This window comes from Phascolarctos cinereus, unplaced genomic scaffold, assembly GCF_003287225.1.
Source record: "Phascolarctos cinereus isolate Bilbo 61053 unplaced genomic scaffold, phaCin_HiC Scaffold_9;HRSCAF=440, whole genome shotgun sequence".
NCBI classification, from domain to species: Eukaryota; Metazoa; Chordata; class Mammalia; order Diprotodontia; family Phascolarctidae; genus Phascolarctos; species Phascolarctos cinereus.
The window spans coordinates 25,105,095-25,653,914 of NW_027556402.1; the positions used below are offsets into that span (position 1 = coordinate 25,105,095).

Consider the following 548,820-nt stretch of genomic DNA (forward strand, 5'->3'; position numbering starts at 1 on the left):
ATTGATTTTTCTTACCTGCCATTAGGCTATAACATTATGTCACTTACATTAAGTGGAATTGGGTAATTGATTAGATGACTCATTTGAGCCTCTCTTTTATACTCTTCTCCCACCACTCCAGTTTGAATATTTGCTGTCTTCAGAAAATTTACCCAAGTGTGCTTGGCAAAGTCAATAGTCCCAAATTTTGCATATTTCTTTAGTAGCGTGGGGAGGTCCTACATTATCCTTTTTGAGTGCCTTTCCCAATGCCTTGTACTAAAGAGTCTGGGGTGGGTGGAATCTATATGGCACAGTTCTAAATATTTTCATCTTGTAATATTCATTTGCTTACAATCAGGAAAGAATAAGCAAAAAAGGCAAAACTGGCCAAATATTATTACCTAAGCTCCTTGTGAAAAGGGATTGTTTCATTTTCTTTTGTATTTTTATTTCCAGCTCTCAAGCACAGTGATTAGTGTCTGTGGCTAATATATGCACTCATAGTCATACAGAGGTTGAGTGGGAGACAGGACAACTACTCTCTTCCCCACCCAACTCCTGAGACCAGAAAGGGTTCAAGTTCCAAAGAACCACATCAAAACCATACAAGACTATACCGTACTATACTATGCTATGCTATACTATACTATACTATACTATACTATCACAAAGGAGAGAAAATCTTAGAATGCTAAATTCCAAAATACAAAAATAAAGACTTCAGTGAGAAATAACTTACTCTGCAAAACTGTATACAAATATGGGGGGGGGGGACCTTTAACAAAATAGAAAACTATCCAACAATTCCATTGAAAACCCCAGAGACAAGCAGAAACTGTGAAATTTAGTATTAGAGTAAATATCTAGCTGTCCTCCCATAACTTTGGCACCATTGGACATCCTCAGAAACTGAATGTAAGGGTGAAATGTCCCTGCCTAGGACCACCCAAGATTGTATGTAAGATCATTCATGGGTTTATTAGGATATAATCTCATTCATATCAGACTACCTGCCTTGCCTATCACCAATAATTGTGAATGGGCAGGAAGAATGGGCATTGTTGCAAAATCAATAGGGCCTCTTTTAGTACTTGATATGGATAGGATGGAGATTCTTTCATTTTTGTCTTTGTACCCAATACCTAGCACAATGCCAGGCACAAAGTAAGCATTTAATAAATGCTTACTCTTTGGTCAGCTGGTTAGTTGATTGATTAGAAGAACATGGAAGCCAATGTTCAATACGCATACTCTGGAATTGATGGAGGGTGCTTCCTAAGGCTATCCCATCAAGCTATAGCCCCAAGGTCCAAGCTCATATAATAACTGAAACATGAAAATGTGGCAGAATAAGCCCATGACCAAGTTTATATGTTAGTTCATGACATGGACAGGGAGCATACATAGATGCTGTCAATGGATCAATACTATGGAGATACAGGAGAATCGTACAAATTTGATTTTTCAAAGTTGACTATATGAATATTTTCATGCTCTTTATGTGCAAAGCACTATGCTAAATGACAGAGACAAATAGAAAAGTAAGACAGGCTCTGCCTTCAAAGAACAGACAACTCATATGGAAAGTTTCAACTGCAAGTCGAATGGCCAAGTTCTCATGTTCCTTAGGATTCAGTGACAAAGCAGATATTAATGCCTTTTCTTTAATGTCATTTCCACTAATAAGATATCAGTTTCTGATGTTGAACGATTCAATAGTTCCAAAGGCAAGAACTTGCCTTTCTGGCTCTTCAGTAGTTATAGCTAGGTTTTATCACCACAAGGGATGCATCGTAGGAAGGAGGTTGAGGATACTGTGATGGCAGCAATTCCAAAGCCTCTTAGGTTTACGGTTTTGGGACAGTTCCATAAGGTCCTAGGGAAGGTGGTGGTCATAATTGTGATGGTAGGCTGACTTGCCCAGCACATGCCGTCTCCTATTTTTCCATCAGGGTGCCTTTCTATTTCATCTAGGCAGGCTTTCCCACTTATGTCTTATTCTGTGATCCATTACTCATCTCTTGATATTAATTTCTAACCCTATAGTTCTTTTTGTATTTCCTTCTTAATCCCTCAAATTTTGTACTAAAAAGTTTAAAAAAAAATAAAAACCTCCACAGGAATTTAACCTGATCTTTTAGTTTATACTTCCTGATTCTGCTAGGAACCCACCTAGTAGACATTAAAGTAAATTGCCCTTCCCAAGCCCCAGAGATTTTCTTATCCTAATCCAGCATGAGGTGCCCTGGTCCTAAGTGGGACATGATAAACACATTGTATTTCTTCCTTTAAGAATAACCTGTCCAAGACATTTTTCAGAAAAAATAAATTAAAACTACCTATAGTAATATGAAAAAAATGCTTTAAATCACCATTGATTAGAGAAATGCAAATTAAAACAACTCTGAGGTACCACTTCACACCTATCAGATTGGTTGATATGACAAAAAAAAAAGAAGGGAAATGATAAATGTTTGTGGGGATGTGGGAAAACTGGGACATCAATGAACTGTTGGTGAAGTCCAAGCATTCTGGAGAGCAATTTGGAACTGTGCCCAAAGGGCTATCAAACTGTGCATACCCTTTGATACAGTAATACCACTGCTAGGTCTGTATCCCAAAGAGATTTTTTTAAAAGGGAAAAGGACTTATTTATACAAAAATATTTATAGCAGCTCTTTTGTGGTGGCAAAGAATTGGAAATTGAGGGGATACTGATCAATTGGGGAATGGTTGAAGAAAAAGTGGCATATGATTACAGTGAATGTTATTGTGCTATAAGAAATGACAAGCAGAATGATTTCCAAAAAATCTAGAAAGACATACATGAACTGATATCAAGTGAAGTGAAATGAATCAGTAGAACACTGCACACAGTAACAGCAATATTGTATGATGAACAACTGGGAATGATTTGACTGTTCTCAGCAACACAATGATCTAAAACAATCCCCAAGGACTCATGATGAAAAATGTTATCCACCTCCAGAGAAAGAATTGATGTTGTCTGAATACAGACTGAAGCATATGATTTTTCACTTTCTTTTCTATCTTCCTTTCTTTCTCTCTTTCTTCCTTCCTTCTTTCCTTCCTTCCTTTTTCTCTTTCCTTCTTTTTTTTTTGAGTCTTCTTGCACAAAAGAATCAATGTGGAAATGTTTTACGTGATTGTACATGTATAAACTGCATGAGATTACTTACTGTCTCAGGGAATGAGGAGGGGAGGAAGGGAAAAATATAATGTGGAACTCAAAACTTAAAAAAAAAGTTAAAAATTGTTTTTACATGTAATTGGGGGAAAATACAATGTTATTTTTTTTGCCTTTTTTTTTAGTGAGGCTATTGGGGTTAAGTGACTTGCCCAGGGTCACACAGATAGTACAAGTGTCAAGTGTCTGAGGTCACATTTGAACTCAGGTCCCCCTGACTCCAAGGCCAGAGCTCTATCCACTGCACCACCTAGCTGCCACTAAAATGTTATTTTTTAAAAAGAGAATAGCTTCTACAAAACTGGTCATTTATCAATTGGAGAATGGCTCTTAGTATCATAAATTTTAATCAGCTCTTCCTAGATCTTATAAATGAAACTTATTAGAAAAAAATTTCTTGAAAGATTTTCCCCCAAGTTACCTATGGATTCCCAACAAAATGTGGAACCACAAACAGGATGTTTCCAAATGGTTTAAGAGAGAAAGAAAGCAAAGAAAGAGAAACATAATTAATAGGCAGAATAGAAAAACTTGAATCCACAGAAACAAGTCTCACCAAAGAAACAAAGAGAGAACAACTGGTTAGGAAAGCAAATACACAGAAGTGAAGGACATTGCAAGTCAAAAAACTTGAACAACATTGCGGGAGGCCTAGTCGTTATGGAAAATCTCTAAATCCTTATAGACTTCAGGGGTCAGTACGTACAGAGGCTTGCTTTGGGATAAACGCTCCCATGACTCTTGCCCTAGCTCCCTCTGTTACGGTTTGTGGATTCTAAGTTTTTACTCATGCTTAGCCTTGAGGCCAGGTGCCTGAGTAGGGCAGACAATACTAAGAACTGGGCAGGGAAACAATAGATATGAAATTTGGCATTAAAACTACTTTCTTATGAGAAAATGAGGATCTTTTGCTGCTTAGATTGTTTATGTTATTAATTAGCACTTGTATATCATTTCTCACGGTACAAAGCTGTTTTCTATAGTATATAATCTTGCAACCTCTGAAAATAAACGTGTCTTATGAGCATCAGTCTCAGACTCGCCTAGTCCGATTTTTCTTTCTCCAGTTCTCCTTCCCCTTTTTCTTCACCACTGTGTGGCACATCACACCGGCTTCTGGCAGTTGGTGCCCGAACAGGGACTCGCGATCCTTGGATGGGAAAATTGTAAACCCCAGGGAAGCAGAAGAAGTTGAGAGAGACACAATGGCACCTTACAGAATCAGAGCTCCACTGCAATGATGGGAAGAGGTAAGGGGATTTAGTTGTGTTGAAAGAAACACAACATTAAGCTTATTCGGGGATTTGTCTGCTGTCCTTTAAAATGGGTCAGACTCAGTTTAAAAATAGAAAACAACACCTTCAAGCTTTCTTTCCTCTCATTTGGTTAAAGTATGTTCTTCCTGGAAAAATTCATTCTCCAGACCTTAAGGAAAATTTTGCCCGGTTTCCAGAACATCTGGAAAACCATGAAAAGAAAAAAGAAAAAGAAAAATGAATATTATTTGATTTGTGCAAGGAAGTTCTAGCAAACCCCTCTGAGCTTTTGGATTTTCCCTGTCATATTTTTTCTGTATTTGTTCTGTATTTGTCTGTGTGGTATGAGTGAAATGTCCTCGCGTGTAATCTGATAATCTTTGCAACTAGGTAGCAAGAATAGCATTCCAGGGGAATGCTGGAATGCCTTTTCTTTCTCCCTTCTCCCTCCCTAATACCAGCCGCCTCCAGGAGTGGCGGGGGAGAGAGAAGGAGAGAAAAATACTTTATTTTATGATTGGTAAAAGACAAGAAAGTTTAAGCATGTAGAAATGAGAGAAGGGTAGAAAGAAAAGCATAATCAGTTTGCATGAACAGTGTGAACAGAGAGTTTGAGAATAAAAGATTTGGGAACTTTTAAAGAATTGTTGGAAAATTTTTTTCTCTCTCACTTTACATTCTAAGCTCTGGCCAAGTTTTTGAGTGTAAAGTGAGAGGTAAGATAAGTTGTTGATAAATTTTCTCTTCCCTTCAGCTTTGGCCGGGTTGTGGCACCCAACTTGCCCAGGGCTGGGGTGCGGGAGAAAGCGAAAGAGGAAAGGAGGGTGAATTTCTTCCCCTCAGATCAAAAAGAAAAGTTTTTGTATTGAACACAACCAAAAGATAATTTAGTTCATTCTAATTGGTAATGTGTTTGTTTCAAGTTTTAAAAATCTAGTATTTTCCAATTGGTAAACTTTTGTATGTTATGTCAAGCAGTTTTTCATAATTTGGATGTTATTAAAATGTGAACTAAAAGAAACTGAAGGACAGTGGGAAAATTGTGTAAAACCATTTAAATTATTTTATCAAGCCCTGCTAATCTTGTCTTATAATGTTTTATAACTGTCAATTAGAAAATCAGGTATTTCCATCTTTACCTGTAATTAAAGAACAGCTTATAGTTAAAACAATTTGACTATCACTTATGAAAATTACCAGATTGTTAATTAAGTTATTTGAAGTTGCTTTTAATGTTAAAACCTAGAATTTTTAATTACTTATGAGTGAAAAGGAGGGGCACAAGGCAATTCCCTTTACTTTGTAAACTTGCCAAGGCCCCTAGAAACCATCTGTGTGGGCAAGGTCATTCTGCCCTGAGAAAAGAACTTGTTTACATTATAGAGTTCCTAAACAATTAATTTGGCTTACTGAGAAGTTGCAACTTTATGTACAATAGATAGAAATGATTTCTAATAATTGGCTTTCACACCAGGACAAGTTTAAATTTGAGAAAAAAGGATGTTAAGTGAAATCTCTTATATATGTGAGTCCTACTAAATCTTTATTACTTATTACAACTCCATGAGAATAAAATTAACTGTATCTGGCTTTAAGCTGTGATTAGTGAAACTTGCTGTTTGAGGTAAAAGACTCTTAGGACTATAACTAATTTTGTTTTGAGTTTGAATTTGGGTATAGTTGTCTCCATTAAATCAGTATTTGAAATTTCCCTATTGTGTTCCTTTAAGAAGGAATGTTTCCCACCATGTGCCAAAATTTTGTTCATAACACTATCAAACCTGTTAGGCAGAGATATTCTCAGACAAAAATAATTCATTATATGGATGATATACTTTGCAGTTGTTCTACTACTAGCGAACTCTCCTTATTAATGCCTGAGCTTTAACAAGCCCTTCAGTCTCATAGATTTATAATTGCCCCTGAAAAGGTACAAAAGAAATCACCTTTTGTTTACTTTAGACATATTGCTTCACAGTCTACCCCAAAATACTACAAATTAGGCAAGATTCTTTAAAAACTCTCAATAATTTTCAAAAAGTTTCTTAAAGATGTTAATTAGCTTTAGCCTGCCTCGAAGATCGCCACTAATCAATTATTTAATCTTTTTACCACCCTCAGATACCTCACTAAGAATATTTACACTTCAAACGAAAGATGAATTTAAACTAGTAGAATAAAAGATAGCTGAAACCCAATTAATTCCCCTTAATTTGTGGGGGCAGATATTTTACATCAAATGGGAGCTGTTATTTTCTCCCCCCCCAAAAAAAATTTATAGTGGCAGCCACTGTTTGTGCTTCTCCTATCCATAAAGCTGATAAAAATACAATGGAAATCTGATAAACCTGTTTGGGTGGAACAGTGGCTTTTGACAAAAGAGAAGCATTAAAACAATTAAGTTGAACAACAACTTTTAGAAGGATATACAGAACACTTTATAAGTCCTTGGAATTCACCTATTTTTGTTATTAAAAAGAAGTCAGGGAAATGGAGGATGCTTCATGACCTCCGAGCTATTAATGACACTATGGTGACTATGGGTCCCCTTCAATCTGGTCTCCCCTCACCCACTATGATTCCTGTTTCCTGGCCTTTGATAGTTATTGATTTAAAAGATTGCTTTTTTACTATTCCATTGCAAGAAGCTGACAAATGTTGCTTTGCTTTTACAATACCCAGTGTTAATGTAGAACAACCTGCAACTAGGTTTCAATGGAAAGTCCTTCCTCAAGGCATGAAAAACAGCCCTAAAATGTATCAAAATTTTGTTAATAAAGCTATACAACCAATTAGGAAAAAATTTCCAACGCAAAAATAATACATATATGGATGACATACTTTGTAGCTGTTCCACTAAAAATGAACTCACACATTTATTACCTCAGCTTCAATTAGATTTACAGGAATATGGGCTTATTATCCTCCTAGAAAAAGTTCAAGAAAAATCTCCATTTTCCTACCTGGGTCATATTGTCACCGAAACAACGGTGAAGCCACAAAAAGTACACTTACTGTCTTAATTCTTTAAAAACACTTAATGATTTTCAAAACCTCTTAGGCTATTAATTGGCTTTGACCAGCACTCCAAATTACTACAGAACAATTGGCTAATCTCTTTTTTACACTTAGAGTAGATCTGATCTAAATTCCCCTAGGACATTAACTCCTGAGGCAAAAAAAGGAGCTTTAATTAGTGGAACAGAAAATTTCTGAAGCTCAACTCACCCGTATTTCTTTAAATGAAGAGGTACAAGGCTCTATTCTTAGTACTCCAGTGTCTCTTACAGGAGTTTTATTTCAATCTTCTGGAGTCTTAGAATGGATTCACCTCCCTCATCAATTCCCCAATTCTATAACTCCTTATCCTACAATGGTAGCTTATCTAGTCATAAAACTTCATAAAAGATATCTTCAACTTACGGGAAATTTACTTTCTGTTTTTCATCAACCTTATAATAAAAAACAAAAAGACACTCTCGTTTCCTCTTCAGAGGATTGGCAAATTGCTATTACTAATTTTTCTGGCCATATTGATAATCACTTACCATCTCTCAAGATGTTAACCTTTTTTTTTTTTTACTAATTATTCATGGGTATTTCCAAAAATTGTTAGATCTAACCCCATTCCTTCAGCACCCAATGCATAGAGTCAATATAGTTTCCAAATAAGATTCACCTTTGGCAAACTCTTCCCTTTGGAGATTGGAGGAGAATGCTTCTTCCTTCCACAGCCCCTGTCCCCAAGTGCTCACCGCTTTTACTGACAGCTTAAGTAATGAAAAAGCTGGTTATTATATTTTTCAGCATCGTCACAAGGTAATTCAAATGTCCTTTTCCTTTGCCCAGGAGGCAGAACTTTTTGTTCTGATTCTCCTTTTTCAAAAAATTTTTCTAAATCTCTTACTGAAAGTAATGCCATTATTGATTCTCAACTATAATTCTATCCAACACTTTTAACCCCAACCGTACAAAAAACTATTAATTCTCATTCCCAGTTTCACCAAAATGCTAGCACTTAACTTTTTATTGAGCTTTTATTCAGTCTTTTATTAACTATATTCTACCAATGCAGCCACCTTAATTGTAGAGAGGATAACATTTTGTGACTATTTTTGAATAAATAAACTCCTGCAGTATTAGAAAGATAGTATATTTTTTTTAAAAAGGCTGTTTCAAATGTATCACTTTTATTGACCCAGAGGCTTTTCTCCCAAACATATTTAGCAAATGAATATAACTCATAGGCCTTCTTTTAAAAAGCTTTCTTATATTCATGTTACAGTTGATATTTTTTCTTCTTACTTTTGCCACTTCACAAACAAGTGGAACAATTAAACGTGTAATCAATTATATTTTACAAGCCTTTGGGGTTATGGGTGTACCCAAACAAATTAAAACAGATAATGCCCCTGCTTACGTTAGCAAAGCATTTTCTTCCTTTTATGCTTTTTATAACATTTCTCTGATCACAGGCATTCTACATAATTAAAAACAAAGATATTAAAACTATTCTTCTTAAACAAAAAAGGGGTGTCTGGGCTATTACTCCTCATCAACAAGTGGCTATTAAATTTTTTAAATATTAACAAAGATGGGTACACTCCAGGCGAAAAACATCTTGAGAAAAATAAACATCCAGAGGCCCAGATCCATTACTAGCGAGGGGACAAGGTATGCTTGTATTTTTTCAGAAAACTTTGATAAACCTGTCAGGATACCGGAGAAAAATGTCCGAACGTGTATCACAACTCACAGCTCGAATGCAGAGTATGAGGATTCGGGGAAAGCACAGAAGGAGTGGATCTTCAGTGACGAGTCGCCCTCCCACATGGGGTCAAGTGAAAGCTCCCTTTCATCGAGCAATGGAAACTCCTGAACTTGTAGTTTTAGCAATGGTAGCTTTACTTTCTGCTCAAGTGTGTAATGTACAGAGTGCTCAGCACTGGACTTATTTTCCTTTTCCACCCTGGTTGTGACCCCTCACGTATATGGACAAATTAGGAACTATATATACTAATAACACTCATATATTCGGAGGCCAAGAATACCCCTTCCTCCAGGACAGAGCCAATGTTACAATTACCTTCAGATCTCTAGCATAGGACACTTATGTTTTCAGAAGTTAGCAAAATACTGAACCCTGTCTTTTTCTTGTTACATCATTTTGTAATACCAGTTTATCTAATGGATATGTAAATTTTACTCAATCTAATATTACTTTTGAATAGAATGTACCTTGTGTCAATTGTACTCTCAAACAACGTATTGATAATAATGACTATATTGTATTTTTGATAGAACAATCATCATTTGCTATTTTCCCTACTAACATCTCACATGAATAGCTCCAGAACTCTGGTGAACATGCTCCTCAAATTATTACTTCCTCCTTAAGTCAATCAAAACAATTTATTGGTCTCCTTATTACTGATTTAATCATTGTTGCTTCTCTTATTGTATCTACTACTGTTTCATTATTGTGCTACAATCTGAATTTAAACTGCAATTTGTAAATGACTTAGCAAAAATATGTTAGCACTTAAAGCACAGAAGCTATTGATAGAGATATATTGTATAAAGTCAATTTATTAGAGCAATCAGTATTGTATTTAGGAGATGAGTTAGAAACTGAAAACAAGGTTGCCATTGCAATGTGATTATAGGTATTCATATATTTGTGTTACTCCACTACCCTATAATGCATTAGATCCTAATATCTCATGGGTTAAGATACATGCCCGCCTACTGGGGGCCTACTGTGATTCTAATATTACCCTCAATATTAATACCCTTCATGATATTACATCCAACATTGAAAATAGTCCCCATTCTGGGATTGACCCAAATAAAATAGCAGGATACTATTTTGTCTACATTACACCAACTTTCACCCTTTTCAAGTACATCCTTGCTTTTGCATATGCTCCCCTATGGCATTGGCCTAATTTGTTTTTGTTTTTGTTTCCCATTATTTTTAAGATTCATAAATGCTGCCATCAAACCAATAATGAGTCAATTGCACGAACTTAAATTAACAAATAAAAAGGGAGGAGATGTGGGAGGCTGAGTCCTTACGGAAAATCTCTAAGTCCTTATAGACTTTAGGGGTCATCACATATAGAGGCTTGCCTTGGGATAAACGCTCCCATGACTCTTGTCCTAGCTCCATTTGTTATGGTTTGTTGATTCTAAGTTCTTACTCATGCCCAGCCTTGAGACTAGGTGGCTGACTCGGGTAGACAATGCTAAGAACCGGGCAGGGAAACAATAGATATGAAATTTGGCATTAAAACCACTTTCTCATGAGAAAATGAGGATCTTTAGCTGCTTAGATTGTTTATGTTATTAATTAGCACTTATAGATCACTTCTCACGGTACAAAGCTGTTTTCTATAGTATAAAATCTTGTGACCTCTGAAAATAAACCAGTTTTTATCATTCTCAGACTCACCTAGCCCGACTTTTCTTTCTCCAGTTCCCCTTCCCCTTTTTCTTCACTGCTCTGTCGCACATCACGTCAGCTGCTGGCACACCATAATGCAAGAAATAATCAAAGAAAATTGTCCAGAACTCCTAAACACAGAAATCAAAGTACCAATCAAAAGAATCCACAAATTGATTTTGGGGGCAGGCGGGGAAATATGCTACAAAATCTAACTCATAATGGTTATATTTAATAATTCTAATGACAAATAAGTAATTCTGCTAATGACCAGGAGAAAGATCTTCAGTATAAAGGAAAGGACATTCAAATAACACAAGACTATTCTGCACCCACAAGAAACTGCAGGAGAAAATGCAATAATGTTTTCTGCAGAACAAAGATGCTCAAACTGAAGTGATACATATATGGGAAACCTCAGCTTATCCATTAATTAAAAAAGATATGAATATTCAATTTAAAAATATTTAAGGCATTTTTACAAAGAAAACCAAATCTGAACAAATTATTTGCTTTTCACACACTTCCAGATAACAAAAATAAATACAGGGCAGGCCAATACATAACAGCAACAGAGAACCAAAATACAGAGACCATTCAGAGACTTCTTTCTAAAAGTATGCAAAGAGACAAGGGTGAAAGCGAAAGTCAAATAGAAGTTATGGTAGAGAAACATACATAAAAAGCAAAGGCTAAACTTCACAACACCCTAGCTACAGGTGAATCAATGTTTTTTATGCAATTGAATCATAGAAAAGGGTGAAGGGAAGAAGATAGAGAAAGTATGTGATGTGCTCTAATCAAATCAGAGGTTAACAACGAAGGGAAAATAATTCTAGTAGTCTTCAGGAAGAAGAGAGCCTAAAGGAGAATGGGTAAGAAGGCAAAGAGAGAGATTGAAGTGGGGGGCAGGGAGGGGTAAGGGAAGGGACTCTTTATTCTGTCATGGGAAGGGTACCACTAGTGAAGTCTCCATTGGAAGAAGAGGGATATTCTAGAAAGGGAGATGGAAATCTTAAGATGGATTTGGAGCTTGAAGAGATTATTCATTCTGCTTCTGGAAAAGGGTAAACTACAGCTCATATTCAGAAGAGTGAGAGGGCATGGACCCAGGGAAGATATTTCAAGGTGAATGAAAAAAATAATCACAGGAAAGGAAAAAGGCTATAAAGAACAACCCAATCAGGGACATAGGAAAATTCTTTCCATGGTGCAATATCATTGGAAACAACATGTAATGGGAATGTAGGGTGTTATGTGCCCCCAATTCCTAGCCTACAACACCCTAGAACCCAAGGAAGCAACCACCCTCTAGGGGACTCAGTATGCTATTGTGAGGTCAAGTTAGAAGAGTAGAGTAGTTCAGAAGGGTGCTACATAGAAAAACCAGCCCAGATTACATGATAGGGACCCTAGTGGATATTACTAACACGTTAGCAACTATTTAGCATCGTTGGAAGAATGTTGGGCCTTTGTTTCATGGAGTAGCTTAGAATCATTAAGTGCACTGTGCAACTTCTCAAAAGCAACCCAGCCCATTTGCTTATTATTCAATTCTATGCTCAGTTAATTGTCCAACTCTGGTGTCCGAGATATGTGAATGATGATTAAGCTCTTTGGGCTGCTATCCTATCCACCTGGTTTTGCCTTTAGGGAACATTAGGGCTCATTCTCAGCTCTCCAAATATCTATATCTTGGTGTGATCAATACAATATTAACTAAAAACAGGAGTGCCTGGAGGCCCTTATCGACTGCAGGGAATGGCTCTCCTATTGGGACTCTGAAGGCTATCCTCCTTGAGAATGATGTATTCTTTTCAAGAGCATATCTCTCCCTGTTTCATGCACTCTGTAAACTCTGTTCCCTGTAGGATCAACTATAAAATCCTCTGTCTGGAATTTAAAGCCCTCATCAATCTGGCACCTCATTTTTGTAACCTTCTTACACTTTGCTCCCCTCCACGAACACCACAATCTAGATACACTGTTCCTCACACAAAGCACTATAGCAGGTGCACTTGGAATTTTCCCTGGCATCTCCTGTACCTGAAATGCTCTCTCTACTCACTTCTGACTCCTAACTTCCCTGGTCTCCTTCAAGACTCAGTTTAAATGCCAACTTCTGCAAGAGAGGATTTTCCCAATGGCTATAGTCTCCCCTCTGAAATCATCTATACACATTTTGTATAGAACTTGTATGTTCCTAGTTATAGAGATGCTGTCTCCCACATTTGAGCATGAGCTTCTTGAGGTAAGAGACATTTTTTTTTTACTTCCTCAGCACTTATGTGACTGGCAATAGTAAACAATAAATGTTTGATGACTGAGTAACTGAGTGATTGATTTCAAGGAAGTTATAATCTTTGTACATGGATGGGAGACACTTGTTTTGGAGATAAACCTTCAAGGTGCCATCTTGCCCTGCTACATCAAATATATTTTTTAATAGTCAACAAATGAGCACATTCGAAAAATATGTTTTCAGTACCTTTGGTGCCATTATGTGATTATAAACATGTAGTCTGCTACAGGCAGAGGTGTGCTGGTAAATGTTTAATAACTAGCTCTCTGAAAATGAGTGTGCATGACACACTTGTGCATTTAAACCTGCATTATTAACATGTTCTCCTTCACTTTCTTAAGTCCAAACGATCAACAAAACAGTAAATCAGGCCCTAAGTGTAGCATTTACCAATTTGCTAGGTATAAATGCTCAATACCGAAATTTTAACTATTGTCTCTCAAGAGCTGATAGCAGTCTCTAGCACACCCCTGACTATAGGAATAGGTTCGCCAAAGTCCACCTTCTCCCTTCTGTGGTAGGATCAACACCTGCCCTCTAAGATAGGCTTTTCTTTCTTTTTTTTTGCAGGGGGGGATAAGGAGGAAATTAGAGTTCAGTGACTTGTGCAGGGTCACAGAGTAAATATCTGAAGCCGTATTTGAATTCAGGTCCTTCTGATTTCAAGGCCAGTGCTCTATCTACTGTGCAACCTAGCTGCCACTGATAATTTTTCTTTAAAATATGTTGAAACTGTCTTCAAGGCTTGATAGGCTTAGGAGACTAAGTTTTGGACTACTGACATAGCCTTCTGATGGCCTAAATACAAAAGCCAGACCAAGAAAAGGCAGGAGCTCTCATTCAGGCCAGGCTGTTGTGCCAGCTTGGCTAACACAGAGGCTGGGAATCTGAGCTCAAAGGAACCAATGATGTATCCTTGCTGAATATACCTTCCCTGCTATACCTAAACACATTGTTAGACATTCTAAAAGTATCTCATTTTGTTCTGTTTCTGAACCTGAAGCTCCAGACTGGCCTGAATCAGGCCTAGCTCGACCCATTTGGAGAGGTGAGCCTCAGTGGAGCAGAATGGTCTCACTGCATTAGGAGAAGGGTAATGCAGAAGAAGGTGAGTGACCACTATGTGTCTGGTGATACTTACTGACCATTTTAGTGGGTAGTCAGCAGCTAGGAAGAGGTGCCAATGTGTTCTATGTTTCAAGGAGAGAGTTTTAAAACTTTAAATGGAGAAGCACCATATACTCTCATTGCCTAGAACCATGATTCTCTTTCTCTCTGGGACTGTCAGAGAGGGTTGGATGACGGACCCCTGCATGGGCCACAGCATGGTGTGCAGTAGTGTGCCATGGCAGCATTCCGATTGGCACACACAATCGGCACTCACCCCCAGAAGTAGCACTCAGTGCCTGTGGCATCTCCAATCGAAGGTCCTAGTGGGATGGGCAATGGCGTAGGCAGTTTCAAAGTGCAGCACAGCCATTTACCTTGTGTAATGTGATAAGAATTAGTTCCCACACACATTGCTGCTAGGATTTAGGGGTCATGGAACATTGTTTTTTGCCCAGAGAAGAATTTCAACACCAACAGGTATGATAGGGAAATGTAGGAAGGGGACACTGGCTTCCAAGTAAGCTGCAAATTCAGCTCCATTGGCCTAACTGTAGTTACTCCAACATGCCATGCCATACCTAACTGCTTTTCACTGTCCCCCATGTCTGGAATGGTTTGCCCTTTTCCGTCTGCCTCTTAATTCCCCTGGCTTCATTCAAAACCCAGTCTCTATAGGAGGATTTCTTCTCCCCCTCCTCAGCTACTTCCCTCTGAGTGTGCATTCCATTCATACACTACAGATCTATGTACATTGTTATCTATATGTTGTTTCCCCATGACAGTGTGATCTCATTAGGAGCATAGACTGTAATTTTCCATATTTTCTTTGTATCCTCATTGCTTAGCATAGTGCCTGACACTGCTTATTAAGTATGTGTTGACTGGCTGACTGAGTGACTGTCAAGCATGTCAAGGTGGATTTACAATTGAGCATAAAGAGATGCCCCCTCAGTAGCCTTTAAAAGAAGTTACTTCTAATCTCACTCTCAAAAGTTTAGCTTGGGCTTCCTGTAATGATCCCTTGGACTTTCTGATGGGCTACAAGGATTTCTCTCTTCTCTCCCCAGAAACAGCAAATGAGACCTATGAGGCCACAGCAGAAAGGACATGTTTGCTAAAGTAATTGTGAATACATTTCACATGATTACACATATATAACCTATCTCAAGTTGCTTATCATCTTAGGGAGGGGAGACATGAGGAAGAGAAGGAAAAAAATTTGGAACTTTAGATGCAATTGGCAAAAAATAAAATACACTAAAAATTAGATTCTGAGCTTGATTCTCAACCCCCTGGCTGCTGTAGCTGATGCTTTGTCTGTTTTGTGTTTCTTTGTGAGCCAGTCCCCAAACAGTGGCGGTCCCAGAATGGATATTTCTAGGCTTGTGAATCTGAGAGGTTGAGAGTTACTGGGTTTTAGGCAGTGAGAGGTGCTTCCCACAACTACGGCTTTCTCAGAAATGACCACTGTTAGTGGCCTGCAGGCCACAGGATCTGAGAAGTCAGAAGGGACTGCAATGCCCATGTTGTCCAACCCATAATGAAAAGAATCCTCTTTAAGCATACATTCTGCAAATGGCCATCCAACCTCTACTTGAAGGCTTCTAAGGAAGGGGAACCCCTTACCATTCAGGGGAGCTCTTTCTACTTTGGAACAGCTCTACTGGCTAGAAAATTTTCCTTAATCTCAAGACCATCGTTTTCTCTGTGCAGCCTCTACCTATTGTTTCTGGTTCTGGAGAAACTGAGTCTCGTTGTCCTGCCATATAATGCCCTTTCCAATCCTTGAAAGAGAGATGTTATGTCCCCACTGAGTCTTCTACTCTCCAGGTTAAACATGACCATTTCCTTCAACTGATGCTCATGTGAAACGGATTCAAGGTCCTTTACCATCCTGGCTAGTTTCCTCTAGACACTACACCTTATCCAAAGTGTTTAACTGACATGCAATATTCCAGATGAGAGCTGATGATGACAGAGTACATAGTCCTTTCTAACTCTCAGATTCTGTGATTCTGTGATCATCTGGCCAGCCAGGCCCACATGCAACTAACAGGGGTCACCTCCTCGGAGATGTTGGTCACCTTTCTATTCCTAACCATTTGGCCCCTCTTGATGCACTCCAAGATCACATGAGATGGTGCTGCATTACATTGCTGACTCATTTTGAATCTGCAGTCTGCTAAGAGAGGAAGGGGGAAAGGAACGAGCATTTATTAAGCACCTACTACATTCCACCCATTGCGCTAAGTGCTTTTAAAAATGTTATCTCACTTGATCCTTACAACAACTATAGGATATAGGGGCTGTTACAAGTCTCATTTTATTGTCAAGTAAACTGAGACGAATAGGGGTTTAACTGACTTGTCCAGGGTCACAGACTTAATAAATATCTTAGGCTCAGATTTGAATTCAGGTCCACCTGACTCCAGGCCCAGCGTTCTCTTGGGCAGTGTAAAACCTCAGCACCTTTCATCAGAACAACAGCCATCTAACAATTTTGTCCTTGTGCTTTTTATTTTTTGTACCCGAATATAAGAACTGTGCTTATCTCTGTTGTGTTTCATCTTGTTGGACTCAGCCCAACATTCTAGTATTTTTGGATGCTGATTCTGTTATCCAGGAGCTCACAGATCCCTCCCAGCTTTGTGTCATCTGCGGACTTGATGGGCATGTCATCTAGGTCTTTATCCACATCACTGCGCTGTTCCTAGACAATGCAGATGGAGTAGAAAGTCAAATGTCTTCTGTAGTCAGTCCTACAAGTCTCCTGGGAGTCTTTATCTCTTAAGAGAGTATAATAGAGATGATGAGTAAAGTGTTTGTGTATCTATGGGTTTATGGGAGGCATTTTCATCTTTGAAGTCTCCTGGGAGTTTTTTTCTACCTCCTGGGAGAGTATAATAGAAGAAATGGGCTACTGTTTCCTATTTTAAATATGTATCAATACGCACTTTTAAGTCTTTCGTGTTTTCAAGCATTTCTTTCACAGCCAAGCATACATTACGTAACTTTTCTAGAAGTATCCCTATTGATCTGTATTGGTATGGCTCTAGACATAAGTCAAACCAAACTTTCATGGAAATTTCCCCAGTTTATACTCTGGGATGGGAATATATGGAGCCAGACAGCACAAGAAAATCCTGATCCCTTCATCTCTTTGGGGTAAAGCTCCCCCAGGACTGAGTCCCAAAGGGTCATGTGAATACAAAACTTGGGCCTGTTTTGGGACCCCTTCTCTACTCCACCCCAAGACACACACCTCAGTCACAAGAAATATGGTATAACAGGGGAAGTAATAGATTGGCAATCTGAAGACTAGGGTACTAAGCCTTATTTCACTTCAGTCTCTTTATTCATAAAGTGAGGAGAGTAGGCTGAAAAATTGCTAAGGACCTTTCCAACTCTAACATTCTAAGACTATTATATTCCTTATTGGTGTCCAATACAAAGCAAGCACATTTTGAGGGCTGGTTGCTTCAGCTCATTGTTGGCAATGCTTTTTCATTTGTTTTGTTTTTAATGTTGAATGACAACCAGGAAGGAAGATAGTTTGAGGCACCTTTTACTCTGATTTAGCAGCCAGAAGCATTGTAAAAGCATCAGACTTAAGAAAAGAGATGGTGGGGAGCAGTGATAAGAATTTGTGCTACAAACCACAACCCCACAAATCTGTTAGGCCAGATTTATAAATTCACGTAATAATTTGTCTATATTGAGGAAGACATTCCTGAACTCTTATGGGTACTGTAGCTGCAAAAATAGTTAAATACCTGGTGAGCTTAGGCATCTAATGCTCAAATAGAAACCAGATATTGGCCTAAAATAGATCAAGCCTTTCCTCAGAAGAATTTGACAGCAGCCATCTCATATTTGGGAGAAGCTAAATATATTCCTCATGGAAATAGTCTGTTTCCTTCCACTTAGTCCCATCAGGGCATGAAATTTTTTCCCCTCCTTTTAAAATGATTGTTTTTTCAAGTGACCTTGCGTTTATGACCCTGCAAGTATTTTTTCTGAGGATTTATTAAGTATCAGTCATGTTTCAGAAAGAGCAAACATTTAAAACTTGTCAGCTGATTTTTTTTATCAGAGAAATGTTCAAAAAGAAAAAAGGATGATCTCAAATAAAAAAAAAAATTAAGAAAAGACAAAACCAATAACTCTGCCATGTCTCTAAGGTAAATCTGTCTCTAAGGTAAGGGTGAGTCTGGACTAATTATTGTACCCCATCAAAAATGAATTTTCTGTTAGTTAAGGACAGTTTTTGATTGAATTAATTTGAGTTCACTTTTCCTTCAATCAATCAAAGACATTGCTGAGAGAATAGGGCACAACCTAAGAAATTTATATGAATAGGAGAAGCTACCTCAACATCAGCAAAGAACTTCAGCAGGTTTTGAAGTGGCAGGGAAAGAGTGGGTCATACAAAGCCAAGTTGGATCGAACCAGCCATCCAATGATAACCAGCAAAAAATGGCAGAGAAAAGATAAAGGAGGGCCATTAGCCCTATGGGCATTTTAGCAGAAGAGTCCGGATGATGCCACCAATCAATGGTAGCCACCTACTCAATGACCTAAGGAAGTCTTGGAAATAGGCCTGCTCTTCTCTGACTTCCCCTCATGGTGCCTGACTATCCATAAACACTATGATATAATTCACTGTTTTGTTACCCAAATATTTCCAGCAACCTGAATTTTTGCCTCCACCACAAGGAGATAGATACAAATTAAGGTAGAGAATCTGATCTCTGCCTAAATGTTAGGAATTTTCCTAATTAGGGGCTCAGAACAATTATGTTCGAACTCATTTGATCTAAAAGAAATTCCCTAAGCCCAAGAAGTAGAAAAACACACAGGGTTTAGGAGACACAGTTGCCCCAGGCTGGAAAAGAGCTAATTATGTGGCCCTCTTCAAAAACAAAGAGCAAACAGCAACAACCAAAAATTGCAACAGGGTATGGCATTTCCTTTCCATGTCCCCTGCTGCTGCCCTCTCCATTAGCCCTTTCTGAACATAACTGATCTCCCCCTGCCCAATCACTCCTTTCTCTAAATCATTCTATATATGCTGCCACATTAACTTTTCTAAAGTAAAATTTTGATCCAGTTACTTCTGCTCAACTATCTTTAATTCAATTTAATTTAATTTAATTTAATTTCTTCCTATAACTTCAAACTTCCTAGCTGGATCTCCAAGGCCCTCCATAGGCTGGCCCATATCTAGCTTTCTAGTCTTCTCTCCTTACACATACCTATTGAATTGGACCACTTTTCATTGCTTGAACATGTTCCATACTTTCCCCTATTTACATGTCTTTTCACTTTTTGATTCGATATTGGAATGAAATGAGATCCTCATAGGTCACTTCAACAGGTAAGAACAGTTAAGAACAGTTAACAGTTAACACTTCCATATTCTTGGGATGTTCCTTCCAAATCTCTTCTTGTTGAGTACTGCTCATCTTTGGACAGCCTAGTCAAGTACAACCTTTTCCAATCCCCCAATGAAGTGGTCACCTCTACCTCTGAAATCCTAGAGCAGCCTGTGAACTTTCTTATGGTACTTAACACAGTCTACCTTGTATTCTAGTTATGTCTTATATTCCTTACCAGTTTCTTTAGGGGAGTTATCATGTGTTATTCATATTTGTGCCCTCCAAAGTACACAGCATAATGTCTTGTACTGAGTAGATGCCTAACAAGTATTTGTTGAATAAATAAATTAATGACCTTGAGTAGAGATAGAGAAAAATGGGTTATGGGAAGTGAATAAGTTGAGGATTGGGGAGATTAGGGTATTTAAGGGAGTATCACGTGTATGTTGAAGACCCCTAGTATGACAGCAAGAGCTGTAGAGGAGTAAAAAATTATGAGCCAGGCAGTGAACTCATCAAGGAAGGAAGGATAGTGTCATGGAGGTCACTAGAATCTTGATTAGGGAATAAATATGGATTGATTCAACCCTATAGGAGAAGGGATTACTGAGTGATGGAGATAGGAGAGCCTGAAAGTGGCAATGAGGGGCAAGGAATAATCCAACCCGTCTACATGACCATCTAGTTAGGAAGAATAAGTGAAACGTTCAAGCAGTTCTTGAACATGGGAGCTGGGGAAACTGTATTATTGGGATGGCCAAGTCTCAAAAACTGAAAGAAGATGGAGGGAGCAAAGGGGGGAAAAAAGATGAAATGAAGTTTGTTACCTGTTGAGTAGCCATTCTAAAGAGCATAATGGAAGGGTTGGACAGCTTTAGAGTAGGAAGTTGGGAGGGAAGGGTTGAGGAGCATGGGAATAAGGCTTCAGTCAGTGGAAGATAGAGAATGACGTTTGCACAATGGCAGCTAGGCATTCAGAATCACTGGGAAGGGCTGGTCTGACACGTTGAAAAGCAGTTAATAAGGATTGAATTCATTTAGTTTATCATTGTCCACAGGTATTCAACCCCCAAGATTTGTCCCATAGCTTCAGGAAGGGGGGAAGGGAGTCCCCACGGGGCCATAAATGATGATTGCTTGGAGCTCAAGGCAGGGCCTGAGGAAGTGAAGGTGGCAGCAGAAAGTACCTTCCTAGAGTGATAATGAGTGATGATGACTATAAGTAATACAAAGGCATGCAGTCTCAGCAAGGTCTAAACAGATCTAGTTTTTCTGGACTTTTCCTTTTTTAAGAAAGAGAAAATATCTTTCTATATTCCCCTCATCCTCAAATTGAGTCCTTCCAGGATGCTTTGAAGATTTTGAAGATCTCCCCTACTAGAACTTGGAAGAAGCTTAAATTACCAGGCTAGAAGGCCTTGCAAATCTAGAGGGCCTAAAACATAATTTACTGCAATTATCTTGAAGCTACCCTTCTTAAGGATACAGACCATGCTCACATTGGGGGAGGGAGGTTGTGCCTCACAATTAAACCTATATATGTTTCTAGAAGCATCCCCAAAAGCACCGCCAGAAGTGTGAAGGCCAACCTGCGCTCACCTTTCTCTGCTTTGCTGATCTCCCCCTTCAGTGAGATCACCATTTTCCAATGCTTCAAGAATACACCAATTGTTCTGGGTTGGGTCTGACTCAGGCCAGTCTCTTGGTAGTTTAAGTTTGATGTTAGAATGGAACAATATATTCATGGGTCATTCAGCAGTTAACAAAAGGAGATTTACTTAGTCATAGCAGGAGAAGAATATTCAACAAGTATAGACATTCTACAAGGGTAATCCTTGAGTTGATCCAGCCTAGTCATGATTCACTGGTCAAGAATCAAGGACCCCCTGGAGCTCCTTGTGGCTGCTTTGTATTCAGGCAATGAGGAAATGTTGTCAACAGTCTGAGCACTTAGTCCCCTGAGCCAACCAAGTCTCAGAAAATGTCTCAGTATGTTTTAAGGAAAAACTAGTCTAACCTCCATCAGGGTAGAGGGCTAGGATATTATTCCCAGCACAAAAATCTGGGATCTGAACTCAGGTCTTCCTGGTTCTGAGATTATCTACAATTCCACACTGTTCAATATGGACCGATAACCAAGACAAAGAAGAAAATTTAGTATATAAATTTATATACTACATATATTTATATAAAATTATGTAAATTGTTTTCAGTTTTTTGCACAAGCAAAATCAATGCCATATAAATTAGAAGGGAAACAACTAGAAACTAAACTGGGAAAATATCTTTGCAGCAGATTTCTCTGATAAAGTTCTAAGAGCCAAGACATTTAGAAGACTGATACAAATTTCAAGGACAAGAGCCTTTCTCTAATAGATAAGAAGTCAAATCCAGCCTTAGACACTTACTAGCTATGTGGAATTGGGCAAGTCACTTAACCTTGTTTGCCTCAGTTTCCTCATCTATTAAATGAGCTAAAGAAGGAAATGGCAAACCACTCTAGGATCTTTGCCAAAAAACAAGAACAACAACAATCCCCAAATGGGGCCACAAAGATTCAAATACAACTGAAATGAATGAACAACCAAGGTAGTGTTAAAATGATGAAATGTAAGCAGTCAATAACCAAGGAACAATCCTAAAAATTACCAGTAAGAGTGATGTACTTAGCCTATTGACAGAGATTCCTAAAGATTAAAATATCACTTGTTGGAGGATACTGTGGGGAAATGGATATACCAATGCACCAGCAGTTTGGTACTCTACCCTAAATATCACCAAATTGTTCAAGCTCTTGGACCCAGGGACACCTGTCCTGGGCACGTACCTATGTATTGTCAAAATCTCAAAGACAAAGGAAAAGGTTCCATGTACACAAAAATATTTATAGTGTTATACTGAGAAACTAGCGAGTTGACCCAGACTAATTTAAATTGTGGACTTTATTATATTAGCGCACGGCTGCCAGGGGTATTCACATCCAAATCAAGCAGCCCCCATCAGGGGTCGAGCTAGGATTTATATAGGGAGTATACAGGACAGGAAGTGGGATGGATCTTTGAAGTCTGGCAAGAGGAAGAGGTTTTTTTTTGGCTGGTCAAGGACACCCCTCTCCCTTTGTCTGGATATTATAATGCTCTGCAAACTTTCTCACAATGGAGGTTTCCAGAGGTATGATCTGAGGGCTGCGGCCTGAGCAGCCAGATAAGGGTCTTGCTAAGGAATTTGGAGTTTTCCATGGCCTAAAGGGTTCTACTACCTAAATGGTAAAATAATGTTCTGCATTACAATAGCAGAATTTTTGTTGTTGTTGTTGCTGCTATAGCAAAGAACTGGAAACAAAGCGGGTTTTGCAGTGCCCACTCTGCATCTGCTGCTCTGACTACTTTCAGCTTTACCAAACAAGATGCTCCTCTCAGTTTAAGCTCATCACCTCTGATCTCATCACCTGCTGCTGACTCAAGCTTTGGCTTACACTACCTCTCTTAGCCTCCTCTCTGATTGGAGGACTGGCAGGGAGAGCACTAAACTCTTCCCAATACCTTCCTTTATAGAGGACACAAACAGGACTTTTGCTCAATCCACCCCGTATCTGCTGCTCTACCTTACCTTAGCTCCACTGACCAAAATGACCCTGCCCTCCCCCCTTTCCTTCCCCTCCCCACTTCTCTGCCTTCTTTTGTGTATTGTCTCCCCACAACAGACTGGGAGCTCCTTTTGGACAGAGACTGTCTTTCGCATTGGTTATTATATCCTCAGCTCTTGGCATATATTAGGTACTTAATAAATGTTTATCAGATTCTATTGGCATCAATACTGGGCACCAATCCATTGAGAAATGGATTGACAAATTATGGTACACGGATGTAAACTAAACCTTACTGCATCATAATACGTGTCAAAAGAAATGTACTTAGAGAAACTTGGGAGGATTTGTGAGAACAGATGCAGAGTGAAGGCAGGAGCAAGAAGTCATTTTTCACAATAATATCCAAAAAAGTAACTTTTGAAAGATTTTAGAAGTCTTCATCAATGCAATGAACCACCATGACTGGATCTGGGTGTTCGTGTGCGGATACAAAAGAAAAAAGAACGAAAGAAAAGAGCATCAGTGGAACATTTGAAAAATTACACAGAGGAAAGTGGAAAATAAATGCCAAAGGGGACACAAGCTAGGGAATTTTATTATAGTGTGTTCAATTTAATGTGAACTTCAGAAAAAAGCAAGCAGTATATGGGCAAAGTTCATAGTTTCATACAGAATCTATTTTGTTCTCCTTTGGGTGTTGAAATGTTTGTGATGGTTGATGTTTTAAGTTGACAACAGCAACCACGAAATAAGAGAATTTTTTTTAAATTGAATGACTTGAACTTTAAACAGCATTTCCACCCTTCTTTCAGTCCTCACCTTCTTCCTATTGCTCAAAGTCAAACAGCACAAAATGTTCCCGGGGCAAGTGTGCTACGCACAGGTTTAAATGCCACTATCAAGGCCAAGGCAGGAAGCAATGGACTCGATGTGTGAGAAAGAATTCACTCTGGGAGTCATCCCCAGTGCATGTCTTTTGGTTACTTCTGTTTTCAATTAATTATTCCTATTAACTAGATATTAAACCTAGAAGAGTGTTGTTAGCACACAAGAGCAAAGTCCCCATTGGCCCCATATTAATTCTATCTCTGAGGACAGTTAAAATTATACGAAAGTTCCATGATCTCACCAGAAGAAATACCTCAATGAATCCAAAGTGTTACTGTCATTATTAAAAACAAGAATATTTACATAATGTATTGCTAGTAATTAAGCAATGGGACAACACTATATTTATATATATTTTATTAGACCACTTTTTTCCTTTCTTACAACATTATATGTGACAAGAATTCCATGATCTTTCTCAGCAATTATTTTATTAAAACAATTCCCATTATGCCAACCAAAAGATGTCTCTTATCTTCTCCATATATTTAGCAGTAGAGGTTGCTGACTCTAGTTACTTTGGAAAATAAAAATGAAAATTGGATTTGAAATTCTAAGATGCGTTTCTTCTAGTTAAATACACTATTGTTGGTGTGTCTGACTCTGTGATTCTGTGGACCAAAGCACACCAATGCTGTCCCTGGGGTTTCTTTGGCAAAGACACTAGAGTGATTTGTCATTTCCTTCTCCAGTAGATTAAGGCAAACAGGGGTTAAGTGACCTGTCCAGGGTCACACAGCCAGTAAGTCTCTAAGGCTGAATTTAAACTCAGGTCTTCCTCAATCCGGGCCCAGAGCTCTATCCATTGACCACCTTCCTGCCTGGACCTAAGCACCTTGCTATAGTCCAAATCCTGACTGAAACACTTACTAGTCGTGTAACCCTGCACACATCTCCCTCCCAGGGTTGTGCGAGATAAAATTTGTAAATATTTGAAAATCTCAAAGTACTATAAAAGTGCTAGCTATTGTTATTATTGTTTGCTTAAGTAGGTTAGATTTATTATTATCTAGAGCACCTCTTCTTGTAAATTAGGTGCAGCAGACCAGACACTGGCTGGCCTTGGAGTCAGTGTACTGCTGAACTGAAATCCTGCTTCCATCACCTGATACATTTCTGACTGGAGGCCTGGTTATCTCTCTAGGTCACGGTTCTTCACCTGTAGAAAGAAATGGTTGAACTAGATGACCTTGAAGGTTTCTTCCAGTTCATAATCTATAATCCTATGAACATGTGTTTTCTGTCTTTCAGCATCTTTGGATTTTGTCATGAGTTGACCACATCTTTGTTTGTTCTTTTGTGAAGAGTGTAATTTGGAGGAATGCTGATGCATTTTATGTTTCAGACTTGAAAAATCCCAGACACAATATAGAAATACATACTATCCCCAAAGGATTTAGTTCCTGGCAGTAACAAAGACCCTGAGAAATGGAGATTTTTTGGTACTCATTAGTTTCTTTATTAAAACCTCTTCCCTGTATCTTTAGGCAAAATTTTGCAGATTTTTAATATTGAATTTGGAAAAAAAATTTTTTATCAAAATCAAATTCCTGGTCCTGTCAGTGGGGCATGAACAATCTAAATATATACATTTCCTTTTTCTTAGTTACATAGAGATGACCTTGTTAAAAATCATACCTGGGTGGTTGTTTTACATACAGGGATTATATTCTTTAAAATCAGATGCCTTTAGGATAACTGTAAAAAGAAAGCTGAACTTTGGTGAATTTGGCTATAAGCAGTAAATGACATGAGTTTTATTTTATATATGTATGCATTCAACAAACTTTTTTTAAAACACAGACAGTTCCTGCTTTATGTAAATTCGAACTATACAAATTCTATTAGAAGTACACGTTCCTAAACGACACTTATGTTAATTTTACTGTGTGCTTTACAGTACTGTGAACTTTCTCTCTCTCTCTCTCTCTCTCTCTCTCTCTCTCTCTCTCTCTCTCTCTCTCTCTCTCTCTCTCTCTCTCTCTCTCTCTCCTCCTGCTCCTTCACTCTGAGCTCAGCAGCCTCCCCACCTCTTCACACACACACACACACACACACACACACACACACACACACACACCCTTCCAAGAGAAATCAGAAGAACGGCCCCCCCCATTGCCACCAGATCTGGGGCTTGACTTGAGAACTCCAGCAGAGAGGAGACCTTTGCCCCACTCTGCCCACTTCCCCATGTGTCTGTCCCTTTCATCTGTCTTCCATCCATCCATTCATCCATCCATCCATCCATCCATCCATCCATCCATCCATCCACCCTCCCCTGGCCCCTGTGTGCTCTCACTTCTCTGTCTCTGACCCCCATTTGTCCTTTAACAGTGTGCCAGCCCCTCCCTCCTCAGATACATGACCCCCTTCCTGCCTCCCTCCTTCCCTCCTTCCCTTCAGTGGACAATTTGCATTATACACAATCACTTTACATAGAGGTCCAGTCTACTTACATAAAGTGAGAACTGTACTGTGTATCATGAGAAGGACAGTGTAACATAATTGAGATTTGCTTTGGAGTCAAGGGGATCTGAATTCAAGACCTGACTCTGACATACAGTTGTTGCTGTTTCTCCTTCATTCACAAAGAAAATCAGTGATATCAGGAGGATGATGTCTTGACTTGCAAGTGGACTGGATTTAAGTGAGGCAGAGTTGTACAAAGTCATCAGCCTCACTCTCTCCTCCAGAATCAACAGGGTCCAGTGGCAACACATAGGTCAGGACAGCTAGTGATGGCCCTGGATGCAGTGGGAGACCTTGGCTTTTTTAAGCTAATGTCTTTCCAGGTCTCAGTTTGCCTGAAGCAACACCCATTCAGTGATTAAAGGCTTGGTAAGAATTGAGGCAAAAGATGGCCTTCATAAAAAAATCAGTCTGGGTAGGGAAGACCCTCAGAGTTTCTGGCTAGAACAGAAACAATTGCTATTTACATTTACTCTGAGCCATCAGAACCCAAACAACGAACAAAGGATTGGGCAGGGACCTATTATTGACCAATCAGTGAAAGCCAGAATGATTTGGGTTTAAAGCCATGGTCAGGTAGCTCCATTTGAATCTCAGTGGGCTTTAACAAAGTCTGATTTTTCAGGGCTCTATTTCAGGATATCACAAATGAAAAGTACATGAGGCAAAATGTGTGTGATCATGAGCAAACCATTTAATTGCTCGGTACCCTAAACAATTCTCTAAGACTACTGAGTTACAGAAGAGTTGTCTGCATCTATTCATAAAGTGAATTTCAGCAGGAATTCCCCACAACAATGACATCAAGGTAGTAGATTTAAAAACTAGGGTTCTGTATCGTGCTAGATGCTAGAGAAGAATATTTTGCACTGCTTATTAGCTCATAGATTCAGAGAAGCCAGAAGGACCCTCAGAGGATAGCTGGTCTAACCCCATCATGTTACAGATGAGGAAGTGAACCCCAGAGGGCTTCAATGGTTTCTTTGCTCAAAGTCACATAGAAATTAAGCAGAAAATTTCAAATCCAGCACCCTGAAAAGCATGTGCTTATCGTGGGGATTCTAATAAGTGAAATTTAACAAATCCAAGTAAGTTAAAGCTTTTGACAATTATATTCTGTCTCGCTGCTTACCAATAGCTACTAGTGACCTTGAAGATGACTGGAACAGTGAGGCCTTTTGAGAGGCAGAAAACCTCATGACTCTGTTGGAGTCTGATGAAACAGAAAGGGCAGCAGCCATCCTCAGTAGAACTACTTCATGATTTCACTTCCACCATGTAGCAGGACTTTATGGTCCAAGGGCGCCATCTGCTGTCAAAAGTACCACAATGACCCGCAGCAATAAAATGACATTCATATAAAAAAAGGAATGGAAAGCTGGGAAAGTATTTGAAACACATTGTACAAGACCTTCATCTGGCTGAAACTAGAGCTTCTCATCCACGTGTATTCCACACATATTTCTGGAGCTGTTCAAACAAGTGGAACAAGAATAGTTCTTCTTTAGGATGCAATCATCTCCAAAGCAGTTTGTATCTTGTCAAGGACCATGCCCCTCAATTAGAAGCTTTTTGTTCTTGCTTTTTGGAGTCAAAGCCCTCTCTCTAACTGTCACCCTACTCAGTCACTTCTTGATGTTTCCCTTTCTGACCCCTCCACTGTAGGCAGGGTCCTCCTCTTGCTGACTTCTGCAGATTTTCATTTTCTTGACTCCATGCATTTGAACATCTTTCCCTCCTCTTCCTTTTCTGTGTCATTTCAAGTGTCTTGCCTGTTTTCAACATTTGACTCCATTTTATTTCCTCCAAGAAGCCTTTCTTGTGAATGGCAGGGCCAGGAGGAAGACATGACCTTGGTGTCTTGGACTCAGCCTTAATTCCTGTGGTTTTTTTCCCCTCCCATTTATCTTCACCAGAGACGAAAAGAATTCGTGTTGGAAAAAAAAAAATGGGGTCGATCAGTCTTGGGAAATCTGAGGACTTTATAAAAGAGAAAGGAAGATTTGCTGCTGCCTCTCTGTTAACCTTGCTCCATCTTTTTGCCCCTGGAACCAGCCCTGGAATCAGCCTGCATTGTGACAGATGGACCTTTCATCACAACTGACTGGGAACTAGGCTCCACCTTACTTCCTGGTAAACGTTTCAAAACCATACTGCCTGCTTTCCAATAACTAATAGTCAATAAACATTTATTAAGCATCCACCAGGACAGACATCTGCTGAAACTGGAGGCTTTCAGCTGAGACTGAGCTAAGGACTATGATTGGGTGCTAGAGCAAGAAGTCTAGATTCAATATAAAGGACGTTGATACTGTTCAACAGGTGCCAAATGGAAACTCTGTCTCTTACACTCCAGAGTAGGAATAGATCCTTAATTTCTATTTTTGGCACCAAAAAGCTGCTGTATTTTTGTATTATGGGTCCTTTTCCTCTTTGTTTTATTTCTTTAGAGGTACGAGTATAGTAATGGCTTCACTGGGTCAAAGGGGCATGCACAGCTAAGCAACTTTCTGGGCATAGTTCCAAATTGCTTTCCAGAATGGCTTCACAAATTCACAGCTTCACCAAGAGTGCATTAATGTGCTTGTTTTGTTTCTCCTCCCTCCCCCACCCCCGTAACATTCAGCATACTCTGTTGGAGTTGGAACAGGTGCCACATGGCAGCTCTGTTTCTTACATTCCAGAGCTAAGTTCAGATCCACTGAGAATTATGGAGGGGACCTGTTCCTAAGCACGGTGCATTAGGGCAAGGAGCAGTAACATGACTGAGACTATATTCTGGTAATGAGCAGGAAGAAAAGCTGGCAGCATCTGGGTGGCCCAGTACCTAGAACAGAGTCTCAGATGTAGCCCCAAGAGTGGTCTGAAGCCTGAAGTCAAGAAGGGTAATGAGTTCTGACCAAGCAAAAACCTCCAGAGCTTTCCAGCTGGATGACCTGGGCTGGGATAAGTAGCAGCAAGCAGTCTAATGGAGCTACAACCAAAGGTGAGTCCACAGTGGTGCTCAAACCCAAACCTGGATCAGAAACTTGCAAAGACATAAATCACACTTCACTCTGGATCAGACTACTCTGGGCACACTGAAAGCTTGAAAGAGCCCAGCCTGAAACACCTGGGAGATTCTGAACTCAATACAATACTCAAAGAAAGCACCAGCAATATTCAAAGCAATTCAAGACAGAAATAAGCAAGACACAGATTCACTCCAGAAATGAGTAGAGCTAACCCTAACACAAAATCCAAATCCCAGGAGCAGGGCTGGAAGAAAGAGTAACCGAAACAGAATCTAAACAAAGAAGAGCTATTACGGTGGCAGAGATGTCCAAGACAAAAACCTGGAAGAAAAAGAATGTCTCCAAAACACTGACAAGCAAAACTTCAAAGGAAAATACAGCTTGGACCTAAATTCAACTAGAATTTCTGGAAGAAATGAAGCAAAAGTTGAAAAGAAGAGTTAACCATTACATAAAATGAGAGGGTTAAAGGAAAGAATTAGAAAAGAAATGAGAGCTATGAGGGAAAGACTTATCAGGTGAATTAATAGCTTAGCAAAAAAAAAAAAGGTACATAAGCTTATAGAAGTAACAGACTCCTAAAAAATATATTCCTCACAGGTCTTGGAGAGGGGATACTTATATATTTGCTCTTGTTACATAACTTTGAAGGAAATATTCCTTTGTAAAAAAAAAACTAATCTGACTTTTAAATACTTAAATGGAATTAGAGTGCAGGAGACCTCTAAAGTTGGGGTAATATAATCAGTGAGGGCTTGAGTTAATGACAAAGATTTCCAGTGAACTCTTTTAAGGATACTATAGAACCATAGAGGAGAAGGGAAATGTAACATATCTGACATTCAGGCAGTGTTGTCTAGGGTAGTCATTGTTAAAATTACATAAAATTTAAATTTTTGTACAAAAAAATGTAACAAATTAGAAGGGAAATAGTTAAATGGAAGAGGGTGGGGGATCTTTCTAGCAAGTTGTACTGACAAAGATCTCATTTCCAAGATACATAAGGAACTGATTGAAATTTATAAGAATGAGAGCCATCTCCCAATGGATAAATGCTCAGAGGATGAGAACAGGCAATTTCCTAAGGCTGAAAATCAAGTTATTGAAAGCTATATTAAAAAAATGCCTCGAGTCAATCATAATTTTTCTAATTATGCAAATTAGAGAAATTCCAAGTTTCTACTTCATATTTATCATGTTGGCAAAATAGATTTAAAAAATAGAAAAAGGGAAATGATGAATGTTAGTGGGCATGTGGGGACATGAAGATAAAGAGAAGAAACAAAAGAGATATATTCATGTACTCTTGGTGGAGCTGTGAATTAGTGCAGTCATTCTGGAAAGTAATTTGGAGCTATCCCCAGAAAATTATTAAACTGTGCTTACCCCTCTGACCAAGTGATACCATAACTAAACTTGGCCCCCTAACAAAATCAAACAAAGAAGAAAAAGACCCATAATATAAAAATATTTATTGGCAACTTTTTGTGGAAACTAGGAATCTGCTCATCAAATGGGAAATGGCTGAATAAATTAGAATATACTAATGTAAAAAAAAATAATACATTAATGTAACACAATATTTTTGTGCTATAAGAATGAAGGTGGTAGTTTCAGAAAAAAAGTTAGGAAGACTTATTTGAACTGATAAAGTGAAGCAAGCATAATCAGAATAATCGATAAAAATAACCAAAACAATGTAAGGACAAACAACTTTGAAAACATTTAGAACTCTGATCAAAGCAATGATATGACTCAAGGTGAAAGGCGCTGCCACCTCCTGACAGAGAGCTGATGGTCACCAATTGCAAATCAAATCATTTTTTTTTAACATGACCAGCATAGGAATCAGGTTTGTTTGACTGTGTGTGTGTGTGTGTGTGTGTGTGTGTGTGTGTAGGTCTGTTTTTTCCTTTTTTCCCCCAATAGGCAGGGAGGTAAGTGGGATAAAAAAATTATATTTTTATTAAGTAAAAAAAGTTAAAACCTGAAAAAAAGGGTCAAGGATATCTAGTCTTAAGTTTCAGAAATGCTTCTGAACTGCATTGGCAGAGGAAGTTCTCTTATATAGGAGTGCTCTCTTCTGATGAAATCACGCATACAGTCCTTCTCCTGGAAAGTTATAAAAATATGAATCAAATACTGTCTTTTGTTCATGCTCTACCAGGTAAGGTCCCTCCACTTGTAAAATTTCTCTTTTCCCTCTTTGAGCTCTATTCTCCACTCTACCCTCTCCCTTTCTTTCTCAGAAGTATTTGAATAACAAAACCCATACTTTAGCAGAGCAGTGGATATCCATTTTATCTTAGACAAAGTGACCTTTTAAACAACAAAACAAACTCAAGAAATAGATTTGGAAAAGTGGCTTATCCCTTTCCCAATACAGTGAGAGTGAAACAAAGCATGGGAGCCAGTGGACAATCACCAGTTCTAGTCTTAGTAGCATTAAGGGGCTCTTATAACTCTTTAAGTTTATCCGCATGTCTCTTGCTTAACCCAGTTCTTGTTTGTTTTATCCTTCGTGGACTTCTCTCCAGTTTGTTCACCACTGGCTGCACCAGTGATAGTTCCTTTTCCTTCTAATGAATGTGCTTGCATCTAGTTCCATACTCTCCTCTCAGTGGGCTTGAATCTGGTAGTGCTTGTTAGCATTAGAGTTTGTTCTATGCTAGCCTCGACTTCAAGAAGCCCAGTACAATGAGGCTTTGGGGTAGATGATTGGTTCCATACTTTTGTAGGTTACAATATTTTATTTGACTTTTACCCTTTTTTATTTAGTGAGTCTCTCTCTCTTTTTTTAATCTAGTCTTCTTATTAGTGAATTAAGGGAAATAAGGAATGTGCCCCATTCAACCTTTGACATGTAGGGAGAAAATACCCGCATAGCACTTCCTTATTTGCAAAGCACTTTTATGCAAATTAGTTCATTTGATCCGTACAACAACCTTGAATGGCAAGCATTACAGGTGATCTAAAACTGAGGCTTGGAGGCAGTAAGTGACTTGCCCAGGATCATACACCTAGTTAATGTCAGAGAGGTTTAAGCTTGACCCCAGAAATGACAAGATAAAATGCAACCCTATTTCTTCTTTGTAGAGATGTAGGATGAGGGGTATGAAAAAATGTATATGCTGTCAGACTCCATCCGTATGTTAGTTAGTTTTGCTGAACTGCTTTTTTTTCCTTCTTCATTATTCTGTGCTATAAGGGATGGCTCGCTGGGAAGGAAATATTCAAAAATGAAAGTGATAGAAAAACAATATATGAATAAAATATTTGCTGGTTAATTTTGTTTGTTACAGAAGTAGTTATGTGGGACGGAGGATTGAGATCTGGGCCTAGAATCAGGAAAACCTAAGTTCAGATCTATCCTCAGACACTTATTGTGTGGCTCTGGGCAAGTTACAAACACCATCTGCTTCATTTTCCTTATCTGCAAAATGAGGATAATAATAGTACCTATCTTCCAGGGTTGTTGTGAGAATCAAATGAAGTAATATTTGTAAAGAACTTCACTCAGTGCCTGACACAAGTTGTTCAGTCATTCAGTCATGGCTAACCCTTCAGATCACAGCATGCCAGGCCCTTCTATCCTCCATTATCTCCCAAAATCTGTCCAAGCTCACATTCATTGCTTCCATGACACTATCTTTCTATCACATCCTCTGCTGTTCTCTTCTCCTATTGCCTTCAACCTTTCCCAATATCAGCATCTTTTCCATTGAGTCCAGTCTTCTCATCATATGGCCAAAGTATTTAAGCTTCCGCTTCAGTATTTGACCTTCCAGTGAATAGTCTGAATTAATTTAAGTATGGACTGATTTGATCTCCTCACTGTCCAAAGGACTCTCATGAGTCTTTTCCAATACCACAATTTGAAAGCATCAATTCTGCAACGTTCAGCTTTCCTTATACTCTAACTCTCACAGCCATACATTGCTACTGGAAAAACCATAGCCTTAACTACATAGACTTTTTGTTATCAAGGTGATGTCTCTACTTTTTAGTATGCTGTCCAGATTTGCCATAGCTTTCCTTCCAAAGAAAAGCGTCTTTTAATTTCACGGCTGAAGTCGACAAATGCAGTGATCTTTGAGCCCAGGAATAAAAAATCTGATACTGCTTCCATTTTTCTTCCCCATATTTGCCAGGAGGTGATGGGACCAGTTGCCAAGATCTTGCCTTTTTTGACGTTAAGCTTCAAGCCCTCTTTTATGTTCTCTTCTATCACCCTCATCAAGAGGCTTCTTAATTCCTCTTCATTTCCTGCCATCAGAGTAGTATTGTCTGCATTTCTGATATTTCTCCTGGCAACCTTAATTCCAGCTTTTGATGCATCTAGACTGGCATGTCACATGATGTTCCCTGCATATATGTTAAGTAAATAAGGTGACAATCTACACCCTTGTCATACCCCTTTTCCAATCTTAAACCAATCAGTTGTTCCAAGTTTGGTTCTAATTGTTGCTTATTGACCAGCATACAGGTTCCTTGGGAGGCAAGTAAGATGAATGGCACTCCCATCTCTTTGAGCACTCGCCACATTTTGTTGTGATCCACACAGTAAAAGGCTTTAGTGTAGTCAATATAGCAGAAGTAAATTGTTTTCTTTCTTTCTTTCTGGAACTCCCTTGCTTTTTCCATAATCCAGCAAATGTTGACAATTTGGTCCCTAATTCCTCTGCCTCTTTGAGAACCAGACTGCTCTTCTGTTAATTCTCAATTCACATACTGCTGAAGCCTAGCTTGTAGAATCTTAAACATGACCTTGCTAGTGTGGGAAATGAGTGCAATTGTTGTTAATTTGAACATTCCTTGGCATTGCTCTTTTTTAGAATTGGGACATAAACTGATACTTTCCATTCCAGTGACCACTGTTGAGTTTTCCAAATCTGCAGCACTTTAACAGTGTCATCTTTTAGGATTTTAAGTATCTAAGTTGGAATTCCATCACCTCCACTAGCAATGCTTCCTAAGGCCCACTAGACTTCATTCTCCAGGATATCTGGCTCTATCTAGATCAGTAACCACAGCATCATGGCTATCAGTAAAGTTAAGATCTTTCTCGTATAGTTCTTTTATGTCCTGATGCATAACAGACATTTAATAAATGCTCATTTCCTTTCCTTAAAAAGGAAAAGACTTTAAAAAGTCAGAGTGGAGGTACTCGACCCCATGTCTTACCAATTTCCAGAACCAGCACTAATTCTACCACATTGCTTCTCAGCATACTATCTCCTGCTCCTGTTCCTGCTCATTGGCACAAGGGGTCCACCATGCCTGAAATGCCTTCTGACCTTACCTCTCTTAGAACCCTTAGCTTTCTTCAATGCTCAGGTCAAGTACCTTATCTTCTGGGAAAACTTTCCCAACCTTCCTCCTATAATTTTCTATTTACTTTCCTTTTCCAGAAAGAGCACTGGTTTTGGAGTCAAAGTCCATTAGTCAGTCAATAAACATTAAGTTTAGGCATGGTGCTAAGGACTGGGAATATAAATACAAGTAGAAAGATAATATCTACCCTCAAGGAGGTTATATTTTAATTGGAAAGACAAGTAAAAGGAAACTGAAAAGGGAAGAAGTGCCTACTGGTGGCTAGGGAGATGGGAGAATGATGGAGCAGGCCAGAGGAATGCAGCCTGGACAGAAATGAAGAGGGCCAGGGCTCAATCTTGACTCCATCATTTATTCGATTTTATCCCTTCACTGGCCTCAGTTTCTTCATATGTTAAGATGAGTGACCTGTAAGCTCCCTTACAGATTTAAAAATCTCTGATCCCATGTTTCCTTGGTAGAGTAGCAAGAACACTGGGATTTGAAAGCAGAGGACCCAGGTTTGAGTACCAGCTCTGTTCTTTACTATCTATGTGATTTTGAACAAATTGATCAACCTCACTGGTCCTCAATTACCTGATCTGTGAAATTATGTAATAATAAAACATAAATTTTGCTAAATAAAATATAAAAATTATCTGTAAGATTTTACTAAATGTCCCCCTAAACTTCCTTCTTTCTCTAAATGTATGATCCCCAGTAGAATTTAAGCTTCTTAAAGGTAGGGACTACTTTCTGTATTTTGTTGTGGGCATTTCTCTTCATTAAGGCACTTTGCATAGTGCCTTGTCCTATATTAGATGGTTATAAATGCTTATTGAATTAAATTGGATTGAACAGTAATCCCACTAGAAGCCAAGCAGTAGATCAAGCAACGACAGAACAAAGCTGCAGGATCATCAATAGGGATAGATTTAGGATGCTAGCTTATTTGTGGTTTAGGAATACTTAAAGTACAGCTATGCTTTGTGGTTTCCTGCCAAGCTGTTCCCGCAGTCTGGAATATTCTGCCTCTTCTTTTATCTTCTGAATTTCTACACAGCCTTTAAGCCATCAAATGTCATCTCCTCCAGGAAGGTTTTGCTGATTTCCCCAGCCAGTAGTGACCTTACCTCTCTTGGAGCCCTTTGATTTCTACCTTTCGAAAGCATTTATTGTATATTTTGGAGCACTGTATAATTGTCTGGGTACATTCATTCTCCCACTCATTGGATTCTAAGTTCAAAAGGTTTGAGACCATATCTGAAGTTTGTGTCTTCTGCAAGAGGTAACACAGCACAGGCATGCAGAAAGAGGTTGATAAGTACCTATTGAATTGAATAGAATGATCTGAGATTCATGTCTACGATCCCTTCTTAGCAACTAACAGAATATAGAGGCAGCCAGAAGGCTCAGTGGAGAGAGTGCTGGGCCTGGACTTAGGCAAGTCATTTAACCTCTGACTCAAGTTTCCTCCCCTGTAAGATGGAGATAATAACAGCATGTCCCTTCCAAAGTTGTTGTAAAGTGCTTAGCACAGTACCCGAAACATAGCAGGCACTATATAAATGCTAGCTATTCTGAACATAATAATAATATCTATATAGTAGGAATTAAAATCTCTAGAGATGTTTTTTTTTTAATTTTCCATTACATTTAAGTTATACTTAATACTCTTTCAGTATGGGATTACAGAGCTGGGTGTAGAATGAACAATATTTGTGAATAATTTCTTTATATGCTAAATGTTTTAAATACTACTAATTCTTTCTTGTTTCCATATATTTCCATATATTTTAAAAGAATTAAATACTTAATAGTATGATATTAGGTAATTTGTCTCATCAGTAATTTTATACAAGTCTCCTTTGATGTTATTATCCTTCACTCATTTTTCCTAACTTTGGTGACAAATTTATATTTAAATATTTTCAGTTGCTATATTTGGTTTTATTGACAATAGATGTGACATCATGTCCAAACTATTTTTTAAAAGTTTGTAATATTAATGTTTTAAAAAATCAAGTTATTATATTCCAAATATTATCATGAATAATTTTGCCTAGATTTTAACACTACTGCTTTTTTGGTGAGTAATTTAAAGTAACTTGTTGCCAAGTGAAAATTATTTATATAGTCTGGTGCTCCTCTGTGTGTGTGTGTGTGTGTGTGCGTGCGTGTGTGTGTGTGTGTGTGTGTGTGTGTTTGTGTGTGTTTAGGTCTCAGAGCTAATTCAATTTAATATTGTATGTATAATCCATTTAAGGCGCTAACATTTCAAGGGCTTTGGGAAGTAATTAAAATTCCAAAATATCTATTAAGAAGCTTTCCAGCAGCTGTGTTATATTATTTTCACATGTGTTTTAAGAACTCAAAGTGTGGTAAAACAGAAAGAAGCTTGTATTTGGAGTTAGGAGATCAAGGTTCAAGTCCATCTCTGCAAATTAGCATCATAGACTGAGAACTGAGAGGGACATTAATTCAGCCCCCCCCATTTCAAAGATGATGAAATTCAGGTCTAAAGAGGTTATGTCCTTCCTAATATCACCAAGTGATTAAATATCAAAATTAGGATTCCAACTAGAATCCTCTCTGACTATAGTATTTTGACTCTATTGTGTAAGTCACAGTATGAACCAAATCAGTTATGGTGGACAAATTACTTAACATCTTCCAGTCTCATCCGGAAAATGAAGTTGTAGGACTAGCTGATTTCTGAGGTCCCTTGTAGCTCTGATTCTCTGATGCTACAAAATCAAAATCAAATCAATCCTGTGAAAGTCATAAATTTAAAAACAAAAATTTCCACATAAAATTTCCTTGAACATCCTATCCTTTAAGCTCACCAGAATTTATATGGCAATAGAACCTTCAGAGCACCAATCGGACACAATGGAAAAAAACCTTTTTAGGCTTTGGAAGAACTGGGTTCTCTATCATTTACTTAAAGCCAAACAAGGTGTCTTTGTCAAGCAAAACAGGTAATGCTGTCAATCACTCCTGAGCCAGGAGGGTGAAGCAGAAGGCTGACTTTCTCCTGTGTCTGGAAAAATCACTCTCCTCTCCTTTCCCTTGGGTACAGCTGTCTTAGAAACTCACTCCTCTTCAGGGACATAGCTGTCCCTTTAAACCTTCTACACTCAGCCTTCCAGGAGAAGAGCAGCCAACTTTGCTTACTTTCTTCTGGGGCTGTGTTGGTTCACATTTTTAAAATAGAGTGTTAGTCTTAGATTCTTTCCTTGGCATAAAAAGTCTACCTCCGGACTTCCGACTTCATCCTATTGGCTCAGACATTCACCTCCCACTTACTAGTCCATCACCTTCCGAAATGGGAGTCCACTTCCCACTTTTAATCTTACCTCTAGAGCGGAAGAAATGAAAGGTCAAAGATGTATTTAAAATATAACAAACAAATCAGATTTGTATTAGCCAGCACTTTATCATATGTCAAAAGCTTAGAAACTAAATATTTAAAGGCGAAAATAAGAAACACTACCAAATACCTAATTGTCCTTTTCAACATGGGGGCTTCACAAAGTCCAAAATGAATTTTTTTTTCTTTTTAAAATGGCATCATTTGGCTTCCGGGTGGAGAGAGGGGAAAGGGGAGGAGGAGAACATCTCTATAACACCTGAGCTTGATCAGCGGTGCAGATTTCATCCAGGCCAGCGGCCCCACTTAAATCACCCTCATTGCATCCTCACGGATGGCATTTAAAGACCAAACCGAGGGGGTTGCATCTGTATTTGTACTTTATAACGGAACATCTCCCCTTCATTTTAGCTTTGTGTGTTATGTCTCGCTCTGTTCTCCATTTTTTCCTACCTCTGAGGTGACTTCGGCTCATTAATGAACTCGGGACAAGAAAATATCCAACCTTGGAGTTTCATGGAACGTGAAGTAAGGGTCGGAATGTACGAAGGTGCAGTTCATTCTAGAATCTCTAAGAAAACTCGATCAGGAAAGAGTGAGGCGGGCTTAGGGACGGGAGAAGCAGCAAGTACCCGGGGAGGGAGGACCACCTTCCCCCAGGTGATTAAGAGGTCCGGAGGAGAGCTGGGCTACTTTAGCTCTGTCTGGGCTCCAGGTTGCTAAGGACGCCGCGCCCTTAGTAACCACAATGGAGCACGAAGAAGGGGTGTCGGCCGTGGACAATATAGTCACCCAGTTTAATACTTATGAAGATTTTCTGGACTCGCAGATTACCACACTGGACCTCTATTACCTGGAGGTAAGCGGGGTGCCGGACCACCCACTGGAGAAGTCTACCAGGCTCTGTCAACACCCCGGGAAAAGATTGGTCCAGCCTGCTTCACCCCAACTCAGAGCATAGCCACGCGTGCACTCGTGCAGCTAGCTAGCACAGCGACTGACGCACCCTCTAAAAGAGGGGGCAGTCAGGGTGGCTTGTGATTCGGGGGTGGTGAATTAGAGGGCAGGGCCGCCCTGAAGCATTCCCTCCCCTCCTTTTACCCCCGGGATCTTGGCTCCCCATCTTTTCCCAGCCCCACAAATGGCAGTCAGCTCCAGCAGTCCCTAGGGGTTGTGCACTGTGGAGGTAAATCACAGAATTATAGGTTTGGAGATGGGAGGAGACTCAGAGGCCATGTAGTACAACCCCTTTATTCAACAGATGAGAAAATAGACGCTCAGAGAGGTCGGGGACGTGCCTCAAGGCACCCAGGCAATAAATGTCAGAGGCAGTGTCTGAACTTGTTCCTCTGACACCAGAGCCCGTGTCCTTTCCATTTGGATCAATCAAAAGCAGTTTAAAAAAATCTGCTATGTAGTACAAGCCACGTAACAAACTGATTCGGAGGGCTCAAAGACAACAATAAAAAAGTTCCTGCCTTCTTAGAGCTTATATATTACAGGGGGAGTGGGGTGAGGGAACAAAGCTTCCGGCAAGGAGGATTGGGAAATCTGGGTCTGAATGCTGGCTCTTTGTGGGTGTGGACAAGGGGACTCATCTCCCTGGTCCTCAGTTTCCTAGTTGGGAAAATAAGGACCTCAAAGCTTTCTGCAAGTTTTCACTTTCAGTGAACCTTACATTCATTAGAATCTTACCGTGGCTAAGCTACCTTTCTGTTGAGCGAAGAAAGCAGAATTAGTCTCACTGCTTACAAGTCACTCCATACCTGACGATTATCTGGGGAGGAGGTAACCTCTAGAAGAGCGAATTATTTGTCAGATCTTAAATCTCTCTCTTCCCCTCTATTACAGAAATCTAGGGATCGTCTTCTTTGTAATTACTATCACAGATGCATCAAACAAAAGAGGCCAACTCTAGATTTTAAAGCAGGGAACTGATGACTGTTAATAATGTAAATAGAATATTTTGATGAAAAGTAGTTATGACTATAAACTTTGAATTAATTTGCTTTCCAAGGTGCAAAAGATGTCTCCTTTTTTCCTCTCCCCATTTTCATCATGCTGGCTAAAATAGCATTTTCAAACTTTTTGGTCTCAAGACCCCTTCACACTCTTTAAAATTATTGGGCCCCTCCAAGAGCTTTTGTTTATGGGGTGATAGCTATGGTTATTTACCACATTAGAAACAAAAACATCTTAGTATTGTTATGAAAACAATTTTGACCTTGTGAACTCCCAGAAAAGGTTCCAGGGCCCTAGGTATCCCCAGACCATGTTCTGAGATGAGCTGGGTTAAAGAAAGTTAATTTTTATATTATTAACATGGGGGTTCTTAATGTTGGGTCTGTGAACTTGTTCTTTTAAAAAAAGTATTTTGATGTGTTTCGGTAATACTACATATTTTATGCATTTAAAAACATTATTCTGAGGAGTACATAGGTTTCTCCAGAGTCACAAAGAGGTCAATGACACCCAAAAAAGTTGAGAACCCCTTTCTTAGAGGTACAAAATCTCAGGTACAGACCAGAAATATCATTGGAGCAATTACTATTTTTATACTAAAATCTAAGATAGAAAACAGTTATAATGTATTTAGGTTTATAATGTATTTAATATAATAACTTTAACATAATCTATATTTTATAATAATATAGAAAATATACAAACACATTATAGCATAAGTCAATACATTGATTATATAATATAATAGCAAAATAATGGTTTGTAATATAATTATAACAATTCAAATTAGTACCAAAAATAAAAAAAAATCCTCAGTCCCTGTCTTAATAATTTTTTTTGTTTACTTGAATTAAGAACTTCCTCGACCTGTGATTTTATTGGTGTAGGGACTCTTGTTAATAAAATTTTTTTTAACCAAATCTAATAATAATAGTGATGGAATAATAATCTTAAAAATTTTTCTAAAGGAACACAGAGGTTAAGTGATGTGAAGGACTTTAATCCACATCTTCCCGCCTCGAAGGCTAGCTCTATATCCACTACACCATGTTGCTTGCCCCTAACACAATCATATTAAGCTTTATAAAAATGGAAGAATGTGGAGGGGAAAAAAAAAACTTATGGAGAAACTTTAAGAAAATCCTTTTAATAATATCAGCTAAATGTATCTTTACAATCTTGTTATAAAACTCAAAAATGGCCCTGAATCACGGAATCTTAAAGCTGGAAGGGTTCAAAGTAGATTACATTTAGGTGATGTTTTTCAGTCTTTTGTTCTATTTTATTTTTCAGTTATTTTCTCCAGCTTCCACTTCCACTTCATAATTTAAAAGGAAAAAAAAGACCCATGTTACAAATCTATCTATCTATCTATCTATCTATCTATCTATCTATCTATCTATCTATCTATCCATCTGTCTGTCTGTCTATCATGCATCCACATTATATATATAATATATATATTATATATAATTATATATATATATACATACATACATACATACACCTATATACACATACAGTTAAAAACAACTTCTCATATAGTCCATGTCCAAAAATATGTCTCATTTTGTACCTTGAGTCTATCACTTTTCTGTCAAAAGAAGGGTAGCAATAACAAAAAACAAAAATTCAAGAATAGCAAAGGAAATAATGGAAAAAAAAAGGTAAAGGAAGGAGGTTTAGCAGTACCAGATCTTAAACTATATTATAAGGCAATAATTATCATAACTATCTGGTACCAGCTAAGAAATAGAAAGGTAGATCAATGGAATAGAGTAGACATACAATTTACAGCAGCAAATAACCTTGTATTTGATAAGTGTAAAGACTTAAGATTTTGGGATGAGAATTCATCATCTGGTAAAAAAAAAAAGTTGGGAAACTAGAAATCAGTATGGCAGAAACTGGGTATAAACCAATATCTTACACCATTTAACAAGGTTAAAAAGGATACATGACCTACATAAAAAGAGAGATTTTGTAGGAAAATTAGAAGAACATGGAACATATTACATATCAGATTTATTGATAGGTGAATAATTTATGAATAAACAACAGAAAGAGAGCAAGGTTAGTTGTAAAATGGATAATTTCTGTTACATTAAATTAAAAAGGTTTTGTATAAATAAAACAATTGTAGCCAAGATCAGAAGGAAAGCAGAAAATCAGTTTATCAGATAAAAGTCTCATATCTAAAATAAGAACTTTCTCAAATTTATAAGAATGGGAGTCATTCCACAATTGATGAATGGTCAAAGGATATGAACAGGCAGCTTTTCATGAAGAAATCAAAACAATTTATAGTCATATGAAAAAATGTTCTAAATCATTATAGATTAGAGAAATGTAGATTAAAACAACTTGGAGATATCATTTTACACCTATATATTGGCCAAAATAATAGAAGGGGAAAGTGACAAATATTGGAAGGGATGTGGAAAAATTGGGACATGAATTCATTGTTGGTGGAACTGTGAGTTGATCCAACCTTTTTGGAGAGCAATCTGGAATTATGCCCAAAGAGTTATTAAACTACCTCAGGGATGGGGAACCTGCAGCCTTGAGGCCACATTTGGTCCTCGAGGTCCTCAAGTGCAGCCTTTTGACTGAATTCAAACTGCAGGATTTGTTCTGTGATGTTTGGATTCAGTCCCCACCCTTGAATACCTTTTGATCCAGTCATACTACTAGTAGGTCTATTTCCAAAAATGATTAAGGAAAAAGGAAAAAAAAAGAATCTATATGTCCTAAAATGTTTATAGCTGCCTTCTTTGGGGTAGCAAAGAACTGGGAATTGTGCAGGGATGTCAGTCAATTGGGGAATGGCTGAACAAGTTGTAGTATATGATTGTGATGGAATACTACTGTGCTATGAGAAATGATAAGCTCAATGATCTTATTCACAGTAAATTAATGTGGCTGTTTTCCCGTAACTTCTCCAATATTTTTCATTTTCCTTTTGGTTGTTCTTATTATATTTGCAAATCTGTTGGGTTTGAGGCAGAACCTCAGAGTTACTTTATTTTGCAGTTCTTCTAATTATTAATGATTTGGAGCATTTTTTCATATGGTTGTTGATAGCTTGGCTTTTTTCCTTTGAGAATTGCCTACTCATGTCCTTTGACCATTTATCAGTTGGGGAATGAATCATATTCTTAAAAATTTAAATCAATTCCTCATTTATCTTGGAACTTGCGCCCGAGTTTTTTTTTTTACCTAGTTAATTTTTCCATTTTCACTTTAATTGCATTAGTTTTGTAGGTGGTGTCTTTATTATGAAATTGGGTGGGGACACATTTTAAAATGATTTCAGTCTCTGGAGGCCAGATTTCACTAACCAGTTCTAGAAGAGAAATGTATTCCTCAATTAAGGGTAAAGATACAACTGATTCCTTTATTTCTGAAGGCATATTTTTGAAATAAAAATTATTAATTTTTTCCTTAATTATTTAAGAAAGTCTCTGGGTTTTGAAAATGTAATTTGCAAAATATTAAGAGGTAGATTCAGCCGATATACTTAATATCAGGAAAAGCTGGGTTCAGATTCTGCCTTTGGCATTTAACAGCTGGGTCAAGTCAAAACGTTCACAAGCATTTGTTAATTATTCAGACATAGTGCTAAGTGCTGAGAACACAAGCTCAAGCAAAAAGAAAGATAGTCTCTGCCCTCAAGGAGCTTACACTCTAATGGAGGAAGACCACACATAAAAGGAAGCTGAACAGCTGGAGGAGGGTCTAGGGCAGGAGTGGGGAACCTGCAGCCTCAGAAGAAATCTGAATCCAAACTTCACAGAAGAAATCCTTTTAAATCTTCTGTGAAGTTTGGATTCAGTCAAAGGGCCACACTTGAAGACCTAGACGACTATATGTGACCTCAAGGCCATAGGTTCTCCATTCCTGGTCTAGGGGAAGAGCCAAAGCAGGAAAATGATAGAGGAAAAAAAAAGTCTGTAGCCAGAAGGGGAGTCTAGAAAGGAATGAAGACATGGCTAGCCTGGGACCTCTCCTTCAAATAGAGGTTCTCAGAGGAACCAATCAATCAGAGAGAAAGAAGCTATATTTAAAATTCACCCAGGAGTTAACTTCCAGGGTAAAGAGGCTTTTATGTTGTGGTGGAGAAAATTTAGAGAGTCAGAAGTGGAACCCTGAAAGGAAAGTCATGGCTGGCCTGGTAACTCTCCTTAAAATAGAGGTTTTATGTCTGTTGCCAAGTCATTTAACATTCTTGAGGCTCAGAAAACTCTCTCAAGACTAAGACAAATTACAATTTTAAGGGAAAAAAATTAAATTCCTTTTCTCCCTCAAAATCTGAAAGTAATACAGCATTTGTAATTCATTCCTTTTAGTTAAAATAAATGTTCCTGGGGCCATAATCAAATACAAAAAATGATTTTCCCTAGAGAACAATCTATCAAAATTATGCCCTGCCCAGCACCAGTGATTTGGGGACTAGATTTGGAAATAGATTTCTGTTTCATTCCTAAAAACGCATAAGCTGATAACCAGTAGGCATTAATCCCAGAATATCAGAGTTTTGAAGGACCTCAAAGACAACCTTTTTTTCAATAGTTTTCCAATTACATGTTAAAGCAATTTTACCGCTTTTTAAAGTTTGAGTTCTAAATTTTGTTCTTTCCTCTTCTCTCTCCTCCTCCCTCACTAAGACTGTAAGCAATATGATATAGGTTGTATAGCAATCATGTAAAACATTCCCATATTGGTCATTTTATATAGGAAGACTCAAAGAATAACAAAAAAAGAATGAAAGAAAGAAAGTGAAAAATAGCATGCTTCAGTCTGTATTCAGACAATATCAGTTCTTTCTCTGGAGGTAGATAGCATGTTTCATCATGCGTCCTGTCAGATTGTCTTGGATCACTGTATTGCTGAGAATAGCAAAGTCATTCACAGTTCACCATACATTATTGCTGTTGCTGGGAACAATGTTCTCTTGGTTCTGCTCACTTCACTCTGCATCAGTGCATGGAAGTCTTTAAAGAAAATCTTGTCTAAACTCTAGTTGAACAAGAATACACCCTACAAAACAGCAAACTGGTGGCCATCCGTATATGTAGTTGAGGTTATCAAGGAACAAGTCACAGGTGTTGAATACATGAAGGGAATGGGAATTTGGGGTATTTGAGAAAACAATGGCATGAATGTTAAGGTCACTTAGTATGAGGGCAGGAATATTTCTGGAGAATGGAACTGTGAACCAGGGAATGAGTTCATCAAGAAATCCTAAATACTGGCAAATAACAATGACCAGATCTGGTCTATTCATTATAGAAAGCAAGTTTCCTGGGGCACAGTGGAAGGAGCAAGAAGATATTGAATCATATATGGAGGTGGGGATAGAAAAGTTTAAGTGGATGGTTGGAAAGGGCAATTTGTTCTTTGGTAGTTAGGCGTTCAGTATCCCTGGGATGGGGGAGATTAAGAAGGGATGGGAGTGCTCAAACCATTGGGGAGAGTCCAGGCAGAGAATCAGTGGATGTGAGGAAGTCCACTGATGAGGGCAGGTGATTAGAATGTTCAAAGTCTCCTTCCAGGCATAGATCCTCAGGGTCTTGGCACAGCCCTCCACTTCCCAGCCCTAACTGCTGTACTAATGACAATCTTCCTGTGCCCTGAGTGTATCCAGGAACCTAGCCCAGGGGCTTGTAGATATTGTGAGGTACTTCATCTTACAATCATCCACAAGTTTCTATTTCATTGATTAAAAACTCTGAATTCCCTCTATCCCATTACAACCTACTACCATTACCTCTCTCCCCAACCATCACTGCTCCTGAACTTAGCATATTCTTGGCCTTCACTGCAGTCTCTATCCTGTACCTATTGGTACTCACACAGGCCAGCGCCCCTACTCAAATTTCATTTTCTGCCCTTCCAAATCTTGACCTTGTAAGTAATTCAGATAAATCTTATACTGTCCTCAGAATCTTCCTTCAGGGGCATACACCAGCATTGTCTACAAGTGCTCTTATTGAAGCCTCTTATGGTCAAATGCAGTCATGGCAGGACAGAGATACCACAGCAAGTTAGGGATAATGGACAAGTCCATTGGAGGACTGCCCTATGGAGAAAATATGCCCTACCCTGGATACTGTCACCTTGAGAAGGAGAAACAGTCTTCCCACCAGAGTTAATCCTTCCCCCTCACTTTATTTCATTTTCCCAGAATCTTAGCTCATCAGTAAGATACTTCTTTACTGTACTCAAAGAATAATTTGCACTAGTACCTATAGGTAGATTTCTCTCTGCCTTGAAACTCATTATAGTAGAATTTTTCAGTGTTGGAAAACTAGAGAAAAGCCTAATTGCAGTCCAGGTGCAAAGGATAAGAGTAAACCTGTTATTTAAAGAAACAAATGAGGAAGTAAAATTACCACAGCTGTCCATGAAGGACATTCCAAATTTTTTAAAGATACGAAGAAAATTATCTCAATGCATATTGAGTACATCAAGTTTTAAAACATTTAAAAGGTTCTTTACTTGATTTGTCAGAAAAATAAAAAAATAAAATAAAATAAAAACAACTAGTGGAGAAGCCTGGCTAGCTTTGAAGTAATGTATGGCCCAGGGCTTGGGCTAAAGGAGGAATGTGACATTTTCTTCCAAAGATGTTATTGGTGGTTGTGGTGGCCCCATTTCAAAGGAAAGACCCCTGTGCAGCTGTTGTGAGGCTCTATAGCTCTTAGGAATAGTGAAACAGTTAAGACTGGAAGCATATCAATCTTCCCACTAATAGGTTAAGCTAATTTACAGGTAGCTAGGTGACCCAAAGAATGAAAAGCTATATGCACTTAAGTGCCTCCTGAGCAGCACTGGATCTTCCAGTATTGGTTACATTATTTTGGTGGCATCAGCAAAATGCTTTGCAGAATGAAGGTTTCCAATGCTCCCAGGAGGGGATACATAATACCGCCTCCCACCACCACGGCCACCAATGAAATCACAGATCCAGTCTGAAAAAAATTAATGTAGAGAGCACTCTCCTAGGCACCGGGCACATAAAGAGAGAAAAACCAGTGCCAGATCTCAAGGGACTTACATGCTTCTTAGAGGAAGTGGAGAACATGCAATAAGCAACATACAAGGCAAATTTGAGATGGGAAAGAGAATGAACAACAGATTAAACCAGAGCACAGAGAAAGAAGGTGGTACTAGTTCTGAGTCGAGGGAAGACAAGGATTCTGAGAGACGAGGAGGGAAATTCCAGGAAAATTCCTGGAGATGAGAAATGGAGTGTCAAGACTGAGGAAGGGCTAGAATGTCTATTTTTGCTGGTATACAGCACTCATGAACAGAAGTGTGAAATAAAGATGGAAGCATAATTAGGAATCAAATTGCAGAGGTGTAAAATGCCCTTCACGTGACTTCATGCATTTCTGAGAGTGACATGAGATTGATTTAGGACCATTCAGGTTTTATTTTGTTTTGTTTTGTTTCAAATACAAGAATTGTTTCTTGTGTCTTGGGGCAGCCTTGGACATTCTTTGCTTCTTAGATATAGAAATATGAGCTGTACTGAAGCTATTAACTTGGATATTGCCAGATGGATGTGCATGTTTGTCATGGTCCAGAGAGGCCAGACCTTTGATTACTCACAGGGTTCACCAGTTTGAGCATGTAGATAGGTCACTTGGCCAAGTCTTCATTTTTATGTTCTCAAGTGAATCTTGAGTCATTGAATCACAGAGGTTCCAGAAATGCATTGGAACTCCGTAAGTTGATTACTCACTGGAAGGAAACTCGTTATTTTATTTTTCCTATCAAAAATGAGGTGCTGAGTCATAGTCACATAAGCCAAACTTATTTTATTTGTATAAACAGAGGTAACAGTCCATGAGCCCTTTTCTACGTGGCATCGATTTATATTTTCAAAGGTTTAAATAGGGGAATGGATTAAGCAATAGAGAAAAAAAAATGTCAGTGATGCCATACACTTTGTGGTTTCTGTGTTTACACTCTCAGAGTGGATATTTACATTTTACAGTCTAAAACACTTTGACTCATACTTGTCCTTGTGATTTCATAAATGTTATATCTGTTCTAATTGTCAAGAAGTCTCCCAAATGGAATTGATCTTGTTCTTCTTCTTCAGTCCTCACAAATTGTTATTGATAAAATATTGTAACGACATAGAGCAAAAAGAATAATTCAACTTCACAACAACAATTAAGTTACATATAGAAAAATCTATAAATAAGGTCATGGGAGTAGAAGAGTTTGAAATGTTTAGCCAAGATATTATATGGTAGAATTAAGACTAGGACACCAGATGTCCAGTCATATAGTTCTTTGATTTTGGAGCTTATGAGATTGTTAATAATAGGGGAAAGATTATGTTTTCTGGGTATTTCCCTTTCCAGAGAATATTACTTTTAACCTTTTAACTTAGAGTCATATTCCTCTCACTTTACAGATGACAAAACTAAGGCTCCCAAAATTTAAGAGATTTTGCCCAAAATCACAGAATTAATCATTGTCAGAGGCAGGTTTTTTTTTTCTTTTGGCAAGGCAATCAGAGTTAAGTGACTTGCCCGAGGTCACATGGCTAGTAAGTGTCAAGTGTGAAAGGACAAATTTGAACTCAGGAACTCTGTCTCCAGGGCTAGTACTCTGTCCACTGTGCCACTTAGCTGCCTCAGAGGCAGGCTTTGACTTCATGTCATCCTCACATCATTCAGTTTCTTGTTTACAAAGTTAGAGGAGAAGGGAGCTGAGTTCCGCATTCCCCAGAGTCAGGAGAGGCTAACACCTTCCTGGACACAGGACACAGCCCAACTGATCGATGCATTCAGAAACCATGTGCGACGTGTAACACCTGTGGACCTCTCATCTCCAGGAAGGGAGGAATGGCACATTCAAACAATTTTTTCCAACCACCATGAAGATGGCTGAAGCATGTGCTATGGAGACTCAGAGCTTGGTCACACATCAAAGATGTCAAGGGCCATTCTGGGCCATCACCCAAAAAATTTGTCCAGTTGTCCTTTTCTCTTCCCACTGACTTCGATGACTCTGGAAGAGAGGAGGGTGAGGCTGATGACTGTGCAGCTCTGGCTCACCTAGGTCCAATTCCCGCATGAGCCAAGACATCGCTCCTTGATGTCAGTGGTCCACTTCAAAACTGAAGGATGAAGAACAAGGTTAACTTTAAAATTAAATTTGAGGCCAAATTTGATTTTAAAGTACTTGCCTCAGAATTATCTCAGAATAATATCCTTGAGAATATTCAGGTCTGTTAGAGAAAAGTAATTATTTAATCAAAGTTAAGTGGGAAAATTTCTCTCTAATCTATTCTAAAGATAAAATCTGCTTTGGTCTTTTTATTCAGCTTGGTATGAGCCAATACCATTTGTAGGGGAAACCATGGCACAGTGGATAGATAGGGTATTAAATTTTAAACTCCTGGATTCAAGTCCTGTTTCTGATATATGTGACCCTGGACTAGCCATTTAACTTCTCAGTGTTCTAAGCAGTTAAGACTACAACTTACAAAGAGGGCGCTAACCTTCATTGGTAGAGAAAGTCCCTCACCATGTGGTCCCTCAGCTCATCAAATCACAGAGCCAGTGCCTATCCTTATCAATGACATTTCTTGAACAACTTCTCTGTGAAGACTATCCCACTGGCTGCTAAAAGGAGAGAGAAAAGAAATGTTCGTCCTTTGTAAGCAGGGATACACTAGGCTTCACTGAAACACCATTGTCTGCAAAATGGAATTTGGTCTAGGGTGAGTTCTGTTGCTGAGGGCTCCATCATAGAACATTCCTACTCACAAACTAACATGAGCCTTGAACACAGAAATTCTGTGAGGTGGAAGACATAATTGTGTCAAATTAAAAAAATTAACTTGTGTCTCCTAGAATTGTAATAGAATTTAAACTTACAATGATTCAACCTTGCAGGGAGTGGGGGGGGGGGGCGCCGAGAATAGGGCTTCACCTATTTTCTCCTATTATATGTGTATTCCACTAGGTGGAAGCATTTGCTCAGTTTTGCATTGTACATGTAAACAGCAGATTAAAAAAACGAGTAAATATATTTGCTTGAAGGCAAATGACAAATGTCATTTTTTCTGCACGTTACTCTGTTCTCCAAATTAACAACTTAGTAATTTCTTCTCCTCCTCCTCCTCCTCCTCCCTCCTCCTCCTCCTTCTCCTCCTTCTAACTGTTCCTTATTGGTTTTGTTGTTATGGGGAATATCCATAATGCAGCCTCTTCTACCAGGGCAGATTAGCACTGCTCTTGTAATTTATAAGTAACTTGCTCATCACAGCCAAGTGTTAGAGATACGAATTAACTCAGGTCTTCCTGACTCCAGAACCAGTTCTCTGTGGACACTGTGCTACATTTGTTTTGCATTAAAAAATAACTTCCATTTACTGCTATAGGTAGGGTAGTAATTGCTTTAAGAATATAGCCAGGTGTTTGCTTCAGCAGCACATATACTAACATTGGAACGATACAGAGATGATTAGCATGGCCCCTGTGCGAGGATGACATGCAATTCATGAAGGATTCCATATTTTTTTTTTAACCTAGAAAGACTTGTATGGTCTGATGCTGAGTGAAGTGAGCAGAACCAAGAGAATGCTGTACACAATAATAGCCACGTTGTTCAATGACTAATATTGATAAACTTAACCCTTCCCAGCAATACAAGCATCTAAGACATCTCCAAAGGCCTCATGATGGAAAATGCTATCCACATTCAAAGAAAGAACTGTGGAATTTGAATGCAGATCGAAGCATACTATTTGCTATTTTTTTCCCTCTTCTGTGAGTTTTGTATCCTCTTTCTGGTGATTCCTCCTATTGGTTCTAATTCTTACTTACAACATCACTAATGTGAAAATATGTTTAATAGACATGTGTTATGTATAGTCTATATCAGATTGTGTACTGTTTTGGGGAGGATGGTGGGGACGAAGGGGGAGAAAAATTTTAAACTCAAAAGCATATGGAAGTGATTGTTGATAAATCAAAATAAATTAATAAAAAAGAATACTATATCCAGGTATATTCTTTTCAGTTTCACAGTTTGTTGCATTTGGAAAACCACGTTTGATATCTTGTAGTTTTCCACTTAAGAAGACTGAGGTGTAAAAATTAGTGGCTTAGTCAGGACTTCTCTTTGCTAGGTATTCAATATTGTATCCACTGCTAAAGTCTACCTCTGCTGCCTCATTGTTTCATGGGTTTTATTCCGGATTGTTGTAATAAAGACTAATATTTGGGTTGATGGATAATATTACTGAAAGCTCAATTAGGAATACTGCTTAATTTCAGAGTTAACTCCTAGAAGTTACTCAAAAGTCCTTCAACACCTAGAGTGATTTTATCCATAAAAAGGAAACATCAATTGTAGACAGAGTTAGTATCAAGATGCTTGATGGGAGTCTAGACCTTATGAATACCAAAACTGGGATACCTTGCAGTTGCTGAAGTAAGGAGGAAAGCCTACTCTGTTACTGGACCATTTAAGGGTCATCTGTGTTAAACTAGTTTCTTTGGCACAATGACAGGCACATAGTAAATGCTTAATAAATATTTGTTAACTGACTACCGTTAGGTAACACTTTCTTGGACTCCAAAAAGTAGAGTGCCTTATGATTACTAGAGAAACTAGGTAATTTTTAGTTAGAAACTGGGGTTGTTTTAAGTGTAATTCTAAGTGGGCTCTGTTGTGTGTGCCTAAGTGTCATCTCTCCACATGGAGAATTTGGGAAGCTTGCTTCCAGAAGAAATGTGATGACATGTAAGGGAAGCGCCTTGGAGAGACCGACTGTGGAGCATGTATGGGCATCCCATAACTGATTCTAGTTGTCTAAATGGGTGTTGAAGAGGAGGCGGCTCGAATGGCTGCAGAGGCATCAATCCAAAATGACCTGTCAGCTTTGGCTCTGATCTCTTTGCCTCATTTGCTTCTGAGAGATTTTAAAGACACGTTCAAACATAGCATCTGGTGAAGAAAGGTCTTTGACCTTCAGAGAGCAAGGTACGGGAATCTGGGGGTTGAAATACATGTTGGATTTTACAGTCAGCACAAAATCAATCCCCTGAGGAATAAGGAGAGATCTTTGGGAGTGACCTTGGGGACCTCAGCCCAGTAGAAGGACTTAGCCAATTAGTGATGCCACAATTGTATAAAACTTGGTGGGATTGATTAGGAATTAATCTACTGCCTCAGTTTGAGACTACTCCCTCAGAGATAGGGGTGGTATAGAGAAGAGTATGCCCTCTCTCCCCCATGGGGAGAAATGTTGTGTGTTTGTTCTAGTTATGCTTTTAAAATAAATATTTTTGGTAAATATTAATGTTAAACCACCACCATGTAAATGGGGGAACACAGCCAATATGTTTTTTAAAGGAGAGGCACCCCAGACCCCCTCAGAGTACCTCTAGAATCCTAAGGGGAAAATGTAGAAGCCAGGCCCTAGAAGAGGGGAGCAGTGCATACATATTACAAGACAACTTTCAAAGTGGGAGCACTTAAGTTAAGTTGGCTTTTTTGTAACCTCCACACATTGTTCTGTATTCTGCCTTCTGAAGTCAATCTGGACAGGTTTCATCTTTTCCACCACATGATAGGCACCCTTCAAATACTTGAAGGCAACTCTCATGTTACACACACACACACACACACACACACACACACACACACACACACGCACCTGCGTCTTTTCTTCTCCAGACTAAACAAGTCTAGTCTCTTCTAACCAATACTCCTATATAGACTCAAGGCCCTTTGTCATCCTCATCACTCTGAATACTCCTTGCTTCATCAACATCCTTCTTAAACTGTGGTTTCCACAAGTGAACACACTATTCTAAATGAGCTCTGATGAGGGTAGACTACAGTGGGACTATCTCAACGCAGACCAAGATTGCATCAGCACCCCATCACACCGCCCACATTAAGCTTGCAGTCAGTGCGCCGTTACCCTCCTCCCCACCAGAACAACTCCTGTCTATCCATGTCTCCTCCATCTTGTACTTGTGAAGCTGATTTCTGGTATACAAATCTAAGACTTTATATTTATCTTTATTGACCTAATCTTTTTTAGTTTCATCCCAGTACTCTAGTGTGTCAAGATTTTTTTTTGGACTTTGTCCCTGTCACCCATTCTGTTAGGTTTCCCTTCCAGCCTCATGTCATCTTCAAATTTCTTTTATGCCTTTATCCAAGTCATTGATAAGAATGACTCAGTGCAGAGCCTGGCACAGATCTCTGTGGTATCCAGTGAAGTCCTTCTACACCATGTTGATATTGGCCTATTCTCAATTACCTTTTGAATTTGACTATCCTACTAGTTCTGAATTTATCACTTTGGGTGTGGCCTTTTGACTGAGTCCAAGTTTTACAGAACAAATCCTTTTACTAAGGGCATTTGTTCTGTGAAGTTTGGATTCAGTCAAAGGGCTGCACTTGAGGACCTAGAGGGCCACATGTGACCTCCAGTCCGCGAGTTCCCCACTCTGGCCTAATCCATATCTTTTTATCTTCTCCACAAGGAAAGTGTGATCATAAGGCACACAAGGGCTGTGATCTGTATTGAGGGCTGCAGTATTCACACAGAAAAAAGTAATGAGTCTTTTCATGTAATGAAGAGGTTCTAGACACCTTAATATTGCTGTGCAGTTATGTATGAGGTTAAATGAAAGTTCCTTCCTTTCTCTCTAGCTTTAGGGGGTCATCTTGAATTTCAGTTTCTTTGTTTTCACTAGTAGAGACACTACATGAAAATATCTTTGTAGTTTAGTGGGAATTCAGCAGCTCCTATTAAGCTATAATATGCCATGACAACAAATAATTGGCAATTCTGAGGTAAGAATGAATTCGCAGAAGTAAATGATTGGAATGACAAATCCCTGTGAAAGCAACAATATTTTCTTTTTTGCATGTGCAATTAGTTTTAATTGCTCAAAGAAAGCTCTCTTGATGTACAAGCAGTATTGTCTCCAGTTTCATTATTTAGAAGTCAATCTATTAGGTATTTGCAACTTTTCTCGGACTTTATTTTAAACTATGATTTATTATTTTTCACTCTCTAAAGACAAATTTGGAGTTTTATGCTCTCCATATTGCACGTTGGGTATTCGGGGGGAAGTCATGTATCAAAGGTATAAAAATACATCGTTTAAAGGGTGAATTGTATTTTCGCATCTAATGTATTACTAGCTAATATTTATATAGCATTGTAAAGTTTGCAATATACTTTATGTAGATGATCCAGTTTGATCATGTAACAAGAGCATTAAAACCTCATATCTGAATAACTTTGTATTTTATAAACACGATCTCATATACAAGAATATAAACTGTTTAGAAACGTGAACTTCCTTGAAAGTCACAATAGCCCCATGAGATTGGTAGTAAAAGGATGATTATTTCACCTCCTTGTTTTACAGATGAGAAAATTGTGGCTTAAACTGTGATTTAGTTGTAAAAGTTTCATTTGTAATAACAAATATCATCTTTAATTATGCAAACGAAATCTGCTAGTGGTCTAATATTAAAAAAAAATCAATGTGTCATTTCCCTGAAAACATAGGGAGGATTTGTTTTGTTTTTCTTTAGGATGAAGACCTGGCCCGCCAGCTGGTGGAGCTGGGCTACAGAGGAAGTGGAGAAGTCATAAAAAGGGAAGATTTTGAAGCAAGGAAGGCAGCTATTGAGATAGCAAGACTTGCAGAAAGGACTCAGAAAAAGTAAGTGGCTGCTGCCCAACCCAACATATGGGCCATTTAGATTTCAAAAACTTACGTTTTTCTATTTTTCACCTTTCTGAAAAGCCAGCCCCTCCCCTCACTCCCTACCCTACTCCCACAACTTTTTGGATTTTCTCACCTATAGAAGCACAGGCTGATGTAGATAGAACTAAAAATATTTCAACAAATTATGAAGATCAGTCAGCTGGAATGTGCTGACTATAAAAATACATTAAATGTTGTACCTACTGACGTATAAAATAAAAAATGCATTTAGTCAGCACGCCAATAAAATTTTGTTAAAAAGTAACTCAGTAGCGTATGTACTAAATGGCTAGGACTTTGGACTTAGGATTCTTTGCTATTTCTGAGGTGTATAAAATCTTTTGTATTTTTAATTTTCATTTTTTAATTTTCACTCTGTTTCCTCTCCCCAAATGTTCTTTGATCCTCACGTTCAACAACACTGAGGCAATGTGTTTGGTCAGATGTTTCAGTAAGCTGTGAAGCCTAAAGTAATCCATAGATACTGATCATATCTTCCCAATCTACAAAATACAATTAGAGAAACATTTTTAGCCAGCTGTTCTATATCCCACACGATGCTAGAGCATACACATACATTAAACTGACGAGGCTACTTAACAAAGGTATGCCAGAGCATTAGTTGTTCAGGTTGTTAGATTTGACGTCGATTTTTAAGTGTTAGAAGAACTGCTTCTGTTAGCAGAGAGGGATTTTGCTCAGCTCTTTTTGTTGTCATTATGAATAGAAAGTCTTCATCCATTTACTCTGAAGTACAAAGAATGGAGCAGTACCATTTGCTTGTTGGTGGAATTTAAATTAATCGTTTGAATGCCCAATTTTAATTGGGAATGCTGGTACTTATTTTGTTCCAGACTTTACAAGGCCTGGAGTTTAGTGCCCTAATGCTCACTGTTAATACAAAAACCCATTAACGTTATTGAACTCTAATAGTAAGCCTGGACTTCCACTGAAATAATCTAAGTTGTCATGAAACATGGTCAGTGTATTAATGTCTTGAGTAAATCGTAAGGTGAAAACTTTCTGTGCTGATATCAGAGTAGCAAAGAGTAGAAGTGTGTTAACTCCAAAATTTCATGAGGAACGTACACACACATACGTAAACATGGCTTTACAATTCACGTATTACTTTATACCTGATATAACCTATTTCATATAAAAAATGGTGGGTTATGTATAAAAAATGGCTTGACTTCAAAGTCACGAGCGGCTTGTTTGTTTATAAAGATTATGTCTGTGTGTGTGTGTGTGTGTGTGTATGTGTGTGTGTGCGTGTGTGCATGTGTGTGTGTGTGTGTGTGTGTGTGTTTGTGTGGTTATAGGGCAGTAAACATTTTAAATCAATAAAGCTGGAAAGCACTTGGAAGACAAATGTTACTCCTCTTTGCTGAGTTCAAGACTAGCAATAGATAGCATCTCAACTTTTTTTTTCTTTTGCTCCTAAAAATTTGTCTCAGAAATGACTAACTACTCAACTGTCTTCATCCCACTCACTTTAACCTCTTAGAGGAGTTTGCTCTCCAATCGTTACTTTTCCTGCTTTACTAGCTTTTACTCTCTCCTTTGCCCATGAGAAGGAAGGAAGAAAAGAGGGAGGGAAGGAAGGAAGGAGGGAAGGAAGGAAGGAAGGAAGGAAGGAAGGAAGGAAGGAAGGAAGGAAGGAAGGAAGGAAGGAAGGAAGGAAGGAAGGAAGGAAGGAAGGAAGTCAAGAAGGAGCGAGGGAGGAATGAAAGGAAGGAAGGAGTGTTCTTTCTGGGCTTAGCTCAGCAGCACTACAGGTACCTGGGGGGGAGGGGTTTGGGGTTAATCTCTGTCTTAAAAGTATTAGGGAAAGTTGATACTTTTTTGGCCAACAGCCATAGCTGTGCTTCAGGTTGCCCTGCTAAATCTCTGAATGCTTGCAGTTCTGGAACTAGAATCTCATTTTTCTCAGAGGTGTAGTCCTGGCTGCCCTTTCTACAAGGTTATTTTTTATAGCCCCTCCCCCTTATAAACTATCTGCTACCGTGGTATACAGGTGGTCTTTACATTCAGATTTAAGAGAGGATTTCTCCTCTATTGCTCGCAAGAAACTGTGAAATAGACAAGTTACATCTTTTGGCATCTGCCCAGCCCTCTTTCCTGGGACCCTGTTGCTTATGACACTACTACCCCCCACCTCTATTACCCAGCCCTGTCTTGCCTTACCACAGCGTGACACCCAAAGGCACATTCTTTCTACAGTTGTTCATGACACAGATTTATTTTCTTTGATATATCTTAATAGATATTTATTTAATAACAATAATAACTAACATTTATTTAAAAATCAATTAGAAAAGGCTTAGAAAGAAGTTTATATATGAAAGATCTGGGGCCTTTGATGGACGGCAATCTCAATGTAAGTCAACTGTGTGATATGGCAACCAAAAAACTTAATGTGACCTCGGGCTGCTTTACGAAAGGAATAGTTTCCTGGAATGAGATTGTAAAGTCCCTCAGAATCCTTCCCTGGCCAGATCACATCTGGACTGCTGCATTTAATTCTGGGACAACACCTTTTCATACTGTTGCTGTTATTGTTTGCCCGTCTTTCTCAAAAAGGACCGATGACATCAGGAGGGTGATGCCTTGACTTACAAGTGAGTTGGGTTTAAGTGAGGCAGAGCTGTGCAAGGTCACCAGCCTCACTTTCTTCTCCAGAGTCGTCAGGGTCCAGCAGCAACACATAGGTCAAGATGACTGGTGATAGCCCATGATGCAGTGGGAGACCTCGGCCTTTTTAAGCCTTATCAGACGGGTGAGATTCCAGAGAAGGATCTCGAATTCATGGCATAGGAGAAGCGGCTGAAGGAACCGGGGAGATTTAGTCTGGAGAAGAGAAGAGAATACTCAGAGAACAGGATAGCCCCCTTCACCATGGAGAAGAAGGGTTAGATTTGTTCTGTTTGGCTCTGGAGGGCAGAACCAGGAGCAATGCAAATTTCAAAGAGACTGATTTCAGCTTGACATCAAGAGAGACTTCTTAACCCCAAGAGAGGCGTCGAAATTGGAATATGGGGCCTAGGTGAGTGGTGGGTTCTTCACTGTCCTTGGAAGTCTCAAGCAGAGGCTGGATGTCCACTTCTCTGGTATGTGATAGTAGGGGTTACTGTAGCATATGAGTTAGATTGAATGGCTGCTGAGGGCCCTTCCAACTCTTAAAATTTGGTGATTCTTGTTTTTATATAGTATTTTAAAGTTTGCAAAGTGCTTTACATGTGTCAGCTCATTGGAGCTTTACAACATTGTTTTGTAAGTTTTATAGGGAATATTCCCATTTTACAGATGATAAAACGGAGACTCAGAAAACTTAAGTGACTTGCCCACAACCACACAGCTAGAAGGCCTTATTGATTCTAAATCTACTATTCTCACCTACTAGACCGTGATGCATATAAAACTCTGACTCACTTTGTGTCTCGCTCACACTTATTACAGTAATAGAGACATTTGTTCTGATTGCATAACTCACACCACAGTATTAAAGATAGCTTTTGAGATCCTGTGATTCTATGACGTCTTCACAGGGTACGTGCAAAAGAGCACAGGGCTTGGCATCAGGTGACAAGGGCTGGTGTACTGGCTCTGCCACTCATTAGCTATGTGGACTTAAGTCATTTCAGTTGTCTGAGCCTCAGTTTCCTGATTTTGCAAAGCAGGAGTACTATTATTTGTATTTGCTATCATATCAAATGGTGTGAAAAGAATTTGGTTTTTTTTAATTGTAAAATGCTTTATAAATATGATCTATTATCATTACTGCTGATAATCACAATGGATTACTACTTCCCGGGGGTTTGTGCCTTAGAGGAAAATGTCTAGAAAGGCAGTGTTGTAAGCCAAAGGAATGAATTTCTAATCATGCCATTTCAGGCTATGTGAAACAGTGCAGTAGATGGGCTGAGATACTTTCCTGGTGCCCCCCAAATCATGCAATGTAGGTGGCTGCCTGCTATTCTTCCAATCTCCTGTAAGATATAGGTCAGCTAAAATACAAAGTTTCTTTATGTAACTTTGGAATTCAAGAATCCCCCTAGGTACTTCTTTTTCTGTGTCTTTTTCAGTTGACTAGGATTATAGTCTTTGGACAGACTTCTCCCACAAAGGAAAGTACTTGGGGCGTTCTGTGTGCTTGTCTCTGCCTCAGGCTCAGTGCCACGTTATTCTCAAACAGCCCCTCTTCCAATTGACAGATTGATGGACTCACTGTATTCTGGTCCCTCTTTGTCATATTTCTTCTATTCTGTTCATGAACATTTGCTCTTCATCACAGTATCTTTTCTACAATTGTCCTGGCCTCATCTTTTCTAAGCATATGACCCATTCTAGTGCTGATCCTCAGCTGTGACCAGGGACTTTGATCTGTGCTCATGGCATGACTTTCTTTCAGATTCCCTTTGGAATTCTCTGTATGATTCATAAAAGCAGACCTGACCCTGCTGACACTTGGTTAGTTCAGGTATAACACCGAGATGCAATGAGGTATTCATAAGTCATTTAAATGCTTAACAGCAAGATGTTTATTTAGCTATAGCATAGAAAGGATATTCAACAGTAGCACTCAACTTGAATAGATATGGGGATCCCTCTACCCATTATAGAAACCTTTCTAATCAGCAGGGCAGAGTGTGGTAATTTGATCAGTGTTGGAGCATCTACCAAGTCTGAGGAGACTGGATTTCATGATTAAGTCTTTTTATGCCCTTAGGGAGCCAGGAAATCACATTAAGTACAACCAGAGGGCCAAAGAGGTGCAGGGGCTAATTAGGTCTTCAGAGCAGCTTTCTCTTCTTTTAGGGAAAACTAGCCTAACCCATGCTGGGGGTGGAGGAGGTTGAGAAGGGAACTCTTTTAGACATTGGTTATATCACAGTAACAAAGTACACATGACACTTACCAGCTTTGTGACCCTGGGCAAGTCACTTAACCTCAATTGCCTGACCAAAAAGAAAAAATAAATAAACAAACAAATAAATGAAGAATGAATAAATAAATAAATGAAAAAAAAAAATAACAGAGCACAAGAGACACAGAAGGAATCTTTGAGAATTAAAGGCTGCCTCAGTAACAGACTGAGGTTTCTATAAACACAGGCTGTTAGATGTGACAGGTACATGCTGGTGAGGGTGCAGGCTGGCAAAGGTAATGTGGACAGGATCTATCACACTTTAAAACTCTGTAATATAAGTTGTGTGATTACAAAGAAGAAAACATCCAGTTTAAAAACATTGGATTTTTCTCCATCAACAATATTAATTTAAATTCAGCCATCCCTTCATTACCTCTAGAATATCATTTGACTGAGGCCTCATGGATTGATTGTTTTCTTATAAAGTTCCAAACAAAGTAGGCATCGTCGGCAGTGTTAAAGACTTACCAAGAGGTCAAAATAGATGAACATTGAGAAAAGTCCATTGAAGCTGGCAATTAAGAGATCATTAGTTACTTTGGACAGAGCAGTTTCCGCTGAATGATGATGTCAGAAGCCAGATTGTAGAGAGTTAGGAAGAACATGAAAGGAAAAAAAGTGGCAGAAAGTTGTAGATTATTTTCTCAAGGAGTTTAGCCACAAAAGAGAGGGTAGATATGGAACAATAGCTACCAGGGATGGATGGATCAAGTGATGTATTTTGGGGGATGAGGAATATCTGTAGGCAGTAGGAAAGAAGCCAATAGATAGGGAGATGTTGAATTAGTCAGAGAGTAGGGATGATAGGAGGGACAATCTGCTACAGAAGATGAGATACAGTGGGATCATTCATGCATGTAGAGGGCTTTGCTTTGGCAAAGAGAAGAGTCATTTCTTTAGGTGAAACAGGATTGAAAGAGGAGATAGTGACTCAAGGCATCCAACTGATTTGCGCTAATGAACAAGGGAGAAGAGGGAACACTGTGAATTGCCTCTGTTTTTTCAGTCGAGTATGAGATAAGGTTCTCAAGTGAGAGGGAAGAAGAAGGGGTGCTATGGAAGATCTGAGGATGGATGAAAAGATTTGGGAGAGCCACTGTGCTGCCTGAGATAGTGAATCAATTAGGAAGTGTAAAAGGAGTACTTTGCCACAGAGAGGGCCAAGATGAGATTATTTAACCATGATTATGTAGTGGGCTCAGTAAACAGGGTTCCTCTAGCTTTGATCCACAGCATACGAGTAGTGAGTGCAGTGGATAGTGGGAGAGGTCCAAGGTTGGGGTTTGGAAGGGCAAGATCTTCTATAAGATATAAGGACAAGGGATTCGAGAGGACAGCGCAAAGATGAAGTGATTCACCGAAAGGTCAGGATAGGGAAGAAAAGAGAATAGAGCCTGTGCAGGGATGATAACCTAGGGAAGATGAGCTGAAGGGTAGAGTGACTGGAGGTCACACTGGAGCTGCAAAGCAAAGAGTCAGAATGGCAGCAGATTGGGATCAGAATAAAAGGAATTTCAGAGTTCATGGACATGGAAGTGGAAGACTACTGGGTGATGATGAGGTCAATAGTATGATTCTCTCTGTATGCAGCTGTAAATTTAGGCAATAAATAGGTAAATACAGGTAATAAGTATAGGTGATAGGGAAAATAGAGAATGAATAATTTGAGGATTTAAGAGGTTTGGGTTAGATGAAGAAGCATCTATCTATCTATCTATATGTATATGTCTATACATGTATAAATATATATTTATACAAATATAATATATATGTACACAGACACACACATATATTTATGTTCCCTAGTATGAGGGCAGGAATTGTGGAGGAGAGATAGACTGCAAGTCAAGCACTGAACCCATTGAGAAAGGAAGGAGAGTGTCCTGGAGATTGGTAGAATCTCGATTCTAGCCATCAGAATCTTGATTAGGTTATAAATATGAAATGAATGATCCTTAAACAAGGACAATGATAACTGAGTGGTGGGGATGGAAGGAAAGCCTGAAAGTAGCAATGAAGTGCATGGAGTAATCCATCTTCTTTACTTTGACTACTGAATGTACCAACTTTATGTAAAAGCATATTTGTAGCTGCTACTTTTGAAGTGGCAGAGTGCCAATAAGTTGGGAATGATTGAACAAATTATGGCATATGAATATAATGGAATATGAATGGATTATTTTACCATAAGAAATGATGAAAGCGGTAGTTTCAAGGAAACCTGGGAAGACTTGCATAAACTGATGCAGTGAAATGAGCAGAACTAGAAAAATAATTTATGCTACAAGAACAACCTTGTTAAAAATCTTTTTAAAGATTTAGGGACTGTGGATCAATACAATGATCAATCACAATTCCAGAGAACCAACGATAAAGAATAACACAGGCCTTCTGATAGAGAGGTTATGGACTAAATATGCAAGATGAGACACACATTTTTGGACCGGACCAATATGCGGATCTTTTTTGATGAAGCATATTTCTGCTCATAGTCACTACCGCCTTTAACTTCTGTCTCAGTTGAAGCCCTTGGCAAGCTGAAATCCTTTTTGCGCTCTTTCAGCAAAAAGCCTTCCTTCAGCTCCACAGTGGGAGGTACCCACTTGCCTCATACCCTTACACATAGTCTTTTCTTTGGATTACTCTTTCACGAGTAGAGTTTCAGACTTCATGCTGACATATGGTGAGTATTCCGTAAACTTGCCTACATTCTTTCTGAAGGCTACACATAAAGCAGATAATGATTGTTTTCCCAAAAACTATCCAACAATTCTGAGGTCTTTACATCTCTTCTGTTCTCTTATGTACAACCCAAGGGGAAAGGTCATTGTCTTTGCCACCTAATCAACCACATTCCTATCCAAATAAAGTCAGCCCAAAGTTTGGAAGAGTTTTGGAATATTTTCTTATAGAATATAATGTTCAGAATATTATACAAAATCCTATTCCATCTAGTGTCTCATCATGGTATGAAAGAGACCTTGGGTTGTCAAAGGCTAGATCAGTAGTACATAAGTACCAACAGAGTCTCTTGTGCAACAGACGTTCCAAGTATGGTTCCAGAAACAGACTGCACCTGCTTTCCAAAAATAAGCCTAAGTAAACATGGAGAGTCACACCAGCCATTTGGTGATTAATTATTTGGCCAGTGAAACCAAGAAGAACAAAAATGGCTATGTGGTCCTTTTCTATTTCTGCACCACCCATAGGAAATGGTGGAAAATAGAGCAAAGGGTGCTAATGAATCAAGTAATTTTTAGACTGTCTATATAAATATTCATTGAAGTGTTCCTATTCAAATGTGTTGGACCAAAGACCAAGTAAATATAGAGCGTAGAACTGAATCATATTAATCTTGACATTGTCTCTGTAAATACAACCAGAAGACAAAAGGAAGTTGCTGTAAACTCATGGGTTCTCCTTACAGAGGAAAGTAAAGGAGTTCAATGTGGTTTTATCATGCCTCCAATGGCTACAGTGATATCATTCCATTGGATGTGTATTTGGTCATCTCATATTGGAATGCCCATAATAAACATTTGCAGAAGGTTCTTATGAAAAACATCTCAGCTTGTTCACAACATCTGATACATAAGAAAGGATGACAGAAAATTTATGGATAACTCATTAAGACCATCCAAGTTAAATAGTCAGTGACTTCAATCCATTGGTAGACACGTGGGAAGACAATGAAAAGTGTTTAGGAAAATGAGATTCTGGAGTAAGAAATGAAAAAGACCAAAGGTTTATAGAAGATATAAAAGTTTCACACATGCATATACAGTCAATCCTCAGCGTTTTCAAGGGAAACGTTTCTAGAAAACAGCACGAAAATCAAAAATAAGAATGCTGATACATTGAACTTATGGGGAATAGAGGGTTGTATTCTTGCAACCACCAAAAATTGTAGTTATCCCTTTCACATTGCAACTTTCCCCATCATGGTTTCAATATATCATGGGTTGGCATAAGAAATTAAGTAGGAATATTGGGGGAGCTCTGCAGAAGCTACAGATGACACATGAAGTCCGGCACATGATACAAAGAAAGTTTAGAAACTCAGAAATACATAAAATATATGTATATTTCTGTAAATAAAAGAAAAAGAAGGCTTCTACTCTAATATGCAGGGAGGGACAAAATATTTTACATAGATTTTCCAGGTTATGGGGGTAACGCACCCCTGACCCCTGCAGTGTGAAATGGATAACAAAATGTTAATTCTGATCATATGCATTTTTCCTAGCACAGTAACCATGAAGTAAACTATAAAATGCAAGGAGAGAAAAGGCGACACTCATGTTGTCAGAAGAACCATGAGGTAAAAGGGAAGGGGCAACCCGCCATGTCTAATCTTCCTTTCAACTCTGTGGTTAAACTGCTCCCCAGTGAAAAGCACATGACTCAGGGTAAGTGTCCTGTCCTCTTCCCCTTGGAACTCCCATGGGGTTGCTGGCCAGGCGCCAGACACAGTGGGGGCAGGCCATGAAGGTGCACTGCTTGTAGCCTGCCTGAGCCCTGGGGAGGGGTGGCTCAGGCAGCAGGAGAGGCTGGACACTTGCTGACCCTTAAGAAGGTGAGGTGATCAACATCTCATATACCCACAAATTCAGCTGCTTTTCCATTTTTTCGATCCCCTCATCGAGCACTTGAGAGATTACATTAGCACTCTCCGGAACAGATTCACAAATGCTTTTACAAATACTCTTCTCCTTTTTGTGGATATAAACTTCTGTGCCTCGTGCCTCTTGTTTTCACTACACATAGTCACGTGCACACTTGGTAACACAAAAGTGGATACGAGGTTACTAACAAAATCACATCAATGCTTGAAATCTTGAAAGTTAAACACTCACATGCTGAGACACTTTCTTTACGAAAAAAATGTGAAAGCAAAAACACGACAAGCATACCATCAAATAATGTTACATGGAAAGTAAATTGGCTATATTTCCACAGACAGAAACTCCACATTATTTATGTGGGAGGTATTGCCAAATCAGATGTCTATATGTATAGTCAAAGTACGACCTTGTTAGAGCCAAGATAAAAATGAATAAAATATCACTTGAGGCATTTTTCTCCCTAACAGAATCTTCCAATTCAAACATTTCCCCTCCCTCTTCTCCTTTCCTATCCCAATCAAGTCCACCACTTGCTTTATTGTATTTCTACTAGCATCATCCTTTTTTTTTTCTTTTTCTAAATCTTTCCCGTGCTCGTGTAAGGTTCATGAAATTTTTCTGGAAATTATCTAGATTGATGAATAATACATTGTGATCTCCCCTTCTTCCCATCCCCTCCACTCTCACAAAACCCTCTTATCTTTTTTTTTCTGTATATTAGGAATTCGTATTTTTTCCTTTGTATTAGGAATTCTGGGGACTGAGCCAAGATGGTGGAGCGAAGTGAGCATTTATACTGAATTCTCTCAACTCAACTCTCTAAATGACTTTTAAAAAGAGTGTCAAATCCAATTCTGAGTAGGATAACCAACAAAAAGTCATAATAGTTGTTTTTCTAGTCCAGGACAGCTTAGGAAGACAGAAAGAGAGCTTTTCAAACACTAGAGTGGGAAGTGGCATTGGCTGTGGGGCTTGGAGGTGGCGGGGGCAGTAGCAGCATCCCGGGGCAGAAAGGGAATAAAAACACCTAGTCAGAAAGAGATTGTAGAGTGCCCCTGTGCTGTCACTGGGCTCAGGCCCAGGCACCATTTGGCAACTCCTTCACCTATTATCCAGTTCTGGATCATAATTCCAAAGCAGAAGAGCAGTCATAGTCATGATCTGTGATCACAAGGGAATAAAGTCCTGATCTGGCTAAGAATCACAGTGGAGACTAGGACAGTGACAAGAACTCTCCCCAGATCACACCACCTTGGAATCACCAGAAAAACACAGGCCCCTAGATGGAGCTACAGAATTTCAAGCTAGCCATCCCCACCCTTACCCCCAATAGTGAGCAGAGCCCAACTCTAACATAAAATCCGAAGTCAAGAAATAGCCTGGAAAAATGAGCCCACATCAAAAAAAGAACCTGACTATAAAAACCTTCTATGGCGACAGGAAAACTCAAGACTCAAACTCAGAAAAAGGCAATGATTTGAAAATATCTACAAGCAAAGAGTCAAAGAAAATACAGGTTGGACACAAGCTTAAAAAGAATTCCAAGAAGAGGAAAAGTTTTTTAAGAGCAAAAAGATCATTTGAAAACTTAAATAAGAGTGGTAGAGGAAAAATTGGGAAAAGAAATGAGAGCAATAGAAGAAAATTACGAAGAAGGATTAACATCTTTGTAAAAGAGGCACAAAAATGCTTAAGAAAATAGCTAATTAGGGGGCAGCTAGGTGGCACAGTGGATACAGCAATTAACATCTCATCACTCTTGGACAGAGTTTCTCAAACTGTACTACAAGGAGCTCTGAAACTCCCTGTTTTGTTTTGTTTTAATGGCCTTCATATTATTTGTTAATACGCATCAAAATAATAATTTTAGAAAATTTTACTACAAGGTTTCTGTCAAATTTTTGTTTATAATAATAACAAAAACAGCTAGTATTTACATAGTGCTTTAAGGTTTGCAAAGTGATTTGCAAATTTCATTTTGTCATACTTGGAACAGCTCTAAGAGGTTGATGCTATTAATATCTCCATTTTTACAGATGAAGAAACTGAAGCAATATAGAGGTGAAGTGCCTTGTTCAGGGGTCATACAGCTAATTACTAGCTGACTTGAATTCAGGTTGTTTCTTTGGGAGGCCAATACCCTTTCCTCTGACTTCAAATAGAAACTACCTTTTTTGAAGCATTTGAGTTTAATTCAGTGTCCTCTGTACTCAGTCTGCAGAAATGTCTTAACTAACCTCTTTTGTTTTAGGTACCCAACCTGGATTTACCATCCTTGATTTGAGACTCAGACCTTGTTCAAAGCTTTCTGGGTTTCACATGGTTTTTCTTCTTTCCTCTTCTTCTGAGTACACAAGACCTGTAAAAAGACCACAGTTTCTTTACAAGGTCCATTGTTACCCATCTCCATTAGTAATCAATACATTTTCTCTACTGGTTGATTGTATGTCTAAGTCCTCATTTCTGAGGCATGGTATTGGTATGGAAGAATTAAAATTAGCATTAGCATTACCCTTCCCACACTTGATTACAGGTCCATTCCTACTGGTTCAGCCAAATCCCCAATTTTCCATGATATGTGTATATGTGTGTGTGTGTGTGTGTGTGTGTGTGTGTGTGTGTGTCTCAAAGAGACAGAGAGAGACAGAGAGAGAGGATTCCTTCCACCTCACCATATTTTTATAAAATATTATGTATTTAAGAGCTATGGTCCCTATCATTTGAAGATATCTTTGAGGTTGAAGAAACTGCCTTAAATTAAAAATATCTTCAAGATTTTTTACTTTTATGAAATCCATTTAAACACAAAAGGTCTGATGATATTGATTTAAAAAAATGAAAGATTTGACACAATCATTCCTTCCTATAAATGTAGAGGTCATTTATGAATTATGTAAACCTATGTAGGGGAGAGGTCAGGGTATGCTAGAAATCTCTGTACTGAGAAAGTCTTTCTATAATTAGAAATTTTGACTTTAGGCAGAATGAAGAAAAAAAAAGTAAGTTTCTTTTCTTTTCTTTTCTTTTTCTACAAGAGCTTCCAATTTAAAATATAACTTATAAAATTTGTAGGCTATTTTAACTATTGTAACATCACAGAAATGTTTTCTTCATTACACACCACACATACACATCTCTAAAAGGTGCCCTTGATGGTGCTGCTCAGGAACAGATCTGGCACAAGGAATCGGAAGTGCAGGAAGGAAATTGTGTCCATTGAAATCCAGACCTTCAGAGTCAAGTTTCCTTTCTTATACTTGACAGGTGAATAATTGCTATATATTCTCAGCACTCCAGATCATGTTGCCAAATAACTAATTAGTGTAGAAGCTCCCAGGTTTTTCCATTTCTATCAGCACCATGTGTTGCTTGATAAAAATATCCTGAAATACTGAGGCTTAAAAAAGGAACCGATGAATGCAGATAAGTCCCTACATGACACACACCCGTTGCCACTAAATCCCATGTGGATTGAACTACGGAGATTTTTGGTGACTAAACATTAATGTTCATAATGCATTTACTTTGATACAATATTAAATCAGCTTTGCAAAAGTGCAGGTGTGTTTGGGTAGCTTTCTAGCCTAACTTGTGAATTTGTTACATTAGCAAAAAATGTTTTTGCACCTGGATTTGAGCTGCGATAACAAACTTGCTCAACCTTAGAACAAATTGTGACTCCTTTTTAAAATTTTCTGACTTTAAAAAAAATGTTTCCATACTAAGTAGTTTTTAGGGGGAAGCCACAATAACAAATAAATGGAATCCATTTAAATAGCTGTTATAAAATATTTCCTTTTTATGATGATTGTTTGTTCATTGCAACAAGTTAATACTCTTCAAGGAAAAGAAATGGAAGCCCAGGAGCTCACTGGTCTGCAGATCCTAAATCTTCTTCCTTAGCAATTGAGGTTTTGATATATCTGCTTCTTGCCTCTCTAAACCTTCCTCCTTTTCCTAGTAGTAACTCCTGTTTCTAACCTCTTATTCTGTTGTTATTTTAAATTTGGAACTTGAAAATGCCAATTGCTGTAGACCAGCATTTAAAACCAAATTACCCTGATTTTGTCACCCTCTGAAAATAGCACTCTTCATTTAGAAATCTTGAAAAACAGAAGTTTTTAAACTGCCTAAAGCCTGAGTTTCAAAATAATTACTGTCAGTCATATCTCTTGTTAACCTCTCATTGCCAACACTTACAAAATGACCTAGTATTTCACTTGTGATCTAAAACACACATGACTTTTTTTTTTTTTTGGCAAGGCCATCAGAGTTAAGTGACTTGCCCAGGGTTACATAGCTACTAAGTGTCACGTGTTTGAGTCCGCATTTGAACTCAGGTCCTCCTGGTGCTCTATCCACTGTGTCACCTAGCTGCCCCCAAATATGACTTTTTAAAATAATAAAAAAGCCTATCATATTCTCTCAATGTCAGATTGATGACTGAATGAACAGTGAGTAATTTTTGACATGTTTAAAAATATTATCTGTCGAGTGTTTCTTATTATTTTACTTTTCCCCTCTGGGAGTATAAAAATGTTGACTCCATCCACAATTTGTTGACAGAGTGAAATTCTGTAAAGTTTACTTGATCGCACCGAAAGCTTTATTTGGAACACTCAGCCATCTTTTTTGTGTGTTTGTTTAAAAGGAATAAGAAAAAAAGTAATAAAAGCACATTTAATAAACAATCTGCACACGTGAAAAAGGTTTTCCTTTCCCCCATGTTGGTATCCATAAATTTCAGCATTACTACTAACCTATTCATGTTGCTGTTGTTAATTGTTTTTCAGTCATATCCAACTCTATGTGACCCCAATTGGGGGTTTTCATGTCAAAAATATTGGAGTGGTTTGCCATTTCCTTCTCCAGCTTATTTTACAGATGAGGAAACTGAGGCAAACATGGTTAATTGACTTGCCCCGAGTCACACATCTAGTAAGTGAGGCTGGATTTGGACTCAGGAAGATGAACTCCAGGCCTGGCACTCTATCCACTGTGCCACCTAGCTGCCCATACAGTATTTAAATCATAGCCGTTAATAATCATAGAAGATAGCTCTAATTTTTAAATCCACTAGACTGTAACATAGTGACAACATCCTAAATGCCAAACTATGTTGGATCTTTGTGATACTCTGCTTGCAATACTAAAAGAAGACCTAAGAAAGTGGGTTTTATTGGGCTTTTTTTCCCCTAGAATTTGAGGGGTTTTGTTATGAGCTAATCCCAAATTGTAGCATTAATGACGAATGATGATCTGAATTGTCTCAAGAGCAAGGTAGCAATCCTCTCTGGAAAGCATACCATGTTGTGGGTATAAGAAGGGCAATGTCAATCGAGTGAGTCCAGTGAAAGGAACCTTCTAGAACTGCCCTGGAGCTTGTGTGGCATTCAAGTCTACAATGTTCACTTCCAAGGACAAATTTTCCTCCTTGTGATTTTATTTTATCGTTGTTCAGTCATTTTGGTCATGTCTGACTCTTCATGACCCCATTTTGGGTTTTCTTGGAAGAAATACTGGAATGGTTTGCCATTTCCTTCTCCAGCTCATTTTACAGATGAGGAAGCTAAGGCAAACTTGGTTAAGTGAGTTATCCAGGGTCATACAGCTAGTAAGTACCTGAGGCCAGATTTAGCTCAGGAATATACGTCTTCATCTTCTTGATTCCCAGCCCAGTCTACTCTATCCACTGCACCACCTAGTTGCCCCAGTTTGTATAAAACACACTGAACTCTGAACTATCTTGAACCTTTATTCTCTCACCCACTGATCATATTCTATAATTTTGTGCATATAAGCCCTAGAGGGGCTTGCAGCTAATCTCTTTGTCCTTGGTGTCTCTCCCTCTGACTGGAGGGAGGATATCTGATGTTCCTAGAACATTGCTAAGGGAGTACACAGGCCAGCATCTCTTCATTTCTCACCCAGCTGTACCCCTCTCAATTTCCCCACCATGCACCTGCCTTCATATACCTTACCTCTCCCCTCAACCTACTAGTGCTAGTGAGAGTTGAGCAAATGAGCTTTTCATGTATATTTATTAAGGTCCTCACAGTAGGGCTGACCTGTCCATTTCTTTTGGTTTTGATGGGTAGCTTATGTACTTCTGTTGCACCAAAATAAGAAATCTGGAGCAAGCTAATATTTCTAGCTATTCCCATTATCCCCCTTTGGTTCACATATGCCACACCTTGGTATAGGTAAGGAAGATATTCGAAGAAGGCCTTAAACATAAATCTGCCCCATAGATATTAAGGATGCAAAAGAAACAGTCTCCAAATATTGTTCTCAATTTCTAGGGCCTGTTCTTGAAGAATCTCAACATCTTTAAGAGTCACCTACGTAAGACTGGTCTTTGAGGGAAACAGATACAGGTGCATCCTATTGTATGGGAAAGGCACGTTCCACACATTGACTGATGTCTTTATCTCATGAGGAAAGTTATAGTGGGATAGGCCCTTAGCACAATGCCTGGCATATTAGATATTCAATAAATTTTTATTGATTGATTAATTGATTGGCTTCCCTTAGGATGTTTATAAGAAAGTTACTCTATCCTTGCATCTCCAATGGGGAGTCAGTAGTAGTATTGAACATCTTCCATTAATCAGAGGATTTTATTGAAACGAGAAACAGAAATGTGGGAACTTTAGTCAGGTCTGAAATGAAAGTCATAGGTTGACCTTACTTATTCATGTAGAGGTAAGATTCCTTATATTTTGATAGTAAGTAAAGTCTAGAAATATTTTTTTAAAAACTGATTTATGCATACTGTTTACCTTGCTAAAGGAGATAATCACCAAGTATGTGGTCTGACATGTGGGAAATCTTCCATTCAGAACATTCACTTGGAACTTGTTTGGGATATGTCATTTAGCACTTGCCAGAGTATTTCCGTTACATGAGTAATTAATGATTTGTCAGTCAGTCATTCAACAAGAATTTTTTTAAGTGTCTCAGTTACTGTTCTTGGTTCTGGGGACACAAGAAAGGCAAAAACATAGTCCCTGCCCTCAAGGAACTCACATTGTAATGAGAGAGATAACAGTCAAAGAACTACGGACATATAAACTATACAAGGGGGAGGAGGCCGTGGAGATGGTTAGAGAAGGGCTGCTATGAGAAGATGGGACTGGAGCTGAATCTTGAATGAGGCCAGGGAAGCCAGGAGGCAGGAATGGGGAGGAAAGGCATTGGGGGCAAGGGAAGGTGAGGGGAACCAATTAAGTCAAGAAATGGAGTGTCACAAATGAGGACCAGCAAGTAGACAGTGTGGCTAGACCAGAGATATCAATCCAGACACTTTTTTCCATGATCAAAGGAAGATACTAAATAGGTCAAATGTTCAGTCCCAAGAGATTCCACTTCATTTATTACGTTCCGATACTTGGGTAACAGTGACTTGAAAGGAATGATTATTTATCTCTTATATTAATAACTAATTATTTAATTGAGACAAAGGATTTTCCCCTTGTCTGCCTCCTCATTAAGAAATCAGCCCGTGTAGGTTATTCCAGGCAGCCTTTGAAGTACAGGGCTGATAATGAGAAGGAAAACTCAGAACTGTTCAAAAGCTATAGAAATATTAGTTTAAGTGAACTGGTGGATTCCAGCCCATTATGTTTTACTCAGACAGGTTTGGGAAAATGTGGATTCTCCCTTTTATCTAGATTATGCTAGATGGGGTATAGGTAAGTCTCTTTGACCAAGGCCTAGTGATCACTCACACTCCCCAGACCCTCATTAGAATAAGCCTACCTCTCATTATAATATTCATTCTTCTCATTAAATTATTAACCAATCAGAGTCGATTGCTACCCTTAGAAATGCCCACTCTCCCAAGGGCATATAAGCATTGAGTGAGTTCCAGGAGGGGGATTTGACATTCAAGAGTGCCACTGATCCCTTTTATTAATTATTGCTAGCATGATTAATAAAATGATGATTTACCCAGAAACAATGTCTCTTGAACTTTTTATACATCACAGACTTCTCTGGCCTTCACTACCTAATGGCCAGATATGTTATATTTCACTCTTCCTCCTAAGTTCTTCTTCTCTTAAAAGATTTGGAGGGTGTCCAGTCTCTGCCATTGGCTTAAACCCTGATTATGTTCCCTCAATTTTAGGGGTCCTCAGTACCCCGGTTCTATTTAGCTACTTAACACTTAGCTTTTACAAATAAATATTTATGTTTACCCTGAACAAACATACAAACATCCCCTAACAGCTGAAGAGATGATCTCCACATCTCTGGGGAGTTGAGGGGGATTAGTTTCACAGCTTAACTCAGTTCCTACATAGCACAGACTCACCAAGTTCCAAGTCTAAAGGTCCTTTCCCCACCACCACCACCATCCTAGCTTCTGTTCCAGTACCTTGGCTTCTCAGGGCTTCCTGCTGAGCTGATGGGATATCCTTCCAGGAATCCTAGCTCAAAGGTCATCATAGCTCAAATTCCCCATCCAAGGACTCTGCCACCCATACCTAAAACTGAAAAGGACAAATAAACTAAGACCAACACCCCACAGGGTCTAAGGGGAGTGAGCATGGTGCCCATACTGTGGGCAAACAAACCTTCATACTGAGATGCCACCAGAGGGACTCTCCATCAGTTGTAAGGACATAGCCATAGACATTGACTGTTTCAGTCAATAGAAAGAGGCTGCTCCCACCCACATGGTAGAAGAACAGAGAATGAATTATCCCAAAGCAGGTCCCTGGCATCTTTCACATGGGTGTCTCCCCCTTAGGTGATCTGGGCATGCCCCAAAGCCCTATTACAATTAAAGCAAAATACAATTATCTTTAAAGTTAACATCAATGCTCACAGATACTGGGATTTGTCTGCAGCAGTAGCATAAGAAATGACAAGCAGAATGATGTAAGTTTCCAAGCGAACCCCATCGTGCTGCAATTCAACATTTAAGTACAACCTAGACAACTTATTTAACCATTAGGTAACATTTAAAATTTTTCTAGTTCTTATGATTTTTGCTTTCTTTGTTTTCCTAGATGACACTACTTTGTCATAGTATCAAACAAATGTCCTTAATAAAACACACATAGAAGTAACCTTCCCATTTCATGGGAAGGAAGGGATAGGATTCAGATGCCTCTAGGTATTATACATAAATAAGCTCATGTCCAGGTGAATACATTTTATAAAATCCATTTAGCCTTTTTATCATACTTAATCTGAAGGGTTTTCTTTTAAGTCTAAACCCAATTTTCTAAATATTGTGTTCAGAAGACCTCTAAATAGCTATGCATTTCTGATTTCTATTTATACTTAGGCTAAAAATGAATGATTTCAGTTTGCTTTTAGGCTGAAAGCATTTCAGCTACCTGAGCTGTCTTTTAGCTAACTCATTATCTAAAAAGTAACTTTCTTGTTCTTCATGCTATTAAAGAATCAGGTTGAAGCTAGTAATTTGGGGTTATGTTACTTAATTCCTGTACCAAACTTAACTAGACCTTTAATTTAATTTTTTTCTCAAGGCATCTTGTACAGTTTGCCTAAACCAAATCAATACGAGAGCATACACACTTTAAATATTTGTCCAAGCCCTTAATATTAGGCATGCCTCATGGTCTTGGTGTCATTTCCAAGTAACTGTGGAGCTTTAAAATACTTTTCACAATCACAGTGCTTGAAACTCAAACATAGCATTACCATCTTATGAACAATTAAAACACAAAACAGAACTCTTTTCCAGCAATTTGATAACCTTAGTTCAGTTGAATGTGTGTCCAAATTATTGACATGGGAAAAATATTCTGTGCTCTTTCCGTCAGCTTTGGCATTTTATAATGGTTGTATTCAAAACCCCAGCACAGAGGATTTCACAGCTGCAAAGCTGAAATAGAATTGTCCATCAATCATTCTCCACAACCCGGATCAATTCTGGATAATAATTGTGCCTGATAAATTAGCAAACCCAATGTATATTTCACTTTTAATTGCTCAGTTCTAAATTCTAAAGTGGCTCTGTAATTCCAAGATGGCAGCATCACAGAAGCTAAGCTTGAGTATCATTAGCACTCCCCTAGCTCCCTGAAGAAAAATGGCCTTTCAGTAACAGTCACCTGTCCCAAACAGCTTATGTCTAATAGGGAGAATCTTTCCTATGAATCCTTTTTTTAAAAATCTATTCAGTTTTCTAAATCTCCAATAGCTTGCAAAAAACTTGCAATTTAGGTAGATGCAACTGTTAAGTTAAAATATTTCTTGTGGTCTGCCTACTCTATTTCTTCTTTTCTGTTTTCAAATTATGTTTCATGGATTTAATTATATTATTAATTCTAGCTTTCCTTTCCTCCCTGTTTCTGCCTCTCTTTAATATAACACATTTTCTTCACATTGGACTAATTTGTTCTTTCATTTTTTTTCTTTTTACCCATTACCATGTTCTTTTTTTTTTTATTTCTCATATTTATTTAGCACATTTGGTTTGTTTTTTTTAAATATAAATTTATTTATTTTTAGTTTTCACCATTCACTTCCACAAGTTTTTGAGTTCCAAATTTCTCACCCCTCCCCCCACCCCAAGATGGCATGCATTCTGAATACCCCTTCCCTTAGTCTGCCTTCTCTTATCCCCTTCCCCTTCTATTTTCCTGTAGAGCAGGATAGATTTCTGTACCCCATTTCCTGTATTTCTTATTTCCCAGTAGCATGTGAAAACATTTTTTTAAACATATGTTTTTAAAACTTTAGTTTCAAATTTTCTCCTTCCTCCCTCCCCACCCACCCTCATTGAAAAGGCAAGCAACTCAGTATAGGTTGTACATGTGCAGTTATGCGAAACACTTCCATAGTAGACTTGTTGTGAAAAACTAACTCTATTTCCCTTAATCCTATCCTGCCCTCCCATTTATTCTATTCTTTCTTTTGACCCTGTCCCTCCTCAGAAGTATTTGCTTCTGATTACCCTCTTTCCCAGTCTGCCCTCCTCTCTATCATCCCCCTGCTCTCTTGTCCCCTTCTCCCCCTATTTTCCTGTAGGGTAAGACAGATTTCCATACCCAATTGAATGTGTATGTTATTCCTCCTTAAGCCAAATCCTATGAGAATAAGATTCACTCATTCCCTCTCACCTTCCCCTGTTTCCCCTCCACTGTAGAGACTTTTCTTTTCTTTTTTGTGAGATAATTTACCCCATTCTACCTCTCCCTTTCTTCTTCTCCGAGTATCATCTCTCTCATCCCTTAATTTATTCTCCAGATATGACCCCTTATCTTCAACTTACCCTGTGCCCTCTATCTATCTATCTATATACATACATATAATTTTTTTCCTTCAACTACCCTAATACTGACAAAGTTCTCATGAGTTACAAATATCATCTTTCCATGCAGGAATGTAAACAGTTCAATCTTAATAAGTCTCTTATGATTTCTCTTTCCTGTTTACCTCTTCATGTTCCACTGGAGTCCTGTATTTGAAAGTCAAATTTTCTATTCAGCTCTGGTCTTTTCATCAGGAATGCTTGAAAGTCCTCTATTTCACTGAATGACCATTTTTTCCTCTGAAGGATTATGCTCAGTTTTGCTGGGTAGGTGATTCTTGGTTGTAATCCTATCTCCTTTGCCCTCCGTCCTTTAATGTAGAAGCTGCTAAATCTTGTGTTATCCTGATTGTGTTTCCACAGTACTTGAATTGTTTCCTTCTGGCAGCTTGTAATATTTTCTCCTTGACCTGGGAACTCTGGAATTTGGCTACAATATTCCTAGGAGTTTTCCTTTGGGGATCTCTTTCAGGAGGAGATCTGTGGATTCTTTCAATTTCTATTTTGCCCTCTGGTTCTAATATATCAGGGCAGTTTTCCTTGATAATTTCTTGAAAGATGATGTCTAGGCTCTTTTTTTGATCATGGCTTTCAGATAGTCCAATAATTTTTAAATTCTCTCTCCTGGATCTATTTTCCAGGTCAGTTGTTTTTCCAATGAGATATTTCACATTGTTTTCTAATTTTTCATTCTTTTGGATTTGTTTTACAGTGTCTTGATTTCTCATAAAGTCACTAGCTTCCAATTGCTCTATTCTAATTTTTAAGGAAGTATTTTCTTCAGTAATCTTTTGGACTTCCTTTTCCATTTGGCCAATTTTTCTTTTTAGGGCATTTTTCTCCTCATTGGCTTTTTGGACCTCTTTTGCCATTTGGGTTAGGCTATTTTTTAAGGTGTTATTTTCTTCAGTATTTTTTGGGTCTCCTTTAGCAAGCTGTTGACTTGTTTTTCATGATTTTCTTGCATCACTCTCATTTCTCTTCCCAGTTTTTCCTCTACTTCCCTTACTTGCTTCTCAAAATCCCTTTTGAGCTCTTCCAAGGCCTGGGACTGATTCATATTTTTCTTGGAGGCTTTGGATGTAGGAGCTTTGACTTTGTTGTCTTCTTCTGGTTGTATATTTTGATCTTCTTTTTCACCAAAGTAAGATAATATAGTCTGACTCTTTTTGCGCTGCTTGCTCATGATCCCAGCCAATTACTTGAGTTTTAAACTCTTTGTTAAGGTAAGAGTCTGCTTCCAATGTGGAGAATGTACTGTCCCAAGCTTCAGGGGTTTGTAGCTGTTTTCAGAGATACTTGTAGGGACCTGTAAATTTTCAGTTCTTCCAAGGTGGTATGATAAGGGGTGAGGTGTTTACTCCTTTCCTGGCCTGTGACCACAAGTATCCTTTCTGTCCTGTAACTGTGAGGAGGGGTTCTCTCCACAGCCACTACAAGCTCCACCAGCAGCTTCCTCCTCACCCCAGCACCGCCACCCAGAACTGTGACCCAGATCCCACAGGGCAAAGCAAGAGATTCCTGCCTCAGCACTGGCAAAGAGATCCCTGCAGTCCCTCTCTGATCAGCCACTGGATTCCTTCTCAGTCTGTGGGCCGGAAGCTTGGGAAGCAGCTGCCCCCCCCCAGGGCCACCTCTTGGGGAATGGAGCTGAAACCCCCTTCCTTCTCGAGCACCACAGAAACAGACTTTTCCCACTGACCTTCTAAGTTGTCTTTGGCATTGGTGGATTGAGGAGTCTGGAAACCGCCACAGCTGCCCGCGATTCAGTCCTGTGAGGCCTGCTCCAGGTTTGCTGCGGCCTGTGCACCCACGCTGTGCTACGCTCCCAACCCAGCACAATACACTTTTCTGATCAATCATCCAGGTAGTCTTGGGATGAAAATTTGTTTCATTCTGTCTTTTTGTGGGTTCTGCTGCTTCAGAATTTGTTTAGAGCCATTTTTTATGAGTATTTGGAGGGGTTTGGGGGAGAGCTCAAGCAAGTCACTGCTTTCACTCCTCCATCTTGTCTCTGCCCCCTACCTATGTTCTTTACAACTGGATTCATACAGAATTCCTTCAGTTTGCCAAAATATTGAATTCAGCCTGATTGTTTATATTTACTGGTTCATAGGAAGTTGAAATTTTTCCTACTAAAAATGAAGCATTTATCATATATATACATATATATATATATATATATATATATATATATACACACATGTATATATGTACATATATATGCATACATATATACACACAAATTATATATATACATATATGCACATATACACATGTAATTTATTTACCTTAAGTATGTATATGTGTATGTATTGTGTGTATATGGATATGGATATGGATATGGATATGTGTCTGCATGTGTATATGCATACATTCTCTTTCCATACCACTAACTACCAGGAAGGAGGGTTTAATTTAACCAACCAACAAGTATTTATTCAGTTTCTACTATGTTTCAGTTCACACAAAGTATGAAATAATCCCTGTTCACAGTGAGCTTACATTCTAATAGGGGGGAAACAGGCATAAAATATATACCACATACGTATGTATAGATATAAAGTAAAAAGTACAAATATATACAAAGCAGTAAAATACGAGGTCGTTTGGAGTGTAGAGCACTTGCTTTTGAGGGAAACAAGAAAGACTAAGTTGCGTCTTAAGGGAAGAGAGGACCTCTGTGAGGCTGAAGTAAGGAGGGAATGTATTTGAGGAATGGGGAAGAGTCAGTACAAAGATAGGGAGACTGAGATGGAGTGTTCTTATGTGTGAGGAAGAGAGAAACGGGTAGTTTACTGAAATCCTAGTGAGATGAGGAGTAATGTCCAATGAAGGTGGAAAGGTAGGTTGGGATCAAGTTTTAAAGGGTTTTAAAAGTTAAACAGAGGGGCTTATATTTTATTGTAGAGGCAGTATTGCAGGATTGGTTGAATAAACTTCTGAAAGGGAGAGAGAGGGGGAGACAGAGAAAGGAGGAGAAGAAGAAGGAGAAGAAGAAGGAGGAGGAGGAGAGAAGGAGAAGAAGAACAAGAACAAGAACAAGAACAAGAACAAGAAGAAGGAGGAGGAGGAGAAGAAGAAGGAGAAGGAGAAGAAGAAGAAGAAGAAGAAGAAGAAGAAGAAGAAGAGGAAGAAGAAGAAGAAGAAGGAGAAGGAGGAGGAGGAGGAGGAGGAGGAGGAAGAGAAGGAGAAGAAGGAGAAGAAGAAAAGAAGAAGAACAACAACAACAAGAACAAGAACAAGAAGAACAAGAAGAAAGAGAGGGAGACAGACAGAAGAGAGAATATAAAGGGAAAAGATTAGCTGCATTAAATTTCTTACTTTCCAATTTAACAATCTGTAATAAATGCACCTAGAGGCATCTAGGTGGTACAGTGGATAGATTGCTGGGCCTGAAGTCAGGAAGATTCATCCTTCTGAGTTCAAATCTGGCCTCAGACACTTCCTAGCTATGTGACCCTGGGCAAGTCACTTAACCCTGTGGGCCCAAATGGCAAACCATTCTAGTGTCTTTGCCAAGAAAACTTCAAATGGTGTCATGAAGAGTTGGATACAACTGAAATGACTGAACAAGAAAAGTAAATCCACAGAGATAAACTCAGGTTTTGCTTTTTTCGTTATAATTTGCATGATCTCTTCCTGTCTCCTAATTGGCCAGATCAAGGAAAAAGATCTCTCAGCCTAAATTGAGAAAATTCCTATATTCTTTTTTTTTAAACTTACTCCAATATTTACCCTTTCTTGCTTAAGGGTTAATCATATATACCTGAAAAGGAAAAAAAAAAAGGAAGCACCTGTCAGCATTATAGTGGTCAAACTTTTCTGGGCTCCATTCCAACTTGAATTTTGGCAAGTTCCCAGCACTAATTGTTTAATATCGACCCCTCCCCCCATTTAATTTTTCTGTTTATTTTTTTTCCATTCTCTAAGAAATGAAACCTTGCCAAATCACTTGATGTTCCTGTGGCTAATTTAAAGAGACTCTTTTTTAGAGCTATCCAAGAGGAAGGAGTTAACTTGATCACCATTCAACCACTAAAAACACTAGCTACAAATCATTGTAAATGCTCTAAGAGGCGGCAAGCTGAGGAAACACACTTTTGATTCCGGGACATAGTTCATGCAAGAGGCAAGGTTGGCATACATGCCTCTGTCACTCAGGACAGTATATGAATATCACAAAATAGACACTGCTGAATTTATCTAGCCCCAAAGCAAACCAACTATAGATGTGACAAATCACACACAGGAGAGAGAGAGAGAGAGAGAGAGAGAGAGAGAGAGAGAGAGAGAGAGAGAGAGAGAGCCATGTGCCAGGACCAGAGAGAAGTGGGGAGGGGGAAAGTTCCCAGAAGAAATTACAAGAAACCAGATATCTCCCCCACAGCTGGGGGATAATTAGTGAGAACCCTTCCCCACAGCTGGGAGATATTAAAAAGAAACCTTCCCCACAGCTGGAGAATTATTAGAAAGACTAGCTACCACAATTCCTAAGCAGCTCACAGTGTGTAAGTTGGATAAAGACAGGGAAAATTAAGCATTCACCTGTTGGGATCCCTTTCAGAAAAATGCATTGTAAAAGTCATATTTTTGCTTCTCCTCTCCTTCCCTCCCCCTCAATGTATATAAACACAATTCAGGCTACCTAGAAAGGAATTCAGCCTTCACAGAGCCCCTAATTAGAGATTTCAAGAGGTATATGAGGTGAAGCCCAGGGGTATTGCTGAGGGAAGACCTCCCAGGAAGGCTTGCCTGAGTCAGAAAGCCCTGCCCAGTGTATGGCACTGCATGAAAATAATCAAGTTAACAAATTAATTTAGCACTCTGCATTTTCTAGGCGTAGCCAAAGCATTTTTATTGTGGAAACAATGGAAGATTGGACCATGGATATATAAGGAAGTTTCATCACCATTTTCTCCCCTGAAATAGCATCTCGTTGGCCAATTCAATAATTTTATAATTGGGGTGAGGAGACAGAGAGTTAGTTGGGGGTATACAGAGGTGAAAGATGAATAAGGAAAGATGGTAATGAATTGAAGAGAGAAAGAAGTACAAAATTAGGAGATTGATAGAAGAATTGTTAGTGGGACAGAATGACCAAGTTGTTATTAGAACTTTCTAAGAGCAAGTATTGCAAGGTGGCCAATTGTTTTCCATTATCCTGTCTATAGTCAGTAGTCCTTCCCATAGTAACACATTTCCCCGTAATTTAGTCACACTGACCTTGTCCATCTTCTTATTCTGAAAGAATTGACAGGTGTGATTGCACCTTTTCTTGAAAAATCATGGAAAATAGGAAAGGTAACACATGATAGAAGAAGGACAAATGTCCTAATTTAAAAAAAAAAAAAGAAAGTAAACTCTAGGTCTAATCTAAGCTTAACTTCTGTTCTTGGAAAAACTCTCAAATGGATCATTAAAAAGGTGGTCAACAAACACTTAGGGAGTGGTGAATACAAAAAGCCAGCCTGGATTTACCAAGAACAGGCCAGGCCATACTTAGTTCATGTACTTTTCTGGCAGGATTACTGAACTACTAGAACTCAGAGCTTCTTAAACTATGAATTGGGACCCTATATGGGGTCGTGAAAAATTTGGCAACAGTAAAAGGTGTCTAAACATGCAACGACCAAAAATTAATTAAAAATCAAAAGTGTAATAAATCCAAGGTGTTTCTGGTAGTGCTTGCCCATGTCGCATTACACAACTTCACTGAAGGCCTGGTTCTGAACACACAGCATGTGCACTTTGCACTACACAGGCCCTCAGGCCACGCATTCCCAAGGAATGCTAGCAAAACACCAAAAGGGGTCACGAGTGGAAAAAAGTTTAAGAAACCCTGCACTAGATGAAGGGCCTCCCTCTGGTAAGATACTTGGGTCTATGACTCATGATTGGTTGAAGGAAATGGGCCTATTTAGCTTATAGAAAAGTAGACTCAGCGGGGTCATTATAGATGTATTTAAATATGTAAAAGGGGAATATGTGGAAAAAATTGGGGCACTAATTCATCGTTGGTGGAATTGTGAATTGATCCAACCATTTTGTAGAGCAATATGGATTTACGCCCAAAGAGTTATTAAACTGCCTATACCCTTTGACCCAGCAATACCACTACTGGGTCTATTTCCAAAGATAATTAGGGAAAAAAGAAAAGAACCTATATGTTCTAAAATGTTTATAGCTGCTATCTTTGTGGTGGCAAAGAATGGGAAATTGCAAGGATCTCCATCAATTGGGGAATGGCTGAAGAAGATGTGGTATGTGATTGTGATGGAATGCTACTGTGCTATAAGAAATGATGAGCTCAGTGGTCTTAGAAAAACACAGAAAGAAATACACGAAATAATGACAAGTGAAATGAGCAGAAGCAACAATGTTATGGAAATGTTTGTTTTACTCCATAAATTAGAAGAATATATATGTAAAAGGCTGTCATAGGGAAGAGAGATGCTACTTATTCTATTTGTCTATTACTATGGGAAGACCTATGGTAGAACCAGGAGTAATATGTGGAAGTTGCAAATAGTCCATTTTTAGACTCCGTGTTGGTCAGTAAAACACTTGCTAATGATAAGAGATGGCCAAGAGTAGAATAGGTTCTCCCTCCTTGAAGACGTTCAGGCAAAGGCTAGATGACTGCTTGTCAAGTATGTGGTAGTGAGTGTTCCTTTCATGTATGAGTTGGAATAGATAGAGAAGTTGCTCCCAGTCTCAGATTCTGTGATTCTGTGATACTTTGACTAACAGCAATGTCAGTCCCTCTAGAAGCAAATGAAGATAGGTCTTTGTCCTCCTCCTATAGATATCTTTAATAGAAGTTGCTTTTGTTATTGTTCAATCATTTCAGTTGTACCTGACTCTTCATGACTCCATTTGGGGTTTTCTTGGCAAAGATACTGGAGTGGTTTGTCTTTTCCTTCTCCAGATCATTTTATAGATAAGGAAACTGAGGCAAATGGGGTTAATTGACTTGCCCAGGATCACACAGCTAGTAAGTGTCTGAAGTCAGATTTGAACCAGGAAGACGAGTCTTCCTGACTCCATGCCTGGTTACTCTATCTGCCCTAACTGCTTTACTGAATACTTATAATGCTTATAATTTACAAACTACATGGAATGAAATGTATTCAAAATGTAAAGACAATGGAAGAAATTATGACTGTGGAAACAGAACAAGGTACAGGTCATGTCTATTGTCCTTTCTGCTGCTGGAGTTGTCCCCAAAACTGAATTTGCAGAAAAGGAGCTTATTCACTTACAAAGATTGGTTGTTTTATCTACTTTAATGATAGAATATTAAATTTTAAGGAATAAATAGCAAAATAGGAATTTGGTCCAGGACTATCTCTATCCGTCAGTGATGAGAATTTTTCTTCTTTAGTTTTTCAATAATAGTAGTCACGTGAAACCACAAGTCATAATGGCCAGACAGCCAGTGTCAGAGTAAGGAAGACCTGGGTTCCAATCTGGTCTCTACCACTTAATTACTTTGTGAAACTGGGCCATTTAGTGGTCAGGTAACTCCTCAAGACTAAGCTGTAGAGAAGGTGCTGATACTGTGCAGAAGAGTTCCATCACTGGGTATTTTCTATACCAAAGAAATCATAAGTCCAGTCCAAACATCAATTCATATTTATATAGCACTTTCAGTCTTTACAAAACATTTTATTTATAATAAACTCATGATATATATATATATATACACACACACACACACACACACACATATATATACACACACACACACACACACACACATACATATACACATATATATATATATATATATATATATATATATATATATATATATTATATATATATTTTAATTTTTTTTGTTTTTTTGCTCATTTCACATATAAAGAAAGAGGGTCACTTAACTTGTCCAGAAGAGGGTAAGTATTAGAGCCAGGATTTGAAACCAGGTCTCTGCTGACTCCAAAGCCAACATTTTTTTACTGTGCTGGGTACCTTCAACCTCTGCCTCTCTACAGCATAATTCCCATCTGCTTACCAACGTTTTCTGTTCTCATTAGTAATCCACCTCCTCTTCCTCTTCCTCCTCCTCCTCCTCATGTTTCTCATCATCTTCATCCTCATTATCATCATCCCCATGCTCATCCTCATCCTCTTCCTCCTCCTCTTCATCATCATATCCTCTTCCTCCTCCTTATCAATATCTTCCTCATCATCATCACATCCTTAGCATCTGCCATTTATACAATGCTTTAAGGTGTGCAAAGCACTTCATATATGTTATGTCATTCAATCCTAATGAAGTACAAGTCCCCCACATCTTCCATTTGACTAGTGTTCCTTGCTAGTTACTGAGGTTAAGTTTAATGTTTGGGGCGGGGGGGGAGGAGGGAATAGTTATTTAAACCTCTAGCTAAAGCTTGATCCACTGTATTCTCTAGCAGATCAAACTGCTGTGTTCCTTGAAATCTTAAGTAAAAGGCATTTAATGAATATAGAGTAGCAAGGTATACTCCCCTTCCCCAAAGTCTCCTCCAGGAACTGTTGTATCAGCTCCCTATCAACAGGTGTAATGGCCTACTGACCAATGAAAGCCCAGTCTATAAAGCATATGCAGTAAGCTCTGCCTGGTATGACCTACATGGAGGCTTGGTAAGGCTACTCAGTGAAAACATCTTCCATAAAATAGCGGTTCCCAGCCCTTAACTATTGCTTTGTTTGTTTATATATTAATTTATTTGCTTTTGCTTTTAAATGGACTTAGATCTTTACCTTATTGTGAGATCCTTATGGACTGTAGGTTCAATGGGATAAGGTTTCCCTGCTGGTCTAGAAACCCTGAGTAATCAGTGACAAATACTGTATTCCTTTTTTATAAGCTGACCTGATCCTATTGTCTTTTTTCTTGAGCTGAGTCTGCTTATCTTTTAGTTGTTGAGATTGGAATGCAATTGGAATACCCGTTATTGTGACAGGGATTCACTGGATAATTTTGGTCTACCCTCTCTAGAAAAGAATGCCTGAAGGTATCTTACAGCTCTCCAGTTGAATTCTCTACCTGTTTCATGAATTCTTGGAGAAAATGTAGATTGTTGCAGGGTCCTAGAGGCATATTATAGTAATAAAACTAGTCTCTCGCTGTAGTGCTAGAGTTAGGAAGGGGCACCTTAGATGAAGAGGGACATGTTGAATCCTTCAAATAACATTCATTAATCTTTATTTTTTCAGCAGCATTTTGGAAAAATATCATTTTATGGAAGTAGTTTTGTCTATAATGTATTTTTTATATTCTTGAACTGGAATTATGAGTTTATTGGCTAAAGAATAAAAATTCTAAAGTACAAAATAAAATGATTAAATTTGATTGGTATAGTCACTATCAGTACCTGATGCCAGGAGGGCATTCATCTGATCTGTTTTGATATGATGATGTGATGATCAAATTAACTAGGACAAAATAAACTAATTTCATATATTGGCATAACATAAAACTTACAACTTCTTATATCTTAAAAAAAAACCTTAATATGCAATATGCCATCCTTTGGCTTCAGCCATTTATTTTACATGATTCTGTAGGCTTTTAGAATTGGAAGCAACCTTAGGAGATCACTGAAGATAACTGTCTTATTTTGCATATGAGGAAACTGAGGCACATAATAGTTAAGTGACTTCTCAGGGTCACACAGCTAGTAACTGTCTGAGGCAGGATTTTGATTCCAGCTCTTCCTGACTCCAGACCCAGGGCTTTGTCCACTATACTATGATTCCTCTTCTTTGGTATTTTGCTCACAAGATTTTGAGACATATCGAATTCTTCCTGACAAAACCACATCTTTATTAAGATTAAGCACACCTTTGATTAACAATCCATTTTCCAAATCTAGCCTTGATTATAGCCCAGACATCTTCTCTTTTTAATTAATTTATTTTTAGTCTTTAACATTCAGTTCCATAAGATTTTGAGTTCCAAATTTTCTCCCCATCTCTACCCTCTCCTTACCCCAAGACAATGTGAAATTTGATATAGGCTCTACATATACATTCATATTGAACCTATTTTCACATTAGTCATGTTGGAAAGAAGAAATAGAACCAATAGGAGAAACTGCAGGAAAGAAGAAACAAACAAAAAAAAAGGAAAAAAAAAAGAGAGAGCAAATTATATGCTTTGATCTGCATTGAGACTCCATAGTTCTTTTTCTGGATGTGGACAGCATTTTTCATCATGAGTCCTTTGGAGTTGTCTTGGATTCTTGCATTGCTAAGAAGAGATGAGTCTATCAAAGTTAGTCATCGCACATCATGGCTGTTACTATGTACAATGTTCTCCTGGTTCTGCTCACTTCACTCAGCATCAATTCATCCAAGTCTTTCCAGATTTTTCTGAAATCTTGCCAGCTCATAATTTCTTACAGTACCATAGTATTCCATTACATTCATATACCACAACTTGTTCATTCCCCAACTGATGGGCATCCCCTCAATTTCCAATTCTTGGCCACCACAAAAAGAGTTGCTATAAATATTTTGTACATATGGGTCCTTTTCCTATTTGTATGATCTTTTTGGGATACAGACCTTAAAGTGGTATTGCTGGATCAAAAGGTATACCTATTTTTATAGGCTTTTGGGCATAGTTCCAAATTGTTGTCCAGAATGGTTATAGCCCAGATGTTTTCAAAGGGATTTAAATCAGTTCTGTTTGCAGACCACTGAAGTATGTTTATCTCCATACTTTGGATAAATTTCTTAACCTTTTACATGTGTCATAATGCAGGGTTGAGTTGTGTCTCTTCTATCTCCATTTGGAAATTTTGCAGAGTTCATTGTTCATTCAGTAGAGTCATGACTTTCAGGTCCACTACAAGTAAAAAAAATCCCCAAACCATTTTTTGAGAGATAGAAAGTTTTACAATCCAATAAAGATGCCGAGATTTTATAGATACACATGGATTTTTTCTAATAATGGTTTTGGCATAGCCATGAATAAAAAATGAGTTTTATAAGTAAAAATTCCCTTTTTTTCCTATTCTTTCCTATTCTGGTCTTTGTTTTGCCTTGCCTATGACAAGAATAATTTTTTATAGCAAAAGTTAGCAGCAGCTGTTGTTTTTTAACTGATACTCTTGTTTTTCTAACTTCAAAAAGCCCATGTCACACTGTGGAAGAACCAATAACAACTTCTCTAGCTTCCACATCCCTCTAAATGTTTTGGTTTATTTTCTAAGGATAAATTGGGCTGTTTCATAGCAATGGTTTTGTAGTTCTTGTGGTTGTCATTTTAATGGACCTTTCCTTTGCAATTTATTATGACTGATCTTATTATATTGTTCACTTAAACATATTTGAAGTCCTTATACCAAGAACTGCTACAATATCTCTATAAGTCATTGAAGTATGCTCTTAAAAGCTATGCCTATTGCTTGTTTTCTTAGAGTAATATCCACTTTTAAAACCCACAGAATTTAAAACACAACAAAAGAGAACAATGAAACATGTGCTTGGAATGGAAAACCAGTATTCAATTGACTGAAAATTAAATATGGGGAAACAGATCAATTCAGTTTCATCGGGTCAAGGTCAGACTTCTGAGTTAGCCTCATGTCAGCAGAAGTAACATAGGGTCACAATAATTAACTCTTTTAAACCTCAGGGAAATATAATGGCCCCTCAGGTCAACCTATTTCCCTCCTCTACTCACTCTTTCCTTTGAGAAAAATGTAAGGAAAATTCTCAACATTTAGACAAAATTTTACTCTATGCTTTAATTTGCATTTATATTATCTCTAGCTAGCTCTCAGCTTCTTTATGGTTGAGAGGAAATTCAATTTACTGGAAACATTGGGTAAAGAAGTATCTGTTAAGAGACAGAGAGGAGGCAGAGCCAAGATGGCAGAGACTCACCTGAGCTCTCTCCCAAACCCCTCCATATACCTTTAAATAATGCCCTAAAACACTTTCTGGAGTAGCAGAATTCACAAAAGGACAGGGTGAAATAATTTTCCAGCCAAAACAACTTAGAAGGTCAGCAAGAAAGGTCTGTCACACCTGGGTGAGAGTGGAGCGCAGTCCAGCGCAGGCCACACCAGTGTAGACCTAGTCCCAGCAAATCAAGAGCAGGCCTTAGGAGACACTGAACCAGCAACAGCAGTGGCTGCTTCTGGAACTCTCAGCCCATGCACAATAAGGGGGTTGAACAACTGATCAAAAGGAGATCACAGGGGTCTATTTGATGGCACTAGAGGCAGGACTATGCTGCTTTGCCCACACTCAGATCCAGGTTGCAGTCCTGGGTGGCAGTCCCAGGACAAGGTGGAATACTAGCACGCCAGAGCTTTCAGCCACAGTGGAGGGGAGACCCTCCTCAGAGTTTCAGGGCAGAAAAGAGTGCCTGTGGCCAGGAGAGGCCAGGAGAGTAGTAAACACCTCTCCTTAGATCATAACTCCTTGGAAAAACTGAAAATTTACAGGTCCCTAGAAGTATTTCTGAAAACAGCTGCACAAAACCCCTGAAGGTTGGGACAGTGCACTCTCCACCCTGGAAGCAGACCCTTACTTTAACAAAGAGTTAAAAATCAAGTAACAGGCTGAGAAAATGAGCAGACAACAGAAAAAAAAAACTCTGACTATAGAAAGTTACTATGGTGACAAGGAAGATCAAAATACACACTCAGACAAAGACAAAAAGTCAAAGGACAATAGGAGAGGAAGAGGCTAAGAGGATAAGGGTGATAGAAGGGAGTATGGATTGGGAGGAATTGTCAGAAGCAAAATATTTTTGTGGAGTACAAGGAGAAAGGAGAGAGAATAGAATCAATGGTGGAGGGAGAAATAGAATGGAGGTAAATATAGTTAGCAATCATAACTGTGAAAAAAATTTGAAGCAAGTTTCTCTAATTTATTATAATAAAATAAATATATAGAGAACTGAATCTAATTAATGAAGATAAGCCATTCCTCAACTGATAAGTGAGCAAAGATATGAACAGTCAGTTTTCAGATGAAGTTATCAATAGCCATATGAAAAAAATTCTGTAAATCACCATTGATTGGAGAAATGCAAATTAAAACAATTCTCAGGTATTACCTCACACCTATTAGATTGGCTAATAGGCAGAAAAGGAAAATGACAAATGCTGGAGGGCATGTGAGAAAATTGAGACATTAATGCACTGTTAGTGGAGTTGTAAACTGATTCAACCATTCTGTAGAACAATTTTGAACTATGCCCAAAAGGCTATAAAACCCTGCATACCCTTTAACCTAGCAATACCACTACTAGGTCCATATGTCAAAAGAGATAAAAAGAAAAGAAAAGAAAAGAAAAGGACCTATGTGTACACAAATATTTACAGCAGCCCTTTTCTGGTGGCAAAGAATTCGAAATTGAGAGGATGCCCTTCAACTGAGGAATGTCTGAACAAGTTGTGGTATATGATTGTGAGGGAATACTATTGTGCTTTAAGAAATAATGAGCAGAATGCTCTTAGAAAAACCTGGAAAGATTTACTCAAACTGGAGCAAAATGAAATGAATAGAACCAGGAGAACATTGTATACAGTAATAACAATATTGTAGGATGATCAGCTCTGAATGATTTAGCTATTCTCAGCAATACAATGATCCAAGACAACTCTGAAGGACTTGTGATGAAAAATGCCATCCATCCCCAGAGAAAGAACTGATGGTGTCTGAACACAGATCGAAGTATACTTTTTAAACTTCCTTTATTTTTCTTGATTTTTTTGATCTACGTTTTCTTTTACAATATGACTAATGTGGAAATACATTTTGCATGACTACACATGTATAACATATCAAATTGTTTGCCTTCTCAATGAGTGGAAGTGGGCAGGGAGGAAGAGAGAGAATTTGGAACTCAAAAGTTTAAAAACAAATGTTGAAAATTATTTTTATGTGTAATTGGGGAAAAATAAAATACTAAATGAATTTAAAAGAAAAAAAGAGAGATAGACAGCAGGAGGGGTGGTTGGAAAAATAACAGATCTTTTCTTGGAACTGCCCTAAGTCCTTAAGGAGGTGACATTTCTGCCCTGAGATACCTGTAGGTCTCATAACACTTCTCAATTTCTCCTTTTTCTTTCTTAGCCCACAATTCAGTCCTACTTTCTCTTTCTACTTTAGTACATTAGTACTTTCTACTTTGCTGATTCTTTCCTGTTAAGCTCTTGCCCTCAAAAAATTCTCACTTGATCAATTCTGATCGAGCATCTGATTTATACAAGCTCCATCGCTGTGTCTAAGGCTCAGAACAGACATCCTGTTACACCTAATTTCATTGTCTTTTATTGATTCAAGTAGGTGTCTAGGCCTTCTTCACATCTTTTTCTGATTGATTCATTCTTTCAAGAAGAATGCCAGTAATTATATTTAAGTGGGATGAAGCAATCAATGGACCTACATACACTCTCCTTCCAGTTTTAATATTTCTTCTCCTTATGAAATCTACTGGAGTGGGTTTTAGCAAAGTTCATAATCCCCAGTACTGGATAATGACTTGGGGATATCTTACATTATCCTTTTTGAATGCTTGCCCCAGTTCCATCTGAAGCACCTCAGAAATATTCATAACCAAAGCTGGTAATTAATATTCTTGTCTCTCCAGGTTTCAATTACCACTGCAGTCCAGAACAAAGGCAACGAAGCACAGATCTTCCATTTTCTAGTTCCAATTCTGAGATAGCTTGCTCTCTTCCGAAGCTGGAAAAAAAAAAGTATGAAGAGGGTCTTTGGTGACTTAGTTCTCCTTTACAAGGTAGCCAGTTCAAATCTAGCCAAAATGACTGTGGCATTCAAGTGATAATAACATCAGTAAACTATGTGGGATAGCCAGGTGATATCCACGAGGCTAATAAACCAATCATAGTTAACAAACTATTTAATGCATGCAAGATGCCGATGCAAAGCAAATACCTGCACGAGAGAAAAATATCATGAAACAAAAGCATGCAGCAATTGTCACGTATGTGACCGTATGGCTTGAGCAAAATAATCATATTTAAATGATTGTTTATCCAGTAATTTACACATCTCTATAGTATTAATAGAATTTACTCAGGTTGATGGATTTTGCTAAGATTTGTTATGTTCTCTAAGATTAGGGCACTGGACTTGGAGTCAAAAAGACCAAGTTTGAATCCTGCCTCAAATATTTAATGTCTGTGTGGACCAAGGCAAGTCACTTACCTCCTGTCAACCTCAGCTTCCTTTCTGTAAAATGGGAATAATAATAGCACTTAGCTCATAACTTATTTTGAGCATCAAAGGAGATAACATAACTAAGGCACTTTCAAAAGCTACATAAATGCTAAATATAATTAGCCAGTCAGTCAATAAGCATTTATTAAGCACCTACTACATCCCAAGAACTGTATTAAGTGCTGGAGATACAAAGAAGCCAATGACAATCCGTGCCTTCAAGGAGCTCATAATGTATCATCATCATCATCATCATCATCATCATCATCGTCATCATCTTTATTAATTTCCAGGTATGAACTCAAAAAAGGTAAAACCAGTAGGGACAGCTAGGGCTATCTGGCCAGCTGGGGAAGAGTCCGCATTCCCCAAACATGAAAGATTGATAAACACTTGTTGAAATTTACCCAACAAATATTGGTACACAGGGCTTTGGGAAAGAGATTGCTTTTTCCAGCTGGCCAGATATCAGTCTTTGTCAACATTACATGCCATAGTTCAAATTCTCTAAAAAGAGTGTTATTATAATACACATGGCCCCCAAGAGCCCTATATCATGAACAAAACTCTGCATAACCCTGGTGCTCCAAACACTCCTTGGAACTAGGAAATTATGGCTAAAATAATGACTACATGAAGAAATTTTTCAGGATAAAAATAGAAACAATTTCCTCTATTTTACTTCAGAATCCACCCTCTTGCCTCTTCAACCCATCCTCTACAGAACTGCCAAATTGACATTTGTAAGGCACAGGGCAAATCTCCAGAATGAAATGCAAACCCTTTACTGAAGCATGTAATGCCCTTCCCATTCTGACTGTAATCTGCTTCCCTAGACAAGCATATTTCTCTCTGTCACTTAAATCTACATTCTAGTCATACTGGATTACTGGCAGCTAGGTGGTACAGTGGGTACAGCACTGGGCCTGGAGGAAGATCTTTGTTCAAATCCAGCTTCAGACACTTCCTGACTGTGTGACATTGGGCAAATCACTTAACTTCTATTCACCTCAGCTTCCCTACCTGTAAAATGGGGATAATAATACACCTTTGTGAGGATCAAATAAGATGATATTTGTAAAGTGCTTAACCTAGTTCTTCACACATTGTGTGTGTGAAGATATCCAATAAATGGATATCTTCTTGACAAATACTGGAGTGGTTTGCTGTTTCCTTCTCCAGTGGATTAAGGCAAACACAGGTGGAGTGAGTTACCCAGGGTCACACAGATAGTAAGTGTCTAGGCCAGATTTGAACTCAGGCCATGAGCTCTATCCACAATACCACCTAGCTGCCTCCTCCTAGTACAATGTACGTACCTAATAAACACTTGTCTCCTTCCGTCTTTCCTACTTCCTCTCCCAACACCAGCTGTCTCCCATAGCTACAATATATTCCCCTTTCCTCTGTTCAATTTTTTAAAGACCCTAGTTTCTTTCAAGGCTCAGTTGAAGTGTACACCTTCTTGGGCACTTCCTGCATCTCTCAAAGTTACTTTGTATTTCTTTTTCCTGTATTTTTATATTTCCCTACATAGCTTCATATTTTCCTGTATTTTTATATTTCCCTACATAGCTTCATATTTTCCTGTATTTTGCAGTTATATTGTTCCTGTTTATGTTCCCATGGAATATAAGCTCCTTGAGGGCAAGGTTTGGTTTTTTTTGTTTGGTTTGGTTTTGTTTTTGAGAGGCCAGAGTCACACAGCTGGGAAATATTGTGTGTCTCAGGTCAGATTTGAACTCAGGTCCTTCTGACTCCAGAGCCAGTGCTCTATCCACTGTGCCACTTAGCTGCCTTGCAAGTATTTTTTTTTCATTTTTTTAATCACCAGAGACTAACAGAAAGTCTAGAACATAGTAGGTTCTTAGTAAAAGGTTGTGGAATGAATGAATGAAAAAAATCTAGTGGTTATTTCATATATTCAGTCTTTGTAGAACAGAATTTAAGGACTCTGCTAATAAATTTCAGGCCACAACTTGTCCACAGCCACATTAATTTAGGAACTGTTGCTTTTGATGATAAAGAGATTTCTTAGTAATATAATGAGACTCTACGCATACTTTCCCAGAGAGAGGGTTAGCTGCCTCTCCCCTCTCAGGTTTCTAGGGATGCCCTGAGGGGTTGGGATAGATAATTCTTTTCTGAGACACTCTTTGTTAAAGCCCCATCACACTATGTTCTCTCCATTGGTAACTGCCAATGATTATTAGCACCCCAGTTCCATTTAACCTATTCACATAAATTAGCTTTTATAAAGGATATTTACTGAGAAGATAGAGCAAGAGCTAGAGTATAAATATTTCCCTACAACTCTTGCAGATAAGTTGTTTTTGTTAGATTGTTCAGTCATATCCAACTTTTTCTGATTCCATGGGCCATCCGCTATCTCCCAAACATCTCTTCATCTCATCCTCTGCCATCCTCTTTTCCTTTTGCCTTCAATCTTGCCCAACATCAGGATCTTTTCTGATGAGTCCTGTCTTCTCATTATGTGGCCAGAATAGTCGGAATTAATTTCTTTAAGTATTGACTGATTTGATCTCCTTGATGTCCAAGGAACTCTCATAAGCCTTCTTCAGCACCACAATTCAAAAGTTTCTAGTCTGTCGCACTCAGCTTTCCATATAGTTCAGCTCTCTCAGCCATACATGGCTCCTGGAAAAACCATAGCTTTGACCGTATGGACCTTTGCCAGCAAGGTGATGTCCCTGCTTTTTAGCCCCTGCTGTCCAGATTTGCCATAGCTTTCCTTCCAACGAGCAAGCCTCTTTTAGTTTCATGGCTGCAGTTCCCATCTGCAGTGATCTTTGAGGCCAAAAATATAAAATCTGGCACTGCTTCCATTTCTTCTTCCTCTATTTGCCAAAGAGTGACGGGATTGTTTGCCAAGATCTTAATTTTTTTCATGTTAAGCTTCAAGCCACTTTTTATAATGTCCTCTTTCACCCTCATCAAGAAGTGTCTTAATTCTTCTTCACTTTCTGCCATCAGAGTGGTATCATCTGCATCTGCGAGACTATTGATATTTCTCCAGGCAACCTTGACTCTGACTTTGGATGCATGCCTCTCCCCTATCCCTATATCTCATCAGTCCCTGGGGAAAATGGACTCACACTTAAAGCAGTTTCAACTTTCAACAAGAAAGAACAGACCCAATTAAGACAGAAATGATGAGCTCACAAGCAGTGCCATGGTGACCCAAGGCCCCTCTCTCCACTTGGAGGTTTATAGGATTCCCTTCTTTGGTCTATTTCCCCCCCCCCATTTTTAAGTACCCCATTAGCAGCTCCACAAATGATCAAAAACAACTGCTTTTTACCACGTGGTCAGCAGACCAGAGCCAATTTCAGAATATTTATGCATACACTAAATCAGAGAGCAAGGCCCTTCTATCAGCACACTTTTTTGGAAGCAGGCTTCCTGGCCTCTTCACATGAGGAATGCATCATCTGAGCGTGTGTCTATACATGCTTATCCATCCTTGTTACTCTGGGAAACGGGTAATCAGAGTTCCATAAACCATACTGAAAAAGATATCCACAAAGGTACCATATGTGGCAGGGTAGAGCTGAAAAGATTTCATTCCTATTTTGGCATTAGAGAAGAACATGACAAATTGGGAAAATAATTTTGCTTTGCAAATCTAGAGCTTTGTCTGTTGTTATGCCTTATTAAATCTCCCATTGGATTGTAAGCTCCTTAAGGTCAAGGATTGTCTTTATCTTATCTGTATCATCAATGTTTAGCACATTGCCTGGCAAATAGTATACACTTAATAAATGTTTAGTGACTTGAATTGAATTAAACTGCTGAAAACTCCAGTCTAAGCTTTGGGAAAAAGGCATTTTCTGGTTAAGGATTCCTTATGCCCTTCCTTTTCCTTTTTTAGGGAGGGAACTCTGTGACTATATTATTTGTTGCTGTTTTGTCAACCCATGACCTGTTTCTCCACCTTTCCATCCAGGATCTTTTAAAAGTACAGGTGCATAAATAGAGCTGCTTTCAGTGAATGGGAACCTTGCCCTTAGCAAGTCTCTGATTAGTGGGGATCTGCACCTGCAGTAATAAAATACTTCAGAGATAATGGCTGGAAGTTTAATCACATGTTGCTTTATTCCATAGTCACTGTTTAAAAGTATTTCACTTCTTCTGGACCTGCTGGTGAGAGGGTGTTATCAATTAAGCCATGGAATGAATGGCCTGGGGAGTGATTATAGTACAAATAGCCGATTTGTAGGTTTAATTAATAAATGGTCACTTTTAGTCCAAGTTTACTCTGAAAGACACTAATCTTGCCAGAAGGGCTTCAAGTACATTTTTACCTATTGGCACAGTTTAATTTACCTTTAAAAGTAAGAGGAGAGTTCTCTAGGACATATAATCAAATAGAATGAAAAGAGATTTTTAAATTCAATTTGAACTCTGCTCACTTCCCCTGCTATCATGCAGAAGATATCGGACCAGACCTCATCAGATCAGAATGCTGCCAAAATTATTACTTGAAAAATGTACCTAACAATTTATGGACGAAGAGAAATAAAAAATTAAAATAACTTAATCCTTCTAGTTTCTCTGAAACAGTTAAAAACTGCTACTGACCCAAGTTGCATATCTTTAATACATGAAGTATAATGCTGGCAAACAGCGATGCTTCCCAGGACCATAGATTAAGAACTTGTATCCCAGCAAAGCCAATCTCCTCATTTTTTTGGAAAATGAGACCCAGAAAAACCGAAGTGCCCAAATGTCCCACAGTTCCTTTGTTTGATGTAGGATTTGAAACTAGGCCGTCTGCATTCAAATTCAGTGCTCTTTCCACTATATCCTGCTGCACTATAAAAGAGCTAAGGTCCCTTTCAGATCTAGAACTTTGTAGTACTATGATTGTTCTTTCAGCACTTTAATTCTAATTTGTTCTTTTTAAAAGAAAGAGCACATATTTACCTCATCTATCCTGACCAAGGCCCGATACATTCAGGGTGCTAAAGCTTTATAGTCTGACTGTAGAAAATGATCTAGCAAGCTTGTCCATGGTTTTCAGGAAAGATAGAGACAATTTAGGTGTTTCATGTTGCTATTCGCAGCCTCAAGCACTCCATATCTTCCTCACTGCTCGGAGATGACAGAATTGAATGAGAAAGTGGTTAACCTTGAATTTATTTCTTAAGAATGGTCTGAGCATGTTACTTCCCTACTCAAAAAACTGATGGCTTTCACACCCTCCAGGATCAAATACCAGCTCATCTGTTTGGTGATTAAAACCATTCCCAATCTTGCTCCAGTGTACCTCTCCCAAGTAATATATGGGAGAGGAAAGGGAATGAGCATTCATATAACTCCTACTATGTGCCTGACATCATGCTAAGTGCTTTATAATTGTTATCTTATTTGATCTTCATAACATTGCTATTATCCTCATTTTATAGTTGAGGACACTGAAAGAAACAGAGGTTAAGTGACTTGCCCAGGGTAACATAGCTAGTAAATGTTGGAAGCCAGTTTTGAACTCTGGGTCAGCTAGGTGGTTCAGTAGATAGAGTGCTGCGCCTGGAATTGGAAGGACCTGAGTTCAAATTTGGCCTCAGACACTTACTAATGGTGTGACCCTGGGTAAGTCACTTAACCTCTGTTTGACTTAATCCAGTAGAGAAGAAAATGGCAAAATACTCCAGTATCTGCCAAGAAAACCTCAGGAACAGCATTGATGTGCTATGGTCATGAAAAGTGAGACATGACTGAACAACTAAGCAAAAAGAAGATTTGAACACAGGTCTTCCTGACCTCAGATCTAGTGCTCTACTCACTGTGCCACCTAGCTGTTTCAAATATAAAAATTTGTCCATAAAGTCTAATACAACCCTGTTATAGAGGGAATAGCATGTTGCTACAGTTAGTAGATGATTTTTTAATAATCTGAAAAAAACCTAGATTTTACAGATCTTTCCCACTTCTCTTGGGGCTACCCTGGAAGGGGGAGGACAGAAGTGGTACAGATGGATGTCAGAAATGTCCCGAATGATGTCAGATATGTCAAGGGGCCAATGCTCTGAAGCAGAAAGACTGATTAGGAGGCTATTAAAACATGAAACACAAAAAAGGCTAATACTGCCTAAATAATTCTTATCATCTCAAATGGAGAAAATTATCTTTGTTTTCTCCCTATTATAAACAAAATCCTGGATGTCCTGCATTATATTAGATTATAGCACAAATAGCCGATTTGTAGGTTTAATTAATAAATGTTTAATTCTCCTCCAATCTTATGGTATGTCTCCCATGTTTCATGATCTTTCTTTTAATTTTTTTGTATTTTTAGGCAATTTGGGTTAAGTGACTTGCCCAGGGTCACACAGCTAGTAAGTGTTAGGTGTTTGTCTGAGGCTGGCTTTGAACTCAGGTCCTCCGAACTCCGGGGCTAGTGCTCTATCCACTGTGCCACCTAGCTGCCCCTCCATGATCTTTCAAACATCACTGACAGAGGCTTAGAAATCACATTTGTCAATTCTTTCAGGATCTATTGATGTACTTCATCTGGGCGTGGTGACTTGATTTTACCAGACTGGTATACTTACTATGTCCTTAATTTTCTCTGTTCTCTAATTTCTGCTGTAAAGGTCATTCTTTACAGATGAAGCAGAAACAAAGTAACAATTGAATAGCTCTTTTCTTCTTTCTGTTGTCAGTTATTATCATCCCCTACATCCCAAGAAAAAGTATTACCCAGCAATCCTCTTTTTTCTCTCAATGTAGATTTTAAAAAAATCCCTAAAAAAAGAAAACACCCTTCTGTTGCTCTGTTTCCCTCACCAGCCTCTGATCATCCTGAATTTTAGCATTCTTGACGCTTTTTCACAGGACCATGCAATCCTCTCACCTTCATCCTCTTCCAGTCATTTCACCATTATATCGCAAAGAGATGAATGCAAAGCTAATGCCCTTTCATTAAGGTCTTGTGAAAAATTCATCTTTAGCAGAAGCTAATGTCAAAGTCAACACAATGTTCTTCATCATAGGGCCTGGCATTTACCCCGAGTGCACTGACACCCAGATGTCAATGCTTATTGGTAATAGTCTCAAGCAACCTCAGATACTACCCCTATAGCTGTGAGTTGCTACATAAGTTGGGGAGTTTTGAGAATTTCCCATTTCCTCTACTTAACATCTGATAATAACTTTTAAGTTGTTACTATTGTTGTTGTTTTTCTAGTCCTAACAAAAGCCAGAGTCAGAGAAGTTTTCTGAAGATGTCAAGAAAACCACAAAAAATTAGGGGAAACAGAAGAAAGAAAATGAGTGATACAGTTAAACATACTTAAATACTTGAGTCTATATAATGTAATTTTGACTTCAGAGATAACAACTAACATTTGTGTAACGCCTTAAGGTTTGCAAAGTGCTTTACATATGTCATCCCATTTGATCCTCACAACAACCCTGGGAGGTAGATGTTCCTATTCTCTTGTTTTTACAGATGAGGAAACTGAGGCTGACAGAGGTGAAATAGCTTGCCTGGGGCCACACAGCTAGTCTGAGGCAGGAGTTGAACTCATCTTCTTAACTTTGAGTCTAGCACTATATGATGCCACTTGGAAAAAATTTGAAATATTTTTAAAGTAAATTAATAGAAAATGCATTCTACTTTTCCTTGCCAAGATAGCTGGATTACTTCAGGAACTGATGAAGTCATCAACACCTAAGTCAGGAAGCAGAATGTAGTTCTTGCTCCCCCTAACTGTAATAGGGGAAAGCCACATCAATGCACTTAGGCCTGCAACACACAAAATAATTTCACTTACTTTTAAGCAAAAATATTACAGTGGTAAACACTCTTGATGAGAGTATAATCCCTCTGTTATGCTTTGTTTAGTATCAGTAACACAAATTTATGTTATCTAATCTCAATAGGCCTTTACCTCATTCCCTAATTGAGTCCCACCCCACAGAGTCTATTCTAAATCTTACCTCATATTTTACCAAGAAAACTGAGACCATTCATAGTAAGCTCTCTCTTTGTCTACATCTCAAGATGCCTTGACCTCATCCCTCATTCTCTCCCCCTTTACTCCAGTGTCTAATGAAATCGAAAGTGACTCTTCTCACTGGGGTCAGCCTCTACGATATCTGTGATCTCAGCCTCTCCTGTTTCCTCCAGAAGATTAACTCCATAATCATCCCCCATTTGTAATCTTCAGCATTTCCGTATATACTGATTCCTTCCTTGATGACCATGAATATGCCAAGTTTTCCCCACTATGAAAACAACATTTGCAAAACCCAATACGTCCGTCCTCAAGCAAGCTTCTTCCCCTACCCTCTCAAACTGAAAAGCAAATAAAAATCCCCCCACTATTCACATTGTCTTTGTGTCCTCTCACTTCTCAGTTCTTTGTATCATTCTCCGTGACTGCAAGTATACCCCCAGAGCTCTGTCCCACACCCACTTCATTATAAACATGCTGGCAAATCTTTTTCATTTAGTGTTATTTGAATTCATTTCCCTCCTTCAATGCTTTTTCATTGTTTTGTGAGGCAGGTGGTATAGTAGATAGAGTACTTGACCTGTTTCAGACATTTACTGCCAGTGTGACCCTGAGCAAGTCACTTAACTTCTGTTTGTTTCAGTTTCCCCAGCTATAAAATGGTTATAGTTTTCCTAATATAGAAATAATCCTACATTCCTGATACAAAGCTAACCTGATCATAGTGAATAATCTTTTTAATATGTTTGAATTTAGTAATTTTATATTCAATACTTTACATTCATTAGAGACATCAATCTATAGTTTTCTTTCTCTGATTCATCTCTTCCTGGTTTAGCTATCAGTACCAAATTTGTCACATAAATGTTGGCAGGGTACTATATTTTCCTGTTTTTATAATCAATTTATGCAAAGATGAAGTTTATTATTCTTTGAATGTTTGATAGAACTCCTTTGTAAATTCCCGAATAGGATTAATGAGATTCCTTCTAGAAAAGATCTTATTGTACAAATTAGCAGATACCGGGTCCATAGGGAAGCTATTTATTTTCTCCTCCACCAAAAAAATATTTAAAACACAGAAGATTCATTCAGTGAATTAGCAGACAATGAGCAAGGTTTCATGAGCAAGGTTAGGTCCTAGTAGCATCACACTGAGTGTCATTATTTTTCAAACTCCACAGGAATATTTGTTGCCTTCACTTTGATGACTTCCTTGTTCCCTTCTCCTCAGAGGTTAGGTTCTGAAATGCTTCAGGGAAGCCCTAAATTCTTACTCATGCAGTGGCTTTTATTTCCCCACAACATGCAGCTTCTGGCTCATTACCTCCTTACCAAAAAGGAAGTAATCTAAGTGTACCTTAAAGTATTCTACATAGCTTATGAAAATCAAACACTTCCTCTCACCCCCAACACACACACATACATTTTCTCCTCTTGGATTAGCTCTTAGTTCAACTGAGCCAAATAAATATCTTTCATCTTTCAAAGGGGAAGTCCCACTCACTCCTATCTGACTATTAGTTAAACACATCAAATAGCTTGGTTTCAGTTTTTGTTTCTGTTTTTTGTTGCTCAACAAGCTTATTTTATAATTTTTATTGTGTTTTTATTATTTTATTTATTATATTATTATACTATACAAAATGACAATTATAATATAATATATTATATATAAATATTTATTAATATCTAATATTGTGCTTTATAGTCTTAGGAGTGAAAATGAACACTTATGAATAAATTAAAACTTTAAGAGTCCTAGCTGCTTATGATTCTGCCTCTTCTTATGTCAAGACCCCTAAGCTTGTTTTTTGTCTTCACTGTGACTTCTATTCCCTCCACCCTTCAATTAGTTCCCAAGTCATCCTACACTGGCTACATTCTCCTCCCTTCTTTATCTCATTTCCTTGGTGAGCCCTGTGGCTGTTTAGTTGATTCAGTCATGTGTGACTCTTCATGACCCCATTTAGGGTTTTCTTGGCAGAGACACTGGAGTGGTTTGCCATTTCCTTCTCCAGCTCATTTGACAGATGAAGAAACTGAGGCAAACAGGGTGAAGTGACTTGCTCAGGGTCACACAGGTAGTATCTGCAACCAGATTTGAATTTGGGTCTTCCTGACTCCTGGCCTGTCACTCTACCCAGTGCACCACCCAGCTGGCACTGTCTTTCACCTTTGATTCTCTTGCCCCTACCCTGTCCTAATGCTGATCATGCCTTTCTAAGATCCAACTCTGGATAATTTTCATCATCATTCTCCTTCACTTCTATTTATATACTGCCAAATGGAGGTAGGAGAAATCACTAAACATTGCTGACTGGGCCCACTAAAATTTATGTTATCTAATGTTAGCTGGGCCCTCACTGAAGCAAGGCAAACACTTTATTCCTCCCTAATTAATTCACTATCCCACCATCCCAAGATCTTCCAGACCTGATCTCTCCTTAAGCATCACACTGTACCCTCTCTCCTCACACTATCAGGTGAGGATCTCAACTCCTACATCACTGAAAAACCAATACCAATCAACAAAAGCTTCCTCTTCAGCTCTCCCTATTTTGAATCACTCAGATATGTTCCTTTATAACGTCTTCCTTCTCTATGGACTTTGATGATAAGACAGCCCTTTTCCGTACTAAGGCAAACTCCTGTGCATGCGGAGGTGATTAGGAGCCACTGAGTTATTGAGTGCCAAAGAGGAGGAGAGACAGGGTCAGATCAGCACTTTAGGAAGATCACTTTAGCAGCTGAGTGGAGGATGGACTGAAGTGGGAAGAGACCAACCGGCAGGGACATTCCTTGCCGTTACTGATTATCTGGGCCAGTAGTAAAAAACTCAGAACAGAAAAGGCAGCCAAGGACTTGATGTCCAATCTCAGGTTTTGTCTAGGCAAACATATGTTCTTGCTATCATGTGCATGCAATCACATTACTATAAATGAGATGGAGAGAAGAGAAATCCCCCATCTCTTTCACAAACAGTAACAGTGGGGAGCTGGTATTGATTGTCTCCCCCTACAAAAAAGAGACTGAAAATAATACTTCTTTACTCCTTAGAGCCCACAGAGAAGAGCCTCTTTCTAACTTTGTCACCAATCATCTTTTAACATAATTTCCAGTCACGGGGGCACACATAGACCATTCAGAAGTCATTGGTCACACACATCCATTAGCAAGAGGTGTGAGCATGTGCCCCACTGGAAGGGACAGACACATATTCTGTTCAATCATTTCCAATTTTATTTCATGTTTTACTACAATTATTGCTAGCATAGGGGAGTCAACGTGGCAAAGTGGATAGAGAGTTGACTTTAACACCAGGAAATCCTGATATATACTAGTTGTCTGATCCAGGGCAAATCATTTAATTTCCTAGGGCTCAGTGTTAACTAAGAGTTGTCTGCCTTGTCATCTGATTCCCCCAGTGATGGAAGAAATAAGCAGAGAAGCTGCCAACCTACACTGGAAAAGTTAATTTTCTCACCCAATTGTTTCCTATAACAGTGAAATCACTAGTCGAGCCCCTATCACCTATTATTAGCTTAATTCAATTTCAGCGAGCATTTATGAAGTACAAACTAATATGGTAGGTCCTGGGTAGATTAATAGCCCATATATGCCATATCCTGTATATACGTATCTTTGTATATATGTACACACACACACACACACACACACACACACACACACACACACACACACACACACAAGATAGCATTGGAATTGAACCTTGACTGGAGAAAGGAGTTTGAAGAGGTTAAGATGAAGAGGGAGAGCACTGCAGGAATGTGGGATACCCTGTGGAAAAGCACAGGATCGGAGATAGAATGTCAAGTATGGGACACACCAAGAACTTTTTATTGGTAAATAAAGTGCATGAAAGGAAGTCATGAATAGTCAGTCATCAAAGACAGACAGAAGCCATATTTTGAAGGACTTAAAATACTAAAGAGAAGCATTTGTGTTTTATACCAGAAGCAATTGAGAGCTACTGAAGATTCTTGAGAAGAGTGACAGGGTTTAACTTGTGCTACACATAAATCTTTTTTTTTTTCTTCACTTTGTAGAAGATGGATTACAGAGGGGGAGTGTTTGGGTGGATGCAAGGAAATCAGTTAGGAGGTTTAACACGATATTAACACAAACCTGTGCAGATAGATTTTCATTCTTCCCATTTGCTACTGAAATTCACCTGAAGATAATCCATTCAAAGACCTGTGAATGCTGACCAGGTTTCTCAGTTCATTGTGCTTTTTCTTTTTTTAACAGAGGAGTAGACAGTGAGAAATGCCTTTTGAAATTTCTCCTAAGAATTTGTCAACATCTTGGATTTATAATACTTGGATTATGGAGTATAGAGTTAGCTGAGTTTTATTAGCATGTTGCCATTTGGACAAGGATTTTTTAAAAATATCTTCCAGTAACAAGGGTAGATGTGTTTTGTTATAGACATACATATTACAGTTCTTTTAGCCAAAACCAGCGTTAATGATATTGGCTTTGTAAAGGGCAGACACTTCAACCTGAATAACAACCATAATACAACAATGAGTTTGAAAAATAAAGTAATTAAATTCACTTCACTTGAGATATTGTTAAGCGCAGAAGTTGTGGGTGGGGATTATGGGATTTGTTTGACAGGATTTGACACATTTCTTTCAAAATGAAAACAACTGTCTGCATTTGTGTTTTTGATTAGCCTTCAGTGAAGTTAATTTAACTTAAAGCAATTCTTGTGATTTGGTCAACAATTAATTTTAAAATCATGCTTGTGTTATTTGTAGGAATTGAAAAGAATGAGAAACAAATGAGAAAGAGAAATAAAAACAGATGGCCACAATGATGTATGCAATACTTAAGTATGTTTATCTTCATATCTCCCCCGATGCTTACAATGGGATTTAGAGCAGTAGAGGGGACTAAAATTGGTACAGAAGGCTTGGCTTGGAGATTCTGAGGCATATTTTGAGTCCCTCATCAAGAAATTGGAATTTGATCATCAACATGTCATTATAATGAAATGCAGCCCTCAGATTATTGTGCTTTTAGCATATGGGGTAAAATACCCTAAAGTGCATTTCTAAGAGTAATTACTTTTCTATATGGAACAGGGCTTCCACCCCACAGAACATATGTAGGATTGAGCCTTCGGGGGTATGCACTGAGTTGCCCTGGCTACTTCTGGGAAAACACGTGCTTACCTCTGAAGAACTTATTGCTTTGGGATTACAGCAAACCCAAGTGATCCTTCAGTTTCCTACCCCGTAAAGGCTGAGAGGCCTCTGCCACAAGGCTGAGGCTTTGAAAGCACATTGTTGCCTGCCCTTTGATGACACAGAGAAGGCTAGAACTGTATTTTAGAGATCCATAACCTGAGCCTTTCAAATGCCCCTGCTAAATATGTTAGGGACCCTGTGACCAGAATGAAAATTGTGAAAAATTTGTAATGTTACTAAGCTGTGAGATAGAACTGGTCCCTAAGTTTGCATACTTGGCATTGTCCTTTCCTCTTCACTCACAGTAACCTTGCATGTCCAATTTATTGTGAAGCCTTGTAATTTCTACCTTGATGACATCTTTCTTATACATTGTCTTCTCTCCTGACCCTCATCACCTCACTCCTAGACTATCACAATAGCTTTCTGATTGGTCTCCATGCTTCAAGTCTTTTCTTATCCCATCCATCCTTCACTTATTTGTTGAAGTCATCTTCTTAAAGTGCAGGTTTGACCATTTTTCTCTCCTACTCAGTACTATCGAATGCCTCTCTAGTGTCTACAGGGTCAAATACAAAATCTTCTGTTTGGCTTTTAAAAACCTTTGTGACTTGGCCCCTTCCTGTCTTTCTAGTCTTCTAGTACTTTATTTCCTATGATCTGGTGATATGTGTCTCCTTGTTATTCCTTGCATGGATCTACATCTCCCTACTTTGTTGCCTTTTCAATGGCTCTCCCTCATCCCCAGAATCCTCTCCCAGTTTGCCTCCACCTCCTGGCTTCCCTGACTTCTATCTATCAAGACTCAGTTCAAATTCCACCCACTGCTAGTGTCTTCCCTCTGAGATTACCTCGTATTTACACTGTGCACATATCTTGTATGTACAGTTGTTTTCATATTGTTTCCTCCATTTAGAATGGAAACCATGTTTTTGACAACTCTTGGTGTTCACGGGAAACACAACTTAACAGATGGAAAGCTACCCCATGCCTAGTTATAGAGAGAGTGGGCAACTGTTCACAGAATAGCCCCAGAGACTGGGGATAGCCCTGTGAGGCTAATTTCCTACAACCACTTATGGTCTGTAGATGAGATTTGAGACTTCTTAATGAGTAGGCAAAGACTGATGGACAATTACCTTAGTAGACTTAAACGGGGGGGGGGGAGAGAGAGAGAGAGAGAGAGAGAGAGAGAGAGAGAGAGAGAGAGAGAGAGAGAAACTATCTATCAGCTGTACAAAAATTCATAGCCTTTAAAAAAAGCTTTTATAAAGAGTTATTTGCTTCTGAGAGTTAGCAAGAACCTTCCATTGAATGTACAAACATAATCTTCATTGAGAGATGAGAGTCAGCATGAATCTTCCATTGAATGTACAAACATTCCCTTCCCCTTCCTCCCATCTAGCTAAGTGGTATACAGTAGAGAGAGCACTGTGTCTCTATTCAAGAAGAACTGAGTTCAAGTTTGGCCTCAGACAATTAGGAGTTCTGTGATCCTGGGCAATTCACTTAAACTCCTCCTTCAGTTTCTTCAACCGTAAAAATGGAGTAAATAATAGTACCTATTTCCCAGGATTAAATGACAGAATGTTTACAAAGTACTTAACATTGTGATTGGCACATAGGAGGCCTTTAGGAAATGCTTTTTTCCTTTCTTCTTTCCTTCCCACCCCTCAAAAACAAAAACAAACCCTTAGAGAGGGAACACTTTCACATCTTATTTCAGTCCTTGGGAAGAATGGGGTTAAGCTTAATGCAGTGTTTCTGTAGGTTTGATCCCATTAAATTCACTTCCGAATGTGGCAGGGTCTCTGTCTCAGCTACTGCTGAGTTGGGTCCTGAAGGTCATTTCTCAGAGTCTCTATGCTAGACTGGCTGGCCACAAAACCTGTCATGGACTCTGCTCCCAGACCTCCTCGTGGTTGTCTCTCCTGACATCTTGAAGCTCACTAGGACATAATCATTTCAATCTCATTCACCTAAAAGATGGAATAATAGACGCAGCAACAAAAGAAACAACTACAGGCAAGGTCACGCACTCATCATAGCAGCCGTGGAAGGAAAACAAAGGCCTAAGGTCTATTTCTTGCCAAGAGCTTAATTCTTGCCTCCTTACTTGAACACATTGAACAGAAGAAAAAAAGCAGGACCAAAAAAAAAAAAGGAGTATATTTCAAGACTCCATATCCTCAACAAGAAGTTCAAATAAAGGGAAAAAAACAAAAGCAAGGCAACATTGACCCTATCATGAATTTCAGCCATAAGGAGTCCTAGAGTACGCAGACATCCCACAGTGTATAGTGATGCTGCTAGCTACCCCTTTCCAGGTTCAAGTTTGGGAAGGAACGGCTCTAATTCTGATGAGACCTATGACCAGTCATGGCCCATTCCCATAAATCGCTCAAGGGTAGAATCAGACAGGACAGCTCAGTCTATTCAGCTGGTGCCTGAACTCATGAGGTTACTGGGGCAAATGGAAAAGTGGTTACATATGGTGACATATGACAATATTAATGCTTACACATGTCATGCAAGCCTGGAATGTACTTTCAAGTGTTAATTGATAAATGTGTCAATTACAACATGTTCTGAGCATGCTTTGGTTTTATTATTTTTCTGTTTATGTTTATTTGCTCCTGTGCTGGGAGTAGGCATTTACTGTGAATGGAGTTTTGCTGTTTATTTATGAGCATATCCACTGTGAATGTTTTGTTATTCCATAAGTCCTTTGGTATTGACTTTGCTTTGCTTTGCTGCTATGACTTGTGCTCTCATCTATGGGTATCCATGGATTGCGGCCTCCTACATGTCCATGTTCTATGTATTGTTTGGACCTGTCATCATTGAAGCAGCCTGTTGAGTGATGTTGTACACTGTACAATGTTGCCTGTGTTGCTTTTGTGTGTTTGCTATGACTGGCAGACTGAGACAAGATGGCCTGAGATGCTAGGTTAATCATTCTTGTTCTGTTAAGCAATAATACTTTGATGAATGATGCCAGTTGTCCTACGTGGAGCAGCTAGTTATCCAAGGAACTGCAAATCTCTGACTCCTGATAAGGATATACTTCTGCCTTGGCATTGCAAAGGATGCTTTGACTAAGGTGTCGGCTCTTTGCATGCTGAACAGAAGCCTCGTGAGACAGTGTGCTGGCACCTAAAATCCGGGTGTGAGGAAGCAGGGGAAATGGGACACAGGCCTGGGGGCCTTCCATGACCACGAGCCACCCAGAGAAAGAGAAACCAAGACCCATGAGGTATAAATGCTGGGATACCACGACGCGTTGTGTGACTAAACAAAACAGAGTTGTGTTGCTGGAACCATTTGGACTCCTGAGCCTGGACCTCCTAACCTTCCTTTTTCTTCCTTCTCTCACAAGGCTAGAATAAGGAATGTGCCTGTCTGCCCCAAACTTGTCTTGAACTCTGAAGAGATTTTTTTTTTCTTTGAAAATCCTTTCTGCTTGTTGTTCAGTTGTTTTCAGTTGGGTCCAAATCTTCATGATCCCCTCCCTTTTTTTTTTTTGACAAAGATCCAGGAGTGGTTTGTCATTTCCTTCTCCAGTTCATTTTAAAGATAAGTAACTGAGGAAACACGATTAAATGGCTTGTCCAAGGTCACAGAGTGTGAATGTCTGAGGCCAGATTTGAACTTGTAAAGATGAGTCTTCCTGACTCCAGGCTTACTTGTCTTTGAAGTCATTTTTATGATAAATATGGTTGAGCATCAAGTGTAATCCAAAAAGACAATAGTGGAGCATCCAGGAAGGAAGAGGTCGAGATTTAAAGCCGCAGTATTCTGCCAGAATGCTATTTCTTTTCTTTTGTCTAAGGGACTGGGGAGTGAGCAAAAGTGAATCCTGATTCAGTTTTGCAACTTCTCAGAGCAGAAAGACTTAAACTAGGTTCTCTCTCTCTCTCACTCACTTTTTTTTTTTGCTGGTTTAATGGATCAGAGGGTGTGACTGGTGAATTGGCATTGAGAGATGAGGTTGTTGTCACATCCCCCTTTCTGGGATTAAAGATATGCCCCAACACCCATAAGGGGGAACAACAGGAAATGTCCTGTTGATAGATCAGATCTGAGAGTGAGATCCCTCTAGCAACCTGGCTAGACAGCAAAGCTTAACATAAAGAACACTACTGCATCATTCCCCAATAGAAAAAGCTAATTATTTCTGTGAATCAGATTTGCATTCTATCAACTATGCTAATAATTGTCTCAGTTATTTTTTTCATTTATTTGCTTCATTACTCTAAATAAATCGTATCATCTACAGGGAAAGATAATTTTGCCTCCCATTCGCATGTTTAGTCTTTCAATTTCTTGTTTCTTGCTTGATTGTTATAAGTAGCATTTCTAGCACAAAATGATCATGCCAAATAATGTGTATTTTAATTTTGTTAATGTTTTTCCATATATAGTGCATTCAAGCACCATTTAGTTTCCTTGCCTTCTCTCTTGAATATATATGTATGTACATATGCATATATATGTGTGTGTGTGTATATGTATATGTATATGATGTGTATTTATACACATAAATGTCTTATCTGTGATAATAGTACTCAATCATTTTTTGGATTAAAATGGGACATAATAAATTCTATTCTAGCCCCTTGTTTTAACTCTATATGAATGTTTTTAGATGTTTCTTGAATAGAGCAAATTACTGGGGTGTGCTTTTTCATTCCTTTTGTCACCTTCCTCTGTTTTACAGGCAAATTCATCCCATTTACATTCAAGGTTAAGTTCATTTTCTCCTTCATCAAATTTTATTTTTTCTGTTAGAAAAAATAATAAACAGCACTAGATATATCTACAGTTAGACTGTCTTTTTTCCCCCTAGATGACCATTTAAACAAAGTAGGAACAGTTATTTTTCCTTTATTTTAGAATTTAAGTACTTGATCAATATCAATCTCTTTTGAGCTTTCAAAATTTGATTGCCTCTCTTAATTGCTTATATTTTGTAGTTTTGTCAAACTGATTCTTTTTTCAAAATCCATGCTGTTAAATATATATTCTCCCCCCAAAAAATATATTCTGATCCTGGAACTCTTGAACTTGACAATAATATTTCCCATTCAAATACTTGTCATTTTTATGGTCTCCTGAACTGTGGTTCATCTGTTTTGTTTGTTTCATACTGTAATTCTGTTAGACTGATCACGAGTTGTGTTTGATAGTAATGATCTTACATTATCTTCTAATTTTCTACTTTTAAATTCTGTTTTAATATTTATCATCATACCATTAATTTTCATTTGAATTTTCTCTTTAATTCTTTTTTAATGAAACTTTCAAGTATTTTACTGAGTTTTTGTTCTAAAACATCCATCCTCCCTTTCAGTTTTTCACAAAGAACTTTATTTTTATCTCATTAAGAGTTTTTGTTTTAAATCTCTTTCTTTAAGTCTTAATAGTCCCAAAGTTTGTGTAGATGTTCAATTATCTTTTCTGGGATTTTAGTTGCAGTTATTTTTCTGAAGTTTGATGCTCAAATTCTCTTACTCATAGTATTTCTTCTCTGTATTAGGAATATTTCTTTGCTTTCTTAATTACTCAGTTTCTGCTATTTTCTTTTCTTTGGAATTTGCTTTATGGGAAATTATTTTCTTCTCTCCTTTTTACTTGAGGCTATTATTAGTTTATTTCATACAATTTGTGTTGTGTTGAGGTGATGAAGGGGAGCTGGGTTTCTACCCAATCTCATATTCAGCTTTTTTCCCAGAAGTCTCTGCTTCATATAGTCCCAGCAGTAGTATTTTAGATCATTTGTTGTAAAATTCTGGTCTGGGGATGCCTGAATCTGAGAGCCCAAAACTATATTAATAATGATGATGATGATGATAATAATAATAATGTCTAATATTGCAAATATTGATAGCTATAAACCACATAAATAAAAGCTTTCTGTGATCCTCAATAATTTTTAAGAGTACAAAGGAATCTTGAAGCCAAAAAGTTTGAGAACTGCTCTTTTAAATGATTCTGAGGGAAAAGACAGAATTGGATTTTCTTTTAAAGACAGTTCCTAATTTACAACCACGTTTGTTTTCCAAAACTTTATCCATAAGCCAGTTGTCTGGAATACTCTTTTCTCATAGAAATAATACTTTATATGATAGCTTCTCAAGCCGGTCCATGGAAGCCTATTTCATAACATTTGAGAAGCTATTTATGACAAGGTTTCTATGGGGAAAAATACCTTCACAGTTCCAACTCAGCATGCCAGCAACAACACATCTTTGCTTACATCTCAAGCACCAGAATAAGGCTCCCAATCTCCTCCTCCATCCCCACAGGTCAGAGTGAGACCTATCCAGCTTCAAGTAGTAACTCACGTGGACAGAAGAAAGAGCTCTCACGAGCTGTCCTGGGGGCACAGCATGGAGTAATTTTGTGAAAAAGGACCACCATGTTTCCAGAGGGTCGCTAGAAGCTACAAAGACTTTAGTGCTAGGCCTGGAGTCAGGAAGTCCAGAATTCAAATATGGCCTCACACTATTATCAGCTCATCACCCTGGGCAAGTCACTTGATTTTCGTGTGCCTCAGTTTTCTCAGCTGTAAAATGGGGATAATAATAGAACCTACCTCCCAAGGCTATTATTAGGATTAAATGAGGTAATATTTATAAAGAAGATAGCATAGTACCTGGCACATTGTACATGTTTATTGCATATATTCTTCTTTCTTTCCTTTCATGAGGATAATCTGACTGGGGGCATTTCTGAACCTGGACCAGCAAAATGTGATTTTTCTTTTGAAAGTAACTGAACAGATCATTTTTCTGTGTATTACTACCACCCTTACTGTTTGACTGGGTTTCTCCCTTTCCTCTGACTTATTGTGGAAAAGAATAGCAATCTCACAGCTTCTTTCTTACTCTCACGTTCCTTAAATAAACACAATTACACCTAGGTTTCCTAAAGCCTTACAAGGGGCAAGGATCAATGAAGCAATGAGACACAAAGGTGGGAAGTGTGCACAAGCATCCATTTCTTGAAATCCTTGAGTTTCTATTTCTTTTTGCTCTTAAAAAAGACTTTCTACCATGAATTTCAGGGCACGGGGAGAGAGAAAGTGGCAATGCTATGCACCATTTTGGTCGTACTAACTGCAGAGGACACTCTGGGCATTGACCAGCTGTGACCTGAACTTCTCCCTCTTGACTCCAGGCTTACTCAAGAGCTTGGCCCAAACCCATAGAACCAGGGAAAATCAGCCGTGGGGCAGCTGGCCAACAGCACGCTGGAGAGATCCAGTGGAGCTGGGATGAGATCAGACTGGAGTGACGCTAATAGAACTCTCCACTCCCCCTTTCCTATAGGGAAAGCAAGGGGAAGAAAGGTTTCATTCCACTGCATTTACCAACTCCCTCAAAGTGCTCATTGAAGCAGTCTTGGTGGGACCCTAAACTGCCAACATTTCTCTTATTCTTTCCCCTATCTACTGCCTGGGAGGAAGATTAGAGGGAGGGAGGGCTGAGCTCTCAACATAAAATGTTTTTTGTATTTACATTTGCTTGTTCTTATTTTACAATTTCTTCATCATTTTGAAATAATAATAATGATGATGATGATGATAGCATGACCAATAATATTTTCTAAGTTCTATGACATGTCAAAAGCAAGCAAACAAGATATAAAAAGTTTTTCTTTTTAGTTTTATATTTACTTGCTACAGTTTTGCATTTACCTTATTATTTCCAAATAATGATAATAGTATGACCATTTATACATATACGTAATAATGTAATGCATAATTATGTGTAATGTGTAAGTGGTCATGGTATTATACATTATATTATAATAATACATATATACATGTATATGTATGTATGTATGTATGTATGTATGTATGTATGTATGTATGTATGAGCGAGGTGGAGTGAAGGGCCAAGAGTCAGGAAGAGTTCACATCTGGCCTCAGTACTACTTAGTAGCTGTGTGACCCTGGGCAAGTCACTTAACTCTGTTTATCTCAGTTCCCTCATCTATTAAATGAGCTGGAGAAGGAAATGGCAAATCACGCCAGTAGTTTTGCCAAGAAATCCTTAAATGGGGTCATGAAGGGTCGGACATGACTGAAAAGCGACTGAACAACAGCAAATATGTGTGGGTGTGTTTGTGTATGGCTATACATACATATACACACATATATACATATGCATACATACACACATAGTTATTTATATGTATGTATTTTATACAATATTGCATATATATATTTGTGTGTGCGTGTTCTATGAATATTGCAGATTATGTCAGTGGCTTGCAATGAAAAGAGAGTCCCAAAGTGAGGAAATGGATTCTGGAGCAGAAATGAGAGGATATCCTATTAGGGGAATTTTATTATGTTCTAGGCCATGCCTCTAGATTTACGTCATACCTGGGACCAGCCATTCAAAGACTTGGTAGATCTAGGGCCAATTGGAGGGGGGGGGGGTAGTGTATGTGTAGTCTGAGCACCCCTGGTGGTTCCATATATGCGCTACACTTGCCCGCTGGTTAATTACTCATGTGACAGCCGGCTCTCTCTTGTAGGTTGCCGAAAGCAAGGGAGACATCCAGAATATGGAGGGGCATAGGTGTGGCAGCACCACTGCATGTATACCTAACTCACACCAGCTGCCACACCAGCAGCAATTGAAAGCAGATGTTGGAGGGTTTCCTTCCTACGTGTTGCTCTTCCTCATCATTTTTAATGGGGGGAAAGGCGTAGAGAAAATAATGGTGACTCTGTGTAGACGCAAGGAAATGAAATATGATATGTGAACATTTCAGAAGAAACCCCTACTCAGAGACCCCTCTGGGTGTTAATCACAGGGGCCTAAAGGGACCTTTTAGGGGGTAGGTGGACGTAAGGAGATGAAATGGGAGCTGTTTATGCTGTTTACTATGCCTGTGCCTTTTGAGGGCAGTAGTGAGGGGAGATGAGGCACCTTGGAGGAAACCAGTCCTTCACATCCCCTTCACTTTCCCTTTTCCACTTCTCATCCAGCCGCCATAGACTCTATAATAGACAATTTCCTCTTTCTAATAAGTCATGTTCTGTTGGCCATTTTGCTATTTAAATGGTGCTCAAGACTAGAGACATTTGACCGTTTTATGATATAAATGACATGTAAGTCTATGTAGAGAGCTCTCTCTCTCTCTCTCTCTCTCTTCTCTCTCTCTCTCTCTCTCTCTCTCTCTCTTTCCCCCCTGTATGCTTTAGCTTGCGTGGATCCGATAAACTATTTTATGATGTTAAGGAATAAACAGTGAAGTAATATGATATATTAGCTAGTTAATTAGGAAGGCCTGGGTTTGTCTTCTCATTTTTGGCAACCCTGAGACTATGATTTATAGGATTATCTATGTAGGCAGAGGGAATTTCCTCACCAGGAATTCCTACACCAATGAAATAACAGGTCTAAGCCTCCAAAAAATATGAAGAATGTATTTACTCCTAGATTTGTAAAAATTGTGTCTTTCTCAATATTCCCTTTCTTTTGATGTATTGATCAGTTATGCCATTTTATCCTCTTCTTTATCTTTCAAAAAATCTTTTAAAAATATTATTTATTCTGTGGGAGGGCTCTCTAGAAGAGGGAGGGGAAGGAATACTAGGGGGATTCTGGGGATGTGAAAAACAGAGGACATCAATAAAAAGTTATTTTTAAAAATATTCCCGTCTATTTCAAGAACAATGTACATTAAACTGCCATTTATTTAGAAATGAAAGTTACAAATTATACATATACATACATACATACATACATATATATATATATATATATATATATATATATTTCTTGAAAGTAACATGCAATCATCAGGGCAGATAATGTTGAGAACTGATTCCAAATTTGTTATCTATAATGGACAAAACATGCAAGATCATTTGCACCATCTGAAATTTCCGAATCATCAAAGAAAGATTAGGTTATGTTGAATATGATTTTAGTGAATAGAGAGTGTACTGATTTCTCAAAAATTGTATTCTACCTCATTTTCAAAGTTGCATTTTAAAGCAAAGTTGAGCTGTTTATTTTAAAATGAGTTTTAGTTTCTTTAATTCAATGAATAAAATGAATGTTCTTGTTGAATTCTAGAAATGCGCAACTTAAAAATTAAAAAAAAAATTTCCCAGATATCATAACTTAACAAAAGGTGCTATACATCCACATTTCAGTGACAAGTGTATTTTATTGTAATTCTTTGAATTTTTCGGTAACCCGTAGAAGCACGGGATTACTAAAGAGCAACAACAAATAACTGTAGGTTAACACGGAAAATCATTGCCTGTGGGAGCTAAAAAGTGTATCACGTCATGTAGTACAGACCCCTCATTTTAAGAAACCCTTCCATGAAGAGGTTAAATGATTTAAAAAGTCCACATGCTTAGTTTTTCTCAGTTGATCAGAGTATCTCTTTCTTTGACCTTTTGGAATATCTGAGTTCAAATCTGTTGCCTAACACTTATTGGCTGTGTGACCCTGGGCAAGCCACTTAACTTCTTTCTGCCTCAATCACCTCAACTGTAAAATGGAAATAACAAATCACCCACCTCCTAAGCTTGTTTTGAGGATCAGATGAGATAAAATTTGCAGCAGAATGCCTGTCACAGAGTAGACGCTTAATGAATACTTATTCTCTCTCTTTTTTCCAGTTATATTTTGCTGCCTATATACTTAAGTCTTACCCTATTAAGTTTTATAACAGGAAAGATGATTTCACATTCCTTAGAATTTTAGCCCCACCTTTTTCTCTCTGTTTCTGGTGTGTGTTCCTTGTTTGATGTTGAAATTCATATATGGTTATAGCCACATCTGTTGAAACACCCATTTACATGCCCAGAATAGACTGTATCCAGGCATGCAGATGGTGCACTAAATTAAAAACAACTTGGCTTTATGATGTATGTTTTTGATAAAATCTCCCCTTCCCCCAGTCCCCAGCCCACACGCAGGGCTATTCAGGAGGATGGAAGGAAGCTCTATACCCTTTGCAGACATCAGCTCATTAACTTTCATAGATACCATGTGTTCATATCTGTCATAAAGAGAAAAATTCCTCCCAACTCTGTGAACTGCTTCATTTTTAAAGGTGAGAGAAATTATCATTTCTCCATAAAAATGTAAACTAGGTTTAGGTTCATGCACGATCTTTAACTAGTTCTATTAGTATATTTGAAATATGACCTAGATGCATCCATGTCATTGTTCTATCTCCTTGTTGTCACAATGACAAGTGGTTATTTTGGTCATTGATGGCACCTTCTTAAGTTGTGAGAGTCCCTGGACAATAGTCATTCTTCATAAGTGGTGAACTCATTCCACCTGTTTGATACCACATTGATTATGATAGAGCAGTCATAGCTAATTTATACATGATTGACATGCACCCTTGAGGTGTGGGATTAGAAAGAAGGCCATAGACTACTAGAGGAGGGGTGAGGAGCTGGTGGCCCCAAGGCTACATATGGCCTTCTAGGTCTCCGAGTTTCGCAGAACAAATTCTTTTGTTGAGGGGATTTGTTTTATGAAACTTGGATTCAGTCAAAGGGCTGCACTTGAGGACCTAGAGGGCCGCATATGGCCTTGAGGTCGCAAGTTCTCCTCCCCTGGACTAGAGAAAAGAACAAGAGTTGATCAGATATAATGGATTCCAGTATTTTGAATAAAAATCTACTCTACCAGGAGGTCCCTCCATTGAACTATTCAACCTCGTGGATGGCTGAAAGCAAGAAAATAGTATGGTATTTCTAGGCCAAGTTAGGAGCTACAGGAACATGAGACAGCAGCCGTGGAGGCACTAAGGAGTTCCAGGGGAAAAAAAAGGTAGAGGTTGGACCAAGCAGAGGACCCCCTCCCCCAACCCCCCAAAATAAATGTACTCTACATACACATACAAACACATGAACACACTCCAATAATCTAGATTATTCAGGTGAAAGCCTTGGACTTCAACAGACACTTGGATCCAGCCCTGGAGTCAGAAGAACCCAAGTTCAAATCTAGCCTCAGACACTTCCTAGCTGTGTGACCCTGGGAAAGTCACTTAACACTGATTACCTAAAGAAAAAAAAAAGATACTTGGATTAATCAATCAGTCAGTCAGTCTGTCAACAAGCTAGGCATTTGGTGTCAGGCTCAGTGATGGGATACAAAGAAAAATAAAAGTGAAAGCCAGCTTACATTGCATCAGTGGAGACAACACTCACATAGTGTATATAGGTAAATACAAAATAGGTGATTTGATGAGGAAAGCACTAGCATCTGGGAGTGTAAGGAAGAGCTTTGTGGAGTATAAAGTGAATCCGTTAGAGGCTCTGATGGAGCTCTGGCATACTAGAGAAGATGATTCGACTTGTCAAAACCTTACAAAACCTTGGCAGAAAATAACAGTTGGTCCTTACCTGATGACTTTGGGAGGACGTTGGCTCTATGGAGTCTACTGTGTGGTGACCTACAGAGGAGAGCATCCTGCCAAAATCAACTCATTTCTTTCAATGCCCAAATAAAGAAGGTGGCTGTCTTTCTTAACCCTGAAGCTTGTAAAGGAAAAATCAGAAATCTTCTTAAGAAGAATGCTGCCCTAATTTTACAATTATCCGGCATGGTTGGGACTGTATTTGAGACAAAGCATAAGGAAGAAGCCAAGAAATTTCTAGAATTTGGGAAAGACTCGGGTGAGTGGAACTTGAACTGAGTCTTAAAGGAGATTAGGAATTCTGGGAGGCAGAGGTGAGAGGGAGTACCTTCCCGGTAGAGGACACAGCCAGTACAAAGACATAGAGACGGCAATGGAACGGTGTGTGTGGGGAAGAGTAAGAAGGCCAAGATGACTGTATTGTTGAGACCATGGAAGGAAATGAAGTCCCATAAGCCTGATAAGATAGGTGGAGCCTAAGTAGCTTAAGGCTTTAAAATAAGGAATTTCTATTTAATCCTACAAGGCAATGAAGAATTAATGAGGTTTAATAAAAGGAAGAAGTGACATGGTCACTTGTGTTAGGTGACATGGTCAGGCCTGTGTTAGGTCAATCACTATAGCAGCTATGTGAAGGCCGGATTGGAGTGGAGATAAACCTGAGACAGAGAGACAAATAAGGAGGTTGGTATGGTAGTACATCTATGAAGAGGTGAGGGCCTCAACTAAGAGCTTTTGTGGAAAAGGTCTAGGCAAAACTTAGATTAGAGATCCCGTGGCTATAAAAAACAGTATTATTTTGCAACTGCGTGGCTCTTCAGTATGATTCAATGAGGAACTGAAGCTAACACTGAAGTTACGTGCCCAGGTAACTGAAAAGGATAGTGGTGCCCTGTACACTAATACCATATGGAAATTTATAAGAAGGGAAGGTGTTGGCAGAAACACGATATTTTGGACACGTTGAGTGTGAGGTGCCTGTGGGACGCCCCATTTGAAAATATCCAATAAGCAGTTGGCGATGTGGAGCTCAGGAGAGAGACTGAGGCTGGATATGTGTATGGGGAAGTAACATTCAGAGAGATGATAATGAAATTCTTTATTTCACTTTGCTAGAGTCAACCTTGCATCTGTTTTTTTTTAAACTAGCAGATTAGTTTTAAACATTTTGAAAAGCTGTTTCCCTAACTGCACATAAACCTTGCCCATAATATTTTTAAAAGCTCTAGCATATGTTTTAATGGTGGTGTAATCCCTGTGTCAGAGACATCTGGGACATAAAGGGGCAAGTTACTTTAAAAGTATTTCACTCACACCCGGAAAGTTGGGGAAAATAACTTTCCTGGACCGGGTAGCTTCTGCCTCTTGGACAGCATGCAAAGAAAAGTAATCAAAATCTGTTTTATCACAAATAGAGAAGAATCAGAGACGAAAACAGTCCAATATCCCACCTACAAGATCCTGGAAGTAATCTACAGCTCCTGAATCCTACAAGGCTTAGTTCTTAAAGAGATTAAGTTTGTTGTTAGATGCAGGCGAAACAGCTACTTCCACACACTTCAAAGTCCTCTCCCCACCCCTTCCTGGGCAGATGTGCTAAGTCTTCCCATATAGTATATATGTTACGGGCAGCAGTATCAGTCAAGTATAGGCACAGGTTCTAACTCTTTCCTGCTCTAAGCTAGCTCAGTGACCTTGGGTCAGTCACTTAATTTTTTCTGTGGGCTTGGTTCTTCTTGTATAAGATAATGGATGAGTTTGAGCTATATGGTTTTTAAGATGTCTGATTTTCTTTTTGCTAAAAAGGTACCATAGACAATGAAATAATATAAAATATTATGGCAAGTTCTCTGAGGAAGGAAGGAAGGGAGGAGGGAGGGAAGGAAGGAGGGAGGGAAGGAAGGAAGGAAGGACGGAAGGGAGGGAGGGAGGAAGGAAGGAAGGACGGAAGAAGGAAGGAAGGAAGGGAGGGAGGGAGGAAGGTAAGGAAGGAAGGAAGGAAGGAAGGAAGGAAGGAAGGAAGGAAGGAGGGAAGGAAGGAGGGAAGGAAGGAGGGAAGGAAGGAGGGAAGGAAGGAAGGAAGGAAGGGAAGGAAGGAAGGAGGAGGAAGGAAGGAAGGAAGGAGGGAAGGAAGGAAGGAAGGAAGGAAGGAAAGGAGGGAGGGAGGGAGGGAAGGAGGGAAGGAAGGAAAGAAAGGAAGGAAGAAAGGAAGGAAGAATGGAAGGAAGGAAAGGAAGGAAAGGAGGGAGGAAGGAAGGGAGGGAGGGAGGAAGAAAGGAAGGAAGGAAGGAAGGGAGGGAGGGAGGGAAGGAGGAAGAAAGGAAGGAAGGAAGGAAGGAGGAAGGAAGGAAGGAAGGAAGGAAGGAAGGAAGGAAGGAAGGAAGGAAGGGAGGGAGGGAGGGAGGAAGAAGGAAGGAAGGAAGGAAGGGAGGGAGGGAGGGAGGGAGGAAGAAAGGAAGGAAGAGGAGGAAGGAAGGAAGGGAGGAAGGAAGGAAGGGAGGAAGGAAGGAAGGAAGGAAGGAAGGAAGGAAGGAGGGAGGGAGGGAGGGAGGAAGGAAGGAAGGAAGGAAGGAAGGAGGAAGGAAGGAGGAAGGAAGGAGGAGGAAGGAAGGAAGGAAGGAGGGAGGGAGGAGGGAGGGAGGGAGGGAGGGAGGAAGAAAGGAAGGAAGGAAGGAAGGAAGGAAGGAAGGAAGGAAGGGAGGGAGGGAGGGAGGGAGGGAGTGAGGAAGGAAGGAAGGAAGGAAGGAAGGAAGGAAGAAGGAAGGAGGAGGGAAGGAAGGAGGGAAGGAAGGGAGGAAGGAGGGAAGGAAGGAGGGAAGGAGGGAAGGAAGAAAGGAAGGAAGGAAGGAAGGGAGGGAGGGGGGGAGGGAAGGAGGAAGAAAGGAAGGAAGGAAGGAAGGAGGGAAGGAAGGAAGGAAGGAAGGAAGGAAGGAAGGAAGGAAGGAAGGAAGGAAGGAAGGAAGGGAGGGAGGAGGAGGAGAGGAAGGAAGGAAGGAAGGAAGGGAGGGAGGGGAGGGGAGGGAGGAAGAAGGAAGGAAGGAGGGAAGGAAGGGAAGGAAGGAAGGAAGAAGGAAGGAGGAGGGAGGGAGGGAGGGAAGGAGGAGGGAGGAAGGGAGGGAGGGAGGGAGGGAGGGAGGAAAAAAGGAAGGAAGGAAGGAAGGAAGGAAGGAAGGAAGGAAGGAAGGAAGGAAGGAAGGGAGGGAGGGAGGGAGGGAGGGAGGAAGGGAAGGGAGTAAGGAAGGAAGGAAGGAAGGAAGGAAGGAAGGAAGGAAGAAAAGAAACAACAAAGTATTCATTAAGTGCCTACTGTATGCTAGGTGCAGTACTAAACATTTAAAATGTTATCTCATTTGAACCTGCCAATAACTCTAGTAGGTAGGTGTTATTGTTATCCTCATTGAATGGTTGAGGAAACTGATTTTAAATGATTTGCCCAGGGTCACACAGCAACTAAGTTTCAGGGGCCAGATTTGAACTTAGGTCTTCTCAATTTCAGGCACAGGGCTCTATCCACTGGGCCACTCAGATGTCTTAGCAACTACATTGTACAGTTGTCCGGGACTTGGGTAAGGCTCCAAAACCTGATGATGTGGACAGGGCCTGCCTGGTCCAGAGAGCAGTGTCCCAGACTAGATTCCTCCCTGAAGGCCTGTGAAGTTTCTCCATCTGGGCTCTTCCTCTCTCTGAGACCTCCCCCTGAAGTAGGTTCTCCTGGTATCCTATCCCCCTCCCCACACACTCACCCTAACTCCAGTGCTCAGCCCACCACAGGCCTCAGGAATTGTTTGGGCTGAATTCTGCCCAGGGCCCCTCTGCTGCAGTCGTACTCTGGCCAGTCGCACCTTGCTAGACCCCACCAGGAATGCCCTGAGATTACTCTCCCGGCTAGACTAGGTCTGAGCTGGACCAGCTGGAATCTGACTCAGGCTGAGAGAGCTGCCCTGAACCGACCCAGAATTTTCCCAGGCTGCTCCCCCTAAAACTGGGCCCAGGCAGCCAGCCAAGGGTTTGGAGAAGGCTCATAGGCTTAAGCTATTTGACTCGAGCAGGGAATTCCTTGGAGTATTCATCCTAAATGCCCCAAAGTCACTTTCCCTGGCTAAGCTCTTGAGGTCACAGGCTTGGCGAAGGCTCAAGCTGGGCCAGGGCTTGGGCAGAGAATGTCATGTCAGAATGCACCAGTCTCTCTCCACTAAAAAGGGGAAGAGAATTAGCATTTATGAAGTATCTGCTTTACAAATGTTATCCAATTGGAACCTCACAACAATCCTATGAAGCTGATGCTATTAAGATTCTCATTTTATGGTTGAGGAAAATGAAGCAAATGAAGTTTAAATGACTTGCCCAGGGTCATACTTCTAATAAGTGTCTGAGGCTGGATTTGAACTGAAGTCTCCCTGACTCCAGGCTCAACACTTTATCCAGTGTGCCACCAAGCTTCCTACTAAAACCATAATGTGTTTACCTATAATACTCAGTTGTTGTTCAATCATATGCAACTCTTTGTGACCCTCTTTGTCTTTTTCTTGGCCAAGATACTGAAGTGGTTTGCCATTTCCTTCTCCAGCTCCTTTTACAGATGAGGAAACTGAGGCAAACAGGGTTAAGTGACTTAACAGGGTCACAAGTGTCTGATGACAGATTTGAACTCAGGTCTCCCTGACTCCTGGCCCAGCACTCTCTATCTGCTGTGCCACCAACCTGTAAGTAGGTGCTTACTAAATGTTTACTGTTTACTGTCTGACTGAATGATTAACTAGGTCCTTAGTAAACGTGTGTTGACTTGATTTCCACCAGATATTTGTTGATCAGCCTTTTCTGTAATACGACTAGAGCAGTATTGACATGAGTGACACTTGGAACATTTGTTACTACAGACGCTCAGGAAGTGACTATCTTTTCTTAATCCCAAGACAAGAAAGAAAGGCAGCCTGAAGTCTTGGATAGAGTATGAAAGCCATAGGTTTGCGCCCACTTCCTTTTTTTCTTTCTTTTGGAGGTAATCAAAGTTAATTGACCTGCTTAGAGTCATACAGCTATTAAGTATCTGAGAATGGATTTGAACTCAGGCCCTCTTGACTCTAGGGTTGGTACTCTATCTACTTTACCACCTACCTGCTCCAAGCCTGGCTTCTTTCAAGTGACCCTGAACAAGTCACTTATCCTAGAGGATGGGCAGGGATTTGCACATCAGGAATTCCATATATTCAGGAAATCACGGATCTGGCCAAAAAAGGGGGTGGGGCAAGATAAAACACCTCATTTAGATGAAGATTATGTGATGACAGTCAAGAAATTGAAATGGAAGCAAGATTTCCACTGAAGGAGTTTTGACTCCCCACCCTGGCCATTCTTCTTCCTTCTCTGAAGAGGAAACCAAAGTTGTCAATTCTCCTTTACCTGACAGGGTAGAAAATTTAGTAGCAGGAGAACATGAGGACACAAATCTATTCTGTTTTGCCCACAGTATCCTTGCTTTTTCTACCAGTCAGTAATAATCAACCACTTAGCTTTTAATATGAAGCAGACTCAGAGATGTTAAAATATTATGGCAGGATGGAAAGGGGCAGTAAAATGTGGAACTTCACAGGTTGTATGTCATTAAGTCCAACGCTGAGTGGTTTAACAACATTTTTATAATTTTTAAAAATAAATTATTTCAGTCCTACTGACTTTATCTGAAAATGGAAAATGCAAGAAGAGTGTGTTTCAAAATGAAAGGTTAGAAAAATAAAGGAAGTAAAGAAAAAACTAAAAGTTTGCTAGTTTGCAGTTTATTTTTTGAACCTTTGAAGTTCTTGGTTCTGGCTGATATACTCCATTTGTAAATAAGTGAAATGGAAAAAAAAAGTTAGGATGTTGAGAAATTGAAAGACACTCATTTTTTTAAAAGTTTTGCATCACACCATGACTTTCATATTAAGACTGATAGGTTTTGAATAGACTTTGAATGTCATCTTCTTTCTCTTCCAGGTAAAATGCCATTTTCTTGGATAATTCTCACAATGGAAAAATGTATAGAAAAACAGCAAACCCATGTATATTAAGTACATAAACTTCAATATTAAATAGTAATAATATTAAAAATATATAGAAAATATAGCAAACAAATCCATGTAAATTAAGTTACATAACCTTCAATATCCTCTCTCCCTAAGTATTAATAATGCAGTTGAATTTATCGAATGACAGCACTGTGGTTGGTAACTGTGACTCTAGTAGACAGGTTGGTAGTCCAGTGGATTAATTAGAATGGTGGATCTACAGTCAGGAAGACCTGACTTCAAATCCTGACCTAAAGACTTAGAAGCTGTCTGACCTTGGGTACTTGGCCTCAATTTCCTCCTCCGTAAAATGTGTATATTAATATCATTTACTTCACAGAGTTGTTGTGAGGATAAAATGAGATAATAGTTACAAAGCTCTACAAAAACCTTAAAGCACTCTAAAATCCATTAAAGATTTGTCACCCACCTTTCATAGTGGGTTGTAAGTATATTAGTTGCATTTAAAATGCTATTTTTCAGGTGCAATTTGGGTTCTATTCATTTATTTGTTCACTCAACAAAAATTCATGAGATACATATAGCACTAAGTGTTAAAAGGGGCAGAAATTTTATATAAAATGTAACCTTTGCTCTCATGGAATTTACCCTCTAGTAGGAAGAAAAGACAAATCATAGATAACTATAATGTCAAATATATAATAAGTGCATTAGAGACTTGCAAAACTAAGTGGCATGTGAGAAGGTGGTTACCGATGAGGGAATCAGAGAAGTCTTCTTGGAGGAGGAGGCATTTGATCAGGGTTTTGAAGAGTGGGAAAGTACTCAACAAGAGGCAAAAAGCTGGTTTTTATTTGTGTGTGGACCTCTTTGGCGTGAAAGATAGAATAAAGTATAGCCCAATTTGGTTGTGATTTAGAGTGTGTAGGAAGAAGAGATGAAGTGGAGGGAAGCACCAATTCACTTCTGCTCTCAAATATCGGGATTTTAAACTTTATTTACTAGGCAAAAAGGAGCCATTAAAGACTATTGAGAAGAAGAGTTACATGACCAGACTCAATCAAGCAAGAGGAGATTGTTAATCACCTACGATGTTCAGGAATTATGTCAAATCCTGTGGATACAAAGGCAGAAATGAAACAATCCTTGCCCTCAAGGAGCTTACATTTTGACCGAGGAAAGAAGAAGCACATATTCTGTATGCAAGGTAGATGGACACATAGATCGGCTGATAGTTGAGAAAGAGGCAAAGAGATAGAGCATTGATGAAGTGCTTAACAGCATGCCAAGCTCTATGCTAAGAACCAGGGATACAAATGAAAGAAAAGAGAATTCCTGCCCACTCTCAACCTGCATTTGATGTTATTTTTAATTTATGGAATATAATAAGCATTTCCATAATATAGAGGAATATAGTATAATAAATATAGTATAATAATAGTATAATCTAGTATAATAAAATAGTATAATATAGTATAATAATAGTATAATCTAGTATAATAAAATAGTATAATATAGTATAATAAAATAGTATAATAATAGTATAATCTAGTATAATAAAATAGTATAATCTAGTATAATAAAATAGTATAATAATAGTATATTCTAGTATAATAAATATAGTATAATAATAGTATAATAAAATATAATAAAATAGTATAATATAGTATAATAAAATAGTATAATATGGTATAATAAAATAGTATAATAATGGTATAATATAGTATAATAAAATAGTATAATGTAATATAATAATAGTATAATATAGTATAATAAATATAGTATAATAATAGTATAATATAATATAATAAAATAGTATAATATAGTATAATAATATAATATAGTATAATAAAATAGTATAATGTAGTATAATAAAATAGTATAATATAGTATAACAATAGTATAATATAGTATAATAATAGTATAATAAAATAGTATAATATAGTATAATAAAAAATTGCACACGAAACTGCAAATCTATTAAGTACAATTTACTATTCTTTTAAAATATAAAATACAGTTATCATATTAATTTCTTTTTTTTCCTTCGTCCTCCCAAGAGATGGCCACCACTAGACACAAATATGTGTGTATACACACACACACATGTATGCATACATATCCGCATATGTGTATGTATATATATATATAATTATATATATATATATATGTATATATGTAGAATCATTCTATACATACTTCTATTTATAAGTTCTTTCTCTGGATGCAGATAGCATCTTCCTTCATAGGTCCTATGTAGTTAATTTGGGTATTTATAATAGTCAAAATGACTTAGTTGCTCCAAGTTGTCCTTAAAACAATGTTGCCGTTACTGTAGACAACATTCTTTTGTGTCTGTTCATTTCACTCTTCATTATTTCATGCAACATGCATTTTAGAGGAAGAAGAAAGCACATAAAAAGGGAACTGGAAATTGGGAGCTACTTTCTTGGAGGTGAGGCTGATAAGGAGGTTAAACAGTCTAGGCAGTGAATGAGAAGGGGATTAAGTGAGTATCACTGGGCATCCCAGAAAATGTCAACACTAGCCAGGGACTAGCAAGTAGATGTATGGTGACCCTGGTGCTAACACCTGTGGGGATAAGGGGACGAGGAACGGCTCCTGCAAAAGGTCATGCTTGAATCAAGTAGCTACTAAATTGCGAACTCCTGATGGGTAGGGAATGTCTTTTGCCTCTTTTTGTAACTCTAGTGCTTAGCACAGTGCCTGGCATACAGCAAGTGATTAATAAATGTTTATTGGGGCAGCTGGATGGGGCAGTGGGTAGAGCACCGGCCCTGGATTCAGGAGTACCTGAGTTCAAATCTGGCCTCAGACACATAACGCTCACTAGCCATGTGACCTTGGGCAAGTCACTTAACCCCATTGCCTAACCAAAAAATAAAATAGAATAAAATAAAAATAAATGTTTGTTAATTTGATTGATTTGAGTATTGAAAAAAAGAGAGAGATTTCAAAAAACAGAAGTGAGGAAGAAAAGAATTCCAAGAATGGAAACAGTCAATGAAAAGCCATCAGGATGGAAGATGGAATGTCACGTGTAAGGAACAGCAACTTGGCCAATAGGCCTGGGTTGTACAGTGTGTAATGGGTAATGGGGAGTAATGGGTAAGAATACCAGTGAGGTGGACAGGGGACTGGAACAGATGACCTCTGAAGTGCCATCTTAAAGCCGGCATCTTTTGCATACTGCCCAAGGCCTTGGTGGAACGTATTGAGGCCACCCCTTAGAATTGAACAATGTTGGCTGGAAGACGTGAAGCACAAGTAAGACCCCTGGTCAATTTTGCACAGGTGACCCCAGTAGAGCTGTTGGTGACCCATCGCACCTGGAGCAAAGACTCAGGCCAACAGGCCTGAACTTTCTAATATCAGTGACAAGGGCTCTGCAGTCCTATCATTTCCACCTCAGCAACCAATTCCTTCCAGATAGTTAGAATAGATCCAGAATATAATTTTTCCTTTGTTCCTTCTTAACTTTTTGAAGGATGAAATTATCACTAAAAAAAATAGTTATTAGCTGCTATGCTTTCAGCAAAGAGAGATATCTGGATAATTGAAGTCCTTGCCCCTTGTCTCTCCCCACCCTCACTATTATATCTGCCTCTGTTTGGCTTATGAGCTGTTTCCCAAACTCCTCATCTCTGTCTTCCTTCTGTTCAAGTGGTCTGTGCTGTACTCCAATGACAACATCACTTCCCTTTCTCCCTCCTTCAGTCTTCACCCAGATGATCTCTGCCATGCTTGCCCTTCTCTGGTTCCTGTATTTAACATAAACGTACCAATGTTACACTAGGTGGTGATGGATAGAACACTAGGCCTGTAGTCTGGAAAACCAGAGTTCAAATCTAGCCTCGGACGCTTATTAGCTGTGTGATCCTCGGTAAGTCATTTAATCTCTGTTTGCCTCAGTTTCTCAACTGTAAAGTGAGGATGATAACAATACCTACCTTGCAGGATTATTTTGATGATCAAATGAGATATTTGTAAAGTGGTTAGTACAATGCCTGGCATTCAATGTTTATTTCCATCCCTTGCCTTCTTCCTTTTACCTGTCCTGTTTCTTTTCAATAAGTTATACCAATCCATAGATGGTAGTTCACTCATAGCTTCTAGCTAGTCAAGTGTCAGTGATGCCTATGAGCTCAAAAATGTCCCCTCTGGATTAGATCTTTAGTTCTGCTACTTTGATGAATAAACTTTGATCATTTGTCTATAAACATTTGAGGCCATGGATGTTACTTCTGGCTTCTTTCTTGTATTTATCTCCTGGGATTGTGGGGTATTTCTGTTGATTCTGGGATAAAAAAATATATATTTTTACATATAGATGACAGAGATAGAAATATATGGACATTTGTTATGATGGTTGCAGAGGTAATAAATGTATGGGTTGGAATCATCACTTAATTCGCTGCTTGGTTATATGTATATGTAGTGAGAGAGAGACCAGAGGTCAGGACTCTTCATCTAGTTTTTCCCCTTTATTGTATTGCTCAATGTTGAGTCCATATTCACTATTCACACAAGAAGAAAGGTTTGGAAAACTGAGAAGAAATCATTTAGCAAAAATATACCCAGGCAATAAACTTTGAGTCATAGACCCCTACTACACTGTCTATACAAAAAAGGGTTGTTACTCTGGGCAAGAGGGTGATAGTGACAGCTTTAAGAGAAAGTAGGAAGACAATAAAATTTTTTGTTTCGGCAAAAAAACATTATCTGAAGAATTCTGGGAATCCTGGTAAGGCCAGGTCCCTACTGATAAAGCTTTTTTCTTTTCCTCTTCCCATCTCTTTCCTGCTTTTTTCTGTCTCAGCCTTGTCCATCTGTCTCTTTTCCAGTAGCCCCAGTCCTGAGAATCCAGCTTCCCCTTCTCTGCCCCTTTATTGATGCATCTGTGTATACTGGAGTCCAAAGCACACTTAAACAAATGGTTTGCCAAGTCAAACTTCTTTGCCATTAAAACAGTGCTGTTTACAACAAAATTAGCTTTTTGGTTGCCCAGAAAAACAACTTGACTTTTTATCTACCTCAAATGGTAGTGTTATATAATGATTAAGACAAATAGGGTCTAGGGAAGAAAGGTGTTTCATAATAACTAGGACAAAAAGCAAAAAGTCTCTTTATTTCTATGTCCAGATATATCCCTGTCTTATTTGATAATGTTTAGTAGAAATCAATTCCTGTTGAGGCCGAGTAAGACGATAAAGCCCTTGAGCACTGAACTGGAAGTCAGAAGATTGGATTCGGGTATAGGCTCTGTTAACAAATAGCTGTATAAATTTGGGAAAGTTACTTCAGTCCTCTGTGTCTTTTTCCTCATCTACAAAACAAGGAAGTCAGCCCTCCTGAGGTTTCCCCTAACTTTAAATTTTGATGTTAAATTTAGGTATACTTATTCAACCTTACAGCCGCAGTTAACTTTTGAAATCAGTAAAATATTTCATAGCTTGGGGATGAAAACACAAAACATGGCATTTTTTTTATAGGAGAGTTTGATGGATTTAAGTATCATCTTTCATCCTGTGGAGAACACCTTCCTAAGGGAAAATCTTTAAGACCTGAGAAAGTAAAAATAGATAATACAGTATTTATGCAGAATGCTTTTTTCTACAAGTACATTGATAAACCGAAGTACACAATGCATTTACATTTTATTTGGTTACTTCAGTTAGTTGTTTTTTACACTTTGACCTAGCTGGTTGAAAATTGAACAACTGACTTAAAATTCAAAATGTATGAACATAAGCTTTTTTTTTCTTTTCAAGAAGGCAAGCCACTTGAGGACAAGCACAATTTCATTTCTGTCTCTGTATCCACAGAGCCTAGGACAATGCCTGGCATATATTTAAATATATACTTCACATCACTGATTTCGTCTGAGAAAAACAACTTCAGCTATACCCATTTTGTTGAATTTTGACTTTTATTTCTGCCCAATAGATAGTATGTGCCTGCCTCCTTAAAACAGCAATAATGCCCTTTAATAAAATTAGACAGAAAAAAAGGACTGTCTGTTGGTAGGTACTAAATACATGAAAAAAAAATCTTTTCTAAAAGCCAATAAATGAGGTGGTAAGAACCTCAGTCGACACTGCACTGCAGGGAAACTTTTAGGAAGAAAAAATGCTTTAAAAACCTCATTATATGGGTATCATATTGCTTGCCTTCTCAATGGGTGGGGGAAGGGATGGGGGAAGGAGAGAATTGAAAACTCAAAACTTTTTAAAATGAATATTAAAAATAAAATAACCTCCCTTAAAAAATTTTTCAACTATAGAAACAATGACAGAGAAATTCAGCAATGAATCTACCACTATGTCAGTCAAGAGGTCCAGAGAAGAGGAAATTCACATGTTAATTTTTGACTTCTTTTTTTGGGGGGGCAGTGTGGGGGGGAGGGGGCGAGGAGAAATCTAGCATTTCGGTTCCACAGCATGACTGCCTGTGTTCCTTCATTTGCTTTGCTAGATGCACGCCTTCCCACAACACCTGTGTTTACATTGAGGCCTTGGCAGTACATGGCTTCAGCAATCCTTCAGTCACAGCTTTCAATTTGCTTTCAGCCAGGGCAAGAAATGCTGGCCCTGCACTTTCACCAGCAGGCCCTGTTAGAATGTTGATTTAGGAGTCCTCAGCTTGGAATTGAATATAAATCACCTAGTTGGAACCTAATTCCCAGTTTAGAAGGTTGAACAGACATTCCCTCAAGTCTCAAACTGGAATTGATTATGTCTTACAAATACTGCTGAACTTTAAAAAAAAAAAGATATATATGTTTTCATTCACTGTTTTCTTTTAGGCTTGTGATTCAATCTGTTTGCCCAATTTTCAGCTATCGAAAAAAATGGGATGGTGGTCTAAAAATGACCTTGTTATTGAATAAGATCTAAAAGGGAACTGAAAGATGGTCTACTCTAATCTTTTCGTTTCACAGATGGGAAAACCAAAGCACAAAATGGCTAGAGTGATTGGCCCAGCTAGTCAGTGGTTAGCAGTGGAATTAGAATTTAGGATTCCTGACTTTCCAGCCAATTCTTTTCCCCATGAAACTATGCAGACCCAAAAAAGGTTAGGGAAGTGAGAATTTTAGAGTTCCTTAGGCTTCAAGAGGGAAAGATTGAGGTAGGGAATTTACAAAAACAACACTGTCCCAAACTAAATTTAGGGATGGTTTTATCAATTAAAATTTCTACCTAATTCACATTTTTCAGACCATCAGCCTTTGTCATGTCAGAACCTGAGAGATGGACAGTGACACTGAAGTAACTAAATAATGAACTTCTTGAGCATGTACAGTGTATTGTTGAGAACTGCTATATACTGTGGAATGAGATGAAGAAGTGAATATATCTTTCAAGGGTGGAGAACCTTCAGCCTCCAGGCCACATGTGGCCCTCTAGGTCCTTAAATGCGGCCCTTTGTCTAGGTTTGGCTGCACTTGAGGACCTAGACAATCAAAGGCCCACACTTGAGGACCTAGAAGGCCATAAGTGGCCTCAAGGCCACAGATTCCTCACTCCTTCTTAGTTTAATGGATTCTAGATGAAATTGGAGGAGAGAGAATAATAGCTATCATTTATAGTTAGACTATTGTCTCTCTTTTAAAAATGATTCAAGGTTGAATATAAAAATTTACCAAGTTTTTGGTTTTTTTTAAAGTCCCCTTAACAAGAAGAATATGATGCTGGTGGCAGACACTGGACCCCAACTCAGAGATGTCTACAAAGCCTTTTTACTTCTTCTGCCAATCCAGTGGCATTGGCTAGTTTACCATTACTCTTACTTAACATTCTATCTCTTGACTTCAACAGTTTCCACTGGCTGTCTCCCATGCCTAGAATGCCCTCCCTTGTCATCTCCTAACTGCCCTGGCTCAATCTGAGTCTCAGCTAAAGTTCAGCCTTCAGCAAGAAGCCTTTCCTAATTGTCTTAAATCTTAGGGCTTTTCCTCTGAGATCATCCCTAAATTATCCTTTCTATTTCGTATTTGTATGTGGTTGTTTGCCTGTTGTCTCCTCCATTAGACTGTGAGCTCCTTGACAGCAGAGATTACTTTTTGCCTTTTTTTTCCTGGTACATAGTAGGCACTTAATAAATGCTAGATGATTGGCTGACCTTAATGATCACTGAAGGCTGGTGGTGTTTTGTTTTGTTTTTTTTCATTTTGTTTTGTTTTCTTTCTTTTCACTATACTTCGAAGGATCCATTAACTGGCAGGCTACCTCTACCTGTCATATTTTTGTCAATAGTTACCCATAAAAATCTCCATAAGGATTCCAGGGTCCTGTTTGATTATATTAGGAAGGAAACACTTAATTTGAAAAATCAGTATAGAATTGTTCCCCTAGTTTTCAAACCACCACAAAGAGACTGACCAAAATCTATTAAAATATTCTCATTTTCTTTATTTTCATCTTTGTCATTTTTCTGCTTCTTATCAATAATGTTTTCTTGAAATGAAATAAAATTTTGAATAATGAGAAGGCTTGAAATTCATTTTTGAATTATAATATTCATAGAAATATTTTATCTATTAGGTATGATTTATAGACCATAATTAAATTAAAATTAAAGACAACTGAGGAACTTATAATGGCCAAGCTTTTTATAAAACAACAAACAATGTGTAGGCCTTTTAAAAGGAAATAAGAAAAAGTTCTTAGTAATTACAATCCAGAATCATTATTTTAAGCCCAGTTTCTACCAGGAAGATACCAGGGTTTTAAATGACAGCCAATACCAATTTGTTAGAAGCAGGGCACACAAGGCAACTTCTTCCTGTAATAAAGCAACTGGATTAGCAGAGGGGGACTATGAGATGTATTTTAGCTTGTGTTGACTGAAAGCTTTATTCTATACATTATGACATGTATATGTTCTATACATTAGGACAAACTATTAATATGTGGCCTGCTTCAAAAAAACAAAACGATTGGTTGAGAACTTCTTAGAAAACTTAAATGTGAGTTTATACAGTGCAGAAATAAGTTGGGGAAAAGAAACAAATGCAGATCCACAAGCCCATGTTGGGCTAGCTACCTTTTTTTTTTTTTTAAGGACTAGAATTATGGACTGAAGACCATGGTTATAAACTTAACAGATTGTGCCAGACTGGTAGGAATTGTTAGTATTTTCAAGAGCAAGATCACATTAAATATATTTACTATATGCACAATATATTGCTATATTTACTATATTTTGCTTAGAAGGCTAAAGATGCAACATAATACAAATGTTTAAAAAAAATGTCAGGCTACATTGTGGGTTCGCATTTTTCTTCCAAATTGCTCAATACCTCAGAAGAATTCTATCCAGCTGTGTTTTAGGGGTTTGGAATGGTATTAGATTGTTGGAATACCCTTACCATTCTAACCCGTAGACTCGAAACTCAAAGCTATTGCTTGTGTTCAAGACCCTTCATCTGGTGTTTGCCGGTGTTGGGTATCACACCTCAAGAAAGAGGCCAACGTTTTCAAGAGGGGAATGAGAACCAGAAGGATGTATATATGTTTACAAAGCATGTTCTACGAGGAAAAGTGAAAAGGGCTAAAAGGGCTTAATGACCCATGGACGAAGCAGAGAAGACATTTTTGTCCATTATATCATAAAGAAGTTGAGGATCAGTAGTTTTCTGTGTCTACTGAAGAAAGAACAAAGACTCATGGACTTACAGTGTAAAAAGATTTAGGTTAGGTTGTGCTAATACCAAATGTTAAGAACAAAGAGGCTTAAATAGGAGGATTATGAAATCTCTTTCACACACTAAAAAAATGTATCTAGTAAAGGTTTAGAACTATACAGGACCTTAGAGATAATCATTATAATCTCTCAATTTATAGATTAGGAAATAGAGGCCTAGAGAGGGCACGTGACTTTCCCAAGTGTGACATCCTTAATAAAGACCTGAGACAAAATTTGAACCCAAGTCTTCCAGACTCCAAATCCAGCACCTTATCCAGTATAACATGCTCTGCAGAAAGTTACCTACCTAGATCAGTGTCATTTCAAAATAACATCTTGAATAAATTACGATGAAATGCCACAGTAAATTTACAAAATCCAAGTATGTTGTTACTCCACTGACTGCTAAGCCAAAATATAACTTTGCTTCTGTAGAAGTAATTTCCTTCCATGTCAATATTTAATTTAACACTGTATTTTAACTTCAGGAAGTTAAGTATAATGTGATGGTACTCTTTGCTCTCTTACAACAATGGGATAAGACTGTCTATAATCGTTCAGCAAATCAACAGGCATTTATTAAGTGCCATTATGTGCTAAGTGAGGGCACATAGGTGGCACAGCAGATGAAGTGGAGTCAGGAAGATCTGAGTTCAAATTTGACCTCAGATACTTATTAGCTGTATGACCCTGAAGAAGTAACTTAACCCTGTTTGCCTCATTTTCCTCATCTGTAAAACAAGTTAGAAAAGAAAATGGCAAACAGCTCCGGTATCTTTGCCAAGAAAATCCCAAATGGGGTCACAAAGAGTCACAGAATTGAAAAAATGAACAACAAAATGTCCCAGGCACTCCTAAGAAATAGACAAAAATGAAACAATTGGTTTTTGCCCTCAAGGAGCTAATATTCCCTCAATCAATTTCTGCCCTAAACTATATGTATGTGTGAGAAGCAACATATTAATGTTATTTTAAAAATAAAAACCTCTTGGTTTGTTTATTTTCTTAGTAATGAAAGAAATAGATTTAAACAGTCTACATCCATTCAAATCAGACATTTCAAGGCTGTAGAAAGGGGAAACTAGAAAAGTTTAGCGTGAGAAGCAGATGTCCAGCTCTGCTTTATAACTTGGACTAGAGTTAGCCATAATCTTTTTATTATTACTAACTGAGTTGAATGTACACCTGCAATAGTTACATTACCACGTTTCGGAGAGCCTCGGGAGACCTAGTGACAATAAACTGAGACACGATTGTCATTAAGCAAAATCATATGTTTCTGCTTTCTACTTGTCAAGTATCTACTAATGGTCACTTCCAGGTCTCTCTTTTTATGGTTCTACCCAGCTGTGCCAATTTACTGTGTTCCAAAGGTTGTTGTTTTTTTTTTAAGTGATTTATCCTCTTCTTCATCCATCACTTCAACAGTTAAGTATATTTCCCCTTTAAATAATGTGAAGGTAAACCTTTTTTTCCCCCTTTGTAACTGTTCCAAAATGCAATTTCTGTTGCTAGGAATTTGAAGCTGTATCTTGTAACATATCTAGATGTGCAATGAATATAATATATCTTGTTTGTTCTCTACTTTATCTCAACTAAATACATGCCCAATTCACTGGATTTGTTACCCTAATATCCAACTATAATATATAGAAGAAAATAACTTTGGCATGTGAGGGGCAGTGGAACATTTTCTGATTTAACTCTAGGTAGAGAGGGATTAGTGAGATCAGATGTTGAGTAAAAAATATTACACGATTTAGTTTTTTTGTAGGTCCCACATCTTTTGTAAATCTATGTGATATTATTCCTGGCCCAACAACGATTTTTAAAAACATAAAAAATGGCATCCATTTGTAGTTGTTGATGTGCCTAATTGATTCTTGTTCAGAGTACTTATCCTTGTAAGCAATTCTAGTACAGGTGGAAGCTTCACCATGTAAAATTATAGGTCAACAGGTCATAATAATAATAGTAATAGTTAATAGTTAACCTTTATATAGTACACACTCCATGCTAGGCACTGTACTAAGCTTTTTTACAAATATTATTTCATTTGATCAACACAAGAAACTTCTCATGTAGGTGCTACAAATGTAGAATATATGCTATCCTGTAGAATATAAAGGATGAAAAGGCGTGATGATCATTTTTTTTTCAAGTAGAGGCAACAAGGTTAAACAAATACCTATGCAGATGTGAGTATAAGGAGCTATAAAGTAGAACCATATTCCTTTGGCATTAGATTGGACTGGCAAGGGCCAGTGACTCAAGCAAGAATGTTAAGACAACTATGGATAATGAGGCTATGGTTAAGCTCACAGTTGGCAACCTTCCACATTCCCATGAAAGAACCTAGGTCTGTGATCCTGAAAGTCAAGAATAATTTCATTTTGGTCCTAATATACATGGGATTTAGCACAGCGTCTGGCACTTAGGAGACACTTACTGGTCACTTGGTTGATTCATTTGAGAAAATAGGCAAGTACATCAATGCAAGTCATTGTTTTTTTTTTCTCTACATATTAAAGGCTATGTAGACAATATAGATTGAGATGACAGAGGCCGCAAAACATACTGGAATAAAAAGAAGCAGAAAGGACTAGATGTTTCTTTTAATTCATAGCTAGATATTTTATTTACCTCCTACTAACACACTTTTGCAATTCTGTTAAAAGGGCGAAATTCTTATGAAATTCTTATGAAAGTCTAAATTATAGTATGAAGTAAATTTGAAGTTGATATTTGAATGTTATTTTAACATTTTAGAGACAAAAGAACCTCAAAAATCAGTATGGTGTAGTAGAAAGCAGATAATACATTTAAAGTTCAATTAATTCTGATATTAAATAAATTATTTAAAATAATAGGCAAAGACCCTGAAGTCAGGAGGACCTGAATTCAAATCTGGCCTCAGAGGAAACACTTGACACTTACTAGCTGTGTGACCCTGGGCAAGTCACTTAACCCCAACTGCCTAAAAATAAAAATAAAAATAAATTTTTTAAATGTTAAAAATAAAATAATAGGCAAAGAAGGAGTCCTACCAAAGTCCTTTTATGAAACAAATATGATACTGATACTAAACTAGGAAGAGCAAAAACAGGGAAAGAAAATTATAGAAGAATTTTATTAGTGAATGTGGATGCAAAAATCTCAAATAAAATACTGTCTAGGAGATTACTACAAAACGTTACAAAGATTACAAATTGAAATGAGCAGAACCAAGAGAACACCGTAGACAGTAACAGCAATATTGTTCTAAGAACAACTTAGAATGACTAAGTGATTTTGAGTATTATAAATGTTCAAATCAGCTACAAAGGACCTGTGAAGAGGCTATCCCTATCCAGAGAAAGAACTGATAAAGAGCAGTATGCATTATATGGTTTTACATACATACATAAACATATATATATATATATATACACACACATATGCATATTATATATACATACATACTATATACATGTATGTATATATATATACACACACATGTGTGTCTTAATGGTAGCTTCTCTAGGGAGGGGTGAGAAGGGAAGAAGATAAAAAGTACACAGCAGAAAACAAAAGTCGTAAGGAAGCACAGAAAAGCTGGGTAGCTTTGAAAATGATATGTAGTATCTATTACACAGTGTTTAAAAACAAATAGAAACAGTATGAGATAGAAATTTATATTGAATCCTCTTTTTATGTTGTGCTGTGTATGTGAAAATGTTCTTTTTATTTTGTCTTTTTGTATTGAAATTCAAAATGAATAAAAGCATTTTTTAAGTATATCATATCTGGAGTCAGAAGACCCTGGATTCAAATCTAGCTTCTGATCTCTGATGTTTACTACTTGTATGACTCTGGCAAATCGCTTAACCTCGTAGGTCTTCAGTTTCCTCATCTGTAAAACAAAGATGTTGGACTAGATATCCTCCAAGATCCCTCTAGATCAATGATCATATGTTCCAATTGAACTTTCATCTTCACAGATGAGAAAATGAGGCCAAGATCTGTGACCCAGTCTGCCCATAATCACTGGAAGACAGACCTCTGGAAACCGGTTCTTCTGACTCAGTCCAGACTACAAAATAATGTTTATTTATATATTAAATTAAATACTAAAATAATAGACTACTAAATAATGTATTTTCTCAGATTCTGCATTTTTATTCTTTCTTTGAAAATACGATCATAGGAGTATTTCTCCCCCTCCCTCCAAGGATTAAACACTTCACGCATACAAGTTACTTCTTAATTCAGAATGAGGTAGAGGGTTAATAGTTAACTTGAAAACATTTTGCTAAGTCAACAGTTTCCAGCAGTTTGGAAATCAGGAATCTTTGTGGTTCTAATGACACATCCTTTGGATAAAGGGAAATCCCTGTGGTGGGATCGATTATATGAGCAAGAATTGCTGTATAAAATAGGGTAGTAATAAAAGAAATTGAGGAAGAATCAGCAAGACTTATAAAATGGCTCAGTAACTGCACAGGTGGCAGCTCTGTATGGGAATATAGAATTTAAGGCTGATTTTATGATGCACGAAATTCCTTTACCAGAAGTATGCTCCAGATCAATGGGAAAGGGCACATTTCTAATTGGGGTAGGATCATCAGGGCTGCCCTGGGGCTCTCCAGCCAGTATCCATGAACAGGCCATTAGAAGCAGAGAGGCTATTTCATGGTGAAATGCCATGGGTTGTGCCATTTTTTATCTATGTGGCATCACCATTCATTGTTTAATTAAAAGATTGACAAAGAGTTACTACAGGAAAGATTAAAATAGCAAGTTCAATATCACAACATCAAGAATTCTCAGTCATCTAAGGTAATAAGAAAGTCTTAGGACACTGAGTTGTTAAAAAAAAAGTTGTTGTCTAGGAAATGAGGATGAATAAATTTCAAAAAATTGGAAATCATTATATGAGTTGAAACTGAGGAGAACAAAGTGTTGAGAAAAGAGAGCAGAGAAAATAGTATTTTACTGGGTGAGAGATGAGCAATGTCATGAGAACTATAGCTGTGAAATTTTCCATGAATGGGATTCTCTCAAATGGAATTTTCCATTCCATTAGAGAGAATCTCAGACTATTTGTTGCAAATAAGATAAGTGATCGTGGCATCTATGGTTACAACTACATGGCAACTACAATGGATAGAACAGTGGGACTGGAGTCAGGAAGACCTAAGTTCAAATCCAGCCTCAGATACTTACTAGCTATCTGATCCTGGGCAAGCCATTTCCCTGTGTTTGTCTCAGTTTCCTCAACTGTAAAATGGGGATAATAAAAGCACCTGCCTCATAGGGTCGTTGGGATCAGCACAATGCCTTGAATATGGTAGACAATACTTTCCCCCTTCCTCCTCCTCTTTTTTATGGGATCAATTCATTTAGGTGTATCATTGAACCCAAAACAAAGGTTCAAAAGAGAAACCAAGTTTCCCAATGTTGAGCTGGTTTTTGTGATCTTATTCCCATAAATGATTTTTTTCCCCTTTCATTTTTAAGGTATAAAAGATAATACATAAATAAATAGTAGCATGAGGAATAAGGGTTGCATAGGGAAAGGCATGGGATTTGAAATCAAAGGACCTGGGTTCAAATATGAAGACTGCCACTTACTCCACATATGACATTGGATTCACTGCTTCATGTCTCTGATCTTTATTTTCTTCTACAAAATGAAAGGGTTACCCTCCCTTCTAGGGACCCTTCCAATTCTAAAGCTTTGATCGTATTAAAATTAGAAAACAGTTTTTTTTAAGCTTTCATTAGTACTAACTCTGGAGTCAGAAAACCTGAGGTAAAATTCCTCTGACCTCTGTGACTGTGGGCGTGTCATGTAAGCTCACTGGGCCTCAGTTTCCTTTTATGTAAAATGAGAGAGTTGAACTGATCTGTGAGGCACCTTCCTGTTCAATAGCAATACTTCTATGATTCAGCAGCTTACAGAAATAGGCAATTTTAAATAGATAATTTTATTTCTAATGTCTCAGGATGCTTTTTATTGGCCACGTCTGGAGTCTAAACTGAATGACAGAACATTGTTGTTGTTATTGTTGAGTTTCCTTCTCTGAATATGAAGCAAATTAAAAACAAAATTAGGTAACGTGAACACTGAATTCTGAAGTGTTCTATAAATTATGTTAAAATATTAAATTATTTTGGAGTAGTGTTCCTAAATCCTTCCTTCTTCCTTGTACTCTACACATGCAACATTTCCAATTAAAGACATAGCAACTTTTATGGGTTTGGGGATTTGGTGGCTCCCCCTCATTCCCTCTCCTGGTCCAGGGCTTCCTGGAACCTATCCAGGACTCCCTGTAGCCGAAAGACTTACCGCCCTCCCTCCTCATTCCACACCCATTATTTTCCCTGTTCACCCAGGCTGTTTAACTTCTCCAAGGACTTGTAGGAGATCTGAGTCTTTAACTCTGTTCCTTTGCAGGAGATGAAGGACCACCAGGTCTAACCATCTGTCCTAATGTCTTCCAGACCTTGCCACCTGCCCTACTTCCACGCTCTGCAGTCCCCTAGCACTGGAATCTAACCCACTTATATAACCTAAGGATCTCTGAGCCTTTCCATCTGTCCTGGATGAACTTTCTTTAATGAGTTGTCTTCCCCATTGAAAGTGTGAGACCCTTGAGAACCAGGACCATTCCACTTTTTCTATTTGTGTTTGCAGAACTTATCACAGTGATTGGCACATAGTAAGTACTCAGTAATTTTTTTTTTCATTCGTTAAATTATTCATTCACTCATTAAATATGTTAGTATACCTAAATGAAGTTCAAATGCCTACTTGGTACAACACTAGATATAATTAGTATTGAGAGGCTATAGCCTCTATAACAAAGGGGCCGCTAGGTGGCGCCATAATGCATACAGGCTTGAGCCTGTAGTCAGGAAGACTCATCTTCGTGATCTCAAATCCAGCCTCAGACACTGACTAGCTGTGTGACCCTAAAAAAGTCACTTAATCCTGTTTACCTCAGTTTCCTCATCTGTAATATGAGCTGGAGAAGGAAATGACAAACCACTCCAGTGTCTCTGCCAAGAAAACCCCAAATGGGGCCATGAAGAGTCAGACATGAGTGAAAGGACCGAACAACAACTTGTAATACATGAAAGCGTTGTTAACACAAAGAGTGACAAGAACGTAATTTTCTTGAAATAAGGAAAAAGATGTAAAAATATTCTTATAGCTTTGATTAATAAATGGCTCGTTTTCCATATTTTTTTTCTCTTATAGTTATTAAATGATAGTTTCTACCGGCCTCTTGATGCAATGCAGAAGAGAAAGAAATAAAGTATAGAGTGGGGAAAATACATGCATTAATGAAAAAAAATGTGGTGATGCTCATCTTAAAATATTTTTCTGACTTGTAAATTTGTTCTTAACTTTTATTATGAGATGTAACACATGAAATAAAGCTCCTGTTAGAAATTGTTTGGCATATTTACCTGAGGGTACAAAAATATTAAAGGATTTATTTGCCTTCAGGCTTGTGTAATGTGGAGCACAGCCATCTGGGAGCCCAGAATTTAAATTCCTGGATTATCTTCTGTTAACTGAAAGGAAATGTTTGGTGCCACGTGATCACTTGCCACCTTCTACCTGCAAGTTTTGCAACTTTCTCTTGAACAAAAACAACTTAAATAATTCCTGAGCAATTTTTATTGTTCTTCCTGTCATCATATTTGTGCTAGTTAGGTGTTCAATTAAAGGAAAAAATCCCAACAAAAATTATGTCTTCCAACAATTTAAAGCTCTCCTTGATCCACTGGTATCACCTGGAAGTCACTAATTTCTTTGTTTCTCAACATCCTTCATAGAAGCACCAATTCTTATGTATTCAGGATGATATGTAACACCAGGAAGAGCTAATGTCAGAAACTATCTACAGAACAAAACCATGATCTGAAAATTGTTATCTAGGAAAATTCAGATCTAACTCAATCCTACTGACTCAGGAAATACTTATATAACAAGTTTGCAATACCAGCTCAGCATAGATTTTATCAGAACCCTGGCTTGCCATTAGGATAGACTTTCACTCTTACGTTTTCATTTACCATGTGTTGATTCAGTGTCTCTGAATCTAGGAAGCCTCAGGTCAGTCTTCATTTGAGTTCTGCTGAGGTTTGAGGAATGCGTGACATTGCGATTTGGGGAAGGCTCAGAGTGTTTGTGCCTTATTTTCAATCTGCCATTTTATTTGGATGTATTTGGTTTTTTCCTTACCCTGAGCTGAGAAAAGGTGAGAAGATATTTTCGGCCAGAGTTTGGATAATAACTTCAGAGCCATCCTTTTCTCCTCACTCTCTTCATCCTGCATATCTGATCAGTTGCAAAATGTTGTCAATTTTACTTCCGTAACATCTTCATTTAGGTCCCCTTCATATGGCCACCACCAGCTAAGTTCAGACCCTTATAACCTTTCATTAGGAGTAATCAGTGGCCTCTTAACTGATTCCTCCACCTCATGTCTCTCCCCTGTCCACTCCTTCTAACCCTTCTTCCACACAGCCTAGTTGATTTTCCTGTTAGTACCCCCATTCTTAAGATGTCCCTGAATGTAGGGATTTTTGAAGGAGGTCAAGATGTTAGAAGGACCTTGATCATATTATCTATTTCCCTTCCTCTCTCTAAAGTGTTTGAAATGGTAACTCGTTTCTGTATACCCCAGCCTTTTCATATATAAAATGAAATCCAACAATATGTTCTTTAAGACCTCTTCTGATATTCTCCAATCCTCTGGTTATTTTGGAGGTCAGTTCCATGGAAATGCAGATGTATTTATGCTAATTGAATGCCACTATAGAGATGTTGATCACCAGGAAATGGCAAGATATGCTCATTGTGCTTGTTGTATTTTTTAGAATTCATTTCACATTTGGCAAACATGGCAAATTGGGCAAGAAGTTTATTCTCTAGAATTCACTTAAAAATAATAAATCAGTGGAAATTGTTATTGGCTGTCCCCAGGAAGCTAGAAAATGTAGAGAGAAATCAAATGTCGTGTCCTTGGTGAAAGCTGTGACATTTGCATTGACAAATGAAGCATTATTATATAATGAAGCATTCTAGAATGTGAATATTCCATTGTGAGGTAATGATCAATTCAGCAGAAATTTGTCTAGAACTTTGGTATTACAGGAAGAGTCAAAGAGGACCTTACATTGAGAATTTATTCAGAAGTATCAATAAGCAGTATTTGATCACTTGACGAGGTAGAGAAATGTGCGTGAAAATTTTGTATTCTCTTATTTCTTTGTAATATTTCAAAGCATTTGTTATAACGCCTGCTTTATAGAACCCTCCTCTCGCATTCATGGTTCATGGAAGTGGGGAAAAGAGAAAAGGGAGGGAGAAAGTCCTCTTTCCCTTGTGCTGCCCTCTGGTATAGGTTTCCATAAAGCTCTCTCAAGCCTAGGCTACTCAACTCAAAAGAAAACTTGCCTCTTTTCTATATGGGCCCTTTCTTTCTTTCTTTCTTTCTTTCTTTCTTTCTTTCTTTCTTTCTTTCTTTCTTTCTTTCTTTCTTTCTTTCTTTCCTTTTTAATTATTATTTCTCTATTTTGACATTCTTTTCTTTTTAACTGTTGAGTTTCAAATTTTCTCCTTCCCACTCAAACCTTCCCCCACCCACCGAAAACACAAGTATTTGTTATCAATTATACATGTAAAATCATGCAAAACATGTTTCCATATTTGTTGTTCAGTAGTTTTCAGTCATATCCAACTTTTTGTGACCCCATTTGGGGTTTTCTTGGCAAAGATACTGAAGTATTTTGCCATTTCCTTCTCCAGCTCATTTTACAGATGAGGAAACTGAGACAAACAGGGTAAGTGACTTGCCCACAGTCACACAGCTAGTAAGTTTCTGAGGCTGGATTTGAACTCAAGAAGATGACTGTTCCTAACTCCAGGCTAGCACTCTATCCACTGGGCTACCTAACTGCCCCATTTCCATATTAGCCATATTTTATTAAAAACCAACAAAAAAATAAAGTGAAAAAAAATTATACTTAATTTGCACTCAGAGTTCATCAGTTTTCTCTCTGGAGGTGGATAGCAATTTTTCATCATAGGTCCTTTGGAATTGTTTTAGATCTTTGTGTTAGTCAGAGTACCTAAATCTTTTAAAGTTAATCATTACAACATTGTTGTTACTGCGTACAATGATCTCCCCGTTCTTCCATTTCATTTTGCATCAATTCATACAAGTTTTCCCAGGTTTTCCTGAAAGCATCCTCCTCATCATTTCTTATTCCATAATAGTATTTCATCACAATTACATGCCACAGCTTGTTCAGCCATTCCCTAATTAATGGGTATCAGTTCAATTTCCAATTCTTCACCACCACAAAAAAGGAGCTGCAATAAATATTTTTGTACATATAGGTCCTTTTTTCCTTTTTCTTTTATCTCTTTGGCATACAGACAGACCTAGTAGTGGCATTTGCTAGGTCAAAGGATATGCACAGTTTTGTAGCACTTTGGGCATAGTTCCAAATTGTTCTCCAGAAAGGGTTAGACCAGTTCACTACTCCACTAGAAGTTCATTAATGTGCCTATTTTTCCGTCATCCTCTCCAGCATTTGTCATTTCTGACAGGTGTGCGATGGTACCTCAAAGTTGTTTTAATTTGCATTTCTCAAATCAATAGCGATTTAAAGATTTTTTTTTCTTATGACTATAGGTAATTTTGATTCCTGCTTCTGAAAACAGCCTGTTTTTTTCCTTTGACCATTTATAATTGGTGAATGACTCTTGTTTTTACAAATTTGATTCAATTCTGTGCTCAGTATATATTTGAGAAATTAGGCCTTTATCAGAAAAACTTTCTGTAAAAAAGTTTGATATTATGTCATTATCTATGGTACCTTTTAGGAAAATGTGGTTTCCTTGATTATCTGTTTTAATTAAGTCTTTTTTTGCTTTCTCTTTGTCTGAGATCAGGATTGCCACACTTGCCTTTTTTACTCCAGCTGAAGCCTATTAGATTCTGCCCCAGCCCTTTGTTTTAACTTTATGTGTGTCTTTCTGTTTCAAATGTATCTTTTATAAATAACACATCACTGGATTCTGGTTTCTAACCCATTCTGCATTTATGGATGAGCTTATCCCATTCACATTCACAGTTATGATCACTAACTGTGCATTATCCTCTATCCCATGATCTTCTGTTTCTTGCTCTCTCTCTCTCTCTCTGTCTCTCTCTCTCTCTCTGTCTCTCTCTGTCTCTCTCTGTCTCTCTCTCTGTCTCTCTCTGTCTCTCTCTCTCTGTCTCTCTCTCTCTCTCTCTGTCTCTCTCTGTCTCTCTCTCTCTCTCTCTCTCTGTCTCTCTCTGTCTCTCTCTCTGTCTCTCTCTCTCTCTCTCTCTTTATTTTGTCCCTCCTCAAACGTCTATTTTAGACTGTCAGACATATATCAAGAATATCAAAGGAACTAATAAAAATGTAAAGGAAGGAGGTTTAGCAGTAACTATATTATAAAGTAGTAATTAGTAGTAATTAGATTTAGTAGTAAATAGATTTAAGGGAGGCAGTAGTCAGAAGCAAAATATTTTTTCCATTTTTAAAATAATTATTTTTAATTAATGAAATAAAACAAGCATTTCTATAACATAGTATAACAAAAAAGATTGCATATGAAACTGCAAATCTGTTATGTACAACTTGCTATTCCTTTTAAATATATAATAAAGTTATCGTGTAAATTTCTTTTTTTTCTTCCCCCTTACCTGTCCTAGAGATGGCTACCATTAGACACAAATAGGTATATATGTGTATATATATATATATATATATATATGTAAAATTGTTTTATACATACTTCTATTTATCAGTTCTTTCTTTGCTTGCAGATAGTGTCTTCCTTCACATGTCCTTTTGTAGTCAATTTGGGTATTTATACTAGTCAAAATGACTTAGTGCCTCAAAGTTGTCCTTACAACAATATTGTTGTTACTGTATACAACGTTCTCTTGGTTCTGCTCTTTCACTCTTCATTACTTTGTGCAAGTCTTTCCATGTTTTTCTAAGATCATCAAGCTCATCATTTCTTATAACATGGTAGTATAGTATCATAACTATACACCACGACTTGTTCAGCCATTCCCCTCCAACCCCATACCTAAATTCTCAATGTTCCTTCAGGAAAACTTTCCTTAGGCCATTGATTACTGACTTGCCCAAATTTATGTAGAGCAGGGGCTAGAACTGGGATCTTCTGACCCTTGACATTCATTCAATTTTACCATTTCTTGAAACTTCCAAGTAACTTTTGTCATTTTTTTACAATTCAGAAGTGCCAGTGTAATGTTACTACTCTGCTTAAATTTATTGTTACCTTGTTGCTTGCAGCATTTCTATCTATCTATTGCAATGCTTCATCTGTGATATTCTCCCAATACTTAAGGTTGATGGAGGTAGAGAGGAGGAGAAAAAAAGAGTACAGAGTTCAGGTAGGAGCCTCCTAGTCTCGCCTCTGGTGTCTGGTGGAGAAGCAAGCCTCCCTGGACCTCACCCCACCCTTGGGGCAATAGTGTCATTTTTCACTTTCTTGTCAGCTGACAAGAAGCTCAAGTCAAACTCTAGTCAACAGCCAATGGCCTAACGCAAGTTTTCCTGAAGCAACACTGAAAAATTTAGGTATGGGGTTGGGGAGAGGAGAGAAAGAAAATCACATACACAAAGGTACAGTTTGTAAGTAACTATGTAGTGTTTATTAGCCATACTTACAGGATGGGGAGTCATGAGGACCTGGTCATGGGGTCCTAGACCTTTTTATTTTCCTGTCCTTTTTTTTTTAAAGTAAAAAAACCCTATTGAATTAAAGAAAATAATCATTTTTGTTTGCAATGATCTTTGTTTGTCACCACACAGAATCAAAATAGGCCCAAAAGTAATATGAGAAAAAAAAAAAGATCAACACTATTGATGAATAAAACTTTCTTAATATTGGTAAACCACCATAGTTAGGAAAAATTGCATTTCAAGTTGCAAATCTTAACCTTGGGGCTGAAAAATTCTATTCCCCTTCCTGCCTCCTGCTTCCTGCACTCCCACTTAAGATCCAGAAACTAAAAATTTTCAGTATACAAACTAATATGTTTTTTTTTCCCCAGGGCAGCATTTTAAATTTTGGAGGGAAAAACTACAACATAATGGGAGTGTGGAAGCAATGGTTCCTTAAAACCTATCTAGAAGCAAATCTGGTCCTGGGTTTGAGCAATGACTAGCAGGTCCCTTCTTCCTTATAGGCCTTATTTTCTCTAGGTCAAGCAAAACCTGGAGTTTACCTGGGGGTGGAAGGTGGGGGTGGGGAGAGACTGAGGTGTCAGGGGACTGAAGGTGAAGCACTTGCCTTTAATCTCTTTATGGTGACTTCCTGAAGCCAGTTCACCTCCTAGTCTCACCTCTGATGTCTGAATCTCAATGATTGGACAATAGGTCCCAGCCCAAGCATCACTTAATGGTTATTTTTGGGGGCCCTGCAGGCTCAGAGTGAATGTAAGTAGTAACTGTTTTTCTTTTGGCCAGCAACCTTGAGGGTCTTCCCTTCCCAGTTTGATTTTTTTTTTATTTAAAGGGACCATCCCTTGATTCACTCCTTAAAGAGGCCTATCCACTGAATGAGCACCTCACTCAAAGTAAGACCTTGGCTTAAAAGGGCCAGGGTCTCCCATTGCATCCTTGGCCATCTCCAGTCTTCCTGACTGATATCTGGCCACTGGACCAAGATGGGTCTGGAGGAGGAAGTGAGGCTGATAGCTTTGCACAGCCCTCCCTCCCTCAAATCCAACTCAATTGCAAGTCATGTCATCATCTTCCTGATGTCAGGGTCCTCTTCGAGAATGGAGGACAAAGGACAACAAAATCCTACAAACTTCTATTGTTAAATTTTTGGTGTGAACATTTACACCTTAGAAACTGGCAAACTATAAATCCAGGCTAGGTTTATTGTTTTATTGTGAGAGAAATCATTATTTCTCATATTAGTAGCCAATTATTAAAATTGGGGAGACCTCAGGTTTTTTTTTTCCCTGTCCAATTTCCTTCTCCAATCTCTCAAAGACCAGGCTGAGGAAGACAGGATCAACATTCTGCTCATTCTGGGTGTTGCTACTCCACCCAGATCAAGGGAAAACTCCTGGCTCTTTGTCTTCTGCTCAGGCTTGAGTTGGGGGATATAGATTCTTTGTTTAGATTGCCCAAGGCTAGGGGTAACTTAGATGTAAAGACATAATCAAAGGTTATTAGAATAGATACAGTTCCTCATTGTAATATTCATTCTGTCCATACCTTGTTAACCAATCAGAGGTGATTGCTACCATCTGGAACACCCATTTTTCCAAAGCCATGTAAGCCTTGAGCCCCACTGCCATGAAGGTCCTTGGCATTTGAGACTGCCACTGACGTCTTTTATTAAAATGCTAGTATTATTAATAAAATGATTAATTACCCAGACGTGTCTCTCAAACTTTTTAAATACCACAGTCGATTGTTTAGTCTTAAAAAAGTGCTTGAGAAGATAATAATAATTCAGATTAAACTTTAAAATGTGTTAGGTATACATTTTTTGAGAGCTTGTTATTAAACATTTAGCAGCATACTCCTGGTTGATATTCTTATACCAGGAACATATAAAAATATCTATCTATCTATTATCTATCTATCTACCTATCTATCTATCTATCTATCTATCTATCTATCTATCTATCTATCATGTGAGAAATGTCTGCTTTTGAGTTCATGTGGTATGTAAATGCTGCTGAAATAGATCCAGCAAAAATTATAGAGCTAAAAACCTAGGTTTCATTATGCTTAACTACAGGTTGTGGTGGGGGTGGGGTAGAAAAATAACCTCCAAACAAAAAATAAGATTCTGACAAAGCTTTTTATAAACAAAATTACATCAGAGAGATAGAGAACTAATTCTTGTGCATATAGCAATTTTGTATATCCTCTTAGTCCATAAAATTAAAAAATAAAAAAGACAGATTCCCAACCCCATGCTTCCTTCAATGTCATAGAAGTTGAACAAATCTAGTTAAGCAGAGTCACAATCTCACACATCCCCTAATGAAACAAACCTAGTTAAACAGATTCTATAGGTAAACTGAGTCAGGTAACCAATTAAACTACATTTAGAGGATTCACAATGAGCTGATTGAGAGGTGAAAATTTACATAGCTACAGAGCTGGAACCAGATGAGTCTTTTCTCAAGTCAAATTAACTGGGAAGCTTTGACTCCTGTTTTGGCTTCTTATCTGAGGAATGTTTGGGGCCTTAAGTAAATTTTAATATCCCATGGGACTGGTTTCAGCCAGCTCAATAACATTTTAAACAGGAGAAATGGCCCTGACCTCCCCCCCAAAATAAAAATTAATAAGAGGAAATCAAAGATGAAAGTTCATTGCATTATACATACACATATATATACATATATGGAAACACACATATGGTCCAAGGATGTAGGGCTAATCAGGGGTCTTTACAGTGCTGAATGTGGAGTCAGGAAGGCATAGGTTTAAATGCTACTTAAGACACTTTTATTAACTATATGACCATGGGTAAGTCAATTCACATATGTATGTGTGTGTCTATATGTATATGTATGTATACATGAATACATGCATGTATAGGTGTATATATATGTTTCCCCATCCATAAAAGAAACATAATAGCCATTACTACTTAGGACAAATTTGAGGATCACATGAAATCATATATACAAAGTGCTTTGCAAACCTCCTAATATTATATAACTGTGGGTTATTATAATCATATATCATGAATACATCATCCTTACCATTTGCTCTAGAGAGTCTCAAATTTCTGGACATATTTCCTAAAATGCTGTACCCATATGATACACACACACACACACACACACACACACACATACATGTACACATATACATATAAGTTTGCATATACATACACATACATATATATACATGCACACACATACATATACACATACACATACACACATGCACACACACATACACATACACATATACATGTATGTATGTATATGGATGGCATGGCCAACTTGGTAGTGCCCTTCCTCACTCCCTAATTTGTTTTTAAATACCTTGTCCTTACTTTTATTCTCTATATATTTATGTACATGTTGTCTGCACTGTCTGTAGGCATTTCCTTGAAAGTGTGGAGTGGGGAGTTTTGGGTTTTTTTATCTTTGTATTTTATCCCCATCTCCTAGCACATTCTTTTGCATATACTAGGTGCGCAATGGGGACAGCTAGATGATGCAGTGGATAGAGCACCGGGCCTGGAGTCAGGAAGACCTGAGTTCAAATCTAGCTTCAGACACTTACTAGCTGTGTGACTCTGGGCAAGTTACTTAACCCCTGTTTTCCTCAGTTCCTCTTCTGGGAAACAGGGACACAAGCTGCAGACTGAAATGGCGAACCACTGCAGCATCTTTGCCAAGAAAATCCCACAGACGAAGTCCATGGGGTCACTTAGAGTAGGACACAATTGACTGACTGAACACCAACAACAAAGTGTTGCATAGCAAGTGTATAATGCATGCTTACTGATTGGTTGACCGGGATAGATCATAGCAAAAAAATGATCTCCCTGATCCAGGGCACTCAGCCTCTCTCAGAGTACTCTATTAGTCTTCTTTGCTGCTATTACACTATTAACTCAGGTGGAGCTTGCATTGCACCAAAATCCTCATACTTTTCAAAATGATTGTCCCGTTTTGTACTTGTGAATTTGATTTATTTTTTTAACTCAATCGTCAGATTTCACATTTATCCCTATTGCATTTGACCTAGATAGAGTTCAGCAAATGTTGATGTTCTGAAATCTTGACAGATCATTCTGGGCCTTGGTTACTCCTTCCTGTGGGGTCTATTTGAGCCCAGTGGGGGAAGACCACAAATAACAAGGAAGTGAAAATCCGACTTGGGGGTGGTGGGTGGTGAGGAGAAGCTGCAGGTAAAGAAGGTACTTCTCATGTTAGAAGGAGTCCTGGGCTGGAGTGAACTTCCAGGGTAGAGTGGAGGCAGCACTGGAGCCTGAACAGGAATGAAGTTTTCATGTGTAGAACACTGAAATATGTATACCTCTCTTCTTGAATGCTGAGTAGTTTCTATATTATTTTTTAATTTAATATTTTTTTCATTTACATTTAAAAACAATTTTAACATTTTTTAAAAAATTTTTGAATTCCAAATTCTCTCCCTGCCTTCCTCCCTCCCCTCTACCCTTATTGAGAAGGCAAACAATTTCATAAAGGTTATACATGTGCAGTCATGTAAAACATTATATAATAATATTAATAATGATAAGTTACAATATTGATGTAAAATAATGATGGTTTACAATATATAGTCCTTTACATTTTGTAAAAGCAATTTTCTCACAATGTATGTGGTGCTTAATAAATGCTCCCTGAATTGAATACTAAATGATCACAAAGAGGAGGAAAGGGGATAAATGCTTCGTAGACTTTCTCTGCTTAAAGAAAAGGATAAATTTTGGATAAAATGATTTGCAGTATATAATAATATAGTATATTCAATAAATATCCACTTTAACCCTACTGCATAGAGTCTTCCAAAAAATCTCTTTTTGAAAAATTCAAAATGAAAAAGTTATTGGTAATCCAGCATCAGTAGGAATTACTCATAGCAGTTTAATTATGCTAAATCTAATGTAAGTGGCAAGTAAGGAAAAAGGGAACTAGAGCTATTTACTAGAGAATTGGGGATTAATTTAAAAAGCAAGTATTTGCTCCATATATGGACAAAAGTGAAGCTGTCCCTCCTATCAAAGCCCTTACATTCCCTCTGTCACCCTATATCTGTTCTGTCCTTTGTGGCTAAGCCCTTAAGAAGGCAATCTACGATAGGGTTCACTTCTTCTCCACTCTATAATCTGGCTTTCAACTACGTCATTCAACTGGAACTGTTCTCTCCAAAGTTACCAGTCTTCTCTAAGTTACCAAATCCAATGGCCTTTCCTCAATCCTCACTTTCCTTGACCTCTCTGCAGCCTTTGACACCGCTGACCACCTTTTTCTATCTTGATACTCTCTTCTCTCTAGGTTTTTAGGACACCACTCTTTCCTGGTTTTCCTCCTACCTACCTGAACCCTCCACCATCTTTGTTTGCTGCATCCTCCTTCAGATCATGACCTTTAACTCTGGGTGTCCCACAGGGCTCTGTCCTGGGCCCTTTTCTTTTCTCCCTTTAGACTACTTGGTGATCTCATCAGCTCCCATGGATTTAATTGCCATTTCTATGTTAATGATTCTCAAATCTGCCTATCCTACCCTAACTTCTCTGCTGACCTCCAGTCTCACAAATCCAATTGTCTTTCAGACATCTCAACTGAATATCCAGGAAGAACCTTAAACTCAACATGCCCCATGCATTATCTTTTCCCTAAAACCTTCCCCTATTACTAATCAAGGGCACCACCATCCTCCCAGTCCCTCAGGCTCACAATCTGGATGTCATCCTCAATCCCCCACTTTTTCTCATTCCCCCATATCCAAGCCATTGAAAAATCTATCAAATATGCCCCCTTCTTTGTTTGGATCCTGCCACCATCCCAGTGTAGGCCCTCATGCTGTATTTCACTGCATAATCATTGCATCCTGTTTTTTCAGTCCAAAAATTGGTTTATAACCTTTCATTGCATAATCATCACATGGTATAATTCTGTTCGTCACTCCATTTAAAAGGTAAACAGAACAGCAATGTACTCACCAGTGGCATATGGACGCACATGTATCTCTCACGCATTGCCCAGAATTTTCAGCACACATGCATTGTCAGTATACATCCAAAAGCCAACTTGTGTGGTTTGTTTAGAGCTCTGCAGTACCAACAGTGTTGTCACTCAACCCAATAAAGAGCCATAGGCAGGTAAAGCTGCCAGATGGGCAGGCTGGTAAAGCTGCCATGAGTAAGTCATGTGATATGGTAAGACTTGCATCTTTCCAATTTTAACGTATATTCATGAGTAATGGCCTTTCCTCAATCCTCATTCTCCTTGACTTCTCTGCAGCCTTTGACACTGTTGACCAGATTAGTAACAAATGATTTTAAAGTAATACCTGCATAGATTTTTAAAGCTTCACGTAATGGTTGCACCACATTTTTTTGCAAAAAGTTTTGGCATAAAATCTGTGATGATTGCAATGTGAAATATGGTAACCATTAAGTCATAACTGATCTTAATATTGTTTGGAGATGTGAAATCTTTCACTGATTTTTTTTTTAATATTACCTTACTGTGGTCACATTCACAATTAACTGGAAGATGGGGGCAGGTGGGCAGTGGAGAGAAATACATTGATACAATAACATGTCGTCTTGTGGGCTCTTTTACAATAAGATGTCTTCCATTCACATGAAAACTATTCAAGATTTCTTGAAAGAAATAGCAACAGAAATAACCCTGTTCAATGATCCTTTGATCATAAACATTAAGTGAGTTGTAAATGTTATATATGTTATCTATAGATGTGTGCCTTATAAAGAAGTTCATCACTGTGAGGGAATAAATCCTGCTACTAGTCCCAGATTTCTGCGGATGTTGAGTTTTTCCATATGCTCCTGTTTGTGAATGCTTCCAACCTAGAACATTTCAGAGCCTCCTGGAATAAAATTGTGATCATGCAGAGAAATTTGGCCTTCCCATTCATCCTTATTTCAGCATGTCTAAATGTCTATTTTTGTGTATTCTCTAATGTACGTAATATATTAGTACAGTAGTAAGAGCAATGTGATTGAACATCCTTCATTATTTTTTTTAAATCCCTCTCTGTGTATGTTCTAAGGGATAGGGTAAGCCTGTAAATAATAGTTTGTTTATAATTAATTATTTGTTTAATTTGATCAATGTAGCTAGTCAAGCAGATGAGCAGGAAACAGAGATTTCCCCAGTCTGGAAGTTTTAAAGATGCAGCCTAGAACCCAGGATGTCTTCTCCCAGAAGCAGGGTACCTCTATGTGAGGTGATCTCAGCATGCTCCAAAGCCTCACTACACTAGTATTTTAGGAAATCCAGATAGTTTTCAGAATAGTTCTGCAGCTAACTTAGTCATTTAAGGACTTTTGGTCAAAATAAAAAGAAAGGATAAAATATTATTCATTTTACTCTTTATTAAAAACAAATGGCTTTATTTTCCCAACTTTGAAATTCAACCTCTAATTTTAACACTGAAAGACTGAGTGATGTGATCTTGGCTAGTTATATTGCAGTGTTTATCCAAGAAAATAGAAAGCTTTCTATAGTTATTACCTCAGTAAATTTTTTTCTGCGGTAACCAGAAAAATTGCAAGTTATTTTTTTTGGATTTGTCAGGTGGACAGACTAAAGCACAGAAGTCATGTTTCTATATGGAAAAAGGAGTAGGACTCAAGCCATTGCTTTATAATATGTTATACCACCTTTAAAGAAATTAATTTCACACATAGACATAAAATTTTCACCTCAGAGAAAAGGAAATGTTACTATAATAGAAGTTTGATTTACAATTTCTAGAATTCTAATAGACATCTTCAGCAACATTTTTTGGGGGGCTAGGTTGAATTGTGGATTCCAACTCAGCTGAAATTATTTTCTGACCACCCATTTAAATGCAGAATTCAATGGCCTTTTCTCAGTTCTTTTACTCTTTTTCAGCCGAAAACAAGGTTTATTAAAGATCTGCCATACTGGCCAGACTCTTACAGAATCTGAATATTTGTGAGCTATTGGCTAGATTATAAGAATCTGAGCCCTTGGCTAGACTCTTAACGAATCTAAGCACCTTAATGGAGACAAGATGGACTTTATATGCAGAAAGACTGTGGGAGGGATCTAGGAGTGGCCAAGTAGTTTGGGGTGACTGGAGGAGGGGTCTAAGGAGGATCTGGGTGGGAGAGGCTAGTAAGCTAAGGTGAACAGAATGCCAGAGACCTGCACCATGTAGCCAAGGGATAATGAAGTCTAGATAGGATTAAGGGTGGGAAGTGGCCAGGGTAATCCAGAGGTAACAGAACAGAACTGGGAGACTGGGCATAGTCACAATGAAAGGCCAATTAAGTGGATTACAGCAAATACCAGAGATTTGGGAAAGTCTAGGGATTTTCCTTTTTGGGCTCCAGATCCCAAAGACATGGTCTTTTCCTTTTAGGGGTTCAGATCCCATCCCCATCATTTCTCCCTCAAACAAATGGGACACATTCTTTTGGGGTAAGGGCAAAGGTCTTGGAATCTGAAATTGCTTCCTGCTGGCAAGGGGCATACAGCTGTCCCTGCTTTGACAGGTCCCAAGGAGGAGGTCGACTGGAACTGAGTACAGGCTGCACCGAGGGGACAATGAGGGGACATTAGCTGGTACTGGCTGTTTGCTACCAAATTAGGTGAATGGCCTGTAGTCTGAAAGATACAAAACTGATAGAAAAGACTGCAGGATACAGATATAGGTAGAAGTAAAAGTGTAAGAGCCTCATTAAAATCTTTTACATTTGACCTGCAGAATTATCTGATCTCGTTACTTTTTCAAAAGTTTAAGTAACACTTTTGCAGTAGAAGTTTTCCCCCCTGGATTCAATAGTTACACAAATGAATTTGTCAGAAACCGACTTTCACTACAATTATCATTGAAATTCTCCCCAAACCAAACTGAAGATGTTTCTGATTTAATTTCAGTTATTTAGGGGTATTGAATGACTACACATTCAGGTCAAAACAGCAAGATCTCACACACTTGAATTGATCTTTTAATGACCACTTGCTCTGATTATAGAAATTTGCTATAAAAGGATAAAGCAGGGACTAGATTTAGGGCCCAAATATTTCAGGATAAAACATCCTTAGCTGTTTGGATTCAGATAATTCACAGTTTCCCAACCATGCAGTACCAAATCCATCTCATAGCCAGACTCAAGAAGAGCCAGGTGAGTAACATTGCTTTTCAAAAGTACACACTGTGAAAACGGAGCCAGGAGGATCCCATCTTAGACTGAGGTTAAAATTGTCCTCTCAGCTTTTCCCAGTGCTGACTTGGCACCTGCATCATCTTCTCTCAGAGTATCTTGTGGCATTTCTCTAAATGGTGGATTATTGACTATTGATTATGATCGATTATGATCCATCAGACAACTCAAAATAAAAACATTTATGGTCGCATGAGCTTTTACCTCAAATGGCAAGTTTCACTAATCACAGCATAGGGAAAACTTTTCCAGGATTTATATATCAAATTTAAATTTGTCCTGGTGTAAAAAGCCAATCATTGGAGATTATTTCTATACATTTGCAAATTCTCAGTAAGCCATAACCCAAACAAGCTTTGTGGCAAGTTTACACATTAAAACAATAACCAACAATAGCCACATTTTTTTCCTGTAACCAAATTATGAAAAGTTGCTTGACGTAACTAATACGAAAAGTTTTACCAGTTTGAAACTTGAAACAAACCCATTACCAGTCAAATGACTTCAGTTTCGTTAAATGAATTTCCAAATTACTTTACACAGAGAATCCACATATCATGAACAGTTAAAACTACAACTTTAAAGGAGTGTGCTTACCCAAGTTCTGAGGCTAGCTTCTTTACCTTGACCCATCCCCCTTCCCTCTCTTTTTATAGCTGCTGGGGTTGAGATGGGGGTGGGAGGGTAAGCAGGATGTACTGAACTTTGGTGATGTTTCCAGCAAAGGCTGCCCCAGGGCACAAGGCCATTGCCAGTGGGGCCCATGAGGGCCCAAAGAGAAAATGTTCTAGGACTGTCATAACCCAGATCCAAAGCCTTTTGCCCAGGCTGTTGCCTCATGCCTTAAATGCACTCCCATCTCACCTCTGACTCCAGAATCCTTCCTTCAAAGCTGAACTCAAATGCTACCTTCCCTCTTTCCTCTTTCCCCCAGTAAGCTACTTGAGGGCAGATCTTCAGTTAGTATCCCCAAGGCCTAGCCCCATACTTAATAAATACCTTGTTGAATGAATGAATATATGCACAAGGGAGTAAATGAATGAATACAATTCACAGTAAATTTGTTTAATATCAAACAGTTGCAAATGAATTTATCATGTAGTTGCAGAATATATTTCATTACATTTCACTAAGCCTTTGTCTTAATCTACTTTTGTTCTCTTAGGTGTATAAAATAGTCACAGGCTATATAGGTATAATTATAAAGGTTTTAGGCACCAGGCTCATTGGTTGAAATTACTTTTACCTAGGCTACCAGTTGTGACATTCTAATGAATTATTGTAAAATCAATTTATATTTGAGTTATTTGAGAAATGCTTAATAGGAAGTTTTTTTGTCAGAGGGCCTGAGATTGAAGAGATTCATCACCATGCAGCTGCAGGGTGACAAATCACAGGACCATAGCAACACTTTGGAGGGTATGCCCACATCACAACTATACTGGTAGAAGTACCAAAGGCGTCTGGGTGGTACCCAGGCTCTGGGCTCATTCTGTCCTGGAGATTAACTATTTGAGCTCCTATGGCTACTGATAAAAGAAACCACCTAGGACCTTCATGTATAAGTGCCCTGCTTTTTCTGTATCCTGCTTCCTAATTGTATTAACATGCAGCTTTCAGCTGTGAGCTAATATGATAGAATATGCTACTATAGGAGCAAAGGTTTAGAGTTGGAAAGGACCTCAGATGCTCTCTAGTCTAATTCCACCATTGATAGTGACTTACCTAAGGTCACACTGGTAGTAATCAGCAGACCAGGGATCAGAATCCATGTAGTCTAACTCCAGAGCCAGGTCTAATTCTTCTCATATAACTTAATTATGAGCATCCTTCTATCTATAATAATGTATCCTACTTTCCTTTCTCATTCTCTTTTAAATCTCTCAGTATAGAACCAGTCCACCCCACCCCACCCTCAATCCTCTTTTTTTTTAATTTAACTCCTTCATTACCCTTTGAAGACCTTAAAGTTTTGAAGAAATACTTGTTTCTTCTCCCCCATTAGAATATTAGCACTACGTCATCACATGGTTTCTTCTTACACATATTTACCTTTTTAGTTTCCTCTTGACTTTTCACCAGAAATACTTGAAAATCTTCTATTACATAAACTATGCATTATTTTCTTCTTTATACCAAGCCTTGCAGGATAATTTCTTCTTAACTGTAAACCTCACCAGAAATACTTGAAAATCTTCTATTACATAAACTATGCATTATTTTCTTCTTTATACCAAGCCTTGCAGGATAATTTCTTCTTAACTGTAAACCTGTCACTTTTTCCTTTTGGAACTCATCTGTTTTTTAGTAAAATGCTGCTGGGTTTTGTGTGATCTTGAATGTAGTTACTTGATACTCAAACTGCTTCTTTCTAGATTATACTATTTTTTTTTCTTTGATGAGAAGCTTTGGATTTGGATTATGACAGTCCTAGAACATTTCCTCTTTGGGATTCCTTTCAGTACAGGAGGTGATCAGTGTTTTGCCTTGTTTTGTTTTGCTTTGTTTTGTTGGTTTGTTTTTTCCTATCTTCACTTTTCTCTTGGATTCTGATAGATCTGAGTAGTTTTCATTTGTGATTTCTTTAAATATAGTGTCTAGGGTTGGGTTTTTTTTTTTGAAGAAAGAAGAGAATCATGGTTTTCAGGGAGTCCAAAAAATTCTTAAATTATCTCTCCTTGATCTTTTTATTCAGGCCAATTGTTTTCAATATCAGACACCTTTCATTTTCTTCTATTTTTTCAGCTTTTTGATTTTGTTTTAACATTTCAGGCTGACTCATTTAGTTATTGATTACTATTTGTTCTATTTTATTTTTCAGATAATTCATTGTTGGTAAAGCTTTATCTTTATCACTTCATCTTTATCACTTTCTCTTATAAGCTATTTAATCTTTAAATACTCAATCACATTTCATTTTTTAACTCTCATTTCTCCTAAGTATTCTTATTAGTAGTAAAACTTTTCTTTGAGATTCTGATTGCTATTGTAAAAGTTACTCTTTCCTTACTTTGGATTCTGAGTGATAGATCCTTAAGCCCTCCTTGGAATCTCAGGAAAGACTCTTAGGGATCTGAGACCCCCTGGGCTTGTGCTGCTCTAATCTGAGCACTAAAGTAATTCACTGATGTCTATCTGCTTCTGCTCCTCAGGGCTTCTGACTACCCTGGGGCTTTCTCAGGGGAGTCCTCATTCTTGTCTCCAAATAAAACCTGGCAGGCTACTGATTGATGTCTCTGCTCTTTCTGGAGGCTACCCAGTGCTTTCTTCTTTTTAAAATTAATTAATTATTTTTAGCTCTCAACATTCACTTTTATAAGATTTTGAGTTCTAAATTTTCCCCTTCCCTCCACTCCCTACTCCCCAAGATAATATGAAATCTGATATAGGCTATGCATGTACAATCATATTCAACATATTTCCACATTAGTCATGTTGTGAAAGAAGAATCAGAACAAAAGGGAAAGACCATGAGAAAGAAAAAAAGAGAGAGAGATAAAGTATGCCTCAATCTGTTTTAGACTTCATAGTTCTTTCTCTGGATTTGAACTGTATTTTCCATCATGAGTCTTTTGGAACTGTCTTAGATCACTGTTTTGCTGAGAATAGCTAAGTCTACCAAATTGTTCATAACGCAACATTGCTGTTACTGTGGACAATGTTCTGGTTCTGCTCACTTCACTCAGCATAAGTTTATATAAGTCTTTCCAGGTTTTTCTGAAGTCAGCCTGCTCATCATTTCTTAGAGCATATATGTAGATAGGTAGATAGATGGATAGATGATAGATAGATAGATAAATAGATAGATAGATAGATAGATAGAATTCCATTATATTCATATACCACAACTTGTTCAGCCATTCCCCAACTGATGGGCATCACCTCAATTTCTAATTCTTTGCCACCACAAAAAAAGCTGCTATAAATATTCTTGTACATGTGCTACCGTATGCTTTCACAGGCTTTGTTGGCAAGGGCCCCTTTCTCATTGCTTTTGGGCCTTTGGCTGACTTTTTATGCATCAGTAGGGTGGAAGAAGTCCCTTTTTGTTGTTTCTTATTTGATTTTTGAAATCATTATATGGTCTGTGCAAACTTTAGCATTTTTCTGGAGTATGTGGAAACTTGACAGCCTCCCATCAAGGCAGTCATCTTGGCAAGAAAATCCATATGTGCTCTTCCTCATATGAGAGATGTTATCAATTCCATTTTTTGTCTGAATATTGTCTGAGACCCACACAATTTGTTGTATGTGAATAAATTGTTATAATAGGTTGAATCATTCAAGATGAGAAAGAATGGATGGTATGTGATTTGGACAGATGGGATACTCTCATGAGTAAAATCCATTAAAGGATTGAAATATGTTTTTGTGATGAAGTCTGGTTTATTTACTGAGTTTCTGGTTCATAAGGATATATATATATATATATATATATATATATATATACACACATATATATACATATATATATCATTTACTTATTTCTTTGCAAAGTAATTTTACTTTTACTTTTTAATCACTTTTGTCATTTATTTAAGATTTCCCTACATTTATTTCTCAAAGTTTTAAACGAAAGAAACTTCATGATAAAGAAGACGAAAAGCTGCAGCCTTGATGATCATTATGTTGAATGTGCTAAAACAAAAAGTGTAGAGTCATTGTTGACATTTCTGTCACTTCTTTCACACATTACTACTTCTGAAAATGGATCACAGTATCCAAAAGTTTGAAATGCAATAGCTTGTCAGCCTTAAAATGAGGCATGAAATATGAGGGAAATTAGCTTGAATTTATTCAACATGGTATTTCCAAGTAGTAGAGTAATATAGAAATACTTTAAATTTAAGAACTGTTTCCATGCAAAAGCCTGCCTTTTATTTAAAAAATGCTGAAATATGGATGGATTTAATAGAGTATTAATCAAAATTAATAAGACTATACTGAATTAGGTGCATGAAGCCTTGGACCTCTACCAGCTCTGTATACTAAATCTTTTCGTTTGTTGCTGTAGCCTGCTGTGTTGAAACAACTATCAAAGTAACCATAATTCTGTTCTTCCAGAACGATTTAATTATCTATGTCATCTAGTGGCATATTCAATGACAGTTTTCAATTGTATGTGATAAAAATATAAATTCCATCTGTTTTGTATGTGCATCCTACTGGAAGCCAGGCACATATGTACGAAGTGTCTTTCCGATTCTCATAAATCAGAGTCCGACAAACCTCACAATATTGGTACAGTCTGTTCTAAAAGGAGTTCTCAGCTTTAACCACAGGAAGTGGTGTGGTTATTTTTTCCCTCTTTATCCCTGCCAAGCCGCCTACGTGCTCACTGTGGTTTATTAGTTTCCCTTGGTTCTTTAAAAATTCTAATTCATTCCAATAACCAAATGGAAGTGGACTGTATCTACTTAAAAAAATGAAAACAGGCAAATTGCTGCTAATAAGATAGCTACCCAAAACGCTTGTTGTACAGCTGGAAGTAGTAAAAGTCCATTGAAGAGATGGAAAATAACAGTTTTGACAGAGAAAAATAATAGTTATTAAATATAGTATAGTAACTTAAAGTCGTTGATAATCCCTAAGTCAAGTTTAATAATAAGTATAACAATAGCAAATATTTATACAGTGCTGCAAAGTTTGCAATCAATTTGTATCTTATTTGATCCTCCCATCATCCCTGTAAGGTAGGAGTTATTCATCTGTATCCTTAGCTTACAAATGAGGAAACTGAAATTGAGAGAGGTGATGTGATTTGCCCAGCATTCCACAGGCAACTAAGAGTCTGAGGAAGGATTTGAGCTCCCTTCCTCCTGACTCCAGGTCTGCTGCTCTATGAGTGCCACCTCAATGCCTCTAGGAAGTATGTATTGTTCCTGCACAGAATCTGGCATTCAAAACCCAGACTATTGCTGAATGATTTTTAAAGGTTTATTTGTATTGCTAAATTTAAAAATAGCAAATAAAATGAGCATTTCTATATACAAAATAGAACAGAAAAAGAGTACTGTACATAAAACTGTGAATCTCTTGCCTTTCATTTTAGGTACATACATTTAACAGATAATTTTCAAAGCTGTCCTGTTTATCCATATGTCCTTCTGTTCTTTTCTGTTATCGAAAAGGCATCAATGTCTTTTTTCTTTCCTCTCTCCCTCCTTCCTTCCTTTCTTCCTCCTTATTGCTAGTTTTCCTAACCCATATTCCCCCCAATGAAAAAATAGAAACAAAACCCTTGCAGCAGCTGCTGATAATCAAGTAAAAGAACATTTCGCCTTGACTTCATGTTTCATTCTATGATACATCTCTCCCGTCAGGAGGTAGTTCACCATCGGTCTTCTGAAACAGTTGGTCATTACATGGATCAAAATTCTTAACTCTTTAAAAAGTTTTTTAGATTATTTTTGTTATTATTGTATACATTGTTCTCCTAGTCCTGCTGACTTGATCTGGACCAATTTATGCAAGTCTTCCTAGGTTTCTCTAAAGCTGCCTTTTTTTTTTTTGTCATTAGCTCCCGTGGAGTGATTTATCATCTTTATGCTTATGATTCTCAGATCTACTTGTTCAGCCCTAACCTCACTATTGAACTCCAGCCTCATATCTCTAGCTACCTATTAGACATTTTAAACTCAACATGTCCAAAACGGAATTCATAATCTTCTACTCTGAACTCCACCCCTTCCAAATTTCCTTGTTGCTGTGGAGGGATTTTTCTGGTCCCCCAGACTCACAGCCTAGGTTTCATCCTTGATTCCTTACTCTATCATCCCTCATGTACAAAGTTTTGCCAAACGCTATCGATTTGACCTTTATGTAACATCTCTCAAACATGCCTACTTCTCTCCTGATGCTTCACTGTGCTGCAAACTCCATAATCCATCCACTCTAATCCATCCCCTACTCAGCAACTAACATCTTCCATGGCCCCTGCCCCGTCCCTTCTCAATAAACTCCAGCAACTTCATCTCACCTCCAGGATCAAAGAGAAAACCCTGTTTTATGAGCAAATCCCCTAATCCCACCACCAACTTTTCCAGTTTTCTCTCACCTTACAGCCCTGCCTTCCCTGCCACCCTAACAAGGTACTCTTCTTTCAGGTGGCATGGGCTTCCTTACTGGTCTTTGAACAAAACACTCTATTTCTTGACTCTGTACATTTTCTTTTTTAAAAAAATGTGTTTTTATTGATTTCTTTTGTTTTTTACATCATCATAACTTTCCTCAGTATCCCTCTCTCCCCCTTACACAGAACCACCCCACATGACAAATAGTATCATTTAAAGACAAAAAAAGAAGAGGAGGAAAAATAAGTATAACTGATCAATGCACTGAAAAACAAATCCCCAAATATGTTCACTGTGCAGTACCTCTGGTGTAGATTGGGGGTAGCCTCCCGTGTTTCTTCATTTGAGTAATGCTCAATCTTTATTATTTTGTGACATTCATTTTTGATTTGTGTGTGTGTATGTGTGTGTGTGTGTATGTGGTTGTCTTTATTTACATCAAGTCACTGTATATGTTGTTTTCTTGTCTTTGCCTATTTCACCCTGCTTGAGTACATATAGTTCATTCCATACTTCTCCTTACTCATCCCATTCATTATTTCTTTTTCATTTGTTTGTTTGTTTGTTTGGTTAGGCAATGGGGTTAAGTGACTTGCCCAGGGTCACACAGCTAGTAAGTGTTATGTGTCTGAAGCCAGGTTTGAACTCAGGTCCTCTTGAATCCAGGGCCGGTGCTCTATCCCGTGCTCCACCTAGCTGCCCCTCACTCATTATTTCTTACAGTGCAGTAACATTTCATCACATTCATGTCCCACCATTTGTTTAGCCATTCTCCAACTGATGGACATTTTTCACTTCTATGTCAGGAGGTAGATAGGTAGAATATTTCATCATTAGTTGTCTGGAGTAGTGGTTGGTCATTACATTTACCAGAATTCCTAAATCTTTCAAAATTGTTTGACTTACCTATATTGTTTTTGTGTAATTTATTCTTCTGATTCTGCTCACTTCCTTCTGCATTAGTTCATAAAGTCTTCCCACGTTTCTCTGAAACTGTCCCTTTCATCATTTCTTACAGCACAATGGCATTCCTCATATTCATAAACCATAACATCTCCAGCCATTCCCCAATTCATGGGTACTCTATCCATATCCAATCCTTTCTCACCACAAAAAGAGCTATAAATAATTTTGGACATCCTTGGTTGAGGGTGGGAGGAGGCAGGGAGTTCACTGTATTTCTGCTAATCTGCCATCTTGACTCTACCTCAAGGCTGATCTTTTTAAATTGAGGACTAGGCTTATTATAACAAGATATAATATTTTGGGTCACAGTCAGCCTTTTTCTTATATTCTGAATAATTTGGCTTTGTTTTTTCTACTCATTATTTGTTTTAACCTGCTTCCATCACAGCACAAATTTTCCCACTCTCCTCCTTTATCCAACCCATCAGATTAAGAATACTCAGTCTCCTATCTGGAGGAGGACAGGAAGGGAAGTTGTCTGTGCTGGCTGAGATTCCTAAGCAGAATAAATCCTGGTTCCTTTTCTTTAAGGTACAAGGACTCTGTCCCATCTGGCCTGACTCTGTTGTGTGCTCTCTGCTGCCTGATTCTTTCACCATCTACCTCCTCCTGTCGTTCTTCCTTTCAGGTGGCTAAATGGAATTAGTGTTTGTTGCTTCTTATGGGGTAAAAGAATGGGTGTTTAAGGTGCTTCATTGCAAAAGTGGGATTGAACAAGATCCCCCATAGCCATACCATAAAGCCTGGGAGGTTGCTCCCACTGCCTTCAGGAGCATGCTGGGGGCTGGTTAAAGTGAGTGGGTGTTCTAAGTATTTAAGTTCTCCAATGTGATTTCATGGGGCTTTTACCTGTTAAAGTATTTCTGTCTTCTAATATGTTGGATTTGGGTCTAGTTACTTTATACCTGATCCATAATTCCTCTTTCTGAGGCTTTTGGGTTATAGTGGTTTGTGGACCAAAAAAAAACCCAAAAAACCCTGCTCTGCCATTTTGCTTATCATGTGGTCTCACCTTTCCGTTAATTTAAACATATTTTATCTTTGTAGTCAAAGTAACTTTTTAGAATTGATGGATAAATTAAATTATAGCTAACCTAAATAATAAATTAAAGGTCATATCTTAACGAGAAGCAGAACTGGGAGTGAAATTAAACACTATTAGATTCCATTCTGAATTCTAACCACTAGACTATTGACCATTTCCCCTTTAATTTAGAAGCTGTTTTATTATTTTTACATTTTATTTCAGGAAATTTCTGGAAATAATAAAGTAACTGCCTAGTATTATATTTTATTTAAAGAGCTTATAACTTTCTTTAATTTTTTTACAAAGAAGAAATATTATTTTATTCCTGTGAAAATAAGTTCCTGGTCTTATAGATTTAGAGCGAGAAGGGACCTTAACAGTCATAATATCCAACCCCTTCAAATTATACCTGAGGACACTGAGGCTTAGAGAGATTTAGTGACCTGCCCAAGGTCACACAAGGAATAAGGTGTCATATTTGATCTGCCTCTTCCATCCAACCTTCCTCTGATTTTCACCTCTTTCTCTGGGAGCAAAAATCAAATCAATAACTGCCATCAATACCGAAAAAGGAATGTCATTTTATGGAGTCCCTATACTTCCACTCGTATCTCTCTGACTTATTAAACCAATACAATTCTCCCTGGCCACCATTACCTTTTATTTGTTGACTCCCCTTATTAGAATGTAAGCTCCTGAAGAGTGAGGTCTACATCATGTTTATATTTCTATTCCTAGCCTTTAGCACAGTGCTTGGCATATAAGAATTACTTTGATAATTTTTTTTTATTCATTCAATCACTTAATCAGGAATCAGTTAGAAAGATGTGGAAACAGTTCAGGCGAGAGGTAGTAAAGACCTAAACCAGCTTTGTGGCTATGTGAGTTAGAGAGGAGGGAGAAGATGGACAGAACATTAGATGTAAAAATGGCAATGCTTGGCAAGTAATTGGATATGAATAGTGAAGGAAAGGGAAGAATTGAAAATGGCTCTGTGGTTGTGTACTTGAATGGTTGGAAAGATGGAAGTGCCTTCAGCAGAAATAATAAAGTTTGGAAGAGAGATGTATCACATGGGGCAGCTAGGTGGCACAGTGGGTAGAGCACCAGCCCTGAAGTCAGGAGGACCTGAGTTCAGATCTGACCTCAGACCAAACACTTGACACTTACTAGTTGTGTGACCCTGGACAAGTCACTTAACCTCAATCGCCTTAATAATAAATTTAAAAAAGTGTGAATTCCAGGGCTCCAGTGAATTTCTGGGATAAAGAAATTTCTGGTCATGGTATAAAAAGTGTGGAGTTTAGTTTGGAGAAAAACCTCAAAGCTTTTAGACTACTATATATTTTAAATAAATTATTAGTGTTCTAGATATAATATCTTGACCAATACGACATTAATAAATATGCTATTAGAGAAAGTGAATTGTGTTTAGAAATTAAGCTAGGAGAAAGAAGTTGCAACTAAATGAAGGATGACTCATAAATTCTCCTTGGAGAGGCAAGTGTAGGACAGTTGGTGAAAATGGCTTTCATCATGTAGGCAAAGCCAATAACAACAACAAAACCCACATTTTTTCATGGAATACTTGGTTCTCCAGGATTGTGGTGTTCATGATAAGTATTTGCAAAAGGATGAAAATGGAAATAAATGTTTCTTATTATACACCAGCAGCTGTTGTAGAAAAAGAAGATGGACCAGTTTAGAACATAAACTCATCTGTAAAATCTTACATAGAAGAACAGTGGCAGATTATGATCAGTATCGCCAGTCCCTCATGAAAGAGAGAGAAAGAAGTAATGGAAGGTAAAAATCATTTTAAATAAAACCTGGAGCAAGAAACAACTAGACGAAGTCATCCCAAGGACACTTGTTGATGAAACAGAAGAGAACAAACAGATAGAAAGACGGAAAACATCTGCAAAGATTATTAAAATAAACTGTTTTCTCCATCAAGGAAAACAGAACCACCACATATGAACTCTAACATTTCAGCACTAAATGTGCTTACAGTCTCTTCAATCATGTCTGATTCTTCATGACCCCATTACAGTTTTCTTGGCAAAGACACTGAAATGATTTGTCATTTCCTTTTCCAGCTCATTTTACAGATGAGGAAACTGAGGTAAATGGAGTTAAGTGACTTCCCCAGGGTCACACAGCTAGTAAGTGTCTGAGACCAGGTTTGAACTCATGAAGATGAATTTTCCTGAGACCAGGTCTGACACTCTATCTACTATCTAACCTTGGTGGTAGAAAGAGCATTAAAAAGAACAAAGATGTGGAAAACTGCTGGATAAGATCAAGGTTATGTAGAGGAGATCTGTGCTGGAGACAATACAATTGTGAGGGCATGTCTAGTGGATGACTAATGACTTAAACATCAAGAAACAAAGTCAAAAGACTGAAAAAGAGAAGAAAATATGAAATATCTCATTGGAAAAAGAACTGACCTGGAAAATAGATCAAAGAGAGATAATTTAGTCTCATGATACTTGCATGATACTAGTCCTGCCTGAAAACAATAATAAAAAAAAGAACATAAATATCATATTTTAAGAAATTATCAAGGAAAACTGCTCTAATACCTCAGACAGAGAGGTTAAAATAGAAATTGAAAGAATCCACCTATCACCTCCTAAAACAGATCCCAAAATCAAAACTCACAAGATATTATAGCCAAATTCCAGAGCTAGATCCATGAGAAAATGCTTCAAGCAGTTAGAAAGAAGCAATTCAAATATTGTGGTGCCACAGTCAGGATTACACAAGATTTAGTGGCTTCCATGTTAAAGAAGTAGAGGGCTTGGAATATATCCCAGAAAGCAAAGGAGCTAGGATTACAACCAAGAATAAGCTACTCAGCAAAATTAAATGTAATCCTTCAGGGGAAAGAATGGATATTTAATGAAATAGAGGATTTTCATGCATTCTTGATGAAAAGACCAGAGCTGAATAGAAAATCTGACATTCAAACACAAGACTCAAGAGCAGTATAAAAAGGTAAAATGAAAGAGAAATCATAAGGCTCTCGATAGTTAAACTGTTTACATTCCTATGTGGGAAAATAATACATGTAACTCCTAAGAACTTTATCATTAGGAAGGCTGTTAGAAGAGTTTACACAGACAGAGGGAATGGATGTCAGTCAATTATGTAGGGATTGTCTTTAAAAAATAAAGAGTTGAGAAACAGGGATGCACTGGAAAAGGGGGAAGGGAGAGGTAAAATGAAGAAAACTGTCTCACATAAAAGAGGCATACAAAGAAAAGCTTTTACAGTGGAAGGGAAAATGGGAAAGTGGCATGCAAAGCTTGAACCTCATTCTCATTGGAATTGGTTCAGAATGAAGAAATTTGAGGAAAACCTTGATATGCTAGAGAGTGTCCTGAGAAGGACAAACATTGCATTCATGTTATATGAAGATGAGTTAAAGGAAATAGGGTAGCCTAAAGGAGAGAAGGTGACCATGCATAAGTATCCAAAGCTGCCACAGAATTTATTTTGTTTTATTTGTTTGTTGAGTTTGATTCCAAAGGGCAAAACCCAGGGTGATCAGTAATGAGTTATAAAAAAAAAAAAAGCAAATTTAAGATTGTGATCAAGAAAAAAATTCCAAACAATTGGAATTTCTCAAAAATGGACCACCTGAGTTGGCTCTGGAAAAAAGTGACTTCTTTTTCATTAGAAAGAGAGACTAGGGGCAGCTAGGTGGCACAGTAGATAGAGTGCCAACCCTGAAGTCAGGAGGACCTGAGTTGAAATCTGGTCTCAGACCAAACACTTGACACTTCCTAAGCTGTGTGACCCTGGGCAAGTCACTTAACCCCAATTGCCTTAAAAAGAAAAGGGAAGAAAAAAGAGAGACTAGATTAACACTAGATTACCACTTTTTTATTATATCATACTGCAGATCCTTTTGAGGAATTGGTTGGACTAGATGGTGACTGAGGTCCTTTCCAACTGCAAGCTTCTGGGATTCTCTGACTTTTTTAGTACCCAAAACTGAAGATGCTTAATCTTTCATTTGGCAAGTAATAAGCAAATAGATAAAATCAATTCTAATATCTGAAAAAAAATTAAGGCCAAAATAAATATGATTTAGAGAAAAAAACATAAATCAGTTAATTTAAATATTTTTACTGCTTGCTAACATTATGGAAGTATCTCTGTGTTTTCCCTTGTTGTATAATGACAACAGCATTATTGTCATGGTATATGAATTAGCATCTGCATCAGTGTGCTTCAAAACTTAATATTTGAAGTTAACAAAATATATTGATTATTATGTTAATATGCAAAACTTATTTTAATAGGTATATATTTTACCTACATGATGCTACTAATATTTCTAGAAATGGATGGCAAATTGATTCTGGTTTTAGATACTTTAAATCCATAGACACATGATGATTCAGAAATGGTATTCTCTAATATTTGACAGAAATTTTGCATAATGCAATTGAAGGCATTTGCAACAAAGAAATCCATAGTATATTTACAGATATATTTCTCATAATTTTATGGAACTTATATTCATTGTCAGATTTTAACATATCATGATATATTCTGAAGTTTAAGAAAAAAAAACAGCATGATTAGCAACATTGAAAACATTCTTTTATATAAGAAGGAATTTGCATCAAAAATTTTAAAATTTTTTAAATGATTCATCATTTAATTTAGCACACACTAACTGGGATCAGAAGGTGCTGATAAAAGCTACCTTCTATAAAAATTAAAGGGAACCTTTGTGGAACCCTCTATAATTTTTAACCTATATGACTGACATATAAGTAGATAGATATGCATGTGTACACGTGCTATTTTTCTAATTCCTTATCAATTTATTTGTTATCTACCTAGACTGATTTACTTCTTTTTAATCCAATTGAAATTTAAGATTATAAATATCTATTTCACATACTTTATGCTTGAACATGGAACAGTAACAAAGAAACATGGTATCTGCCACCTACTAGAACATAGTTTGGCAATGCCACTCGAAGTATTCCGAAATTTTGCACCCATGACTGCATGATGCCCTTTCTGCTCTCATCCAGTTACTCTGTAGTGAGTGACTTCCAGTCATCTTCAACAGTGTGGTGCTGTGGAAATTGTGCTGGATTTGAACTCAGTAGACCTGATTGAAATCCAGGCTCTGCTGCTTACTACCTATATCACTAGCGGCAAATCACTTAAGCTCTTTGGGCCCAAGTCAGTTCAACTGTAAAATGAGGGAATGGTGAATTAGATGGCCTCTGAATTCCCTTCCTGTTTTAAATCAATGATCTTATGGTCTAAATGCACATTAATTTTGCAATTTGGGGTTACATAATATGCCAGGAGAATGTGTTTCCCCTCATTTCCTAGAATAGCCAAACACATATCCTTTAACAGCTGATAGCTTTCTCTTCAAAGCTTAGTTTCAGGCCAATTACCTCCTAGAAGACTCGCCCAATAAATGTTGATTTCATTCTATACTCATTCAAATATTCTATTTGCCAGGCCTTTGATAGCTTAGAAATGTGTCCATTTTGCCATTCAAAACCTTTCCCTAACTCTCACTACTAGAACAAGCCTACATCTTCCTCTCAGGATTCAAGGAGTACCCCTTGAAAGATATAGGAGGGGTGTGGTAGAAACATTTCCAATGGGCTTGCAAGAACCAATTGTTAAATTTTTACTGTGAGAATTTAGACTTTGGCAATTAGTAAAGAGTACAAACCAGGGCTTGACTCTTTGTTTTATCAGTTGCCTAGACTTAAGAGAAAGAGAAAATCTTATTTTTTAAGAGAAAATGTTAATAATGCAGTCTAAACTTAAAACTGTGTTCTGTTTTCAGAGAGCTGGTTTTATTTGCCAGCATATAGGGATTTAGGTGTTCTCCTCATTATAAATTGCCAGTTATAGTTAGTGTCTACTTTATATCATTGATATTCTCCAGCAATTAGCAACCTAGTATTATTTGACAAATTAACATAAAGTGATATAGACAAAGAGATATTTAATGGGAAGATACAGTAGAAACAGAAGTTGTGAAGCTTCCTCTCCACCCAAGGGATGGGGGTGGGGAAGAGGGAGAGGAGGAGGGGGGGGAGGGAAGAGAAACAGGAGAGAAGAGAGAGGAGCCACATTTTCATATCTCTCACCTCAGTACCTGGGAAGAAGAGCTCAGCTTGCACTTAATCTCTCTTGGTGAATCCAGTCATGATCTCCAGCACTCACTTCAGTGGTATTCACTATTTCAAAATTTCAAACTTCACAAGGTCATGGCCATCTCAGTTACTCCACCTAAAAGCAAGAAAGCAAGAGATAAAGAATTCAAATTCATGGGCCATTTGGCAACATGATTTGGAGAGGCCCAAAAACTTCTTTGCATTGAGAAGTTTACATCATGTCTGTCTGCCTTGAAGGAGTTAGACCAAAAAAAGTTGAAAGAAAGGAAGGAAGGAAGGAAGGAAGGAAGGAAGGAAGGAAGGAAGGAAGGAAGGAAGGAAGGAAGGAAGGAAGAAAGAGAGAGAGAGAGAGAGAGAGAGAGAGAGAGAGAGAGAGAGAGAAAGAGAGAGAGAAAGAAAGAAAGAAAGAAAGAAAGAAAGAAAGAAAGAAAGAAAGAAAGAAAGAAAGAAAGAAAGAAAGAAAGAAAGAAAGAAAGAAAGAAAATACCTTGGTCAATTAGTACATTTTGAATGCATGGCCCTCTTCCAATTCAGCAGATAATAAAAAAAACACTCTTCTTTTGGTAAAGGGACCAAAACAGTCAGAATACACGTGTAGGCTCTAAATTAGGAAAGCAGGGCCCTTCTATTACAAGTCATCACTCTGGTCTGGGAACTATCTCACCAACCTCTTCTTCCAAGGGGTTTCATCAAAAGAGCACACTGCATGTGCTCATAAGGGCTGTATATGGCTGGACCCCATCATATTATTGTCCTAAATTTAATGTCAATTAGTATTTTTCCCCTAACTTTGAAGGCAGCACAGTACAACAGGAAAAGTCTTGGATTCACAGTCAGAGTTTAAATCTTGAATCTGCAACTTACTGCCTGTGTGATGCTTATATCAAGTCACTTAAACTCTCTAGGAGAGAGTTTCCTCAATTACAAAATAAACAGATTAATCAACATTGTCTAGGTTGGCTCCTTCCACTTCTAAGTCCCACAAAACTAGAGCAACAAATATTTTCCTTATGTTTCTAAAGACTTTCAACTCTTAAGAATTAGAAAAGATGATGAATAATCAGTAAGGGTATACTTTAGAGCACTGTAGCATATAAAATTAGAAAAATCCAAATTTTATCACTTCTATCTATGGTAATAGATGAGTTATTCATTAGTTAAATTCTTGGTAAAATTAGGCTTATCCAGTAGGAGTTACACACACGGTTCTTGAGAGTAGAGACAAAGCCAGGAAGCCGGAGGCCATAGTTTTGATTTAGGTTTTTATGGGTGAAAGCTAAGAAACACCAAAGAAAGACCCTTGAACTGAAAGCTCTTTAGAGATGGCTAAAACCATTTCAATTTCTCATTACTTGAAAGTGATTGGGTACAGAATTCTATTACTAAACAAACATTTCAATAATTTAAAGTACTTTTGTTATGTTCACTTCCCATACAACTAGGTCTAAGCTTCCAGCCTTCTAGGCGGGATTAAATTCTTTGAAACTATTATCTATGAAAAGCTTTTCACCTGATCTATTGTCATATGAGCTGAGCAGTTCCCAGAGCTTTTTGTAGAATAGGCTTCCAGGACTCATTAGAAATATTAAATCCGGAGCTATGCCCAGGTGCATGACTTCTGCCTTGAATCTAATTTGCATAATAGCAACAAGGTAATTGAAGCTGTCAGTGGTTACTCAGACAAATACAAAAGAGAAGAATGTTGTGTTTAAGTAGTGTCTCTTAAGGCTTTCTGCTTTTTACTTTGGGTTTGTGAGTGTGTATGTGTGTTTATCTGTGGGAGAGTTTAATTAGATGTTAACATTTATTAGAATGCACAGGTGCGGGTAATCAGGGTTTCGTTCTAAGATTCTTTTATTGAAATGTCTCAATCACTTAGGAAGGAAAATCTCTACTTCTGAATTCTTTTTTTTTTTTTTGGTTGGGGACCCAACTCAGACATCATATGGGTGTCTTATACCATTTTAATTATATAAGAACCTTAATACTGTTAGAGATTTTTCTACCAAGGAGACATTTTGGTAAAATAGCAGTAATAAGTTGAAGTGTTACAATCCACATTGAGAGAAGGAATGAACACCTCCTCCTATGAAAATCAGGAATCCATCAAAGCATCACTAACGAGATTCCAGTTTTTATTATGGGGACTAAAAAACATCTACAAATGTTGCATTTAATTACATTTCAGAACAAAAATATTTCCTTTTAGCCCTTTCTTAGGGGAAGCGATATTTTTTAAAATATTGATCTAATTATAAAGTTTTACATTTAAACAGTCAATAGTACTTTTTAAAAAAGATATAACAAATTCAACAAGTCCAGCTGATAGTCATAGCTTAGTTTTCTCTTTTTCTCTACCTCTTGTCTATGCATGTCGCATTTCATTAAATTTCAGAACAAGATATTATTTCCCTTTACCTTTAGGGTAAGCAGCATTAAAATTACATTTCTTATGGTTCTTCTCTAGGGTGAAAAATAGAATAGAAGGGGCTCAGGCCCTTCAATAAAAATTGCAGGGGTTTTTTTTCCTTATTAGCTGGTTAAAATGAGTTACTTTAAGTTATTTTGTAGAAACCATTCCAAAAGAATTGAAACTGGTACAGCTGAAGATATGATGGCTTTATTCTTTGATGCCCCTAGAACATAAATTGTTGGTTGTCAATGATGACAAAGTAGGATGAAGTTTATTTCTTGGCAAACCTTAAAAGGTGGTTGTATTGACAAATGTAATTGAAGTCTGGTTTTGGTGTGTCCTTGTACGTGATTAGGAAGTATTTTTTTAGTCAAAGCAAATTATGACTCTCAGCCCTGATCATAGATCATGGTGATGACATCTCCAAAGTCCTGCTATTTCTCCAAGATCCTTAAATGCTTGCGTTGCCATTTCTGATCAAATAGCATTCCTTATCACAACTATACCTGGCATTTAAAACAAACTATTTTCTTTTATTCATTTTAGTAATCAGGAAAGGAATACATTTCCTTTCTATTTGATGAGAAGGAAATCATAGATTCAGATGATCACAGAGTTGACCACACACAAAAGAGCTTTGCCTCCTGTCCAACAATGACCTTCACTCATAGGACAAAGACATTTCAATTGCTGTACTGACAAATTTTATATTTGGAATCATGTGGCTTAATGGGTAAAAAAAAATCTCCTTAGTAGAGAGGTGAGTGGTCTTTTGTTGCTCTCATTAAACTAATATTAGTCTCCTCAGTCGACAGGTTGAACTAGACCTGGAGCATGTCATTTGAATGCTTCAGGCAAAATCCAAATATTTTATCTTCCTTTTCAGCTGCTAGGTGGATCAAGAGTTAGAGTTGCTAATTTTGAATCCTGCCTCAGAAACATACCAGCTGTGTGATCCTGAGCAAGTTACTGAACTGGCTGGTCTCAGATTTCTCATCTTCAAAACTAGGATAATGACAGTACCTACTCAAAAAACGTTATTTTCCATTAGCACATCTAGACTCTTTCTCTACAATCCCAACTCAGCAACCTTTCCTTATTTGAGATTCATACTATCAAAATTTATCACCCCATCATGGTGTCTGTTAACTCTCAAACCTCAGGATACTCTCCTTTTTTTCCCTCAGTTGGTTCAGTGCCTAGTCTTTCCTTCCCAGTTCCTGCCCTCATATTAGGAGACTTCAACACACATATTTATTTTTTCTCCTAATGCCCTAAATTTCCAGGTCCTCAATTTAATCGATTCATATGAGCTATTTTTCCATTCTACTTCAGGCATACAAAGAAATGGTCACACCATTTTGCTTTATCCACAAATATTCCATTTCCATGTTCATGACCTCTGAAATTCCTTTATGTGATCATAACCTTTTATCATTCTATATTTCCCTATCCTGTACTTCAACCTCATGACTTCCAACCACCCTTCAGTTCTTTTCAGGGTTGTCTCTCTTGAACTGGTTACATTCTCCATTCTATTGGAGAGATAGACAGGGAATGCCTTGATGTAGTTAGGGACAAGATGAGATTATAAAATATAAATTTACAATGAACCAGTCAGCATAGTGCCTGTTTCCAGCTCCATTCAGCAACATGTTGAATAGGAGCTAAGGTGATGATGTCTGGTGGAAGTAATCCATTGTTGGAGTGAGGCAAAGAATGATTGACAACAGAAGAGGGCAAGACGTTCAAGCATAAAAATCATGTAGAGTCAAACTGAGTGACCGAGGTTAATTAAATGCCAAGTAGGCATTCTGAAAATAAAAGGAGAGATTAACAAAATTGAAAGCAAAATAAAACCACCGAGTTGATAAATAAAACTAAGAGCTGGCTTAAAAAAATAGAAAAACCATTAGCTAACTTTTTTTTTAAATAAATAAAGCAAAATTACAAATCTCAAGAATGAAAAAGATGCATTCTAAAATAATTAAGAAGTAAAAGAAAATATTAGTAGTGATTTTGCCCAAATCCATACCAACAAAACTGACAATCTAAATGAAATGCATGAATTTTTATAAAAATACAGAATGTCCAGATTAACAAAACAAGAAACAGAGGACTTAAAAACCCAATCTTAGAAAAAATTTCAAGCAGTCATAAATGAACTCCCAAAGGAAAAAAAAAACAATACCAGATTGATTTACAAGCTAATTCTGCCGAAGATTTAAAAGGCAATTAATTTTGAATATTCATTTATTAATTTTTAAATTATGTGTTCAAAAATACATGAACTGAAAAATTAGGAAAAGGAGACCTACCAAATTCCTACTATGATACAAATGTGGTCTTGATCCCTAAACCAAGAAGACTCAAAACAAAGAAAGAAAACCACTGACCAATATCCCTAACAAATATTTGTGTGAAAGTTTTAACCAAAATTTCAGCAAGAAGATTGCAGCAACAACATATCACAACTTATTACTCTATAACCAGACCAGTTTTATATGAGGATTTCAGGGTTGGTTCAACATTAGGAAAAATTATAAACCTGTAATTAGCATTAGTAATAAAAAGAACACAAATCCCACAATTATATCAATAGAAGCAGAAAAAAAAACTTTTGATGAAATGCTGTGCCCATTCTTGCTTAAATAAAAACACTATATAATAAATATATAAAAAGCACAGGAATAAATGGATCTTTCTTTACTTACTGTGATAAGAAAAAAATCTATCTAAAATGAAGAGTCATCATATTAAGTATTGAGATTAAAGAAGAGGCCTTTCCAATAAGATCAGAGACAAAGCAAAGATGCCTATTTCAATATTGTACTTGAAATATTAGTTCTAGAAATGATAAGAAAAAGAAATTGAGGAAAGAAGCATAGGCAGAGAGGAAACAAAATTATTACTCTCATATATGACATTATGGTTTACTTAAAGAACCCTACAGTCAACTAAATTTAAAATTAAAATTAAAAAAATAATTAAAATAATTAACCAATTCAGCAAAGTTGCAGAATATGAAGTAAATATACATAAATCCATCAGAAAGAAGCAGAAAGGGATATTCCATTTAAAAGTATTTTGAAATATATAGGGGCAGTTAGGTGGCACAGCACATAAAGCACTAGCCCTGGAGTCAGGAGGATGTGAGTTCAAATCTGGCCTCAGACACTTGACACTTACTAGCTGTGTGACTCCGGGCAAGTCACTTAACCCTGATTGCCTCACCAAAAACAAACAAACAAAAAACAACAAACACAGAAATCAAACTAAAGTGTGTGTGTATATATATATACATATATATATACATATATATACATATATATGTATGTGTGTATGTTTGTGTATATATGGTATTTGTATGTGTGCATGTTTGTATATAAATATATATGTGTGTATGTATGTATATGTGTGTAATGTATGTATTACTTGATAATCTACCTGCCAAGACATACACAGGAACTATATGAACACGATTACAAAACCTCTTTACACAAATAAAGATTGATCTAAATAATTGGAGAAATATTAATTACTTATGATTTAACCAAGTTGATATAATTTAAAATGACGATACTGACTAAAACAATTATTTATTTAATGCCATATCAATCAAATTACCATAGGATTATTTTATAGAGCCAGAAAAAAATAATAAAGGAATTCGTTTTGAAAAGTCAGAAAGAAGGTGAGGCCTAGCAGTACCAGGTCTCAAACTATACTACAACACAGAAATTATCAAAGAAATTTGGTAATAGTTAAGAAATAGAGAGGTTGATCAGTGAAACATAAGGTATACAATATACAGATGCAAATGAACACAGTAGCCTAATGTTTGCTTTATACCCAACAATTCCAGCTGTTGGACTAGTAACTTACTATATGATAAAAACTGTTAGAAAAATTGCAAGGCAGTCTGGAAAAAACTAGGTATAGACCAATACTTACATCATATGGCAATATAAGCTCCCAATGGTAAATGACTTAGATGTAAAAGGGCAACATCATAAACAAATTAGAAAAGCAAGGAAGAAATAAATGTCAAATCCATGAATAGAGGAAAAGCTCAAGACCAAACAAAAGATGGAGAGGATTATAGAAAATCAAATGGACAGTTTTTATTACATAAAATTAAAAAAAAGTTTTTGCATAAAACCAAGGCAGTTAAAATTAGATAAGTAGTCAGCAAATGGGAAACAAAAATCTTTGCAAGCAAGTTTGTTTGATAAAGGTATTATTTCTAAGATACATAGGGAACTGATTCAAATTTATAAGGATAAAAATTATTACCCAATTCATAATTGGCCAAATGATGTCAATAAGTAATTTTCAAAGAAGAAATCCAAGCTATTAATTGCCATGTAAAGAAATGCTGTAAATCATGAAAAATTAGAGAAATACAAATTAAAAGAAGTCTGAGGTTGCATGTCATACTCACCATTTTGGCAAGGATAACAAAAATAAAAAAGGAAAATGATAAATGCTGAAGTATCTGTGGGGAAACATATACTGTTGTTGGAATTCTGAACTGGTCCAACCATTCTGGAAAACAGTTTGGAACTATGCCGCAAAAGCTATTAAGTTTTGCATACCCTTTGACCTATTTGCTTATATATTTGTGGCATTTGTCTATACCACAAAGATTTTTTAAATGAGGAACCATATGTACAAAAATATTTATAGTAGCTTTTTGTGGTAGCAAAAAAAAAAAAAGGAAGCCGAGGAATTACTAAATATATTGTGGTATATAAATGTGATTGAATGCTATCATTCTATAAAAAATTAGGTAGATGGTTTCAGAGAATCCTGGGAAAACTTTTATGAACAGATGCAGAGTGAAGTGAGCAGAACCAGGGCATTTTATACAATAAAAACAATATTGTATTGACAACTTTGAAAGATTTCAGAGTTCTGATCAATACAATGAATTCAATTCTAGAGGACTCATAATGAAGCATGCTGCCTACCACCTGATAGAGACAGCTAGCTGATGGATGGTACAGTAGAACAGGTACTGGACCTGGAATCAGGAAGACCTGAGTTCTAATGTGACCTCTTACAGACACAGGCTAGGCATACGACTCTGGGCAAATCACTTAACCCTGATTGCCTCAGTTTCCTCATATTAAATTACTTAAAAAACCCTACAGTCAACTAAAAAAAAAAAACCTAATTGAAATAATTAACCAATTCAGCAAAGTTGCAGAATATGAAATAAATATACATAAATCCATCAGAATGAGGCAGAAAGGGATATTCCATTTAAAATTATTTTGAAATGTATAGGGCAGCTAGGTAGTATAGTTCATAAAGCACCAGCCCTGGAGTCAGGAAGACCTGAGTTCAAATCCAGCCTCAGACACTTGACACTTACTAGCTATGTGACTCTGGGCAAGTCACTTAAGCTTGATTGTCTCACCAAAAAGAAAAAAAAAACAAACCAGAAACCAAATATATATATGTGTGTGTGTGTGTGTGTGTGTGTGTGTGTGTGTGTGTGTGTATGTATGTCCTCTGTGTGTGTGCATGTAATAATAATAGAACCAACCTCAAAGGATTTTTTTGAGAATCAAATGAGATAATAATTAAAAAGCACTTAGCACAGTGCCTAGTACATAATAGGACTTTATATAAATGCTTTGTCACCCTGATGGACTCAAAGTGCAAATTGAGACATTTATGTGGGACATGGCCAATATGGAGGTTTGTTTCTGTTGACTATCCATACTTATAACAGGAGGTTTTTTTTGGGGTGTGTGTGTGTGTGTGTGTGTGTGTGTGTGTTTTGCTTTCACAGTGGGAGTGGGGAAGGAGAAAAAGTGGCTCTTTGTGAAAATACAATGTAATATAATTTTTTAAAAAAATTTATATAGAATGGAAAAAAATTCCTGCCATTATTTTTGCAGTATTGTTCCATACCTGTATTCATCCTCTGTTATCTGGCTTTGTTAGTCCTACATATTAGCCATCTGTACCTCTTGTCAAGCAAGTTCTCCTTCCTGATATATTGTACTCTTTATTCTTTCATTATCATCCTACTCTGATTCTTCTTCACGGAGTAGAAGCATTTCAAAGCTCTAGCAGACTCCCCAGGCTCTACCAGGTATAAGCTATTTGGAAAAGCTTTGTGTGCAGGCCTTGTGATGAAATTTAAGTCTAATCTGAGGACTAGCCTCACTAAAATCTGTAGAGGTTGATCCCTGGAAACTGGCTACCAGGTGGTGAACTTTTCACCCACAGCTAGAGATCATCTAGTTAAGTCATGGTGCAAGGTGGGGGTTGGAGGAGAAGAGGGAGAGGTGGTTCATGCACATTTGGGGGATGAGAACCTACCCTGATGAAAAACATGTGTGTGAAGTGTTGAAGTCGCTGCTAATTAATTATCAATAAAAACACAAGTGGAGAGAACTTGCTTTCCTCTTGCTTTTTAAAAAATTCTTTATCATTCTCAGTCCAATGTTAAAAGTGAATTTATGAATTTATAATCCATGTTATATATTATAACTTAAGTAATAACAGAATCACCAGATATCATAGTTGGAAGAACCTGAGAGGCCATCTGTTGCAATGTATATCTGAATAACATATTTAACAAATTGTCCTCTGGTCTTCACTTAAAAATCTCCAGTCATAGTGAATTTATCACCTCATTGGGCAGATCAAATTATTAAAGAATTGTTTCCTTCATTTCAAAACTAAATTTTTCTCTTTGCAACGTTTGCTTCTTTCTCCTATGATTTAATGAAGTAAAAGGAATAAAAGGAGGGGAATTTTTATTTGCTAATTGTCTTTCTTTTCATTAAGCCCAAATGTTTTTGTTGTTATTGTTCAAAACTGTGATTCCATTGGGTAGGGAAGAGAATATTCACTAAGAGAATAAAGAGAACATTCAGTAAGTGCCTACTATATGCCAGGCACTATGCTAAACACTTTGCAAATAGCTCGTATTATCCTCATAACAACCACGTGAGGTAGTTTCCATTATTATTCTTACTTTATGTTTGGAAATTGAAGAAACTGAGGCAAGAAGAGGTTAAGTGACTTGCCAAGGGTCACATAGCAAGTAAAGCATCTGAGGCCAGATTTGGACTCAAGTTTTCCTGGCTCCCTGCCCAACAGTCTAAATGCTGCAACACCTAACTAGGGAACACGCACTGACAATGTAGATTTACAACTCTCCTGAAACTGTTCTGAAAGTTAAACTCTTAAAGAGTTTTGTGAGGCACCAAGAAGTTAAGTGACCTACTCAGGGTCACAAAGCCAAAGAATGGACTCGAACCAGCTGCCTCTTCCACACTAAACCATTATGTAGGTGTAATACAGTGTATTTAGTTCTGTCTGCATAAGTATAATAATAATAATAATAACAACAATAATAATAATAATAATAATAATAATAATAACTTACCTCTTCACACATCCTAAACTTTAAGAGAGGCTCATAATTACTTATATTTTCTGGCAAGATTTTATTTCTACTAACTTAGTACAAAGCTGATATAGGGATATACATAAATTCATAGTGAACATTGGAAAAATGACAGGACTGTGTTATTGGTAGCTCTCTGTTAATCGAAACACTGGCACCAATGTTTTGTCAGGTGTGGACTTCCAACATAAGCCAAAACTCCAATAACCATGGAAACTGTGGAAGTGAAATTTATAAGCAACCATAATATTTTTTTAAAATCGTTTACTCCATGGAGTTTCAAATACCATGTAGCAAGTGTAGTTTTTACAATTACTTGTTCATTTTATTCAACAATAAAAGATAAGGCATGAGGCTTTACAGAAGTATTTTCTGTACATTAGACTATATAAGTAGCAATCAAAAGAATTTATAGTAGTTTTTTTAGCCAACAACCTGCCAACAATGTCAAAATGACTAATAGTATAAGCTCTTAAAAAATGACTTCCTAATCCTATTACTAATTGTAAAAGATAGTACATTCTTCATGTGTGCAGTCTGGAAACAAAACATTTGAAAGAATCCTAATGAATAAGTAGATCCAAAAATTTAAAAAAAAGGCATTTTGATCAAATGAGTATTTGTTTTGAATTCACATTGTTTCTGAATCCATATATCAAGGAAATTTACAAACAGTACTATATATAAAAGGCAATATAAATGTTTTATAAAAAAAAAACAGAATGAGATTAAGAATCACAAACTAATTTCTTCAGATAGTCCAGGTGAGATTTCACCACATGGCTAACATTCCCTAAATATTTTTTTCTTTATTTCAAACACTTGACATATATTACAGACAGTGATAATTTTTTTTAATAATCTGAAGGCATGAAAATATCGAGAAATTAAGACTATTTAGAAACAACATATTTTAAGGGAGAAATTAGGTATAAATATTGTGCTAAAGAGCAGGGTCCAGCTGACCCCACAAGAGGCAACATCCCAAATAAATGCATGCTATAGTTGATATCCAGGGATATTCAGGCAACCACTGAATATATTGAAAAAACCAAAGTCAAGTAGCATTAGCAAAGACACTGTAAGGATTTTTTCCCCTTGAATATAAGCAGATATTAAAATAAGATGATTTATTTTCAGCTTAATATTCATAGATTATCAAGATCTATGAATAGATTTAGAACTGCAAGAGATATTTAGTTCCTTAGGAATGTTTTGTCTTCTTATATGTATTGATTTTTTTTTCACAAATCTAAGGCCAAAGTATTAGTACTGAAGGGTAAATTATGCTATGTTTTATTTTTAATAAAGTCCTCACAGAAACATATTCATTGTTAATGTGCCAGACATAGTTAATGGCAATGTCTACCAGGGGATTTGTTCTGTAAAATTTGGATTCAGTCAAAAGGCATCATTTAAGGATCTAGAAGACCATATGTGGTCTCAAGGCTGCAGGTTCCCCACCCCTGGACTTTAAGCAAAGGATAAAAGAAGATGTGACCCATGGCCCAAGGGCCCCCTAAAATTCTGGGCTCTCACAGATTTGGTTTGATCCTAGGGACATGACCCCAAAGTGTCGATTTCTCTGTGGCTCTTTTCCCACACCTGGAGTTAATCCAGGAAAATCTCCAAAATAAAGCTTATATATAGCTCATGTCTAGTGTTTTTCCAAATGTGGGTAATAGAGTATCCAATTCTCATACAGGCACTTAGTGTACAATGTGGGTATAAGATATGGCACATCCTTTATTTCACCAACCACAAAAAATGCATAATATGCCAAGCTTACACAGTAGTCCATAAATACGTATGGAAAAGTAAGATGTGTTTGCCCTTGTAAAATATGTATGTCCACATGGGTTCTCTAAATGTGTATTTGCAGCTCACAAGGAGGTGTGAATAGATATGATCTGAGATTATGCCTGTCCCACCAGATGCTACTTCTACAAAAGACCATCATAAATAGTGAACAGTGAGTGAATTCATTTATTGAAGCAAATAGAATTCAGAAAAGTTATACAGATTAAAACACAGAAAAACACAAGAGGGAGTGAGTTCTTTACTAGGAGATCTCAGCTCAAACCAAGAAGGTTACCTGATCTGATCCTAGGAGAAATTCTCAGAAGTTTCTAGGGAGGTGAGCTGGAAATCAGACACATGTCAAAGGATTGGTTTCCCTTCTATGTGAAGCTTCCCAAGTCTTTTTTCTTCCTGGAGTCAGTCCCAAAAATACTGTACCACCACATGTCCTTCCACGAAGTTCTTTTACCAACTTCATCCTTCATGTAGCTACTTGGCATTGTACCAGCCTTCTCCCCACTAATTAGGAATGATCTTCTGTATGGCCAATGGCACACAAAATTCCCCAGGCTTGGAAACATGGGTTGCAGAAATATAAATCACATACACAAAAAAAGTCCATTAGATTTATCAGTCTTCCCAGGAAAGAAAAGCTATGTTGGGGGCTGATAAGCAAGTGTTCTCCATTCCGTATATAGCCCTATACTACCCAAGCAACTCATAGCAATAGCATGAAGGTTTGACAAGTTCCAAATCTCCTACCCATCACTACCCTATTCCAACCCCATGTCGTGGCTTCTTCAGGTGCAAGAAAATCTTCTTTCTCCAAAAAGCACAATATGTAGTGAATCTTCGCCTTCTAGGAGACTGGTACCTCCGAAAGACTCAGCCTTGGTTGGCACCACATCTTAGGCATGAAAAGTCTAGCTTGGGAAGGCTAATCTTTGACCAGTACTCAGAAAAGGAAACAGAACATCAGGGAGTAGCCAATCACTTGAGCTCCATGAATTCGCTTTCCACACCAGTCTCCATAAGATGCTTCTATGGGGCAAAGGAAAGGGAGATATCCCCTCCCTGCCCCTGCCACAATCTGGAAGAGAGCCCAACAACAACAATACAATACGAGTAGCAACAACAGATAACGTTTGCATAGCACTTGCCATGTGCCAGACACTGTGCTAAGAGCTTTTTCAATATTTTCTCATCCAGACCTCACAACAACCCTGGGAGGTGGGTGCTACTACAACCCCCATTTCATGGATGAGAAAACTGAGGCAAGGAGAGGTTATTAATTTTCCTGGGGCCACACAGCTAGTAAGTGTATGTAAAAGTTCAAATTTGAATTCAGGTCTTCCTGACTCCAAGCCCAGGACTCTGTCCACTGCACCACGTAACTGTCCCAATTAGAATTGTGTAGTGTAGAAGGAAAGGGAGTCTGGAAAAAGAGAGAGAGATCATCCCCCTCTCTACCCCACACCCCATTTTAACATCTTGCTTTCAAAGACTGCAGAGCAGTATGGTCCCTGAGTCCATCCAGAGAAGGGTTACAAGTGTTCTCTCATCAAGGAGGCAGTGCGCATCTCTACCTCTGTGAAATTCATCAGGTTAAATGGGGAACTCAATCACCCACCCTTAACTTACAATTGTTAAAAACTAAGAAGTCAAGAAAGGCCTCCCTGATTGGGAAGTCAGGAATGATAGAGTGAAGGAGAAGAGTTCTGAGAGAGACAGGAATATGAAGAACACAGAATAGAATCACATATTTATCCGTTACTTCCCCTACCCTTTCTCCAAGTCATCTCCAGTACATCTCCAAGACTTCCTATGCCAAAATGGAAAATGTGCTTAATGTCTTTTTCTATAAAATGGTAGACATTTCCTTCTACTTCTTACATTCTGATCTGAAGAACTTTCTATTCTGTTTTGGCTTTTTAGGCTGCTGCCTTTCATTAGGTGGTCCATTGTCCTTTCTTTGTTTATCATTCCATATATCGAGTTTGACTGATTATGGGGTGATTATTTGGGGTAGAGCTTGAGTTGAGGGTGAAGGAGAAAAATGTTCCCAGACCATATAGTAACCTACTCAACAAATTCCATGACTTTTTAAATTAGTAATTCATTTCTTTCATTAAAAGATAATGCAGTACAAGTTTTGTTCTCATTAAAATATAAAGTTTAGCCACAGTGACAAAATTCAGTCACATCACCAATACATCTGTGTAGTGTTTTGAAGTTTAAAATTTGAACGTCTAAAATTTTGAAATAATACTTTGGAGGGACTGGTCCAATCCCAGTGGGAAAGTGATTACCTACTCCTAAAATTTGTGATACAGAAGAAGAAATGATATAATCTAACATGTGCCATAAATTTAAGCAAAGTTGATTTCAAAAGGTTCAGAAAATAGAGAAGGAAGATTCCATGGACTAAATGCTTCAATAAAAGTCATGCCCAAAAGGAAGGAGAGATGCTTAACACTGAAATTCTGAAGACACAAATTACATTAAGAAAGAAAAATGGTATTTATCAAAAGTGACCAATGGAGAAGCCTGGTTCTAACCACCCAGCATGTTTGGATCAAACAATGGTAACTGATGAGAGAGAAGATAAGAGTTAATAAGACAGCAAGGAATTACCTTCCATCAGTTCTAATAACCTGAAAGAACTGGAAGATGTGATTGCTGAGCCACTATCCATGATATTTGAATGATTGTGGAAAATCAGGGCAGGACCACAAAATTGTAGAAGGAAAATGTTCCAGTTTTTTTTTTAAAGAAAGAGAACAGAATCAGAATCTGCAGATACTGACAAATGATCCTAACTTAAATTCCTAATAAAATTGTAGAATGTATCATGTGGCCCATGTAGAAAAGGAAGCAGTGATTAGAAAGAGCAAGCAATTCATTTCATTTCCTTTTTAATAGAACCGCTAACCTAGTAGATGAGGGTGAATGCTGTTGATATAGTTTGCCTACTTTTAGAAAAGCTTATGATAAAGTATCTCATTACATTCTTGTGGAGAAAATGGGGACATGGGTTGATAATAATAAAATTAAATTAGATTCAGAACTAGTTGCATGGCCAGACACAAAGAACAGTTGTTAACAGTTCAATGCCATCATGGCAGGAGGACTCTAATGGAGTACCCCTAGGGAAGAGAAGAGAGTGAGAGACAGAGAGAGAGACAGAGAGAGAGACAGAGATGATGGTTATGATAATGGTGATAATTTTATAGTATAAAGCATTGTAAATTAAGCAAGTAAACGAAACATAAGAAACCATACTAAAATGAATAAAACTGTTTGGTGCAATCCAAATAAAGACTGAGGTATACCAATGTAGTTTAAAAAGAGCATTGTCTTTTCTATACAAATACACAAATTGTAGAAGATTGAGTAAACATCTACCAAGAGGCACAGAAAATGATGAATGACCTGGCAATATAGTGGGAGAGGAGGAGAGTAAAAGCAAAGGTGGAGGAGGAGAGCATGTAAGAAAATGGCAATACAACAAACATAAACAACCCTTGTCTTCTTTCTCCCAAACACTACAGAAGAAAAGTGCAGAGTAGTGGTGTGAATGAAATCAAATCCAAAACAAGGTTCATCTAAAGTAGAAAAAAAAAAGAGTGATGTCTAAGAATCAAGACTTTGTGTCTCAGTTTTTCAAGTTTTGAAAAGCTTCTCCAGTTTCATATCAAATCCAGAGTCATAGAACACCCAGTGCAATTCCTGTAGGGTCTTGGGAGCAATTACACCAATAACTTGTAGCTGTTTGCCTCTGTCCTCCACATAATTTTGACTATAAAGATGTGGCCATATGTAACTGTCATAAATCTGTGAGCATATCAAGTTCGTTTCAGGAAAGAATACTCTACTATTTCCCCAAATAAAGGGAAAACACATTGATTATCCAAGTATAGGAGTCTAATTTTCACTCAGACAAGATGAACATTTATTTGTTGTCTAGGCAACTGTCATTCCGAAGTGTGAGAATGGCCTCTCTCACTCTGCTGAAGAATGAACTGGGACCACTTGCCAAGTATTACTCCTCCCTTCCTATTCCCTCCCTGTCTCCAAAAAGAGATAAGTGCAGTTTTTCTCTATTCCCCTAAGCAACATGAGGTTTGATTGACATGGAACAATCTAGTTTTTAGGGCTCCCATTAGGTTTTCTCTTAAAATGAAAAATATAAAGAAACAGCTGGCTGCTGTGAATGTTCACATTTCTTCCCTCCTTTTTCCCTCTATGATCCTAACAGTAGCAGTTTTTCCCAGAGGTTTTGATGGTTTTGTAATGAAAAAAAAGTAGTTTTTAATATTGTAGCTCTCTCTCTTTTTAATATTTTCTTTTCTTTTTTTAAAATTAATTAATTTTTTAGTTTTCAACATTCACTTCCACCAGATTTTGAGTTCCAAATTTTCACCCCATCTCATTCCCCCCCACCCCAAGATGGCATGCATTCTGAATACCCCTTCCCCTAATCTGCCCTCTCTTCTATCTCTCCCCCTGCCCTTCTCTTATCTCCTTCCCCTTCAATTTTCCTATAGGGAAGGATAGATTTCTATAGCCCATTTCCTGTATATCTTATTTCCCAGTTGCATGTGAAAACATTTTTTTAACTTATGTTTTTAAAACTTTGGGTTCCAAATTTTCTCCCTTCCTCCCTCCTCACCCACCCTCACTGAGAAGGCAAGCAACTCGATACAGGTTATGCATGTTTATTCATGCAAAACACTTCCATAGTAGTCATGTTGTGAAAAATTAAGTATATTTCTCTTAATCCTATCCGCCCCCATTCATTCTATTCTCTTCTTTTGACCCTGTCCCTCCTCAGAAGTGTTTGCTTCTGATTACCCCTCCCACAATCTGCCCTCCCCTCTATCATCCTCCTGCTCTCTTGTCCCCCTCCCTCCTATTTTCCTGTAGGGTAAAATATATCTCCATATCCAATTGAGTGTGTATGTTATTCCCTCCTTAAGCCAAATCTGATGAGAATAAGATTCTCTCATTCCTTCTCACCTTCTCCTGTTTCCCCTCCACTATAAAAGCCTTTTCATGTCTGTTTTATGTGAGATAATTTACCCCATTCTACCTCTCCCTTTCTCCTTCTCCAGTATAATCCTCTCTCACCCCTTAATTTTATTCTCCAAATATAACCTCTTCATCTTCAACTAACCCTGTGCCATCTATCTATCTATCTATCTATCTATCTATCTATCTATCTACCTATCTATCATCTATCCATCCATCTATCTACATACATATAAATTTTACCTCCAACTACTCTAATACTGACAAAGGTCTCATGAGTTACAAATATCATCTTTCCATGCAGGAATGTAAACAGTTCAACCTTAATAAGTCTCTTATGATTTCTCTTTCCTGTTTACCTCTTCATGTTTCACTTGAGTCTTGTATCTGAAAGTCAAATTTTCTATTCAGCTCTGGTCTTTTCATCAAGAATACTTGAAAGTCCTCTATTTCACTGAAATTTCCATTTTTCCCCTGAAGGATTATACTCAGTTTTGCTGGGTAGGTGATTTTTGGTTGTAATCTTATCTCCTTTGCCATCTAGAATATTCTATTCTAAGCCCTCCAGTCCTTAATGTAGAAGCTGTTAAATCTTATGCTATCCTGATTGTGTTTCCACAATACTTGAATTGTTTCTTTCTGGCTGCTTGCAATATTTTCTCCTTGACCTAGGAACTCTGAAATTTGGCTACAATATTCCTAGAAGTTTTTCTTTGGGGATCTCTTTCAGGAGGTGATCAGTGGATTCTTTCCATTTCTGTTTTGCCCTCTAGTTCTAAAATATCAGGGCAGTTTTCCTTGATAATTTCTTGAAAGATGGTGTCTAGGCTCTTTTTTTGATCGTGGATTTCAGATAGTCCAATAATTTTTAAATTCTCTCTCCTGGATCTATTTTCCAGGTCAGTTGTTTTTCCATTTTCTTCTATTTTTTCATGCTTTTGGATTTGTTTTACAGTGTCTCGATTTATCATAAAGTCACTAGCTTCCAATTGCTCCATTCTAATTTTTAAGAAAGTATTTTCTTCAGTAAGCTTTTGGACTTCCTTTTCCATTTGGCTAATTTTGCCTTTTAGGGCACTCTTCTCCTCATTGGCTTTTTGGACCTCTTTTGCCGTTTGGGTTAGGCTATTTTTTAAGGTGTTATTTTCTTCAGTATTTTTTTGATTCTCCTTTAGCAAGTTGTTGAATTGTTTTCCATGATATTCTTGCATCACTCTCATTTCTTTTCCCAATTTTTCCTCTGCTTCTCTTACTTGCTTTTCAGAATCCTTTTTGAGCTCTTCTATGGCCTGGAACAAATTCATATTTTTCTTTGAGGCTTTGGATGTAGGAGCTTTGACTTTGTTGTCTTCTTCTGGTTGTATGTTTTGATCTTCTTTGTCACCAAAGTAAGATTCTATGGTCTGACTCTTTTTGTGCTGCTTGCTCATGATCCCAGCCAATTACTTGAGTTATAAACTCTTTGTTAAGGTAGGGGTCTGCTTCCAGTGTGGAGAATGTACTGTCCCAAGCTTCAGGGGTTTGGTGCAGCTGTTTTCAGAGATACTTCTAGGGACCAATAAATTTTCAGTTCTTCCAAAGTGGTATGATCAAGGGTGAGGCTTTTATTCCTTTCCTGGCCTGTGCTCTGGTCTATGAGTGACTACAAGCACTCCTTTCTGCCTTGGAACTGTGAGGAGGATTAACTTTTCACTGCCACTACAAGCTCCACCATGCTAGCGCTCTTCCTTGCCCCAGGACTGCCACCCAGAATTGTGACTGAGATCCAACTACAGGTAAAGTAAGAGAATCCTGCACCAGCAAAGAGATCCCTGTAATCCCTCTCTGATCAGCCACTGGATTCCCCTGCAGTCTGTGGGCCTTCTCAGATGCTCAAGAAGCAATCACCACCCCTGGGCTGCGCACAGGGACTGGGGCTGGGAACCGAGCTTCTTTCTCATCGCAGGCACAGACTTTTCCTACTGATCTCCTAAGTTGTCTTTGGCATTCATAGGTTAAGAAGTCTAGAAACCATCACAGCTGCCCATGATTCAGTCCTCTGAGACCTGCTCCAGGTTTGCTGAGGCCCATTTTGCTTACGCACCCACGCCAAACTGCATTCCTTTTCCAGCCCAGCACAATATACCTTTCTGATCAACTATCCAGATTGTCTTGGGTTGAAAATTTGTTTCACTCTGGCTTTTTATGGGTTCTGCTGCTTTAGAATATGTTTAGAGTCATTTTTTACAGGTATTTGAAGAGGTTTGGGGGAGAGCTCAAGTAAATTACTGCTTTTACTCCTCTATCTTGGCTCTACCCCAATACTTTCTTTTCTCTAGGTTCTTGTGACGCTACTCTTTCCTGGTTCTCTTCCTACCTAGTTGACCACTACTTCTCAGTCTCATTTGCTGGATTTTCATCCATGTCACAATCACTAACATAGGATTCTGTCTTGGGCCCCTTCTCTTCTCCCTCTACGGTATTTTCACTTGGTGATCTCATCAGTTTCCATGGATTCAATTATCAACTCTACAGGTATGATTCTCAAATCTATTTATCTAGAATCTCTCTGATGACTTCCAGTCTTACATCTTCAGCTGCTTGTTAGATATCTTGAATTGGATGTCCTATGAACATCTTAAACTCCAAATCAGAACTCATAATCTAACCCCAAAACACTTTCTTTTCTAAACTTCTTTATTACTATGTGGGGCACCACCATTCTCATCCTCTCTGTGAACCAAGGTTCACAGCTTAGGTATTACCCTTGATTCCTCATTCTTTCTCACCCCTCCACATACCATTTTTTGCCAAGGCCAATTGATTTCACCTTCATAATGGCTCTCAAACATAATCCCTTCTCTCCTCTAACACCACAACTACCCTAATACAGGCCCTCATACCTGGAATGTTGCACTAGTTAACTGGAGGGTCTACCTGTCACAAGTTTCTCCCACTCTAGTCCATCCACTTGGCTGTCAAAAATGATCTTAACACAGGTCTGACTGTGTTAACCCTCTACTCAATAAACTCCATTGGCTCCCTATTACCTTGTCTTAAGTTCAAAGCCCTTCATACCCTGGCCCCTCCCTACCTTTCAAATCTTCTTACACCTCTCCATATAACCCCTATCAAAGCACTCTGGTCCAGTGACACTGACCTCTTTGCTATTCCTGGAATAGGATATTCCATCTGCCAGTTCTGGGAATTTTCACTGGCTATCCTCCATGCCTGGAATTCATTCCCTTATCATCTGCCCCCTGGTTTCCTTTGAGTACCAACTAAAAATTCTACTTTCTCTACCAAAGAGGTGACTGGAGGATTCTTTCTAGTTTCACTTGCCCTCTGGTTCTAACAGATGTGGACAGTTTTCATTTATGGATTCTTGAAATATGCTATTTAGAATTTTGATGGTCATTTCTTCAGGTTATACTAAGTGATCTCTCCTTTATTTTTAAGTCAATTGTTTTGGACAGGAGATGCCTTACACTCTCTTTTTTTTCCCTTTCTGTCTTTTGTTCTAGCATTTATTATTATCTCAGAGAGTCCCTTCCATTTGGAGAGTCTTTTACTTTTGTACTTTGTACTTTGTATTTTGTACTTCCATTACCAAACTATTTATTCTCCTTCCACTTCTCTCCTCTAGAACTCTAATTTCACTTAAACTATGATATTTTTTAAACTGCTTCATTTATTCTAATAATTCTAATAAAACCTGTGGCAAGGCTATGTTTTAGTTTGAAATTTTGCTTTTAGGTACTATAGAGTCATTCTTGTCTTCAAAGTTAGTGTCTGAAGCATTACTAGGTCTATAATATTTCTTTACCAACAGGGCTGTTATTTCTTTACTTCATTTACCCTGCCTTACTTCCTGAATTGGACTTTGTGCCAGGGTCAGGTTCTGTGCATTTTTGCAAGGAATCGTAGGGGTCTTGTTTGGTACTGATCTATCTGTACGGGTCCTGAGTTCTTCCATTGTTTCTTCCAGGTATTGTGTTCTGTGTTCTACAAAGGACCCTTAGAGTGGCTCAGACTACCAAACTAGTCTGATTCTGGCCATGGCCAGATCATTGTTCTCCTCCTCCAAGTCATATAGGCTCCTGACCCAGATTCTTCAGTCAGAGGGACATAATTGCAAGCTCCAGAGAGAAAGGCTAGATTTTCCAGTGGTTTCTGTGTTAGAATTCTTCCATGTACTGTGTTCCTGTGTTTGTCTTTTTTTGATGGACTCCTTCCCTAGTGCCACAGGTTTCTTACTATCTCCTTGTCTGGACCTGGTCTGAACTTGAAAAATTCATCTAGTACAATTTCTCCTTGGATTTATTAATCATTATTTAGTCTAGTATTTTTTTCATACTTAATAGAATAATTTTGGGAGACCTTGATTATTCTGCTCCCTTTCATTTCACCATCTTGAAGCAGTCTTTTAAGCATGTACTTTGATACTTGTATGACTTCAATGCAAAGACAGACATAGGGAAAGATGGTGAAAATCATTTTGGAAATTCCTGACATTACGCCCTGTGTAGATAAGCTTCCTTTTCTTATTATGCATATTGGGAAGCTAAATGTGTTCTGAGTATCTTACATTTGCTCAATCTCAAATAAGTAATTCCATTCTATGGGAAAAAAAGAAGAAAATTTTCTGCTGTTGTCCGGGGAATTTGATTAGGGATCCCTAGTCAATTGAGGCTGCCATCTACTTGATGGAATTATAGGATTTTTAGATATTGGGAGACATTGTTTGTAGGATCTATTTCATAGGACTTTCAAATTTTGAGTGACAGTTCCCATATGAAAGGATCAGAAAACTTGGCTGAGGATTAATAGAGGTGATGAATTTGTCTCCTGGCAGGGAAAGCTTCAAAATGGTAGAGAGAGTTGAAAAGAAATTCATCTCGTAGGAAACAACTTTTTCTCTGTGTTTTCAACTTGTACTCCGCGAGCACTACAGAGGGGCAGAGGAAGGGATTTCTCTCTTCTTGATTCTTCCTTCCACCCCACATTGACAATGACATCTTTCAGCAAAAAGAGATAGGTTTAAATTCTGTTTCTTAAACCCTGGACTTTTTGAAGAGAAGAAGGATTCTGAATGCGCTGCATGGCATGGTTCCTGAATCTAGCCTTTGCAAAAGGAAGGGAAATGACTGGGGCAGTAGCAGCTTTGAAAATTGCCTCATGGATCAAAGAGAGGAAAACTGCCCCAGTCACTCTGTCAAGTTCCCCCAAACTTGGAGATTACAATTGGCCAGTGGTGGGGGTGGGATGGTCCACAATGTGTTGAACCTTCTGGGAGATCTTGAATAGGACCCCTCTCAATAAAATGGGAATAATAATGTCTCCCACCTCACAAGGTTCTTAATGAGCATCAAATGTGAAGCATTTTGTAAACCTTGAAGTACTATGATAGGAGCTATTATGATTCAGTGTTTTTATTATTAGGTATGAACAGATTAGTAACTTTTCCCATATAATATCAAACTGCGTTCTGGTTTTTTTTTTTATTTGTTACTTTGTTTGTTTGTTTTGGCTAGGCAATGGGGTTAAGTGACTTGCCCAGGGTCACACAGCTAGTAAGTATTATATGTCTGAGGCCCCATTTGAACTCAGATCCTCCTGAATCTAGGGCCAGTGCTCTATCCACTGCACCACCTAGCTGCTTTCTGGAATGAACAGACCAATTCACAGCTCCACTGTCAGTCAGTCAAGTCAGTCAGTCAGTAAGCATTTGTTAAGTGTCTACTATGGGTCCAGCTTTGTGCTAATGTTAAGGATACAAAGAAAAGCAAAATAGAACCTTTGCCCTCGGGGAGCTAATCATCTGAGGCAGTTTATGCCTGAGCCAGTTCCCCATTACATGCGTTAAAAAATCCAAAGTTTATCTATTTTTAAAGTTTGCTTACATTTATGATTAATGATTATTTTTTAATTCCAGTTACATAAAAAGATCGATCTTAATTATTCTTATAAGTGCTTTATTATATGTGAATGGGGAATTGCAAAAAGATGGGGGACAGTGGATAGCATATTTGACAGGAACTGAGGCTTAGAGCTTTTATGTAATTCACCAGAACTCTACACCAACTGGAACTTGAATGAAATAAGAGAGTTTCTTATGGATTATCATGTTTTATTAAAGTACTGAAGAACAATAAAGCTGGGGTTCCCCTTGACAAAAGTCTGAGTCATGAGTGAACAAATCTAAGTGAAGGGAAGGCAAGGGGGGTGGGGCAGAATAAAAAATCCAATGATCCCTGCTGAGGCAGACAGCTCAGGGAAGGTCACTTCTCCCCTCCCCCCCATTTGTTCTCTTGGCAAGAAGACTTAGAGATCTGTACCTGAGGGAAAGCCAGAAGGGAAGTACTGATGTAGGGAAAGTCATAGGTAGGGCTAACTGAAGGGAGAAGTTGGAAAAGAGTGTCTCTATCCGCATAGAAGAGGGGGGCCTGCTTAGAGGGAGGAGGGAGTTTTCCTGATAGACTAGCCCCAGCATACTTGCTACCTTCTGAATTCTTCATATTCATTGATCTTATATAATACTATACTTACATAATATGTAATATAAGTACTATACTTATATACTATATAGTCTATTCTATACTATCCTATACTTTATATATATGTATACTTATATAATGCTATACTACTTTCAAATATCACAATTTGTTCAGTTACTGCAAAATGGATGGGGGCCCACTTTGTTTCCAGGTATTTCACTACACACATACATGTACAAACAGAAATGTTGCTGTGATTATCTTGAGATGATAGATACGTAGATAGATAGATGTAGATATATCTATATATACATATGGATATACATATATAGATACCTATGTCAATATATCCATATGTCTCTATAGCTCTATATAGAGATGTAGATATGAAATCTTCCTTACTATCTATGATTGTGGACTTATACTCAGGAATACCTGCATTCAAATGCCATTTCAGACATTCACTAGCCATGTGACTCTGGACAAGTGACTGCATCTCTGTCAGCCTTAATTTCTACCCCTGTCAATGAAATGGCAATAATAATGTCTCCTACCTCACAAGGTTCTTACTGAGTAAACCTTAAGGTACTTTGACATAAGAGCTATTATGATTATAGTGTTTTACTTATTGGGCGTGAACAGATTAGTGACTTTTGTCACATAATCACAAAGTGCTTTCTGGAATGATTCAACCAATTCACAGCTCCATCAGCAGTCTGTGAGTCAATAAGCATCTGTTAAGTGCCTGCTATGGGTCCAGCTTGGTGATAGGTGCTAAGGATACAAAGAAAAGCAAAATAGAAGCTTTACCCTCAAGGAACTTCTAGTCCAGGAGTGGAGAACCTGCAGCCTTGAGGCCACATGTGGCCCTCTAAGTCCTCAAGTGGGGCCCTTTGACTAGATCCAAACTTCACAGAACAAACCCCAATTTTTTCTGTGAAGTTTGGATCCAGTCAAAGGGCCCTACTTGAGGACTTAGAGGGCCACATGTGGCCTCAAGGCCCCTGGTTCCCCACCCGTGTAGTCTAATGTGGGCAGGTAACATGCAAGCTACTCTGTACAAACAATCTATAGACAGAATAAATAGGAGATTACTATCAGAGGGGAAGCACTAACATTAAAAAATGATTGAGTATATTAAACATATTAGCATACTCTTTTTCATGCAGTCACTCCAAAATTGACTAATGCCATTTTTTGTTATGTTTGACAATTTGTTGGGTATGAAGTGTACCTCACATTTCTTTTATTATGTGGAGCGTGTTTTCATGTGGCCATTGCTAGTGTGGAATTTTTCATAATTGTGGAAATCTGTACTGTCACTATAAAAATCTGCAATAAAGGGAAACTGAGGCACAAAGGTCCAAGCACAATTAATTTATTAGCAAGGCTAGCACTTGCCTTCCAAGAAAATTTTATTTTTATTTTTTGACTAGCCAGGGGGCAGGAGGGGAAGCAGGGTAGAGATTGATCCTATTACCTGTGAGTCTGAAAGTGATGACCAAGTCTATTAGTTTTTCTTAGTCTCTTGAAAAATAGATATTAGCTTTACATAAGAAAGTGCACAGCAGTTGCTGACAGCTCTCAACATTCCCCTCACTTCAAGCCCATTTATTATGAAGTACATTATAACAAAACTCCTTTTTATTTGTTTTTTATAGGACACTATCTAGTGCTGGCAAAGAACTGAAAGACAATTTTTTGAAAGCACTAGCACAAAGGGAGGAAGACAATCGTACTGGAAAAGTAACTGTGAGTAAATAAAATGCGCAGAAGCCAAATCCATGATTATGGGTATAATTTTTCACAAAACTAATTTTAATTAAAATTAAGAAAAGCATTTTATGAAAATAATTTTATTTTATTTTCATGTCTTAATTTTATATTTTATTTTAATTTAGAATGTTTTCTTTCAAAGACAGAAAATATAAGTTAACAGAAATTATTTTCATTGAAATATATGACTTTTTAAAGTAAAATGAGAAAGTGACTTATGAGTTTAAATTTTCTTCCATGGTTGAGATTAAAGTAATAGTTTCAAAGATGGAAATAGAAGACATGTAGAGAGATAATTTCGAGTTATTTCAATCTGAGTGAAATAATCTTATTGGATTCAAATGGGAGATATGAAGCTTTTCTATGCTGTTAATAATATTTCAAAAGGATATCTTTTTCAGGATGCTCTTTGATATATAATACAATAGAAAATAATATAATACAAAATATAATTTACTGATTAATGTGTTACATATAGCTCATATAATGCTGCAAATCAGAGGTGAATAAAGCAAATGATAATCTTGTGGAAATTATAATGACAAAAATAATCAGAAGTAATGTGATAAAAATACACACACACACACACACACACACACACACACATACACACACATACCTCAAGATTATTTCACCAAGGGAAAATCTTGTAAGAAGAGAGGTAGAATTTTCTCATTATAAGATCCATCTCAAGATCATTGAGAGCAAAGTCAGAAGATATCCCAGTATCCCAAAGTCAAGAGTGTATTCTCTGGAGAAGATTTTTACTGTGGCTAGATGCTATAGAAAGATTTTTCCCAGTCCCTAAGGCTACACATTCTCTTCTTTCTTAGCAGCCCCACCCTTTCTATTATTTTTAAAAAGTAAAATTAAACATTTAAATCTTAAACACTTAGAGGAGAGGAAAGTTGGCAAAAAAAAAAATAACGTTTAGTATCTTTTCTCCAAGGTTTGTTAGAATTGTACTTGCTATTATGGTTGCTGTGGAGAGGAAGTAGAGAGATATCCCATGCCCTCACCTCACTAGAAGTCCAAGGGAAAACTGGCATTGGCCATGTCCTTAAAAAGAGACTACTTTGACAGAAACTGGAAACTGTTTCCCCTCCCTCCTTATAACTCAAAAAGTAGACAGATTTTTCTGACTCAAGTGCTGATCGTCTCAGATATAGCCACTTCCCTGTCCCCCATTATATCCACCCTTCAGTCACAGGGACCAAGGGAGCCTCTGGTCAGACATGTTTTTTAATCCAGGGACTAGAACACAATTGAAGGGGCCCATATTTATACACCAAAGGGTGGCCCTATTATACAAATGTGTAATTAAAAAGAAAAAAAAAGATGGGTTGGTCATAGGGTGAGAAGAAGTGTTAAATAATGGATTGCCTGTGTACTTCATGGGTATGCCTGTGATATAAATAAACAAGATGAGGTAGGCTCCTCCATTATCAGGTGGACCACCTTGTGGAGTCTTTAGTGGGAAATGGAAGAGTCATATAGGATGGGAAACCATGAATGGAGTGCCATCTGTCTTATGGGAGGGAGCAGCTAACACATGACATAACAGATGCATGTGAATATTGAATATCTCCCAGCATCAAGTACAGTGTTTCATACAAAGTAGTCATTTAATAAACATTTGTGGAATTGAACTATATTTTAATAATTTGAGTCATGCTTATTTGGGATAAAAATATTAATACCTCAACAGAGACTCCATAATTATCTGTATCAATTATTAAGGTACATTTATTGTACTTCTATCTTGCACTCAAGACTATATTAGGTACCATTTAAATTTCATAAACTTTACAGGAAAGGCCAAAGTTTATTCAATATTTCTACAACCTAGCACTCTCAATGAAGCAGCAATTTCTATAGACTATACCATGTTTATAGCAAACCTCAAAAGACTACATAAATGCAAGTTACAGTATTATTGTTTTGGGATTCTTATTCTATTATCTAGTTTTGTGTAACTCATAAATTCAATAAAATTGCCTTCAATGCTTTCACCCACATCATTGCAACAAATGTTTTCAGAATAGAGTGAGGATGGAGCCTTATATGACTCCAAAAGAAACCTACGTACTGGTTAGAAGCGCCATTGACCCAGATTTAAATTCACCTATTTTGTTATCCAAAGAACATCTTTCTATCTTGCCTGTATATTACTATAATAACTATATTATATTGATAAGCGTATTGTGAGAGACTGCTAAATGCTATGGTGGAGTCCAAGTATAAGGTCGTTTTGTTATTTCTCTCATCTGCCAGTTTTGCTATTGTTGTTTTTTCTACCAGAATCTATGATTCTATGTAGAATGTAGGGAACTCCCAGGATGGAAATTCTCTGTACCAATGCAAACAGGCAACTCTGCTAGAACTTAAAGTCTTATAGAGTTTTCTGGGGGCACTAAGAAGTTCAGTGACTTTGTTGATGGTCACGTAACTCAGAGATAGGATTTGAACATGGGTCTTGGTGAGTTCATACTCTACACCACACTGCCTTTCCAGTTTAGTAACCCTCTCAAAAACAAAATAAGCGGGCAGCTAGGTGGTGCAGTGGATAGAGCACCATCCCTGAAGTCAGGAGGACCTGAGTTCAAACCCAGCTTCAGCCCAAACACTTGACACTTACTAGCTGTGTGACCCTGGGCAAGTCACTTAACCCCAATCGCCAAAAAAAAAAAAAAAGATGAATTGATTTTGCATTGTCCTTTCTTTGTGAACCCATACTGGGCCTTATTGATCACTGCTGCCTTTTCACAGTAGAACAACTCATTCCTTTAAAAATATGTTTTAAAAATTTCTTTGGAATAAAAAACAAGCTTACCGCTCTGAATATGGCTTCAGGAGTATGCCTCACCCTTTCCAAAATTCAAAACAACACTAAAACCCTTGCCCATCTTCAATGGGTGCCTCACCAATTTTCCACCATTTTTTCAGAGATTATCCCTGAAGGCTCAGTAATCCCACCCACCAATTGTTTCACTATGTAGTCCTAAACCAGACCTTGATCTCAACCAGTACTCTTTCCTACTATTTCTCCATAAATTTTGGCCTTCAGTTTCATGTCAATAACTTTTCTTCAGTAGGATATCCCCAAAATCTTAGTGCAATTTTATGATGTTAAAATTTAGCAGCTTTTAATAAGCTTTAAAGTTCATTCTTATCTGATAATGAGTTACTTGCAATAGAAAACAGAAGCAAAAGAAACCTTTGCAGATTTTATCAAGCTCGAAGGGATTAAGTATGGAACTGTGACTGCATGTCAATTGTCTGACAATCAGGCAAGTTAAGTTCTGAAAATCTCATCACTAGGTTGGTTTTGGCCACAGGCACCCTCAAAGAGGGAGGAGAACAGGGAAAAGCTGTAATCTGCCATATGGAAGGAACACCCATATCACCAAATACTTGAAGTATTAAAGAATTTAACATATACTAGTGAGAATTCACCATTTCTAAGACTTTTTGTTTCTTTAAAGTTCTACTTAATTTTCTTTGGGAGTCACTACAGTCTGAAGGGTGACTTGATCTCCAAGAAAAAATTTGACCATGTAGTTTTGAGACTTTTTTCTTTTTTCAAATTTCATTTTTAATACTATTTTCTTATTTTCCAAATTACATGTCAAGACAACTTTTAGCATTAATTTTGCAAGATTTTGAGTTCCAAAATTTTCTCCCTCCCTCCTTTCCCCTTTTCCTAAAATAGTAGGCAATTTGATATAGATAATACACGTGCTATCATGTAAAACATATTTCCATATTATGGAAAGTTGTGAAAGAAGAAACAAATCAAAAGAAAAAAAACACACAAAAAATGATAAAGTAAGTGGAAAAAAGTATGCTTTGATCTTCATTCAGAGTTTATCAGTTCTTTATCTGGATGTGGATAGCTTTTTCCTTTGTGTGTCTTTTGTACTAGTCTTGGATTGCTGTGCTGCTAAGAAGAGCTTCCCACTTCACTCACAGATTACTAGAATAAGCATTAATATAGTGCCTACTATGGGGCACCTAGATGGTGCAGTTGATAGAGCACCGTCCCTGAAGTCAGGATGACCTGAGTTCAAATATGGTTTCAGACCAAACACTTGACGCTTAGTAGCTGTGTGACTCTGGGCAAGTCACTTAAACCCAATTGCCTAAGCAAATATATATATATATATATATATATATATATATATATATATATATATATATATATATATATATACACACACACACACACACACACACACACACACATATATACGCATATATACACATATATATACACATATATACATATATATACATATATATATCAGGAGAGAAAACTATAAATATAAAAATCACTAGCATTTTTACATAGCAATACCAAAAACCATGAGGAAATTATACAAAGAGATATTCCATTCAAAATAATCATGCCTATTTTTAATCTTGCCTTAGAAATCATGATCCCTTCCTCTGCCTTTTGGAGTTACATGAGGCATAATACATTCTATTCCAAACTCTTATTTTAACTCTGTGTAAATCTAATAGGTTCCAAGCTTGTGATTTTTTTGGTTTTTTTTTGTTTTTTTGTGAACAGTGTATTATTGGATTCTGCTTTCTAATCCATTTTGTCACTTTCTTTCATTTTATGGATGAGGTCATTCCATTTACATTCAGTTATGAGTGTTAATTCTGTATTTTCCTCCATCATATTCTCATATATTTTCACTTCTTTTGCCACTTTCACTCTTCTTTACAATAAAGATGTTTTTTTTTTCAAAATGATTATTGCTAGTAATCTATGAGTGAAATGGTCTGCTCCCACTTAATATCCCAAACCTCTGAGAAGAGACCCTATGAGAACGTCCCTGATCAGAGAAATACAGACTTCAGGTGCCCCTCCAGTTACTCTGAGCAAGATGTATTGCCTCCCTGGCAGAACCCTTCTCAGAGCCCCTCCTTCTCACCTTATTAATCATCTCAATTGCTTTCTTTGAAGATTTCCTGGAACTTTTGTGCAAACCACCATATTGTCCGCAAATAGAAATAATTTTATCTCCTTTTGTCAACCTTTATGCTTTTAATTTTCTTATCTTACTAGGTCTGCCTGAGGTTATTCACCTGTATAGTGTAGAATGAAATTGGTATTAAATAAGATACTCTCAATCCATCTAACAGCTACCAAAAGGAGATTTACATAGCCATAGTAGGGAAAGGATTTCAGAGGAAGGGAGAAATCTTTTCTCAAGATAAAATATTGATTCAGTAGAGCATAGCTTCTTAGTATTATTCCTGCTGCTGGTTTATGGGTCATGAGACACATGCCTTCATACACTGGCTGTTTTGTATCCAGATGATCAAGAAGCTGTATCAGTGGCTCAAGCCTTAGTTCCCACAGCCAATCAAATCCAAAGGATGATTCCAAGACTTTTTAAGGAAAAAAAAACTAGCCTAACTTATGACAGAGGTGGGAGGGGAGGTAGGAAAGTTAGGATACAGCCTCCATCACAGTTTATTTCTAGAACTATGTCGGGTGATAGTAGGGAGAAGAGGCCTCACTACTTTGTTAGGAAAGATGCTAGTATTTCTCCTTTGAAAATAATACTAACTTTTGGTTTTCAATGAATACTTTTTAGCATTTTAAAAAAGACCCTTTTCACGCCTATTCTTTTCTTAATTTTATCATAAATGGGTAGTAAATTTTGTAAAAATGGTTTTGTTGCAACTATTGATATAATCATGTGGGGTGTGTGTGTGTGTGTGTTTAACACCTGATCAATGATGCTAGTTGCTTTCTTAACATCCTTGAATCCTTAGTACAAAAAGTGGGTTGTTAAATTTGCATCAATATTAATCAGTGATATTGGTCTATAGTTACATTTTTCTAATTTTTTCTAATAACTTTCTAATTTCTTTTGTTTAGATTTTGGGATTATACTCTTCCAATAAAGAATTTGTTAGGGAGCTTTCTTTCTCAAGTATTGAGAATTATTTAGTATAAATAGACATTTGATAGAATTTACTTTGAATTCCATCAGAATTGGATTCCTTTTTCTGCTTTTCATTTATGACATTCAATTCTTACCTCAGAGATTAGGTTATTAAAATTTTTATTTCTTCTTTCTTAATTTGAGTTTTTTATATTTTTACTAAAAATAGTCCATCTTTAAAAATTCTTGATTTTTTTTGAATATAATTGTATTAGGTGGTTCTGTTAATTTATATCATTTCTTATCTATTATGTGTTTACTTTGCTTCTTTTTAATTTTGTTAATTTGATTTTCCTCTCTTTTTGGATCATTAGTTAAAGATTTATCAACTGTTAGTCTATTTATTTCAGGAGTCCTTTTAATTTTATCTCTTTTAAATTTAAATAAATTTGTGATTTTAAATTTGTCATTGATTATTTAGTATTAAATACATATTTGGTTCCTTCATCTTCTACTGAGTTAATAAAACTTATCAGTGATATAATTTTTTCTTCTCTGGACAGTTTTTTCTGTATCCCCAAAATTTTGGTATACTTTCTCATTGTTGTTATTCTCTTTTGCATAGTTAATTTTTTCAATGATTTATTCTTTAACTCACTACTATATTGTTGTCTTTCTGTAGCTTTTACTTGTTTTCCCCATAGTAATTACTTTTTTATGACTGGCAAAGAATATTATGCCCACATATCTATAGGAATTTCTGTTCAAGATATATTCTACAGATAGATGGATAGGTAATACGGTATTTTATATGTACATGTATGTGTGTAAAAACTGTAATTTAGAAAAAAAAATATGGTGAATAGTGGCTAGCATCAAATAATACCACAAAAAGATTTATGTCTAACATGTATTATACAGTGTAATCTAGTAGACAGTGATTCCACTGTAAGATGCTGTCATGAAATGGGTGGGGAGAGAGAAAGGGAAGAATGAGAAATTGATCTCTTAGAGGAAAGGAAAATTATTTCTGGAAGACTGGGCTCTTCTACCATATATGAGTCTCTTCTCTGACACCAGAGACCACATAACTCAGACTTCTTTCCTCCCTTGCCTGCCTCCTTAGAGAATATATCTCACTTATTAAAGGCCCATCGGGGCTTAATCAATCTTTGGCCAACTGATGGCTAACTGCTCTCTAATTTTAACTTTTGATGAAGGGACTTTTTCATAGCTTATAAGTGGGTAACATCTTTATACTATATGCAAAAATGTTAAAACTGTTACCTCTAACTTCTATGATTTCATCACCTAATCCGGATGGGAATTAATTGATAGTGGGTTTCCTGATTGTTTCTCTCGCTAGATACACAGATATACTGCATGTATGTATATTTGCATACACAAACCTATATAACTCATCTATTGGGGAATTATTTCATATTATATATGTTTTATATGGGCAACTAGGTGGTACAGTGGATAAAGTGTAAGGCCTGGAGTCAGGAAGAACTGACTCAAATCTGTTGTTAGATATTTTCTAGTTGAGTGAACCTGAGCTGGTTACTTAATATCTGTTCGTCTCAATTTCTCCATCTGTAAAAGGGGGCTACAACAGCACCTATCTCCCACAGTTATTGTGAGGATGAAATTACATAAAAATTGTAAAGCACTTAGTGTGACTCCTGGAATAAAGTAAATACTACATAAATGTTAGCGATGATGATGATATTGATAGTGATGGCATGATAACTTTTTTATAAAGGGACCATGTACTACTGATAATATGCATACTCTTTTTTAGTCCTATTCAGAAATCATTACAGTTCAATCATGCCAAACTATGTAATCAAAATCTCACTAATTTTACATACATTTATAATCTCTCTCTCCCACTACCCCCCTGCCATTGAACAAGAATCACAAAAGAAAAATAAAATCCTTATCATCAAAATGTAATAAACAAATTCCCATGATAGCTATCCCCAAAACTGTATGTCTTCCATCGAGTTTTAAGCTCATCACTTCCCTGATAAGACGTGAGTGGCATTTTTTTTCTTAGTCTTCTGAATTTGTGATTTATCATTAAATTTGTCAGAGTTTTAAAGTTTTTGAAAGCTTTTTTGTATTTCTAATTCTGCTTCCTTAACTCTGCATCAGTTCATAGATCTTCCCCCTGTCCTTTGAAAATGTCCGTGTCATCATTTTCTTTTTGGCACAATAGTATTCAATTACATTAATCTACCATAATGTTTAACTATTCCCTAATAGTAGGACACTGGTAAGCTAGGTGGCACAGTGAATAGAGTGCTCGGCCTGGAGTCAGGAAGACTCATCTTCCTGAGTTCCAAGCTGGATTCAGATACTAGCTGTGTGACCCTGGGCAAGTCACTTAACCCTTTCTGCTTGGTTTCCTCATCTGTGAAATGAGCTGGAGAAGGAAATAGCAAGCCACTTCAGTATCTTTGCCAAGAGAATACCAAATGGGGTCCTGAAGCATTAGACACAACTGAAATGACTCAATGAGAACAATAGAAGTTTCCAATCTGGGGCTATTATGAAAAAAAAAGTTGTGATGAATTTTTGTACATATAGGTCATGTTGCTCTATATGTGATGTCTTTGGGGAGATATAGACCAAGTAATGGTATAGGTGGATCAAAGGATATGGGTAGTTTAGTAACTTTGGAAGAATGGTTCCAGATTGCTTTCCAGCAAAGAGGGGAAAGATCATGTCAACACAGCATTTTGGGTCACATATAGTACACAATCTTCTGTTTCATTGAGATTTCAACACAGGAAATGGGTATATTAGAAACTGCCTCATTCACAGATTTCTCAGACTCAGATACAGTGGTTTCTTTGAGTGATGGTGAAGAAGCAAGCTGTAACCAGTGCTTTTATACCAGCCTCAATAACACACATTTCAAAGCTAAAATGCCCCAGCCACCTAACTGTTTGCACAGTCAATATTCTGTGCTTCATAGCACCACCAACAGTGAAGTTTGCCTGTTTTCCCCAGCCTTCCAATATTTTTCACATTCGCCTATTGTCATCTTTGCCAGTCTGATGGTATGAGATAGAATCTTAAAGATGTTTAATTTGCAGTCCTCTAATTAGTGCTTTAGACTATTTCTTATGCTTATTGATAGCTTGGATTTCTTCCTTTGAAAATTAACATTCATACCTTCTGACCATTTATGTATTTGGAATAGCTTTTAGTCTTTATGATTTTTAATCAATTTCTTATATATCACATGTTGTTGTCATTGTTAAGTTGTTTCAGTTATGTCCAGCTCTTTGTGACCCCATTCGGAGTTTTCTCAGCAAAAAGACGCTGGAGTGGTTTGTCATTTCCTTCTCCATCCTAGAACTCAATCCACTGAGCTACCTACCTGCCCCATCATTATTATTATCATGATTTATTATAGTTGTATTTATATTATTCCTTATATTGAACCAACTCTGCATTCCTGGTATAAACCCAACCTGGTCATCTTTCAAAAATAATGGTTAAGTCAGCATTAAAGAATTTTTAGCTCAAACCCCTTGAACTACTGAAGCCCCCAGGTATCCACAAACCACTAAATGGAAACCACTGCATTAGGGTAAACATACGCTGATTGGCTTTGCTAATCTATTTAGAGAATGCTTAGAGGCCTAGTTCTAGGTCATTTCTGATTCTAAAATTCTCCCAAAGTAGCAAGATTGCCCATAGTGATTATCGGATGAAACTAGAGGCTTTACTAGACAGAATAACATTTTTTTTTGATCATTTGATTGTATAATATAACAATTTGAATACCAAAAAGTCTATAAGCAACTTTCTCAGTTGCCTAGGTAGAATTGTGTTCTTGTACTTTTTTATACTACTGTTGTAATAATTTTTGGTTTACTGATTAGAGGTGGGGGTGGGAATAAGGGGGAAGGAATAGGGAAATGCCTTTCCTGTCCAGAGATTCATGAGAATAGTCGTTAGGAAATCAGAAGCTATTCAAGGCTGGTAGTGTAGAATCTAGTGACACTTATTTTCTCACAGAATATTAACTATGCAAACAGTTATGTGGCCGGGGCATTTTGGCTTTGGAATGTGTATTATTGAGGCTAGTATAAAAGCACTGGTTACGGCTTGTTCCTTTGCCACCACTCAAAGAAACTACTGTATCTAAGTCCGAGAAATCTGTGAATGAGACAGTTCCCAATATAACCATTTCCTGTGTTGAAATCTCAATGAAACAGAAGATTGTGTTGTGTATGACCCAAAACATTGTGTTGACATGATCTTTCCCCTCTTCGCTATTTTCCAACTTCCGTAAAAATGCGACCTTTCAAGAAAAAGAAAGTATTGTAAAAATTCTTATTTGCCTTTTAACTGAACCCATGTTTATCCAATCAATAAACCCCTATGGAAATTGTATGACATAAAGATTATCATGGTTTAATTTCAAACAAACATGTCTGTGTTTGGAAAATGAAATGTATATCAAATCCCCTTTCTCTAAAGAGGAAGAATGTTTTTAAAAAAATCGTAAACTGTGTATTTCCTGGAATTGGATGTGTTACATTCTGTAGGATACATAGCCTCAGTTTTCTTCACCTTTCATGAATGAAAATGTCATTGTTTCACTAAGTTAAACTTTTGGGGACAAAAAACATCCAATCATTACAGCTACCTACATTTCTTCATTTCATACCCACATTTGAATTCAAAATCACTAAAAATGTGTATGGAGAGAATTGCATATGCAGTAATGATACGGTTTTTATCATTCATGTAACCATATTTCCTTTTTCTGATAGGAACAAATAGTTAATCTTATATTAAAATTGCAATTAAATCATGTAATATAAAAATGTCCTAGAAACTTCTGTAAATTCTGTATTCTTGCTTCTTACCTCTGCTCTCTCCGTAGTCATCTGATCTGCATTCATCCATTTCTGGGCTTACATAACCTACAAAGACAAATTTTGAGCCCATGTAATTAAAGTAGAATATAATAAAAAGTTTATAAATGTCTTAAAGTTATAAAACTGAAAGGGAGTAATAAGGGCATATATGTGTAAACACACATACATTCTGTTCCATACATGTGTATATGTGTACTTATATGTGGAACAGAATTAATATGTATATTTGTACACATATACACAAATATAATTGGAATATTGAAACTTTGTGAACTCTTGCAGAGCTCATAAATAGATTACTTCAGGCTTAGATGTATGCAATATGAAACAATTTCTCTTGGCTGTGTATAAACACACATAATATTCACATGGAAATCTGTGTATATATAAGTATATGTGCATATATGCATATATGCACATGTATTCTGTTCCATGTACGTACATACATGTATAAGGGAAAGAATTTATGTGTGTATTTGGATACATACAAACTCTATATATTCCTATAATTTGAGTTTCAAAACTGTGTAGACTGTTGCAGAGCTAATAAATAGCATTACTTTGGGTTTATAATATATGCAACATGAAACAATTTCTCTTGGCTCCACTATTTGTACTAATACTTATACTAAGATACCTTAATAAGGGAAAGGTCATTGCATCTGATATTATCTGATGCAAAGAAGGCTAAGGCACAGTCTGTGTTCCAGGCTCAACATATGAGAGATTTGTAGGGGTCCTGTAGTTCATAGTGGCAGAAGTGATGCCAAAGTAGGCATGTTAAGCAGGGTCAAATATTTCTCCATGATCTTGCCAGAGCAATCAAAATCTGCATCTGGGGCATCTGTGCCACTTCCAAACTGGAAGCACACAGCCAACAGAAGAGGGAAGAACAACATCAAAGAAGGGCATGTGCTGTTCTGGCAAAGAGAAGAGCCTGGAGTGAGGCTTGGAAGCAGGAGAGAGCCACAGATGGTAAACAGAACCTCCCCAGGCTGAGTTCAATAAAGTTGTCAATGCCTCTGACTCTGAGATATTGCAAACCTGGCATTCAGAGTGTCCAAGATGAGGCTTCAGCCATTCCCAAGTGTCTGTAAGACCTTCATTGACTTGCTTTTTAGTCCTTTTTCTACAGGTCTTTTCCCTGATCCATCTTCTTGACTAATTTTTCTGTCTTCTGCACATGTCCCTTCCCTACTCACTTTTATGCTTTGGGTGCCACCAGTTGAAAAGAGGAATTGATATGCATCAGTACTTACTCAGTATTGAGAGGAATTGACCTTAGAACACTTTGAATTTAGTCTGCCCTTACCCTTCCTCATAGCACTTCAGTCTTCTTCTATCATCAGTGGCTAGCTTTTTTCTCCTGCTCTTCCCTCTGTTCCTCCTCTGTTCCTCCCCAATGAAGACACCTGAGAAAGTATAGCTCTTTAGTTATATGTCTTCTCGTTGGTCATCTTCAGCAACACTCTTTCATGAGATGGTCTTCCAGTAGTCTGCCCTGAACAGTTCAGCTTTGGCAGAGAAGCTGCCTTTACCACATCCACATCCATATCCTACCAGACTGAAGGGGATGAGGTTTGGGGGAAGCACTGGTGGCTTCCTGTTTCCCCTCACCCAGGAAAAGCAGGACTGACTCTGTCAAGGTTTTCTGGGCAACCTCAGAGTTCTCTGTGAGGATATGGAATTTTATTGTTTTGTGAATGTAGAGCAAAATCTTTTTTGACATTAGTATGGGGGTTTTTGTACCATTTCAAGTCTAAAATGACCCCAGATATTTCTGTAGATATTTTCCAGCGTTTGCCAGCCTCATGCCCATGTTGATTTAAATTTTGTGCTTTTCTTTTTGTTCCCCCACTTCCCCAACCTTCCAACCCCCCTGTCTCACTGCTGGTCTCTGTCTATGCTCATCTATCATTTCTGTCAATGCTAAGATCAACTGCTTGGTCTCCTGCTCCCCTTTTAAAGGTCCAAATCTAAGTATGTTATATACATCTGCAAAAGTCACAAAAGTCATCTCCAAATGCCTTGACTCAGGCAACATGGGCATGAGATACACAGACACCAATCCATTAGAAGAATATTACGGGAATCCAACCAAGATGTGATAAAAGCCTGAAGTATATTAAAGGCAAAAGTGGTTAACAGGGGACAGATGCCATAGATGTTGTGGAGGTAGAATTCAGAAGATGACAACTAATTGGATGTGGGGGAGAGGGAGAGAGGAAGAGAGAAGACTGAACAATGACTTTGAGATGTGAATCGAGGTAACTGGACAGACAGTGGTTTCCTCAACAGAAAAAGGGAAAATTGGAGGAAGAGTAGGTTTAGGGGAATATGAGTTACATTGTTGAAATATTGAGATTGAGATGCCTATTGGACATTCAGGCAGAGATGTCTTACAGATAATTGATGATACTTCACTGGAGTAGAAAGATGACGGCTGGCTATATGATTTGGGGAATCACAGAAATGGTAACTGAACTCAGAAGACTAGTCCAACAAGACAGAATGTGGTGAGACAAGAGAAGGTGGCCCAGGATGAGGCCTTGGGAAAACCCATTAGAGGGCAGAATACAGCTAAAGTCATCAAAAGCGATGAAGAAGTTGGAGATAGAAATGGAGAATTAGGAGAGAGTAGTATCCCGATGACCAAGAGAGGACTCTCAGAAAGAGGACATGATTGACAATATCAATCGCAAAGAAACTGAATGAGAACTGAGAGAAGGCCACCATAATGAATGATAAACAGGTCATATTTAACCTTGGGCAGGGCAGTGTCAGCTGAATGGTGGGTACAGGAATCAAACTATAACAGTTTAGTGAGTAGATGGCAAAGCAGTGTGGATGTTGAATGTATGTTCTTTCTAGAAATCTGGCAAGAAATACAATGCAAGAAATAGGTTGGCAGCTTGAAGGATAGCAGGAATGAGGAATGTGTCCCTGTTGTTTAATTTTATTTTATTTTTGGATAGTGGGGAGCTGCATGTGTTTTTAATCTGAGGGGAAACAAGGAGATTAAAGATGTAAGACAGAGGGGATGATTGATGGATAAAGATCATAGAGGGGGCTGGAGTCAGGATGGAATGAAAATCAAGATCACAGGTAGAGAGGTAAACCTTGTCGAAGAGGAAAGATATGTCTTCCTCAAGGAAAGGAATGAAGGCAGAAAAAAATGGAGCACAGTGTAGAAAAATGTTATGGTGAGGACGTTAGAGGTGGTCTTATTATGCCAGGACTATGTTAATTCAAGGGTCCATATTGGGATGGAATGAGATATTCATAGGTCATTGAACAGTTAGCAAAACAAGTTTACTTAGCTATGGCATAGAAAGGATATCAGCAAGGATAAAGGTGTACTTAGCTTCACACAACCTCCTTTTCCTCCTTAGTGAAACAGGTCTAGTCAGAAAGGCAGGATGTAATGACTCAGATGGCTTCTGGTCATGGGGCAACCACCAAGCCTGAGAGACCCAGACTTACTCAATCATTCAATCAACAGAGTAAACTAGGTGTTTCTTAATGATCTCACCTCAAGGTAAGGTCAAGACTTTAATTAATTTGAAAGGCTCATAGGAATTTTGGGCATTAGATTAAAAGCAGAAGATGCCACACAGAAAACATCTTATCCTTGATTCAGAAGATCAAGTCACCTATTGGGCTGTTTTTTTTAAAGCAGTTCAGGAGTATACTAGTAAAGCAGTGAAATACTCCAGGCCTAGGAGCACCTTGAGGAAGGATAATCTTGTACCTGTTCCAGGGGGTAGTGCATGGGCAATGGTTCCAAAGGGAATGCTTCGATCTTCTCACCTACCTCTTTCCCCCACTCCCTTGCCGTTGCCCATGTTATTAGAAATTATGAACCAACAGGATATCGTGTCTTCAGCTGGAATCAGAGGGAGACATACAAAGGTCAACAAACACAGACAACTACAAAAGAATAGCTAAAGGAAGAACCAGCTTCAGAGAGAGTGCTCTCTCTGGCAGAGAGATTGTTGGCTATGGACCCTCAGATGGCATTGATCCATGGAATACAGCAGAGAGCTCCATCCAAGGGGCACTTCATGGAGACTCCAGAAAGGGAGGAAAGGACTCGCATAGCTACAACTTGCTGGGTACCATTTTGCCATGCATATTCCTCTTTGTTCTTAAAAATTGAGCACTCTCTCTCTGTCTGTTTCTCTCTCTCTCTCTCTCCTCTCTCTCTCTCTCTCTCTCTCTCTCTCTCTCTCTCTCTCTCTCTCTCTCTCTCCCTCCCTCCCTCTCTCATTTAGGTATGTTTAGCCTGAATAACAGTGGACTCAGGGAGAACATTATAATCTGTTCCACCATGGGAAGGTTGGGCACGTATGGGAGGAATAAGGCATATTGTTTAGCCTTAGAGAGCGAAACCAGTAACAAGTTGTGGGAGTTGCAAAGAGACAAATTTAGATTTGATGTCAGAAAAAATAAATAAATAAAAACTTCCTAACACTTAGAGCCATCCTAAAGAGGAATGAGTTAGTTGGAGAAGTAGCAGGATCCCCCTTATTTGGTATCTTCAGGTGAAGCCCAGATGATCACTTGGTGAGTATGGCATAGTGAGGGGGATGTTTGGGAAGCTAGCCACTGAGGTCCCCTCTATAATTCTCAAATTCTTACATTCTGTAATGTCGGCAAAAAATAAATCCTCTCTCAAATTAGGATTAACATTGACATTTTGGACACATTTCAGCCCCAGAACATCCTTAGCTCCCTCTGAAAGAGATCTGAAGTCTTAAACTTTTCTACTCAGCTCAGGGAGCCCACCTATGGAATAATAGTCACCTCTCTGTGTCTAGCTAAGGAAGCTACCACACACTCAGAAAGAGCTAGAAAGCCCTTTATTTTCCCAGAAGTCAATGGTCATGTTAATCAAGCCTTTCTGAAAAATTTGTGCAAATTTCTGAGGTGCGGTGACAAATAGGAGCTGTAGGAACGCTGAGGTAGAATCATGGAAGTCTATAAATGGCCCTGATGTAAATAAGAAGAGGTTTCTCAGTACTATACAGAAGACTGTACAAAACTGAGACAACAGTTAAGATTTCTCTGGTTATGTCCTTTTCAAATACAATTATCCCCATCTGCATTTGTTAGTAGACTTGACCTTTGATCCTCAACAACAGCATTTCTTTCTTCAAATGCATGCATCTAAAGAACAAAAAACAACAGCTGTCTGCAGAAAGTTAACAAACACAATGAGTTTCACATTATGACTGATTACCTCTAAACAAGCAATGGGAAAAGGAAGAAATTGTTTATGCATGAAAAATTTTAATGGAAATGAGTGAAATAAACAGTGATTCTGTCAACAGATCATTTCAATTCCTAAAATTAACTAATGGTCTGATAAGTGAGACTTCTTGTAAAAATCAGCTGTCAGGATGTTCAAAACATTGCAATAAATTATACAGCTGGCCTTCAGAGAAAAGTCATACCAATGATTCCTTTTAGAATTTTATGAAAATTGTTCATCTGCTCCATAGAACTTGATGGCAAGCCTGGCCAAAAAAAATAAAATAAAATAACAAGTTATATAATGTTGCAGCTGTATTTTTATATTCATGCTGTGAGGAGAAAATTAGGGCACACAGTGTTCCAAAGCATTAGTTTCTTTTGATCAGCAAATTGGTTCATTAAATTCATATATTTATAAGTTAAATTATGGATGATGTTATTTTAAATTAAGTATTCATCATATTGTAATTTAGATGAAAATCTTCACATGGTGAATTGATGCCACAGAAAGCATTTTATACATTGGAAGGTAGCCTTATTGAGGGCTGCCTTTGGGAGTACAAGGCCCACTGCCCCTTACCATAATTTCAGGAGGTGTGAAAAATTTTCTGTCCCCATTAAATGCTTGTCTCACTGATATCTAGATTCTTTCAATAATTGGCTCAAGTGCCTCCTACATTATGTCTTTCCTGATTCACCCAACTGCCGGTATTACTTTCCTCAAAAAAAGTTCGCAAAACCCATTTTAAAATTTTGCTTTCTGTACACATATTTTGTATTTGGATTTGGATTTCTTGCCTCCCACTATAGAATGCAATGCTTTAAGGATATGGACTGTTCCTTTTCTTTCTTTTTTTTTTTTGGTCACTGGATTAGCTGGACATAAAACAGTGCATTAATCTTTTACCTTTTCAAGCTCCACACAACCTGACAGACAAAACCTACCTTTAGACCCTCAGTAGACACTATGCTATCTCTGGCACTCTGTGATCCATCCAAGCTGGCCTTCTGGGTGTTCCTCACTCACGATACTCCATCTCCCAACTCTCTTCTTTTGCACTGGCCGTTCTGCATGTGTGGAGTGTACTGTCTCCTTGCTCCTCAGAGAGTCCTTCTCTTCCTTTAAGACACAGTTCAAGTGCCATCTTCTGCATAAAGATTTTCCTGATTCCTCACTATTGGTACCCTCTCTCCTAAATTATCTCAGTGTTTAACTACTTCATATCTGGGTATGTGCATGTAGTAACTTTCTGTTGCATATATTTTTGTATATACTTGCTTTTCATATTCAAATGTAAAGACACTGCTAATAAGAGTTGTTTAATTCTTTGTATTTGTAACCTGAGTGTCTGGCACATAGCAGATGCATAAAGAATGCTCATTGAATGATTGATAACTAAAATACCTTATTAAAGAAATTTTCCTTAAGACTTAAAGGCTTTGACCCTCATTAAAATCATACTCCTATGAAAGAAGAAATAGGGGCAGCTAGGAGGCACAGTGGATAGAGCACCGGCCCTGAAGTCAGGAGACCTGAGTTCAAATTCAGCCTCAGACCAAACACTTGACACTTACTAGCTGTGTGACCCTGGGCAAGTCACTTAACACCAATTGCCTAAAAACAAACAAACAAAAAATAAATAAAATAACATTAAGCCTCACCAGCCATTTATATCTTGTTATGTTTCAGTTTTGGTCCACTTTACAGGATGTTATGGTCATTGTGATTTATGTGTAGCCAGAAAGGTAATGGACTGGTCATGTGGTAAGAATAAGAGACAATGTGTATTCAACTTAAGTGGTACATTAGTAACTCAGAGGTAACAAACAGGAAAGTATCCAGTTTTTTAAATCAATATTTTGCGGGGATTCATAAGAAAATATGGACAAGAATCACACAAGCTAAGAAATTCTAGGGATTATATCTATCTTGGTCTAAGGAACATCTACAACAAAAAAATTTCAGATCCATGCACATACCAAAGCATCCAAGATGAATGAGTGTATCAGATATTCTTTCCTGAAAACAGGTTCTGGTGGTGTGAAATGGAGAAATACGCAAGTTAAAAAATAATAGAGTAAGAAAGAAATAAATGGAGCAGAAAGGGAAGATTAGAGACATAGAAGTCAGTCATTCAGTCAATGTGCATTTATTAGGTGTCTACTATGTGCCAGGTACTGTATTAAGCACTAGGGATACAAAGAAATAGAAAAAGACAATTCCTGCTCCCATGGTGCTCTTTGGAAGGGAAATATCAGCGTCATCCACACAAATAACACACAGCTCCAACAACAACCACAACAAACTTTCTTTTTTATTAGCTTTTTAAAAAATAACATAGAACCTAAAATTTTACTTTGTTGCATTTGATAATAACCAATTCTTAATGCTTATGTCTGCTTAGTAATGGTTACCAATGAGAAAATATTTATTAGGTCATGCCATACAATTTGTCTGATTGGAATGAATATTAGGAGTGTGAAGAAACTATTTGCCTGAAATGACTTTTGACATTTTTTCCTTTTTCTTTAAGTAAGAAGCACCCCCCCACCCCCACTGTGAGACTTCAGCAAAAGCTAAGTTTGGGAATGGCTAGAAGACACACATCAAAATATGTAAAGGAAATTATTCAATGAAAACTAGACATTCCTCACTCTAGAAGAGATCTGAAGCTTAAGTAGCTTAATTCCATATGAAGATGCCTTTACCAGTCTACAGACTGCTCTATCGACACTCATCTATGATATCCCTAAAAGAATATGTGAGATAGAATTGACTATTGGAATTGATCACTCTAAGGAAAGGTAGAGTACCTTACTGAAGGAAGGGACTTTTTGAACCAGAAAATATTATCAAAGAGAAGAGTCTATATATTCCTGTGACAAATAGTCATGAGGTGTGAACTGGAGGGAGCCAAAAGGAAGAGGCTTCTGCCAACCCTAAGCTCAGGGTCATTGCCTTAGCTGAGAGGACATTGTAATACTCCAGCTAAACCACTCGGCAAAGCCAGTAGTTGAAGGTGGAAAACAACTACAACTGCCCGTTCAAGAGTGAGCCCAGGGGATCCAGAAGTTTGACCCATTCATCAGAGATGCCACATCCTGAGAAGAGTCCAGGGGCTGAGCAATCTTTCTGACCAAACATGGCAACCACTGCTCAGGAGAAGTGTAGCCTCTCTGTTACTGAAGGCAGCCACTGCCCAGGGGCAGCACAAGCTACCTGGCCAGTCCAGCCACAGCCAGGCTTGGTAGCGAGAGAGTGTAGCCACCAATGGCCAGTTTGACCCAGCCAAGCACTAAACTGGCTCATCCAGCCAAGACACCACCACCACTCCCTAGGAGGGGTAAGTTTGGCTAAGCCATCTCTCTAACAGAGATGCTTTTCTTTCAAGAAGCCAGCCCAGCTGAGCAGCTGAGTGAACAACCCACAGAGAACGTTGTGGGGACTCTCAGAGAGAAAAAGGACATAGAGATCCTGCTGTTCCAGAATCATAAGCCCATTGTTTTGGTCACATGTGCTACTTACACATATACCTTACCACCATTGTATTTTAACTTCATTCTCACCCTTCCCACTCTAACCCCCAGACTCTATGTATATTTGTGAAAGAGTTGGCCCCTTTTTTTGTATGTATGGATTTTTTTGTTTGTTTTTTTAATATAAATTTATTTCTTTTTAGTTCAACATTTACTTTTGCGAGATTTTGAGTTCCAAATTTTCACCCCATCTCACCCCTCCCCCAACCCAAGATGGCATGCATTCTGAATATCCCTTCCCCTAGTCTGCCCTCTCTTTTATCTCTTCCCCCAATTCTTTTATCCCGTACCCCTTCTATTTTCCTGTAGGGCAGGATAGACTTCTGTACCCAATTTCCTGTATTTCTTATTTCCCAGTTGAATGTGAAAATGTTTTTTTTAAATATGTGTTTTTAAAACTTTTGGTTCCAAATTTTCTCCCTTCCTCCCCCCCCCACTCTCATTGAAAAAGCAAGCAACTCAATATAGGTTATACATGTGCAATTATGCAAAACACCACCATAGTAGACATGTTGTGAAAAACTAACTCTATTTCCCTTAATCCTATCCTGACCTCCCATTTATTCTATTCTTTCTTTTGACCCTGTCCCTCCTCAGAAATATTTGCTTCTGATTACCCTCTTTCCCAATCTTCCCTCCTCTCTATCATCCCCCTGCTCTCTTGTCCCCTTCTCCCCCTATTTTCCTGTAGGGTAAGATAGTTTCCCAGACCCAATTGAATGTGTATGTTATTCCCTCCTTAAGCCAAACCCTAGGAGAATAAGATTCACTCATTCCCTCTCACCTTCCCCTGTTTCCCTTCCACTGTAAGAGCCCCTTCTTTTTGTGAGATAATTTACCCCATTCTACCTCTCCCTTTCTTCATCTCCCAGTATAATCCTCTCTCATCCCTTAATTCTATTCTCCAGATATGACCCCTTAATTTTCAACTCACCCTGTGCCCTCTTTCTTTCTTTCTTCTTTCTTTCTTTCTTTCTTTCTTTCTTTCTTTCTTTCTTTCTTTCTTTCTTTCTTTCTTTCTTTCTTTCTTCCTTCCTTCCTTCCTTTCTTCCTTTCTTCCTTTCTTTCTTCCTTTCTTTTTTCTATCTGTCTATCTATCATCTATCTATCTATCTATCTATCTATCTATCTATCTATCTAATATAAATATATATATATGTGTATGTGTATATATATATATATATATATATATATATATATATATATATATATATATATACATATATACACACATACATATAATTTTCCCCCCCAATTACCCTAATACTGACAAAGGTCTCATGAGTTACAAATATCATTTTTCCATGCAGGAATGTAAACAGTTCAACCTTAATAAGTCTCTTATGATTTTTCTTTCCTGTTTACCTCTTCATGTTCAATTTGAGTCTTGTATTTGAAAGTCAAATTTTCTCTTCAGCTCTGGTCTTTTCATCAAGAATGCTTGAAAATCCTCTATTTCACTGAATGACCATTTTTTTCCCCTGAAGGATTATACTCAGTTTTGCTGGGTAGGGGATTCTTGGTTGTAATCCTATCTCCTTTGCCCTCTGGAATATTATATTCCATGCCCTGTGGTCCTTTAATGCAGAAGCTGCTAAATCTTGTGTTATCCTGATTGTGTTACCACAATACTTGAATTGTTTCTTTCTGGCAGCTTGTTTGGGTTTTTGGGAGGGGGAAATGCTTTGTATTGTTCTTTCTGTGCTATTTGAGTAAATTCCTTTGCTAATTAACCAAGTTTATTGGGCTGATTATTTATGGGAAGTATACCAGTCAGGATCAGGAGCTAGTGTTTGGAAGTGAGCCACCCACCAGGTTACCAGCTTCTAAGATCCTAAAGATAGTAGCATCCACTCTTCCTGCTACTCCTGGAATACCCCCTTGAGATAATGAGTAATAAATAAGAAAAACATCCAATCCAATGATGAATAAAACTTTCTGTTCCAGTTATCCCTTGCCTCTCCACTGTGTTATGGGAGAAATCTTTTGTTATCTGACCTCTGAGACCTTCATTTTTTATCTGGTTATTTAGAGTCTGACTCCACTAAAGAGAGCTTCTCATTTCCATTTGTTAAATTCATCATGTATTTTGTTCTTTTGATTCTGCTCATTTTGCTCTACATCACATTCCACAAGAATCTTTCCATATTTCTCAGAATTCCTCATATTTATCATTTCTTACTACACAAGGACTTTTCCATCACATTCATATGCCAGTTTTTTTCCTTGGGCAAAATTCTCTTCTATTTTTTGTGTCATTCTTGCTTCTCTCAAGAGTCATCACCTTATATTAAATAATTAATATAATTATGTATCATTATATATTATGTTATTATGTTATAATATTTAATATATAATATAATAAATTAAATGAATGAATTTTTTTAAAAGCTCTCATTAAATAGTGTTCCATGCACTTCTCTATGATAAATGCTTGGGGTACAAATAGGAAAGAAGGGACATTCTCCGCTCTCGGGAGCTCACATTCTGATGTGGGAGACCACATAGAGAAGGTTTTAGCTACAGGCAGATGGAAAGATTTCTTAGGCTACCGCAGTAAAGCAAGTGGCAATGCAGATATAAATCTTCTTTAATGCCATTTTACCTGATAAAATCATATTTTTATATTGAAGCATTTGACAAGGCCTTTAAGTGTCAAGAACTATTTTCTAGGTTACTAAGGACACAGGGGTTGGGTCGCCTGCAGAAGTCATTGCTAGAACTCACCTCCACAAGGGTTATTTCCTGGGATGATAACTTTGTGAGCTGGTCTGGAAGCAGGACCAGTGAGGGCAGAGTGCTGCCATGACCAGGGTTCTTGAGCATACCTGCCCATTGGTGGCATTGGTCAATGGTTGATAGAGATGATTGACTGCTTCTCCGCAGAAGTTTCCTTCCCAATGATGGCAAGAGAGGTTGGGCTGAAAGGCAGGGTCAGTAGTCTGGGGGTTGTTGCTATTCCTGGGGCTCTTGGGTCTACTTTCTTGTCAGCATACTAACCACATCTGAAAATGGATAAGAATAGCTAATAATAATGACTAATATTTATATAGCATTTACTCTCTGCCAGGCACTCTGCTAAACATTTACAATTATTGTCTTATTTGATCTTTATAACAACACTAGGATATAGGTGTTATTATTATCCTCATTTTTCAGATGAAGAAACTGAGGCAAGGAGAGGTTAAATGATATACCCAGAGTCACACAGCTAACAAGTATCTGAGGTTGAATTTGAACTCAAGTCTTCCCGACTCCAGACCCAGCATTCTGTCCACAGTACTACCTAGTTGCCTTTGTCTTTTCTGGCTATCTCTGACTTCCTTAGGAGTATATTCCTAATTTGTGTGTAGGGAATATATATGCATAGTATAAACCTAAGTGCTATCACTATTGAGATTTCAGACATTGTGTTCTTTCAAATGGGTTTTAATTTTTTGTCTAGTTCTACAAAATATCCTCAAATAATTTGATCAATATTGAAGTAAATCTATAAAATTAACGTAGTAGTATTGTAATTTTGATTATATGCCTACAAACCATGAGCAGCAAATACCCCACCAATTATTTGTTCCCCCTTTATTTCTGCAGAATATTTATAGTCATGGTCATATAAATCTCATCAATGTCTTGGTAGATTAATTTAACTAAGGAAAATCAGAGCAGACTGCAAAGGGGAATAAAGTAGGGCCCTAGAGCCAGGATGGTATTAGAGCTTAAATGACTTAAGATGTCTATGGGACTTCTACTCCAAGATGTCCATTGAACAGTTGGTAATTCAGGCCTGTTGCATAGAAGACAGACCAGAGCTGGGAATCATCAGCATAGACATGACAACTGAACCCGTGAGAATGGATGAGATCACCGAGTGAAAAAATACAGAGAGAAAAGAAAAGAGGGCCCAAAAGTCAATCAACAAATCTGTGAAATTCCAAAACCTGTCACTGGACCTCAATTTCCTCATTTATATAACAAAGTTGTTGAACTTGGTGATCTTTAAAATTCCTTCCAGTGCTATAATTCTGTGGTTCCATGATTTTAACACGCACCACAGAGAACTACATGGCCCAGGCTCACATCCTCGTATCTTAAGATTGTTATGGATTTTGCGTAAAGTAAGATGCCAACGTTCTTGACCTTTTCCATTAAGACTGGGCTACTCCACAAGAAAGCCTTTGATGCCCAATACCAGCATTTAGGTTGTAAAGGGCAATTTGTTCCTGAAACATTTATAGCAGTGCTTTTATAAGGCCCCCGAACAAATCATAAGATGTATCTTTAGCAGCGGAGCAATGAAGGCTGCTGCTCATACGTTTGGAAACTTGGACGATCCACAGCTGAAGTTGGTGCACAAAACAAAACAAAAAAAGCTAGAAGTTACCAAATCTCCAAGGAAAAGAAAATAGCAACTCATGAATAATAAACAGAGAAAATGTTTTTAAAAGGCTGAATGTCAGAATATGTAGTAAGCCAGTTGAACCTATATGATCGGAACTTACATAGCAGATTACCAAAATTCATGCTGACTTTGGCCACATAATGAAGGCAATCTTTTTGAAAGAATGAGGTGTACTTAGTTTCTGCAATATATTAAGCACAAATATGCTTTCCTTTCACATTAGACATGCAAAATTTTTTTCCATCTGTTTTTTTTTCCCTTGTACAAACATATTATCTGATATGGCCAATCCAAAGAAAATTTCTTTCTCTCAACATGAATGAATGAACTTTCCCTCCTACCCCTTGACTGCCTCCCACATTTCTGATGCAGCTCAGGTTATTACTTTACAAACATGTCATTTTTTTCGAATCATTTCAGCAAATATATTGTCTTCCAGGGGTGGGGAACCTGTGGCCCTCTAGGTCCTCAAGTGTGGCCCTTTAACTTCACAGGTGTTTGGAGTCAGTCAAAGGGCCACACTTGAGGACCTAAAGTGCCACATGTGGCCTTGAGGCTTCGAGTTCCCTATCCTTGTAAAGTATTTTCTGACATTTATTCAGTCTCTACTTCAGTTAGCTCTCCTATTTGATTTTCCTTGTGGACAGAAAATGAAAAAAAGAAAGCCCTCTGCTCTTTTGCCTTCCTCAATTATTTAAACCAATAGCAAATTTTCTTTCAAAATTTTTTAATAGTTTTCCAAAGTGGCAAGATTAAAAATATTCCAACTAGTCATAGCAAATTACTACTTCCCTGTCTATGATATGTTTGATTATTAAACACTGTTAAACAGGGCAACGAACTGGTGCAATGGATAGATCACTGGACTTGGAATCAGAAAGACGCATCTTCATGAGTTTAAATCTGGCTTCAGACACTTACTAGCTAGGTGATGCTGGGCAAATCCCTTGACTCTGTCTACCTCAGTTTCCTCATCTGTAAAATGAGCTAGAGAAGAAAATGGCAAACCATTCCAGTATCTTTGTCAAGAAAACCCCAAATGGGGTCACAAAGAGTCAGACAGGACTGAAAAATGACTGAACAACAACAAATAGTGGCCTAGTTATTGTGAATATCCGGAAATGAGCATTGAAATTCAAATCCAACAAGTGTTTATTAAATCCAATCCATTTCCAAATGCTGTAGCTTCTACCTCCAAACAGCTCTCTCATTTATCTTCCAACATCTACCATTCTCTTCAATCACCACCCTAATTCAAGCCATCATCACCTCTCACTGACACTTAAAATAGCTCCTTGATTAGGCTTCCCCTTTTAAATTTCTCCCCTATTCAATCTATCCTTCAAGCAGCTAAAGCACTAACCAATTGAATCTCCTACTCAAGAAATTCCAATGGCTTCCTCTAGCCTGTCTCACTCTGCGTATTTAATTGATTACTTCTCTGTCAGGAGGTAGACGAATTTCTAAATGAATTGTCCTCAGAAATCACAGTTGATCATTGTATTGATCAGAATTCTTCAGTTTTTCAAAAGTTTTCATTTTTTAAAATAGCGTAGTATCAAATGGGTTTTTTTTGTTCTATCCACTTTGTATCACTTCAAAGCAAGGTTCCAGTGACACTGTGCTCCCCCAACTCATTCCTCATTTACAGAGACTACTATTTATGTCCCCCAATTATGTGAGGTGATAGGTCTTGCACTCATCTTGCCCTTTTATTTTCTGTTGCTCCCTTTCCCCTCTCCCTTTCCTTTCCTCTTTTAAGATCATGACAACATAACAAAATTCACTCTCAGGGTTTTCCTCTTATTTGATTCCTTCCATGACTCCTGATGACAATTTGGTTCTTAGGGGATGTTTATATTATTCCCCCCAATAGAAAGCAAATACTTCATCCTAATGAGGTCTTTTTTGACTGTTTGCATTTTTATATTTCATTTTACTTGCCTGTTTTTATTTCAGAGTTTCTATTTAATTCTTTGAAAACTTCTATCTCGTTAAAAAGCCATTTCCTCCCTCAGGTTTTCTGGTTAAATTATTCTTGGCTGTAATCCTGAATCTTTTGTTTTTTGCGGTATCATATTCCGGGACTTCCACTCCTTTATAGTGGTAGGTGCTAAATCTTGTGTGATCGTGACTGTGATTAATTGGTACTCGAACTTTTTTTTTTTTTCTGGCTCCTTACAGTATTTTTTCTTTGACCTGGGAGCTCTTATATTTGTCTATGACATTCCTGGGAGTTTTCATTTTGGCATTTACTTCAGAACCTCACTAGAGGATTCTTCCTATTTTTACTTTCCCCCTCTGTTTCTAAGAGATCTAAGCAGCTTTGTTTTTTTATTATTCTTTGAAATAAGATATCCAGACTCTTTTTGGTCATAGCTTTCAAGAAATCCAATGATTCTTAAATTATCTCTCCTTGATTGCTTTTCTAGGTCAGTTCTTTTTTTATATGAATGACTTTATGTTTTCTTCTATTTTTTCCTCAAGTTTATTTTACTCTATTTTAATATTTCTTGTTATCTCCTGGGGTACATTAACTTCTGTTTGGTCCATTCTAATTTTCAAAGAGTCTGCTTCTTGGGAAAATTTTGTACCTTTAAGCTATTAATTCTCTGCCCAAGTGTCTTCTTATTTCTTTTCCAATATTGCTCTATTACTTTCATCTCACGATATCATCTTAAAATAATGTTAAATTCTTATACCATCTGTTTGCGGAATTCTAATTTGTGGGTAAGCGATGTTTTTTTTTCTTTGACGCTTTGCCTGAAGTGTTTTGGAATTATCCTCTTCTGGGTTTCTGTCTTGAGCATCCTTGGCCTCCTAATAGCTCATCATCCCTTTTCTGTTAAGTCATTCTTCCAGCCTTCTGTTTTTGGCAATCTGGCTCTTCTAGCTTAGCTGGGAGTTTAGGAGGCTGAATTTCTGCTACCAGTTCCTTTCAGAGACCCTGGGCTGCTGTCCTGGACAAAGGGCTGAGTCAGAGATCAGCTCTAGTCATCCCTGAGCTGCTGGCCTAGCTCAAGGGTCTTCATTCTCACTTTCTTTGGGAGCCATCCAAACTGCTGGACTAGCTTTGGTCACTGAATCTATGTGGGAAACTTCCACTCCACTGAACTGGAAAAGAGACTGAGTCTGAGATCAGCTCTGGGTACCCCTGTATTCTGTACATCTACTGAAGGGGCAGCTACGTGGTGCCATAGACTATAGAGCACTGGGCTTGGAGTCAGGAAGACTCATCTTCATGGGTTTAAGTCAGCCCTCAGACACTTGCTGGCTGTGTGATCCTGGGCAAGTCACTTCACCCTGTTCGTCTCAGTTCTTCATCTGTAAAATGAACTAGAAAAGGAAATGCCAAACCACCCCAGTATCTTTGCCAAGAAAATCCCAAAAGGGGTCACAGAGAGCCAGACATGATTGAAAAAAGATTGCTAAACAACAACAATAACAACAGATACTTGTATGTACATACATTTTCCCTGGTTCTAGAATCCCTCGATATCTTCAACTCTTAGTTCAAGGGACTTCTCTTACAAAATGTCTTTTCCTGATTTATAAATGAGTTGTTAAATCATCCTGTTTTGTCCCACAAGCAAACATAGGTTAATGTCAAAACATTTAGCATGACCTCAGAGTCATCTAGTCCAAACTCCCCATTTTATATATAAGGAAACTGAGGTCTAAAGAAATTAAGTGACTTGCCTAAGGTCACACAGAGAGTAATTGGCAAAGCTGAGATTTGAACCAAATTTCTTGTAGTCCAAATCTAACTCTCTTTACACTGTACTACATAATGTCAAGTCAAACATGCTTAATGTCCAGTCAAAGATGGCTGTAAGAATTTGAGAAAGGGTCCAGATCTCTCATCCTTCATTCTCCCAACTTCACCACCATGACTTAGCTCCTTCTCCATCTGCCCCTACAGCCTACTTCTCCCATTAGTGAGTATTTCCTAGAACCCCCATTTTGGGTAAGGGCACAGACCAACCATTCCCCATTCTCTGAACTTCACTATGACAGGAGAAGCATATACCTGACAGCATTTTTTCTCTACCTGCAACATGGGAAGCCTAACTCCTCCTCCTTTCAAAATCCTTCAATATTAACTTTCCCTAAAAGGAGATAAAGCTGTTCCCTGGACTGATTGGCCCCAAAACTCTGAAACATCCTGGTCACTTAAAAGTCCCAATCATAGGCAGAAGATGCCCCCTTTAGACATGTTGGATTTCTGAAGCCTATGTGAATCACCTGTCCTACTTACCAGATGCATAAACAAGTCCAGAGAAATCAATTGCACTTGTATCCTTGCTGCACCTCTTTGCTCTGTTAGGGTAAGATAAACCTTGGGAGTATCTCATTTCATCTTATCATCAAACTTGAACTAAAAGAGTGCTGTCAGAGCTGCCTTCTATGGCCACCATACCCCTGGAGGGCATTTTCCTTTCCTATTCAATCCAATAAATCCAATAAACATTTATTAAGCATCTATTATATGGGCTAAGAGCTGAGGAGTTAATTAATAAAAAGAAGATAAGTCTCTGTCCTCAAGGAGCTTACAATCTCCCCTGCCTTGTATAGAGCACAGTACTTATAACATAGTGTATTCAGTACTTGTGCATGACTGAATAACTTTCCTACCATGGTTTCAAGTTTAATGTTTTCATAATTCAATGAAGGAAAGGTATGGGAGAATGAGAAAACTACCCAAACTGTATAACTCCTGTGGGCTCTTCCCAGTGCCCCAACCATTAAGACACTCTCCTCCCCCCTTTACCCCACCCACACTCCCTTCCTCGGTATTTATATTTATATATTATACATTTAATATACAATATAATATATTGTAGTCATAATAATTGCATATAATAATCATATAATTATTATATAGCTATATATAATAATATAATAATCATATTACTTATAATTCATACTTATAATATAACTATAATTTATAATATAATCATTATATTATATGTGATATATAATAATGTTATATACATTGTGTTATATAATATTACTTTTATTATAATTATATACTTATTAAAATAGCAATCAATATAATTGATGTTATAATCATAATTTAAATTATGATTACAGAATTATTCTATGATAATTATAATAATGTATTATATGCTATACATACTCTATATACAATAATTATAAAATATATAAAATTATAATAATTATAACATATTGTATGTTATACATATTATGTATACTATATATAATTATATATACTATATATAATTATTATATAGTATGTATACAATATATATAATTATATATACTATATATAATTATTATATAGTATATGTTACAATATTAAATATTTATATTTACCACACATATATTTTTTATTTGAATGTGGTGAATTATAAATTATACAAGGATATATCACTGACAAAATTTAGGATTTGATTAAATTATAACCACTGAAATCAAGCTATTAGTTTTCTGAACTTAATAAATCGCACCTAGAAAAAAAATGAGAAGTTTGTGCTTCATGTGAAAACAGCAAAATGCTAAATCTTATTTTGATTTTTCTTTTGCTGAAAGTAGAACTGTTACTTTAAACACAGTGAATACATTTTTAGATTAAAATTATTAATCTCCCACATGAGGGATCACGGACTTAAAGCTAGAAGACACTTCAGAGTCACCTAGTCCAACCTTTTCATTTTATAGGTGAGGAAATGGGTCCAATGCAATTAAGTGATGTGCCCAAGGTCGTACAGAGAGTCAGTGAAAGAGCTGAGATTTGAACCAGTTCCTTGCCCCCAAGGAACTGTACCATATGATAATACTTTAATGTCATCAAAACATTTTTCTCTTTTAAGAAAGACATTGGGTTTAATAAGAAATGTGTTCTGTGAAGATATACTTAGCATATGTTTCCCTCAAATAAATAAGCACATGCTAATTTGTTTTCTAAAGACAAAAAAGCTGTCAAAATTTTCAGATAAAAAAAAATTTTATTCTAAAATTTTAATAAAAATTTGTTTTTCCTGAAACATAAAAGAAGTGTCCTTTTTAAAATCTGAGTACAAATATAGACTGGAAAAGTAGAATATTGAATTACACATTCAGTATGAAATGACCTTAAAGAGTACCATCACTAGCTTTTCTATGCAGCTTTTTAACAAAAAGAAAAAAAGACAGTCGTCAAAAATGTTTTTGAAGCGTGAGCCTTCTGCCTATGGTATTTCCTTCTGGCTTAAAGTATACCTACAAAGAAAAAAAAGCAAAGTTAAAAAATCCGTCTGCTTTTATAATATCTAAAACAGTTTTATATTACTGCTTGAATAACATTTCACGATGCTGTCCTTTTTAATATTATTTTAAACTATACACAGTCCTTTTATATGTTAGCCCAGTTGCATGTTTTGTATTATGCAAAGATAAGGACTAAATTTTCTGCACTAACGGTAATAACACTGAGGCTGGTAACCTTGCACAGCTCTCCTCCCTCACTAAAATCCAGTTCACTTGCGTGTCATGGCATCACATCCATGATGTCATAGTCCTCTTCGAGAACAAAGGACCAATGACAATAACACTGCTTTGTAGAGGATGGAGGAGACAAGGTTCCAATGTCTAACAACAATCCCGTTAGATGAAACTGATTTTTTATATTTAGGATGATAGTGATTGATTTCCAGATGCTGAAACCCTAAATTTAAAGTAAGGTGTCCACAGCATTAGACCAATATCAGGAAAAATGGATTTTGAAATCATAAAGGGTCATAATTCAGGGGGAATTTATAGGTCGCTTGGTCCAGCCTCCCACCTGGCACAGTCATCCTTCTACGGCAGCATCCACAAGAGGTGATCCCCAAGCCCTGAATGCCTTCAGTGCTTCACTGTGGTTTTGGACAGCTCTACTTGACATCTTTCCTAGGTGGGCTCAGAACTCATCCCTTTTAACTTCCTGCCATTGGTAGGCTTCATCTCTACGACAATCCTTCAAATATTATACAACTAATGCATTCTCTCTAAGTCTCTTCCTTTTCAAGTTAAACATTGCTAGTTTTCTCTTACTATTCTTTCTCAACCATTGATCCTGGTCACCGTTCTCTGGATGTGCTCTAATTCATCGACATTCCATTTAAATTGGGATGCTAGAATTGGAAATGAAGCTTTAGATGTGGTTGGACCACGGCAGAGCATAGGGGCATCTGTTCACTACACTTCAATTACTGCAGCCCAAGATTTCCCTAGCTTTTCTAGCATCCACAGCAGCACACCCTATATATTAAGCTTGTGAGCATTTCAATCTCCTGGATCCTTTCATATGAACTGCTGCCAAACCACACATTTCTCTTCTATAATTGCATGATTGTTGCTACTATTTTGTAAACTTAAATACAGGACTCTAAAATTTGATTTTTTTTTTATATAAGAAAATAAAGGGATCTAAAATGTCAAATGTCTGTGGAGGGGGGGGAAGCAGGGAAAGACTTGAATAAGCTAATTTGGGACTAAAGTACATACATGTGTGTATTATGTATGGATTCCCCCCCATCAGTGTGTAAAATTATGCCCCTTTTAGGGGGAGGAGTGCCACTTTAATAGATGTCTGCCAACACTCTATCACACCTATCCTGAGAGGTCACAGAACAGAAATACCCTATGGAAGACATGTGGGATGAAAGATACTCCACTGTCTACTAGCAATATGCAGGGCAGAGAGGATGAAGGATAAAGAAAGACTTCTCTGGTGAGGCAGCCCCCTGCTTCCCAGCACAACTCTATGTGAGGCTGGTCCTGTGCAGAATTTTATTTGCCTCAAGTGCTTATCTGAGTTAAGGCTAGGGGTATGTAAGTTATACTATCTTCTACATTTTCCTAGAGGATATGATTATTATTTCTCTCACAAGCCTCTTCCTTCCTCCAAGCTGGTGGTGAAAGAGGGAAACTGTGTCCATCATCTTTCATTAAAGGCCTTAAAATGTCTTCACGAATGTCTATTTGTGCTGGGCAACAGGTTGTATATGGGGGGGGCACCAAAATTTTGTTTATAATTACACAGGTACACACCTGATAATGTGAGAGGTAGACTCAATTGGAGTATGGGGGAGGGGATATTAACATAGACAAGCTTTGGTCACAGTGGTAGGGGGTAGGAAGCAGACCTCTGTTTCCCCTTATTTCTGTTTTTCCCCTAATCTAACAGACAACAGCATGGGACTGGTAGCTGATGTCCAATTAGTTCTTAGAACAAGGATCCTAAGGCAGCATTCTGCCCAGATCCCAGAGGAGGGGAGCAGGAGAATAGGTATCCAGAACTTGTCCAAAGTGCTTTCTTCCATATGGTGTAAGATAGATAATTTTCTGTCTTCTTTTTTGCCAGAAGCCTTCAAAGGCTAAATTTAAAAAGAAGTTATTGAACTGATGAGTTCTAAGACAAAGTCTATTTGCCATTTCCTGCGTCTGACACTCCTGTAGCAACATCCTCTAGGCATAAGATCAGGAAACAAGGGCTACGGGTGTAAGACCACTGTGTGTTGACATAAAATTATGTATATATGGGTTGTCTAAATATATAGATACTGACTACTCAAGTTTGCATGGCTTACTTTGATCCGAAGTCAGGCCCACCTTCTAGAAAGTCAGAGGAGGGGGGTGTGCTAACTGGGGGTAAGGACAGTTGTCACCTCCCATCTCACACTGAGGGCACCTTGCTGCTTCAGTTAGACTAGCACTCCTGTCTTTAACACTAATAAGGAGCCCCGGAATCATCTTGAGCAAGGAAATTGGATTGGTAAAGATTTTTAAGAAAGAAAAATTACATTTGTTGGAGGGACCGGGGAAAAATAAGCACATTAGTACACTTTTAGGGGGGCTAAAATTTGGTCCAGCCATTCTGGACAGCAACTTAGAATTATGCCATTCCCACCTCCACCCCCCAAAGTCATATGCCTTTTGACTCACTACTACTGTTGGTCTTGTACCCAAAAGAGACCAAAGAAAGAAGATTCACATATAGAAAAATATTTATAGCACCTCTTTTTGTAGTAGTAAAGAAATATAAACTAAGGCTTCCCATCTACTGGAGAAAAGTGAAACAAATTGCAGTATAAAATGTAATGGAATATTATTGTCATAAGAAATGACTAAGGGGAAGCTAGGTGGTGCAGTGGATAGAGCACTGGCCCCGAAGTCAGGAGGACCTGAGTTCAAATTCGGCCTCAGACCAAACACTCGACATTTACTAGCTGTGTGACCCTGGGCAAGTCACTTAACCCCAATTGCCTAAAAAAAAAATTTTTTTTAAGTTTAAAAAAAATGACTAAATGGATTTTTTCAATGAAACCTGGGAAGAGTTATATGAACTGGTACAGAGTAAAGTGAGTAGAACTCAGGGAAAATATGTAATAAATATAAAAAATGCTGAAATTTTTTTTAAAAAGCTTTGAACGACTAGAAAACCCCTTATCAACGCAATGACCAACTATAGTTCAAAAAATGATGATAAAGCCTACTACTCACCTCTTGACAGTGAGGTCATATACTCAAGATGTAGAACAAGATAAAAATTTTGGACATGTCCAGTGAAGGAGCTGGTTTTTGTTTGACTATGTATATTTCTCACCAGAACTTCTTTCCTTTGCCCAACGTGGAGGTCAATGGGAGGGTTAAAGGGCATAGAGAATAAAGATAAAAAGATTAGGAGGCCAGAAGGTGATAAGAAGCTTAAATGCAGTGGTGAATCTGTGGTTATGATTTGTCCTTCATTCTCAAAGAGGACCATGACATCAGAGAGATGACGACATGACTTGTACTAAATTGGATTTAAATGAGGCAGGGCTGTGCAGTCACCAACCTCACTTTCTCCTCCTGAGCTATCTGGGTCCAGTGGCCTGATATCCATCAGGATAACTGGAGATGGCCCAGGATGCAGTGGAAGACCTTGGCCTTTTTAAGTTCTCACTTTGAGTGTGACAACTGCCTTTCAGTGAATAGACCTGTTGAAGAAATGAGTCAAGGGATGTCCCCTTTAGTAAACAAAAATCAAACTGGGAGGGGAAGACCCTCCCTCTTGAGGTGAACTAGAACAGAGAGAATGAAAGAATATGAGAAATATGGTGGAGACAACACTTGGATTTGCTATTTCCTGACTGTAATGTAAAGGCAAGTACAGTGGAGAATAGTGATTATCCTTCAATAAATTAACAAACATTTATTAAATGTCTGCTATGTACCAAGAATTGTGCTAGGCATTGGAGCCACAAAGCTTGATCCACAAATGTGAAGTGATGAAGATATTTTGGATTGATTCCCTCTTTAATTTGAAAGGTACATGTTGTTCTATTTAGAAGAGATGATTGGTTTTGGGGGGGAGGGTTAGGCAAAACCATAATGGGCTTCAAGTGTCTCCTTCAGGTGCACCTGAGTAGTTCCCACTTCATTTACACAGAGAACAAAGTTAATGTTTTAGCAGATTCATGCCACACCTGGCTTGGGATCTCAGGAGGAAGTAACCTAATCATTGGTGCTACCAGAGCCCAAATGGCTAACGTTTCATTGTTTCTGCCAAGCTTTAGTAACCACAGGAATTACACGGAATCTCTATGCTGTATCACAATAGTCAGTAGTATTCCTTATCTCTAATACAGTTCATCATTCTGCTTTTGTTCTAAGTCATTCAGTGACTCACTTCATAAAAAACTTGCTGAACTTGAGCAGTCATCATCATCATCATCATCCTCATCACCCTTATCATCCTCATCCTCTTCCTCATCATTATTATTTACTAAAGGGTACTAAGGTTTGGGAGTCAAAATAATTATTTTTTAAGAATGTGAAAGACTATCATCAAGAAGAAAGATGAGGCATTCTTTTTGGCCAGAGGTGTACAACCAGAAGGCACAGTTGGAAATTAGAAAGCAGCAAATTTAGACTCAATGTTTGAAAATATTTATTAACAGAGCTGTCTAGATATGGAATGAGTTGCCTTGGGAGGTAGTGGGTTGCCCCTTATTGGTGGTCTTTCATTGAAATGGGCAGTCCTTTTTGATATGAGTCGGATTAGATGGTCCAAGGTCACTTCTAGCCCTAACATTCTGTGACTTTGCTTTTTGTCTTCTCGGCCTCATCACTTGTCTAAAAATGGCTTTAGGAGCCATTGCTCTTTGAAAGGTGTGAAAAGACTTTAGACTCTGACCTGTAATCGATTATAGGTGAGGTTTGCAGAACATTCATTTGTCTATTATTGGCTTAACCATTAAGTGCTAAATATGTATGACTAGCTCTGTCTCTGACAGACTCAGACACACTAGGCTATCCTCAGGTATGCTAAAATGTGTTCATTCTGTAGTCACAAATATATCCATGTATTTTCTAAAGCAACTCCATGAGTCTTACTCTTTGAGTCAAGATACAGTTCAATACTAGTTGGAGTGATGATTTAGCATATTTTTTTGGTTTTTAAGTTTCCCTTTATTCTTGAGCTTAATGGACAAGTTAAGTGGGACAGACTACATTTTTTTTTACTCAAAAGCTCTCAGGACGGTTAGTTCAACAGAATTAAAATTTTACGCAAACAATGCAATGCAATTCTAATTTGAACCCTGACTTCCTCCTGAGATCCCAAGGCAGGTGTGGCATGAATCTGCTAAAACATTAACTTTGTTCTCTGCGTAAATGAAGTGGAAACTACTCAGGTGCACCTGTTATGTGGTGTTGCTAGAAACCATAAACTTATCAGAGTGTAACCTTTAAAAAAACCCAACAGCAACAGAACAAGTGTGCTAAGGGGCACGTTTAGACCGCCATTATTGATAAATAAAATAACAAACCAAGTTGTAATTTCTCAAGAATTCTCAAGACTAGTTTTAACAGAGCTCTTGAATGTGCTATATTCAAAGCCAGGCAGGTATGTAAAGATGTAATCCCCCAGCAGCTGAATAGACAGGCACAGGTCTGCCAATCTCACTCCCTTTCTCAATCTAGACAAGGTTTCTTTTTTATTTTGCCTCCTTTACATAGTATTTAATTAGAAGGTCCTTAAGTGTAGCACAAAGAAAAAAAAGTATTCTTTACTGTATGTGAAGAAAGACATAGCTCCTTTTAATTTCTTTTGAGAACTGACAGAATGATGGAGTACCAGGAACATTTATTCCTGACAGGTGTAATTTCACCCCTACTCCAAAGGTCATGACTTTAAAAGGAGATGAAAGCCTCTAACTGATGAATGACGGAAGAAAAGTCTGACAGGAATAACATTCACTGTCTCAGGGGAATTAAGTCATGTGGTCCTGTGGTTTACCATTTGGCTGTGGAGTTACAAAGATTTATAGTGTATGCTAAAGGGATAGGGAATGTGTTTGTTTGCATTTACTTTGGGATGGTCAGTAAAACTCCTTAGTGTATGATCACAAATGATATTACTAGCACATCCACATCATAAAGAGGACAAAAAAGGCTTTGCACTCCTCTAGAAACAATTTCACTGTAGCTGATAACAACAATGACACAAAAACCCTTAGTATGCCAGGTTCTGGCCTGGTAGCAACATTTAAAATAGAGGATTTGGCATTACCATGTCTGAGATAATGATTCTACATTCCAAGTCCATGTTGTGGAAGGGGTGTGCATTTATGTATGTTTATTCTTCTAACAGAAAGAAAATGTTTTCCAAATATTTTTCTTTTTTTTTTTTGGTTGGGGTATGGATAAAAGAGTTTAAAAACAAAAGTTCTGTCAATTCTGTGAGGGAACTCATATCATTTTGTATATGGGGGTTTTCCCTGCTATATTTTTAAAAGAGTTTTCTCTTTTCCGTAGTTTTTCATTGACTGTTTTGCCCTAGTAGTTGCTAAATAATGGTTCTGTGAGCACAGAGGTCTGATTCTATTCCTTTCTGCACCCAACTTGTACTTGTTAGAGCTTTCTATTTAAATTCATGAAGGAATATTAAAAACAGGGTATAGATAGATTAACTACAAAGGAATATAGAGATTTGCCTCAGTTTATGGAATACTTTGAACATTTTGGCAGAAAAGATTCATAAAGTATACAAATTTCCTGAAAGCCCTTAATACCAATAAACAGATTGCCATACTTTATTAAAAGCCAACATTCACATACTGTTTTAAGTTTTGCAAAACATTTTGTATGTTTTTTATTTTAAATTCTTTCAACAAAATAGCACACTTTGTGAATGCAACTTTTTTTTTTGTACTTTATACCTTTGAAACTTTATCCTGGAACAGTCATGTGATAAATGCTTGTAGAACTGAATTTTATCATCAACTTTTGAACTTTATCTCATCGTCTTCAACCCAGTCACCCTCTCATCAGCTACCTTCCCACTCCAGGACTAACGCCCTGCAGTAACCTCTCACTTCCTGAAGGCTTAACTTTTAACATCCTGAGGTCAGCCCTGGACCCTGGGTGTTTTCATAGAGAGTGCCTCACTTAACTCCCTGCTTGTACACAGGTTCCAGCCTTGGTACGCTTCACCATCTGATCTCCACCCCTTCTTTTCCAGTTTGGACCATGAGCAAATCAATAATGCCACTGCTAGTCTAAAGGCTGTGTCAATCTTCTTCCTTCAGGACTCCACTTCTAAAAAGTCACATCCTCTCCTGGCCTCTGCTCCTCTATTGGTGCTATTTTTCCAATAGAATGTAAGCTTCTTGAGGGCAGGGGTTATCTTTTTTTTTTAATTCTTGCTTCTTGACACATAGTAAGTGCTTATTAAGTGTTTTTTTTTCATTCATTCATTTGAATAATTTTTAACTTTTTCTTTGAATGAAATTTGTGGGCCAATCAAGCAAAACCCTTAGTCTTAGAAGGCATAAATATCATTAACATTCATAACGACTTGGTTCAGATAGTTCACAAAGTTCAGTATACGAAATGCAAATATAAAGACAAGGCTGTGCATTAGTGGAGAGCTACCAAAACATATTCTTACATATAAAATCTCAATGACAGGAAATCCCGCAGATATCCAATAAACAAAACAGTTTGAAAAGGTTTAAATGCCAGCAGTACCAGAAAAATCAAATGACTGTTTCCATTTATTATGAAAATTATGAAAACAACATAAGTGTTTGTACCTAGTACTAGCTTCATAAATTCCTGCTTGAGACTGCTAAACTTTAAGTAACTATAAAAGAAACAAAAATTATAGCCCTTGTAGAAAAATGTAGACATCAATAATTTCATTAGTTGGTTTATTAAAGAATTCATCTCCTGGTGATAGTTAACCTTTAGGTGATCTACTTAGCTGAACTTAGCTAGGCTTATCCTTGGATGGCAAATATACGGGCCAATAATGGGCTTATGTAAATGTGTGTAAATACATATGTAAATATATACTATTTGTAAATACATAAGCAAATATGTATTTGTAAGTATATATACAAATGAAAAGTTCTTCGGGTGCGGTTAGACCTGCGAGCTTGTGTTTTGCTGATCTATCCTTCAATACCAATATTAATACCACAATCCTATAATATGTCAGAAATTTAGAGCACAAAGAATGAACTTATTATCATATCATTAGAACTTCTCATTAATATTAGCAAACAATACTGCAGAATGAGCAGAATTGCCCAATTCTGTACATTGAGCAGGCTCTACCAGAAATTTCTACCAACTTAAAAACATTTAACAGTCTGCTTTAAAACAGAGGAGAAAGTAGGTGGCTTATCCATAGCATATATCAAAATAATTCTCTTTTTAGTTTTAACAGACATTTTTAGTTATTAGGTAACATATAAAGATTTTTATATAACATTGACACTGAATGGAATGTCCTGATGTTCTTCAGATATTCACCTAGAAATTTACTTGTAATTTGTGTTAGTTTGCTCTTGGTATAACAGATGCTATAATAGCATGTCAATTATATAAAATCAGGTTTAGATGTAATGTGAAATAAGACCAGTTAAAATTAAGCAATCTAGGCAATTTCACATTTTTTTCATATTGGGATTACCTGAAACATTTCAGCCCCACCATATTTTGCCATTTTTCCTCTTTCTCACCCCACAGTGTAAGCTTTTTGTAAATTCCAATAAGAATCCTACCCCCTCTCTTTGACCTGCTATACATTCATGTTTCTCTTCCTAACTCTCCATGATCATTCAATATCCCTCTTGGCTCCATTATGTAACATCTGCTTTCTATCATTGCCAAGGAAGACAATCTCTTGAAATAAACTTTAAAAGTGGAACACTGTATATTTGAAAAATTGGAGACTTGAATTCTCCTCTTACATCTGAAATGAATATTTTCAATATGAAAATCTTCTATTTAATCCAAGAAAATCATGGAAACTATCAACATCTGTACATTGCAATAGAAACACTATTTGTAACTGCCATTCATTAACCCGATGAGTGAATAATATGAAAAACAGTAGCAATAGGTTTTTGGAAGGGAGTGCTTGTAACAAGAGGTAAGAATTTTTTTTTTAACTTATAAAGGAAAAATTTTGTAAGAAGGAGGGGCTTCCCTTAAACATGACCTTTTACCAGTTGCTACTTGTGGTCTAAGTGGATGCTTGGTATTAGTGAATTAAGGAAGAGAATCTAAGTGAGATACATACATTCTGGTCACACGTCCTGTTCATAAATGGAGCTTGTATACTACTGCCTTGTATTATCAGTCAGTTTTCAAGGATCTGTGGTAAAGCTAGTCTGCATAAATGGCACCAACAGATATCCACTGGCACTCATTTTCATCAGGAGGTCAGCCTCATCACTTACCAAATCTGGTCCCAGAACTTTAATTGGAATCAATATTTCTGTAGATCTGTAACTTTTAGTGTGGGCGTCAAATAAGATAACTTATGTAAAACACTTGCAAACATTAAAGCATTATTATAAACATTAGCTAACATTATCGTCATTACTATTACCTTCTGACAGTACAGACTATACAACTCATCCATAGTCTCTAATTTCAGCACTTAGCACAGTGCCTGGCACATAGTAGGAACTTGGTAAATGTTTATTGATTGATTCCACACAACTTCTCACAGAGAAAGAGGAGAAAAGCATTCATTGAGTGCCTACTATGTATAAGACACTATGCTAAACGCTTTACAACTATTATTTCATCCACGCAACAACCTTTTTATTATCCATATTTTACGGGTAAGGAATTTGAAGACATTAAGAGGTTACTTGCCCAGGTTCACACAGCTTGTAAATGCCCGAGGCCAGATTTAAATTCAGGACTTCCTGATGCAGACCCTGCACTCATCCACTTCTCCACTTTATTGCTTCTACAAGGATCCACCCAACATATTGGGGACCTTCTTCGAGATTTTTTTTTTTACATTTTATGGATAGCAGTGGACTATATAGGCTTTCTATATGCTATATACTGTCTTATTATATACTCTCAATGCATGACTACCTCACTTCCATTTCCAATGGTACATCTTTCTGATACTCTCCTTCATACATACCACTTTCCCCTATGTAATACCAGCAAAGTGAAATCCTTTGATTTTGTCTTATTTTCCTTCTTTTATGCTGTTTATACTAGATGTAATAAGGAGCAATAAAGCACTCTCAAGGTAGAAAGAGAAAGACCAAAAAAAGTGAAGACCATGGAGAGTTCACAAATGGTATAATCATCAAATAACCTTAAATTGCAAATATTTGTGAATATTGCAACATTTTTTAAAGTATGAGGTAGGCATATGAAATGTGCTAGTAAGCCTTCAGCACATTATAATGAATATACAACTACAATTGCATGAAATGAAACTGTGTAGCATATAACTTTCAAATTGTTAAATAGCACAGGTATGATGGAATTTAAATGCTAGTCTTTTGCCAAAGTTCTTACTAAACAGATTATTTTGTACAGAAAGAATCAGGGCTAGTACTCACTATAAAGAATTCATTTCATTATTTTGTATTATTTAATCTTGAGTATGAAAAGATTGTTAAACAATCAATAGGAGAAGATAAGGACATGAGCTGAAAAAAGGAGAAGAAAATGTTGTAATTGCTTTGGAAGGGTTTAGGTTTTTAAAGAGTTCATGAAGTTGAATTTGGGGGGAATTGTAAGAAACTGGAGAATAACAACTTCCAGGTTACTGCTCTGCTTCTTCTTTGAGAGAAGATTGAAGGAAAAAGAACAGGATTAAAGATTGATTTATAGAAGAGAAGAACTCAAGAAGAAGGAAAAGGAGGAGATAGTTGGGAAAGAAAGTTAAATTTAAAAAAAGTAAGATAAATTTGTTTAGTTTGTAAATAAAACTGGTGAAATAAGTAAGAGGATAGGGTGAAAAAAGGAACAAAGTAGGATGTCTCTAAAATTGATAAGAGAGGGTAATGAAATTGTTTACAGTTGCCAAGTTTTTGAAGTGAAAAAAAGTGGAAAGGTCTAAAATAATTAAAAGGTGAAGTGTGAACACCACAGTGATTTAACAAGCAAACCACTGAGAATCTCAGCCAGTATGGAAAGAAAAGTTAGTTTTGCAATGACTTTCATTGAGTGTGAGACATTTGTATTTCTGCCATAGTCAAGTAATTCTATCTATGTTAATTCTATCTAAGATACAGAGGCTGTTCTTCCTCCTACAAAGAAGGATTAGTGGCTTAAGGGATGCCTTGCCACAATCCAGAGGTCAACGGCAATTAACAGTCCTTTTTGGAAAAAAAAAAGTGGAAGCAAGGATTCAACTGGGAAAAATAAGATCTCATGCAGCACAAGGGAAACTTGGCCCTTGCTGAGAAGTTGAAGATTAGAAAAATGTCACACAGAAGAGGAAGGGAAACAAAAGAAAAATTTTGCACTTGGAGGTTAAAACCATTGAGATTTTTCCTTAAGAGAAAGAAGTTAAATGCACTTAGAAGTTAAAATATATGTATGCATATGCATGTATGTATATATATATGTATGTGTATAGATATATACATACATGCATACACACATATAAAATATATATCAAATATAAATGTATATTTCTGTTTATACATAAATATAAATACATATAAAATATATTAAAATATGTGTATATACATATATATGTATATACATGTATGCACACACATATGTTTTAACCTCTAAGCACATTTATCTATGTACACACATTTGAGACTATTCTTTAAAAGAAAGAAGCTAAATGCTCTGAGAAGGGAGCAAGAATTTGTCCCCTAAGGAATTATAAAGCATAGCCAAAGAAACTATCACACGAAATATTATGAAATATGTTTCAGAGAAGAGAAATGGTAGTTGGTAACTACCCTGACCATGGTATCAACACAGCCATCAACTGACTTGATAACAATGATAGAAATTGGTTAGTTTCCCAGGGCATGTATCCAAGATGTAACAGAGAACCTCCCATAATGAATCAAAATGGATGATTACTCTGTATTTCTGTGATTCATATGGGCACAAATCATACTCTTGGGCAAGAAATCAATGTGGTACAGGTAATGTTTTACTCATTGCTGCCCATTGAAGATAATGGTTGCGGAAGAAAAAAAGATTAGAAGCTGATCAGCTAGCTAAGATCATATCTGAGAATTGTATTTAGATTTCTGGACCATAGCTTAAAATTCAAGGCTGACTGGGCATGATGGCACATTCCTATAATCCATGCTATTGGAGAGGCAGAAGCTGGAGGATCTCTTGATCACTAGAGTTTTGAGCTTCAATGAACTAAGCTAGTTTTGTGTCCTATGATAAGTTTGACATTAATATAGTGATCCCTCAGGAATGACGGGCTACCAGATGGCCTAAGGAAGAATGAACCGTCCCTGGTCAGAAACAGAGCAGGTCAAAGCTACTGTGTTGATCAGTGGGACTGGGCACACTTATAGTCCTTGTGTTTTAGGCCTAGGTGACATAAGAAGACCCAGTCTTTAAAAACATCTAAGAATGTGGAGATCAGCAAAGATGGTGAGATAGAAGGAAACAGAACAGCTCAGCTGTTCCTTACAACTACTCCAACAATGGTCTAAGAAGAGCACCAGACTAAGAAGTGATAAGGAAGTCCAAGGGAAACTACACTGGGTCATCTTTCTAACCAAAGATCATGAATTGGACCCAAAGTTAAGTGACCAGGACAAGAATTATCTAACATGGTTTACTTGTTACCTCTAATCTCAGAGCAAAAACTGATATTTAACCTGTAGACACAAACCAGGGCTAGCTATAAGACTGCAGGCAGCTCTATCATTCTGATTCCTGGAATGGGATATTACTCTTTGCCGAGTGGTAAATAAGCAGGGCTGGTGTTGCAGACCAAGGACTGACCAAGAGCTCTGTCATTGGGACCTGCAGGGTCTTTCAGATAGCTGTCTACTGGAACTCTACCCAGGGGCAAGTCTTCAGTTGTTGTTCAGACCAAATTGAATTCTAGAGCCTGAAAAACTCAGACCATCTGATCGATCAGACTATTTAGGGAAGATTGAAAGTTTTCAGCTCCCTGGCTTGAGCCACCCTTATGATCCTTGAGAAACACAAGTACTCAATAACCAGAGAACATGGAGGCAGGATCCCAGAGAAGCCAAACAGGACCATACAGGTTCCCAACATTGCCTACAGAAGTGTGCAGTACCTACCCTTAGCACAAAGTAAATCTGGAAGAATGAATAAGCAAACAAAAAAAGATGCCAATGATATAGTGATGCTCAAAGTACAGACTTAAGTTTGTCTCTGCTCAGAGTCTGCTCTTCAGACTTCTAGCAGTCTATTTGTGTAGTACTGAACTAGATAGAGGATATCATAGATATTGCCCCTTCTAGTATAGTTTTTAATCATTGTTGCTTTTGGTGCATTTATAGAACAAGGGAGGCCATTGTGTGAAAGAAAAAAAGAAGACAAAATGCAGACAGAAAAAGAAATACCTGAATAAATGAAAGCTACCATGCAAAAAATAGCTAGGGAGAAAAGAATGGCAAGGGAAATTAATGGTGGCAAATCTTACTTAGGAATTGCACTCCCTAAAGTTGGAATGGGCCAAACAGAAACCAGTGTCAGCAAAGTTTCAGGATATAAAATAAATCCATCATAAAGCATCACATATAGTATTTCTACATAAGCCCCCCCCAAAAAAAAACCCTCAGTAGAAAGAGGTAGACTCCATTACACTCCAATAACTACAAAATGACTACATGATGTATATAATATTTTAGGGTCTAATTACCAAGACACACTCAAGGAACTACATAAATGTAACTACAGAACACTTCTTACAGAAATTAACACAGACCTAAATAATTACATTAATTGTTCATGGGTAGGACATGCCAATATAATAAAAATGACAATAGTACTTAAAATTAATTTCTTATTAAGTGCCATTCAGATCAAACTGACAAAGGGTTATTTTATAGAATGATCCATTGAAAACCAGTTTGACTGGTATGTTCTCAGTCCCCCAGCATACATATATACCAAGACTACCTAATAAATTCAGAGATAGGTCATGTGTATTGTCATTGCTCTTTCCCTGCCCTCTTGCTTATATGGCACAGAGTTAAGTTTCTTGCGTCATTCTCGTTTCCTTATTACGTAATTCAGAAAATGCTCTTATTTCACTTGTCTAGATTATCCAACTATCTTCTTCCATGGATGAGGCAGCAGTGTCTTTTTTAATACCATTTTGGCTTTTGTCCAAAACTCTCTGTATAATAAAGTCTGAGCCCTGATGGCCATGGTTTGATGGTAAATGTTTAGTAACTGACTCTCTAAAAATGGGTGACATATTTTATGCTCAATTTGCATTAACATTTTTTTATCACTTTTTTAAGTCTAAACCATGGGTCAAAAACTGTAGCCTGAGGTCCAAATTCAGCCCAGAGCATGTTTTTTTTTTTCCTGACTATAGCTAAGAATAGTCTTTATGTTTTTGTATAAAATTAAATAGGCAGCTATCTGGACTTGGTCCTTGGGTCACAGTTCACTGACTCTTGGTCTAGAATATCAACAAAACAAATCAAGTCATGATTTGTAACATTTGCCTATTTCTGGGGTATAAATCCTTACACTGAAATTTAACAACCAGCTCTCATGAACCAAGAGGTACTAGTTCCAGCACATCCTTGCTTGAGGGCCATTGGGCCTTCAACAAGAGTGAGAATAACCATTTAAAACTGCCCCACTGTTTGCTACCCAAGATTAAGGCCAATGGAGGCTGCACTCTAATTCTGTTCCCTATGACATCTATTCTCCTCTCCCCTGTTATGAGTAGCAATAAAATTTTGTTAGCTATCATCAATGTTTAGTGCTGTCACTGCTCATTCAGACCACTCCCCTCTGCATTGTGAGACTCAGAAAAATAATGAAATTCATCTAGAGGAATGAAAGGCTAAGAATCTCAAGAAAAGGGATGGAGAGGTGGGAGTGGGGAAGAGGGAGCCTAGCTCATCAGATCTCAAGCTAAACTACAAAGTAGCAAACACAAAAACAATTTTGTACTGGTTACAAGACAGAGAGGATGATTACTGGAACATATTAGGTACACAGAAGCAGATAAACACAATAAGTAGTACAGTGTTCCATAAAACCAAGTGCCATAGCTTCTGGGGTAGGATGATGCACTATTCTACAAAAACGGTTGGGAAAACTAGGAAGTAGTCTGACTTTTTTCTAGTATGCTCCGGTACTTTAAACTATAAAACAAAATGAATTCCAAATGAAAATATGATTCAACATGAAGAATGATGTCATAAACAAATTAGTGAAGTGAGGAAGAAAATATGCTTTGGATCTATGGACAGGGGAATAGTTTGTGACCAAATAATGGATAGAGAGGATCATTGAAGATGGACCCTTTTTGTTTTAAAATTTTTTTAAGTTTTTATATAAACTAAGTTAAAATTAGAGGAGAAATAAGTAAATGGGAAAAATCTTTGCAACAAAATCTTTATGAGATTTTCACATATGAAAGTCTTATATCCAAAATATATAAAACCAGATTCAAATTTATAAGAACACGAGCTATTTCCCAGTTGACAAATGGTCAAAGCATAAGAAGAGGTGGGACTAATGCTATGTGGAAGCAGTACTAAGAGTAAGAACATTTCTCAGAGACTTAGATGGGAGAATGCATAATGTGCCCCCAAAGTATTAGGGGAAAATGTTTGCTCTTTTGTTATTGCTATGCCTTTGAAGTAAATATCCCTTTGGAAAAGCTAGGTGGTTTTAATTAGTTGAATGAAACCGAAGTGCTAGTTACTCAATGTACTTATCAGTGTGTGTGTGTGTGTGTGTGTGTGTGTGTGTGTGTGTGTGTGTGTGTGTAACAACTGGTGGGGACTCAAGTCAATTTCTCTAGAGGGGAGACAACCCTTAACCCTTCAGAGTACCCCTAGAAACCTAGGGAGAAGCTATAGCACCCTCATCCAGAATGTATTGGCCACATCAGTGAATGTCCCATATGGCTGCTGATGTATATTCAGTCTGTATGGTTGACTTTTTTATTGTGTGGCCCTGGAATTGCATTAGGGACAAAACAAACCAAAACCATTTGTAATTAGATTTCTTTTTAGGTTAGGCAATGGGGTCAAGTGACTTGCCCAGGGTCATACAGCTAGTAAGTATCAAGTGTCTGAGTCCAAATTTGAACTCAGATCCTCCTGACTACAGGGCTGATGCTCTCTCCATTGTATCACCTAGCTGCCCTAATTAGATACATCTTGCCTCTCCCTCCCCATAGCAGGTGTCACCCCTTTTCATCTTTCTCCACCCTTGGTCAAGAGGCAACATAAATTCTTTAGTATGTATTCCTGCTTCCTGGTTTCTGGTGGTGAGATCTGATAGTGAATCAGGGTGATTTTCCAGATGTGGAAATCAAAGACCAATTTGATGGTTTCAAATAGGAATGATTTTTGGGCTTCCTTTACCTTATGGAGTCTTTATCAGCCCAATTCATAGCCATTCTACCAGACTTATAAGCACAAGTTATGTAAATCTTTCTGTTTGCTAGTAAAGTAGCAAGGCTCTCTTCAGCTTGAAAAAAGGAACTACCTCAAATTCATGAAAAAAAGACTTCGATGTGTTGGGATTTCTCCCCTTAAATGAGCTTTTACCTGTATTTATTCAATTAACTTTAATAACATGATATCTAATGTAATTTTAAAAGCTCCTAAGTCAATATGATTTATGCACTTTTAAAGCTGTGTAATATTCAGTCTATCAAATAAAAATGTGAGTTTGGTAAAACCATGATGGAGCTTAAAATGGATATTTAACATGGTCTCACTCAAAAGACAAGACAATATTTTCTAAGATAAGGCTGAGACACTTCCTAGCTGCAAGGATGAAAACCCAGTCTAATGTCTTCAATGAACAGGAGTACTTTAAAATACTGGTGACCAGTGTAACAAAATTGCATTTATAAGGGATTGATCCACTTTTAAAACTCCAGGAAAGCTTCTCCAGCACCGTCAATAAGTGGTCTCCCTTCTCCTGAAGACTGTCAGTAATGGAAACCTCACTTGTCCACAGGTCAGCCTTTTTCCCTTTTGGACGTTGCTGTAATCAAAATTTTCTTTTACTTTAGGGAAATAATGAATTTTTTAAAATGAGTAAGGTGCTTTTCTTAACCTAATGCTTTCATTTACATTACTTACCTTGGTTTTTACTTCACATAGTATTTGTGGGATTTTTTTAAAAATAAAGAATAATGTACTGAAGTGGCTTTTAAAATCATATAGGTGATGTTCTCCTTGTCAGAACATGTAAGATTGGAAAATAAAATATGAAAGGAATGACTACTCCTGTAACTGGAAACCCACCTACAAATATTTTACTACCATGGTAAATATCTGGGAAACAGTCCCAGTTTGAGTCCACAGACTTTGGGGACTATTAGGAAGGCACTCTAAGCTCCCTAAATCACTTTACCACAAGATGGCAGTCACCTGCTCAGGGTCCAGTGAGTGTATCAAGTACCCTTTACTTCTGATCTGACATTTAAATAAGTAATTGCTATAATCTTCTTTTCTAAAGCAAATGTGATTTATTGTGCATCAAATGGTAAAAAATGTAACTGTACCTTTTTATCACTTTTACCACTTTTGTATCCCCCATTGCACTAATACCCTGCCTTGTATATCGTAAAGGCTTAATAAATATCAGTCAGATGAGTGGACACTTTTCTTGTCTCATGACAACTTTGGTGAGTGTATTAGATGTGGTTCCATACCTCAATGAACTTCAAATCTAGTTGAGGAGAGGAAATTAATGCATGTGATCTGCAATTAAATGTTAAACCCTGTTATCCTGACTGTAACTGATGCAAGAGTACTTTTCATCTAGACCAAATGTGAGTTGTCAGCCCTAAGATCTTGTTAGGCTGATAGTCCTAGTCACAAATAAGCTTCACAAGTTGACTTGAGAATTATTCAAGTGTCTCAGTAGAAGCTAGGGCCAATTAATGGTTATCATGGCATCACATAGCATATGAAAACAACCGCATGGTCTAGTTCAGAGGTTCTTAAACTTTTTGATCTCAGAACACCTTTACACTCTTAAAAATGATGAGAACCTCAAAAAACTTTGGTTTATGTGTGTTCTATCTATCAATGTTTACCATATTAGAAATGAAAAGTAATAAAACATTTTCAAGTGTATTAATTAAAAATAACAATAATAAACACAAATAAGTTGATAAAAGTTAACAAAAATAAGATCTCTTATGAAAATAACTATTTAAAATATTTCCCCTAATTATATGTAGAAACAGTTTTTAACATTTGTTCTTTAAATTTTTGAGTTCCAAGTTCCTCAGCTCTTTCCCTCCTCAGTCATTGAGAAGGCAAGCAATTTTCTATGCATTGTGCCTATGCAGGCAACAGCTTGGTTAAAGAGGCACAAAAAATATGGATGAAAAGAACACCTTAAAAAAAACAGAATAAGCCAAATGGTAAAAGAGGCACAAAAAATCCACTGAAGGAAAGAATTCCTTAAAAAGTAAAATTGGCCAAATGGAAAAGGAGGTACAAAAGCTTAAGGAAAAAAAAATTACTTAAAAATAATTGGGCAAGTGGAAACTAATGGCTCATGAGACATTAAGAAATAATAAAACAAAATCAAAAGAATGAAAAAATAGAAGAAAACATGAAATATCTCATTGGAAAAAACAACTGACCTGGAAAATAGATTGAGGAGATATTATTAAAGATTATTGGACTTCTTGAAAGCTATAACCAAAAAAGAGCCTAGATATCACCTTTCAAGAAATTATCAAGGAAAACTACCCTGATGTTCTAGAAACTGGGGATAAAATAGAAATGGAAATAATCCACCAATCAACTCCTGAAAAAAATCCCAAAATGAAACTGCCCAGGAATATTATAGCCAAATTACAGTACTCCCTAGTGAAGAAGAAAATATTGCAAGCAGCCAAAAAGAGATGATTCAAATATTGTGGAGCCAACGTGAAGATAACACAAGATTCAGAAGCTTCTACATTAAAGGATCAGAAGGTTTGGAATGTGGTATTCCATGGGGCAAAGGAGCTAGGATTCCAACCAAGAATTACCTAACTAACAAAACTGAGTATAATCCTTCAGGGGGAAAAATTAAGATATTCAATGAAATAGAGGACCTTCAAGCATCTCTGATGAAAAGAGCAGAGCTGAATGGAATATCTGACTTTCAAACAGAAGATTTAAGAGAAGCATAAAAAAGACAAACAGGAAAGAGAAATCATAAGGGATTCAACAAGGTTAAATTATTTACATTCCTATATTGGAAGATAATTGTAACTCCTAAGAACTTTCTCGTTATTAGGGCAGTTAGAAGGAGTATAAATAGGCAGAAGACATAGGTTTGAGTTGAATATGATGAAATGATATCTTAAAAACAATAAAATGAAGGGGTGAGAAAGAGGAATGCACTGAGAGGAGAAAGGGAGATGTAGAATGAGGTAAATTATTCCACATTAAAAAGTTATGAAAGAGCTTTTACAGTACCACTTTAATTTCTTTTCCCAATTTTTCCTCTGCTTCTGATATTTGAATTTTTTTTTAATTTTTGAACTCTCCAGGAATTCTTTTGGGGCCTGAAAACAATTCACCTTTTTCTTTTAGTCCATGGATGTTGTAGTTTTGATTTTGATATCTTCTTCTGAGTTTGTGTTTCAATCTTCCCTGTCACCACAGTAACTTTCTATTGTCAGTTGTTTTTTTTTGTTTGTTTGTTTTTTGCTTCCTTTTCTGCCTTTTTAAAAATGTTTAACTCTATGTTTAAATGGGGCTCTGCTCCTGGGGTGGAAATAGCACTCTCCCAAGTTTCAGGCCTTTCTGGCTATTGCTTTCTAAGCTAGTTCTGGGAGTCCATAAGTTTTCAATTCTTCCAAGATTGTATGATCTAAGGAGAGGTGTGGGCAGTGTTATCCTGGTCTGTGCTCTGATCTGTGAGTGACCACAAGTACTCTTTTTTACCCTGGAACTGTGACCAGAGTCCCACGCTCCCCTGTGGCCACAAGCTCTGGTGTTGTAGCGCTCCTCTTCACACTGGAACTGCTACCCAGGACTGTAACTAGGATCTATGTTTAAGCAATGCAACAGAATCTTGCCCCCAGTCCTAGCAAAGGGACTGCTGTAATCTCCTTCTGACTAGTTGTTTAATCCCCTTACTGTCTGTGGGCTGAGAGCTCTAGAACTGCATTTGCTGCTGGTTCAATCACCCCCAAGGCCACTGACCTTCTATGTTGTCTTAGGCTGGAAAGTTGTTTTACTCCATCCTTTTGTGGCTTCTGCTGCTCCAGAATTCCTTTTGAGGTGTTATTTAAAGTTGGTTGGAGAGGAATTTGGGAGAGCTCAGGCATGCCCTGTTCCTAAAAACAACTATGTTTCCAAAACAAAAATATTAGTGAGAAAAGTGGCATTGTTTTAACATATTTTCGCAAATTTGTTTAATGTCTGGTCAATAGAAGACAGCTGCATTTTCACACATGTTTCTGCATTCAATCTTGTGATATGTCATTTTGGTTGAAATATAGGAATACAGCCTTATAGGTATGGACATTTTAATAGGCAAATAATATGTTAGTATCATCATGAAAAGTTTTGACTTCTCATACTTCCTGAATGATTCTGGGACTCTTACAGTCTACTGTGAGAACCACTGGTTTGGTGGCCTTGAACTCAGGAAGATCCAGGTTCAATCCTACTTCTAACATATATCAGCTGTGCCCTTCGGTGAGTCACTTAACCTTGGACTTGCTTCTTATAAACTCACTTCCCTTGCCCGTTAAATGTGTTTCCTTCATCTATCAGTTATGAGATAATTATACTTATAATCTTCAGTCATCCTACCTTATAATGTTTTTAAAATGAGCTTGAACTCTAAACCAGGGTGACTTTTCACTATGGTTGGCACAGGAACCGATTACTTGCTGGTACAGGTGGTTTCTGAGTTCAGTCATCCTATTGTAAATAAGTAATTTTCTGATGTTAAGGTGTACTTCAAAGCCTTTCTTAGGCTTTGGTTAGCCATATGTGTATGGGGAATATCCAGGAATACAGCTAAATGGTAGAAGAGACAATGACTTTGAATTTAACTTTGTCTTCATGCCTTTTATCCTTCCCATTCATTGACAAAGGAAAACTTAAAAAAACATCAGATTGAAAAATTGGGGAACCCAAATCTTAGAGTTATTTGGTCATGAATGATAATAGCTGATGTTTATCACGTTTCAAGATTGCAAAGAATTTTACAAATATTATCTCATTTGATCCTCATGAAACAACCCTGGGGAGTAGGAGCTATTATCATCCCCATTTTACAAATGAAGAAACTGAGGCAGAAGGAGGTGCAGTAACTCACTTAGGGTCATATAGCTAAAGTAAGTGTCTGAGGCTGGATTTGAACTCAGGTCTGTCTTTAGTCCCAGTGATCTATCCACCATGCCATATAGCTGTCTGGCCAGATAGCCATTACCTACTTTAAAGTCTAGTCTTCAGAGATTAAAGAGGTATAGGGATTGTTCACCATTAGTCAGAGTAGAGTCTCTAATAGAGGGACCAACCCCATGTTCCAGAAAAAAAATGCACCAAGAAAAGACGAAGCGTACTTGAGGGCATTAGCCGTCAAGGAGGATCCTTATTTTTGCTCTAAAGAGATTAGTGCTGCGGTTTAGCTAAGATTCAGAAGGGAAAAGATAGGAGAAGCCAAGAGAAGGCTTTTTGCTGATCCAAGACAAGAGTTCCTGTCTCTTCTACAAGAGTTATAAGCAGAAAGGATTTCAAATAAGGCAGAGCCTGGAGCAGAGAGAAGCTCCACAGAGATGTGTCCAGCAGAGCAATGTCCAGCAAGGAGGATTATTCATCCAGTCAAGCAGTGTCAAGCCAAGCCCGTAAGCAGCATCTGGCAGTGGTGTACAGCTGAGTAGCCGTGGGGGGAGTCAATAAACCCGGCAGAAGAGAAGGCCTGGTGGGAGAAGCACCACATCAGCGCTAGAAAGACATCAATAGCTTTACCACATCAGAGGTGAGAGTTAGCTCTCCATGCATAAGCCCCAGCCATAAATGTGAATCTCTCCATGTTTACACCCTGACCATACATGTTCCTTGCGTCTGTGCCCCTCCATGCGTTTCCTATGCACTCATGCCCAGTTTTCTCATGGACGTCTGGCAAAGTGCCCCGCAGGTTTAGCAGGGAGCGTTTTGTTGGTTACTATGCTATTTCACTGAATGTCTTCCATTTAGACTAATTGTGTCCTCTAGCCAAGGTCAACTCATTGGTATTTACCTTATGAACTTGTTGAATTGTGGCTTGAAGGCAGGAGTTTGGCCTCGAGGCCAAACGTGGCCTTCTAGGTCCTCAAGTGAGCCCTTTGACTCAGGTTTGGATTCTGTCAAAGAGCCCCACTTGAAGACCTAGTAGACCATATGTGGCCTTGAAACCGGAGGTTCTCCACTCCTGGAAGGAAATATAGCCTGTCTTAGGACTTTGAACCAAAAGCATCTGTACTCTTGGGGACCCACCCTGCAAAACTGAGGCACGTCAATGGGACTACGTTTAAAATAACTTTAACTTTTGTTTCATTTTCTGTTTTTGGTTTTTGTGTCTTTTTTTTTTTTAGCAATTTACAGCTTCCTTAAGTAGGTATACCTGGAACTTCTACCATTATATAAACTGTCTTATCATCTGGGCCTCAATTACCTTATCAATAAAATGAAGAGAGTTGAACTAGATAGATGGCCTCTGACATCCCTTTGAGATCAAAATCCATGATCCTATGATCTTCATGCTTTCTTCTAATGGGATATTTCCTTCAATCTGGTGACCAAGCTAGCTACAGAGATAATTCTTCAATGATCAATGTCTATAACCAGTCATTTCCTGCCTAATCATAATTTTGAAAAGTTTTATGTCTTTTGTCTTCAGAAGTCATTTACCACTTCTCCCTTCTGGATTGAACACTACCATATCACAAAATAATAAAGCAAAATCATCTGATACAATGATCTGCCTGATAATGTACACATTATTTGGCCCCAGTAGATCCCCACCTCTTTGCCTTGTGGGAAGAGGTACATTTTATTTTCACCTCCCCAAGACATTCACTTGTATTTCAGTTACTCAGAATTCAGGTTCCTTTTAGTGGCCTTTTCATTTACATTGCTGTAGTCATTGTGTATATCATTTTTTTTGTATTGTTCATTTTGTATCAGTTCATACAAATCTTCCCAAATTCTTCTTAATTCCTCCTAACCACATTTCTTACCACATAATAATATTCCGTTATATTCAATGACTAAGTTTTTTCAAGCATCCCCTAACTGATAAACAATTACTTTGTTTCTTTTTCTTTTCTTTTTTTTTGCTACCATAAAAAATGCTGTTACAAATATTTTGATATATATTGCACATTTGTTTTTTAAATTCTTAGGGGGGTTCTTTGAAAAAACATTAGTCTACTTTTTTGTCATTTTAGATGTAGTTCAGTTCTTTCAATAATGTGTTAACTTGTAGTAATTGTACAAAGATTGTGCATTAACAACAGTTAATAGTTATAATCTATGAATGAATGAATGAAGATTTTTTATGCTCCTACTATGTGTTGGGCATTGTGCTAGGCACAGTAGGATAGAAGCACAAAGAATGAAACAATCCATTCTCAGAAAGAGTTTACATTTTATTGTGGGGAGAGTGGGGAAAGGACAAGTATACACGCACACACATACACACATGTACATATATATGTGTATATGTATATATGCATATATATACAAATAGCATATAGTTAATAAATGTATATAAATTATTATATATATAAATTAAATATATATTACATATTAATATATATTTATAATTATACAAAATATAAAATATATACTATATATAATATAATATATAACATATATTATATATTATATATATATAAATTAAATATTTTATATATATAAATTAAAAATTATATAAATTAAATAAGAGGTAGTTTGGGATGGAGAACACTAGCAATTAATTAGGATAGACTTCTTAGAAGATGGTGCTTGAGCTGTATCTCAAAGCAAGACAGGTACTCTATGAAGTGGAGGCAAGGAGTGGATTCTAGGCATGGAGGATGGCCAGTGCAGCAGTTGAATAATTTCTAAGGAGGCTGGAAAGATAGGTGGCCTGGGTTGTGTAGGGCTTTAAAAGCTAAACAGAGTCGTCTATGCAAGAGGCAAAAGGAAACTCCTGGAGTTGATTAAGGGATCTGTGTGCTCAGATTTGTGTTTTAAGATGAATACCTTCTTTTCCTCTTTACTCCTCTTTCATTAGTTTTGTCCATTTTAAGGTTATCATGAATATGCACAAACAAACAAACTGGCAGGTTTCTAAAACTCAAGCATTTCATTTCCCATTTCTTGCTTTTGCATAGGCTGCTGGGGATGTGCTGGTAAAATAGCTGAACAACTGGTTTTCCTGAGTGGGGGAATGTATTGGGGACACTCTTTTAAGTGTTACCTTCCTTATTAATATTTTCTCCATGGAGGCTCTAGAAAACCAACAAAACAATAAAGCAAGCCCCAATTTGTAGCATTTGCCAACTTCTGAAGGTGTAAATGCTTAAGAATGAAAATTTAACAGTTGATTTTAAATTAATCCTTTCCTGATCCCATTGGCTATTAGTACTCTCTTCTTCATCATCCATTTTACATTTCCTTGTATTTCTCTATTTCCCAAGCCCCACCAAGCAGTATGTCAGCTCCTTAAAGTAGGAACTGTTTTTCATCTCTTTGGACTTGGAGTCAGGAAGACCCTAGTGTGAGTCCTGCCTCCAAAGTTTACCAGCCATGACCCTGGGCAAGTCACTTAATCTGCCTTAGTTTCCTCATTTGTAAAATGGGGATAATAACAATAATGGCACCTACTTCACAGGCTTAGCAGACCTTAAAAGTGCTATATAAATGTTAAGTATTAGTAGACAGTCTTTACTTCAAGCACTTCAAGCTTCCTATAGTCTGCTAGGGCAGCTGGGTGGTATAGTAGATAGAACACCATGTCTGGAGTCAGGAAGAAGTCAGTTCAAATCTGGGTCTCAGATACTCATTAGCTGTGTGTCACTGGACAAGTCATTTAGCCTCAGTTTCCCCATCTGTAAAATGAGGCTGTCATGACTAGATGACTTCTGAGAGAGCTTTTAGCTCTAACATTGTATGATTCCATATAATTTATTTGTGAAATATGGACAGGTGGGGGCCCTTGCCACGGGGCCAAAGTCCACAGATCGATGAATAACACATTTAATGATTTTTTTCCCTTTCAATTACCTTTGTCTCACTACAAGCTACAATGGGTTTCCTTAATGTTAACTTCTTTGTTAATATTCATGAGATGGTTACAATTAGAAATTTAAGGGGAGTCAAGAATGGTTCCAAGGAAAGAAAAATGGTGCTGGAGTTACAAGCCTTCATTTCACACGCTGCCTCCAATGCTTGCTATGTGTAGCCTCCGACAACCTCATCTGTACAAACGAGTGCCTTGGCCTAGAAGGCCTCGGAGCCGCTATAGTTATTACATATGGTCTCTATCTAGGGGCGGTTTATATGTCTCCTGGGTCACTGCGCTCCCCGAGGAAATCAGGTCAAACCGCCGCCGTGGCCCGCGAGACCCCTCCTCCCACCCTGAACGATCTTGGGTCATTTCTGGCAAGTTCTCTCTGGTCAAGGCCCGGCCATCGCCTCCTGCCTGCCCATTACAAAAGTGACCGCCCTTTCCCGCCCCTCCCCGGGGGAGTGGCTGCCTCAGTTTCTCCACACACAACCTCGGATGCAGGAGGGAGTCCAGGGGCCCTGGAGCCGAGATCTAGGCAAGTTGAAGGTGGCGCGCTGACCAGGGTGCCATGGCTCGTGCCCTCCGCTCCCAACCCCCTCCGAAGGTGGACGGCCCCAAAGCTCCAAGGCGCGCAACGGCCCCTCGCCGGCAGCGTCGTCGAGTACACCACCATCACCGGCTCCACCACCTACTCCACCAGCACCAGCACCACCACCCGACGCCCACAGCGGGCCGGCCCCACGGAGCGCAGCCGAGCTCAGCGGAGCCCCACCGCCCGGGAGCACCACGGAGCACCACCGGGCCAGCAAGAAGTGCCCCCCCCACGTAGGCTGGGGAGAACTCCACCTGTCCCCGCCCCCGATCCCGACGCCCCGCCGGCGCCGCCGCCGCAGCCCGCACAGCCCCCACAGCCCCCGGACCCTGTCGAGACGCCGCCGCCCGCCACCGTCGCTGCCGCAGTCGCTGACGTCGTCGCTGCCACCGTCGCTGCCTCCGCGGCCCCGGCAGCACTCGCAGTCCACCCGGCGGCGGCGCACCTCGCAGGGCCCCCGGAGGCGGTGCTCGACGTCCCCGCAGGGCAAGAAGCTGCACTCCCGGCGCAGACTTTCGGAGTCTCCGTACTCCCGGGGCCCCCGGCGGAAGGGCTCGCCCCGCCGCCGCCCCTGCCGCTGCTCCTCGGGGGTGGGCTCCCGGCTGCGGGCGCCGTCCGCGCCGCCCAAGGCCAGGAGGGGCTCCCCCACCCCCCGACGCCGCTCCCCGCGCCCCAGCAAACCGCGCTCGCCATCCCCGCGGCCGCGGGCCCGGCGCCGTCGAGGAGCTTCGCTGGCCGCGAGCCTAAGGCGCTCGCCCACACCCAGCACGAGGCCCCTGCTCAGCCTGGCCAGGGCTTTGGACACCAAGAAGACCACACCGTAAGCGCGAGCTCCCCCGGTTTTGGCCGTGACCTTGCCCCGGGGGCTGGGGGGAGGTGTCGCGTGCACATCGCAGCCCGTTCACGCCTGCCCCTTTTGGACAGCTCCTTACACTGTACACTCTAGAGCTAGAACATTTCGGCGGCCGTGAAAGCCGACCTCATTATTTTACACGAGAAGAAAATGAACGAGAGAGGGGAAATAACCTGCCCAAAGCAGAAAAATGTAGGCAGTGAAAATGACAGGATCTAGATTTTGAATTCAGGTCCTGTGACTCCAAAGAGAATGAGTTTTTCCTTCCCCAAGCTGCCTTCCTCCGAGTAGGCAACGGAATGCCACATGGTGTTGCACTGATTCTTAGCTATGGAAGATCCGGGTTGTTATCTAGGCCCAATAAATTAATACCACGTAGAATAGTGAACACATTTCTAATGAGTTTCAAATGGTTCACGTTGTCATTGCGACAAAAGTAAAACAGTATTAAGAGAAAAAAAAACAGTGGAAAGGCATATGAAGGCAATGTTCATTTAATGAACATTTATTAAGTAATGCAGGCTGCTATGCCTGGGAAGCATATTTATTTTTCTCCTATTTCTGTTTTTCCTATAACTGCTGTGAGGAGGATGAATAAACGTTTGCATTAATGCTACTTCTTTCTTAAAATGAGGAGCATGCTAATTGCATAATGATGGACTGTTTTTCCTTTAAAATAAGAAAGTTGCTAGTGTGTTTTCACTCTAGACTTTTCCCCCCTAGTAATATTACCTTAATGAATTTTTAACAGTGATTTTTCATTTAGTGGTCATGGTGTTCTGAAGGACAAATTTACTGAATTATGTCATAAGCTTCCCTCCCTGCCCCCCACATTCCAAATATAGGAAGATACAATTAGGCTTGTTGTTATCTTCTTTCCTTCATTTCCTTAAATGAAATCACAAGCTAATGTATTCATGTCTTCTGGAGTAAAACTAAAATATTCCCTATTTTCTTCCATCTCAATATAAAATATTGGGGGGTCCTAATCTTGATTTTGATTTTGCCACATCCTCACTGTATGACCTTGATTAAGTCTCTTCAGTTCTGTGTCATCCTTAAACAAATAAACAAGCCCTAAAAATGTGCTGGAGTTTCTTGTTGAGGTTCCATGATCTCTTAGAAGATATTATGAGTGAAATTAAATTGGAAATCTCAATCCTTTGGGTAGAATTATTGAAACTGCCACCTGCTGGCTTCTGTAGGGCCTATCTCCAGTGTGGAGCTACATGCCAGAGAGTCATTGATGGTTTCTTCCTTCCTGGGCTCTTACCCTAGGACCATTGTTAGTATGAGACTGCCTTCTGTGGATAAGATCTCTCACTTCCTGCCATGCAGGGCCTCCTTCACCCAGGGCTTCCATGTCTCCACCTATTCCTGCTTGCTGTGAAATAGGCCTTCACAGCACAGGAAATCCCCATCTGCCATGAGACTGAACCACAGAAGATGGAGAACAAATCTCTCCAAACACTGTCACACAGTTAGCAAACTCCCATACTTGCCCCCTCCTAGAAATTCTGAACCCCTGGCTGCTGAAGTGCAAATCCTGCTACCCACGCCCACTGATCACCTGCTTACTCCTATCCATTTCAACCTTGTTCCTCTAGTATCTTACTCCAAATATGTTTCCCTCTTCTACTTTGCCCTCTAGGATGCCTGTTCTATAATTTACAAACTTCTCTTCATCATAAATCTTTTTCTTTCCTATTCCCCCCATAATTTGGCCAACGTTAAGGTCTGGCACCCTTCATTTCCCTCAACAGTATTTATTGTACTGGCTATATTTTCTCTCATCCCTGGCCCCAGCCACCAAGCACTGACCATGATAAGGGAATTGCAATAGTTTTTGTTCACCATTGCCACACTCAGATTCACCATCTACCACCACCAACTCAGCAGCCTCCTTCTTCTTTGAGGGCTCACATTATAAAAATGTATCACCAGTCCAGATCCTGGTGTCCTCCAGAATATTCTCCTTCATTTCTTAATGAATTTATCCAGTCCTTCTATCTCAACTGCTGCCCTCATCCAAAGAACTTCAACATAGATATTTAATGTTCCCTCATATATCCTCACTTTTCAGTTCCTCGTGTAGTATACATAGATAGACATCTAACATATGTACTGCTGGCTCATTTGAGGTATGGATGGGTATCTTATTTAGGAACTGGCCTCCATCTCCAAGAACATTATAATTTCTGCCTTTGGGGGGAGCAAAATGGGGGCATAAACACTCAAATATTCATTTTCCTCTCCAGGGGAATGTCAGAGTAGAACTATATCTACCATATCTCAGATATCTCTAGGGAGTTATGTACCTTGTTCTTTTTTAGGGGTTCAGAATAAAACACACTTTACCTGGTCACTCTAAAGAGGAAAGCAACATTTAGCTTACTCTTTGCCACCTTAGCTCACTCCTACCAAAGACTTCACGCACACACACACACACACACACACACACACACATGCACATGCACATGCACAGACACAGAAATCTTGGATTGTGAACAAGCCGATTTATCCAAGCAAACAATAAAAAGAAATTGGGGAAGTTAAACAGGTTGAAGCCAACAAAAGAACACCTGAGGGTAAATGAGCTCTTTGGGAGGGAGATGAAATTTCATTTTGGCCAAAGAAAGGACAGCTCAAGCAGGGAAGTCCATTCTTAGTGGGGATGTGGACGTGAGAAGTCAGGAGATTGAGGAGAGGACTGGTTTCTGGATCTAGAGAGATATTTAGTCTGACACTCAAACATTCATCCTTTGACTCTCACCTTCTGACGTCTTCCTCCATATTATATGCAGCTCTCATTATCATATAACTCCTCTTTGGGAATCACTCTCCCACCCCTGCTTAGAGCAAGAGTAGGGGTACACTTAATCATGAGTCCATGACCAAACTCCTCCACTCATACTTCAAATACTTTTAGTTATGTATGACAATAATAATTTGGTCACGCGCAATGTATGTGTATAACACACAAGAATGCTCATTCCTTGCTATCACTCACAAAGGCTCTACTTCCATGTTCACAAACTCTAGAATTCCTTTATCTGATCATAACCATTTATCATTCTATCTTTCCCTTGTTCTTTCTCCTAACTGTGACCTTTCTTCCTTCTACCCCTCTGTTCCTTCCCCTGCCATCACTCCCGCCTTCCTGTAGGGAAAGCAGTGCTCTCCTGTAGACCACTTAGAGAATCTATTCAACTCTACACTAGCCTTTATTCTAAAATTCCTTCATCCATTGTCCTATTACTGATCACACCTTGCCGAATCCCGATCCAGGATTGATCTGTCCAATTTGCCTCAATGTCTCCTATTCACATGCCCCTGGGAGGCGCTGGAAGAAATCATGAAACTGCATTAACTGAGTTCATTACATGCTTTTATTATCTAATCTCTATTGGGTCCTTACAGCAGCACAGTGAACATTCTATTCCTACCTGATCTATCTTCCCTTTTCCTATCCAGATTGGTATGTAGTTCAGAATCATTCCCCTTCCTCTAGTTATTATTATTACCATCGTCATCATCACCATCACCATCACCATCATCATATAATAATAATAATAATAATCCCTAGGTTTTTACTTTACTTGCAATTTGCTTTGCCCTCTTCCTTGTTTCTATCCCCTTCTGGTCTGTTCTGAATTCTGTTCTCTCTTTCGTGGTCTCTAGGTCCTTCTCTAAGAACTAGAATTGCTTTCTACTTCTTAAAGCATGTGCAATGTTCTCTACCTGTGGAGTTATGGTGAGCCTGTTTGCTTCTGGAAATGATCTTTTCAGCTATTCCTTACTCTTAAAAGTATCAGTTTGTGAAGGAAGCTAAATCTTATAGAAAGTATCACTATACATCCTGAATCCTAAGACTTGATCTTATTACTTACCTTTATTGTGATCTTTCCTCACTCCTAAAATCATATCATCCTTTCTTTGTACTCTATCCTCTGGCATGCATCCCTAGCACAGAGGGGCATAGAATTTAGTCCATGGAATAATAATTCAGCTTTGCCTTCTTCTGTTCTCCTGATTCTTTAAGATTACCTTAAATCACTAGTAACTATAATATTTTTTCCTCTTAACAGCCCTTCTTTGGGCTTTGTTTTATCACTCAGTCCAATTTCTTTTCTTTTTGTTCCTTTCTTGTCATAGACTATAAGTACTGGTGAATTGATTCTGTTGATTAAGTATAATTATTGAGCAAAAGTTATTTTGCTTTCTTGTATTTCTCTTATTTGGAATGGTTCCCAGTTGAATGGCCTACTCTGTGTGTGTGTGTGTGTGTGTGTGTGTGTGTGTGGTGTGTGTGTGTGTGTGTGTGCGCGCGTGTATGTTTGGGGGAATGCTACAAATGCCTCTGCTTTTTTGAAGAACTGTTGTTTTTCCTTCATGATTAAGTTTGAACTTTGCAGGTTGTTTTAATTTGAGTTGTTACTTGAGGCCAATTGCTTTTTTGAATATCCTATACCACTTTTGTGACTTCTAGTAGATGTTGAATATGTCTGCATTATTTCACTGGACATTCCTTCATAGCTGAAGTCTTTCCTCTTGTTAGCGAAATTGTGTGGTTTAACCATTATATACCATACCTCAGAGTTTGTCCCTCAATACAGAATGTTGGAAAGTCCACATACTAAAAACAAATAATGCCATTGTTTCTATCACTATGTAATCTGTCAAGGAAGTGATTAACCATTTTCTCTTGGTGGGTTACTCTCTGGTAGTGATCTGTAGTTTCAATGAATCAGTATTTCATTATCTGTATTCAAAAGTTTTGGACAGTTTTCTTATGTTATTTCCTGCAGTATGGTATTTTTAAAAAAATTCATGTTCTTTTGGGAGACTTTTGATCTTTAAAAATTTCTGTGCATCTTGTCTTCAAGAACAGTTGCTTTGACTTGTATGGTGTTATTTTAATATTAACTTCCTTTTGCCTCTTTTCTACTCAATTTTCTTTACTTCTATATCTTAATTTCCACATCTGTGAGCCTTTCTCTCTTTGAAGTTCTTAATTGTCTTTTTCTTTTTTTATACCCTTATCTTTAGTTATTTCTATTTTCCTGTCATTTATCTTTAATTCTACTTTCAGATCTGTGATTTCTAACTTAATCCCATTGCTGATATCTTCTTCTGTGTTTTATTTCTTTTGAATCATATTAGAGTCTTTTGCCATTTTCCCATGATTTCTAGATAATCTGCATAAATATTTTCAGAGGGGAAATTTATGTTTTATTTCCCTTCACATACAATATTTTTCAATATGTAATGTCCTCTTTGAATTCTTATTCAGTTTTCCTTTTTTCTCAGCTTGGGAGTTGTGATTATGCTTTGTTTTCTCTTTTTTTTTTTTAATTTCTCTTTCATCTTTTACTTTTTATTCTCATTGGCTTATCTTTTTTTTTTTAAAGGTTTTTAGGTTAGAGAGGCAGCTATGTGACTCAGTGGATAGAGTGCTGGGTCTAATATCAGGAGGACTCATCTTCCTGAGTTCAGATTTAGCCTCAGACACTTACTTGCTTAGCTGTGTGACCCTGGGCAAGTCGCTTTAACCTGGTTGCCTCAGTCTCCTCATCTGTAAAATGAACTGGAGAAGGAAATGACAAACCACTCCCATATCTTTGCCAAGAAAACTCCAAACAGGATCACAAAGAATCAGATATGACTGAAACAACTGAACAACAATAACAAAGTTGGAGAGGTTGGTGGAGAACAACTATTCCACCATCATGCCAATCCCATGATCATAGCATTCATTTTGCATTTGATTCTTCGGCTTTTTTCAAGTGCAATACAAAGAACTTAAATATGTAGGAGAAAAATCTCTTCAATCATAATAAACCATAACTATAAATTACTTGTCAGGATGGCCAGACCAATTCACAGCTCTGTGAGGGTGGATTTTTTTTTTGGGGGGGTAGGCAATGGGGTTAAGTGACTTGCCCAGGGTCACACAGCTAATAAGTGTTATGTGTCTGAGGCCAGATTTGGACTCAGGTCCTCCTGAATCCAGGGCAGGTGCTCTATCCATTGCACCGACTAATTGCCCCCTGTGAGGGTGGATTTTAAAGAAAATATGTTTGAAATTAACACAGAAGATCTTCAGAGGTGACCATTGTCATCCCTGGTTAACCTAAAATAATGGTTCCATCACTATTTTATTTTTATTCGTTAACTAATCATTCTTGGCAATACTGGATTTTAAAAATCCATCTAGAAGAAAATCTGTCTTCTGAATTTATTTTAATAGAGTGAAAATGGTAGGGGAAAATGTCATTGTCAGAAAGCTGTAATGGATATAACATAATGTGTAGTAAAAAGTAGAATTAGCAGATATTCGTTTTCTTTCAAGTGAAACTTCCTTTATTTGAGGAAGAAAATGAAGGTTAATCACAATGCATTTCCTTGACAGATTACATCATGATAGAAACAATGCCATCATTTGTCTTTGGCGTGTGGGCTTTTCAACGTTCTGTTTTGAGGGACAAGTTTAATAAAGTTAGTAATAAAGTGGTCAGTTATGCAGCAGGAAGATGGAGTCTAAAGTTAAAATTGAAGAGGAATTCCCGGCCCTATTACATTTCAGCTTTGTTAAAGCTTGCTATTTCTGAATCCTCTTTGTTTCTCATAAATTCTAAAAATGAGAATGTGGAATTGATATAAGTACAAGTTGATAAGATGACCTTTTTATTTTTTCAGAGAAAGTGACTAGGACATGTCTGTGTATATGACCTCTTATAAAAAAAGCTATAGTCCAATAACTGTACTTCATATAGAGGTCATAGTTTACAGTTTTCCAGATTCTACTAGTAAAACCAAAGAAAAAACAAGGGCAAATAACATGTTATTTTATTTGTTGAAAAGTACAAAAGCACTAGGGAACTTTACATCTTGTTTGTAGTAAGATTTTTTTCCCTTTTTTGTAGAAGTTAGTCCGTATTTGTGAATAAAACAAGCATTTCTATAACATAGTAAATGGAAAATATGGTTGTACATGAAACTACAAATCTGCTAAGCACAACTTACTGTTCCTTTTAAATAAGCAACAAAATTATCAAAAATTTCTTTTTTTCTTTTTTCCTACCCTCCCCTACCTTGCCCTAAAAATGGCTACCATTAGACACAAATAAATATGTGTGTGTGCATACACACATATATATGTAAATTTATTTGATACGTACTTCTATTTATCAGTTCTTTCTCTGGATGCAGATAGCATTTTTCTCCATATGTCCTTTATATGTAATTTGGGTGTTTATAATAGTCAAAATAACTTATTCACTCAAAGTTTGTCTTAAAACAATATTGCTGTTGTTGTATACAGCATTCTCTTGGTTCGGCTCATTTTACTCTTCATTATTTTATGCGAGTCTTTGCATATTTTTCTAAGATCATCAAGTTTATTGCTAATAGCACAGTATAATGCTCATATAGCACAACTTGTTCAGCCATTCCCCAATTAATGGGCATCTCTGCAATTTCCAATTCTTTGCCATCATGAAGAGAGCTACTATAAATATTTTAAAACTTGAAAGTTCTTTTTCTTTTTCCCTAATCATCTGTCAGAGATTTTTTTTAGAGTTATTAGAGAAGGCACAAGTTAAGGCCAGCAAAGAAGTACAACAATCCATCAGACCTCCCTATCTCATATAGCTCCCTTTTGGCTATCATTACTACCACGTGTGTGTATGTGTGCACATGTGCACATGCATGTATGTGCATGTGTGTGTGTGTGTGTGTGTTTCAGTGTTAGTGGGTTATTTTGTTAAGTGGGCCAGAGGAGGCCCTGCCTTCATTAGCAGAGGTTTATGGTCATCTGGAAGGAGGATTGGGGTGAGCCATAGATCTTTTTTTAACTGAAAGAGTATCTAGAGAGGTTCTAGTCATCCTCCTCATCTTACAAAGTACTCAAAGTTAGTAGTACAATTAGAGCAAGAAACCACATGCACCTTGACTTTGACTATATACTACAGTGCCTTCTTTAATGAAATATGTTATATCCTTCCATCTATGAATATGGTGCAGGGTTTCTCAGTCCTACAACCATGTGTATGTCAGTTAAGTTATTTTGGGGCATATGCACACATGATTTTTAGGCTGTTGTAGCATATGCTACTTAATAGATCTGCCTAAATGTGGTTTTAGTTGGTCATGGCTGTGTTGTAACTAGCAGTTCCAATAGAGAATCAGGGTCTTTGATGTAGCCACACCATCGTGATAGAATGTGAGGTCCTGCAGTTATTTCTGAAGTTATAATGAATTCACAATGGAAATGAGTGAGAAAATATTTGTTTCATGGTTGAAGATGAAGAAATATAGGAGAAGTAGAAATGGCTCTAAAAACAGCATTTTAGGAATGAATTAGATGCAGTTAAAAATTTTTTTCTACAGAATTTATAATAACAACTCACATTATTCTCATGTGATTCTTCATATTTTTTGCATATTGATCTCATACCATTTACCAAGGACATGTCTTTAGGACATTGTCTTTTTCATATTTGTATAGCAAAGATCTGACTCGTGCAAAAAAAAATTTCTCTGATTGTACCTACCTCCATGGAGAGGCAGCAATGAAATAAAAGTGGGGAAGAGTGAGATCAGTGATTCCGCATCAGTCCAGCTGCTTCACTATGGTCATTTCCCTCCCTTCTGGGTTCTCTTTACAAGTTTAACAGCTAGCCAAGGGAAGGACAAGATTCCAGCTACTACACTGGGGAGCATCCTCAGTTTGCCACTAAGGCTGCCACCATCACCCTCTCATCTCTCTCTCTCTCTCTCTCTCTCTCTCTCTCTCTCTCTCTCTCTCTCTCTCTCTCTCTCTCTCTCTCTCACTGTATATATATATATATATATATATATATATATATATATATTCCCAACTCCATGCCTCCATGCTATTCTAGAGAGATTTAAAAACTGCCCCTGCAGGGGAAATCTCTTCTCTATTGTTCCCTAGAGTTTCATCACTTCCTAATCTGGGAAGCAATACAACTCCCAGACTTTTGAGTTGTTTTGTTCCTCTTGCAAGGCAGCCAGGCTTAGCTTTGACTGAATGACTTATGGCTGTCTTCAAGTATTTTGTTTGACCCTAGAGGCCAATTTGGGCTTAATGTCTGGAGAAACTTCCTAACAATTAGAGCTGGCCAGAAAGTGGACGAGACTTCCTCAAGAGCTTGTGGGTTTCCCCTTCTTGGAGGTCTAAAAGCAAACACAGACTGGACAGCTAGTTATGGGATATTTTATAATGACACTTTTTGTGAATGGTTTAAGGCTAGATGGCTGATGAGGTCCCTTCCATATCTCAAATTCTGTAACTGTGAATCTTTGGGAAAATAATAAATAACTCGCAGGGGAAGTAAGTACTATATAAATGGGAAATGATGGTGATTGATGGTTTCCATTTCCTGCTTCTTGAAGTACTATAATCATCCATTACCTTAATAAATATATACCATAATTAGTTGATAAAGATTTATTAAGTGCCTACCATGTTCCAGGCACTGTGGTAAGCACTGGGAATATAAAGAAAGGCAGAAGACAGTCCCTGCCCTCAAGGAGCTCAAAATCTAATGGGAAAAACAACATAGAAACAACAATGTACAAACTCATAAGAAGAAATAGGAAATAATCAACAGAAAGAAGGAATTAGAATTAAGAGGGATTGGGAAAGGCTTCCAGTTGAAGATGGGATTTTAGTTGGGACTTGAAGGAAGCCAGCAGGTGGAGATAAGGAGGGAGAAAATTTCATGATTTAGGGACAACTAGTAAAAATGCCTGAAGATAAGTGTCTTCTTCCAGGAAGAGAAACCAGTGTCTCTGGATTGAAGAGTACATGGTAGAGTATAAAGTACGAGAATCCTAGAAGGGTGTGGGGGCTATGTTATGAAGGGCTTTAAATGCCAAACAGGATTTTATATCTTCTTTTCCCCAGTGCCTGGAATACAGTAGGTATTTAATAAATGCTTATTGACAGCCTCACTTCCAAATATGCTTTTCTTATTTTTACTCTGTACAAAATGACTTTGATAGTTAATATTTTCTAATATTATTTGAGATCTAGTAGCAGCAGAGCAGATCTTTCTATTTTTTTTTATTATACCTTTTGATATACTTGGACTTTTATTCTTTCAAATGAATTTTGTTATTTTTTTCTAATTCTATAAAAGTATCCTTTTGCTAATTTGATTATCATAGAGCAAAATCTGTTCAGCCAAGAACATTATTATTTTAATCCATTAATTTTCATAAAAATTGTTTTATAGTTGCATTTATATAAATTCTACATGTGTCTTAAAAGGCTAATTCCATCATGTTTTGTATATTTTATTGTTATCTTTAATAAAATCTCTCTTCCTTTCTCTTCAGCCCAGGCATTTTGCAGGAAAAAACCTCATTTTTGAAAACATTTATTTTGTTTATTGCTATTTTATAAAGCACTTAGTTGACTTTTTAAAAAAAAATCCTTTAGATTTCTATAAGTAAATCAATATCCCCTCTTTTTCTTGTTTTTATTTCCTCAACTTCTTTTTCTTATCTCATTGCTATAGCTAGCATATCTATGACTGTATCAAATAATAGTAGAAATAATGGAACCAATACTTTATCACTAACCTTATTTGGAAAGATTCTGTTGTTACAAATATTTCTAACTAGTGGTTTTGAAAAGATACTTTGTCCTCAGTAAAGTCTTTATATTCCAGAGCTTTTTAGAATTTTTAACATATGTGAGCATTAGTTTTGTTGAAGGTTCTTTGTGTCTATCAGTATATACTGTAGTTTTTTAATCATTTTCCTAGGAGATTCTTAAAGTGTCTCCTTAATTATTTTTGATGGGGATGATGGACAATTTATATACATAGGAGTTATTTGTTCTTTGAATATATGATTAAATTTATTTTTAAATTAACTTAGTCCAGGATGTTTTTCCTTCAGAATAACATTTATTAATTGCTCAGTTTCTCATTATGAAATCAGGTTGGTTTGATTCTCTATTTTTTTTGTTAATTTGAATGTTTAATTAATTCATTTATTTGCTTATTTATTTACTTATCTATTTGTTTATTCATTTATTTATTTGTTTATTTATTTTTTGTGAGGCAGTTGTGGTTAAGTGACTTGCCCAGAGTCATACAGCTAGGAAGTATTATGTGTCTGAGGCCGGCTTTGAACTCAGGTCCTTCTGATTTCAGGGCCGGTTCTCTGTCCACTGCGCCACCTAGCTACCTCTATTTTTTTGTATTTTTATAAGTATAAAATACATTGCTTTTATTTGTTACTTGGTAGGATACATAACTGGAGACTACAATTTGTTGTGATTTTGTTTATTTCTCCTGCATTTATTGCAAACTCCCTCTTCTTATTTTTGACCTTGATAATAGGGCTTTCTTCTCTATCTGAATTAAAAATCAAATTAGCTAATAGTTCATTGATCTCAAAATCCCTGCTTTATGTTTGTTTATCCATTTAGCTTCATGGTTATTTTGGAATGTTAGTAAGGAATAACAACTAGGCCAGTATACTTAATTGTAGAGTGTGTGTGTGTGTGTGTGTGTGTGTGTGTGTGTGTGTGTGTAGGGAGCAAGGGAGTGGGGGGGAATGGTTAATAAAGCACACTAAGATTAGAGAAAAGAGTAGGAAAGAGCCAGATTATGAAGGGCTTTCAATGCCTAACAAGATTTTATATTTGATCTTGGAGGTAATAGGGAGCCAGATTAGCTTACTGGGTAGGGGATGACATGGTTAAGTGCAGCATTTTCGGAAAAATCACTTTGACAGCAGGGTAGAGGATAGATGGGAGTGGAAAAAGACTTGAGGCATAAAAACCAACTAGAACGCTTTTTCAGTAAGTAGTACAGGCAAGAAGTGAACAGGGCTGTTCCATGTGAGTGGAGGGAAGGGGGCAGATGCGAGAAATGTTGTGAAGTTATAAACAGCAGAATTTGACAGAGATTGGATGTATGGGGTGAACATGAGTGAGAAGTTCAGCATGGCACAGAGGCTGTGAGCCTCTGATTGACAATGTGATAATGCCCTCCCCAGGATTAGGAAAATTGGGTAGAAGAGAGATGGTTTAGTGGGGAAAGATAACGAATTTAGCTTTGCACATGTTGAGTTTGAGATACCTATGGGACATCCACTTTGAGAGGTGCAAGAGGCGGTTGGTGGTGCTAGTCTAGAACTTGGGAGGCAGCCTAGAAATATATAAAATGTAACACAACATAATGTAACATGGCATGGTATCTATATCTATCTATCTATCTATCTATCTATCTATCTATCTATCTATATCATTGTATAATAAAATATATAATATAATAAGATGTAGTATAGTATAATATAAATTTCTGTGTGTGTATGTATGTATGTGTATTATACACACATATATGTATATATCTGGCAACTATCTTCATAGAAATGATAGTTAAACTAGAAGCTGATAAGATTACCAAGCCATATACTAGAGTGAGAAAAAAAAAAAAGAGGCCAAAAGACAGAGTGAGTATGATCTCATTGAAGATCCTGTAAAGGCCACTGAGAAAGAGTGGTCAGACAGGTAATGTCACCAAAAACACAAAAGCCAAAAATCAAAAAAAAAAAAAAACCCTTTCCAAACTAACAAACTAATGTGAGGAGAGAGTATGATAGAAAAAGAGGTTTACAAAGGTGACCCAGTCTTGGGATTGTTAAATTTTCAGCATGAGCATTAAGCAGCAAAGGCTACAAATAAGGGCTTAATTTATTGTTTTATTGATTGTTTAGACTTAAGAAAGTGATAGAGAAAGTGTTAATAACACAGATTAAACTTAGAAGTATGCCCTACTTTTCAGAGAGCTGGTTGTTTAACATTTATTGGCACACCTTGGTTGTTGACAATTCAGAGGCTGTAGAGTTAAGGATGAAGACTGAGAAAAAGTGTTGTGATATGGCAGTTAGGTGATGATTGGTAACTTTTCTCTGGCTTTTATCTCCCCTGGCTTGTCCTCTCTCACCAAGTGCCCACAGGCTTTCTGCTGTTTTCTTGTGCGGTTTTTGACTGAATGGATTAACTTTCTCATGCGTCTCTTCTTTATTTTCTCTAGTGCCTTTTTAGATCTTTGCTGGTATATTTGTACGAAATCTAGGCTCCTCTAGGTCCTTTCACATTGTTAATTTAAGCAGAAATGTTTTAGCTGTTAATCTACTAGTCCCAATGAGATATAGTGTCTTTGGATCATATGTTAATTAAAATGAGAGATTTCAACTGCCATCCTCAACAGTGTTTATAGTGTCTGTAATCTTGATTCAGGCTAGTACAAATGCATATGTTCTACATCTGTATTACAGCATTCCTTCATACTGTGAAATATTTATTAAATGAAAGAAAAAGAAGAGAACAGACGTACTTCAACCAGATGTGATATTTAGTTAGCTTGGAAATTCTTTCACCATGGCTTTAGTGTTCAGTAACCACCGCTGGCCACCTGTACCCAATTTAAATTGATGACTTGTTGTATGTTATTATCTTAATCTCTAATAAGTTAATTACTGTAGTTCTTTGGTATGGAAGAAGATTAATTCCAATGGAAACCCTAATTCTGCATTTTGTGTTATGTTGAGGTAATAAATACTTATCTTCTGGGAAAATTGCTTAGTTTTCAAAGGCCTTTGAAAAGATTGGTGCAAAACTTCTAAGTCTTTAAAAAAAAACTTTATTGGTGGATTAAATGAAATATTAATTTTATTATAATATTTATAGATGATAATACAAAATAGTTTTGATTGACAGTATTCATAGATCTCTCCAAGCCACAGAGAAGTAATAGGGTAATAAAAAAGATCATTATTTACTAATTGATCTCCCAGTATTGATCTTGATGGCCTCTAATCCTGCACCTCCAAACTTTTTCACACAAATTACTGACTAGTCCCACCTTATACTTGTGAAATTTATTTCTTTTTACTTCAGGCATAATTCTTAACCTTTATCTCTATCATACATTATTTTAGATTCTCTACTTAAGAATATGAGATGTGTCTCCCCTGGAACAAGAATAAGTTTGTTTTTTAAAATTTTCTCTTTGTTTCTTCTTTGTGCCTTCTTCATAGTAGATGTTTAAGGCATGCTTATTGGATTGAATCTCATTGAAATGACATAAACTAATGATGACCTCCTTATTTCATTTAGTAGAACTCTGTCCTCTGTTGATTAGAGGATATGTTTAGTCAAATATTCCAGCTATGATTTTTGAAAGGAATTCAAAGGAGGAAGGGTTGTAGACATAGTTTTGGTTAAGTTTTGCCCTAGAAGACACGAGATGACTTGGTAGACAAACTATTCTACCATTATCTTTTTCCTTTCCAATGCCATCACTGTCTTCCCATTAGTACTATTAGAATAGAAAAGGATCTAATATTTTCATGGCCTTACACAAGTCATTTAACCTCCTAGACTCGTGATCTACTCATCTGGAAAAAAGGAGATATTTAGATGATCTCTAAGGTCATAGCCAGGTTTGAATCCTGTGATCCTATATTCATATAATGTCTCATTTTTATAATTAATGAAATCATTGATTGAATTCTATTATTAGTTCTTTGACCCATCCATTCTTTAGAGTTATTTAGTCTCCAATTAATTTTTGATTTTTGCTTTAAAGCATTTAATTTAAAATTCCCTTTATGGAATGTATTTTTATGGCATTATGGTGTATAAAAGATACGCTTAAAATTATGCTTTTTTTTGCATTTCTTTTCAAGGATTTTATGCTATAATATAGCCATTTTTTGTGTGTGTAAGTGTTATACACTGATGAGCAATATATATACTCTTTTATTCCTACTCAGTAATCTCCAGAAGCCTATAAAAATTAAGTTTTCTTATATTGTGTATTTCTTTTTTCTTTTTTAATTTTTTATTTAGATATCTAGATCTGAAAAGGAGGTAAAGTGATGATTTCTCCACTGTAGTTTTACTATATCTCCCTGAAACTCATTTAATTTTCTTTTAAGTATTTAGATGCTATTCATTTGATGTCCATACATTTAGTATTGATATCAATTTATTGTTTCTTTTAACTTTCAACAAAATGTAGTTTCACTTTTAAATTTCTTTTTTATTAAACCTACTTTTGCTATTGCTTTGTCTGACACTGTGATTGCTACCCTTGCCTTTTTATTTTTCTTCATCCGAAGCAAAATAGATTTTGCTCTGTCTCCTTATTTTAACTCTGTATACATCTTTCTGTTTCAAATATGTTTCTTGCAAATAGTATATTGTTGGATTTTGCTTCCTAATTCATTCTGCTATCCTCTTTCACTTTATGGGTGAGTTCATCCCACTTACATTCACAATTATGATTATTAATTGTGTATTTTCCTCCTTCCTGTTCTCTTATATTTTTCCTTCTTTTTGTTTCCCTCCTCCCTTTTTAAGAGTTTGAATAATCTCTTTCTTAATCACTTCTCTTTCTTAGTCCCCTTTCTCTTCTCTCCTTCCTCTCCTATTTAATGAAACATATTTCTCTATCTAACTATATGCGTATTCCTCTCTCCTTAGATCCATTCAGATGAAAGTGATGTTTGCGTACTCCCCTCCCAAGCCTTTCTCTTTGTGTGGTGTGCATGTGTGTGTGTATGTAGACTTCTGTTTGCATATCCCAAGTACACGAGATAATTTTTCTCATCCTTCCTCTCCTTGTATTCATCCCTTAGTGCATTTCTCTTTTCTTCCTTTTTCCATTCTTTTAGAATCATCAAAACATAAAAGAACCACTCCCAGGCCTTCCGTCTAATAAAATTCCCTCTATGACTCCTGTGATTGTAGAGTTCTGAAGGTCTACATGTACCATTTCTCCATATTAGAATGTAAACAGTTTATCCTTGCTTTGTCCCTTATGATTGTTCACTCATGGTATGTGTGTGTGTGTGTATGTGTGTGTGTGTGTGTGTGTGTGTGTGTGTGTGTGTGTGTGTGTACATGCACTCATGTGCATTTCATTGTTTCTACTCAGCTCTTATTTTTTCATCACGACTTTTTGGAAGTCATTTCTTTCATTAAAAATATGTTTTCTCCGCATGTAAGATTATACTGTTTTTCTGGTTTAAGTTATTCTTTGATATAAGCCTTTTCTTTTGCCTTCTGAGATATCACATTCCAACCTCTCCATTTCTGTATGGTGGTTGTTGTTGAATCTTGTGTGATCCTGACTGTGATTACTTGGTGCCTGAATTCTTTTTAGCTGCTTGCAATATTTTTTTTTTCTTTGAACTATAAGCTCTGGATTTTGACTATGATATTCCTGGACTTTTTATTTTGGGGTTTCTTTTGTTGTAGTGGTTCATTAGTAGATTTTTAAAAAAATTCCTAATTTCCCATCTGGTTCTAAGAGATATGGACAGTTTTCTTTTAAGATTTCTTGAACTATGTCTTGGCTCTTTTTTTGTTCAAAGCATTCAGATCATCTGATGATTCTTAAATTATTCCTCCTCTATCTGTTTTCCATTTGCTATGAGATACCTTATATTTTCTTCTATTTTTTTCAGTCTTTTGACTTTGTTCCTGATCAAGGCTTGGGTCTGAGCAATACTCCAGTGGCCTTTGTCCCTGCTTGGAAGTTGTAATATATTGTTTTTGGACTCATTCCCTCAGCCAGCTGGTTTAGAGCAGTAGATCTGCAGAATCTTCTTTAGTCTGGGATTTCCTGGCCTGGTCATTACACTTCAGGCTTCAGACAGTGCTGGATGCTGGAGCTGAGATCCTGCTCTGCTCCTAGCATCAGAGCCAGCCAGCTACTATTTGCTGCTTAATGTGTTTCTGGCTCAGTAAACAGGCAAGGCATCTGCCATTACCCCTTATCCTTAAAGGCCACCCCTGTGCAATTCTCTTCCTCAGTCCTGCTTGTATCTATAACCCAGAATTTGGTAATGATACATAAACATGCCCAATGTCACCTGATCCCATACCCTTCAGGAGGTCATATGCCCCAGTATGGGTCTGCGATCTCTTCTTGTTTCTGCCCAGTCTTGACCCTCTCACAGATCCCTAAATTCTCTGTTCAGCAGGCACCTGGCTAGACCCCATCCCCAGTGTCCACATTCTTCTCAGTCTTTCTCCCTGTGTTGACTTGGACTGGAAAAATAACTCAGTCTTTTTTTTCATGAATTTCCTGATTAGGCCTTGGTCTGGTATGTTTTCTAGATCTTTGTGGAGGAATTTTGTTGGAGGAGCTGGGTTGTATATATTTTTTCCTGCTCTTCAGTCATCTTGACTGTACATCTTATCTTCCAAAGCTCCGCTCGGATGTGGCTTCGTATCAGCCTCTCTTGCCTCTTTCCCTCCCTCTGCCATTAATATCCTTCCTGGGAAATCACTTTGTATGTATTTTGTATTTAATCTTTAATGTATGTCTTGCTTTCTTTCAATAAAATTTAAACTTGAAGGCTGGGACTGTCTCATTTTTATATTGGTGCTGAGCTCAGTACCTGGTACAAAGTAACTGCTTAATAAATGTTGGTTAAATTGAACTGAATATCTTTTCACATCAGTAGTCTTATGGTGGAGATAGTGTATAGCTATGAATCATAAAACATCATCATCTCTGAGTAACCAAAATTGCTGATCACTCAAAGACAATGGAGTTATACATGGTGAGCATAAATAATCTATAGCCTATTACCAAAGATGAAGTACATACACAATGTGGCATGTAAGCTATCCCAGAGAAAATGGGCCAGTCATGTAGTGAATGCAATGGACAACAACTGAATAACATTGATACTCACAAGATGTCAAAAGATAGAGGAAAGCATCCAATATGTGAGGTTAGTTTGTCTTGGGAGATTTATAGGAAGTCAAGGTCAAGATGTACACAGGACACACTGGCATGAGTGGGCTGCTATCTGCACTACTGGGAAGGTGTATCCCTACCAGTGAAATTACAGATCCCTTAATATCCGTTAAAGCAATAATAAAGGAATTAAGTTTAGCAAATATTTCGGTTTAAGAGGTCAGTTTTGCATTTATCATTTGCATTTATGAAGGTTTCTTCTAGTCAGCTTCTTTGCCATCTAATAGATGAAAAGAAATGGGGATAAATAGGAGGAAGGGGTAATACTAAAATCTATAAAGATAATTGAAGAAAATAGTTAATCCATGAATTCCTTCAACAATATTTCTGAAACACTGGTTTTAAAGCAAATATTTTGGAAATGTTTCAGGAAATAAATTTCATGTGTTTTGAACTTGATTCTATAAAGAGCTAGAAAGGATACTGAGTAGACAGTACTGGTATGGTAAGTAAGCCCTGCAGCTGTGTTGGCTTCCCAAATGTTTTGCATGTGTAGTTCTTGAAGAGAAAATAAAAGAAGTAGTCCCCTCATCTTCCAAATCCATGAGATGCCATTTTTTCACTTAACAATGGTATCAAATATGGTCCACATTTTCACCTTGTGTTTGAAATAATTAACAGAATCTTCAACTTGAAGAAGCAACTATTCAGAAAATTAGGCATAAAAAGAGCCCAATAACATTGTCAAAGTGAAATTGCAATTATGTAAATTCTAGCTACTGGAATTATAAACATGGAGACCCGGGAGAGCAAAACTGGAAGACTGTCAATTGCATTTTAGAGAAACACATTACCAGGAAAGTTACATTTTGGCAAAAAGCCTTTGCTGGCATGTGAATTAGCTCCCTGATCTGTACCACTTGCTTCTATTTTGGTGTGGAAGTCAAGTGCCTGGAAGTTTCTTTAATGATTTCCTCTCATTCTTAACATAATGAACAGCTGCACTAAATTCTCCAATACTATTCTAAGTATGTACAAATCAGCATGTAGCCGAAATGGAAAAAAAAATTATTTAATCTAATTTTCTTGGCTGTCTTAGTTGTTTGCACTTGGCCTTAAAAAAAGAAAAAAAAGATATTCTTTGAGTAAAGGCTGAACAGATTATTTTGCTGTTTGACACTGAGCTGCAAGGACTATTATGTTAGGGTAGTAAAAACCTATTTTTAGTTGCTTCATACAAATGTTTAAAAAGATTTGGGATATTTTAATCAGAACTAGAGAGGGCTTTCAAAGTTTGTGAAATTCTTTCCACTCTTCATATTTTTGCATACACACACACACACACACACACACACACACAATTTTGCTTGTTCGTAGTGGCTTGCCATCACAATGATTTTTTTATTACAATTATATTAACTATATAGTTTTTGATGTCTCTCCCATTAGTTATTCTTCTCAAAATGTCCATGTTGGTGAAACATTTACATTTGATCTTTTTTTTTACCAATTTGTGGGATTTTTAAAAATATTCCTCATTTTCATTGTATTCAGCTTTGAATTTTCTCTAGCCTTTTGGCGGACTTCAAAGGGCTCTGATGTTTAAATTTGGGGGAATATTTCACCTTTCTGAATGGGCTACATTGCTGGTCTGGCTGTCCTTTTAAATCTCAATTCAATATCAATGTTTGTTTCCCTATAGGAGTTAGTGTAGAAAACCCCATTATAACAAAAAAACAATGCAGGTTAAAAATGGGCAAACTATTGTAGTTCATAGCTTTTATTTCAATTTAATGTCATCAACTAGTGTTAAGGTTAAAACCGCTGGGCCTGTTCTGCAAATTTAAGGTCTCAAACATCCAGATCTCTCAACCAGAGTTGTCTTATTTTGTTCTCCATAGATTCAGAAAAACCATAGAACTTTCTGGAAGCTCCACCAGCTCCACCAAAAGGTAAAAAATAAGAAAAATTAAGTCTAAGCATTAAATTAGATTTGCAATGTGAACAATTCAGTTCTTTTAAATGATCTATATAAAATGTCATTAATTTGTGCTGGGTATCTTTATATTTTTTTTTTCTAGAGGATCTAAGTAAGACAGGAATTCTTTTTTGTGCTGGTCATAAACACCTTTGGCAGTCTGGTGAAACCTATGGACCTCTTCTCAGAATAATGTTTTTAAGTACATGCAATACAAGACATGAGGATACAGAGGAAACCAATTATATTAAAATACAGTTATTGAAATATTTTTTAAAAGTTCCCAAACTCCAGGTTAAGAATTTCTGATCTAAGATCTATCATTCTTGTAGCATAAGGGGATCAGGGGTAGCTATAGTTTAATTCTTTGGCTTCATAAACCTTGTTGACGTAACAGATAATTTGAACTTAGTATTGTGGCTAGCCTCTGAGGCTGGAAGTGGCAATACACTTTTTGACCTATACTGCTAGAGGAATTTTCCTTGCTGGTAGTTCACCAATGCTGAGATCACAGGACCATTCTTTCCCACCTGTATCCCAGCTATCGCACACACACACACACACACACACACACACACACACACACACACACACTCACACACTTTTTTTTTTTTGGTGGCTAATAAAATATTGACCCTAAATGGGGAAAAGTTAAGCTTCTTGCATCCCATTTTGACATCAGGATATAGAAACTTAATTTTGTAACCTCCTGATTAAAGGAGGAACTAAGGAATAGTTGCTGAACTTTTTACCTTGGAATCATAATAATGCCTTTTCACTGTCCTATAAAATCCTGTAATATTTAGCATTGTACCTTTTACCTGTGTGTAAAGTACTTTATTGTGTGTGTGTATGCATATGGTATATGATAGAGGTGAAAAGTCACTATCTCATACTTGAAATTTCAACTATTTTCAAAAGCTCCACAAAGACTTTTTGCCTCATTTCTACTTTCTCACAAATTAATTAATATTTTAAAAGCAATTATTAAATGTCTTACGTACCAGTCACAAGGCAAGTGTGCCTTTTACTTCATACTCTCTACATTTTGTACCCTAATAACCTTTGTCACTGTCCTTACAGGACAGGGGCTGGAGGCAAGCTTGACTGATATATGCCCCCCTCCCCATACCCAGGGTGTGGCCTATAGTAGGCAGAATTTGATCTTAAAGCTATGCTTCTTGCTTGCTCCATCTGGTGCCTCACTGTTGGGGCATTAACAACCAGGTCACAAAGCATGATCAAGACAAGCTGTAATGAGCATACACACCGTACGATAAAATGAATGGGAACCAAGACGGGCACTCTGGTACAACCTTGCTTCTTCATCACTTTTGATTTCATACGGAAGACACATGGCTTATTGCATGGCTGATATTACTGTCATGTCTTTTGCACCTAGGCTTACTTCACATTTTTTCCATACACAAGTATTCTTCCTGTTTCACAATGCCAAAAATTTCTCACCGTACCCTCTCCCAACTGCGTAATCACAGTGCATTACCCTCCTTCTTATGTGCCCTGCACTTGCAAGACCTGTATAGGGAATCTAGGGAATCTTCCCTTGGATATGAGCAGCCGCTGTCCTACCCCTGTCCCAGCAGGCCTCCCAGTGCCCTTGGCCTCCTTGGCCTGAGATGGTAATGTATTAGCATCCCAACCATCTGGTAAGCTCCTACAGGTCAAAGATAATGCCTCATATAATATCTGTATCCCTAACAAATACCTAGCCTAGTGCATTGCACATAATGATACAGATCAAACATTTTACATTAACTTCATGCAATACGATTGAATGACTATTCCTGAAATAAGGAAAAACTGAATTTTCTTCTTCCACTACAAACCTTTATGGGCTTGGTAGTTCATTTATAAATTGTTCAATATCTGTTTCTGAAGCTGTATTGCTTAAGATTTTTATTTCCTGTTTTGTTTATTTAAATCTTTTGTTATGTTGTAGGACATTATCCTTTTTCTTTTAAATAAGTTTTGCTGACATAATTGTGTATAGCAGTTTCTGCAAATTCTATTCCTTTCCTCTCTAATCATTGTGAATTCACCTTGTTAATTTTTTTTTTGACTTTAGTAGTTTGATTTACATCTGTTCTTAGAAATGAGATTACCTAAAGGCTTATTGACTTTGCTATTAAAAAACTAGCTTTTAATTTTTTTAATCATTTCTGTGGCACTTTTTGTTTTGTGTTCTGTATATTTCAATTCTAATTTCTTCTTTGATATGTATTTTGGGTTTAATTTATTGATTGTCTAGTTTTTAAGTTGCATACTCAGTTCATTAATATTCTCTTTTATTCTATTGTGTTAGCTTTTTTGACAAAGGTATCACATTTCCCCAAAGATCATTCTAGTTTTATCCACCAAATCTTGGTTTGCTATTTTTGATGTTATTTTTCAACTATTATGCCATTAATAGTGATTTTTATTTGTGTGTTGTATATGTGACTAAAAAGACCAATTCGTAATTTAGGCTTTGTCATCATTTTGAGTCGATATTTGAAGGGATTGCCACTCTTTGTAATTGTTTTTCATATTTAAGGATAGTCTATTACGGGTGGGGAGCCTGTGGCCTCGAGGACACATGTGGCCCTCTAGGTCCTCAGACTCTTTAACTGAATCCAAACTTCACAGAATTTGTTCTATGAAGTTTGGATTCAGTCAAAGGGCCACACTTGAGCACCTAGAGGGCCACATGTGGTCTTGGGGCTGCAGGTTCCCCACCACTGGCTAATCATTTGCCCAGGATTAATCAGGCCAGCCTTGATGGCTGCTAAGCTTCAGGTCCATTTCATGGGCCAGCTAGTAAGTCTGCATTGCTTGGGAATAAATTTCAGCAAAAGATTCACGTTTCTTCTGATCCCTTTGTCTGTCATCCAGTCTACTTCATCTCACTTAAACAACTGCTCTCCAGGCCATCTTGTTATTCTTTGCATGTGACCAGCGCTGCAAAGGTATGCTTATCAGTCTGGCCACACTCCACCCGTAGAGTGGAGGTAATAATTCCTACCAATTTGTGGATTTTAGAATGATTCCTGATCATTGATATTTCACCATTTTTTCTGTCATTCCCCTTCACCAGACAGAAGGTATGGTATCACAAAGACGCCTTCAAAGTGACTTCAAGATTTCCCCTCAGCAGGAAAAGAAATTGTTATTACTCTTTATCATCTTGAATATTGACATTATTATTTGCTTATTTCCAGTCCTGCCTGGCTCTTCATGACCCCATTTGGGATTTTCTTGGCAAAGGTACCAGAGTAGTTTGTCATTTCCTTCAGCTCATTTTATAGATGAACTAAGGCAAACAGGGTTAAGTGACTTACCCAGGGTCACAGAGCTAATGTCTGAGGTGAGATTTTAACTCAGGAAGATGAGTCTTCCTGACTCCAGCCCTAGAACTCTATCCACTGCACCACCATATTAGGAACCAAAAGAGAGGAATCATACTATAAAATAAAAAACACTGGATCCATTTCCCAAGAAGCTTTGTTCTAGTCCTAACTGCTATTAAATAGCAGAATCAGTAAATTAATAAGCATTTATTTAATACCCATGGGGACTGTGCTGCTGGCTGGAGATACAGATATTAAAAAAAGGAAATAATCCAATGAGCCTTCGACCTATGCTTTAATCTAAGTCATTTAGAAGAAACAAAAAACACAGAGTAATTCCAAGCACAAATCCCTGGGGTGCTACTCTCCAGACAGCTTTCCAACTTGACACTGAGTCATTAACAAATGTTAAAGTCTGGCCATTCAGCCAATACTGATTTCAGCCCCTTGTATTACCATCTAGTCCACATCTTTTCCATCTTCTCCCTCTTCCTAAGAGTAGTATGTGAACCTTTTTGAAATGATTTGCTAAAATCCAAGTAAACTACATGTACAGAATTCCGTTTTTCTACTATTTTACTAACCCTGTCAAAAATATGAGATTAGTGTTTCATGTCCTATTGATGAAAGCATAATTGCTTTTTGTATTCATTGCCTTGTTTCCCAGATGTCATTAACTACCTCTTTAATAAAGCCACTTGGTGTCAAGATACAGCACTGGGTGTGGAGTAAGGAAGACCCTTAGCAACTCACATGAACTCTGCCTTGGTTTCCTCATCTGTAAAAAGGTGACAGTAATAACACTTACCTTGGAGTTGTTTTGAGGACCAAATGAGATATTTGTAAAGCACTTAGCCCTGTTTCCTTTCTACCTAAAAGCTTTCTTCCTTCTTTCTTTCTGCCTAGAATTTTCCCAGAAATTAAAATCAAATTCAGTCTATAGTTTGCAAATAGTTCTTTTCAGTCTCATGGATCGCTCTTGTTTTCCATAGTCTATTTTTTTCACAATCTTTCTGTTATCACTAAAACTGGCTCAGCAGTCACATCTGCTAGTTCTTTTAATGCCAGAGGTTTTAGTTCATCTGGGTATGGTGAGTTGGAATCATCAAGGACAACTAAGTTGGGAAACAAGGCAATGAATACAAAAAGACTGTTGCTGTCTCCTCACTTACATTGGCAATCCATTTCTATTTAGCCATTGTCCTGTGTTACCACTTCAGAAAACACAAGTTTAATAAGGATTGGCAGTTTTGACCTCTCTGTCATCATTTGTCATTATCTCTCCATCACTAATACTTCTTGTGGTCTGGCCCCTTATTGATCCTTCGCTTTCCCTTGGAATAGCTTAACAAAACAAAGCAAGCAAACAAAAACTTTATCTTTCTTAGGCTCCCTTACCAGCCTCAGATTATTCAGAGAGCTCATACTCTCTGAAACTATTTTTATGGGACTGAGCTATATCCTGTGGAAGAAAAAAAAACCCGCTACTCTTATCTTTTAGGTACAAGCCTGACAGAAACAATTTTATTGACTTATTAATATAATATATAATACTAGTATAATTTATAATAAATTAATATTTTATTAATAAATTAATAAATTAATTTATTTAAATTAATTTGAAGACACAGAGAGACAGATATTGAGACAGGGGAGATGGAGGGAAGCAGAGAGACAGAGAAACAGAGACAGAAACAGAAACAGAGAGCCTGAAATAATCTTATTCCTAAATTGGCTTATTTCTAACTTTTGTTACAAATCTGTTTCTCTTCCACATTACAGCCCTGCAAGACAGCTATCATTTCCCCCTTGAGGCTTCCCTTCTCCAGACTAGATGTGCCCAGTTCTTGTAAACAATCTGCATGTGACATGGACTCAAGGCCCTTCACCTTCTCAGTTGCCTTTCTCTGGGCACTTTCAGCTTATCAGGGTCCTCCTTGAATTCATATGCCCAGAACCAGTCACAGTGCTCTCTAAATAGATGAGGCCTGATGAGGGCATAGGAAAGTGTTTACCTCCCCATTTCTGGGAGCTATTCATTTCTTAATGCACCCTGCTATTGCATTCACTTCCTTGGCTGTCACATGATGCTGCTGAATCAGATTGAGCTAGACATCACCTTAAATTTCCAGACCTTTTTCAAAACAACTGCTATCTAACTTGTTTTACCTATCTTATAAGGGAGTGCTTTGCCATTTCCTTCTCCACCTCTTTTTACTGATGAGGAAACCGAAGCAAGCATTCAGAACCTCTTCTTAAGTTGACAATTTGGCTAGAGAGAGATTAACTTCAACCTGAGGTAAACAATCAATGGCTTCAGCACTGATTGATGATGGTCTGTTGAGAACACTATGAAAGTATTCAGTCCATGTCTCCAGAATCACGTCCATATAACTAATCAATGTGTGGATCCTGGGTAGTTAAAATGTGCTGTATGTCTTTGACCCAGAAATAGCATTCAGGGCATCACAGAAGCACTTTGGGTTGTTACTATCAGCATAGAACTGAATTTTTATCTGCCTTCTTACTGAGCCAAGAATCATGCCTCTCTCTAAGCTTCACTTGTACTTTACTTTTGATGGAGTTAAATGCTGCCTCCTTAGAGATGGATGAACCATGCTCCTGGTAAATCCTGTGGAGTTCTCATTTTTCATTTAGCGGCTTCTGAATTTCCCCATCACTTTTGTCAAACCAGTCTTGATGTTTGTGAGTGTTCTGACTCAGATGAGTACATGCGATGCTGTACACCCAGATCTCTGAAAGCTGCCTGTTCTTTTTCTGTTCCACTGTTGCCAGCTGTGTGTTGGCTCAGCTTTCCTTCCAAGGTAGGAATGAACTATTCCTGAGCAGAGAAGCTTGCCGGGGTTCTCAATAATGGACAATGCTCTTACACTTTCCCAGTCACTTTGGAGTGAAGCAAGGCTGTGTTCCCATGCTTTTTAAAAGCATGATATTTTCAGCAGTGTTGTTAGATCCTTTCAGTGAGGATCAACATGGCATCAAGGTCAGTTCCCACACTGATGGTAAATTATTTGACTTGAAAAGGTTACAAACCAAGGCTAAAGTGGAGGAATAGTTGGTGCATGAATTTTTGTTCACAGATGATTGTGCGCTCAGTGCAGACTCTGCAACTGAGATGAAACAAAGCATAGATTGATCCTCTGCTGTTTGTGCTAATTTTTGGCCTAACAATTAACACCAAGAAAACACAGGTTCTCCCAACCAGCAGCACAATATCTGCATGTGGAACCAGTGGTAACAAACAGCAAATGGAGAAGTTTTAAATGTTGTGGATAAGTTCACTTGCCTTGGTCGTGTACTTTCCAGTGATGTACTCACTGATAGTGAGGTTGACGCGTGCATTGCCAGTGGTAGCTCAGGGTTTGGGAGGCTCTGAAGCAAAGTGTGGAAAAGAAGAGATATTAGGTTGCCTACCAAACTGAAAGTCTACAGAGCCATTGTGCTGACCTCGTTGTTGTATGCCCGTGAAACTTGGACAATATACCAGTGCCATGCAAGGACATTCTCAACGTCTCTCTGAACTTTGGAATTGATTAGGTAACATGGGAGACGATGGCACAGGACCATCCAGAATGGCAGACCTGCATCCAAAAAAATGTTGTACTCCATGAGCAAAGCAGAACTGAAGCAGCTCAAAAAACCCCCACAAAATACACAAATTTGGAAAATCCACCAAATGTTCACACGGATTGTTTGTGCTCGACCTGTGGTAAACCATTCCAAGGTCTGATCAGCCACAGTTGGACACGCTGTAACTCGACTCTAACATAATGATGTCATTTTGGTCCTCTTAGAGAACAAAGGTAAACAACCACCCACCCACCTTATACATAGGATGGTTTTTTAAATCCAATTGCAAGACTACATTTATCTTTAAATTTATTTCTTTATATTAATCTCATATTATTAAATACAGCCCAGTTTTCCAGGCTTTCAAGATCTTGGATCCAGATTGCCATCCCTTGTTAGCCCTCCCTTCCAGCTCAGTGTCATCTGTAAATGTAATAAGCATGCCAACTATCTCTCCCTTTTTCCTAGTCATTGAAAACGATATAAATAGCACTGAGCATGTTTCTGTCTGGCTGTCAAGACAACCTTTCATATATGTTGATTCCCCCCATTAGAATGTGAGCTGCTTGAGAGCATGATAATCTTATTTTTCTATTTGTATCCCCAATGTTTTGCACATAGGAAGCATTTTTGAATGCTTTTATTCATTCATTCATCAATTCCAGTGATAAAGTTGAAATAAAAGCTATGAAGAAAACATTTAGAAGGAGAATGTATAGCTTAGAAAAGAAAGTAGACCCAGGTAACGGACACTCTGAAACCTAGAATACACCAAACAGAAACTGATGTCTCCATTGAGAAAATAAGAAATATTAGAAGAAAATCAAAAAGTTGAAAAAATAGAAGAAAATTTAAGATGTATGATATATGCGTATACATGTATATGTAGGCATAGCAATTGACCTAGGGAACAGGTTTCAATGACTTGCCCAAGGTTACCCAGCTAATAAGTAGATGAGGCTAGATTTGAACTCAGGGAGATGAGTCTTCTGTATGCCAGGCCCAGCACTCTATACACTGTGGCGCCACCTAGCTGCACCTACAGAAGAGTAATGCTAGGCAGGAAACATCCACAAGCAAGCAGAACTTTGCAAACCGAAAAGGATTAAAAGGTAAAAACAAAAGTACAGAGCCAGAATTTAAGGGGATGCCTTAAATTTCCTCTCAAGACATTTGGAGAAGGGCTGAAATTGTTGTAGCATGTGAGTATAACGGAAAATCATTGTGCAAAAGAGAGGATTTCAGAGAATCCTAGCTATTATGTACTGATGCAGAATGAAGTGAGCCGAATGAAGAGAACAATTTATCCAAGGACAACAATGCACAGATAAATAACTTCGATGAAAGCGTGTTGCCCACCTCTTTAGAGAGAGGCAGTGGACTCAAAGTGCAGAAAGGGTCCAAAAGTTTTGGACAATGAACACTGCATTCTTTTGTTTGGATTGATTTGCTTGTTTATAAAATTTGTAAGCCTTTATAACCCAAACATAAGCATTCGATACAAGTTTTTCATTTTTGTTTTCTTTGCTTCTCATGGGGAAATGGAAGGCTAGCAGTAGTGATGCCAAAAAAAAAAAAAAAGGAAGGGAGATTGAAACATTTCTGAAAGAGAACAGAAAAAAGCAGGAGGGTAGTCAGAAGGAAGCAAAGACGAGCTGGACAATTTTGAAATCAGTTATATAATATAAAAATGTTACAGATATTCATGTTTATGTTTCAGTTTCACATACAATCTTTTTGTGTTGTGACGCACACACATATACATATACATATATACATATATATGGAAATATTCTTGCTTTAAGTTCAGTATTGTAAGAAAACAATTTTTTTAAAAAAGATGGGAAGGGAGAATGGCAATATTGAAATAGTTTGTTAAATTTTCTTTAAAAGTTTGCTAAAATTTAGGAGAACTCCATCTACATTTCCACCATATACTAGTTTCATAATCCTGTCTGAAAGGAAAATGAGGTTGGTCTGATAACATGATCTGTTCTTGTGAAAACCCTTCGGTCTCCTTGTTTTCACTGCTCTTTTCCCAGATATTCATTAGCCATTTCTCTAATGCTCACTTCTAGAACTTTCCAAAGAATGGAGTGTTAGTGGACTGTTCTCTTCCCTTTTTTGAAAATTGGGACAATATTTTCACATATTCAATTTTACCTCTCTCTTTATTCAGTCTTTCAGATATCCCTGAGAGTAGCTTATTAATCATATCTGCCAGGATTTTTCAGGCACTTCGCTCAGCTGACTCAAATTCATAAAGAATAGCTAGTAGTTTTATTATTTTCTCCTTTCTTTTCTTGTGTATTTGGTCCCTGTTGGTCATTTTTGTTCTGTTATTTCCAACGTAGAGACCATTCTCCTTTTCGGGTAAAACAAAACAAAAATTTCTGCCTTGTCTTTGTTGTCCCATCCATCCCAAATGAAGTTCACATTCCTTTTCTGATCACTCATTTTTTCTCAATATAGCTAAACAAACATATGCATTGCCATCCTAAATTTCCCTTATTAGTCTGAACTCATTCTGATTTTTAGTATCTCTCACAATTTTTACAGTATCACACCATACCTTTATATTCTAAAAAGAATACTTATCCTTCAGTTCCTTATTTGTTTGTTAATTTTAAAAATCCAACTTAGTTGCTGAGACTCTTCATATCCCAATCAATCTCTTCAGATAGATCCCATTTTTCCTCCATTTGGAATTATTTCGTTGTTTCCACAATTTCTTTGGTTTTTTTTTTAGTTTGCTATTTTTATTTCTCTAATAACAAATATTTTAAATTAATCACCTCTTCTCACTATTCAGCCCCCACTGAGCAAATACAAATATTTTGAAAAACAAATCCCTCAATACATATCTACATAGTTCAGCAAAACAAATTCTTACAATAGCCATGTCCAAAAATGCTTGTATCTCAGCACCTCTGTGGTAGAAGGGTGGGGCACGTTTCATCTTCCTTATTTTGGACTCATGGTTCACCATTTTGTTAATCAGAATTCTGAAGTCCTTAAAAGATGTCTTCCTCTATAATGCTGTTATCATTGCATAAATTGTTCTCCTATTTCTCATTTAGATCTGTAAAAAGGTCTTCCCAGTTTCCTCTGAAATGATCCATTTCATAATTTCTTCAGTTACAGACATATGCCCCAATGTATTTAGCCATTTCCCAACAGGAAGACAATCCATTAGTTCCATGTTTTTGCCTACCATAAAAAGAGCTGCTATAAGTATATATATTTTTTTATATATGGATCCTTTTGCTCTTTGATTTATTTGGGATTAAAAGTGTGGTACTTGTATAGCTATGTCAAAGGGTACACACACTTTAGTGACATTCTGGATATAGTCCTGTTATTTTCCAGAGTACCAGTACCAATTCACAATTCCCCCTAGCACTGCGTGATTGTACCTGTTTTCTCATAGCCTCTCCAACATTTGACAACTTTGCCGTTCTGGTAGATGTGAAGTGGAAATTTGTATTTCTCTAAATTATTGTTTGATGTGACCATCTGTTGTAAGGTATTGATCTAAACCCAATTTCTACCACATTGCTGTCTAGTTTTCATAGCAGTTTTTTTAAAAAATAGTGATTCTTTCTCCCAATAGCTAGGTTTTTGGGGTTTATGCTAACCCAAATATTATGCAGCTGTGTTAGTTTGCTTGTGTGTGTTGTTCAGTTCATCAACCTTTTTTTTTACCTTTTAAAAAATATTTAATTTTTTTCCAATTACATGTAAAATTTTTAGCATTCATTTTTTTAAATTTTGAGTTCCAAATTCTTTCTCTCCCTCTTTTCTCCCCTGGTTGAGAAGGCAAGCAATTTGATATACGTTATGCATGTACAGTCATGCAAAATATATTTTCATATTAGCCATGTTATAAAAGAAAACACAGTAAAAAAAAAAAAGAAGAAAACGACAAGAAAAATAAAGTGTAAAAAAGTGTGCTTCAACCTGCAGTCAGACTCCATCGGTTCCTTCTCTGGAGGGAGATATCATTTTTCATCAAAAGTCCTTTCGAATTGTCTTGGATCATTGCATTACTGAGAATAGCTAAGTCCTTCACAGTAAATCATCAATATTGCTATGACTGTATTCACTGTTCTCCTGGATCTGCTCATTTCATTTTTATCAATTCCTCTAAGACATTACAGGAAAGACATTCCTGAAATCATGCTGCTCATCATTTCTTATAGCACAATAGTATACCATCACAATCATATATGACAACTTGTTCAGCCATTCCGCAATTGATGGGCATCCCCTCAATTTCTAATTCTTTGCCACCACTAAAAGAGCTGCTGTAAATATGTGTGTACATATAGGTCCTTTTCCTTTTTTAAAATATCTTTAGGATACAGACCTAGTAGTGGTATTGCTGGGTCACAGGATATCCATAGTTTTATAGCCCTTTGAGCATAGCTCCAAATCGTTCTCCAGAGTGTTTGGATCAGTTCACAACTCTACCAACAGTGCATTAGTGTCTCAATTTTCCCACATCCCCTCCAACATTTCTCATTTTTCTTTTCTGTCATGTTAGCCAATCTGATAGGTATGAGGTGGTATCTAAGAGTTGTTTTAGTTGTTTTAGTTTGCCTTTTTCTAATCAGTAGTAATTTAGAGCATTTTTCTCACATGACTATCAATAGCTTTGATTGCATATCTTTGGCCATTTATCTATTATGGATTGACTTGTCTTCTTACAAATTTGAATCATTTCTCTATAAATTTGAGCGATAAGGCCTTTATTTGAGAAACTTGCTATAAATTGTTTTCACTTATGATTACTGTATATTTTGCTTCATTCCATTTAACTTCCCTCCCTTCCTCCTCTCTCTCTCTCTCTCTCTCTCTCTCTCTCTCTCTCTCTCTCTCTCTCTCTCTCTCTCTCTCTTTCTCTCTTTCATTTTATCCTGTCCCTTCTCAAAAGTATTTAACTTCTCAACACTAGCTCCCCCAGTCCACCCTCACTTCTATCAGTGCTTCCCCCACCTCTTCTCCTCTTATTTCCTCTTTGAGCAAATTCTGATGATAGTAAGAGTCAAGTGTTGTCTGCCACTCTTTCCTATATCCCATATCCCCCTCCACTGTGAAAGCTCTTTTGCACTTCTTTTATGTGAGATAATTTATCCCATTCTCCTCCTTCTTTTCCCTTTCCCTCAGTGTATCCCTCTTTCTCACCTTTTAATTTAATTTTTTATATATCATCCCATCATGATCAACTCAACACCCATGTTTTCTATCTATGTATATACTCCTTCTAACTGCCATAATAAAGAGAAACTTCGTAGGAGTTTCAAGTATCATCTTCCCTTGTAGGAATGTAAACAGTTTAACCTTATTGAATCCCTTATGATTTCTCTTTCCTGCTTACCCTTTTATTGCTTCTCTTGAGTCTTGTATTTAAAAGTGAAATTTTCTATTCAGCTCTGGTCTTTTTATCAGGAATGTTTGAAAGGTCTCTGTTTCATTAAATGTCCATTCCCCCCAACCACTGAAAGATTAACTTTGTTTTATTGGGTAGGTGATTTTTAGTTGTAATCTTAGCTCTTTGCTCTCTGGAATACCACATTCCAAGCCCTAAATCTTATGTGACCCTGACTGTGGCTCCACAATATTTGAATTATTTCTTTCTGGCTGTTTGCAGTATTTTGTCCTTGAACTAGGAGATCTGGAATTTGGCAATAATATTCGTAAGAGTTTTCTTTTTGGAATCTCATTTATGAGGTACTTACTGAATACTTTCCATTTCTATTTTAGCCTCTGATTCTAGGATATCAGGGAAGTTTTCCTTGATAATTTCTTTTTTTTCCCCTTTTAGGCAATTGGGGTTAAGTGACCTGCCCAGGGTCACACAGCTAGTAAATGTCAAGTGTTTGGTGTGAGGCTAAATTTGAACTCAAGTTCTCCAGATTTCAGGGCCAGTGCTCTATCCACTGCACCACCTAGTTGCCCCTGATAATTCCTTGAAAGATAATGTGTAAGCTCTTCTTTTTTTTTTTTGACATGGCTTTCAGGACATGTGATAGTTCTTAAATTCTCTCTCCTGGATCTATTTGTAAGTCAGTTGTTTTCATCCAATGAGATATTTCATATTTTCTTCTATTTTTCATTCTTTGGATTTTGTTCTATTGTTTCTTGATGTCTCATGGAGTCTAATTCTTTCTTAATTTTTATTTTTAAGGAATTATTTTCTTCAGTGAGTTTTGTACCTCCTTTTCCATTTGACCAGTTCTAATTGTCAATTTTTTTAAAGACTAAACAAGAAAGTTCATCATGTCAACAACAACCTGTTATCAGTCTCAGTGAGTGTAAAATGTTGAAATGACAATAAAGCAAAAACAAAAGCTGAAAAATTACATAGAAGAGAGATTAAAATGTACTTTACAAGTAAATTGGATGTTTGTTATTTTATTCAAGTTAATCTATATCTTTTAACAAGATATATCTTATAACAAGTTTTAACAAGAGAAGATTTGAAATCATTTGTATGCCATGTCAGTGTGCCTTTATTATGCCACAAATTGTTATGCATATCATTTAGATACAAGTATATTTCTACAACAAGATATACAAGATTCAGAAGTAGTTAGGGGATCATCCAATGGGGGCAGAGGGTACAAGGGAACAAGCATTTGTTAAGTGCCTACTATGTGCTAAAGACTTTACAGATATCTCATTTTATTCTCACAACAACCCTGTGAAGTAGGTTCTATTATAATACTCATTTTACAGTTGAGGAAATTGAGGCAGACAGAAGTTAAGTGATCTGCCAAGGGTCACACAGCTATTAAGTGTCTGAGGCCAGATTTGAACTCATGAAGATGAGTCTTCCTGATTCTCAGCCCAGTCCTCTATCCATTAAACCACCTAACTGCCCTAAATAAGGTACAATTGAGAAAATAGGTAATATTGGTAAGTTTTAGCAGGTATCCTGGTGAAAAAAATATCTAGTTCTGTAAATTCTCTGTCCTCATTTACCTGCAGTGCTTCCTAAAATATGTTCAACTTTGACAGGTCATTGAATAGAATTTTAAGAAAAGGGTAACCAGTTTTACTTTTTAAGGAGTTATTTTCTTCAGTAAATTTTTGTATCTTCCCCCCCCGCCCCATTTGGCCAATACTGCTTTTTAAGGAATTCTTCTCTTTAGTGTATTGCCTCTTTTACCATTTGGCTAATTCTATTTTAAGGTGTTATTTTCTTCACTTTTTTTTTCTATGTGTGCCTCCTTTACCAAGTTGTTGATTCTTTTTTTCATTATTTTCTGGCATCACTCTCATTTCTTTTCCCAATTTTCCTCTACCTCTCTTATTTGATTTTAAAAATCCTTTTATGAACTATTCCAGGAATTTTTTTTTGCTGGGTGTGACACCAATTCACATTTTTCTTTGAGGCTTTGAACATAGCTGTTTTGACTTTGTTGTCTTCTGAGTTTATGATTTGATCTTTCCTGTCACTATAGTAACTTTCTATGTTCAGGTTCTTTTTCTATTGTTCGATCCTCTTCTCAGTCTATTTCTTGATTTAACTTTATGTTAAAGTTGGACTTTATTTCAAAGGTGGAGGGTGCACTGTCCCAAGCTTCAGGTTTTTTATGCTTCTATTTTCAAAGTTAGTAAGTTTTCAGTTTTTCCAAGGTGGTATGCTCTACGGAGTGGTGTGGTTAGTGTTCTCCTCACCTGTGAGCTACCACAGGTACTCTTTTCCACCCAGAAGCTGTGACCAGATTCCCTACTCCTCTGCAGCCACATGCTCTAGTATGCTAGTATTCCTCCTCACCCTGGGACTCCAATGCAGAACTACATATGGGCAATGAACAGCGTCCTGCACCAAGTGCCAGCAGAAGGTTCTTCATAATCTTCTGAGCAGATATCCAACCCCCTTATCATTTGTGGGGCTGAGAGCTCCAGAAACCATCACTGCCAATTCAGTGACCCCAAGGTCTGCTGCTGGCTTGCCTGTGCTGGGCAGCGATCTCATCTCACCTTAGTGAGACAGACCTTTCTTGCCAACCTTCTAAGTTGTCTTGGGCTAGAAAATTATTTCACCACATCATTTTTGTTGGTTCTGCCACTCCAAAATTAGTTTTCAGATATTATTTTAAAGTTGTTTGGAGGTGAATTTGGGAGAGCTCAGACAAGTCCCTGTCTTTACTCTGCTCTTTTACCTCTATCCTTAACCCCATTACTGTTCAATCTATCTTTTTAAAACTTAGTTCAAAATAACTTTAATGATTACTGATTGTACAGTTTGATATCTGTTATGGCTTGATCCTATTTCTTTTTTCATTAATAACCTTTAGATTCTTAACTTTTGTTCCCCTAGCTGCATTTTGTTATTATTTTTCATAGCTCTATAAAATATTCTTTTGGGGGAATTATGTACAGTACTCCATAAGTAAATAAATTTAATTCATATTGTTATTTTTATATTGACTTGACCTAACCATAAGCAATTAATGTTTCTCCAGTTATTTAGGTCTATCTTTATTTCTGCAAAGAGTATTTTATAGTTAGGTTCATTTAGTCCTTGAATAAATCTTGGTAGATACACTACAAATTATTTTATAGTTTCTTTAGTTATTTTGAATGTATTTTCTTTTTTTAGTTCTCCTTCTTGGTTTCAGTTGGTTATATATAAGAATACCGATGATTTATAGGGATTTATCTTGTATCCTGCAATTTTGGTTAAGTTATTAATTATTTTTATTAGTTTTTAGTTGACTTTTCAGTATCCTCTAAGTATATTATCATATCACATAAAAAAATGCTTTTTTCTATCTTTATCCCTTCAGTTTCTTTTTCCCATAGCTATAGCTTGCAATTTTAGCACTAGGTTGGCATCCTTTTTCTATCCTTGATCTTAATGGAAAGGCCTCTAACTTTACTCCATTATATATGTTTGCTCTTGTATTTAAATAAATACTATTTACTATGTTGAGGAAAGGTCTATTTATTCTTATGATTTCTAGAGTTTTTAATAGAAATGAATGTTGAATTTTGTCAAAAGCTTTTTCTGCACCTGTACTGATATGGCATTTATCATTTATATTATGATATGATAATGTATTATATTATTATATTATTTTTGTAGTCTTAACTTTTGTTGAACCCTCTTTTGCAATTCTGGTACATATGAAACCTCATCATAGTATATAATCTTTTTAATATATTTTTGTAGTCTACTTATTAATATTTTATTTACATTTTTCATCATGTTCATTAGGGATATTGGCTTCCTATTTCCTTTTTCTGCTTTTTCTCCCCTTGGCTTAGAAATCAAGACAATATTTGTGTCACAGAAAGAGGTGGAGAGGATGCCTTCTTTTCTTATTACTGCATACAGTTTACATAGTATTGGAAATGATTTTCCTTTGAATATTTGATACCATTTACTTATGATTCTACCTGGTCTACCTTGTTTTCTTTGGGAGTTCATTTATGGCTTATTAGACTTCTTTTTTATGGTATTAGATTATTTAGTTTTTCTTATGTTGTTAATATAGTTATTTTTAGAAAATTCGTCTGTTTCCTCTAAGTTATCAACTTTGTTAGCATATAATTGGGCAAAATAATTTCTGATGATTTCCTTTATTTCCTCTTCAATTTTTGTAAATTCACTCTTTTTCATTTTTTTCATTGTTTTCCTTTTTAAAAAGCAGGTTAGCTGGCCCATTTATCTGTTTTATTAGTTTTTTTTTTCTTTAAAAAGCTTCTACTTCTATTTACCAATTTGATAATCTTTGCAATTTCATTTGCAATTTTATTAATCTCCTTAATCTTCACAATTTCTGCTTTGTTATTTAGTTGATTTTTTTTTACTTTTAATTAAGGTTTTTAATTGCACACCCAATTCATTGATTTGTTCTTTATCTCTCTCTTTCTCTCTCTTTTTAAAAAGCACTCAGAGATGTAAATGTTCTTTTCATAATTGCTTTAGCTTTATCCTGTAAGTTTTGATATGTTGTATCATTGTAATTTCTTAGTGACATTTTCTTTTGTTACTATAATTGTTCTTTGTCCTAGAATTATATTTTTGTCTTCATCTACTTTTTAATTCTTCATGGGCCTTTTATTAATCTAATTTTATTGCACTATGATGTGTACATGATGTGTTAATATTTTTGCTTTTCTATATTTTTGGTAAGGTCTTTATGTCTCATTGCAATGGGGGGGTAAAAATGCCATATTCAGCTGACAAGTCTATAAATTCCTTTTTATTGCTATTTAGTAATTGCTAGCGAGCAATCATTTCTAATTTTTCTAAAATTCTACTTAGGTATCCTTAACTCCTTTCTTTTCTTTTGTTTAAATTTGTCTGGGTATAAAAAGGATACAACATTAAAGTTCCCTACTATCATCGGGGTTTTTTTTTTAATGTTTTTTATGGATAGTTTTTTTCATTTTGTATATCACCATAGTTATTCTCAAGTATTCTTTATCCTGCTCCCAGAGAGCCATCCCATATGACAAATACTATTTTTAGAGGGTAAAAAATAATCAGCACAAATTATCAAGTCCACAAACGTATTCAATGTGTAAGAACTCTAGAGTTCCTACCTTTATGAAGGGGTAGGTTGGGGGTATCTTCTCATAAAGGAAGAGTCCTTTTTATTCAAGTCTTGTTTGATCTTGATAATTTTGCTACATTTACTTTTGTTTGGGGACTTTTTTGGGGGGTGGGGGGAGATTGTAGTTGTTCTTTCCACGTACAGTGTGATGGTTATTGTATATATTGTTTTCCTGAATATGCTTGCTTCACTCTGCATCAGTCCATGTAGATCTTCCCATGTCTCTCTATAATCCTCTCTGTATTAGAGGCAGCTGGTGAATAGAGCACTGGTCTTGGAGCCAAGAAGACCCGAGTTAAAATCCAGTCTCAGATACTTACTAGCCATGTCACTCTAAGGAACTTTCTTAACCTCTGTTTGCCTCAGTTTCCTTATTTGTATTTGGCACATAGTAAGCACCATATAAATGCAATCTATCTTATCAATCTATTATTATCATGATCATTATCATCATTATCATTATTCACACATATCATTTCTTATAGTACAGTAATATTCCATTATATTCAGTCACCACAGTTTGTCAGCCATTCCCCAATGAATGGACATCTACTTTGCTTCCAGTTCTTAGCTATCACAAAAAGTGCTGCTGTAAATATTTTAGAGTATATGGAGACTTTCTTATTATAGATGACTTTCTTGGGATATGAGCCCAGAAGTGGAGTCTCTGTTTTAAAGGGTATGGACATTTTGGTCACTTAAAAAAAAAAAAACAACATAATTCCAAATTGCTTTCAAAAATGGTTTTACCATTTCTCAGTTCCACCAATTATGTATTAGCATCTCTATCCTTCTACAACCCCTCCCCTGTTGCCATTTTATGCCTACTTTATAGTTTTCTATTTCTCTTTTCAATTTAATTAACTTTTCCTTTTAAGTATTTATATATTGTGCTATATGGTATATTGATATTAATTTTTTTTAGCTATGCTGCCATTAAGCATACTATAATTTCCTTGCTTATCTCTTTTTATCCTATTTATATTTACTATAGCCTGTCTGATATTAAGACTGCCCCTCTTGCTTTCTGGAGTTCAGCTTAAGCATAATAAATTTTCCTCCAGCAAAACCCATGTGAATCTTTTTGGTTCAAATGTGTTTCTTGTAAACAACATAGTCTCATGTTCTGCTTTCTAATCCACTTATGCTATCCTCTTCTGTTTTATTGCTGAATTCATCTGATTCACATTCACGAGTTTTGTTGTTAATTGCATTTCCCCCCTCCTGTCCTCTTGTACTTTTTCCTCTCTTTACTGCCAACTCCTTCTTTAAAAAGAAAGAAAACTTAATTTTATTCTTGAGCATCTCTCATGCCTTATGACCCGACTTCCCCTGAATCATTTTAGTTCATGGGATCCTACTCATCTTTCCTCTGAACCCTTTGAAATCTGCCTTCTCCAAATCTCAGGCGCATGTCAGACTATGCTTAAATTTCTTCCCTTCTGTGTCACAAATTCTTGAACACAGAGATCACTTCCCGCAAGGATTTCCATAATTTCCACCCCAATAACCAGTTATTAAGAATCAGATCCAGAATAGTATTATACTGAAGCAAGTTAAGAATTTTTTAGTTGTTGTGCTTTTTGGCAGATAGAGAGCACCAGCCTATGTTCTGTTAAGTCTCCCCTCTTGGCCATTCTCGTGATGTGTTCGTCAGACTCTTCATCCATATCTTCTTTCTGTCCAGATAGTCTAAAGTGTACTTAAGTGACAAAACCACTTCTGTTTCTCACTCCTTTGACTTTTACCCAACTGTCTGACATACTTTGCTGCTTCCTGGATTTCCTCATGAGTCTGTTTTAATACTATACAATGCTAACCCATCTCTACCAGAGATGGGTCTACTCATGAGTTACGTCCTACTAAGTCTTAGTGATACCCATGAGGTCAAATTTGCCTCATTGAATTATAACCTTTAGTTCCTCTTATTTGTTACCTAAACTTGGGCCATTGTGTAGAGATACTTATACAAATTCAACAAGCAAAGACCATTTTACAAAGTTCTCAGTAATTGTTATGTACCTAGTGCCTGCAAGACCTGTCCTAACCAAAGACAACTAAGAAAGAATGAATACTAATATTAAACTTAAAACTAACAAAAAGTAGGAAAGAAAAGGAAAAATGAACTTCACCTGTAGAGCATGGAGACATCCCACCATAGATTAGGGATTTAGGAGTCACCAAAGGTCCACCCCTTCATCTTTTGGTAAGAAGTCAGATTGTCTCAGCTGAAAATTACATGGGTTCTTCTCGTACATAGGATAACCTGTTCATGCCTGAAATGGATTCCACAGCAATCACTTAGTGCTATCCAAGTGGAGGATCAGATGGACTTTCTCCAGGGGTCCCTATAACACATAGCCACCTTGTTTTTCTCCAGTACCTCCCTACTAAGTCAAAGGATATTTCAAATGGGTGTCTGAATTCAGCTACCAAGTAAACAAACTCAGACAAGCTCTGAGCATGTATGATTCCCAAAATAGTATTAAGCTAGCGTCTGCAGGCAGATTTGAACTCAGGTCTTCTTGACTCCAGGGCCAGCACTTTATCCACTGTACCATCTCGCTGCCCCATAGCTTATGAGACACCACCATTAACAGTCACTCAGTAGAATCACACACCTATTAGCAAAACTGTTTATTGATGATGCCTTAACACTTCCTAGTTGTGTGACCCTGGGCAAGTCACTTAACCCTTTTTGTCTCAGTTCCTCATCTGTAAAATAAGCTGGAGAAGGAAATGAAAAATGAAAAACCGCTCTTTGCCAAGAAGACCCCAAATGAGGTCATGAAGAATTGGACATTACTGAGATGACGGGACAACAGATATTCCCCTTATAAGCCCAACACACAGTTTCCTGTTTCAGATTTTTTGTTTGTTGTTTGTTTTTGGCTTTTTTGGTTCTTTTCTTTTTTGGTTTGTTTTGTTTTTGGCTTTTTTTTGGTGAGGCAGTCAGGGTTAAGTGACTTGCTCAGGGTCACACAGCTGGTGTCAAGTGTCTAAGGCCGGATTTGGACTCAAGTCTTCCTGACTCCAAGGCCAGAGCTCTAGCCACTGCACCACCTAGCTGCCTGTCCTCCTTCAGATTTACACAGACCATCCAGTGGTAGTAAGACACAAATGTAAGTACTATATGTAGCTGAGCAAGGGCTAGCACTCCAGAGCTATAGGGCGCCAATGTCCTTTCTTTCCTCACTGGGTCTTCATAAAGCTGCCCCTTTAGGCACACCATCTCTACTGGATGGGCTACTCAGCTGTCCTCCCAAGTTCTGCTACTTGGAAGCAAAATTCTTGATTTCTAGGGTTATCACTCTTGAGTCTATGGCCGGGCTTTTTTCCTGCTTCCTGTATATATCCGCTGTATATATCCTTGTCTGTTTTGAATATGTGTCCCCTTTCTCTCAAATGTGCCTTGAAGTCCATAGAACCAACTCTCAGTGCTAGTTTTATATCTGCTAGGTAACTAACTTTGCTGCTGTCAGGGCTGATCATGAAGGGAGTGGGGTGGGGAAGGGAGGAAGAAGAGGGGAGAAATGCCCTTGAAAAGCTGAATATCTCTGTGACTGCTTATCCTCTTTGATTGTCTCCAACTCTCAAATTGCTGAATGTTCGCCATTGCTGGACTATGTAAAGCCCCCAAATTGTGACCCATTTTGAGCTTAGTCAAATCTCATTGCCCCTTTTGAGTCATTCAGAGAGACGTGCTCATACTCCTATGTTGGTCTTTGCACGTTTTAGATATAAGAAGCACTTGAATCTTTGCCATTAAAATTCCTCTGGAGTTTTATAATTTATCCTAGTAAATTATTACTCAACTCATACATTTTCAGGCTGTTATTAAATTTAAGTTTCCAATTCTCAGATTAGGTTTGAGTTCCCCAAGGTAAAAATCCAAGGCTTCTCCATTAGATACTTAGTATGTATTGTCTGCTTTAAGAACAGAGAGAAGGGTAATGTGACCCAATTCTTGGGAACTGAAATTATGCCAATTGTACTGAAGTGTTATGTTACATTACTTCACTGTGTCATACCACACACATTTGATAAGGGAAGACATAATACTTTTTGATAGATTCTTTTATACAAGAACTCCATGGGTCAAAAACAGAGCTGTTTCTCATTTAATAACTGAAATGTACAGGTGCTAACTTAGACCATATGTAGGTCAATGTAGAAATATTACTCCATAGCGGTATTGTAGTTTATGTGTAATTTTCCTGAAAGTAGAATATTTTGATTAATGTATCTGAACACTAGTGAATTTCAACTACAAAAATCAAATGTCATTACTTTCTTAAAAAATGGAACTTGTGACAGATTATCGTAAGACTGCTCTTTTTTTCTGTTCTTCACATGCCCCAACCTTCTCAAGCAATCTAAAGACTAGCTCATTGGAGAAACATATTGGTCACTGGGAGAGGTTAAAGCAGAATTGAAGCAACAATGATGTCCTTAGGAAACATGCCTGTTGTGAGATTGTTAGTGTGTTTGACACCAGTGACTCGGAATAATTCGAATATTTTAGTTCTTTTTATTTATTTTCTTCTTGCGGGAGCTAAGATAGTAAAAAGAAAATCCCCAGAAATAGTATTTGGAGATTCACCTTCATAATTAAATACATATTTATGTCAAATGGTTAGGTCTCCATATGTTTGTTTATATGGGTATGTATATGAGCGTGATTGTGTATGGACATGCATACAGATGTATATTACAGATATATGTATGGGACAGTGTGAATTGGCAGAGTTTTGATCATTATACTACTTTTTAATCATTATGATATTACACAAAATAAATTTTAAACGTAGCCTTCTACGTGTGATTCCTTGTGTCATTACTCGTTGTTTTCAGGCCTCCCCACTTGAGCTTTCTCCGTTTTTTCTCCATGACCTGCATTCATTCGGCAGCTCAGTCTAACGTGTTGTGTGCTGGACTGGGATTCAGGAAAGATAGCCAAGCAAGCGATTAATCAGCAAGCATTTAGTAAGTGCTAGATATTGCAGAATTGAGGGTAAAGTGTATTCCAGGGAAGGCCCCAGAATGTGGGGTGTATTGTCACTGAAGGATTTGGGGCAGGGCATGGACGAGGATCACCCAAGGGGAGGTGCTGTGAACAGGCTGCAGTCTACATTAGTGGAAGGAGTTCCCAGGTTAATGAAATCATAGATCCGTTGAAGTATTGAAATAGTGAAGGTAAGTCTTTGCTGCTGTTATGTGGAATCAATGCTAATATGACACATTTTAGGGTTACTGGTGTTACCATGCGGTGCGTCACTCTAACGTCCAGTATGATCTGACAAACGTGTTGTAAGTACTTACTATGTTGAAGGCATTGTGCCAGATACCAAGAATACAAATTCACACCTAAATGTCCTTAATTTGTGGAAGATGGTGGATTAGACATGTACACAGCGGGCACATGCACAATAATTTGAGGCGAGAGAGGAAAGATTAAGAGGAAGCTGAAGAAAGTCTCACCATTGGAGGTGGCTATCACTTTAGTATAAACCCTGACAGGAGCTAGGGATTTTTTTGAGGGCTGAAGATGCGTATCCCAGAAATGGGCCACAGCCTACACAGAGACATATTGGCAGAAAGTAGAATGTTGGTTTGGAATAAGCCAATAGAGTGGTCCACTTTAGCTGGACCATGGAGTGGAATGATGTGAAACAATACTGGAAAGAAAAGGTTTTTTTAAAAAAAATTTTTTTAAATGCCGACGTTTGTATTTAGCTGAGAAATAGAGAGCCACTGAAGAGTCTTAGTCAAGGCCCATGTTTTAGAACTCAGTTTACGGATGCTTCATTGGGCAGCTATGTGGGAGATGGATTTGGAGAGGGAAAAGGCTTGAAGCCAGGAGTCCAATTAGGAGGCTGTCATGGTCCAAGTGAGGGATGATGAAAAAAATCCCTGAATTAGGTAGGCAGTAGCTATGTGAGTAAAGAGAAGTGAACAGTTGTGACATTTTTAAAAAGGACAGGAAGGAAGTGTTTGTAATCAGAAAATTTTAATTAATTTTGATAGAACTTTATATTTGCATCTCTCAGTATTTTATATATACATATATTTTTGGTTGGGCAGGGCATATAGAACTTCCATTATGAAGAATTCGTACACTAATGCAGATTGTTTGTAACATGTAGGCCTAGGACAGTGGTTCTTTTTTTTATTAATTTATTTATTTTTAGTTTTCAACATTCATTTCCACAAGATTTTGAGTTCCACATTTTCTCCCCATTTTGTCCCTCCCCCCACCCCAAGACAGTGTGTATTCTGAATATCCCTTCCCCTAATCTGCCCTCCCTTCTATCTCCTCCCCCTCTTCTCTTATCCCCTTCCCCTTCTGTTTTCCTATAGTGCAGGATAGATTTCTATACTCCATTGTACATCTTAGTTCCCAGTTACATGTGAAAAAAATTTTTAACATGTGTTCTTAAAACTTTGGGTTCCAAATTTTCTCCCTTCCTCCTTCCCCACCCACCCTCATTGAGAAGGCAAGCAACTTGATACAGGTTATACATCTGTAGTCATGCAAAACACTTCCATAGTAGTCATGTTGTGAAAAACTAACTCTATTTCCCTTCATCCTATCCTGCTCCCCATTTATGCTATTCTCCCTTTTGACTCTGTCCCTCCTCAGAAGTGTTTTCTTCTGATTACCCCCTCCCCCTCCCCCACCCCCCTATTTTCCTGTAGGGTAAGATAGGTTTTCATACCTAAGTGTGTATGTTATGCCTACCTTAAGCCAAAGCTGATGAGAATAAGATTCACTCATTCCCTCTCACCTTCCTCCCCTTCCCCTCCACTGTGAAAGCCTTTTGTTTTCTGTTTTAGGTGAGATAATTTACCCCATTCTACCTCTCCCTTTCTAGGACAATGGTTCTTAACATTTTTGTGGTCATGGACCATCACTTTGGCAGTCTGGTGAAGCCAGTGGACCCCTTCTCACACTAATTCTTTTGAATCCATAAAACACATAGCATTGCAAAATAAACCAATTATATTGATGTAGTTATCAAAAACATTTCTAAAAAAAACAAGATCATAATCCTCAGGTTAAGAGCCCTTGTCTTAGACAGTTACCGGTAACACTAAAAAGTGAAAGGCCTTGCCCATGCCATAGCTAGGATTAGTCAAAGATGGATCTTCCTCTCTCCAAGGCCATGCCCCAGACTTGTATCCTACACCTGGCTTCCCTGGCTCTGGTAGGGGAGCTTTTTTGCCTGATTGCCTTGTTTTGTGAAGTTTGGATTCAATCAAAGGGCCACACTTGAGGAACTAGAGGGCCACATGTGGCCTCGAGGTGGAAAGTTCCCAACCCCTGATAAGAGGATAGAGCATAGGGCCTGGGGTCAGGAAGACTTAAATTCAAACATGTACCTGGGTGACCCTGAGCAAGTCCCTGAACCTCTGCCTCAGTTTCCTCATCTGTAAAATGGGGATGATAATAATATCTCCCTCCTGGAGTTATTGTGAGGTTCAAATGAGATATTTGTAATGCATTTAGCACAGTTCCTGGCATGTAATAGGCACTATATAAATGTTAGTCACGATGATGATGATGATGATGATGATGATGATGATGATGATGATGATGCCGTCACTTCTCTGTCTCCTCACTCTGCTCATTCAAGAGTCATCCCTCATCTCCTCCCTTTCTAGGTTTTCTTTATGTGATAGCTTTCTCCATTAGAATGTAAGCCCCTTGAGTGCGGGCAGTTTTGCTAGCTTGTATTTATTTGTATTCCCAGAGCTTAGCACAGTTCTTATAAGATAATAAACACTTAATAGTCTGTCTGTCTATCTCACTTGAACTCCCATATTCCTTTGTTCCTCTTTTACATATATTATTTGTATTGCAGATATAAATCAAATTATATTCGAAGGATCTTACATTTTGGACCACATCAAGCCATTTTCCAAAGATAGCTCAGTTCCCAGGAAAAATAGTGACCTATGTGCTCAGTTTTATAGTTGTGTCTCTGATTGTTATTGCATATAGTGGATACAATTACAACTCATTATTGTTGGCGAAAGATTGCATTCCTGGAGTTGTGAAAGTATCATGGCTTGCTGTTGTTCAATCATTTCAGTCATGTCTGACTTTTTAAGGGGGGAAGGGTCAGTTAGATAGAGAATGAGGTAATAAGAAGTTAATCTAGTACATGAGTGTAGAGCTACCAAGCTAATGATTAAGGAGACGTCAGTTTTTAGAATTATTCTGTTTTAATGTCCTGTACTTGGGAACCAAGAAGTTGGGGGCAAGTAATGGCCATAAATTTTAAAGAGTAGAAACACAAGACTATTAAAATAATCATTTGAATAATTCTAAAACAAGAACATACTAGTAATTAAATACTCAACTCTTGTAGTAGCAATACAGCTCAGGGATGTCTGATTATTGTTAACAGTAAGATTCATCATGAAATGTTTGCAGTTACGCTTTTGTAGTCAGATGATTTTGCATTTGAGCAAGAAGAGGGATATGACTGAAGTAATATGAATAACGTCCTATCAAGCTTGAGCCTGAAAGTCACAGACTGACCGTTTCTGATTGGACAAAAAAATTCCCTGAGCCCCATTTGATACTTGGAAACAAGTTCATAGAATAGAACTCCACATAATTAAAGGAATATTATTGCCAAGCCCACAATCTTACAGGCAGGAAATTTTCCCACTCAGTGGGGAAATAATATTGTAGGGAAACTGAATCAAGAATATTCTGCCATACCCTCCTCTCATCTCCCTGCAATCTAAATCCACTTGGCTTACTAACATATGGAGGTGCAAAGGCAGCAGTCCCTGTGGGCAGTTTTTGGCATTTCTCCCTAAATGGTGGATTCCTGACTTAGCAGCAGATTAAACATTTTTGCCTGTATTCAAATTCAGATCAGATTCCAGCAACATTCTTCCACTTCATCCACTGCATTGTAAATTCACAGCAAATAGCCCTCATTGGAAACATTGATCTTTGGTGCTTCTTGAACTCATGCAGGATCTTTTAAAAGCTTTTTGTTCTCTTCAATCCCAATATAAGCTATTCCGACATTAGAGCCATTCATTACATGTAATGAAATAATTACATTTTAGGATTTTACATAAGGAGTGTATGCATAATAATTCACTTAAAACTGGTTACAGTTAGCCTATGTGACTTAACAGCTTTTAAGGCAGAAGCCCTTTAAAGATGGAGCTTGTGGATCCAAAGTTGAGTATCAGTGAGCATGATCTAGGTGCATGGGTGGAGAACCTGAGGCCTCAAGGCCACCTGTGGCCCTCTAGGTCCTCAAGTGTGGCCCTTTCACTGAATCCAAATTTCACAAAACAAATACCCTTAATAAAAAGATTTGTTCTGTAAAACTTGGACTCAGTCAAAATGGTACACCCAAGGACCTAGAAGGCTACCTGAGGTGTCAAGGCCACAGGTTCCACACCCCTGGTAGGGTCTTGTGGTGTCTTTTCCTCAGAAAGCTGCAGAATTATCTTTCTCCTTAATTACACGGAGTGGAGAGTCTAGCCCAACAACAAAAACCTGGACAATATAATAGTCATTAACCAATTCAACACACTCAGAGGTGTGAAGCTGTTGTGTTACTTTGTCCAATTTTTCAGTATTCTATAACAATCAGAGCAACAGGAATCTCTAGTGTATAACAATCAATTTGTCTAGTTAATTTCTATAGGCTCCATAATAACAAATAGCTCTAAATTCACCATATGTATCATTTAAATACTATGTAAGGAAACTGTTCAAGTCATTTTTTCAACACATTTCTTTAGAAATGCCATCCTTTCATCTGGCAGAGAGGGAAGAGCTGGGCGCCTTTGTGAACCAGTCCGAATTATGCAAGTCTCAGCTTCAAATTCGCAAAGCCGCCTTTTTTCACACACATTTCTGTAGCTTTCTTCTTCACAGAGCTAGTTAATAAGGTTTTCCAGTCAAGGCCAGAATTTTTTTTTGAAGAAAGTAAGTTTCGATTATAGTGACTACCATTTAAGCCAAGTTAGTGAGATTATAGATCTGCAGGTGACAGATAAGATGAAATAATGTGAGCTTGTGATGACACATCATTGTGGGTCCCATTCATCATTGAACCTGCAGGGATAGCAACCGATTTGCAATGTGAAGAATGAACCCAGGTCCTTCTTATAGTATAGACATGGCTTCCTTAAACTCATCTCAAGATAGAACTGACAAATTTGTTTATAGTGATTCTGTACTCCCAAAATGAAGGGAATAATCCTTTAGAAGGAAAATCAGTAAAGTCTACTTTGATATAAGAGAATGGTCATAAACCATTCAGTGTAGATGAAGCATGTAACATAGATTTCCTGGTATTATTTTGCTGATAAATAATAATAGCATTAAGCATCTTTCATTGGAGGTGTAAGAAACCAAACGTGGCAATCAATGGTGAGTATAACAGAGAATTAGGGACAATGAGGGTTTTCTTTCTTAAGGGCAACATCCTGGAGCATAGACAAGGGGAAAAGGAAAGGGAAGGTAGGGAAGAAATAGAGTGATGAGTGCATTCTTATGTAAGATGAGAGATCAGTATATTCTTATATAGGAGATGACTAAATAAGCTAGGTTATCAAAAAGCAGGGCCAAGACAGCCACTGTCCTCAGACAAAAGAAACTCTAAAATAAGTACTTACCCCAGGGGGTTCCCTAAATGACTTGCTTAAGAATTAATAATAAGGCCTCTGAATTCCCATATTTGGTTGTCTGTCTGGGAACAGGGAGGATGAGTAAATCCCATTACCAAGGTAACTGTAGTTGGACAGAGATGTAGTTCAGATTCAAATATGCCCTGAACAGGTAGATAATACATTCAAGAACCAAAAATACTACAGCCTTCTGATGGCCATTAGCAAAAACCTTAGTGATGAGCAATTAACATGCTGCAGAATAACAGACTTCTGGGGACCAGTAAAACTTTGTAAATACTATCTTCTCCTAGCATGCTTGAAAAACAGTGGTCAGGATTAGCTGAATGTAATGAAACTAGAAAGCAAACAAACTGGGAAGAGTAGTGAACATAGAGAGAAAAGATACTAAACACCTCCAGGTTTGTAAAATATTTCACAGTTGGAGGATTATCAGAAACCATAGAGTACAGAGTGTTAATAATTGGCTGACTCTAAATAACAAAGTTCTTGATGACATCCTAGTGGTAATTATTAGGATTACCTTTCCCTAATTTTATTACAGGCAAAGTAGGAGTGTTACACGGCCATTTAATCAGTACAAGGATGCCTTCAACATTAATCTATAAATCATCCATTTGTTCCAAGTCATATAACCAACAAAATGAAGGTTTAGACATCTGTACTAATCCTCAGAACCTCTCAAAATTCCCCAAAATGAGAATTATGCAGTTGGAAAATAATCATAGCTGTTTCCATGGTAAGACTTGATGATTTAGAGGCAGACAAGGCTAATTCTTGATCTCCACCACTCTCACTCAGCATCTCCTCCCACACCAGCCCGTGTACTCTGCTAAGGTGGCACAATGGGATCCCCAGGTTTGTACTCTGGGATCCCCTAAGCGAGTCTTTGGCTGTTGCTGCACGCTTTGCCACCACACCCTGCTCCTGATCTCACACACCGTTCTATAGCAACAAACAACAGAACTCAAGTCTCTGTGTGGGCCAGGTGGAGACGAAGAAAAGTAGAACTGTGATTTGACAGAGTGTAGCACACTATGCTGCCGCAGTGGTTGGCCAGAGAAGTAACAGAGGGAATTGGGCAGGTGCCAGCTGGGGCCACTTCAGTCCCCCTAGAAAGTCAGATGGCTCAGGAACCAAAGCTGGTGAAATGTGAATTCCCCAGCATAGGAGAAAGCTTATATACAGCTGTGAAGTACAGCTGGGATGACTGGGTAGAATCTACTACCAAAGGGGAAGGAGTCTGAAAGTGAGCAATAGGGGAATATAAAGGGAAAAATATAAAATTGGAAAAGATCTCAGAAGGAAGAAAACTCAGTTACATACCTCAATCGCAAGCAGATAAATCAGTAGGGAAGAGAGTAATAACAGAAGGCAGGATGGCTTCCAGGACATCTAAATGAGTCTAAACATCTCTGAATAAATGTTGCAAGAGAAAGGAAAATGAATCAACACTTGAATGGTAAAAGGACCTGTGGATACACAAAGAGGAGAGATAAGTAAAAATCACTAAAGCCAAATGTATAGCCCATAAAACCCAAATAATTAGCAAAATAGAAAAAAAATGACTTGAATCCACAATAGCAAATCCTCCTTAAGAAGGCAAAAGAGAAAACAATTGAGAACACATACATAGAATGACAATCTAGAAGAACAGAAGCAAAAAGCAAAAATATTAAAAGAACACATGATCTCTATGCAAGCAAAGCATATAGCTTTTAAATTTTTTTTTTCATTTTTAACAAGTGTTTTTGAAACTTTGGGTTACAAAATTTCTCCCTTCCTCCCTCCCCACCCACCGTAATTGAAAAGGCAAGCATCTCGATACAGGTTATAGATGTGTGGTCATGCAAAACACTTCCATAGTGGTCATGTTGTGAAAAACTAAGTATATTTCCCTTCATCCTATCCTACCCCTCATTTATTCTATTCTCTCTTTTGATCCTGACCCTCCTCAGAAGTGTTTGCTTCTGATTATCCCCTCCCCCAATCTTGCCCTCTCTCTATCACCCCTGCTCTCTTTTCCCCTTCCTCCCTTATTTTCCTGTAGGGTAAGATAGATTTCCATACCCCATCATGTATGTTATTCCCTCCTTAAGCCAAATCCTATGAGAATAAGATTCATTCCCTCTCACCTTCCCCCATTTCCCCTCCACTGTAAAAGCCTTTTCTTGTCTGTTTCATGTGAGATAATTTACCCCATTCTACTTCTCCTCTGTCACCCCTTAATTTTATTTTCCAGATATCACCCCTTCATCTTCAACTCACTCTGTGCCCTCTATCTATCTATACATACATATAATTTTTTTCCCTCCCACTACCTTAATACTGACAAAGGTCTCATGAGTTACAAACATCATCTTTCCATGCAAGAATGTAAACAGTTCAACCTTAATAAGTCTCTTATGACTTCTCTTTCCTGTTTACCTCTTCCATTTTTCACTTGAGTCTTGTATTTGAAAGCCAAATTTTATATTCAGCTCTGGTCTTTTCCTCAGGAATGCTTGAAAGACCGTTATTTCATTAAATGACCATTTTTTACCCTGAAGGATTATACTCAGGTTTGCTGGGTAGGTGATTCTTGGTTGCAATGTTATCTCCTTTGCCCTCCAGAATATCACATCCATGCCCTCTGGTCCTTAATGTAGAAGCTGCTAAATCTTGTGTTATCCTGTGTTTCCACAATACTTGAATTGTTTCTTTCTGGCCTAAATTTTTCTCCTTGACCTGGAACCTCTGGAATTTGGCTACAATATTCCTAGGAGTTTTCCTTTGGGGATCTCTTTCAGGAGGTGATCGTTGAATTCTTTCAATTTCTATTTTACCCTCTGGCTCTAAAATATCAGGGCAGTTTTCCTTGATAATTTCTTGAAAGATGATGTCTAGGCTCTTTTTTTGATCATGGCTTTCAGATAATCCAATAATTTTTAAATTCTCTCTCCTGGATCTATTTTCCAGGTCAGTTGTTTTTCCAATGAGTTTCACATTCTCTTCTATTTTTTCATTCTTTTGGATTAGTTTACAGTGCCTTGATTTCTCATTGTCACTAGCTTCCAATTGCTCCATTCTAATTTTTAAGGAAGTACTTTCTTCAGTAAGCTTTTGAACTTCCTTTTCCATTTGGCCAATTTTGCTTTTTAGGGCATTCTTCTCCTCGTTGGCTTTTTGGACCTCTTTTGCCATTTGGGTTAGGCTATTTTTTAAGGTGTTGTTTTCTTCAGTATTTTTTTGGGTCTCCTTTAGCATCACTCTCAGTTTTTCCTCTACTTCTCTTACTTGCTTCTCAAAATCCTTTTTGAGCTCTTCCATGTGTCCTGGGACCAGTTCACATTTTTCTTGGAGGATTTGGATGTAGGAGTTTTGGCTTCATTGTCTTCTTCTGGCTGTATGTTTTGATCTTCTTTGTCACCAAAGTAAGATAATATAGTCTGACTCTTTTTGCACTGCTTGGCCATGATCCTGGCCAATTACTTGAGTTATAAACTCTTTGTTAAGGTAGGGGTCTGTTTCCATTGTGGAGAATGTGCTGTCTCAAGCTTCAGGGGTTTTGTGCAGCTGTTTTCAGAGATACTTCTAGGGACCTGTAAATTTTCAGTTCTTCCAAGGTGCTGTGATTAAGGGCAAGGTGTTTACTCTTTTCCTGTCCTGTGCTCTGCTCTGTGAGTGACCACAGGCATTCTTTTCTGTCTTGGAACTGTGAGGAGGATTTTCTCTGTACAGCCACTACAAGCTCTACCATGCCAGCACTCCTCCTTGTCCCAGGACCACCATCTAGAACTGTGACCCAGATCCAGGCATGGGAAAAGCAAGAGAATCCTGCACCAGCAGAGAGATCCCTGCAATTCTCCTCTGATTAGCCACCTGATTCCCCCTCAATCTGTGGTCTAGAAGCTCAGGAGGCAGCCGCTACCCTAGAGCCGTGCTCAGGAACTGGTGCTGAGACCTAGCTTCTCTCCTACCGCAGAAACAGACTTTTCGCACTGACCTTCTAAGTTGTCGTTGGGTGTTCCTGGGTTGAGAGGTCTGGAAACTATCACAGCTGCCAGTGATTCAGTCCTCTGAGGCTTGCTCCAGATTTGCTATGGCCTACGAGCCCACGCCAAACTGCGTTCCTCTCCCAGCCTGGCATGATATACCTTTCTGATCAACCATCCAGGCTGTCTTGGACTGGAAATTTGTTTCACTCCATCTTTTTTGTGGATTCCACTACTTTAGAATTTGTTTAGAGCCATTTTTATAGGTATTTGGAGGGGTTTGGGGGAGAGCTCAAGCAAGTCACTGCTTTTACTCCACCATCTTAGCTCCGCAAAGCACATAGATTTTAAAAATGTGATGTGTAGACAACTTTTTGGATCATAGGTCTCCCAAAAGAACAAGACATGTCAAACACTGAATACCATAATGCCCAAAAACTTCTGAACACAGAAAACAAAGTGTCAGTTGATAGAATCTACAGATCAACTCTAGAAAAGAAAAAAGGGGGGGGGAGACCCTATGCCGCAGACTGCAAGAAACATAGTGGTTAAATTTAGCAATTCTTTGGATAAACAACAAATATTATAAGTGACTATGAGAAAGACCTTTAGATATTAAGGAAAGAAAGTTTAAAAAAACTGCAGAAGGAAATGGAATAATATGTTTCAAAGAACAAAGGAGGTCAAGATGCAACCCAAGGTGACCTTGGAGGGGAAATAAAAGAAGGCTCAATAAAAAGAAACATTTAAAACATTCCAACAATAGCAAGAGATGTGAGCAGATTATTTGCTTTACAAACACCCTAGACAACAGAAATAAAGGAAGATGTGGTGTATGGAAAGTTCAGGAAGGACTGGCACCTCTACCATGACAGTTTGCTGAGTCTTTTTGAGGGCCTCTCATCTAACCTCAGTGTCTAGCTTCACCCAACTCTCCACCTGTGGCTCAAAGAAGCAGCAGCTGTACCCTAGTAAGACCTTCTGTGCAGATGGGCTAAACCAGGTTGAGGGCAAGCAAAGGCCTCAAAGCTGTCAGTGAGTCAGGTGGGTATCTACCCCAAGAACATTAGGACGTCCCCCAGTGGAACGGGTGGGTGGCTGAGAACAATTTGTTATAAAGACCATGACGGTGGCCAGCACCTAGAGCTCGGTCAGACATTGAAGACACCAAGGAAGGTCATCCATTGCATCCCAGGCCATTGCCAGTCACCTTGGCTTTCATCCCTCCACTGGGTGTGATGTCATTGGTCCACTTTGAAAATGAAAATGAACAACTACAACAACAAGGAAAGTAAACAAATAGAAACACTAGGGAAAGAACAAACAATGAAATAAACTGGGGGGAGGTGCAGAAAGGAGGAAAACCATTTCACAAGAGAAAGATGCCTGTAACAGCAACATGGCAACAAAGGGACGTTAAAGTGTTTCTTTCTGAAACCACTGCCTTGCAAGGATTAGACTCAGGTTTGCACGCAATGATTGAAGACATTTGGTATTGATTTGAAAAAGCATCTATGGGGGTATCAAAGTTCCTCAGTATATCGACAGGAGTTAAAGCAGAGAAGCTGTTAATTCAGATGTTTGAATTGGGGATGGGGTGGGTAGTTAGAATAACTCTTCTCCCAAACTCAGCTCCAAGCTAAATCTTTTCTGAAGAATCAGCCCCTCCACCAGTCCCATGGCCTCAGGTCATTTCTGCTTTGTCCCTGGAAAAAGAGCCTTCCTACTTCCTTTCGAATTAGCTGTCTATGCTAGGAACGCATAAGTTGTGTATAATACTTCCCAGGATGGGTGTTGTTTGGCCCTTGTTTTTGAAGAGCACCGGTGACAACATGGGGTATTGTCTTGGCTTGATTGAACTGGCCTAAAGGGAGGCAGAGCTTTCCAAAGTTACTGAGACATTTGTTCTTACTACCTTCCTTTTCGTTTCCCCTTTTCTCTTCCTGGCTTGCAGGAGAACAAAGACTTCTTGGTGGGCTTTCTGGTCCTCTTTCTCTCTCCTTCTAGAGGGCAGTGCAGCTGGACACCTTCTCACTTTCCTCTTTCTGTGGTAAGCAGAAGAACGGAGGCTTCTTCATCAGCTCTCATTCTTTCTCTGTCCAGCATCTCTCCCACTGAAAAACCCTTCCTGCCCTTGACCCTTCTCTTCCTGGAAATAATGGTGTTTCATATGTTTACTGTTAAAGACTCTAATTTAATCATATAGAAGTGTAATAGTGTTTGAAGACTGATTGGCATCCTGGACTTTGTAGTTCAGAGGAATAAACATTCTGCTTCATCCCTGGGAGTGATTTGGGACTATCATATTCTTTGAGCCAGAAAGCAGAATGGAATCATTCCCTGAAGTTTTTGAAGATACACCCAGCCTAGAAGAGAAGTTGAGAAAAAGGGGGACCTGTGGAGTTCAGTTGGAAAGATCCATGGGCAAAAGGAGAAAGAAAACAGTGTTAGGGTTCAAGGGCACCTCAAAATGTTGGGATACACCAGAATGACCAGGAATAGACATGTAGGTTGCAAGGACTGTCCTGAAAAGAATTCACTCAGACTGTCTTCAAGTTAAAGAAGTCATTTATTGGGGTGACACACCCAATGGGCTTGCTCCACATGGGAGAGACAGAGCATTGGTGAGCCCTACTCCCCTACGGGAGGCAGAGGAATTACCCAGGTGAGGTATCTGCTCTGTATACAGTTTGATGGGATGGGGGGAGGGAAGCAGGAGAAAGAAGGACTCTGGAATGCCTAGAATATCAAGTAGTCTGGAGGTGTCTTTGTCATACAGATAAGCAAGGGGAACAGGAAAGGAGGAGGAGGAGTGCTGCTCCAGAATATCCCATAGTTAGGGAGTGCTTCCTGAAAGCATACAGATAAGTCCATTGCGGGAGCATCAATGCATTGTCTATGGCCGCTCACATCCTGCATCTTACCTCATATCTCACATCCCATGTCCTGCGTGCTCCATCTGCCTCCAGCACTCTATCGACCTCATCAATAAGGGCTCAGCTGCAACAGAAAAGGGAGAAATTGTGGAAGGTCCTGGACCCTAACAGGCATGCTGGAGCAGAAGACTTGAGCTGGAACTATGGATTTTATGCACTTTTTTCAAAGATCAAGGGAAGTTTAAAAAAATAAGTCTTTTGTTGCCCTCAATTTTTTCTTTTGGTGTCTGCCCCATTGATAGACACTGTTACATGCTCTACTCATTCTTTGCCCCGATGTTTGCAGTAACCTGAAGTTTTGTTTCAACCATATAGAGGCTAGTGGTTATTTAGAAATAAAGATAAATTTAAATTAGGCCAACTAGAAATTCTAAACTATTACAATTATGCTCCTAACTTTTCATTTAACATAAATCTCATAAAAAACAGCATAGGAAAGGGCAACATGGACCTGAGAGGTCATTTCACTGCCTCCAAGTTTAAAAAAGAGTTAGTCAGGTTAACAGGGTGTTGCTGATTGAAGCGGATAGGGGAGGGAGGGCAGTGACAAGTCAGCTGCACCCTCCAGATCATTGCCCACCACCACCAATTCTACATGTGGAGGTTTATCCAGAATAAATAGTGTGCCATTTCCATTTGCAAAGACAAACTACAGGAGTTCTACACTTGGGAATTTCATCATTGGATACCCTAGTCTCACTCACACATTAGAGAAAAATTAGATTCCCTCCCCCCCCGCCCTTTTTGTTTTACACTGCAGTTGGAAAGTCTGTTTTCTGGTGGGTTTCCATACATCATATGAGGTTTGGTTTTTGTGGGGTTTTTCATTATTATTGCATAAGCATTAATATCTGTTGTGTTGTTGTATATTTATGAAGGCAAGGATCTGCGAGGATATTTCGTTGCCTAAAACAATGGTACTAGAAATTCACCAGCATAGCATGATAGCTCACAAATGTGCATTTCTTTTTCTTTTTTGCTTTTAAGTAGTCCTAGACTGCTTGCTTTATTTGTGACATGAGGCCAGATGGCTTGTCTGAGATACTTATGGATTACAGGTCTGCAGGATAAAATTTCCCTGCTGGCCTACAAAACCCAAGTAATCAACCCCCAAGGGCGTGATTCCATTTTGGGACTGCCTAGCACCTCTTTGGGTGTTTTTGAATACTATTTCTTTTTCAGGTAATCTGCTTATTTTAGTGAGGACTGATGTTCATTAGGAACTTTCAGAAAATTTCTGCCCAGGGTATAGGAACTAGAGGTAACTGTCTGGACCTCCAAAGAGATTGCCATATGTGTAAAAGGAATTCTTAGAGACATTTCTTATTCCTTAGAGATGTTTTGTCCAGATTGCCATTGAATAAACTTGTATGTTAAAGGGAATCATGTAAAAATTTCTTACCCAGAATAGTTTAATTTAGCCATTAACAGTGATCAGGTGACTTCTAGTCAACCCTACATCTCTCATCTCTATGGGGAGAATCCCACATGTTATCCAATCATCCATCCATCCATCCATCCATCCATCCATCCATCTATCCATCCATCCTTACATACATACATATATATGTCTATTGATCTGTAGATAATATATATATACATACACTAATATACACATATACATATGTATACAGAGACAAAGACTAAAACATTCACATATATTTTATCTGTGTATTTGCTTATATACATACATACATACATACATGCCTGCACACAAACACACACACACCCCCGGCAGGCTGAACCACACTAAATAAATATATAATTTTATACAAGATAGACATATGTATATATGCACATATACATATATATATAAAACCTTTGAATATGTTATATATATATATTTATATATACTTCAGTGCAGAAGCTATATGTACATATGTGTATATCTGTCTAAATATTCTAAAAAATATGTTTTTCTGGACCTCTCTGTCTGTCCCCTTCCCTGATCCCAACTGTGTATGTGTATTTCTTTTTATCTTGACTTAAATTATGGGTTAATTCAGCCAACCAGGTTCTGGACAGATGTAACTGTTACTCTATGGGCTAAAAATGCTGAATTATATTAAAAGCATTCAATATGTATAGCCTTATTAAGAAATTTTCCAGTGTTAAAACTGTGATCTTAGTCCATAAATTAATCAAAACATGTTTTAAGGAACTCATCATAGATCACAAAAAATAGAAAATGTAAGGCTTAGTAAATCATGATTGGGAAATTATAATAGAAATAGGTACCTAAAATCATACTAGGAAATATGTAGTACAATTCATTGAGAAAAACAAAATTATATTTCATTTCTACTATTGATTCAGTGCCTGACTTTATCAGAATCACAAAATTTCAGAGTTGAAAAGAACAATGGAGGACATCTAGTCCAACTTATATCCGATGACACCCTCTAAAACAACTCAGCCAATGATACTGCAAACTCTCCATGAAGGCCACCAGTGAGATTGCATGTTCTGCTTTTGACTAACTCTAATTTTTCCGCATACCCAAGCCTAAATGTACCTCTATGAAGCCTCTATCCAATGGTTCCAGTTTTGCATTTTGCAGTCAAACAGAACAAGTTCTTCTATGTGTTAGCCCTTTAGATTTACACACAGATAGCTATTCTCCATCTACTTTTCATCATGCCCCTTCCCCAATTCTCTCTAGGCTAGATATTGTCTTCAGTTACTCTTCATATGTCATAATCTTGAGGCTTTTTTACAATCCTGAACACCATGCTCCAGCTTATCATTGTCCTTCCTCAAAGATCATTCCTAAGACTAAAAATCATATCCCAGAAGCTGTCTGCTTGGGGAAGAGTAATATGGGACTATCCTTTCCCTCATTCTGGCCACTCTTCTTAATGAAGCCTCCACTAGGTTGTCCTTGAACAATTGCAGCATCTTTTGCATCTGCATTCTGTACCAAATTTAGTGCAGCCTGTGATTATTAGAATTTTGGCCCTTTTTTGGCTGGCTATTTAGTTTTGACTTATATAAAGGGTACCACTTGGTATGAGCCAAATCCTCAGTATGAACCAAATATCTGTGTCCATACTACTTGCAAAATACATGGTGAATGTACAATAGAAAATGAGTTCATTTCTCCTCCTGTCAAAGGGCATGAAATAAGTCAACCTGGCATAGTTTGAGATGCAACAAAGATGCAATGTGTTGCAAACTAAAATGCAGTGGATATTTGCATGTTTTTCTATATGAATCTCAGCCAATCCACGGAGATGAATTTGCACTTCTCTTTCCCTAAGGAAAAAATTAAATTAAATATTTTAGCTACAGTAGAATGCCTTCAAACAGAAAAACAAAGAAAAGGAAATACAGATATTACGAAAGGATAAATAGATTTTTAAATAAAATTCCAAAATGTGATGTTTTGACTGACAGTTATTAGAGGGGCTTCACAAAAGTATGCACACTAAATGAGTTGTTGATAGAGCTGCACATTGGTCCAGGCATTCTGAAAAGCAATGTGAAACCCTGGCCCAAAAGTCCCTAATGTGTGCATACCCAGTAACACAGTGATACTGCTACTAAGCCTATCCTGTACTCCAGAGAGGTAAAAAAAGAGGAAAAGGACCTATTTGTATTTAAAAAAAAATTATAGCTGCTCTTATGGTAGTGGTAAAGAACTGGAAACTAAGAGAGTATCCACCCATTGGGGAATGGCTGGACACATGATGGCATATGACCATAATGGAATATTTTTGTGCAGTAAGAACTGATAAAAATAAATTTAGAGAAATCTGGGAGATTTGTATAAATTAAAGAAGCATGAAGTGAACAGTACCAGGAGAAGAACAATTTATGCAATCACAACTTTAGAAAGAAAAGCAACTTGGAAAGTCTTGGAATCTCTTGACCAGTACAATGCCTAACAACTATTCCAGATATTCATTTTTGTATACAGTTCATGTGGAAATTTGTTTTATTTGACTATGCATATTTGCATATTTGTTACAAGGTTTTTTTTTTTAACTTGAGGGTAGGATAGTAAGAGGGGTGGGAGTAAGAATAGATAGGCACAAAAAAGAAAAAGTCATTGAAAAAAGTTTTTTTTTTAATGAAAGAAGAGAGTAGAAAAAAGGCCTGACAAGTAGGATAGCTTTGAATGTTGTATGTTGAATTTATTGTTATTGTTGTTGTTGTCGTTTAGTCATTCAGTCGTGTCTGACTCTTCACGACCCCATGGACCACAGCGTACCTGGCCTTTCTATCCTCCACTATCTTCCAAAATCTATCCAAGCTCACATTCATTGATTCCGTGACACCTTCTATCCATCTCATCCTCTGCCATCCCCTTTTCCTTTTGCCTTCAATCTTTCCCGATATCAGGTTCTTTTCTAATGAGTCCTTTCTTCTCATTATATAACCAAAGTATTAAACTTCAGCTTCAGTAACTGACCTTTATGTATTGACTGATTTGAACTCCTGGCTGTCCAGGGGACTCTCCAAAGTCTTCTCCAGCACAACAATTTGAAAACATTGATTCTGTAGTGCTCAGCTCTCCTGTAGTCCAACTCTCACGGCCATATATTGTTACTGGAAAAACCATAGCTTTGTCTATATAGATCTTGAATTTATTACGTATTTTAAAGGAAAAGCAAGCTATACTTAATAGAGATTTGTAATTTCATGTACAATACTGTTTTTCTCTTTTACCCTTTATGTTGGTGTGTGTTGTTGTTTTCCTTCATATCCGACTCATTGTTGTTGTTTGTCCTTCCTTCTTGAAGAGGAACATGACATCTTGGAGGTGATGTAATGACATGCAGGTGAACTGGATTTAAATGAGGGAGGAGGGCTGTGCAAAATTGCCAGCGTCACTTTCTCCTCCAGAGCCATCTGGGTCCAGTGGCCAGATACACATCAGGACACATCAGTTTGACTGGGGCAACACCATTCAGTGATTAAGGCTAGATTAAAAAAAAAAAATCAAGCAAAGAATGGCCTCTTTAACCTAGTCCAGAAAAAAAAAAATCAAACTGGGAGGGGAAAACTCTCTGGGTTCTGAGGGTCTTCCCCTCCCAGTTTGAGTTCCTTTTTTTTCTGGACTAGGTTAAAGAGGATTTTCTTGGCAAAGATACAGGAGTGCTTTGCCATTTCCTTCTCCAGTTCATTTTACAGATGAGGAACTGAGAGTAGACAGGGTTAAGTGAGTTTTCCAGGGTCACACAGCTAGTAAGGTTCTAAGGCTGGATTTGAATTCAGATCCTCCAGACTCCAGGGCTGGCACTCTATCCACTATGCCACCTAACTGCCAGCCTCTTATATAGAAATGCCATTTATTTGGTGTCTGTTAAATTCAGAATAAAAAGAAATCAATTTTGAAATTAATATTAACTGGCTGGTTAATGGGATACAGTTAAAAGAATGCTAGACTTGGAATTATAGCCTACTTCTGACACTTAGCAGTTTCCTCATCTGTAAAATGAGTACATGGTGATTATGCTCTGGCCTACTTTCTGGTTTCATCTCCTCCTCAGGGGCCTGGGGTACGCTGAGGCATTAGCACTGTGCTTCTTCTTTGATGCTATTAGCTTGGGTTCCCTCTGGTTGCATTCCCTCCCCTGCCCCCTCCACACACACACACACACACACACACACACACACACACTATTAGGTACTAGTGACTGGTGCCTTATTTCCATCTAACCATTTAACATCTGTCAGCTTTTAAGACAGGGATATTTACTTTGAACATATAGCAATAACAAAGGTATAAACATTTCACACCTTCACCTTGAGGGCACTGTCTCCTCTATACCACCTTGGTCTCTGGGCTGACTCTTAACACTATTTCTACATTGCATTGGCCCCACAAAGTTCACATCTATTATGGACCAGAGCCTAGGGGTATGCATTAACTGCCTTTCTCCCACGATGCCAAGCAAGGAAGTCATGGTGCAAATTTTAGTGCAGCTCAACGTTGCTCCTGGTGATTGATCTGGGTTTCAGCTATAAGTCTATTGGGAAGGAGGAATGTAAAAGTGTTTTTTAAGACTTTCGGGGGATGGGATATTTGTCTTATCTTCAGAATTGTTTAAATCATCATTTAAGAGAACTACTTTTCTCTGTGTATAAGAGTAGTTAAAGTACTTTCTCTTTAAGCCCTCTGGCACAATAATTCCAAAGATCCAAACTTTGGAACAGAAACTCATTATCTGACAAAAGCTACTGGGAAAACTGGAAAATGGTATGGTAGAAACTAGGTATAGCCCAATATCTCACACCATATACCAGGATAAGGTCAAAATAGCTACATATCTCAAAAAGAAGGCACCTGCAGTGTGGGATAGTGGGAAAAGTCATTCGAATAAGATAGGATTGGGGCTGACTCTTCAGGGAAGTCAAGAGGCAGAGATGAGGAGGGAGATTATTCCAGGCATGAGGAACAGCCAGGTAAGGGGCACAGAGCTGAGAGGTGGCCTGTCTTGTGTGAGGAACAGCCAGGAGCCTGGTGTGTCTCAGTTGTAGAGGACACAGAGAAGAAGAAAGTATAAGAAAACTGGCAAAGTAGGAAAAGTCCCAGTTGTGAAGGACTTTAAATACCAAACAGAGCATTTTATATGTGATCTTAGAGGTAACAGAGAGCCACTGGAGTGTCATTGAATGGAAGTAGGGTGATGTGCTCAGAACTGCATTTTAGGGAAGTCACTTTGGAAGTTGAGTAGAGGCTGCATTGGAATGGGGAGAGACTTGAGGAAAGGAGGCTAACCAGAAAGTTATTGCAATGGGCCAGCTGTGAAGTTATGAGGGTCTTTACCATGCTGGCAACCATGTGAGTAGAAGGAAGAGAAGATAGACAAGAGATTCTATGGAGTTAGAGATGTGACAACAGATTGGATGTGTGTGATGTGAGGTTGACATTGAGGTTGTGAGCCTGGATGACAGAGGATGGTGGTAGCCTTGACAATAATACAGAAGTTCAGAAGAGACAAGGGCCTAGGAAGAAAGGTGGTGAGCTCTGTTTTGGACGTACCGAGTTTGACATGGCTGTGAGATATCCAGTTAGCGATGTCCAAGAGGCAAAAGGGGTTGTAGAAGAGAGCTTAGGGCTAGATATATAGATTTGTGAACCATTGATATGTTATTTAGCAAAATTATAAATATTATATTTATAATTATGAAGTTATGAATAAGATGGAAAGGATAGTGGATAGAGAACTTGGTGTTGGAGTCTGAAAGACTAGGGTTCATGTTATCTAATTTCTAAGCACTCGTCAACTCTCTAAGACTCACAGAAGGTGCAGAATTGCATTGGGAGAACAACAAGTTCTTCACAAGGAGCCCCATACACTGAGGAAATCACAAGTCAAATTAAAAAAAAAAACATCAGGTGAGATGTTCCCAGAAAGAAAACAAGTGGCTGGAAGATTGGGCTTGGAGTCAGGAGGATCTGGGAACAAGTATTAGCTTTGATACATCCTGACTGTGTAACCCTGGGCAAGTTAACAACATCTTGCCTCCAACAACTTCCTAAGACTTTAAGTTGCAAAGCCAGGCTAATCCACTTGGATAGTGACAGTTTTCTTACTGGAATTTCCCCTGTACCTCTGAAATGACACGTCTGATGCAGAAAAAAAAAATCACTATTCTTAATGATAATTCTTGTGGGAGGTTTTGTTTGTTTTTAGGCCATTGGAGGTGAGTGACTTGCTCAGGGTCACATCGATAGTAAGTGTCTCAGGTGCTCTTGACTTGAGTTGATACTCTATCCCAAGGGTGGGGAACCTGCAGGCTTGAGGCCACATGTGGCCTTCTAGGTCCTTGGGTGCAGCCTTTTAATTGAGTCCAAGTTTTACAGAACAAATCCTTTTATTAAGGGAATTTGTTCTGTGAAGTTTGGATTCAGTCCAAGGGCAGCACTTGAGGACCTAGAGGGCCACATGTGGCCTCTAGGCCTTAGATTCCCCACCCCTGCTCTGTCCACTGTGCTATCTAGCTACCCCTGTGGTCATTTTTACATTGAAGAAGTAATAATACAACAAGGGGTGAATGTAGGCTTGGTTTAGTTACGACGAAGTAGCCACATAAGTCTATAATAGGAATATATGCTACATATACTTATAAACAAATATGCTAATATGCCTACTTCAGTAGTTAGTCTATAGCTAACAGACTTGTTTTTCCCCTCAAGTTTCTAAGGTATATAACTTCTACATTTTGCTTTTTTTGCACTAGAAGAGTTCTAACGCACAACTCCTCAAGTGCAGAAGATAAAAGCCTCCGTGTTCTGGCAATGAGAAATGACCTTCCATGCATTCACTAGCACAGAGAGGGGAGAGTTTTTGAACTTAAGGTTATGGGAACCAATTTGTGCTGAGTGCTTTTTGGTTCTGAGGATGAGATTTCAAGATTTTCTAAGGAAACAAAGCTTAGAAGAATAATAGCCAGAGAAAATTCTGTGCATACAAAGAAATGTTTTGGAAAATGGCACCACAACTTTTATAAATGTCTAAATCACTTTAGAATAAATAGTTCCCTGATATACTTGTAAAAATCCTTATCTTTAGACACATTAAAAGATATATATAGCATATTTATTCACCTATTTTATACTGAGGCTAATGTGAGAAAAATAATTTAAGACTTTCACCTGGATATCATATGTTTAATCACCTTTATTGACTTAATCAAATTTGCTCAAGTCAAAATGAGATTTTTTGTATGGCCACCTTAAACTAGTAGACCACGTACTTCTGGTTGGTTTCATCATACTTCATTTTACAACAAATAACAAAGATTCTGGAATTAGTATTTATCTGGAGATTTTGCTGATACATGAAGCGAACTGAGGCTAATCTCTCACCCAGCCAATATTGGCTTTGCAATATTAGCAGTGGTAAAAATGTTGTTTTGTCAGTAATCTATGTAGACCTAGCTCAGATGACACTTCAGGAGCAAATGTTTAGATAATGATAAAGAGGATAAATTTCGTTCTTGCTAAGTAGCCCAATACCATAGGTGCACAGCAAGGCATGCTGTATCAAAGGTATCACCTTTAACACCCTAGTGTGGTTACCTCATAACCACAGCCACAGCTTATGCAAGCCGCTCAAATGTTTGCTTTAATTGAGATTTTAAAGGAAAAACTATTGCTCTCTGTTTTGAAACCATTTTTTGAAGATCGTTGGTATTAAGCCACTGAGATTTACTCTTTCTAGAAATGCAATGAAAAAAATGCAATAAAAAATTCACTGTGCTAGTGAATGCATGGAAGGTCCTATCTCAGTGCCAGAACACGAAGTCTTTTATCTTCTGCACTTCAGGAGTAATTTGTCAAAACCCTTCTAATGCAAAAAAAAAAAAAAAAGCAGAACGTACAAGTTATGTGCCTTAGAAACTTGGGGGGAAGAGCAAGCAGTTAGCTATAGACTAACTACTGAAGTAGCCATATTAATATATTTGTTTATAAACATATGTAACATATATTCCTGTTATAGACTTACACGGCTACTTTGCTATAACTAAACCAAGCTTACATTCACTCCTTGTATTATTACTTCTTCAATGTAAAAATGAACATATAGTTAGGTGGCACAGTGGACAGGGAATGGGTGGGGAACCAGAGGCCTGGAGGCCACATGTGGCCCTCTAGGTCCTCAAGTTTTGCCCTTTGACTGAATCCAAACTTCACAGAATTTTTAAATGGTGGGCAAAAGTTATGCGCTTTCACCTGCTCTCACAAGGGACTGACCTTTATCCAGGGAGCACAGTTTACTTTCCTAGGCTTTTTCCCCCCACCGTGGGGTTGTTTTTGTTATTGTTTGTCCTTCGTTCTCAAAAAGGACCAGCAACATCACTTGGGGATGTAGTGATGATGGTGATGTCTTGACTTAGGTGTAAATCGACTTTAAGTGAGGTAATGTTATACAGAGTTGTCAGCCTCACTCTCTCCTCCAATCATTGAAGTCCAATGCAAGACAGAAGTCAGGATCACTTGCAAAAGCCTCAGATGCAATGGGTGACCTTGGCCTTTCTAAATTAAGGTCCCTCCCAGGCCTCAGTTTGAGTTGATCTTTACTTAGGAAAGTAGTACCTGCCCCTCATTTCTCTGACATCTTTAGGAAATAAAGCTTTCTTTTAAATTTTAATATAATATTTTATTTTTCCCCAATTACATGTTTTAATCTATTTAGTATTTTATTTTACTCCAAATACCTGTAAAAGCAATTTTCAACATTCATTTTTAAAATTGAGTTCCAAATTCTCTCCCTCCCTTCCCACCTCCCTCATTAAGAAGGCAAACAATTTTATGTAGGTTATACATATATGGCCATACAAAGCATATTTCCATATTAGTGATGTTGTAAAAAGAAAACATAGACCAATATAAAAAAACCCAAGAAAAATAAAGAAAGTGAAAAAAGTAAGCTTCAGTCTGTATTCAGACTCCGTCAATTTTTTCTCTGGAGATGAATAGTTTTTTTCATCATAAGTCCTTCAGATTTGTCTTGAATCATTGTACTGCTAAGAACAGCTAAGTCATTCACAGTTGACCATCTTACAATATTGCTGTTACTGTGCATAATTTTCTCCTGGTTCTACTCATTTCACTTTGCACCAGTGTATGTAAGGCCAGGTTTTCCTGAGAGAAGCTATTTCATCATTTCTTATAGTATGATAATATTTCATCACAATCATATACACTACAACTTGTTCAGCCATTCTCCAATTGATGGACATCCCTTCAATTGCCAATTCTTTGCCACCAGAAAAGAGCTGCTATAAATATTTTTGTAGGTCTTTTTCCTTTTTGCTTTTTAATCTCTTTTGGGATACAGACCTAAGTAGTTGTATTGCTAGGTCAAAGGGTATGCATGGTTTTATAGGCTTTGGTCTTAGTTCCAAATTGCTCTCCAGAATGGTTAAATCAGTATACAGCTTCACTAACAGTGCACTAACGTCTCCCACGTCCCTCCAACGTTTGTCATTTTCCTTTTCTATCCCATTAGCCAGTCTAATAGGTGTGAGGTAGAGCCTCAGAATTGTTTTAATTTGCATTTCTCCAATCCGTAGTGATTTAGAGCATTTTTTCATATGACTGGATAACTTTGATTACTTCATCAGAAAACTTCATATTTTTAAATTGTTTAACAATTGGGGAATCACAGTTATTTTTATAAATTTAGCTCATTTCTCTATATATTTGAGAGAGAAGGCCTTTATCAGAGAAACTTGCTTCAAATGTTTTTTCACAGTTATGATGGCTAACTCTATTTCTCTCCAGCTTATTTCCCCTGTTTATTTTATTCTCTCTCTCCTTTCATCCTGTCGCTCCTCAGAAGTATTTATCTTTGTACTATTGCCTCCCTCAATCCACCCACCTTCTATCACCACCACTCCCTACTCGTCTTATTCCCTTTCCCTCCTACTTTCCTGTAGGGTAAGATACCCAATTGAGTATGTGTTTTATTACCACTGAACCAATTCTGATGAGAATAAGTTCAAGCATTCCCTATCAACTCCCCCATCATTCCCTCCACTGTAAATGCTTTTTGTTGCCTCTTTTTCGTCAGATAATTTGCCTGTCTACCTTTCCCTTTCCCTTTCTCACAGAGTATTCTTCTTTCTCACCTCTTAATTTGAATTTTTTAGATATCACCCTATCAATTCACACCTTTGCCCTCTGTCAACATATACTCCTTCTAACTGCCCTAATAATGAGAAAGTTCTTATGAGTTCCAAGTATTATCCTTCCATGTAGGAATGTAAACAGTTTAACCTTACTAAGTCTCTTATGATGTCACTTTCATGTTTACCTTTTTATGCTTCTCTTGAGTCTTATAATTGAAACTCAAATTTTCTATTCTAATCTGGTCTTTTCACCAAGAATGCTTGAAAGTCCTTTATTTCATTGAATGCCCATTTTTGCACTGAAGGATTATACTCAGTTTTGCTGGGTAGGTGATTCTTTGTTGTAATCCTTGCTCCTTTTCCCTCCAGAATATCATATTCCAAATCTTCTGATCCTTCAATGTAGCAGCTGCTAAATCATGTGTTATCCTAACTGTGGCTCCACAATACTTGAATTGTTTTCTTCTGGCTGCTTGCAACATTTTCTCCTTGACCTGGGAACTCTGGAATTTGGGTATGCTATTCCTGAGAGTTTTCATTTTGTAAGTTCTTTCAGGAGATGATCAGTGGATTCTTTCTATTTTTATTTTACCCTCTGGTTCTAGAATATCAGGGCAGTTTTCCTCAATAATTTCTTAAAAGATAATGTCTAGGCTCTTTTTGGATCATGGTTTTCAGGAAGTCCAGTAATTTTTAAATTATCTTTCCTGGATCTATTTTCCAGTTCATTTGTTTTTCCAATGAGATAGGAAATGCATTCTTTATGAGAGAACTTTCCACATAACTGGTTTGAAAAAGACAAAACCTGGATCTGTGATTTCATCAGAGCACTTGTTAGTTTCCCAAGGACTTTGATCCATACAGATCAGCACCTTCTTCGCAATTTCATTGCCTCAGATTGTATTTTTCCCGGGGTCTCATAAAGAGCTATATGTGTCAGAGGTGAGATTTGAACCTAGTTCTTACAGATTCCAAGGATGATTCTCTTCCCACAATTCCATGCTGAAAATTAGCCTGTTTACATCCCACAGTAACAGTTGTGATGGCCTCTTCTATAAGAACACTCTGAAAAGATGAGTAGTCAGAGTGAACAGTTTGAAGCACTCTGTGTGGCAGTGTCTATTCAAATCAGAAGTCATGAGCCCACTAATATTCTTGTTTTACTTAGTGAGCCAGAAAATAGCATCTTCTTTGGGTCATCCCCCACTAGGCTCATGCAGGATGCCATAGTTTATGAGTCCCTATTGCTATGCTTGTTAAGAGCAAGCCAGGGAACACATTAGTTCAAAGCAAAATATATTTTATCAAATAGTATATAAAGTGACAAGAAGATCACCCCCATGTACAAATGGGGTTCATTCTCCATAGGTTACCTGCCACACCATCAGTACATAAGAACACATGTGTGTGAACAGGGAACAGAAATAGCAACTTATAAAGAGTATATGGCCAGGAAACACATATTAGCACACACCACAAACACAAATACAAGTATATATGTGGCCTGGACCATTCATATCAGGGAATCCTGGTGTTTCTGATACTATAAAGGTTTCTATGAATGCTGATAAGGTCCTCATACTGCTCTCTGCTGGCTGCTCATCTCTGCCTAGGGCTAAATCTTGAGTCTACTTTCTGCTGGTCATTGAATTATCACTGGGACGTTTTTCCTTTTCCCCTTTGACTGCCTTGCAAATGGTGTTAGGTGAATCAGGCAGAGTCTACATTCTAGCCTTTATCCTGAATTTCTGCTAGCTACAGATCCCTTAGCTTAATCACCATCTTATAATCATCTCAAAATGTCTTTGGTTTCCTTACATGACTTTAAAGAAATTTCACTAATTTGGATGGAAATCTTTGTATGGCATATTGTCTACTTTCCTGCTTTAATAAACAATATAGATTGAACATGTTTTAACCTTTATCATTATTATTAGAGTTGTGTTGTAAGGTTCCCCTCTCTACCTCAGCTGATATAGTCACAAAAGACCCAGAATGTAATCATAAAGTGTTAAGTGTTTATGTGTAAAATATGCATGTACTCCTTGATTCCTTTGTGAGGCTTGAAGATCTTTCTGCAGCAAGAAGGGACCAGCATGTCTGGTGAGCAGACAATTAATTAGCTATTCTCTAGGGGCTTTAAATAGCTCAGACTTCAATAAACTTGACCATTTGAGTTGAAAGTGACCTCCTCCTCCTCATCCTTCCCCCCTTCTCCTCCTTCCTCCCCCTCTCTCCCCCCTTCCCTGCCCTCCTCCTCCTCCTTCCCCTCCTCCTTTTCTTCCTCTTTCTCCTCTTGTTCCTCCTCATTCACACCAGCCACAGAGCTTTGAAGGGCAGCTACTACGTGACGAGGAGCCACTCTATCAGTCTTAGAGTAGTCAGTGTGAAAACATTTACTAAGTCTGTACTATGTGCCAGCCACTGTACTATATGCTGGAGATACAAATAAAGGCAAAAGGCAGTGCTTGCCCTCAAGGAGCTCCCAGTCTTGTGGGAGAAATACGATGTAAACAGCTATGTAAAGTCAAGCTATGTACAGGATAAATAGGAGAGAGCACAGGGAAGGCACTAGATTTAAGAGGGGTTGGGAAAGAGTTCTGGTAGAAGGTAAGACTTGGGCATGGGATTTGAAGGAAGCCAGGAAGAGGGGCCAAGGAGGGAGACTGTTACAGCCGTGAGGGGCAACCAGTGACAAGAAGCAAGTGAAGACCAAGGGGCCATGGCACTGGTTCGGAGTATGTGGGACTGGTATAGGATTGGAAAGGTGGGGGCAGGGGGCTAGATTATGAAAGTCTTTGAATGCCAGAGAATTTATTTATATTCAATCTTGGAGGTGACTGGGAACCTAATGGCACTTTCTGAAGAGGAGGGTAACATGGTCAGACCTGCACTTTGAAAAGATGACTTTGGCAGGCAAGTACAGGATGAATTGGAATGGGAGGAGACTTGAGGCAGGGACACCCACCAGCAGGCTATTGCAATAGTCCAGGCAGGAGCTGATGAGGAAAGAGTCAGAGGAGAGAAAGAAATATATTGTGGTAGATATTGCAAAGGTAACATTGACAGGCCTTGACAACAGATTGGCTGGGAAGGGGGGACCGGAGGACCGAGGGAGTGAGGAGTCAAGGGTGGCACCTGGGCTGTGACCCTCAAGAGTTTCAGGGAAGGTAGGAAAAGGGGGAGATTTGTAGGAAAAGATGAGTTCAATTTTGAACATGAATGTAAGCTCTCTATTGGATATCCAGATTGAGAGGTCCAGTAGGCAGTTGGAGATGCAAGTCTGGACCATCAGCACAAAGGTTAGGGCTGGATAAGAAGATTTGAGAATCTTTAGCATAGTGATGATAATGGAATCCATGGGAACTAATGAAATCATCAAATAAAGTAGTCAAGAAAGAGAAGAGAAGAGCGAGGAGGAAACTGCAAGGAATGAGACCCTTGGCAGTAAAGAAGAGAGTCTGGCTGTGGAGAGGAGTAGGAACCAGCTGAGCTCATCAAGCAGGGTGCTGTACCAAATGGAAGCTGTATAGTGTCCTCTGCAAAGAGAGAAAGGACGCCTAAATCCTGCGGGATCAGATGGTGTTAGGTAACATGTACGTCTTGCCACATGTATATCTCAAGCATGGGCCTTACTGCTGCTGTTCTGTTGTAAACATGAACCCATTCTTCTGGTAGATGCTGTGAGTTTGTGGGAAAGTACGCTCTAGGCTTATGGTGGGGAACATTTTACAATTAACTACTGTCCTTCCTCTGATAATTGGTTAAGAGAACTAGTGGCGCACGGTGGCTGAAAGAGCTTTGTGCCTGCCTGTGCCTCATGCCTGGCATGCCCTCCCTCCTGCCCTCGATCTCTCAGACTCCCTAGTTTCCTTCAGCTCTCAGCCCAGTGCAGCCTTCTATAGGAAGCCTTTCTTGATGTCTCCAGCTCCAGGTGCTTTCCTTGCAGTCGTTCTGTTTCTCTGTCTGTGTGCATTTTGTATGTGCCTGTGTCCCTCAGCTAGACTTTCCATTCTAAAGAGGGCAGGGGCTGTTTTCACGTGGGTCTTTGTACCTGCTGTATTAATAAATTCCAATTATTGACACTTGCATATAAAAGTATAGATATAGAGTCTGGACTTCTGCTTTCATTGGCGTGGGAAACTTCTAGGAGAAAACCTCCCTCTACCAATGCTGGCCTGGCAGCAGCTTTGCCTCAGCATAGTCTAAGTGAGTCGTCGAGAGCAGAAACACAAAATGCACAAGCCACATGCTGCTGAGTCAGATTAAAATGGAATTTGGAACGATTTAACAAAATAAATAAAATTATGGTAAGACATAGATAATGTTACATTTTAGAGCCAAGTCATTTTGCAGCCTGTAGGGACCCTTATGTGTGGGTTAATGCCTCACCTGCCTCTATCTGACTTTCAACACTGAAAGGTTAATGGGCTTGTCCAGAATTATGCCACCAGTATGAATTACAGGTGAAACTGGAACCCAGGTCTTCCTGGATATGAGGACAGCTCTATACCCACTACTCCACATTTCCTCTCTTATATATAATGACTTTTTTTCCATTGCTCTGTTTTCTTTAAGTAGGAAGGGAATAAGTTTTTATATAGCACATACTGTGTGCCAGGCCCTGTGCTACATGATTCTTTACAAATATTATCTCAAGGGGCAGATAGATGGAACAGTGGATAGAGCACCGACCCTGGATTCAGGAGGACCTGAGTTCAAATCTAGCCTCAAATCCTTCAAAGCTGCGTGACCCTGTGCAAGTCACTTAACCCCATTGCCTAGCCCCCCCAATATATATATATATATATATATATATATATATATATATATATATATATATATACACACACACACATATATACATATACATATATACCTACACATACATATATATGTATGCATATACATATCATTTGACACAACAACCCTGGTAAGTAGGTGCTATTATTATCCCCATTTTTGAGGAAGCTTAAAGCAGACAAAAGTTAAGGGACTTCCCCAGGGTCACACAGCTGGTAAGTATCTTAGGCCAAGTTTGAACTTGGGTCTTCCTGAGTAAAGGGCCATCGCTCTGTGCACTATGGCACCACCTAGTGGCCCCAGTGGAGCCTTGCCACGTCAGAAATGAAAATCTGAAGGTGCAGAATCATAGAATTATAGATTTGGAGCTGAAAGGAACCTCAGACATCCTTGAATCCAACCTCTGCATCTTACAGATGAGGAAACTGACATCAGGAGAGTGTCTTGAGGGCAGAATTCAAACCCAGGGCTTCCTGAGTGACTCTAGCACTCTATTCACCATGGCATGATGTAGGTTGTGTATACATTTAGAATAAATAAGATGGTTCTTACCTGAGGCACAAGCTCTTCAGATACTGCATTAATCAGCCTATCGATAATTCATCCTCACTTGACTCTGGTTCTTAGGACTCTTGAACAGAAAACACTGACTTCACTCCCTATTTTTTTCTCTTTGATGTTGCATTTATTGATTCATTACCCTTAGCCAGTCATTTCAACTCTATTTCTGTTTCCTCATCCCCTCAACCTGTATATTTATATTCTGTGACTTGAGATGAGAGCATTTTTGTTGAATGACTTTTATAGTTCCTTTGGATTTAGAGCAGATAGGGCCTTAGGCATGATCTGTATTTTACATGAAGAAATTGAAGCCTAGAGTTAGAAGGTGACATTCCCCAGAGGTGATGTGATGATGGCTGATGGAACTTAAATTAAGGGTTAGGTCTCTTGACTTGAAGGTCAGTATTCTTTCTGCTAAATCATTTTTCTACCAACCAACAACTTTGTTCAATTCTAAGAACACAGAGAGGCACAAGACAATTATGTATCTAAATGCACGAGGTAAGATCAGTCCATGTGCAATACTCATTGTGTATTGCATTCAATGACCACAGATTACAGTATTTTCCTAGTTGATATTTCTTTGGTCTCCTCCTTTACTGTCACCTATGACTCTTTGCTATCATAGGCATATCTCCCTTCTCACCAGATCGGCATTTATAATCTCTAGTTATTTTTTAACCTAGAAAGAACTACTTTCCCAGGAGCATTCAAATAATTAAGTTCATTTAATTAGTGGCCTTAATTTTGAGCACTGGATCAATTCAGCTATTGGCCAGCAGGTGTTTACTCCCTTCCTTTACAAAGTGTAACCAAGCTCTAGGCGCTCCACAGCACCTTCTTCAGCTGCTTTCATGGCCATTGGAACAAATTGTTCTCATCCGCCCATTCCACCAGGGTCGGTCTTTACATGCTTGGGGTAGATGCCCCACCCCCAACTTACTGACAGGTTTGAGACCCCTCGGTTACACTAAACCTACTTTAGCCCATCCGCAGAAACATTTTACTGAGGTGTAGCCATAGGTGCATGCTACAGCTTCTTGGGAACCACAGGTGAGAGAGAAGAATCAGGTGGACACCCAGGGTTTTAAGAAAAGTTGGATATTATTTGAGTTTTTTTGTTTGTTTTTTTTGGCAAGGCAATTGGAGTTAAGTGACTTGCCCAAGGTCACACAGCTAAGAAGTATCAAGTGTCTGAGGCTGGATTTGAACTCAGGTCCCCCTGACTCCAGGGCCAGTGCTCTATCCACTCCAACACCTAGCAACCCTGAAAAGAGGCTCAGCAGCCTTCATACCACAGGTACCAGAGTCTTCCCTACACAAAATAAAGTGCATGGGCTTTGTGACAGGTATTTTCATTTCTGTTTAGCAGCTGTACTTAGAATAGCTGAGCTTGTCAGAAGGCAGACATTCAGATAAGTGGGGGCGTTACTTTATTGACATATATGACTTAAAGAGTTGATCCAGGGAAAAAAATGTGAAATAGTCAAAGTTTGTTTTCTACACTCTCTTACTTCCTCTTTCTGTGGCCTCTTTTAATGTTCTCCCCAAGTACCTGGTGACCTGGTGCAGCCCTAGGTCCCTGCTGTTATGAAACAAAGTAATATCAGAAACTAAGATTAGATTGGAACTGAAAACAGAGCTAAGGTTTTCATGTCCTGATAGGTCACTGCTCAGAAGAGTTGCATTTTAGTGGAATTCTGGGCGTGGAGATATTGCATATTTTGAAAGGCAATATAAAATACTAGACATAGTATAAGCCTGGGCTTAGATATGAATTCTAGTTCAGTCAGTCAATCAACAAGCCTTTAAGTGCCTACTATGAGCCAGGGCTTGGGATAAAAGACCAAAAGGAAATAGTTATAAAAAGCCTATGACCTTGATTTGAAGGAACTTAATCTCTCACTTTCCTCAGTTGTTACTCTGTGGAGTCAGTGACCTAGAAAATCAATAAATTTTTATTAAGTGCTTCCTATGCCTTTCAAAACTCAAATGCAAAAGGGCTGCAAAATTGTATATAACCTTTAACCCAGCCGTACCCCTACGAGATCTGTCCTCCAAAGAGATCAAAAAAATATATAAATGTACAAAAATATTTAAGGTACATCTTTCTGTGGTGGCATAAATTGGAAATTGAGGCGATGCCCTTCAATTGAGAATGGCTAAACAAGTCGTAGCATATGATTGTGTTGAAATACTATTGTACTATAAGAGATGATGAGCAGGATGGTTTCAGAAAAATCTGGAAAGACTCATATGAACTGATGCAAAGTGAAGTGAGCAGAACCCTATCATTGTGCACAGTAATAGTAATATTGTAATGATGATCAGCTTCAAAAGACTTAGCTCCTCTGATCAATACAGTGATCCAAGACAATTTTGAAAGACGCATAATGAAAAGTGCGATCCACCTCTAGAGAGAGCTGGTGGACTCAGTGCAAACTGAAGTCTATTTCTCACCTTATTTTGCTACGTGGCTAATGTGGAAATGCTTTTTGCATGATTTCACATGTGTGATTTCTATCATATTGCTTGCTTTCTCAGCAGGTAGAGGAGGGACTAGAGAGAGCAAATTTGGAACTCAAAATTAAAAGAATGTTAAAAAAGAAGTAAAGAGTAAAAAGAAAAGAAAAGAAAAACCTCAAGTGCAGAGGCCAGGGACTAAGGCCATTTCACAGCGCCTTAAAAGAGTCCTACCCCACCCGGCCATGGCAGCGTTCTCTCTCACCAAACACTGTGAGCAGTGGAATTCCCCGAAATGAGAAAAGGGGAAAGGGCAGCTAGGGAACAAGCATTTACACAGTGCCTGCTGTGTGCTGGGCATGCTGCTAAGTGTTTTACAAACAGCCCTGGGAAGCGGGTGCTGTTCTGGTCCCTATCTGACAGTTGAGGAAATTGTGACAAACACAGGTCGAATGACTTGCCCAGGATCACCTACCTCGTCAGCTTCCAAGGCAGTATTTGCATTTACATCTTCCTGAATCTGAGCAGAGCCCTCCTTCTGCTGCCACCTAGCCGCTTCCTCAGGCTTCGAGTCAGAAGACCTGTGTTCAGGTCTCCCTCTCACACACACTGGCTGTGTGACCTCTGGGCAACTCACTTCACTTTGTTCACCTTGTTTCCGTGGCAGGAAAAAAAAAATCATGAGACAACACCTCTGGTGATGAACCAAAAATAAGATTGTACTCGAGGACTTCCTAATTGGATAACGATCATATGTTTCCACCTTATTCCCAATCTCCTATACTGTAATATGTATTCTGACCTTTATTTGACTTCTCTGCCAGTGATGAGATTTGCATACAGTACATCTCATCTTTGCATTAATATCATAAACCCATATTGCAACACATTTAACTGTACCAAGGAGACATTGTAGCATCGAAGACTAAAATGAAAAGTATTCTCTTTAGGACCCCAATGAAGCCTCTCTAGGATTCACCAAACAGCCAGAATGAAAGCCTCTGCACGACCATTTATATTGAAGTTGGAGATTGTGGTCTTTTAATGGCAGGAGCATTCAGCTAAAAATAATCCAGTGGTTTGTGTTCTCCAAATTTACGGGTGTCTTGACATCATAATGTCAATTAACTCAATACAAGTGTTTTTATGTACCTGCTTTATGTTCCCCACCAGGCTAAATACTGAGGGTTGTTTCAAACCAAGCGCAGTTTCTGCCCTCAAAGAGTGTACAGTTTAATATGAGAAAGCAGAAGCAGCTAACATCAGAGCACAGATGATTAGATGCTTACGTGAACTGCATAGACATTATGTGTTTTATGAGTTCAGAGAAAGAGAGATCAGTGTGGAAGAATAGCTTCACATATCTTGCTTGGGCAGGCTCTCTGGGCTGCAAGGAAACTTTCAGAGTGGGGTCACTCCTTGGAACAGAGACACCTTAGTGTCAGAACTCAATGTCTATGGCTGTACTTTTCAGATTCAGTGGTCACAGTGTACAAGAAATGTGACAACCCCAGTAACTCCAATACATGCATTTAGATTACACGAGAAAAGATGATCAATATGCACATTGATTCAGACTGGACGGAGTTACAAAAGTTTCTGAAAAGTCATATTTGGGATGTAGAACTAAAATAATACATATTTCGAAGACTATGTTATAACTTTTTTTATCCTAGAAATTATAAATGAACTCAGATTAGGTGGGTTGCATCTGATTAACTTTGTCAATGATTCAGAATTTATTTTGCAGCCCCATAATGAAATTACATTTTTTCATAACTAATTACATCATGATTACTAATAATTCACAAGAAGGTCAGTTTTCTACCTAAGTTGTTCATACCACTTCTTCAGGACTGTCAAGGTCTATAATTTTACAGGGTTTCTCTCTGTCTGTCACACAGACCTCAGTTACAAACCATGTATGACTTGGTAAACAACCTAGAAGACTTGCCATGGCCAGCAAGTTCATCGCCCCACAGGATCTGAGACTCAGCGAGGCTTGTCCATACATAACAGACCCATTGACATAGTATTCGATTCTGGAGGGAACAGAAAAACACAGAAGGTGTTTGAGCAGGAGAATGACGTAGTCAGGGCTGTGCCCTAACCTTGGCAGTTATATAGAGGATGGAGGGGCAAGGAAAAAGTTTGGAAACAGGGAGCGTATCTAGGAGGCTATTTATTCTAGGTGAGTCTAGTGAGAGGTGATGAGGATCTGAATTAGGATAGTAATTATACAATCACTAAGAACTGGAGTGAAAGAGAAGCAGGGGAGAGAACTGAAAAGGAAAAGGAGGTGAAGAGATATTATCTAGGTAAAATCAACAAAGCATAAGGAATTGATCCCACCATCTATGTGGAGGTAGGGGAAAAAAGAAACACAGGGAGGTTAGCATTCATGGAAATGGTATAGCAAGAGATGGTAATAGCATATGACACTGTGCCCTGGTTATCCTCTCTGGCATTGGCTGTATATTCACCATAACTCCCCTCCCCCCCATCTAGCCCCAGCTTCCCCCACTCTACACACAGTGGTTCTGAAGGGAAGCCCGGAAGGGAATACTCCTTGTTTCCTCTGACATTTCCAGGCTCTCCCTTTTCCACCATCACATACCAATTTTTCATCATTAGACATTTACCCTGTTACACATTTCACTCTACACAGTTCATGGTGGCTGTTGTAAACCGACTCCTAGGCAACCTTCCCTCCTTTCTCAAGAAGTTCCTGGCATCCTGCCAGTCCTCTTTCCCATTCCTGCCTTTCTACCAGTGGCCTTCAGCATCCTCAAAAATCCCTAACTTCCCAGTTATTCAGTCTAGTACCATACATTCCATCTCCCCTTATGCATTTCCCTTCTAAACCTATCCTTCTGCCTTATCCACCCCTCAGCATTAGAATGGACCAATTCAAAAGAATCACAAAATTTAAGTTTTGGAAGGGATCTCAGTAGCAATTTGGAACTAGGCCCAAAAGGTTATGAAACTGTACATACCTTTGACCCAGCAATACCACTGGTAGGTTTATATCCCAAAGAGATCAAAGAAAAGGGAAAAGGACCTATATGTACAAAAGTATTTATAGCATCTCTTGTAGTGGCAAAGAAGGGAAGGGATGGATGAAAGAATAGAGTAAGTAAATATCTCACAAGAATTTCTTCTGGAAAGAGGAAAAAGGAGAGGAAAGTCATCACTTTATTCCACCCACCCCCACCCCCACCCCCCGGCTCACTGTTGATTTCTTAGTCCGTGGGTCATGTCCTCACCGTACTCAGGTCAGAATCATTGCTTTGTTTCAGTTGGCTCAACCCCTCAGAGCTCTGAATGGTTCTTTTTTGGCGTCTACCAGAAAAGATGCCTCTTCTCTTGCTTACTGTAGCGTCCTTCTCCCTCTTTTCTCAAGCCACTTCAACTCCAGTGTTAAGCTGAGGAGCAGACTAGGGAACTTGGGAACACCTATATGTACATATATGCATATATGCTTATGTACACAATATACATATGCATATTATATCCATTTGGGAAACCGTGCCCAGCTTTCAATGATCCTAAGCTGTTTTGTGGCCAGAAGCCATCTTTTTTTAATATCAGTATCCTACTGGTCCTGCTATATAACTGAAAATCTCACGGAATACAAATTCAATTCAATAAATATTCATTAAAATCCTATGATATATGACTAGTAATGTAATTTAAAAAATTACATGTTCCCACACTCAAGGAACTTACTCTCTACTGGAAGATTTTAAAAATAATACCTCAGAGGACAGTGGAAGAATAGGTGTAGACAAGCTGCACAGATGGCTTAGTGTTCCCTTGAAGTGAGTCCTCGAGTGGAATGCCTGGGGATTTGTGCTTAGCTTTGTTTAGTTCGGTCTGATCAACTGCTGAGGGCATAGATGTCACATTATCAGATTTGCAGATGGCAGAAAGCTGCTCATACATTTCTGACAGAATCAGGATTCAAAATAAATCTCGCAGGGGTGAGGAACCTGTGGCCTCGAGGCCATATGTGGCCCTCTAGGTCCTCAAGTCCCTTTGACTGAATCCATTGCTTGACCGTTGGCCTAAATAGAGTGATGAAATGTAACAGGTATGTAACCAGCAGGTGGCGCTGCGAAGCAGGAATGGAAGCCTAGCCCGCATTCTTTGGAATTTAGGGGGTTGGCCCCAATAATGGCTGCTCTTTTCAAATTACATCTTCTTCGTCTCACTGGGCAACCCTGGAGTGATGATCTTTCCTTGGGCCATGATTCTACCCCATTCCTCACCACAGAGGCCAGAAGCTCCACTGCTCTGTGGCAAGTGGCTGCCTCATAACTAAGTAGCTTAAAGATGAACAGGACTGAGTCTGGTGCTTCATTTATCTCTGCTTCTCAGGAGCTCATAAGGGAAATTAATCAAGTCAAGAAGCGTTTATTAATTACTGTGTGCCAGGTACATGCCTAATCTCTGAGGATAGAAAGGCAAAAAAACCCAAATCAACCAAACAAACAAAAACAGCCCCTGCTCTCAAGGAGCTCAGTCCAATGGAGGAGACAGCATGCAGTCAGATATGTACAAATAAGATGTATCTGTATATATGTTTGTAGATAAATACACAGGATGGAGGGAAGGAAGGAAGGAAGGGAGGGAGGGAGGGAGGGAGGAAGGAAGGAAGGAAGGAAAGGAGGAAGGAAGAAAGGAAGGAGGGAAAGGAGGGAGGGAGGGAAGGAAGGAAGGAGGGAGGGAAAAGAGGGAGGGAGGGAGGAAGAAAGGAAGGAAGAAAGGGAGGAGGAAAGGGAGGAAGGGAGGGAAGGAAAGAAGGAAGGAAGGGAGGAAGGAAGGAAGGAAGGAAGGAAGGAAGGAAGGAAGGAAGGAAGGAAGGAAGGAAGGAAGGGGAAAAGCACAAATTATATAATACCCTAGTCAGATGAAATACTGTTGCTTGAGTTTGCTGCGTCCAGTTTTGGGCACAGGATTTTAGTAGGGTCGTTGATAAGCTTGAGAAAATTCAGACCAGGTTAATAAGCATGGTAAGAGACCTAGACATAAATGTTGATATAAGGAACAGAGGTTGTTAGCATATGATACTTCAAGTATGTGAAAAACTGTCCGGTGGAAGAGGGATTTGCCCAGGGCTGGATTAAGAGTACTGGGTGAAAGTTGGACTAAGTTAGATTTAAGTTTTTTTGTTTGTTTTAGAGGCAGTCAGGGTTAAGTGACTTGCCTAGGGTCACACAGCTAGTATGTGTCTAAGGCCAGATTTGAACTCAGGTCCTCCTGACTCCAGGGTTGTTGCTCTATCCACTGAACCACCTAACTGCCCTTCGTTTAAATTTTTGCATTGTTTTTTGTTTGTTTGTTTTTTAAGAAGAAAACATTTTTAATGAAAGCTTTCCAAAAATGGAATGGACAGCTTTGAGAGAAAGTAGGCTCTCTCTAACCAGAGATTCTTCTAGCAAAGGTTAGGTGGCTATTTGAGGTTGCTGGTCCCCTTCCTGACCTAACCAGAGGCACAGGAACTGCTCTGTTTTTGCCTTTTGGCCCCAGTCCCCTGCACATAGTAGGTGCTTAATAAATGTTTGTTGAATTTCCTTTAATTAAATGCAATGAGAATGCTCAACAGCTGAACATCCTGAATGCCATAATCCTTGGAAATTCCCCCATGCATTGGTTGAAACAAGCCACCAAAGAATATTTAAAGAAAGACACGGCCAAGAACTATGCAGAGTAACAAGGCACTGAGAGGTTGAGACAACCCAATGTACACCAGTATAATCATGGATCCACTAAAGTGCAAAAGACCAAAATATGTGCCCCTGTGCAGATGCCTTGACTTCTTCGCCTTCACAAAAAAGTACATATGTAATATATATTCATATATTATTTATATAATAATGTATATTTTATATAAAGTCAATCCTCAACTTTTGTGGGGGTAATATTTTTAGAAAATGGCACAAAAATAAAAATGGTAATGTTGATACATTGAACCTAAGGGAAATAGGGAGTTAGGTTCCCACAGCCAACAAAAGTGGTAATCTTTCACTAGAAATCACTGAAAATACACCTTTTTTGGATACAGTTCTTTGTACAAAATATTAATTCTGATAACATATACTTTCCTAACAGAGTTAACCATGAAATAACCCATAAAATGCAGGAAGATGCTGCTGCATCAAAGCTGAGGGTGTCAGGAGAACCCCCTGAGGTAGAAAAGGCAAATGGCAATCTGCCATCTCTAATCTCCTTTTGGCTTTAGACATTGAACTATATTCCCTGACGAAAAGCATTTGAGTGCCCTAGGAGCCCCTGCAGGAGCAGTGAGAGAGCATGGGTGACGACCATCTTGTTTACCCACAAACTTAGCCACCTTTCCATTTTTTCAATTCCCTCATCATGTGTTTGTGAGGTTACTTTAGCACTTTCTGGAGTGGATACGTGAACATTTTTATAAACACTTTCCTCCTCGTGGGGGACAGCAGCTGCAGACATTCCAGCAAGAAGTTCATCTACCATCTTTATTTTCTCACTAAGTTGCATCACTGACTTTGCATGATTGGTCTTAGCACCCAAAGGATGTGTGCTATGCTGTGGAGCATAATGTAACACAAAACTTGAGTTTTAAAGGCAAACAATTTAAATAAGCAACAAATGCATTGGGAGCTCTTCACTCTACAAAGGTAGGGTGAATAATACCGGTAAAGTACCTAGTAGGATACCAGCCGCTCCACAGACTTGTGAGCATTGAGCCTTTCATTTTTTTCTCTACTTTGCATAACCACAAATGTGTGTGGTTGCCAAAACAAAAGTGAAAATGAGGTTACTAACAAAATCACGTGAATGCTTGAAGTCTCAAAAGCTAAGCACCCGAATGTTGAGAATTGGCTGTAAATAGGTAGATATATCTGTATCTGTATCTATATCTATCTATCTATCTATCTATCTATCTATCTATCTATCTATCTGTCTGTCTGTCTGTCTGTCTGTCTATCTATCTATCTATCTATCTATCTATCTATCTATCTATCTATTCCTTTACCCAGACTTGGAGGGGATACACTCATGTATATTATGTGCATATACAACACTTTACATGTATGTGTGTATATGTATACAACACGTACATGCATACATATATACACACATGCATACCGTCTACTATTTTGCTCTGGTGTTCTTTATTTAAAATATAAATAAATATATAAAATATATAAATAATAACACAGTGATAAATATATATCGTTCGTGCCTCTTCCTTTTCTATCACATTCCTTTCCAAATGCATCACTCCCCTTCTACCTTGAGTTTTTTTTTTTTTAAAAAACAAATAGTTCAGTAATATGCCCGCCATTGTGATCTCAGGATCAAGGAGTTATGGATATTTTATTCACTTTTTTTGCATGATTCCAATTCATTTCTGAAATAATAGAACAAATTTACAAAAAAACACTATCATTGGAATAACCCTAACCCTAATTCCCACAATGCTTCCAACACTTTCCGTTTTCATCTTTTGTGATCTTTGCAGTCTTCTGGATATAAAATCAAACCTTAAAGTTGTTTGATCTTATTTTTCTTTATTAGTTTGAATTATTTTGAAAACTATGTCCTTTGGCCAGTTAGTTTTTGGGGAATGGGTCTTAGGCTTATGTTAATTTCCTATATATTTGAATTTTTTTTTAGAGATATTTAATGCAAACATTGTTTTTTTTCCTGAACAAGTTTTGCTTCTTATCGTGTGTCAAAGTTTTCCAACTGGCACTTTCACCTTCAGCTAAATCCCAGAGCTATCAACAGAACAAACTTTCTGTAGCTTCTGGTCAGTCCCAGCAATTTGTCCCAGATATTCATGAACCTAGATGGGAGATGACTTGCTGCTACCCTAAAAAATTTTTAAAATATAATTCACATATAACCATTCTTGCCCTTTGTTTCCTAAAAGCTTGTGTTTTGAGGGTGATCATTATCCCTGTGCTAAGAGTGTGACTAAGAAGACCTTTGGCCAATGATTACAGCTGCTATTTCCAGTCTGTTTGCCACTCCACCTCATTACCTCACTCTCACTTTATATGTTTTCTTTCACAGTAACACCCTCATTTCTCAAGCATATGTTAGTTCCAGAATTTGGCTGTGTAAATTAAAGGATATACTGGCCCCATTCCTTAGTCAACTGAAGCCCCCCCTCCCACCTTGCTCATGCCCTCAGGCCATCTGGATCTGCCATCCCAGTCTTCAGCTTTCCCTTTTTCAGCATAGTAATAATAATTGACCTTTTTTTTAGTATTCATTTGCAAAGTATTATACATTTGAGCCTCACAATAAACCGATAAGAATAATTCAATAATCCAATAGTTATTATAATTTCAGTTTTACAGATGAGGAAACTGAGACCCAGAAAGGATGTGACCTCCCTAGATCACACAGCTAGATTTAAACTCAGGTCTTCATGATTATATATCTGTCCATCTGTTGGGTTAGAGAGGTTGGGAACCATAGACGTTGAATGCTGCATGTGCTATCAGACATTTCTCCATATAATATTTGTATTGTATATATTATTTATATAATAATATACATTTTATATAAAGTCAATCCTCAATTTTTGCAAGGGTAAAGTTCCTAGAAAATGACATGAAACTAAAAAATGGAAATTTTAATATATTTAACCTAAGGAAACATAGGGAGATAGATTCCCACAATCACCAAAAACTGTAATCTTTCACTAGAGATTTCTAAAAATACACTTTCCTACATACAGTTCTTTATAACAAAACATTAATTCTGATAATATACATTTTCCTAACACAGTAACCATGAAATACCTAGTTCCTCAATCTACTCACTTCCCGTGCTCTATTTCACTACCCTACCTCAGCCACACACAAAGATGGTCATATCTTTAATCTTGCCATCACTCACAAATGTGTCACTTCCAGATTCAAGAATTCTGAAATTCCCTTATCTGACCACAATCTATTGACTTTTCAACTCTCCCTCTACCATTATCTCTTCTCCAAGTGTTCATAACCCTGCACTCTCTTGGGACTACTAATTATTTCCCTTTCCTTCTCGACTTCCTTTTGTTGCATCAGCATCCGCATCACACCTCCCTAACTGTAGATGTCCCTCAAGACTATGCTGGGTCTCTTCTCTTCATACTCTTTTATTGATGGTGTCATCAGCATTCATGAATTTAATTATCCTCTTTATATTATTCCTACATCTATATATCCAGCTTCTCCACTGAGAAGCAGTTTCATCACCAATTGCCTATTGGACATTTCCAGTTGAATCTCTTAGAAATCTAACCTTATTATTTCCCAAACAGTGAAGAAAAGGGCATTTCCAACCTATCCCTTTGCAGAGGTAGGAGGTCCATAGTTTTTGCATGTTTTTGGACTTTTTTTATTGTATTAATGAGATTTGCTGATTTTCTTCTTTTTTAAATTAAAAATACTCTTTGTTAAATGGGGCTGTTATTTGGGAGATGAAAGGGTAAGGATACTGAGGAAAACTGCAACCAAAAAAGGTATTAAAAACAAAAGATATCAATAAAAATGTATTTTTAAAAAATTTTCCCATATTTTCCCTCAAATCTGTGTCACTTTTGAGCCTCCCTATTTTTTTTTCCAAAGACACTGTCATCTTTCTAGTCACCATGGTCTTAAAACCTTGGTATCATCTTCATCTTCTCCCTTTTCATCACCCAACATATCCATTTCTATCTCCACAGAATTTCTCTCACCCATTCCCTTCTCCTTCTCTACACAACCACCCTCCTAGTTCAAGCCCTCATCCACTCTCACCTGCAATATAGCAATAACCTCATTTATCTCATTGCCTCCAGTTTATCCCCCCTTCCAAAGCTGCCAAAGTTACTTTCCTAAAGGTGGCTTCTAATTACTTCTCTCCTTTCCTCAGTAAACTCCGGTGGCTCTCTATTACCTACATATAACATATGCATTCTTCGATTTGACATATAAAGAAATTTACAAACGGGTCCAACCTACTTTTCCAATTTTATTCCACCTTACTCTCCTTTCATGAATTCTATGGTCTAGCCCAAACTGGCCTATTTACCATTCCTCATACTTGGCATTCTGTTTGCCTCCTCCAGTTCTTTGCCCTGGCTATCACCCTTTCCTGGAATGTAGATTCTTCTCATCTCTTTGTTTTAGAATCCCTTGTTTCCTTCTAAAGTCAGCTATCTACATGAAACCTTTTCCTGATTCTCCCAGTTTCTAGTGCCTTCTTCCGTAAAAAACATTGTAAATGAATATTTGTTCATCTTCATATATGTTATGTGTTTTCTCTTCCATAAGCTCTGGAATGGCAGGGACTGTTTCACTTGTAGTATTTAATAAATGCTTATTAACTGAGAGTCTAATTTCAAGCTGATCTGAGTGTTGACTTGTGCTTTGGTTATAGAAATAAGCAGCAGATTCAAGAAATATTTGTAGGAAAGATTAATAGCATATATCAATAAAGTTGGTGTGAATTAATACTAATGTAGAAGATTTCTCAAACATTGTGATACTGAGGAAATATGATCAATATAATGTTATTAATGGTGATTTGGGGGAGTTTTGTAAGAAAGATAATAAAATTGGTTTTAATAGCCTTCTTTAAGTAATAGTGGCATATGTATATAAAATATAGGTATTGAGAAATGAGTATATGAAGAATATAAGAGGTCAAAGCAAAAGATATAATCTAAGACACACAAGCATACATATTCCTGTTTATATACATGATACATATGCATATTTAGATCTTGAAGTCATATGAATAGATGGATTCCCAGGGATTATTGGAGTTGATCTTTTCTTACATGGTATAAAATTTAAGCTAAAATATTGAACTTGTCCATGCTTAGTTTCTTCTGTATAGAAAAGTTAAGAAAGTGACTTCTTAAAAAAGCATTTAAGCAATTTTGTTCAGTAAAATAATATTTGTTGAGTGACCCTCCTTGAATCTGGCTGTAAAACCCAATGTCCTGAGCCAAGTAGAACAGAGAAAAATGAAAGAAATACCCCCATAAGTCTCTTAGTGCTTTAGGTTTTTTGTTTATTTTTATGGTGAATAGGCCCTCCACATATTTTGTAAAAATTCTGTAACCTCAGAGTAACTATTGTGTTTGGCTTTCATTTAGCCTGTACATGGAATCCTCAGGCAGTGGTGACAGGCTTGTGGCCACTTAAAGAGAGTCCTCTCAAAGTTGCCATCATCAGTGCTGCAGAAGAAGGAGGAGAAATTGTACCTCCTTTATTTGGAGCAGACCTTTAATTCGATCAAGATGGCTAACTCCCAACGTGGAAACTCTGGATGGACTATTTTAATCTGCTGGTTTTAAATGGGCAAACTCCATTCAGTTAAGATGTTCTGGGGCAAAATATCAAAACTGGTAAAAAAAACAAACAAACAAACCATGCTGGCCAAATTCCTACTTAGTCCATTTTATCTTCTATATCAAATAAAGTTATTGATTTCTACCACTGTATATATTACAATCCATAATCATCCTGAGGGTTTGATTTGTACATTCATGAGACTATAAAAATAAATTGCCACCTACAAGTTTGCTTACTTTTAAAATGTAAAATAGACTATAGTGTAATTGTGGACTACAATTCTGCTAAGAACATTAATAAAAAGTTTTGCCCAACCTAAATTCTATTTTCCACAATTTAAAAAAAAAACATAGACGTATATGTATCTGTATGTGTGTGTGTGTGTGTGCAAATATACATATGAAAAGCACACTTATTATAGTAACAGTGCTGTGTAGGAAATTTTCAAATATATGATACATTTTGACAGCTGTTTTCTGCTGGAATCCTGTCAAGACAATCATTGAAATACTTTGAAATGTTTAAAATGAGAGGGTGCTAAATTTGTGTGTCTATTTTAGCAAACGGGGGCTCCTCATTGCCTAAAAGTTAGTTGTTCCATACCCAAACCCCATTCAACTTATTCCATGGATTAGCCTCATGCTGTATCTTTATATCCAAGGGATCTCAGTGGTTAATAGTAATTGTTTGCATCCCATTTTTATTGTAGGGCGTTTAAAATAGCCTTACCAGTTTTGTAAAAAAAAAAAAAAAGCTAATATCCTTTACAATTATCAAGAAACAGTGAAAATATGATGTATTCCATTGATTGAGTTTAAAAATAGTTGGAGGATACTGCTTCTGACTTAGGTATCAGTATAAATTTGTTAAAAGGGAGGGATATGGTAAGTTTTGTTGTACAAACAATGATCCTTGGCCCAATACTTATTTTATTGATGATTTTGATAAAGATTTAATTTAAATTTTAATTTAATAATTTATTTTTAATAAATGAATGAAAAATCATTTAAAAAGAACTCTCTTTGTACCAGACATTGTGATATAAAAAGCAAGATCCCTCCCTCTCTTCCCCAAGTTTACATTCTCATAGGGGAAGATAACATATAGGAAGGAAGTGGTGGCCAGGAAAGGGTGTTATGGGGATGGTGAGCATTGTCATAGAGCATTTGATTAACATGATAATGAAATGCAGTGTGGTTGAGCATAAGAAACTTTGTTCTAGATGTATCTCTACCCGCTGAACAGCCATGCAATCGTTGTCAAATCATTTACATTTTAAGCCTCTGTTTCCTCATTCATAAAATGGGCATAATAATAATAATAATAATAATAATAATAATAACAACAGCTAGCATTTATATAGGGCATTAAAATTTGCAAAGCACTTTTCATGTTATTATTTGATCATGATTGCTACTGAATTTACAGGCTTTTTGTGAATGAGATAATGCATGAGAAGGAACTTTTGAAACTTTAAAACCTTATAACAGTAGAGGTTATTATTACAATTATCATCCATTCTTGTTCATCTTGGTCTTTGGTATTTGGGTGTAGACATTGTATGTAGAACCTAGTGACCAGAGCTCTATTTCTGGCTTTGCCACCTAATATATGAATTGTGGAAGGGATGTTACAGGGACAGGGAGAAGACATTGGATTGTGGTGGAAAGTTGAGGGGAGGAAAGAAACCCCAAAGATTTAGGTTCAGATCCCTATTCTAGTACTTTCTACCTTTTTTTTTTTTATCATGAGTCTTAGTTTCCTTATCTGTAAAGTGAAGGATATTTTAGGCTAGTCTTAGCTCAGGTTAGGCCATGATTCTGTTTCAGGTCTGGAAGTCAATAAAGAATGGATGGATGAAAAAGTATTAAGTGCTTACTCTGTTCAAAGGACTGTTCTAAGCCCTGCGGATACAAGTAGAAATCCCCACTCTCAAAGGGTACATATTCTAATGGGGGTGTGGGCTTGGAGGAGGAAGGCAACACATAAAGGGAGTTTCAGCCAAAACTCAGATGGAAAGGACCAGAGATGCTCAGGGTACCAAAGCAAAGAAGATAGTAATGCTTCTTTGCTGTTCTTTGCATTGATAAAACAACCATATCTCTTTCTGATGTTGAACTATTTAGTGGTACCAAGGACTGTTGGTGAGAACGTTCTTTTCTTTGTCTTCTGTGGCTCTAGCTACTGAGGGAGGGGTTAAGAGAGCTGCAGCACCTGCAGAGATAGTTTCTGGATTGTGTCTCCTAAAGGCTTGTTTTACTGAATAATGGTTGGGCTGAAAGCAGAGCCATGGCCTAGGGGATACTGCTAGTCCTGGGGTGACTGGGTTTATATTATCTTCCTTTGTAGTTGATGGTGGTGATGACCAGGGATGTTGGTATTCCGTGATGGTGAAAGGGACCAGTCTTGGAAGCGTGATGGCTATTTGTTATTCCCAGACTTCTCAGGATACCTCACTATCCCATGAGGTGTCCTATTAGCAGATAGACATTTTCAGTTCCCCTTTGTTGCCAAAAAGCAAGCTGCTTCTCAGCAACTCATCTCCAGGCCTCCAGGCCCTCCCTGGGAAAGAGTTGTGCAGTGACCAGTGGGTGCTATACTGGCAGCCATATGAAATGCTCCCCTTGGCTCCAGATTGCAATAAGCAGAGAGCTCTGCTAAACCTGGATTTGCCACTATCTGTGCCAGTGCCCACTCTATTGGGGCAGGAATGAGTACAATGCTACTCACTGCTCCAAAGCCACCCACTGCACATCCCACTGCTTCTTGCTTCCATTTTTGAAAATCAGGACATTGCTCTTTCTCAAATTCTGTCTTTTTCCCACAAATCTTTCAAAGATCACCATCATTTTATCTGCCAATTTTTTCAATACCCTAGTTCATCTAAACCTGGCAACTCAAACCATTAAGAATATGTGCTTTCTATCTCCCTACTTATCTTGGCTCTCAACTCTCTGTTATGCATTTTTTCTTCTGGCATTTCCTGTCCAAAGATAATTTTCCTTGGGAGCAAAAGAAGTCAAATAAGCTTTCAGTAGATCTACTTCACAGTAGAGCTGTCAAGCTGAACCTTCACTTCAAACTTAACATTGTCCCAGCCACAATGAGTCGCAATACAATCCCATTTTTCATCCTCCCCCTTTTCTCCATTATGGTTTTAGAGAACTGACTTCCCAATGTAAGTGGGAGCTGGATTAGTACTACCAGGGCATGTAATGCATTAGGAAAAAGAATTGACTTCATAGTTTGTTTTGTTTTGCTTTATCAGTCTCTGCTTCTTTTGACTGTGCTAATACACATTTGTATTCATCTTGTGTTTCCTGCCCTTGCTTTTAGCTTCCATCTTTTTTTTTTTAATCCAACTTGGTTAATAGGTTTCCTTGTGAATCTGTCTCATTATCTCAACCTTTGCCTCTTCAGTGGAATTATTCTTTTTATGATGTTAAAAATTCATTCTTGAGGGCTCCTCATCCTTGCTGAGATGACTCTCCCTATAGCAATTTTAGTCCATAGCATCCTTCCTATACTTTCTCTGAACTCTTCAAAAATCTATTATCTCTAATGATCCTGTTTTTGTTTCATAAATTATAAGGTTGAGTGAGTGTTCACTGTCCTCTACCCAAAGTTCCTATCTTTATCACCTCAGCAACAAGTTTTTCCTTATTGGTGAAAATCAGATGATCAACAAAAGTGCACTGGTTGCTCCATTTTTTCCACAGATAGACTCTCTAGATGAATTTACCATTAAAGCACAAAAAATAATTATTAGTTGCTTTTCTGTGGGGAAAGTGAGAACTACACAGGGTTTGCAAGTAATTAGTCCTCTATTACTACTACATCATAATTAGGTGCCAGACATGTAACTCTTTTCCTGAAAAGTTCACCATAATCCCCTGATTCTCCCTGTATCCCTCATGCTGTATTTTCTTACATTAATATTTATTACATATGTGTATGTGTGTATGTATATATATATAGTGAGAGAGAGACAGAGAGAGAGAGAGAGAGAGAGAGAGAGAGAGAGAGAGAGAGAGAGAGAAAAAGCGTTTGGTATAAATATATATGTATATATATAATATATTTAATGCATATATGTGTAATATATAGTGCTGTTCCAGCACCATCACCACCACCACCTTCACTCCATTTTTAACACCTATGTTCCTTTTAAGTAAAGTCTGTCCTTCTAGAACCATATTCCAGCTATTGCTTTATCTCACCAAGTCTCTTAACTTTCAAATAAAATGTTCTCTAGTTCACTTTTCTTACTACTTATACTTTGTCTACTTTGAGCCATGAGTTTTAGTATAGGTTGCTTCCTTGGATTTTAGTGTCACATGGACTTTAGGGTTCTATTGCTATTTTTTCATACATCAGAACTACTCTCTAGAACATCTAGAGAGGGGCGGCTAGGTGACACAGTGGATAGAGTGCTGGCATAGAGTCAGGAGGATGGCAAGTTCAAATCTGGTCTCAGACACTTATTAGCTGTGTGACCATGGGCAAGTCACTTAGCCCTGTTTGCCTCAATTTCCTCATCTATAAAGTGAGCTGGAGAAGGAAATGGCAAACTACTCCAGTATCTTTGCGCACATACATTTTTATTAGCCCTGTATAGTTACATACTGTCCCTAGACAAAATTCTGTCCATCCTATATTTTAAGCTGCGACATAGAAATAGACAGAATGATATCTGTTAGAATCCAAGACAAAACATTCCGTAATACAAGTAATACAGTAATACAAGTCTGTGCTCCTACCACTAATGCTAGCGGCCAAAGTTGATCAGTTCTATGAAGACCTACAACATCTTCTAGAAATAACATTAAAAATAGCTGTCACATTCATCATAGGGGATTGGGATGCCTAAAAATAGACAATCAAAAGATAATTGGGATAACAGGCAAGTTTGGCCTTGGAGTCCAAAATGAAGCCAGGCAAAGACTAATAGTTTTGTCAAGATAATGCACTGGTCATAGCAAATACTCTTTTTTTTTTTACAGACCCAAAAGGCAATCAACATATGAATATCACCAGATAGTCATATTGAAATCAGATTGATTATATACTTTGCACCCAAAGATGGAGAAGTTCTATTCAGTCAGAACAAAACATGGAGCTGTGTTTGGCTCAGATCATGAGCTCCTCATTGCAAAAATTAGACTTAAATTGAAAAAAGTAGGGAAAACCATTAGACTCTATAGGTATGACCCAAATAACATCCTTTGGGTCCTCCATATGTAGTGGAGATAATGAAAAGGTTTAAGGGATCAGATGTGATAGTTGAAGAAAGAAGGAAGTGAAAGACAAAAGAGAAAGGGAAAGATACTGAACTGAATGCAGAATTCCAGAGAATAGCAAGGACAGATAAGAAAAATTTCTTAAATGACCAGTACAAAGAAATAAAAGACAACAACAGAATGGAAAGAGATCTCTTCAGGAAAACTGGAAATATCAAAGGAATATTTCATGCAAAAATGGGCATGATAAAAGACAAAAATGGTAGGGATTTAACAGAAGTAAAGGAGATTTAGAAGAGGTGGCAAGAATATACTGAAGAACTATACAAAAAAAAAAATCTTAACATCACTGATAACCATAATGGTGTGGTTACTGACCTAAAGCCATACATCCCAGAGAATGAAGTCAAGTGGGCTTAGCTAGTGGAAGTGATAGAATTCTAGCTGAACTGTTTGAAATCCTAAAAGATGATAGTGTTAAAAGTGCTGTACTCAATATGCCAGCAAATTTATAAAACTCAACAGTGGCCACTGGATTGCAAAAGGTCAGTTTATGTCCCAATCCTAAAGATGGGCGTTAACAAAGAATGTTCAAGCTGTCAAATAATTGCCTTCATTTCACATTCCAGCAAGCTAGAATTCTGCAAACTATGCTTCAACAATATGTGACCCAAGAATTACCATAAGTGCAGACTGGTTCTCAAAAAGGCAGAGGAACTAGAGACCAAATTGCCAACATTCGCTGAATTACAGAGAAAGCAAAGGGGTTCCTGAAAAAAAAAATCTACTTCTTCTTGAGTATGGCAAAGCTTTTAACTGTGTGGGTCACAACAAAATGTGTCGAGTCCTCAAAGAGATGGGAGTACCAGATCATCTTACTTGTCTCTTGAGGAACATGTATGCACCAAGAATCAATAGTTAAAACTAAATATGAAACAACTGATGGGTTCAACATTGGAAAAGGAGTATGACAAGGCTGTACATTGTCACCTTATTTATTTAAGTTGTATGTAGAGTACATCATGCAAGATGCCAAGCTGGATGAATCAAAAGCCAGAAATAAGATTTCCAAGAAAAACAAACAACAATCTCAGGTATTCAAACAGTACAACTCTGGTGGCAGACAGTGAAAAATTAAGAAGCCTTTTGATAAGGAAAAAGAGGAGAGTATAAAGGCTGGCTTGAGGCTTACCGTTTAAAAAAAAACTAAGATCGTGGCTTCTGTTCCCATCACTTCTTGGCAAATAAAAGGAGAAGAAATAGAAGCAGTGTCAGATTTTATATTCTTAGATTCAAAGATCACTGCAGATGGTGACTATAGCCATTAAATTAAAAGACACTTACTTGCTCTGGGAAGGAAAGCTATGGCAAATCTGGACAGCATACTAAATAGCAAAGACATCACCTTTCTGACAGAGTTCCATATAGTCAAAGCTATAGTTTTTTCCCAGTAGTAATATATGTCTATGAGAGTTAGACTATAAGGAAAGCTGAGCACTACATAATCGATGCTTTCAAATTCTAATGCTAGACATTTGAGAACCCTCTTGAATATCAAGGAGATCAACTCAGTCAATACTTTTATACTTTTTTGTGAGGCAATCAGGGTTATGTGACTTGCCCAAGGTCACACAGCTAGTGAGTGTAATGTGTCTGAGCTCAGATTTGAACTCAGTTCCTCTGGACTCCAAGGCCAGTGCTCTATCCACTGCACAATCTAGCTGCCCCAAGTCAGTCAATACCTTAAAAAAATAACTGACTATTCTTTGGAAGGAAAAATACTGAAGCTGAGGCTTAAGTATTTTGGCCTATAATGAAAAGACAAGACTCATTGGAAAAGACTCTGATTCTGGAAAAGATTGAAGGCAAAAGGAGAAGGGGACAGCAGAGGATGAGATGTAGAGATAGTATCATGGAAGCAATGAACATGAGCTTGGACAGACTTTGAAAGATAATGGAGGACAGAAGGGCCTGTCATCCTATGGTTCACGGGATCACAAAGAGCTGTACGTAACTGAACAAGAACAGAAATCAAATATTGATCTTAGTCATTACTTTGCTAAGTAGCTGTTCACTTCCAAAAAATGCTTTACTCTTCACAAGCCCTTGTTTTAATTTGTAGCAGTGATGATAATGCCAGCTAAAGACCTTCAATTTCTTGTCCCCCCCATTTATAATTCTCAAGATTATATTCCTTAAAAATGCTTTATAGAATCCTTTTGGGAATATTGTTTTTGTTGTTGTTGTTGTTCTGTTGTCCTTTATTTTCAAAGAGGACCAAAATGATGTCACTGTGTTAGAGTCAAGTTACGGTGCGTCCAACTGTGACTTCTCAGACCAATTGAGCTCAGAATGCCCTACCACAGGTTTGGCACAAATAGTCCATGTGAACATTTGGGGTGGATTCTCTAAATTTGCACATCTCATATTTCTTCTGAACTACTTTAATTCTGCTTTGCTCATAGAGCACAACACTTTCTCTGATGAAGGCACACCATGCTGGGAGATTCTGTGCCACTGTCTCCCATTCCACACAATCAATTATGAAGTTAAGAAGGACCTTGAGAGTTTCCTTGTATCGCTTCTTCTGACCACCATGTTAGCGCTCGTCCTGTGTGAGTTCTCCATAAAATGTATCTCCATATGGATCACCAGAAGTGAGTAGTAATCATGTGCTTCAATAGGTGTGGAGAAATTTTCTGCTGTATCTTGAATACATGCCATGAGAAGACAGTAGACTTCTTGATCGTTATCTATTTGACAGCTGGTTTTGATAATCACATGCCTGGTACAACTCACCCAGGACTCACCAATTACTACAAACTACCACTCTTTCCTGTGGGCCTGTGTACATAATTCCTCATCTAATTGTATCTGTAGATTATCATTCCTTGGAGAACAGGTAACTTCCTCCTCAGTCTAGGTCCCTCCTTTTTATGAAGAGTGTCATATAGTGTTACCAGCCTTTGTTATCACTTCTCTGCCATGGACTTCCACACTAAGGAGGAAATCTTCAGGTCAAGTCAAATCTTTGGTTTGTGACACAAATGGAAGACGGGGTTGTGTCTTTTTTTAAATAAAATTTTTTTGCTATAATCTATTTTAACATAAATTGCATTGCCTTTCTTCCCTCCTCTTACCTCCTAAACCAATGCTTTTACCAGAGATATTTGCTGCAAAGATTTTTCCTCAAGTTACTGATTTTCTATCTAATTATAATTATGTTAACATCGCTTTTACAAAACTGCTCAATTTTACATAATCGAAAGTGTACATTCTACCTTCCCTCATCCTCTCATCCTCTCTATCCCTTTTGTGATTGTGGGAGGATGGGGGCTTGTTTTCCTAAAATTTAATCTCATGAGCCTGCACGAGAGTGCTTCCTTCTCATGATTATCAGTCGATACCAATCAGTCAACCACACCTATTCAGATTTTTGGAAACCTACCGTCTAGAATGTATCAGGACACCAAAGTTGTGGTAATATCTAAAGAAAGAATGAAGGCTGTATACAGTAACCAAATGAGTGAACTTTATGAAGATGTCAATAATGTTTGAAAGTCTGAGATTTCTACCAGACTATACATCACCAGCATATGTGAATCTCACTTCACTGAATCAACCTTCTTTGCCTCAGTTGTGTGTAGAAGACTGATGAAGAGAGCAGATGCCTGGCAAGGGGCTATGTGGAGAAGTGAGGTGGTGATAGCAATAGACTCACTTCTTGGTCTTCTGAAGGTTCTTTACTATTGGAGGAATAGTCAAAGTTGGAGCTGTGCAGTAGAATTCTGCACTTGACTATTACTGATCCCACTCATAGTACTGGTGCTTCCCAGGCCATATCACTCTATGGCCCTTAAAGCTCTACACAACAATTTTGGATATTTAGACATTGGATTTGGATATACAGTCCTACAAAGGAGGAGCTCTTAAGCTGTAGAGCTGATAAGAAAAAGATCTCCCTGGCCCAGGATGGCCATAGACATCACCAAGAAGTGTGAGATTTGTACCTGTTGTGTGCAAAGAAAAGTTCTACCAATTCATTCAGTTTACTTGGGGAATATAAATACTAAAAAGCATTTGGAACTTGTCCCATTGACTTTCTATCTCTGAAAGGAGATAGTAAGAAGATAAGTCATATATTGATAGAGATGTGCCAATTTACTTAGTATGCACAAAGTACCAGAAAGCCTCCACAGCTACAAAAGTATTATGGGAAAAGTGTTTCTCAATGCGTGGACTTCCTGGCAAAATGTATTCTGACTAAAGTAGAGACGACAGTAGTACAAAGTACAGTGCTAAAAAAGATAATGTCTCTGGCTGGCATCAACGACTCTAAAATAATACCTTATCATTTTAAAGGAGACCCACAGCTTGAACATTTTAAACATATTCTGATGACCATGTTAGGGACTGAGACCAGAAAAAACATCTCAGTGGAGTCATTCTGTGACTTTACTGGTACCTAGATACAGTTCTACCAGGAATGATGGCACTAGCTTTTAGACCCCATCTTCTGATGTTTGGGCATGAGCCACATCTACCTATTGACCCAGATTTGGAGGTGTCTGAACAAAGAGAGAAACTACAGTTATTCATGACCAAAATTTCTATCAGTTGAGAAAGAATTTGAAATGAGTTTACTACCTGGGTATACCATTAGCCAAGGAGAATGTTGAAAGAAATAAATGGTGATATGATGCACATGTACTTTGTCACATCCTCCATCAAGGTATCAGAGTCCTGCTAAGAATAATTTTGGAAATCATGGGACACCCAAGTAGGCAGAGTGTTGGGAAGCTATTCCATACTTAGCTGGTGAGAGGCTAGGCAGCTTTCATGTTCACAAAGTAGCCCCTGAGACTGGTGGGGGCCAAGTAAAGATAACTCATCACAATCACATATTGCTAGTTTGTGAGTTATTTGGCTTTTAAAATGACCCAATTGAGGCTGGGGGACATTTACCTTAGCCAACTTTTCAGAAGAATTTACCTGGCTGATGTGAAAAGGCTGTCTGATTCAGGCAAGGAATCAGAAACAGATGTTTGAAGTGCGCAAGACACTGTATGTTGTGCCCTAATAATCAGTTCAGGTGTGGGGGGAAAACTGAATGCAGTGACAATATCTTTTCTGGCTAATACTTTAGCTGTAGAGACTCCTTTGGAACGGACAGTTCCCTCAGAATACAGTAACACTAGTAGCAAGCCCTGGCCCTTTATAGGGTCAGGTGTAGGTAGACAAGAATGTCGTCCTGATGAGGATTATGATAAGCCCATACCAAAGACTAGCCCAGGTAATGGGGCAGATCAATTAGCAGATCATAGGAAGGTTAGAACTCTCTGCCTGAAGACTAAACTAACTTATCTTGTCTTAGATAGAACTGGGGAAATGGTTACACATGTAGTCAGAGGGTAATGCCAGTGTTCTGTTCTTGTACTTTGTGCCTTGCATGCAATCATGTCTGTTTGGAGGTACATGTGTTTTTCACATATCTTTCTGCTTATTAGATTTTCGTGTTTGTTTTCTATTAGCATAATGCTTATTTTGTAACTCTATTTGTTTGTTAACCCTGCTTGGTTTGGCTATTTGGCCTATTATGCTATTTAGTAATTGATTTGCCATTGTCATTAGTTTTATGTTTGTTTGCTTTTATCTTACAGTCTTGTAGGTGCTGTCATGAAATGTTCGTGTGATATATTCTCCCTGTTATTTGACTTAGAATTTAGTTCCTGAAGCAGCCTGTTACTCTGCATTGTGCAATGTCTATTGCATGCATCATTTTTATTGCAGTGAATAGTATTCTGCTGTGGCTTTCTGAGATGCTAGTTAATAGCCTTTACTCTAATATTTGGTGCTGTTTTGTATAAGTACAGGTGCCAGACCTGTTAGAGCTGATTTTGCAAGGGACTACAAAGTTTCAAACCTTAGGGAGGAATGTTACAAGCTCTGGTAAGTGGCTGACTGGCCACAAATCCCCTGTGATCTGTAGTTCTTCCCAGTTTGGGTAATTAACCTTTAGACAGGTGGATGGAGACTTTCACATCTGGGGTAAACATGGAAGTTTTGGGTAACCTCAAGAATGAGAAGGGAGAAGTGGTGGTTGTCCCATGGCAGCAATCAATGTCTGCCACATCAGTAGCACCCTTCTATGAGACTGTGAGAGATGACTTATAAATGAATAAGCTGGATAGAGTGTGTGTATCTATGTATGTGTGTGTCTGCATCTGTGTCTGTGTCTGTGTGTGTTTGTGTTTTTGTCATAGGTACTCTCCAAGAGGAACAGGTCACCCCTACCACTACCCCTACCTTACTTGCACTTAATTATGTGCTTTTTAAAATGTATTCTGTTAAAGAATCTATTTGACAGATTTAATATTATTTCTCATAAACGCATGTGGTTGACCACCTTCTTTTGCTGTCTGAGGTCCTGATATTTGTGATAGGAGGGCACAGTGAGAGCCACACAGGAGAAAGGGACCTTTCTTAGAATGACGGTAGGAGTTCAACCCCAAGCCTATTGTTAGAGAGTTTTGTTCTCTAACTGGGGCATAAGCAGTTTCTTAGCCACCCTTCTAAGTGGAGAATCACTTGATGGGGGCCATATTTTGTAAATCTCCCTTGTAGATTTGCGCCAACGTCATACTGATTTAAAAGAAGCCACCTACACATAATAAAATTTATAATTTCATGTCTAAGTCTCTTTTTTCTATTCTTTGTGTTAGCAGATGCTCATTTTATCTGGCGTTTATCAAGTTCATGATTTAAAAAAAAAAGAATCTGGCTTCAGACTTCCTTTCTGTTGGGTTGTTCATATTGTTTTCCCCCACAGGATCTTCCTTTATGATTACACATTTTGGTCAAACCGGAATCTTAGTTGTTCCCTGATATCATTATATATTTTCCTTCCCTAATGCATTTACTTAGGCTGTCCCCATACCTGAAATGTACTCCCTCCACATCTTCACCTGTTGAAATATTTCTCTTCCTTCAACACCTAAATTCTCTGTCACCTCCACAGATTTCTTCTCTGATTCCCTGATTCCAGAGCCATGACAGTGTTGGAGCAAGTAGGGTTTTGCCCCAAGCCACCAAAAAGTAGAGGATGCTGACAGCCCAAATGCCTTCAGCAATATAGAAACACAAATCCCCTGTCCTCTTCAGCTCCACAACCTAGGTAACCTCCTCACTATGTCTCAGGGGTTTCTAGTCATGGTGGCTGGCTTACTGGGCTCTCTACCTATCCATCCTCCAACTGAATTTGTCCTAAATACTTCATTTGTCTCATGCTGCTAGCCTCAGGCAGGCACATGTTTTGTGAAGTTTGCTCTGGAATATTTTGTGAAGTTTGTCCAAGATAAAATAGTATAGCTCTCCGGTGAGTAAGCTACCCAACTCCTCAAGGTTATTATGGGTTTTTACCTGGATTTCTCTTTCACCCTTGTCAAAATAAGCCTTTTTTTAAATTCATATCCTATTCCTCCCATTTTGTTGTAAACTCCTTGAGAGACAGTTTTTTTGCAGTCCTAGTGCGCAACATAGTTCTTGTTACATAGTATGCGTCTTTTTTTAATTGAATAAAAGAGGGTCAATAAAGAGCCAATACAATTTCTTATACTTTCTTTATCTAAAGTATTCTTCATTGGTGCTTAGTGTTCATAATAATAATCCTGAGCCTTTTTGAAAGATCTTCAAAAACATTTTCTAATAAAAAATTGTGTTTATATATCTTGAAGTTTTAGAGTTAGTTGTAATTTTTGAGTTCTGATCATTGGAAAATATATACATATGGTTCAGTTAAGATGTTCCTTTAAACAGAATATCTCTTCCAACACCAGTATGGATAATGTATTTTCTCTACCTCGTTTTCTTTACCTGAAATTGGAATAGTAAAAGAATTTTATAGGAAGTAACTAATTTTAAAATACCACTATAAAATACTCTGCAAATATACAAGATATTCTTATACTGAATCCCACACATGCTGTTTATTATTGAAGACTCAAACAGATGCATGTATGAGTCTGTATATTTATAAATATGTTTCACCCTTAACATGATTTGCTTTATCCATACCCATAGACTAAACAGTTGTGTGATGTGGTTTGAGAGTTCCAATATGGTGCATAGAAACCTGATACTTAAAGCCTGTTGCTGTATTTAACCACTATTTTCATTCCTCTTCATTAACTTCTGGTTGTTTGTTTTTTTGTCCTACGTCTTTCACTCTCTTGATCTTATAACACACATCCCTCTTCCCAGCTTCATTCTCATAAATAATTTTTAGACACCATAGTGGAGGAGGATTCTAGTGTAGAGCAGCAGAACCACACAAGGATAGCAGGTAATAAAAAATATTATTCACTGGGGAAGAAGTAAAATAGATGCCAACAGAAAAAAGTCTTGGTGTGCAGCCCAATTGCCCTCAGGGTGAGGGCACACACAGGGTAAGGCAGCTTCTGTGGCAGCTCCTTCTGCTGCTGAAATTAATGCCACTGTGCTTGTTTGGAAGGTGCAGGAAGGGCTTTGGGAGACAAATAGAAAAATAAGAAATTTCCTGCAAAAAAATCAAGAGAGCCTTCATAGTGCCATCTTGGTCTGGCTGCTTCTACCATCTAAATGATGACCAGGGACAACGATCAGGTATGAAATCAAGCAGGTGTACAGGAACAGTCAGACTGGAATTACAGCATCTCCAGCAATTCCCATCTAGTGTTCAGAATTACCTGTAGAAATAAAGCAAAGGAGAAGGGAAGCCAGGGTCTAGGGTTCCCCCCTCACCAATCCACATCCCCCCTTCTATTTCTAGTCACTCATTTTCCCATTATTCTAAAGGTAGATTGTTGGCTGGGTAGGACCTGTAATGTCCTCTTGATCTCCTGGCCCACTCTGTTGCCTATAGCCCATTTATTACTATCTACCAATTTCTACCAGATTGCTCCCCTGCCTCACTGTGGCCCCCCACTCCTTCTGTGACCATAGCATCCTGATTCTGTGGAAGAGGGCCTACATAATCCACTTGCCAAGATCTGGCTAGCTTTATCTCCTGGGGGAATCTTCCCTTGGGGATCTCCATACTAGATACTATGTGGCAATGGTGTCCAAAGGGAGTGCAAGGCATCATCACTTCCTTGGCTTCTTTTTGGAAGAGGTGGAGACCTCTCTGGTGGGCCCAGTCCTGTACATTGTGTTTATCTCCATGGCTGATTTGGGCTTGTATCCATTTGTCTGGTACAGGCATTATCAAACATATCATTCCACTTGGATTCCTTGGAGAAAGGTCCCCTTTGGTGCTTAGATAAGTGAGTGATGTACAGTATAGTGGTTAGTTTTTTTAGTTGTCTGCTTTGTGAGCTTACCAGGGTAAATTTCCCCCCTGCCAAAAAAAAAAAAAAATCCTGGGTTGAACTTGATTTTCCAGTTAGTTTCACACACTTCAGTGGGGCTTGCCACTGTAGTCCTTTGGATTGTACAAATTGGTCCCATTAGAATTGTAGCAATAACTTAGGTGCCCCCAATGTAGGACCTGGGCTGAAACTGCTAAGGAGAATTGTTTTGACCCTTGCATATAGGCATCCTGGCACTATTGTCATTATGTCACAGTGTCTAGGAGACTTAGGGAAAAAAATGTCTAGTTCCTCCATTTAGCCACTGGATAGCCACTAAAGCATATGATAGCCTTTGGTCCCCCTTAAGGGAGGGCCTAATCTGGGAACCATGACCCACCCTATTCTTGTTTGCCTGATTTGAAGGGGGTGAGGCAGCTATTTGGGATGCGTCTTCTTCCCCTGCCTCAGAAGAAGGTGAGGATTGGATGGTTGGTGTATAACTTTAAACATAACAGAGCACAGATCTTCTAAGCTAGCTCCTCTTCTGAGATGCTCGGGTTTCACTATGATCAGTTCTGAAGATGAGCCACCTTTGGGGCCTTCCTCATCTTTGGCATTCACAGCATGAGTGGTTCTAGAATTCTGAGCAAAGGGGAAGAAAGTATTGGGGATGTGTCTGCTCCCTGATGTCTCATTCCCAGTATTAGTTCTGAAAAGAGCACAGACAGGTCAGGTCCTCAGAGGACAGCTGCTGCCTTTCTCACCATTCTAGGGGCTGGTTTTCTGATACTGAATCACCACCAGTATATTGTCTATTAACAATGAGCCAGCAGTACTTACTGAACTTTTAGAAAATGTATTTGCTAAGAACGTATAGGAAGAGTAGTGAGTACAAAACATCTCCCCACCCAAAACCCTGAAATTTCACCTTCCCAATCTCTAGCCTACCTGGGAAGAGAGGGTTCAGAATTCAAGTAATCACGGCACATGTGGCCAGGGTACCTCCACAATTCTTTTTTTCCTGTCATCGAGTACTTCTGCTCCACAGACCTCTCTTCCCCTGTCTCCAGATTAATGACATTCTTGAATCCATAGCTGACATTGTCTCTGGCAGGAGAAGCCAGGCTCCCTGAAAGTACCACCATCCTCAGATGCCTGTATTTCTGCATCTTAAAAGCATTTCCACGGCCACTGTCTATTGCCTTTGCTGTGATTCAGCTCTGACTGCCCATGAGACCTGTCATGGAACCTCATGAGCTCTTGAATTCACAAAGTCTCTGCCTGAGCACATCCATCTCGAGGTTATTGCTCAGTCATCTACTGAGGGGCTGCTATGGTGGGATTTGGGGTAGCCACTCTTTCCTTACCCAGCTTTTGAGGAGGCACTTTAAAGTAGCCATCCACCTTTAAAGCAAAGAGGTAGAGAGATGGGTGAATTTCCCCTTTTATATGCCTACTAAGTTCTTGCTTAACAGCCCTGAGTCTTTAGTTTTTCTGAATCTGTAGTCAGAATACTTTTCATCATCACAGTCATAAATGGCTGAAAATAGTCTCTTCCTCTTCACTCCCTGTTCGCAGTTTCTACAGGTCATTTGGACTGCAACCAGGCAGGGAATATCTGTGCGTGTTTTAAGGACGGCTCTCTGTCTACCCCCATTTCATTGAGAATGAATGAGGCATAGTCAAAACATAAGGAAAGAAGGGATGTTGTTAGTTTAATAGAACAGACATCTCAGCAAGCTAGGGAACTGATCCAGGAGCACTCTCTTAACCAAGAATAGAAATGTCTCAGTAAGATAGGGGGAAAAGAACCTGAGAGTAACAGGAAATTTGACCTGGGAGAGAAAAAGACTTCTCAGAGATCCAAGTATGGACTAGCTCTGAGCTTCACTTGAGGGCATGAATGGACTGAGACATTTCTAAGCTACAGTGTCTTTGGGGGAAGGCAGAGTGTGGTAGGAGCAGAGGCCTGAAAACTGGAGGACCTAGTTGGAATTGGACACGCTTTGTCAGTTGTCTATCAACATAAGCTGTTGTTACTCTAAACATTGCCTCCTTGACCAGTGACCTACATTTGGACTGGAGGAATAGAAACATATCAACCTTGAAATTTTCACTATAAACGAAGCAAGAAGACAAAAGCTAAAGGAAAGGGTAGCCCACATATTATCTTTGGAGACCCTAATATGATAAACCTTTAGAAAAAGGACACTATGATAACTGTTTGTGGGCAGTGTCTGTTGCAGGTGATGAGTAGGCAGGTAGAGAAATTATATGAAAAACATAATGAAACCCGCTCAATCAAGTTGATTATATACTTTTAATATTCAATACAAAGCAAAGCTGGGCAAACGAGAACCCATTAAAAAAAAAAAAAGAAAAGTTGTAAAAAAGTTCCAAAGCAAAAAATGAGAGGCCAAAAACTATAGCAGAGCTGCTGTCTTATGTATATCATCAATAATAATACTGTGAAGTCCCATAGGAGAGTAGAGAGCAAAAGTCTGAGGCAAGCGACCCCATAGAAAACCTGAAATTTCAGGTGAGAGAGAGACTCAATTATATTAGGACTGGAGGTGATGTCTTCCTGCACCTTCCAGAAATCTGTGGAGGCCAAGACAAAACCCCAATTGCCAGATTGGACTGACTCTTACTTGACTGTTCACACCAGGACCCTACCCAGGACCCGAGCCTCAGATTTTTGGCCCTTACCTCTAGTATCCAACCCAAGATTCAAGACTAAGCTCTTACATTGCTGGGATCAGACCTCAAGGTACAAGATACTTCACATCTAGAGTCAGATTCTCCAGCACCAGGTCTTCAAGAGTACGTCCAGACTCAAAGACTCAGGATACAAACTGCTTTTTACCAGGACCTCCTCTACAGGAAGGGCCATTGAAGATACCCAGTCTTCCTTTTTAATAAGAGCTGAAAAAAGAACTGATGCAGTTTTCTGACATCGCCAGAACACATTGCTGACCATCCTAAGTGATATCATAATAACTTAAAGTAGCCCGGTCTACTTATCCATGCAGAAAAACTAAAACACAAAAACAACTTCTGATGATGAACAGAAAAGGACGTGCAGTTGAATGGATAGCCCATAAAGTCTAATCCATCAATTAATGCTTCTTGGATAGACACTACTCTCCTGGGCCTATGATTGGATAGGAGAAGACCAGACCAGATTTCTTCGGGGAAATAGTACAGTGATTTTAGTTATCCAAGCTTTTCTCCAAAATAGAGCTCACTGCTTTCATGTATCAATCAATATTCCAGTGAACTTGCATGTCAAGTACTGAAACAATACAATCTCTAATGAATTAAAAGTGTGGGTCAGCCAGTGGGCAGGGGAGAGGAATTGGAAAGAATGAGTATGTTTTAACATATCGTCAATAAACAATTATCCAGCAGAAGCAGTGTAAAGTATGTCTTCGGAGACATCTATCACCAGAAAAGGGGGTGGGCCAATCATGTAGCAAGAGTGAGGTGTAACCAACAGGTTTGTACTTCATTTGTATCCGTGCATTGTCAAGTGAGTCAAAGGTACGTCCCTAGTACATTGAGTGGACTCCCAGTTACGAAGGAGTTATGAGAGAATCTGTTTGAGTGGCACAGGATGAAAAGGCATACATGTGTTGCTAACTCTAACTCATGGCAGTAAGATTCTGGATATATTGAAGTATTAGGAAGAACTTAATAATGAGAATTATCTAAACACAACATCCCCCGCTTCCTGTAATCTTCAATTTTCCTTCTGTCTACTGGTTCATTCCTTACTGTTTATGAACACATTTAAGCTACCTCCATTCATTAAAGAACAAAAAAGCCCCACCAACCCTCACTAGATCCTACCATCCCCTCAAGCTATCAGCCAACGTATTTTTCTCCATCAAATCCTAGAAAAAAAAGCTATTTACCCTTTTTGTCTCCACTCACTTAACATTCACTTCCTAAACCTTTGCATTCTGGCTCCTGAATCACTCTACTTGATCTGCTTACTTCAAAGTTATTTATCAATCCTTTTTCTTTTATCAGCTACATTTTCCCCTGTATTTCTCCAACTCCCCCCTCCTAGGGAGCCATCCTTTCTAACAAGGAATTTTTTAAAGAAAAAAAAATTCAGCAAAGCCAATCATATCAGAAAAATCTAATGATATGCAGTATGCTACCCCAACAGATCCTCTCCTCCCACCCCTGAGAACAAATAGGGGGGCAAGGGAGACAGAAATGTCTTCTCATGTCTCTTCTTTGGGGCCAAGGTTTTAATTTTTTCATTGCAACTTCCCAATATTCCGTTTCAATTGATTCATCATGCTTGTTTCCATTTGCATTGTGTATGTTGTTTTCCTGTCTAGGCTTATCATCATGCTCATTATTTCTTACAGCATCGTGATAGCCTTCCTATAACAGTTTAACAATTCCTCCATCAGTGGGCACCTACTTTGATTCTACCTCTTTGCTACCAGGAATAGTGATGCTATAAACATTTATATATATATATATATATATATATATATACATATATATATACATATATATATATACATATATATATATACATATATATATATACATATACATATATACATGTACACATATATGTGTGTGCATATATATGTGTGTGTATGTGTGTATGTGTGTGTGTGTGTGTGTGTGTGTGTGTATGTGTATAAAACCTTTCTTCTTGTCAGTCAAGTCCTTGGCAAATATGTTTATTAGTGAAATCTCTAGGTCAAAAGGTATGGACAGTTGAGCCACTGTGCATAATTCCAAATTGCATTACAGAACAATTATTTCAATTCACAACCCTTCCAATAGTGTATTACTATGCCTATCTTTCCACAGCCTCTCCAACATTAACTATTCTCTTTTTTTTCCATTTTTTTCAATTTTATGGGGTGTGGGGAGAAATCTTTGGGTTGTTTTGATTTTCACTTCTCTTTTTATTAATCATTTGGAGAGATTAGTGATTAAGACTAGGTTAGTGATTATTGGCCAAGGCCATCTGTTTCTTTATCTCCTACCTGGCCGAATTCCTCTGGACCTCTCTATCATGCTAGAAGATCACATCAGCCTTGGAATTCACCCTTCCTCACTAACCTCTGCCCTTAGGGCTTCTCCCTCTGAGTGAAGGGTGAAGAGGTGCTTCTCAGAGCCTCCATTTAAGGAGGGAGCCCCTGCCTTCTCTTCATATTCCTATCTGTTTCTACTTCTTGGGCTTCACCAGCATGCCCCTATATTTCTTCTCGCCTCTTTTTCAGCTTTCTTTTGTATGTTCTTTCCCTGTTAGATTGTAGGCTCCTTCAAAGAAAGGACTATCTTTCTTTTTTGTAGTTGTTTAGCACAGCCCTTGGCACATAGTACATACTTAATGTTTATTGACTAACTGGGTAATAGTTTATAATTGCTTTGATTCTGGAATGACTTTTAGTTTTACATATTTCTATAAGTTATATGTGCATGTGTATTTGGATATCAGACCTGTATCAGAAAAATTTGCTAAAGATATTTTTTCCTTAGTCACTTATTTTCCTTTTCATTCTAGATGCATTCATTTTGTTTGTGCAAAAACTTTTCAATTTTATATAACCAAAATTATTTATTTTATTGCTATCCCTTGTTTAGTTAAGAATTCATTTCCTACCCATAGCTATAAAAGGTATATGATCTGCTACTCTTCAAAATTTTTTATGGTATGATATTCAATGTTCAGGCAATGCATGCATTTTGAGTTACTTGCAGAGTATGATGTGAGATGTTACTCTAAACCTGATTCCTACCTGATTGTTTTCCAGTTTTTCCAGAAGCTCATATCAATTTGAGCATTCTTTCCTAGGTACAATTCTAGGCCTAGATTGCAAAGTTGCCTAAACCTCTTCCCACATTGCTTTTCACAGGCATCATGTATTTCCCTGTAGGCCATTTCCCTATTTAAAAAGAAAGAGAAAAAATCCAGCGAAGCCAGTCAGCACATCAGAAAAATCTAACGATATGTGCAGTGTCCCACACCCACAGATCCTCTCCTCCCACCCCTGAAAACAAGTGGGGTAAAGGTGGAAGTGTCTTCTCATATCTCTTCTTTGGGGACAAGGTTTTGTTTTTTCTTTTTTTTCATTATGACTTGTCAACGTTCCATTCCAGTTGTTCTGTCATTCATGCTGTGTTTCATTTGTATTGAGTTTCCCCAGCGTTTAATACAGTGCCTGGCACCTAGCAGTATCAGTAAATGTTTTGTCTATCTCTGAGATATTTGTTAAGTTTACTTTTTAGACAATTTAATTTTTTCAGAGACGTCATTTTTGTCCTCTCTGCTGAAAGCAACAACATGCTTTTCCAACCTCTTTTCCTAGGAATGAGCCAGCACAAAATAATGAAAGAAAGAACCCTTCCTATGTAATTACAGGGTGTGCCACAGTGCACATGCCTTCATAGAGTGCCTACACTTAGCCAAAAGAATTCTGCACCAAATGTGGTTAGAAGCAATATGTTTGCTCTAAATTAGGCAGTTTTAGCTATAAATAAATATATGCCTTTGTCACAGACATCCTGGTTTCATCTGGGTATTTTCTGCAAAATGATGTTATACTATAGAAGTTACATGTGAAACTGTATTTTTCTGTGTTGTTTAAAAAAAGTGGTCTGAATAATCCATTAGAATGATGTTTTCGCTTTTGCCCAGCATCTGGAAGGTATGCCCATGGACTCCTAATGCTTGAATGAGGCTTAAGTTAGTGGTTAATCCATTTGATTGTAAATCATGTGACTGTATATCATGACCACATTAAAACTAGCCACAAACAAATGAAAAAAGAAATGGAGAATGGGAGCTAACCTACAATTGTGGTACTTTGAATCAAGTTTCTCACAAGTATTTCATCTTATATGTGTCACACATAAGGGCTTTTTGCGAATCACATTTGTTAATGTCTAACATGTGCAACACATAGTCTAGCAGGTTAGTATTTTTGGAAATGACTATCTGATGGAGGGAATGCAAAAAAGAAACCATAGGCACCAAAAAAGCTATTATAGCTGGCAGTGAAACAGACATTGAAATTGAAGATACAAATGACAGTTCTCATGCTTTAATAAATTCATTGAGCATTTTGCAATTTAAATTTGAATCCATTTTTAAATCAGACAAAAAAATTATGAAGCTATAATGTTGAAGAACAAGTTTGACAGCATACCAGCATTCCCAGTGAATGTTGCTACTCTTTATCATGAACATGTTTTCAACTGTATCACTGTGTGATGATTTAAATATATATAAGCCTTTCTGCAAATAGAATTCTTTCTGACTAACCACCAGAAAAATGTTTAGAGGAGTTTGCTATCAGGCAAAATTTACTTCTTATAAATATTACAAATTTCAAATACTCAAAACACTTCAATGGATCTGATTTGAGAGACCCCTTCAGTGATGCAGATTGCAAATCATCCATATCCTTCCATCCTGTATAATTCTTGTCCAGAAGATGAGATGATGTAAAGAGTGAGGGATGACGGCTACTCTGGGGCAGGATGGAGAGGGTTCCACCCCACTTTCTGGAGACTCTCTCTCCTTTCTTCTGACATTTCTAAGATAGTAGTGGAACACGTTCACTGCCCAGCTGTCATCTTTCACCTTTTACATCACCCCATTTTCTCTTCCCAATACAAAATTCCTTGACCTAACATAAAATCACCCCTGTTCTTCTTCATTGTTCCTTATTGGTTGTGTGCCTTCTCATAGCCACCATGCCCTTTTTCATTTCTTTGATGCCGCAAGGTGGTACAGAGGTTAGGGTGTTGGGCCTGGAATCAGGAAGACCTGAATTCAAATCAATCCAAGAAAGCATAGGAAACTACTGTCAGGATGAATGTTGTAGAAAGAGTTTTTCCATTTTTATTCCAGTATAAAAAGTATCTCATCCAACCAATGAAGAGAGCAATTGCATTTCTCAGTAGACAGTGCAATAATTAAAAGCTATATTGATGTATAAAAACTTATAATAGAATTGGATGTTTTAGAATATGTGCTCAGTCAATGTTTTCTAAAGAAACTGAATTTTTTAAAAAAAGATACAGTTGAACGAACTATATTTATTTAGAAATTAATATTGAGCCTAAAATATCCCTTGTCAATGCCATTTTTATAATTTATTATAATTTGTACAGAATATTATGACGTTTTAAAATTATTTCAGAGATGGATTTTTGCTTTCACTTTAGTCCTAACTAAAGTAATTCATATAATTATCATATATTTTATGATTTATAAGGAAAGCAAATACTCTCATAATTTTAAAATACAGTTTTTAGTTTCATGGAATAATGTTTCTTTAAAATGTTTACCCTAGAATTTACAGTCCAAGGAGATCACCCACATGTTTTGCTTTTTTATTTTCTTCCCCAACAAATATGCTTGCAATTTCTAAAGAAAAAATATATGCCTTGATTTCAAAAGGATGCAGGTTTTTCTTCATATTATGTATGTGTATATATGTTCATGTGCCAGTCAGTCAGTAAGCATTTATGAAGTTCCTGCGATGTGTCAGGCATTGTGCTAAACTCTAGTGTTACAAATATAAAAAGACAGCCCCTGCCTTCAAGGAGCTTACATTGCTTTCTTTTTTCTTTCAACCAAAGACAAGGTTTATTAGAATATCCGTCATATTGGGCAGACTCTTAAGGAGTCTGAACATTAGTGAGCTATTGTCTAAATTATAAGAACCTGAGCATGTGGCTATGTTTTAAGAATCTAAGCCAGAGCTTACATTCCAATAAAGGAAGACAAAGCATAAAAAAAAAAAATCCAGAACGGGGGGGAAGTACTGGAGGAAGAGGCATGACCAAGTCCAACAGGGACCAACTGGGTGTGAAATGAAGAGATTGCTGATCTGGACACCTTTATTAACCAGAGGCTTTGGGAGGAACTCTTTGTTATGTTCTCCAATCAGAGTGTCAAGGGATTCTGAGGGTACTGATGAGATATGAGTACCAAGGGTGATGGAATGATAAGGGTTCCTGATGATGAGTTTTCTGGGGACCTAATAAAGAAGTCTAAAGGATTGGAGCCAGGTGGGATGTGTATATGTGTGTATATGTGTAGTCATGTATATATGTGTATATGTACACATGTGTACACATGTATGTAATCCATATATGTAAAATGTACATAGATGTATATGTGAATCATTATATCCCCATTTACCAGCAGCTTGATCAATACTGGTAGTTATATCTCTACTTGTGCCTATAATTGTTTATTTATTATCAGTTTTAAAATGAGTGAGATTTTTCTTTAAATTAACTTGTTAGAGACTTCCTGTCTTGAGATTCTTCTCTATCTATCATATTTATCCTGCTTATTTTCCTTTGCTGGCTCATATCCATATGATGCTCACTAAGTATGGGGGCCAAAGGCCCTGTCATGGGCTCTCTTTCCTTCTTTCTCTTGGTGGGTTTAATCACTGCCTCTCTGTAGATAACATAATTAATTCTATATATTTAGCCCATCTTTCCTTGATCTTCACTCACACATCACCAGTTTCCTACTGGATCTTTCAAACCGTATGTCCCATAGACATCTCATTCTCAACTTGGAGAAAATAAAACTCAATATCCTTTGCCCAAAGGCTCTCTTCCAAACTTTTCAATTTATATCGTGGACACTGCCATCCTTCTAGTCTCCTATGGTTCACAACCTCTATCTTTTACTCTTTTTCTTTATTCTCATTCACCTCGCATATCTAATCAGTTACCAAATCTTGTCATTTCTGCCTTCATAACTATTCTACCTCAATAACTTCATAACTGTTTACCTTCATGATTCTTTACATGCTCATCACCTTCGTTTAAGCCCACATCACTCCTTGCCTGTACAGCTCCAAGAGACTCCTAACTGGTCTCCCTACATCTTAGTTATTCTCTATTTCCATTCCAAGTGATTCTAGAGATAGCTTCCAAAATGATTTTCCATAAGTACAGGTCTGACCATATCACTCCTCTGCTAAGTATTAACTGTTGCCTCTCAAATAAAATCTAAACTCCTCTATAATTATATTATGGGCCTTTTTGTGTCATGTTGAAGATACATTCTAAGGGCTAGTGGATTGATTGGTGACATATTCAGCTCCCATGGGTTAGGTAAACTCTCACCTCTGTGAAGATGTCTCTGAAATCTGTATCTCCAACTAATTTCTCTCATTAGATTTAGTAGCTTCATCATTAACTTTTTATCGGATATTGCCACTTGAATGTTCCAGGGTGGTATTTTAGTTGGCATTTAAAGGAAGCCAGGAAAGTTAATACTCAAAGCAGAGGAGGGAAAACATTCCAGGCATAGGGGATAGTTGGAGAAAGTCCCTAGAACCAAGAGGTGGAGTGTCTTGTTTATGAAACAGCCAGGAGGCCAGGGTCACTGGATCTTAGAGTATCTGCTGGGGTAGTAAGGTGTAAGATGACTGGAAATGTTGAAGAGGCCTAGGTCATGAAGGGCTTTGAATGCCAAACAATATTTTGTATTTAATCCTGGAGGCAGTAGGAAGCCACTAGAGTTTTTTGAGTGGGAGTTGACATGATCGGACCTGTGTTTTAGGAAAATCCACTTTGGTGGCTGAATGGAGGATGGAGTAGCGAGAGCAGTCAGATTCACCAGCAGATTATTGTAATAATCCAGGCATGGGTGATGAGGAGCTGCAGTGGTGGCATTGTCAGAGGAGAGCTGGTTGTGAAGGTAAAATTCACAAGCGTTGGCGACAGCTTGGATCTGGAGTCCAGAATGACTCCTAGGTTGAAAGGGACTTGGAGATTGATGTTACCCTCTATGGTAATAGGGAAGGTGAGAGTAGGGGTGGGTTTGGGGGGAAAGATGATGAGTTCTGTTTCAGACGTATTGAATTTAAGATGTGTGCTGGACATCCAGTTCAAGATGTCTGAAAGGCAGTTGGAGATGTGAGTTTGGAGGTCAGCAGAGAGATTGGAAATGCTGCTGTTTTTTACAGGTTTATTTTATAGCATGTAACTTTGTTGAAGCTATTAGTTGTCTCAGTTATTAGCTTTGTGAATTCCCTTAGCAAATAGGGATGGTTTTATCACCTATTTTGCCTTTCTTTTTGTCCTTATTTTTTTCTGTCTTGTCGCTATGATTTTGAGTTTGCAATATAGGATTTTCTTTTTCTTGGAGACAATCTTTGGATTCTTTCTATTGATACTTTTTTTTTTAATATTCAGAAGTTCTAGCCAGTTTTCCAGTATTATTTCTTGAACTTTGGGCTTCAGGTTTTTTAACTTGTCCTGTTCTTTTGGTAACCTATGGTGTTTAAGTTGTCTACATAGTCTAGCTTTAAGATCAGTATTATTTTTTTTTGTTATATGAACAAGGTGCATTCTTTTAATATCATTGCATTTTGCTTCTCTTCTTTCAGACTGTCCTTCACTTTAGTGTATTTATTTGTATTCTAAATCAAACTTTCTTTCATTTCTTTGGAGAGACTCACATTATAGATTCAGATTTTACATCCTTTCAATTATTTCTGCTCTGCAAACCTTAAATTCTGCATTGAACTGTTTAGAAACACCCTTTGGTGATTCCACTCTCTCTTGAGAATCCACTGGGTTCTTTACCTTATTAGGTTTGGTTCAATTTCCTTTTTCTTGAAATATTTATTTAGATAGGTTTGAACTCATTTCGATGTTCTAGAGGCCATCTTCCCCACTTATTAAAACTTTTTTTTATTACTTTATCTACTTTTGTCAATATTTTTAACTGAGTTTTCTTCCTCTTGAGATATTATCTAATTGCAGTCTCTTTTCCTTGTATTTCTCTATAACTCACTTTCTGACTTTGTCCTTTTTGATGATAGATCCCCCAAGGTCTCAACCTTCAAGCTATCTCAGCCTCTATTCATGTTAGTCAATTCATTCTCCACCAGCCTTAATCCACTGTAAGGATCTAACTGCGTCCATTTGAATGCCAGTCCCTTTTCCTTCAGACCTGGTTCAACCTCCCAACACATGCTAGCACTCTGTCCCAGTACTTTCTGGTTTTTGTTTCTCTGAGTATTAGTGTAGTACACAGGACATTGTTGTGCCAGCTAAAATATGCTTCTGCTTTCCTACCTCCCGCTCCTCTGCAGGGCCAGTGTTTGCTGGCAGAGATTGCAGCCAATGCAGAGAAGTTGCTGCAGGGATCCTCAGTCACAAGCTCATGTGTCAGCTTGTGCCACTTGGCCAGAGCATGACACCTGTGCTGAGTAAGCACTGGGAAAGGGGGACTCACCTTCTCAGCTATCAGTTCCTCAGGTTGTTACCTCATCAGAATTCTCGGTGTCTTAGTCAGCAGAGACAGCTGCAACCACTTTTCCTCTTGCACATAGGAGGTTTTAGAATCAATGAGGAATGGAGAAAGTATCTAGTCCTCCATCTTATTGGTTATGTGACCCAGAAGTTGCTATGTTCAATATTCTAATTAGAATTGTAATAATGCAAGGCTCTATAAGTTCATAAACACTCTAATATTTAAATGGATCTGTGATCTCTCTTACTTGGAAATTCCTCTAATGGTTCAAATTTTATTCTATCCATACTTGCCCATTTTAAGTGACTCTTATCCATGTCTTACCAAAAATTTGCCATTGATTGTCCACTTAACATTCTGTAAGCCTTCCTGGCTTTCTCCTCATCTTTCAAGGACACTGGTGAAATTCTCTGTCAATCTAGCTGTTAAACCCTCACTCTTGCCAATGACCAGTCCATCTTTTTTTTTTTCTTGTCATATAATTCCTTTACTCCTATTTTTTTTTTCAGAGTTCCTTGCTGGTTATATGTTGCAGCCTCCTCACATTTACCACATACCACAGAACCTCTCCATTCCCCTTTCTGTGATAGTCCTTTTTAGTTCTTCTAAGGCAATGGTGTTCCACATCTCGTTAATATATATGACAATATAAGTAAAGTGTTTGTATTGAAAATACCAGCTTTTGCCTCATGATTAAGTAAAAATAAAGTAAAGTAAAAAGTAACAAGAGGGTCAGCAGAAGAGCTTTGCAGTTTTCCCAAAAACAAATGGAAAGGACAAATTTTATTAGCTAATTTCATTTTTTGATGCTTCACAGTATCATTTTTCAACAGCTCTTCCTTTCAGCATGTTCTACCTTGTGTGTAACCTAACACTTATTTCTGCAGTTTAAGTCCATTTATTGCCTTATAATGTTTACCTCAATGGAGGTAAAACAGCTGTTCCTCATCTTCCTTGCAAAACCCATTTGCATGCTTGCTGACAGCCGTTAAGTCTCCCCAGGGTTTTTCTTCTTCAGTTGAGATAATCCTAATTCATTTAGTTTTTCCTCGCAGCTGCAATGGCCCAACTTTTCATTCAGTTTCCTACCTTCTTGTGGAACTGCTATAATTTTATTATATTCCATCTAAAATGTGGAGATGCATAATGCAAAGAGCACTATAACTGAAGCTCTATAGCATTGGAGAGAACAAAATGCTTATGGCATAGTTTCCACCTGTTAAATTCCTATGGCCACATTCCAGAACAATGTTAATTTTTAAATAGCACAACTATATTATTGTCATAATAAATTTCATTACCCTCAATTCATGTTTACTGTGTGCTCTCAAAGTACATGACACATTACTTCTGAGGTTGTAGGCAAAGGGAAAAGTAAAAGTTTATGAAGATAATTCTTGTCTAAAAGGTGTTGAGAATCTGAATTAGATGACACAAACAGAACCGAGCCTTTCACATTGTAATCAAAATGATTATACATTGAGAGTGAGGGAAGAATTTTGATTTTGTGGGGCTTTACCTAATTTAGTCATTGTTGAAATACATATCATGCTAAAAGGATGATTTTACATTAGATTTTTAAAGGGAAAAAATGGAATTGGTTATTATGAAGGGGCAAATAGTCTTTTTTTAAGGACAGGAAGTATAGACCTATCTTAGGACATTCACTGTTCTAAGAAAAATCTCATTTTTAGAATGGACACATGTATTCCCAAAAGCTTATAGAAATCCTTTCTCTCTCAGTATAAAACCTAAGCCTAAAAGAGTCATCATATGTGAACACACACTTGAGCAGAAATTTGCTAAAGGCTTTGATCTCATCACGGAAATTAGAATACTGCGTTGATGATAGCAGATGATTAGGAGGCTTAGGCTAGGTGGGTAAACTGATGTAGAGTCTAGAAAGCCATGGCTCGATCTGGGGACGTGTGGTACAAGATAAAGAAATGCTGGAGTATGTAACGGGACAGCATGATGACTTCAGTTTGGCAGCATTCGAGGCAGAGCAAAGGAAAGAAGAACCTGATTAGGAGACCTAAGAAGGGTGCGTTGTATTTTAGATCCCAAGGAGTAGAAGTTGGACGAAGAATCTAGCAGCTAGGATGGAGAGAAAATGGTAAAATGAACAATGTTTATAAAAGAGACACAAATACAAATACCTCCCTGCAGTACTTCACGGTGGGCTAATTGATGTGAGCAATTAACATCTACACCTTCTTAGCGTACATGACTGTAGGCGGAGAAGAAGAGACACTGACATCAGAATGTCAGAAAGGGAGGAGATAGAGAATGTGTTCTGCAACAAGAGAAAATTTTCTCACAGGACAGGGGCCTACTAAGAAGTTGGGAGGCTTCCAGAGATGTGATCTTAGGGCTGGGGCTCAAGCACCCCATCAGGAAGACCCCTCAGTTTGGATTCAGAAGAGCTGGATTCTGTTTACTTGTGTGGCTTAATCTCTCCAGGCCTTAACTCTCTTATATGTAAGATCAATTAATAAATGAACAAGCATTTACGAAACCTTCATTATACAAGGCATTGGGCAAGGTCCCTGGGCTATGAGTTCATGATACAAAGATAAAAACAAATCAGCCTCTGCCCCTAAGGATACATATACATATACATATACACATACACATATACATACACATACACATACTTACGTGTGCATATATATGCATATATGTACATGTGTGAGTACATACATATGTGTGTATATGTATGTATATATACATACTGTAAATGTATGTATGTACATTATACACATATATGCATGTGTGTACAAGTATGAATGTCTATGAAAGTCCTATGTCTATAGGACTATATGCACGGTCCTATATACATATAACAAACACATGTATACATATATATGAAAATATACGAAATAAATACAAGGTAATTTTAAGGGAAAGGGAATAGACTTGGTGACCCTCTAAGGTCCCTCCCCATTCTTTGTGATCCCATGAACAAGAGGGGGAAAGAGTCCACAAAACAAAAGATTTAGAATGATTACAGAATTGATGTGGAGTTAACCTAGTGCATAAGAAACCAAGGGGATCATAAACAACATAAAAGCCAAGTAGGGAAAAATTTAATAGTTTGATATAAATTTTTAAATTTACTAAAATTTTTAAGTTTTAATAGGAATTTGCTTCTTTTTTTAATTTAAGTTCAGAATCATGCAAATGAATTTTTTATTATTTTTATAGTAATTCTACTCCCTACTCTACACACACACACACACACACACACACACACACACCCACTCTCCCTGGAAAACAAATTCCACAAACAGACTTCTGAAGAAGAGAAAACCCTCAGAACTAGCAAAGGAAGTGTTCCTCCAGTGAAACTTAAAATAAAACAGCTGCACACCTGCTTCCACCTGGTTTCCCTACTATGCATATCTCACAAAGACTTCTCTGTGTGAAGTATCTTCCAAGTTAAATAAGTAGCAATTTGAAGTAGCACCTAAAGAGAAGCTAGTACAAGGTTTGCCAACAAAACCCCAGACCCGAAAAGTTCCTGCTTGTCCACGGTTTATTTTCATTTCTCTGACCCATTTGCACAGAGTTGTTAGTGATGGCCGAGCCAGCCACCCCGTACACAGCACACCAATAATAAACAGAGGCCGGCTGACACCCCAGGACACCTGCAGAAAGCTTTACAGTGAGTGATTGTTCATCCTGGAGGAAACTTTGTAACTAAAACTGGATGGGTAGGCTTGCACTCGTTTGATATTTTCACGCACACAAACACACACAATCTGATAGCAGCTTACCAGAGACCATTCTGAGGCTCTACCAGAACAGTTCATCAAAAATAATTCAATCTACAGGATGTAACGTGAAAAAAAACCTCTTTATACACCCTTCCTCTTGCCTCCCAAACACTCTCCTTGACAGAATTCTAAATTCCAAAATAAAAAATTTGGTAGCAATTTTAAGCAAATGTTTAAACAAATACTTTAAGGAATTGACTTTATTATTCCAGTTTCTTAGGCTCCAACTTCTTATTTATTCATAAATTAGTTACTTGCCAGTGAAAACAATTTGCTGACGTTATGATCAGGCAGGTGCATAAGAATAACATGAAAAGGCTTCTGCAAAATTTAAATGCTGTTGGAACCTGAATTTCTTGGGATAAGAAGCTAAAGTCTTTTCACACTTCTTTCATGAATTCAATTTTTTTCCAATAGTTCAGGAAAAAATACCTTAAATTGACAGTGGTTTTGTGTATATCCATGTAAAAGTAATTCACTTTAAATAACTCTACCTCTAAAGAGTTCTATCTTTTTTTTAAAAGCTGGGTTATTCAACATGTCAAATAAGTATTTACTAAGTACCTACTAGGTGCCACACACTTGTGTTAAGTTCGGGTGTAGAATGAAGGACAAAAAAACAGGTCCTCTCAGAGAATTCAGCCTAATGAAGAAAAGGGACATGTTAAATAACTGTGTACAAATGAGACAAATGCAGAGCAAAAATGGAGATAATTTTAGAGGGAAAGACTAGCATTAAAGGGGTAGAGGTTGGGAAAGGCTTTTTTAGAGAAAGTTGAATTTTGCCTGAGACTTAAAGGAAGCCATGGTAGAGACAAGGAGGGTGAGACTTCCAGGCATGGAGGACATGTAGTGAAAATTCAGACTTGGGTGATGGAATAACTTGTGAGAAGAACAGCCTGGAAGCCAGCGCCACTGTATCACAGAGTATATTGAGGGAGGATTAATGTGAAAGAAGACTAGATGAGTAGGAAAGGGCTTTCAAATCAAGATAAGATTTTCTATTTGACCCTAGAGGTAATAAAAAGTGACAACAGTTTATTGAATGGGGAGAGGGGACAGGAGTGACATGGTAGCTAAGTGGAAGACAATGAGAAACCAGCCTTCTGGCTATGGCAGTATTTCAGGCATAAGGTGTTGCGGGTCAGCTCTAGGTGGTAGCAATGTCAGAGAGAAGGAAGTGTGTATGGAAGATGTTTCTACAACATATAATAGTAAGTGAGCATAGTAAACTAGTGTTTGATAAATGCAAAGATCCAAGCTTTTGGGATAAGAACTCACTATTTGACAAAAACTGCTGGGAAAACTGGAAAGCAGCTTGGCAGAAACTAAATATAGACCAACATCTCACACTGTATTCCAGGATAAGGTAAAAATAGATACATGATTTAGAAACAGTGATAGCACAAAAAATGAGGGGAACATGGAATCATTTACCTGTTAGATCTATGGATAAGGGAAGAACTTGTGAACAAACAAGAAATAGAGAGCATTACAAGATATAAAATGAATAATTTTGATTACTTTTAATTTAAAAGGTTTTGCACAAACAAAACCAATGTAGCCAAGATCAGAATAAAGGCAGAAAACTGGGGAGAAAAATTTATAGCAAGTTTCTCTGATAGAGGCCTCATTCCTCAAACAAAGAAAATTGAGCCCAATTTATAAGAATAAGAGTCATTCTCTAACTGATAAATGGTCAAAGAATATGAACAAGCAGTTTTCAGAAGAAATCAGAGCTATCTATAGTCATATGGAAAATATTCTAAATTACTATTGATTAGAAAAATGCAAATTAAAACAACTCTGAGATACCATTCGCACCTATCAGACTGGCTAATATGACAAAACAAAAAAATTACAAATGTTGGAGAAAATATGGGAAAATTAGAACACTAATGCATTGTTTGTGGAGTTGTAACCTGATCCAACCATTCTGGAGAGCAATTTGGAACTATGCCAAAAGGGCTATAAAACTCTGTATATTCTTTAACTCAGAAATTCCACTACTAAGTCTGTATCCCAAAGAAATTTAAAGGGGGGCAGGGGGAAGGATGTATACATACAAAACTATTTATAGCAGCTCTTTTTGTGATGGCAAAGAATTGGAAATTGAGGGGATGCCCATCAGCTAAGGAATGGCTGAACAAGTATGTGATTGTGATGAAACACTATTGTCCTATGAGAAATGAGGAGTTGGATGGTTTCGGAAATACCTGGGAAGGCTTACACCAACTGATGCAAAGTGAAGTGAGCAGAACCAGGAGAACATTCACAAATAACATCAGTATTGTAAAGGTGATCAGCTGTGAATGACTTAACTATTGCCAGCAATATAATGATCTAACCAAGTTCCAAAGGACTGATGATGAAAAATGCTATCCACCACCAGAGAAAGAATTTCTGGTGTCTGAATACAGATTGAAGCATACATTTTTTTAACTTTATTTTTCTTGTAGGAGTTTTTTGGTCTGTGTTTTCTTTCACAACATGACTAATATGGAAATACATTTTGTATGACTGCACATGTATGACCTATATCAAATTGCTTGCCTTCTCAATGAGAGGGGAGAGAAGAGAGGGAAAGAGGATTTGTAACTCAATTTTTTTAAATGAATATTAAAAATTGATTTTACATTCAATTGAAAAAATGAAACTTTTTTTTTAAAGAAAGATGTTCCTCAGGTAGAATTGACAGACCTCAGCAACAGATTGGATATGGGATTGAGGGAGTGAAGAATCAAGAATAACACCTGGGTCGTGAGCCTGAGTGCCTGGAATGATGGTGGTGCCTTACACAGTAATAAAGAAATCTGGAAGCGGAGAAGGTTTTGGGGAAAAGACAATGGGTTCGGTTTAGGGCATGTTGAGCTGAAGATGTCAGTGTTTGTTTAAAATGGTTGGCTAGTTCTGACGTTGACTCGAGTGCATTCAAAGATATAGGATTCTTTGCACTTACCTTGGAATTTTAGGGGTAAAGGGAACCTAAGAGATGTGATGGAGCGGATAGTCCTGGATTAGGAGTCAGAGGTGCGTAGCTTAAATCCTGATTCTGTTACTTGGAACTTTAGCAAGTTACAACCTCTCTGAGTGTCAGTTTACTCAACTGAAAAACAAAGGGCAGGGGCAACTAGATGATTCAGTGGATAGAGCACTGGGCCTGGAGTCAGAAGGACCTGAGTTCAAATTTGGCCTCAGACCACAAACCCTTGATACTTACTAGCTGTGTGACCCTGGGCAAGTCACTTAACCCCAATTGCCTTAAAAATAACAAAACAAAACACACACACACACACAAACACACGAAAATCAGTTTCTATATATAAAAATGAGGATAATAATATGTAAAAAAAAGGCCTCTTTACATTGCCTCTCCAACAAGGTTGCAGCAGTGATCAAATGACGGAATGCATTGTTGAGTCATGTTGTGCATGTCTGACAAAAATAAAGTTTGAAATACATGTCAACTATTATTCTAATTATTTTCAGTTTGTTCTCCTCTTTTTCCATATGACTCAGGTAGAAAAAGTCCTAGAACAAGAGTCTATCCTGCTATTATTTATTCTTTTATATTTAATGCTGTATAAACTATTGCACAGGTGGATAAAATAAGCAATTTCATATTAGAATGAAAGTATGAGGTTATATTCACCCCTTCTGGAGGCTTACTGAAAACGTCATTGGTCTATCCACAGGAGCAGATATGATATGGACATCATCCTGTCCCCGTATGATTTTGATATCCTCTGATTGATTCCTGTATTTTGAAAGCTTTTCATTCTATGTGTCTTAGAGATTAGAAGTATTTGGTGCAGTGCATCAATTAAAAACATTAACCTTAAGTTTTTAAAAATTAATTAATTTATTTTTATTTTTCAACATTTACTTTTATAAGATTTTGAATTCTAAAATCTCCCACCTCCCTTCCATCTCCTCTCCCCCAAAATGGTGTGTGATCTGATATAGGCTGTACAGGTACAATCTTATTAAACGTCTTTCCATATCAGTCATGTTGTGAAAGAAGAATCAGAACAAAAGGGGAAAACCACCAGAAAAAAAAAAGAGAGAGAGAAAATAGTATGCTTCAATCTGCATTCAGACTCTCTAGTTCTTTCTCTGGATGTGCTAGCATTTTCCATCATGAGTCTTGCATTGCTCAGAAGAGCTAAGACTAACAAAGCTGATCATCACACAATGTTGCTATTACTGTGTACAACGTTTTCCTGGTTCTACTCACTTCACTCAGTCTCAATTCATGCAAGTCTTTCCAGGTTTTTCTGAAAGCTGCCTGCTCACCATTTCTTATGGAACAATAGTATTCCATTACATTCATACACCACAGCTTGTTAAGCCATTCCCCAAGTGATGGGCATCCCCTCAGTTTTGAATTCTTGGTCCCCACAAAAAGAGCTGCTCTAAATATTTTTGTACATGTGGGTCCTTTTGCTTTTTTTACAGTCTTTTTGGGATACGGACCTCGTAGTGGTATTGCTGCTAATCTCTATTTTTTTTTTAACTAGGACCAAATTGTTTTGTGAATTACTGCTTTGCTGAATGGTTTGAGATTTGGCACTGTAAAGCTGCCATCGTTCCCACTTTTATTTTGTTTCCCATAAGAGTCTTGACTTTTTCTACCATGATACGGATTTAATTTTTATTTTTTCTAATCCTAAAAGTAAATCTTTGGTTGCCTGATTAATACGGCATTGCATAAGTAAATGAATCTATGTGGCATTGTCATTTTATCATGTCCCCCAAATCCTTTCCAATATTTGTCATTTTCCTTCTCTGTCATATTAGTCAGTCTGATAGGTATGAGTGGCACTTCAGAGTTGTTTTAATTTGCATTTCATCAATATTGTTTTAGAGCATCTTTTCGTGACTATAAATAGCTTTGATTTCTTCTTCTGAAAACTGTATGTTTTCACAACATGCAGCCTTTGACCATTTATCAATTGGTGAATGACTCCAATTCTTATAAATTTGATTCATTTCTCTACAGATTTGAGAGATGAGGCCTTTATTGGAGAAACTTGTTGTAAAAAAAATTCCCCAATTTTCTGTTTTCCATGTGATCTTGGCTCCATTGGTTTAGTTTGTACAAAAACTTTTTAATGTAATCAAAGTTATCCATTTTGCTTTCCATGATCTCTTGTTTGGTCATAAATTCTTCCCTTATCCATTGAACTAAGGTAAAATTTTCCATGCCTCCCTAATTTGCTTATGATATCACCCTTTATATCTAAATCACATACCTATTTTGACTTTATCTTGGCATATGGTGTGACATGTTGACCTATATCTAGTTTCTGCCAAACTGCTTTCTAACAATTTTTTAACAAGTTTTCCTAACAATTTTTGTCAAATAGTAAGTTTTTGTCCCCAAAATTTGTATCTTTGCATTTATCTATGCAAATCTATACTAGATTACTATGATCATTTATTAAGGTGTATTGTTTACCTAATCTATTCCACTGATCTACCACTCTATTTCTTAGCCAGTAGCAGATTGTTTTGATGATTACCACTTTGTAATATCATTTGAGAACTGGTACTGCTGAGCCACCTTCCTTCACATTTTTTTTTCATTGATTCCCTTGATATTCTTGACCTTTTTTTCTTCCAGATAGATTTTGTTATTATTTTTTCTAGCTCTATAAAATAACTTTTTAGTAGTTTGATTGGTATAGCACTGAATAAGTAAATTAATTTAGGTAGAATTGTCATTTCGATTATATCAGCTTGTCCTACTCATAAGCAATTAATGTTTTTCCATTTGTTTAGATCTGATTTTATTCATGCAAAAAGTCTTTTGTAATTGTGTTTATATAGTTTCTGGGTTTGTCTTGGCTGGTATTTATATTATCTGGGGTTATTTTAAATGGAACTTCTCTATGTCTTCTGCTGGACTTTGTTGATAATATATAGAAATGCTGATGATTTATGTTGGTTTATTTACATCCTGCAACTTTCCTAAAATTGTTCATTGTTTCAACTCATTTTTTAGTTAATTCTTCTTGTATACTTGTATACTATCATACCTTCTGCAAAGAGTGATAATGTTAGTTTCTTATTGCCGATTCTAATTCCTGCAACTTATTTTTCTTGTCTTATTACTATAACTAGTATTTCTAACATAATATTGAACAATGTTACTGATAATGAGCATCTTTGCTTTGCCCCTGATCTTATTGAGAAGGCGTCTAGCTTATTCCTATTACAGTTAATGCTAGCTGATGGTTTTACATAGATACTACTTATCATTTTGAGGAGAACTCCATTTATTCCTATGTTTTCTAGTGTTTTTCATGAGTGTTGTATTTATTAAAAGTTTTTTTTCTGTGTCTGTTGAGATAATTATATGATTTTGTTGTTTTTGTTATTGATATGGCCAATTATGCTGATAGTTTTCCTAATATTGAATCAGCCCTGAATTCCAGGTAAAAATCCCACCTCGTCATGGGGTATGATCTTTGTGACATATTGCTGTAACCTCCTTGCTAATATTATATTTAAAATTTTTGCATCAACATTCATTAGGGAAATTGGCTTGAAATTTCCTTCTGTGTATTTGTGTTGTAAAAGGAATTTGCCTGTTTTTTCCAAATAGCTTATATAGTATTTTGAATTGTTCAGCCATTTAGTTTAGTAGAATTCATTTGTGAATCCATATGGTCCTATGAGTTTTCTCATAGGGAATCTCATTTATGATTTGTTCAATTTCTTTTTTCTTATATAGGTTTATTTAAGTATTCAATTCTCTCTTTTGTTAATCTGGGCAATTTATATTTTTATAAATATTCCTCCATTTCACTTAGCTTGTTATATTTATTGTCATATAATTGGGCAAAATAGCTCTTAATAATTGCTCCACTTTCTTCTTTATTAATGGTGCGACTGCCCTTTTCATTTTTGATATGGGTAATTTGCCTTTCTTTTTTATAAAAAATCAAATCAATGGTTAATCTATTGTGTTGGTTTTTTAATAAAACCAGCTCCTAGCTTTATTTATTAGTTCGATAATTTTCTTTCAATTTAATTAATCTCTCTTTTGATTTTCAGGATTTCAATTTGATGTTTAATAGAAGATTTTTAATTTATTCTTTTTTTTACTGGGATTTTTTAGTTGCATTCTCAATTCATTCCTCTTTCTCTATTTGATGAATGTTATTCTTGAAAACCTTTTATCTTTTTCCTTTTAGAATATCTCATTTCGTGTTTTACACTCCTTTGAAGTAATAAATTATAAATCTTGTGCAGTACTGATTGTGATTCCTTGATATTACTGTCTTTTTCTTTTTTTTTTCCTGGATCCTTGTAGTATTTTGTCTTTGTATGTAGGTTCCAAAACTTATTTGGCCTACCGCCCCCGTTTCAAAAAAATTTACTCAGTGCCTCCTACGGTTAGGTTAGATTAACCCATATTTTTATTCAATGCCAACCCCCCCAATTGCACCTGAGGCTATTATCAACCCCCTGGATTGTTCCAGCACCACCTAGGGGGCAGTATCACCCACTTTGGGAACCTATGGTAGAAGATAGAGATTTTGACAATGACATTCCTGAGAGTTTTCATTTTGGGTTTTCTTTCAAGAGGTGATTGGTTGATACATTCTGTTCTGTTAAATTCATTTTTTTAGGCAGTTGGGGTTAAGTGACTTGCCCAGGGTCACACAGCTAGTAAGTGTCAAGTGTTTGGTCTGAGGCCAGATTTTAACTCAGGTCCTCCTGACTTCTGGGCTGGTGCTCTATCCACTGTGCCATCTAGCTGCCCCAACATTCTGTTTTCACATTGCCTTCTTGTTCTATTATCTCTGGGCATTTAATGATTTAGAAAGGAATGTAATGATTGCTTGAATATGATATCTAGGTTATTTTTGGTGATGGCTTTCAGGTAATCCTATGATACTGAAGATCTCTTTTTGATCTCTTTACCAGGTTAGTTTTCCTTTTAATATGAGAAAGCTTGCATTTTCCTCTATTTTCTCATTCTTTTGACTTTCATATTAAAATCCTTGTTGTATCCTATAGCCATTAGTTTCTATTTGGTCTACTCTGATTTTTAGGGCATTTGTTACTAGGATAATTTGTGCCTCTTCATTTAAGCTACTGGTCCTTGTCCCAAGTTTCTCCTCCATAGCTTTTAATTAGTGATGTTGTAAGTAAGAATTAAAACTAATAGGAGGAACCACCAGAAAGAGGAAACAAAATGTAACAGAAGAAAAAAATAGCAAATAGTATACTTTGATCTGCATTCAAATACCATAATTCATTCTTTGGATGTGGATAGCATTTTCCATTATGGGGCTTTTGGAGATGTCTTAGATCCTTGTATTGCTGAAAGGGGTCAAGTCTATCAAAGTCAGTCATCACTCAATGTGGCTGTTACTGTGTACAACATTCTCCTGGTTCTGCTCACTTCACTCAGCATCAAACCATACAAGTCTTTCCAAGTTTATCTGAAGGCTGCCTGTTCATCATTTCTTATAGCACAATAGTATTCCATTACATTTATATATCACATTCACAATTATGATTACTATCTGTGTCTTTCTCTCCATCCTTTTCCCCGACCCCATTTATGTTTTTCTTTCTCCTTTCTCCTTTTCTCTCCTCACTAATATTTTGCTTTTGAACATCACCTCCCTCAGTCCCACCTCCCTTCTGTGATGTAATTTACCCTTGTCTGCCTCCTCCTTTCCTTTCCTTTCAGTACATTTTCTTAGTTAGATCAGATTAATTCACTTACTTGAATCCATTTAACCCACTTGATTCGATTTTTTTCATCATTACGTCAAAGTCCTTCCTATTCCCTTAGAGTTTCATTTCTTTCTAAATTTAGAAGACTTTTATACTTCTTTTATATGCATTTTTCCCTCTTGAACCCATTCCCCATAAATGTAGGTTTCCAGAACTAACAGTCCCCCTCCCCCATCTAATTCTTCTGTATTGGTTCTTCCTCTTGTACCTCATTTGTATAAGATAGTTATTCTTTCAGGTGTTGTCTTATGGTTTTATTTTTTGAAGTGATATCATATGCAGGTCTGCCTCAATCTTTTTTATAAGCTACTTAATTACTAATAACAATCTTAGACTTGGATTTTACATTTTACATGCATAAAAGGTTTTTGAGTCCCTTGTAATTGGTCACTGACATGTACCTTATATTTCTCTTGGCTTTTGTATGTCAAATCTTCTATCAAGTTCAGGTTGTTGTTTTTTTTATAATATCATTAAATATCTATAAGTTGGATATAGGTTCCAAGATCTGCAATCTTTTAGTGTCACCCTTGCTAGGTCTTGTGTGATTCTAATTGTACTATCGTCATATGTAAATTGTTGGGGGGGGGGGGTTTCTTGTTGCTCATAATATTTTGTCCTTGAGCTGGGAGCTTTGAAATTTGACGATAATATTACTGTTCCTTTTCCTTGCAGGATCTCTTTCAGGTGGCAATCTGTGGATTTTTTCTGTTTCTACTTTCCCCTCTTGTTCTAATGCTTCAGGACAATTTTCTTTAATTATTTCTTATATTACTGTATCAAGAATCTTTTTTTAATCATAGCTTTCAGGTAGTCTGATTATTGTTATGTTTTCTTCTCTTGATCTGTTCTCCAGATCAGTTGTTTTTCCTATGAGATGTTTGATATTCTCTTCTATTTTTTCATTCTTTATATTTTATTGTTGTTTTTTTTTATTTCTTGATCTCTTATAACTTCACTTGCTTCCCGTTGCCCAATTCTGATTTTCATGGAGTCATTTTCTTCCTTAAGATTCTGGATCTTTCCTTTTCTAATTGGTTGACTTTCTTTTCATAATTTTCTTGTTTTTTCTTGGATTATTCTTATTTTTCTTCTAAGTTTTTCCTCAATCTCTCACATTTTACTTTTAAAGTCTTTTTTAAGTTCTTCTATGAACTCTTTTTGGGTAGGTGACCATTTGACATCACTCTTTGAGGTAGAAGAGGGTTTCTTTGCTTCAGTATCCTCCTCTGAAGATGAACCCCAGTCTTCTCTTTTCCCATAGTAGCTTTCTAAGGTTGGATTCTTTCTCCTTTGCCTGTGCTTTTGTTTTTTGTAATAGTTTAATTTCTATAATCACCTCTGGTCCTAGAGTATGGGAGATGATGCCTCTGGCCTCAGATACTCTTCAGTTGTCCCCTCTGACCTTGAACTCAAACCAATTCCGGTCCCACCTCACTGCTTCTGCACTCACCAGGCATGTGCTGGTTCCTTCTCACCCCTACCACTTCTTTGCAACACAGCTCAGTCTGGCATTCCTTGTCAGTCCTACCTTCTCTTTCTCCTTTAATGTGTGGCTTTAGAGCTGCTGCTTCTTGGCTCAGCTCTGTCTCTGCTTCTTCCTCTCTACTCCCAGATCCTCAGTATCTCTGTCTATTTATGCAAATTCCATAGAGTCCTATTCACACTTGGTTCTGATTTGATTCACTTAAGAAGTGTTCTTACTTAAGAACCATATTTTGCTGAAATGTACCCTAGACAATAAATTGGTATCAATACTAAATATATGTGCACTCAATGGCAGAATTTCTAATGTTTAAAGGAAAAGCTAAATGACTTAAAAGGAAAAATAGACTATAAAACTATAAATGTGGGACACCTCACAATGTATCCCCTTTCAATCTAGATAAATCAAACCAGAAAAAAGAAAGAATTTAAAGACTTAAATAAGATTTTCAGAAAAGATAGATATGATAGATTTCAGGCAATGTATGAGGGGGGGAAAGGATACATATTTCAGCTGTGCATAGCAAATTTATAAAAACTGACCATATGTTAAGGCATAAAAGCATCACAAATGCGGAAAAGTAGATATACTAAACTAACCTTTACAGACCAAATAACAATAAAAATATTTTAATACAAGGCCACTGAATAAATGATTAATTGGGTGCTAAATAGTCCTAAAGAACAAAAAACAAATCTTAGAAATAATAATTCCCTTAAAGACAAGGAAAACAATAAGACAACATACCAAAATTTGGGGGATGTAGCTAAATGATACTGAGAACAGAGTTTATACCTCTGAATGCTTTCATCAGTAAAGAAAGAGAAAGTTTAGATAAATGCATGCATCTAAAACCACCCCACAAATTTAATGTTCTAAATATCAAAATAGAAATTTTGAAGAGATCTTTTTAATATAGAAAGTAACAACAAATGTCTTAGTTTGTAGGACTTCTGAAAAGGCATTTTTCCTTTACCTTGGTGCTGCACCATACAAATAACCTCATGTAATGAGGGAGTCACAGAACAAATCACAAGCACAACAAAGAATTATATTAAAGAAAATGGTAACACAGATGCAACATAAAAAATTCTGTGAAATGCATATCAAGCAGCCCTTTGGGGAAAATGTATATCTGTGAATATATACAGAAGAGGGGTGGAAAGAGAAGACTTAATTGAGCATGTACCTTAAAAAAAAAACTAGGAAATCCACAGATCAGTAAGACTAAATTCTAAAAGAAACACAAAAATAGAAATCCTGAAGAGGTATAGTTTTTAAATGGGATGAGGAGAATCTTTTCATTTAAGATCTCTTTTAAAAGCCTAAGTGGTGCCTGAATTTAAATCTAGCCTCAGAATCTTACTAGCTGTATGATCCTAGGGAAGTCACTGAATTTCTGTTTTCCTTAATTTCCTCAACTGTAAAATGGGGATAATAATAGCACCTACTTACTATGTTTGTTGATTTTTTTTTCTATTATTTTCCTAGAGATTCTTGATCTTTTGTTCCTGGGAATGTATTTTGTCTATTTTATGTTTTCTGCTATAATGAAACCCTTTGGTTGTTTGATTGGTTTGACCCCGAATTTGAAAATTATTTTAAGTAGTCTAGTCATTTTGTCACATTAGCATGGTCCAAACATGAATAATAAATATCCCTTTAATTATTTAAGTCTTTATTTCTATAAAACTTTTTGACTTTATTCACATAAGTCTTGAACGTTTCTTGGTAGGTGGAACATAGTTATTTCGAATGGATTCTATTTTTTCTATCCCTCCTTTCTGAGTTTTGTTGGCAATACACAGAAATACTTTTGATTTTTGTATATGTATTTTATATTATGCCACTTCATTGAGTTATTGTTTCAATTAATTTTAGTTGATTCTCAAATACTCTGAGTATTATTGTCAAAAGTGTTTTTTCTTCTTCTTTGCCTCTACTTCCTCAATTTCTTTTTCTCATCTTATTGAATTTTTAGAACTCTACCAAATATTAGTGGTAACAATGGACATCTCTGCTTTACCCTGGATTTCTTTGTGAAGGCCTCTAGAATTTCTCCATTAAAAATAATCCTAGCTCTTGGTTTTAACTAGGTGCTGTTTACCATATCATGGAAAAGCAAATTTATTCCTGTGTGGAAAAGTGAATTTATTTTTCAGTGTTTATTTAAAAAGCGTATATTTTTCAAAAGTATTTTTTCTGCATTTGTTGATGGAATCATTTGATTTGCACTGTTGTTTATTTTCACCTATATAGTGTAGTGTGTATATAGTCTACAGTGCCTATCCCAGATATATGTATGTAATATATCAATATTAACTGAATGGTCTGGCCATCCAGTTGTATGTCACAATGTAGACAAAAAGCAATCCACTTAGTTTTTCCTCTATGAATTCTTAGCTTGATTTATAACTAAATAACAGAAAATAACTAAAATTCAACATGCCTCAAATTATAATCATTATCTTCCCTTTCTCCTCTTCTTCACCAAAATGAGATACCCCTTCTCACTTCTCTATTTCTTTTATTGGTAGCACCATTCTGCCAGTCAGTAAGGCTTAAAAGCCCATAGTTAGCTTTACCTCCTTATTCTCTATATCCAATTAATCACCAATCTTTTTCATTCTTCCTTTGAAGTCTCTCTGGCATCTGCAGCTTCCTTTCCTTTTCCACTGCCACTACTTTATCTCATCATGCTTGGTCTATTGTCATAGCCTCCTAAGTGGTCTTCCCATCTTTAGTGTCTCTGTCCCATTCATTTCAATAGCTGTCAAATCAATCTTTCTAAAACCCTACATTGATCCTGTTTTTCCCCTGCTCAGAAACTTTGAATGGCTACCCATTGACTCCTGGAAAATGTCCATTATATTCCCAGTCTAACTATTCCATATTATCCTCATACATGAACCCCTCATCCAGCTGGATCACTCTGTTCATATCCCAAGCAAAATGTGTGCTTTCCTGTCTCTATAAAGATAGTCTTTATGGACTAATTGATTAATTGAAGTATGTTTATGTCAGGCATGTTACCTACTACACACCTAGGAAAAGTGAAATAAAATATCCACATTACTAAAAAAATAAATTCTGCCTCCAGAAATTCTTTCACCCATCTACAATCCAAAATTAAAATGGCATATTTCAAATAAGAATGATAACAAAGTAAAAACAGTAATAAAAATAGTATGATTCTTATTTTATATAAAGTCACAATCCAATCCTTAATATTTCCCTTTTACCAATACCAGATCGCCTCAGATAAAGGGAAGAATTCAGTGGCCTTTCTGAGAAACCAAGTTCCCAGAAATACACAGAATAATCAAGATAAGTCTATAGATTACACCAATCATAGTTGGCCTCAAAAAAGAAATATAAGAAGGCCTTACTTATGTCTCCTTACTTATGTGCAGATTTGAGGGACTAATGGGTATAAAACACTGTATATATCAGATTTTTCAATAAGTTGGTTATTTTGGCTGAATTAGTTTTTCTCCTCTTTTTTAATTCTTTGTTTTAAGATATTGCTTTTGCAGAAAGGAAAGGGGCTAAATACATGGGAAACATAGGGGTTGTGGGTATGTAGATAAGAAAATAATTTTATTTTAAGGAATACTTAGCTTGAAAGGTTTCCCCCCAAAACAAGATTTTTCCAGAGAGTTTTTAAGATTTCTAAAATGCTATATTTAACCAATGTTTCTTAGGAGAAAAAAACTAAAATTGATCTATGAAACCATTTCTCTTTAGAAATAGACATCTACGAAATAAATAAAATAATATCTACTACAAATGAACATTTTTGCAGATAAAAAATATTTACTCTCTGTTTTTTTTCTGTTAGCATCCTTTCAGTCTCAGAGAGCCATTTAAGAAACTCAGCATATTTTGACTTTGGTCACACTCTTGAAATAGATATTTAATTTCCAAACATGTTGCTTAGTGTGTTTAAAAAGTTACTTTGGCTTCTCTTTCCATATATTTCCCTTTCAATGAGGATCCTGTCTATATCTCCTCATTAATGTTTGGCAAGAAATGTCAGGCAGTATGGGATATAATTCCCCTTCAGGAGCGCATGAATCTGTATTATATTCCACATCTGGCGAAAGACAATCAACCAGAGATCTGCATGAAATAGTAATACACTAAATTTCCCATCAGTTTCTTTTCCCCAAAAACATGAGATGCAAAGAGAAGCTTACAAGACACTATATAAGACTTCAACAAAAAGATGGTCCAAGCTGAGGTCACAAAGTACTTAAGTGAAAGCCCTTTCCTCAATGTCAGGAGATTCCACTCTAACATAAAGAATAGGTTTGTCTTCATGTTTTCCTGAACTCCTAATTTTCTATAAAGTCCAGGGTTTTTCTAATTTGTTTAGTATCTAAAGAAATATTGGGAACGTGCATTTTTAAAGCTTCTCTTCTGTCACCATTGCATCCTCTTTCATTCCAAAGTGAAAGCACCCAGTATCACTTGATCTATCATTAACTCTTCTCCTCCCTGTCTATGGATCTGAATGATAATTTTTTCCTTGTTCCTCTACTGTGCACGCACACACACACACACACACAAATTTGGTATTAGTGTGGTGTACTGTGAGAGATACTTGTCTTTAGACAGACAGACAGACAGATAGATATAGATAGATAGATAGATAGATAGATAGATAGATAGACAGACACATACATACATACATACATACATAGATATACAAGTCTGTACTTGATTTCTTCTTGAATGCTTTGTAGTTTCTCCCAGAAGTTTTTGTCTAATAGTGTGTTCTAATAAGTAACTGAGATCTCTGGGCTTATCAAGTACTACGCTACTCTGTTCATTTGTTTATATGGCCTGTGTATTTAATCTGTTCCACTGATTGCTCCATTTTTAACCAATACTTAGTCGGGTGATTATTGCTTTGAGGTATAGTTTGAGATCTGCCTTTTTTTTTAAATTCCCCTTGAAATCCCACCTCACTCGCTCCATACCTTTTTCAGCTTTCTTTTGTGTGACATCTCATTTGTATATTTTTTCTCCCATTAGACCATAAGCTCCTTGAGGGCAAGGACTGTCTTTTTCATATTTGTACCCTTGCCTCTTAGCACAGTGCTGCACTTAACAAATGTTTATTGACCATTGAAATTGCTAACCTTCCTTTTTTCCCTCGGCCTCATTTTTCCTAAATGTGTTCTTCATTCTCACTGTGACCTCCATTCCCCTCCCCATTCTCCTTGCCTAAGGGTGGGGAACCTGAAGCCTCAAGGCCACATGTGACCTTCTAGGTCCTTGGATGTGGCCTTTTGACTGAGTCTAGGTTTTACAGAACAAATTTTTTTTATTAAGGGGATTTGTTCTGTGAAGTTTGGATTCAGTCAAAGGCCAAGCTTGAAGACCTAAAGGACCACATGTGCTCTTGAGTCTATGGGTTCCCCATCCCTTTCCTAGTCCATCATGCTCTGGACTCCCTGTCTTCCAATGACAATCATGACACTTGCCGCAGATCAGTTTAACCAGGCACTATCCTTGCCACTGGAAATCCTTGTTTTGACCCTTTTTTCCCCACACTTTGCCAAACTCTAACCTGTGCCATTATCACAATGTGCCTTTTCTACTCCTAATTGTGGGTTGCCAAACTCTGTTAGAGAAAGCCCCTAGCCTCAGCTGGGTTCTCACTACTTTTACTGTTTCACTGATTGACTCTTTCATACCAGAGCAACTATTTTGTGCTTCACCATTCTCCTTCTCCCTCTCAGTACAGAACCTCCCCTACGACTTTGCTGAGAGAGTTAAGAAAATACATTTCGTGTTCCTTTTTCTCCCCTCTCCCTACTCAAAACTCTTTTATACCATCCTCCATCAATCTCTCTTCCACTGCTCTAGTCTGAATAAGAAGTTGTCCTTCTCCTTGCCAAGACTAGCTTCTTGCTCTGTGTCTTTGATCCTCTACCATACTGTCACCTCAAGGGTATTATCCAGTCTCTCATTCTCGCTCTTGCTCTCCTTTGATCTCTCTTCAGGGCCATTATTTCTTTCTCTGCCACCTGCCAATATGCCTAGGCATCCCTCATCCTTCATTAGCTCTTACTTCACCCTGCTGTCACCTCAAGCTCTCACACTGTATCTCTTCTCCCTTTTACAACAAGATTCAGAGAGTTGGCTATGTATGCACCTTGTCTTCATTTTCTCACTACTCACTTCCCAGCACCTTGAAAGGTGTCTGCTGAAGCTACATTTCTACTGAAACTGCTCTCTCCAATGTTACTGATGCCCCTAGCTAGAATCAAGACTCTGGACCTGTCTTATTTATGTGCATCTAAAGATCTTGATGTTACTGTAAAGCCCATTAGGTACACTTAGGTATTGCTAACCTGGGCGGAGGGAAAGAAGCCGCTAGCTAGGAGAAATGTTTGACCCTATAGGAAAATGTACTTACTCTCTGGGTAGAACAATGCAAAATACCTGTTCAGCTTGCATTACCTGCTACTAGAATGTGCCAATCATAACTCAGTTGCCACATCCTAGTATATCTTCATTAACCTAATTTTCTCCCTCTCTTTCCTAGAATTGTATACCCATAATTTATCTTTTAATTTTTTTCAACTTCCTAATTATGAAAGACTTGGTCCTCAGTTTATCCTTAAGGTATCTCAGTAAGAATATAAAGTGAAAACCTTCAGATGCAAAGTAAACATTCCTGTTCTTAGAAGAGGTGAGACACTAGTTCAACAGCCTGTAATGAAGTCAGAGGTATGGATTTGCTTCCAGAATAGAAACTGCATTCGTAATTCTGCTGCTATCCACTCATCTACAGAAAATTCCCAAAGGAATATGAGAGTAGAGACTGAATTGAAATAAATCCCCATAAGGCAAAATGGAGCAACTTCCTGAGAGCAGGGGCTGTTGAGCCAGGGAAGATTTGTTGAAGAGATGCCTGCAGCTTTGAGGGAGTCAACAGGAAGAGGTGTAGCCTTGCTTAAAGAGCTGCATTGGACTGCGCTGAAAAGGTCAAATAATACTCCAGCTGAAGAGAGAGAGCTCAGCACCTGCCTGCCAAGTCCATGACTGAGGGTCGAAAAGCGCAGGCCAATGAGCCTTGTCCAACAGATACCACCAGCCCAGTCCAACTATAGCGTCAGAGGCCTCAGCCAGCAACTACTGTCCAGTGACAATGCAGCCTGCCAGCTGAGGCCAGCAGAAGCCAAAATAAAAGATATGTCCAGTGTTCCTCATGTGACATGAGAGTGTTCAGTCTTTCTGTCTGTGATTTAAACCTCCTTGTCCAGGCCAACATTTGTATTTTATCTTGTGTTTTAAGAAACAATTATAATAATAATAATAAAATATTTTTAAAAGAAACATGACTTTATGTGTCTTGACAAAAGACATAAATAGCATTAAAGCAAATAAACAAAAAAGGCCATAAGGATATTGCTGAAATCATCAAGAATTTGGGACGTCGGTTGGAGGTGAGAAGGGGTGGCAATTCTGTTGGCACCACTTTAAGCTCTGTAGAGAGCCAGATGGAGGGAGTTTTACATGCTTGCTAGAGTCTGTTATACTATCCCTGCAAAATCTGCATATTCATGGCCCGTCTCTCAGTGTTATAGTCTTACCTCTGAGGAAAACTCTGCTTTGTCCCACAGCAGGGATATACAGTGTTGGGAGTGAATTGTGACAAGTATATCTAGTATGTTAAACTTCCTAATTATTCCAGAGACTAGATCATATCCTGAAGTTGCTGATTTATGTAAAATTAAGCTGCAGATTTCATTGTTTGGAAACCTCTGTAAATGACTCCTTTCTTACTCTCAGGCTCTGGAGATGAAGTAGGGTGCTAGTTAAGATAAAAATAAAATTGGGATATTGCATTAGTATCTCATATATTAAATGTGGAAAGAAAACAAAGTACCTGAATTTATAGGTAGCAAAAGTGAAAATGAAAACTCTTTGAAGTGTGTGTTCGTGACATTTTTCAAAATAGCCAATTCTTTAAAAAAAACTGCTTGTAAGGAGCCAGCCCATCACCTGCTGCCCTCATCCCAGAGGCACATTGACTCATCCTTCTGAGACATAGTCACTCAATAAAACATGCAATAAATGCCAGGCCCGGTGCTAAGCTCTGGGGATACAGATAATGATAAAGATAGCCCCTGCCCTGAGAAGCTCCCAGTCTAACAGGGGAGACAAGAGACAAATAACTATGAACCAATAAGCCATTTACAGGATTAATTGGAAATATATAATCAACAGAGTAAAAGCATTGGAATTAAGGGGAATCTAGAAAGACTTCCTACAGAAGATGAGGTTTTAGCTAGGACATGAAGGAAGCCAGACAAGCAAAGGAAGCAGAGACGAGGAGGGAAAACCACTAAAAATGGAGTTCCTTGTTTGAGGAATGGCAGAAAGGCCAGTGTCACTGGACTGAAGTGGGGAGAAGAGGGAGGTACAGGGTAAAGATATTAGGAAGGTGAGCAAGGGGACAGACTCCAAAGGCCTTTGAATGCCAAACAGAGGGTTTTCTTTTTGATCCTGGAAGTGATAGGGAGCCACTAGAGTTGGTGAAGTAGGAGGTAACTTGGTTGGACCTGTGCTTTAAGGAGATCACTTTGACAGCTGTTTGGAGAATGGACTGGAGTGGGGAGAGACTTATGGCAGGCAGAAAAGAACAGAGCCCAGAACAAAGCCCTGGGAGATAGCCATGGTTACCGGAATAAAGATCCAGCTTCTGAAGACCAAGAATGCAATGACAAGGTGCTAACTACAGTGATGTGCTTTTGCATCTGAGCTATGTGATTGACTCTACTGGCAGTCTGGCCATGCTAGGGGGCTTGAAAAAGCTGCAGAATTTCAGTTTGAGAGATGGAGCTAGAAGAGGTTGAATCAGTCCCCTTCAGAGGAAGTGTCTGGGGGGGGATAGGATGAGAGAGAGATTTTCTCTCCCACCCCATTGATGGTGTCAGACTGGACCAGTGGGTCAACACATCCATCATAGAGCAGAAAGACGTATCAAGGACAGAAAAATACAGAGAAGCAAAAGTGGCAGCTTCAGAGAGAGTGGCCCCTAATGGTGTCAGAGGAGTACCAGCTATGAACTCAAGGCAGAGTGAGATCATAGGAGCCCAGAGGAATGACCCACCCATCAGAGCTGTACCCAAGGGGACAACTCTAGGAAGTCTGTGAAAGTACTCTCATGTTTTAGAGGACGAGGAGCTATATGAATTACCCTTTGCCCCACGTATATACATATACATATATATACACATGTGCCTCACTGCCAGTGTACATAGAATTTGGCCACACTCTTTACATACACACTGTGTCTTATCTGGGGGAAATTACACCCTCCTCACCTCTTGCCTGAACTATTGCAATAACTTCTACTCTCCAAACCACCCTATACACAGTTGTCAGATTAATATATCTAAACTCATCAGGTATTCTTCTGTTCCAGTATTCAGGGGCTCTCTATTGCCTCTGAGGTAGAATGCCAAGCTCTCTGCCTTTCTCCAATTTCCCTACTTCCAACCTTTCCAGACTTGCGTATATCACCTTGCTCTAAGTAATCTGTTGTACAAAGTGATCTACTAATTGTTCCCTAAATTTCATTCCTTTCCAAGCTGTAGTCCTCACTCACCTCCACAGAATTTTGTCTGTCATGCCATAGAAACCTCTTCAACTAGTCACTTAACTATAAATTCCAAAATAGGTGTCAATCAGCATTAGTAAGGGAGTCTTTCATGGAGAGCTGCCTGCAGTCACAGATCCAGTTGAAAAAAACATGGGCTTTTTGGTATTCTCTCTTTATAAATATATTAATCACATTGGTAATTTTTCATTGTTTTTCAAAGCATATGAAAAATACATCTTTGCATTCACAAAGTAAAAAAATTTCTTCACCCTAAAATCCCCCTTCCACTCCTAGCTGACTTCCCCCATTGGAAATAACCTTCTCACAGCTCTACAGTCTCTTCCTCTGACCAGCTGGCTCCTCCCAGAACCTCCATTTATAGGAGGCTCAGACCACCCATATCTTTTTTCCTTCCTGGGCTGTGTTCCTGACTCTCTGAACCTTCTCTACCATGCCCCACACATCTCTGTACCTTCATCCCCACATCCTCCCCCCTTTATAGCTCCCTTTCTTCCTTTTATGTGTTGTCTTCTCACAATTGAAGGTAAACTCCTTGAGAGCAGGAACTGTCTTTCTACTTGTATTTATATTCTCTTGGCTTAACACAGTGCCTCGCACAGATTATTTCCTCAAATCTTGTTCACTTGACTTAACTTGAAAGCTTGATAATTTCATCCCTTTTCTGTGCGTTAGCATAGACTGATTCTCCAGATAAGGAATCTCACCTCATCCTCTTAGAATCCCAATAGTCTCTTCAGATTTTATTGTATTTACCTTTGAAATATTTGAACATATGGAGGGAAGAGGTTTTTTTTTTTATGTTACAGGGCTAACGAAATGTTTATCAAATTGAATTGTATGTGGAAAAGAATGAAAAGGCACATTGAAGTTGGTACCATCTGCATCTAAAGTGGGGATAGCCATGCTGTTTCATTACAGACCTATCTCAGTTCTGATTGAAAGAAATAAATACATTGAACGTTTGTTCAAATGGAATAGGGTATTGTTTGTAATGATTTATTTTCTCCACTTTTATGTTCTTTTTTAGTCTATAATCTTCATTCGTGACCGAAATGCTCATGGTCAGGAGCTGTCTGGCTACATTGACTATGCCCACAGGCTTAAGATGGAAGATTTCGAAGTCTACTTCACTGGGAATAGAAAACTGCTTCCAAGGCCCACAGATTTGAGGTGAGTTATCTGTCATTTCTTATTTTTATTTCTTATGTTCCAAACGATTGGGATATATTATGTGCTAGAGAAGGGAAGAGATTCCCATTCTATTCATTTTAAGTGGAAAAATACTTATGCTTGATTCGCATTATTTTTTGTAGGTTTGCCATTAATGAGGGAGCATATGTTCATTTCTCAGATTTAATATGTAATTATCATACAGTGAAATCATTAACTTCAATAGCATTTTTGTGTAATATGTAAATGCCCTGCTGCTAGCCTTTGGCCACAGACTGGAGGCAGCCTCCATGCATGGTGCCTCTTAACACTTGCAGGATCCTCCCATGTGAGGATTAGTTTGACAAAAAAAGAGAGTGGTTTTTAGCATGTTTTGCGCTGGATATCCAGGCATCAAGCGAGCCTTGGGATGTCTCACTTTTACTGACCTTTAGCTCAGGAAGCTGTAATATTGCAGAGGCAGAGAAAAGGCTTTTTATGCCTTTAGGCATACAATACGAGGCTAGCCAGTTCCTGCCCTTTCTGTGATTGTAAGACCTATTGAGACCAGTCCTTTAGGGTGTGACTGCTTTATTTTATCTGAATCTTTTTTTAAAAAAATCCTGCTCAGCAAACGTCTTGCTTTTTATGAAAAAAAAAAAGCAACAACAGCTGCCTTCTAGTAAATGTACAACTTGGGTTTAATTACTGCTACATAGAAAAAAGAAGAGGACACAAGAACTTTGAAATGCAATAAGAAAGAAAGAGTAATACATTTTGTGGAGATAGATGGTCAGTCAGGGAAGCAGGAAACATAAAGTTCCTGGTATACGTCAGGTCTTGTGCCAAGCACAAGGAATACAAAGAAAGGTAAAAGACAGCCCCTGCCCTCAAGGAGCTCATAGTCTAAAAGGGAAGATGACATGCAAACAACTGTGTACAAACAAGCTATAGACAGGATCAATTGGAAATAACCAACAGATGGAAGACACTAGAATTAAGAGGGAAGGTACAATTTTAGCCAGTGCCTCAAGGAACCCAAGGAAGCCAGGAGGTGAAGAAAGGGATGGAGAGATTCCAGAGAAAGTACCTGAAGTTGAGAGATGCAGTATCTTATTCCAAGAACAGTGAGAAGGCCATTGTCCCTGGATTGAAGAGTACAATGGGGTGGGGGGGAATAACATGTGAAAAGACAGCAGGGAGGCAGATTGTAAAGGACTTTGAATGCCAAACAGAAGATTTTATATTTGATCCTGGAGACAATAAGAAACATTTACTGGGGGAAGATAACATGGTTAGACCAAAGATCGCTGAATTATTAATTAATTTATGAAATTATTAATTGTGATTAAGGGAACCACAGTGGGGTCTCTCTGGGTCTACTGGAGGGCAAGCATACCCTCTTCTTTGAATACTCAGCAGGAAAGACCCTGATGGCAACAAGTGGGGAGTAATGCTCTAATTATATTTTAATAAGGTGCAGAGAGAAACAAAGGGAAACAGTGCAGTGGTGCAGAGGCAGATGGCATGAGCACGGAGGTTGGAGAGGTGGAAGGAGGGAGGCAGGCATCATGGGGAAGAGAATGAGAACAGAGAGTCACGTAACCATGGCTTGAAGTTGGGAGCATTCAGGCAGCGTAACCCCAGAGTGGGTGGAGGAGTGCTCAGAGGGCAGACATTTGGGGTCTCATTTTATAGGATTTTGGTGAGAGACAGACTCTTATCTGTGCTACCTTATGGTTAGCTCGTTAGCATATCCACATCATCTCAAAGTTATCAGCAATACCTCTTGTCCTGCTGGTCTTACTGCAGATATCTGGAGCTTTTCTGGGACTTATAGACCAGGAAAGTTGACAGGACCAAGCGTCCCTTACAGCAAGACCTCGCTGGCTTCCCTAGATTTAGCACATAGTGTCAGGATGTGGTTTTAGTTAATTTATGAGACAGTTTTCAAGTAACTAGTATGCTCTCTTGATCTATGGGATCTGCATATGACTTCAGGTTTCCCTTTGCAATCCTACTTCTTACTATTTTTAACTTGTATAATGTTGTTCAGTTGTTTTAAATGGTGGTCTTACTCTTCAAATGGGGTCCCATTTATAGGGTTTTTTTTTACAAAGATGCCAGAGTGATTTGTTGTTTCCTTCTCCAGCTCACTTTACAGATGAGAAAACTGAGGCAAAAGGGGTTAAGTGATTTTCCCATGGTCACACAGTTAGTGTCTGAAGCTAGATTTGATCTCAGGAAGTCCTAGCTACTTATAAATGTACTATACTAACTAGAAGAGAGGGGATAGTAAGGGGAACAGAAGAAGATGCCATTTTAACACAATGACCTTGGCAGCTGAATGGAGGATGGATTGGAATGGAGACAGACTTGTGGCAGGCAGACACACCAGTAGGCTACTGCAGCAGTCCAGGGGGTGAGGTGGTGAGGAAATGTTTTTATAATAGGAAATAGTTTTATTAGTGAGAAGAAGAGGGATGTCTGAGACATCCTCACAAGCTATTCTTTTCATCAATAAAACAAGAATGACAATGTAATACCTGAATGACTGACTAGTTTCCATTACCATGGAAATCCCTGGGATTGGGAATCCCTGAGAATAGGAATTCTGGCCATCTGTCTCCAGGCATGAACAAATTCTGTGTTATGGGTGTATAAGGGTGGAGGATCAATTCAGCCAATCTGGCCAATCACCACACCTCCCTACCCTTGGCACTAAAACCTTTATCAGGTGAGAACACATATTGATTCAGTTAATCAGAGGTATGATCAAGATCTGAATACCTTTATTGACTAAATAAATCCAAGCTCTATACTACCCTGTTGGACTTGGACAAAGCTGGTGAGCTATTTTAGAATCGGAGATTTGAAGGTCTGGTAGCTTAGTGTGGAAGCCTTCTGGTAAGCGTATTTGGACCAAGCTTGGGTCCTTTAGGGTCCTCTGCTTTCTTAGGGTACCAGGTGTTATGTTATTCTAGGATCTCAGGGACAGCTCAGGGAGGGAATCTGTAAGTTCTTAGTGCTCTCAAAGTAGTCTGATTGCTGTTCCCGGGCATGAGTTCTCTTGGTAACACAAGTATGGTCTTGCCCCAGGTTTGGGTCCCTCTGGACTCACCCTCTGTCAGCCAGGTGAAAAAACTCTGCAGGTTCACAGTGATAGAACTGTAGGCTCGCCTTTGGTCTGGGAATTCCTCTCCTCCTTATTCTACAGGAAGTTCCATACTGGGCTTGTCTACTTCTGCGGTCAGAGATAATCAGTAACTAAACTGCTGTTAAGTACCTACTCTGTGCTAGGCTCTGTGCTAAGAAAAGATACAAAGACAGTCCTTGCCCTCAAGGAATTTATAATCTAACAACATACAAACAAATAAATACAAAGCAACCTATACACAGGATAAACAGGAAATAATTAACACTAGGATTAAAGGTAGGCTTCCTATAGAAAGTGGGATTTTAGTTGGAACTTAAAGGAAGCCAGGGAAGTGAGTAGTTAAAGCAGAGGAGTGAGAATGTTCCAGGCGTGGGGGACAGTCAGAGAGAATTCCCAGAACCAAAGATGGAGGATCTTGTTTGTAGAACAGCCAGGAGGCCAGTGTCCCTGGATCAGAAAGATTGGAAAGGTAGGAGAGACCAGGTTGTGAAGGGCTTTGAATGCCAAATACGCTATTTTGTATTTGATTCAGGAGGTAATAAGAAGTCATTCAAGTTTATTGATTGGCAAGGGGTTGTAGGGACACGAACAATTACTTTAGTGACTAAATAGAGGATAGACTGGAGTGGGGAGAGACCTGGGGCAGGCAGGCCCACTGGCAGCTATTATAATAGTCTAGGCATGAGGTGATGAAGGCCTGTACCAGGGTGGGGGCAGTGTCAGAGGAGAGAAGGGGGTGTATTGGGCAGATGTGGGGGAAAAAATGAGATTGACAGGCTCTAGCAACAGGTGAGACATGGCTGGTGAGAGATAGTGAAGAATTGAGGATGGCTCTTAGGTAGTGAGCCTGAGAATCTGGGAGAGTGGTATTGCCCTCTATAGTAATGGGGAACTTGAGGAGAAGAGTTTTAGGGTGAAAGGTAATGAGTTCTGTTTTAAACATAATGAATTTAAGATGTCTACTGGACATCCAATTCTAGATGTCCGAAAGGAAGTTTGACATGCAAGATTGGAGGTCAGCAGACAGTTTGGGGCAGAATAAGGTAGATTTGGGAATCATTGGCATAGAAGCAATGTTAAATTCATGGAAGCTGAGATTACCAAGATAAGTAGTAAAGAGGCAGAAGAGAAGAGAGCAGGACAGAACCCTGTGGTTATCCTCCTGGTTAGAGGGTGTCATCTGGATGAAGATCCAGAAAATGAAACTGAGAATAGGCCAGATAGGGAGGATGAGAACCAGGAGAGTGGTGTCCTGAAAACCTGGAGAGGAGAGAGTATCGGAGAGGAGAGAGTGATCAGCAGTGTCAAAAGCTGGAACTGTGGAGAGAACAGTTTCAGTGGAAAGACAAGACTAGAAGCTGATCATAAGGGGTTAAGAAGAGAGTGAGAGGAAAGAAAGTGGAAGCACCCATTGTAGATGGCCTTTTCAAGGAATTTGGCTACAAAGGGCAGAAGAGAAACAGGACAGCAATTGGTAGCTGAGCTGGAAGGATCAAATGAGGATTCTTGACTGCTCCTCACCTTGTCATGCCACCCATAGGTCCTGACCTTGTCTTCAGCCCACCCTGAGTCTTGTTAGCCAAAATTGAGAGTGAGCAATAGAGCTGCCACCCCTTCCTGCCTCCTTCCATAATGTTAGGGTATCTCTTTACATCTGGGACCTCTTCTTGTCCTATTGCACAGCCTTAGCCCTCTTTCAGGTTCTCCTCTGAACTTCATGGCCACTCGTGGCTGAACTCCTCCCCACTGGCTGCAGACCTCTCTATCTCCATATGCCAACCTGGGCTAGAAAAATGATTCACTGTGATTTTGGGGGGAAAACGGGGGAAGGCGTGCATCTACCAATCGTTACTCACCATGGTATGTTTTCTAGATCTTTGTGGAGGAGTTATGGGAGAGAATACCTCTGTACCACTTCCTGTTACTCTGCCATCTTTACTGGTCTCTCAGGATGAGTATTCTGAAGCACTGGTTGGACCCTGTCTCTATTCTGCTTAATGAATTGTAGTTCATTATTATTGAGCTATTACATAGTTCACGATTTTCTCCAGAATCAGATTTAAAATCCTCTATTTATCATTTAAAACTCTTCATAACCACACCTCTTTCTACCTGTTCCTTGACTGTATACTCCAGCTGCTCTGCCCTACTTGTAGGTCTGTGACCAAAACGCTCTCCTTTTTCGATGCCTCTGCATTGGCTTTTCCCCAAGTCTGGAATGTTCTGCCCTGTCACCTCCACTCCTGCACCTTCCTTCAACATTCAGCTCAAGACCCACCCTCAAAAGAGGTTTCTCCTGGTCCCTGCCCCATTCCCAGCTGCTAACCCCTTCCTTCTCAGATTACCTTCACTCTGAATATATGTTATACACGCACCTAGTTATTTACATATTGTCTCTGTTATTAGAATGTACTCTTCTTTAGGGTAGGGAATGTTTTTTTCCCTCCTTTGTTTTTATACTGTGGGCATAGAACATTAGTAAAAACTAATAAATGTTGTTTACTGGCTGAGGCCCAGGGAAATTAAGTGAGTTCCTCTGGTCACACAGATAGTAAATGTCATAGGCGGGATTCAGACTCAGGTCTTCCTGGTTCCAAGTCCAATGTTTTATTATGCCACACTACCCTTCCACTGTTGTCTTCTTCTTTACCTTTCTCTTCTTTGCCTTTCTCAAAACAACTTCTTATCTGGATTAACAGCAAAACATATGTGTGTGTATGTATATACATGTACATATATATGTATGTATGTTGTACATATGTAGATGTATCTATATATGTACAACACACATATATGTGTGTATGTATGTATATATGCCCATATGCATGTGTGGAGAACTGCATTATCTGTGTCAGGAATAAGAAAGCACTTAAAGAAATCCAACCTGTAACCAAAATTACAATGTACAGAAAATGAAACAAAGGACTTTAAAAGGCCAATCTGTCTCCTCTTTCTAACTCATTTTACAATTCTGTTGGGTCAAAAAGCTAATCCACAAATTAAAAACAGTGTTTAACACAACATAGATAATGATTACTGCCCCAATGACCACATTCTTTGATTTCCTCATTCTAGTTTTGAAACATTTTTGTTGAGAAAACAAAATATTACTGAGAAAATTAATTATTACACTAGAAAAACACAGAACGTATTGCTATCTTGATTGAACGTGAATGCTTTACAATATAAATAGAATATACGTATATATAATTATGCTATTTATAGAATATTATCTGAATATTTCTCAACAAAAGTAGATTCAGCAGTAGCAGTCCAGTCACAGTGGCAAAAAGATACCCAGTCATCAGTACAGTATGTACTGTGGGACCATACTTTGATTTTTCTTCATGAAACTAATTTAATTTATAAACCAATTAAACTAAACATAAACTAACAAAAACATTCATTTTCCTCCAGTCTGATGAAGGGAATAGTTTCACAGAAAGGTCAGAAAACTTGTACAAACTGATGTAGAGTGAAAGCAGAATTAATAAATAACAATATTGTAGAAACGCATAGGTTTGAAAAACTTCAAAACTTTTATCTATGCAATGATCAACCATGACAGAAGATATATCCAAGACATGTTTGAAGGTACAAATGACAAAGTCTGGCAAAGGATTGGGTATGTGCAGTGACAGAGAGTAATTTCTCTAGGATGACATTGAAGTTGTAAGCCTGGAAATTTGATGGTATGCTGCTTAATAAAGGATGAAAGTTTTATGTAAATGATTCTGCTTTAGAGATGTTGAGTTTGCAAATTGGAAATACAGGTCAAGGAAGAGGCTGGATATTTAGATCTGTGAATAATCTTCACAGAAGATTATTACCTCAGGGTACAGGCTGAAGCATTTGGAGGTGGGAGGGGATTTGGTAATACAAGAATGTGTTTCGCTCAGCTATACAAATATGTGTAACAAGGTTTGTTTGTCTTTTCTCAATGAGTAGGGGAGGAGAAGGAGGTGGGAGGGAATTTGGATTTGTAAGTAAAATAATAATGAACTTTAAAAAATAACTTTAAAAAGATGTATATAAAATGTGGCATTTTCCAGGGAGATATTTACCCCAACAAGGTTCTGCCTAGCCTTAAATTCCCTATTATTTCTCCTAAATAGAACAAAGTGAGGCTTCCAAATTAAAGAAGAAGGTTAACAAAAGAATCCTATTAATTATTTAATGCATTTGAATGACATAAGGCTGTGAGGATCTGCAAAAAAAAAAACATAGGGGTGAAATATTATCACCACTATTATTCAATATTGTACTAGAAATATTAGCTTTAGCAATAAGAGTAGAAAAAGAAATTGAAGGAATTAGAATAGGCAATGAGGAAGCAAAACTATCACTCTTTGTAGATGATATGATGGTATACTTAGAGACTCCTAGACAATATATATAATAAACCCACATAAATCATTAGCATTAGCATTTCTATATATTACCAACTATACATTTATTATAATGTTAAACATATTTCTACATTAGCCATGTTGTGAAAGAAGAATATGAATAGAAGGAAAAAAAACATGACAAAGAGAAAAACAAAAAAAAAGTGAAATAGTATGCTTTGATATGTGCATTCAGTTCATTCAGACTCCATAGTTCCTTCTCTGGATGTGGATAGTATTTTCCATCATGAATCTTTTGGAACTGTCTTAGATTATTGTATTGCTGAGAAGAGCTGAGTCTATCATAGCTTCTCATCACACAGTGTTGCTGTGACTTCTCACTTCACTCAGCATCAGTCCATACAAGTCTTTCCAGGTTTTTTCTGAAATCCACCTGCTCATCATTTCTTATAGCACAATAGTATTCCATATATTCATATATCACAACTTCTTCAGCTGTTCTCCAATTGATGGGCATTCCCTCAATTTTCAGTTCTTTGCCACCACAAAAAGAGCTGCTATAAATATTTTGGTACATGTACGTCCTTTTCCCTTTTTTATGATCTCTCTGGGATATAGACCTAGAAGTGGTATTGCTGGATCAAAAGGTACACACAGTCTCATAGCTCTTTGGGTATAGTTCCAAATTGCTCTCTAGAATGGTTGGATCAGTGCACAAACAATACATTAGTGTTCCAATTTTCCCACATCTTTAACATTTGTCTATCTCTTCTGTCATTTTAGCTAATCTGATAGGTGCGATGTGGTACCTCAGAGTTGTTTTGATGTGCATTTCTGTAATGAATAGTGATTTAGAGAATTTTTTCATATGACTATATATAGATTTAATTTCTTCACCTGAAAACTGCCTGTTCATATCCTTTGACCATTTATCTATTGAGTAACGGTTTGTATTCTTATAAATTTGACTCAGTTTTTTATATATTTGGGAAATGAGGCCTTTATCAGAAACACTGGCTTTAAAAATTGTTTCCCAGCTTTCTGCTTTCCTTCTAATCCTGGTTGCATTGGCTTTGTTTGTGCAAAACCTTTTTAATTTAAAATAATCAAAATTATCTATTTTACATCTAGTAATGCTCTCTATCTCTAGTTTGGTCATAAATTCTTCCCTTTTCCTTGCTCTTTTAATTTGCTTACAGTGTCACCCTTTATGTCTAAATCATGTGCCCATTTTGATTTTATCTTAGTATACAGTGTGAGATGTTGGTCTATCTATGCCTAGCTTCTGCCATACTATTTCCCAGTTTTCCCAGCAGTTTTTTCAAACAGCAGTTCTTATGCCAGTTTAGCATTTGGGTTTGGGTTTAGCAAACAGTGGATTATTATAGTCATTTAGTATTATGTGTTGTGTACATGACCTATTCCACTGACCCACCACTCTATTTCATAACAAGTACCAATAGTTTAGATGATTAACACTTTATAATATAGTTTTAGATCTTAGTACAGCTAGGCAACCTTTCTTTGCATTTTTTCATTAATTACCTTGATATTCTTGATCTTTTGTTCTTCTAGATGAATTCTGTTATCATTTTTCCTAGCTCTACAAAATAATATTTGGTAGCTTTATTGGTATGGCACTGAATAAGTAAACTAATTTAGATCATGTTGTCATTTTGTTACATTAGCTCAGCCTACCCATGAGCAATTTATAGTTTTCCAGTTTAGATCTGGTTTTATTTGTGTGACAAGTGTTTTATAATTGTATTCCTGGGTTTGTCTTGGCAGGTAAACTCCCAAATGTTTTGCATTGTCTATAGTTATTTTAAATGGAATTTCTCTTTCTATTTCTTGCTGCTGGAATTTGTTGCTAATATACAGAAATGCTAATGCTAATGATTTATGTGGGTTTATTACATATCCTGTGGCTTTACTATAGTTGTTAATTATTTCAAGTAGTTTTTTAGTTGATTGTCTAGGAGTCTCTAAGTATACCATCATATCATCTGCAAAGAGTGATAGTTTTACTTCCTCATTGCCTATTCTAATTCCTTCAATGTCTCTTTCTACTCTTATTGCTAAAGCTAATATTTCTAGTACAATATTGAATAATAGTGGTGATAATATTTCACCCCTATGGTTTGCTTTTTTTTTTCAGATCCTCACAGCCTTATGTCATTCAAATGCATTAAATAATTAATAGGATGCTTTTGTTAACCTTCTTTTTTAATTTGGAAGCCTCACTTTGAGAACAGAGTCTATTAACTTTTTTTAAAAAATATCCTTAGCTCTTAGCATAGCATCTGACACATAGTAAGAGTTCCATAAATGCTTACTGCCTGATTGAGTGATACGCTGTCTACTTGTTACAAATACATTTAGGTATTTTTTTTTAGGTGTTTATCATTTGCTCTAAGAAGATCTATTGAGCATATTTATCTTGTTTGGCTAGGTAGTGTTAAATTTTCTGTAGATGTCTTAGGAATGATGGGACTTGTATCTCATTTCCTGAGGCTATTTTTGGAATCTTTTTGAATTTTACTGTTCTGATGTGTCAAAAAGAATGCTATGGATGAATATATGAAGAGATTTACTGCCTTCCTGAAGTTAAAGATGATTAGGAAGAATGCTTTTAAAACAATTAGCAGCTATATAATATCAGTCCTAATGTATACTTTCAGAACAGTAAAATTCAAAAAGATTCCAAAAACAGCCTCAGGAAATGAGATACAAGTTCCATCATTCCTAAGACATCTACAGAAAAATTAACACTACCTGGCCAAACAGGATAAATAGGCTCAATAGATCTTCTTAGAGCAAATGATAAACAGGTAAAAACAAAATACCTAAATGTATCTGTGACAAGTAGACAGTGCATCACTCAATCAGGCAATCTCAACGAGGGAGAAATATAATAAGGGCAGATTTGGACATTTTGTATTTAAAATGTCTATGGAACATCTAGTTTCAGATGCCTAATGTGGATAGTTGGAGATGTGAGCCTGAAGGTTAGGGCTGCCTACACAGATGTAAGAATAGTCAGCATGGAGATGATAATTACATCCATGGGAGCTAATGAGATAATCCAGCAAGAGAGTATAGGGACACAAGAGAAAAGGGCTCCAGAAAGAGCCTTGGTGGACACCTACAGTTATCATAGAAGGATGAACACTGAGAAGTGATCATTATATTTAGAGATTAAGAGATCATTTGCTAACTTGGGAGAAAACATCAGCAGATTAGGTTAGAAGCCAGACTATATACAGTTAAGAAGAGAGTAAGAGGAGGCACTGATTATAGAAGACTTTGTCAAGAAGTTTAACCATGAAAGAGAGGATAGGTATAGGATGAAGGCTAGCAGGAATGGATGAATCAAGTGAGATTTTGTTTGTTTTGGGTTTCTTTTTTTGAGCGAGGGAGACATGGGTGTGTTTATATTGTCAGGTAATTCTCTTGACCTCTTGAGAGAAATATACCCATCAGTGAGGGGGACAATGTCTATGGGTCAAGGACAGGAGGCCAAACTGAAAGTAAAGAGATTTATTGGAGATGGCCCAGAATGCAGTGGCCATTTTCTGGCCACTGGACCCAGGTGGCTCTGGAGGAGAAGGTGAGGCGAGTGACTTTACACAGCCCTCCCTCACTCAGATCCAACTCAGTTGCAATTTTCCTGATGCCATGGTCCTCTTCAAGAACAAAGGACAAACCACAAAGAGATTTATTAGCATGCCAAGGAATCTTCTGCCACTGATAGAAAATTCAGATTCCTGGTGTACAGATTTGGTTTTTGTAACCTTTCTGACCCACTTAGAGCAAGTACATAGCCAACTGGCAGCATTCTGCAGTAATGTAGGATAGAAAAGTTAAGTATTTCATAGAAGTAGAGAAAAAGAGGACTGAGTGAAGGGAGAAAAGGGAAGGCTTTAGAATGTAAATGTCATGATTGTTTCTTATTTATTAGCATAAGAAAACACTTCATCTAAAAGGACCCAAGACAAAGTGAAAAGAGTAAATACTTTTACCACTGTGGAAGTAATCCTTTCAGACAGAGCTACAGATTCTCATATCCAAACACAGCATGTGGTTATTACATCTGTACATGAGAACGTCTACCTTACCATGTCCTTTGCATTGGGTTTGGTGACTTTCCAATCTTAGGCCACTGGTTGGTTGAAGGATTTCTACATTGTTAATCCATCAGATAAAATGATTATTATGGTTCTTGTTTTTCTCCAAGTTTATCCCCTTGGATACTTCCCCAAGATGTCTCATTAAATCTAGACTACTCTGTGTCTGTGTTCAATAAGTTTTTGAGTTCCTCAGCTTCCTCCTATCTCCTGGCAGTTTCCTTCATAATCAGTGTTTTTACTTCAGAACCAGTGATAATTTTTATCCCTTTGTAAAAGGGTACAATATACATTGTACATTAAAGGAGTTGATTGTGCAACAGAAGAGGAAGCTTAGTCCAATGGAACTTATGACAGTGAGGAAACAAAAATATGTGGATAACAAATCATACAAAATCTATAACATTCTATGACGGACTAAGTAGAAAGCATCAATTAGTCATTCTGCAGTAAATCAGAGAGAGAATAAAGAAGGCAAGCTTAATGAAACCTTTTAGCAAAAAAGAGAATAAGAGAAGAATCAGTCAGGCAGCTTCTGGAGCTATTGTTATGAACAGTGGTAACTATTTCACAAAAATATCCACACTCTCAGAAGTGGAGACCTGGTTTTCAATCGCAGCACTAGCATTTTTCTGTGCGACATTTACCAGTAATTTTGCAAGGAAAAAGGATAAAAATAACCTGGATTTTAAATTTCCTGTTTTGTCTTAAATCTGACTCTTCATTACTTTTCCAAAAAGGTCATGTCACTATTACAGAAAACTGACAATACATGTCACTATATATTCAAGAAGACCAGAAAACAGAACAGAGCAAGAATCTTGATGTTCGTTATAGGCAGCAGGTATCTCAGTCCATTGTGTCTTGGATTTAGCGATCTACTTCACGAAATCATCTGCTTCTGGAAAATATTATTCAGTTTGATTCTGAGTCAGAGAGGTTTGCTGTAGACCACTGTCTAAAATTATCCAGCTTGGTCTGCTTCCCCTCAAGGGGGCCATTCATCTTGTTTATAAGATACATTTAGGGTTGTTTCTTCCTTATAGATCTACTTACTATCTACTTGCCAGGTTCATACATTACCCTTTGCAGTGGCTGCTTAAACATACTGGCGATTAAACTTAGTATAATTTGGTAAAGTCTGACAAAATCTAATCATGTAGGCCTTCAAATAATTATTTTACATGATAAAAGTCTTATGATGTTAACTTTATAATCATCAGTGTTATAGAAAATGAAACAAAACGAAACATCAAACCAAAGTACCTGTAACTCTTCAGAAAATTTTAATTTTTACCTACAATTTGCTATTTTTACTTTGCCCTATTGGTGATATGGATAAAGTAATAATATTTTAAAAGAATCTTTGATGACCAGACCTATAAAGTAGGTCCTTCTGTCACTTGATATTATTCAAGAGGACTCCAAACTGGAAAACATAACTTTAAAATTTCTGTATAAATGTTAAGGCAACTCTATTATTTGAAAACCTCAATTCATCTTGAGAATTTATAGATGATTGCTAAAACATATTTAAAGCCCACGTATTTAGACATATGTATAAAATTCATCCATGGATATTCAAACAGACCTGGAGGAGGTTCAGGACTTGCTCTGCTTTTTTCAGTCCTGTTCTCTATTACCTCCAGGATAAAATTGAAAATATATCATTTGGGACCATCATTTGTATTTGTCCTTTTGTTGTTTTCAATAGCACAATAGCAAAATGTCTAAAGTTATTAATACAATTGCAGCTATCACGAGTCCTGCAAGTATGTTTTTACCAGATGAAAAAAGCTTGGAAGCCAACCACACATATCCTAATCCCCAAGTGAAAATAGTCTGATCTCATTGCCTTTCTCTTATTCTTGTCCCCCTACCACCACCACCACCACCCCCAGTAGGCAGGAGGGAAAAAACCCAGTAGACAATGAGAGATTGCAGATTAATGAGAAAGTAGGGATGGTGAAGGAAGCAGTCTGCTGGCGAGTGCAAGAATGAACAGGAGCACTGATGGCTAGTTAAAGGCTAATTGACTCTCTAAATGCCATTGAATTTGTAAGATGTGTTTGAAAATGAATTACCTCTAGATGGAGCCTATGAAACAGCAAAGTTGCAAGAATGTAATCAAAAGGTCCTCCATACATTTGTATGAACATAGCCAACAGTATTTCAACGAAGTATAGATCTGATGATTGCTTTGAGGGTGCATTTGTTCACTGAACCAGTAATTGAAGTGCTATTCTTAATGGAAACTGAACTTAATGACCAATGCAGATTATGAAAGGAAATGATTAAAAAACCATGTAAGACATCACTGCTAGCTCCCTGGGAGCTAATATTACATATCAGTATGCTGTGTTTCATGGACTCACAGGTGGCAAATCCCCATGGTACAAATACAGACCTCTCTCAAAGAATTTTGGAGACCACAACCAATAATCTACCTTTGAAGTGAATATTATCACAGACCAACTGTGGCCTATAATCTCCCAAGCTTCACCAAGCCATAACAACTGAAGAACTCTGTGTTTAATAGATATTTCCATCCCAAATACTCTTAACCTCCAAATGTGGAATGAACAGCTTTCATACTATATAGAGATCTAGGTAAGAAGCTCAGTGTCCTGTGGGAAGTGGATGAGGTATCCATCATCCCAACACTGTTAACTACTGGAGTTGTCCTGAAGTTGCTTTCAATAAGCCCTCCCAAGATGAGCTGACATGCCACTAATTTTATTCAGCTACAAAAGCAATTATTTTTCCCACTTATACAATAGTCCATAGAACATTAAATATAGAAGAGTAATAGGACAACAACTTGTCCCATTTTCCTTTCCATTAAAATGCCATTGAAATGATGATAAAAAACAACTTCAGCATTGATTCATAAAAAAATTCCTTATAATCCTAAGACATTAAAATATAAGAGTAATTTCAGATTCCTTTTTTTTTACTTTTAGCAACAATAATATTATTGCTTTAGTTCAGAAACCTTGTGTCCTAATACTTCAAAAGTTCCCACTCCTAAGTAAAAGCCTATCTTAAATTAAACTACAGTTGCATACTAATTATTAAAAATTTGGTGAATTTAATTTTTAAGAAATTAGTACTTACAGTAGCCTGCACATAACACAGAATGACATCCAAAAAACTAAGCCAAATATTCCCCAACTTAAGGCTTATTTATCAGTCTCTAACGTGTCCTTCCTTTGATTAAGTAAATATTTCCCTACATATTCAAACATGATGAAATTCTACCATTAATCTGAGTTTCTATAGCATAAGATTACCAGAAAATTACTTAAGTCTTTGATGATACAAAAGCTGTAAAAGTGGACCTTGTTCCTTGAAAATGGGAGCTTTTTCCCCCCTTTTTTTGTCTTTGTCTTACTTTGTATTTCAAAAAAAAGTTAAGACTATTCACTAAGAGCTCCCTCTTCATCTCAAATCACTCAGATGACTTTCACCACTGTCTCCTCATTCACCCTGTGTCACATGAAGAGGTGAGAAGGCAAGAAGAAATCCTGTTGGCTAAGTTCATACAAATGTCACCCATGGACCTCTTGCCAAGCCGCAACATGCACAAGTAATCCCACTACCTCCCATTTTCTCTGACGTATCGCCTCCTTTATCATCCCTATTTTCTAACCAATCTTTTCAGTCTCTACCTTCCTGTCTACTGACTATTTTCCTCATGCCTACAAGCACACCTATGGTATCCTCAAAAAAAAAACCCTCCCTTGATCTGTTCATCCCTGTCGTCATCCCATATTTCCATTTCCTTTTGTAGGTAAACTCCTTGAGAAGGCCATTTACAACCAGTGTCTTCATCTCCTGTCTCCTTACTCTCTTCTGGTTCCTGACCTCATCACTGAACTGAAACTTCTCTCCCCAAAGTTACTAATGATCTCTTAATCTCCAAATCTGTGGCTATTTCTCAGCCTTCATCCTCTGATTTGTCGATAGCGTTTGTCTCTGTGAAGCACCCTCTCCCCTGGATAGTTTCTTCTCTCCGGGTTTCCATGACACTGTCCCCCCACCTCTTCTCAGTCTTCTTTGCTACATCTTTGACCACACCACTCCTGATGTTCACCAAGGCACTCTTCTCTTTTCCCTCTCCACTATTTTCGTGCCGATCTCATTAGTTCCTGTGAGTTCTATTATCACCTCTATGCTAGCTGTTCTCATATCTACTTATACAGCACTGACAACCTCACTCTTAACCTTCAGACTCACATCTCCAGCTGCTTATTGGACTATTCTAAGATGTCCTAAAGACATCTTAAACTCACCATGTCCAATCTCAAACTCATTATCTTTATTCTCAGACCCACCTTTTCCCTCAACTTTCCTATTATTACTATAGTTATTGCCATCATCCTCCCAGTCACCCAGGCTTGCAATCTAAATGTCGTCCTCAACTCCTACTTTGCTCCATATCCTCCATATCCAATCTGTTGTCAAATCCTTCTCTCCTCTGATACTGCCACCATCCTGGTATAGGCCCATATCACCTCAATACGGGACGACTACAATAGTGTGCTGATTGGTCTCCTTAGCTCAAGTCTCTCCTGATTCCAGTCTGTCTTCAACTCAACTACCAAAATGTCTTCCCTAAAGCATAGCCTGCCTCATCACCCTTCTATTCAATAAACTTCATTGGCTCCCCGTGACAAATACAGAATCCTCCAACTTTTAAAGCCCTTCACAACCTGACCCATTTCTGCCTTCCTAGTCATTTTATACTTACCTTTCCCCCACCCCTTCAGAAGTCTGTGATCCACTGGCGCTGGCCTCTTTCCTATTGCTCACACGACACCCCATCTCCAGACTGGGGCTTTTTCTGGCTATCCTTTTACCTGGAAGGCTCTCTGTTCTCTCAACATGTCTGCCTCCTGGCCTCCTTCAAATCCAAGCTAAAATCCCACCTTCCTCAAGGAGTCTTTCCTGATCCACCCCAGTGCTAGTTGTGTGTGTGTGTGTGTGTGTGTGTGTGTGTGTGTGTGTGTGTGTGTGTGTTTACCCTCTGCTGATTATCTCCAGTTTATCCTCTCTATATCTTGTTTGTTTATGGTTGTTTGCCTATTGTCTGCTGAATTAGACTGTGACCTCCTGGAGATTATGAGTGCTTATTTTCCTATGTTCGGTACTTAGCACAGTGCCTGGGACATAGTAGGGACTTAACAAATGCTAGTTTACTGACTACCGTTGATTAAATGGATCAATGACAGGCATGTATTAAGCACTTGCTAAGTACAAAACACTACGAAGCACTAGGGATACAAAAAGAAAAATAATATAATCTACTGCCCTCAGAGACATCACATTTTAGTGGATGAGACAACACAATTAGAAGGTTTAAACTACATGTAAGGCAGAAAGGGTACAGCAATCAAAGCAGATGCCTTTTATTTAGTGTCATTTCTGTTGATAAAATCAGATCAGTTTCCGATGTTGAATAATTTGACAGTGCCTAGGAAGTTGGCGGTAAGAAATTTCTTTTCTGGGTCTTCACTAGCTGAGACTGTCCTATAGCACCCAGAAGAGCAGTGGCTAGGTAGCATTTCCACAAAGTTTCTTCCCTAGATGATAGCTTTGGGCTGGTCTAGAAGTCTTGCTACTCCTAAGACTTTTGGGTTCAGGAGTCTCTATGGCATCACTCAGGGTCTGAATGGAAGTGGTCATGGTAGTGTTGGTAGTTTGCTTTGCCTACTATTTGACGTATTCTATCTCTTTCTCAAAAAATAAAAATAGGCCCCTTCTCCATAGTAAATGACTCAAGATGAGGGTCCTACTTTAATCTGACTTAACCAAGTAAAGGCCTAGTCACTTACATTCATTCTTTGGCTTTTCACCAAATAAATAACTACAATTTTTCCAACTAGTTGATGTAAAATGCAGCATGGTATGGTGGAAAGCAAGTTTAATTTGAAATAAAATCCTCATGCTTTTGTTTACTATGTGACTTTGAGCAAGTTATCTTTCCTCTCAGGTCCCACTTTGGTAAAACGAGGAGGTGGAGCTGGGCGATCTTTAAGGTACCTTCTAGATCTAACACCTATGAAGTATCAGTATGATAATCTATCCTGCTGATAGGATCATAGGTGGAGAGTTAGAAAGGACCTTAGAAAGCATGAAGGCAAACCTTCTCATTTTCTAGTTGAGGACCTGAAGCCAAGAGAGGTTAAGTGATTTGTCTAGCTAGCAAGTGTCTGAAGGATGATTTGAACCTAGGTCTTCCAAACTCCAAGATCAGCATTCACTCTATTCTGTCATAATGTCCCTATTTAATATGTCTGGTATTCATTCTAAGTGCTTTAATGAGGTGTGCTGTGGGTTTGGAGGGAAGAAGAATATCATAGATGAAAAATTATTCTATTCTGAAGATTCAGGATTTTGATGTAAAGAAAAATAATTGTTTTGCTTTTGGTCTTAAAAATCATCCCCACCTCATAATTATCTTTGCATTATATAATTCTTCTATAATTTCATAATTTGACAATTCTTAATTTGGTATTTTTAGCAGAAGTTACAACACTCCTGGTGTTCATGGTTAAGACTGTGGTATTTCAGCCATCCTGTCCCCACCCTGACCACTTCCCTTCCATCATTGTATTTGGCAGAAAGTGTCCCTTTGTACTTAACTAGGCCTTCATTTCTGTCATCATGGGTAGAAATTATAGTGACCCACAGGCTTATGTGTGGAATAGCTTTGTGGAGAGCTAAAACTAGCTTTTAATTATGGCTTCAGCCTAAAATTGTTTAAGGGAAGATTGGCCCTGGTATGTTGAACGTCAGTTATGTTTCCCAAGATACTTTTAACATTTCTTCATTGCCTCGAATGTATTGTTCCCATAATTTAAAAAAAAAATCAATTTGGAACCCATTTTTTCAATAAAAAATTAAATATTCATAAAATTAGATTTTATTTAAGCTTCTTTTTTAAAGCATGATGGTTTTTCATTGTACCAAAATGATCATTATAGATTATTTATCAGACAAAATGTAAAGATAGGATTAGGTAATGTTGAGAAAAAATCTTCTAAACTGTCTTCAAGAGCATCTCCTACTGGGGGCAGAATGAAGTTTTAGTAGGACTAAAAGTCTCTCAGATCTTTACTGAAATGTCCATTTATGTGATATATGGGTAGATTTTCACCCCATCTTTTTACATTGGTACATGATTCCATGGGGGTTAAGTAAAAGTCTAGATGGCAACCATGGAGCAGCCACTTACTTGATATGGGCTCAGCCATTTGTCGTAGATTGCTATCGTGACTCAGTAAAATGGGAACATCCTATAAATGAATGACTTGAAATTGAAGACTATAAGTCATGGGGAAATCCTCTTTAAACCAAAGTTTTACTGCTAGCTAAATGTAAAGAATCATAAAAATGAAATAAATTTTAGAGATGGTACTTGAATGCCCTCTACAGAACCCTTTGCTAGTGTCATCCAGCTTCAAAATGACCTCCCATGTGCCATTTTTCAGGAAATCATGAGGGAAACCAAAACAACCTTCCCAGACTCATTAGTACTATAGGTAAAATTAATAGAAAGAATCCGCCAATCACCTTGTGGGGAAAAAAAAATTAAAAATCCCAGGAAAAATCATAACCGAAATCTAGATCTCTAAGGTCAAAGAAAGCAGGTATTCAGGAGGAAGAGTCCAAGTACATAGGAACTGCTGTCCATATCACAAAAGATTTAGTACGTACCACTACAAAGAGACTATGAAATCATTATTTTAAAAGGCAAAATTGGCTCGCATTCAAGAATAACTTACCCAGTAGAAACAAAAAAGATGGGCTTTAAGCAAAACTAAGGGCATTGTAGACATTCCTCCAAAAGAAAACAGATTTGGGTAGTTTGTTCAAACTTTTAACAACCTTTTGAGGGCTAATGGTCTCTAGAGAGTGGCTGTTACTACTCCAAGGAGAAATGCTTTGTAACCATCGTTCTGGCTATGCCAATTGAGTAACTGCCTTTGCTGAAGAACTGAGTCTACTAGCTAATAAAAAGGAGGCACTGGGGTAGAGGAGTGGGAAGGTTGTGAACTAGTGTTTAGAAGGAAGCCCACCCACAAGCAGAGTAAATTGTGTATACTTGCATTAGGCCACTATTGATCAATCCTCCATTTTACATATACATATACATATACATATACATATACATATACATATACATATACATATACATATACATATACATATACATATACATATACATATACATATACATATACATATACATATACGTATACGTATACGTATACATATACATATATATGTATGTATGTATATATATGAACATATATACATACACGCATATATATATAGATATAGATATAGATATTAAAGCAATTGATCATTTCAGTAAAGTAACAGGATATAAAATAAACTGATGAAAATCATCAGTTTGTGCCAACAAAACTCAGCTGGATGAGACAGAAAAAGAAATTATATTCAATTTCACCACAGGTATTGGGGCCTGTGGTGGTGGTGCAGTGGCTTGAGCACTGGGCCTGGAGTCAGAAAAACCTAAATTCATATCTGGTCTCAGATAACTTAAACTAGCTATGTGACCTTGGACATCTATTGGTCTCAGTTTCCTCTACAACAAATGCATAAAATAATAGTACTGACCTCACAAGATTATTGTGAAGATGAAATGAGATGATATTTGTAAAAATAAATAAGTAAAAATGATTATCCCTGGGACTATAGCTTCAAGACACACAAATTATGTGAATAAAAAGTACACTATTTATAGAAATAAAGGCAGACCTGAATAGATAATAGAAGTATCAGTTTTTCATAGCTAGACTGACAATGTAATAAAAAGGGCAATACTATATAAATCAATTTACTTATCCAGTACCAGACCAATCAAATAACAAAGACTTACTTTATAGAACTAACAACCATAATTTAAAAACTCATCTGAAGGATGAAAAGGTCAAGAATCTCAAGAGAAATAATGAAAACAGTGGGAGCTGGTTAAAAAGCAAATAGAAAAGTTGATCAATGGAAGAGATTAGGTAAACAAGACCGAGAAACAACCATAGTATCATAGTGTTTGATGTCAACCACTAGACTAAAGATTCATTGTTCAACAAAAACTGCATGGAAAATGGGGAAGTAATCTGGCAGAAATTAGGTTTAGACCAACCACTCACAGCAAATGTCATAATCAGCTCCAAATGGATACATGAACTAGGTAGAAGAGACCGTGTCATGAACAAATTAGAGGAGAACGGAAGAAGATACCTTTCAAAACTATGGACAGGGAAAGAGATCTTGACAAGGATAGACAGGATCAGAGGATATAAAATAGAAAGTTTTGAGTACATAAATTTAAAACATTTTGATGAAAAAAATCAATGCACTTAGCAGACTAACTGGGAAAAAAATTTGCAGCAAAATTTCACTGATAAAGGTCTGATATCCAACGTATAATCAATAATTGATTTTTTAAAATGAGTACAAGAGCCATTCCATAGTAGTTGAATGATAAAGGATATGATCAGATGGTTCTCAAATGAAGAAAATATTAATAACAACTTGAAAAATGCTTCAAGTCACTTATATAGGATAAATCCAAATCAAAACAGCTCCAAGCTTCCACCTAACACACATAAAATTGACAAAAGTGCCAAAAAAAATGGAAAATGAACATTGTAGGAAGGGAATTGTAAGGAGTACAGTATATAGATGAGGCTGTGGTACAGTCTAATCATTCTAGAAATGTGAATGACGTGTTTTGACCCAGCAATACAATGACCAGGCAGATGCCCTAAACAGATGAAAGAAGGAAAGCATCCTTTTGCAGCCCTTTTTTGTAGATGTTCCCTGGGGACAAAGTGGGTGTTCATCATTTTAAGAATGACCAAATTATGGCACATGAACATTAATATGCCATGAGAAAGATTAAAGGAAACCTAAGAGAATGCCCACTGTGTAGAATCAGGAAAACAATTCATAAAATGACTAAAACATTGTAAAGGAAAACAACTATGAAAGACTTATCCATTCTGTTCAATGACTCATTGTAACTGCAGAAGACTGAGTATGCTTTCCGCCTTTTTGCAGTGAGGTGATGGATTAGAGGTGATAGCTAGTAGTTGATTTGTTTCACATGACTATACATGTGTTACAAGAAAGGATTTTTATTGGGTTAGGGAGATAATGATTACACTAGGAAGGAGGGACTGAGAGTGATACTAAAATAAAGGGACAAAAAGAAAGAAAAGAGTTGATGAATCATTTTTTAAAAATGGAACAGAAAGAAGTTCAGAAAGGTATACAGACATGAAGAGCAATGTTGTAGAACTGACATGTGTAATTTGAAATATGCAAAACCCAAGACATATAAAATGGAAAGCAAATAAACTAACCATACCAGAAGTTCAGGGTTTTCTATACAAAACTTTTAAAAATTATTTTTCTTAGTATAGTTATTTTTATGTTTTTGATGTTTATCAATTCATAATGAAAATATTTTTAAAATATAAAATCATTTGGGTACAAAGACACACAAATATAAAAAGTTAAAGATATTAAGCACATCTTGTGCAAGCCATGATGTGATAAAATTATAAGGAACAAAAATAAAATATGTGGACTTAAACAGAGTTTTAGTAAAGTCATCATGAACTAAGTGGATCATGGAACAGAGTAAGAAACCATTATGCAAGTCACTCTGTAATGAGATAATAGTCTAATTTTAGGGGCACAAATAAAGCAGTTGTAAGAGAAAAAAATTAAACCTTGGAAATATAAATAAACACAATTGATAAAGAGATGATAAACAAACTGAACATGGAATTTAAAAAAAAAGCAAGAAAATCAGTGTTCACTAAGCTTCAATGTGTACAAAGAAAGAGATCTTGAAAATTTCAGGTGAAATAGATAAAAGTAAAAACAGAAGTCTGTAGAAGTGATAGCTAAAACCTAACAAAATTGGTAATCCATTGACTTACTCCAAAAACAAGAGGGAGAAAAATCAATCACCAGATAAAAATGCACTAGGTAAATTCACCACTGACTCTGAGGAAATAAAAGCAATTATCAGGAATTATACAATTATTTTATACCATCATTTTCCAGCAAAACTGAGAATGAAAGGAAAGGATATCTATCTCTCTACAAGGTTACACAGTGGATACAGCACTGGCCTTGGAGTCAGAAGGACCTGAGTTCAAATGTGGCCTCAGACCCTCCTAGGTGTGACCCTTGACAAGTCGCTTAACCTGTTTTCCTCAGTTCCTCATCTGTCAAATGAGCCATAGAAGGAAACGGCAAACCACTCCAGTTTCTTTGCCAAGAAAATCCCAAATGGGGTCACAGAGAGTCAGACATGACTGAAACAAATCAACAACAAAACAAAAATAGAAATCATTCATATTACAAAACAAGAACGAGAAATCCTGAAAAACACAATATTGGGAGAATGTGAGCAAGCCGTAAAATAACTACAAAAGAAAAAAAAGAACCTGAAACAAATGGATTGACAACTAAATGTTTAAAGGGAAATGAATACCCAAGCTACCAAAATCATTTCTCAGTATTTAAGGAAGAAAGTAAACAAATATGCCCCTGATATGTTAACTGGAGAAGGGTAATATAAAGAAAATGAGACTTATGGACAAATTTCACTACAATGAATGTCAACATAAAATTTTAAAACAAAATCTTATCCAAGAGATTTCATTAGTAAAGTTTTAAATATATTATGGATTCTAATGAATTTGCTCATATACCAGGATTGCAAGGGTGGTTAAATCTTCATTACTAATCATATAAATTAAGCATTTAGTAAGTCGGGTAGCTAGGTGCAACAGTGGATAGAGTGCTGCACCTACAGTCAAGAATACCTGAGTTCGAACACAGCCTTAGACACTTACCAGCTATGTGACCCTGGGCAAGTCACTTAACCCTGTTCTTCATCTGTAAAATGAGCTGGAGAAGGAAATGGCAAACCACTCCAGGATTTTTGCCAAGAAAACCCCAAATGGGGACACAAAGAGTTGAACATGACTGAAATAAAGAAACAACAAAATTGTGACTAGCAGTATGCAAAGCAGAGATGACAAAACCACAAAAATGTGATTATTCTAATAGATGCAGAAGAGACCTTTGAAAAAATATTGCAATGATTTCTCAAAAAAAAAGTAAATAGGTATAGAAAGATACTTGTAGTGTGATTATATATATATATATATATATATATATATATATATATATAATATTAAAACCAAAAGCTAGAATTATTTGCAGTGGATAAACACTAGAAATTTTCACAATAAGCATAGACAAAAAGCAAGGATAAATGTGATTTCCACTCTAATTTGACATAATTCTAAAGACACTAACTATAGTAATAAGCTGAAAAAGAGAAATCAGTTGTAAACACTGGCAAAAAATTATGTAAAATTATCCCTATACAAATAACATGTTGATTTATTTAGACTATCTCAGAGAGGCAGGAAGACGACTAATCAAGATGATTGATAACTTCAGTAAAATAGTAGAATACAATATAAAACCAAAAAGTCCTTAGCATTTCTATGCAGTGCTAATAAAACCCAGGATGAAACAATAACAGGAAGAATTCAAATCATAATTCCAAAAGCTGCTAATTTTTCTCTGAAGGCACCCTCAAATCTTATACAAATTCAATGTAGACCACTCTTTTCAGAAATAAAGTGAGAAAAATAATCATATAATGCTCATGCTTGATTTGTGCCAACATAATAAAAATGATAGTGCCTAAAATTAATTTATGCATATAGTACTATACACATCGAATTACCAAGGAAATACTTTGTAGGCCTAGTCAAAATAATAAGAATACTTTTGGACATAACAAAAGATCTCGAATCAATAGAGAAATAATGAGAAAAAAATACAGGAATAATGAAGAAGCCTAGTAATACCAGATACCAAACTGTGTTGTAATCGAGCAATCATCAGAATGACTCTGGGCCTCAAAAGTGGCTCATATAAATTTTGCTTTGCTTTAAGTCCTGATATAACTCCACTATTCAATAAAGCTCAGTTGTTTCCTTTTGCCCCTAGAATAAAAATATAAACAGACATTTTTATGAATGATCAATTTGGGAATTTGTTTTATTTGACCATATGCATGTATGTCATAAGGGTCTTCTTTTTCATTTAATTTTTTTCAAATAGTAAACATATACTACTAAATAGTATTTTTCAAATAATAAATGGTGCAGTCAACAGAGGGTTGGGCCTGGAGTCAGGAATACCTGAGTTCAAATCCAGCCTCAGATACTTAGTAGCTGTATAACCCTAGGTAAGTCACTTAATTGCTATCTGCCTCAGTTTCCTCAAATGTGAAGTTATAGTAATGATAGCACCTGCCCTACCTGGTCATTGTATTTTTGCAAAGCTCTTAGCACAGTGCCTGATTCATAATAGACATTTAATAAATGCTTTAATATGTCATACATATATATATGATGTTTTAATAAATTCTCTTCCCCTCACCCTAATTTCTCTCATATTCACCTCTCTCCCCTTGAACAAAAAAAAAAAGAAAGAAAATGAATCTCCATGACAAATATGCATGATCAAGCAAAGCAAATTTCCACATTAGCCATGTCTAAAAATTCTACATCTTGAGTCCATCGCTTCTCTCTCAGGGCATGGAAGTATATTTCATCTTTGATCCTCTGGAATTCTTTGTCATTTCATTAGTTCTCCAAGCCTTTCAAAGTTGTTTATCTTTATTCAGTTGTTATTGTATAAATTGTTCTCCTGGTTCTACTCAGTTCACTCTACACCAGTTCATATAGGTCATTTTACTTTTTTCTGAAACTGTCATCACTTCATATGGTTTGTCAATATTCCATTACAGTCACATATCATAATTGTTTTTGGTTATCCCCTAAGAGTTGGGTCAACAAGTATTAAGTACCTATTTTATAATAGGCACCATGCTAAGCATGATGGCCAACAAATGATAATACTTTTAAGTTTCCAGTCTTTTGATAGAGAGAGAGATAGAGACAATGACAGATTGAAAAATTCTGTAAATATTGGTGAACATATAGTTCCTTATCTTCTTTAGTCTCTTATGTAGGCCCTCAGTGGCATCACTAAGGATATTTATGACGTAAGAACTTTTGTAGCATCATTCCAAATTGCTTTCCTGAATGACTAAACCAATCCACAACTCTATGAACCATGTATCAGTATTCCTGTTTTACCTCAGGGCTTCCAAAAATTACCAGTTGTTTTGGTCATCTTTGCCAATCTGATGGTTGTGAGGCAGAACCTCAGGGTTGCTTTAATGTGCAATTCTCTTAATTATTAGTGATGCCACATTTTTTCAAATGGTTGTTAATAATTTGCCTTACTTCTTTTGAGAACTGCCTATTCATATTCCTTAGCCATTTATCTATTGAGGCATGAATCTTATTCGTATAAATGGTAATGATTCCCTCGTATATTTTGGATTTAAAATCTTCACCAGAGAAACTTGAGTCAAAGGTTTTCCCAGTTACCTCTACCTTCTAATTTTAACAGCTTTGGTTTGGTTTATCCAAAAAATTTTAAATTTTATGTAACTGAAATTGTTCATTTTATCTTCTGTGATAGTGTCTTTCCCTTGTTTGGTCATGAAGACTTCCTCTGTTTATGGACTAGGAGGGCAGTTTCTTCTTTGCTCTAATTTGTTTTTGATTTCTCCTTCTATGTCTAAGACATGTATTTATCCATTTGGAGCTTATCTCTTACATGATGTGAGATGTTCTGGTCTATACCTAATTTCTGCAACACAGTCTACCAGTTTTCCCAACAATTTTTATTAAATTATGACTCCTTACTTTCATACCTGGGGTCTTTTGTTTCATCGAAAACTATGCTACTGTATTTCTTTGCTGCTTCCAGTAATGTTTTGGGGTTTGCACTGTGTGATGATGAAGCCTCCTCCCTGGCTACTAAGCCAGAAGGAGGAGTGGCTCTGAATATATGAAAGCAAGTTATTAGCTCTTGGTATCATCTGTCCTTTCCATTGTGTGAGGAAGGAATGCTTTGAGCTGCCTTTTGAGATTCAGATGGTTGAGTAGAAATTGGACCTACTTCCCACAACCAGCCTACATGGCAGATATTACCATATTTTCAAACTTAGTTTGCCACCAGTCCAACAAAAGGAAGAAGGCACATAGAGTTTGTTTAATATAAGGAAAACCATAAACATAATAACAAAAATAAATAAGATCAAAAACAAAAAAAATCACATGATTTTATCAATAAATGCAGAAAATGCTTTTTTAAAAATCTAACTCATTTCTATTTTTAAAAAACCATAGAAAGGATAGCATTAACGGACTTTTCTTTAATATGAGTAAGCAGTATCTCTCTGAAACTAAGAGAAGACAGTATATATAATGGCAAAAAGTTAAAAGTCTTCCTTGAAAGATCAGGCATAAAGGAAAGATGACCTTTATCATTACTACCATTTAACATGATGCTAGAAATGATAGGACAATAAAAAAAGAATAAAGAGGAAGCAAAATTATCACTTTTTGGAAATTACATGGTCCAAAGGTTTAACTAAAAACCTATTAAGATGTTAAATTCAATGAATTTACAGGATATAAATTAATTTTACATAAATCATCACCACTGCTATACATAACCAATGAAACTCAACAAGAAAGACAAATTCCATTCAAAATAACTACAGGACTTACACAAATATTTGGGAGTCAAGACATAGACAATAATGATATGAATGCAAGTACAAAATACTTTTTCTTAAAGTTATATATGTGTAATTAAAGAAATATTTATTAATTAATATGTTGTTCATGGGTAGGTTTTGCTAATATAAAAAAACTAAATTAATTTATTCAGTGCCAAACCAATCAAACTGTCAAAGGATTACTTGATACACCTGGAAAAATAACAACAAAATGTAGCTGTGCAGGCTAGGTGGGGAAAAGGATCTAATTTCTACTCTGCCATCTGTATCTCTACAGGCAGCCCAAAGCATTCATGTCTTACTCATCACTAAAAAGGATATGATTCCAAAAGCTATTAGATTCGAATAGTTATTCCAGGCTCTTAGAGCTTGCTTTCACATAGTCTGTCTTTCCCCCCCTTCTGGTTCAAAAGTCAGTAAGGAGGCTTTGTCATCTCCCAGTGCAAACACCAGTACATTACCAGAAATAAGCTTCTACGTGGTGGACCGAAACCAGGCAAGGAATATCTGTGCATGCCACAAAGAATGGCCCTTCTGGGTCGCTTTACCTACATTTTACTCTTCCTCACTCATCCGCCATTAAGCATTTGTTTTCCTCCACATATCCGCTGGACTACATTTTGAGATCACATCCCTGGTCTAACACGGTTTTCTGAAGACGTTTCAAGCGTTGTTCTTTCAAACTGGAATTTCTTCCCTGCTGCTCTGTACTAAAGAGAGTGCGCACTGATCAGTTCACAAAGAAACCTTGAAGTCAGCATTCTTCCAGATTTCCAAATATACGGTCTTCCGATCCAACGGACATCATTTCATGGAGTCTTCTCAGGTCAATGACGTGCCTTCCCCAACCCAAAGAAAAGAAGGATTTTTTTTTAAGTCAAAAGAGGTCCCAGAGTACATGGAGCTCTGTTAAACCTGGATCAGTAGGGAGCTACCCGCCACCCTTCAGGTGAGAACTCAAACTCCTGGATTGGTGTTTTTTGTAACAGCGTTGTCGCGCTGGAATGGATAGGATGGAACATTCACCTCCTTCTCACACTGAGAAACCCCTTTACTTTGGGCCCTATCAGGTACCAGTGCTACAAGAAAGTAGGGCTCTATCTTTTCATTAAGGGGCCTCTCTGATCTGGACCCACATATGCCAACTGACTTTCATCCTAGAAAATTTCTCTGGGAAGCTGCAACAGCATAGAGCCCTCAAAGTTCTGATGTGTAGGGAATCCAACAGCAGGTTGGATGAATGGAGAAATAATCCCCAGATTTCCCGTTACACACAGGGCACACCAAAATACTTTCAGTGCATCCTTTCACAATGATGGTGATGATACCACTAAACACAATTTTCTTCGGCGTCCTTGCACTTAAGTGAATTAAGAGTTTCTCCAAGGATTTGTGAAACATATAGGAAACCCAACTGTAGGCCAAAACTCATCTTTCACTAGAACAACTAAAAGAAAAAAAATTCCAAAAAAGCCCCTAGGAGGATTGAGGTTCCCAAAATGGATTAAACACTTCAGGTTGATTAGTTGGAGTTTCTAAGTCAGGAGACAAAGTTATTATTGATCCGCAGTACATAAGGGTCTCAGAAAAAGCTGACTGAACTGGTAAGTAAAGCAAGCTTGAAAAGAACACAAACATTTGGGAGCTTCATAGTGGGCTCTAGGCAGAGTGTGAGGCATCAGTATTTCACAGATGAAGAAACCATAGTCCTCCAATTAGATGCAGTACTTTTTTAATTAATTTTTTTCAATTATCAAGCATTTATCTCAAGCATTTATCTTTTTTCTACCCCATCTTCCCCTACTTCACGGGGTGGGGTGGAGGGGGCAAAATGGTAAACAAAACCCTAGTAACAAATAAGCAAAGTCAAACAAAACAAATTCCCATATTGGCTACGTCCAAACACATGTGTCTCATTCTGCGTATTAGTCCAGCACAATTCGGTCAAGAATTGGGTAACATTCTTCATTGTCAGTCCTCTGGAATCATTGCTGATCATTGCATTGACCTTAATTCTTAAGCCTTTCACACTTGTTTTCACAATATTGATGTCATAATATAAATCACTTCTTTCTATATCGGTTCACATGCATCTTACCCACATTTATCTGCGTGATCACTTATTCATTTCTTACAGCACAATAGCATTACATTACATTTATATACCATAATTTCTTCAGAAATTCCCCAATTGATGGATACCCCCTTAAGATGACAATTCTTAGCCACTACTGAGAGAGATGCTGTAAATATTTTTTGTGTGTATAGGACCTTTTCCTATTTCTTTGATCTCTTTGGGGTATAGGTCTGGTAGTATTATCAATGGGTTAAAAGGATATACACAACTCATGATTTGGTGGTGGATAGTTCTAAATTGTTTTCCAGAATGGCTGAGCTAATTCTCAGCTCTGCCAGCAGTGCATCAATGTGTTTCTTTTCCTTTACCCCCCCCCCCAACATTTGTTATTTTCCTTTTTTGTCAACTTTGCCAATCTGATAGATGTAAGTTGGAACCTCATTTCTCTAATTATTGGTGATTTGGAACATTTTTTCCCAGATGGCTATAGATAAAATTTATTTTCTTGAAAACTGCCAGTTCATATCCTCTGGCAAATAGCTCTTATTCTTATAAATTGAAATTAGTTCCTCACATGTGTTAGAAATGTGAACTTTGTCAGAGAGACTTAATGCACCATTGGTTTGCCTTCTCATCTTAGCTACACAGGTTTTATTTATGCAAAACAATTATATTCTTAATTAATCAAAATTGTCCATTTTATGTTCTGTGATTCTCTCTATTCTTTGGTCATGAGCTTTTCCCCTATCCATTGATCTGATAGATATATTTTCTTCTTTTTTCTTCCAATTTATTTGTGATGTGACCTAGGTCATGTATCCATTTTGAGATTATATTGGAATACGGTTTGAGACATTAGGCTAAGCATGATTTCTGTAAGACCGCTTTCTAGGTGTTCAGCAGATTGGTCAAATCTTGAGTCTCCTTTAGTTAGGCTTTTTGAGTAAACACAGTAGTCTTAATGGGTACAGTAATATGACAGATATAAGCATGTAATTATTTAAATAATTTAAATAATAAATGATAAATTATTTGAATAGTTTTCTCAGAGAAATGAGTCTGATTTGTAAAGGAAACATCATAAAAACTGTACTCTAAATCAAAAGAAAAAAACACATCTTTTTCTGTAATGAATTCCTCCAAAAAACAGAGCAGTCAAGAATGAGAATCCAAAATGAAAAATCTTTCCCATGAGTCCCCACAAATATGAAGGATTTTGGATTAGATGAAGCATTTAATATGGGCCAGCCACTCTGCATTGTGTAAAGCACTAACAGACAAAATGAGAGACAGTCCTTGCCCTCAAGGAGTTTGCATTCTAACAGGTAAAGAAACATATAAAAGGGAGCTAAAAAGCTGGGAATGGAATGGGATGCACGGGAGGTACCCTCTCAGGGGCAAAGTGAGAAAGTCTCTACAATCAATGTGGGAACTGGCCTAGGTGTGAGCATGACTGACAGAGGTACTTTCTTAAAAGGAATTCTAGGTAGGAACTTAACTTTTAGAGGAGGGGCCCACAAGGGCATTGGCATCTCCACTCTAAGGGGGCAGCAGAGACAGAGGTATAAAAATCTAGAAAATCAGGAGTAGAACCAGATCATAAAGGAGTGTGGCTCCCAAATATGCTAACCCAAAGCCTTTTCAATTGAATACCCTTCTAAGATACTCCCTCTAACTTGTACTCACTCTCACAAGTTGGGTCCCCAGAGGGGTGACCGTGACTATAGACTCTAGGAATAACCGTGAGAGAGGTTGTGGCTGCTGAGCAAAAGCTTTGACATAAATGGCATCATTACATACCAGCTTTGTAACTTATTTAACCATTCCCTCTGGTTTAGCTTTGACAACCCTTTCAAAACAATTATTTCTACTTACCTACTTCATCTATTCTTTTATATCTGCTCCACATTTTCTCATCTAGAGTTTCAAGAAATAATTGCCTTGGAATCTAACTGGTCTTCATTCTTGGAATCCTTAGCTTTCTTCGGGTCTTGGATCAAATGCCCCCTTCTTTTGGAAGTCTGTGTTGATGCCTCTACGTTCGAATTTTTTTTTCATCAAATTACATTCCATTGATCTGTGGATATAATGTGTATATACCTCCTCCTCCTCTCTGCCACTAAATGGAAACTCCCTGAGAGCAGGTCTGGTTTTTTCTTCTCTTTGTAGCACCAAGCCAGTGTGTTATAAATAGTTGATTCATAATAAATGTCTGTTGGTTATAGTAATGAATGTTATTTAAATTAGGTTAAATTCTTATATAAAAATATTAGAAGATAATTTTCTCAATACTGAGGTTTCTCAATAGAGATTTATTCTATCCATATTATTTAGCAAACAAATGTTAAAAACAAATTAAAAACACTATAAGTGCATGTGAACATATACCTATTTAGAAATACAAATAAATTAAATTTATCCTTTAGTTTTCTAAACCAAATCTGTGATTTCATTGGTATGCAAATCCCACAATGAGGAAACTCTGTCTCCCAATACAGAAGGGCCCCAGTTCTGCTACTTATAGTCTTACATAGTGCCTTGGGGCTGGGGAGAGGTTAAGACTTGTCCAGAGTCACATAGCCTGTATTGTCAAGGGCAAAACTTGAACCCAGGTCTTCCTGAACCTGTGGCCAGCTTTCTATCCACAAGAACATGTCGGTCTCTTTTTGTAAACACCATTATTAACAAAAATTGCAAGACATTGAACCTTACTGTCATTGTAATTGGTTCAAAGAGAGAATAACACACATACTCAGGGAGGGAACAAGAGATGTGGGGGCACAGTGCGCTGATAGAAGGGAGGCCAGATTAAGGGAGTCAGTGGTCAGAAGCAAAACAGACTTTTAAGGAGGGATGGTAAAGAGAGAGAGAAGGATAAATAGGGAAAATAGGATGGAGGGAAATACACAATTATTAATCAACTGTGAATGTGAACAACTCATCCATCAACAGAAGCAGAGAGCAGAATGGATTAGAAACCGGAATCCAACAATATGTTGTTTATAAAAAACATACTTGAAGCAAAGATACATAGAGAGTTAAAATAAGGAGCTGGAACAGAACCTGTTAGGCTTCAGCTGAGGTTAAAAAAAAAAAAAAGCAAAGGCAGCAATCATGATCGCAGTCAAAGAAAAAGCAAAAACAGACCTAATTAAAAGAGATAAGCAAGGAAACTACATTTGACTAAAAGGTACTAGAGACAATGAGTAATATAAATACTAAACATATGTGCACAAATGACATAGTATCCAAATTCTTGAAGGAAAAGTTAAATGAGTTGCAGGAGGAAATAGACAGTCAAACTGCTAGTGGGGAACCTCAATTTCCGTCTCTTAGAATTAGATAAATATTGTATATAAAATAAATAAGAAAGAAGTTAAAGAGATGAATAGAATTTTAGAAAAGTTTGATATGATAGACCTCTAGAGAAAATTGAATGGAAGAAGAAAGAAGCATACCTTTTTCTCAGCTATAAATGACACCTTCACACAAAAAAATGCCTAAGTATTAGGGCAATAAAAACTAAATAAACTAATGTAGAAAAGCAGAAATATTAAATGCATCCATTTCAGATCATAATGCAATAAAAATCATATTCAATAAAGGATCATGGAAATAGAGATTAAAAATTAATTATAAACTAAATAATCTAATTCTAAAGAATGAGTGGGCCAAGAACAAATCATAAAAACAATAAGACAACATTCCAAAATCTGTGGGATGCAGACAAAGCAGTACTTAGGGGAAAATTTATATCTCTGAACATTTACATCAATAAAATAGAGAAAGAACAGATCAATGAACTGGGCATGTACTTTTAAAAAAATAGAAAAAGACCAAATTAAAAATCCCCAATTAAGCAACATTTTGGAAATTCTGAAAATCAAAGGAGGGATTAATAAAACTAAAAGTTAAAAAAATGAATCAATGAATAAAAGTAGGAGCTAGTTTTATTTTTTAAAGAAGAAAACAATAAAAATAGATAAACCATTGGTTAATTTGATTAATTTGAAAAGGATGAATGCAGCACCAATGAAGATGAAACTAAAGCAATTATTAGGATCTATTTCACCCAATTATATGCCAATAAATCTGGCAATCTGGTGAAATGCATAGATGTTTACAAAAATCTAAATTGCCCAGATTATCAGAAGAGGAAATAGAATACTTAAATAACTCCATCTTAGAAAATGAAATTGAACAAGCCATAAATAGATCTCTAAGAAAAATTCCCCAGGACTAGGTAGATTCACAAGTGAATTCTACCAAGCATTTAAAAAAGAATTAATTCCAATACTGTGTAAACTATTTGGAAAACTAGGCACAGGAGTCCTACCAAATCCCTTTTATGACAAACATATGCTGCTGATCCCTAAACCAGGACCAGCAAAATCAGAGGGTAAAAACACATCCTAGGGGGCAGCTAGGTGATGCAATGGATAGAACACCAGCCCCGGAGTCAGGAGAACCTGAGTTCAAATCCAGCCTCAGACACATAATACTCATTAGCTGTATGACTCTGGGCAAGTCACTTATACCCAATTGCCTCACCAAAAAAAAAAAAAATCCTATAGACCAATTTCCTTAATGAATATTGATGCAAGAATTTTAAATAAGATACTAGCAAGGAGATTACAGCAATATATCACAAGGATCATACACTATGACCAGGTGGAATTTTTACCAGGAATGCAGGGCAGGTTCAATATTAGGAAAATTATCAGCATAATTGACCATACTTATAACAAAAACAATAAAAATTATGTAATTATCTCACCAGATGCAGAAAAAAGCTTTTGACAAAATACAACATTAAAGTCCTACTAAAAACACTAGAAAACTTACTAATAAATGGAGCTTTCCTTAAAGTGATAAAGTAGCATCTATCTAAAGCCATCAGCAAGCATTATCTGTAATGGGAATAAGCTAAAAGCCTTCCCAGTAAGATCAGGGGTGAAGCAAGGATGTCCATTATCACCATTATTATTCAGTATTGTACTAGAAATGCTAGCTATAGCAATAAGACAAAAAAAGAAATTGCGGGAATTAGAATAGACAAGGAGGAAACAAAGCTATCATCCTTTGCAGACAATATGATGGTACACTTAGAGAATCAAATAAAAAACCCATTGAAACATTAAACTTCAGGAAAGTTACAAGATAAAAAATCCACATAAATTATCAGCATGTCAATGTAGTATCAAAAAACTTCAGCAGGAAGGAAAGAGAATTTTTTTTTAAATAACTGCAGACAATATAAAATACCTGGGAGTCTACCAGCCAAGACAAATCCAGGAATTGTATAAACACGATTACGAAACACTTTGCACACAAATAAAGACAGATCTAAATGATTGGAGGTGTGCTAATTGCTTATGGGTAGGCCAAGCCAATATAGTCAAAAATGACAATTCTACCTAAATTTATTTAGTGCCATATCAATCAAACTACCAAAAATAGTTTTCATAGAGTTAGAAAAAATAATTATTTATCTGGAATAATTATTTATCTGGAAGAACAAAAGATCAAGAATATCAAAGGAATCAATGAAAAAAATGTGAAGGAAGGTGACTTAGCAGTATCAGATATCAAACTGTTTTACACAGCGGTAATCATCCAAACATTCTGGTACTGGCTAAGAAATAGAGTGGTGGATCAGAGAGATAGAATAGGTATATAATAAATAGTAGTAAATGACCATGGTAATCTAGTGTTTGATCCAAAGATCCAAGCTGTTAGGACCAGGACTCACTATCTGACAAAAATTGCTGGAAAAACTGGAAAGCAGTTTGGCAGAAACTAGGTGTAGATCAACATTTCACATGATATGCTAAGATAAGGTCAAATGGGCACATTATTTAGATGTAAAAAATGATATCATAAGCAAATAAGAGGGGCATGGAAAATTTTACCTGTCAGACCTATGGAGAAGGGAAGAATTCATAACCAAACAAGAGATAGACAGGATCACAGGAAGCAAAATGTGTCATTTTGACACTTAAGTTTAAAAGTTTTGGCACAAACAAAACCAATGCAACCAAGATTAGAAGGAAGACAGGAAACTGGGAGGGAGATTATAGCAAATTTCTCTGATAAAAGCCTCATTTCTCAAATATATAAAGAACTGAGTTAAATTTATAAGACTATGAGTAATTCCCCAATTGATAAGTGGTCAAAGGATGTAAAGAGGCAGTTTTCAGGATTAATCAAAGCTATCTGTAGTCATATGAAAAAAAAATGCTATAAATAACTATTGATTAGAGAAATGCAAATTAAGACAACTCTAAGGTACCACCTTACACCTATTAGATTAGGTAATATGACAGGTATAGCTATGTGGCACAGTGAATGAGTTCATATCTGGCCTCAGATACTTACTTGGTGTGTGACCCTGGGCAAGTCACTTTTACCCTATTTGCCTCAGTTTTTTCATCTGTAAAATGGACTGGAGAAAGAAATGGCAAACCACTCCAGTATCTTTACCAAGAAAATCCCAGATAGGGTCACAAAGAGACACAAATGAAAATGATTAAACAGCAACAACAACCACAAATATGACAGAAAAGGTGAATGACAAATGTTGGGAAATAACATGGAAAAATAAGGACCCTAATTTGCTGTTGATTAACTTGTGAATCTATCTAACCATTATGGAGAGCAATTTAGAACTATAGTGAAAGGGTTATAAAACTGTGCTTACTCTGACCCAACCATACCACTACTAGGTCTGTGTCTGAAGAGATCAAAAGAAAAAGGAAAAAGGTCATATGATGAAAAATGCTATCCACCTCCAGAGAAAGAACTGATGGAATCTGAGTGCAGATTGAAACATATTTTTTCACTCTTTATTTTCCTTACTTTTTTTGCTTGTAACATGGTTAATATGAAAAACTGTTTTGCATGATTTCACATATAAAATTGATATCATAATACTTGACCTCTTGATAGGTGGGGGAGGACTAGAAAGGAAGGAGAGAATTAGAAACTCAAAGCTCTCGATTTTAATGAATGTTATAAAAAAGAAACAAAAGAACAAAAAAAGAAAGAAGAGTGATAATACTTGAAAGTAACATCCTCAGCATTGCTAGAGGCACCAAGTATTTCTTCTTTTGAACCTCAGTTATAATGATAGTAACTTTACTAGATTACAAGATGGTCTTCCACAAATCATGGTCTGGTCTAATAGCATATTCCAACCAAAACACCAGGTTTGGAGAAAAGTTACATGCCTTTATTCATTTCAGAGGAAATAAATTGCCCAGACATTTTCAATTAACTTGTGAATACCATATAGATTTTTTTTAAAAAAATGAGTGTCCTTTCATTTTCATTGTTTTCTATGATATCATTCCCCATGTTTATGTAATCCATTAGACTGTTAGCTTCTGGAAGATCTTTTTGTATCCCTTTCTGTATCCCTTTTGTTTCCCCTTTCCATTATTTGTGTATTTTTTGCTTAACACAGTATCTGGTACGAAGTAGGTGCTTATTAAATCTTTATTGATTGATTGCCTCCTAGAATTCTGACCTTCCTTCCAAATTCAATTTAAATACCTACTCCTCCCTAAGTCATTTCCTCAAGCATTAGTATCCTCCCTCTTGAAATCACTTGATATGTGCATTTTACTTGAATATATTATACCCTGTTCTAATTGATTATAAGCTCGATTAGAACAAGAACTATTTCATTTTTGTCTTCATATCTCCTATGCCTAACACAGTGGTTAAGCACCTTGTTCATGACAGGCACTCAGTAATTTTTAAGTAAAAAAATTACAAGAAATTTGTCTTTGAAGATTAGTTATTTCTTTTTTTAATATAAATTTATATATTTTTAGTTTTCAGTATTTACTTGCACAAGATTTTGAGTTCCAATTTTTCACCCCATCTCACCCCTCCCCCCACCCGAAGATGGCATGCATTCTGAATATCTCTTCCCCTAGTCTGTCCTCTCTTCTATCTCTCCCCCCTTCTCTTATACCCTTCCCCTTCTATTTTCCTGTAGGGCAGGATAGACTTCTGTACCCCATTTCCTGTATTTCTTATTTCCCAGTAGCATGTGAAAACATTTTTTTAAACATATATTTTTAAAACTTTAGGTTCAAATTTTCTCCCTTCCCCCCTCCCCATCCAACCTCGTTGAAAAGGCGAGCAACTCAATATAGGTTATACATGTGCAGTTATGCAAAACACTTCCATAGTAGACATGTTGTGAAAAACTAACTATATTTCCCTTAATCCTATCCTGCCCTTCCATTTATTCAATTCTTTCTTTTCACCCTGTCCATCCTCAGAAGTATTTGCTTCTGATTACCCCCTTTCCCAATCTGCCCTCCTCTCTATCATCCCCTGCTCTCTTGTCCCCTTCTCCCCTATTTTCCTGTAGGGTAAGAGAGATTTCCATACCAATTGAATGTGTATGTTATTCCCTCCATAAGCCAAATCCTATGAGAATAAGATCCACTCATTCCTTCTCACCTTCCCCCATTTCCCCTCCACTGTAAGAAACTTTTCTTTTCTGTTTTTTTTTGTGAATACTTTACCCCATTCTATCTCTCCCTTTCTTCTTCTCCGTATAATCCTCTCTCATCCCTTAATTTTATTCTCCAGATATGACCCCTTAATCTTCAACTCACCCTGTGCCCTCTCTCTCTCTATCTATCTCTCTCTCTCTCTCTCTCTCTCTCTCTCTCTCTATCTATATATATATATATATATATATATATATATATATATACACACACACACACATATACACATACATATAATTTTTTTCCTCCAACTACCCTAATACCGACAAAAGTCTCATGAGTTATAAATATTATTTTTCCATGCAGAAATGTAAACAGTTCAATCTTAATAAGTCTCTTATGATTTCTCTTTCCTGTTTACCTCTTCATGTTCCACTTGAGTCTTGTATTTGAAAGTCAAATTTTCTATTCAGCTCTGGTCTTTTCATCAAGAATGCTTGAAAGTCCTCTATTTCACTGAATGACCATTTTTTCCCCTGAAGGATTATACTCAGTTTTGCTGGGTAGGTGATTCTTGGTTGTAATCCTATCTCCTTTGCCCTCCAGAATATTATATTCCATGCCCTGCAGTCCTTTAATGTAGAAGCTGCTAAATCTTGTGTTATCCTGATTGTGTTTCCACAGTACTTGAATTGTTTCTTTCTGGCTGCTTGCAATATTTTCTCCTTGACCTGGGAACTCTGGAATTTGGCTACAATATTCCTAGGGGTTTTCCTTTGAGGATCTCTTTCAGGAGGAGATCTGTGGATTCTTTCAATTTCTATTTTTCCCTCAGGGCAGTTTTCCTTGATAATTTCTTGAAAGATGATGTGTAGGCTCTTTTTTTGATCATGGCTTTCAGATAGTCCAATAATTTTTAAATTCTCTCTCCTGGATCTATTTTCCAGGTCAGTTGTTTTTAAGATATTTCACATTGTTTTCTAATTTTTCATTCTTTTGGATTTGTTTTACAGTGTCTTGATTTCTTATAAAGCCACTAACTTCCAATTGCTCTATTCTAATTTTTAAGGAAGTATTTTCTTCAGTAATCTTTTGGACTTCCTTTTCCATTTGGCCAATTTTTCTTTTTAGGGCATTTTTCTCCTCATTGGCTTTTTGGACCTCTTTTGCCATTTGGGTTAGGCTATTTTTTAAGGTGTTATTTTCTTCAGTATTTTTTGGGTCTCCTTTAGCAAGCTGTTGACTTTTTTTCATGATTTTCTTGCATCACTCTCATTTCTCTTCCCAGTTTTTCCTCTACTTCCCTTACTTGGTTCTCAAAATCCCTTTTGAGCTCTTCCAAGTCCTGGGACTGATTCATATTTTTCTTGGAGGCTTTGGATGTAGGAGATTTGACTTTGTTGTCTTCTTCTGGGTTGTATGTTTTGCTCTTCTTTGTCACCAAAATAAGATAAAATATTCTGACTCTTTTTGTGAGGTTTGCTCATGATCCCAGCCAACAACTTGAGTTTTAAATTCTTTGTTAAGGTAAGAGTCTGCTTCCAATGTGGAGAGTGTACTGTCCCAAGCCTCAGGGGTTTGTACAGCTGTTTTCAGAGATACTTGTAGGGACCTGTAAATTTTCAGTTCTTCCAAGGTGGTATGATAAGGGGCAAGGTCTTTACTCTTTTCCTGGTCTGTGCTCTGGTCTATGAGTGACTGACTATAAGTAGTCTTTCCTGCTTGGAACTGTGAGGAGAGTTTCCTCTCCCCAGCTACTACACACTCCACCAAGTAAGCGCTCCTCCTTGCCCCAGGACCGCCAACAGAACTGTGACCCAGAAGCTCAGGAGGCAGCCACTGCCTCAGGGCCAAGCTCCTCAGGGAATGGGGCTAAGACCCTGAGCTTCTTTCACCTCAGTAACAGACTTTTCCTGCTGACCTTCTAAGTTGTCTTTGGTGTTTGTGGGTTGAGAAGCCTGGAAACTGCCACACCTGCCTGTGATTCAGTTCCCTGAGGCCTGCTCCAGGGTTGCTGTGGCCTGCACATCCACGCCACACTGAGCTCCTCTCCCAGCCTAGCACGGTATACCTTTCTGATCAACCATCCAGGTTGTCTTGGACTGGAAATTTGTTTCACGCTGTCTTTTTGTGAGTTCTGCTGCTTCAGAATTTGTTTAGAACCATTTTTTTACAGGTACTTGGAGGGGTTTGGGGGAGAGCTCAAGCGAGTCACTGCTTTTATGCCACCATCTTGGCTCTGCCCCTGAATTGCTTCCATTTTAATTGCCTTAGGAAGATTCTGATGATTACCTAGAATACCAGGTACCAGAAACTGAGGTCTTCTCTTCAGCTGAACCACCAGGTATTCAAACTATACTGCAGAGAGTACAACTCTGATAGGCTGACCACATAGCCCTAATGCCAAACACATATTTACCTAAAAGACTATTTTATGAAGAATCGCACAAAGCAAGTGTTCACATGAAGGTCAAAAGAAACAGTAGAAGGATACTCTCAGGTCTCTCTGAAGAGCTTTATAATCAATTTTGAGACATGGGAGATGCTGCACTGGATTGCTGAGCATGGCATGCCCCTATCAAAGAAGATGCTGTGTTCTATGAGCAAAGCTGAATCACAGTAGCATAAAGAAAAAGTGAGATGTGCAACTCTAGAGACATCTGCGTTCAAATGTTCAAACAGACTATTTGTGCCTAACCTACGGTAGAGCCTTCCAAGCTCATATTGGACTTTCAGATATACTGTACTTGACCATGATGTCATTGGTCCTCTTCGAGTGCAAAGGATGAAGAACAATATGAAGATTGATTATCAAAAAAAAAAAGATTGATCATCATAATAAATCAGAGTTCAGCTTCCTTTTGCCGTTACTTTCCATTATATTATAGAAGCTATAATTTCTGTTCTATTTCTGCTTGATTTTATCACTTCCATATGGTTCACACAAGTCTTCTGATGTTTCTCTGAAAAATTCATATTCACAGTAAAGTATTCCATTTCATTCATAGCCATTTATTTAGCCATTCCCCAAATTATAGGCATCCACATTTCCCCACCTTATTGCTATATCACAAAAAAATTCTGCTATGTATGCAACATTTCTCTTTAGGGGACAGACACTTGTCAAATAAGCTAACCACATTGTAGCAGGCTTTTACCTTTTGTTGTTATATAATGTATTTGAAAGTGATATGATCTATATGGTGATGAACTAAGTTATAATTGAAACCTACCATATACAAACTGTGATTAGTGTCACCAAAGGAAATTAGTTTCTGTTTGTATTCTATTTATGAAGTTTCCAATAACATTGGTCTCTGTTCATGCATAGTCAAGAGAACATGTTAAGTAAAAGGATTTTGTCTGTTTGTTTCTTTCCTTCTTTGCAATTGTATCAGTCTCACACTTTCTGTAGTTAGCATTATATGGTGTCCTTCTTACTTTTATAAGATGCCAGAATGACGAGGAACTCTAAAAAATCCATATTGTCGCTATTTTGTGACAGCAAGATTTTGGTATCTTTTACCTTGCATCTGTTAACAGGTTGATGATGATGGAATTTAACATTTAAAATATACTTATGAATCTTCATTTTGGGGGAGCATTTGAAATGCTTTGAGGGAACAAGTGAAATATTAAGCAAAATTAGCTGCAACCCAGTTAAAAATACTCAGATGGATTTCAGTGGTTCTTTCTATGAAAGGTATATAGGGTTAGTGCCATCATTTACAAATTTCTAAAGACTAAAACGAGCTATTTAGTGCATCTGGGAAACAGCTGTGCAAAACTGTGGTAAAGCCACTGTTAGGTAAACAAGACAAGAGAATGATGGTGAAAAGAGTAAAGAAATTAGAATCCATTCAAGTGAAACATTTGGATAAATGAGAAATGAAGTCTGTCCTTGCCAACACAGTGAATGTTTAATCTGGAGAAGTGTGCTTCCACATCTGGCTTCTGTTTGGTGTAAATATTACTTCTTTCATTTCTAATTTCATTTGTTGATGTAAATTTCAGTTTATTAAGGCAAATAAAATCTCTTCAGTGGAAAGATTTAGAGTATTTCTCCCACACTGAACTAGCTTACTACCTGAAATATGATTTTTAAGAGTGTAAAATGTTGCCTGCTATCTTACTTTGAGTTGTTAACATTCTGAAAAACAGAAAATGCAAGTAATTAGTAAAAATAATAACAGTGTAGATTATATGATATTTTGATTTTTTCAAAACATTTTAAATATACCTGAACCTCATAACAACTTTATGAGATGGATACTAATATCTTCCCTCTTTGTAATGAAGTCACAAAGAGGTAGAAAATTTACCTGATTTGCCCCTTAGCTACAAAGAGTCTGAGGCAAAATTTAACCCTTATCTTCCCGATGTGAAGCCCAGCACTTTACGGACAGAAATTGATTCAAATCCTGCCATTTGAGTTAAGACACATGTATATGGAGAATGTGCTGATTTTGTAAAACATCAACCCACTTCAAAAAAAAATTTGAAAAAATCAAAATGGAGGAGCACTCAGTTCAGAAGACTTGGGGTATGATATGATTTTTAAAGGATGGCTCAATTCATGATAAGAAAGTGAAAATCATTCAAATGTGTATTTGTAACAGAACTGCATTGTGTACACATGCCTTTGGAAAAATGTAAGCATGATGTGTTACTTCTTTTCAGTAAATTTATAAGAGTTTTATGAAGAGAGTATTCTTCTTGTTAAGACTGACCATGCAGATTGTTGCTAGGGCTTTAAAAAAAAAAGTCAGGCCAGATAGGAAGCCAATCATGCAGAACACAGGCTAGAAATGGAATGGAATGGACTTCCTTGAAGAGCAATGTTTCTTCTCACTTTAGGGCTTTAAGTAAAAGGCTGAAGGAGACTGATTATTTTTCCAGTTTGGATTGTTCTAGATGACCTGCAAGGTCCTTTCCAAGTGTAAGGTTCTGTGGTTCTATGGTTCGTAATTCTATTCACCACTCCCCATGTCATTTCTTCCATATTGTCTCTTCTCCTCTGAGGTTTGGTCCTAGAACTTCTAAAGATAGTTGGGGGAGGTGGGGTAGGTCAGATTGATACAAAGGATCCATATATCTACCAGCATCTTCTCTCTCTCACTTCTCACCTCTTACTATGTAGATTACACTAATTCTTTCCCTAAAAGGCAAGGAAGACAATCCCCAATACTTCATTGGTCCAAGGGGCTAATAATACTCAAAACCTTTCTTTCTTGACTTGATTTCCCAGTGGCCTTGGGAATCATGAAATGGCTTTCTGGTCACTGAAGCACATAAAAGAGAAGGCCCAGCCTTTCCAACTTGGCAGAGCTTCTACAGGTTTGTGAGTCACCATACTTTGCCCAGATGAGTAGACAGATGGGCTTTTCCCAGCTCTACCTCCAAGCTAAATGCTATCTCCATGTTAAATATCCTTTCTGGGTTACAGAGAAACAAACCCTTTAACTATTACATGGTCTATGACTCTCATTTTGTTCCAGTCTTAATCCTGAACCATCAGAAATGCTTACTCAGTCCTAGCCTACTAAATCTGGAGGAAGTAGAGTAAAGCCATCCTAGTTATTTTTTTTTTCCTGATTGTCAAGCCCTGAGTCATAGGGTTGATTAAAGGGCAGACTATAGCAGAACAAATCACGTTCTTATTCTTAAGGACTAAGCCTTTTTAAATTTCCTTTGTTTTTCATTAAAAACCTTTTTCTCTCCCATCTCCACCAGCCATATTGTACAAAGAAGTGTAGCAGATATTAATTTTCAAGCAAACTAAATTCTCTATTAGCCATACCCAAAATATAGATGTCTCATTGTGAATCCAGAATCCATCTTTTCTCATCAAGAGGTGGTCAGCATGCTCCTTCATGAGTCTTCTGGAATTGTGGCTAAGCATTGATCAAAGTTCTTAATTCTTTATAATAATAACAACAACAACAACAATAATAATAATAATAATAAAATTATAATGATGATCCCATTTATGTAGAACTTGAAGTTTTGAAAAATTCTTTACAAATATTTCCTTCCTCGATCTTCACAACTTCATGAGGTAGATGCTGTTTTTACCCCCATTTTTATGGTTGACGAAACTGAGGAGACAGATTAAGTGATTTATCCAGGATCACTGAATCCTTAACTAGTGGTTAAGGATCTGAGGCTGGATTAAAAGGAGATAAATCTTTGTGGAGAGGCTGCCACCATCCTCACCATCACCAAGAACCGCTGAACAACTGCCATCAATTGGCGGATGAGCACAGAAGCCTGGGGGAGGTAGAAACCCCAACCACTGGTGCTGCTTCCGGCCCAGCTTCACAGAAATGGCCTGGAGAAGCAATTCCTGTAGAGAGAAGGGGCCAGTCGTCCCCACCAAATGCCAATCAGCTGCAATCCTCAAGGCACTCATGCTAATAACCAAGCTTTAGCAGCAAGACCTCTGCCTGAAAGATGAAACAGGCGAGTCAAATCACCACCACCACCACCTGCAGCATAACATAATAGGATAATATCTAGGAGAGATGATGGGATAAGGGTTGTTTTTGTTGTGTTTCTTAAGATGGGAGAGAAAATAGGGAGATGTTAAAGAAATAGAGTCATGATAGTGGAGAAAATCTGATAAAGAAGTTAGGAGAGGAGGCTTTCAAAGGTACACGTAGAGGGATTGCCCTTCAGTTTAAAAAAAGGTAGAGGGTCAACATTTTCATTTCAGAATGGCTTGAATAAGATCATGATGTGAAATGAGGAGACAAGGAAAAGGGGAGCTCTCAATGAATAGTCTCAATTTTATGTGTGTTTGAAGTATGAGGCAAGGACCTTGGGTGAGAGATTAGAGTTTGAGGGCTTTGTGGGAAGCTTGGGGACAGATGAGGCTTGAAAGTGCCACTGGGGGAGGGGTGATGTACAATTGATTAGGGAGGAATAGAATGTTTGCATTACATCAGTAAGGGCCAGGTGGAGATTAGATAACATATATTTGAGGTGGATCCAATCAATATGTTTTTGTGATTTCCTCCAAGTCCATTCATAAATGTGTGAAAAGAACCACCACTTAGCCTCAGACCTAGGCAAAGATAACTTTCACCTTGGCGTTATAGGGGGGAAAGAGGGTGGGGGGGAGGGGGCTGGCGCAAAGTTTAGAAATAATGAGATTAGCTTCTGAGGGACAAGGTCTCCATTTCACATGATTTCCTTTCTCTGCAAAGCTAAAAATAAAAATACATACTACAAATAAAATTTTTTTAATGTTCCTAGCCTCCAGTAAATCCTTTGCTAAGCTAGGAAGGTGCACTCTCATCTAGCTGAATTTGTCCCTAGTTTTCATATATTATAATAATATTATATCTAACCTATGATACTTGTGGAATCCTTTATTTTTTATTATAAACTTAAACTTGGTGTTTAAAGGGCATTTCTACATATGTAACAAAACAAAAATATGATTTTATATGAAACTATGTCATTATTAAAAAGTAAGCCTCCTAGAAAGTAAGCCTGTTTTTTTAAAAAAAAAGTAATAATAAATTCTACACATTGCTTTCATCATTGTGAAAGAAGTCTCCTTTGAAGGGTTTGTAGGGGTTTTCTGGGAGTTATTGATGGATTCTTTCAGTTGTTGCTTTTTCTGCATTTAGAATTTCTGGGAAATTTTTTCTTTCATTATAAGATTCAGATTTTTCTATTTCTTATGTTCTTCTGGGATACCTATGATCCTTAAGTTTTTTATGCACTCCTGTCTTCAAGGTCATTATTTTTTATTTGTATAGAGATCACATGTTCTTTTATGCCTTTTGCTTCTGTTCTTCCAAATTGCACTTCACTTAAGAATTCTTGTATTCTAAATCTCTTACTTCTTTTTGTTGTTGTTGTTTTTGTTTTTAGGCATTTGGGGTTAAGTGACTTGCCCAAGGTCACACAGCTAGTAAGTGTGAAGTGTTTGGTCTGAGGCTGGATTTGAACTCAGGTCCTCCTGACTTCAGGGTTGGTGCTCCATCCACTGCACCACCTAGCTGCCCCAATCTCTTACTTCTTTAAAGAAAATTTTCACTCTGGGTTCAATTTTTTTTCTAACTTACCGATAATTTCTGCTGTGAAGGCTATAAAGTTTGATGTTTGTTCCCTTTTAACTTCCTCGTATCATTTTCATTTTTCTTTTGAAACATTCTGGAATACTTTCTTGTGTTTCATGTTATCTTGAAATTCCAAAGGTGGCCTGTATTTCACCAGAGAGTGGTTCAATTTCCCTTTTCTTGTAATATTTCTTTTATTTTATTTCTTTAAGTATTTAGTACTCATCCTTCCTTCTACTTTTAATAGCCTCTCCATTAATTTATTCTTGCCAGCATACAGAAACTGGAGGAGAAGGAATGCTGAGTAAACGTGTTGAAGAATAGGTTTCTCCAATGTTACTGAATAGGCCTTTTATCTTGTCAAGTGTTTCACTTTTCTTGCCCCGTGAATTCAGCTGTAAGTTCTGTGCCTCTGGTGCATAATTTCTGTTTTGGTGGGATTTTGATAATGTGTAGGAACCAAGAAAATATTTCCTCTGGCTGGTCACATGACCCAGGAGTCTCTCTTGCTTCATTTCTTCTGGGTATTCTTGTAGCTCCTGTGGGAAAATACTTATTTTCCCTCTGAGGCTCTACTTGTAGTTACTATAGAGTTCGTCTCTTCTTCAAAGCTAGCAAACCAGCCTAGCTGAGGCAGCAAGGCAGCCTGAGGGTAAGACAGCCCTAAACCTTTGGAAATAATAGCACTCCCCAAACCACTAGACCTGCTTTCAGCCCAGGCCCTGCAGCCATCATTGAGGGGAGAAATAATGTAAAGAAGTGGCTCACCTGTTTTACCACCACAAAGAGCCACTGCTGACCAGCTGCCACCAGATCAACACGGGAGCCCCTAGTGTGGCGCGCTCCCTGAACCACTGGTCCTGAAGCAACAAGCACCTTGGGGGAAAGTAAATAGAACCAAGCTCCTCTGTGTATTTTCATGTGACCATCTTAACCAGAAGTCAGTCTGTAGTTTTCTTTCTCTAATTTATCTCTCCATAAACTCATTTTCTAGTGTTTGTTTTTCATTGAAGTCCATAGTAGAATAGTGATGCATAGTGGAGAAAGTAAATTTGGTTAAGAGAGCTAAGAGTACCTCTTTTTTTCTTTCCCTATAATTTTGCTTTTGGAAACGTTAGTGGAATGGAAAGAGAACTCGATATGAAGTCATAAGTCATACTTTCAAATCCTTCCTCTGCTCCTTGAATGACCTTGGGCTACTCACTCAGTTTCCTCTTCTGGAAAATGTGGGAATTGGACAATTTAACCCATGGCCCAGTATATCCAAGCCCTGAGGTTACTTACGCAGTCTGAATTAACCCTTGAGGGCTTTTCAAAACCTTTTGTCTTTGGTTTGTTTTGCCTTCCCTCACATTTCCGTGTAAATTTTCTGTCATGTATATGTCTACTGTTAACATCCAGTTCACAATATTGTATACAGGACAGTCTTTATTTTACCTCACTGACATAAGGAAAAGGCATAGAGGGTTCACAGTTGCCCATACACAATTGATATGCAGCTAGCTGATACCGTGGAGAAAGTGCTGGGCCTGGAGTCAGGAAGACTCATGCTCCTGAGTTCAAATCTGGCCTCTGTTACTAGCTGTGTGACCCTGGGCAAGTCACTTAACCCTGTTTGCCTTAGTTTCCTCATCTGTAACATGAGCTGGAGAAGGAAATGGCAAACCACTCCAGTGTCTTTGCCAAGAAAACCTCAAATGGAGTGAAGAGTCAGATACGACTGAAACAACAGATACAAAGATAGAAGTCAACTCTTAGCTCTGTTCCTGCCCTGTTTCTTTAATTGTCTGGCCAACTGCAGTATAGCTGGCTGCCTTTTTTGGCTTCAGTGCAAATGTATCGTTCCTATCTACGATTATCCAAATCAATCAAAACTTTCCAAACCCTGTGCTTTAATCACTCATCCTAATAAAGTGTGAGTTGGCTAACACTCACGAGCAAAGACTCATCCCTATGCCTCATTAAGGAGATATATTCATTTGTCTCAATGAACTGCTAACAATTTGGCTATAGCTTCCGTAGGAAGATAATGCTCTTAAGTCCCAAAGGAAGGCCTCATTTTTATGCCTTATTCCCTTTTGCAAGGCTTACTCCTGACTATAGCTTCTACCACCGAATGATCTCTAAGGCGCCTTCTATCTCTATCTCTTAAGACTAACTGAGCTGTATGTATTTTCTTTTTTTAATATCAAAGATTATTTCACTCATAGATACATTCGTACAGATCAGAGAGGAATGGCTTGATCCAAATTCTGTTTTTAATATTTTGAGCCGTGTCTCCAGACCTGTAACATCATCCCAGGGTTAATTCCTTCACCATCTTACAGCCTCTGCTAGAAACTGCCTCTTCCCCTGTGACCAAATCATCCAATAAGAGCTATCATGATGCAATGCTTGTTACTTGATACTGTTATTAAACATTCAGGAAACATGATGGAAAAATATCAGAAACCTCTTACTCTCCTGTCGGCCAAGGCAATTGAAAGAGTACTCTTGGCTTTACTATCTGAATTCTAATATGCCTCCTGTCCCTTACACATTGTCACAGCAAAATGACATTCTGGAGCTATGGTTTTCTGCTATGAACTTTACAATAATTGGGTAGTTTGGCTGTCCTGCTGACTTAATTACATTTTTCATCTGGCTACAATTGCAGATTACTGGAGTCCTGATTTAATAACCACTAACTTTTAACCTATTGGCCTAATTAAAGCTGACTGTTTGTCCAGATGCCTCTCTTTCTCCATGGTATGTACCATATAGTTTAGTTTCATTATGACCCAGAGACTTACTAAGCCTAGAATTTCCAAAACAGAATCTCAATTCAACTATCTTTTCAAGTTTTAGAATTTTTGATTTCTCTTGCTCAAAGGTTGCCAACCAAATTCTTCCCCCTCCTCCCAAGCGGCCAGCAAGTTCTGGGGCAAATGTTCATTCTCTCTTTTCATATACCCCGCCTCTAAATCCAAATACCTTTCCATGTGAACATAGATCTCCTGATATATATTTAAGAAAGTGCTCAAGAGGCATGTTATAAATTATAGAAATTAGCAGTTTCCTTTTGAAGCCACATGTAACAAACTCCTCTTTTTCTTGTGAAGAGATTCATCACAACAGCATTCCTTAATTCAGAAAGTTTTTAAAAATTATTGGAAGCACCAGTTGTATTAGTCATTTTCTTCGTTGCTCTGAGGCCAGATTGGAAGTGAAACCTGACCTAACAGTCTCAACCTCAGCAATAAAGTTGCACTGATCATTCAGTTGTTGAAAGATAGCCAAACTTTCCAGACAGGTTGAATGTATCTCTATTCATAGCTACAGAATCTACAACACATTCAGCTACACCCGCCTTTTGTAGAGAAATTGATTGGCCAACCACAGACAAAATTATTTCCAAAGCCTGCACTCAGAAGAAAGCATTCTTTCACTATTTTAAGGAAGAGACTTCTTGAAGTAATTTTTAGAGAAGTTGATAAAAACCCTTTTTAGATCACATTCAACTGTTATTATAAATCAAGAATTATATTCTTTTATAGAGTGGAAAAGAATCAGCTATATTATATCAAAGGCTGTTTATAGGGTAAAACCAACATTTACTTTGCTGTAGTAAAATTAATATTGTGCATAAATGTATATCATAAATCTTTTAGGTGGTCATAATGATATATAATGTATCATAATTCACTCTACTTTTTAAAACAGTCAATCCAGCCTAGTATTTTGAACTTCTCTGTGAGAAGGAAACAAATAGGTGAACATGAGCCTTTTTTGGAATACCCTTGGCCTCTCTCCACCATTTTATGCCAAAGACATTGAGAAGAGTTTCAGGAAGAACATTTCCTATAGAAGCTGTGCAGGTATACCCTACACCCTGGAACCCCAACCCCAGAAGCCTAAAAGGAAACCAAATGGGAAACATGATAATACTTCCTTAGGATTTTCCACATTCAACATGCTTGTCTTCGTTATGTGTTTAAACAGATGACTCTTCTGACAGACAACAAAAAAAGAAAAAAAAGAAAACCCAAAGTAATTTTGGATATTATTGAGAGCCTGCTTACTACACCCAAGAATCTATTAAGTAAGATAAAAAGAGGCTTTCCTCTTCTCAGTCCCAAGAAAGGCAGGCTGGCTGCTTATGCCCTTCTTTGAAATTTAAATAGCAACGCAATTGTTTTGAAAACACAGCTCTTCCAATGTTCTTCAGCTAATCCTTTCTCTAGATTTGTACATCTAGATTTCACTAGATGGTGTACATCTTTGTCTATTTAGGTGTTAAATAATGCACTCCAGCATTGGGGCCCTTCCGTGTGCCCTGCGGACTTAAATTCCCGAAGGACAGGGGATGTTTGTATATTCCAAACATCTAACACAGTGCCATGCACATAGTACAGTTTGTGCTTAAAATTGCTAGTGCAGTTGTACTGAATTGCATTTTGACATACTCTTCACCATCAAGGAACTTAAATCCTCTTCATTCTGAAGATAGGAAATGATGAACTTAAAGATAAATCTGTCAAGAGGAAGGAGAAAATCAAATCAATTCTGCAAAGTCCCAAAACAAAAGTGTTTTACAGATAATGCTATTTATTTATTAGATAATTGCTGGTATTTACATAACTTTTTTATATTTACAATGTACTTAAAAGATTACCTTATTTGATTCCCATAATAACCGTATAGAGAAGACAGTTCAATTATTAGAAACTGAAGTTTTGGAAGGCTAAGATCATGTGACTAAGAAGTGATAGAGTGGGACTTGAACCCAGGTTTTCTGATGCCAAGTTCAGTGACTTATGTACTATACCTTAGCACAGCATGTTCAATCTTCTTTAATAGAATAGTTCAGTTAGCTGTAATTTTACCACTCTGGGCACTTTCTCCACCACTTCAAATCATTGTTCTTCAGTATCTTAAGAAGGGCCTCATGAGCTGGTTTAGCTGAGTCAAGCCTTTAGTGATGAGCCCAGCTGGTCCTTAGGTACAGACACACATCCATCACCAGTCTCTAGAGCCTCTTTGTTTTGCTAAGGCCTGCCCCAAATTGTCACTCTGCTGGCACAAAAGTATTTCAGGTTCATTGGGTTATTTTGTTTTTGTTTTTGACCAGACCTATGATTTCATCGGCATAAGAATCTCTCAGTGAGGAAAAGTGCCTTCTCCCAATTCAGGTTGACATCAGCTCTTAAGCTTAAAGTCTTAGAAACTTGTGTAACGAATGACAGAAATTAAGAATACAAATTAAAATTTTTCACATGGCCAAAATTTAATATTAGCAAAGAAACTGACTTGCACTTAAAAGAGATCTGTTTAAGGCAATGTGGAATGCTTTCACTGTTAACTAGAAAATACCTCTGCGTGGGAAGCTGCATCATTCACATCTTCTACAGTCTTCTTTATATACTTTATACATCAACTTGTAAGCTTCATATACTAGCTCATTTATGATTCAAAGAATGATACTTAAAGCTACTGATCCCCTTGTTTCTCTCCATTGTATTTCTTTGTCAAAATAAGTGATACCTCGTGCTGTGGTATAGAAACAAGGCCAGTAGCTTATCCCATATATCTTGGGTTCAAAGCTATCATTAGCTTTTATTTCAAATTCCAGAGACACACTGTAAGATGTAGTGACCCAGGGTTACCACAGCAGTGGCCATAATGTTTTCTTCCTTTCCTTTCCACTAATCCACCACGAAGTTCATTGCATCTAGAACCTGTTATATTCCTAAATCTTTACATGTACTATATGATCAATATGAACATGTAACCTAAAGTTATTCCTCATAATAATTAATGATCTGCTATACTGGTCTTCTGGTGCTAAATTGTTTGAGGAGAAGTAGGATATAAAGGATGTACTGATGTTTTTGAAAAGCACATAAATTGAATATCAAAATAAGCCCAAGTTTTACAAAGAGTGACCTCTGGATTGTAGTTATTTGGGAAACTTTTGTGATATTTGCTAGGCAAAAGAAGGCCGCAAGCTACCTGGGGACAGGGGCTCTTTCATTTTGGCCTTTGCATCCTCACCAGCACAGTACCTGATGCATAGTATGCATGAAACAAATGTTCAGTTGACTAATTAAAGACGGGGAATAAAATACATGGCAGGCACATGGTCAGGAAAAAATATGTCCCAGTCCTTTATTGAGACTTCGTTGAGAACAAAAGCATAGCAAGTAGACACACCAGCTCCCACACTGGTACTCATTGTTGTTGTTTAGTCCTGTCCCAACTCTCCATGACCCCATGTACCATGCTGTCTACGGGCTTTTCATGGCAAAGATACTGGAGTGGTTTGCCAGTTCCTTCTCAAGTGGATTAAGACAGAGAGAGGTTAAGTGACTTGCCCAGTATCACAAAGCTAATAAGTGTCCAAAGCCAAATTTAAACTTAGCTCTTCCTGACTCCAGGCCCAGCACTATATCCACTGAGCCACCTAGCTGCCTTCTAGGCAAACAGAGGTTAAGTGACTTGCCTAAGGTCACAAGCTAGTAAATGTCTCAGGTCTTCCTGACTCCAGGCCTAGCACTCTATCCACTGAGCCATCTAGCTGCCTTCTGATAAACAAAATGCTTACCAACCAAAAAAAAGGCCTCAAGTATTGGATAGATCCTCCATAAAGAGTTTATAGGAATAAGTGGATGAGAATTACTAAGTTTGAGCATATGTGACTGAACTTCTGGCTGTACCATTGGAGGTCAGGCCTGCAGAGACAAAAATCACAGATTTATCAGTCTATATACATGAGTTACTGATAGGAGAAAACGAAAAGAATATCTATATCCTCAAAGAGCTTACATTCCATCAGGGGAGACAACGTATAAATATGTAAGTATATACAAGACTTGTATACACATTATACATGTTTAAACAAGACACGTACAAAACAGACACAGAGTAACCTTGGACAGGAAGACACTGGCCCCTAGGACGGACCATAACGGCCTCCTGCAGAAGGTGGCACTTGGTTTAATCTTAAAGGAAGTCAGGGACTCTGAGAGGCGAAGGTGAAAAGCTGTTAGAGACAGTTAGTCCAAAGGGACAGAAACAGAAGATTCAGGGGCACTGTACCTGAGGAATGGCAAATAGCCCAGTAAGAGAGGACCACAGGGTGCATGGAGAGGAGTAATGTGTAAGACTTGCAAGATAGGAAAAGACAAGATTGTGAAGAGCAACAGAAGCTGAACAAAGAGCTTCTGTTTAGTCACTGAGGTTCTCAAGGGTCACTGAAGCTTGCAGAATTCAGGGTAAGGAGGATGACATAATCATACCAGTGCTTTGGGAAAAATCACTCCATTGTGTGGGGGATGGATTGGCATAGAAGGAGATGAGGCAAGGAAACCAAATGTCATTGCAACGATCTAAGTGATGATGACTATGTGAGTGAAGAGAAGAGGACATGTGTGAGAGAGGTTGTAAACATAGAAATAGCAAGTTTCAGCAATTGATTGGATGAGTGAGTCAAAGTGAGTGAAAGATGACACCACGGTTTTAAACCTGAATGACTGCAAGGGTGGTAGTAACCCCAACGCTAATAGGGAAGTTTGGAAAAGAGGTGGATTGGAATGGAGGAATAAAATTAGTTCTGTTTTGGACACATTGAGTTTTGTCTTCAGGATATTTTGAACTGGGGATGTAGCAGTAGAGGTCAGAAGAGCAATCCATTACTGACTAGACCCCAAGGTCCAAAAATCTAGGGTCATTTCTTATTATCCCTGTGGAGTTTTCCCCACGGCATCTAGAGTGATGCATGAATTACCTGGGACAAGAAATCATTTGGATATGGTTTCACTTCATGATAACTGTGGTCCTGTGTGTGCACTTCACTGTCACTTTGCTGGCTGAAAACGTCTGACCTTGGCCAGAAGAATCTGGTTTTATGACCTTTAATTAATTCTCTGTAAGGTGAGTGCTAGGTGGGTTTCCACATATCTGTGTTTCGTTTCACTTGTTTTTTAATTCTGTGTGGTTTTTTCAAAGAATGGATATTATTACTCCAAGGAACTGCGCCAAAGTCGTAACTCTCAAAGCATTCCCAGCAGTAACCTTTAGTGATATTGCAGTAGGTTTTGATGTGTGGAAGGCAATCATTTCAAGGATCATTTAAGACAATCGTGAAACAAGAGAAGGATAGTGTAGTAAAAAAATTTTAACAATAATTGACAAACTCTTGCTGCAAAAGAGCCTACATAATGCTCAGAAAATGAGCAAGGCCCTGTAGCAGAGCAACAAGCAAAGGAATGAAGAAGAGAATTCGTTCAGGACACCTGGAAGGCAGCCACATACCCAGTCATCCCAAGCTGACTGGCATTTGCCTGAGAGGCTTTCTCAGTCCAGGGACTTTTTGATTCCTTTCTGGTTCTTAATTTCTCTATCCTGTCTCCTAAATCAGCTTTGAGCTAACTAAGGAATACAATCACACAGCAACCAAAAAGGTTTGTGATATCCTTGAGGGGAGAAACCATTCTATGGCTCCTTCCCTGAGTGCACCTGCTGCTTTTCAAAGACTGACCAGTTTCAGTGGTGACTAATTTCTTTAATTAAAGAGGGATTGACAAAACAATAAGGGGGAGGGGTGGAAGAGGGGAGGCTAGAGAGAAGAGAGCAGAAAGGTCAAAGGGTATAGGAGTGAGCACCAGGAAAGAGCCTTTCTGTTTATATTCCTTTCCCTTTATGGGAAGAAAGATGAGACAGACTTCAGAGGAGTTTCTGAGATGGGGAATAGGGTATCTTTCCCAGACCTGAAGGCAGGGAAAAAAGATGATGTCTCTGAGTGGCCCTTGGATATCTCACTATTCATTATCCTTAACAGGGCAGCAGAGACCATCATTGGCCTCAGCAGCAGCAACTCATTAAGTTGTCAGAGTCTCTCTGAGCTGGAGATGCACAAAATCCATGGGTATCCACCATTTCCCCATATGGAGCCTAAATGAAGGACACCACATAAACTCTAAATCCAACTTCTCCCTTCCTTCCTCTCTTCTATGTGGCATCTTTGTTCCTCAGAATTCTCTGCCAGAACCTTTTCAGCAGTCTCAGTTCTAACATGTCACAAGCTTCTAGGTAGGAGGGGGTATGTAAATGACATCACCAGTGTACCTTGATATCCGTAGGCCCAGAATGTCTCAAATGGAGATGGAGAGCTTGCAAAATGACCTTGCAACATGCCACTGCACAAAAGATTAAGAAATGGATACAAGATATGGAAATAAACATGCCTCAGTGGCCTAGGAACGCACTGAAATTTTGAATAAAAGTCTGTAGACGTTAGGGCTCCTAAAACCTAAATTTAAACACTAATTCAACAAATGTAAAATGCTTTCCATGCACAAAATACTCTGCTAGGTACTGGAAGGGTCCATGGAGATTAGATAAGCTCACTTCTAGATTATCTAGCAAAAAGATAAACTATATAAATAATCAGCATAAAATAATATACTATGGTTCACAAATGATGATATGAGATGAGATTCTGGTTTACAAACACCTGAGTTCCAATCAAAGCTTCTAAGATTAGGCCATTCAAATTCTCTATTGTTCTATTAATCTGGATATTTTATTTTTCATAGGTATTAATATGTAACTTAAGGTATAAGTTTCGTTGGCAAGTAATTAGGCAAAACGGTTACTAAAATTTTTCTTTATTTCCAATCCAATCAGGTCACTGCCTTAGTTTTCCATCCCACCCTGGACTTCTCAATCAAGGCTTGGGAAGACTTCTGTCTCTCATGGGAGTACCTTGATCAGAGTGCTGGGTGCCCCTCCAGGGGACTTCACTACTAAGAGGTCCCCAACTGGGATGCTGGCTTAGACTTCCTAACTTGAGGGGTTTCCACAGCCTTCCAGCCTGTTCACTCTTCTTGTCATGTTTTGCAGCTTCTGGTCACCTTTGTGTGCAGTCCTGGCCTGTGTGAAGAAGTGTACTGATATGTCCTCTTTGGATTTCTTGGTCATTGTTGAATATGCTGCTCTTTCTCATCTTTGTGAAGTGGGAGACTTGGGTGCCTGTTTGATCTGTCATGTGTCTATCTTAATTGGAAGTAACAATAACAATTATAGGTAGTATGTGGTTCTCATGGGTTACATTTGACATCACTCTGAAAAAAAGATTACAAAGTCAGTGGTGCTTAATTATTACACAGGATAGGATTTTTAATTTTGGGGTTGTTTGGGTTTGCAGTTTTTTTTGGGGGGTTGTTTTTTTTTTTTGCTTCAGAGTTTGAAGAGAACTTTCTTCATTGAATAAAATATTTGCAGTGAAGATTTAGAATGACATCCCAACTTGATCTTGCAATAAGGTTTAGATATATAGTATTAGAGAAGAAATCTAAGCTAGAGTTTTTCCCATGTTTGACATGCATTATTTTAAGCACTCTCAATGATTGTACCTATACATATATATTATAGGCACCACAGAGGAAATGTTTCTCTAAATGCTACTTCATATTACAAGATCAAAATACTCTATTAAACTAATTAGTGCAAGGTCCTTTCTCTTTTGAGTACTCATGTTCCCAAATATTTGAATAATATTGATACCCAAACTGTCCGTGTCAAAAAATATTTGCTGAGATTCTGGCTTCTTAGACATTTTCAATCCAATTCATCAAACAATTATTAAACATGTAGTATGGACAGAGTACTATACTAGAGCCTAAGGCAAGTACAAATTTTACATAAGATATGCTCCCTGTCCTCACATTGTTCATAATCTAGTAGGCAGATGACACCTACAAAATAATAAATCACAATAATTCTTGATATCAGAGAGCTATGAAACAGAGTACCAAGAGCAAGGTGGCAGGGTGAGAGGCTTTGGATCAGTCAACAGTCAGCAAAAAAAAAAAAAAAAAAATATATATATATATATATATATATATATATATATATATATATATATATATATATACACACATACATAGTATATATACACATATATATACACACATATGTGTATGTGTGTATATACATATACATATACATATATACACATATACATACACACACACACACACACACACACACACACATATATATATATATATATATATATATATATATATATATATATTATATAATATATATATATATATATATATATATATATATATATATGGCACTTACTATATGCCAGGCACTGGGCTTATTATTAGCACTGGGGATACAAAGAATAGCAGAAGCCTAGCTATTTGCCATTATGGAGCTCCCATTCTCATGGAACACACATCATACAAATAGAAGATATCTACAGAGCAGATGGAAAGTAACCTCATTGGGACAGCCACACAGGGGAGGGAACAGGGAGTAGAAGTAGAGTAGAAGTACAGGCAGCCACTGGAGTGTGCAGTGGCCAAAGAGTAGTCTGGCATGTTATTGCTGAGCCAGGTTTGAAGATGCAGGTGAATGTTATTAGATTCCTGTAGCTGAGGAAGACAAGGAAAAGACCGTCTTCATCTCTCCAGCTTAATTTTACCAGTCAGAACATATGTCACAAAGTGGTCACTTTCCAAAGGCTGGAGAAAATAGTCTGAATCTTGAATTATGTGGAATTGTTGTATCTTATGATGTTACTTTCTTTGGAAGAACGTGAAGGAAAACTGATGATAGTGGTGTAGGCACTCTGTGATTGCATTGGATAAATGTCAGTTTTGCAGAACTTCTCTTACAGTGTACGGATCACATCACATCCCACAGGGTGTAAGCGTATGTCTAGAAATGCTCCAGAAGTAGCCGTGTCCACAAAATCTAAGAGACTTAAGAACTTTTCTGGGATTTGGGAAAAAGACCGTGGAAAGGATGCCATAGGAGGCTTGATGAAAGATGAAAAGGCTCAGCTTCCCCTCCTCAATCAATCAACAAACATTTATTAAATACCTTCTGTGTGCCAGGTATCAAGGATATAAAGATAAACAGTGGACGTCACCGTTCTTTAGGTACTTAATTTTTTTTTAATTGTGTATTTATATAATACTAATGTAGAAATGGTGACCTTGGAGAGGAGTTTTGGTCTAGGCCATCACAAGAATTATGAGTAGAGAAATAGGTCACTAAATTTTCATGCCCTTTCCATTAGTAAGAAAAATACTTATTTGATTTTTGTTCCCAAGGCAAAAGCAATAGGAAAATTGTATTTCAAGGAGCAAGGCAGGATTACATATGCAATAGCAGGATTTTGCCATTGCAAAATAACCTGGCTGAGTAAGACCTCATGTCCCAACATTAGATGGGGTACCTGCTCAACTCCCGAGAAAAATCCCAAAATTGTAGACATGATCTCTGGCAATCTCAGGCCAGATTATCGCCATTCCTGGTAGGAAGGGACAATGGCAAAATGCCAGCCTTGGTAGGCCTTCCTATCCCAGTGGATGACCAACTAGGAGCAATACAATAAGGATTATGACAAATGAAATTGACTTGAAAATCTCTGAGAAAGGGAGAAATATGACAATCAATGTTTTAGAGTCCCTGTAAATGACAATGTAACAACTGCAAGAGTCTCCGTACTGAATGAAAATAGTAACAAAAGAAGCAAAAGAAGAAATGTGAACGAAAGAAAGGTAGGAATTAGGACAGAAAGCAGAACTGGAAAGAAGCAATCAATGAGGATAAGACAAGCTAGGATAGAGAATCTACAGGAGAATCTACAGAAGAGTCTCTTGAAATTTAGAACACAAAATGTGGAGAAAAAAATGAAACAAATTTAGGGGGGAAAGTAGGAGAAATAAGATATCTTAATAGCTAACATATATTAGCTATACAAATATAAATATGTAATATAGATATAGTTATTTAATGGATAGGGACAGAATTGAGAGGAGGAGAATTAGGGAACTTCTTGAAGACAAATGCTATTTGTCTTTGTACCCCACCATCTAGTATAGGGCCTGGCACATAAGATGCATTCGATAAATGGTTGGTTGATTGATTACCCAATCTGGCATGTTATAATTCCTCCAAGTGCCAAAAGGTCCAGGATCAAAAAGAATAAAAGAAAGGACCGTTTGTGACATGACAGTGGAAAGATAAACTAACTAATGAAAAGGAACCCACTCCTTTTAAAATTCTGTGTTGAATTCAGTAGGGCTGGATGATAGAAATCTCGGGGTATGTTCGGGGTTGGTGGTTCTGAAGTTATTAGCAGGACTTGAGTCTTGTGGGAGTCTCTGAAGAGTAGAAAAAATTAAAAGTAATACCCAAGATCCTGTGCCTTTACCTTCCCTGCTCAGACCAATTCTGGAGTAGTGTGTTCAATTCCATGTAACTCATTTTAGAAAAGGCATTAACACTGGAAAGTAGCCAATTGAATTTTTTTAAAGGCAATCAAGTGGAAAAGTTATTCTCTTTGGCCACAGAAAACAGAACTAGGAGCAGAGGCAAATTTAGACTCATTGTCAGGAAAACTTCTTAACAATTAGAGCTGTCCAATAGGGCAATTACCTGCTTTGAAAGGTAACCAAGATTGGATATATTATAAAAAAAGATTCTTTTTGGAGTATGGGATCACGAAAGTAGATACCAAGCCCTTACAGAAGAAGGATTCTCTAGAGATGACAAAACCTTTCAAGTTATCCCATTTGCAGACACTATCATGTTGTTTGCATCAAATCCCAGAACACTGCTGGAGAAGTGGTTGACAGAAAAGGCCCATTGGTATTATGATGTCACAAGAAACCAAGGGTCCCCAACACATTGGATAGACTCTTTCAGGTAAACGTGGACAAGAGTTACACAGATAGAGCATGGACAAGAATTACACAAATGAGCAAGTATGGATGGATGGGCCAGGTGAATAAAATGTTGGAGTTGGGAAGATCCAAGTTCAAATCCTTCCTCAAACACTTATTAGCTGTGTGATTCTGGGAAAAATCATTTGACCTCTCTGGGCTTAAGTTTACTGTTCTTTAAAATGAGGAACATTACTTAATGGGATGCTGTAGACTCAAATAAGATGCTATACGTAAAGTACGTTGTAAAAATTATCATTATTATTCATAATAATTACAATCTTAGAGGAAATACCTGCCCCAACATGATCATAGATCCCACAGTTGGACAAGAATTCCTTCCATAGCATTTCCAAAGGCTGATCCAGCTTTTGCAGTGAGAGGCAGCTCATTCTAACTTTGGTACACCCTAATTATTGAGAATGTTATCGTTCTATAAAGTCTAGATTTATCTCTGTGCCACTTTGAGTCAATGCCCCCTGTCAATTGCTCTGTAGATCAATAAAGACCAGGTCTTATTATTTTTCTACTTGACAACCTGAAGTCCTCTCTTCTTCAAGCTCCACATCCCCAGGTCAACTGGATTTTCATAGAGCATGAACTTGAAGCCTATCATCATCATGATTACCACCCTCTGTACATTATCTAATTTACCAACTCCTTCCCAAAATGTACCATCCAGAGCCAAACTGAGTCCTCCAGATGTGGTCTGACCAGAGCCAACTAATCTTATTGTCACCTCCCTGCTCTTGATTTTGTTTTGTTTTGTTTTTTGGTGAGGCAATTGGGGTTAAGTGACTTGTCCAAAGTCACACAGCCAGTAAGTTTCAAGTGCCTAAGGCCAGATTTGAACTCAGGTCTTCCTGACTCCAAGGCCAGAGCTCTATCCACTGCACCACCTAGCTGGTTCTTAAACCACATACCAGCCAATGATTACGTTTGGTTTCTTGGCTGTCACATCATATTGCTGATTTGTATTGAGCTTAGATTCCCCCAAGAGCCTTCATAGAGTTTTCAAATTAAGTTATATCAAGACTTGTCCTCTCTCTCGTGGAAAAAATACTGGCTCCTGAGTCAGAATATTTGGCTTTGAATTCTAGCTCAGACACTACCTGTATGCCCATGGGAATACTCTGAACCTCAGTATCCTCTTCTTTAAAATGAAGAGGTTAAACCAGATGAACTCATAATCTGTTTAGCACTAAAGTTATGATTTTGTGGTCCTCTAAAACTAGTTAGTGACTCTAAGCGTAAAACTTTATATTTATCTTTCTAATATTTAATTTTATTTGATTCCATGGAATGTTCTATCTAACCTGAAGACAGATTTGCGAGTCCTAACTCTATTGGAGTGTTAACTATATCCCCACCAATTTTGTCATCTAAAGATTTAATGTGTGCCATCTGCACCAAGTCATTGATATTCATTGACAAATAGCACAGGGCCAAGCAGCTGGGCACTCCACTGGAGACCTTTTAAGATGATATCAGGCCACTGATGACTGCTTTTCAGATCACACCATTCATCAAGATTGTTAATTTTCACATCTCTCAATCTTTCCCAAATGATTAGTGTAATTATGTCACATGATGTGCTAAAATTTAGGTAAACTGTATCTACAACATCCCCCTAGTGTGCCAGTCTAATAATCTATCAAAGAAAAGGAAATATGGTTGCTTTGACATGACCTGTGTCTGACAAAACCATTCTGTCTCTTTGTTTTTACCACTTCCCTTTCAATACGTTCATTACCCATCCCTTTAATGCAGTATTCTAGGAATTTAATGAAATATTGCTAGGAATTTGCATCAAGCCCATTGGCTGTATTTGGCAGAATCCATTCTTTCCTTCTCTGAAAACAAGGAAAGCTTTTGAATTTTTTTTCTTTCCCATTCTATATTTTCTTTCAGATATCTCTAACAGTTCAGCACTCATGTTTAGTAGTTCTTTTCACACCCAAAATATAATTCATCTGAGCTTATAACTTGAATTCATCAATTTCTCTTACTATCTTCTTACTTTCTTGTATATAAACTTTTTTTAAAGTTAAAAGATTTTCTAAGATGGGGGAAATAAAATATATTATTAAAAAAAGAAAATCCCCTTTTTCTACTTCATCAGATTTATTTCGCATTGTCTTCTGGATTCTATTCTGAAGGGTTTCCCATTCTTCCTAGGTTCTGCCTCTCTGATTGGAGGGTCAGGCCATGAACTCCAAACTTTCATTTAAGGAGAGATTTAAGTCCTCATGTCTCACCTGGCTACACTACCTTGAGACTTCTCTGACCTCCGCCATACATCCTTGTCAACTTCCTTTCATCTTCCACCATTAGACTATAAGCTCCTTGAGGGCAAAGATTGTCTTTCTTTGTATTTGTATCCCTAGTGCTTAGCACAGTGCCTGGCACATAGAAAGTGCTTAACAAATATATATTGCCTGACTGACTAGGCTGACTTGTCCTCTAGAATTTTAATTTACAGGATTCTATCTATCCTTTCTTAATTAATTAATGTTTTGCATGGCCTTGTTTACTAATCTTAAGTGTGTCACAGGAACTTGATTAGGTTTAGTCTCATAGGAAGTGAACCAGAAATATAGAAAGCATCTAGTCACCCCCCTCATTTTATAGAAGAGGAGACCAATGCCCAGAGAATTTATGTGACTTACCCAAGGTCACGCAAGTATTAAATGAGTTAGGATTTTAATTCAGGTCGTCTACCTTCAAAGCCAGCAGACTCACAGTAGGTAATTTAATCACTCATATCAATTTAACCAATATTATGTTATTTTTATAGCTTCTACAACTGGGATAGCCATGTTGCTATTTTGAACTCAAGTCCTAATTATCAAGTGATCGCTGAAAACTGTGATGGTTTGCTCTTCAAATACAAGAGAGATAGGAAGATTATCAATGTAGATCCAAAGGTAAGACTTCTTTGGCTCTTTACTCTTCATTTTTTCCATTTAGTATTTAACATGCTTTTAAAAAGTGTTCAGCTAAGTATTTGGTACTTTTTAAAGAATTAAGTTTTCCCCCTTTAGATTAGATGAAGAAAATATCCTTTGGAAATTTTCAAACAAGCGAACAATGTTAATTCTCTTTTAAAAACCAAGCTCCAAAACTCAGATGCTTTTTTTTTTGAGACTGGATCTTCCTCTTTCAACTAGACTGGAAGTCCAGCCACCAATCATGAGCCCTAAATCCTCTCTGATCAGCATGAAAGCTGTGACTTCCATTGCCAGCCTAGACCAGGGTGCCCCTCTTCATGCAATCTGATGGCTCTCCACTCCCAGGGTTTTACGATATTGGTGCCAGACTGGGTGTACACTGTCAAATGCCATAGCCCACTGTAGCTCAGAATTCTTCAGCTTAAGAGATCATCAGCCTCAAGCCATCCCAATAACAGGTATTACAAACATGAAGCACCTCATCTTGCCTTCTAAAGCTTTTCACTAATAAACAATCGCCATGGATTTGTTAGGAATTGTTATACAATACAGGAATGGGAAAACTCCCCTACTCACAAAAATCCATCTTTTTCACTTAGGAAAGTTTATTGAAAGTGATGAATTATTGACTCTGATCTGTACAGAAAATGGGATTTGAGTGCTCTAGAGTAATTTTCCTTCACTCAGTATGGAGACTAGCAGGGTTTTCAAAATGGTCTGAGGGTTCACATCCCAACACACCTCACCTAATATATGCATTTTGCACACAACAGGAATCATGTACTAGTGTATTTCTGAGTGCCTGACTGTGAGCTTATCAATAAAGCAAGTGTATGCCTATAATGGGTGAATTTGCTCTTGGAAAATCTTTTAAAGTATTTCATTTATTGAAAGACAAATATCTGTATTTTCTTATCTATAAAAAGACTGATGTCTTAAAATGTGTGTTTTACTTACATAGCTGTTTGAAATTTAAGCCTTTACTTATTTAAAGGTCCAGTAATGTTATTTGGGTTTTTCCCTATCTTGTGAAAAATATTTTGGTCACATGATATCATCTACACGAACTCCGGAAGCCCTTGAAAGGGTCTAATTATGAGAGAAAAGAAAATAATTACATATAATGGTAAGGATCTAACTAAAGAAAAAGTCTTTTAAGACCTAAAATCCTTACTACCAAATAAAAGAAGAGCTTACTTCAGGCTAGAGACTTTATGGCATGAAAAAGGTGAAGCATCATCACCTTAGTATATAGAGTAAGTACCTGAGAAATTATTTTATTCATGTTCCTTCTAGGAGTAGCTCTTTGTATATCACATGACTGTGAAAACTGTCTAAACATCAAGTTAATTTCAGCTCTGGCAAACCAAAAATAGTCTAGGTTTGTGAAATAACACTTACAAAAGCTTTTTTATGTTTTAGTTGACTAGATTATATTCATAAAGGTATGGAAAGGAAGAGAAAGTGAATTCTTAATAACTTGAGTATATGAAACAAATCATCAATTTCTGAATAGCTTCATATGTGTGAAGTTTCATATTTCATATGTCTGAAGGTTGAAGTTACATTTCAACAAAATGAATAATATACTATAGTTTTGAATGTTTTTAGGGAATTGATATTCACAATACTTCTTTCCTTATATAGAGTCCAGAATCACAGAATTCCAGTTGTAACTCTTAAATCCAAATTGTACCCAAAAGTAATAGCCATTGTACTACGTCTAGGTAAGGGTGGGAATTCCTACCCCAACCTAGTTAACATATTCACAGAAGGCACAGACAACTTAATTGAATTGATCAATCAATCAATAGAGTGAATTAGGCATTAAGGAATGCCAAGGTCTTAATCAATTTGAAAAGATCATAGGACTTTGGGCCATTGGATGAGAGCTAAGTAATGCCACACAGGTAAGATCTTACTATAGTTGAGAAGATCAAATCATACTTCTCAGGATATGTACAAAACAGGAAGTCAGTTTCGTGTAGCATAATCACAGGGTGAAGGACTGCAGGCTCATTAGTGCCTTGAGTAAGCAGACCCTTGGGCTAGTACTACAAAGAAGCAAAAAGAAAGGGGTGACAGAGAAAAGAGGGGGTCTGACATCAAGTATCATACTCCCTCTCTCATCCAATGACTGTTTTGTTGAATAGACTAGACCAATAATAAATAGACAAACATGCCAAAGTAGGAGCAAAGAGGAATACCAATGAACTACACAGATAAATACAGACCCAGACAGATACAAAAAGATGGTCATCAATGAGAAGCAAAACCTTCAGAGATTAGGCCCCCTCATGACAGTAAATTCCAGCTACAGGCTCAATTGATGGGAGCCCAACAAAGAGCTACATTTAGAGGAATTTCATGAGGACTCCACAAAGAGACAAAAGAGACTCCCAATGCCAGTGAAGCACCCTCTTTGCCACATGCTTCATATACATGTTTCATTACCCTTTATACTTTAAGTTTCAACCTACTCTTTCCAGTTATCTTGTGTTTCCAGAGAAAGTGTGCATATTTGGTACCAGTTGTTTTTACTCTACCATCTTAGTTTTTAAAAAAAAAAGACCTTTGATAAGATCTACTAGCTGATAGTCAATAGGAAGCACACCAGTGGGAGCTCATGAACAGTAGCACTAGAAATCCCAGTTCCTTAGAGTTGTCACTAGAGCCCTGAAGAAGGGAGTAAGTAGCAACTGGAGAAACCAAATTCTTGGATCAAGTACAGGTTGTGGAAGTGGCCTCAGAATGGATATTACACCCAAGAAGTGGTAATCCAGATTCTGCTTGAAGACATCCAATGAGTATGAATTTGCCATATCCCTAAACCCATTCCACTTTGGAAAAACTTGAATTGTTTAGAAATTTTTCCTAACACACCTAAATTTTTGTCTTTTCAGCTTCCCTGATTTACTTTCTATATTCTATGGCCAAACAGAATAAGCCTGATCCTCATTCTACATCAGTCCACATAGTTGAAGAAAGTTTGCATGCCCTCCTGAATCCCCAGTTCCTTTAACCTATCCTCAAAGGATTTTATTAAAAGGGATTTCACTATTCTCACTGCCTTTGTCTACATGCTGACCATATTATTAATGTCCTTCCTAAACTCTGGCACTCAAAACTGAACACAGTACTCCAATATGATCTAACCAAGGCAGAGTACAATAGACCTGTTACTTTGTAAGATTGCCCATCACACCTGGTATTGATATTGAACTTTTAGTCCACTAAAAGAACCAGGTCTGTTTCATACAAAGTACTGTCTAACCAAGCCTCCTCCATCCTTTACTTGGGAAGCCAATTTTTGTTCTCATTTGTAAGACTTCAAATATAGCATTATTACATTTCATCTTATTAGATTTAGCCTTGGGCTCTAGCCTGGTAAGATGTTTTATGGATCAGAGCAGTTATCCATAGTGTTAGCTAGTTTTCCATCATCTGCAAATTTGATGAGCATGTCATTTATGTCTTTATCCAAGTCACTGATAAAAAAAAATGCAGAACCAAATGTAGAACCTTGGAGCATTTCATAGGAGTTCTCCTTCCAAGTTAATATTATCCATGAATAATTATTTTCCATGTAAGGTCATTCAGACAGTTCTGTATCACACTCAGCCAAGGGGCTGTGGAATGATCCATTGGAGTGCGCAGCCAAACCAGTTAGGGATGGGAAGGACTCAGGTTTGAGATTAAATGACATAGAATACTAATAGGTCATCTAACCATTAACAAAAGGAGATTTATTTAGTCATAGTTGGGGAAGAACATTCAGAGCAAAGAATGACTATTCAGTCAAGGATATATCTCCTATTCATTTGAGATCCACTTCCTTGCCATGTTGATCCCACTAGCCAAGCCTCAGGGTCCAGCAGTAACTTCTGGTTTTTTGTCCTCAAGCAATCAAGGCTGAGCCTTCATCCCCAGAGCCAGTTAAGTCTCAGGGATTGTTTTAATGCCTTTAAAAGAAAAGAACCAACCCATCCCCTATTGTAGGAGACCCTACTTGATATTCTTAATATCACACGGTGCTCATCTCCAATCTTCGCCTTTTAGTGCCAGCTACTCATCACCATGTTCCCAACCTCTTCCATTCTGTGTCAGACATCAGCCCCTTCTGGTGGTCATATTGTTATCCACAATCCAGGGACCCACAGCTGCTGTGGAATGCCACTGGGACAATCCCTCCCTTCTCCAAAGAGCCTCACCTTTTCCTGCCCTAGATCACCACCTGGATGAAGAAGCAGCACACTCTGTGCTATTAAGTGCACTGCTGTTAAGTAGAGTTGCACTTACAAACAGATGTGGATGGGTTGATTATTCTCTGTATCACAGAGTTCATTATCTTCCTCCCAAATTCATGAAAAGAAAAGCCACAGGAAAAAAAAAGATAGACTTTAAAAAAAAAGAGAGATATAGATGCTCCCTTCAAAAACATTTGCAGAGTTCTGGACATAAGAATAAGAAAAAAATACAAATCTTTTACCATCTAGCTTATTTTTATTTTTGGCAATAGACAACAAAACAAACTAAAACCTTTACCACACACACAAAAAAATGTTAGTTGTACAAAATATAGACATTCATGGGTTATTGCCTGGAAAAGTATTTTTTTCTAAAGTTGCTGAATTTTAAAATATAATGTATTTTTCTTTTACAAAATGACAACTGGCCTAAATATGCTATCCTTTTACTGTGATAAGTTGCTGTTTTTAGTAGACTAAAAAAACAAATGAAAGTTAACTTAATAATTAACATAGTAGATTTAAAATAATAATAAATTAACATACTTAATCTGCCCCTTCATGGGATACATGGGGATAATGTTATGTCATTTAATTCTCACAGCAATCTTACAAGATGCTGTTGACCAGTCGTGACCAACTCTTCATGACCACATTTAAGGTTTTCTTGGCAAAGATACCAGAGTGGTTTTCCATTTCTTTCTCCAACTCATTTTGTAGATGAAGAAACTGAGGTAAACAGGGCAAAATGACTTGCCTGGGGTCACACAGCTGGTAAGTGTCTGAGGCCAGATTTGAACTCATGAAGAGGAGTCTTCCTGACTCCAGGCCTGGAACTCTATCCCCTGCACCACCTGATTGCCCCTTCTTTAACAATGGAAGAAAGTAAAGTAGGCAGAAGTTAAGTCACCAAGGGTCACACAGCTAGGAAGTGTATTAGGTTGGATTTGAACTCATGTCTTCCTGGCTCCTTCTCCAGCTCATTTTACAGATGGAAATGGCAAATCACTCCAGTATCTTTGCCAAGAAGCCCAAAGTGGGATCACAAAGAGTTGGGCATGACTGAAAAAACAAATGAACCACAAAACCTCCTGAGTCTAAGCCCAGCCCTCTATCCACTGGTCCACCTAGCTGCCCTCATTACAAGACAGGCTCTGTTATTACCCCCATTTTATAGTTGAGGAAGCTGAGGCAAACAGAAATTGAGTCTCCTAAGGTCACAGAACTAGGAGGTGTCTGAAGCAGGATTTGAGCTCATGTCTTCCTGACTGTTCCATTGCACCATCTAAATGACTCTCTTCTTAAAATTCACAGTTGTTAATAGTTTATAAGGTAATGTATGTGTTCCATCAACATAATTTGTAAATTAACCTCTTGTGCCATTTATGCTTCCTTAGCACAAAGGCCAAAACTCAGATTAAGTGGTGTGCGTCCTACTGAGTAGTCAAACAGAACCATTCGACCTCAAGGTTCAATGCTTTTTTCTTACAAGTGTTAAGTGTGGCACCTTTCCTGCCATTAGCTCTGAGCAGATTAATTACTGCCATAATAATGTTCTTTGCATCTTTGAATGTTTGGTGGGATATATTCTTAGTTCTGTCTAGCAGATAGAAAAAAGCAATCTTACTGAGATTAAATTACTTCCAAAAATTCATAAATCTTTTTTCTTTTTTTAATATTAATTTATTTATTTTTAGTTTTCAACATTCACTTCCACAGATTTTTGAGTTCCAAATTTTCACCCCATCTCACCCCTCCCCCCAAGATGGCATGCATTCTGAATATCCCTTCCCCTAGTCTGTCCTCTCTTCTGTCTCTCCCCCTTTCTCTTATTCCCTTCCCCTTCTATTTTCCTGTAGGGCAGGATAGACTTCTGAACCCCATTTCCTGTATTTCTTATTTCCCTGTAGCACGTGTAAACATTTTTTTAAACATATGTTTTTAAAACTTTAGCTTTCAAATTTTCTCTCTTCCTCCCTCCCCACCCACCCTCATTGAAAAGACAAGCAACTCAATACACATGCAGTTATGCAAAACACATCCATAGTAGACAAGTTGTGAAAAACTAACTCTATTTTTCTTAATCCTATCCTGCCCTCCCATTTATTCTATTCTTTCTTTTGACCCTCTCCCTCCTCAGGAGTATTTACTTCTGATTACTCCCTTTCCCAACCTGCCCTCCTGTCTATCATCCCCCTGCTCTCTTGTCCCCTTCTCCCCCTATTTTCCTGTAGGGTAAGACAGATTTCCACACCCAATTGAATGTGTATGTTATTACCTCCTTAAGCCAAATCCTATGAGAATAAGATTCACTCACTCATTCCCTCTCACCTTCCCCCATTTTCCGTCCACTGTAAGAGACTTTTCTTTTCTGTTTTTTTTGTGAGATAATTTACCCCATTCTACCTCTCCCTTTCTTCTTCTCCCAGTATAATCCTCTCTCATCCCTTAATTTTATTCTCCAGATATTACCCCTTAATCTTCAACTCACCCTGTGCCTTCTATCTATCTATCTATCTATCTATCTATCTATCTATCTATCTATCTATCTATCTATCTGTCTATCTATCTATCTATCCATACATATAATTATTTTCCTCCAACTACCTTAATACTGACAAAGGTCTCATGAGTTATAAATATCATCTTTCCATGCAGGAATGTAAACAGTTCAATCTTAATAAGTCTCTTATGATTTCTCTTTTCCTGTTTACCTCTTCATGTTCCACTTGAGTCCTGTATTTGAAAGTCAAATTTTCTATTCAGGTCTGGTCTTTTCATCAAGAATGCTTGAAAGTCCTCTATTCCACTAAATGACCATTTTTTCCCTTGAAGGATTATGCTCAGTTTTACCGGGTAGGTTGTAATCCTATTTCCTTTGCCCTCTGGAATATTATATTCCATGCCCTGTGGTCCTTTAATGTTTCCACAGTACTTGAACTGTTTCCTTATGGCAGCTTGTAATATTTTCTCCATGACCTGGGAACTCTGGAATTTGGCTATAATATTGCTAGGAGTTTTCCTTTGGGGATCTCTTTCAGGAGGAGATCTGTGGATTCTTTCAATTTCTATTTTGCCCTCTGGTTCTAATATCAGGGCAGTTTTCCTTGATAACTTCTTGAAAGATGATGTCTAGGCTCTTTTTTTGATCATGGCTTTCAGACAGTCCAATAATTTTTAAATTCTCTTTCCTAGATCTATTTTCCAGGTCAGTTGTTTTTCCAATGAGATATTTCACATTGTTTTCCAATTTTTCATTCTTTTGGATTTGTTTTTACAGTATCTTGATTTCTTATAAAGTCACTAGCTTCCAATTGCTCTATCCTAATTTTTAAGGAAGTATTTTCTTCAGTAAGCTTTTGGACTTCCTTTTACATCTGGCCAATTTTTCTTTTTAGGGCATTTTTCTCCTCATTGGGTTTTTGGACCTCTTTTACCATTTGGGTTAGGCTATTTTTTAAGGTGTTATTTTCTTCAGTATTTTTTTGGGTCTCCTTTAGCAAGCTGTTGACTTGTTTTTCATGATTTTCTTGCATCACTCTCATTTCTCTTCTCAGTTTTTCCTCTACTTCCCTTACTTGCTTCTCAAAATTTCTTTTGAGCTCTTCCAAGTCCTGGGACTGATTCATATTTTTCTTGGAGGCTTTGGATGTAGGCGATTTGATTTCTTCTGGTTGTATATTTTGATCTTCTTTTTCACCAAAGTAAGATAATATAGTCTGACTCTTTTTGCGCTGCTTGCTCATGATCCCAGCCAATTACTTGAGTTTTAAACTCTTTGTTAAGGTAAGAGTCTGCTTCCAATGTGGAGAGTGTACTGTCCCAAGCCTCAGGGGTTTGTACAGCTGTTTTCAGAGATACTTGTAGGGACCTGTAAATTTTCAGTTCTCACAAGGTGGTATGCTAAGGGGCGAGGTGTTTACTTCTTTCCTGGCCTGTGACCACAAGTATTCCTTTCTGTCCTGTAACTGTGAGGAGGGGTTCCTCTCCACAGCCACTACAAGATCCACCATGCCAGCATTCCTCCTCACCACAGCACTGCCACCCAGAACTGTGACCCAGATCCAAACACAGGCAAAGCAAGAGATTCCTGCCTCAGCACTGGCAAAGAGATCCCTGCAGTCCCTCTCTGATCAGCCACTGGATTCCCCCTCAGTCTGCTGGCCGGAAGCTCGGGAAGCAGCTGCCCCCCCCGGGCCACATTCTTGGGGAATGGAGCTGAGAACCCTTCCTGTCTCAGCACCGCAGAAACAGACTTTTCCCGCTGACCTTCTAAGTTGTCTTTGGCATTCGTGGATTGAGGAGTCTGGAAACCTCCACAGCTGCCCATGAATAAGTCCTCTGAGGCCTGCTCCAGTTTCGCTGCAGCCTGCGCACCCATGCTGCATTGCACTCCTCTACCAGCCCGGCGCTATATACCTTTCTGATCAATCATCCAGGTTGTCTTGGGCTGGAAATTTGTTTCACTCTGTCTTTTTGTGGGTTCTGCTGCTTCAGAATTTGTTTAGAGCCATTTTTTATGAGTATTTGGCGGGGTTTGGGGGAGAGCTCAAGCAAGTCCCTGCTTTCACTCTGCCATCTTGGCTCCACCCCCAAAAATTCGTAAATCTAAAACGTGATTGTTCAACGTATTTAGGTCACTGTTGGCATTAGATTTGCCAAGCACAATACCACAGGTGCCAACTGCTGAATTCTCATTTAAATGTGTAGTATGCAGGATATTTCTGCATAACTAACTAGGACGGGCAGCTGCATGCTGCCGGCCTGCATTACCTAACTAGCTACTGGCAATGTGGTTGGTTGCTCCAGCATACATCCTGTGAGTATTTGTGATTAGACATAGTTATCAGAGCAGAGCATTATGGCAACATCAAAGAGCAGAGATTTCTGAGCACTAAACTTTCTTCTTAGCCGGATTTGTTGTTTGTCCTTCGTTCCTGAAGAGGACCATGACATCAGGAAGATGATGCCATCACTTGCGAGTGAATCGGATTTAAGTGAGGGAGGGCTGTGCAGTCACCAGACTCACTTTCTCCTCCAGAACCGTCTGGGCCCAGTGGCCAGATATAGGTCAGGATGACTGGAGATGACCCCCTCTCAGCTTGATAATAATATTATTTAAGGAAGGCCAGATAAGACACCACCAAAGAGAAATAAATGGTTCCCATATAAAATTCCAACATTAAATTCATTCATAGCATCTGAATTAACAGAGGTAGTATTGAACCAGAAAGCGTACTCTGAATTTTCCTTTTACTTTACAAACATATGTAAAATTACCTATTTTTTTAGTTCTTAGCATCTCCATGAATGACTTATCTGCCTTTTGGGAGAGATAAAGTGTAAGAAGAAGCACAGAGGGAAAAATACACTAGCATGACAACCAAAGACTCAGTAAAATATGTCCCAGACAGCAGGACACAAAAAAGTATTTTTACCATGAAGTCCAAAACTCCTTCATAGCTCATACAACTGAAATGCTTCTGATTATAAAATAAGTTCACTGGAAACATCAAAGACAGTTTTATCCTTCTTAAGGCTTTTTTTCCCCATAAAAAAGTGTTGAATTTCTGATATCTGCAGCATGCATATGCATGGTAAGAAAATAAAGTTTTGAGAATTTGTACTTTTAATCCAGCATGGAAGAGGACTATTTAAGGCACTGGCCACTGGAGGTAAAGGAAGTGAAGGGAGAGGAAAATACCCCCTTACTCTAGACAAAGCATTTGCTGCCTGCTTATTGACCTTAGACTGACAGGCCATGGACCTCATCTTCCTCGGTCACATCATGCCTCAGGCCTTTAGAGCAGTTTCCTAGTAAATGGTGTTTCAAATTGAAAAGCCACAAGTTAGAATGCAGCTCTTTGATGAAACTGGAGTTAGGAAGAGGATGGGTATAGCCCCCAGCAATGAGCGCTCCTCTGCACTGACAGGCTGAGAGCTCTAATTTGCTATTCCCAGATGAAGTTATCTCTCTCTGTGTGGTTCAGTGCTGAGTCCTTATGTAACAGCTTCTTGGGTCACCAGTGTTTCTGTTTGAAAATACAAAATAGGGGCAGCTAGGTAGTGCAGTGGACAGAGCACCGGCCCTGAAGTCAGGAGGACCTGAGTTCAAATGTGACCTCAGACCAAACACTTGACACTTATTAGCTGTGTGACCCTGTGCAAGTCACTTAACCACAACTGCCTTAAAAAAGAAAAAGAAAAAGAAAAAAAATGTTCTTGAGCTTTCAAACATATCTTTGGACCATCCTGAAATCCTGCCCCTTAACAAAGTATAATTAAAATTCCCCAGGCTCTCTGTTAACTCTGCACTACTTTGTGGATTCCCCCTGATGAACATTCAGGAATTCCTCCTCACTGACCTACTGCTGGCAGCATGGGAGGCACCTGGGGCCTGGGAAGGACCCCCAGGGGAACTGGGGAAGCCCTACAGCTCTACTGCTATTTTCATGCCTTTGAGTCCTTTTGTTGTTTAATAATCATCCTGTCTACTTTCCTACTCAGAGAACTCTCCCTAGAAGAGAGGGAAAAGCATTTTTACCAGAATTTCACTTTATTTCACATAGAGAATGACCACACCCACGTAATATCTAATACAATATATATAATTACACATGTTGTCTACAAACATTTAATTTAAAAAGAAAGCCCAGATTTCCAGATTCCCTGGTCACCAAATATCCTTTCCATACCTTAAGCATCCAAGGAAGTTGGCCAGAGCTTTGTAAACTGAAGAGATACAAAGGGGTCAATGGGAAGAATCAGTTCCTGATCTTTAATTGCAAGGTCCCTTAGAGTTTTTATTCTGTACTCTCCATGCTCCTTTTCTGCCTCATCTTTCATCATTTTGGTTTGATTCAACTGATAGCACAATTTCCCATGCACCTCTGTGGGGTTCACATCATAACAAACCAGTTTTTTTTTTAACTTCTTCTGAGTAGCTACTGAGATCTTCTCCCTTGTAACTTTCTCCACCTGAGCTCAGAATGAGAGTGAGGATTAAGGTTATCTTGGCTATCAGAAAAGTGACAGTTTAAAAGTTGGGGGGGAGTAATTTCTTTTGAAAGAAAGTGGTGCTATGAAATTTATAAATGTTTTCATCCTTATGTGATTTTGTTGTATGGTTCACTTGCAAAAAGCATTTTTCTGCACACTTAAAAAACTTAGAAAAACAGATTCCTAACCTATTTTTGAGTCTTCCAAATGAGTCTTAGTGAGTTTTTGGATCTATTCGTTAAAAATATCGAAATGGGATAGAGCAGCCAAGATGAAAAAGTAGAAGGAAGCTATATACAAATCCCCCAACCAACTACCCAACTTCCAACTTCCTCACATCTTTTCTACCCCACCCCCTTGGTTCCCCATTGCCCATCCCAATTGCCATATGTTTTCCCTCCCCACCCCACCCCCAATACTGTTGTTTTTTATTTCAATCTCTGGAGAAGGGAAGACCTTGGATTCAGCTTTCTAGAGGTGAGGAGTGAAGAAAATTACCTCAATGTGGTCCAGTCCTCGGAGGTTCAGTTTCTGGACCAAGAGAAGGGCCAGCACAGTCTAGTCCTGATCTCTGATTCCCAGAGGAGAGAGTTTCCAGGCAAGAAGAGTCTGAGCTCTGGACTATCTGCAATCTTTAATCCCTAGAGAGAGGAATCCAGGGCAAAAATATGGACCTTAGCATGGTTCCTCCAATATCCAAAAATGAGTAGACAAAAAAACAAAAATAATGAACTATTTTATTGCAGGAATGTCCAAGATACAAGCCCAAAAGAGAATAACCCTAAAACATAAACAAAAATCTCAAAGAAAAACAGAGATCACCCACAAGATTAGAATTCCTAGAAGAAATCAAACAAAAAAATTTAAAAGAGTTAAAATTACATTATAAAAGAAGGGAGAAAATAGAGGAACAAATTGGAAAAGAAATTTGAACTGGGAAGGAGAGACTTGGAAAGAAAGCTAACAGTTTAGCAGAAGAGTTACAAAATTCTACCAAAGTAACAAAAAAAAAAACTCTGAAAAAAAATAGAATCACAAATAGAAGTTAATGACTCTATAAGAAAATAAGAAATACTAAAAGCAAAAAAACAAGCTTTAAAATGGAAGAAGATGTAGGGCATCAAATAAAAAACAACTGATCTGGAAAACAGATTAAGAGACTGTATAAGAATCATCGAGCTACCTGAAAGCCATGACCAAAATAAAAAGCCTGGATATCATATTTCAAGAAATCATTAAAGAAAACTGTCCACATATATTGAAATCAGAGAGCAAAGTAAAAGTAGAATTAATCCAGTGATCACCTCCTGAAAGAAATCCCAAAATGAAACTCCCAAGAATATCAGAGCCCAAATCCAGAGCTTCAAAGTCAGAGGAAAACTATTGCAAGCAGCCAAAAAGAAAGAATTCAAGTAACAAGGAACCACAGTGAAGACAGCACAAGACTTAGGTACCATAATAAAAGAACAGAGAGCATGGAATATGCTCCATATGGCAAATGATATAGTTCCACAACCAAGAACAACTTACTCAATAAAATTGACTATAATTCTATAGCAGGAAAAATATATTGGCCTTCAGCAAAATGGAACATTTCCAAGTCATCCTGATAAAAAAGTCAGAAGAAATAGAACTGTGATATATGAGCATGGGAATAAATTGAGACATAAAATGATAAATACAAGTAAGCAATTGGAAGGGACTTTGTGTGGATGAACTGTTCACATTCTAATATTTGAGGAGTGGTTATATGGGATTCTCTTCAAAACCATGATGTTATCAGAGATCATAGAGGGAGTCAAAATGAACCAAACATCATTTTTAAGTACCCAATATGAACTAGATACTGTGCTAAGTGATAAAGATACAAAGAAAGGCAAAAATTTAAAAAAAAACCACAGTTCCTCTTCTCAGGGAGCTCACAGTCTAATGAATCAAGTAAGACAGAATGTATGGGAGTGATTTTGTTCTGTTTTAATAATTTTGAAAGGACAAAGAGAGGAACTGGAGTGGGAGAGAATGGTAGGGGAACTTATCTCACATAATCAGTATGTACAAGTCTACCAGTGTGGAAGAGGTAGGGGGAGCTGGTGTCACTGAACCTCACTTTCATCTGAAGACTGGTAGAATATACACATATATACATGTGCACATAAAGTTTGCTGAAGAAATACATTCAACTAAATAGGGAAGCAGGAGGGAATAGAGAGAGGAGAAATGGGGAATTAGAGAGTAGATGCACTAATAATAAGCAAAATAACCCTAAGCATGGAGGAGGGAAAGTGAAGAAAGAAAACAAAAACAGGGAACAGTACAAGAAAATAGGAAGAAGGGAAATATACAGCTAATGATTATAACTGTGATTTGGAATGGGATACATTAACCTATAAAATGGAAGAGGATAGCAGAATGGATTGGAAAGAAGACAATATATTGTTTACAAGAAATACACTTAAACATAAAAACTCATAAAGTTAAAGTAAGGGTTTGGAACAATATCATGCTTCAGCCTGACAAAAAAAAATAAGGGTAGCAATCATTATCTCGGAGAAGGCAATAGTAAAAATTAACTTAATTAAAAGAATTAAACAGGGAAACTATATTTTGCTGGAAGACAGTATAGAGCAGTGGTGTAAAACTCAAATAGAAACAGGAGCCAATAATCCATACATAAATGTTTCTGCAGACCACATATTAACTTAGTTTTAAAATAAAATGTTATCTATGTTTTACTGTATTTTTATTTATTTTGTTAAATGTCCCCAATTCTATTTTAATCTAGTTTGGACTACCCAAGGGAGTGTAGTGGGCAGCCTGTTCCCAGTGAGCCGCATGTTTGACCTTTCTGCTGTAGACGATGAATTAGTTTCAATATACAACATATGCACCAAATAACATAGCCTGTAAATATTTTTTGAGAGTTAAATTTTATAGGCAGAAAAAAGAGTAAAATTATAATAGTGGGAGACCTCAATATAACCCTCTCAGAGCTAGAATATATTTTACAACTTCACAAGGAAGAAATTAAAGACCTGAAAAGTTGGATATATACTCCATCCATCTCCTGGCTCCATGCATCTTCACTGCTTATCTCCCATTCCAGGAATTTTATTTCTGCCTCTTTGCTTTTACCTTCTTTCTTCAAGTCCCAGCTAAAATCCTACCTTCCACAAGAAGCCTTTCCCAATCCCCCTTAATTCTAATGCCTTCTTCCATTAATTATCTACAATTTATCCCCTGTCTTATTTGTTCACAGCTGTTAGCTTATTTATTTATTCCATTGGGCTGCGCTTTTGAAAGCAAAAGCTGTCTTTATCTTTTTTTGTATTCCCAGCACTTATCATAGTGCCTGGCATATAGTCAATGTTTAATAAATGCTTGTTGACTTGATATGATAGATTTCTGGCAATTTTGAATGGGAACGGGAAAAAATATTCATATTTCTCAGCTGTGATAAAAAAAATTGACCGTGAACGTTCAGATCTGTAACACATCCTTTCTTAAACACAATACAATAAAAGTTACATGACTATCTGTTGAAGAAAAGATTAAAAATCAACTGGAGACTAACTTAATCTTAAAGAATTGGTGGTTCAAAGAATAAATCATAAGAATGATAATTTCATTAAAAATGAGACAAAACACCAAAATTTTCATGAGGCAGCCAAAGTAAAACTTAGAGTAAAACTTATATTTCTGAACACTAGCATCATCAATAACAACTACAACAACAAAAGAACAGATCGATGAAATCGTCACAAAGTTTTAAAAAAGTAAGAAAATCAACAAAAATATAAATAGTAAATGAATAAATAAAACTAGGAGCTGGCAGGGTGGGGTTAAAACAGAGAATAGATAAACCATCTGCTAATTTGATTAACAAAATGAAAAAGGGAAGCCAAACCACAAATACCAACAATTAAACAAACAAAAAGAATTCACAACAAATGAAGAAATCAAAGATATTATTTGAAACCTGAAGCTAGACTTCAGCAATATCTGGAAAAGTACTAAAAAGCAGAGACATCATCATCTTGCTGACAAAGATTCATATAGTGAAAGTATAGTAAAAAAAATTGTTTTTGCAGTAGCAATGTATGGCTGTGGGAGTTGAACTATAAGGAAAGCTGAGTACCACAGAATTGATGTTTTTGAGTTGTGGTGCTGGAGAAAGCTATTGAGAATCTCTTGGACAGAAATGAGATCAAATAAGTCAATACTTAAAGAAATTAATTCCAACTATTCACTGGAAGGTCAAATACTGAAGCTGAAGATTAAATACTTTGGCTACACAATAAAATAGAACTCATAGGAAAGTCCCTGATGTTGGGAGAGAGTGAAGACAAAAGGTAAAGGGGATAACAGAGGATGAGATGGCTAGATACCATCATGGAAACAACAAACATGAACTTGGACAGGCTTCGAGAGGTAGTGGAGGGTAGAAGGCCCTGGTGTGCTCTGGTCCATGAAGTCACAAAGAGTTGGAAATGATGGAATGACTGAACAGCAAAGAATGCAGGGTGCCCATTGTTACCACTTCTATTTTATAGCACTAGAAATTCTAACTGTATGTAATGAGACTTTTAAAAAATGAGGGAATAATTACAAACAGAGGAGAAACAAAATTATCACTTTTGCTTGTATTTAGTATAAAGATATATTTAGAGAACTCTATAAAAAAAGTCAACTAAAATTAATTTAAATAATAATTTTGTGAGGTGGAGTCAGGATGGTGGCATGAGAGGCAGCATTAGAGCCTAGCTCCCCACTATCCCTTCCCCACAATGATCTAGAAAATGCATGAGACCACATTCTGATAAGGAAAACCAAGAAAAAGTTGCAATGAGTCATTTTTTCAGCCCAGAGTTAGGAAGGTCTTAAAAACTGGGGTCAGAGTCCACCCAGAAGCATGCAGCACAGAGCTTTCCAGTGCCCAGGGACTGAAAGGGGGCCAAGACAGGACACTAGGGCACAAAGAGAACTCGGGGCTCCCTAAGTTTGGCAGGTCTGTTGCCCACTACCCAAGTTCTGGGTCACAGATTCAGGGCAGGGAGGAGCAGTCCTGAGTGTGGACTGAAGCAAAGAACAAGTTCCTGAAACTTAACTGTATGACTCTCTTATGAAGTGTAACAATGACTCAAGTCTAGCTTTTAGCCCAGAATCTAAGCCTGCAATGTTATAATTAGGGCAGGAGCCCCAGAACAAAGGGGAGCCAGCAGTTCAGTTACTTTGAACCTGAAGTGTCTCTCAGTAAGCTAACAGTGACTGAGTCCAGCAGTGATCTGCCAAAACTCTCAACCAAGGACAAACCCAAGCCTGGGTCAGGAACTTGTAGAGCTCAAATCGAGGGCAATTGAACAGATCTCACCCTGGATTACATGACATGGGGAATACTGACCTTAATTTATCCCTTTTAGAGCTAAATAAACCAAACCAAAAATAAGCAAGGAAGAAGGTAAGGAGATGAACTCTGGAGGATATTAAATAGAAATAGGAATTTGCCTGTTCCTCAGCTGTTTGTAGCACCTTCACAAAAACTGACCATGTAGTAGGACATTCAAACTTCACAAATACAGAAAAGCAGAAATAGTAAATGTGTCTTTTACTGACCATAATGCAATAAAAGTTACATTTTATAAAGAACCTTTGAACCAAGGATTAAAAATTCATTGCAAACTAAATAATTTAGTTATAAATAATGAGTGGGTCAAAGAATCAAAGAAACAATAATTTCCTTAAAAATAATGACAACATTGAAACAATATACCAAAGTTTGTGGGATATAGCCAAAGCAATACTTAGGGGGAAATTTATATCTCTAAATCCTTTCATCAAAGAAAGAGAGAAAGAGCAGATCAATGAATTGGGCATGCTACTGAAAAAATAGAGAACCAACAAATTAAAGACCCACAATTAAACACCAAAATAGAAATCCTAGAATCAAGGCAATGATTAACAAACTACATAGAATATCAAATCAGAAACTAATGCTGGGAAAGTGAGTAAATTAAACAGATAATATTATGGAGCTAGGTATGCCTAAGACACAAATCTGAAGGGGGGGGGAATTCCACATCATTTATAAATAAGTCTTCAGAGAAAACCACAGATTTACCAAATGCTCCATTGGAACTCCTGGAAGTAATGGAGCAAGGTGGTTTTTTTTAAAATGATGTTATAAATTAAATGGAAGCTCAAGAGGAAATTCTTAGAAGGAGGATAAACAACTTAGTATAAACAACTTAGTATTACATATGAAAAAACTTCACTTAAGTAAGAGACTATAAAAATTATATTAGACCAGATATGTTATTGGACATGACAAATGGATGAATTTGTTTTGCATAGCTATGTGTAGTTGTTACCCCACACCACCCTCAAAGAAAAAGAATCAGTAGCCTTATACAGATTAGAAAATAAATGACATTATTTAAAAAGCACCTATTTAAATAAGAAGCTGAAACTAAGTTTACATATATGCATGAGATTAATTTTTTTTAAAACAAGTTACAAACATGCAATCAGACAGAATAAAAACAAAAGAAATAGTAATAGAGATAAACAAGAAAATACCATACTTAAAAGAACCTAGGCCATGAACCAATGTCAGTATTAATCTTATATACATCAAATGGCACAGCATTTCAATTCATAAAAAAATTTAATAAGTGGACGAAACACAAATAGTAACAATAGCAGTAGATTTTTATAGTCTTTTCTTAGATCTGAATACATCTAACAAAGGTAAGCAAAAGGGGAAATGTGGAACTGAACTGATTGATCCAAGCTAAAAGATTTATGGCACCTTCAGAAAATATAATGTACATTTCTCAGCATCATATGACACCTTGACAATAATGTAAATGCATTAAGTCACAGAGAAATTACACAAAAACAAAACACATCTTTAACCCAATTTTAACCCAATTAACTGTAACTCAAAAGGGTAATTCAGAGACCAGAAACAAACAACTCAAGCCCAAATTAAGACTTAATAATGAAATTCTAAATAAGTAGTAGATCAAAAGACAGATCACTATGAATTACCTGAAAGCCAGACCTCAGAGGAAAAATTACATCTATAAAATATACATTAACAAAATAGAAAAAGAGAATGTTAATAACATGAACTAGAAATCCAACAAATTCCCAATTTAAAAAAAAAAGGAAATCTTGAAAAGTAAAATGTATAGTTACTTTGCAAACAAAAAAAGACTATAATATAACTGATAAAACTAGAAGTGGCCTCTTTGAAAATAGTAACAAAATATATAAATAACAAGAAAATAAGACAGGGACAGGAGAGACTCACAACTGACGGTGGATTGGATATTAATGGGTTATTTGTCTTTTTTAATTGATCATTTGTTTAGATGTATGATCTCTGTGTGCGGTGTGGCCATCTTAAATTTTAAATTTTTAGAAGATGAAGACTTAATTTTATCTGTAGAATAGCTAGCACAAAACTACATGTAAATATATGCCTGTGAATCTCTCTAAATCAGTGGGTCGTCACATGGGTTCCACAGACCCCCAAGGTAGCTATGACTGGATTTCAGGGGCCTATGAACTTGGACGAAAAGAATGTACATCTTTATCATAGCTTTATTTTCACTAATTTTAGCATTTTCTTCAATTATGAAGATAGGCAAAAGAAACCCAATAACGTAAGCAGAACTTGTGACTGCCACAGTAGAAATCACAGATTTTTTCTTATCACATTACAGTCCTTGCTGATACTTTGAAATATACTTTATATGGGGCAGCTAGGCGGTGCAGTGGGTAGAGCACCAGCCCTGAAGTCAGGAGGACCTGAGCTCAAATCTGGCCTCATATCAAACACTTGACGCTTACAAGCTGTGCGACCCTGGGCAAGTCACTTAACCCCAATTGCCTTAGAAAAAAAAGAAATATACTTTATATGTTCATCACTACTTGAAATTACTAGTTGTTGTTGGGGTTTTTTTGGCTCACTGCTAGATATATTACCGTACTACAACCTGCTTTATATAATTTGATGATATTTCAATGTAATTTTAAACGTAACTTTTTTCATTGTAATCCTACGTATTTTATTTTATGCATTTAAAAATTTTATTCTGAAGTCCAGAGGCTTCACCACTGCCAAAGGAGTCCATGACAAAAAAGGCGGGGGGGGGGGAAGAGCCCTTGTTCTGAATGATGATGCCTCAGCAGTATGCCACTACAGGTTCTTAGTATTTCCAAATAATCTCTGTGAGTACTGAAGGGGAAGTTATAGATGGCTCAGTGCATAGAGCACTGGGCCTAGAGCCAGGAAGACCAGAGTTCAAGTCCAGCCTCAGGCACTCACTAGCTGTGTGACCCTGGGCAAGCCACTTACCCCTTTTTGCCTTAATCTATAAGAAAAGGAAATGGCAAACCACTCTAGTATCTTTGCCAAGAAAACCCCATGGACAGAGTGGTTCACGGGGTCCTGAAGAGTCAGACACAAGTGAACCATTTGCTATCACTTTTTAGATTTGCAGCTTTAGCACTCAAGCTACTGGATTCTTCTGTGGGCTGGTAATAATTTCGCTTTATTCACCTTTAATGGTCATTTCCACATACAGGATATGTAGCCACAAGGTGGCATTCGGTGTCTTAATTCACCTAATCTTGTGTCCAAACTATAAAGTACATGCTTTGTCCGAGACTGTTATCTGCCCAAAGATATCCTCTTAACTTGCTTTACTGTTTCTCAGTTCTCTCCCAGTATTTTTTTTTCATCTTAACCCAGCACAAGCAATAATTCTTTTCTGATTAGCAACTCCTCTTTCCTGATCTTCCACCCTTATAGTAGAAGCAGAAAGGAAGCTAGCAAGCCATGCAATTTCCATCTCTATGCTAAAAGTACAAAAGTCCATCTAAATTTTTCTAGTCTTAGAAAACGTATTATCTGCCTTATTTTCTTTTCAAATAATCCCCGAGGCTGCCATGAAATCCTAACCCATTCCTCATTGTGCTTTGTCGGGTGGGAGGGGGGGACACCTTGAGTTGCAAGTCACAACCTCAAAATCTGAATTGTCAGTCCTCCCAGCCAAAAAGCTTCTAAAGAAAAATAATTCTCTAAATCCACAAATTGTTGATTTCTCTAAGATCTAACAATGAAATGGAAGGAAACTTTCTTTGAGAGCTCATGATGGATATGATTTGTGTTTCAGGTTCACCCAGGGGATAACTCTACAAGAACTCCTATCCAAACTGACCTCTACCTACAAGTTGTCATCTATGACCATGTTTCCAGAAGAAAGACTTAAAATTCAACATCGACATAATACTGGGTCATTTCTGTTTCTTCACAATAAGTTTAAATCACAAGACTTGTAGCTATGAGGCAAATAAAGACATTTGAAGAGATCTTTCTCTTGACTGCCTTTTGATGAATACAAGGGTAACTTTTACAATCTGATTTGAGGTTTTTCACTACAAAAGTCCTTTCATGAACATGGAAGCCATATTGAATGAAGCAGCTCACATGAGTAAAAATCGTTGATGTTTCAAAGATGTAATAATCTGTGACATTTCTAAGCCTGGGGTTTTTAGTAGCACATAAGAATTGTGAGAATTTCTATTAGTGATAAATTGAATGTAATGCAGCTTTATTCCACATAGCAAAAGCCTTTGACAAATGAGAAGATTGATAAAGTACTTATGAGATGCAAGATCTACTATGGCTTATAAGGATAAAGTTTATATATTTCTTGAATTAAATAATGCAAATCTGGAGCATTGAGTCATTTAATTCTGTATGTAAAAGGCAAATTCAGGGATGATTATGCCTGCATGACCCTGAGCAAATTGTTTGACCTCTCTGGGCTGTTGTTTCCTTATCTGTAAAATGAAAGCGTTGACTTGATTGACCTTTCTGCTCACTTCTAGTTCTAACCATACGAACCTATAACATCTCAGGACATGATGTGTAATTAATAATATTTTCAACATGATCCTGTGACTGGTAGTTGGGAGCTCCATTCCAGTTAGGGATGCTAACCTTCATAGAAACCTGGTAACATTTTGAGGAATTGATGGTTCAGGGGGGAAAAAAAAGCAAAAAGCATGTGATCAAGGAGGAAGGTTAATCAGAGAGGATGCTGCGGGCCAAGAGCAGAAGAATGGCCAATTAAAGAATGATTTTTTGCACAGGATCAAAGGAGACACCATTAGAGTGAAAGTTCAGATGCCTACCAGTATAGCAATTTTTACCTTAAACTGTAGGGTAAACTTTAATCCAGTTAGTAAAAAGCCTTTTACTTCCAATTATCAAAATGGTGCTAAATGGGTTAGAGGGTAAATTATCAAAGAAGGATAGTGTCCTAGTAAAGGAGCTTGTCGATTTGAAAGGAACAAAATAGGGACAGCTTGGGAATGAGACTGAGGGTAAAAATAGTGAAGATCCTGATCATGGTGAATCAAGCCACAAGATGGCAAAACAATCCTTGTGACTGACTTTGTTCAGATATAAGCAGCACCTGAGGGAATCAGTTTTTAAAATTAATATAATGAACATAGTGCATTGCTTGTGATGTGCTGTTATTGCCAGAGTGGAGAGAGAGGACCCATTGGAAAAGGGAAAGATTGGAAAGGCTCTTGGCTTTGCATCTAGGGATGCAGTTTTTATAAGAGAACCACTCCCAAAACCCATCATGTTTTCTTCAGTATTTGCAGTGGAAAATCACTCAAGGAAGGTGGCTGCAGTAGGGTGCCTTTCTTATCCTGTACCCAAAATAAGCAATAATATCTACCAGTCCAAAAACTGCACAGCATGTGACCAAGTTCTTCACTCAAATGCTGTTTGGCAATTATATAATTTTAGGATAAGAGACTATAATATAGATATATTTATCTACAATTACCATCCCAGGAATTAACCTTGGGATAATAAAAATAGAGCATCAATGGCAAAATTTTAAATGTAAAGGAGACAGATTTTTGTGTAATTCTTTAATGATGAGGTTGGAAAGATTTTTATATTTTCAGTGACAGGTTTCCTAGATTAATTACATTTCTCATATTTTAACCCTAAATAGTATTTTTAAGTTGGTTTCTACCCATTTGATGCTTCAATGTGGTAGATGACTGAGCATTTACCTGGAAGGTCACTAAAACAGTGTAACTTTATACCATGAATCACTGTAGAATCTTCCTCCACAGGAAAAACAGTCTGATGTGTGCCTCCAACAGGACATTTAAGGCTCTTCATGATCCAGACCTAGCCTGTCTTTTCAGACTTAATGTGCTCATAGATTTATACCTAACAAGGGACCCCGGGGCCATCAGGTGCAGACCCTTCATTTTGAAGATCAGGAAGCTGAGGTATATGTTAAGTGCCCTGCCCTGGATCACACAGAGTTAGTTTGAGGCAAGGTTTGAATGCAGTGCCTTCTCGGCTTCCAGTCACATGCTCTATCCATTCACTAAACCCTACTGCCACATTCCCTGTGTATATTCTTCTTCCCCGATGTAGCCTCTGCTCTTTCCCCCAATGTCATGCCTCTGCTCACTGGTCCCTCTGTTTATTCCCATTTTATTTATCTTTCAATTCCCAGCTTAAATATCTACCTCCTCCATGTTCCACAAATATGTCATGTCTCCCATACTTTTTTGTATTCTCTTTTTTCCTTTTTAATATTTTGGTTATTTGTGTACATCTCCCCCAGAATATGTTGCTTTAGAGCCAAAACTTTGGATTATTCATCTATATGTAGCACCTGGGGACACCCACACTCCAACTTGCATAACGCACCCCCCAACAAGACTTCTCTTGAGTTCACATTCATTCAAACCATAACTCACAACTCCCCACCAATTTATTCACCTTTTCTATACCCAACTGAAAGACAGAATTAGTTCAAAGCAAGGCAAATAAAAAGCAAATTAACAAAGAAGCAATAAAATGTTTCCCCTAATTAGCCTCATGATTATTTTTCCTGCATCTAACTCCTCTCTCCTCCATTCCATCCTCCATAAAGGTCCTTCCTTTGATGGTTTTATTTTTGGTTTTTTGTTGTTATTTTTCCATTTTGAGGAAGGGGCCTCTAGGCCAGCCACGTGCACTCCTTCATCCCTCTGTCAGACCTGCTTCTGACTCTCCAGATTTCTTTTTTCACCATGCTCCAGCAACCTTCTTATGTTAGAAGATCCCTCTGCTGCTGCAGGCCCTTCCCCTGATTGTCCATTTCCTCCAGAAACCATCATTTTAAGGAAGGAGTCCCAAAGCAGCCACATTCACGTCTTCATTCCTCTATGGGCACCAGTTGTATTCTCTGGACTTCATTCCCCACCATGTCCTTGTCCAGGACCTCCTCCTCCCCAGATCCTTTGTCATGTTATCTTCCCCTATTGTGTGAGGTGGAGGGATGTTCAGTCTTCCTTTTCCCTATTCAGACAGTATTTCCTCATGGTAGAGCTCTCAGGAGCTGGGTTTTTCCTGTGCTGAGCTCCCCACAATGGTTTCTATTCAGCCACTTGACTCAAGATTTCTTCAGGATTCTGGGGGTTCTTCTCTGGGGTTCATGGGTTGCAGGTTGGAGGCTGTGAAAGTGGTGGCCTTAATGGCCTGGTGAAATTGTACCTCCCTAAAGCCAGTTTAATGCTTAAGGAGCATTTGGGATGGTCATCTTTCAATCGTGGAAACTGAAACCCAGACCCAGAAGTGGCATTACTGGGTCAAAGGGCATGCCTGTTGAGCATAGTTCCAAATTGCTCTCCAGAATGGTTGGATCATTTCACAACTCCACCAACAACATGTTTGTCTTCTATTTTTTTTTTCATTCCTTTGGTGTTGTTTTATTGTTTCTTGATTTCTCATAATGTCATGAGGTTCCATTTTCTCAATTCCAATTTTTTATTTATTTTCTTCAGTGAGCTTTTGGATCTCCTTTTCCATTTGGCCAATTCTGCTTTTTAAGGCATTCTTCTCCTCATTGGCTTTTTGGACCTATTTTATCATTTGACCTAGTGTGTTTTTTAAGATGTTATTTTCTTCAGTATTTTTTGTGTCTCATTTACCAAGCTGTTGACTCACTTTTCATGACTTTTGCATCACTCTCATTTTTATTCCCATTTTTTCTTTACCTCTCATACTTTATTTTCAAAATCCTTTTTGAGCTCTTCCATGGCCTGAGACCAATTCTTATTTTTCTTGGAGGATTTTGGATATGGGAGCTTTGACTTTAGTATCTTCTTCTGAGTGTGTTTTGATCTTCCTTGTCACCATAGTAATTTTCTATGGTCAGACTTTTTTTCTGTTGTTTCCTCATTTTCCCAGCCTATTGCTTGACTTCTAACTCTTTGTTAAAGTAGGGCTCTGCTTCTAGGGTAGAGGGTGCACTGTCCCAAGCTTCAGATGTTTTATGCAGCTGTTTTCAAAGATACTTCTAGGGACTTGTAAATTTTCAGTTCTTCCAAGGTGGTATGATCTAAAAGAGAGGTGTTTACTCCTCTCCTGGCCTGTGTCTTCTCTGTGAATGACTACAAGCATTCTTTTCTGCCCTGGAACTGTGACAAGGTCCTCACTGCACTGCACTGCAAGCTGTGATGTGGGGTACTCCTCCTCACCCTGGGACTGCCCCTTAAGACTGCAACCTGGATTGGAATATAGGCAAAGTAACAGAGTCCTGCCTCAGTGCTAACAGACCCCTGTAATCTCCTTCTATTGTTCAACCCCATTACTATCTGTGGGCTGAGAACTCTGGAGACAGCTGCTGCTGGTGGTGCTGATTCAGTGGCTCCCAAGGCTTGCTCCTGGTTTGCTTGGGCCAGGTCTATGCTGGTGAGGCCTGTGCTAGACTGTGCTCCTCTCTCACCCTGTTACAACAGACCCTTCCTGCCGACCTTAGAAGTGTCTTGGGCTGGAAAATTGTTTCACTCCATCTTTTTGTGGATTCCATCTTTCTAGAATTTGTTTATAGTCATTATTTAAAGGTATGTGGAGGGGTTTGGGAGACAGCTTAGGTGAGTCCCCACCTTTACTCCACCATCTTGGCTTCTCCCAGTCTTTAATCTTTTCTTCATTGAAGCCAGAGGTTTGAGTCATTCTGTTATGGACCTCAACCTAGCTTGAGCTATAATATACCATGTTATAGATGATATCTCACATAATATAGATTCTGTATTTATTTGCTCATCTATGTACATTTGTGTGTGTGTGTGTATGCATATGTATATATTCATCCATGCATTAAAGCCCCTCTGAAGCTTTAAACTGCTTTCATTTCTGAATGAAAAGCAAGGAATGCTGTTAGGTAAGTGCTAAAGAAATACATTGTACATGTATGTATATATGCATGTTCATGTATGTATAATATGTAATTATATATGAAAGGACCATACACATGTGTATGTATGTTTATGTGTGTGTTCATTTGTGTGCGTGAAGGAAATTTGGTTTGCAACTTTTTTTAGAGATATGTGCCAATATCGATTCAGAAATATTCAAGCAATACTGTTTTATGAGATTATTTTATTGTACTTATGCAGTATAATATCAAAGTACCAGTCATCAACTCAAATCATTAAAACTATATCAATGACTTTTCATGAATCATGTAGTAAATAATTCAGCATACAACAGCATTTCAAATGTGCTTTGAGATACATAGCACAGAAGTAAGATTCAAGAATAGACAAAGCTCCTAACAATATTTTCATGCTAGCATCAGCTAGGGAATGAAGCCAAGCTACTCTAGGTAAGTTCATTATACTGTATATTAAAAATAGTCAGACATTCTCTGAAATATTGCCTAGGACACAATTTTAGGATGCAACCAGTAAAGAAATAAAATTATCTGTGCTTCCAAAAAACAAAATGCCACCTTTGGAGGGGAAAAAAATGTAATTTCAGAATGAGAATGTAAAACTCCCTTTGGAGGTAAAATAACCAAAGCACAATATTCGAACTTCAAAGGGCAAAAAAGTTGCCAACAGGATTCACAGCTACCTCAGTAGATGAGTTCTAAGAATGAGGGTGCCAAATGATTTTTGTGACACACTATCAGAATTAGAAAAAGCTGCACAGGAAACTGACCCAAATGCCTTCATCAAAGAAAAACAGCTACTAGCAATTCAGGGCAGGGAGTGGGGGCTGGGAAGTGGGTGGGAGGGCTAGCTCCATCATAGCTTTCTCTGAAAAATAAGTCAAACTGCCACTCATATGGCTAAGCTGAGGCAAAACTCATAAAAGCATAAAAGATAAGGCCAGAAATGGTTAAAAACAATAACAATTGGTACCTAAAACAATAGGCATCATAAGATTGAAAGCCTGAAGACTATTCACATGGAAATCGCAATTCTTACTAAAGAAGAAATCAGGAATTATTACTGCAAAAATATTCCTGGAGACAGAATCCCCCAGGTAGGTTTGGGAAGGGAGAGTAAGTCCCTTATACAATTTCTCTCTCTCTCTCTCTCTCTCTCTCTCTCTCTCTCTCTCTCTCTCTCTCTCTCTCTCTCTCTCTCTCTCTCTCTCTCTCCCTCTCTCTCTGCCTCTCTCTATCTCTCTGTCTGTCACACACAAACACACGCACAAATAGAATACCAGTGAAATATTTCTGGAATTAGGGAGCAGAGTTCACTCAGCCTCCAGTGGGTGTGCAGTAGACTTCTGCAGTATTCTCACTGTGTATGCTAGAGGGATCAGACTGCCATTGGTCAGGACCCCATTACACATATTAAATTGAATTGAAATGATTACAATGATAGCAAACTAAAATAAAGGAGAGAATCAGACTAGCAACTTTCTATAGGTAAGGAACAGTTTGGCCAATTGACATTCATGAGCAATTAAGTATAGAACAGACATATATAGTATTCAAAAGTAAAGGTCAAATCTTTTCCTGAGTAACAGATAACTTTGCTTCCCTCCTTCCAGCTTAATTTTTGTTGCTGTTATAAGGGAGGTTTCTATGCTGGGGAGCAGGGAGTAATATCAAAAAATGGCCAAGTTTTCTGTTTCTTTTGATTCTATTTTCACACAAGTAAAAACCACATATCTTGCAATAGTGCCCTTGTGGTTTTTTTTCTGATCTTGCTCATGTTCTTCTAATTGTAATGACAATTATTAGTGAATAGCTCAAGTCCATCCACAAGAATAGAATTCTCCCTGTTGCCCAATATAATGTTCATCCTCTTCTTTGAAATTCAGTTGAATATCAATGAGAGATGGCAGAACATCATAGGCAAACAGCCAGAAAGGAGGTAGCTAAACCCCAGAATGAAATGCAGATGTTCATATCTCAGCTGTTACCATTTTTAAAAGCAAACCCTCAATATCTCAATTTTCAAGCCCTGAAAAAAAAAACCTTGGATATTTTTAAGTGTTTCCTTGCAGAGTGGAGAAAAAGAGAAGAAGGGGAGGAGGAGAGAAAGCAAAGACATGTAATGTGTGAGTGTTTGTGCATAAACACACTCACACATATATACATGTATATGTATACAGGAAATTTGAAAAATATAAAATTCAAAATTACATTTTATACTGAAATTTTATAGATGATCATAAAAATCACAACAGAGTTTTAAATGTAGAAGGTCGGGCATTTGGTGGACAGAATTTATCAGCAATGTTTAGTAGACTGGATGAGGTTAAATGATTGAAGCCATTGTTTCTGTGAACATTCCCTTAGGAGTAATTGTCTCAATTGAGGGAAATGATTTGATTAGGTCAGGTCATTCCGAATGAAGTTGTTTGAACCAGTCTTTAAAGGGGATCAGAATTGGGATGCAAGGGGAGATCCATCCATAAATAACCAAAGACCTGCTCTTGCTCTTCCCTAGGGATACTACCTCTACCCTGAAACTCAGAGATGGCAGCTGTGGAGAGAAGAAATACTTGGTGTCTAGGTGGAAGTCCCTGAAGCCCAACTTCTGGAGGAAGCTCAGGAGGACCAATGATGAAGCATGTAGGGAGAGAGCTGGAGAAGTAGGAGGAACAGAGCCACAACCAATCAACAAGCAATTACTAGGTATCTAACACGCACCAGGCACCAGGGATGCAAAGACAAACTGAAAGTCTCTACTGTCGAGGAGCTATTTGTCCCTCTCAGAGGGACAAATTCAAGTATAAATATATAGCAAATAATCACAAAACTGCTTACTTGGTTGGTTATTGTCTTTTGTGCTCAAAGACGACCAATGACATCCACTTGGAGGTCAGAAGAAGGGATACAAGGACACTCTCAATGACAAAATGAACACAAAGTAGTTTGGAGAGAAGGCATTAATAGTTGGGGAGATGACAAAAGGCTTCATAATTGTGGAAGTGCTTGAGTAGAGCCCTGAAGGAAGTGAACAAATCAGAGGTAAAAAGGAAATGCCTTCCAGACATGAAGGTCAGCCAATGGGAAAGCACCAAGATGAGAGATGGAGCACTGGGTGTGACATATAGAAAGAGGGCTAGTTTGGCTAAAGTAGAGAATGTGGGAAAAGCTGGGGAGGTCAGTTAGAACTATGGTGTGAAGTGCTTTAAAAACCCAACGGGAAATTATTTTAGCTTAAAGACAGTAAGGAGCCACTAAACCTTACTGAATAAGGAAATGATATGGTTAAGAAAAACAGTGTGGAAGAGTAAAACTTCAGCTTTGTCTTCTGCTACTACTGTTTTAGATAGATAGATAGATAGATAGATAGATAGATAGATATAGATATAGATATAGATCTCATATTATATTAATATAATATGTAATATATTTATGTAATCTAATATGTTGTTTATACATATACATAGAGAAAGAGATGGTGCATGTCTGATAGGAAAATTATTGACTTTTTAACAATATTGGATTTCCTTCTGGAGTGATTCGAGTCCCTTAGGGGATTTACCAGAGTCTATAGACCAACAAAACTTCTTATACTAGAAAATGGGAATCAATAGAATGTGTATAAGGGGAGGAGGAGTGGGTGGAGGGGAGAAAGAAAGAAGGTTGTCTCTCTAGCAACCCCAGGTATGTGTCCAAGCCTATCCTCAATTATTAACTCTAAGAAGATGAAACCAGTAAACCATAACTACATGGACTGATACCACTTTAAATAATACATTCAGAACTTAACTTCCTTGCTCTTCATGAATTTCTAGTTTCTAGGAAGTTCATGGTATAGTCATCCCTCCTGGACAACTTTAAGTCATCTTTGATTTATTCCCTATATCTAATCTTTTGACAAAGTTTATTAATTCTGCCTCCAAAATATTTTTCTGTTTTTCCCTTCCTTTCCATTTCTACCACTGCCCCTCCCCCCATTTTAATCCTTCATTACAGCTCAACTAGACTCTTACACTAGTCTCCTAACTGGTCTTCCTTTCTCATCTTTCCCCATTCTATCCATATTGCTAAAAGATCAATCATTTTAGAGTGTAACTTTGAACAGGTCAGTCCCTTGCTCAAAATTCTTCCCTGGCTTCCAGTTGTCTTCCAGATAAAGTTTAAACTCAGCCTATATTGCTTTACTTTCTCTCTGTAGACTCCAATCTCTCACATTTGTGTTGATATATGGAGTCTGCCTTTCCTTGTGCTGCACCTTGGAATCTCACTCAAACTACTTTAAGAAAGGGTCATATGATAGGGTTGTATTAATTTGCATTTCTCAGAATATTAATGATTTTGTATATGTTTCAAATGGTTATTAATGGCTTATATTCTCTTAAAAACTTTATAACCCTTGATATTAGGAAATGGCTTTTAATCTTATTCATTTGTGACATTGTCTCCAGTCCTCACTGAATCTCATAAAGTATAACAAAAAAAAAAGAATTGTGTGACAAGAAAAAAGCAATTACAACTATCTCTACAGGCTAAAAAGACTAACAGGGTAACAGCCTTATGAATGATAACCACTAACTTACTCAGCTATTCCCACTAGTCCCCATGCTGTGGCAGGGCACCCAGGTCAACCCACCAGCATATGTTCTGTGATCTCCCTTGCTGCTGCTTCAGTCTTTGCTGGCACATCCTGACCCTGTCTTCACCCCACTATTCTGTGGCAACAAGCAGTAATCCTCAATTCTGCTACCCACTTGGAGAAGAAGAGAAGACAGAGAAAAGTGGAAGTGTGTTCTTTCTGATGCAGTAGCATGCTCTACCTGAGGGGACAGTACTCAGGCAGAAAGAAGTAAAGACAGAGGGAAGAAGGGTAGGATACCAATGGATCCAACACTGCATGGCCCCATTTGGGGTTTTCTTGGCAAAGATACTGGAGCGGTTTGCCATTTCCTTCTCCACCTCATTTTACAGATGAAAAAACTGAAGCAAACAGGGTTAAGTGACTTGCCCAGGGTCATACAGCTTCTCAGTGGCTGAGGTTGTTGCATTTGAACTCAGGTCTTCCAGAATCCAGGCCCAGCACTCTGTCCATTGCATCACCTGGCTGTCCACATGTTATGGAGTCACTTTCTTTTTCTGCCTTTACCTCATGGAAATCTCTTGACCTATAGTATTTCTTCATTTCATTTAGTAAGTCACTTAGTCAATAAATATTTGTTAAGCATATACTTTTTGCCAGACACCATGCTAAGTGCAGAGTAAACAAAGAAGGACAAAAGCAGTCCCTATCCAATGTCTTCTTGTTTCCTCATATCTCCAGCCTCAGTTTCTAGTATGTGACTTTATGTCAGGACCAGGCTGCACTCTCTTCCATACTCTTATATGGGGTGTTGAGGCCTTCTTTGGTCCTGATCTCACCTACCACTTGCCTCTGATATATAGACACACCAGGTGAGAATGTTACCAGGCTTCAGGTTTTTCCCACAGGTTCCTCATCAGAGCAGTCCAAGTTTCTGGGCCCTTGGGAACAGAGCCTCAGCTGGTTTCTGATCTGCTTACCTGAACGTGTTCTAGATTCCTTGGCAGAAACTCTCCAACAAAACTCATTGGCTTCCAACTGTGTTTTATTTAGTCCTGGGCTGATGGAATGAACTTACTATTTCTCTGGATTTCTTCATCATTCTTCATCCTGTTATCCATTTGCTAGAATACAAGGAGAAATGGACTTTCTGTAACTCATAGGCTAAACACAGTCTATTTCAAATAGTAGTAACTCAATACATGTTTTTGAATTAATGAATATATAAATGAAAGTAAGGAAGATTTTTGGAGAGTCCTTTGGACAACTAGGAGGTCAAATCAGTCAATACTTAAAGAAATTAATTCAGGCAATTCACTGGAAAGTCAAATGCTGAAGCTGAAGCTTAAATACTTTGACCACGTGATTAAAAAAAAAAGGCGGGACTCATTGGAAAAGACCTTGATGTTGGGAAAGATTGAAAGAAAAAGGAAAAGGGGATGGCTGAGGATGAGATGGATAGTTGGCATCATGGAACCAGTGAACATGAATTTGGACAGACTTCAGAGATAGCAGAGGACAGAAGGGCCTAGCATGCTATGTCTGTGAAGTCACAAAGAGTCAGACACAACTGAATAACTGACGAACAAACTTAAATCGGTAAATTTCCTATTCATCTACTATACATCTAAAATTCGCCACATATAAAATTTGGAATCCATTTTAATTGTGTTGGTTCCATAGTTTTATACAACCCAATTAGCAGTCAGATATTAAAGGTAAATACCATACTGTGGTATGATGATGCTGTTATAATGAAATATGGAGATAGTGTTCTTTTATTATAAATAATCCTTAGTAACATATCAAGCAGTTAATATTATGAATGGCCCAAAGGCTATGAATATTCTTGAAACCTGAATAATTTCTCTTTATATCTGCTATGGTTTCTTAAATATGTTTCAATGATATTTTTTCATTTGTTGTTGACTTGGATTTTTTTCCATATTTTGAAAATAACAACTTTGTTTTCTCCAAACAATATCCTCACACATTCTCAGACACATTGAGATAGATGTGACAAACATATGGATGACAAGGGAAAGACTTTTCTCAGAAATGATAACCACACGAAAGTTCTCAGAGTGTCCTTCTTTCCTCTCTGACTCCTTCCAAAGAGAATACAAATTATCTGGGATGAAATAACAGAAGAAATGAAAACAGGTTTAGTTCACTCTTTCTGTGTAACAGAAAAGTCCATCTTCAATGGCTCCTATTACACCAAATAAAGCTTAAAATGTTTTTTCTAAAGTGGAGAACTGACCATGTTACCTCCTCTCCCACCTCCTCATTCAATGATCTCCAGGATCAAATGTAAAATCTTCTGTTTGACATTTAAAGCCTTTCTCAACCTGGTCCTTCCCTACCTCCCCAGCATTCCTACATGACTCCCTTCCATGTCCTCTACAAGCCAGATCCTCGATTTCTTGTAGTTCCTTTATCCTACTCTCATTTCCTTACTCTATGTCATTTTGGTGACTGTCCCATTCTTTATGCCTGGTACAGTTTCCCTCTCATCTCTACCTCCTTGACATCTCATTATTCCTTCTTTCCTCTATCCCTTTCACCATTCCTTCCTTTCCTCCTTCCTTCTTTTCTTTTAGTCTTTTTTCCTTCCTTCTTTCCTTCTTTCCTCCTTCCCTCCCTCCTTTCTTTTTCTTTCTTCCTCCCTTCCTTCCTCCCTTTCTTTTCTTTCTTTCTTTTTTTATCTCCCTTCTTTCTTTCTTCATTCTTTCCTTCCTTTCTTTCTCTTTCCTTCTTCCTTCCTTCTTTTTCTTTCTCTCTTACTCCCTCCCTCCCTCCCTTTTTTCCTTCTTTCCTTCTTCCTTCCTTCCTTTCTTTCTTTCATCTCTGAGGTGGCTGACCTCTCCAATGAAGAAGCTTCCCATGTTGTCCGTCACTGACATTCTGGCAACACAGCAGGTGTCACTTAGACCTTCTGGGATCTTCAGATCTTTCAGAAATCACAAGATTGCTGCCATTCCTGAACATATTCACCATTGTGATACTCGTTTGCCTAAGATCAGGAAACACTGTGCACATACAGTAATGGGGATCTGGCTAGTGCCAAGACCACCTAAGATGGTGTCATCCACTGGGAAGACATTAAGGAACTGCTTCTGGGAGCCTGGAGGATTAGACCAGACCAGGTGTGGATATTCTGTGTTAACTACCATGCTGTCGGGAGGAAACTCTTTCCATTGTCTATGTAGTCAGAATCTGTAGGCATTTCAAATGGTCTGAGTCAACACTGGCCAGGGCTGTTATAATATTCACTTCTGAGAGGGTAGATTAATTTCTTCATTCACAGCCTATAATAACATATGGCAAAGGAAGAGGGCCTTAGTCCCTCCTCTCCCAACCTTCCCAAGCCATGTGGTCCCCAAGAAATGGGCCTGAGTCTCTATCCTTTTTGCTTATTTTTGTTCATCCTAAGAGCAAGGAGTCTCTGGTCCAACCTAGGAGCATGAGCCACAGTAATCTGGGAGTACAGCAATCCAGGCTGGGTGTTACAGCTTCCTAGCCTCTTTCATGTACATGATGACATCTTAAGTGGTCTGGGCATGTGCCACCAAATACTCATTACACACACACACACACACACACACACACACACACACACACACATGATGAAGGCAGCCAGGAGTTCTTAATCCAACCCTACATAGTTGAGGCCACATTCCACTTGGGGAGCTATGTTAAGGTTGTTAACCTTAGAATCATTTTCCTCTACCCTTCACTTGAATCATATGATATCACCTGAATAACCATTTCTAAGAAGGCATAGCTACAAACTGTCTCTTTTTTTATTTTTTAAGTCACTGACTCATAAGCTCTTCTGGCTCAGCAGTCAGTTAAGGGACTCTCAATCCTTTCCCACTGCAAGCCCCTGAGACATACACAGTTAGAACTAGGTTCTAAAAATCCCTCCATAGGCATCTGGAAGGAGGCAGAGAATATCTGTGCACTCCCTCTACAAAGAGGAAGAACTTAGGGATTCAGACCAATACCTAGACCTACGTGAGTCAGCAGTCCTGGAGGGTGAAGGGGGTGAAGGGGAGTTCATTACAACTGGAGCTAAGGTTGTCCCTTCTGAGACAGTTGTCTCAGGTTTTCCATATTCCCATTGTTCTTCCTGTGGAAGATTTGAAATGTCAACACTTCCCTGATTGTTGGAGTCCAGGGCATGACTAGAGATAAAGAGAGAAGCTGAGAAAGTGGTAACTGGCTTTTCTGCTCCTCAGCACAATACCAATGCCCACAACTACTGCTAGACATAAGACATTTTGTTTGTGATTTCATTAGTTTAGTTAACTCCTAGAGTGGAAACACCCTCCACCAAAGCAAATTAGCAACTCATCTGTAACTAGAGACAAACTTGAGATAAGGAAGTTAAACAATTTGTTCATGATCACAAAGAAGTAGGTCTTGAAATGAGCCATCTTCAATGTAAGACTTGGCCTCTACCACTACAACCTTCTGCCTCTCTCCATATACACTATATTTTAGAATAATACAACGTATATACTTAAGGATTCAAAGAAGCAGGCTTTATAGAATATAAAAACCCCCATGTAGTTCCTATCAAATAAGTGTTTCCTACTTCAAGGTCCTTTGTAGTATAAAAAGAGACATTTATCTTTCTCTTCTATAGTTCTACTGTTCCCTGTGATACATAATACTTTCTTTTTAAATATATCCCTCTCTTTTTTCTTTCTCCCTTCTTCTTTCTGCTTTACTCTTCTTTTACTTTTTTGTTCCTTTCACTTTCTTTCTTCTCCCAGCATATGATATTGGCCTGTCATTGAGCTCAATGAGTGTTGCTTACCAAACTTGACCCTAACTGTAATAGTCTTCCCACAACTCAAACCATCTTCCAGGTAAAACTTTCCATGAATGGGGACAATTCAACCTAAAGATGCCTTCTTTTATTCACCCATTCAGCTTTATCACTGCTCTACAATGTGACTGTGCAGACCCACTAAATATCTGAATTAATTATTATCATTATTTTATCATTATAACATTACAATAATAACAATCCCCTATTTATCATTTCTACCTCTGTCCAAACGACAGCATCAACCTTTGAGATATCTGACCAATTTTTTGGCCAATTACAGGAAATTGTTGCCCAGTGTACTCTAGTGTGTAAACTTGACAACTGATCTGTGGATTGTCCTTCATCCTTGCTTCATGACTCACACTCAGCATGTCTCCAGTCCACAAGCTGTTCCTCAACTTCATTTGCCCCAAATCATCCAGGAAAATTCTGCCCATAATCTTCCTGCTTTCTACTAAGTGACCTCAAGCAGTTGCCCTGCTTATTCAAGGCAAGACTATGAAGTGGGAACTTTCTGCCTGGATTTGCACTGGTACCTCCCTCATCGTTGTTTCATATTTTGTTGAAACGAGTGAAACTAATCCAAGATACTTCATATCTCCTGGTCCCTTCGTTCTCTGTTCAAACTTTTGTCCTGTCAGGACTGGTGGTGGAAGCAAACATATTCAAATCCTTGCCAACTCTCCAAGCCATTTATTTGATGAAAAAAAAGCTCATGGCACATTCACTTTGTTTTATCAAGGTTCACTTCAAGCCTGATAACTCCGACAGCTGTTGGAGCTTTTCTTGGCTGGTAAGTAACTAAACTCCTCCAAAATCAAATATGTGAGGGGTTCTTTTTCACTGTTATGTTTTTCCCATCAAGGTTTCAGAACAACACCTTCCACTACAATAAATATTTTTGAAGTGATGGAATTCCCTTGATGACCTGCTTTGTTAATGCTGATCAATATGCTGATCACAGTTTCTCAAATACCTGGATTCTGGTTCTGCATCCAATTATCTTCTTGAGGATATAGACATGTGTGGATTTATTCCATTGTCTCCTAGTGTCTTCTCATTATTCTACTACTTTCACTGAGTTAAAAAGCTTTCTTGTAATCCACAAATAGACAGCATACAAGAACTTAATAATCTTTGTATTTCCCCTTAAGCTGTCGGATCCTCTATGTATGGCATGTATGTATACGTATAAGTATATACATATTCATGTATCTAACAATTTTAAAATTTTATTTTATTTTTAATTTATCGAATAAAATAAGCATTTCTACAATATAATAAAAAGATGATTGCACATGAAACTGCAAATCTATTATGTACAACTTGCTATTCCTTTTAAATATATAATAAAGTTATCATATAAATTTTTTCTTTGTTTTGTCTTCCCTCCTCCCTTCCCCCACCCTAGAGATGGCTACCACTAGACGTAAATAGACATAGATATGTAAATTTATTCTAGACATACTTCTATTTATCAGTTCTTTCTCTGGATGTGAATAGTGTCTTTCTTCATATATCTTTTTTGTGTATTTATAATAGTTAAAATGACTCATTTACTCAAAGTTGTTCTTAAAACAATAGTGCTGTTACTGTATACAATGTTTTCTTGGTCCTGCCCACTTCATTCTTCATTATTTTGTGTAACTCTTTCCATGTTTTTCTGAGATCATTGAGCTCGTCATTTCTTATAGCACAGTAGTATTCTATCACAATCATATACCACAACTTGTTCAGTCATTCCCCAGTTGATGAGCATCCTTGCAATTTCCAGATTTATATTTAAATTTTTCTCGGGAAAATTTGGTAATTATAACTGATGGAGTTCTCCAACTTCTCCATATGAGAGAGCATGTTGTACCTGAAGAGCTGGTAGATATGCAACATGGCCCTAATAGCCAGGAGTCATTGTGGTCAAAGTTGCAGAGCACTGACCATTTCCCAGATCTGAGGGTCCCTAGTGTTTACTAGGCGACGTATGAATATTACATAGTTTTGTGTAGAAAGGTTCTTTGTTAACTGGAAATCAATGTATACTTAACCTTCCCACTTCCCATCTGTAAGACGAAGAGGTTATATTCAATAATTTTTAAGGTGTACTCTAGTTCTAAACCCTATGATCCCATTTTTGAGCGTTGTAATATTAATTACATGTGTGGTGGTGGTGCTTCTTGCCCTTTTTCTTTTTACTTTGTTTTACTTCACCTTTCCATGCACCTTGGGCAGAATAACACTCAATGCAAGCCATTCCAAAAGAAATAATCATCCCTCTTGCAGTCAGTCAAAAATGCTCATATGGAGTTTCTGCTGCGTATAGAGTGCTTGAGGCTATTATTTCATTCAAAGCACATTAGACAAAAAGATATCAAAACTTACTTTGAAGTGTTTTTCAACTGTCTTTTCATTATGGAAAAGAAGCTGCTTTTGAGCCATTGTATCATAACTGAGGCTGCTTCGTATTCTCCATCTTGTTTCACCAGTGTTGTGTGAGGGACTTTGGAAAGAGGACCTAAGAACTTGGTTACTGCCACTTAGAGGCAATCTTCTCTAAATCCTTCTTGAAATCTACTATAGCAATAATACCTTTCTTTAAAGTGTCCTTTTTATTGGGATGCTTGCACACTTCCCCTAAGCTGGAAAAATGTCTGTGATTCTGTTGTAACCCTAGGAGGCATAATATAGGAACCTGATATGAATTTTTAAATTATCCCTATGCCCACCAAAGTAGCTGGCTGCTGACTAGGATTAGAATAGAAACCCTGGTATAATTGTCCAAAGAAAGGCACTTTTCAGAGCTAAGTGGTCTAAATCAGAAGTCAAAAAGATTCAGGCTCAGACACCTAAATCAGCTCAACTCTTTAGTGAACCAGACATTCAATCAGAGAATCATTGTTAAGGTCTCCTTGAACTTTACAAAGTTTGTCATATTTTTCCTAGTTGCTAATACATTCTAACACTGGGCATCCATAAAGTCCATATTTGTGAATAGGATTGGGGATGTGAGTCAAATATGCCATTTATTCTCGAGTGAAACATATTTGGGTTCCTGATTCTCTGCCTGGGAGGCAGACAGATGCTCCTGATACATAGCAGGCCATCACCCTGCTGCAAAGAAAACAAAAACACAGGTGCAGAGTGTATTATAATAGTGCAGATGTGCCCTCCGATGTCACACACTGTTTACAACAATGAGGAACTGAACTCTTATCATTTATCTTATCTTGTGCATCTGTTCTCCCACACCAGCCCCAGCTGGAAGCAGCAAAACCATTCTCAAGAATTCCAGACAGCTATTGTAAGTGACCTTTGCTCCTTCAGAGAGAAAAGCTGGGTTGCTTTTATGCTGTCAATATGCTCTGATTACTTTTACATTCAAAATACTCCTCTCAATTACCACCTACCTCCCCACATAGCCTACTCTTCCTCAGAGGTGTCTAACACCCATACCATAGATAGATAGACAGAAAGCAACGGACAGGCAGATAGTTAGATGATAGATGGATAGATAAATACAGATGATAGACACAGAGATGATCTATACAGAGAGAGAGAGACAGATAGATGATAGATGGATAGATAGATAAATACAGATGATAAAGACAGACATATTAGATGACAGAGATAGACAAAGAGATGATCTATGTATAGAAAGGCAGGCAGACAGATAATAGATGATAGATAGACAGACACAAAATAGATAGACAAATAGATGATAGTTACATGAATGATATGTGTGTATAGAGATGATAGAGATAGATAGATAGATAGATAGATAGATAGATAGATAGATAGATAGATAGATAGACAGACAGACATAGATAGACAGACATAGATAGATACTAAGTAGAATGCTGAATAAGTAGTGGTTTATATACTGAGCCCTGGAAAGTTTATCCTTGAAAAGTTTTAAGTTTTTCTGTCACGTTTAAGAAAATTTGACTAGACTTCCAGTAAACTATGGGAAATACCATAGTTTAGGAACTAAAATTCAACTAGGACTCCACTCCTGGTAGGTTTACTATAATTTATTTTTCTTTCTGACAATCAGGAGTATGGTGGTAGATAAATGTTTAACAACCAGCTCTGTGAAAAACAAAATCCACTTTTATGTCTAATCTGCATTATTTACATTTTCTCTGTTACTTCCTTAAATCTTGAAAATCAACAAAATAACAAATCAAACTCTGATTTGTAGAGCTCAGTGATGTCCAAGATGTAAATGCTTGCACCAAAAATGTAACAATCCATCTCCGGCTAGTGTGAGCTGACTCCAGCACCCCTATGTCAGTATACATTTTTGGAAGGATTGAGGGAAGACTGTCTGAGATTTCATTGATGTGTGAAACTCTAAGTGAAGGGCCTCCCTTTACCAGTGCAGACATGACTGTACCTGTTCAGGCAATGTATAGGAACTGCTTGAGGCATTGGGAGGCTAAGTGACTTGCCCAGGGACTCTCAGACAAGAGTGAGAGGATCTAGTTCTCTATCCACTACCCCTATCATATATATGAATAAGATCACTATTATAGGATATTTGGCACTTTAAATGATTCACAAAGCCAATTTGAGAGAACATTAAATTTACAGGAGAATTCTGCCAAGGTATTGCTGTTCCCACTTCCCCACCCGAACATATACACAACATCAATAACAGTAACAACAGCACGCGCACACACACACACACACACACACACACACACACACACACACACACACACACACACACCTGGTCCTAAACTCAAACATCTGCTCTTATTCCAAACTTAAGTTCTGAAGTTTTAAAGGCAACATTTAACTTTGTTCAGGTTAATAAAATATCTTACTTATATCTTAGGGAGCCATGATTTTATCTATCCATTCCCTTCACTGATACAGGTCTCAGCCTCTCCTCCAGATAGCAAGAGGTTTTTTTTTGGGGGGGGGGTTGAGAATTCTGCAGCAAAAACACAGCCAAACTGATGAGGAAATTCTCCCTATATACATGCATCAGAGTTTGTGTGCCGTACTGTACTCTTCAGTAAACCAGGATCATCTCTACAGCATGACAAAGTGTGGAATTAAGAGTGAGGGATTTGGAGAAGGTATTTATCATATTCAAGAAATGGTTTAATAATATCTTGGTCCCATGTGAAAATGAGCAAAGAGAGACTAAAATGTCCATACCCTGAGATCCAAAAATCCCACTGCTTTGCATAGACCCCAAGGATGTCAACAATAAAGAAAGGTCCCACATACATCAAAATACTTAGAACAGCATTTTTGGTAGTAGCAAAGATCTGGAAATAAAATAGGTTTCCATCAACTGGGAGATGGTACATGAATGTAACAGAATATGTGCCATATTATATATGCCATAACAGAATAATGTGCCATGAGAAAATCAACATGAGGAATACAGAGAAGCATGGTAAACCTATACGAATTGATGGAAATGGAAATAAGCAGAATCAGAAAAATGATATACACAATGTCCACAACAATGTAAATGTGAAGAATGACAACATTGATTTAAATGCTCTACAACTATAATGGCCAAACTTGGCCCCAAAGAGAGGAGAAAAGGAATCCTTATCCCTTTCTTTGCAAAAATGGTAGACTGTGGGTATAGAATACTGCATTACTGCATTCAGTATCAGTTGATGTGTTGGGTGGTTTTGCTAAATTGCTTTTTTTGTTCCCAATCCTCTTTCTTATTCGTTGTACCAAAGAATAGATTTCTAAGTAGAGAAGGGTGAGGGATATGTTTGAAAAGGAAGGTGATATAAAAACAAAAGATAATAATAAACAAACAAAAAACAACCTGCTTCCATGTGGCATTAAGTTAGGCTAAGAGAGTGGTCTCAGCACAGTGGTTATCTCTGGTCTTTAAGGTATTGTAATCCAAGATAAAATAACATGAATTCAGATTAAATGGTCACAAGACTGAAGACCACTCCATGGGATCTCCATGCCTAGTGTTGAGGCACTGCTAGAGTGGGCCTACAGGAACTAAGGCACTCACCCCTATTTGTCCTGTATACAAGGATGTAGTTAGTTTTGGGGGAGCCTGCCTCCATTGAGAGAGAGTAGGTTCCCTTTTTCATACTTGTTCATATGAAGTCATCCCCCCAAGGAAGATTTTACTCACATCTAAGTTTCCTCAAAAAGAGGTCAATCAAAACAATACTCAATATGAAATCTGAGGCAAGTAAATGAAAATTCCTGCACACAAAAGGAATACTTAAACACAAGGCCCTAAAAATATGATTCCATAATTTGATTTACTAAATACTAAGACAATTTGCTAGGAATCTGATTCTTAAACTTCTTCAGAACACAAAAGAGTTAGCAAGGCAACTAGTTGGGCATTGAACATTCCACCTCAGTGGCCATCTTATCCATTGCAGAAGCTTTTTCTGTTGCCTTATTGGACTCAGGACCTTTGAATCTCTCAAACTCACAAGGTCCATTTTTTTAAATGCTTTAGTTGCCATATGGGATGTCACAGCCAAGAGGCTGAATTAGAAGCTATCTTTTCTTTTAACTGATCTAGCACCCCACTTTCCTGCCACTATCAATAGGAGAGAGCAACCAAAGCACCACTCAGAATCCACTGAATCATGCTCAAAAGAAAAGTTCTTTTATCGGTAAGTCACACAGGCTGAAAACAGACCCTGAAAAGCTTCCAAGAAGTCACCCACAACCAGGAATGGCAATTTTAAGTAGGTTCCATAGGGACTGTGGTGAAAGTATCAGTCAGCAACAAATGGATAAAAATCAGTTGGGATTCTCTTGTGTTCTATTTTGCTGAGAAGCTTTGGGACAGGCATATTTTATCAGTAGATGTGGCTATTTAGGGTTATCGGACAGGGAAAAGTCTTGCTAGGAGTTCCATCTTTTGAAAGGACAAACAAAAATGGATAATATGGAGTTAACAAAAAAGTTAAATAAGGAGATGATAAGAGAGCACTCTGATACTTTGATGGGTTCAAATCACCAGGCCCAGATGCTCAGGCCCTGGGATGGCTCTCATCAATCTTGGGTTTTAGTAGAATAAAGCTCTCTATGAGTCAGTGTAATATAACAACCAAGAAAGCTTGTGCAGTCTCAGGCTGCAGTAAGAGAGACATGCAGCACGTAGGACCAAGATAGTCTGCCCTGATAAGATTATATCCATAACATCATGTTCATTTCTAGATGTTCAATGATTGACAAGCTATAAAGTCCTCAGAGGTAACTGATATGGTCAAAAAAACTTGAGTTCATGCTATATGAGGATAAGAACTGAGTTGTATAGGCTGGAGAGAAGATAAAACTTGTAATGTACGGGATATGGGATAGCTGTGTTAGGGTAGTTAAAAGCCTGTTCTGTATAAAAGGATGGGCTTAGCCCCAAATAGCAGAAATAGGAGGAATGGGCATAAATTGCACAAAAGCCAAATTAGTCTCTGATGTAAGGAAAACTCTTCCTAACAATTAGCGCTGGTTCAAAGTAGAACGGGGTAATCTACCACCGCTCCTGGGAAATCTTCCAGCTAGTCGTCTAGATTTTGACTTCCTTTTTTCATGTGAGATCAACTGCTTATGTGGTCAACGAAGTTCCTTCAAAGACTGGAATTCTGCATTTGATTCTATGTGAATGTCCATTCCAAACCTTAAGGCACTGCATAGATTGTGTAGTTACATTTTACATAGTCATTTAAAAAAAAAACAAAAAAGAATTTTGAAATAAATCTTAGCTCAAGGAAAACGTGAGCTACTTTGGTCTAATGATTAGTTAAAGTGAATATTAAAAGTTCAGGAAATAATCTGCCTCCATTATGAGTTAATTAAATATTTGTAGCGATCAAAGCAAAAGTGAAATTAAACCTTTTTTTAGGCTCTGTCATGCATTTTTTAAATTTCAAAATTTTATTTTTAATTTATAGAATAAAAAAGCATATCCATAATATAGTATAATTTTGAAAAAAAGATTGCACACGAAACTGCAAATCTCTTGTATATAGTTGCTATCTCTTTTAAATTTATAATAAAGCTATCATGTAAATTTTTTTCTTTTTTTCCTGTTTTCCCCTTCCCTAATCCTACCTCAAGGGCTACCATTAGACATAAATTTGTGTGTAATGTAAAATCATTCTATAAATACTTCTATTTATCAGTTCTTTCTCTGGATGCCAGTAGTATCTTCAATGGTTAATATGACTTATTCACTCAAAGAATTAATGAATCTATCTGTCCTTACCTAGGTTTTACTTGGGAAATCTCATAATTGAAGACTTTTCTAATTAGTAGGATCTCCCAGAGCTTTTACTCCATTAACATAGTCTTCAAATACTCTGGGATACTGCCAATGTTATTATGAGTCATCAAAAGAAAAATTCAATGAAAGAATCCTCTCTCCTTTTCCTCAAAATGTCTATGAACCTTCCCCTTCTCATATTCCCCAGCAGTTTGCCCTTACCACACCCCATACCACTACCCTCTAATCTTCTGTCTCTTCCAAACTACTAGTTACTTCTCTGCATTCCTATAGAAATGCCCAAGCCTACCCATCCTTGAAAAAATCACTAGGCTCTATTATCCTTGTTAGTTGTAATGCTATATTTCTTCTCCTTTTGTCAACCATTCTCCTTGAAAAAACATACTCATTACTTCTCCTCTCACTTTCCTCTAAACTCTGTAGTTTGACTTCTGACCTCATCACTCAAATGAAACTGCTCTCTCCAAAGTTACAAATGTTCTCTTAATTGCCGAATATGATAATCTTGACTGCCTTCTCCTTCTGATAAGAAGCACTGGGAAAACTAGAAAGTATTGTGGCAGAAATCAGGCTTAAACCAACAATTTGTACCACAATAAATTAAAAATAGAGAAGCAACCTGAATATTAAAGATCATACCACAAAAAAATTAGAAGAGAAGCAGGCCATATATCTTTTTCAGCTATGGATATGGAATAAGTTCTTAGCTAAACGAGAGATAAAAGCAATTATATTGATAAAATAGTGAATTTTAATTACATAAAATTGAAAAACTTTTGCACAGAAACATTAATGCATCTAAGATAATTAGAGAAGTGGTCAACTGGGGGGGAACTTCTACATCAACTAAGAGTGTGATATCCAAGGTATATAAACAATTAACAGAAATAGATAATATCAAATGCATTCCCCAAAGAGCATGAACAATTCTCAAAAAAATTGTCAACTACTAGATGACTGCATGAAAAAATGTTCCAAATCATGCCAACCATATGAAAGAATGTTCCCAATCAATAATAAGGAGAGAAATGCAAATGAGAAGAACTCTGCCATTTCATCTCACACCCGTAAAAGGAAAACATGGTCAAAGATGGGAATAGTAAATGTTAGAAAGGTTATGAATGGAGAGGTATACTAATGCACTGTACAAGCATTCTGGGAAGCAATTTGAAATTACGCAACTAAGAGGCTAATATATCCATACACAGAAATTCTGCTGCTAGGAATGAACCTCAAGGAAATCACTGACAAAAAGAAAAGCTCCACATATACCAAAATATTTATAGCAGCACTTTGTTAGCAAAGAATTAGAAATAAGAGAGATGACCATTGGTTGGGGAATAGCTAAACAAACTACAGCATATGAACATAATATAATATTACTATATTGTAAGAAGCAATAAGTATGATGAACATAAGGAAGTGGTGAAAAAAAAAGACTTAAATAAACTGATGCACAGTGAAGAAGATCCAGAAAAACAATGTATTCAATAATCGTATCAATGTAAATGGGAAAAACACAACAGTGAAACAATTGAAACCGACAGTTATAAAATTATAAAGGTAAAGTTTGATCTTGGGTCTGTGAAATATTTGATAAATTCTCAGGTTTTTCTTTGAGTGTGTTAAACAGTTGTACCAAGTTTTTTTTTTCTGTTTTTTTTCTTCTTTAAAAGATTGTTATAAGAGATGGTTCACCGGGAGAAGGAAAAAAATGGGGAACTTGATGATGTAAAAAGAAAAAAATCAGTAAAAACAAATGAACACTTCTTTAATGAAAATCTGATAAAAGAATAGGCAAGTTTTCACAGGTGTTTGTTTGTAGAAGACCACATGTTGTTAGTCACACAATTGAATACGAGGTCAGAGATGAGAAACTGTGTTTGTTTCTTGGTAGCAAAAAGCTACCAATCAATAAAACAAAATATGTCCTTAAAGGCTTCAGTCCAATGAGATGTCGATTTCATGCTTATGTTTAAATCACACAAGATTCCTTGATAGCTGCGACAATAAAAATATTTTTGTTTAATGAGCCTCTGATTCTAATAGTATTGTTGGATTATCAATAACATTTATATTAATAATATCAAGCAAGGAATAAAAAGAAGGAGATATTTGGCCAATGTGTGGTACAAACTCCACGTAGAAGAGAGATTCCATAGAGGACAAAAGTTTGAGCTGACTCCATGGCCATTAGTATACCATGGACACATCTAGTCTCTCTTTTTCTTTCCCTTTTCAAAAAGTCCTTACAAATGACTACCATGAGAAATCCACAGTTTAGAGAGTTTCAGCATTTACCCTGGGGTATGAAATCTTCACTTATAGGTGGGTAGGGAGAACCAATGGGTCACTCATTTCTAATTTGTTGTCCCAAACCATACCAAGCATGTCCCAGTTGACAGAATCCATAGGCATTCTAAAGCCATAGAAAAATAAGGTCTAGGTGACTTCACTTTTTTTGTTTGTTTTTTTTTTGTTTTTTGGGATTTTTTTTTTTGGTTTGGTGAGGCAGTTGGGGTTAAGTGACTTGCAAAAGGTCACACAGCTAGTACGTGTCAAGTGTTTGGTCTGAGACTGGATTTGAACTCAGGTCCTCCTGACTTCAAGGTCGGTGCTCCAGGGCCTAGCTGTCCCTAGGGTGACTTCATTTTGAGATCTCCTCATCTTATGTATGCTTGCAATAAACCTCACCCCAAACTGTAATTGCAAATGCCTCATGTGATCACTTCCTATGTGTATAGACATATAGATATGTTAAAGAATAGACCAGAAAAGATTCCCTGTAAATGGTGAAGTTCTCTTGTGATCCTCTTTGCAAATAACAGTGTAATGATTACAGCAAACCCCAGAATACTAGAGAGGTCCATATCCAATATATTGATCTTGGACAGTGAACTGAGCCTAGAATGAAGTAAGAAGAGGTGTGGGGCTGATTGGCATTTAAGAAATTTCACTGTGCTTTCAGTCATTCCAAGTTGCTCCCTGACACAAAACTCTATTTTTATGACCAATTTTCTTATGGGTATGCCTAGGATTTAAAGCCCTTTACAATCTTCAAAGACTCAAAATTATGGTTGTCCTAAAGGAAAATGAGGAAGTAGATGGTGAGTACTAAAATACTACATCATGTTACCACCAGTGTCTTCAGGTCAAGAAGTAAGGCTGATGATATCATGGTGGAAATGTGTAATGGAAAAAAAAATGGGCTGGTCATAAAAAAGTGAGGAAAAAAAACCAAATTGAATACTCCACTGACTTAGATGAACTGTTAAAAAAAAAAAAACTTAGTACATTGGGTAGCTCCTTTATGAAGGATCTTATAACAGGAAATGAACAATAATCATATTTTATAAGAAGGCATAGATTGCTTATAATCTACAGATGGCAAAAGGAATAACCAAATTGATTAGATTCTGGGTCTACTGATATATTAAAGAACCAAGGAAAGAATGCTACTAATATCAACATCCTGCTCTAGAATGTTGTTATTCAGCTGTTTTTCAGTCATGTCTGACTCTTCATGACCCCATTTGGGGTTTCTTTGGAAGAGATGCTGGAGTGGTTTGCCATTTTCTTCTCTAGCTCATTTTACAGACAAGGAAACTGAGGCAAACAGGGTTAAGTGACTTGCCCAGGGTCACACGCAGCTAGTAAGTATCTGGGGCCAGATTTAAACTCACAAAAATGAGTCTTCCTGAGTCCAGGACTGGAACTCTAGAGAGACACTCTCCCAATTCCTGGCTTCCTGATTCATATAATCCATGCTCCGTTTAGCCCACACATTGAACTCTGTAAGGCAGATAATATTATAAACATAGTCTCTAATTTTCAATCTCTTTTACTAACATATGGATTCATGCCTGATGAAGAGCTTCCCTCCAACTCCAACTACCAGGTGCAAAATCTGCTTCATCATTTTCAAAGAATACATCCTTTCTTTCCCAGTAGAAAGGAGAAGGCCCTCTGTACCTTTTCAATTAACGTGGAATCACTGGAATAGGATATAGGACGCCAAGCTAGCCATGTCCTTTAGTTTCCTCATTTACAAAATTAGTGGGTTGAACTAATACTAGCTGATTTATGCTTCTAGTTTAAAATTTGTTTCTAAAATATCTATTTTCAATTTTTTTTCTTAGTATGACATGGTATGTTGTAGTGAGAAAAGTGCTAAATTACCTTTGGTACCAATACATAAGATAGCTTGTTAGCTAAGCATAACCGATTCCATTTTGTTTTGAGCCCCCATTTTGTGATTATGCCATTCTGAGTGAGTTGTTTTTTAAAAGCAAGATAAACAGCTATGTGTTATGATATAATAAACAACATGTGCATTCTTAAGCAATTACTTCTAAACATATGTGGACCCCTCTGATTAGACTGGTGAAAAAATATTATAAGCAACTTTATAAGTAATTTTGAAGTAAACTACCAGTCAAATTATGTGGCAAACAACTTGGAAACACCCAGAACTAAAAATATAAAAAATTCACGTGAGGCCCCAGATATCAAACTGTTCCTAGGACATGACTAGGGCTGGCTCCTTCTGAGGCTCAAACAGCCTGGGTGTGCTGGACAGCCCACCTAGGAGGGAGATACATAGGCTCTGGTTGGACAGGCAGAAAGGGAACCTGATAGAGTCTGCTTAGAAAGAAATCTACTGGAACTCCTAAAACATCAGGGTGCTGGCTTGTTTTTGGAGAGTATTTTTTTGCACATTTTAATCATTAAAGTTTGATTATATGCATTGTGAAAGGTAAGTCTAACTAGTGTTTCCATTCACTAGTTAGTATAAGTAATAATAAACTGGATATACATGTGCACCATATAATTGTAGATTTTTTTTCAATTGAATGGAAAGAAAAAAATGGAAGGACGTGAGTCTTGAGCAATAAATTTAATATTTTACCTCAGCCAGGAGGTAAGGAATATAAATTATACAGAAGAAATGCTACATCCTGAGAAGAGCCCTGCAGAGCAGTCTGCCTGCCTGGCCCAATCCAATAGCAATAGCCCAGTAGCTGAATGACCTGCTTGGACCAGTCTGGAAGCAGGCCAACACCATGTGGACAGAGTGCTGAACAACTATTTTGAATCTTGCCTCAGGTATTTACTACCTATGGGACTCTGGACTTAATTCGTCTGACCCTCAATTTCCTTATACGTGGAAATAGAGGTAATAATGACCTGAAAGGGGTATTATGAAAATCAAATGAAATAATGTAAATCACTTTACAGACCCTAAAGGTGCATAACACCAGCTTTTGTTCTCTACCCAAAATGTCTGTGCTCAACTTGCTAATGACCATTTTGCACCAGTGCCCTCAAATCCTATTTTCTTTCTTTTTTGCTTCAAGCTGATGTCCCTTTGGCCACCTTTCTTTGCTCTCAGCTGATTGGCAGAGGTGGGATGACAGACATGACCATGGCCAATTGTTGGCTGATTTTTTCTTCTCTGACTCAGCTGCTGTTTTCATCTTCTTCCCCACATTTAAAATTTGCCTCTAGGAAATTGTTCCTCCAGAACCCACCTTAATCAGTCATTATTATTAAATTCAGAAATGCAGCCACAGTAAAGGCCTAAAATTTCCATTAACAGTAAGCGAAAGATCATTTCTTAAGTTCTTAATGCAGTACACTGACACAAAAAGAATTCTAGATTCAAATGGTCCAAATCCCAGCTTTTCCACTTCTCTACCTGTGGGAATGTGAGCAAGTCATTTAATTTCTTTATCCATAAAATGCCTTCCAGTTCTAATGATTATTCAAGTAACTTTGTATAGAATTGACTGAAGTGAGAAGACGCTGGATAGGAACCTGCCCGTGCAATATCTACATAACCTCATCAGGACCTGGACTGCCATGGTGGAATGTCCAGACAGGGCTGGATTCTAAATCTCACTGTATCACATGTAGGTTAAGTATGAGCCTAGATAGATCCAGATAAGAGGTGAATATAAAACACCTGTTAAGTCATAAACATCAACAAAGCTTCTTTCATATCAACGCTTCAGCCGTATCTGTGACTATATAATAAAACATTTCTGCCAATGCACATGGTGTTACAAATACAAAGATATCAAAATCAACTAAAGATAAGTCTTTCTACATCATGCTGATATGTCTACTGACACATTTACAATCCTGTCATAAAATCAATAATAACACTTTGTCCTTATAAACGGCCTCACACTAGAAATCTAAAATGCTTTATAGACCATAAATTCTCCCAACACCCTTGGTGAGATAAGAAGCCAGCACTAACTATTCCCAGGTAACTGGGAATTGGAGTCAGATTAGCCCAAGGCCACTCAGGGAGAGAGGATACTTGGATCTAATGAGTTAAACGTGGAAATTACTTCTCAATATCACTTAAAGGGTTTTATGAAAACAGGCCCAACCCAAGGCAAGACACTTCCCCTTTCTATGCCCCCTACTTCAGCAATTCTCCCTTGTCACCCCGAAAAGTATTAGCTGATAACAGCTGATGAGCTTAGGTGTTAACCTGCACACAGATACTTGCATTTTATTAAGGAGTTATGAAAAAACTTCCATACTCCAAGACCATAAAGAAACGCTCTCTTTTGAACTCCCAATTGCGTAATTTCAGACCATGGCATTTCTCAAACGAGAACATGTAGCATTTCTATCCTCCTCTTGTTTTATATGTTACCTAGGTGGGTTGCAAAGGGTTCTTGGACATCAGGCTGACCTAGAACCTTTCTTTTCTATCTTTTCAAAGAACAAGCATGCTTGTGGAAAAGAGACTTTTTAGAGACTCTCAAGGACAAGGACACTCTTGGAACTTTCTTTATGTTCGTGGTAGTGTTCTCTTTTTGTAGCAACTGTCTCGTTCCACGTGTATATGATTTTTTCCTGGTTCTCTTTGTGTCCAAATAACAGCACCAATGACTTTTGTGGGAAATGCCATGCAAGCACCAATGTGAGCATTAAAGAGCCTTAACATGACAGCACAGACCAATTTCCATTGTGCTTTCTTCTAAATCTATTGACATTGCATAGATGACAATGTAAAGAATGAAATGATTATTTATTAAGTGCCTACTATGTGCCAGGCACTTTGCTTATAAATATTATCTTATTTGATCCTCACAATAATCCTGTGAAGTAGGTGCTGTTATCATTCCCATTTTACAGTTGAGGAAACTCAAGCAGGTAGAAGTTAAGTGACTTACCCAGGGTCACACAGCTAGTAAGTATCTGAGGCCACTTTTGAACACAGGTCTTCCTGATTCCAGACCTAACATCATCCCACTGTACCATCGAACTGCCTCTAGGCACGTATGCTATCAACTATTCTTCACTTTGCTTATCTTTCTTTTGGGTAATATATACAGATGACATCCTTAATACTACTATTTAGGACTTCTTTTATTTCTTTAAAGTGTTTTGTAGTTACATTGATTTATAAATTCCTCACCTTAGGAATCATCTTTTACTCTTAATTTTCACTCCCTCCATATCTAATCAGTGGCCAAGTCTTATGATTCTACCTAAGCAGCTTTTATTACACCCATTCCTTTCTTTTCAAAACATTCATTTAAAGTTTTGAGTTCCAATTTTTATCCCTCCCTCCTTCCCTCCCCTCCCTGAGAGAGTAAGCAAGCAAATATAGATTATACACGTGCAATTATGTAAAACATTTCCATATAAGTCATTTTATACAAGAAGGTTCAAATAAAATAAAAAATGAAAGAAAGTGAAAAATAGCATGCTTCAGTCTGTATTGAAACATTATCAGTCCTTTGGGATTGTCTTGAATCATTGTGTTGCTAGATTTAGGAAAGAGTAGTGTCACAAAAACCTGGAGAGAAGAAAAGTATCCAGAAGAAGGTAATCAGCAATGTCAAAGGCTACAGAAAGGTCAGGGAGGAAGAAGATGGAGAAAAATACCTTAGATTTGGCAATTAAGAAATCCTGAGTAACTTTTTAGAAAGCAATTCAGTTGAATAGTCCAAAATCAAACTATAGAAAGCAAGAAGAGTAAGGAGAAAGGAAGATGGCCTTCTCACAAGTAGTTTAGCCACAATGAGCTATGAGAAGATAGCAGTGGGGATGAATGGGTTGTGTGAGGGTTTTTTGAGTATAAAGAGGACAAAGACATGTTTATAGGCAGTAGGAAAGCGGTCAGTAGACAAGGAAAGACTGAAGATAAGTGAGACAATGGGAATGATATACTGGAGAAAATGGGATGGAACAGGATTGCTTGGGAAGGGGCCACCTCATTATGTGAGACAGGGGTGGGTGAAGGCAGAGATAGGAGCAGAAGGCACCTAGGAGATGTGAGTTAATGGGAGAAGAGGAAGTGAACGGCCTCATTTTGTTTGGCAAAATATGAGATGCACTTCTCATTTGAGAGGGTAGGGAGAGGAAAAGCCATGGAAGGTTTGAGAAGCAATGAAAAGGTTCTGAAGATAGACTGTAGTGAGTAGGATAGTGAGTCAATTAGGGAGGTTTAAAAGGACTGCCTTGCTGCAGTGAAGGCCCAGTCAAGATTACATAACATAAATTTGTAGTATATTCAGTTAGCATTACTTCAGGATTTTCTCCATCTTCATTCATTAGCACATGTTAGGAGTGAAGAGAGCAAATGGTGGGAGCAACCTAAGGCTGAAGGTTGGCAAAGCAAGGTTTAAGTAGGCTAAGGTGACATGGATTCAACAGAAGAGGACAGTGTAGAGTTAAACTGTTCCATTGAGGGGTCAATATGGGGAAGTAAGAGTAGGATAGCCAGGGTAGGGGGTGATAACCTGGGAAAACTAAGGATTCAAGGGATTGGGAGTCCATGTGAGATTGAGGAACACAGTTTGGAGTCACAAGGGAGAGGGAGAGTTAGAAAGACAACAGATTGTGAACTTCAGAGTTCATGAACATATACAAGGTACATTTGTAGGTGATGGCAAGATCAAGGGTCTGACTGTCTTTGTGTTTGGCTAAGGTGAGGTGAAGCAATAGGTCATGTGGGGCAGCCAGGTGATGCAGTGGAGTAAGGAGGACCTGAGTTCAAATCTGGCCTCAGACACATAACACTTACTAGCTGTGTGGCCCTAGGCAAGTCACTTAACCCCATTGCCTAGCCAAAAAAAAAAAAAGGTCATGTGAAATTAGCAATTTGAGGGACTGGGAGATTAGAGTGTTTGAGGTAGTATCAATATTGATATTGATATTAATATTCAATATCAATGTTGAAGTCCCCGAGTATTAGGGTAGGAGTTGGGGAGGAAAGATTGTGAAGACATGCACCACAGAGTGTCCTGCAGATTGATAGACAGTAGCTACCAGAATTCTGATTATGTCATAGATATAGATTGGCTGAACCTCAAAGGAGGAGAGGTTAGTTACTGATGGAGGTAAAGGGAGGACTTGGAAGTAGCAATGTGGAGCAAGGGGTATTTCAGCTCCCCTACCTCAACCAGTGAATCAGGAGAAATGACTGAAAGTACAACCAGTTTGGAAAAGTTGGCCAGGGAAATGTGTCATTGAGAAGGAATCAGGTCTCAGTGAAAGCCAGAAGATGATGCAAGGAATGGGAAAGGAAAGGATTTAAGATTAAAGCAAATTTGTTAACTATAGAATATATACATATTTCCCTCTAGTTGAGATCTCCTTACCTGGACTCTTCCTGCCAGCAGGAGATCAGAATTATTTCATCATGTGCTACTCCCCTAGACTGGCTTCTCCTCACTTGCAAGCATCCCTCTTACACACAGGTGATGCTTCCTGCCTATAGGGGACAGAGAGATGCCATTGCTTCTAGCTCCCTCCACCTATATCCTGCCTTGGTCTGCCTTCAGGGATAGCAGAGAAATCCTTCTCCATCAACTCCTCACACTGGTCCTCTGCCTGAGCTGTGTAACATCTGAGAAGACCGCCCTGAGGCTAAACCTCTAGTCATGTCAATAATCCTCCTGAATTCATTCAGCAATAATTAACAAACTTCCATCCAGTCATATTCTCTGCATCCAATGATCTTGAACTGTTATACAACACTCATTTTCAACCCTCACTTCTTCATGCTCATTCCCCTCTCCCCAATGTTATACTCTAACATTACCCACACCTTCCACTGTACTGGGGGAGGAGAGTGGAAAAAAATCCCCTTACATTTGTTGGAAGTCTAAGGGAGAGCTAGTGTTGGCTAACTCCCAGTCAAAAGGCTGCTCCCAAAAGACACCAGAAATCATCTGATTTGTAACCTGCCAAATGGGCTGAACTGCCAATCTTCTTTGACATAGCACACCCCTTTCCCCAACTCAGAAACAAGGGAGCCAGCTAGGAGCCTCTGATCATGCATGCCTTTAGAAAGGATCACGGCATACAATTAATATTAATAATAACCCATATTTACATAGCACTTAAAGTTTTGCAAGGTGTTTTACATATGTTAACTCATTTGATCCTTCTAATAACCCTGTGAGGTAGCTGTTATTATCACCATTTTTTACAGATGAGGAAACTGAGGCACAGAGCGGTCAAGTGATTTGTCTGTGCTCACACAATTAGTTATTGTCTGAGGCAGGAATCATACTCCAGTCTTCCTGACTCCATGTTCTACAGTCCATCCGCTGCAAACATGGACCAGGACACAACCTCATCCTAAAACATGCTTCATAGGAAGACCCCAGTTACACAAGAGGAGAAAATCAGTGTGTGTGGAGGAGGGGCTTCTTCTCCTTAGAATTCTCCTTGTGATTTCCTCGACATCTCATTATGCCATCAACAGGTCTAGCCTATTTTCTGTTTCTTCTGTTTTTGTTTTTGTCTATTCTTCCCACTTCAAGACTGTCCTTTTCTTTACCCTCTTTAACTCCAAGAGTTCATCTTTGCTAACAAGGTCTAAATCTATATCTCTGGTCCTACATTCTTACCCCAGACCCACGTGCATTTCTACCTAAGTGCCCTTTTCAGCTCAAGCTCAACATATCCCAAACCAAATCAATGACATTCCTATCTAGTAAAAGCTCTATCACAATTGCCTTATCAATGGAACCATCGCAATAATCCAAATTTTTTAAATGATTTAAAATTCATCCACCTTTTCCTCCAATATCTTCTCAATTACCAAATGCTATTGATGCTTCCTTTGAAAATTTTCTTGGGTTAATTTCTGCCTCTCCAATCTCACTTGTGACACTTAATTTTTACTACTCATGGCTTCCAAACTAGCAAAGCTTGTCTTGGTTACAATGTCTTGTGGTTTAGGTCCTAATTGCTCCATGATGCCTTCCCTGAAATATTTCATCCCACACTGATCTTCTCTTATTTCATTTCGATTTGATTCAATAAACATTAAGTGCCTACTACATAGCAGTAACTGTGCTAAACACTGGAAACACAAAGAGAGGCAAAAAATAGTCCTTGCTCTCAAGGAGCTTACAATCTAATGGGGAGACAAGATAGAAACTACTATATACAAAGCAAGCTATATAACAGATAATTAGGAAATAATTAAAAGAGGGAAAGCCCTGGAATTAAGAGGGGTTAGGGAAGGCTTCCTGCAAAAAAAGTAGGATTTTAGTTGGGACTTAAAGGAAACCAGGGAGGTCAGTAGTTTGAGTAGAGCAGGTAGAGCATTCCAGGACTGGGAGACAATCAGAGAAAATGCCTGGAGCCGAGAGGAGTGTCTTGTATAAGGAACAGCCAGGAAGACCATACAACTAAGATTGAAGAGTAAGATGTAACAAGACTGAAAAGGTAGGAAGGGGTTAGAGTAGGAAGGGCATAGTTCTGAGATCAATAAATATTTATTGTTTGATTGATAAGCTTATCTGTCAAGCCTTTGGGGAGGGGTGAAGAGCAGTCTCTCTGTATAATGTCACATTTTAATAATGTTAGTGTATGTTCATAAGCAATAGGCACTCATGTACACTATAGTAAGGATATCACTAGAATATCAAATCAGATTTGGTAACTGTTTCAATTGCAAGTTCTTTTTGTTTCTGTCTCTCTCCCTCTCCACACCCCCAATCCTATATAATTAGAAAAAAATTCATTCTGTGATGATAATAGTACATGGAAGTATTTTTAAATGTAAAAATTAAATTGTGAAAGTTAATTTGACTGATAAAATTGGCAAATTAGGTACTGGGTTCAGAGAGTAAGCATTAACACAGTCTAACGGCTAGGATTCTTTATTCTGAGCTTCTGGCTGATTCTTGCCATTTGATAGAAAGGCGCCAGAGTTAGGACTGTCATGAGTTCTCTTTACTGCGATCTAATGCCTTGCTTTGGTTTTTTTCTGCAAATTTTGACTCCCCAAAACATGATTGTTTCCAATTTCTTTGGTGTTGTCCTTGTTTTAAATGGCAATATCATCTTTTCACCCTCTGGGAATATCCTCTCCATGTACAGCTTATGGAATGGTTTATTTCCTATCGAGAGTACGCTGGCTCATATTTAACATCCAGCTTGTTCAAAAATTTTGGCATTCTTCTAAGTTTAATCTGTACTGTTAACATTTACTCCACCACTTCCCTGAGTCTAGACAATCGACAATCAATCAATCAATCAATAAGTAGAAACAAGCTCTGATTTGTAGATTTGCTAGTTTCTGAGGCGTAAACGCTCGCTTTGAAAATGTATCAATCGGAAAGGGTTCCACCCAAATGCATTCCATCCAATTGATACCTTCTCCATTGATGACATCTTACTTCCATTGTATTCCCCCACCACACACTTCTAGCCCCTCGACCTAAGCAAGAGGATCTGACCAGCCTTAACTCCAGCAGTCAAGAAGCCAGTTCCCCCTCCAGGGTGGGTGGGGGCGAGTGAGAGTGATACCCAGGCTAGCAGTTCCCCCGAGGCGGAGCGCTCCATTCACCTGCGCCCAGCCTGTACTCCCTGAAGCAGGAAACAGCTGGCGCTGAGATTTGCTACGTATCATGCCACTGGTTTTTTGCCCCTTTCTCACCCCGCTCCTTGGTCCTGTTGCTTTCCTCTCTTTATTCTGTGGCTGGCCGGAAAGGTAGGGTTAGTGGGAAGAAGTCTTGCTACTTCGCAGTCGCTGGTTGAAACAAGGTTACTCTGGGGGAATGAATCAAAAGTTCGCTTTCCTCTATCCCTTCCCCGCCCCCTAGCCTCTTTCTGCTCTCCTCTCGAGTATCCCAGGCCCCTTCCTTTCCTTTTCCTCTTCCTACTCTATTCTCCGTCTCCAGTCTTCTTCCCCCTCCTGCTCTGGTGAGTTTCCCCTTCTCTGCCTCTCGGGCAGCCGCCAGCGGTGTCCGAGCTGGGAATGAGCCATTGGCTGCTGATTGCACAGATCAGTGCAGACAGCGGACACACATACACACACACGCACATGCACACACACACATGCACACACGCACACGCACACACGCACTCACACACACACAACTCGGAGTGGCTGAGCCTGGGCTTTGCAAATGCCTTTCCGAAGAGGCGCTACAGAGAGAAGGAACGCAAAGCAGTGCCCACGCCGCCGGGCTTCTCCTGCCCCCCGCCCCCCACCAGCTGATCTCCCCACCCCTGCCCGCCTCTCCGAGAGCCAGGGCAGAAGGGGATGGTAAGAATAGCCCCGGAAAGCCGCGGACGCCCCCCGCCCTGAAGATCGTCGGGTGCCCACGTCCCGCCTCGCCCGCTGGGCTGTCCCCGCAGCGCCCCGAAGCGCTCGCCTTCCATGACCGCTCCCGCCGGTTTCTCTGGCAGCAGCTCCCTGAGACAGCCTGAGAACTAGCGCTGACTTAGGCACTCTCTTCACCCCACTGCGGCTAACTGAGGCGGGCCCCGGCTCTCCGCTTCCCTTGCCTGGGGGGTCTCTCCTAGCTACCCCGGCTCCCGCGTGCCCGCAGTCCGCCTCACTGCCCTCGCCCTCGGAGGCAGGCGTCGCCAGGACCGCCCTAAGGGCCACTGAGGAGCAGCCGGACGCTCCCGGGAGGGCAGCGCCCCAGGAGGAGGATGGCCGGGCTCCGCTGCCTGCTCTGCCTGTGGTTCAGCTGGAGCTACGCGAGCGTGGGGCGCGCGGAGAGCCTGCAGCAGCACCCCCAGGGGTCCCACGACGCGCTCCCGGGACTGCTGGCCCGAGGCGCCGGCAGGAGCCCCGCACTAGAGAGACAGCCTCCGGACCAGGTGGCCGAGCATATGCTGCTCCTCTATGACAAGTACCGCGGAGGTGGTCCTCCCATGGCTGAGGCGCCCCCAAAACCCAGGCAGCCCCGGCACGCACCCCTCCCAGAGGGCAACACGGTCCGCAGCTTCCGAGCTCGAGGGCCAGGTGAGTCGCCCTCCATCCCCATCCCGAGAAGTCCCCAGGGTCCTTCTCCGGACCCTTTTTGTGCACCCTCCCCAGCGCCTCCACCTCGCTGGCGCCCCTTTCCTGTGCTTGGTGAGGTGGCCTGCCAGCTCAGCTTCTGCTCTGGACAGGCTGGGCCAGGGGGTCAGGGGGAGAGAGAAGTGGACTCAGTGAAGGCTCGCCAAGAGGTGGGGAGGGGTGCTGAGGAGGTCGAAGGTGTGTGCATGGAAAGGCGGAGGGGGAGTGGAATGGCACTGTGGAAAAGGGAGAGAAGCACGGGGGCTGGGGGGGACGGGGGACTGTTAGAGGGACTCAAAGGCCAGAGGGACCTTTAGATGCTGTAGCTCTCCAGGGTCAAGCTCCCAATTCTTTCTATTAAAGCTCCTCAGACTGAGGTTACTTGGAGCCTGTAGAGATACAGGTGCTACTGAGAGCCTACACCCAAATCAGAAGTCTGGCTCAGAACACCCATCTTTCCTTTGCATCACTTGGGAAAAATAAAATAAAATAAAAAGATTTATTTTGCTTTTATCATTGCTTTCACTTCCGAATATGACCTCCCCTCTCACACACGGTAAATCATGCCTTGTAACAAAGCTTTGATAAAAAGGGAAAGGGAAAAAAAGTTCAGCAAAATTCTCCTGTGGGTCCACTGAGTAAGTATGGGCAGAGCTCCACACCCACAGTCCCCTTTGCTCCATTTTTAAAATGCTTTTTTCCAACTTCCAGTACGTAAGTCAGTGCAGCTACTCTTACATGTTACCCAGCACTACATCAAATTTGGTGGCTCCTGGGTTGGGGAAAGTAAGCATATGATATTTGCATTGTTTAAAATAACCACAATTTTATCAGAGGTGGAGAAGTTTCTTCTGAGAATTTGTAGGTTGTGTGTCCTGGGGCTGAGAATGGCTGGCAGTATTTGTGAACTCTTTTCAGTATATGTGGAGAAAAAGCTGTTCATCCTATCTTTCAACACAGATTATTGTAGACTGATATTTATTGCTTGAGAGGTTATGCTGTGGCCCTGCCAAAAAATATATAATTTATTGTTAATATGAACGGCTTGCAAGATAGATTTCTGGAAGATGTCTATGACTGCAAGCTTTGAGGATACAGTTGTCCGTTGTGGTAAATGTGTGTGTAATAAAGGTAAATTTAACACTGTAAATCTTCAACTGTAAATCTAGTTAACTGTGAATCATTAAGATGCTCCGGCCATCTGTACCACCCTACCATTCATGTCAAAATTACTAGGCAGTGATTTCCCAGAGCTCTGATATACATAAGTCCTGAAAAAAAAAATCATCAAGGAAAGTCTCGAGTTGGACTTTGGAAATACATTTTGGGGTTTAAGGCATGATGACATTTACAGTAAATACGAATTATGGTTGTCAATATAAAGCTCTTGAGCTACAGTCTGAGCTAAAGGAGATTTCTTTTTCAGCAGAGTATAATGTAAGGATGATCTGTGAGGAGTTAGCAAAGGCTCAGACAACCACATCTATCTTGCTGTGGAATAGACTATTCTCCAGTTTGAGCGATCAACCTTCTCCAAAGTCAACCACACAGGCTAGTGTCAGGTTACGTGAAGTGTTAGGGACTGTTCTGTAACGCCAGCAAATTGGAGTAGGGTCAGGATGAGGAAACTGGAATATCACATGCCTTAGAGATCACCCAGTCCAGCCACTTAATTTTACAAAAGAGATGAAGTGACTTGTTGCACAAATTCAGGTGAACTAAGTGGCTGAACCAGACTGATCCAGACATAGGCCTTCTGATTCCAAATATACTCAGATTTTCATAAAGGAATGGGATGTTGTTGACAATCATGTCTGTTAGATGTTACGGTAATCTGGTTAGTTGCTAACAAAAAGTGACAATAACTGGAGAGAATAGATGTCATTTGGATGTTAAAAAAAAAGTTAACATTGCTGATGAATCACATAGGTTGGGGCAAGGGAAATGGGAAGGAGATTGGAGACCAGGACAATGAATCTGTTCATCCATATATAGCATCCAATTTTTCATCAACAGAAAGCTATGTTTGATTCGTTGGCATTTTTTAAGGTAACCTGTGGCCTCAAGGTCACAGGGGGCCCTCTAGGTCCCCAAGTGCAGTCAAAGGGCTGTACTTGAGGACCTAAAGGGCCACATGTGGCCCTGAAGTCACAGGTTCCCCACCCTTGGTCTAGTTAATATCCACTTTGGCTCAAACTCTCTTAGGAAGCTGCCCTACAGGAACGAATAACTAAATCATGGTATCCAATTGATTGAAAGAGTGAGACACCATCCCTGAGCACTTGTGGTTTTACTCCCAGGGTAAACTATTTTACTCAATAGTTTGCAGAATCTGCTTTTCATGAAATTTTTAAATGAATGAAAAATGAATGAATGAAAATGCATTTATTAAGCACTTACCATATACATAGCACTGTACTCAATGTCAGGGATGCAAAGAGAAGAAATAAGAGTCCCTGTTCTCATGGAGTTTGTATTTGAAGGGAGACAACACATAGCTCTCAACTTTTCAGATGAAAAGGTCCCACATGCACCTTAGGGTGCAGCAGTAAAACACATAGTAATGCATCCTCTTTAATGTTATTTCTACCAATAATCATATCTGTTTCTGATGTCAAATCATTTGACAGGGCCAAGGATGTGAGTAGTAAGAATATAATTTTCTTGGTCTTCGAGAGCTGTGAATGCTGAGGAGGAAAGGGCCAGCATGCACTCACCCCTATGGGCCGCTATAAATGGCTTCATGGGCTAGGCTGAAATTGTGACCAAGAAGTGGAGTTTTATATTTGATTTCTAGGTTGCCAACTTGAATCTTCTTTGCAGTTCTAGATTTTTCTCACCAAGAGCATACATATACTTCAAAAATCAATTTTTCAGTTACACAGCTTCAATTTTTCAAATGGAGTTCTTGCTGTCTCATTTTTAATATCAACTATGAATATTTGGTGTTTCAAAACCCTGAAAAGCTAAAATGTGGAACACTGAAAGGAAAATCCATAGTTAGCCAGGTGCAAGAACCTTAATCCTAAGGCACCAGCTTTTCATTTCATTTTATTTGAAGGATCCCAGCAGTAGATTTGGTTTGATTTTCACAGGTACTTGTGGCAAATCAATCCTATCTAAGAAGTAGATCTTCCACCATTTATTATGAGCTTCCAATAACAATCCCAACTTAGGTTCATTATGAATTACATAGACTTCCTTGAAGATGTCAAAGCACTTAACTCTAGAGAGCAAATTCATAGGCAACCTGAAAGAGACAAAAGGAAGGATCATGTGCCAGGCAAATCAAACCACCACCACTTCAACCACCACCTTCCCTCATGCTCAATGGAGATATTGCAGGACACTTAACCCAAGAACCTTGGAAATAGCAATACCCCCAAGATCAGTGGCCCTCCATGTGGCCTAAAGTCCACAGTCATTGTTGAAGGGAGTCATCACCATGGAGAAAGAGCCCTCTTTCGTTGCTACCACCAACACTAGTTACTGAAGACCTATAAACATTGGGCAAATAAACCCAAGAACCAAGGAAATGGGTTTCAGGGGTAGGGAACCTGAGGCCTTAAGGCCACATGTGGCCTTCTAGGTCTTTGGTGCAGCCCTGGACTGAGTCCAAGCTTTACAAAATAAATCCATTTATTAAGGGGAATTGTTCTATTAAGTTTGGACTCATGTATTACTCATTAATATATTTTTTAAAACCTGAGTTTTTCTAGCGTAAATATTAACTAAATCCCAACCATTATTTCATCCCATGAGCACCTCCTAGCAAGGTAGCTTATCCTGGACCCCATCCAAAGCTGTTTAGGTATTCAGTTACTAAAAGCCATCGATAGAAGGTAGTTTCACCTAGAAGCCAAGCTTCATTGGGAGTCTTTGGTTCCAAGCTACATTACATTTTGCTCTCCCTACTCCTATGACATGTATTCTGGTAGGGCTGATGAAAGCTGTCTGGATTAGTAAATTGGAGATTCTTTATAGTTCTAAGCCTGTGTCATCTTGGGGCATGTGGAACTCTTCAGATTATACTAAAGGTTCAGGCTGAGCTATTGATTAACAGCATTTATTGTTTTAAACCTATAATAATGTCTTCGGTTGAAAACCAGCTCCTGTGGTCTCTTTCTGATTACTTTATACTTAAATTATTACTTGCTGGGAGGTGGCATCCATCCTAAATACACTTTTCACTAACCTCTTTTCTCTGCTTCCTTCACTGATGCCATTCATTTGGTTTGCCAAAAATCATAAATTTGTAGTGCTTATAGGTTTCTGAGATAGAAAAGTATTTACACAAAACAATTCAACCTATTAGGTTTTGTCTTTCCCTTGGCAAGAAATTATTTATTAAGTTATAAATGGCAGCAAAGTTCAGCTCCATTAAAACACATGGTCACATGTCACAGGTTAGGAGGATGGAATGAGGGGCATGTGATGAATTTTTATTTTTAGCTTTTGTTAAAAAAGTTGTCCTTCTTACCTTTTAATAAAAATAAAACATAGCATATTAGGATTGTCTACTTTCTTTGTTAATTATATTATCGCTATTCCCACAATTAGTACTTTATTTTCTTAATTATAAATACAACCTGTCTAAGATGTTCTTACAAGGAAGTGCTTAAATTTATATAAGTAGCTTTTCTGAAAAAAAGAGGTTTACTTCAGTGAGCATATCACCTTTTTAAAACATCATCTAAATTTTAGAGTTAGGTTGTTTTATTTTTAATAGCGCTTTTCTTTCATTGGGATAGGAATCTCATTTTGAGGTAACTTCCTATGTCAATGCATATCAGCATCTGCTCAGCAACTTGGGAGTCTTAGTTAGTCGGCTGGGGCACTGAGAAGTTACGTGATTTGCCAACATCACAAAGCCAGGATATGTCAGAAGTCTGGACGTGTGACGGAAATCTTCCTGACTCTGAGGCCAAATCCCCTGCACCACTGCCTCTTAGAAAATCCAAGTGAGCACTTGGACCCACACATGAATCTCCACACTTTAAGAATAATGACGTTGTAGCTTTGGCATATTTCTGGTCATGAATGGCCTTCAAGTCACACCAATGGTAGCCATCACTGAAATGTCCCCAGAACAATAAAAAGGAATTCTTGTGTAATAGGCAAGGTGGCAAAATATAGGCATAAAACCAAGTTATTCTGAATTTCCTGGACCCAGAAAAGTAGGCTAGAAATGAACTATATTTGATTTATTTGATGTTACGACTCTTTAAAGAAGAGGGATGGTGAGAGCAATAAAATGATTCCCTCATAATGAAGTTTTTACTCTATTGTCAAGATTGTTTTACAACCTGAATTTTTTTTTCAGTATACTTGCTATCCATGCTAATGAAAAAGAGAAAGAAGCATCAATGATGCACAAATAATTTAAGTTTTGCTTTGTACTATAGACAGGTACACTCAGAAAGTCAGCTGGGCCATAGAATCAGTATATGACATCTCTAAAGCTGAAATGCCACTTAAAGAGAATTGAAAATTAACTCTATAGTTAAAATAAGTTCTTGGGATTCAAAGCATATCATTTGAATAACTACATTTTAATAAGGACTTGAATAGTATTCAGACTTTCCCAAGCACTGATATAGGGACAGGAATATGTGGGCCCTGGAGCTGCACAGATGCATTGAGTAGACTAGTTGTTCTGAAAGTCGTCTTTCAAACCTTTACTATGTCTGTCTCAGACATGCTTAAATTGGAAAAAGCGTGGATATGCAAAATTCAAAGTGGATTTCTTAATACTATCGTATTCATACAGCCTATGTTATTCTAGGTTTCAGAACATCAGGAGAGAATGTTTTATTCTTTTCTTGAACTGAATATATTACCCCTACACTTCAGCATAGGGAATTTGATTGAAAAATTGTTCCTTTTTTATAGAATATTTCCACAGAAACTCCAGTATGGAGAAATATTAAAATTTTTCCTACATACTGACAGAAAAAAAATGGAAAGAAGATAATCCCCTGATTCTTTACTGTATAGGAAAATACTCAACATCAAACTTAACAAGAGTTTAATCTGTTATTTTTGTAAAAGAAGAAATTCATCTCAAGCTGACTCGGTTTATTTTTCAAAAGTATCACATTGGGTACTATATTTTTGTGATGTAATTTGATAACAATTTTTCAACACCAAATTCTCTTGTAAATTTAATGCTTGTAAGTTAATAACTAGTGTCTCTTCATTTTGGTAATGATGGTGCAAAGACATTTTGCCAGAAATATTCCCAGGGCATGTCAAGTTTAATTTCAAGTGAATTTGGATGGTTGTGTTGAATCCATGAACATGGAGTCTTTATAATGGAAACACTGACACAGTCTTGACCCCAGTGGGGCAAGTGCATCATGATATCAAATCTAAACTATAGCTAATGACTTTATAACTAAATTGTCCTTGTGACTGCGTCCTTTTTCATCCTTGGAATAGATATGGCAGTCTATAAAAATGCTAGTATTATCCTCTATAAATGTAAACACATACCATGATAATAGATTTTTTCTAACATATCCATGCATAAGAATGATTCTTGCAACATAACTTTTAATCTTTTAGTGGCAATGTCAGGTTTTAAATTTTTTATTGATATTTTTAGTTTTATATCACCTAAATTCCCCAACATGACCTTTTCCTCACCCATCCCCCAAGATCCATCCCTTAGAAACATAGGAGTCCTGCTTCCAGTCCGGCCTTCCTAGCCATCATTTGGCTCCTGCAGAGAAGGGACTTCACAAGATAAACAAGCCAGTCAGGCTGAAGTAGCAGGGCAGGAAGGAGAAACAGGAGGCAGGATGAGCTAGACAAGTTGACCCATCTCTACCACCACTACCACCACAACCTGGACCACCATTTCCCCTATGATCCTGACAGAGACAGCCTACAACTCTCAACCCAATATAATTGAGAATAGAAGGGTCCTCCAAACACCATCCCAGTCCTCAAAGCTATCATTCAGGGGAGAAATCATTGTGGAGAAGAGGTCCGCCTTCCTCATCATCACTAGCAATAATTGCTGACCAACTAACTGCCCCTAATAGGAATGTGTGCACAAGAGCCCTGGGAGGGGCACCACTATCTCTCTTCAGATCCTGACAGAGAGAGGTAGGACCCTGAACTCAGAACTTTGGTAATAGAAATGCTTCTTTCCCAGTACCCTCAACCATCATTCTGGAAAGCAGCCCCTGTGGAGGTATAGCCTGGCAATTCCTTCTACAGGTACTACAGCTATGGCTCCTGAAAACCAAGAAAATAAAGTTCTTGTCACCAAGGTCCTCAGCACTGTCAAATGGTTTAACATCAGGAACTAACATTCTTTTTTACCAATGATTTTATCAGTGGAAATGACATTAAAGAAAATGTATTCTCATCTGCTTTGCTGCTGCTGAAACCCTCTTATATGTTGTCCCCCCCCATTAGAAAGTGAGATTGCCTTACTCTTTCTGTTTGTCTCCCCAATGCTTAGAATTGGGCTTTGCACATAGAAATCATTTAATATTTTATTGATTCATTCATTCATGTAACAAAAACTTTAAAGCTTTTTTTTTTTAAAAGAAAGGTCAGCAAAACAAAACCTGTCCGTCAAGGCCAACATTATATGCAGGATCCAGTCCCCACGGTTCCCACTTCTACACAGGTGGTGGGGTTGATTCTCATATATATCCTTTGGGACCAAGCTTGATCATTATCACTTTTTCTTTCTGGATATGCAAAATGGTGAATTTCTATTACTTACTGTTTTATAAAATGTTTATTAAATTGAGTATATTGACAAAACTATTTGTCCAAGTCTCCTGAACTTCCTTCTGCTTTCTTCTATTGATTTTAAAATGTTTCACTGGCATTCTTATTTTTCTTTTTTACATAATTGGCACTATCAAACCCACCCTCCCAACAATTCTCTCCTCCCCAAATAAAGCTATTTCCTTAGAACAAACAAGTGTGTGGGAGCATCCACGGATTGGCAGTGTCTACACATGTGTCTCATTCTGTACCTCTACTCCCTTCATAATTATTCTTCTGGAGTCATGTTGGGTCCATTGCACTGAGCAGAGTTCTAAAATCTTTCAGAGTTAATTTCCTTTAAATTATTGTAATCATTGTATGCATTTTTTCTCCTACTTCTGCTCACTTCACTACTCATCAGTTCATATATTGATAATATGAATTCTTTCCATGTCTTCCCATGTTTCTTCAAATCCAAACTTTTTGTAATGACAAAAATAGTCCATTATATTAATTTCCTTCATTCAGCTATTTTCCAACTGATGGTCATCCATCTTGTTTCCATTTCTTTGTTTAACCAACAAATAAGTGCTGTTAAGATTATTCTGGACTACATGGATCTTTTCTCTCTGTCTGATCTCTTTGGAGTATATGCACAGTAGAGGCATCCCAGGGTGATTGGATGTAGTGATTTTGGGGTAGAATTCAAAATTGTTTCTTAGAATGGTTTGATAAATTTGCTGCTCTATCAAGAGTACGTCAGTGTAATTGTCCTTCTTTTGCTCCTCTGGCCATTGCTGTTATCCTGTTTTGTATCTTTTCTAATCTTATACCTTAAACATGAACTTCAGAGTTTTTTTTTAACCTGCACTTCTATCAGTGATTTGAAGCAAAAGCTATTCACTTTCATGCAATCAAAATTATCCCTTTTATCATTTATGATCATCTCTATCCCTTGTTTGGCCAACGACTATTTTTGTCCAGGCTGGCCATCTTTCCATCCCCTCCACCTGTGTGTCTGACTTTGTAGACTTTAGCACCTGGGGCCTCATCTTCCTAGAATAGACTTCCACCATGCCAGCTCCTTTTTCTTATTGATGAGTTCTGTTCAAGGTCTCCATTTTGGGGAGAGGCTCAGGCAGGGCAATTGTCATTCTTATCCCAGCTGTGCATCTAATTTTCTAGACTTTGCTCCCCACAACTCAATTCTCAGCTACCTCCCTTTTGTGCATGGCCTTCTTCCATTAGAATATAAGTTCCTTGAGAATAGGAGCCATTTTCCTTCTGATTGCATCTGTGTCTTTAACTCTTAGAACAAGGCCTGACATACAGTAAATGCTTAAATAAATTCATGTTACTTTGCCTTGACTTTTTGGTATATAATTGGGCAAAATAATTTCTAATGATTTCTTTTATTTCCTCTTTCTCTGTTGTGAATTCTCCTTTTTCATTTTCGAGTATGATGATTTGGTTTTCCATTTTTTAAATCAAATTAGCTTATGGTTTATCTGTTTTATTAGGTTTTTTAATGATTATATTTTTGTGCATTAATTCAATGCTTTGATTTTTGTTTTCAATTTTGTTGATCTTTTCTGACTGTCAGAATTTCCAGCTTTTTGCTTAGAGTTTAATATGTAGCTTTTCCAGATGTTTTTTTTTCAGTTGCTTACTCAATTCAGTGATTTGTTTTTCTCTTTTATTGATGAATATGTTTAGAGATACAAACACCACCACCACCACCACCACCACCACCACCCCATTGACTACTTTAGGTACATCCCAAAAGTTTTGATGTGATTTCTTAATGAAATTACATATTTTTAAAATTTGCTCTTTAACCTACATATTCCCTAGGATTATATTATTTGGTTTCCATTTAAGTTTAGATCTTTTTTTCAAATCTACTTTTATAATTATAATTTGTGTTCCCTAAAGAATGGTGTCAATATTTCTGCTTTTCTGTATGTTTATGAGATTTTTATGCTCTAGTACATGGTTAATTTTTGTAAAGATGCCATGCAAAGCTAAGAAATATGTATATTCCTTTAAATTTTCAGTCAGTGATTCTGAAATTTCTACAACTTTATGATATCAGTTAGTCAGCAAACATTAATTAAACCCATATTTTCTGCCCATTCAGACTTTACCCCTACCCACAACGAGCTTGCATTCTGTACCTTGTTTTTACACACGTAAGTATGTACAAAATAACACAAGGTGATGGGAAGTGACACTAGCAGTTGATTAGGAAAGGTTTTAAGTAAGAAGTGATGTATAAGGGAAAGCATTCCAGACATGGAGAGTCGTGAGTAGTCAGTGCAAAATCCCAAAGGTGGCAAAGAAAATGTATCAGTAAAATGGAGTGTGCATAACTTGGTTATGGGTGGGACTGTGAATGAAAGAATAATGAACAAAATTGAGTAGTCTTTCATAGCCTTTTTTACCATTCACTATTGTGACGTCAATTTTGTACCTTGTTCAAATGAGGCAACATTTCGTGATAGACTAGTCTCACTGTGCCCACTCCTACCTCCCTTTAGTCACAGGGCACTTTGGTGACATCCTGAGTAATGCTAAAAGCCCGAGAGGTGGCTGGTCATTGAGCCATCTCCCTTGACCCCCAACTCCAGGCGTGGTCCACCTACTCTTACCTTTATCGTGGCTCAATCCTGGCTGGCAACTTTTATGACTTAGAGCAACCAGTTTATTTGTAACTTTGAAATGAAATAAGGAAGAGAATATCTTGGGCGGGCTACAAAGTAAGCCCATAAGTCAAGGTACGTCTTTTTATCATTGCAAGATGGAGAAGTTAAGAGAGGTTTGCTAAGTAATGGAAGCAGGAGGAGGGCACAGATGCCATTCCGAGGTATTTCAACTCCTAGAACTGCAGTAGGCTGCAGGGAGTAGTAGAAATCTTGTCATGTAGAATGAAATCTCTTTTTAAAGAGCTGCAACCTAATACAGAATCATGCTTCACCATATACCTTTTGTTTTATTAGCCAGAACTCTAATTAAACATCACCACTTCTATTGATTTGAAAACCAGTGGCAAGTGCTGCTTCTTAATGAGGCAACCTTTGGTTGACTGAAAATTTATGCTTGACTGAAAAGTTGTTTTGTGTTGTCTTTTTTTAAAAACTGTGGTATCACATAGAAGATGCTTATATGAGTCAACTGATAAGTTTACACTGGGCACAGAATTACCTATCAGCCTGAAAGTAGGAAAATAAACAGATTTATGAATAAATTGCTGTTTTAATTTATTTGATGCAATTTATATCATTTGTCACTATATTCTAGACTTGAGGCTTGTAAAATAGTTCGGTTCTGCATTAAGCTTCCTAAATGCAGTAATTACATAAGGAAAACAAAACTTACAAAGGAAAATAACATTGTACTGCATTCATTTCCAAAGTTAAGAACTCTGTTTTTTCTCTTTATTCTTTCATGAATGCAACAAGAGGAACTAGATGAGTACTTAATGTCCTTTCTAGTCCTAAGACTCCATGTCATTGTTGTTATTACTGTCTTTTTTTCCCTTTTCTTTTCTTTTCTTTTTTTTTTTTTGGCTAGGCAATGGGGTTAAGTGACTTGCCTAGGGTCACACAGCTAGTAAGTATTATGTGTATGAGATCAAATTTGAACTCAGGTCCTCCTGAATCCAGGGCCGGCGCTCTATCCACTGTGTCACCTAGCTGCCTCAGTTATTATTATTGTCATTGTTGTTTAGTCATTTCATTCATGTCCAACTCTTCCACATTTGGAGTTTTCTTGGCAAAAACATACTGGCATGACTTGCCATTTCCTTCTCTAACTCATTTTACAGATGAGGAAACTGAGGAAAACAGAGTTAAATGACTTGCCCAGATCACACAGCTAGTAAGTGTCTGAGGCCAGATTTAAACTCAGAAAAATGAGTCTTCCTGACTCCAGGCCCAGAATTCTATACACTGGGCCACCTAGCTGCTCATGGGTAAGCCAAGCCAATATAATTATAATGACAATTCTACCTAAATTAATTTACTTAGTGTCATATCAAACTACCAAAAAATTACTTTGGAGAGCTAAAAAGTAATAACAAAATTCATCTGGAAGAACAAAAAGTCAACGATATCAAGGGAATCAATGAAAAAAAAAATGTCAAGGAAGGTGGCCTAACAGTATATTATCTCAAACTGTGTTACAAAGCAGTTATCATTGAAACTATCTAGTACTGGCTATGAAATAGAGTGGTGATCCAGGAGAATAAATTAGGCATATAATACATAGTAGTAAATACCCATAATAATCAAAGACCCAGTGTCTAGCAAAAACTATTTAACCATTAAATAAGTGGTTGTTGCTTCATAAAGGAATAAGTGGACAGTGTACAGAAGACAGAATAGTTCTATAAAGTACTACACTTTCTCTTTTTGGCAATTCTAGAAGCTATGATTAGTTTAAATAAAAATTTATAGTTAAAGATTTTCTCTTTGACAAATTGTTTGTGAGTTCCTAGGTTTCAGTTAGTCAAGTTTGATTTTTATCCATTCATCATAGATTCAAAATAGCTTTTCAATATATTGCTTTACATAGGTTTGATTCTTTGTGACCCCACGGACCATAGCACACCACGCCTCTCTATCCTCTACTATTTTTCAGTCTGTGCAAGTTCACGTTTGTTGCTTCCATGACATTATCTATCCATCTCATCCTCTGTTGTCCACTTTTCCTTTTGTCTTCAATCTTTCCTACCATCAGTGCCTTTTCCAGTGAGTCCAAAGAGTTCTCATCATGTGGCCAAAGTATTTAAGCTTCAGGTTCAGCCTTTGACCTTCCAATGAATTGTCTGAATCAATGTCTTTAAGTATTAACTGATTTGATCTCTTTGCTGTCCAAGGGACTCTCACAAGTCTTCTCTAGTACCACATTTTGAAAGTCAATTCTTGGCATTCAGCGTTCCTTATAGTCCAACTCTCACCGCCATACATTGCTACTGGAAAACTATAGCTTTGACTACACGTACCTTTGTTGGCAAGCTGATGTCTCTTTTAGTATGCTGTCCAGATTTGTCATAGCTTTTTTCCCAAAGAGCAAGTATCTTTTAATTTCATGGCTACAGTCACCATCTACAGTGATCTTGGAGCCCAAGAATCTAAAACCTGATACTACTTCAATTTCTTTTCCCTCTATTTGCCAGGACATGATGGGACCAGTTGGCAAGATCTTAGTTGTTGTTTTATATATATATATATATATATATATATATATATATATATATATATATATAGCTTCAAGCCAGCTTTGACACTCTCCTCTTTCACCCCCGTCATGAGGCTTCTTAATTCCTTTTCACTTTCTGCCATCAGCGTGGTATCATCTGAATGTATGAGATTGTCAATATTTCTCCCCACAACCTTAATTCCAGCTTTTGATTCATCCAGCCCAGCATTTGGCATTATGTACTCTGCATTAAGTTAAATGAATAAGCTGACAATATGCAGCTTTATCATACTCCTTTTCCAATCTTAAACCAATCAAAGTTTGCTTATAAACTTGCTTCTTGGACTGCACATAGGTTACCCAGACAAGTAAGATGATCTAGTACTCCCATCTCTTTGAAGGCTTGCCACATTTTGTGGTGATCTACATAGTCGAAGGCTTTAGTGTAGTCAATGAAGCAGAAGGAGGTGTTTTTCTGGAACTCCTTTGCTTTCTCCGTAATCCAGCGAATATTGGCAATTTGGTTTCTGGTTCCTCTGCCTTTTTGAAAACCAGCCTGCTCTTCCACTAATTCTTGGTTCACCTATTGCTGAAGTGTAGCTTGCAGAATCTAAAGAATAATGTTGCTGGCATGTGAAATGAGTGCATTTGTTTAATAATTTGGACATTCCTTGGTATTGTCCTTTTTTGGGGATTGGGACATAAACTGATTTTTTCCAATTTAGTGGCTACTGTTCAGTTTTCCAAATTTGTTGGTACATGGAGCACAGCACTTTAACAGCATTGTCTTTTAGGGTTTTAAATAGCTTAGCTGGAAATTTGTCACTTCCACTAGCTTTATTGTTAGCCATGCTTCCTAAGCCCACTTGACTTCATTCTCCAGGATGTCTGACTCTGGGTCAGTAACCAACCATCATGGTCATTGGTGATGTTAAGATCTTTCTTGCATAGTTCTTTTGTGTGTTCTTGCCACCTCTTCTTAATCTCTTCTACTTCAAAGATTAGAGACATCAAAGGAAAGTTTCATACAAAAATGGGCATGATAAATGACAAAAATATAGGGATTTTACACTTTTATATATCCACTGTCTATATAATACTGCAGCTTTACTTTCTACTTAAATTATAATTATTCTTTTATTCTTTATCTCCCTTCCTGGGTAATGACTCCACCCTCTATCTTATGATGTAATCTTTATTATTTCCTCAGTTTAAGACAGATCATCCTTATAACATAGATTGTTAAATCTAACTTGAAACCCAAGAGTTGTGCCAAGATTTAATAGGTGTTTTATTTTTAATTAAAAATAAATGGAAAACCAAAATAGGAATTTAGCATGTATTTCACGTAAATCTACAGTGTGATCCTGGGAAGTGGATAAAGACTCAAGATATTTGGATTCTAGTCCTAACACTTCAGCTGGGCGAACTTGCCCAACCAAGCCCATTCGTTATTTTGTTTCTGTTTCTACATCTATAAAGTGAAGGCATAGGATTAAATGATTTCCAATGTCCCTTGCATTTTGGAATTATTGGATTTTCATTAAATTCACTGTGTACTTAAAGTTGTGACAAATATTAATTAGATCATAATACATATGTATGTTGTTTTATTATTCATTCCTTTTGGTCATGTCTGACTCTTCATGATCCTGTTTGGGATTTTCTTAGCAAAAATACCAGAGTAATTTGCCATTTCCTTCTCCAGCTCATTTTATAGTTGAGAAATTGAGGTAAACAGGGTTAAATGACTTGCCCAGGGTCATGCATATAATAGTATCTGAGGCCAGATTTGAACTCATGAAAATGAGTCTTCTTGACTACACGCCTGGCACTCTCTCCACTGTGCTGCCTAGCTGCCCAAAACATTCGTTTTAGGTAAGTTCTTAGCAAAACCTTAGTAGAAGACTGTATTTCCTTACTATCACTTAGAAAATAGCACCATCTATGGGTGATGGTCATATATATTGTCAACTTTTTAAAAAGTATTCCTTTAAGAAAAAAAAAAGAATAGACTCTTACCTTATAGCTAACACTTTAGAGGTCCTGTCAAGTGATGAAATCCCTTCTCTTACTATCTTTGATATATGATTATCTGGTCTTTGTTGGAATTTTTCCAGTAACAGGAACTCACAGCTTCATGAGGCAGCTCATTCTTTTGTTGATAAGTCTAATTTATTCATTAATTTATCTTGCATAGCTGTGTGTCCTTACACTGTGTTAGGGGCTGAGGCAGATTCAAAGATTCAAAAGACATACTCTTTGTTCTTACAAACAGAAAAATGAAAGAGATAAGATTTTAGGGAGATATGCCATGTACATAGATAATAATATAACATTCATTATGTAAGAAAAGTAGAGACAGAGGGATGGGAAAGTATGAAGGAGGGAGAAATGTTGTCAGAGGTAAGTGAGGCCTTGGTGGAAGAGATGATATTTAAGTTTGGATTCGAAAGTTAGAGTCAATGGAAAAAAATTATTAAGTGCCTACTGTGTGCTAAATACTGGGAATACAAAGAAAAGTTAAAAAAAAATCTCTGCTGTCAAGGAGCTTGCAATTAATGAGAGAGAAAACAGGTAAACAAATAATATATAAATGAGCAATGTACAGGACAAATTTGAAATAATCAACAAAAGGAAGGTTCTAGAATTAAAGAGAATCAAGAAAGGCTTCCTGGAGAAGGTGGGATTTTAGCTGGTACTTGAATGAAGCCAGGAAAGCCAGTAGGAAGAGAAAGAGGAGAGAGTATTACGGGCATGGAGGGTGGCTAGGGAAAATACCTAGTCTAGGGGAAGCTAGGAGGTGCAGTGGATAGAGCACTAGCCCTGGAGTCAGAAGGACCTGAGTTCGAATCCAGCCTCAGACACATAACACTCGCTGGCCGTGTGACTCTGGGCAAGTCACTTAACACCAGTTGCCCTCACATAAAAAAAAAATGCTTATTCTTGTGGGAAGAGCAACAAAGAGGCCAGTGTCCCCAGATCAAAGAATACTTAATAGAATTTTAAGAGGGAGTGATGGAAAGGGAAAACATTCCATCCATGTATTGTTACAAAGTTCTACCTAGTCTTGAACTGAAATCTGCCTCCTGATAATTTTTACCAAGTGATCATGGATAGTTCTGCTCTAAGCTCCTTCCATGTGACAGGCCTTTAACTATCTGAAGGCAGCTACTATCTAGGCCTTAGCTAGCCTAGATGGCATCTTCTCTGGGCTAAATATGTCAAATTTCTGACTTCCTCATGCAACATGGTTTCCAGACCCTTCACCCTCCTAATTGTCACATATTTTTCTATTGTTCCTTCATAGTATCCTTTCTGTTCCCATGAGTTATCAGTTTATTCTTATTCATCAGAATGTTTACTAGTATGATCTCTGTTTCCTCTGATTCTATAACTTAGCAAAAGCGGTCCAAGCTCAAAATTCAAATTCTCCTTACCTTTGTCTCATAGATCCATAAGTTGTTTCAAAGAAGAGCTAATGGCCTTCTCCGTACACGAGGCCTTTCCTTATTAACTCCAGTAATTAGTACTCTTTCCTCTTAAAATTATTTTACATATTCTTTGCACTACTTTATTTACACCTATTCATGTTTTGTCTTCCCTGTAGCTACTTGAGGAGAAGAATTCCCCCCTTTAGAACCCCAAGGCCTAGCATATTACCCCATATGTAGTAGATAAGTAATAAATGTTGACAATTTGAGTTTCTACACGTAATTTTTTTAATCAGGATTTCTTTCTACTTTACTTCAAATGATGACCTGATTCATTCATTCAATATATATTTTAATACCTATTATACTACACACTGTCAAATGTATAGAGAAGTACAATGCCCAGTGCATGCCCTCAAAAAATCATCTATTTTGACAGACACAATGCCTATTAGTAGAAAGCTTGTTAAATAACAACAGGGGAACAATTGTAGAAATATGCAAGCTGCTATCTATTAAATGCCACTTGGTTGGCATAAACAATAAATGCTAAGTCTTCAATAGAAGATGCATGAGACCTGTGGGATTTCCACTATCTTATGAAGAATATGTTGGATTTGAATGTCATAGAGGAAGGTGTAAGATATTGCGGCTAGGCAAATTAGCTTGAACAAAGGTATGAAGACAAGACGGTACAGCATATATTTCAGGGACAGTATGAGTAGTCTATCTGCAGTACAATGATTGTAGGAGATTAGTGGGAGATGAGGGACCTTCATGTAGAAGGTCTTGAGGGCCAGGCAAAAGAGCTTGTCTTCTAGGGCAGGAGGTCATAACTACTTTTGTGCCCTTGACCCCTTGGACAGTCAATCTCTTGAAGCCTAAGGATCCCATCTCAGAATAATGTTTTAAATGCATAAAATAAAATACAGAGGACTAAAAATATCAATTATACTAAAATTTAGTTATTAAAATATTAAATAACTAATTTTTTTAAAAGTTTATGGACTCCTGGTTAGTAACTTCTGTGATAACAGAAGGGTTTTATATAGAAGGGTGATATTATACTTGAGGGAAAATTATATGGCAGTAGTGAGTTGGATGACTGGGAGGAATAATCCAGACAAGAAATAATAAAGACTTGAACTTGGGTGTGTAGTGGCAGTGAGATCAGAATATATATCACGAAATAAAAATCAAAATATTTTCTGGAAAAACTGAATCTGCCTGGGGTTGCTTTTAACTTTAATTCCTTAAATCGTTCTTTAAAAAAAAAAAAGGAAAGGAACACTGGATTCTTTTCTACCCATCCCCAAGTCATTCTCTGGAAGCAAGTCAGGTGCATAGACAGAAATGGCACCAGGGAACAATTCAGCACTCTATCCATTACACTGCCTGCCTGCCAATGATAATAATGCCAGTGAGGTAGGATCACCTCAGGACACTCCTCCCCAAATCTCACTCGCAGGTTGCATCTCCTGGTCACTCTGTGGCTGTACTAAATTCTATTAAATAAACTATAGCTCATGAGCCCCCATGTTTAACAGTCAGCTCTTTAACAATTATCATAAGGCAAAGGCATTTACTGAAATTGCATAGTGTGAATAGTACTAGTAAAACATTCCTCCTCCTCTCCTCCGACCCCCACCAAACATAAGCACCTTCCTCCACAAATACAGTGCAAAGAGGAGGTGCAAGTGTAGAGATGAGCATGGGTATGGAGCCATGCATATAAAAAACATATATGGCCAAGGTAACCCACACCTCTGTTACCATGGGTCCTAGTGTTTTTTTGCTCTTCATAGTATCCATATGCTGCTCTCCCTTGGACGTGGTATCTCTGTTCAACTGCTGCTTTTCCCATCTCACTGGTCATGCACCTATTCAGGAATTAATTCTCCTATCCAGGACTTAGTTCTCTCCTGAATACCACATCTTCTCCTATTGGGCAAGTTGCTTCTCTGTAAGGCACTTTGTAGATGGGGTGAAGAGAGCAATCACTTTTCCTCTCTCCACCCTCATATCCTCCCATTGCTGCACTCTAAAAGAGGCACAAAGGAAAAAGTAAAGAATAATTCTCTTTCAAAGGCTAGGTTCTTCACTGTGTTTGCCTCTTTTCACAATTGCAAGAGATGATTCCTTCTGAAGAGCTTGCTCCTGCTTCTTAAGGCTACCATGACTGATGCTGTAGCTGTCTTATAATTTCATCAAGTTAATTAAGGAACTTCTGAAGTTCCCCACTTTTTTCAAACCCCCCCACCTCTGTGTTTGACTAATCTTTAACTGTGACACTCCAATTTCAATAAATAATCATGTTTTTACCTCTCTCCTTTTTCCCTCCTTAATATGTATTTTTTTTCTTTTTCTTTTAGTATTTTGAACTCCCAGGATCATAGCTTGTCTCATTCTTTCATTGTCCCTTAGAAATGACTGGAATCTGAAAGCACAATAAATCTCTTCCCCCCTTTTTGGAACATAAGCACTGGATATCTTTTCAGATGTTTGAATGCATTTCTTTGTTGTTGTCGTTGTTGTTGCTTTTATCTATTGCATTTGTCTTATTGGTCTCTACCCAGTTTTGTTTTCTCCAACATTGAAAGCATTTTTTCCTTTCCCATTAAGTATATCATGTTCCAGTTTATTCTTTCCTTTCTTATAGCTGATGTGTTGTTCTGCATTATAATGACCGGATTTCTCGGTATGCTATCTATCTCTTCAAACACACTTGCACCATTTATTTTTTCTTTACCTTTACAGGTTGAAGCTTGGTAAGAACATTGTTGGATATATCATACTTAGAGTTTCTCTCTGGGGATGGCCTGTGAAGTCCATCTATGCTTTGCCCTCTAGTTTGAGTACTTCTTGATGATTTTCTTTTATGATTTCTTGAAATAGGACTGATAGGATTTTTTGTTTTTTCATTCTTCTCCAGGAACTTGATGATTCTTAGATTTTTATCTATATGTCCTATTTTCTAGATCAATTGTTTTTGATAATTAATTTTTATATGTTATTCTAAAATCTTATCTTTTGGATTTGCTGTAATATATCATTGAATTTTTTAGTGCTTTTTATGACATCCTTCCTTCCCACCCCACTCCCCTAGGATATTCACTGTGAATTTTTAACTTTGTGAAAGTTCCCCAGCTTCTCTCTAATGGTAATTTTATTTGTCCTTTAAACCACTCTCTGGCTCTAATAGCCTTTCTGTTCTCTTTTTGAAGGCTCTATTTGTAATTATTGCTGAGTTACACAATTTTAATAGTTTTATCCTAGGGCTCTCTTACCCCATTTTATTTGCTCATTGCATTATAATTTTTCCTTTGTTCTTTCCTCCAAAGTTTGCACTGTTTTGCTGTTTCCTGTGGGTACATAGAACCTGAACTTGTTGAGGGACTGAAGAGTGTGGTTGAGTTACTGCCAAGATAGAGACTTCACTAGGTCACAAAAGACATTGTTCTGCTAGTTAGAGCTGCATCAATCTTCTCCCAGCCATGTTCCTGGCTCCTGGACTTCCAAACTCTCACAGCTCACTCTAGAACCTCCCTCAGGATCTGAGGCCTCCTCATCCTGGAATACGCAGTCACCCCTGCCATCTTCTTAACTTGGAAGGCCCTCTGTAAGGCTTTCCCCCTGGAAATCACTGGTGATTTCCTCCTGAAGTCTCCATTTTGTGGAAGGGCCTAGGCCAGCCTTCATTCTCCATCCAGCCTTGTTCCTGGTTTCTAAACTTCAAAACCAAGCCCCCTCCCTGGGAACTTCCTCCCCACTCTCCAACCAGCTTTTCGGTTCCTTTTTGTATTTTCTTTCTCCATTAGAATAAAAGCTCCAGGAGGGCAGGGAATAGTTTTCTTTTTGTTAGTATGTGTATCCCCAGCACTTAGCACACTATCTGGCAAATAGGGGGCAATACTTGTTTCCTTCCTTTCTTCCCGGATGTTCTCCTTTCTCTAGAGTCACTGCTGCCACCATTAAGAATGGATATTGTGAAATCTGGAGTGTGAAGGCAGGCAGGTAGAGCATGCAATGGGGAATTAAGTTGATAGTGTGGTCCTGTCTGATATTTGAACAGTTTGGTACCTTGCCAAGTTACTTTTATTTCTTCTCTTTTAATTGCTGTTCTTTTATTTCACTTGGCATATATCTTTATTCTGTAAGGGGCTGGAATAAGGAGCAAGTCTGAGTCTTCCACCTTGCCAGAAGATTCCTCCTGAGGAATTCTTAGGGGAGAAACATTTTTGAAAGAAAAAGAAAGAGAATTAATTGGGACATTAAAGATCTTGCACCCATAGCCTTCAAATGATATGTTTGTTTACCAACCATTGGCTAGATTCCCATATAGTGTAATCTCTCTTTATTCCATTTTAAATTGGAACAGTTTCAATCTCCTGCATAAAGGTCTGAATAAAAATACATACTAGGATGAATGGTATGAATTAAAGCAAAAGATTGGGAACAAGTCTGATGCCATGACTTTGTTATAAAGGTCTGTTAAATATTATCTTGGTGTCATGGATTGTACAAATGTGCACCAATGGCAGGTTCTTCCTTTTCCTTCACACACTGTTAAAAATGAGTAAAACATGTTTCCCATCGTACTTCACTTGTGCTTAGGGAACTCAATGAACTCATTTTTAAGATTTCCACATCTTTAGAGAAATGTTTTGTTTTTACTAAAATATGTTTTTGATCAGGAACATGATTTCATGGTTGCATGTGTTTTCCTGAAACAAATATGTAAGAGCATGGATCCTAGTGGTTTGATTATGGATCTGGGAATCAACTCTAGAGTCCAAACCTCAGGCTGTTTGCTAGTCAACTGCACCATGCTGAGCCCTCTTTGTTTCCCCCAATTCTCTCTTTGGAGAGTGAGAAATGTAGAGGATCTATTTTTGTTTTAAAACACATGAGAAATGAAACACAACTCAGTGACTATATTAATCGAATGTCACTGAATTCAGCCAAGTTTCAAAGTAGTAGAGGCAAAGTACTACTATATTAAAATTAAATGAAAAGTAACAATTTAAATGGATACCTCATTTCCTCAGTAAAAGGCAAATACTTTTTATGCTTACCTACCCCATCTTCATTCTTCACCCTAACCCTCTTTACTGCTATATAGGGGAAGATATGATTCATTTTGTTAAAATAGAAAAAAGTATTGAACTTGGTGTCAGAATCCCCAGGTTCAAGTCTTGGATCTGGAATCTGAATGACCAGGATAATGAGAAGACAAGAGACCTTGATATGAGGAACAAGCAGTTAAAGGAACTAGGGATCTTTAGCCTAGAGAACAGAAGATTTCTAAAGGGCAAGATAGCTGTTTTCAAATACTTCACGAGATCCCAAAACTTGAGCATCGAAAGGTACTTTAGCAGTCATTTGGTCTAATACATACACGAAAGGAAATTTCTAATACACATACGAAAGGAAATTTCCCACTAGGAAATACCAGTCTCTGCTTGAAGAACTAAAGATAAGAGGGAACCCTCTGCCTCTCAAGACTGTCCAATGTACTTTTTGGACAACTCTAGTTGTTAGGAAGGCTCAGGAGAGCAAAAATAGAAGTAATGCATAAGAGGTATAGAGAGCAGATTTAGGATTGATGTCAAGAAAATGCACTGATGGGATTCCATGTGATTAACATATGGTAGGACATCGAGAAGAGACACCTAGGTAGGTTGCCATCTTCAGCATTGGGAGAAATATTTGCATTAACAGACATTTGAAAAAAGAACAATTGCCTAATAATGAGAGCTTTCTAAGAGTACAAGGTGCTGCCCTCAAATAGTGGGAATTTTTTTTTCCATTCAATTGTAATGTAGAACTTTTCCCCTAGTGCCCTGAAACTTGACTGGAATCCTATGATGTATATCATAAGATTCCAGTCAAGTTGCTTTCTTCACCAGAATCACATCTTATCTGAGATGTTTCAAAGTTAAAACCGTTGGTAGCTTTCAAGCAGAGGTTGGCTTATCAAGGATTTATGGAAAGGATTTCCTTTTCCAAGTAGAACTAGATAATCTAAGGGCTTTTCTGATTCTGTGGTTCAGCTCCCACATTTTACAGATGAAGAAATGGAGGCCTGGAAAGGTTAAGCTCAAGTTTAACTAGCTGTGAAGGCTAGAACTAGACCCAGGTTTCCTTCCAGGCCATTGCTTTCCCAGTTATAAAATGCTGCCAACTCCATTTCTAGGGATCTGCTGGCCGAGTTGCTTATTTTCTTCTAACTAAATATCTTTAAGATGTAGATAATAAGAGTTTTCACTACCTACCTCATTGGGTTTCTTGTGAGCCTTAAGTGTACTTGAAAGAGCTTTGTAATCATAAAGTGATATACAAATGTAAGTCATTACTGTTTTCCAACTAAGACAAGGAGATATGGGAAAGCACTGTTTTGTCAGGATGTCTGCCTTTGCTAGTTAACTTTACTGTAACTTGTAGTCACAGCTCTTTCCCCTACAATATTAGCTCAGTGCATTTATAATGTCCCCTCAGAGAGTAGAAATAATAATTAGTTCTTGCTTTGATCTTTTCTGGCATTTTCAATTTCTCCTGTTCTTTTGTTTTTTCCCTCCTAGGGACCCTGGAAAACAAAGAACTACATATTTTTAACCTGACTTCCCTAACCAAGTCTGAAAGTATTTTGTCTGCAACCTTGCATTTCTCCATTGGAGAACTAATAAACATTAGTTCAACTTGCATATCTCCCAGAGGTTGCTCTCATCATGGATACAGGAAACAAATACAGATTTCTTTGTCTGCCTGGAGCCTTACACCAGATGGCGACCAAACTAGGTTCTTGGGCCATATTTTGGTAAATATAGCTAAGCTTCATAGAGATATGTTGGCCTGGCAATCCAAAGACATCACTCAAATGCTGACCAAAGCAAAAGAAAATGGTGAGTTTTTCATAGGTATCAAGATCACTTTTGAGGGACGCTCCCTTTCAAAGGGAATGCCGACCAACGCTGATCCTTATATCTTAGTATATGCCAATGATTCATCCATTTCTGAATCAGAAAGTGTGGTATCAAGTCTCCAGGGACATTGGAATTTTCCCACTGGTGCTCTAGCTAAGCTGAACAGCCACATGCGGACTTCTCTGTCCAGAAAGCGGAGGAAGAAGCGATCCCTCAGCAGCCCCCTGCTCCCCCTGCAGAACAATGAGCTTCCAGGCACAGAATATCAGTACAAGGAGAATGGAGGCTGGGAGAAGAGGAAGCCTTATAAGACACTCCAGATACAGCCAGCTGAGAAGAGCAAAAGTAAGAAGAAGCAGAGAAAGGGCCCACACCAGAAAAGTGAGATGCTGCAATTTGATGAGCAGACCTTGAAGAAGGCCAGGAGGAAACAATGGATTGAACCCCGTAATTGTGCCAGGCGATACCTCAAAGTGGATTTTGCAGATATTGGTTGGAGTGAATGGATTATCTCCCCAAAGTCCTTTGATGCATATTACTGTTCTGGAGCATGCCAGTTCCCCATGCCAAAGGTAGGCACTTCCCTTCTTCCTTCTATTTTCGTCCATCCTATTGAATACGTAGGTGTTTGAGTTGGGTTTTCCTTTTATCTACAGAGTCTCCTCCCACTTTTATTTACCATATTAGTGACATTAAGAAATACTAATGTTTGCTCTTTAAGGTCTATTTAGATAGTATGAAGTCAGGATTGATTTAAAGAATATAGAAAAAATGTGGAAAATTCTTTGTGTAGAACCCAAACACTGTATATCTTAAGCTAATCAGTAATGTGTGAACTTGCATCTGTCCACAAATACAGTCAGACGATGATCTATAAGGATGTATTAATGGAATGGTTGGAAAAAGTCAAGGTTATGCAGTTAGATTAATGTCCCCATAACATAACTTTTTTTCTGATAGTCTCTTAACAAAAAAACTGGCTCCCAAAAAGGTCAGAATTTAGGAAAGGCCCCTCAAAATCATCTATAAACTGATTTAATTTTATGTCCCTGCCAACCATCAAAAAGTAAAGGAAGAAATAAATAAGATGGCTTTATGAACACCTTCCAAAATCCATCTCGTCCTGTCAGAGGACATCTGTCTTTTCCAAAATCAATATGGGTTTTGCTTTATCATACCATTACATTGTGATGTACCTGACAAATATATTTCTAGCCAACTCCTATTGTTCTCCCCACCCCCAACTCTCACAATTCTGATGGACTTTTCCCCCACAAATGTAATCAGTAAAATATAATTGTGTTATAAGTCCTTCTGTTAAGCCAATATCTACACTCCATTCCTCAGCTTTTAACAATTCTAATCTCAGTTGTAAAATAGAAGTTGGCTCCATAAATGGAATTTAGACCAGGAATAGATTTTCTATGCAAAACTTGAATAAAAATTTTCCTATTAGATAATGGAAAAAAAGGCAAGAGTTGAAAAATCTCCTTTGCCCCCCAAATGACAAGTTCAGACTTATGGGTTTTAAAATGGTATTTGCATATTCCACATTCTGTGATATTTAGGAAATAAAACCTAATACACACCTCCAACATGAGGCCGATTTCCAGGACTCTGTCCTTAAGGATTTGTTTTCTGATTTAGCCTGAGTGCCAGGGAATTGCATGAGCTTTTATTCACTTTCTGGAATTTCTGAAAAGAGTTAGCATTTAGCCCATCCAAAAAGACAGTTTACCCAGGAAAGGGCCCCAGTTTGCTTCATATTTTATAAACTAAAAATATACATTCTACACATTTGCATTTTTAATGAAGAAGACTTTTGCAAATTAAATTTCCATTAAAAAATATAGTGATCTTAAAAAATATACTCAAATCAGGTATATAATTAGAAAAATCAAACCCCCTAATTTTGAGGTGAAGTAACTAATCTGAATTTTGCTGTTTTGTTTTGGTTTTTTTGCATCTTTGGAAGAGTTGTTATGAGTCCCATCTCACACCCTCAAGGCCACAGGTGACCCTCTAGGTCCTCAGGTTTGGCCCTTTGACTGAATCTAAGCAAATCCCCTTAATAAAAGCATTTTTTCTGAAAACTTGGACTCAGTCAAAAGGCTGCACCCAAGGACCTAGAAGGCCACACATGGCCTCAAGGCCGAAGGTTCCCCACTGCCTTAGATCTAATGTGGCTGACTCTGAAAGTCTCTAACAACCCCAGGGATCTTTTCTGAGCCCCACTCCAAGGTGCTAACTCCTCTCCCTCTCCTGGTTGTAGCCAAAAGATCCATGATTTTGGCTGTCAGGGGTCAGCAGTCAATTTACTATTTAATCCATCATTAAGTATTCAGCCTCACTTCCTCCTCCTGGGTCCGCTCCTGCTACCTGGAGCTACTTTTGCTGCCCCAAGACCTGTGGTGCTACAGTCACTTACTCCCTTACCACTAGGGTTGCCGTGAGCCAAAGAGGGGAAAGAAGATGAGAGAAAGATGAAAATGTCGAAAATGTGTGTGAAGAGAATGTATTTGTGGCCAGTGTGGGTTTAAGGAGAATAGAAAGTAGGAGAAGGAAGACTGAAGAAATAAGAAACTGGGAAATAAGGAATTTTTAAATGGAGGGTGGAGGTGGGGTGGGGATGGGGCGTGGATATTTACAATAGCCAGGTGTGGTAGAAAGAGTGTTAGATGAAGAAACTCAGATGTCCCACTAGTCACTTAGCTTCCCTTGGGCTTGGCCAAATGGTCTCTAAAATCCATCAGCTCTTAAACCTGTGAGCTTCATTCCTTACATTTATGCCGTACTTTAAATGTTGAACTATCACAAAGTCTGAAATCCAGTTCACACCTAAAGCCAGTCCTATGTGCCACTAAAGTGCAACTGTTTCTTTGGAGATGGAGAAAAACACAAACGGATCAGCTGAAACAATTGAAATCAAAATAACTTTAGTCCAAACTTGGATAGGCATCAGATCTGGGAGCCTTAGGTTTTCCATTGCCCAAGTGAAGGGTGGACGTTTGGCTGTTAGATTATTCTCAATCTCTCACCACCTTGTGTGTGTGATCAGTCTAACCTTTAAAACTTTCTGTTCTGTCTCCCAAACTTCCCAGTTCTTTTTTCCCCCTCTTGTTAATGGACTAGTAATTGGGGGGATGGGAAATGAAGCTTTATGAAGCTTCCTTATAACTAGTAATTAATAAAATGGCATTACTATTGTCTGTACACAATGCTGCCTTAAAATTTCTTGCAGAGTGCCAGGACATTTTGTGTTGAAATATTGTTGCATATTTTGAGAAAAGGAAAAATAAAAGCTTTTGACTGGACAGATACATTAAGCTCTAGGACTGTGTCGATTCAGTACAAAATGGAACCATTTGCAGCCCGACACAAAAGCTGCCCGGGGCATGCATCATCCCAGCCCCTCGAGTGAGTTAGACTCGGGTTTTACATAGCTGAGCTCTTCATCTGCAAAAGTTGACAACCTGTTCTGTAATTCAGAACAGCTGTGTTCTGCTTTTTCCAAATTCCAGGCTTTGCCCTTTCCCTGCTTTCAATTAGATGGTTCAGAACTATCACACCCATGTGTGCTGGACTGGAATACCATGAAGCACTGAGGCCAGGCCAAACCCTGTGTCCCAGGTCAGGAATGAAAGCTTTTAGCTGATGACATACTCTCCCCTGCTAATGTGTCTGTAATCAAATTCAACTGAACAGCAAATCTCTCAAGGACATTGTAAGCCTGGCAGGTGCAAGTCTGACCTGTGCAGAGCGTTCGGATTTTTCTGAGTTTTCTATCAAATGTAGCCTTTCTAACTTAGTTAAGAGCAGAATGTGTAATTTCACCTCCAAGCAAGGCATATAGCCAGCCAAGTGACTTGTCCCTAGGCCCCAGTTAAAAAAAAAATATATTGCTCTGTAGAAGTAAGCTGTGAACTTAGAATTTCATTGCCATAAGGAACTTCTGGATAGAGAAATTCCCTTTACCAATGGAGGTCAACACCTCTGCAACTTCTAGTTTCAGAGAGTTGTATAGACCATTGTGAGGCTGAGACTTGTCCAGGGTCATACAGCCATTCCCTTTCAGAGTCAGGTCCTGTTGGCTTTGAGGGTGACTCTCTGTTCACTGCACCACACTACCTGAAACAAACAAACAAAAAAGCATGAAGACACTAGATTCATGTCTCAGTTCGTTACAAAAATGACTAGACGATCACTTGGTCGGAGAGATGCAAGAAGTTTAATTGAGGTCAAGGGACTTCCCCTGTTCCTAGCTTGGGTCCTATAGATGCCCTCTCTCTTTTGACCCCTGGGAAGGAGGGAGTAAATTACCAAAGTAGTCAAAGGTGTTGACAGAGTGAAGGCTAAAGTGATGTCTTATTCTCTCTGGAAAGCAAGTACTTTCCAAAAGTGCTTGCTAAGGGCTCAAACATGGTTTTGGTGGTTCAGCATAACAATGTGTAGTCACAAGAGACAGAACCAAAACTCAAACAACAACACTTGTGGACCAGCGGTATGTCTCCAGTCATCGAATTGCTGCTCTGCTCTTTTGTGCATGACATAATTATTCCTGGTAGTTGCAGACATGGCCAGAGGAAGCCCCAAGAAGAAGAAGGAAAAAGAAAAAAAAAACACAACTCCCGAGAAAATAAACTGAATATGAATTTGCATGCATTACATACCTGAGATACATTGGGGGAATCCTGATAAAACCGATGAACACAAATCCAAGGCTTGTGCTTAAATGCCAGTAAGCCCACCAGAGACTACTAATATTTTCTGACTGTATGATTTGTGAGTTTGAATTTAAGCCAAAGAGCAGGAATGTCTAAGGAAACACCCATGAATATTTTCCATATCTATCTTGTGTCACATGCACGAAATTCATCATTTTTGTCAATGCAAATTATTTCTTTAGAGCAAGACAAAATGGGATAGTTGGTTTTCACCTTATATTTCTCCCAGGTGGCCCCATTTTAAATGATCTGAAGCACTAGAAGGGGAGTAGTTAGTATAGAAGGGTCTTTGTGTGGAGCAAATTGTCCATGAAAGACAATGAAGCCTGTTTTTCAGAACTGTGAGGGGTCCAGAGAATATGGGGCATCCTCAGGTGTTTCCTTGGTAGCTTTTATAAAGTATGTGCCCATTCTCCCTGTTGAAGACTCTCTGCAATGGTGGAAGAGTATGACCCTGGTTTATGGGTTAACTATTATGATTTCCTGATTTGCTTTATATTAACTGTGATATTATTATTATTGTTGTTTTTGCCTTTTTGTTAAATAAATGGTTTATGTTTAAGAAAAAAATAATATAATGGTCCTGTTCGATTATATGGATACCATCTTGTGTAATGGTTAAAGCTTAGAGGAGCTACTAAAATATTAAAATGCAAAGCCACCACAAGAAAACTTGTGAGTTTGAGGGCTGCAGAGCATGCCAACTCAGATGACTCATTTTGAAGAATCTCTTTGAATCAATATAAAAAAGTTAACATCAAGAGAGTTTAGTGTGTATACATACACACATACGATTGCAAATACATATGTATATACTAAAGGTATTGTTACAGCTGAAGGAGGGTGTGTGTGTGTGTGTGTGTGTGTGTTTACCTATTCTTCTTGTGTTCATGTATAGTATATAGTCATGTTATCATTACACACCCTTTAAGAATCAAGTTAGAAGGCTAACGTATATTCATAGACGTACATACATTTCTCCAGATTCCCATGGTGATATGCCAGATGAGATCAAATGGTGAAAATTAGGCACAGCCAACATGTTCATGTCCTGTACATGATATACAACTTCTTTTCTCTTTGTTTGGTAGTATCCTTAAGGGTTTGTTTGTTTTTTTAATTTATTGTATCTCCACACTCTTGAATTTATGAGAAAGAAATAAACTAGCCATTTGTTTGGGAATGCCTCTTGAAAGGGTATATCTTAGCCTTGTAACCACAGTTTTACCACCAACAGATTGCTGTGTGACTTTGGCCATGCTACTGATGTTTCGTCTTCTAAATTCATTTAAAATAAACACAATTTTTTTAAAAGGGTTTTTTTGCCAGCCCCCTCAAAGAGCTGCTATGAGTAGTAGCAATCTGAAAATATGCAACATGTACTATACAAGAGGGAATGCTCAACTCATCACTCTGGCAATACCTCCCCTTTCTGGATTCCCAGCCCTCGGGCAGTGGGAGCTCTGCTCTTAGCTGGCTGGGATATTTTAAACAAAACCACATGCTGTTCCACACGAGCAATAATAGGCCCGTTAGGCTCTTTCCCAGAAAATAACTTTACCCGGGCTTCTTCGGTCAAACTTTGGGGATTCATGTGATAACCTTCTATTTTGTTGCTTACATTATTTCTGAGAGGTAATAACCACATGAACGTCAATGGTCCAAAATCTAAACCTGTGGGGCAACAGTGGCACCCAGTGGCCGGAAGGTGAAGTGTTTTCTCTAGCCCTCAGTGGCTTTTTGTAAAACTAGATTTAGGATCCGAGGTCTAGAGCAGGATGGGACCTCAGAAACTACCTAATCCAACCTCTCCTCCCCCCCCCATCACATTAGGAAACTGAGGTCCAGGAAGGTGGTTACATACATGACCAAGGTCACATGGGTTGCACGTACCAGAAGCAGGTTCGCAGACTCCAAAATCAGGGGGCTCTTTCTGTAATATTGCTACATAATGAAAAACCACTCAATACTTCATTCGGTTTCTTCTGCCTTTAAATAGGAGGTGACCCTCAAAGATAGAGCACATCTCTAGTACATTACCATGGTTTTTGGTCCCAGCACACACACCACACACACACACACACACACACACATACCCTTATACCCCTATATGTATATATTGCATCTATATTTATGTACATATGCATATCTGTGTATGTATGCACATATATACATCTATATCCCAATTTATATCGCAATTTTGTGAGAAACTTAGGGTATTGTCAATAACCTGGAAGCATTTATTAAGTCCATACTCTGTGCCAAATACAGTATTGTGTACTGGAGAAACAATGATGAAAATGAAACAATCCCTGCAACAAAGAGCTTACATTCTTTTGGGGGAAGACCGCATGTGTGTACGGAAAGAATATATACAGAAGGAATACAAAATAAATAGAAAATAGATATAGGGAAGGTAGGAAGAAAGATGACTAGCAGTTATGAGTGAGAGGAGATCAGGAAAGGTGCTGCAGCTATGTGTGCCTTCTCTCTGAGATTACTTGCATTTGCACTGAATTTATGTGCATACAGATTTTTTACACATTATCACTCCCATTGGAATGTGAGTTCTTTGAGGGCAGGATTGGAGTGTTTGCCTTTCTTTGTATCCACGATGCTTACAACAGTGCATGGCACATGAAAGGTGCTTGGTAAATGTTTGTTGACTGACTAACTTAGCAAAGGCTGAAGACAAGAAACCAGTAGATAGGGAGAGATGGAAGATTCGAGAGAAGAGTGGAATGTTTGAGAGAGCAGTCTGCTCATTAAGAAGGGAGGGGATTGGATCAAGGGCATGTGTTGAGGGACTGGCCTTGGCCAGAAGGGCCATCTCTTTAACAGAAAATCAGAAGATAGGAGGAGGGAAAGGGGATGATATAGAAAGGCTTTGAGATGAAAAGAAAGAAAGAATAGTGAGTTCATGGTGAATGGCCTCAATTTTCTTAGCAGACTAAGAGGCAAGATCCTCTGTTCAGCAGGTATAGGAGGCTTGAAGAGAGAAGAAAAAGCCTGGTGTGATTTCAGTGAGAAGTGGATAGAGAGATAAACGTAGAGGAGTAAAAGGACTGGCCCCGTTAAGATTAGATTACAAAAATTGTCATGTACCCAGTTTCATGTACCCAGTTACTTTGGTTGCATGACATCAACACATGAAAAGGAGCAGAGGATACCAACGGACCTAGGGTTGTCACTGGCAAGGAACTCCAGAGTGGAGGACAATGTGAGTTGAATTGGTTAACTATAGGATTGAGACTGGAAAAGGAGAAAAGTGAAGTCAGCGCAAAGGCAATGGCCTAAGAAAATGTTAAGGGCAAAGAGAACTTCGCCAAGTAACAGTGGCAAAGGGAGAGTTTGGAAGTGGCAGTGAGGAATAATGAGTACTCCAACTCTCCCTCCATGACCACTGTGATGGGGAATATGAGCAAAGATACAACCATTGCTAGAAGTATGGCCAGTGATGAAGTGTTCTCTAAAGAAAGCCAGATCTCTGGGAGGCTAAGTAATAGGAGAATGAGAGGAAGAATTCCAGAATAAAAAGTAGTTTTTCATAGCAGAAAAGGAATCCCAGTGGACATGGCGGAAGGAGTGGGTGGAGTTGGACAACGGGCGATAATTTAGATGAATAAAGATAGGGGAGGAGCTTTAACTCAGAGCAATGGCATTGCCCTGTGAATGCCAGAAGGATTGTGGATTTGCACCTGAGGTGTTTGGGGCCTAACTGCACTATTTTCTAATCCATTTAAGCATAAGTATAAACTCTTCTTGATTCAGTACTTCTTTTAAAAATAATAACTCTCCTAAAAAGCATTAGACCTGTTTCCAACTTTGGTAAGTATAGTATATAAAACATAATTTGATGTTTCTTTGATCACAGGCTCTTATGTTGTTCTAGGATCATCATTATAAACTATATTATAGACATAAGTATAAGGGGTTATAAAAGATCAGCCTGGTGTATGATGACCTTAGGTCATATACTGGAAATTTGATGATCAGATGCCCAGTATCTAATATCTCACAGCTTACCTCTCTCTCCTAATAGTGGATTTATTTGATGATTCTGGCTAATCAAAGTTATACTATAATGTGATTCTACCTAACCTATGTCTATGTCTCCCCCCCTGCCATTTTTCTTTGCAGTCTCTGAAACCATCCAATCATGCCACCATCCAGAGCATAGTGAGAGCTGTGGGGGTCATCCCGGGGATCCCGGAGCCTTGCTGTGTGCCAGAAAAGATGTCTTCTCTCAGTATCTTATTCTTCGATGAAAATAAGAATGTGGTGCTGAAAGTGTATCCTAACATGACAGTGGAGTCTTGTGCTTGTAGATAACCTTTTGCAAGGGATTTTCTGAATGCTTAATTCAATTAATTGTTTTTAATGGACTTTTTTTTTTGCACTGCCAATGCATTTCATTCCAAAAGATTTTTATAAACAAAGGAGAAAGGAGGGAGAGAGAGAGAGAGAGAGAGAGAGAGAGAGAGAGAGAGAGAGAGAGAGAGAGAGAGAGAGAGAGAGAGAGAAGAAATGGAAGACTTCTAACTAGAGAACTGGATCTTAGATTGCCTCTGAATGTGACTGAAAGTAAGAATTTTCCTCTTGTGAATCTATATCTTTATTGTGAATTGTAAAACAAAATTTCTGATTTTCAGTGTTAGGAGGCATCACCTTATTTTTGTAAAGGTAATTAAATTGAAAGCAGTTCCTGAAATGTCATAGCTTGCCATTCACTTATGTCCACTCCTCTGGTGGCCAGAGGCAATGGAGAGCAGTTCTGAGTGTTGAACTAGGCTTCCTACCTTACAGACATTTTGGAACAATTCAATAAGTGCTTAATATTCCAATTGAGTTTGACTTACCCTAAAAGCCTTTGGGAATCCAGTTTCTACATAGGCTACTATACAAATAAGTGGCTGGAATATGTATCTGATTGTGTATACATGTGTTCGTATGTGAGCCCGCGTTCCTGAGCATGTGAAGGCACGCTTATTTAACATGTTGCATCAACTCAGTTCACACACAATTGCATGCTGGTAACTCTTATCCCATCACTGGTAAAAGTTTTGCAAAAAGTAAAGGGTAAGTTACTATTTTGTAGCAAGTCAGTAACCACATTATCTAATTATGTGAACATATAATTGAGAACATTTCATTGCACTCCAGAAAAGGAAACCAACTACTACGTTTAAAAATCCCAAATATAATTCTGTCCCTCTTTTCTGCTTTATAACGTTCATTTATTCTTTTAAATTGAATCTCCAAATTCCTTTTGGATCCATATCCTTTCAGTGATCCATGAGCTCACTCTGGCTCCTAAAGTCACCATTAGATGTTAAAGGGAAAAGAAACCTAGAATCTTGAAGAGGTCTCTGAATGACAGCTTTAAAGTTTAATTACATACACGAGACCAGTCTTTGGCTACTTTCAGATCTTACTACATCCTGAGACCATGAATGGAAGGCTTTGGAGTCTGACTGCTTTATTGCAACCTCACCTAGAGAAATCCCATAGATGAAGTATGTAACATTCAGAACAACTGCTTTTTACACTGCTATTTATCATGCATTTCTCTCCACATACCACCAATGCTGAAACATCTTAACATGCTTTTATTCAGGCTAAATGCTGCATGAGGAGGCATCTTGCTACCTGCACTGCCACTGCACACTCCCAGTCAAGATCAATGACCTTTTCACTTGGACCTTCAAAGATCATTCCTCTCCATTCAGCCACTCGGCTTAAGCACTCTCTTCTAGGATGACCTATCCTGTTTGGTGCTGAGTGAGTGAAAAAAGGGATTTAGCCAGGCCGAGACTTCACATCCCATCCAGGATAGGACATGGTTTATCCTACTCACCATAGGGATGTCCTTCAGGGACTGTTGGCTCTCTGACACGCCATACTCACCCCCCACCCACATACTTCTTACCTCAATGAAAATGAGCTCTGGCTAACAGCTCCCCTTGCAGTCCTGTAACTGACTAAGAAAAAGTGTCCTTCCTTGGCCACCATTCCTTTTAGAATATAAACTCCTTGAGGGCAGGGACGATCTCATTTGTGTGTTTGTGTAATGGTTTAACCTGAGCCACAGTTCCCTAGCATGACCCATGTTGCAGGGATATCTTTAGACAGCCAAGTTCTAGAACTCTGTTCCCCACATCTTCAAGGAGACTGTGATTTCTGCATTTGGACACAGAAGGAGGCAGGCCATGGCTAGGCACTCACTCTTCCATTCTCCTTGCCTTAGCTGAAATGGGCATATTGGGCTAGAATTATGTCTGCCTACTAAACATTCGACATTTTCAGTTGAGAGGTATGATGCTTTTTAGGGGTTCAGGGCAAAAGCCACTTTCCCTGGTTACTCCAAAGGGGAGGGTAATAGCGTACTCTGGAACAGCTTAGCTCCCTCTCATCAAACACTTAGCACACAAAAGATAATCACAGATATTGAGCAAACATATTTATCCAAGTAAGCCATAAAATAGAAATTGGAAGAGTTACACAGGTTGGGGTATAATATACAAGAGTAAATGAGCTTTTGAACTCTGAAGCAAGATAAAAATCTCAAATAAATCAAGGAGAGAATAATCTCACTGGAGAGTTACACTTAACAATCTCTAGGGATGTGGGAGGAGGTGAGGAGAAATCAAGGGACATATGGGACAGGGAGCTTTCCCCACGTGGCTATGGCTCCAGGGACTTCCACTGAGCCATTCAAATGTTCCTGCCTTGTCTCTTCTTTAGCTTTCTCCATAGGTTATTGGGTCAGTGGTCTCTCGGCCAATCAGAAGTCACCTATTTGTACCATCACAGGGGATGCCCTTTAGGCAACAGTCAGCTTGCCTGGGGCAGAGAATGTTAAGTTTGTATCCCTAGCACCTAGCACCTTTCTAGGTTAAGAGCATTCTTGTCATTGGCTAGAGAGTTACCCATCAATCAGTTTAAAAAATTGTGCTGCATAAAAGGTCTAAGATTACATCTGTAAATTATTCACTCTGGAACTGAGCCCTGAGGATGGGCTTGATTGGAAGGAAGGAAACAAGGGTTTATTAAGTGGCTACCATGTGCTAGGCACTGGCATTTACTGACTGGCCAGTGAGTGAGTAGGCACAAAATTTATCATGTAGTCCTTCCAAAGGACCCCAGACCATGCCTCATATGCATCCACCCACACATCTTGGCACATCTTGCCATCTCTACTCCCCTGCCTGCCTCCACCCCAACACATTTTCCACCTCTTACTCCAGGAAGAGTAGTCAAATCTATTCTACCCACCATTGCTTCTGTAAAGAGCAAGACAATGACCTGCCCCATTGCTCTGTTCACCATTTCTGTGAGCCCCTAGGAAAAAAATGCTCCCTTCAGTGACCACATTCCCTTTTATTGTTTCCTTCTATTGGAATATAAGACCCTAGACTGTCTCATTTTTGACTGTGTAGACCCAGTGTCTGGCACATCACAGGTGCTTGATAAGTGTTTTTCATTCAGTTATGTTGGCCAATTAGAGAAAAATATACCTATGAGAAGCAGCAAGATATGGTGGGGAAAGCACTGGACTAAAAGAATTTGAGGTCTAGAACCATCTCAGCCTTTTTATGATCCAAGTTGATCCATGTACTCATCTGTTCAGTGAATTAAATAAAAGTCTGCTGTGTTCTGGGCACTAATGTACCTATTTAACATGGGCAAATCATTTGACCTCTTTTGTCGTTTCTAAAATGAGGGGGAATGGGATAAGCCAAGTAATCTCAAAAGCTCTTCTAGTTCTTACAGTCTATGATTCTGGTTATTTCATGTGTACTACATGAGTTGGGTTAGTTCCAAATACCCATATTTGTAAAACATATGCTGATCTCTCTTGTGCTTTGGAATGTAGTGAAAGGAAGGTGTGTTCAGATAGCATTGTGAATAACTAGAAACTCCCCACTGAAGGTTACTGTAAAGTGGCTCCTTGGTGTATATGAAGGCTGATACGCTTATGTGCTGTCCCTATATAAATATCAGAAGAGTTTAAAGACAGTTCCAGGTAATAAATAGATAAGAGTGCCTATTTATTTGTGGAAAATATAGTTCATTTTTCTCTGACATCAATTTAATCTTTCAAGAGATGAAGAAAGGAAGAGCAAATTTTAAAGAAACATCATTACAAATTTCAAGGCAAGAGCAATGGTGCACGCCAGAAATGTGTTAGTGGCCACTCTATCAAACTGAATCCAAGAAAGCAATAGTAGAGACAATTGATATTAAGTAGGTTTGACCAAAGTGCTTCAGGTTCAGTTATTATAGAAAGGGGCTGGTGTATGTCCCTGGGCTTCTAGCTTGAGATGGTAAACGCAGAGCAAATATTGGAATCTTTTCAGGTCTGAAGTCTTGTTTGGGAATCTGGTTATCTCTAAGCTTTTATGGGGGTAGACACATAAAAGGAATGGTTTTATGGCTAGAATAAATGACTTGCACTTTCTCCTCTTACAAGAAGTCAAAGCCAGTTACCAAACAGCCCCTAAAATCCAAATAAATCCCCAACTATGTAAAACTATCTGTCCCAGATGATAGAGCATTTATTTTAATCAGCACTTAGCATGACCAGTTTCCCACAGAGTGAAAGGAATTTTGACAGTCTTTTGGAATTTACTGTAATAGGATCTGACCAATGGTAGTTTATAAACATCCCCATCATTTTTATCTCTACAAGATGAAAGGTGTATGATAGCTGTGACAGGGCCTTTTGGGAAGGTTGCAATTCCCATGGGTGAGCAGGAGACAGAATGAAGGAAATGTGTTCTTAAGAACAATTTCTCCTCCTCACCCCCCCCCCCAATCCAGCCAATATTCATTTTTAAGTAGGTCAGACGTTTAAACACAATTAAGGACCAGGGCACACTGCCGCAATCACAGGTCTTTCCTGAAGAGCTGAGGTAGAGGAGTCTGGTCAGGAGTCTACTGAAAGGGCAAAACCTGGGAGTGTCACAAGGGTGTTTCATCTCACACACAACAAGGCATCAGCTGATGAATTAGGATCCTGGACATTCTTTGGGATATTCTCTGCCTCACAGGGTTAGTATGAGGGAAGTGCTCTGAAAACTTTCAAGTATGATCATGAGGGGAGGAGTTGTGATTATTACTGAAGTTACCTCCATATCAACCATACCATTCTTGTAGTTTCCCAAAGACTTGTGTCTGTCTCACAGGAGTATAGGGTTCAAAAGGATTCAGAGACCCAACTAATCCAATTCCCTCATTCTACAGATGAAGAAACTAAGTGCCAGGGATACTAAGATATATGCCCAAGATAATTCAGGTGGTCAGTAGAAGAGTTAGGATTTGAACTCAGGTCCTGTGACTGACACCAAGTTCAGCACCCTTTCCAATGCACATTTTCCAGCGCTGCCTCCCAGAGATTATTGCCAAAGAACCAGGGTCATCACCTACCACAGGGACTTCTTTTGCTACCATCTTAAATCTGGATCTAATGTTGTTGAGTAAAAATGGCTGAGCCACTATCATCCTTAGAACCTGCTTTGCTAAAACTTGTATTAGAAGTGTAGATGTCACAAGATCCAGCATTTTGGAGACTGAACTGGGATTTTAGATTCTAATAGAGACCATGATAACCCAAGAAATTTATTTCTAGTTAACTAGATATAAGTGACAGACATTTAACCTTAAGCTTTATTTTTCCTTTATACTATTTCTGAATAAAGGTGTCTATTGTCAATCATGTATTAATCTCCTGGGCAATTGTCATATAGAAGACCTATGTATCAATATAACATTTTGTGAATACCCATATTATTCATTTATGTAGTCTATGTGCTTTCATTTTTCCATATTCTGGTGGTTCATTAATGAGTAACTTATACTCCTGTCTAACAAAGAGTAACTAATGCCTGTACAATAGTTTCTTCCTGAGCCAAGGCTTGATTTAAAGAATGTCCTGAGCTAGGAAAATGTCTTAAATTGCTTCTGCTATTGATCAGTGAGAAAGCATGGAATAAGCAGACATTTATGTATTTTTCATGGAGATTTTATTTTAATGTAGTTGATGGAAAATTAAATGACATCATCTCCTATAAACCGAAACAATAACAACAAAAACACACAAGTTCTTGTAAATGTTTTAACTAAGAATTTTGTGCTTGTACAGTTTGCTGCAATTCTATATATATTTGTAAATGGAAAGAAACTTTAAAGATGCTTTTAATTTATTTTATGTCTATTGCCTTCCTGTACTAGTAATAATTTACACTTTTAGATGTTAAAATAGATTGTGTTTCACTGCAGTTACCAATAAAACGAGAAGGTTCACGTCTTCAGTTAGGTCCATCTAAAAGACATACAAAGTGCAGTGAAAATGGGAAAAACATTGGGTATATCAGCTGTGCATTATTTGCATCATTTCCCTCTGATGTTGGAGAACTTTTCACTACAAATTATGAAAATAATAAAATGGCTTAATTGCAATTTTCCTTCATTCTTTTTTATACTTGGGGAACACTGAATTTTCAAACTTTTGTTTTTAACATATAGATGATATGAAGGCTTGTATTGCAGCCTGGTGATTCAGACAGGCTTACTAGTTTCTTTCAAATGATATCTAGAAATGTAAGGTTCAAGGGTACAAGTTTTCAAGCTACTGTTAAAATAATATAGCCTAGGAACTGTGCAAAGAGGATGACATGTTAAGGACCCAGAGGAGCCCAGATCCCTATCAACCCCCCAGTGATGTTCTTAAAATGAACCAGAAGGGAAAATAGTAAACAAAAGAAAGAAAAATCAGCTACAAACTCCTCCATTCAGTCCAGGACTGGGAAAAGAAAAGACTGCCAGAATCCTATGGAAGTATGTAGGGGAGATAAGATATGGGAGGTGGGTGACTAAATATGAAACAGCCTGATCCCACAGCAGTAGATGGGGCTGGAGTAGTGTTTAGCACAGGCAACCAAAAGGCATTCTTAGAAGAAGAAAGGGAGAGACCATTATTCAGACCTAGCACAGGGACCCCATCCACGGCCAAAGACAAGGCAAGAGTAGCCTGTAGGTAATACACCTATCTGTATCTAGGAAGCTTATGTAAAACCCACTACCTAGGCAGCTTTGGCCCAAATCACAGAGTGGAACAAGAGCAGAAAATTTCTGCGGAATGGGATCTTCTCAACCTCTGAATTCAAGATCAAGAGTACAATACCATCTAAGAGTATAGGCATGGCACTTTAACCCAAGCACATATCCCAGATTCCAAAAACTGAGGATGAAGATCTAAGTAAACAGAAGAAAATGTCCGACACCACAGATAGATAGATACATAGATAGATGAGTAAACAAACAAACAAACAAATAAATGCCTTGGACTGAAATACCATCTTAAATTTGGATCTAATTTTGTTGAATAAAAATGGCTGCTTATGTCCCTGTCACCCTTAAAACTTGCTTTGCTAAAACCTGTATTATTAGTGTAGATGTCACAAGATCAAGGATTCTGGAAATTGAATGATATTTTAGGTTCCAATATGGACTACAATTACTCAAGATGGCCAAGAGGTGAGACCAGAAGAGAGCAAATCCACAATAAATCAGAGTTGAGCTTCAAAGAAAAGGATGCTTGGCCACAAGAACTATATAAGCACCTGGAAGAA

General features: G+C 37.9%; 2 protein-coding genes, 1 long non-coding RNA gene, 1 other non-coding gene and 1 pseudogene across 8 annotated transcripts; 4 read left to right on the plus strand and 1 right to left on the minus strand.

Annotated features, from left to right (window-relative positions):
* Window positions 1-25,156: 25,156 nt before the first annotated feature.
* Window positions 25,157-38,850, minus strand: LOC110209723 (uncharacterized). Of its 2 annotated transcripts, none has more exons than XR_002324898.2 (3): window positions 38,781-38,850; window positions 25,797-25,856; window positions 25,157-25,317 (listed from the first exon to the last, which is right to left on the minus strand). It is a non-coding gene; the product is annotated as an uncharacterized LOC110209723 (long non-coding RNA). The 2 variants fall into 2 exon arrangements; XR_002324897.2 differs by lacking the exon at window positions 38,781-38,850 and adding an exon at window positions 27,760-28,666.
* Window positions 38,851-38,947: 97 nt separating this feature from the next.
* On the plus strand, window positions 38,948-472,327 carry CFAP299 (cilia and flagella associated protein 299). 4 transcript variants are annotated; one of them, XM_020988357.2, is made up of 7 exons: window positions 38,948-39,186; window positions 54,891-55,021; window positions 194,499-194,589; window positions 271,434-271,484; window positions 388,909-389,051; window positions 451,550-451,679; window positions 472,132-472,327. In XM_020988357.2, exons 1-7 carry the CDS (start codon window positions 39,076-39,078, stop codon window positions 472,225-472,227), a joined length of 753 nt encoding a protein of 250 aa, XP_020844016.1. In that variant the 5' UTR covers window positions 38,948-39,075; the 3' UTR covers window positions 472,228-472,327. The 4 variants fall into 4 exon arrangements, with proteins under 4 accessions (XP_020844016.1, XP_020844017.1, XP_078004473.1 ...); XM_020988358.2 differs by lacking the exon at window positions 271,434-271,484; XM_078148347.1 differs by lacking the exons at window positions 38,948-39,186; window positions 54,891-55,021; window positions 194,499-194,589 and adding an exon at window positions 250,577-251,731.
* On the plus strand, window positions 50,734-50,839 carry LOC144455547 (U6 spliceosomal RNA). The gene has a single exon (XR_013484266.1). It is a non-coding gene; the product is annotated as a U6 spliceosomal RNA (small nuclear RNA).
* LOC144455308 (etoposide-induced protein 2.4 homolog) lies at window positions 200,116-207,062 on the plus strand (annotated as a pseudogene).
* Window positions 472,328-508,081: 35,754 nt separating the features above from the next.
* Window positions 508,082-547,648, plus strand: BMP3 (bone morphogenetic protein 3). Its single transcript, XM_020988354.2, has 3 exons — window positions 508,082-509,134; window positions 532,122-533,035; window positions 541,328-547,648. Exons 1-3 carry the CDS (start codon window positions 508,819-508,821, stop codon window positions 541,517-541,519), a joined length of 1,422 nt encoding a protein of 473 aa, XP_020844013.1. The 5' UTR covers window positions 508,082-508,818; the 3' UTR covers window positions 541,520-547,648.
* Window positions 547,649-548,820: the final 1,172 nt, after the last annotated feature.

What these genes read in the sequence shown, in the direction of transcription:
- CFAP299 (XM_078148347.1), top strand. Translation starts at nt 250,592, where the DNA reads ATGTCTCCTGGGTCACTGCGCTCCCCGAGGAAATCAGGTCAAACCGCC. An exon ending in TCCACCAGCTCCACCAAAAG is followed by an intron (nt 271,485 to 388,908) that starts GTAAAAAATAAG and finishes GTTCTTTTTTAG; the next exon opens with TCTATAATCTTCATTCGTGA. An exon ending in CCAAGGCCCACAGATTTGAG is followed by an intron (nt 389,052 to 451,549) that starts GTGAGTTATCTG and finishes TTATTTTTATAG; the next exon opens with CTTCTACAACTGGGATAGCC.
- BMP3 (XM_020988354.2), top strand. Translation starts at nt 508,819, where the DNA reads ATGGCCGGGCTCCGCTGCCTGCTCTGCCTGTGGTTCAGCTGGAGCTAC. An exon ending in CTTCCGAGCTCGAGGGCCAG is followed by an intron (nt 509,135 to 532,121) that starts GTGAGTCGCCCT and finishes TTTCCCTCCTAG; the next exon opens with GGACCCTGGAAAACAAAGAA. An exon ending in GCCAGTTCCCCATGCCAAAG is followed by an intron (nt 533,036 to 541,327) that starts GTAGGCACTTCC and finishes TTTTCTTTGCAG; the next exon opens with TCTCTGAAACCATCCAATCA.